At 36.4% G+C, this 509,940-nt stretch overlaps 2 protein-coding genes and 1 non-coding gene across 5 annotated transcripts; 2 read left to right on the top strand and 1 right to left on the bottom strand.

Moving 5' to 3' along the window:
* Positions 1-47,242: 47,242 nt before the first annotated feature.
* On the top strand, positions 47,243-356,084 carry SEMA3E (semaphorin 3E). Of its 3 annotated transcripts, XM_072965116.1 has the most exons (19): positions 47,243-47,302; positions 50,498-50,616; positions 110,748-110,841; positions 256,843-257,003; positions 266,742-266,801; positions 269,112-269,231; positions 304,457-304,550; positions 314,947-315,066; positions 316,295-316,437; positions 317,468-317,582; positions 318,016-318,085; positions 321,045-321,189; positions 323,320-323,542; positions 326,400-326,491; positions 328,669-328,710; positions 330,345-330,511; positions 334,810-334,877; positions 336,440-336,579; positions 351,829-356,084. In XM_072965116.1, exons 4-19 carry the CDS (start codon positions 256,908-256,910, stop codon positions 352,279-352,281), a joined length of 2,148 nt encoding a protein of 715 aa, XP_072821217.1. In that variant the 5' UTR covers positions 47,243-47,302; positions 50,498-50,616; positions 110,748-110,841; positions 256,843-256,907; the 3' UTR covers positions 352,282-356,084. The 3 variants fall into 3 exon arrangements, with proteins under 3 accessions (XP_072821217.1, XP_006211804.2, XP_072821218.1); XM_006211742.4 differs by lacking the exons at positions 47,243-47,302; positions 50,498-50,616; positions 110,748-110,841 and adding an exon at positions 129,364-130,037; XM_072965117.1 differs by lacking the exons at positions 47,243-47,302; positions 50,498-50,616; positions 110,748-110,841 and adding an exon at positions 215,626-215,806.
* LOC140697496 (histone H2A.N-like) lies at positions 152,247-168,032 on the bottom strand. Its single transcript, XM_072965338.1, has 2 exons — positions 167,880-168,032; positions 152,247-152,654 (listed from the first exon to the last, which is right to left on the bottom strand). The coding sequence occupies exons 1-2, from the start codon at positions 168,030-168,032 to the stop codon at positions 152,247-152,249; spliced, it is 561 nt and encodes a 186-aa protein (XP_072821439.1).
* Positions 315,713-315,819, top strand: LOC116281366 (U6 spliceosomal RNA). Its single transcript, XR_004190814.1, has one exon. It is a non-coding gene; the product is annotated as a U6 spliceosomal RNA (small nuclear RNA).
* Positions 356,085-509,940: the final 153,856 nt, after the last annotated feature.

Below are 509,940 nucleotides of genomic sequence, written 5' to 3' on the forward strand. Positions count from 1 at the left end.
CTGTTAATTAAAAGTTAAAGAGTAAAATGAGTAGATAGAGTTCATAAAAAATTGAAAATAAGATTTGCTAAATGAAGCTTGATTTCGAAACGTATCTAAATGATTATATATAAATATTTTTAAATGCTTTATAATTTAAACAATAAATATTCCATAAGAGTAGTTAAGATAACAAAGTAATTTCTCCTTTTACCATGAATTTTATTTCAAAGCCACTAGATGGCTAACAAGCATAGATATATAGGTTTGCATAGATGTGTGTTTGTTTTCTTGCATACACATATTCCTATAATGTATTTTCCAAACTATATGCTAGAGCAAATTTGTATTAAAAAATTGCAAACAGAAGGGACACATGAAAACATTCCTCTCCAAAATTTTAGATTGAGTGCCTTAATTTGAAAAATAAAGATAGAAAAGACAGGGTGCTATTTTCTTGTTGCCAGTGAGGTCCTTTTGCAAAATGGATCACTTCCAGGAGTGCTTGAGCTGAAAATGGAAGGTGTCTAATCATGGAGCTCAACACAAAGGAAGTAAATTACGTATTCTTGATCCCAACTGTGATCTTAATTTTTGCTTTAATTTTACTTAAATATATCTTTCTATAATTCAATTTCTTCAGTTTTGAAAAGGTCATATTAATTTTACCAATTGCCACTTATAAAGCTAATTTTCTCATTTCGAGTCAAAAGTGTTTTGGTATAAATCTTGAAAGTTCAACGTAAAACCTAATGAATAGTATTACTACCTATAGCCACTTCATATACTGAATAGAAGTTTTAGTCTAGAATTTAATTGTATTTAGTAACAATAATATTATACCCATATACTTCTTCCAGAACTTCAGGGCCAGATGTTTATTGGAATTCAAGACTTGAGGATTTAAAAAAATTAAATGCTACATATACCATATCTTGTGTCATATTTCCTCTAGAGTCTAGGGCTACAATTTATAGTTAAACTCATTAAAATACCTGCAGTGAAAAATAAATTATTCATTCTTTAAGCAGTCTTATATCGATTCAGATTAAACATTTCCCCCAAATTAATTGTAAGAAATCTATAACTTTCAAAACATTTTGGATTTCAAAATTGTGGACCTGTGATATATACCATTTTATATACTACTATTTGTCTAATCCACAATGAATCCTCAGAACAATCCTAGGATTACTCACCCCACTTTGTAGGTAAGAGACATTTTTGCACCTTTTCAAGCTGAAGGGAGGAAAATCCCCAGGTCTCTCCCCACATTTAGAAGCTGTTAGGGAGAACAGGTGCTAAATTTGTATAAAATACTGTAACTGTGATGAAAGTATAAGATGTTTCTTGACTTTAGTCAACTTTGGGTTCAATCACTGAAAAATCTGACAGATCTGTTTTTCCAGTTGGGCCTCCAGTCTCCTGTGCTGCAGGGTGTCTATTCTGTTCTTGGCAAATGCAAGATTTGATTTAATATTTCAATTTACTTAATAAAACTTCTGAAATTTCAGTAATAAGAGGCGTAACTAGGAAAGTTGTAGTAGAAATTGGGAGCTAATGTCAGATGAGTTTAAATCTCAATTTACTAGTCACATACCATGAGTAAGCACTAAACCTCAGGTATGTTAATTGAAAAGTGGAAATAGTAATAGCCACCCAAAAGGGGTCTTGTAAGGATAAAGAAGACAGTATATGATGAGAGCTTAGTAAATTGTCGGTACTCAGCAAATGGCAATCATGATAAGTTCCAATTTATAAATGAGGAAGGAGCACTAAATGAGGTAACTTTCTTGATGAAGTATATCCTGAATCATGGGATCTGTTATCCAACTCAGTTGAGCAAAAGGAAAGCAGACAAAGATAAAAAGTAGTTACTTAAGGATATTAATTATATATTTTCACATTATTTCTGAAAAAAAGCAAAGAACCATGGTAATACATACCTGAGAGTGTCTCAAGAGTTTGCAGTCAAGCTGCCCATCGTCTTGAGCTGCAGTCACTTCAAGGCTCATGTGGGGCTGAAGGATCAGTTTCCAGCTCATTCATGTAGTTGCGGGCAGACCTGGTCCCTCAGGGGCTCTTGGAGTAAAGAGCTCATTTCCTTGCCAATGGACCTCTCCACAGGGCAGTTCAAAACATAGAAACTGTCTTCCTCCAGAGTAAGTGGTCCAAGAGAGAGTAAGAAAATGAGAGCAAGAGAGAAAATATATAGAAACCACAGTCTTCTATAACCTACACTTGGAAGTGGCATATTATCACTGCCACCATAATCTGTTAGTCACTGGACAAACCCTGATGCAGTGTGAAAGGTGACTGCATACATACAAGGTATGAATTCCAGGAGACAGGGGTTATTGGGAACTATCTTGAAGGCTGGATAGCACTGGGTGCATCCTCAAAAAATATTGAAAACCTAGAAAAGATTAACTTTGTATTTGGGGATCCAAAGTGTATGCTCAGATAACATATTAAAATGTTTATTACAGAACCTATCATGTATTAGTACTCAGTAAACAATAATTTCCTTTATTTTGTGTAATAAATTATTAAATGAAAAATTCAGATATTTAGAAGACTTTACCTAGTTACATGAGCCCCTTTATTCTGCTATTATGAAAGGAAAATTATGACAAAAATACTGAAATGTTGGACTTACTTCCATAATAGCCCTTCTACAAACTCAAATATGTTCTTATTCTAATTCTTGCATTATTAGTATCATTTTCAAGCTACAGTTTATTTAAAGAATTTTTTAAGCCATGTCCATCTTGTGAGGGTATGTTGTATTATGCCAGACATCATAGCAACAGCCATCTAATGGCACACAAAAGCCACAATACATGGTAGGACTTTCATTTCACATAACTTACAAGGCAAGTGATCAGGTAAATGAAGGACTACATAAGAGCACCAGTATTAACTTGTGCTAGATATTATTAAAGCTCCATTTCTCTATTTTTTTTACCAAAGCTTAGTATGAAACGAATTTTGAAGTATTTTTTCATATCCTGGTATATCTTGTCCACTTCTCTCTACACATTACTGTGGAGACGGCTGATGTAATGATCCCCAAATTGATCTCCATATGCCCTTGGACTTGTCAATTAGTGAAATTGTTTTTTTCATTTTTGGCTCAGAAGCAGCAGTGGGCTTTTGATTGCCCCTTCTTTGAAATAATCCAGTTCTTCTGGTCTTTCATCATCTTTTCAAAATGAAATGAACCAACCAACCAAAAAACAAACAAGAGCAACAGCAACAACACAACAGTGGAATTCTGCTCTGGTCACTGTTGAAATAAACTCAGCTCTGAAGCCATGTGAGATCTCCAAGACAGGCAAGAGGGAAATGCAGCTTTGGGGAGTAGGACTTTATATGAATTTAGCAAGGTGTCAAGGTTTTCAGCAGGCTGGTTGATGGCCTGGACTTCAGTTTCAGAGGGAAACTAAAGTGCAACCCAGCAAGACTGAGCTCATTCATACTGTCTAGGCTGTCATGGTACCTGCTGACTGCATAGGAAAGCTGCAAGTCAGTCAACAAATAGTGGCCTGGGGCTTAATCCAGCCACATCCACCTGATTATTTAGGGCAATCGGACTGGTTTGAACCCCACTGACTGAAATTCCTAGTGGCTTGCCTGCCTCACACAGGGTCAGAATTGTACACAGTTAATCTTCTGATTGACGGAGCAATCAGAAAGCCTGCAGTTGGGTCTTTAGAAAGCGGTATTGTAGCTTCAGCAGTTGTTGTTGAAACTGCTTGACAACAACAATCAGAAGAGTATAAACCAATGAATTTTGTAGGTAACACAAGCCCGGTACTCAATAGTGCTGTTATCTCCAAAACTGCAAGGATATCAATGCTAATTAACAATGGTGGATCTGAGCTCTTCTATGTTATATGTGATAGAAATTGCAGAGAATAGATCATCCTATGTAATTCATGACAATAGGAACACCTTATCCAAGTTTTGGGGATGTGTGGTTTCCAAAAAGGGAGAACTGTAGACACAAACTACATCATGAGACGTGCCAGCTAAACCCTGGAGGTCTGAGCCTGGCTGTGAAATAATTAGCTTAAGCACTTACTTGAATTGGTTTTGAACAAGTGCATTGTTTCAAGTGACTGGAAATTTCCTTGTTCCAGGAAAAGAACCCAATTAAAATTGGGTGTACAGGAAAAAAGGTCTAATTCTGAGTATTGCTGAATGGTAAAATCTAGAATTATTTATACCCAGAGATTTGTTTTCCTTTTGCTTTTTTTTTTTTTTTTTTTTTTTTGGAGGAGGAGGGTGCTTTTTCTTACTAGTCAAATGATAGGGAGAAGAAACAAATTTGCTGGGTTAGTTTACTGTGTTGAGCTTTTGACATGATGCCTTATTTGAGAGGACATTATGATGAGCTATGTCTATGCCTACTTTGCGAGTAAGGAAGATTAGGCTCTAAGATGTTAAGAAACTTGCCCAAGGTTACACAGTAACTGAATAAAGCCAGGCTAGTCTGACTTCAAACCCCATGTTTTGAATCCACATACACTTCCAAATTCCTAGCTGTTTGCAATTTGTTGGTGATTATCACTTTGCATGAAGCAAACTCAATGTCTGATTATTTACCATTAAGAAAAGAAACTTAAAATATGTCATTAAATCACATTCTGTAAAACAATGCAAAAGAATGAAATATTTTTAGAGTAACAATAGTTACTCATAATTTTACTTCTGTAGAAAAATGTAGTATCTAACTAGTTCAATGATTTGTTTTAAGTACACAGATTTTCATAGCATGGAAATTCATAACTCATAAGCTTGGCAATTTTCCACATGAAAAATTTATATGCAAAAGTGGAATGACCTTATTCTTCAAGGAATAAAAATGATTAATCAACTAAATGATCTTTCTCCTAGTAAAACATCTGGGATAGTATAAATATAATTAACATTACAAGTAGCTTGGCTGCTGTGGGCTTTGATAAATCATTCTGAGATACAGGGAGGGGTCCTTCTCTATTCCAAATATGAAATTTAACAAAAGCTCCTCTTACCATATGGTTCTGGATTAGTATTACTACATAGACTGCTCATCGATATTGTTCCCAAATGAAAGATATTCTTCATCAAATTGTGGACTCTACTCTCCTGTGGTACACATAATTAACTTGTTGACTTTTAGAATCTGGAGAGGACATAGAGCCATTTCCTACGAAAGACCATAATGATAGCCAAGTAGTAAGAGTAAGACAACAAGTAAATTTATAGCTGAAAATTTTTCGTAAGGTCATAATTGGTTACTGGATAAAATAGTCCGAGACAATTCAGAGATCGGAGATTTAGATCAACATTTATTAACAATGTTTATTTGCATGAGTTAAATATCACCTATATAATATGTTAAAATGTATTTCCATTTCTTATAAATAATTAGAAATTGAAGAAAAGTTTGCTCACAAATTCAGTTCAGTTTATTTTAAATACTGAATGATTAAAAAACTGTATAACTTAGTGACACATTGCTTTTAACAACCGAGCTTTAAAAAACTTAATTCTCTTAAACATACACATTTTAATTCCCAAATTCTTAATTATAGAATAAAGTACATTTTACTTTATCAAACTCAGCATTTCTCATGTTACTTGTTTTTCTATGATCAAATTTATCAAAAGGTTTTAAACCGAGTGACAAAATTCAAAACATAAAGGCATTTTTACGTGCTAAATAAGCGTTCCGGATTTAATTACAGAGCTTTTGCCCCTATTTTTTTTTAACGTAACTTTTTTTCTTGACCAAAAATATTACTTGACGTTAAGTTTAATTTTGAGGTCACTAAATAAATAAAGCAGAAGGAAATATTGTCATTTTTTTCAAAATTATCCTTTAGAAGTCTTTTGTAACTAACTATATACATATTGTGCACCTAAATGAGCTTCACATGAGAAAAAGGCCCAAAGTCAGCTTTTACAAATTTAAATGCTGTCCTCCAACAACTATTTAAAAGTTCGTACTCAATAAATACAACAATACCTAGAAGTCTCAAGGCATATTTTCTGATTATTAAATCATCACAGTGAAATAAAACTACCTAGTATTTTGCTGGATGATTTTACTGGAAGTAGAATGTAGTTATTCACTACATATTTTCATCTTTTAAGGTCTGTTGTTACTAGTAAGGATTTTAGAGATGAGTTTAAGTTATTTTTAAATCAATTTCTAGGGAAAACAATTTCAGGATCTTGTATCTAAAGATGATACAAGAAAAGAACTAAAAGAAAATGAGTATTGGAAGAAGACATAGAAATGAATAATTATTTAAAGAATGAATAAATTACATTCTAGTTCATCAAGGAGTTAAGGTGTGTCCATGCTTAAAGAAATTATTCTGATAGAAGCAAATTTAAATTGGCTAAAATAAAATCTTTAAAATTTGAAATAATCTGTGGCTGCAAATCCATCTCTATATTCTCAGTTAAATAACATCTAGCATTTATTGAATGCTTACTGGTGTCAGGAGCCGTAAATAATCACCTTTTGTATTTTTTACAACAGCATGAAATAGGGGCTTTTATTCTCTATATTTTAGAGATGAGGAAACTGAGACTTAGAGAAATTATGAGTCTTGCCCAGTCTATTTAGATCAGACAACAAGGTGTCGGAGCCAGCGCTGAAATACTTTTCTTATTCCAGAGCCCATATCCGTTAATTCTGTGCTAGCCTGCTACTTAGAACACAATTGGTAAAATTAGGTTCTAATTTAGTTGAAAATTACATACTAAAAATGTCTTCTCCTTAGGATACAGAAATAGAATACTGCTGATAGAAGAAAAGAGGCTAAGATCAGAGTAATGGGAGAGAAACAGCACTGTTGTGTGAGGCTAGATTTAAGCCCAGAGTAGAGGCAGAGAAAGAATGACGACTAAAATAATCTAGTGGAAAGCTGACGGAAGTCTAAAACAGAGCTGTAATAACAGAGAGGGATGAGGGAAAATAGCCAAGAAATATTTAGTGGGTAAATTGGTGGAACTTTTTAGTTCATCAATTTGGGTATTGAAAGAGGCAAGAGTTGAGAGTAACTCCCAGATTGCTTGAAGTTATTGAATGGTTGATTTATTATTGATTGCATTTGAGTGTTTTGTTTTGGTGTAACTTTCCTTAACCAGATATACACATTAAAAGAGAATTTTCATGTATATCGCAAAGAAAAGTTAATAGACTTAAAAAAAGTCTAATGCTTTCTTAAATAAAGCTTCTCACAGTTTAGTCTATGTTATAGACTGAATGTTTGTGTCTCCCTAAAATGCATGTGTTGAAATCCTGCTCCCAATGTGATAGTATTGAGAGGTGAAGCCTTTGTGGAGTAATTGGAATTATATGAGGTAATGAGGGTGGAGCCCTCACATATGGGATCAGTGCCCTTATAAGAGTCACCAGAGAGCTGGCTTTCTCTCTCTGCTCTTTCTACCATATGAGGATACAAAGAGATGAAGCCAGGCTATAACATAGAGAGGGTTGTCAGCTAATCATGCTGTCTGGCACCTTGATCTTGGGCTTTCCAGCCTCAGAACTGTGAGAAATAAATGTTTGTCATCTTAGCCACTCAGTTCATGGTACTTTGTTATGGCAGCCCAAACTGACTACGACAGTCTGTTATTTTTTACATTGCTGGATTGCAAGCCAATGTTGAATGTAAAAAGTATTCTTTTAAATATTCTGTGTTCATTCATCATATGTCCAGTTCAGAGGCTGTATTCAAAGAGTAGTCTGTATTGCCTGTTGCACTACATACAATTTTTTCAAGAGTTTTACCTTATGGTAGAGTATTTACCATAAGAGGTAAGTAAGGTTTGTGCAAAAACTGGACATTAAGAAAGTACATAGTCTGCTACCTCTGCCACATTTTCTTAGAACTTTTATTTTCTATATTAGTCAGAGATCTCCAGAGAAACAGAATCAATAGGATACATATATAGAGAAAGATTTATGTGGGGGAATTGGCCTTGGTGATAGTGGGAGCTGGCAAATTCAAAGTTTCAGCAAGAGTTGATGTTGCATTCTTGAGTCAAAAGGCAGTCTGAAGGCAGAATGAATTCTCAGGGCTTCAGTCATTTCCCTTAAAGCCTTCAGTTGATTGGACGAGGCCCACTTACATTAGGGAATGTAACCTGCTTTACACAAGGTCTTCTGACTTAAATGTTAATCACATCTAAGAAGCACCCTCAGAACAACATCTAAACTGGCATATAACCTAGCCAAGTTGATACATAAAATCAACTGTCACTTCATCCTTCTCAGCCCCACCATTGGTTTACTGACATTGATTTGCCTTTCACTCTAAAGGCAATTGATTAGTTATTTTAAAGTATTGCTAAGCCTTCCTATGGCCTTTTAACACACTGGAACAAACGTAATAACTTAGTACACTGCATTCTTTCTGATCAGAGACCAGTGCATCAAGTCAAATCTATTAGAACAAATTCATACTTAGTACTATCTATTTACATAATTGTTATGCCATTATTTACTTTAGATTTAAGAGAATTCTATTTCTAAGACAGTTTTTTTTTTTACATGAGAAACAAGAATGACATAAAACACTTTGGTCAAGATATTAAAATTTTAGAAATGTATGCAACAGCAGTTTTCCAGGATAGAAAACCTAAAACAGTTTTAAAATAAGAAATGGAATTGTTTTTCTTTTGTAATAATTCATGGCAAAAAAATCCTAATTGATTTTTATTTCATTTGAGGACTCAAATCAATTTTTCTTAACAAATAGAGAATGATAAAACTTAATATAAAGTGTAACTAACACTGAAATTGTATTATCAGATTCTAGTCTTAGTATTTCATCAAATATTTGGTGACATGAATATGTTTTGATTTTTCATATATTTAAAACAAGGGAAGTGTAATTGTCCTAAAAAATCTTTAAGAAAACACTGAAAAATTAATATACAATTTTTTCAGGACTTTTTTAATTATGAAAATTTACAAACACTTATATAAGTGGGAAATAATGTTACAGTAAGTAGCCATAAACACTTCAGCATGCATATCATGAACTAAAATTTTCAGTAGTTGTTGACATTTCTTTTTTATGTAAAATTTACATACAACTAACCACACAGATGTTAATCATACCATGTAAGTTTTGACAAGTAAACATAGCTATTTGTAATTCAGTTGCCTATGAAACATTGCCACTCATCTAAAAAGTTCCCCTGTACTCCTTCCCACTTGCTCTTCACTCCTCCCCTTTAGTAAACAACCAGGGTTCTAATTTGTTCCCGTTCCCTAGACTAAGTTGTCTGTTCCAGAACTACATATAAGTAGAATCATAGCAGTTTGTGCTCTTTTGTGTAAAGCTTCTATCACTCAGCATAGCTTGGGAAATTTTTGAGTGTACATGTATCTGTGTATATGTGTTTTCTGTTAGTTTGGCATTTTGGCAAGTATGGTTTTATGATTTCCAACATACACACTATAAAAACACCACATATTAACTCGCTAATATTTTTGAGCACCGATAGTAACAAAGTATTTACTTTTTAAATGTATTCATTGGTTATATATTTGGGAGTTTACAGTTTAGTTGAAAGAAAAATCAGCCAACCAGAAATATCAATTCAGTCTGATAAAACTAAGCACAAACTACTGTCAGAGGCAAAATATATATAATTAACCTAAATTAAAGAATTATAGTTGGCTACCTCTTTGTCATAAAGTATAAACAGTGAGTTGTTTTTATTTCTTAACAAGATTAAGTATAACATAGTAAGAAAATATATGCACATAAATGCATTTGTTTCTTCATCAGTTTTAATAACTTCCTCAATAATCTTTTAAAATCACACCAAAGAAGAAATTTTATGAACATCATTACTTTTAAATAAATTTTTAAACGAGTAAAATAAAAGCAATTGTGAAACCTACATTATTTGCACTCTTTTATAAAATGAGTAAGTAGTTTTCCTTCCACAGGATAAATACCTGACTCAAGCACATTTTAATCAGAGCCAAGAAATATTTTTCAGAAAAGATTATATTTAAAATGACTAAGAAATTACTATGGTAGTAATCTTCAATCTGTTATGAAGTAACAACAGTTGCTGTGATAGAGCATGTCACAGCCTCATCAAGATGGGAGAGATCAGGACAATATTTATTCACAGCCGCATCAAAATAAGAGCTAAGCTTCTGTCTACAGATACAGTAGTTTTATGTTTTTAAAACTAACTTATATTTGAGGCAATTATTTTCAGTTTTATATCAAATGGGTAAAGGCAAAAATGGTTCAATGTGTGATTTTAAGAAATCAAAACATGTACAGGACTGCAAATCACAGAGCTGACAGAATTGTCAAGCTGGAAGCATACTGTAACAGATTGCATGTATCTTTCACTTTTCTCTAAGAATTACTAATAATTTCAGGCATAGAGAAAAAGTACGTGACAAAAACAAACATAAAATAGCTATCTGAAAGAAAATACAAATGTTGCTTAAAATGTAGATAACATTCACACATATCAAAACATTAACTACATGAGAAAAACACTCAAAACAATGTTGGCTTAAAAATTAGAGAATCCTAATATAATTTTAAAACTCTCTTACTCACTATACCTAGATTTGATCAATGCAATTTTTACGGCCTGTCTACAATCTATAAAATATCATTCATTCATTTATTCTTCTATTTTTAAGTATCTATATGAGGGAACACATTGGGCACTTGGAATGTATTGGCAAACATACAGAGCTTGCCTTTGTTGGGGTGTAATCAATGTCATAAAATAAAGCTAATCTGTGAGTAAACTCTATAGCATCCAAAAGGTGATCAGGAATGTCAGAAGGGGTGTTGAGGGGCCAGATGTCATTTTGAAAGGGTGGTCAGTGTCGTCCTCATTGAGAGGATGACAATGGAGCAGCAAGACCTCTAAGATAAGACCAATGAGATATCAAGAAGATACTCTGGACAATGGAGGAGCCACTGCAAAGTAAGAGAGAAGGAAACCAGGACAACTGGAGCAGCCTGAGTGAAGGAAAGAAAAGGAAGAAATACAGTAGAGATGAGAAGGAGGCCAGAAGATACACTGTATTGGAAATCATGTTAAGGAATTTGGCTTGGACTCTATGTGAAATTGGGAGACAGTTGGCACAAATGAATGATTGTAATAGTTGGAAAAGAGTTGGGTGGTGGTTGTGTAAAAGAAAGAAAGGAATCAGAGGTTACTCCAAGTAGGTCTTTTTGTTGGTTCGTTTGTTTCTTTTAACTGAGTATTGAAAGATGGGTTTCTAGGGTGACCCTACATTCCAGGTTCCTCCATCTCTAACCAACATAGTACACCTTTTACTCTGAAAGTACCTAGTTTGAATGACAAATTACACGGTTTTCCTGTGGTCACTGAAATACTGGTCACCGATGCTGGCAAGAAGCAGAATTTTGAGGCAAGATGAGTAGTTAAGTGTAGGAAATGTTCAGTTTGATTTGTCTACAAGAAATGTGGGTAGATATGAGTCTTTTCTTTTCCTTAGATTTATTGAGGTATAATTGACATACAGCACCGCGCAATTTTAAAGTATACAGCACAACACAAGGACTTACTTGACTTACATATATTGTGAAATGATGACCACAGTAAGTTTAGTTATATCCATCCTCTCATATAGCTACAAAAAAAAGGTTTTTTTTTCTTTGTGATGAGAACTTTTAGAATTCACTTTCTTAACAACTTTCAAATACACTGTGCAGTTGTGTTAACTATCCTCGTGTTGTTTATTATATCCCTGGTATTTATTTATCTTATATAGTAAGTTTGTACCTGTTGAAAAGTTGTTTATTTGTAATATTCTTGTGAAAATTGCTGTACATCTTTCCTCTCAATCTAACTCAGTAGTTCTTTGATAGTTTTGACTTTGTGGTAGTGTCTGTACACTTTAGAGTTTTTCTTACTGCTATAAAATAAGTCAGAAATGATGGGAAAATGAGATTAAATTTTGTAGCATGCTCTATGACACCACATCATGTTTAATATAATTTTAAGTGATTCGTTTTTTACTGCCCTATTTTCAGACAAGGTACACACACTCTAGAAACCTGAGCAGAGGTAAGGTCATTAGCATTTCCGGTGGAACGTAAAACATACTGTGTGTCACTCCTCTGTCAGAACCTCCTGGTATGTGCCCACTCAGAGTGAAAGGTAACTTCCTAACAGTGACCTGTGGAGCTCTCCAAGCTGTGATGCCAGTTACGTCTCTGGTCTAAATCCTGCTTCTCTGCTCCTCACTCACCCCTGTCCAGCTTCCACAACCTCCTCACTGCTCCTCAGACACACACACCCTTGAGTCTTTGCGCTTGCTTTGTCCTCAGCCTGAAGGCTATTCCTCTAGGTATCTGCTCTCAAGTCTTTAATGTCACCTCAGTGATTTCTACCCTATTCTATGTAAAATACCCTCTCACCAGCCCAGCACTCCCTGTTGCCATTCTTGATTTGTATTTGTTCACTTATCATCATTTATCAGAGAGACATCATGGTCTCATTGTTAAGAGCAGGCACTCTACAATCTGACCATTTGAGTTTGAATCCAGGCTCCAGCACCAGAAGTCTTATCTCATATCCTCTGCTTTGAACTCATTAGCACATGGATGGCATTTAAAGCTATCAGACTGTATTAGATTATCAAAAAGGTGAATTACAGACAGAAGGCGAACAGGGCCTAGGACTAAGCCTAAGTACAGTAATATTAAAGAATGAGTGAACCAGCCAAGGAACGACCAACAAAAAGACAGAGAATAGGCTGTCAGTGAGATGGGAGGAAAACCAAGAAAATATGGCAGTCTTGGAAGCAATGTGAACAAGTTATTCTAAAAGGAAGATAACAAGTTCTAGCTATCTGTTGTGAATCAAGCCACGTTGAGTTTTAGCTAGTTAATACAGCAACCGTTGAATTCCATATCACAATTTTGTGGCTCAGGAATTCAGCAGGGCTCATGCAGGTGGTTATTTTGCTATTCATAGCTTGACGAAGACCCTCAGTGGTACTCCATTGGTGGAAAACTGATCCGTAGAGTCTTTATACTGCTTCCTCGCATGTCTGGCTTCTTTAGCAGGGGTGTCTGGAAGGCTGAGTTCAACAGGGATGGTCTAGCAGAGCACTTAAAAATGGCATCTCCAACATGGCAGTCTTAGTGCAGTCAGACTTCCTACATGGCGGCTTAGGGCTCTCAGAAGGAGAGTGTTCTTTAAGACAAGAAGTGGAAGCTACCTGTGCCTTAGGGTCTGGATCCAGAAACTGGACCAGCGTGACCTCCGCTATGTAGGGAAGAGGACATAGACCTCATCTCTGAGTAAAGTATTAAGGAATTCATGGCTATTTTTAATGTACCATGGAGTGACTAAATGTCAGTTTTGGCTGCCAGCCAAATAATATGAGGATTGAGAATTGACAGTTGGATTTAATAGCATGAAGATTACTGGTTTCCTCTATAAGAGAAGTTTCAGTGTCACGATGATGATGAAGACTTGATTAGAGTAGGTTTAAAATAGAATAGGAAAGAAAGATACAATACATAGGTTCCCCCTTGACCCAGGGTGGTAAGATTGAGCAATTCTAATAATAATATTGCAACTTATATTACTCTGAATACTTTTCTAATGCGAGAAAATTAAGTCTTTTAGAGTAATAAATACTGATCTTGAAACCTAAAATAAAGTCCCTGTAAGTATTTATAGTATTTCATTCCCTTTTACCTATAGCATCTAAGTGGCATTGTTGGAACTTTCCTGTAATAATGAAATATCAAGAAATTTTTTTCATAAGTTAAGCATAGATTTTGTGTTATTTTTTCACACCGTCAACCTCATCAACCTCAAACCAGGCATTAGGGAGTAAAAATATAAAAACCATCTTAACCATCTTTTCCTAGTCTAGCAAGAACATGAATATTTGATATCTTGTTTTATTATTATTTATATTAATTTTATAATTTACAAATACAGATTTTGCTAATGAATTCACAGTTTTGGAATAAGTTCAATTTCTTAAAAAATACAGGGAAAAAATCTGAGAACTAGAGAAAGAATAGCAGTGAGTAATGAGTGAGCTGTTTTGTAAAAGGCACAAGATTTTATGATCTGAAGAGAAATGTTAAGTGTTAAGTAAACCTAAACCTTTTGGGAATAAAACCACACGACTTCAAAACCATGATGTTTTACATCTAAGATTCCCTTTGAGTATTTCAGTTTGTTTAAACATTGTTGTTCAATCAAATGCTTCAGTAAAACAACTATAGCTTGTTGTTCATCTAATATTGTTTCCAGTTTTGTGCAATAAATGTTTAATACTAAGTATGAATATTTAATTAGTGAAATTTCCAATGAAAACATTGCAAGCCTAACAGATTTAATGGAAAAGGCATTTTGTTTGGATTATTTCTTCTAAATATTTAAATCTATAAAGTAATTTTGATGTGTCATAAAATCCAAATGATACATGATAACTAAACTAGCTGTTTCTAGGGGCCAAAGAAGTATGATCCATAAATTTCAGACACTTCAATTAATTTAGATGATGAAGAATAGAAAGACCATCTTTAATTGCAGGCACCCATTTTCCCTGATGAGTTCTTTCTATAGCTCTTTGTCTTTGTTACTTTTACTTAAATAATAGATGTCTTCAAACCATTACCACATGAATTGGTTAAATAATGTTATCAGCTTGGTTTAAATGCAGTTGCACAATTCACTCAATACTAAGTAAGTAGTGAAATGTCACAGGGGAGTCTAAAGAAAGTCACATAATTGATTAAAAAGAATTTTATAAATACATGTGTTAAATCAAAAGATTTAATAGAAATATGTGTATTTAAAAAAAGTTCTGAGAGCTACACAAAGTTGGTAAACAAGCATAAATACTTCCAATAATCGCCTTTTCGTTCACCTATACGAGAGAATTAGACTATAAAGTAACATACAGGGTTCGTGTTTGAAGGATGTATGAATTAATATTAATATTTGCTGACAGCACTGATATTAGCAAAAATGTTGAAACATACCAACCTTATTCATGTCCTCTTTAACTGTTCCTCTTACCGTCTCTACTTCCAGTCTACCAACCCTTTTCCTACCACCAACTGTTATCGCTACAGCAAAACAATTCTGCCTCCTGCATTCCTTCCAGCTCATCTGTTCTTAATATTCTGCTGGATCTGTTACAGCTCCCTTCATGTAAAATGTCCAATAGTCTGTTTGATTTTAAGCATATCCTCCTTAGTTGATAATCAAATTAAAAAGGGATTGGTAATCTTATTTACATCAAAGTGAGAGTCGCTTGGTGATTATTTATTGCTTAATAGCTAGTATTGGTATTAACAACTGTATATTGTAGCATGAAGATAATCATGCCATGTTGCATGAGAAGCAAATATTTGTTTCTTACATTTTGTATTTGCACCTCATTATTAGTGTCCAGGGAACAGAGAGGTGTCCATGGAAAAGGCATTGTTTTCAGGGAAGGAAATGTGTTTATAGCCTAAGCATACTGCTTTAGTCAGGGTTCTCCAGAAAATCAGAACCAAAAAGAGAGATATATATATGTAGCTAGATAGAAGAAATTTATTATAGAAATTGGCTCATGTGATTATAAAGACCTAGAAGTCTAACAATCTGCTGTCTTCAAGCTGGAGAACCAGGAAAGCTGGTGGTGTAATTCAGTCCAAGCCCAGAGGACAGACACTCTAATGTCGAAGGACAGGAGATGATGTTGAAGACAAGAGATTAAAATTCATGCTTCTTCCATGCTTTTGCTCTGTTTTGTCCCTCAGTGGTTTGGATGATGCCTGCCCACATTGGTAAGGGCAGATCTCCTTCACTCAGTCTACTGATTCAAATGCTAATCTTTTTAGAAACACCCTCACAGATAACACCCACAAAAATATTTCACCAGCTATCTGAGCATCTCTTAGCCTAATCAAGTTGACACATAAAATTAACCTTCACACACAACACATGTTTTCAAAACTAACATAATTTGTAGTCTTCCTCCCTGAGTTCTCCCATATCAGCATGTCACATGTACTATTATTTGGTTTACTTTTAAATTTTAAGTCAACTCATTATTTGACTCTATTAAATTTATTTAGAAAAGAAAATGTGTATCACAACAGTAAATACAAACCACTGTCACTTGCCATAAATAACAGATAAAGGTTAAAATCCATTAAAAATATAGTGAATATTAAAATTGAAAATATCTATCCATATATTGCCTCAAATATCTCTCACACTGAAAAAACATGAAATATGAAATCATCTACCTTCTATCATTTAAGATACAAACAATCTTAAGCCAATCCAAAGGAGCAAATTGAAAGCTTCACTGATATAAGTGCTTTTTTAATTTGTCTAATTTCTCTCATCATAAATCTCAAGAAAATGATTGTAAATTAAAAATTTACCAGAAAAAGAATTGGAGAGGGGGATAATGACAGATAACAGATAACAACAAAAATGTGTAAAGTGGAAAACAAATCATGGAGTGAAAACCCTTGTAATCTACCAGAGAAGAAGCTCAAATATGCATAAAAGTCTCCAAAGAACCAGCTGATTTGCTGTGATTCGTACTTTAGATATCTCAGAAGTTGACAGCCCATATTACCACGAATGAACTTTTCTTGCTCCTGTCTGAAGTTAATCCTTCCATGTGTTTACTGGGTCTCATCACCTCTTATCTGCTCAAGAGCAGCAATCCAAAATCATCAATGCTTTCGAATCTACAGGACCTTTTCCGTCAGCGTTCAAATATGCTATGATCACTACCATCTAAAAACACGGTAAGAGAAAACAAAATTTAAAACCTTGTCTTGTCCCACTTCTTCCACCACCTACCACTCAATTTCTTTGGTTTTAGAAAGAGTTGTCCAGTTCCGTCCTCCCATCTCTTAAACCCACTTCAGTGAGAGGGCCTTGCTCTCCTTGGTTTACAGAAACCAGTCAAAATCACTAACAACCTCCGTTGTGCAAAGTCCAACAGCCATCATCTAGTGTGATGATTAGTACTCATCACACTAGACCTATGAGACGTGTTTGACAGAGCTGCTCAACATCTCCTCTTGAACCCTTTCTTCATTTGGCTTGCAGAATACCTTTCTTTTGGTTTTCTTTTCTATCTCCTTGAACAACCTTGTCAGTTCCCCCTCTCCTCAATCGTGATCTCTTAATGTTGGGGTGTCCCGTCTTAGACTTGCTTCTTCTTTCTTTTCTGTGTATAGTCATTCCTTTAGTAATAGTACTACATCTCCTGGTTTAAATACCATATTTATACCAGGAATTTTCTCATTTTTATTCCTACCCATACCTGTTTTTCTCTTTCTCTCAAACTCCAAATTCGTATATTCAAATACCTGTTTGACATCTCCATTTGGATGTCTAATTGCAACATCTCAAACATCATGTCCAAAACTAAACATAGTATCTTTCCCCGAAACTTCATACTTCTATTTACTAAAAATGATAGCGTTTTCTTGATTTGCTTCCCCACCCCTCCATTCTACAGGTAATTAAATCAGGAGAGCTTTTGAAATATATCTAATACCAAAACAAACTCAGTTCCAGGTTACCCTTTTCTCTCTTGTGGATTACTGCAAGCCCCTCTTTGGTAGTTTCCTTGCTGATCAACCTGTACTAATTCAATGCAATACTTCTCTTTAAAAAGGGTAAAATTTATTGTCACAAAAGTGCAGCTTTGCCTTCAATTCTCATGCCTGATTTAATTGGCTCTCCAGTGGACTCAGAGTTTCAAGAACAACATAGTATAGCCTATTTTAATTTAGGTACAATGATGCCACAATATTCTGGCTGTTTATTTATTTATTTATTTATTTGTCCTTTGGGAAATATTGAAAGTGCATTTCTAAATAATATAGTTAAACAATAATTTTCTCAATAAGACACACTTGCTTGTCTGTAAGGAAATATTTATCCTGTATGGTAGCATGTCTTCCTGTGTATCTAAGAAGCTTAAGTGATAGGTTATGTTGCAGCAAGATTCAAGTTTAATATTTCAGAATATAAGCTGGTCTGTGAAAGACCTATGTAGCATTAAGTGACCTGTGGGACCAATGGGAGGTCCCATTGTCCTGGCACTCTTAATGATGTACAGATGTAAACTAAATAAGCTGTTGAATTGTGTACAGCTTTCTCCAGACTTGTTTTTTGTCTCTTCCAGTCTGGGAAAATTGAAGCAAATGTTTAAACCTGTTTCTTGGTATCTGAGCATAGCTGGCTAAATCAAATAAAATCTTCAAAAAACAGCTTGATTTAAAAGTACTTTAAGGATGTTTGGGGGATATAATTTTTAAATTTTATTTCTCTCCCAGAGGGTTTTAAATCAAATTTAGTTCTATTTTCAAAGAATCTCAATTCAGTTCCTTCCTTCCTTCCTTCCTTTCTTCTTATGAGCAGAGTCCTCTTAAGTTCAGTCCTTTCACAGCCTTCAAAAATGAAAACAAAAAATTTACATTGTGAATATAAGCAAACAAACAAAAATCTTACTTTATGATCACCTGTGCAACCTTTGGACCAACTTAAATATTGTGCCATTTTCCTGATAGCAGTTGTCGAGGAGAAAGCCTAGCAGAATGGTTAAGAGCTTAGGCTCCGACCCAGAGCATGTTCTCGTTCAGAACTATCATATATTGCTCCGTGTTTCACCTCCGAGGTCAGTCCATTTTAGCCTCTCCACAAATAAGATTAACTTTACTTTGTAGCAGCTTAATTATGCTGTTAACATTTAACTTGAGGTAGACAGGCAGTTTTAGTCAATAGGACAAAAATTTGCTTTTTTAGAAACCTCACTGTGAAAACATCTGCAGTCCAGGAGAAATGCAAAGTCCTTGTTTTTTGGTTTTGCCTTTCAATAATTTTACAGTCCATGCAGAGATTTTTCTTTTGCGTAGTTCCTGCCCTCCTCTTCCTCCTCCTCTTAACGTTTGTTTCTATCAGTTTTTCTTTCAGTCCTCCCAGCAAGATGCAGATTCTCAATCCTTTGGCTCCACCCAGTTTTCTGCAAATGCAGAGAAGGGGACTGCAAATCACTGTAGACTGAAGACAAAATCTTTGATATCCTCCTTTCTGACTAGATCAGAGCTAGGAGTTCATTTGGCTAATTAAAACATTTTGTTTAAATGTGGAATTTTAAAACAACTTTATATAAATTGTATACATCTTGTTTTAATGTAAAACATAAGCATATGTGCTCATTTGCCAATTTTGTGATGTAGACCCAGGTCTCTTTTTCGAATGCATGTCCATTAAATGAAGTTTTAAGTATTTTATAAGAAGCATACCCATAATCATCTATGATTTTCACTTCAAAATTTGTTAAAGAGACTAAGAACTTACAGATATGCACAAAGCTGTCTGAGTGAATAGTAATTCTAGATTTTGAAGTCTTTCTCCCAATTTTTAACAGTTGTTTCGACAGTACTAAATTTGACAGCAGTTTTTTGATTTTCTCGTCCTTATCAAGATTTTCCAAAGCATTCCATTAGTGGAAACCACATCTTTTTTTTTTTCATTCTGTTTGTGTTCATATTTCATTGGTTTGCATAACATTAAGTGGATTCTCTGATTACATGAACAAGAAAAATGAGCATAAACAGGCTTGAGAAGTTAACCTTCGTCTTTTAGTAAGAACCCAGCTCTACAGGTGAGAAGAAGAGGTTAGATATTTTTATGAACAGTAGTTTAGTATATTGTAAATCTCAGTGAATAAATAGACTCTGTGGACTATGTCAGTCAATCTTATGAGTTGGTTAGAGTGAGGTAAATTACAGGAGCGTCTATTGGAATTTAACAGATCGTGATGCCAATGGTCTCTTTCTCCTTTTTCATCTTATCTGAGGACTGTTTCTTCCAGTAAAGAGTTGCAGCAGAAAGAAGGGACAGGGTGACAGACCCCCTTTCTGCAACACTTATTTGTATGCCTTAAGTCTTAGGCTGGAGTAATACATCTGTAACATATTTAATATGCTAATTTTTAGCAAAATTTACCATTGCCAGCAAATAAGTAGGGAATCTGAAGATAGATACATAGATAATGGATGAACTAAAGAACCGTGTATTACACTAGCAGAATAAGAAATGGGACATAGTTGTGGAATCAATGTAACTTTGTTAGCCCAGGAACAAAGAATTCTGACAACAGCATGGGTCCTTGTTTAATAATGTAGTTCGTTAATTTTATGTCCTTGCAAATCTATTGATAAATATCCATTTGAGTTGTTTAAGTCATGCTGGTTTTCTTATCTCATATTGGCCCTGTAAAGTCATACTTCCTCTCTTCTAGGCTTACTGACTTATTCTGTACCATGTATTTCTATTGGTTAGAACTGCAGTATAGAAAAGGAGTAACCGATGCTTACTATTAGCTATTATTAGGGCTGCTGTAACACAGTACCACAAACTGAGCGGCTTAAAAACAGGGCTGTGTTGTCGCACAGTTCTGGAGGCCAGGAGTCTGAGACGGAGATGTTAACAGGCTTGATGAACATCTTTGGTGGTTCTTGGCTTGTGGAAACAGCCAAATCTCTGCCTTCAGCTTTACACACATTCTCAGTCATCCTCCCTCTATGTGTATCTGTCTCCTCACATGGTATTCTTTTATAAGGATACCAGTCATACTATATTAGGGGCTCACCCTACTCCAATGTGATCTCATCCTAGTTTAAATAATTATATCTACAAAACCTATTCCCAAATAAGGTCACATTTTGAGGACTTCACCATTTGAATTTTTGCAGTACATAATTCAACCCATTATCGTTGACTTTGAATACAAAAATATGTAGAGAAACTAAATGTATAAATTTAACTGGAAGAAATTGTCATACATTTGTCTAACACTTTCATTGTAAATCCCATAAATGAAGTAAGGGCTTATATTCCTGGGACACAAGAATTTAAATGAAAACAACACCATGACTTAACAGATTTATACTTGGCTAAAAGAACTAGATTTTTTTCTTTAAATCTTAATTCTTCATTCACAGGAGTAACAAAGTCTTCCATCTGATTTGGGTTTCCTTTAAAATGTGCCAGTTAGAATTTATATTCAAGAGTTATAAACTTGAATGAAAATATACTCTCATCAATACCTTTACATTACACATTCTTAATATGAATTACCCATTTCTCATAGTTTATATTCTCTTCCTATGTAGATCTATGTAATTAAATTATAAAATTATTTTTTAAAGTTCAATAAATATGTATATATAGAATTTCCTTTGCATTCGTCAACAATGTTCCTATAAATCTGACATTATTCTTTGAAAGCACAGAGCACCATTTTAATTGTTTCTATTTACCATCTTTGAATTTTATGCATTTTTTTTCCATGTCTCAGCTTACTTTTTTGTATTTGCTTCCCTTCTCTTCTATTTGCATTTGAACCTCTGCTTTATAAGAGCTTCATTTGTCAGTTACTCAAGTTTTCCTGGTACTCATTGGTGTTTTTTATCTCATGATTAGATTTTCCCAAATTATGTATAAAAGTTTTAGCTCTCAAAGTTATGATCTTTACAATACACTGTAGTTTTTAGACTTCTTGTGTAGATTTTAAAATTTCATAAGCAATAATGAAAAATAATATAGGAACAAATGTCTTACCAAATAATATAATTTGGACTCCTTTGGAAATCAGTTACATATTTTCCAAAATTACATAAACATAAATCACATGACAGCTTTATTATTTTTAAATGTCTCCTTTTGATATTAACAGATTTACAGCTAATAAAATAGAGCCCCAAAGAGCATTGATTTGCATCTGTAACCCCCTTCAAAGATCAGCTCTTGCCATTGTAAGTCAATCAAAAATCAAGTTAAGCCTCTTGACATAATTGGAAGTTTCAAAGTGATCTGAAGAGCACAATTTTCTGTTACATATGTCAAAGCTAGATGGGAAAAATACCATGGGAACAAAAAGGTCAAGGGCTAATCCACTCCAAAGTCATTAAAGATCATATTTAAATTGCTTTGGAAACTTCAAGGTTTTTAAAGCCATCATCAAATTCCCCACCAGGACAAGGTGCCTCTGACATGACAGATGCTCTGTACAGGAAAAGAAGCAAGTTCCTTTCTCTGTCAAGCTGAAACGGATCTTTGGTTTTCAAAGTTTATTTTATTATGCAAATTTATATATTGCACAAATTTAGTTTAATTTTAAAGCAGAATTGTAATCTCTGTCACAATAAAAGGATTCTTTTAGCAAAATGAGCCTATTTAAAGATGCATTTTATAGGACTGTATTTTTAAAACTAGTTGTGGTAGTTTGTACAATGCCATCATGTTAAATATTGAAGGGAAGGAGGGCCCCATTTATCCTGAGTATACCACCACCACTGAAGACCTGGAACAGAAGTAATTACCGAGAGAATTAAGGCTACAACGTGAACATATAGTTCATAAATCATCCAGATAAGATAACTACTTTGTTTCCACTTTGTTTTGGCAACAGAAACCCATTTTATTGTAGGCATTAAATCATAATCATTTAAACTTGCTATGTGGCTGCTATAATCAGAACAGTGTTGGGCAGACATATACATATCCACAACACCACTAATAAATTGGTGGAAAAGAATAAAGTACGTAAACATAAACATATCCAAATATGTATATATTTATGCATTTACTACATAATTAAAGCTGCGTTTAAACTCAATGTGAAAACACGTTTATAACAAATGATTTTGGCAGAAGATAAAAGTAAAAATGGACAAGAAGTCTAGGAACCAGTATGCATTTGGGGGAAATGAAAATACCAGTGTGACTAAATCCTACATTTTACACATTAAACATACAAATTTTAAAACAATTGATAGTTGCAGCATTATTCACAACAGCCAAGACATAGAAGCAACTAAGTGTGTATCAATGGGCAAATGGATACAGAAGTGTAGTGTACGTATACAATGGAATGTTATTCATCTGTGAGAAAGAGAGTGGTTCTGCCATTTACGACAACATGGATGGACCTTGAGGGCATCATGCTCAGTGAAGTAAGCCTGACAGAGAAAGACATACTGCATGGTATTCCTGATATGCAGAATCTAAAAAAGCCAAACTCATAGAAATACAGTAGAATGATGGTTGTTAGAGGCAGGGGGTGGGAGAAATGTGGAAAGGTTGGTCAAAAGGTATAAACTTCCAGTTATAAGATAATAAATAAGTTGTGGAAATCTAATGTACAGCATGGTGATTATAATTAAGAATACTGTATTATGTACTGGAAAGTTGCTGCGAAGGTAGATAAACATTCTCTCTACAAAAAAGAAAGGGTAATTATGTGACCTCTGACATAAATGGAGGTGTTAGCTCACACTGATGCTAATAATTTTGCAATATTTAAGTGTATCAAATCAATATGTATACATCTTAAACTTACATAATGATATATGTCAACTATATCTCAAAAAAGCTGGGAAAAAAACATTTAAATGGGTAGAGCAAAGCAGATTGTCCTCTCTAATATGGGTGGGCATTATCCAATCAGTTGAGGGCCTGAGTAGAACAAAAAGGCTGACCAGTCCTCAAGCAAGAAGGAATTCTTCCTGTCTGATGACCTTTGAACTGAGACAGAGGCTTTTTTCTGCCTTTGGACTCAGACTGAACCATTAGTATTTCCTGAGTCTCAAGCCCACTGGTGCCTGTGGACTGAATGATACCACCAAATCTCCTGGGTCTCCAGTTTGCTGACTCACCCCTCAGATCTTGTAACTTGACAGTGTCCATAGTTGTCTGAGCCAATTCCTTATAAGAAATATTTTTTTATATGTACATACATCCTGTTGTTTCTCTTTCTCTGAAAAACCCTGACTAATACGATCATTTACAAAAATGAAGCAAGAATGATTAACCAGAAATTAAAGGTAGTGGTCACATCTGTCAGGGACAAAGAGGATACATTCAGAATGGGACACACGGGACTGCATAGTTCATGATAATGTTCTGTTGCTTTATCTGGGTGCTGAAATTCATGGATTTTTACCTTCATAATGCACTTTTATCAACAAAGCAATCAACAACAGCAAAAAAATAAAATAAAACTAGACAAATATAGAGAGCAGATCGGTGATTATCAGAGGGGAGAGAGGTGTGGCGGGGTGGGGTTGGTACAAAATGGTGAAGGGGATTAAAAGTACAAACTTCCAGTTAGAAAATAAATAAGCCGTGGGGATAAAATGTACAGCACAGGGAGTATGATCAATAATGTCATATTAACTTTGTAAGGTGACAGATGGTAAGTAGACTTATTTTGGTGACCACTTCACAATGTGTACAAAAGTCCAATCACTATATTATATATCTAAGATCAATATAATATATATCAGCTATACCTCAATTTAAGTAAATAAATTTTAAAATGTACTTTTATCGTATATTATTTTTATCTGTATGATATGTCTCAATAGATTTTTTTAATTTAAAAAAGTTACAACACTGAAAAATAAAATACATCAAATAATTTCAAATGTTGATGAGATGGAAGAAACTGATAATCTTAAAAACTACTGCTGTAAGTATGCATACATTATGCTGCCGTACTTTTTGCAAGATATTTGGCAGCTAAAGTAAAATTTGAAATGCATACTTGTAGGGCTTTGCCCTTCTGCCATTAATGCAACAGTAAATAAGAATATATTAATAGTATTTACTGCAGCGTTTTTAGAGTGACAAAAACTGGAAACAGTAATGACCATTATTAGAAAAACTGAATAAATTATTTAATATCCATATTATGGAGTTACTACATTTTTAAAAATATGAGTTAGATCTGTCGGTACTGACCTGAAAAGCAAGTAAATACAAGGTGGTGTTTAGAGGAGAAAAGGGCAAATTGTGTTTTTATGTGTGTAGTGACACGCCATTTAGAAAGAACACGGCGGGCAGAGGTGGGGTGTGCAATATATAATGGTGCGTATAGCTACAATTTAAGGCCAGATTTATGCTACCTAAGGTTTATTTTAAGTCAAATCAAATGTAAAAAGATCGAAACATCTGGATTGGTTTAACACTCTATATTGCTGTCATGCAGACGTTTTGTTTTAAGTATTTAATGTTTTGGACAGGAGAAACACGAGAGTAAATTATTTGTTCCGGGTGTACTGATTTTAAAAAGGAAAGTTCAAGTGCTAAAATAAGGAAATAGGTGACTGCAAGTGCTTTCTAGAATGCAACTGCCCTGCCCAATATCCTGAAAAAGTGTATACTTGTCCTCACCAGTATCTCTGACCGGAAAGTAAGCAATGGGGTAAGGGAATAGCTCAGCTGTTCAATTTGTATTAACAACTTTTGCCCTCCTCTTAAATGCCTATGATCCCTGTTCACCCTGGGAGAAATGATTCTTCATCCTAGAAGGTTAGAATAACATGTATGACAGCTAGTAGGTTCATATCACTGCATCTTTCCAATGTCCTATTAATATGACATAATCTAGTGTCTAGTTTGATGCACATTCCAGTTACAGATTGATATTCCTGTATGTAAAGTTATGTACCATTTTTAGAGTCACTAAATAGGATTTATTTGTAGCCAAACTCATAGTAACTAAATGTGCTACTGTTTCAAATAAATAAATAAAATGGACTGAACTGTGGTCCCTCAAAATCCGTATGTTGAAGCCCCAGCCCCTAATGTGACTATAACTGGAGATAGGGCCTTTAGGGATGTGATTAAGGTTAACTGAGGCCTAGTCCAGTATGATCAATATCTTTGTAAGAAGAGAAAGAGACACCAGGGATGTACATGCACAGAGCAAAGGCCACGCGAGAGTTGAAGGGAGAAGGTGGCCGACTGCAAACCGAGGAGAGAGGCATCCGGAGAGACCAGCCTGCCAACACCTTGATCTGGAGTTTCCCAGCCTCCAGAACTGTGAGAAAATTCGTTTCCATTTTTTAAGCCACCCAGTCTGTGGTATTTTGTTATGGCAGTCCTAACAGACAGATATGCGTATATAACATGCTGTATAATAAAACATGCTGGGTATATTGTCATACAATATACAATTGTTACATATGTATAATATAATATATAGTGTATTATATATGCATGTGGGTATATGTATATGTACACACACACACACATATATATCTGCTAGGACTGCTGTAACAAAATACCAGGGCAGCTTAAACAAAGGAAATTTATTTTCTCACTTTTCTGGAGGCTGGAAAGTCCAAGATAAAGGTAACATATTTTATATTATGTGTTATGTGTGTGTATGTGTGTGTGTGTATATGTATATACACACACAAAACCTCAGAAATGTATAAGGTTACATAAAACAATCTCACTGTATTTGTAAAATAAAAGGTAACACTGTGATATCTAGGCAGACATTTGTACCCTTACCCATGACACCAAAGGAATGGTAAGATATGTTGTACGTAGAATTTGGAAATTGAAGTTGTGAAACAGGCCAACGTTATATGGTTATTTTCCTTATCTTCACTTCCTTCATCCTCATCCTGTTCCTCCACCCACATCTGGTGTGAATGGAGAGAATGTTTGCTACAAATGATCACAGATTTATGGTCCAAGAAAAATTGAAATGAGTACCAGGAGGCCAAGTCATTTAACCAGCTGTTCCTGGATCATGTTTTATTACTCAGGATTAGGCCATGATGATACAAAGCCATTTAACATGTCCCTGGACCTCCAAGAAAAGTGGAAACTTGCTTAAGTGTTCATGAATCAACCACTCTAATAAGGAATTAAATTGCTTTGGAAAATCTATTGGGAAATCTTCACTGGAGATAGTTATAAAGAAAAAAATCACATGGCAGGATGGGATTTGTGACAGGGGCACATGACATCATTTTCCCTAAAGAAGTATTTTTAGAAAGCAGTAAGTTTACCAAAACCAAGAGAACATGATTATAATGAAAAGAACACTAGACAGAGAAATTCAGCACCTGAAAAAATTTTATCTCTAGATCCTGCAAGGTCAATAGGGCTGATACCACCCCCTGGTGGGGTGGGGCACTGTTTCTTAGGCAGAGTAAAAACAATTTAGAAAATGTAGTGGTTGGTGGCCCTCCAAAGGACTGCAGTGCATAAACAGACTTAAAGTACATCGGCCATGTTTCAGTTCCATGGGGTCGGGGTGTGGGGCAATTAGCGAACAATTGTCTACAGAGTCTCCTTAGGGAACTGATTATGGGAGGAAAAAGGTTAAGAAACACTGCTGTAGGTAAACTATACCATGTATGTATGGAGATACAGACCGAGAAAGAGCTGGACTACCTGCTCCCAGCCCCTTGGTAAGGAAACTTGACTATCCTGCACTCATAATGCACCACATTCCCAACCTGGCGTCTCAGTGTGCTCCTCAGACTTTCTCTGAATTGTTAGGAGGCTTACGTTCTCTTGGCTTTCTGTACCTCCTGAGCTGTTGCTTCTCTCTGTTAGTCCCTGCTCATTCCTGTATCAACCAAAATGTGGACAGAGCTGCTTCACACAATTCTACAAAGTAGTAGTAACTTTTTTTTTTAATGTGCACAAGCATTTTGAGTCTGGTAGATTTTACTGCAAAGCTGGACAAGGCCACAGAGTTTAGTGGACAACAAGCCACATTCAGGTACAAATCAGACAATTATGTTCTTCAAACACCCTGTTGGCCAACCCACAGCTGGGAGTTCCTCTCTTGGCCATTTCATTGCACAGCATTAGACCTGTATCCTCTTCATGCATGCCGAATCCCCAACCCTCAACCTGTCCCCAAACACACAACTTCTATTCCTTTCATACAAAAGCATTCAGACCTTTTCTCTGGAATATTAGAAGTAAATGATCTCTTGGTTACATCAAATCTTTTTTAACTCCTGGCTTACTGTCTGTGAAGGTTAATTTTCTGTGAGCTCAGGGATCCCCAGGTAGCTGATAAAACATTACTTTTGGGTGTGTCTTTGAAGGTGTTTCTGAAAGAGATTAGCATTTGAATCAGTAAACAAAGCAAGGGAGATCTGTCCTCACTGATGTGGGCAGACATCATCCAATCCATTGAAGACTGGAATGAAAAAAAATGTGGACGAAGGGTGTGTTATCCCTCTTCTTGAGCCAGGACATCCATCTCCTGCTTTTGGACATCAGAGCTCCTGGTTCTTGTACTTTTGGACTCCAGGCTGTATACCGACTGTCCCTACTTTGTTATGAGGACTTTGAATTTCAACTAAATTTAACACCAGCTGTCTTGGTTCTGCTTGCAGATGGTAGACTGTGGCACTTCTTGGCCTCCACAACTGTGAGTCAATTCCTACAGTAAATCTCTCTCTCCCTCCCTCTCTCTCTGTCGCCCCTATCTTTCTCTATCCCTCTCTCCTTCTCTAGATAGATAGATAGATCTATAGAAAGATTTATTATATATAATATATATCCTATTTGTATTTTATATACATGTACATATTCTGTATATCCTATTGGTCCTGTTTCTCATGAGAACTCTAATGTATATAACTAGGTAAAAAAAAAATTAACCCCAAGCTTAGTGCATAGGTGTAAAATAAACATTTTTATACCTACTGACACTATGGATGAGGAATTCAGACAGCATACAGTGAGGATGACTTGCCTATACTCAGCAGTGTTTGAAGACTCAAATGGAAGTCCCGAAGGCTAGATGCTAGAATTGGCTGCAAATTCATTGATGCTGGCTACCCATGGGGAGACTCAGGTCCTCTCTGTGCGGCTCTTTCCTTTTGGTTTCTACAGAAAAGCTGGTTTGAGCTCTCTCATTGTGGTGGCTGCCTTTCCCAGAGTAGGCATGCCAAAAGAGCAAACCAGATAGAAACCATAATCTCTTTATAACCTAGCCTCAGAAGACATACAGTGTTACTTCCACTAACTCTATTGGTTGAGCAGTCATAACATTCCTACCTGGTTTAAAAGGAGGGAACATAGACACACCTCTTCATGGAAGGAGTGTCAAAGTTACATTGTGAGAAGAGCAGGTGAGATGAGAAACATTGTTGCATCATTTAGAAAAATAGAACCATCCACTTTTGCCTGGGTAGATATTGTCCAAAATGTCCTTGTTCTCTACCTTTTTATAATGAATTCCAGCCTGGGATTCTTATTTTCTGTAGTTCAAGGTGAGAGCCAGTCACACTGTAACGTTAGGTACGTGTTGTGTTTAGACGTATTCTGACAACTACAACACATACAGGTATATAACAACCTGGGTGTGTAATGTGTGTGTGTACGTGTGGCATAATAAGAAGTATATATTTGGTCTTTATCTTTAGTTTCTGACACAGAGCTACTGAATCCCTTGGAAATTCCTGAGTGAGAAGATCATCTTTTGTTTTAATGAGGTGATTCTTAACAGGTTCCTAGGCAGACAGCTTCAGGATAGGGGCTGGTAACCAGGAAGACTAAACCTTGATTAAAACCTAGAGCTTTCAGCCCCATCTTCCCAACTCCCAGAGATGGGAGAAGGCAGAAGACTATGTTAATAATCAATCATGCCTGGGTAATAAAACCTCTGTAAAAACCCCGAAAGGATGAGGTTTGGGGAGCTTCTGGGTTGGGGAGCACATAGAGGTGCTGAGAGGGTGGAGTGCTGGGAACAGTCATGGAAGCTCCACAACCCTTCCTCTGTGCCTTGCTCTGTGAACCTCTTCCATCGGCTCTTCCTGAGTTGTAGCCTTTACAATAAACCAGTAATAATATGTAAGGTGACTTCCTGAATTGTGTGAGCCATTCTAGCAAATTTTGCAACTGAGGAGGGAATCGTGGAAACATCAATGTGTAGCCAGCTGATGAGAATTGTAAGGGTCCCAGGGCTTCTGATTGGTGTCTGAAGTGGGGCAGCCTTGTGGGACTGAGCCCCCGGCCTGTGGGGTCTGTACAAAGACTGGGTAGTGTCAGAATTGAACTAAATTGTTGGATACCTAGTTAGAAAATTTTACAGTTGGTTATTGGTGTTGGAAAACACTGCTGAGTGTGTGTGTGTAAAATCTTACTTGCCAAACATTTCAGGACTCATTTTCCAACGTTCTCATTCTGAGATATCAACACTAGAGAGACACCCTGTCCTGCTTACAGAGCTTTATTTAGAGACCCCCAGTTATTACAAGGTATGTCTCAGCATGAGCATGTGATGGCCAGAGATAGGTATTCCAGTCTGGCTTCTGAAAGTGGATGCTAGCCAGATGACAGCTATCACATCTTCTTTACACAGTTTAACAAGATTACCATTCCCTGTTCTCAGATCTATAGCTCCTTTATTATGGTTACCCTCCTCCACTGTCTCCTCTGGACCTATCCAGCTGGACCCAGATTTAACCCAAAATTTATCACAATGGTCCAGGCACAGTCTGACCAGAGCCTGCCATGTGACTGAACCTCGGTGAGTGGGTTGAATAAGTGTTACCTGATTTAATCCTTATGGCACTTTTTTGAAATATGTTTTATTTTGAAAGGTACTTAAGTAGAACGAGATACTAAATAAGTAAAAATACTTATTATGCTTGTTATACCTAAGTTAGTAAGTGAGAGCAGAATGAGACCCCAGGGCTCTCATAATGTAGCGTAAAACCAAGATGCCTCTGTCTGGGCTAATCCTGCCCTGTCCTGCTCCTCATGACTGAGGGACTGTTCATCCTGACCTGAGCAGCATCAGGGTTCTGGTGCCCTCCTGAGCTTGCAGTGTTTTCCTTGCTCTGTCCAGTGACACACAGCCATAGTTACCTCAGAGCCCAAAAGCACGGGTTATCATTGGTCAAATCCGTTTCACCCGGGGCAACTTCTGGTAAACAAATCCTGAAACTTCGTAATTGGGCAGTCGCTGGAGCCCCATGTCTTCAAGGAAGCAGACCCAAGATTTGTTCTCTCATCTCCTTGCTTGGCTGCCCTTTGAAAAAAATCGTCTCTTTGTTTGCTTGTTTGTTTTTTAGTGAAGTATACTTAATATAAAATGTTGTTAGTTTCAGATGTACAGCAAAGTGATTCAGTTACACACATATGTATATTCTTTTTCACATTCTTTTCCATTGTGGGTTATTACAAGATATTGAATATAGCTCCCTGTGCTATGCAGTAGGTCCTTGTTGTTTATCTATTTTATATATAGTAGTGTGTATATGTTTGCTTAAAACCTTAGTATCTCAGCATTTTGGCTTGCTGTGTGTGGGATAAAATGAACCTGGTTGGGTAACAGACTGTTGAGACAAACATGAGAACCACCTAAAACATGATCAATATGATATGAGATCACTACTATGTTTAGGAACAGAGTATCATAGTTGGTGCATAAGCCTTGGGGTGGACTTGGAACGAGGTGTCTTCCAATATATTAGGTTCAAAATTAGAGAATCCAGAAATTATAGGGCAAGAGAAAAGAAAAGAAACTATCCCGTTAGAACCAAAAGAAGGAGGAGGAGGAGGAGGAGGAGAAGCAGCAGCAGCATTACCAGAACTGAAATTCCCCAAGTTAGGCTCATCATCAAAGCAAGAGTCAACTGAAAGCCACAAACGTGTAGTCATGCTGTGGGATGGGCATTAAGAAAGAAAGGTGCCGTGTTCTATGATCACCACTTAATGGGTGAAGAAAATAAGTAAAAACCTGACCACAATACATGGCAAAGTAAGTGCTGTCTCAGCGGCCCAGGTAGTGCTGTGGGGAGGTGAAAGGTCACTGCCAAACAAATCACAGCACAGAAATTAGAATGACAAAAAAATGTAGCAAATTTTGTTAACCAAAGAGCAGGCATTTCTTCCTGACTTGGAGGGTAACTGCTCACCAGTATGCAGCCTTCAAGAGCAGCATAACGCTAAACAGAAGCAAGGCCAATGTTCAGGGAGTGTGATGGCTGGAACAGGTTTCTGCTCCTGGGCCTGTAATTTAAAGTCATTATTGGACCTTTGAGGCTAATCCCACTAGAGCAAGTTTAGGAGCTCTGGGCGAAAGACGAGTGGAGAAGGGGGTAAAGTAGCAGCAGCAACTTCTGGTAAACAAATCCTGAAACTTCGTACTTGGACAGTCACTGGAGAGCCGAATTCCAACCATCAGGCATATTTTATGACTGTAATATATTAAATTCACTTACACGAGCAGCAGCACAGGTGTGTCTTGAACTACAAAAACTGAAAACAACCTCCTAATAGACGAGGGTGGAAGAATGCTGTTTTTTTCTGTTGAATAATGGAACTATGCTGAGGGCCTGAAAACCCTTGAATGTTGAGTAGAAATTAGGTAGCCATGTTGACAGACTGGACTGCATTATTTTATTTACAAGTAGAGCTTAAGTTTTGTGGCCATACATTGTTTTCTTCTATATGAGAGATTTGACTTGAGCAACTAATCTGACTCTTTAGGAATATTTCATTTTATAGGTCTTAGTTACTTATATATTATTTTGAATGAAGAGACTGATATGTAACAGATTCTTGGGAGACAGAGGATCTTTTACCTAGAAAGTTTTGATAAAGGCAGCTTCCATTTATTTTCCAAGTTAGGAAGTAAAGTAGCCCTTTCAAACTATTAATCATGAAGGTTGATCCTCATTTTGTTTATCTAAGGAAAGATGAAAGCCAGGCCTCTCTCAGGCATGCGACATTGTCGACAGACTTTTCAGCACTCCTGCTAATTTATGGCTGTTCAGTGGGAGCTGAAAAATACTCCGGTGGCCAGTGGTAGACATCCCAGTGATTTACTCACAGCATCTGCCATCTGATCCCACAGGCTCCATTCAGCGGTCGGTTCTCCTCAGACGGTGTCCCCCTGAGTTCCTTCTCTCATGCAAGTCGTATGAACTGACAGTGCCCCTCAGATTGGTAATGAAAGAGGCTGTCTCTCCAGAGACTTACTGTGAATAAATTCACTTTTCTGCATCATATCATATTTAACCAGCTAGTTAATAGAAAACAAGAGGGGAAATGATAAAAGGAAACCAAACCTGTTGCAGGAAACTTAACCTTTAGGGCTTCATATCCGCTTGTAAAATCCTGTAGTATATACCTTTATTTATTTTAAGAGAACAGTCTTCCAGAAAAGTATCTATGAGCCTAACCTTGAAGTCCTGATGTTTATTTGTGAGAGAGATGATTTCAGGGAACTGAATACAGTTACTTCCTTTGTATTACCTCCGAGGCAAGTAAGAAGGCAAATGTGACCACTTGTTTGTGGACCCAACTCAATGAGCTAATTACAGTTTTGTAAAAGAAAAAGAAAAATCTCAGATTTCCACCTATTGGAAGGATTAAAATTAAGAAAGCCGCAGGTTATAATTAAAAATTGTAGCAGTTAATCTGCACTAAATATAATTAGCTTCCAATACATTTATGACCAACTATAACCTTATTTAATAATACAGTGGGACACAATAAGAAGAATCAGTTTCCAACCTTACATTAAAGTCGGCTGTCTCTAAAAAGAATATCCACTCGGGTACATGTGTGTTTCAGACACCCTGTGAGTTTTTCAAAGACATACCATAATGAAACCAAAAGCGAGCTTAGAGCTGCTTAGAAGAAACAATGCTTTGATTGTTTTTAAGATTACTGCAAACCATTTGGCACAGAATTAAACTTTTTAAACAAGAGGAACAGAAGGAGCTCATCTATAAATTTTTCCTTTGTGTATTTAAGTACTTAACACCAAGATATACTCGGGCTGGGACAACAGCCTTTAATTCCATCAGTCGTCAACCTTATAGCAGCACATGACAGTTTTCCTCTTTTCCCAAAAGAGAAAATGCAGGACAGCATCAAGGTCAGGACCACCAATTCCAGAACCTGGGTTGGGATCCTAGCTCCGCAGTTTATTTGCTGAGTGACATTGGGCAAAGTATTTAAACTCTTCTTCCTCAGTTTCCTCACCTATAAAATAGAAATGACTTACTCATTTCAGAGGTTTATTGTGACTCATGACTAAAATGACTACATATGAAGCCTTCGGACAGGGCTTGGCACATAACTAGTGCTACCTGAGCGCTAGCTCTTCTTACTACCACTGCATCAGGCAAGACTGCATCACGTAATCGTTGCATCATTCAATCACTGCATCACACACACGCATCTCCTCAGACATCCCCTCTTCCATCTCTTTGGGGCTCTTCTCTTGCAGCCTTCCCCTGAGTGCCCCCACCACTTTTTTTCTTCTGTCCTCTCCAGGCTCACTGGCTTTAGCCCTGTGTCCAGAATTGCATCCCACACCAGTCACCTTGACCCATCACTCCCCTTCTTACACAGAACTTAGCTTTGTCTCAGCTTCTCCAAACTTGGATCCTGTCACCTTTACTTCGTCTTGTCTTCACATACCTGAAAGTATACTTAACTGTGGACACTGAGTTTGTTTCCTCTCAGGGAACAAAAGACCTTTGATAGAGCAGTCTCCGGTATTCTAGAAAAGTCGGCAGTTGTAAGATTTTTTTTTCCTGGTAATACAGGCAACATTTACTACCATTAATGGGATGTTTGATTTATTTTCATAATATCCTTCACCATCCAGTAGCAAGTGTTTGTTCAGTGTAGTAACCTAGTGTAGAACACTGAAAATGTTCTTACTTACCTCTTCAGGCTCCTTAGTGCATAAAAATCATGACTACAATCTTCAGTTAAGTTCCATGTTCAGGTATCAGTAAGTAAAAATATATGAAAACCTTTCCTTAATCAGGACTTCACAAAAGCTAAACCAATATTATGTGCATACATACACTTGAACAAATTTATTCAGAGAATTAATTTGGTTGTGTTTTAATGAAGACAGAGATACAGATAATGCAAACTAGAAAAAAAATATAAAGTCATCTTCACATAAATTTTCAATCTTTCCCAATTCAGGAAGTAGTGAAAATTCAGAATACTTAGCTAGAGGAATATAAAGAAAATAATTCTTTTCTTATTATTCCTTTCACTCTTTTTTTTTTTCCTGGTATGAATGGAATGGTCAGTTATTTTCTACGAGAGCCTTTAAAACCAGCTATAGAAAATCCTCAGGCATTGCCCCCCTCCCCACACACAGCTCCTCACGACCACACCCTCTCACCCCGCTACAAACAGTCATTCTCAGTTCAGACTTAATTTGTAAGTTTCCGTCACCTCGATTTTCATTGTTCTAGTCATCTTTGCATTTATTTACACAGGTCTGAGGTTTTCTGCTTCCAGCACAATCTGAAAAACGCCAGCGCTGGTTACCAGTTTCTAGCAATCTGTCTCTGTGTGGAGCTGTCTGAGACTGTCTTATAGTTTTTCTGAAGGCTTGTCCTATTACTTGTCTATTTGCTGAAATATAATGAGCTAGAGGTGGAAAGGGAATGTCATCTTGAAAGGAGAGAGCAGTAGGCAAATTGAGTGGAAAGTGAGAGAGACGCTCATTAGTTCTATGGTAATTTACATCCTGCTTCTTCAGCTACAGGGGTTTAGCTATTTAACATGTAGCAGGAGTCCAGCTTGGAAGAGCAAACTAATGACCACAGGTGTCAGAGACCACAGCATTCCTCAAAAGGATTATCTTGAGGTTCACTAGGATTCCATCTGTATGAAGGCACATGGAACTTCTATGAGCTACAGGAAGGAAGACTCTGCCCCTAGCAAAGAGCCATGGGCATGGGCTGGTGTGGGTGAGAGAACTGTATCTGCTGCTCAAAGTTTCTTCTGGTCCCGTCTTTATGGTATGTTCTTGATGGATGGCTAAACATGGTTAAGATAAAAGAAGGGAGAAAAACACCTGAAGGAGTTTTTGCACTTTACTGTCTGGGTGAATCCTGACACAAGGTGGTGGGATAAGTCTGGTGTTTTTAGGAGTGATGGAACGTGGCACTGACAGCTCTAAGTTGTGTCCCTGCAGTCTGAGCGCAGTTAGTGGGGACAAGTGTAGCCTCTGATGGCAGCTGGACAGGTGGAATGGAAGTTGTCATATGCTACATTGCTCGTGTGCATAAAGAAAGAGAGTGAGAGAGGGAGGGAGGAAACAGAGGAAGAAGGAAAAAAAGAGATAAATTCTATTACCTTTTAAAGGATTTTACTAGTAAGTTCCTATTACTACTTTCCCTTCTTGGCAAGACTTTGCTCTAAAAGTTAAGTCTGAGGGTCACCAAATAAGGAAAAAGAATGTAAATTAGAAAACTTTGGATGGCAATTCAAAATATTTCAGCCTAAAATGCCTTTTTCTCTTCTTAAATTAGCTTATTCTCTTAAAGTCCCCCATTATTTCATAAGTATGTCTTTAAAAGGGAAAAAAAAAGCAATGAAAAAGGGAAAAACAGTGTTTTTTCTTTCATTTTCTCTTTCCAGAAGTGAATTACTATTTTCAGAAGCATTTTCCTATGAGAGTCTGGCCTACTTTAAAGGGAGTTCTTATGATATTCTTTATGCTGTAGCAATGATATAAATATTTGTTGTCACAGCTAAATATGCAGCTAATGTAGTATCCTAAAATCGTTCAATTTCATCCATCCATGCCTTGATATACGTCACGGCCTGATTTGAATTTAATTTAAAAATACCATATTTGGTGAAAATTGAAGTTAAGAAAAGGAGTAGCAAGAATAATGATATGTTTTAAAATGCACTAGATTTAAAATTAAAAGACCAAAAGTATCAGTTTTCTGTAAGTGACATCAATGTGAGTTTTAAGATTTGTTTAAGAAATCCAAGTTTTATAACATGCTAAAAAATATTTCTATAACAAGTTTAAATTATTTATGAAGTTGATAAGTTTAGCATTTAGCAAATAATAAAAGCTATTTAAATGTAAATTGTGGTTTTTACTAACCTCTGTTTTTTTCTACTAATATGACAATAAATCACATTTTAAGGTAACTTTAAGTCTAACCTGTCAATTTAAATTATCAAATGACATAGTTCATAATGTATTTTAATACTAATCACCCAAAGAGAACAGGGTTATGTCCACCATGTGTACTATGTAGCACTGTGCTCCTTTATTAAATATAAGGTAAAATCCCCCTTTTCAAAAGATTTGGTTCCCATTTTTAAGTTAACCCAAGTCACCACTCTGCCCAGCAGGTGTTCTCCTTTGACAACAGACATTGATTATTCCCTTGATCCAAGGAGCAAATGGGAGAGTCTCATTCTGTTTCTCTCAATATGAGAAACAGAAAATTGGAAATATCCCACAACTTCAGACTTGGCATGGCCATAAACCAAGTTCGGTACAAACATTTATTGAGACGCGTCTGTGTGCTGAGGACAGTGTTATATAATACAAAGGCATAAATCTGAATATAATAAATACCTGGCTTGCAAAGAATCAGATACTAAAAATAACTATAATATAAAGAATAGCCACCCAAGGGCTGTAAGAGAACCACTAAAGCCAGATTGGGAGTTCTGAGCATGGATACATTTGCATTAGTTTTAAATCTGACTCTTTCAATAGATTGTGTTCCTTTTTCCTCTATTCTTCCATTCCATTCTCATTCCTTTTTTTTTTCAAAGAAATTAAAAATATGATATCCACTTTTCATTTCAACTGATAAAATGTTGGGCAAAGTCTTTAAAGGGATATAAAGAGGAACTGAAAACTTGAGTCTATCACTGGGGTGTGTATAATACATTGTGCTCTTTATTTTTCTTAATAATATGATACTGACAAATTAAAAAGACAATGCTGACTGTTTCACATGTTCAAATTCTAGATGGAAATGGCTCTACATATAGTCATAATCTTAAAAGCCAAGTTTCTTTTTCCCCCAAGTGCTTTAAAACACACACCCTGTACTAACAGTGATTACTCAGGATGGAATGCACTTACATACTCCATGAATTTTTAAAATTCCCCTTTCTTTCAGAATGCACTTATGCACGTGCAGCACAGTTTTGTAGAGACTTATAGACCTCAAGGGATACACACTACGTGCACAAAAGAGAGTCTTGGATGGTTACGGCATAGGATTCCCTCATTTGTTTTTAGTTATTCAAAGAAAAAAGATAACTTTGCCAATTATTGATGAGAAAACAGATGATTTTAGTTGAATTTATAATGTGTGCAAAAACATAAGTATCACCCCAGATTTCCATTAAGCACAAAATTCTTTAGTAAGATGTGGCTATATATTATTTCAATTTGGGAATTTGTTACAAGATAGAGAATTACTATGTACTTCATAGGAAAGAGAGCCTGGATGTGATATGTTTAGGTATGTGTGAGTGTTTATTGTGCTTAAAGGCTCTTTCCCCTGTAAATTAGAAAGTACAAATGTTCCTTTTACATCCATATGCGAGCTGGAAAGTTGTATAGCCTGGATTGTGAAAACGTTGCTATAGCTCTTAGGTTCTTGTCCTGTTTACCGCACCCAGTTTGTATGAAGATCTTTTTTTTAATGTGAAAATTTCAAAAAAAAGAAAAAACTGTACACTTATAAATTGTAAAGCTCAAAATTTTGCTGATAACAATTTAAAATGTCTTTATTATTAAGTGTCATTATATAGCAACACTACTCTAGAATTTAAAAATTTTAAAAACTTATGTTTTAAAGTTAGCAAATGGGGGTTGAACTTTTTTTAAATCTCTGCTTTTCAATGTGAATACATATTTTATACAATCATATTTAAAGTGAATATAGAATAATCATGTACTCATAATAACGTAGAATTGCCATCCCTACCTCAAAAGAAAATTTTTTCCCAATAGATGCCATCAAGTAAATATGTAAACTGAGGATAGAGAGCAACTTAACTAAATGTCCTTATAAAGCTAGAGGTAGGGGGAGAAGATGGGAAAGGGAGACCTTACAGGGAAAAAAATCAGAGAAACACACTAATAGGGACATTTTGCACATTAACAGGGCTTTTTCTCCTGCAGAATTTGTTACATTCCTAAGGACAATACCAGGAAGAATGAAGAAACTGAGATGGCAGAATAAGTTTGAGTTAAAAATATTTGGATTTACTAGAAAGGTAGGGAAGTACCTACCATTCCAGTGTGGTTCTGGCTTTGACTCCTATGACACTAACTTCCTAGTGATTCTTTGCTTTTGTCATTGGGTGTTTCATTATGGTCTTTTCCCGTAACTCCTAAATCTGCAACATTGGTCATTTCATTTCCCTTCTATTTAGAGCGTGTCATATTCTTTCAGTTATAATTCACTAAGTATTAAATACTGAAAACTTACTATGGGCAAAGCATCGGGGATATAAGATAGACATGGTCCCTGTCTTGTGATTTGTGATTTTGTAATTTGAGATGAGAGGGGGGAGAACACAGCCCTAAAATAAACAATATCAAAGATAATAGATAGCCTCACAAAAGTAGCATAGAAGCTTTGGTGGTGCTTAGCAGAGTAGCCTGACTCAGTCCGGTCCATCAAAGACTTTTCCAAGCATTGATAGTTAATCTGAGACCTGACTGAGAAGTACCTGTTAATCAAGTTACTCATGATGGGAAGAAAGAGGGGAGGTGGTATCCAAAGGGTTGGAAGTGGGGAGAACAGTGTGCTCCACAGATTAAGCAAAACTTATAATGGCTGGAGCAAGGAGAAGCAGCAACTTGACATCATGAAATAAGTAAAGAGAGAGATGGAGGCAGCTGATGGAGGACGTCGTAAGTTTTGCTAAAAATCCAGCTGAAATGTGTCAGCATACAGTGTCCCAGTGTTTTAAGCTGGGGATAATATGATCAGATATGCATATTTAACAAAAAATTGCAGAGACAATGTAAGACCCAAATGGAGGTCGGTGTACGAAATCCTTTTAGGTGGCTAATAGGATGTTAGAGCCTTGGGCAAGGCTTGTGGTAGTGTGGATGCAAACAAGAGAAGAGATATCAGATATATTTAGATGAGATCAGAAGAGGGAAGCCCAGGACTGTTGAGACAGGAATACTGAATTTGATGTGCCCATGAGATGCCTAACTGAACATGCTCAGTGGACAGTGGTTAATGGGCTCAGGAGAGAGATCTGGGCCAGGGAGATATTCATTTGAAAGAAACGTTACAGTGATGGTAATTGAAGCCAGTGGAATGAATAAGATTGTCTAGGGAAAGCACTTTGAGGAAGAGAAAAGAACGTAAGATGGAGCCATGACGAGCTCTTATATATAAGGATTACCTATAAGAGGAAAAGCCAGGAAAGGAGAGTGAAAAAGAGTAGGATAAATACTACACTTGAAGTGCCATGGAAGTCTAAGAGGCATTTTAGAAAAAAAAAAACAAAACAGAAAGAAAACAATGATAGTATTGACAAACAATAACTAACATTTTTAAATGTTTCACACTTTAATCAGTGCTACCCCAAATTTTCATGTCACAATCCACATTGCAACTGATAGTATCAATGTGGCACACTTTGGTCAGGAAGCCAGACTAGGGGCAAGAAGGTTTGAGAGAGAGGGGCAGAACTGTGTTCCTTGCATGCTACCCAGGAATTCAGCCTAAAGAAGCAAGAAGTTTCTCCATAATTTACCACACTCTGCTACCAAGTTCACTTTGATGTGCTTTTGTTACCACAAAAACTGGGTGGATGTCGAGCCAAAAGACACAACCAAGCCAAAGAGTGAGAGAAGAAAGAATTTATTACTTCAAATAAAAAGAATAAAAAGCAAGTAGGGAGGACCCTGGGGGTCTTTCCTAAAACAGGGTCTCCCCGGACAGCAAAATTGGAGAAGTTGTAAACTCATTAATGGTACATGCATATTCATGAAGGGATTTGAGCAGAGGAGAATTCAGCATAGAATTGGGGCGAAGGTCTGAAAGTCCAAGCTTTAGTTGATTGAAATCACTAGAGTCAACATCATCATTGTTAGGTACCAGTTGATCCAGTGGTTGAGCGCTTCAGGCTCATCTTTACCATAAAAACAAAACCTAGTCTTTACAACTGATATGTTATCTTTGCTATTGTTACTTCTCTTGACTGATAACAGTTCTTTGTTTCTGCATTCTTTTGTTCCCCTAAGATCATTAGTTACTGAGAGCTGTTCAAGGACAAGCATCTTGGCCAGGTTTAGATTGCAAAACGGCTTAGGCCAAAAATGGCTTCTCTTATGTCAAAAAAGTGAAGACTTGTTCTCTTTCCCCAGGGACGCCGTCTGCTTACATTTTTGTTTGTTCTTGGTGCAGGCATGATTTTCCAAAGCCCTAAGTGGAAAAGGGCAGAAACATGTATTCCTGTGGAATCCCCAGATGTGTTTAAAATACTTCCTTATTTTAATTGCCTCCTCTTTATCCTGTTGGTGAGGAAGGGATTCTCTTCTTAGGGTTATGTGGATGGCTGAACACATGACACACAGCACTGCACAGATGAGATGGACAACAGCTAATTGGACCCATGTCCTCGCAGCCTGGGGGAAGAGAATGTCACACACCGCACAGGGCCACATGGAGTTTGCAGCAGGGGTGGTGGGAGACAGGCTTGTAATATCAAGAGTGTTGGTACCCCTGTTCCCCACAGAAGAATGATTGGTTTGTTTGAATAATTCTAGGAGCTTAGAGGGAGTTGAAGCCCACTCCTCAGAGATGAGTAGGAGTTGCACCTGGTCACTATGATGTGGAGGTTCTTTGGCTAGTAGGCCTTATCCCCAGGAGCAGAGTGGGGAGGGAACTCGTGGTTGGGCCATTCAGGTCCCTCTCAGTTTTCCCCAGATGTCAAGGCATGCATAATACTGGGTCTAAATCTTAGGCCTTATATCTCATTCCCGTGAAAGCCCAGAGAATACAAGTTGGCTCCACGGATTTGAACAGTGAATCTCTCTGAGCTCCTGAGTTCTGAACACAGAGTATGTCTCTCTCTTGCTGCCATTTCCTGCCTCACCCCCATGGCCATTTTCCAACATAGAACAGAAAGCCTTAAACGCAATTGTTTCTTTTCTATTATATGGGAGAAGGCTTTGAGCTGAGCCCTGCAGGCTTGGTTCTTGAAATGCTAAAAGAGAAGAGGAAGGATTTAGAAAATCCTCCCTGAAGAGAGAAGCCTTGCTTAAAGGCTTTTTGTCTGGCCCCAAAGGTCAAGTGCCCATCTGTCCCTGCCCTGGAAAGGCAAACAGAGTTTTTATTGTGGTGAGGACTTGCAAGTGGGAATTAAATTGTGGTGGGAATTAAAACGTATTTGTTTAATATTTGTCAGTTTGAGAATCTCTGCTTAGAATTATTATCTTAGAGGATTATATTACAGCTTAGAATCTCTGCTCTACCCATGAATTTTGAACACCTCGCATATAAATATAATACGTCCGTATTATCCACCTCAAATATCACTTTAAAACTTTTTTCTGTAGCCTTGGGCTTTTCCCCCTCTGAATTAGTTCCAGCACTTAGACTTAAGTGACTGTGCAGATAGCAGTGCCATGCTCAGAGCCGGGACTGTAGGAGAGGCAGGCAGCTGAGTGCTGGGAAGTGGTGGCATTGCTGGAACGCAGAGGCAGGCGTGAGGAGTTCAGTGTGGGGCACACTGATTCTGCAGTGCGGTGAGACACCAAAGAAGCAGCCTAGCTTGAAGTTCAGGAAACAGTCTTGGAGGAAATGTTTACAAGTCATCAGTTTACAGACAGTGTGAGTGATAGTTCCGCGGGAGCACATTCAAGAAGAGGATACCCAAGCCCCGGGAACGTGGGAGGCAGGCTCCCTGGTCTGCAGGACTGAGAGGGAACACACTGATAACTCACTTTGCAGACTATCCAGAGCAGTCCTAAGTCAACACCGCATCTCGGGAATCAAGTCATCGATACACACGTCCCCGTGCTGTTTTGATGTCCCATCTTGGTCACTATCTGTCTGGAGTTTATCAAAGGAAACTATTTTGTTGTCTGTGCCTCTGATCAAGTGTTAGAAAATGGCCGCAAACTCTCACTGGATTCTGCTCTGTCATCACAACCCAAAACTCTCCAGCCACTCACCCAACTCGAATCTCTACGTTGATATTGGGTAATCAGTGACAGTTATGACATATTTCCAGAATATTCATTAAAAATTATTACACTCAGTGTGTGATAACCTGAAATGCCCAGAATGTGTCTTTCTCTCAGATATACATGAAGAATATCTGTGATGCTTTTGTTCTTAAGTTGAGTATTTCATGCTTTTTGGACTAAAAGAGGAAGCATAGCTTTTAATTATAAATTTAAAATCATGGGGGAAATATGTTCCCTCTCAGACTCTTGAAAATTTTGCTCTGCCAATTGGAATATTAAAATAACATTTTCCACATTTTTTTTCTTCCACTTCACATTTGTGAGGTTTGCACAGAACTTCTAACATACTGTGTTTCTAGAATCCAGTTTATAATGGCACTGCAGGAGTTCATTGATAGTCCCATATGACTCATAAGAAAAAGGAAACAAGAAATAGTGTCACCATGTGCTTTATTTTGAACATGTTAACTAAACATTACAAGAGCAGATTAGAAAAGCAATCCCTTTATTTAGTTGAGTAATTGCCCACTTGAATCCCTAAAGATCAGTTATTGTAACATGAACTATAAGATTTCCACCAAGAGTCTTAAATGAGTCAATAAAAGGTCATGTTTATATATGTTAAAAACACTTGGAAGAATAATATTAACATTGACTCTCAGGCCATGCCTACACTTGCCCAGAGAAAGGTATTTCTCTAGGAAACAAGCCGCTTTCAGCATCAGTCTTCTTCTAAATGTGCAGCAGATGTGATCACTGAAAATCATTTCCAGTATCTTTTGATTTAACAGTAATAAAGAGAACCAGTGTTAAGTTCCTTGGTATGGAAGGAAGTCTTGTTTAATGCCAGGTTGTTGATATTGGCCATTCAATTCATAGATGCAGAAAGCCTCAGAAGTGTGTAACTGAAGTGCTATTTCAGCACAGTTGTTGTTTTTGATCTGGCAAAGTAGATATTAACAGGACAGGGGGGGGTTCTCACTATTCTTTTTGGTCCAGTTTCAGCAGACAGTTTGATGCATGTATTTGAATTTGAAAAATCACTATGCATTTTGCTAATATAAAAGAATACAGATTCTTATTTCCTATGGAAGATTCTAGATCACTAAAGATATTGTGATCTCTTATAAAACATGGTTTAAAAGTTTTCATAGTCTTAGAATACACTTCTCAGTTTCTTATACTATAAAATGATGTAATATGTCACATGAGTTAAGTTATAAAAGTCAGAAGTGAAAACATAAAAGAAAACTAAAACCCTCTACTTCAAAATTTAAAAATAAAAACTCTATGAGTTTTCATTTTTCATGAACACCTAATCATATATTCAAAAATTCAGTGTGTCCTCTTAGACCCAGGTTAGTATGGTCTTTTCTTTATTTATTTTAAGTAAAGATCTTACTATTTCAAATTATTGATTTGTTAGAGTGTTTGTCATATTGAAAAACTTAATCTTGGAATTCTTTGGTTTATAACTATTACATTTTGGGAGTTACCCTTTAGGATTTAGGACCAAAGATTAAGATCATAATTTTAGATCTAAACTGAGAGCACATTTTTACTACAATTTTCCAGTCTTTGTAGGGGGGAATATTTGTACCATTAACACAATAATAAATCACCATGACTCTTGGAATAATACTAGAAAGCCAAAGGGACCTTGCAGTTTCTAGAATTTGCAAGTTGCTAAATTGGTGAAAATGTAATGTTTGGGAACAGATTATACCAAAGCACTTCAAAATTATGAGTCCATTGTACTGAAGATATCTAAAAACTCCCTTGTAAAACCAAACTCTGAATTAGTTTTTACACATCTCCAGAAATTCAATTTCTTACAAAATCAGAGTCCCTTGGGGCCAAAGGGAAGGCTTCATTGCAACCATATTTGGGCTAATTCAAACTCTGCCCTGTGTCACCAGTGGAGATCAGATCCTTGGGCATCTGCCTGGGGTCTTACAAGTAAGCAGGATGGGGAGCTGCTGGTGCAGTGTGATTGCTAATAGAAAATTGAGAAATTTAGGGGAATTTTATTCCAGGAGCCGAAACTTGGGTCTTTGAAGGGTGGTTAGGATATGCAACAGAACACAAAAACATTAAGTAGTTTTTGAGCTAGAATGATGCTCCTTCCCATTTCTGGGAACATCTCTAAGGTAATTGCACTAAAGGTAATTTCTAGATTTGTAGTTATGAGAAATCACACGCTATATGGGTGACTCTTGTGTGGGGAATGAGAAGAATTCAGATTTCAAATTCATAATTAGGATTGATTTGGCAACTCAACCCCTGACATTTCCCAGATACTGGAGTCTAGTGGGACTGAGAGAACCCCCCAAACCAATTCTTCAAAACCTTGGAGACCAAATGCGGTCCAGCTCTTGCTTTGACTTTAGCAAATCAGTACAGGGATTACTGCTCCCAAAATATCGTTTGTTCCTCGTAACGAAGCAAAGGACGAGGGGGTTTTTAGCAAGGATCAGCTCTTAGGCGGGGTGTTTTCTCTGGAGGAAGTTTCCCACTTATAAACTGTGAAATTCCGCAGGAGGGAGAAGAGTACAATCTCCTTTCCCCAAATGAAAGGGAATAAATTAAATAAGGCCAAGTAACTATTCCTCATGGTATGCTGAGAGAGAAGTGGAAAGAACTAAAAATTGATGTTACTGGGAAAAACAGGGAAGTTTTATTTCTAGGAAACTGGAAGAGAATGACATTTTAATGACAATGTAAAGAGGGTTGGTCTTTTAAATTAATTAAATAACTTTTAATAAGTATTTTCTGGACTACATATTGAGATTATTTTTATTATGTTTGGGGGGAAAAAAACAGTAGCAGTTAGTTTGCATATACTGGCTAGATCCTCATCAAATTCTCCTTCCTGAAAACACAGAATGACTTCATATACCTACAGCTGGATTGAGTCCAGGTCTCTTGCTTCTGGCCAGTGAAAGTGGATGAAAATAATATATGTACTTCCTGACTTATCTGCAGGACCACATTTTGATGCTCTTTGGGAACCATGAGTTTAAAGTATCGACATCAGAAGATGAAAAGAGACTGAGTCCCTGGGTACTTGCTTGAAAGGAAACTGCCAAAGAGAGTAGAGTCAGTCCCAGTACACATCAGACTGTGACAGAGCAGGAAATAAACCTTTGTTGCTACCACGCTACTAAGATATCATGCTTTACTTTTAACCATAGCATAACTTAATCTATCCTAATTAATAAATTGACATTATATGGGATTCCTGCTATAATGAAGACCTAAAATATTTGTTAAAGACTTAGAGATCAGGTGCTAGACAGTAAGGAAAATGACATGGAAATTTAGAAAGATGATGGTCCCTGTTGTGCAGAGGCAAACATTTGGTAAAACTGCTGCATATAGTGCACTTGAAAGGCAGACTAGACTATGCACCTATTCAGTCAGAGCCTCTAGGGGATGTGGTTGGGATGGGGAAATCACAGAATTCCTATATTTTGAGTATTATTGACTATTGTCAATAAGGCGTTGAGAGAGAAACTCAGGAGTAAATTGGCCATTTTGCAAACAGAAATAAAAGAGAATACAGAGTCCTGAAATTCTGCACCTTGAAAAAGTTGAAAAAGGTAGCTGCTTGTAGATTCCAAGCAGTTGGTGATGGTATTTTTAAAGGATTGAACAACAAAGATGCAGAAAAATGTCAGATGAATAAAATAAATCAAGGCTAAGTGTATGTACATCCTTCCCACCCTAGGTTAGTGGTTACGATTAAGTTAAGAGAGAAACAAGTTAGCAAAAAGCAATAAAATAAAGATATTTGAGAACTACATCTGGAAACGAACTTTGGGTATGTGATTATGGGTACATGTAAAATTAGAATAAAACAAATCAGCAGTCTACTGATGGAGAGAATTTTATTGCCAAAAATCACAAATTTGAACTAAAGAAGGCTTTAACTGTTTCAGATTTCAGCAAATGAATAATAATAATAAAACCGTGAACCCCCCAATTTTCCACCAGCATGAGGCAAACTTTGAAGGCCATATAGCCCCAAAGGTATTCTCTCAACACTCACCCCAAATGCATGGCTATGGAGGGTAATGGACAAGGAGGAGTCTCCAGTGCGTGGACCAAGGGGCCATGGAGAACATGGATGGAATAATTCCTTCTAGAGAAATGAATTAGAACTTAATCCTGGTTTTCCCCCACCCCTACTCCATGCTCAAGGTAGGGGACCTTCACGAAGTCTTCCCAGTGTGATTTCAGAATTGCCATGACTGCCTTCTAGGCTTCCCCTTTCTAAGAACTTCATTCTTCTTTGTTCCATCATTGGGCAGTGTGTGTGTGTATGTGAGAGAGAGAGAAAAAAAGAAGAGAGGGGAGAGAGAGAAAAGAGAGAGAATGTATCTAAAGAACTTGTTTATTTCATTCACAGGTTCCAGTTGAAAAGAAGCCACATGTGGACTATTGGAGAGGACTGCGCCTCACCAAAAGGTACACATTTTAGCCTTAATGCAGTCACTGAAAAGAACTTGATTTTTCCCCTATGGGGAGGAAATTTGTATGAAAAGAGGCAAGTAAATTCGATACTTAATGATCAAAAGACTGGAATTGTTAGAAAATGGTTAGATAGTCATTAGACCTGTTTCCTCTTCCTTGGCTCAAGGGAAGATTATACTGCAAGCTTCCTTTGCAGTTAACTTTCACATGAAGTTCTGTTTAATGGAAAATGGGAGAAAATGATGAACACCTGGTGGTTAATAGCCCTTCTGAGAGTGTCGTGTAGTTCTCTCCCGCCTTTTGGCTATGATCTGACGTCATGGGTTCAAGACAGAGGTGGCCCAAGATGGAAGCACTTCCAAAACCCCACTTACAGGGAAACCACAAGAGGAAGCCATGAGAAATAAAACATCACTGAATATATGTGTGACAATACCTAGCATTCTGTGACATGTATCATTGATCGTTTCCTCCATTGCTACTGTTTCCATTCAATGTACATGATCTCTTCATTCTAAAGCATTCTGCACAAAAACAGAGTGATATTACAGTCACCTCTGGGTGGGGGCGCAGGGGGTTGTTTTTTCCTCCATCCCCTCCATTCCTCGATGCATGTTATACAATACTCTTACAAATATTTGCTTAAGTCTGTCCTTAATTGTGGATATCTCCAGAAAAATTCTATTTACCTTCATACGGCCCTTTCCCAACATAATTCATAGCACATATTGATCACATACATAAATAATACATGTAATAAATGAAAAAAGACCCATAGAAATGTTATTCATGTAGGCCAGCTTATACAGCAATCACTGACAGAAGTAGATTGTAGTTGAAGAACATACTTAGGGAATTTCTTCTACCATATATTTTCCTGCCTTTCGTTTTTATAACCTCTTCATTCATTATTGTTGCACTTCTCACCTTAAGACCTATTTAGCACAAAGCTTCTGTGTTGTATTTTATTATGTTCTTATACTTTCTTCATGGTAGGTTTATTAGCCATGTTTATCACAGTCTGAGAAGCTATGACTTTGAAAGGGAAAAACAGCAGTTATCTCATCCTTCTCCCCCAGACACAACTAGAATGAGTCTTCAATGTAGACTGATTGTTAGCACAAAACTAAATTGGTAGTCTAAACTGCATTCAAAGTCAAACCACATCATTAATTTTATAGAAGATATTTGGCTTAGAATTGTGAACTCATGTCTATTTTTGTCTTATTCTTCCTGAAAATGGAAAATTGACTTCTGATTAAATTTTTAAATGCTTTGAATTAAACTATAAAAATTAACTTCTAACTCCTTGTCATTAATGCAGTGAGATGAGATCAAGTCATTTATAAATTCCTGCTTTGCCAGCAAGCGATGTCTCTTAAACCTTACCAAGAAACAACTTTAAAACAGCTCATTTTCTAACTTAGAACAAAATTTTGTAATGAGATGTCAGTCTTCAGGAACGAGAAATAATTTTATGCTAACACTATATTTATTTCTTTGGCAATGTCAGAGACTTGCCTTGAACATTTTTATATATGACTCAGTATTCATAGCAGTGACAGTTGAAATCAGTTCTCCTTCGTATTTTCTCTTATTTATTTAGATTCTAAGATATTTTGCCACCAAACATGTTTAAAGTTTTCTATGATAAGTCAGCAAATGAAAGCTGTGAAACTATAATAGAAGGCACTATGCTAAAGGCTCCAGAAAACAAAGCTCTACAATGCAGCACAATTTACAAACCTACCACCCTGGAATTTTTCAGTTTAGCTGGAGCAGGAGCAGCAAAACAAGCCAGTGCATTCGAGGTGCCCAATGAGTGATAGTAACAACAACAACAAAACTATGTCTCTATAATACTTTGCAGTATTTCTGTTTTTATATGTATTGTATCTATTGATCTTCATTAAAATTGTGCAAGGTAGAAAGAGTTATTGCAACCCTCCTCCCTTTTTACAGATCCATTACTATTTGAAGCCAATATAGGAGACTCTCCATTGTCTCGGTTTAGGGAGAAATATTGAACCAATTTCTTTAGTAATACTTGAGTGAGGGAGTTGGCGATAGGCTTTCCTTTCCATCCACTTGGGGGTCCAGGATCCACTTTCCAATTCTCTGGGGCTTATGACTATCCTGAAATGATATAAGGATTGTCTACATGAGGGCAAATCTAGTGAGGACTGAGCACAATCTTGGGAAATGTAACAAGAATCACCTATGAACTTTGTTAAGACAGTTTCCTGGGAGCACTGATTTCATGCTATTACCTAAGTTCAGAGATTGTTTTGTGTGTGTTGTGCTTATTAAAAGAAGCAATTTTTAGAAAGTAGTGAACAAAATATTGGCGAATGATAAATATTCAAGAACTGTTACAATTGTTGGATGATTTGTGCCTCTTTCGAGGGAGAAAATTGGTGAAAAAGCAGATAGGCTCTACTTTATTTCTCCAGCAATCCTGGCAATTCTGAGATGGTCTTCCCACAAAGACAGAAGTATCTGTTCCATTTGGTAGGAACATTAAAGTAACAACAGTGGTGGAGAACGACTGTTCTAGATGTAAAACCTCTTGAAGTCAAGTCCACTGCTTTATTTTGCATCTTCATAAGTGAGACTAATTTTTTGTATAAAGCAGATGTCTCAAAATTTTTTGTGTGCCTAAACTGAAATTTATTTATTTACTTATCTATTTACTTTTTATTGAAGTACAGTCAGTTACAGTGTATCAATTTCTGGTGTACAGCACAGTGTCCCCGTCATGCATATACATACATACATTCATTTACATATTCTTTTTCATTAAAGGAATATAGTTCCCTGTGCTATACAGAAGAAACTTATTGTTTTCATCTGTCTCTATATATAGTGGCTAACATTTGCAAATCTCAAACTCCCAGATTTATCCCTTCCCATCCCCTTTCCCCGGTAACCATAAAATTGTTAACTATGTCTGAGAGTCTGTTTCTGTTTTGTAAATGAATTCATAGTGTCTTTTTTTACAATTCCACATATAAGTGATATCATAGGGGATTTTTCTTTCTCTTTCTGGCTTACTTCACTTAGAATGACGATCTCTAAGTCCATCCACGTTGCTGCAAATGACAGTATTTTATTATTTTTTTTATGGCTGAGTAGTATACTGTCATATAAATATACCACGACTTCTTAATCCAGTCATCTGTCATTTAGGTTGGTTCCATGTCTTGACTATTGTGTATAATGCTGCTATGAACACTGGGGTGCATGCATCTTTCAAATTTGAGTTCCCTCTGGATATATACCCAAGAATGGGATTGCTGGATCATATGGTAAGTCTACTTTTAGTTTTTTGAGCAATCTCCATACTGTTTTCTTCCATAATGGCTGCACCAAACTACATTCCCACCAACAGTGTGGGAGGGTTCCCTTTTCTCCACACCCTCTCCAGCATTTATCATTCATGTACTTTTGAATGATGGCCTTTCTGACTGGTGTGAGGTGATACCTCATTGTAGTTTTGATTTACATTTCTCTGATAATTAGTGATATTGAGCATTTTTAATGTGCCTGTTGACCTTTTGTATGTCTTCATTGGAGAATTGCTTATTTAGATCTTCTGCCCATTTTTTGATTGGGTTGTTTGGGTTTTATTTTACCAAGTTATATGAGCTGTTTATATATTCTGGAAATTAAGCCTTTGTCAGATGCATCATTTGCAAATAGTTTCTCCCATTCCATAGGTTGTCATTTTGTTTTGCTTATGGTTTCCTTTGCTATGCAAAAGCTTGTAAGTAATTAGGTCCATTTGTTTACTTTTGCTCTTATTTCTATTCCGTAGGTAGACTGCCCTAGGAGAATATGGCTAAGATTTATGTCAGAGAATGTTTTGCCTGTTTTCTTCTAGGAGGTTTATCATGTTTTGTCTTATATTAAATCTTTAAGCCATTTTGAGTTTGTTTTTGCTTATGGTATAAGGGAGTGTCCTAACTGCATTGATTTACTTGCTGCTGTCTAGTTTTCCCATCACCACTTGCTGAAGAGACTGTCTTTTCTCCATTGTATATTCTTGGCTCCTTTGTTGAAGTTTAATTGACCATAGGTCTGTGCATTTATTTCTGGGCTTCTATTCTTGAGCTGAAATTTAAAGTTAGATGTTATTCCAGTTTTTCATTCAAAAGTAGATTTTATGTTAATTCCAATGGCTTCCAAAATAATATTTTTTGGAGGGGGATAGAAGTCATTTGTCCAATAAGGAAAGGATTTCAGTTAACACTCTGAAATAACAACATAACTGAGTAAGGATATAATGAACAATGAATGGAATGTGGGCTTTTGATCATGGAGAGCAGTATTTGGAGCAGCAAATTTGCTCGGTATGGGTGGCAGTATTTGGAAACATTCATGGTAATGGCTGGATCATTAACCATTCAACCAGATTGCCACTTAGAAGCAATGTCTAGGAAAATAACTCAACCTATCACCTCCTGGCTGTTCAAAACTTAACTACATGCCCTGCAATAACACCTAAATCTGAAGACTGTCATTTCAGTAATTGTGCAGAGGAAAAAGAAAATTGTTAAGACTACTTTTGTACCAGGTTAATGATAACTTGATCTCCAAAACAAGGATTGGAGAAATTAATTTTCTTAGTGATTTAAGTAATTTCACTTTAGACAAAAATTGATAAGAAGATGCCTCAGCCTCCTAAAAACAAAGGAAATTATGTTTTTTTTTTCCCATTTCAGGAAAAAGTTATGTTACAGGACTCTTAGACTCATTCTTTTTAATGAAAAAATGAATGAAAGGAAACTTCACTTGGTAGAAAATAATGTAGATTTCACTTTAGTTTTAAAGAAAATTGTTCACCTCGAATTTATAAATTTTCCATTTTAAGTGTCTGCTAAAAAAGTGCTTTATGACTATGTTAATTTTTCAGTCTCTTGTCTCAGTTAATTGATCACCCTGTGATTAAACTGTCATCTGCATTTGTCAATTTTTTTATGCAAAATGAACTATTCAGGTAGTACCTACATAATTGTATGAGTTTATGAGTTAGTATTTCCATTATAGCCATTAATATAATTTATATTTGCCTTTTAATATATTGGAAAAATTTGTTGATTGGGCTTGCTATGCAGGGACCAAACAATATATATGGACTACATTACTTAATATATGTGTTTCATTAAAATATATGTGATTTCAGTATTTTGTGGGCCAGAACATGAATTATATTTTCAATATCACCTCATAAATTTATAAACAAGAACATATTATATGACCCAGACACACTCTTTTTCAGAATGTAGAAATCTACTAACAATACACTTCTTTTAGTGTATATCTTTTAAATTTTGACAACGTAGCCTTTCTCAGAGTATAGAGGTTAATTGAGTAATGATGTAAATATTTTTAGACTAAAACATTTAAGGTCCTCTTAGAAGATATTTATAGAAAAATCTAAATTTAATTAGGGATGAAAACTCATTCTCCAGAATGAACTCCAAACATCCATAATCAAATTTAAAATACTCATATTTAAAATTAAGAAAACAGTAGCATCTCTGCCATGGAAATCAAGTATAAATTTTATCCATATTTAATTTTCCTATCAGTTACCTGATTATTGATATAATACATGTATTCTATATTTAAAACATATGTATATATTTCTATAACTTTTTCTGAGAGTAAAGAATGATATTTTGGTGAAATAAACATTAATATTTTAAGTAAAAATTGAACCTTTTAAAGTTTGATTAAATTCATGCTATACTGGCTTGTAGAAATTACCAACTTAAAATATATTGAACAATATATCAAAGTGCCCGTTTCTTTATGCCCTTTTCCAATGAGAATAGCATAAATGGTAAAACCATTGCTAATCTGCTGGGTAAGGAATACTGCAATGTTTCATTAGTTTTCAATTATTTCATTGCTAGTACATCCAGTCCACCTTTAGAACAGACTAAGGAGACAGGACCTAGAACACAGAGTAGTCAACCTAGGGCAGCAAGAATGACTGTGGTGGGTAGACCCAAGGGTAATGACATGTCTCCTGTACCAGGATAATAATATGATTTTGGCAGTGGACCTGAAACTCACAGTCACTCTGACTGGCAGGTTATTAGACATACAGCATTATATACAAAATTTCAGGCATGCCTCTGCAAGCACTTTGGGAGGCATTAGGGAGCTTCTTTCATCCTTTGAGATTTTTTATCCTAGTTCTGTTATAAATCGAAGTGAAGAAAATGTCAACTCAATTGGCATGCTTGTCCATGTTCATACTTTGATTAGGTCTTTGTAGTCTGACCTAGCCCTCACTTTATAGGGACAGAACTCTTATTTTCTATGAGAAATCCTCTCCCTGCCTTATTCTACTTGGCCTGCATGAGCTGACACCACATAAAAAGATTCACATGACCAAGGCTGACCAATCAGAGAACTCATCTCTGACTTCCTGATTGGTTCAGAATGAGTATATGTTCCAACAGAGCAAATTTCAGCTTAGATTTTGCTGGAAGGAGGTCTTTTTTCTTCGGAGTAGCTGAGAAAGTAGGATGTACCCTGAAACTGTGCGTGGTCCCCTTGCCACTTGTATGAAAATGAAGCCAACATATCAGAAAACAAAACTGAGAGATGGAGAAAGACAGAGTTCAGAAGTCATAGTTTAAACAGTTGAATGTAGCTTTACATAGATTTTCCAGGTAAGTGAGCAAATACATCTTTCTTTCCATGCAAGTCAATTGTGTTGGGTTTTTGATATTGATGCTGAAAGATTATTGATTGGTAGAGTAATTCATGTTCTTTATCCCTTGTTCTTTTGCAATATAATTTTTTTTCACTTATTTATAAGAATTCCCTTTACTTTTTAATGATGTTTATGGGTTTTTTTTGTCACAAAGTTTTGATGATTTTACATTTTTATACAATTGAGTCTAACATTTATTTTCTTCCTGTCATAACTACATGTTTATAAAATCATAATAGACCTACTCATTTCACCTAATTTTTTTTTTTAAAAAGTCACCACCTGCAACATACAGTAAATTCCCATTTTTGCAGGTCTCTTTTTTTTGTTTCATTACTTTCTCTGCCTTTTAAAATAGTAACATGCTCATTTTAATTATGTTATCTTTTGACACTTTTTAATGTCATTATATTTTTATCCCTGAATAATTTTCCTTAATGTTCTTACATTTTATTGCTTTTATTACTTTCCCATTTAAGAGCATAACATATCTCATCTGTTATTTAAATTTCCTCAGTGATGTTTTATAGTATTTCCCACAGGCCCTGCACATTTTCTTTTAATTTTTCTCCAAGGAACTCTATAGTGTTTACTTTTGTAAATTAATTTTTTCCATTATAGCACATTACTGTGTATTGCAGATATATTAGAAAACTATGAATTCTGGCATATCTTTTTTATAAGATATATTACTCAACTCATTAGTTTCAATAATTATTTAAATCTCCTGGGATTAATTGGTAGAGAGTTGCATTTCTGTAAACCTTAATAATTTGCCTTGTCCTTTCCAGTATTCATAACTCTTTCCCTTTGTCAATTGGCTAATATTTCCAATAAGATGTTACGTATTACTGGTAATGGGTATACTTGTTTGATTTCTGACATTAGTGGAAATACTTTAGAGTTTCCAGTAATACTGTGTTGACTAAGTGTATGTGTATATATATGAGTGTATATATTGTTAAAAGATAAACTGAAACATACTACAATTTTTAAAAGCTTATATGAGCAAACATCAATTCTGGTCAGACAGCACCAAACAGGAAGTGGTTAGGAATTAGGAGCATGACATTTATAGGGAAGACATGGAAGCAGAGCAAAGAAATGATTTGATTGGGTACAGCTTGAGCAGTTGTATTATTTGGGAAACGTATTTGGCCGTTTGTAATTGGTTGTTCTTAACCTTGAAGCACTTGCAAGAATTGACTTTGGCTTAAGGTTCAGTTTGCTTACGTAGGCTACCAAGAAGTCTAATGGCCTGCTTGTTTGATTACTTTAGCAATATATACACATAGCTTAAATTGACATCATATGCAATGTGGTTGGATTGACAGGAAGAGTGTTGGGGCAGAGCAGCAGACATGATCTTCTGCAGGTAATGGACATGTAACCAAAATCTATATGTGCACCTTGGTAAATTGGATCATGCACTGTTTATCTAAAGAGGCAAGTGCTGTTCAGCCCTGAAATTGTCAAATATTCTTACTAAATTTTTAAAAAAATCACAGTTTTTATATATAAATGTTGGCAAATCTTTAAGAATAGGCATGATTGTACTGTAGTAATGAACAATTTGAAAATTCTAAATGAAAATGAAATGCTTTCTTTATTTTCCCCAAGGCCAGTATGTTTCTTTGATTATTCTCATTTTCATGTTTGACTTAAGATGGTTGGATGATTTCATTTTCATTTATAAGCAGCGGAGTTCATTTCCTGTCCTCCTACGTGGCATCACAGGTTCACTGCAGCCCTGTCTGCTCACCTCATACTCACTCCAGACTGACTGAGTTGCAGCAGGAGGCAAGGGGAATGTGGCAAATCATCTGGTGGTCGTTCTTAGAGCCAAAATTAGTCAATAACACTTTACATACGGAAGTAGTCACATGGCCAGACTAATGTCTGTGAGTTCAGAAAGTGTCATTCTTCCCTAGAATGGGCCAGAGGATGGAAGCTAATCCAATCTATAGCAACTGCTTCATAATGCATACAAATCCAGAGTGATACAAAGCTTATCAGCGAACCGGGTTTGGCTTGTGGGTCACCATCCTATAAACTTTATTTCATGCTCTTTAGTTCTAAATTCTAGTTTGAAAACTATGTGATTGATGGTCTCCAATTCACTGAACCAAAAAATACAGTTGATGCAGTGGATTGCAGCTCTAAGCCTTCCAATATCCCCTGAAAAATTGGAGAAGCAAAACTCCACAATAGCCTTTGGCAGCCTTGTGGAAGAATCATTGAACCATAAATCTTGAGTAATCATGTAACAAAAACTAGAATTAAAATTCTTTCCTGAAAGTGATAACAAGCACACAGTCTCATGTTTTACCTACAAATTCTTAACTTGCTTAAAAATCTAAACAACTAGTCTTCTCTGGTGTATTTATTTCTAGCTGTTATATAAACTAGGTATATATATTTAAAAATCTATTTCCCTAATCAAATAATGGACTTTAAAAATAAACACATTTCAAAAACATTCCATTAATTTTATCACTTGTCAGCATTTCTTATTAAATGTTCAGTAGACTTTGTCAAGATACTTCTCATTGTCTGAAAATGTTTCTTGAATTAATATAGTTTTTCCAAAAGATTATTTAACCATTAGAATGGACAAAGAGATACTCCACTTGTATCCCTTTTCAAAGAAAGACGTCTTATCGGAACCTCAGAGAGTGCTGTCAGTGGACCACATTCAGCTGCCAGGCCTTTCTGGATTGCCTGGACCACTTGGCCCAAGGTTATGCTGTTTTCACAGTTTCGTGTATCCAAAGACTGATTGACATGGGGTATGTCAGTTAGCCTGGACGTAGAAGGTAGAAGAAACTCACAGTCTTGGCCCAACTCAGAACAGTGCTAGTATATTAGCTCCAAAGCTCCCTGTGGAATCAGCCAAGGCACATCAGTGGATGCACAACCTGTCCTTTTGCCAGATTCCACTGGTGTCCCCTCCTTTCTTCCCTTCCAAAGTTATCTATCTACTGGAAGGAATTCCCTAAAAAGCCTTCTACAGGCTAAACTCCATTTCAGAGTCTGCCATCAAGACAACTCAACCTAAAAGAATCTTTATCTTTTTATTACCTTGTGTCATGGTACATAAAGTAGGAAGAAAACGCCAGAAATTATAAATATCTAGAATTTAATATTCACAGAATAAAAACTCTAATGAAATTTGAGAATTATAATATAAAGTTTAAGAGAATGAGAGAGAAAGAAACAATCTTAAAGGACTGTGGTAGAGTTAGTAAATATTTTAAAATCTCATCTATTGACATGGTTGATTTTATTTTTATTGCATTTTATTAGTAAATATTATTTAGCATGTAGTGGCTATTTTGTGATGAAGTCTGGCCTGAATGGATGATTCCTGTCTTGTTCCCTGAGCAAATACTGCACTGTAGTATCAGTCAGATCTCCCACATGTGCCATTGGCCACTGGAATGTATTGCCATCTGACTGCATGTGGGGAGAGGAATGAGCTGGGTGAGCGGGAAGGCAGACATGGAAAGACCATTGCGTTCTGCTGGTGGTGTTACAAATCTTTCAATGCTACTGACTTTTAAAAACTGTTGCATTAAATATTTGGGAAAAAAATAGAAAAAAAGTATTTTAAAAAGTAGAGAGACAATGGAAAATAAAGGGGGGAAAGTTGCTGTGTACTGACTATTTTTTAATGTTCTAGGTATTTGGCTATGTATTTTTCTCATCTAGTCCTCCTGAGAAACCAAAATTTAAATTATTTGTTTAAGGTTTCCTATTTAGCAAAAGAAGTCTCAGGTTTGAACCCAAGCAGTCTGTCCCCAGAGAGTATACTGTGGAATTACAGCACAGTGCACTTAACCCTGTCTTTAAACCAAATGTTTGGTACAGAAAACAATTGCTATGAAACTTCATGCGTATGATGAATTGGAAAACATAGCAGGATGAATTGGGCATTTGACCTGTGTCTTAAAGTACTGATATGAACTTGAAATGAGAAGGTATGAAGTATGTTGGGGGAATATTCAAAATTCTGTGTGTGTGTGTGTGTTTCTGAACTGTATGTCTGCAGACAGCAGAAGAGTGAACAAAGCCATGGAGATGAGATAGTGCAAGGCAAACATTCTCCCTTAAATTATTGATTTCTTTTAACTTGCATAATTAGAAGCATGTAATTATCCCTGGAGAATACATGAACAAAAACTGTATCAGTATTAATATATCACAAATTTGACATATAACCAAAGTGGTAGGAAAAACAAAATGTACTTCTTTACAGAATTTAAAGCTTTAAAGGCAAATTCATGGTTCCTTGCCTCCCCACCATTGAAGTTGAGAGTGTCATACACTGACTCATCCTTCCTCTCATTTTTCTTTTTAGATTATTGTAAATATATTTGATTGAAGCTTGGTATACGGACACACATCTATATTTAGATATTAATTGGAAGGGTACCTGTTCTCTTATGTAATCATTGCTAACCATGCTCACTAAAGGGTTAAAAAAAAAGTCAATGGTCTGTACTCGCTTGTTGGCGCATGTCCTGATCCAGCCTTTCCCAAAGGGGGAAGAACAAAAGCCCTCACTGCAAAACAACCCTGTGGGGAGGGTGTCTGGTCAAATTCCAAGTGATCTTTGGCATACTCATGGATGAATTGATCTAACTCTCCTTTGTTTATGCTATGTTAGTCAACAAAAATTTTTGGATACCACTGTCACTGTTTTCAACCTGTGTGATCATGTGCCTCATGTGATCATGAGGCAAAGACTCTCTCTCTCTTTTTTTTCCCCCCTAAATATTGAATCTCCATTGCCTAGCAAAACAAACAAACAAGCAAAAAACAAAAAACAAACAGAAAGCTATCTCAGGTAAATGCTTAGTAAATATTTACTGAATTAATGCATGGTCATTTGATGTAACATTGAGAAATTTTTTCTCTGTGTGTATGTCCCAGTACACATTTGCTGATAGACCCTGTTGGAGAATGTTGCTATGTAGTTTAGAAATCATTTCAGAGATGGTAAATGCCAGTTTAAATGGCATATGACAAGAAAAATTGTAATTATGTCAAAGTCTTCTTCTTGAACAAACCATAGTGTATATAGAAATTTCTCCTGAAGAGTTTAAGTTGTTTTGTTGTTTCTGTAAATGATCATAATATTGAATGCACCATTATTAGCATTTAATTGGAATCTCAAACTGAATATATGACAAAGTATATTTTTTTGTTGGGGAGAATATGACAAACTTTTACAAATGTTTCATTTAAGGTAGAAGCTATAAATATACTGTATTACTTTGTTTTCTTTCAACTTCTATAAGGTTATTTTCATTTATTTCTTTTTACAAGTGATTGATATGACTCTTTAAGAATTTTCAACGAAATTAATGGCTTTTTTCCCCAAAATTAATTGCATGATTTCTACTAATACACCATATTCCACAAAATGTATAAAATAGTTTTAAAGCCAAGAGTGCAAAGACAGAATAATAATGCTGTATGGTAAAAGTGCTAGTTGAATATAAACTATGTGGTATTGGTAAGAAAATAGGGCTTTTTGTTTAAAAAAAAATGAAGTACAAGAGATTGAAAGCAAATATTGCTGAATATTTTTTATTTGCCAGTGTCCCCTGATAAAAATCTCATTATAAAAGGCCTGTCAGATTTTCACTTCACGATTTCCATTTTGTTTCTAAAATAGTCAGTCTGGAAATATCTGTGAACACTTACTTCCAATTTTAAGTTTAGGGGAATGAAACTAGAAATTGGCCCCAAAGTATATTCATTTTTGTACTGCTGTAAAATTAAATCATTAAAGTTTTATAATTTAGGCATGTGTATCTTTATGCCTTGGAAATATTTTATTTACGTGGTATATACAGTAATGTTTTCAAATGTGATATGTATATTTATTGTTTCCATACCCATTTAATTCTATTAATTTTATGTTTACCCATTATCTATAAAATATTCATTGTGCTTCCCACTTATGCGTACCGGCATTATATCCATAGTATTTTCAGTAAAATATTTACTGACCAAACACATTTGAAGAACATGATTAAACATTTATAAGTTGAAGAGAAGTGAAATCTATCCCTTTAATAATTCCACAACATATTGCTCTTAAGAATTTAGAAGTTAATTTATTTGGAAATATACGTACTAATTCTGAGAAGGTGTTGAAATCCATTGTCCCTGGAACATGGAAGGCAACACACAGGGGAAACAGAGTGAGCTTTAAAGCAGCCACAGCAATGGAACTGTGGACAATTTCCTATTTCTTAACTTGCCTTTCTTTTATCAGGAAAATGGCATATAATGACAAAATGTACCAGAGTGGGCTGTTATAAAGGTTAAACTTCCTAACACGTACACTTGGGCATATTAGTGCTTTAGAATTGTTGACTTCTTTGTGTTTCATTTCTTCAGCCTTCTCTTTCCTCCTTGGTAATATGTTGGTGCCTAACAGTGTGACCTCAGTGTTAGAATATTTGGAGGTAAATGTAGCTCTGTCATTTAACAGCTGTCAGAACTGGGGAAAAATATTCAACCCTTCTTTCCTTCAGTTTCCTCATCTGTAACTTGGGGATGGTAATATCAGTACTTATCTCACAGGGGTTTCCCTGAGTATTAAAGAAGCTCAAACATGAATGAGTAATGCCTGGCTCATAATAAAAGTACTAAAATTTTAGGTAGTCTCAATACCTAGAAACAGAGGTTGTGATTTCTCAATAATACTTACCTATGACAGTAGTTTTCCATACCTGTAGTGGGTTAAAGAATGTCACTCCAAAATTCATGTCCACTCAGAACCTCAGAATGTGGTCTTGTTTGGAAATAGGGTCTTTACTGATGTAATTAAGATAAGAATCAAGATGAGATCGTGCTGGTTTAGTGTGTACCTGAAATCCAATGAGTGTGTCCTTAGAAGAGATGAAAAGGACACACAAACAGAGAGAAAAGGGCACTATGAACATAGAGGCAGGGATTTCAGTGTTGTGGCTACAAGTCAGGGATCACTGGCAACTTCCAGAAGCTAAGAGAGAGGTGTGGAACTATTTCCCCACATCAGTAATGTGGAATAGGATGTATAGAGTGTGAGAAGATCAAGCCTTTGGCACCTCTCTGTCCTTAGACTAAGCCTTGTAAGATTTGGAGACTAGCATTAGAGTCAACTTCAAAGCAGTAATCATCTCCCTTGGAATATTCAGGCTCTCCTTTCTGGAGCGTTGTAAATACTGCCGCTGAAGGCATTGGGTCAAAATGACTACATACAGGAGATTAACTCTCCTATGTCTGGGAATACATCGATCTGGAGGGGTTTGTATGACTCTAATCTAAAACTCACTTAATTTTTTTTTCACATTTTTGTAAATAAGTGGAGCATTTACTAAGATATTTTCTCAAAGCACATATGATAAGCCTCAAGTAAGAAATGAATCCATACACTGATTATGCACAGTATTATTTTGTGTTTGAGACTGATGCATCAAAGGTATTTTTATGATCCTTAGAGGTAGAAAGATCTTCATTTAAATCAACATCCAGGAACAGTCTGAGCATCTCATTTCTCACAATGAAGATATACAAATTAAACTCTAAAAGTGGTTATGGATCACAAAACTAAATACGCAGTCTATTAGTCTAAATATTTTGCTCCTTGAAGGTTGAGGAGTTGACAAGTATTTTTACAACTATATTTTTTACACCCAAATATTCTAAATACTGTGTAAGACTGCAAAATAAGTCTGAAATCCCATCATAAAGTAGATGAAGACTGGCGTTGGACTCAACTTCAAAGCAGTTGCCTAAATTTCTGAATGGTTATTACATTTAATGGACATTAGTGTTGTTGGATTGCAGCATATAAAAATTACATCAGTTAATTTTCATCTCCATTATAGGCTAGGAAAAGACATTCAGAAATCATTTGATGACAGCTGTATTTTAATAATAGGGATTTGGATTTATTTTAGAGGTCATTTGATGTCTTTGCTTCTGTTACAGCTGCTCAAAGATTGCATTTTGTTGCTTGTTTGAAAAATCAACAAATTGCTTGCATGACTGCAGTATTCTTCAAAATAATATGGAAAAAATACACCAAATTATAGCACTAATAACTGTCATCAATAACTGGCCTAAAACTGTTCATCATCACCACTCTCTTTCAGAACATTTGTTTACACTCAAATCAATTCTAAATATAGGCAATTAGTAGTGAAATGAACTATGTGGGAAATAGTCTTCCGATAATTAAACAAAACAAATTATGTCATAAGTAAACCTTAAAATATAAAATGTACCCTATCAAAACTTCTAAAGGAAATGAAAATTTAAAAATGGTTTAAATAGATTGTAATCTCTTTATCATCCCATCTAGATTGAACTGTTTACATGCATAAGGCCATCACAATGTAGAAAGTGCTAATTAAATAGATAGGCTAGAAATTATGGGTTATTTACCAAAGGAGTACAACCCAGTAAGAGGTCCTGTTAAATACCTACGGGGATAAGATTTAAGTTGTCTTGGTCGATTCTAGTGATATACACACAAGAACAGACTTTGTGAAAGAGCTATTATATTCTCCCTGCAGTAGTGAAAGCTAACAACTCCAAAACACTATTCTGAATGATACCGTAACATCAATAAACTGTGAATCCAGACTAAGGAATTCTGCAGGGGCTGGAGTTTATGGCTGATCTGTTTGACATTAATTTTTATCATAGGGACTCTGAATAAGAACATTCTTTGGTAAGTTATGAGTCCATATGTTGAATTTAACTACAGTAGCTAGTTGAAGTAGAAGTGGAATTTTGCCTGTGACAGCTGCAAATAATTAACATATCTGCAGTTCAAAATGAATAAATTATGAAAAAGAAAATATATTAATACCTGGTTCTGAGACAGTCACATGTAATAACTTCAGTTTAAACATACACATATATTTTCCACAGTGTAATACCTAATCTATTTTAGTGTGCTGTAGGAAAAAAAAATGCATATACATTTTAACAGAGGTACATTTCTTTGCATTAAATATAACGACCTAATAATTAATGTTTCCCAGAGAAGTTAGTTGCTTTATCATTTTAAACTCTGGCATATTTTAATCTACTGTTCTAAAAATTAGATGAAATCGTTAAAATAACCAAATATTTATGTGAAGGCAAGATGTTGAACCACGCGCACGGTGGCTGGACACTTAGCTAGCAGGAAAACCACAGACCAGCCAGTGCTCCCGCTCACGTGGTAGAACACCTGGCTTGGAGACTTGTCAGCAAACCTGGTCTAGCACAGCTCCTGGGCCCCAGCCTCTGCCACCACCTATGGGACCACTCAGGGAGGATGCTCAGTATTGCTTCCTTCAGATTCTCTGGAGAGGGTGTCCTTTCTTCTTTGCTTCACCTCAACCCACTTATCCTGATTTCTTTCTCTCTGCTTATTTAGGCTATAAAGACTTAAAAATGCATTCTGATTGTGTTCTATAATGATGAGATTTGATGGTCCATTGGAAAAGCTACACACCCTCTCCTTAACAACATCAAAAAAGAATGGTTTGCACTTTCTTGAAGATCAAGAATACTAGTCGTTGATAAGAAAATGGTCAGCCTCTCCCAGAGAAGGGAGACTCTTTTCCTTTCTAGTGACTTATTTGCTTCATCACCTTTACCATACAGTTCTTCCCCATCACAGTCATAGACAGAGGGGCTGCTTACACTAGCAGGGGAAACCCCACAGGTGTGCATACATGCATGTGTCTACATCATACTTTGATTTCTCATGGGACCTCTCCATGGTCTGAGTCCCTACTTTCCTACATGAAGCTACTTTCCTCCATGAAAATGAACTCAGAACACTTTATTTAGTCACGTGCCAACTCTTAACATCATTTCTTCTTTATCCCTCAGCCTCAGTCATCTGGAAAAATTCCAGTTCTTGACTTATTCATTTCTGGGCTTTTTTGAACTACTGAGCATTTTGGGAAAATGTGACATACGTGGAGTGATTTTGCTAGAAGTCTGTGGATTCCAACACAAGCTGGATCCTTGCCCCTGTCCAGAAAAGCATCTGTAAATATTTAGTCAGCTTCTTCTTCCATTGCCCACAGTAACTATTTCAACCCTTTATAGTTTTCCTAAAGCCACGCCCCCTCAGTGCTTTCCTTAGTCCCTCTTATTAGTTGATTTCAACTACCATATTACAAAGTAAAAAAAAACTCTCTCTACTGCTCACTCCACACCCCCGAAATAGTGCCTACTCAGTAAAACTAAACTTTGACTAATCTCTTTAAAGTTGCAAGCTTCCCATTCTCAATTCTCAGTCTCCTCCCTCAATTCTATATTTCTCCATAGCACTCAATACCTTATAACATGCTATATAATTTACTTAAATATGATATGTATTAATTCTCTTCTGTCTTTACTGTGTGAATGTAAGTTTCAAAAAGGTTGGGATTTTTTTTTTTTTTTGCTTTGTGCATCAAGTACTCCAATCCTAAAACATAATGAACGCTCAAGAAAAGTGTTAAATAAAAGAATAGGTTTTTTTTAATCTCATATAAAAATACTTCTAAACACTTTAAGTTTTAATTAAAAAGAAAGCTATGAACAGAAAGCTATAAATTTCAAAATATTTATTAAAAATGACCAAGAAAGGGCTAGCTATATCCTGATTATGGAACATAACTAGATGCCCAGAATGAAATTTTTAATTTAAAAAATTATATCAGGAACAGAAACTTCAAAACAAACAAATGAACAAAACAAACAAAACCACTCCGGCATTCACATCAAGAAACTGGGAAGGAAATGACAGGATAGAGTGATAGAAACAGGAAAGCAAAAGATGGTATAAAAATGAGCAGAAATATCAATGAAATAAGGAGCAAGCTCACACAGTTTACAAAAGGCATTGAAAAACAGATATATAAACAAATGGCAATAATAAAATTACAAAGAAATGTGACTCATAGATACAAACTATAACAAAGGGATCACTCTGGATAATAGAAATTAAAATGATCCAAGAATGTAAAAATAAATATAAACTAATAAATTCAATAATTCAGATGATGAAGACAAAATCCTAGAAAACATAAAATGACAGTATTTTGGGAATAAATGGAAAACTTGAGTAAACTAATATCCTTTAAAGAAATTGAAAGTGAAATTAAAGACCTACCTAAAAAGCCCCTCAAAACCTCTGAACAGTTTTAGAGATGGGTTTTACCCGTATTTGAAGAAAAGACGATCTCTAACATCTTCATGATATTATTAATGACAGAAATAAAAAAGAAAATCGAATCAACATATTTTTATGACTCTATAATTCTGATTCCAACATTATAAAAAATTTTTTTAAATGATGGGTCCATTTTGTTTGTTCCCTTTTGTTTGAAAATATAAAGAAGTCCTAAAAAATGATTTACTAACTGAATCCAACATATATTAAAGCAATGCATTATCTCCAAGTAGAATATATCCCATAAGAAAAAATATTTTCAACATAACTTTTAAAATTTTTAATGTAATCTATTACATGAATAGATTAAATGAGGGGGAAAGAGCAGTTGATAAACTTAAAAGCTCTTTGTGCTTAAAAACATACTAGGCAAGTACCCCCAGCCACACAGACAGCTCTACAGGCACCTGGCTCCACCCGTCAGCTATGCAGCCAACCATGCGGATACCCCACCACCCATCAGGCCCACAGCCACCACACCCGGCATGCAGGGGCCAGACTTGCAAACCAGCAGTCAGCCCACCACAACAGAAGGGTGCATGGAGCCTACATAGGGGGTATCCCTAGAGCTTATATTTCTGGAGATCAGAGGGAAATGTTTTGTAGAGCCCCATAGGATGTCTCCTACATGAGGCCACTTCTTCAAGATTGGGAAACATTACCAACCAAACTAACACATAGAAATAGAGATTTGTGCAAAATGAGGAGATAGAGAAATATGTCCAAACAAAGGAGCAATACAAAACTTCAGAAAAAGAACTAAAGCAAGCTAGCTGATAAAGCATTCAAGATAATGATCACATAGATGATCCCTGAACTTGAGAGAAGAATGGATGAGCACAGTGAAAATTTCAACAGAGTTATAAAGAAGAACCAGACAGAGCTGAAGAATACAATGACTGAAATAGAAAACACACTAGAAGGAATCAACAGTAGACTAGAGGATACAGAGGAATGGAATGGATTGGTGAACTGGAAGACTAGTAGCAATCACCCAAACCAAAAAGAAAAACATTTTGAAAAGGAGAATAGTTCAAGAGGTCTCTGGCATGACATCAGGCATACTAACATTCATATTATAGGAGTCCCCAGAAAAAGGAGAGAGAAAAGAGGCAGAGAATTTATTTGAAAAGTAATAGCTGAAAACTTTCCTAATCTGGAAAAGAAAACAGATGTCCCGGTCCAGGAAGTCCCAAACAAGGTGAACCCAAAGAGACCCACAACAAGACATATTTTATTTAAAATGTCAAAAGTTAAAGATAAAGATAGAATTTTAAAAGCAGCAAGGGAATGTACAGGCAGACTCTCCTGAGACTCTTAGCTGACTTTTAGCAGAAACTTTAGCAGGACATAAGGGTGTTGCACAATGTATTCACAGTGACAAAAGGAAAAAGCCTGCAACCAAGAATACTGTCCCCAGCAAGGGTATCATTCGGAATGTCGCCTGAAATGAACATAATAACTTGTCAGCTATATTTTAATAAGATTTTTATTTTAAAAACATACTGAGAAAAAACAAGAATGTAGGGAACTGCCATCAATTATAGCAGACATTACATTTTATGAAAAAATTTGGGGGTCATTCTCATTAAATTCAGGAACTGAACACCTATGCTAGTGTTTAGTATGATACTATAGTTTTTTGTTAATATTACAAGACAAGAAAATGGTAGATTTCTGGGACTGGAAGACAGAAGTAATACTGTAATTATTACTGCATAGTTACCTACACAGAAACACCCCTCCATAAATAATTAATGAGTATCCAGAAGTGGTGATCGATACCAGACCAACTTACACAAAGCAATAACTTTCCTCTAGACTAGCAGCAACTTATGTGAGACTGTAATAATAGCAAAATCCACAATGACAACGAAAAACTTTTATGTATTTAAGAATTAATCTAATAGAAAATGCAGAGAATCATTCCACCCTATACATTAAAGAATGTCAAAAAGTAGAGAAAGGATAATATCAAGCGTTAGCAAGGGTTTATGGGGTGCAATTGGCAGTATTTAGCAAAATTGTGAGGGTGGATACCCAATGATTCAGTGCTCTTACATAGGTACATATATGCTTGTATCAGTTACAGGTTAGGTTATGCTCTGATCACACATACTTTCAAAATCTGAAACCAAACAGATTTATTCTTACACTGTGTCCATTATGGGTTTGTGGAGGGTTTTCTAGGTATTGGCCTCATGTCTGAATGCAGAATGACCGGGAAAAGCAATCTGTAATATTACTGGTCAATGTGGCAGGTGAAAAGAGGGTTTGAGGAGGCAGTATCACATCAAAAATTCAGTGGTTGGGCCAGAACTCACCGATGTCACCTCCATCTCATTGTTCCACTCTGTCATTTGCCCCAAAGGCAGAGAGCCTGAAATAGTTCATGAGCAGTATTAATGGTACGTCTGCTCAGTTGGCTCACTCTCCTTCCTACAGGCAAACTGCACTCAGTCCAAACGTTGCGTCTGGCCATAGGCATCAAGCTCAAAGTCCAGGATCTCTGGGTGATATCTGGTAGTCTCTATCTCAAGCCCAGATGTGTCTGTTCTCAATTCAGAGACAAAAACAATTATCTGCCTCCCACACTGCCAGTATACCCTGGTGAGACAAGAAGAGTCATCCTAAAGTGCTCTTCTTCGCAAAGTTGGGGGTGTGATACATCCATAGCAGATGCCGGTCCATTGCAGTTCTGGAATACAGTGAGCCCGTTCAAACTAATGCACTCTTATCAGAAATGACAGCAAAATTCTCACATGGTTTCATGTGGGCACTTGTAGTAAGTTTATCATGGCATTGTTTGTGGTTGCGGGAGTTGGAGTTACCTAGGGACAATCGCTGGGGAAATAGGAAAGTAAAATATGATAGATGCATACATGAGTACATGTGTGTGTATAAAAAACGTGATGGATGCATACTATGGGATACAGTGCTGTAACAAAAGTGAGAAGCTAAATACTGGACAGCAACATAAATGAATCTCAAAAAGTGTTGAGTGAATAAAGTAGAAAAACAGTTATGTAAATTTTAAAGAAACAAATTAAAAAAAATATTTTCCAATAATTTACTAATTTTAGGGGCATGTAAGAAACATGTCAAAGAAAATGCCTAAGTAGGAAGTGGAATAAGAGTGCTTGTCAGGGAGAAAGGGACAAATTAAATGAGATAAAATGAAACCAGAGCAGCCTTACACTGATTGCTAATGACTGCTCGCTTGATGTACTCAAATGCTGGCTCCCCTCTACTCTTAGCAACTAAAGGTGATGGTAAGTAAAAATTCACAGAGAATCCATGACCAGCACTGAGTATATAATAGGAGACTGAAGTTTACACACAGAGTGAAACATATTTTAAATAGAGGTAATAAATTGCATATACCAATTATTTACATAACATACTGAGATGAAATGTTATGTAGAACATTTTCCTTGTATATTGTGAAAATTTGATGTACGAGTCCAGACTTTTTGTCCAATAGTCTTCACTGTACTTTCATATTCAATATTGAATGATGGTGTTCGGGATTTCCTCCCCTGAAAATGAGTCCTGTGATTCAAAACACTAATTGCTTTAGGACTGCAGCCTATGTTAGGTTGTTTTATATTGGTCAGGTTTTGGTTTTGTTTCATTTTTTCCTCAAGAAAGCAAGGAGCTCTCCATGACTCGGCCAGACTGCTGGATGGTTTTGGAAAATAGACTTGCTTCTGGAGTGGAAGTCTAACTTCATTGACCAGGTCAAGTCCTGCAACACAAGAGGCATTTATTTAAAGAAGATAGAACTTAATTACAGACATGAGAACTTAGTTTCAGTGCTGTGGTTAGAACTGTCTGCTGGAAAATCTGACACTGTAGTAGAAGAGTGGAAAGCATACAAAGATGGGGAAATGGATACTTGATTATTTATATTTATGACCTTTCTGTCTCCCTCTCTCTCCCTGCCTCCTCTCCTCCCCGTTCTCTTTTTCACTTGCATCTATGTGATAATGGCCTGTGGAAGTCAGTATCTGTCCAAGTATTGCTCTAAATTGCCTTTAGATAAAACTGAGTTTCTTAAAGGGTTTGAATCAATGTCAGTGAACAAATTTTGGAATGGCATTTTGTAGCCAATAAATGCCACTAGAGATTTCAGCACAGACTAATAAATAGTAGGGAATTCTTCTGGAAACAAAATTTTCTGGTATTTTAAGAGATAGCAATAGTCTAACGTTAATAAAATACCCTGTATAATGTATACTATTTTCATAAGAATATAAAGTAGGTGTATATAAAATTCATGCATCGTGTATAAATTAGAACAACATGCCAGCCAGTCTGATACATACAAAGCCATGCCATTAGATACAGGAAGTCACGTGAGCTGAATAAATTAAATTATAAAGATAGAAAAAAATGGCTAAAAATTAGCAGTTACCTTGCCAAAGTGAAATATTTAATTCAGCAAACCACATTCTTACCTGTATTAATCTTTCCAAGTAAAATAAATTCCTTGCACAGCTATTGAAATTAAAATGCTGAACCAGACATTGCTGAAGTCTAAGATAAAAACTTTCTATCACTGTACATATCCTAACTGATCCTTATGAAGAATATTTACTTTGCATGTGAGGTTTTTAAATTCAGGCCCCCAAACTGGGCTTGATTATATTCCTCGCGGGGAGAGAAGGGAAATTCCCAGAATCCTTTACAGTTTAGGGATTTGGGAAACAAGACCTGATTGCTCTCTAGATTCCTAAACCGCAAGAGATCCAAGTTATAGCTTTATATTTGAAGTTCTCTGCATTCTGGGAGGGTCTCAGTGTCAATACACATTTAATTGAAAGCCAAGGACAATCTTCCATACACAAATTATCAACCCTCTTTTACACTCAGAATATAGAAAAATAACAGCTATTTCCCAGCTGCCTCAACATGCTTGTTTTTCAAATACCTATTTCTATTAACATCTAATATTTAATTTTAGTAAGTTAGTATCTACAGCAAACTTTTATCCAAATTCACAAATGGGGGACAGGGGACTTTTCACTGTTCATCTTTTTACAGTTTATTGTTTTTGAACCCTGTGAATGTATTACCCAGCAGAATTGTCTTTCGTTTGTTGTAAGTTGTTCAAAAACCCCACATTTTCAAAGGTAAACTTTTTACCAGATAATGCAATTATGAAAAGGTCATTCTTAAAGAGAATTGCAGTTATATAGGAAAACTTGTCATAAACCTTATATTTGGATCTGTTTTCTTCTCCTTCAAATTCCCTAGAAAGAAACTCATTTTATTCACTTCATGATTAATACGCCTCCTTGTAAGTTTACTCTAAGATGGGTTTCCCATGTGACATTAATCTATAAACTTTTAAGATGACTAGGAAAACCCAACACAGATCTGAATGACAAACTCCTGTAGTTTTTTAAGCAGAAAAGACAAGGTGTGCCACTTTCTAAAAACAGAAAGGCAGGGTTTACATTAAACATGATGACTCATTCTTCCCTGTTGTTTTTGTCCTTTTGAGTAATTTGGATTGCTCATAAAATGAGATCAAAGTTGGATTTTGTAGCTTACCACACAATATTGTCAATTTACTATACTGGGAATATGGATGTCAAAAAGTTAAGTTGGGAACTCCCTCCCTGCCACACACACACACACACACACAGACACACAGACACACACACACACACACACTGCACAGCATACAATGATGCTATCCAAGCTTACCTCGTTTGGTCAGATTTTGCTTTATTGCACTTTGCAGATACTAAGGTTTTTTTTTCACTAATTGAAGGTCTGGGGCAACCCTATGTGGAACAAGTCTGTTGGTGCTGTTTTTCCAACAATATTTGCTCACTTTGTGTTTCTGGGTCGCATTTTGGTAATTCTCATCATATTTCAAAGTTTTTCATTATTCTATTTGTTTCAGTGATCTGTGACCAGTGATCTCTGATGTTACATTGCAAACAGATGATTACTTGTTGAAGGATCAGATGATGGCTAACATTTTTTAGCAATAAAAGATTTTTAAATTAAGATATGTACCTTTTTTTAGACACAATGTTATTGCGCACTTAACAGACTACAGTGCAGGGGAAACGAGTGCACTGGGAAATGTGAAAATTCATGTGTGATGCTCTCTGTTAGGGTGCTCTGGAACCAAACCTGCAATATCTCCCAGGTATGTCTGTTCATATTTACTTTGAATTGCATGGGAAGGAACCATTTTTTCTTGGAATTAAATAAAATATATCTAGTTATTGCTATAATAGAACACAAAAATCTGTATCAAACTACTTTTAATATGGAAATCCCACTACAGTGACCTTAGGTTACGTGACTGTGATGAAATTGAATTGTCATTTTTAAAACATATAATTAAACAAAACAAAACAAAACAAAACAAAAACAGAGTTTAAACACTTTCAAATGCAGTCATAAAACTCAGAAAATGAAATCAAACAGTATTTTTCTTTAATTTTAGTTATAGATACGATTACGAAACATATTGAAAATTTGAGGATTAACCTGTTTCTATGTTCCAAGTACAAAATTTAAAAAGTTATATAATTTAAACTTCTCATCAAATTTGAAGATTAATGTGGCTAACTACTTCAAATCTAAAAAACAAAGAATAGTTAATAGTAATTTAGATATTTACTCGTAACTCTTCAAAGTTGAGAATCACTCTATCATAAAATTAGGATTTTTATTTCTTGAACAAATTTCTCACATGTGACACCTTTTATGTTATCTGGACATGAACTGTAAGGCAGAAAGAAAATATTGCTAAGGATTGTGGCTTTGCTACAATAAAGAAGAATTTTCTATCTACTTTCTAGCATGTATTCTAGCAAGTACAGAAAATTGTTGAAATCAATGAGATTACATGTTTAAAATGTTACTTCTAAATAGAATTTGTAATAAAGTAACTAATATATCTATATATCATACACTTACTAAAAGAAGTAAAGTTCATTTTTTCACTAAAACACTAAATTTAATTATTAACAATAAACCAAGTAAAGGGTTTACTAAAACTTTGCTCTTTAATTACAAAGGCAAAGATTGAACTTTGCTTAAGTATATGCAAAAATAGAATAATCCTTAGACAAGTTACCGTTAACTGATGTTGTGTTAACACTTTATTTGTTTTTAAGTGACATCAGCAGGAAGCAGAAACTATTAATTCTACCAAAGCTAACATTTATTTCACTCCAGAACACACAGAACTGAATTTCTAAGCCCCATCCATGTACAGAATATCAAACACCTGCTAGTCATCCTTACTTGGGAAAAAATCAGATTCTTTTTTTTTCCTGAAAAAACACAAAAAAAGAAAAGCATTCCTAAAGAAAAAAAAGTTCCTTAACAGTGTTTGAAAATAATAATTATAAACTTTCTTTACTAACGGCTGTGAATCCCCAATCCTTTTCTTCTTTCTTTACCTATTCAAACTACTGTACCTAAAAACTAAGATGCTTTTAATTGCTTTTTGCTGCAATCTAACAGAACCCCAGTCTTGTTTATGGCAGCAGTGGGCCCAGGTAAAGACAATTAATTCCCCAGACCCTCTTGGATCTAGCAGTCAATGTAGTTCTGGCCAATGAAAGACGTACATTTTATTTCATGTAATATTGTGTTATTCAAATGTGGCTAAATCTGATACTAACACAGTATTCCCCATACTTTTCCACGATGGCTATACCTTTATCTCAGCACATTTTTCAGTGGTATAATTACCAATTCACTTCACTAGACCAGAGCTTTAATTTCTCCTCTAGACCAGATTTTTGATTTTATGGTACGGTATTTTTTTTTCTTTAAGAAATCAGGCAATAAAAATATCCTAACATCACATCTACTCCTTAGCATCATTTCATAAATGAAACAAAAGTTATTTTAATACCAAAAAGATAGAAATGACTGTATATGTGTGTGTATGTGTGTATATATATATATATTTTTTAATATGTATATATTTTAAAGAATTTACCTCTGTGAAACACTCACAACATTGTCTTCCCAGACTGCCGAAAGCTTTTTCATAAAGACACATGCTCCCCCCCACATACCATCTTTTGGGAATCATTACACTGAGCTATACTTTTCCTAGGGAAGGCTCACTATGTTATTCTCTTTAGCACAGCATCTGTGCTTAAGACATATTTGCTGAATGATTGAATCACCCAAACAAAAATCCACACCCAAAGAGAAAAAACAGAAACTGAAAGAAAGAAAATGTTCTCTTTTATTGGAGCCATCTGAAAATAATTTAAAATTTTCTGTGCTGATTAGCGCAGACATGAAAATGACCATTTGTGTCCCTCGGATTGTTTGTAAAATCTTGTCACTCTGAGAAGGAAAGCCCATGTCTGCAGTAATCCACCCCAGATAAGCCACCTTCCCTAACAGGAGGCAGAGTCCTTGAAGGCCACAGGGTTTAGCTGCTGCTACAGTATAACTTTACCCACTGAGCCTCCCTCCGTGGGCTTCAGTTTCCTCCTCTCTGAAAGAGAGAGGATGCACCAGATGATTTTACAGCCCTTTTCACTCGGGCCTGCTATGATTAGATATCCGACATAATCCTCTGGCGCTGTGGCTTAAAGCTCCTCTTTCCTTTTCTAACCTCAGGGGAGATGGACATCACAGTGTGCTTAAAAATCATCGCTAAATTTGTCTCTCCATGTTCCTGAGCAACCTGAATTACCTCATTTCCTCTATTTTTTTTCTCATTCTCCCTTAACTGTAGAGCCTAAGGTAAATACAGTGACTTTAGAGTTCATGAATAATATCATGGAAGGCAGGTAGGGGTGATCCCTCTATTTTACATTTCCCTCGATCTGCTCGTGGGTGATACGAATAGTAGAGAGAACCAGTAGTCACTCTTAAAATGGGTCCTGTACATAGGAAAACATGCTGGAAGTATGGTTATTAAAAGGCATCTTTATTTACTTTTATGCCCTCCGCTACACTTTAAAATACTGCATTCAAGTATGGTTGTGTATATTTCTGTCATTTATCTCGAAAGTAGAATGAAAAATGCCGCCTGAGGATGACTGCAATGTTGTTCTGTAATTCTGCTTTAGGAAACAGTATATTCTGAAAACATTAGGGAATAATGCCCATGGAAGTTTGGAGCAGCATATAAAGATGGGGCAGGGGGAGGGTGGAGAGAGAGGGAACAGTTCAAGATCAAACACTACCTTACTATTCCCTTGGGATAGTTCGCATTTCTAGTGCACAACTGAGGAGAGTTTATCTATTTTTAAGCTTTTTGGACAAAGGCCCTCGGAATTCCGCAATAAGATCTCAAAGTACAGGATAATTAATCCGACTAAAACTCATTTAGAAATATCAGCGACATCAGAGAACAATAGCAAACTAATTGGAGTGAAGAGATGCTTTGCAGATGAAGGGCTCTGGGCTTTGTCTTATCTCAAATCTGTGGAGGCAGAACAGACCTTCATAGTAATGAAAATACAATAGATCAAATATTCCTCAGAATACGTATTTCCCTGGGGCTGTTTTCCTTGGTTGATGGTGTGTCTTTCTTCTGCTTGTCGACACAAACACCGATGCTGAAGTTGCTGAGCTCCGCCCTGGTGCCCCTTTTCCCCCTCAGGCTCCCTCCCTAGATCAAAGGACCACACTGTGGTTAGAAGGAAACTAAATTATTTTCAAGGCAGAGAAGAGGGTGGTGCCGGTCTACACCCGTAAAACTGTTGCTCACCAGTCCAAATCACTCCTTCACTCCTAACACATTAAATTTCCTCCAAGCACACATTCTGACTTCATATCCCAGCATGTAGCTCCGTGTCAGGACCAATATGGTTCTATTATTTATTTGCATGGTGATCTCCAGCATTTATATTTAGGTAAAATCAGGGCAGGTCAAAAGTAGAAGGGATTCTAAAAACATTAATATAAAGTTCCCTTTTCACACCTGTAGAATGGGAATAATATTAATCCCTATTTTTAGATCCCTCATATATTTGAGTGAGAAAAATGAGCCTACATGCAGCAGCATAGTACCTATCCCATAGGACTATTTTAAGGACTTAAATGACATCTTATTTATAAAGTTCCCATAGTGTGTGTTGTGTAACCTTTTGCTAAATGAAGTGTTAGTCAGCAGTCAAAAAATATTACCTAATAATTTTTTGATGATGCTACCACTGATGTTATTCCTAACGTTGATGACAGCCTGCACTTTTAAGGAGTCTTTGTCCAGCGCAGACTGCAAACACACACCCAGGTCATTTCAAAATAATGACATAGTACAAGGGATTGAAACGTGCATGGGGCATTAGGGAAGCCCCGCAAAGGTGCACGCATACTTTCAGCTTGCTTTGGGCTTAGTTTTAAAAAGAGAAGTCAGTAAAGAGTCGATTTGTTGGGTGGTGTAATCATTGTCTTCTCACATTGTCTGCATTGTTTGTCCTGAGAAGTTAAAGCTGGTAAAGCAGCTAGAGTTTGTGAGGGGAACACAGCTGCTGTCTGGAAAGCTACACTAGCTGTGTTGCTACTCAACCTGAAGAGGCAGCGGTAATAATGAAACTGTCAAGAGATTATAAACATGAGGAACCCACGGCTTTGGGAACAGATACTCATGCAGGTGTATTGCCTTTGGCAATGGAAGGAGACATATTTGACCTTTTTTCTAAAAGAGAAACATAGCTGGGACACAGAGAAGCAAGATTATGTTTTATGAAAGCGGGTGGTGTTATCCTTGATGTCACAAACTTTCAAGTTTGACTTGCTTCTTAGAAATTTTTCTTGTTCTGAAATGGCCAGGACTTTGTTGGGGCCCAGAATCAGCCAAAGTGAAAATTATACATGGTCTCAGCAATTGGAAAATAATAGTGTGAGCACTTGGTGCAGGTCAGGGCCTCCTTGAAACATCTGTCATATTTCCAAAGGCTCCTTGTATTCCCTAAGGTTTCTCTATTGGCAGATCAATTTCAAGTGTAGCCACTTTTATTTGAATAAAAAATCACACTTCTGGTTCCTTCCTTAGACATAGGAATTAGAATTGATAAGAATTAGAGATGCGATATGGAAATCTATATTTTTAACATTTAGATTTTCCCCCAGGTAATTTTGATGCTTAGCCAAATGTAGCTATGGTTCCAAATTCACACTAGGTATTACTGCCTCTCTGATACATTAAAAAGACATAAACTTAAAGGATAGCCAGGAAGTGACAATAACTTGTTAACCTAAATTTTTAAAACTGTTTGTTAAATAAAAAATTGCTTTAAAAAATTACTTTGAAAACCCAATTAAAAATCTTCCAATTAAAAATGAATCAATAGATATGTAAATTCTATTTAACTTCATTATGAAGAGATTTAGATATGAAAATAATATCACAAAAAGAAAAATCCACATGAGTGACTTCTTTATAACAAATTAATCTTTAGTTGTAAGGTATCCATTTAAAACTGTAAGCACATTAAGCAATGTCAGATGTAAGATAATCTCTTTGGGCTTCATTTCCCTTAATGGATTTTGATGGAAAGCCATAGAGTAATTCTAATTCGTATTTAATTCCCAAAGGATACAGATAGTCCAGAGAGTTATCAAGTTAAATGCAAGTAATCCTAAAATACTTTTAGTATTTGAAACTGATGTGGTATTGAAATTTGGATCTCAATCCTAAAAGGACTTGTTTAAATTACTTATTAAATATCCATTTGCTGTTAATTTCCTGAATGTTAAATATCACTTTAATTCTGAAGGCCAATATATTTTTCTAAATATATATGTGTATGTGTATGTATAAATGTATGTACATATATGTATATACATATATGCTACCCCCAGTGGTCAATGTCACATCTTCATCTTACTTGATTTTCAGCAAGAAATCATAATTGACTTTAAATAAACTTTAAATAAACTTTAAAAACTTTGTTTAATTACTACTTAAAGGGACAAAGATTGGTAATCAAGAGAAAGCCCTGTGCAGAAACACAATGAGGGTGGAAGATTGCTAGACATGTGATGGTTTAGGTTTTTTGGGGGGTTTTTTTGCATTTTTAATTTTTATTTTTTATAATTACAATTTTGTTTATTTTTTTAAAGTTGAGGTATAGCTGATTTACAACCTTGTATAGGTTTCTGGTGTACAACATAGTGATTGACTTATATATACATACATGTATTCCTTTCCATTATAGATTATTGCAAGATATTGAATATAGTTCCCTGTGCTATACAGTAGGACCCTGTTGTTTATCTCTTTTCTATGTAGTAGTTAGTGCGATGGTTTAGTTTTAGTTTTCTGTTTTCATCCAGTAGCTCCTGTCTGGAAAGCTACATCAACAATATTCTCTTAGGAAGCTCAAGGTAGAGTCCAGTCAAGTTCTCAGGACTTTACTGTTTGTAGGACTTGACTCACTGATACGGCCGGACTGCCTCTTCCTGAGCCCTAAAATACTCCCTTTGTACAGTGTACTTTTCTCAGCTGAATTCTTTAAGTTTACAGAATTTTTTTCTCTCATTAAGAATACCTGACTCACATATTGATAATTAACTGCTTACATAGATCCAGACTGGATGAGGAAACTATGAAAAAAAAAAAACTCATACCTTTTTTTTACCTCTCACTCTGGTTATTAATACGTAAGTAGACTTTATATTAAGGAAAGCTAGAATAGCTGTTTGACAATTAACTAAAAAAATGCTCACTTTTAAAATATTTACTCAAAGTTTTCAAAAACTTAGTTACAGTAGCAACCACGTGAATGCAACAAAACAGAATGTTTCCCCAATGTTAGTCTCCTATGATCTGAACTGCCTACCTGTAGCCAGTCATCCCCCAGGTTTGTGAACAAAACAAATGGTGGTAATTCTTTTAAGCCGCTGTTTAGGACAGCTAACACAGCAATAGAAAGAACAGTGTGTGATAAAAGTAGCATACACATTGTAGGTGAACATAAAATAATAAGACTTCTTCACACTGCTCAGTAGAATTACCATATAACCTTGTATAAATTAGACGTCAACCTAGAAATAAAAACATATTGGAAGTACATGCTGACATAACTTATTTTCCAACAGTGGAAATATTATAGTTTGTTTTACTTATGTTATTAGTATCAATAATTGCTATAATTTCAAGGTAACCATTTCTCTATTTTTATGACATATTTTTAAATAGCACTACTACTTGAGATCCAAATGTAACCATATGGTTTATTCTGTATTTTTCTTGCTGACAAGTAGCTCCTTATTAATCTGTCAGAGTTCTTCCCTGAGAAAATGGTATTTGTTCCCTTATTGTAATTCCCATTAACTTATTCTATGTAATGTTCTTTCTCAATTGAATTATTGCTTTAAAATAACTCCATCTTTTAACAATGGCTGGTTTTTGTGATCATAGTTCTGTTTTCCTAAATTAGGTTCCATGTAAAATAGGTCTTGGCTTTGTTATATTTCTATACAGAGTCACTGTCATTCTCTGTTAGTTTTATATATAGTCAACCCTTATTCCTAACTCCAGTAAAATGCAAACTAAAACTCCAGATGCTGTATCATTATTCTTTTGTTATTATACTTTTTCTCTCAATTTGTTTCTTACTTGTACAAGTTAAGATATTGGAAGGATTTTACTTGCTTCCAGGCTTTTGAGCTGATCAGATTTTAACTTTTGGGGTCTGAAACCAACCAGGTAAGCTTAAATCTTGCAGCAGTTAGCTTTTACTGAGTAACAAACCATTTCACAAATCAGTGGCTTAAAACAACCACCATTTATTTAGCTCCTGATTGTGCAGTTGGATAATTTGGGTTGCCTGAGCTAGGCAGTTCTTTTGGTCTGAACTAGTTTCTCAGACATGCATGCCAGTAGAATTTCATGTTTTATATAAAATTGATACTTTACCAAACACCTAATTCCTTTAAATTTTAACAGCTTTTAATTTCCACTTAGTTGCAAGGAAAAGGCAAAGAAGTTCTTGCAGTTAATGTGAATTTGATGACTTTGTACAATTATCTGGTTAAAAAGGATAATCCTTCAAAAATACCATGGTTGCTAATGAAGGAGATATACTCGTTGATAAACCATCCATAGTCTGAAACCTCTCTTTTTGCTGCTGATAAAAAACAATACTAAGAAGCAAGAAAAAATAAATTCTTGCCTTAAGAATCATTAAATAAATGAATTTTGGAGAGAGGGTTGCATCTTTTAGGGTGCATTCTTCCATCCTCTAAAAGTTTTCCACCAAATGCTTTTTTTGTATGGTGTTCACTGCCAGTTTATGCTTTATAGAAAAATTCTACTGTGATTTGGCCATAGAGAGAGAATTCTTTATTGGTCTGGATTTATTCTGCACTCAAGAATTTGCTTTCATACTCCGTTGTGAGTTTCTGAGGCAGCAAAACTCATTGGAAAGAGATCTGCAAAAAAAGTTCAGTAAACCTAAAATAAAATTCCGCTACAGAAAATTAAAAATTCTTCTGCTGCAACCATTAACTGTTTTGAAGAGAAGGGTAACGTACTTCTATCTTGCATGTGAATTACAATTAAAAGCAGAGAACCATCCTGCCAAATTTCACTTATTTAAGTACCATCTTAAATGAGGATCAACTGTACTAACAGTATTTTTCTATAAATTGACTCATGTCTTAAAATCAATCTTACATTAATCTCATAAATGATAATGTTTGTTATCACAAATAAACTGTGTTAGTCATTGTTTTCTAATATACATAACCATTAACACATGATTATTAACAGAAAATTATTCATAAATCATGTAAGATCACATTACATAACATCCATAGTAGGTATATTGTATCTTGAAAAACACTAATTGAAATGTTCACTACTGAGAATTAAGAGCAAGATTTTCCTTTCCTGGGTGCTCCATTCATTAAGAAAAGTTGTGATAATAATAGTGAATCTGGATGACAAATTCATAGTACGGAAGTTGATGAGGAGTAATTAGTCCTCAGAAGCATATTTTTAAAGCATCATGGATAAACTAGAGCATGTTTCTAATCAAAATTTAAAAGTTTAGACCAGATTAGGAGTCACCGATTTTCCTACAACTCAAAGTATTCAAGCAGAGGTGGGTTGGGAAATTGCCAAGGAGGTGTACATGGGCTACAGGCATTAATATGTAAGTTCTGGAATTGCTTGTAAGATTCATATTCTGTCATTTTCTCATGGCTTTGAGCTGCTAAAAAATACCTTTGATTTTTAATATAGGTGTTGTTAAAATGCATTGTTTGATATACTTCATAGGAAAGAAATTTTCAGGAATGTATTGTGGCTCTTTAAAAGTTTAATAATAATATGATAATTTGATAAAGTACAGTTCTTCATTGTACAAATATTTGTTTCTTTTTCATATTCTAAATGTAAATTTTGAGTTAGGTACATTACATTAACGTTATTTACACTATATACTTTTTTTAGTTAATCCATTTTGCTGACAAAACTTAGATGATAGACAACAAGAAGGCTTATAGAACCATTCTGACATTCCTGCAGTAGAAATTTTCTGAATCATTAGATGAGTAATTTGATTTTTATGGAAATAATATAGCTGTATTAGCTATAATAATAATATTATCTGTATTAGCTCAGTCAACAAAATGTGATTTGAATGAGGAGGGATACATTATACAAGAATGATACACTAAGAGGCTATTCAAACTCAAAAATGTGTTTTCAAATTCATGTTATTTTTGAATTATACCAATTTTAGCTAAAGGTCAGTTCAGTTTCTGTCTTCCTCCATACTTGTATTCTACACTTCACTTCTCAAAGAAAAAGGGGGGCGGTGGGATTTACATCAATGCGTGGATTTGGTATAACCTACATATAATTTCCCAAATTTGTACTGGACTATAGAAATGAAATATATCTACACTGAGCTTGTACCACTTACTTTTTACATCAGACCAAGAGGATACTGGTGAACCAAAGTAAATTGATTGAAGAGTGTGTGTGTGTGTGTGTGTGTGTGTGTGTGTGTGTAGCCTGTGCTCCAAACCAGTAACAGTTAAAGTTAAACTTATATAACAAACACAGAAACATCTAAATTAAGCCATAGCAACCTACAAAAGAAAATTCTTTTGAATTTTGCATATAAATATGTTGTGATAAAATATTTTAATTAATAAATAACACTGATCATTAAGTAAGGTATGTTCTTAGTTCTGAAGTGAATTTTATATTATTTGCATATCTCATAATAAGTGATTCATCTCTCATCTAAACACAAAACTTAGAACTATAAAAATTTATGATACTTTAATTATTGTTGCCTCACTTTATGCCATTTTTATCAGATATGACATTGGTACTAAAGTTGGAACTGTTTCTTTTAAGTCAATCTATCTAGTCACTATTAATCCAGAGGAGAAAAAATTTCAAGTTACGTATCATTTATAGTTGTTTTTGAAACATGCCAAGTAATTTATGAAAGAGGTTTTAGGCACTTAGCCTAAACTGTAATTCAAGTATTTCTTCTAAATTGCAAATTATTTAAATTTCAAATATTTATAATAGGTATTGTAATATCTTTCAATAAATAGATCTTTTAGCAATCTAAAATTAGAATGAGATGATAGTTGTACAACTCTGTACATATACTAAAAACCAATCTGTTTTACACTTTAAATGGATAAATTATAAGGTGTGTGAATTATATCTCATATCAATAAAGTTGTTTACCCATTTATTTTCTTACATCTGATACATAATACCTGTAATCTGTGTGATTCATCATACTGTTTGCTGTGTCCCGTTGCTTGTTTTCACGGCTATGTCTTTGTTCTCTTTCACTCAGTATCTTTGTATGTATCTTTATTATGAATGACCATATAGACTTTTTATAAGTATCTATTTGATACCTATTTTCTTTGCTAAAGTGTATGTGAGCATTTGACAGTAGAGTTTGTGGTTTATTTCTATATTCTTAAAGGTAAACAATACATAATAAATGTTGAGCAAATTAATTAACTCATATATTAAGAAGGTGAGACTAGAAAATATTATTTTTCATTAATAGTTCTAAAAATGGGAATACAGAGTTATTACATATACCATGAAAAAGAAGCCAAATTGGTTTCAAGTTACATGAATATAAACATGCACATTCCACACTAACATGACTCAGAATTTCAACATACTCTTTGCACCAAGTTTATTCCCAAATGTGCCAGATCAATTTTCGAGAAAGCCTACTCTTGCTGCAGTGAAAATCTGGGGGAAAACAAACAAACAAACACTATAGCAATCAAAATTGCATTTGGAGTCCTGCCAACTTACTTTTGGTTTCTCCCATGAGAAACCCTTTGTGAATATATTTGATAATTTCTGTATATCACCACCCAAAATTTGGCAGAATTCCTAGACAGGCAGTAACATATACCTGAAAGTCCACATCAGAGGGAAAAAAATCAGTGAAGCTATAAAACAAGTAAATGGGCTAATATTCTGTTAATAGGGTAACAGTTGAATAAAAATTCCTCTTTTTCTTTATAGTGTGACATCAAATATTTAACATACAGTATAGAATATGGGATATTTGATAGGCTGTTAAGAAATTATGTTCGTGATAATGTTTCACTGAAACACACCAATGTAATCAACAAATTTAACAAGTTCTTTTGAAAGAAGATACATTTAATTTTAAATTTAGGTTTTTTTAAATTGATTATTTTGAATTACTATAATTTCAGAAATTTACAAAATTTGTTGATTCCATCTGTAGATTTATGTATCTATCTCTTTCGTAAAAAAATCATCTAAATGTCACTCTCTTTCATTTGAAATCCAGCCATCACTTAAACAAGAAATGGAAACCTAGTGCAAAATGGCTATAAAACAGTGGAACTCAAGTTATATAGTAAATCATTTTTAACGGATCTTATTATTCCATAATTTAAAATATTATAAAAGCATGGTTATGTATGTTAAAATCTACTCTTACATAATTATGATTTACTGTTGCCTAATATGACTCTCCTATAGCTATAGAAGTATATATATTACCTACTGTATTGTGATCATGATGAAGAACTCAGGCCTCCTTAGGAAAAAGTTTCAACCAAATGAAAGAAAAATTTATTTTGTTAGACAGCAAGTGTAAAATTTTTTGAAAACTCAGATAAAATCTCATTGCAAACAGTCACTTGGAATACTAATTGGTTGACATTTGAGGTGATAGTTAGGTTCACTGTAACAAACTACTATAACCTTTGTCCTGATAAGAACATAGAAATCAGTGCATTCATAAATATCTTTGTGAAAATAATCATGTGTTCCCAAAACATCTGCTAACAGTTTATCAATATTTTTAAAAATTAATGGAAAAACTTAGAGAAACTCATTTCTTTTCAACCAACATATATTCCATATTAAATGCTGTTACTTAAAATGCCTCATTGGAGCATTTTCAATAAAAACACAATACAAAATTCATGTAATGTTTGCCATTTTATCAACAAGAAAGAAATTCTCAGCACACACTGCTTGGTGGGAGGTATTCTGACTCTGAGTCATTGGCAGGTGCAATTCAGCAAAAGAGAAGGCAGTTTGCAGTAAACACCTTTCTCCACAGGGAAAGTGTTGGGCTGCAAAAACCAAGTTCTTTGAACTTTACTGACTGTTCAACAAATAGTCTTTTCATGGTAACAAATGCTTGGCTTTACATTAGCATTGAACAAACTTACTTGTAACTCTGAGTTATGTGGTAAATTTCATTGGCTTAGTTTCACAATTAGCTTTACTACTCGTACAAAAAAATAATCTCAACAGTTCAATCCTGTTAAAGTTTTTGTTGAGACAATAATTCCTCTCACTGAAGTGCAAAAGGATCCAAGTTACAGATACAGTGTTATATTTATTACATAGTGAAAAAGCGCACCCTGCGTAGAATTACAAGGATCTAATTTCATTGAAAGTTTCTGTAATGTCATAAACCAAGAGGCTGAAAAATAGAATCTTTAAAATCCTGATAGAAAATGTTAAAAACTGAATATGCTGTGTAACCTAATCTGTGTAATATTTGTTTCTTAAATGACCCATTTCCGACTTCCATATCAAAATTTGTAAGTTATAAAATATTCAGAAAAAGTTTAGTATTTCATTTAACAATCAGTAATAACCAATTTAAAAACTCATTCCAGTAGGAAATTAACTATTTTCTTGCCCTAGGAATAGGCAAAATCATATTAAAATTTATGACATTAGTGAAAACATCTATTAAAATGCACATATACTTTAGAACTATTTAATCAGAATCTACCTTTTGCAAAATATTAGGCAATCATGATGGCAGTAAATTGCAAAGTTACCCCAAGGTAATAAGAATGTCTGTGTTCAAAGCTATAAACCCTTCTGTGTAGCTTGGGTATTTTATAGGCAACAGCTTCTTATAAAGAAATGTTGCTACCATTTCCTGTTAGCTGGGGCCAGGCTTGACCTTCACTATGCATGTTGGCTTAGTGAATTTAATTTTCATCAGAGACAGAGAACCTTTGGGTTGGGAAGACTTAATTGATGGATTGTAGAATCCTAGGAAGCAATAGAAATTCTGAATATATCACACGATTATTTACAATAGTTTGCATCCTATTCCAAGCCTCCCAGAGATAATGCATATCATGTTTTAAGGTCAGAGGAGCTATAAATAAAAAGGTCCAAGAATTAACTTTAAAAAAAGAAATCGATGTGAGTTATTTGGAAGCTCTACAAAAGGCACTGAGAGTTGGAGCCTCCTGTGATGAATAATGCAGTGGCATGTGGCTGTCACAGCCCAGCATTATTAGAGCACACACTCCAGAATATTTCCCCAGCCTGTGGTGGGTAGCCTCGGTCTCTTCATTAGCACCCAGCCTGAAGCAGTAGCACAGGGGTGGCACTTGGGCAACTGCATCCAAAGCAACGGGAGGCTGCACTGCGGTGATTACCTCGAGCATGGACATCAGCCCCTTATCCACAGTGGGTGGATGCTAGTGGCACAGTTGATGGAGGCCAACTTGACATGTGTATGCATGAAACACCCCACAAGGATACTTAGGGGAATGGGGGGAAGAGATCTTAAGGGACCACAGGTTTCCTAGAAATAAGGAGAGGAGAGTAGTAGAGAAAATGTGTTTGTTACTTACAGTATGTGACCCCATATGTAAACTATGGACTTGGGTGATTGTGATGTGTTGATGTGGATTCATCAGTTGTAACATGTGTACCGCTCTGTTGGGGGAGGCTGATCATGGGGGAGGCTGTGCCTGTGTCAGGGCAGGGAGTATGTGGGCAATATCTATACCTTCCTCTTAATTTTGCTGTGAACCTAAAAGTGTTCTAAAAAAGTAAAGTCTTAATAAAAAAAATTTAAACTAAGAAGATACAATCACCCTTTCAGAAGCATAGATTCTTTACATGTTTTCTTTAAAGTATATTGACATTACTTGGAGGAAAACTGATGGGAAGAAAATGAAAATATACTTCCACCTATGAAATGAATTCTTGTCATCTTCTCTAAACAGTTGGGAGACATCTGCTGTTTGCTCTTTAAAGTGATCTTTAAGTTGATTGACTGAAATAGCCTGGGTTAAACTTGCTTCAGCTCTTCACTGAATAGCACAAACAGAACTCATTACCACAAGAGAAACAGTAAATACCATGACTGTGTAAGTCTTGGAAAAGTTTTATTCGTGATACGATGCATCAATAAGATTTTCCCAGCTGCAATCATAAGATTACTTTTAATATAGTGGTTTTTAATTAGTTGAAATCAGGTATGTTAAAGAAGCGTATAAGATAGTCTTGACTTGGGTAATACAGACTATTAGGTTCATATGGAACTTGGTAAGTCTTTTCTGAAGTATTCATGCAGATATACATGTACTGTAGTTTTACATCAAGGGGATCACACGTGCTTACTCTTTTATAGTAGTCTTATTTGTCTTTTACTCGACTCTGTCTTTTCCCTCCCCCATCCCTCTCAGGCAACCTGCCTCCCTCATTCTGTGGTAACCCCTCACACCAGCATCTTATGCCTGTATTTTTAAATGCCAATGCTCAGATGTCTAGACGTTAGATAATGCATAGGATGTCTGGGTTAAAAGTTTAAAAAAATAGATGATTAGCTAGATAAATGATTGATACATTACATTTTGAATATATTCATTTGATAGATATTGCCATATCATTTTTTAAAGAATATAATTTGCTCGTTTTTCCACATCTTCCTCTGTACAAGTATTCTAACTCATTTAAATACTTGCCGGGGTCCAGAGCATTTCCAATACTGTCAGTGAGCTTGAGATTGATTTTCATGTTTATCGGCGCTTCAGGTTTACATTTGTTTGTGTTTCCTTTTCATAGCCTTTGCCCATTCTCTTTTTGAGTTTCTTTTGCCTTTGTACAATACAGATAGTATTCATATGGAATTGTAGCAATATCCATGACATACTGTTAATTAAAACTAAGCAGATGCAGAGTAAGGTATAAAGTATAATTATATCTTAATTTGAAAAATCAGGTGGGAGGGTATAATTCAGTGGTAGAGTGCGTGCTTGGTGTGCATGAGGTCCTGGGTTCAATTCCCAGTACTTCTTTAGAATAAATAAAAATAAAAAACCTAATTACCCCCCCAAAATACTAAAAAATAAAAATAAAAAATCATATAAACAGACACCTTTCTATATGTGCATATATGCCCATGTACATCAAGTGAGCAAGGAGCAAGGTGTTGAAGGGACCACAGCAGGCTTTCATGTTGGTTGCATCTGGGGTGTGTGAAGGCAGAAGGGGACGGGGTGAGATGATCATCTTGCACATACACATTTTTATATTGCACTGATTCACTTATTCACAAAGCACATTTCAATGCTTGCAATTTAAAATTCTAAGAAATTTTTTTAAATAATAAAAAGGTCTATGATTTCGGTGATAAGTATGGTTGCTTGGAAGATAAAAAGTGGGTACTCAATCTCATAGAAATAATCATTGTAATCATTCTAAACACAAATTTAGAAAAGACGTAACGAGAGAGTGAGAGGGAGATTAATCTCCCAGAATACTCTTAGAAAATTTAATTAACATCTTTATAACATTCTGAAATTGTCTTTTTAGTACCAAAATACTTATTGGCATGTATTTGTATTTTGGCCAGTGAATATAAGGGCTATGGTATTAATGGGAAAATATGATATTGTGGAAAAAGTCAACCTATCTGTCCAAAAGTCAAAACAAAATCTGTAAAGCAGCATTATCTGTAGACGGCCTACAATAGGAGCTTGGAAAATAGCTCCAAAGAGATAAAATATTTGCATCAATTTATAGGAATGTTTGACCATGGCCTATTAAATGAATATATTGTATGAAATTCAAAGTCTAATTTCATGCTTCTTATTTGAAATTAAGTCTGTTTTAGAGTAAATATAATTTTAAAGAAGAAATATCTTAAAATAATGTGTATACAGTGATAAAAATTTACCAGAACATGCAAGTGATTTTAGAGACTCTAAAAAATTGATCAGATTAAGAGAAGACTGAAGAATTCCATGGTCATGGCATAGAATTATACTTGATAATGTTATCCTAATGATGATTTATTTCATAAATTTCTTAAAGTATGAAATTTGCCAAGCAAAATCAGTCATTTAACATGAGATGCATGAAATCTAGGGTAGATAAAATCTGATTATCTTTTTGCACTAACTAATGAAAAAATAACATAAACTTCTAGTCTGCATTTGCTTATCCAAAGAGGCTAATTATATTTATATGCTTTCTAGGTATAAACTAAATAAATTTCTCATATGCCTAAGTTCTCATAAAGAAGAGATTTTTCAACTATAGATCACTGCACTGAGATACTAAACATGAAAATCAGGCTGCAAACCATAAATATCAAATTGTAACAACTTGATGTTAGCAGAGACCTTAATTCAACATGAACTTATTGAGAAATATCTTCAATGCAAAGATAACAAAAGATTGTATGAAATTTGAACAGAATACGGTAAAGTAACTTATTATTTATTTGGTCCAATTTAAGAGAGCTCAAGATATGCCCTCCTGCCATCTGCCGGGATCTACTAACAGGCGTGAATTCTGACATTAATGCTCCTTTGAGAGCATAGAGCTGTTACTATAAGTATTACCTGTTATATTATTAATCCAATAGTTCAAATTTCTTGAAAACATTAATTGTCCAGTCACCCAGCAGTACTCTGAGAAAATGAAACTCAGGATGGGTTAATTTCACATTACTAGGGGACTGGAAAGAATGTGAAGGGACATGTGCTGACCTGACGGATTAGGCACGGAGAGGCGATGTGACATGTATCTGAGGTGACAAGACTGATTTCCAGTGACCTGGCGACTGGGGCAGGATGGAGTTGTTTGCAACTCTCCTCTGGGTTTCCTGGGCTTTTCAGTTTCTTCCACCTCTCCCCGTAAACACAGTCATTCAATGTCATTGTTCCCTAGGATTCCATCGCCATCTTCTCCTGTTCTCCCTCTTAAGTAATCTCTTTGAGTAATGTCCATTCTGCTCTGTTTTTGATGAATGACCAGTAGTTCTTGTGTGTTGAATTTATGGAAGAATATAAAAACAAGGAAAACGTAGGTAGGCATATCTTAAAGTTTTAAAACTCTAAACTGTGTGTGTGAACTTGTTATTTTTAGAATTTTTTTCAGATGAATATATAGATCTCCATGTATATAATTGATTGGCTATATTCTATATTTTTGCAAAATCAGAGAAAAATGTTTTCTTCCTTCTATTGTAAGGGATGTGTCATTGTGTTCTCATTGAGAAAATAAGTAGAAAATAAGGCAATAAATAGTTTAATAAAGAAAAATACAAGATAAAACTACAAAGGGAATACATATCAATAGATCTGAATGGAAGATGAATATATAAAAACCATTGAAAAATATTTGTAGACCATCTGGGCCTACTAATTTAGTTATTGAAATTCCAGTGAACTATTTTATGACACACCCTTAAATGAGACTATCTTACAGCCTTTATAAAGAATGAAGTAGAAATAATAAAGAATAAGCCTCAAGGTAAGTTATTAATGAAAGAAAGCAAAACATATTTACCACAAATGTTTTGCTGATTTCCGAAAATCTGCATCTTTCCCCATCATGTAAAAATTTTTATTGTAGTCAGATCTGCTGTCTTATTTACAATTACTTCTTTTTAGTGTAGCAAATCCTGTGTTCTCCATATTTGAAAATAAATGTTTGTGTGTGTATATATAAAAATGAAAAAGCATGATTTAGTATAGACTGAATAGTATGCTACCATTGGTGTAAACTTTTAAAAAGAGATTAATATATACTTAGAGCCTCGTGAGACTGAAAATTTTTGGACAGCAAGAAATTCAAACAGAATTTTTCTAAGGAGAGGGATTGAGGGACTGGTGGTCAGGAATGTAAAGAGATTTATTTGGACTCTAGACTGTATGTTATTCTCTTTTTTTTAAACTAAATATAGGTATTGTTTCTTCAAAAACAATTTTAGTTTTTTAAAGTATAATGTGATAGTGTTTATATTTCTTTACCATTTTGCCTATCTATACCATTAATGGGTATTATTCCTTTAAAAATTATGTCAAAAGTTTTAAAATCATGCTACAATGAGATTTAAGTAGCACAATGGCTTATAGCATTGGAAAGCTGACCATTGAATCAGTTGATTGAGTGGCCACAGAATGTGGATACAATGCTAGAATGTTTATAAAAAACAGAGGCTTCCAGTTTCTCCATTTTCTTGCAAACATTTATCATTATCTGTCTTTTTAATTATAACCATCCTAGTTAATGTGAAATGATATTTTATTGTGGTTTTAATTTGCATTTCTCTGGTGAATAATGATGTTGAGTATTTTTCATGTGCTTATTGGCAGTTTGTACTTCTTCTTTGGACAAACATCCCTTCAAACCCTTTCATAAAATGAGGTGGCTCTTTGGCAAGCAGTCTGGCCTTCATCAAAAAATTAAACACAGAGTTACCATGTAATCTAGCAATTTCACCTCTAGGTTCCCAGAAAAAATGAAAGCATATGAATATTCATAGCAATATCATTCATAATACCCGTAGGTAGAGACAACCCAAATGCCCATCAACTGATGAATGAATAAATAAAATATGGTATATCCATACAATAGAAGAGTATTTGGCCATAAAAATGAATAAATTACTGATACATGCTACAAACATGGGTAAACCTTGGAAACCTTATGCCACGTGTAATAAGCCAGTCACAAAAGATCACGTATTATGTGATTCCACTTATAAGAAAGTTCCAAAATAGCAAATTCATAGAGGCTGAAAGGAGATCGACCGTTGTCTAGGGCTGAGAGAATGAAGGGAAATGAGGAGAGACTGCTAATGAGAACAGGGCTGTTTTGGGAGATGATTAAAATGTTATAAAATTGTGGTGATGGTGGCACAACTCTGAATTTACTAAAAAAAAAAAATTGAACTGTATACTTTACAAGGGCGAATTGTATCGTACATGAATTGTATGTCAGTAAAGGTGTTTTTTAAATTAGAGAAGATAGAATCTAATGTCTTTAAAAATCATAGACTGTATGTGTTTCCGAATCATTTATGTTTCTTTGATAATGAAAGACTACTGTAGGTGCTGGGAAAACAAGCAAATACCCGTATGAGTCTTTGTTGCTGCATACACAGATGTATTTATTCAACAAATTCCAAGGTGCTTACCCTGGAACAATTAATACAAAGCAGGGCTAGAGTTACGAAGTTGAAAAACAAGGTGTCTATGAGGTGGTTGTGAAAGACAAGAAGAGAGCTGGATTAGTGGCACTAAATTCAGTGCCTGTGTCCCCAGATGTGGGAAGAGTGGTGGGAGTACAGGATTTAACCAGAGCAGATGACACAAAAATTAGACCTTGGTGGTTGCATAGGAAGTTAGACAAGGAAAAGTTACCGTATGTTCTGAGACTTGCCCAGCCTTGCCCCACGCCCTCCACCAGGGGTTTGCCCTTGACAGGCATATTGTTACTGTGAGATCCTCTCTGCGGGCCACAATTGACTAGACCATAAAGACACCCCTGACCCAAACTGCTCCAGATGTTCTCTGCTAGGAGCTAGGAATTTGGACGTAATCAGTCTAGATAGGTGTAACTTGAACTGACGGATGCAAATTCAGGAATTATGGGTCTGCCGTCCTCTGTTATCTATCTGTAGAGGCTGAGAAAACCAGGCTGGGAAAATGGATTACAAAAAAATGATACCAGAGAGAAGCAGAGATAAGAAATGAAAAGCAAGTACTGCTGGGTTACTGCTGGCTTTCTCCTTCCTGCCGCCAGGCCTCGAAGCCCTGCACTTTGTAAGACACTCCAGTATCTTAGTAAAATTTCCCTTTTGGCATCAGTGCAAAAAAAGGGGGGGGGATAGAGGGATCCAGTCAGAAGCTGTATTCTCATTGGATAAAATCTGAAAAAAATCACTCGATTCATAGTAACAATGCAGCAACCTCCGAACATCTATGGGTATGATGAGAAATCAATGGGAAGAAATGACCAGTCCCACTGGTAATTCTTATTCCTTTCCCTTCTCTAAAAATTCAAACTATTTCATAGAATAGTGGATACTTCCCAGTTTTTTTCTCTGCAATCATTTTGACACAGGAGATATATTTGTAATTAGCAGTAAAAGATAATCCATAGCAGAACTTAATCCTCTGGATGGGAAATATAAAACAAAAGCACATCTAAATTTGAGATTCAAGATATTTTTTCTGTAGTGCAGAGCAAAGAACAAACTTAATACTTAACTCATATACATATATTAAAAATTTTAATTTAAAAGAATTCAAAGTCAAAACTGATAAAACAGTCCAATTAAAATACTGAAGTAAAACAAAAGTTAAAATGTATTTTACATGGAAATGTAGAAAAGTTATAAAGATTTGCACATCTTGAATTACATTATGTAAATGAAAAGAAATAGAAAATCACTGACAACTTTCTCGCAATTTGTTTACCCTTCTCTGTAGGCTTGTAGCTAAGAACGAAAATCTTCCAGTTTATTTTGTTCATCTGACACTCAGTCTCTAACATCTCTTTTGCCTGGACTGATCCATATGCATTTCAATATTCAGCAATTTCTTCCTGTTATCATACAGAAGAATTTAGTAAAAGACATGACCGTTTTCAGTATCACATCCAGATGTGGTTCCCTCACATCCTTATTATAAGGCGGCCTCACTTCAGCACGTACAATGCCATTACAGCTAGTGTAGTTCCCACAGTTAGCATATTGCAGTTAAAAAAAAAAATGAGGATGGCATTCTCAATTCTTAAGCCAAGTCATGTATGCTTTACATATATAATTCACATATAATTTTGAGTAATGTGTTAGAAGAAGGATTAAATGTGTCAACTAAGTTCTGTTTCCAAATAGGAACATTTCATTACCTTGGGCTAGGCTGCTGAAGGTTTAGTACTTCATTTTTTTGCTTCAGTAGCTGCTTTATATCATTTTAGTTCTAATTGAAATAGCCCTAATGTCAGTTCACTCTTTTGTAAGTAACTATTGAAAATAATGTACATATTCTATCAGTGGGAGTCTCTACATCAGACAGTTAATACATGTTCTTGGGAATATGATTGTGGAGTTCTTTACCAACAAAATACTGTATCACACTGAATATCATTTAGGAAAGCATTATACATTTCAAGTGGTAATGGGAAATTTTGAATAAATAATAAAGTCATGTAGAGTAAACCAGTGTTCTCCAATTCTCTTCCTACTACGTACCCCACATCCTCTCTTTCCTCGCTCTACTTGAACTCTAGTTAGCTTCTGTATCCTATTCATCATGTGGTCTCCAGAGTCTGGCACAGGGTCTGTACATGACAGACACTCATGGGTGTTTATTCAGTTCCTCCAATTAGTACATAATACAGAAGTATGGACTCCCAGTCATTGCCTGGCCTTGCTCTAGGTAATGGGTTATACAAAAATTTAAAAAATCCCTACCCTCACGGGGCTTGCATTCTAGAATGGTAAGACTTGTAATAAAAAGTAAAAATAGATGATACAGAACCCTAGATATTAGTGAATACAATGGAAAGAAATAGATCTGTGAAAGAGATGGGTAAACGATGGGATAGAGACATGCTTGCCCTCTGCCCAGCCACTGGTTTCCCTGGTAACTGATGAGCCAACATGAGACATCAGTTCCCCTATAAATGGTAGCTTCCTTCTCCCATGGGTAGTGAGGATTGCTGCCATGTCCTGCCTTCTGACCATGGTGGGGTGTCGCTCCAGGACCTTTTGGTTCAGACTTGTAAGATCACCTATCCTATAAACCATTGCTATCTCTGTGCTGTATCCGAGCTCTTTCTAAGGTCTCCGGGCCTGGCAGCGACAAGGTTTGCAGGCCTGTGGGTACAGCCCAGTAAGGACTAAGCAAGAGAATGACTTTCTTGCCGCTGCTGCACAAACAGGGCTGAATCCTGGGGCTAAGACCTGCCTCTCACATAGTGGGTAGTGATAACACATGCTTCAATCATAGTCCAACAAGCAAGGTCCTAGTGACTGGGATTAGGTATATCTTCAATTACTGTTCAAGGGAACTCTCCTCCTCCCTCTCCCTGCCCCTCCCCAAGAAAGGCAAGAGCTAAAGTGGGAGGCTGTTCCCACTCATTTAGTTCCAATGTGATGAAAGGGTAACAGGTGGGCTCCTCTCGGCAATTGTGCTCTCATTTGCTGGCACTTGACAAACAAACAGTAGTGAGTGTGGGCCAAATCCGATGTTTATTCCTAGATAGCTGAAACTTTTGCGTGGGCTTAGCAGTTCCTGACTTGTGACCTCAAGGAATATCTTATGGTCAATTGGATCTTAAGAGGGAAAGAACTCAGAATATACACTGTTTTTCTCATTATGCTAAGAAAATAGACACTGGGAAAAAAAATGAGATTTAAACTCTAACATTAAGACATTTATTTTTCAGGAAGCCCATGTATAGAAGAAAAAATAACTTTCACTCTACTCTTCTAGGTTGTTGGTGGAGACCCTTCTGTAACAAAAGAGAGATTAATAGGAGAAAAACAAGTTTAATAACATGTAAAGCTCCTGTATACATGGGAGAGACCTAGGAAAACTGAGTAACTCCCTGAATGGCCCAGGCCACCACATTAAATATCATCTCCAGCAAAAGAAAAGAGAAAGATGTTGGAGGTGGGGAAAGGCTAGTTGTGTGAGGTTACCAGGAAAAGCACAGTACACAGGGGTATGGTTGTTACGTGATTTAAGTTGGTACCTTCTACACTGATAAGTCCTTTTTAGAGATTTGGTCTCCTTCCTGGTACAAAGAGGGAGACACTCACAAAGGAAGATTTCTCTTATAAATGTAAATGTATCATACAAAAGAAAAACTTTCACCATTTTAACTTAATTTTCGGAGCTTCTCCGGTGTCTGCAGTTTCTTAAAAATAACCTTTAAAAAATAGTCTAAAATGATCCTTATGCCAAACAGACATAATCTGGGGTGGCAAATTCTGCTCCCCTTTCTCCTGTACTCTGCAATTAGATTTGTAAGAAACAAATTTTTTTTAGATCAAGTAAGAACCACCAGGCATCGAGTTAAATATGGCAAAATGGGATTAGATTAGACCCTAAATAGAGTCTCTAGATGGCGTAATTAAAATTGGAGCCCTCTTATGGAGGTTCATATGGTAGGAGATTGCAACTGAGACAAGATTTATTTAACATGTACACAATCCCTGGATTTCATTCACTTTCACACTAACAAGACTGTAATTTTCATTTACAATGATTCTGCAATGACCCTTCTCCCTTCTGTGGCTTTGCTAGCTAATTCCAGGATTCTTTGCAATTGTGAATGTGAAGAATAGTGGAGGTCGACTAGAGGTCAGAAGGAATAGAGAAGGACTTAGCATGAAAGATTAAGGGGAAGAAAGCTGGGAGTGTGTAGGGGGTGAGAGTGGGGGAGGTTCAGAGGAGCACTGCTGTATGTAATGATCTGAATCTCAATCTTTCTTTAGAAGATGAAATTAGACAGAATAATGCCCCCTTAGCCAGGGAGAATACATTGCAAGATCCCCAGTGGATGCCCCAAACCAAGACTAGTACCAAACCCTGTATATACCAACAGGTAGGCAGCATAAACAGCATGGATTCAACGAACAAGGAAAATTAATGTCTTGGGTGGGATGGAGCAGGACAGTGAGAGATTTCATTCACATTACTCAGAATGATGCATAATTTAAAATCTGTTTACTTCTGGAATTTTCCATTTAACATTTTGGACAGCAGTTGACCATGGGTAACTAAAACTAGGGAAGGTGAAACCTTGGATAGGGAAGGACAGTGCATTGGGAAAAAATTTAAATTACAACTTCTGGATTTGTTTACATGCTAATCCGTAGATTGAGCTATACACGTATGCCCTGCTTTTAAATTAGGACTTTACAGTCTTTACATGCAGTTCACAGTGTAAGAAAACTATTTTGCTATTTCCTGCATACACTATAACCTAACAGACTATTACCATGGTTTCCAAACTTTGAACCAAGGTACCATAGGGCACTGCAATCAGCTCTCAGAGGCACTGTCAGTTCTTTTACATTATCAAAGGAAGTACGCTGATACGCATTGCATACCATATGAACTACTTCAATTACTTAATAAATGGATCTGTCACTTTTTTTATGTGACCCACGGTTGATGTGAAAAAATTTACTGAGACACTTAAGCGCCATAACCAGAAAGTTCTATAAACTTTCCAGATTTTATTCCTTCTCCCACTGCTTTCATTTCACCTACAATAATTTATTCCCCCATCCTTATTTGAAATGTTATTTCCTACCAATTTTCACATTCAACCTCAAATGCTCCCTCCTCCAGGAGGGCTTCCCTTGTAACTAATGACCTCTTACTTCTATTACCTTAACTTTTTGGTCTACTATAAAGGGGAACAGAATTGCCACCGCAAAGTGTGCCTTTCTGGCATAAGCATTAGTTTAGGCTGATTGTTTTTAAAAAAACAACAGACACAGGACAAATTCTGAAAACTGAGTAGGTTACACATTTATAAGGGACATTTACATTTGTAAGAGAAATCTCTATTAATGAGAAGCACAAATGTACCTCTCTGTACCAGGAAGAGGAGGATGATGAAATCTCTAGAAACTTATCAATGAAGAAGGCCTAGACTTAAATCCACTTATTGATTATACCCTTGTTTACTGGGCTTTGCCTGATGACCACCTATAACTGGCCCCCATACCCTCAATTTCTTGTCTTTAGCTGGAGATGATACTTAAGATGGTGGCTTGGGTCATTCAGGGGGTTAGTATTCCTGGGTCTCTCCCATGTACACAGGAGGTATTATGGATGTTATTAAACTTCTGTTTATTTTTCTCCTATTAAGCTCTCTTTTATTACAGTAAGGGGGTGGAGGTCTCAGCCAAGAACCTAGGAGGATAAAAGGAAAATATTCTTTCTCTCCTATGTTCCCAACTCTTACAACATTCTCTATATTGTACTATTCTCTCCTACAGTACTATAAACTCTGTAAGAGTAGAAATTTTATCTCATTTATAAAGACTGAGGTTTTTAGAGGTGGCAGGGACTTCAGAGATGATTTAATCCAAAATATCTTTTACACAAATGAGGGCAGTGAAGTAGAGAGAGTAGTTAATTGATAAAGGTAGCACAAAACTTCGTGGCAGAACTGAGTCTGAATTCCCCATCTTGACTCTTGGTAACATTCACTGCTACAGGAAATTTCAAATAATAAATGTCTAAAAATATTTGATGAATTTATTATTAAATAAATGATGGAATTAAATTGACTTTTATATAATCAGAATAATATAAATTTTCAAGATACAATCTCCTATGAAAACATTAGATCTAATGTACCATGTATATTACTGTGAGATTGACATGAAGATAATTGAGTAATTTCTATTCACATTTATTTGCTGAGTGAAAAATCTGGGCTTTAAGAATTTCCCATACATTTCTACCTTAATAGGGTCAGAGGTATGACAATAAATATCCAATTCATTATATTCACTTGAAAAAAATATGTATGTGGAACATGCCATGGTGTGAAAATTTGCAGCTTTGTGGGAACTGGTAATTTTATGCTGTAGTTAGAAATCATGCTGTTATTACCAGCGATGTTATTTATTGCTGTATGAAATTTTAGCTTATAGCCAATGAGTTTAGGGAGTTTTATAAAGTAATAGTCATTCTTTTTATACTATCTATTATTAATTTTTCGTAGTAATCACATATTTGTCTTTATTTCCCTTGGTAAAGAATATGTGGGAAGTTGTTGCTTTGGTAAATAATAATAAAGTAAATTAAAATTTACTTTTACTTGACATTTATAAAGCTTAACACTGATTTTCAACTTATATCTGTTATGGTCCAAATTACATATTTATAATTCTATTTAAAAATATCAATACCATATCCTCTTTGTGTAATATGGACTTTTTTAAAGGCAGCTTTTTTGGGGTTTTTTAGATTAAATGGACCCTAAAGTTACCATATCCAATCATAAACTCTGGAAGAGTTCATATGTAAACTGAGTGTACAGCTGTATTCTCTCTAGACACACATACATATGCAAGTGTAAATTACATAAATTTGTATATTTCTAAAATTATGGAACTACCAGGTTTCTTGAGACAGTCAATTTTATATAAATGACTTTTAAAACATTCTTTTTTAGGTTTCCAGAATTCCACAGTGATCACTACATGAAAAAGAATGTCTAGAAAGTTTGAGTTTTAGGACAGGTTGCTCTAAAATGAATTAATGCTTAAGACTATTGTATCTTATATATATACTATATATATTATACTAAAAATTTACATATAGATATATTACATATATATATACACATATGTTTATGTATATATATATTTAAAATATTTAGAGTAATTTTATTCTTGATCCCAAGTATCTTAATGTATGACATTTTTCTATTTCTTTTTTTGTCCTTACCCAAAGGCTTTTCAGATACTAAGATGTCACATTAAGGGATCAAGTTTTAATGGAAGAATCAGTTACATGTGTTAGTTATTCATAGTGAAATTGATTTCTCTTCTACACTAAATGTCACAAAAATTTTAGTAAGAATTTCTCAATATTATATCAACATTAATTATTTCAGCTTATGACCTGATTTTATTTTAAGCTTTGCATTTGGTTGCGTTTCACAATTTACCTGCCACTTAGCATTCTAGCACCAAAAAGTATAGAAATTCAAATAACAAATGCCACACACAGCTCAGTCCTTGGATTTCTGTTTGGATGATGTGGGTATTTTAGACTTTCAGACAACCAAATTATTTGCTTTAATGAAGAGGTATTGAGACTATTTTTACAACAGTAGCAAAGATTTCAACCTTTGAGCCACAGTTTTGCTTAACACAAAACACATCACTCATCATCTCTCTGACTCCGTAACAGTTCTTCAAAATGTTTATTTTAGGGAGAGAAAGCTTCTTAAATATTTCTGAAACTAACCATGTAAACAAAGAGTATACACAATACACTTTGGAATGAATATTGCAGACACAGGATCGTCATTACAACAAGCAGAAGAGGACAAGGTAAAGACTGACCAACTTTTTTTTAACCCTACGCTAAAGCTAAGAAGTAAACCAACAGGAGATAAAGAGCCATCAAGATAAAAAGATCAAAATGGCTTACTCAAGTAGATTTCTAAAAGCCTTCATCTATTACACTCTCTCTGTTGTACTTGCTCCATAACCTTGAGCAGGACTAAACAAATTTAATCCCTTTTGTGAATCTTACTTATCTGAAGTATTTTATGATTGAAAACTCAACATGCTTTTAGAATATCTGCCTTTGGTTGAAAATAAAATAACTTTATCGACTGTTTAGCATATATTAGGTAGTTTTGGTGTATTCTGCTGGTTCTTTTAAAGCTTCTGCGGCTGTGTTTTTTAAACGTACTCCTTGATTTGCTGATTTGAATGAGGCTTTTCAATTCTGCAGCTGGTTTTCTAAGTAACCTCGGGGCAGACATGTAATATACCTCTGTGATTCCATTTCTGTCAGCTGTTTAAAGAGAGGGATAATAACCCTGTGTCTCAGAGAGGGTATACAGACTCTATAAAATATTATTAAGATTTACATTATGGAAGGCATTTAATATATGTGCATCATTTATAAAATGAAAGTAAAATCGTATTTAGTAGTTCTTCAAATCCCCCATCAACTTTAAGAAAAAAATGCCTTACGAATCATTAATAATATTGAGATATGTTCTGGGTTCTTAGAGGAAAGGGCTCATCTTTCAGTAAGTTAAATTAAATAAGTAGTGACCCCCCCAAAAAAAAAGAACCACTTAAATGAATAAATAAAAGTAAGATAAATAGTGTCACTTTTTTGGAGAAAACAGGGAACTAGAGAAGGAGAAAGCCAGTTAGAACAAGTCCTCCATCCCAGGTTTGGTAGAATTGACTTCAAACCTTTTGATGTTAGGTTGGGCAAGTATAAGATGGAAGCAAACATTATGAGAAGTGCAAGAATGTAACTATCTTCACTCCTGTGTTTTAAGTGCTCAGCTCCAGTGATTCTTGTACTGAGATGAATTGATGAAACTCAATAAATTTATCATAAATAAAACATGTTGATATAAGAAAAACAATGGGATCATCAATAGAAGTGCTTCCAACCTAGGTTCAGTCCTCTGTTTACTAGCTTTTTGACCTTGGGCACATTATTTAACAACTCTATGCTCCAATTTCCTCACGTTTACCCAAGCATGATAGAACCTAAATTACAGCACTCATTTTTTCTGGTTTTTTTGTTTGTTTGTTTTGTTAATTATACTTGATGTATAATATTCTATAAATTACTGGTGTGCAATATAGCAATTCACAAATTTTAAAGGTTATAATCTATATTTAATATGTGCTTATATTCCCCGTGTTGTACAGCATACGTTTTTCCTTTCTTCTCATGGATTAATGAAAATGCACTTAAGGTACAGAGCATGGTGTCTGATGAAAGGTTGTTTCTAAATAGTAGTTTTTACTAATTTGTAGCTAAGTAGGCATTTCTAGGTTGGTACCAATAAAAATTATAAACTAATTAGGTTGATTCTATAGCTTTAGCCTATTCAAATTGTCTGGGATCACTCACTGACACCATGTGACAAAGAAGAAGCAGATTCATGTGGCTCATAGGGACAGCAACCCACGACACTCGCCGGCCACCCCAGCCAGTTTCCAGAATGAGGGTCCTGCTCAGAGCATGTCTCTCTGCTCATTGCCCTGGGAGAGGCCCAGAGCCCAAGCATTTATAGCTTAGGTTTTAGCACTGATTCCATTCTCCAAACCTGTCTGCATAGTGGGAACCATACTGTTACTTTCAGAAAATATTCTTGCAAAGGATTTAATTCCAGCAATATTAAAAGACAATATTCATAGAAAAATCACTTAGTGAAAGTTCAAAATGTTAACCTAAATTATGACTAATTGAGATTTTTATACATTGTACAACATTTTTCCAATGTGTTTTTTAATTAAAAAATAAAAACTATCAAATTAAAACATATTTCCAATCCCTTGGATAGAACAATTCTACTTAGAATTTATCTCAAGAAAATATTCAGAGAAGTGTATAAATATGCCTGCTCAAACATTATAAACAATAGCAGAAAGAAGCAATTGAATTGTTCATCAATAGATTATGTTGTTGAATATTATCAGTATATAATGCTGATCAGAATTAAGGTGATTTCTTCAATAAATGATGATACATATATATAAAATGTACATGCAATAAAATATGCAGCCATTAAAAATAAAAACTAATATAGTCATTGAAAATACACACAATATATTTTAAGACAAACATGGATGGTCAAACAGCATGAGCAGTATAAAACCCAATATATTATAATTATATATATGTATATGTTTTAAGGTGTTTGTACTTAAAAACACAAAGAAGTTTATTGTAGATTTCTCAGGGTGATGGATTTATAGGTTTTAATTTTTTAATAGTTCTCTTTTTTGGGGATTGAGCATAAATGATTATCTACTTGGAAGAGTAAAAACTAAAGTAAAATAACAATTTATGAATCATGCAAAGCTTATAATATTTAAAACAGACCAATCTTATCATTTAAAAATCAAGAACTTGAGATAATAGAATTTTAAATATGTAGCCAACATCTTTACTTTTCAAATAAAAAAACTGAAGGCCAGAGAGGTAAAATTATCTTCCAAGTTTTGCAGCTCATTATTAAGCATCCAATGCATGCCAGTCCTATGATTCTATAGTGCTTTTAAGTTTGCTTTCTTCATTCCAAATAATTAGGTAGACGTTACACATGCTTATATTATTTACGACCTTAAAGATTACACCACGGTTTTTGTGCAACACCATGATCTGATTCAAAGATCTGGCCCGTGCCCAGGCTATAGGTGGGCTTTTACAAGAAGCACTCTTTTACTTCCTCCCTATTCCTCAATTTGTTGTTTGTTTCCTTTCATTTTTAAAACGTGTTGAAATAATGCCAGCATAATGTGATCACTGAGGTTGCCAAAGTGCAGTCTTCACTGTGATTTATGGGGAAACTCTGGACCTTCTCCCCATGAGTCCTGAATGCCTTCCACTGGCCAGGACTTTCTCAGTGGGAAAGCGCTCCTTGCGGTTTCACAGCCCAAGGTGAAGTGGAGAATCCACATTCCATCCATTCCTCCCAAGGAGAGCGCTTGTCAGACCTCAGTATGGGGCACAGCTGCTGAAACCACAGAGGGAATTCCCACAGCCCCAGACCTTATCAGTCCAGAAGCTGTCCCCTAGGATCCCACCCAGCATCTCACCTCCGCACCTGCTCCCTTCCCGCCACCCTCCTTCCTGTGAATCAGGTAAAAACCCGGGGCGCTTTGTGACCACGTCTCTCCCACTGCTCAAGCAAACAAGCACTCCCCACCCCATTTCTTATTCCAGCTGTGTCGAATGTCAAGAAATTAGAAATAAAGCAAACAGCCATAGGGTCAAAATTGTGACAAAAAGTGTGATTTCCTGTATCTCTTGAAGAAGTCTTTGAGATTTTTATAAAGATAGGCACTAACTCACACTTTGGTGGACACTAGATAGAATTTTAAATAATCCAAAAGCTAAAACCTTGAGATGTAATTGTCCTAGAGAAATATACAAACAGGCAATGATTCCCACCAAATCTATTTAAAACTCATAGGTGAGCACTTCATGACATTCTGGTAACTGTGAAAAAATAGAAAACTTTTTGAAGAAATGTAATTCTTTAGGCTCATGACATATTGTTGCACTATTGAGTAATGTTGTAGTGTAAGTAGCTACTCCATTGTTCTTAATGATGACCTTCAAAATGTTCATTAAAGTATAAAGCAGTGGGATAATTATGGTTTCTAAATCTTTTGTCCAATATGAAGAAATTCTGGCTACAATAACCACCTTGGTTTTATATTGTTCGTCTTCCCTTGAAGATGTAGGTACTTGCATTGAGTATGCTGGTTATTAAAAATGATGACGAGTAACTACATGTTCTTGAGGGCCTTTCTTTACAAAAGGAAATTGATGTTCTGCACCATAACTGAGGAGTCGAGCACAGGGCTAGCTTTTGGAGTGTCAAGGTGAATGTGGAAGCAGAGATCATGAACAGCTCAGGGCAGTGAATGAAGCGGTGAGAACAGGGCTGCGTGTGGGAGACTTTGGCCAGAATTGCCTCAGTCCCTCCCCTTTGGGCTGCACGTCTTGCTCAGGCTGGGGTTGAGGGTGAGGGATCTCAGCCCTGCTCTCCCCCTCCCCACCACTGGCCTAGCTTCCCAGGCTGTTCTCAGAAGAGAGCAGGCTTCCTGCCTCCTTCCTCTAGGACAGCAAATCTGGGACAACCTGGAGGCAGTCGAGTCACTCTCACTTCCAGTCCCTGGCAGAGACTGAGACTAAAGCATCACCAAAGAGAGAAAAAAAAGGAAGGAAGGAAGGAGAGAGAGAAAGAGAAAGGAAGAAAGAGAAAGAAAGAAAAGAAAAGAAGAAAAAAAGGAAGGAAGAAAGGAAAGAAAGGAAGGAAAGAAGGAAGGGAGAAAGAAGGAAAGAAAGAAAGGAAGGAAGGAAGGAGCAAAAGGGCTCTTCCTTAGTAACAAGTTCTAAGATTTCCAGACACCTGGGCTTTCTCTCAGTCCCCACTGCTAGTTTAAGGACCCAAGAAGGTAGAGTTTTGAGCTAGAAGGTTTCTTAATAAGAATTGTAAAAACCATCCTTGCAAGATTTTGATTTCTGCCTTTAGCTGTTCATCATGCTTACCTGAGTGTGCAATAATCATGTCCTCAGATTATAAAGTTGGACAGTTACTGAGTGAAGTAACGGCAACTGCACAGATTTGGTTATTTCTAAGACAATAAAAGTTGTAGTACCTGACATAATCACCTCCTTTAAATAATTTTAAAGGAGCAAGGTCAAAATTATAAGCCTACCTTTAAAAAATAGTGGAAATGATTTTGTAATATTTATATACATTGTGTATTAATAAGCAACCCAAGAATTAAGTATATAGTCTAACTTTTTTCTCTCCCACTCGTAGAAGTTACAGAGTGTGAGTCTATGCATGATTTTCTATTGAATGATAACTGTTTCTGAGAAAATTGTAATTAACTACCAATTGATAAAAAATACCGTACTGTATTTACAACATAAGAGTTATTTTGCATATTAAATTCAAAAGCTTTGGTTGTGAAATTGCTAAGAATGGTGATGGGAATCATAAACCTCCCTTCCAGCACAGAAACCAGAGGTAGCCGTGTACAGAGTAGGGTCAAGGTAAGAATCATTTGGGGAAATGTGGGATTGCACACCCTCTTCAACATCCATCGAGAGTGTCTCAACGAAGGAAGGAAGCAAACCAGTGACCAACCCCAGCATCCTCATTGCCAAGGCCAAAGGCTCTTGCTTTACTTAGAGCCTGTGTTTCAGGCGAGTTTCTACTTCTTGAAAGTCTCTCCTCCCTGGTGTCATCTCTGCTTTACCTTTGATGGATAGTTTCTTCTTTCCTCCTGGGCTCTTCTGCCTCTGTCTGAAAGTTAAAGGTTACTGTTCTCCCGAGCTACTTCCTCGCCCTACTTCTGTTCTTGAATTTTCTCTTGCTGAGTGTTCATATCCCTTCCCGTGGCTCCAGTCTCAGATTCTGCCTGGAAGCCGCAGACTGGTTACCACCAAACAACTCCCAGCAGTTCATACCTCCTGGCTCTTCCAACCCAGCCTGCTTACAGCTTCACGTCTCCACTGTGTGTCCTGCAGGGGCCTCAGGTTCCACTTGCCTGGAATTCAGTGCATCATTTCCCACTCCCTCTTGGGTTTTCTGTCTTATTTTTGATGCCAACAAGCACCAGCAACTCAGGCAAGAAAACCAGATGACTTCTCCTCCTTCACTCTTCCCTAAGTAACGACCAGGACTGCTGTGTTCACATTTTGCATGTTTATACTTATGTCCCCTTTCCCAATCACTATTGCCACTTCTTCTAAAATCATCTATGCTTTTTCCTAGATCATTGTAGCAACCTTCTAATTCCAAGTCTCTCCTTCTCAAATACACTCCCCTCTAAGCTGCCAAAATGATTTCTAGAAAACCCAAAAGCAAACATATTGTGCCTCTGCTTCAAATCAAGAAAAGCCTCCTATTATATAGAGGATAAAGGTAAAGCTTCTTGGCAGACCATCCAAGGCCTCCCTAATCTCACCCCTTCCTGGCTCTCCGCCCTCAGCCTTCCCTACTTCCCCTTCCGCTCTAAACCCCTGTCTGCTCCTCCCACTCCCTCAGCCCAGATTGGTCCTGGCCTCCAGCCTTTCATCTTTTAGAAAAGCTCCCACTTGTCTTTCAAGTTCAAAAAAAGGTTTTATTTCCTCTTGGCAACCTCTGATCCATCCCCCACTTCCTTTCCCAGAAGGGACTGATACCGTTAGCAATCAGCAAATGTTATTATTATCTTCCACTTTATTAAAATTCATGTCTTCACTTTCTAACCTCCAGTGCATCCATAACCCACCAAAATCTGGCTTTTACTACTTCATCCCACTGGAGCTAATAGGAAAGGCCAAACGACAATTTTTAGACTTGTTAAAAATGGACTATCTGAGGCATCTGACCGTGTTGGCACCTCCACAGTCTATTTGGATCACATGTGAGCGCCAGCTGAGTTGTTAGCTTGTTCTGCAGTCTTTAGCAAGTTATTTGACGTTTCTCCGTCTTGCATTCCTCATCTACAAAATGAGTATAATAATAAAGTCCATCTGAAAGTGAGGATAATGTGTTAATAAATGGAAACTGCTTTGAACAGTTTCTGGCTCATATTTATCATCTTTAAGAGGCGATACGCATAGTAAATGTGTCTGTGTAGGTTTTACAAGTTTACCTGAAAAGAATAAATATGTGTTCTCTTGAAGAATTGACCATAATGGAGATCTGATAGTCTTGTTTGAAAACTAGTTGCACATTTGTCATGTATTAAATCAGGATGCCTTCTAAAGAATGACAAAGTAAGAATAATTTTGTAATACAACACAATAATGCTGACAGATGTATGTGTGTCCCTAGTTTCTTATATAGACACGAGGAAATTCTCCCATTTAAAACATGTCTTTTCTTCCCCATCTTAAATCATTTTGTTTTGGTAGATAATATCATAATAACTCTGAAATAACATTTTTATGTGTAAGATCAGGTTTTCTTGGCCTTTACCCTGCATTCCTGATTCATAAAATTAAACCTGCCTGTTGTTCTCCTCCTTAGAAAAGTATTTTTTCCTTTATAAAAAAAACACCGACATTGTCCCAGAAATATAAATCTCTGAACCTCTACTTATATTTCCTCAAAAATAAAAAACAGAAACAAAGTCTTAATCGTATAATGAAAAGGTATCTGCTGTATTTTAATCACAAGCATGACTACCAGTGTCAGTGTGTGCTTGTTTGTCCAAGTGACAAGTTGTCTTCCTTTCCTTCTTCTAAATGAGTCTTTTGACTGATGGATGCAAAAGCCAGCACACTGTCCCTTTGTCACCTCACCTGGACCTGTCTCCCTTAAGCCCACCCCCTTCTTCAAGAGGGTTTCCTTTCCATATTGTCCAGCAAAGCATCCCTGATCAATGCTTATTCTCTGCATGACTTTCTGCTTTATGATTGGTTAATGACAATGTAAAAGAACTTCTGAATCAGTATCTTAAACCTCAAGTAAAGGATATACTTTATGATAGGAGTCTTCAAATGCAAAACAGTAAGGGACATAATAGTAAGTATTTCAATGGATTGGGAAGGTCATATTTTGGAAAACTAAGCTATGTGGCATCTCAAATTTGAATGTGAATAGAGGTGAACAATTCAACTTCACAGTCCCCCCAATACGGCATTAATTCTGTTAATACGAAATGTTATGTTATCTTTTATAATAACAGGTGGGAAAAGATTGAAATTCTTCTACATGTGATTGAAAAATTATAGACACTACATATGAGTAGCCTCTACTTTTGTGGAGAAATATTTCTAGAAATTGTGCAGTGGGATAGGTGGCCACAATGCAGAGGGTATGTCCTGTTCAACTATGTTTCATCATCCATCATCAGTAGGGTGGTAGGATGGTAAGAAATGAAGTCATTTTGAAAGTAAGAGAATAATAAAGAAGCCAACTGTTATCCAATAATAAATAGGAGTGATTATCTTAATTATGCTTACTGGCCATACAAATTCTACCTTATGGTTAACTAGCATTGTAAAAATGTTTTGGGGGGGAATTCACTATTTTATGTGAAAATCTACCCATACTTACTCAAAAGGTTGGCATTGGAGCAGGCAGATGTTTATAGAAAATAAATTCACCTCCCTGAAGAATGGCACTACCAGGTATTTTCCAAACTCCACAGATGGCAAATCTCAAAACATGGTCACCTGCTGTGTAGAATTTATATGTAAACTGACAATGCCACGTTTACTCATGAAACACCCAGGAATAAAATAACTCTCTCTATGACTGAAATTGCAGCTAGTAACATTCTTCTACTTCTAAAAAATCCTTTAAGAAAATACAATTTTGTCATAATCTACCTTTTAAGATTTAAAATTTTGAAAATCGGTTCAATCCATTTAAAAAAGTAATGAATGGAATTAATAATGAAACTTTAAATCTCTAAACCAATACATTTTAATTTTTAACCCTTTTATAATGTAGGGAGTTATGGCCCAGAAGATGTGTGTTGACTGCCAACATGGGACAATATTTCAGCCTAGTAATTTTCAAATATATCCCAAATAGCCAAATCTTATAAGTACACAGATCTTAACTGTTGGAGACTACTTTGTAGATAATCAGAAAACTATTCACTTCCTAATCATCTTAAGGAATGTAGATTTTCTAAAGCTAATATGGAATGGAATGGAAGAGTCCCAGGAACTGGCCTCCAGTAGGGACTCTGGCTACGTCATACTCTACTAAATGTTTGATTTCAGGGACCCATGGTTTGGGTTCAGTATTGAGTCCAGCAATCCTACAGCCTCACTAGGGTCTACAGTCTTTGATCCCACCATCTCTGCAACGTCCCTCCCAGCCCACCTTCATTCTGTCACTCTTCCTTATCTGAATTACATCCTGTGGCCAGTCACCACGATCATTCTGCCTACTCTCAACTCCCTTGTCTCTTTCTTTATTATATTTGCTTAACAAAACACCTAAACCTGCAACATCCACCACTTTCTACATTTTGGCCTATCTTTGTTCTTCCAGATGCTCGGCCCGACTCCGCTATTTACCTTGTATGCCATATCTAGCTGATTTAGCAAATCCTGTCAGTCCCACGTACAAAATTTGCCCAGAATCCAAATCATTTCCCCTCACCTTCAATACTGTCACTCTGGTCCAAGGAAACGTCGTCTTGGTCCTGAGGTGTAGTTGGCGATCTCCTGACGGGTCTCTCAGGTTGATCACTCCTCTATCCCCACTCCCCCAGTGTATTCACAATACAAAAGCCAGAGTAATCCCTTTACAAACATAATGCAGATTCTGTCCCCCCTCTGCTAAGACACAATAGCATCTATTCTTACTGGAGTGGATGCCTCCCCTTCCCTGCCCCATCGTGTATCTCCCAGTCTTGGCTCTTGCTCACCCCTCTGCATCCCACTGGTCTCCTGGCCTCCGAGCTGCTCCTAGACCATCCTAGCAATGCTCCCAGGTGCCTCAGGGCCTTTGAACTCATCCCTCTGGCCTAGAATCTATTTCCCCTGGAGGTTAGGTTGGGCTGAGGATGCAAAAGAGCTTGTTTCCTCATCTCCTTCAGGTCTTTAATTATCTTTAATTATTACCTTCTCTGGAGTTCATAACTGATTTAAATTTTAACATGTCCATAATCCACTCTCCCTTCCTGATTTTTTTTCTCTGTTGCATTTATTATCCACCACAATACAATCTATTTAATCATTTATTTAGATCATTCATCTGCTTCATTCACGGTTGATTTTTTTAGTAACTAAAACAGTGCTTAAGTATAGGTTTTGCTTCACATATTCTTGTTACACAGATTATGACTCTTCCCTAGTGATTATGCTTCTTCTTTCTTAAAATTTAAATTCTTTATCTGGGAAAAAAAAGTACAGTTGGTTTTTAACCGTCATAATTGTAAGAACTTAGGCTCTAGGATTAAAGATCTTGTGTTGACATCTTGGCTGCACCAGTTGCCAGCTGCATGACCATGGGGTTAATAACAATGTCCACTTCACAGGGCAGCTGTAATATGTTCATGGAGATGGAGCATGTCGAGTGTTTTGTAGTTTCCGGCTGGAGTAAACACTGGTCATTGTTAGCCATTGTTTTAATTAGAATGGGTTGGGTGGGCGGGGGGGAGTACTGTACATCCTCCTTGTCATATCTCGTTAAATCTGCCTGTCCGCATGTTAGACTCGAAGAGCTGTTACCTCTGGGGACTCCAGGAGTACCTGGAGAAATCTCCAGATTCCCAGGCTAACTGAAAGTATGGGCACGTTGATGTCTGGGGCTGTGTCATGTCAAGTGAGTACTAAGCATATCTTAATTTATCCTGCAATTACTCATACTCACCAGAACTTATTGGAAATGTAAGTAAATAATCCTATAAATTATGATGAAAAGGATAGGGAACCATAAGAAAAATTAAAGGAGCTAGAAATACTCTCTGGAACCCAGGCCAGTCCAGATACAATGATAGGTCTCAGAGGGGAGCCCAGGCTCTAGGGATCCTCTAAAACCCTCAGGGTTTGCCTTTTTCATCTGGGTGTGGGCCTGTGACTCAGGCTGAATCATCGCCACTTAACCAGTCCAGCTGTTTCCATTTCCAGAGCTATGAGAACCTCTTAGGCTTCCAGGTTGTCAAAGGTAGTCATTTACAGTGCTTTTGAAATTGTTCAAGTGACTTCTGCCTTAGAAAAGCAAAAAATAAATTCTGCCCTGGTTTTAGACTTATGAATCAACCTGGAAGTCCAATCCCAAATTGCAAAAAGGAAAAAAAGTTACTTCAGCTCTCCAGTTTGAAACCACTCTTGCACTGGGACTCTTGATTCAATAGCACATTCTAACACTGGAGGAAAAAGAAAAGAGGAAGAACGTTAAACCCAATAAGAATGGTAATTTCTCAAAAAAAGCCTTTGGTCACAATTTAGGACCTGAAAAGGAATTAGAATTCTTGTAACTCTAACAGATGGTTCTATAGGGTTCTTGGTAAATATATTTAAATGGAGACCCATGTATTTTGGAAGAATATATTTTACTACTGTTAGCGGAAGATTTTGCAAGGCATCATGTAGTAAATTATTCAAAGCTGGAAGTACTGGAGATGACTTAGATCAGACTCTGGCTTATTTCCCAGAAAATAGAATATTCTGTAAATGAAAGCATTATAATCGGTTTCTTATGCTAGTTGTTCAGGTGTCTTGTGTTTGGTAGAAATTTAAACCAGATCTTCAAAGAGCAATCTACTGAAAATGTAAAGGAATAAGATCAGATACCAACTGTAGGTGAAGGGTCTTCCTGTGTATAAGAATTTTAGATGCATGAAATTCACCCTTTTCAAAGAATTAGTGGAAACAAACTGTAAAATAATATTGGTAGAGTTATAAAATTAGAACATACTCACTAAGGAGAAAAAGGGCTCAGTTTCACTCTCACAGATAACATAATCAGATAATCGTGCTCTGCTTTAAAGGCTACACCAGACGAAGAAAATGCTAATGGCTGTGCTAGGCCCAGACACATGCTTGGTAGATGCTGAATAAATGAAGAACCTGATAACCAAGCTCAGAATGAGACAGGCAAAGAAGATTGAGACGTTAACCAACATGCTTGAAATAAATTGAATAGGTGACTAGGCTGATAGTATGTTCAAATGATATATCATTTTTTATTTTTAATATTTTTAAACATTCAGGCCCAATTTCATTTTCTCTCTTTGCAGTCCATCGGGAGAAAGCAGCAAAACGTAATAAGGCTTCCAGTCGGTCCGAAGGACACGATGGCCCTGGGACGTGCTGGTCGAGGATGCTGACACTGTAAGTCTGACGTCCGATCTGACTTTGGAGCTGTTCTGTCAGCTCTGGATTCTGCTGCCCGCAGCTGGCCCGGGGCTGCATTGGTTACTGAGATACTCGCTGGCAGTGGGATTGAGCTCATTGGCTTTTCTGTAGAAGTGCCGGGCAGCTTCCAAGTTTTCTCCTTTCATCTGAGTTTTGCCCCTGCTCAGTCCTCCAAAGGCTGGGCTCACTCTGGGCTTCTCAGGTCCTGCAGCATCTCTTTGCCTGTGGCGGCCGCTGCATGTCCTTCCAGAAGAGTCGAGGGAGTGTGAGGTCTCTGTCTTCCAAAGTCGCCCACAAGTGGTCTCCAAGCCCTGGGTTGGAGTTCACTGAATGTGCCAGGATGTATACCCTTGTGCTTTTGGAAAGGATACATAATTTAGGTAGCTGAGATAAACTCATTGCTGGAAGAACTAAGGTAATGTATCCTGAAAAACTGTTACTTAATTATTATTATCATCATTATCATTGTTATTTAGTCTGATTCCTTGCTCTGTAGCAGCAAACCTTAATGGGTTTTGTATGACCAGGGGACATTTGGGACTTGTGGGGGCATTTTCGTTTTCTCGTTGATCGGGGGACACTACTAGCATTTGTGGGTTGACAGCCAGAAATGATAGCCCTACTGCAATATAAGAATAATTTGGCACAAGAAAAACTCTCTCATATAACTTTGAAATGTCTTGTTTAACGTTCATATGATTGAAATACTTACAATTACCTGAACCTAGAATTTCATTCTGTTTTACACATAAACAAAGAAGCATTTGGGGCATGTTTTAAAATATATTAGATCTTCTAGGAATGTGACTATGGTGTAAGTGGAAGTGTACATTTATGTGTTTATTTATGTTTTTATTACCAGAGTTTTAATGCCAAACTACTCTGGGAATGCCACTGTTTCTCTAGTTTAACATCTAGACTAGAATTAGGCTTGGTGGCCTTTTTCCTGATCTTGTTCCTCGGGGCATCCCTCCCTGTTAACAAGGGGCAAGGAATCTTGACTGAAGTAAAAGAATACTCGCTGAGGTTTAGAGAAGAGCTGCTGTAAACTGGCCACCCCAGGTGTCCTCTCCCTGGTTTTGCTACATCTTCTAAGAACAAAGGGACCTCCCAAGAAGAGGTAATCAGAAGCTCTACCCTGCCACGCCAGCCTAAGGGGAAAGGAAGCAATTTAGAAAGACAGGAGAATCCAAACAGAGAGCACTCCATGCAGCAGAGCTTGCAACCCCTTAGCTCCTGCCTGGGAAGCGCTTCCAGCACAGTGGCCCGCTTTGTCCCCCTGTCAGTGCTGAGAATGAGGCTCAGGGCCGCTCCGGTGGTGCACAGACAACACTGACAGTAATTTACCAGAGCTATTTCCTGGGTGATTTTTAACCTAGTTTGAGATCATCTTCTCAAAAAGGGGAAAGAATGAGGCAATTATAAGCTAATAACTTGCATAGATTTCATATGCACATTTATGACTAGTATATTAGAATTGAACATTTTAATGTCTTCATCGGAAGGTAGCATCTTTAATTCTTCTATTATTGCATGAATTGCTAGATTAGAAAAGCCAATCTGCTGGTGTACGTCAGTGTATTGAATATATATGCTAGAACATTTAGAAATTTTTCACTAAAAATGTACATCGATGCTCTGTGACTTTTCTTACACTTTTTCTCTATCCTTACAATCTGTCCACACCCATTTTTATTGATTGTCAGTAAAAGGGTGATCGGAGGTCTCACACACATGCACAGACACAATGGGAAATGCCCTGGAAATGATGTTCGTTTCTGTTTTTGTTTTTTTAATTTTTATTTTACTATAACTAGTACATTTTGCATATTATACTGGAGTGGTAATTCAGAGCTTTACAACTTAGAGCGTGTGGTTTGTGGACAGGCAGCATTAACATCACCTGGAATATGTTTATAAAATGCAGATTTTCAGTCCCCAGATTCAAAATCTATACTTTCGGAAGACCCTCTGTGTGATTTTGTATGCGCATACAAGCCGAGAAGCCGAAATCCTAATCAGGGCTCAGCAGACAGACTGTGTGTAAATGGGCCAACAGTGTATCTCTTAGGCTCTGTGGGCCCTTTAGTTTCTGTTGCAGCTGCTCAGCCATCTTGTCTTAGTGCAAAAGCCATCATAGATGACATGCAAACACATGCTTATGGCTGTGTTCCCATAATACTATATTTATGAACACTAAAACTTCAATTTAATTTAGTTTTCATATGTTACCAAATATTATTCTTCTTTTGATTTTTTTACCTCACCATTTAAAAGTGTAATACTGTTCTTAGCTCACTGTGGGTTGCCCTAGCCCATGGGCTATAATTTGGTGACCACGGTTCTACAGCACAATAATCTTCCATAAGGTGACACTTTTGCAGAAGTAATAGGATATTTGAGAAGCAAAATGCAGAATTGCAAATAAAATAGATCTAGTATCAAACACCTGCAAGTGATATTAAAGACAAAAGGTAATAAACTATAAATATAAAATATATAGTAATATAATAAAATATAAATATAAAATATAAAATAGAATATAAATATAAAAGATAATAAAATAAGGCAGTCATGAAAAGATAACATCCTTTGATATGTATGTAGTATATGCTTACAGAATATATTGAACATTATCATGGGGAAGTTGGAAATTATGGAAACCTTTCCTTCAAGCACAGACCCTCGTAAACTCTTGGTTTAGCAAGATAATTTGCATTCATACAATTTTATATTCCTATTTCCCCACCTAAAACTACTTCATAAGCCTTTGACATGTTATTAAATGGGGCTTCCAAAAATCATGATTTTAAATGGCAGCCTGAAAGTCTAACATCCAGCTGTCACATTTTTATAAGGCCTTGATATCTTAAGAGACCAGTGGAAAACCCAGCAAGGATAACTCAAAGTTTGGAGAATGAGTAATGATTACTCAGTTTAACATGAAACCTAAAATAAGAATGGCTGCAGGCATACCTAATTATAGATCTCAAAAGATGAATAAGGGCCTCAATTGAATCACCTCAAGGGAGGGTGGGCACTTGGAAACATGCAGGGAAGACAACTGGGATATGTTTTCATTGTAAAATTAATGCATGTTTAGAAAAGCATTTTTTAAAGTAGGGCTAAGATATCTGAAAACTCTTAATTCTTCTGGATATGTTTCTGAAACACAAAATAGAAGCACTACACACCTAGACAAAGGAAAGCAAGTTGAAACCTACTGTAATCGTTATTGAAGACAAAAAGAAGCTATTGATTGAGATCACACCGAAGCGCTGCTGAGGTGTTCCTTGTAGATTGCCTGCCTGAAGAGAAACAAATTAAGTGTGAATACAATGGTTCCTCCTGCTTGAAAATAACAAAAATATTTATAGCAATGTGATGACAAAGATAATACATTGAATACAAGAACATGGAAATGAATTTTGTAGTTGTGTAGGCTTTTTGCCAAAGAGTGTACCATTTGCAGTTCTGACTTCCTTCACTTACTGTTATGAGTGAAAAATATCACACTCATACTGCTTCTTGATAATTTTTTCTTATTATGAAAGTAATTTATTTTCTTCCAACTTAGAGCTGGAAAGAACCAAAGAGTAGAATATTAAATTTTTAACATTTTTAAATTGCCTAAATTCCAAAAATGTAATTATTTTGTAGAATTAGCAAATTATAAGCATTTATTTTAATCTAACAAGTTGTACATAGCCCTTCGAATTCCCTGAATTTGTTGAGAGATAGAGTGTGTGTTTGTGTGCATGCAAGCCTGTGCCTAATTTGTTCCTTGAAACTATTCTTGGAATTTATTCTGTGAGGATTGCTTTCTGTGAGATAAAACATTTTAATAAAAGATCCTTCAATAAGGGTAGTGGGTAAATTAAAATTCTACAGTGGTGTGCAAGGTGCAATTATGAATCTCTTTATAAGAATATCATTTTATTTATAAAAAACAGTAAGTTATTAGGTCAGATGTAACTTTAGTTACAGCTTGGTTAGAGTCTACCATTGAAAGACAACAGCAGACGGCTTGGGCTACTGTCCTGGTTTTGAATAGAGAGAATCTCAACAAAATTATACAAATAGCCAAAGTGAATATGACCAAACTAGTTTGGTTTTTTTTTTTTAACATACTGAGATCGTAAAATTATCTTTTTTTACTGTGTTACCCTTTTTACAATAGATTAGTGATAACTGAGAACGCTTTAAAATGGAAAGTGCCTCTCACATGATACATTATTGCAAACTAGCTGTTTAAAGAATAGGAAGAATGTCGAATGGGGGACTTATTAACGTGAAATGGACATTTAAAGTTTCCCTTTAAGTATAACGTGCCTCTCTTGACTAAGGGGCAGTTCCATCTGATAGGTGATACCACTATAGAAGATGGCACTAGAATATGGCAAAGATGCTGGGATGTACGTGTTCGTGTGTGCTGATGGGGCACTATGTTTTATGCGATTGCACTGCCCACCTTGTTGGAGCCTCTTTCTCTCTTGCTCACTTTGAGGAAGGTGGAGACTATGTTGGGATAGCCCACATGACAAAGTCCTAAGGGGAGCCTCTAGGACTGAGGGCAGCTTTTAGGCACAGCCTGTAAGAAACTGAAGCCTGTGGTCCTACAGTCATAAAACTGAATTCTGCCAACAACCTGAGTGAATTTGGAAGTGGATCCTTCCCTAAGGGATCTGAGATGAGGCTATAGCTTGGCAGAAACTATGATTGCAGCCTTGTGAGACCCTAAGCAAAGGACCCAGTGAAGCCATGCCAGAATCCTCCCAGAGAAACCGTGAGACAATCAATGTGTTGTTTTAAACCCTTGAGTTTGTGGTAATATCATTTGTCAGCAATAGATGATATACTTACCTAGAAAACAGTGGTGATGGGTCAGTATTTCTAAGGATGGTGTGAAAAGAATATTGATAATGATTTTTGTTAATTTGGGGGGCAGGTAATTAGGTTTATATATTTATTATTGATTCCTCAGAGCATTCTTCTGTTGAGAATTAGATGTTCCTAAAATAGGTGATTGAGAAAGGAGGTCTTTAAGTGGACAGAAGGAAATGATTAGAGGCCACGGTAAATCTTCATGTAAGAGTTATATGACCTTGGTTTCTCAGTTTTATTTGTTGTTGTTGTTTAATTTGCTTAATATTTAAAATGAGAATTGAAAAATGAGCAGTGATTTAGTGACATGGAGAACATCGCTCACCTCTAGTTACGTGTTGGGAGGGGTGGCCTGACTATAGGTAGCAATCTGAAAAGAAAGATGAAGAACAGAAAAAGAGAATAAAGGGGACTTAAAATAATTGCTGTAACAAGAAAGAGGATGATGAAGAGATAGAGGGAATGAGGTTTTTGAAGGGAGATTGATGTGTTTTTATTTTAAGATGGAGAGACTTGAGCACATTTAAAATTTGCTTTGAGAACAGTTGAAAGAGAGAGAGAAGGAATGACCGATAATGTAAGGTTCATAAGAGACTGAGAGAGTCAGAGAGTCCAGTGTACACTTGGATATACGAAAGGCAGGTGAAGGAAGGACATCACATCTGATTTGGCCAGACAGGAGCTGTAAGGTGTAAGTTTCTAGCTTTCTCTGTGAAATAGGCATCCACATTCCTGGAAGATTTGAAGAGGGGATTGGTTACACATTTGAGAATAAAATCTGCAAGAAAGTACTGAGAAGAGGGGACCATCAGTTTAAGAGTAAAACCTCCTAAGATTGCTGGGAGTAAAGAGAGCCCAACTGAGTTAGTGTTTATATCTTTGGTGGAACATCTTTCCTCTCTTCCATGACTTTCTGCAGCAGCGCCTTAGCCACACTGGGTTTCGTCATGGAGAAAACAGGTAATCAAGTTAATCCAAGGCTGGAGTTTTGCCAGATGGTTGAAGAATAAAAGACAGGGACTAAGGAGTTTCATTTATTGGCAATAGCAGTATTCAAATAGAGCAATCTTAGAAGCAGAGCAGGATAAAAAGGGAAGTAAAGACATTAGAGGGCTGATGAATTGGAAGAAAGTCAAAAGGTGAGTAATCTAAAGGTCCTGATGAGATGGAGCAGGGGTTGTAAACTACAGCCCGCAGGCCAAATCTGGCCCTGTTTTTGTGCTGCCTGAAGCTTAAAAAAAGCTTTTTACATCGTTACAGGGTTAAAAAATATGTCAAAGGTGGATATTTTGAGACATGTAAGAATAGTAAGAAATTCAAGCTTCAATGTCTATAAAAAAAGTGTTATGTATCTAACATAGCCATGCCCATGTGTTTACATATTGTCTCCAGCTGTTTTTGCACTACCAAGGCAGGGTTGAGGAGTTGCCACAGAGACCCTATGGGTGCAAAACCCAAAATTCTTGACCTCTGAGAGGCCAGAAGGATTAGGAATCGAAGATTGAGAAATTAATCTTGGAGTAGAGGAATTTTTGCTTAGAGGATGTTTACAGAATTAATGCTCTTGAAAATAGAGCAATCTGGTAGTAAAAATACCCAAGCTGTAACCATGAGATTGCTGCTTAGGGAGAAGCAAATCATTGGTGATTAAGGGTCAAGGAATTGAAAGTGTTGCTGGGTAAGTCATTCATTTGAATACTGAAGTTATTTGAAAGCCATGAGCTCGTGCCATGGTCTTCCATGGAAGATTGGAGGTAACAAAGAGGTTGTAGCAGCATCAATGAGGAGAGAGTGGTTAATTCAAAAGTGGTTTTTCAAAAGAGAATGAGAGTTGCCTTGGGGCAGGGTGGGGATTGAAGATGATGTGGTCTGTGGCTGCTGTCTCAGCTTCAAGACCAGAGTGGCAGAAACCGGAGTAATCCTGTCGGGGGAGGAAGAGATGAACTTTGAAGCTTTATTCTCATTAAGGTCTTGTCACTGCCAAAAGGAAGCAAAGAATACTTTCTAGACCAGATCTTCATGATGTAAGGAATTTATGTTAGTGTCAAAGAGCATTTTAAATGATCATCTTACTTATATTCAGAACAGGGCATGATGATTTAAGATGTTTTTCTTCTCAAAATTTCTCTATATTAGGCTTACCTTGACTGATTGTATTCTAAAAAAATTTTTATAACTTCACATAGTTATACCTAGTATTTTAATTGTTAATTTTTAAACTGCTTTACTGAGGTATAAATGACATATAAGAAAATATTTAAGTTATATGATTTGATAAGTTTTGAAACATATGTACATTTATGAAACTATCACTGTAATCGAGATAGTGAATATACCCATCACTCCTAAAAGTTCTTTTATTTTTAATTATTAGTATATTATTATAATGTCTTATAAAACTTAACCTGATTTTAGCTTGAAGTGTTTGATATATTTTCTTTCATTCATTCGCTCTATCATTCTTCAGTCAGTGAGTACACTGAGATGAACACGTTAAAGTGAGTATATGCCCAGGCTGTTAGGGGCAGTGTCATCCTAGCAAGGAGTATAAATTTGGTCAGAATAAATATCATTATCCCAACTTGTAAGTAATGGATATTTCTTTTTGTAAATCTCTGAATGAGCTTATTTTCACAAAGAAACACATCCCTATAATAAATGAAGTTAATATAAAGCTTTTATAAAATATTTCGCTCTGCAGATTTAATTGTTCAGCATAATTTTCAAAAGCATTTTATACTCATAAATTCTGACCTTGTGTTATAGACTATTCCTTTCTTGATTGTGGGATATTAGCTGTCTTATTCTGAGAGGCTAGACTGTCTTTCTGCAAAGGCCATCCATTTCATTAGTGGGAATACAGAAGTATTGGGTTGCCTGGTACCCACATCTCTTCAACAGTATGCAGGAAACACTCCATATCTACAGCACTGCCTCTGAATATATGGAACACTAGGAAAGACACAAAAGTTAAGTTATTTAAATCCTGAAAAATCAATTATTTGTAATGTTGTTTCTAAAAGTACCTGATGAGATAGTTCTTAAGAAAAAAAAATTTTAACCCATTGTTCAAATGGAAAAAAAAAAACCTAACATATTTATAGACCTTCATGCAGATCTTTTCATAACCCAAAAAACTGAAATAGAGGAACTTATTTAAATATCTTAATAGGTAATGTTGATATAAAAACAATATAGAAAAATATGGAAATCTTTGTATTACTAAAGCTTTGAATATAATCATATCAGTTTTAAAATACTGTTTTACTTAAGTTTACTTATTATAACTATTGCCATTACAGATGCTAGAAAATGATGCTCAGAAAAAGTTAATATTTTGGTTAAGGGTACCCAGCTACATAGTGTTAAAGCCGGGTTTAAAGTATGCCTCTTTCCTCTGACTATAGGTCTGAAAAAAATTCTTCCATTTAAAAACATAACAATAGATAATTGTAGATGGTTGAAACATAAGAAATTAGTGTTTAGCATTACACATTATAATTTAATTATGTTCAGCCTTTATTTTCTTAGTAATTATGTCTTCTTAACTTTTGGACTTGTAATAAAAATTCAGAGTTATTACAATGAAAGAAATAGGTTTTTGAGGAGAAAGCTGTCCAGGCAGAGGAAATAGCAAGTGCAAAGTCCTTGAACTGAGAGCGTGCTTATGCAGGTTGGAAAGGACCCAGACGTCAGGGAGGTTCCGGCAGATGAGGGAGGAGGAGGGCAGATCAGGTGAATGACACAGCAGGGCCAAGGCAGGAAGGACCTCACGAACCACTACAAGGATTTGACTTTTATTCTAACTGATATGAAGCAGAAAAGTATTAGGGGGGAGAACCTAGACAGTTCCATTTACTGGGATGGGAGAAGCAGGTTGGCAGGTTCAGGAGGTGAAGGGTGAGCAGACACCAGTCGTTCTGCTTTGAACATATTAAGGTTAAAAAAAAAGTGTATTAAACACACAAGTGGAAATATCTAGAAGACAATTGGATATACAGATCTGTTTGAATTTAGCGGAGGGGAGGAGGGGTTGAGTTTACTGATGTAAATTTGGACCCTCAGCACATAGATATGAAAAGGCATGGTCTTGGGTGAGATTATTAGAGGATGTTCCAGTAGGAGAAGTGGAACCTCTAGAGGAGATATATATATATGGATTTGTTCTAGGAATTTAACCTCATGCATTTGCGGAAGCTGTTCATAAGTCTCTTTAAAGTGATTGCCCTTGTGTCTGATGCTGGGCTTTGAAGTACGCAGGGCAGGCAGTGAGAAGAGAAGAGGATGCAGACTGGGAGAGGAATTACAGGCTGGAACCCAGAAGAATGAACTGGACCCCAGTAAGGAAAGACTGAAACCCCAGCCAGCAGTTGTTGCCTCTGACCTTGATGTCATGGGCATCCAGCTTAGTCACGGAGTTAAATGCAGACACCAGGAGATAGGCGAGCTGAAGGAGTTTCCTGGGAAAGTGGAAGAGTTGCAGATACAAATATAGGAAAATATGTATGTTACACAATGACTGCTCTTCCCTTCCACCCTCCAGGTCTCCCAAGAGTTTCCCATTTGGCTCAGCCTAAATGGAAATAGGCGAGGGAGGGAATTCTGGGAAAGGCAGCTCAGCTTGGCCAAGCTGACATACTGATCCACCAGTGGGGGTGGGTATAGGTAGAGAAGAGATGACGCTGTAGGTTTGAATACTGTGACACTCAAAACGTTAGAGTTCAGGAATCTGAAGGTTTCTAGGAAGTATCCTTAAATGCAGAGGGCATGTCCCTCTTCACTATTCTGAATTATTTTTGGCTACAAAGAGGATGTGATGCCTGGAATTTGGATTGTGAGATAGAGGCCACCTGTTAAGGATAAATAAGCGTCAAGATAGAAAATGCTCCTGAAAAATTGTGCTGAACACTGGAATTTGACACAACATTGTAAAATGATTATAAATCAATAAAAAATGTTAAAAAAAAAGATAGAAAATGCTCATGTTAGTTATTCATTATTTGGTTTCTTGTTCTGCCATACCAGCCCTGGACCTACCCCTGGACTGTGTTTACAAGAGGGAGAAGTAAAATTTGTCACATTTAAACCACTGTTGTTTTGTGTTTTCCACCACCTGCAACCAAACCTAATTCAAACTGATACAGTGCATTCAAGAGAAAATGAGAGGCCAACACATGAAGACAGACTATAGACAAGATTTTGGAGAAATTTAACCGTAAATTGAATCTTAAAAATGGGTCTCTAGTTGGAGGATTAGTGAGGATGGGGGAGATTTTTTTCTTCCACCAGGGAAAGATTTTTTTTTAAATATGGGAAGAGTTACTCTATTTTCTGTACAATTTGGGATTATCTAATAAAGAGATATTATTTATCCTATAGAAAAGGATTAAATTGGTGCAAGGAACTGTGAACTGAAAAATAGGAATAACAGAAAATTCTAGGGGAAACATTTAAGTTATCTGCTCATTCAGAGTTGGTGAAATTATATTTGAATTATTCTCTTACCATATAGAGGTTAATATTGTTATAGTTAAAAACTATAGGAAATAGCATTCTGGGAGTTCAAGCAAATTAGCATAATTTTTAATCAGGCAATCAAGAAAAAATGGGTAATGTGCCATGGTTTAGCACTGTAAAGCTTACTTGATTGAAAATAATTGGTAAAATGGTCTTTTTATTTTAAAACGTACATCAGTCAGGAAATCTTTCATTTGATTTTCACCTTTATTTGCAATACACATTGTTGTTTCTTGTATTTTAGTCCTGGAAAAAGCTTATCAACCTTATTGTAAGAATATGATGTACCAATTAGCTTTTCATGCTTAGCTATTAAATTTCAATAAAAGTGTACAATTTTTATTGAAATTCAACTTCTATACCTTTCTTACAATAATAAGTGATCCATCTTCAGATCATTAAGCAATTTATTTAAAGTCTTCTGCAATTAATTTCAGAACTCTATGCACACACACCAATTTATCCTTGAAAACATGCTAATTTCTTAGTCTTGTCTAATACAAAGTGAAATTCTAGCTTGAAATATTCTTTTTGTTTAGATCTCTGGGGAAAAGACATGGTTTTATTTGGTTATATTGCTTTGGCAAGCAAATAGAGTGAGACTGGGATTTAGCTGCTGTCCATATTTTTGTATTATTTATTACCTATTATAAACATAGGATTATATAAAGATATATTTCCATGCAATGATATCATTGTCCCATTGTGATAGTAATATTAGAGATGCTTTAGATATTAGAAACAATAGTCATAAAATCAGGGATAATTACATTAAGAGTTTTCCGAACTATTACATTTTCAACTGAGTTTGCTGAATTTTAATCAGCATGTTTTCACAAGAGATATTTTCCTGTTTATTGCCTTTGTTTCTGTCACAAATGTGGTCATCTTTTCAAAATTCTAAGCCTCTAGTTAAGAAATAGTTTCTAAATAGAAGTCTTAGTGTTTTTAAATTAAATGTTTTATCAAGGACATTTAAATTATTTTTCGTTACCTGTCAAGACCCATTGTATCAGTCATTAAAAATGGCTATGTTCAGAATATAAAGTGTCACATGATCATTGGATAAAGCACGTTCTTTATTTTGTGTTAGGAAACAAAGTGTGAGCATGAATAGGCTTGAAATGTGGCTTCGTTTACAATTCAAAGCATGTAGTACCAGTCTTGGCCTCCAAATGGTGCTAGTGTTATGTACAGGGACAGAACAAGCCAGAACTACCTGGTAATGCAAAATAACCACTCGTACTGCCCATCAAAAACCAACCCAATAATGAAACAACAGATTCAAATAAAAAGGCACTGTACCTGAAACCCTGCCTTATTTAAAAGCTGGCTCATTCAAAGTAATAATTTTGCCAAATCATTTGTGGAAATTATAGTAAAGCTAAAGAAAAGATGACCTGAAATAATGAGTTTAGATTTCTTGTTTCATCTTTGGGATCTCACCAGTGGGTTCAGCATCACGTTCTTTATTCTGTGTATTGTTTTCTCTCTTCTATAGATGGTTATGTGGAATGCTGTTAAGGAAAGGAAGTCCTTCGGGGAAAAGAGGCTTCATAGGACTTCTGCCAGGTTTTTCTTTAGTCATTGTGTTTCCTTTGAAGTCTAAAATTCACTGTCATAGCCAAAATGTGATTTATTTTAAATATTCTGATTTTTTCTGTCAGATCCTTCACAACTTTAAAGTTGGTGTTTGTTTCCATTTATTGTAATGTAAAACAGGTACATTCATTGAGTTGATGGCAGCTTTATGTGATATATAAAGTTTTATATCCATCTGCCAACTGTATGACAACGGACGATACTATAAAATATTACAGAGCACTTGGCCTTTTTGCTTAGTTTCTTGCCAACTGACTAATGGAGAGTTGCACTGGCTTTATCTAAATCCTTCTTTTTTATTCTTTCATAATGGGATACAATTGTTTTCTTCATCTTATGCTTAGATATTGGTCATTCATCCTCTGTAGAGTCAAAGTGAACAACTGAAAAAAGGATCCAAATAATTAACAGAAAGAAACTACTTTTCTCTTTCTACGTTGCTGAAGCCATATGGGTACCTTCCACATATCACACACTCAGATACTTACTGAGTAACTTACTCCATGTCACCTGGTTTGGGTCTGGCTTGAGCAGCGGTAGTTAAACAACAAGGGAGATCATAGAGAAGATCAAAGAGGACTCAAGACTTGACATCAAGAAAAGTTGAAAAAATATTACATTGAAGTATCACTTTCCTTCCTTCCTTCCTTCCTTCCTTCAGTCCTTCCTTCCTTCCTTTTTCTTTAAAGTCAGTAATCCAGAAACTGATCTTGAAAAAATTAGGTCACTTCTTGCCAGGAAGACAAAAAATATAGGTAGTCTTAAATTCTAGAATGAGGTTCAAGAAGCCAGTGGATGAATAACTTCTTTACTGCCATTTATGGCACTTATTATTGGTCTCATCCTGAGCCCATTTCTTAAGTGGACTGAGTATAAAATGTTTTCTTTTGTTTAGGTGCATTAGTGGTAACATTTGAAAATATTTGAATCTTTTGGACAAAATAATATAAACATCAGTAACTATTTGTAAGTGATTTATTACCCTTCAGTCGTTTCTTGGCAACTTCTAGTTCTCCAGCAGCCGTAACTAGAAGTATGTGTGTTTGTGCGTGTGTGTGTGCGTGCATTTGTATGCATGTATATATATTTCCGCAAATAACTATTATTACCTGACAGTTTTTCTTAAAATATCTATTTCTTATATAAGTACTGCACTTTGTAATATAGAATAAAGATTATTCATAGAAAAAACTGTTTGCCTCAGTTCCCTTAGACTTTGGCTCCTAAGTAATTTTGCCTACTGTGTTTAGCTCCAGCGTTGTGCCTAATTACCAACCTAAGAAGACCCTAACCACACCTAACAGCTCACAAAGGCCAGTATCTGGTCAACTAAACGAATACTAGAATCCGTGCAGCTGGACAGTCTAACCTGAGACGGAACAAACAGGGCGTGCACTGCCACCTGACCCAGCCTCGGACGGAGGGTTTTATCTGGTGAGTTCGATCTCCACCGTAGGGGCTGGTTGTCAACTGAAGCACCAACTGCCTTGAAAGATTTCTTATTTTAAAACTATATATGCTTCCTTATTAATGTTTATTAAAGATAGGTTCCTGTTACTGTGATAATTTGGAAGAGTCATTATGAAACCATAGCTAAATAATATTCTCCAAGGTGACAGGTGTGATGGCTGGAACACGATGTCTGTGTCTTGGTGTAAGATGGCAGTCCCTATTTCACCTCAGGGGAGTTTCTGAACATCTGTGTCCCAGACTCTTCTTACGTGTAAACAGCAATAACTAGGGTTTCTATTGCATGGGGCTGTTGTCTGGGTTGAACTGGATTGTATGTGAATGTGCCTTGCACAGTGCCTAGTATATAGAAAACAACAAATTAACATTTTTATTATTATTATAGTAATCACTATTTTGACTCTGTTAAATTGGAATTGATTTGAAGTACAGTGCTAGGTGTTAAGGATTCTAATCTCGTAACATGATTGTTACCATCAGTTCTACCAATAAGTCATAAATACATGTTAAAACAGGCATATAAATCAATAAATTACAATGCATTAGGGAAGTTTCTGTTACATTTTTCTGAGACAACTAATTGGATCTCTACCTGTTAAAGGAATTCTCTGTAACCCATAAGAAGGGTATTTAGGGAAACCTCTCAGGACCTACAAATTAAAGGATTTCTAGAGTTAATGACACACATGATAATTTCATTTTGCCATTAAAAGGGCATGAGAAATAACACTGCTCTTGGATGAAAATCAATTAAAGCTGATACCTGCTTCAAAATGCTTCTGCTTTTCTTTATTATCAAGGACCCAAATGAAAATTAGGAAAAACCTAGTGTAAGACACTAATAACTCAAAATTCTATAAAATGTACATTTTGCTCAAATTCTGTCTTTTTTTTAATAATAGCTGGTCAAAATGGAAAAATAAAAGGCCAGTTTATTGAATTATTAGCTATCTAAATTATGACATCAGAATGGCATCAGCCGAACTGCTTTCAGGCCGGTGACTGGACTGGATCCTGGCCGGTACCAATTGCTGGGATGCCATTCCCTGAACTACTCTCAAACACATACAGATGAGGAATAATGTAGTTGTTTCTTTTCCCTCATCCTCTTGAATCACTGACTATGGGAAATGGTGAATCCAGACTTGATTCCTCACAGATCTGTGTGTCATCTGAATGGCCTGATGACGGTAAACACATCCACAGTCTTGGTCGTAAAACCCATCAGAAGTGGTGGCAGCAGCGGCAGCAATAGCTGGTCCTGTTGGGGGGGGCATTTGAGATGCTGCAGATGGCAGGGCTGGCAGGAGCAGAAGGAGGGTTGGTGAGCCTGAGATGCATGCTTGCTGTAGACAAAATCTATCTTTAGTTCTAGAAGAGGATCATCATCATCATTGCTGTTGTGATACGCTGGTTACTGTGGTTTTAATCCTAGTGTTCTTGAGATGCCGTGCTATTTGCTCACCTATAAACACTGTTTATGACATCGGTTTTGTGTGCAGTGTTCAATTGGGAAAGTTGAGGGCATATCCCATCTCATTCTAAAAGTGACATAGGGAATCTCACTACCTTTTACTTATCCCTCAACTACGCACTTCTCTCTGTGGCTGTATTAGTAACTTCCGCGGAAATAAGCTTCAGAGGCAGGTAGGAAGGAATACAATGTCAGTGACTTACTGATGCTGTATATTTGCCCAAGAGCCCATTTCCCAAAGCAAGTGAAGTGTGTGCATTTAGTTAGGAGAGACCATGTCTGCTGTGGTAACAAACGAACCAAATGGCTTAACATAACATGTTTAGTTCCTGCTTACATAAAGATCACTGTGGGTCTAGGTAACCTTCCAGGGCCACTGTCCCCAGTGAGGCCATTCAGTAACCCAAGACGCTTCGATCTCATACACTTCGCCATTTCAGTTTTGTTGCAGAAAGGACTTGAGAGAGAGAAGAATTGCTGAGGACTCACATCACTTCTGCTCACACCTGTTTGGTCAGAAATTGTCGAATGGCCTAACATAACTGCCAAGGGGCTGGGAAGTACAGGCCCCCGTTTTTATCTCCCGTCTTCCTGCATAGGAAGGAAAGAAAGGATGGAAATTCCCAAGGGCATTAGTAAGCACTGTGCGCCGTAGTATGTGAGATGATTTTAAGTGGTATGAAGAGAAACTTTTACAATTTTTGCTTGTCTTCAGCCTGTATTTGAAAAACACAAGTAGCACATTGTCCCTAAGAGGTTTTGGCTTCATTTTATATAAATCTAAACTTTAATTGTAGATACTACACTATTATGATAAAAATGGTGAAAGTGACAAAGATGTCTAATGTTTTAATAACACTGACCGAAAAGAACTCCTATAAAACTCAAACTTTGGTACTTAGAACTGTAGGCACACTGGGAGTACAGGGTGGGGGCACTAGAATTTGCTCTTTTAGCAGAGACCCTGGATAATTGAGGATCAGATCGCCGTGGACCATGTGCTGGGAAGGATTATTTCAGAGGCCAGTTGCTCTTCTGCTGTTAAAACTGGGGAGCCAGGGGCAGAACCCACCATGGGGAAGCCCGGAACGCCTGATGAGTACTCAGTTCCCCATGTTTTTCTCACTGCCATGTTGTGACCCTAACTACAAAGGGTGAGTATTTTGGAATAAGACATTTAAGCTGCCAGGCAGTACCTCTAGAAAGAACTGCCATCTACCTTCTCACTGGCCTTCCATGTTGTTCAAACTGGTAGTCTCACTCCTCTCAGCTAAAATATAATAATAGCAACAGTTACTATTGCTAGACTCAAAGCTCTTCCATTTACTAAAGCTCTTCATTCACTGTTGGTGGTAAAGTCAGTCTTGTTATTTAAAAAAATTTTCCATTTCCATGTTTTCCAAGGGTGCCTAGAAATTTCTACCAAAGAGGATGACTTTGCAGTCTTGATTTGTCTATATTTATAATATTTTTGCTTTGTATGTTGATTATTAATAGAAGACTCTTTTACTTTTAAAAATGTCTTGTTTGGATGATAAATTATGTGGGGATTCTGCTCCTGAGAATTCTTCTTAATTCTACTTTATGATGTGAATGACTGATTCGGTCCCAAAGACTTTTCGTTCCGTTGCTAGTGGCTAGGGCCACGAGGGTAGCTGAAACTACGATTCGTTCTGGATGTTTAGTATTTTTAATAGACATTTTGGGGGGCCATCATCTCTATGTTCTGTACACAGTAGAGAGACAGGTAGAAGACGTATGGAGGCGTCAGAGGGAATAAGAGTGACGTTGATGGCTGAGGGATAAACCAAAGCACATTCTTGAGGAACCCAAAGGAGCTCATTATTCTAGCATGTTCTTCAAAATGCCCTAACCGAATCTGAAGGATGGCATGTGAAACTGAAGATGAAATTTGATATGTAGCTGTATGTGTATAACTAGCATTCATAACATCTGTTACCCCATCAACGTTTAACGGTGTGAATTCTGTATCATAATGAAATGGTTGTAATGTCTTACGTTGCCTCAGTTCCATAATAGGGTTAGGACAGACACTGTACAGTCTTCAGTGGAATTTCAGTTGCATGAGTGTCGCCTTGTATTTGCAGTAAAAGTTATATGCATCACATTGACTTGTCCTGGAATCCTACCCTTAGATAACACATTCAAAAGCTGCTATTTGCTTTCTAGTTATTTCAATTCTGGGAGAAAGTAAAAGAGGATTCCAAAGGTACATTATAGCACACCGAGAACAACTTTTTTGTCTGTAGCTCATCAGAATGGCTTTTAAAATATGCAAGCACCTTCAGAGACCACCCCAGTTTAAAAGTATCTAAACATTTCGTGTTGCTTTACTGATAAATAATGTTTGGAGTTTGTTATCTTTTGTAGAGACCATGAAAATCTTATTATTTATAATATCCAGTGGCATTTACATTTTGCTAAATATACTCTGCTTGCAATAGAATATATCATGCTTAGGAAAACAGGGAGAGAATGCCTGGCTCTATATTTGCTTATGTATAACGCAAAATATCAGGGTAAACTGTGTTATCTTTTTGTTATAACTACATGATTTTAAAAACATAATTCTCAAGAAGTGTCCTTAATCATTACCATGTAAAATGCAGAATGAGAAAAAGTTATAGTTGAAATCCTTTGTTTACTGTTTAACTTTGAACTAGCAAATCAAATACCCATTCAAGTTTATTGGTATCTTTAAATAATACCATTCATTTACACGCCAACAGCTACAGAGTGTTTGGTTTCGTTTTTTTGAGATTGATTGAAAGTAGATTGTAAAGTTGACCTATTGTGTTAAGCTTATTTACACAAACACGGTGTCTCGGAAAATAAACTCGGAAAGTGCAGTGCAGTTGAATCCCAAGGTATTTTACATCCTGAGCTTTCTAATAGCTGCTTTACTGGGAGCTGTCCCGGAGAGAATCTCAACTTTACCGTAGTTAACCTTATGGAGGAGAAAATCACCTCAAAAGTTAATTATTCCCAAATTTGAGATGGAATTTATGACTTACTTATAAAAAAAAGAATTTGCTTGTAACTGATTTGAAGAATTTGCCTTCGCAAAACAATTTGTTAGTTTTACATTTTTCAAGCTCCAGAAACACTTTCCTTACAGAAGTTGAAAATGGCATTTCCACGATGTAATCAATAGAAAAAGCCATAAATGTGAGAAAAAATACAACTTCAGTGGAAACCCTGAAAAAAATCAATTTGGGTACCTGATGGTGACACACAGATTGTTTAAAGTGAACCTGTATTTATTCAAGGGTTAATCTTGACGAGTGAGCATTTAAAAGCCCTTCCTGACACTCCATCCTCTTCTGCTATATATTCTTAAGTAATCAACCTATTGTATATCATGCTCCCTCCTGCTTCCCCCCTTTCCCATCAAAACTCGGACTTTTCTCCTGTCGCTGAGTGACACGGGGCCAGGAATACTGGGAGGGCGGGCGGGTGGGACCAGGGCACGTGGACCAGCAACACTTCCTAGAAACAGCAAGTACGCTCAACCCTGCCTGAACTTTTGCTGTAAACAGAGCTCGCTGACAGAGCGGCATCCCTGCTGGGTGGATCCTGCAACTCCTGGAGGGGATGGCACTTCTTGTTTTTAATTAGCAAGGTGAAAGGTGAATTAAAACTAGCTATTTGGCAAGTCAGTACAAGAGGCTGACTTCTGAGGGGCTTCAGCGAGCCCGGAGAGAAGAGCTGTACGGGTGGAAGGCAGTGCGTGTGCTCGGGTTTTGGATGTTTTTTTTTTTCTTCCCCTGAATGAACCGCTTGCAGAAGTGACTACAAAAATACAGGTTCTTCCTGAATCTACCGGCATAGTTACTGAAGAGAGCTCTAGACAGGACATGGCTCAGAAGACTCACTCCTTGGAATGTCCCCTTGCTCCCGGCTTATAAACAACTGTCCTGGGGAAAAGCAGGTTTTACAGACCCAGATACAGCCTGACAAATGGCACTTTGGAACTGTGCTTTCTGATGACAGCGCCTTCGATTTCTGACAAAGCCTCTTGCACGCTGCCCCTGGAGGGAAGTCCGAAGTAAAACTCACCCCGCCTGGAAGTGAGGATCGCAGTGCAGCATGGCATCGGCGGGGCACCTTGTCACCTGGCTCCTGTGGGGCTGCGTACTGGAGCTCTGGACAGGGGGTCACACAGCCGAGACCCCGCACCCCCGGTTACGCCTGTCACATAAAGGTAGGTCACCTTTTCAGATCCTTTTGTTAAAAAAAAAATGAGAAAAGAATGAAAGTCCTTTAACCTAGATCTTTAGTCTTAACAGACCCTTAAAACGTACCTGAAAAAAATTATTGCAACACTAACCTGAGGTTCTAAGTACCTCTAGTGGATAGGTCATACTTAGCACAGCTGAAAATAGTGTAAAATCACAGGCCAACCAAGAGATGTTATTTTTGTCTTGTAAATATTAGGTTTTGTTAATGAGAAGTTCACTCACTAGCAGACACCACAGAAGGGGGTAGGAAGCAGGTTGTAAAGAGGCTTAAAGGGCTGAATCCGCCAACTTAGCAGCGGTTATTTAAATTCCAATTTATGCACTACAAGAAGCAAGGATGTTGGGGAAGGGCTGGAGAAATAGAGGTGCAACTGGTTTTTTGTTTTGTGTTGTTCACAATGGAGAGTGGAGGGGGAGAAAAAAAAATTCCTGAGAAGCAAAATGATTGCTTACCCATGATAACAAAGTCATCACCGTGTAATTAAAATGACTAACACCTGATATAAATTAGCTTTCTACTTAAATTGATAATTACAGATGTGTGATATGTGTGGCAAAAACATATTCAGAGTTGATTAGCACTCCTTGTGAACAGATTTAGATTGATTAAAGTATTAGACATTATTCACCAGCATCTATTCTTTTTAATGTAAATGCATATTGCTTAACTGAAGACCATGTCTATCAGAGATTGCTGAAATACTTTATTCTGCAACTGTGTCTTGTAAAGCAGCATTGAGTCATAAATAAATGATCAAAAGATGGCTTTTGCATCAGGACCAGTGAAAGCCGGTCAGAAATAGGTTTGATGACTCTTACTGTAAACAGACAAACAACAAACAAAGTCCACACTCTGAGAAAGTGGCTTTGCTGACTTAAAAGTAATTTGGAATAAATTTTCAGGAAAGAAGTATTTACTATCACTGACCATTGAGGCAGATGACAGATGCAATAATGAGAATTACGTAAGAACTGTTTTTCAATTGTGTAAGTGTGTCAGTCATCCCCCGCTAATAGAAGTCTGTATTTTTACAATATGGGTATAATATTGACCAGAATGAGAAACTAAAAAGGAGACCTCAATTTTATATGACACTATTTTTTTGTCTTTTTATTGGACAGTCATCAGCTGATTTGACTATAGAAATGTCTCATTTTTAGAACAGCTAACATTTATGGATATTTTCATAGTTTAAATAGATTTCATATAATAATCCCCAGTCAACAACATATATTTAAAAAACACATTCATATAAAAAACACATTGACACTTAATTGGTAAAGTATTTAAAATATAGTACCTAGCATTAGCCCAAGTCATTTGACTTGGGAAGATGTACCATGGTATGCTTCAGAATGCATATTTCTAAGAAATTAAGATCAAATACATCAAAATGTAAACATTTGATGTGATGGAATATGGGCATATAAGGATGTCAGGAAAAAAAACATAATGATGGACTGTTTTCCTTACGCAGATGAGTGGATAAGCTGACACGTTGATAAGCTACCATTCTGCCTGGTATCAACGTTCTATACCTGATTATTAGGGTAATTGCTTTTTGATAGCTCAATATCAGTATGTTTCCAAAGATGCCTTATTTTAATATGTCATTAGAGGGCTTATAATTTGGTCAGAGCAGACCAGAACTCTCATGCATAATATTGTCATCAGCCTAATCTTCACCACATTGCTCTTAATCAAAGGAATAACTATAACTGATTTTATGAGTTGTGTTAGATGGTGTGGGAGGACCCCTGCTAGTATCTATATGTATACTAGGCTGAAAATTTCCACAAGATTTCCCTTTGGCTTTTCTTAACCTTTTGATTTAATAGTACTTGCTGGAAATGTACAATAGTATGCTTTGATACAAAGGCAGTATAACAAATGAACTTATTTACAAAACAGAAAGAGACTCAGACATAGAAAACAAACTTATGGTTACCAGGGCTGGGGGAAGGGGGTGAGAAGAGATAAATCGGGAACCTGAGATGCGTAGATACTAACTACTATATATAAAATATATAAACAACGAGGTCCTACTGTATAGCACAGGAAACTATATTCAGTATCTTGTAGTAATTTATAATGAAAAAGAATATGAAAAGGAATATATGTATGTATATGGATAACTGTAACATTATGCTCTACATCAGAAATTGACACATTGTTAACTGACTATACTTCAGTTAAAAAAAAAAATCAAAGACGTTGTAGAGTTACCTGAAAATAGAATGTCCCCACTTGTGCAGTTTAGTTAGCAGAGTCAGCTAAGAGATGCAACCTGAAGCAGCAAAGGCTTCCTGCACCGCAGGTGGCTCAGTGAGAGGGGAGCACAGGACTGTCAGAGCAGGAGTATTCAAGCCCCATCAACACAATATGAACAGCACATTTACCTCTCCACACTGGGGAATCCGTGGACATTTCAGTGGTGTCCAAAAACTGGGGGTAGGATATTTGAGAGTATAATCTGTTGCTATCTTAAATGATATCTCAAATGGTGCAATTTTAGTAATGGGTGGATTAGGTGATTAATATTATAAATCAGTACATGGTCCTTAAAAATAAGAGACATGAGATATAAATAAGCTAGCACCTCTGCACTGCTGCCTGATCCCCCGGCATAGAAATCCTGTAGGATCCCTGGAGGTGGCCTACTGGATTAATCCAGGGATTCATTTCATAGCAGTGGTCTATGCCATATGGGAGGATAAGCATTTTTCTTATATTTTCCATTATCAAGATGGCGCTGGAGACCACAAGCCTTGGGTCTCTTCCTGAAGAGGAGGAGAAAGTTTCAGTGTCATATATAAAAATTGAGTTGAATTATATAAAAATACGTCCAGAAAAAAAAAATCCCCAAGTGTTGCCCTTTTTCTCTCTCCTCCATCCTTCTCTGTCTCTGGAAGCAGTGTGTTCTTAAACAGAGCTTGAGAGGAGGAGACCATTGGGACCAGGAGGGAGAAAAGGTGAAGAGGGAGAGAGACGAGGTGAAAAGCTGGTTTCAGATGAGGAGCGTCTTCTCGCCTATCCCTCCATGGGATAGCACTGAATTCTTCCTTCTTACCGAATATCCACTCCACTCCAGTATTGGGCAGATATGCTAACTTAAGGCAAGCCTAGTAGATACAAAGATTAAATATTTACTCTTGTTGAGGCAATGCATTAATCTTTTAATGTATTTTATAGGTACAAGATAAACTAGGTTAACAAATCAAAATATACACAGAGAAAACTGGCAAGATTCTGTCCTGCACCATAAGAATTTCAGTCAAGACTTGAGTAGAGATTAACTGTATCAGGCAAGAATTTAAAAGTTTATGAATCATTAAGAATATATAGCCAACTTTATAGCCAATACCGTAAAGAAGGCAATTTTGGTATAATTAACACAAATTTATAATATTCTACCCCAAAGATTTCTTTGAAAAATAGCTAGGATCCTCATGACAGAAATGAAGGAAAGAGAGAACGGGGGGAGAGAGGCTGTGGTGGATTCGGCCACCTCCCTCTGTTGATATCTGTTACCTCCTCATCTTTCACCATCCTGCATTCATGAGGTTACAGGGAAGGCAAAAATTAACCTTCCTGATAATGGGCCTCAAAAAAACAAATGAGTAGAGCCCGTGTCAAAGAAGAAATCCCAATGCACGTGGAAAGCCCCAGAAATTCAACAAAGGGAGCTTGGCAGGTAGGGTAGGTGTTCAAAGACCCAGTGAGGAGCTTCCGAATTGCAGAAGCCAAGGAGAAGGGCTGCTTCTAAGCAGAAGATGTTCTCCCAGGATGTTTGGTGAAGAGAGAGAGCTAAATAAATGCATGAATATGGCGGAATATAGATTTGAGCACTGAATACTTATCCATACATACAGAACATGGGCTAGAGAGTGTTAATTAGTCTGTCTGTATTTGAATATTATAAGCAGTTAAATGCAGATTCGTCATAGTTCAGAGAGCTCAGAATTTGAAGTCAGAGGTCTCTGCTCCAGCTCTGGTCCTTCCGCATATCCATATGGTAATTATCTGTGCCTCAGTTTCCTTAATTTGAAAATAAGGATAATGATGGTGCTCTCCCTGTGTATCTCACTGGGTTTTTGAGAGAATCAAATGAGACAATAATACTGTGAAAGCACTTTATAACCTAGCAATATTACTAGTAATGTTTCCTGAAGACTGATAGAAAATAAGGAGGTTGGAAGGAAACATGTCCTAAAGAGAAGAAACTCTTGGAAACTGCTTGAGTTTGGGTATCAGTAAGTGCTAGGATAATGCTAGTATAGACGACGGAAAAACTTGGTCTTGATTAGCATAAAATACATTGTGTATCCTGACTGCATTCACTCCAAATCCCGTCTTTCATACCTTTGACCTCTGGGTATAATAATTTAGAATATGATTACATCACCTATGCGTTTTCCAAAATTCATGGCCAGTATTTTTCGCTAAAAACATGTGCATGTATCCGTGTACTACATATATGCACTTTACACTGCATAGTTCAGAACAGAGTTCTGGAAGAGCGCAGTGATAAGTAAGAGTTTTGAGTAATTAGCTCAGAGGCTGTGGTATTTATTTTACATCCAGAGCAAATTTTGAAAAGGCGGTGACTGAGCCAGCTTTTCCTGACGCAGCTCCTGGCTGTGGTTCCTCAGCAAGTAACGAGGTATTATCAACAGTGACGTTAGTCACACGTCCCTATTTGGTTAATAAATAAAAACTGGTCATAAGGCATGATTCATAAAACAAGTAGTTCAGTAGGACCTGGGAGTAACCTATGATGCCCACATCTCCATGAGGGGGAGTCAGTGAGAATGAAGTGGTGGATTTATTAAGAAACCATTGGTATTTAAAAAAAAAAGAAAGAAAGCAAGCCACTGGGTAAGATAAAAGGAATTATAATATGTTTTGTTGAGTTTGGTTTACACAGAATATACTTCCTGTAGAGGAAGTCTGTGTAAGGATTTTCAATAGCACTGTTTGTATTTTTATATCTGTTACATACAAATACTGCCTGTTCAACACAGAAATGTGTCTGGATGCACTAAACCCCTGAATCGTTCTGTGAATTATTCAGTTCTTACCTGGATGTTGGGTATGAGTGAGAGAACAGTTATCTTTAGTATAGAAATAGGGTGAGGCAAGGTCAGAGTGAGGAAAGGCAGTAAACGAACTGGACCAATTTTGGACCAAAATATAATTTAGTCATGTAAAATCATTTTTTAAAAGTGGTGTGAGGACTGCATTCTATCCATAGCATAGAACCCATCCCTATTCTTGACTGAAGAAATATGTGCAGCAGTCATGTTGTCACAGTGGAATATTCTTTCAAAAATGTGTGTTGCTGTATTGTCAGTTTGCTGTCCATGTCAGATCTGTCATTTAGCTTGAGACTGTTTCACCGAGGGGTCCTCTCTTCATGTCTGGGGTGAGATCGCTTGGTGACCTCAGTTCTATAACCACATAGTAAAAAGCACAAAACATCAAATTGTTCGTTGCTGGTGACTGTTGTTAATAACCTGCTGAGACCGTGTTCTCCCATCCAGGATATCTACTGGCATCACCCTTGGGAGTTTTAGTGGGAGAGCGTGCCAAGATTGGCTCCCTTATCTTTGTGTGTGAGACTCTTCTGTGGTTTAGTAGAGGAATTTAGTCTGCAGGAATCCAGGATTGGTACTTTGCATGCATGCATGCACCTTCATCCACAGCCACTGCAGTGTTAAAGTGGTCTTGTAAGTTCGGCCTCGGAGAATTTAAAATGAAACAAAACTGAAATTACACCACTGACAACATTTCCCAAAAGTTGCAGAGTGAAGATTTTAATTATTTTCTTGGTTTGAGTAGACAGGGCCAAATGTTGCTAGTAGTCTTCAGCACAACATCTGATATTTTGGAATATTATACAAATTGTACAAAGGATGCTGATTATTTTAATAAAGAATCTTTCACAGTATGGTTTTAAATAACATTTGAAGTGCAAGAGAAACTTGATGCCAGCAGTTATTTTGTGGACTTAAGCAAGCATTATTCTTTGTAGTCATGACAAGGATGATAATGATAAGACTGGATACTTTATAGGCTGGATTTTCTGGACTATGAATGAAAAGGATATGTTAATACCACGTTTGAACCATGGGTTATAGTCTCTGGTATTGAGAAAACATTTTCTGTCAAAGAATGTGGAGGTTTCCAAGAATAGAAACGTTTCTGTAATTGATAACTTGACTTCACATGGCCCTGGTGGTGGCCAAGGCCATTGATGACTCAAGAACTTTCCAACCTGCCTTAGGTCTTAGTTCAGGACAGTCCCAGCATAAGGCCTGATGGCCCTGGTAATCTTGACCCTACAACGAGTGTGGAAAAGGAAACAAGAAATTCATGACTTGTTTGATTTCTGGGGCTTAGAAACGTATTTCTGCTTCTATCCCTGGTAACTAAACCCTCTGCTCAAGGACTTAGCTCATAGTCCTGGCACAGGACACACAGAAGAGAAGTTTGGGCCCAGCTATTACAAAACATTCTCACGTTCTAATGGCATTGGCCTGAAAACTCTAGATTTGAGGTGAGGCATATCTAATTTGAATCTTGCTCCTGGCTGTATGATATGAACAAATTACTTGTCTTTTCTGTATGAATTTTCTCATCTTTAGAATGGAGGTAATAGGTAACTTGCAGCACCCTGAAAGAATTACATGAGGTAATGTGAATGAGTGTGGCAAATGCTTTGCCTACCTTTAGGAAGCTTTTCAATAATTACTCAATGAGTCAGAAGAGTTTGAGGGAGAATCAGCCTACTGTGGTTCCCTTTTCTATTCTAAAAGCAATCATGAGTTAATGATTCACAATATAAGACAAGGGAAGATCTTTAATCATCAGTTTTTGTTTTTTTAATTAGAAAGCAAATATTTTTTAAGATGAAATCCAGCTCTTACTGGAGTAGATGACCTGAAGGAACAAGGGATATTGGTGTCTCTCGTGTTTGTGAGTTACCATGGGGTTATTTTGTTGCTGATTTCAGAAGAGTTGGAACTTTATCTCATGGTACCTTGGAGACAACAGACCAAAGCCACAAAATAAGCAAAAGTGACTAATAAAGGAAAGTGTACACCCAGCTTTGTAAGGCACAATAGAACACATATAACTAACACCAGATCACACTGTCAAAAGTTAAACCAAACAGCGTCCTATAAGCAGCTGTCAGCCCCACGTGCATTGTTGGCTTTGAAAGTGAAAGAAAGCTTATCATTCTATCTTCCCCTGGGCAAACAGGTAAGAGGTCTGCTGCAGGGCACGGTTCTTCACACATGGTAGGTGTTCGGTAAATGCTCACTGAGTGGCTGTATGAGGAAAACAAGATGATTTAGCGCACTTTGAAAGAAGTGTCTGATGCAGGGATGGGGTAAGGAGTACCAAGGAAACTGAGGAATCCTGAACAACTGTTTATGGCTCCTTTGGTAAAACATATAGGAGGAGAAAGGGTGAGGGCTTTCTCTACCTGTTCCCCTTCCTCGTCTCAGCACCTCATTCTAGCCAGGCAGCTGGGCCTCCACGCACCCTCCCAGTGCATCAGCCATATTCTCTCATCTATCAACAGGGTTCTTTTTTTTTTTTTTAGATCGATTCTGAAAGTTTATTTCTAGATCCCATAGAAAATTAATGGCGTTTGCAGAGTTTTGTTTGGTTTTGTTTTTGAGACATAACAGAAAATCCATTCCTGGAGGACTTTTGGTTTTTTAACTGCTTTTTGATGCTCTGGTCATTCCTGGATGATCATCACAATCCCTTCCTTTTCTTCCCGCATCACTTCAGGCTTTGACTTCTCCTCTGTGTTGTTGTCATCAACCCCCATGCCTCCCTCTCCCCCCCATTTCTTTTCCAGATAGTTATTTTGATTTTTCCCTACCTTCAGCCAGAAGTGGAATGAAAACATTTTTAGTGAGTGATATCTATTTATTGATCCTCAGTGGACCTGAATATTTATTTTGTCGACTAATTCCATGAATAGAAAACATGACTTTTGAATTGAAAAAGAAAAGTGTAATTAGCTCATCAGGCACTCAAAATGTGTTGAAATTTATGACTTAGGAAAGAATGAAGTATTAAGTAAGGAGCTTACTAGTCACCTGGACAACGTGTACTCTTTGTCTAGCCTGTTTTTCCAGTGAGAAGCTGGTGTTCATGGCGCCATGGGACCATGGCACTTGGAAGGAAGAGTTAGGGTCCTGAATGGGGCAGGACAGTGCCTGCCAACTTGTCCATCCGGTGGCCAAAGTTGAGTTAAGTGCAAGAATATTATTCATGGAAACCTGTCTATTTCTGTGTAGCTTTGGTTCATTTTCTCTGAGTTTTGGGTTTTAACTCCCTGAAACCAGAATTAAAAGGGGGTTTTATTTACAGGAGAGAACAGAGGAGTGGTAAGGGTAAGCCTCAGTGGTAACCTTAGGTTCCTGGACTAATTCCAGAACCAGAAAAGAACAGCAGCAACGAAAATGAGAATTAAAAAGGGAGAAATAGAGGTCAGCTGGGGACACTGCGCCTTCTCTCCTGACCAGTTCCCTCCCAAGCAGTGAGGGGCTCTGAGGAGGGCCTGAAATTCAGAGCTCAGGACACACTGTGGAGCCATAGCTGAAGAGGAGGTGTGCTAACAGCTCTGCACATAGCTGTTCACTCCTGATTGCTTTTTTCCTAACCCCGAGTTAAAAAGTTTATTGTGGACCCTGCGATTTCTGAGATCCTTTCCAATTCTGGAAATGTAGGACTCTTTTCTTCTCCTTACCAGACCTCCCAGTGCGTCTAGCTCCTCCAAAACACTTTGAACACCTTATGAGGAGGCAGCATGTTCTAGCGGAAAGGTATGTATGGATTCACAGTTTTAAATGCCTGGAGTTGAATCTACAGCTTATCCTGTTTGAAGCTGTATTATTCTTGCCAAAGCATTGAACTTCTGAGGCTTACTTTCCTCATAAGTAAACAGGGACTCATTTCCATCTCATGTGATTGCTGTAGAAAATTGAAATGTACCATGGATACACATGTGGGGTTTTTTCTTTTTTTCTTTTTTTTTTTTTGGTGAGACCCTTGTAGACAGAATAAAATGACTTAATCAGATCATTCCTAAAGCCTGTAATTAAAGGCTAGGTGTCTAGTATCTTCTGAATAAAAACAGAACAAAACTTTTTGTTCTCAGCTTCCGTATTATGGTCCAAATGACAAAAGGATAAAGGCTTATTTCTTTAAGAAGTAGAGCTGCCACTAAATAATTAACCTGCAGGAGGCTTAGTTGAATTTCATTGCAGAAGAGATGATGCTTCTTACGATTTTTTTTTCTTCCAAAGTAGGGGCAGAAAAGAGAGAGAAGTTGGGATTAAACCAGTGGCGTACTAAGTGTCTGGGACTGACAACACCAGCATCCCCTGCGGGCTGCTGAATCAGGCTTACTGAGTCCGTATTTCTGGGGCTCAGGAATCTGTCTTAACAAGCCCTCCAGGTGATTCTTAATGTGCACTTGAGCATGAAGAACACTGGGCCAAGTGTGCGGGATGATGCTACAAAGAAGCCTCACTTTCATATGATCTTTTTCATTTTTCCCCCTTCAGGTTCATCACTCAGGTTAAGGGTGTCATTTATTCAAATTTCCAAATGACAGCCTTGGGCTTGATTCATATACTTAAATTCATAAATATCTAACAAGTATACCATTCTCCTCCTATTGTTTTTTCTATTAGGAAAGATATGTATGTATAATATATATAGTTATTGATAATAATTTAACATACACAGTAAATCTGTTTTTATGATTGTTCATGGCATAAGTTGTGACACATGGTGCTGTCTTTGAGTTCAGGTAAGAACGCAGCAAACATTGGTCGACTGTGGAAAAGTATTTTGTAAGATTCCAGCCAACCTTTATCTCTCAATGGAAAGTTTTCTCGGGCTTATGAAGTTAGGTGCACTCATTCCTCAATTACACACCCTGATTTTCCCTTTAGGGATTCAGAAGCTTCTGTGTCATTTTAAGTAATATTTATTCATCTAGTCATTCACTTGCTCCATGACTATCTGTTGAGCTTCTTCAGTGTGTTAGATACAGAGCGTCATGCTAGGGATTTTAGAATAAAAAACACTTCCCTAAATAGAATAGGTGGTATCCTGGGTGGCTTCCTGAAACAGAGAAGAATATTAGGTAAAACTAAGGAAATCTGAATAAAGCATGAGTTTTAGTTAACAATAATGTATCAATATTGGTTCATTAACTTGGACAAATGTACCATACTAAGGTAAACTGTTAATAATCAGGGAAACTGGGAACTCTCTATGCTAGCTTCACAACTTTTCCATAAATCTAAAACTATTCCAAAATAAGAAGTTTATTAAAATACACACACACACACACACACACACGCGCGCGCGCGCGTACACACTGCCTCTACCCAAACTCTTTCTCCAAGAAGCTTAAGGTCTTGTAAAAACAGACAGGTCATGATAAAGCAGGATATTTTTTATACACTGAAGGTTAAAACAAAGTGCTAAGGAAGCATGGAGTTGGGGATGAAAAGCCGAGCTCAGCCTTGGAGGTGAATAGGAGGGGAGCCTCGGTGAGAAGTGATGAGGAAATTGTCTTTGTGCCTTAGGCTGTCTTGCCACCATTCCGGCCATCCTCCCACCACCATCCCCACTGCATGTCACGCACTGCATCCTCCCAGCAGCAGTTCCCCTTGGATATCTAATTAACTGACTTCCTCTGTGTTCATAGCTTTACTGCCGGTAATATCACAAATGCTCTTTACTCGTGTTAAGTTAAATTGCCCTCATTTCCATAGGACTTTAAGAAATTCTTATTTTCTTTATATAACTTATAGTGAGTACACATTCAGAGGTAGATTTTGAAAGTTTTGAAGGCAAGTATATTGCATTTTGTTATTTGAATCCTTAGAATCTAATAAACTTAAGGTATTTAATAAATTTATTATACCTACTGCATCTGATGGGTAGAATTTAGTTATGTCTATTTACATCAGTAAAACCAGTCTTACTTTGTCTGATGCCACATATAAGTGGATTCCTAAAAAAGATAGCAGATTGTGAAATGTTGGAGTTTGGGGAGGTGTTTGCAAGTCAGGAAAAAGTTGAAAATACTTCTCTTCTGTCCTTGCTCCAAAATGTTAGGCCCTAGTTTGGCTTCAGGTCTTCTGTTACAAAAGCTCTGGAGAGATCCAGAACAGCTTCAGAATTATTCAGAAAATATCTATATTTTATTGAAAGATAGTGTGAGGCTTTGGCAGAGGGTGGTTTGAGTTCATTTGGACCATTACATGATCGGTGTCACATTTCCATCACATTTTCTTCTTTTTGCGCCAGTCATGATCTTCCTGTGTCCAGCGTAGCATCTCATGTATCTCTAGAGTGGTGAATGATGAAAAAGGAGATGACGAACACGTAAATTTGGAGACAAAGCAGAAAGCAAAGGCAGGACTCTGAATGCATAATAACTTATTCTGCACCTTTGTTTTTAAGGAATGCCCTAAATGACCAAAAAGCAAGAATTTTTTTTTTAATCAGTTTAACCCTGTGCCAGGGTTGTTTTATGAATAATTTGAGTATGGTGCCTTTGTTTTGTGGATTTATCATTTTAAAATCATAGCTGTAGGTAATAATATAGTGAGAAGAGTAATCAGTGGTTACCACTTTTATAATTACAGCTAGTTTACACAAGATATTTTCAATTTATTTTCCAACCCACGTTAATTGAGAAGGAACCAGTGAAAAATGTGTATCTTGCTGAGATTGTATTATATATAATCCTTATACAAACTGACAGTATATTTTGAAATGTAACCTTAAGTTATTTTTCTTTTTAGCACCATACCAGTTAGTCAAATTTAATACACCTAATATGAAAGAGGAAATTAAAGAGTAAAGTTAATTCAAGAGAAGGCACATATTTGTCACTGCCCCTTTCTACTCTAAGGAGTAAATAAAAATGTAAATTGGAAGTGCTTGATTATTTTACTTTTAGAAACTAAAGTCAAGGTGTCTTAAAAAATGTATAAAAAATAGGATCATTTCAGCCATTCTGAGAAAGGCAAAAATAATGTATTTTTTAAAGAAAATATTGGGGAAGATAATGGAAAATGAAAATTGAAATAGCTCAATCATTACTGATGAAACGGATATAGCTTATTTTTCTTTATCAGACTCAAAAAAAGAAAAGGAAAGGAAACAAGAAGGAAATTTCAGGTTTGACATTATCACAATGCAAACAATGTTACACATATTTCTGGTCCGATGAATGATATCCAACAGATAATTTATGATTGCTTAGAACGGATACTAGAATACTGAGCTTGCTGGCAGTTTAAGGGTCTGCATAAACTGGAGTTAACCATATGGTGCATTCTTAGAATAGTACTACCACCCGTGTTTAAAATTTAACTAAAAAAGAAAAAATATTTTTTCACAGTCAAATGTTACCATTTTAGTTGTTAGTGTACTCAGTTATCCATATAATTACACCTTGTCATTAATAAAGGAGCACAAAGTATTTCCTTTTTATTTGTCCAGAATGGAAAAAAGGAAAAGAGGTTATAAGACTGTGAAATACTGGAATGAATATTATAGGCCACCCAAAAATATCAGTTTTATTACTCAGTTGTCACAGTTATGAGAAGTTAATACGTTTAAACTTCAGCACATTAATACGTTTTGGCTTCCTAGTAATTCCCTAAAGCAAAATTCTCTTGTAATAATATTTAGATAACTATAGGCAGAAGAAAAATACTAGAGTTAAGTCAATTATACTTATAATTAAAAGACTACATTTGTATCTTTGTCATTATAATTCTCAGAAATAAGACAAAAGTTATGTACTGGGCACTGCTTTTGACAGATTTTTTTGCCAAATGTTTTTTACTTTCTCCAAAATGTGTATGCCCAAACTGAAGCCTGATGTATTTTAGGACTGTAAAAGAATTTTTCGTATTTGGAGAAAAAAAGGAAAGTCTCTAAGACATAAGATGAATAAAATTGGACGAGAATAAAAATGAAACATAAAATTAGGAAATTGATACCAATGAGAAAGTCTACACACAAGTCAAGCAGCAATCACTCAGAAACACATTAGCTGCCTTTTATAATATGGATCTCGGGGACGTAAATAAACAGAATACTAGGATTTCATTCTATGCAGTGATGTTTTGGAATTTATGATTATGTTTACTAGGCATTTACATTTCTTGATGAATGAATTATATGACAGCAAGTTTTTTCAGACTGGAAATGCCATTGGCCGTTTTTAGTCTGCTAATTTAGACCCACTACGTTGTTAGAACAAACCCCTTGATATTGCACGCCCAGAATACTGGTAATACGAGAAAATGCATACAAAATTTGTCATTCGGTAATTTTGCTTTTGGTGGAATAAAAGTCTGGCCAGCAAAGACACTCCTGTAGGGAGTGCTGTCCCGGTGAGTGGTTGGCGGAGAATGCAGTTTGGCTGCTGCCAGAACTGCTGCGTTTCACTTTGGAGGTTCCCCCAGCGGCTCCTGGGGTCCCTTCAGACCCCTAGCCACTGAAGTTTCCCTTTGTCTTCACTGACTATTTTTTTCCTCTGAACAAATAGGCCCAGCTGCTCCTGCAGCCGGTTGCCCACACTCCCCCATCCGCTCTCACTGAGGATGGCAGCCAGAGTAAAGAATAACAGCTGGGACTGGCTTACTTTGGCATCTAAATAATTTGGGGTGGGGCCGTTCCTCACTTGATTATTTCATTTCGTTTCCTAATCTTTCCTTCTGCTGAACTTTTCAAAAAAATCGGTAAATGATGTTTTTCCAAAATGTTTTCCTCATCTGACTCTGACTCCTTCCTACCTGGCTGCTCAAAATAGTTCATTTTGCACATGTCCCATACCCCACCTCCCCCAGCTTTTCAGCACTGTTTGGAAAACAAATGCAGCATAAACACACTAATGAATGTGATGTTGGACAGGTTACTTAGCCTTTCTCTGACTCAAAGAGGCGGATGATAAATAGCCCCTATGTTGTTGATTGTCATGGATAAGGGTTAAATGAATGAATATTTGAATACATTTGGAATAGTGCTTGGGACATAGTAAATGATGAGTGATAGAAAGTCAAAGTGGGGGTGGGGGGAGAGCAGAGGAGAACATGTGAAAGCAAGAGGAAGGGGAGAGAGAAAATGAAGGAAGGAGAGAAGAAAAGGAGGAGGGAGGGAAGGAAGGGTGGGAGGAATCACTGCTGGAATGTGGCAAAACCAATAACTGCACTTACGCAATTAAGACCAGTGTTACGCACTTAGCGTTTTATATATCTTATTCCACCACCCCCACTCCCACAAAATCAGTACTTAGAGAAAGACTGGAATTTGGGAAAGCTTCTGGAATTTTACCCAAAGCACAGAATTTTATTGAAGGTGAGAACTGTAGTGACTTAATCATGTCCATGGTATCTACCCAGGTGGTCAGACACATTTTTCATTTTGATTTTGTACAGTTCTCATGGAAAGAGAAATCACTACCTCCCAAGGAGGTCCATTCCATTTTTTAATGTTCCGATTAGGAGAAAGGGTTTTGTGAACGTAATCTTGAATCTGACTTACTCTGTCTTTCTCTCTTTAGTCTTCATTCTTTCCCCTAATACCATAAGGTCATAAGTCACAACAGACTTCCAAATGTTTAAAGATACTTATCATGCTTTTTTGTGATGGGTGAATAGTCCTCATGCCACGGTTATCCTGACTGAGATCAGTTTCTGATTAGGCTCCTCTTTGCTAAGCTCCTCCCTTAAAATGGAGCGCCACCATCAGTACTCAGGAGATGCCTGCCTTGTTGCACAGAGTAGTGGCACTGCTAACTGGTCACTTTTATTTATTAAAGCCACCTGAGTTGACAGCAGTTTATTTGGCAAATATGCCAACCTATTGGTTTATGTTGAGATTGCTGTCAGTTTTTCTAAAGATTTTCCATGTTGACTCTAAGCCAGCACTCTCCTTTATTTCACATGAGTGGTTTATTTGCTGAAGTTAAAGAAAACCCTCTCCTACTCTCTCTAGTGTAGAATGTGGATCCTAAGCAAAGTAAGAGCATGTGGGGCCCTGAAAAAGGACGTGAGATATTCCTAAATTCAAAGACTATTTCTGCTCTTTGTGTTCTTGCTTAATTTTCTAATGCCAGTTTCCACATTTATTGTCTTTCAGAAACTAGCTAGTTAGGAATGATAAAACTTACATTCGTTGTAGAAATTCTTTTAAAGTATTTTGAAATTTTAAAATTTACATTTGATGGGCTCTTTCTAAAATGTCAGTGTTTGGAACCACTGTGACACACATTTAAGACAATTTTTCAATTAGAATATTTAAAATACATGTTTTTGGCTTTCGGGGAAGATGTAGACCGATAAATGTCATTGCTGATTTTTTTTATAAATGGCATAAAATAATTTATGTAATTATAGTAAATGCAAGGTTCATTTGACTTTCTTTAATATGAAAAAATAAAACACAGTCTTTCTTCATAGCTAAAATAAATAGAGCTTTAAATGTCTTCACAATTTTTATTTAAAAAGAATCTGGAATGGTCACCACAACAGAACGGCAGAATTAAAATACCATCATAGCTGTGATTGCTTAATTTTGTAACTTTAATTTGCTGTCATTTTGTAGATTTGCCAGTCTCTCTGGGTATTTGTAGAAAGTCCTGGGATTTAAAAAACAAGACATACGATTTTTCAGAATAATTTTTTTATTAACTCCTTCTAAGTCAAATAGTAAGTGCTAGAAAAATAATTCTGCAGAAGACTTTGTGTTAAAAAATATGTATCATTAAAATTAAATTTTGAAAAACCTATTTTTTCGGCCAAACTACTGTAGCTCTGTTCTGTTCTTGCTATTGGATTAACTTTATCAAATGCTCTTTTCCTTCATTATTTTACTAGTGTATTATCTACTTACACTTTTTGGAACTTTGAATGAGAGGAAGAGTGACTAAGAATTGTGTTGAGTCAGGTGGTCATCAAGCCCAAAGAACACTGCATATTCATTGTTTATTAAATCAGTTTATGTCTGTCTGATCCCCCTAGTGTCTTTATGGTCCGTCTGCTTTATTGCACTAGCCTCCTGACTGGTATCTTTCTGTCAATCCAATCCACTCTTCATACTACAAGCAGAGTGATCATTAAAAATGCAAACGTTACTCATTTCAATTCCCCCAAATAAATTTTTCATGGAAGAATAGGCATGGCTTTTTAGAGAAAATGCACACCTCTTGGCATGCACTAGGCTTTTCATGGTATGAACCCTGTTTACTTTTCCCCCATTTGTTATGCATCTTTTTTGAGTTCTATTCTCCCGTGATACTGAGCTCCATGACATTCTGGACACCTGTCAAGCTTTTTCTTGTCTCTGAACCTTTGCTCACTGCTTCTTCTTCCTAAATTGCCTTTTCCCTTTGTCTCCACCCTCCCTTCCTATGCTGCTTACTGTTGATGCCTCTCATTATTATGCTCAATTTAGACATGATATCCCTTTGCCAGTCTTCCCTTAACCTCCACAGCACTCCATGTATATTGCAATTGCCTATTTATCTATTAAATTCACTCGGGTAAATTCATTAAGAGTAGAGACAGTATTTTAATCATGACTATATCACAAACACATACTACAATATCTAGCAAAGAGTAAGAACTTAGTACATAGATGAATGTATTGTGTTATGGGCAACTTGTCTTTTTTGGGTGCCCATTCTATACACAGAACATGGGAAAGCTATACTTCAATGGCACAAAAGAATCGTTTTCTATCCTAGGAGAGCCATAAATAGCCTGTTCACAGATAACTCCAAATTTATTCACAAACATGGTATCCATAAACGTAACCATCTTTAGGTTGATGTATTTTTTTGTCGTTGTGGAAGAGTCCTTTGTAAGCGCTTCTCTACTATGTATAAATTCTGGGTCAGCATCTTTCTTTGGTAAAATCTAGTGCGTGAAGCAACCTTTTAAAAAGCCCATCAAACAGTGATTTACAGTTTCCTCTTTCATAGAGTCTCTTAGTTACCAATCTATCCAAATTATGAATTCTAGTAAAGGAAATGGAAGCTCTGTAGACTCTGTGACATGGTTCTGGAAAAACAGTCTCCTCCCTTTAATCTCCACAGGGCATTTATTAGCTCTCACATGGGAAATGAAAACTGGTCATTCCCAAAGGAGGATTAGATGTAAATACCACTGCAAAATGAGGATTATATAGGAACATAAAAATATAAAATTTCAATGATTAAAAAGGAATTTGTTGGCTACAAAATATTTTAAAATATGCTGAAATAAATTATGCTCTGTATTTTCTATTTAAAATGATTGTTCTTGACATATACTTTAGAATTTTAACCGAATTAATTTTTAAAATGAAGACTGTAAAGAGTATGAATTGGAATTTTTGAAGAACGTTTCTTGACAGAGGTGAGATCACAGATCTCATCTGGGCTTTGAAGGACAGGTAGGACTTCAGTAAAGAAAGAACAAGGGGAAGGGCCTTTCAGGCTAGTGTAAAGGCAGAATGATGTGGAAGTTGCAGTGGATTTTTAGGAGAAAGCTGAACTTTTGAAAAGGAGCAGGGAATACCATTGAATGAGGAGACAGGGCCAGTTTACTAGATACGTTCTTTCTGTTAGAAAATATTGAAGTGTGACAAATTGTGATTTTTATAAAATAAAAATTCAAACATAGTTTCTTTTCCTATTCTGGCAAAATGTAGCATTTCAGAACTAGTTATATGCAACACGAGATGTGTGGTATTTCCATTTGATCTAGAATATACTTCTACAAAAAATTAGGTAATGCAAAAAACAGATTTTTTCTTATGTAAGAGAGGTCATAACATGAATGACAATTGCCCTAGCAACTTACATCCAGTTGTGTAATAATTCAGATATTTCTATAATGTTCATCACTATTACTGCCATAGTTTGAAATGTTTTTGCAGTATGTATACTCCAACTTGCCAAAAGTTTAAGAAAATAGGCTCACACATAATTAACCGGAGTTTTTTTTCCCCAACTGAACATAATAACTGAAACCACAGAAAACATAGATTTGGAAAGGACCCCACCAGGCTATTTAGTTCATGGTTCAATTTTTTCAAGGGCATACATTTAACCTACTGCAACACAAGTGCTTACTGAGGACTTTTTTTCCCCCTTTTCTTAATCAGTTAATCCATTTTACTAACTTCAGGCAGGATTGTTTAAAACCTTTCCTGATGAAAAAAATTCCATTTAATAAATAAAGCCCTCTGGAGAGAAAGAGATTCTACAGCAAGTTCTTAGTACTGAGAAAGGCTCAGCATTAGAAAGCTCACTGAAAACACATTCTTTATTCTATCTAAGGTTAGCTCCTCCGTGCTTCTGCCATTTACGACCATTTTCTCTAGTGTTGTGTAGTTCACTTACAATAGAATTGTTTTATATTTTCTCTATTCTGCCTTTCTTTAGGTGGGAAGGTGTGGGGATATGTATACAAACCTCTCTCCCCAAGTGATAAAAACAATGATGGAGATAGATATAGTGTGGTGTTTTCAAGTTCTTCTTTTTTACGACCTTAGAAGTTTCATGTCATTTTCACCTGTAAATCACCTTTCCTTAAAAGCAGAAATACCCCTGCCAGCTTCTAGGGGCCCCACGTTCCCTCATGCCTGACCACATCATTGTAAAGCCCGGCTGAGCCTTTTTTTTTCTCTGAGCCATAGTCCAGTCTCTTTCATTTACCCTACAATTTTCTTGTCGTCACTGTTTTATTCTGTCTCCAGATCCCTCAGTGCCATACTATCCGCTAAGTAGGGGCGGGGGGTCTAAAAACAACTTTATGGGAATTAACATGCTTTCCATAATGTAAACTTTATGAACAGTATAGCCACGTTTTAGAACTGTTTGGACGCATCATATCTTAAGGGGAGCGACAGTAGTAATTTCAGCTTGGTTGTGGAGATTTATATAAGGTCTTTGGGTGTCGCAGAATCCCTTAGAACCGTGCCGGGCACAGAGGAAGTGCTCACTTGATATTAGCTACTGTTATTAGCAATTATGAAGATGGTGATGGTGATGATATTGTCTAAATGGGTCAGAGCAGGAGTTGTATTTTATTCATTTTTCACCTTCTGCAGGAAATAGAGTGCTTTATTCTACTTACAGATATGTTCAATACATATATTTATACATATATACGCTAATTATACATTGATTAAGCCAAATAAAATCCTCTACTTAAGAATAATAGGAAGTTACTTAAACATTTAAGTTGTCGTGAAGAATCATTTGAACTGTAGTAATCTTTTAGCTCTTTATTTTGCATACGATTGGCTTGCACATCCCTACCTTCCCTTGGAAGTTAGCGTGGGTTTCTGACTTGCTTTGGCCAATTAAATGAAGTCAGAACTGCCAAATGCCACTTCTGTGGAAAAACTGTCAGAAACCAAGACCAAGAGTGTGATTTGTCACATGTCCCTTTCTGGCCTCAGCAGCCTCAGATGCACTTGCCAAAATGGAGTCCCTGCTCCCCTGGATCCCAGAGTTATTTGCTAAGTGGGGTCCCACTTGAAGACTTGCCTCGGATACGTAACCTGAGCTAGAAATAAACGTCTGTTGTTTGAAGCCACTGAGATTTCTGGGGTTGTTTTTTCATTGCAGCATAACCTGTCCTCTCTTGACTGACAATTGGCAACACGTTTATTTGGGAAGAAAACAATTTTGCTCCTAGACATGACTAAGCAAACTATTTTCTCCACACACAAATAAATTATGTTCAGGTGTCACTCCGCGTAACTGACTGTGCTATGCCAGCTTTCTCTACACTACATGTAGTAGAAATTCTTCCCTTACAAGGAAGAAACGCAGCATCTGTTGTATCTGAACAGGAAAACAGCTCCTGGCTGGCTGTCCACAGTGCTGAATCGGGAATAAAATCTGGCTGGCTGTTTACCTCCTGGATTTGAGCACTTTGGAGGAATGTGAGGAGCTAGACTAACCTATATTATTGTATCTTATAGTCCTTTTTCTGTCATCGAATGCATTAGAGAGTATAGAGTGAAGTGACAACTTGTGACAGATATAATTGTTAAATAATCACTTGGGACTTCCCAGGGCAAACACAGCAACTCCTCTGTCTTACTAACAGCAAGAAAGACTGATGGGTGGGGAAATAACCCTCACTTCCGTCCTTCTACCCTGTAGACTTAGTAATTTTCTGAGAAATTCAACCATATTTCTGGAATTCCTTTTTCCCAGCTTTTGCATGAGTATTGTTTTATAATTGAAGTGCTTTAAAAGATACTACATCCTTAGAAGTGTTTTTTGTTGCATTTTTTTCAGTAAATGATTACAAAGAAATAATTCATGTCCTTTAATGGAAATGAGTAGGAAACTAAGATGAAATATGTAGTTTTAGACAACTGAGAGAGATATATGAAATAATATTATTTTTCATTTGTTTACACCGTCCTCAAGAGTATTGGTTTTGAGTTTACTCTTAATTTTTTACACTAGTTTTACTAGCTTGGTGTTAAGAATGAAAAAAGTTGACATATGAATTGTAGAATACAGAAGACTATTAAATGTAGAAAAATAAAATAATCTTCATTCAAAAGGTTTGTTAATCATATTAATTTGGATTATTTTTAGGCCTGAATTCTTGTTCTCATATTAGAGTAAGTCTGTTTCTCTATGTAGATGGTAAACAGAGCTCCTTGTTAGTTCAATTTTAGATGCAATGAGTAAAGAAAGAGTACTTTCTGAAAACAGTAGTCATTTCATATTGTTTTGTGGCTTACAGTTCTCCATTAAAAATAGCATGATATTGTTAGGTCTATTTTAAGCAGTCATACAGTCTGATTCACAAAGGAGAACTGACAGTTCCTTCCCATGTTTTATTTCTGTACATGTTGGACTGTATTCTGCATGTTGTTTTTATTGATGGGAGGATGGTGTGAAGCGCAGGATGGGTTAACTGGATTCTCTGGGAGACACTATAGCCCACAAGTTTCTATTGGTTTCAGGTTTTAGAATAGCCAGGAAGTTAGGATGCTGCTTCCAATAGAAATACAAATAACTATTTTTAAGTATCTACTGTGTCTTCAATAAGTTAGATGCATCATCTCAAATCCTCCAAATACCTTTATATCATTATTCATATTTTATGAATATGCTAAAGGGCGCTCAATTATTTAAATATTTTGCCCAAGTGAAGCCATGTAGTTAGCAAGTTACAGAACTCGATTCAAATCCAGGGTCTGTCTGTACTTTTTGAATAAAACAAGCTGAATTATGAGCATGGGTTTTGGAAGATTATTTCCACTTAGTTGTATCAGTCTTTTCCAATGGTATGTAGATTAGTTGTCAGTATATTTTTCTACATGAAATACTAGCTTTTATAATTCTTAAGTTTTAAGGATGGAGAGAACTTGTTTGGGATTTACTAAAGAATTTGTTCCCCAGAGTAAGAGTATACCTGTCCCAGAAATAGACGTTTGTGTGTTTTACCTCATCCCTAATGACACTGGACACTCTGTTCTTTAAAAACCCAGGGTTAAAATTAGGCAAGGAAGGCTTAAACTGGACAAACATACAATTATCAAAATATACTCTTAGAATTAGGAAAGCAGTGGAGGTTGGGCAGGTATTTTGTTTTCTTAGTTTTCTCATCAAATTTAAAAAAAGTCAGATGGTGGCCGTGTGACCTTGGGTGTTTTTGCTACCTAAATCTCAGTCCTTCATCTGTAAAATGTACTCACCTCCTCCATAGGATTGCTCTTTGGGTTAATTTGAATATTATATTTAAAGCTTAAATCACAATGCCTGTCATAGTAAGACCTTAAAATTGTATTTACTGAGAACATGAGAACATACAGTTAAAAGGAACTGTATTATTGTGCTTTAGCTCTGAAAAAAATATATATATATATAATTTTTGAAAATATTTTTCATTTATTTTTTTCACAAATTAAGTCGGAGGCTAAAGACAGGACCCAGAGACCAGGTGTGTGGCACCAAGACACCTGTTGAAGAAGGTACTTCTCAGATACCTTGTCTTCCAACCCAGCCCTCTGACATATCCGATTTTTTCTTATCAAGTGCAATCATTTCAACAACAGGGCCACTCAGAACCACTTCATTTATTCAAAAACTCTTCCTCGAGGATCTGTGCTTGACTGCTTCAAGGGTCTCCCTGTGGGTCATGGCTGTTCTGAGGTTACAGAAGGACAGTCTAACTGCCTCCAGGCTAACCCGTTCCAGCTGCCAATTCTTCAAAAAGCCCAGTGCCTCTAAGACCCAGGAGCGCTCATGAAGTCTGGGTGGGTTTGCTCTAGGACTTTTTCCCATGAAACTAAAATAGAGCTCCTTCTTCTTCCTCCTCTTTTTCCCAAGGGCTGAACTGGCCCATTCATACTTCTCTTTGTCTAGGATATAAATTGTATTTTCCTTCTTAGGAAACTGTAGTCCACGAAGCAAATGAAATACACGTGGAAGGCTTAATCCATGTACTTCCAGCTCAGAGTACTGGCCTGAGCTAGACGTATAATAATCCTTCCGCGTAAAAAGTTAAATGATGTTCTGCATAAAAACCAGTAAAGCAGGTTAAGGAGGATAGAGTGTGTCAGGGGTTCTGTTTCTATAGAAAACAGTGATCAAGGGTGTCTCTGATGAGGTGATATTTCAGCAGAGAACTAAAACATCTATGGGAACCTGGGAGGAAGACATTGTGGACAGAGACTGCCAAGGCATTGGAGTGTCCTTTGTCCATTCTGACAGTGAACTGAATGGGGAGAAGGAGTGAGAGATGAAATCAGTGAGGTGGATGGGGAGCTGATCTGTGGGTCTTGTCTGCCATGCTGACGGGTTGGATGTGGGCTGTGTGGATAGGAAACCATTGGAGAGTTTTGAGTTACAGATGACTTGCTCTGACTTTCAGATTGAAGAGATCACTGACTGCTAGATAAGCAGATGATAGACAGTACAGGCAAGGTGTGAAACAGGGAAACCAATCTGGGGGCTGTTGTAATAGTTCAGGTAGGAGGATTTGGTAGCTTGGAGGTGAGTGGTATTGATGGAGGCAGAGAGAAAGATATTATGGATATTAACAGTAGATCTAACAGATTTTGCCGATGGATTCTTACAAAAGTAAGAGGAAGAGAGGAGCGAATAATGATTCCTGGGGTTTTGTTCTGAGCAACTGGAATCGTGGAGTTGCTACGACCTCATGGAGAAGGTTGCTGGAGGAGCAAGTGTGGGCATGCAGAGGAGTTGTGTGGTAGCTGGATGGGGACCTGAGGTCATGGACAGTGATGGTTAAAGGTGGGTGATACACAGTACGCTTGCTGGGTGATGGAATGATCTGGTGAGAGGGAACAACTGATGATGCAAAAGAAGGAATGAAGTGCTTGAACAGGTGAGAGATGGGATGTATTAAGGGAGAGCGGAGGCCGGACTGTGATAGGAACGCAGAGGGACAGCGTGAATGAACAGGAGTCCTGATGCAGGTGCTTAGTAGGGTTGATGGTGGTGGGAGAACTTGGGATTTCTCTTCTTACGACTTCTAGTTTCTCAATATATATACAACAAAGTCCTCCACTGTGAGAGAGGAAGGAGGAAAGAGGTCTGTGTTACTTTGCTGGGGCTGCCATAACAAAATATCGCAGACTAGGTGGCTAAAACAAATGAAATTCTTTTTCTCACATTCCTGGAGACTAGAATTCTAGGATCACGGTGTCAGCAGGTCAGGTTTCTTCTAAAGCTTCACTCCTTGGCTTGTAGATAATCATCTTTGCCCTGTGTCTTTACATGGTCTTCTTTCTGTGTCAGTCTGTGTCCTAACCTCCTCTTCTTTTAAGGACACCAGTCATATTAATTTAGGGCCCATCCTAATTACTTCATTTTAACTTTATTACCTCTTTAAAGACTCTGTCTCCAAATTCACTCATATCCTAAGTTTCTGGAGATTAGAATTGTAACATACAAATTTGGAGGACACAATTTAGCCTATAAAAAAGATGTTTGAAGTTTGAGGTAGGTATATAATTCTCGAGAACGGGCTAGGGACATTTAGGATTGTATGGGCGCATTATCAGTTAATACTGTAAACCTGTTCAGTTAAAATCACATCGTTTGTAATATCCATAAGATTAAAACAATCAAGGAATAATTTAAGTTGAAAGTTTTAATAACTCGATTCATGCCAATGAATTTAATAAATATTTTCTGTACATATACTCTGTGTTTAGCCATATAGAAGGTAAAATAGCAAATAATAGTAACTCTAGATTTCTTCACTATACATACTCATGTTTTGGTATTTTTGTCAAGTGATTTACATTTATTATTTCATGAAATATGCCCACAATGGGTTAAGATTATAAACCTAGAAAAGAGGGAGAGATCGATAGAGTGAGCTCTCTACATTTTCCATCCTGTTACCTTCAGAATAAAATCCATCCTCTGATGGTGTCTAACACAGTCTTATATTTGCTATGAGGAGTCTGTGTGTGTTACTTGTTTTAGGTATTTAATAACTTAATGTATATATTTTTCAAAATTTATAGTTTGTTTTTCAATCAAAATTTAATATTTTCCATAATATCTTGATTTTAAAATTATTTATACCAATAGAGGGAAGTCTCCTTGTCTTTTTAAATAACCTATTGTCCATAATCACTCAATATGTGATATTTAATTTTCTCATGGTAATGTTTAAAATGCAATAGAAAATAAAGAAAACATATAGCACATTACTTAAGTAGGAGACTAACATACATGGTTTCAGCATACTTTCTTATATTACTGGTGGAGCATTTTCTGAACTTCATGGTTATGCTATGTGATCAAATATACAGGAGTGGTTAAAATATTATTCAAACTGCTTTTCTTTAAGAGAGGTAAAATGTATGCATAGGAATAAAAGATATACAGCACAATGTTTAAATTATCTCTCTCAGTACATAGTCATTTGTCAGACATTTCTCTATACTTTCTCAATACTTAGAAATGTGTCAGGTGGCTTTACTTTCACTTCTTGGCAGTTGCCCCTTGAATCCTTAAAGTGAATAAAATTTTAGGCTGCAAGTTGTACCACAGTGTACTTTTCTTTCACTTTGCTCTCTCAAACAATGAGACTTGGGATTTTACCAACTCCAAATGCTTATATATGCTCATAACCATTTGGACTGCATGCCATTTGAAAACCAGATGAATACTATGAATTCTGTAGTAAAATTAAAAACTGTACACGTACATTCAAAACATTGCATCCACATTCAAGCAGTTCATGGATTCCCGTAAGACAGCCTATGAATATCCATGCACTTCAGATTATGGTGCTACTAGACCAACAGTAATAGCCTGCTTACACCAATTAGGGCTTCTCTTGATGGAATATAACATATAACAGGAGCAGGGTGAGTATTTAGGATAAACTAAAACATGACAAAAGCAAAACACAAAGTTATACATGTACTGTGATTACAATAATATAAAATAGAACTGCTCTGGACAAAAATTTTAAAACTTCATATGAAACAAAGGTCAGTTTTGTAAAGGTCGTAGGATTTGAAGTAGTTTTTTTCATCTTTTTAAAAATTCCTTTGAAAGCTAAATTGTTTTATATTAAACATAATATTGTAACATAAGAAACCCAGGAAAGAGAAAACTTACCATCTAGACAAATGCTAAATCCCTTACATGCTCATTGTACATCATTCTTGCTCTCGTCCTATTTCTTCTCTTGATTGAAGCTGTCATATTCTGTAAAACAAAATTCAGTCTGGTTATACTACCTCTCCAATTAAAACTCCTCAGTGGCTTCTGACTGTGGTCGCCAAGTCTCCTTTTCACAAGATGACCTGTGCCCATTTCCCCACCGTATTTCTGCCGTGACTTCAGGAGACTTTCCCAGAAAAGCCTACTCCCCCTTGCCTCTCACCTCTACACGTGACTTTGCACATTCATCCTCCGGTCCTCCTGCTCTTCTCTCCTCTCCTAAATCTTACTCATCCTTTAGATTTCAGCTCTAACTTTACGGCTTCAGGAAAGGTCCCAGTGATCCTCCAGCTTGAGAACAGTAAGTACTGCGTTATTCACACACTCAACGTTCTGATTTTTATTTCACAGATTTTTTTGTGTGAAATGAATGGCTAATAAACCCAGAAGCCAGTTCATATTTTTATAAAATATTAAAAATATTAGAGTTTTTTTAAAATGTAGATAATACTGAGAGTGAAGCGCTGCCATTGTCTGACTAATTTAATCAGCACAGGCAGCCCGCTTCTTTCAGCTTAACATGTGAAAGGCAAGGCTTCTCCAAGACAGTAAGGTAATGAAATTCCGAAGGGAGAAAATGAGCTCAAAGGAGTGGAGAGGATATTTTATAACACTTATGTAGCTTATTTCTCTTGAGATCTAGGCTAATAACGTGACCCCCCAAACAGCCAGCAGTTTTCGTACAGAGAAAAAGAAAGTCAATTAGGTTAAGAAACATTTGAGTTAAACACATCATTTGTTGTCATGTGGACCCAACAACTAACTGATTGAATCTGTACATTTTTCAAGTTCTGTAAGTGCTGCCTTAAGTCATTTCACACTGGGAGGTTCGAGAGGAAAGACCACTTAGCTCAGTGAGAGCTAATCTCACCATCATCTCTCTGGTTGGAATAGCACGTCTGAGTGCTCATTTAGAGGTTCCAGCTTCCCGAACTATTTCCAATTGGACCAACCAGAAGCTGTTGGTACAGTGTGACATAGCATCATTCCTCTGGACTTAACATTTAAGAAATGGGGGCGAGGAGCAGGTTATAGCTCAGTGGGAGAGCGCGTGCTTGCATGCATGAGGTCCTGGGTTCAATCCCCAGTATCTCTATTAAAATAAATTAATTAATAAACCTAATTACCTACCCACCTGACCCCGCCAAAAAAAAAAAAGTAATGTATATCACATCCTGCATTACACTTCAAATAGCCTGAATACAATACAGAAATTGTGAAATTCTACTATTAGCTTTAGCTTCAAATATTTCTTGGAAGTTTTACTTTAGTAGATCTTATTCTGTTATCTAATATCGGTCACAATCAAATATGCAAATGGGAAGATGTATATATTTATTTAAAACAATAATATCTAATCTGACATTGATAATCTCTTGTGATTACCCAGAAAATGGTTGAGCTGCTAAAATACTAACGCTAACAAATCATCAATTCAGTCAGTGGCTTTTTGTAGATCACCCTGACAGGAGGAACCATTAAACATTCTGTTCTCTTCATTTTGTAAATCAAGACTTTCAAAGGTGTTGCAGGTTGAGATGAGTCCAAGGCAGTGATCTGAAGTTTCCATTTTCTTACCAGGTAGAGTTACCTGAAGCTGCTGGTTCTTAACTGGATATATCTAATGATTGCTGTTCACCAAAGGGCAATTAGGATCTGGGTCTCAAAGTGTTTCAGAGCATATTTGAAATGTCAACACTTTTATTATTTGTTTCAGTTGTCCTTAATTTTAAAATGTTTTCTTTTTACATATTTAAGAGTTTGTATAATGAAAGACTTCTATGCGTATCTAAATAGTAAGAAAAAAAATCACTTAGGTTTAAAACTCCAAAATTGCCTTACTTCTACTTGGATTCCATCTAAAAGTCCTAACAGCCAGGTACTTTTTCACAAATTGTAGGCAGCCTGATCCAGATTCTACTCATAGGACTTAACTGGAGCAAAATATCTGAAGAGAGATTTGCCTTCCTTCCTATACATTTATTGCTTATTAAGCAAATTTTGCTTCACCTTCAAGGGCAAGGGATGAAATTCTTCTGTTCTCCTTTAACCTATTTGTTTTGCAAATGCACAAGTACACTCTGTTCTAACAGTTAAAGAAGCAGCGCTGTATCAGAAGTTAGAATAGATTCGCTTTCCAGAAATGTGATTATATTCAGGTTCCTTAGGTGAACCATGCAGTTAGGGATACAAATCTTCCCTCTTCGATACCTGAAGAAATTTCTAACAATGGATGATTTGGTGAGATAATACCTATTAACTTCCTATTTAGTTTCTTAGCCCCTAAATTTTCTTACAGCTTTTAAAAAACACATATGCAAGAGGAGGAGCCAAATCCAAAGGAAAAAAAAATGCAAGTGTTTATATAAATACTTGCTATAAGCAGTGTTGTGTTGTAGTAGACAGCTCCAAAGATTAAATGGCTAGGTTTTTAGACAATATTTTAGATGAATGCAAAGTTCTACAGCAAACAAAAAAAATAATGTGGCTTAAAGGGTTAAAATACATTTACTTTTGTGAGAAAATCATTGAACTTTTGGTCTTTTTCTTTACACTTTAAAATAAAACTGTACCCATCTCAGTGCTGGTGTTAGAATTAATTTGTTAAACAACTAAACTTAAACTAACACAAGGGGCAGAGTGTCCTCTGATGTTCTCAATAAAACGTCTAGAGCAGCATCTAGTTTTATTCTGGAAAGATGTGCCATTTTTTCTGAGTAGTTATAAATTGTTTAAAAATTATTAGATTTTATGTCATAAGAATATGAAACTTTCTCTTCTTACTTCCTCTACCTGGTAGTAACTTGAAAATGTTCCTGTTCACAGTATAAAGCAAAAAAGGATCTGTCACAAAGTTTTTCTGCTTTTTCACTCTTTTTTTCTCTTATGTTTCACTTGCCTTGTACAGCCAGCAAGAACTGAAAATAACCCCAAACTCAGAATAACATATAAACTTCAGGGACTTTGAGGGAAATGAGAGCTAATGATGTACACATTCATGCTATGCTTCTAAATGCTTTATTATCCCCAGAAGTAGGGAACTTTGTCCATTGGGTTAGTGTATTTCATGGAGAACTATAGCGTTGGGTTGGAAGCTTATTCAAGAGATATTATACAACTGAACTATTTTTTTTGAACAAGTACCTATGAAGAAAACTATGAAATGACGCACTTTTGGTGGGCTAAATGTCAATGTCATTTAACAAATATTTATTGAGGACCTGCTGTATGCAACTTATGTTACTCAAATGAGTCAAGTGTACTTTTATCCATTAAGAGAACTATAATATAAAGGGAATAATAAGATGTGGACAAAACGTACCACAGGGACATTAGAAACCAAAGGTGGGGAGAGTCGTAAAAGGAAAAAATGAAACTAATATTTCAGAGTGCTCACATAGAGTCTTCTTTGATTCTAGTGTTTTAGTTGGCTCCTGGATTTACGCATCTCCCAAAAAAGATATTATTAGTGGTGGCATATTTCAAATTATGTTATGAGATTAGACTCTATTAAACTTAAGCTCTCATCTAGGGGAAAATAGTGTTCTAAGTGTCAGACGCTTTAGGCCCCTAAAGGTGAGACAAGGGTATTTTGGGGATGAGTGGAGCCGTGGAGAAGGGCACACTCATTTAAAATTTTTTGAACACCTACTACATGAAAATAACTTTTAGATACAGCGTCAAGTAAGGTTTTAGGAAGGCAGTGGTTGTTCATAGGTGGGTGGTGACTTTGTGATATGTGACCACCTCAAAGCTACACAGAATATGAGCTTGTTTTTTCATATTTTTTACTTTATCCCATTGGTATTAACGACTTTATTGTGTCTCCCCATGATTAGGCAGGGATAGAAACAAAAAGTACATTCATTCCTCCTACCTTGAAACAGAATTAGAGACAAAATTCCCATCCACTCCATTCCCAGCATCACCCAGAGCATATGGGAGTCCTCTCCACTATTCAGAGTTAATAAAAATATTTTCTTCCCTCCTCCTCCTTTCCTCAGCCCTACTCCTCTTCCTCCTCACAGTAGTGCTAGTAATACTACTAATACACAAGTAAGCATAGCTGTCGTTTATTGAACTCTCACCATATGTCAAGAATTTTTCTAAAACAGTAATTACACTATCATTTATCCTCACACCTCTGCTTCAAGGTGTGTTTTATGTCAGGTTTTTTTTTTTTCCAAGTCAAAGAAAATAACTTGTACTAAACAAACAGAGCAGATTTATTAGAAGAGATGGTTCATGAACCAAAGCACCACAATGTAACCAAAATTCAAGAAAGGAAAAGAAATCAGGACCTGACAATGTTAGCAAGTCAGGAGGGAGGCTCTCTCTTTGGCTTGGTTTTCTCCTCTTCTAAGTGCACGTGACAAGAGAAAGGCGGTCACTCCGCAGCTTCCGCAGACTGGCCACCATTAGAGGCTGTCTCTCAAGCCCAAGTGCAAACTGTCAGGAAAGGAAATCCGACTAACGAGAGGCTGGGTCAGGTATCCAAGGCTGATCCAGAGAACTTTAGCTGGAGAGCCAAGCACACTGAGAATATACACAGGGGAAGAGTGCTCAGAAAGGGGTCTTGTGTGCATTTTGCAGTGTAAGGATGGGTCAAAGAGGGTGAAGTATTGAACCCACATTCATGCAGTAAATAAATGGCAAAATGGGACTTCAAAACACAAATTTTGTTTGAGTTCAAGCCCAAGTGGCATTTATTGAATTGCATTGACTTTTGTATTAGTTTCTTATTGTTACTGTGACAAATGATTATAAACTTAGTGTCTTTAAACAACACAAATTTATTATCTTACAGTTCTGGAGGCCAGGGGTCTTCATTGAGTCAGAAGGGCTACATTCCTTCTCCAGGCCCTAGGAAGAGTCCATTTTCTTGCCTTTTATAGCTTCTAGAGGCCACCTACATTCCTTGCCCTGTGGCCTCTTGAATCATTCCAACCTCTGCTTTCATCACCACATCTCTTTTTCTCACTCTGATCCTCCTGCTTCCTTGTCTAAGGACCCTTGCAATTGCATTGGATCCACCTGGATAATCCAGGATTATCTCCCATCTCAAAAGCTTTAACTTCCTATAACCCTGAAGTCCCTTTTGCCGCATAAGGTAACATTGTCACGAATTACAGGGATTAGGGTGTGAGCATCTTTGGAAGGCAGTCATTCAGCCTACTACAGCTCTCTAAGCCTACTACAGCTCTCTAGAGTCTGGTTCATTCCTATTTAGAACTGCCGTTGGAACTATTTCTGGTTATCCCTATTTCTCTAAGAGTATGACTCCGCTTAATTAAAATAGAAAAGAAAAGAAAAGAATACTATTTTTCTTTGTTTCACCTTCATATTGCTTGAGATTCTGCCACAGTTCTGATAATGAATATTTCTCGGTCTTGTTAATTCCTAGACTAATGTAATTTCTGATGTAATCTCTATTTCCTGAGAAGCACTTTGAAGAAAAGTTTTAATTTTGACAGACGTGGGAGCAAAGGGAACTTCTGATGGAAGCATGAGAGAGGGAAAGTGAATTGGGAGCCATATTCTGAAAGCCTTCAAATTAATCAGTAGTGTACTTATGCAATATGATGCAAAAAAAGGATTATTATCTCAAAGTAAAGTTTCTACAAATACATTACTTTTAATATGTGTTTATTGTGTGGGAAAATATCCATTTTTTAAAAGCTTACTATTCTATACATACCCTGACCTTTAAAATTCCAAGAAGGTCTTTCAGAAACAATTGTACTATTTATTATTTAGAAACATACACACGTGCGTGCGCGCACACACACAGCCACCAACACGTTAGCAGGAACTCGTGCAATGCTGGCTGTAAAACAGGATTGGAACCCTGTCGACATACACCTTTGAACAAGGGTTTGTTTATTCTGCTTGTCTCATTATGTAGTTCTAATCATTTTTTAATAAATGAAAGGCTTTCTGAGCATCTGAACATGGAAATTGTTCTGTACATGAACTGTTAGGTAGTAAGTACCCAACGGGCCATATATACACTCACTTCTATTGTACATCTTGGGTGGAACTATTCATATTTATGTAACAAAAATCAACTTACTTTTACAGTCATTAAAGAACAACTGTGAAAGTATTTAAAAGCTATAAATCAACGTTGGAGCAAAAGTGGTTGCTTTAAATTTAAGCTCACAGTATAAATGAACTATTTTGGCACTCATTAGATTAAAATGATTAAATTGCTTCTCTCTTGCGTCTCATAGTCACATAGGAAGTTTTGTACTTTTCCTTAACCACAAAATACTTTACCCTCTAGAAGGAAAAAAATCATAATCCCATAGCTTTTTAATGAAAGGGACATTGTATTATGAGTAACTCAATGTTTCCTCTAGATTTACTATTTTAGAAAGGGCTAGAAGTGGAAAATATTAGACGCTAGCGACTTACAATGACATCATTCTATATTTAATTAAAATGTGTCTTAATACTTCACTCAGGCTTTTAGAACCATAGAGCTTTATCTAATTTTATTTTTTGCTCTTAAAAACTGGAGTTCTTAGAATTTCCATATTTGACATTATTCTCTGAAGTATGATAAAAAATGAATCCAAATATTTAAGCAAATTTATCTCAGAACTGTTTTGCCTACAAAAATGTTCCTGGTGACTGTGTTATAAAGAAAAACTTTCATAATATTTACTGCTCATTCATTTATCTAACTCATGTTTATTAAGTGCCACATAGAGATACAGTCTTATAGAAACATGAAGCCTTAAAGAGAGAAAACTGCACAACATACAGATTTTGTTCTAAGTGTTAAGTGTGTGGCATTTCATGGGATAAATGCTAGTAAGTGTAGGGATGCTATTGAAGGAAGGAGGGCTGTCACGACAGGTTTCCTGGAGGTAAATTTTGTTGTCCGTAAGCCTTAGGAGCCTTGTTGATTCTGAGGATTTGGTTTCTTTAAGAGCAGGTTGGAATTCTCCCAGCTTAAGCTCTGCAAATGCCCAGAGCAGCAAACTGCAGGCATTATTAATGCAGCATATTTCCAAAGGGAGGACTCCAGTCTGTGTAATAGCATCAACGCACCATTGATTTTTATATGTAGACACTGACTTAGTTATCTATATGGCAAGCCAAGCGGAGGTGAATAAAACCCAAGATCACTTTATAAAATCCACTAGTATTCAATACTTTGGTTATTTCAGTGCTTTCCCTCACTAACTCATTTACTGAAGTTGACCAACAGAATAAAATGGCATAATTTATCATGATGTCATTCTTAGAGTCTTTTAAAGGATCTCCAGAACAATTACATTTTGATATTTTGAAAACTTGAAGTATACAGAAAGGTATTGGAGAAATGCTAGATCCAGGATCTCACTGCATTTAAGTTTGTTTTGGCACAGTCCTTGTGCCATCTGGACGGTCCACCCTACACCTGCCAGTACAGGTGGATTTAGCTCACCTCTGCTCTAGCATTCTCGGTTTCATGGGAGCCAACTACTGTAATTCTCCATATTTGAGAGAGAATATAGCACATCCTTTTGGAAACCATAATTGATATATTTATATGACGCTTTATAATAACCAGTGCAGAGATAGTTGCAATATCTTTCAAATATTTCTTTCTCTCAATTTCCAGAAATAACACCACCGGAAGAAGCTGGCCATTCTGTTAATTTGAATTATTTCTAATTCCTTATCTCTTATATCTATCCTTTTGTACCTGTATGTATATTTTTCCCATTAGGATAATTAAGTTTTTCTTTATATCAAAGTGTTAAATATTAGTTTTATAAGAACAGCAAGGGATAGTGGTGAGGTATTTGAATTGAGTTTGATGTTAGATGTCAATAGCTTGACACTATACTCTCTGCAGAGTGAATTTTCCATAAATTCATATTACGTTGCCACAACAATAACCAAGAAAAGTATAGTTGTGCTGTGTTGTCTTATGTATGTTTAACCTACGTTTGGACAAAGTTGAATATAGTCCATGAAAATGCAGCATCAGTTACTGATTGGAAATGGGCAAGAGACTTAGAAAGCTTGCTAAACTAAAACAATGTGTATGAATGTCTTCATAGGACGCTTTCTAATAGGTAGAACAGTCCACGGAACCCACAACTGAGTGAAAACTGGTAATAAAAGAACTTGTGTTGAGCAAAACACAGTTAAGATAATAAACTGAGTGCATATAAAAAACTGAGTGCTAAGACAATGTAGAATATTCTTACCAGAGAGTCCATAGAGACGGAGGATTACAGAGTGAATATCACTGAAGGTTCTTCTTGGCACTAACACATTTCTCTTAACAAAAATAACTACCATAAAGTAGTGTCAAGTTTTTTGACGTGAGGCCTGAGTCCTCCAATGACCAGAGACTTTCATGATCAAGGCTTTGGCTGGGCTTAGAGCATGATTTCAGGTGTTTTATTTTGGTTCTTGCCTAGTCTGGCACACTGGCATAAGGCTTTGTAAATCACAGTGTTGTGTCAGAAGAGATACTTACGCAGATGTGTCCCTTGCCAGGACTGTAAAGTATATGGGTGCCATCCATAAAGAAGATGGTTGTGCTGATGGTTCTACCAGCTGAGTAGTAGTGTTTTCCTCGAAGTGTCAGGCAATCGTCTGTCCAGTTGGTGTAGATTAATCAACTCATAGATTTATTGAGAATAGTGTGGCTGTGGTGTTGAGGGCTAAATGGGCAAGCTGGGATTGGGGTTAACCACCGACAGAACTGTCAGGGAAGGACGTCTCTAAAGTCCTGCCTTAGGAAGTTATTGTTTTCAATTAGATCATTTGTCCCCACTGATACAGTTTCTCTGTGCCTAGGAAAATTTTAGGGAGCAGTCAAAAGATTCACATAAGTTCATATAAATATAGGAAGGCCCAAGATCCAAGATGCCATTGTGAGATCAGAGGGCATAGGGAGGGCATAGGAAAAAGACTGGAACACCATAAGAAGAGGTCCCATGTTGGGTCGGATCATGAATGAGAATGGGAGTCTGGGCACCTAGAGGCTGGTGAACAACATCTCCTGCTCAGGGACTGGAAAAGCAAGTGAAGGAAGCAGGCTGGAAAGTAAAGATTAACTCTATTTTCATGAATTTTTTAGATAGGTAAATAGATATAGAAGTAAATTATTCTATGTTTAGTTATGTACTTATTTTATAATCTACAACAGTGTGTATGAATGTGTTAATATACATACGTATATCTCCCATCTTCATCCACTGAAAGAACCTAGAAACAATGACACTCAGCAGCAACGATCATTTCCAGTATAGAGCATTCTCCATTAAAAGGAGCCAGAGTTCTTTGGAGAAGTGGTTGGACTGGAGCACAGAAAATCCAAGATTAGCCTGGAGCATGAATGCACTATAAAAAATGAAAAAAAAGAAAGAAAGAAAGAGAAGAGAAGAGAAGAGAAGAGAAGAGAAGAGAAGAGAAGAGAAGAGAAGAGGAAACGAGGGAGGGGGAGGGATGGCGAGAGAGACAGATGGAGAGAGAGAGAGAGGAAGGAAGGAAGGAAAGAAAGAAGGAAGGAAGGGTGAGAGAGAAAGGGGAAAAAAAGGAAGGAAAGGTGTCAAAAGGGTACAGGAACCAACCTGGAGGAGCTCACTATGGCCAAGGCTGGGACAATTTGAGCAACAGATTAATTATAACAGTACTGGATTATAACCAAGAGAGTAAAATACTTACCTGTGAGTTCACACTAACATAAATCGATAACTAAATAAAAATTGAATGGGAGAAGGGGCAACTCTTTCTTATAGAAGAATTCCAATTAAAAGTGTGTAGAAGAATTCCAATTAAAAGTATAGAAGAAATGAGGGAAGCAGAAAATCACCATTAGAACACCATAGTAATCATGGCTGCAGGTAGGGCCAATAATGGATGCTAAAATTAGTGGACAAAAGCTTAAGGAGAAACAAGATATTTGCATACTCACAAACTATCCCTTCCACAAATCTAACAATTACAAAAAATATATATATAGTAACTTTACAGTGGAGAAACCTGACAGATGTCACCTAAACCAAATGATCAGGGTTAACATCACCAGACTTACCAGATCATGACCTTCTGTTGTGCTGCACTGAGATGTGATGCTTCTGTGTGGGGTTCTTCCTAACAATGCATAACCTTAATCTGATTTTGAGAAAATACCAGACAAAACCAAATTGAGTGATGTTGTACAAAATAACTGACTAGTACACATTAAGTGTGTCAAGGTCATGAAAGACAAGGGAAAAATGAACCTATGCAGCAGAATAGAAGAGACCTAAGAAGACAGAACAAGTAAATGCAATCTGAGATCCTGGATTGGATGCTGAGGCAGAATATTGACATTAGTGGAAAAGATTGATAAAATCTGAATAAATTCTGTAGTTAATAGCATTGTCCCAATGGTAATTTCTTAGTTTTGATCATTGTATCACAGTCAGATACTGCACTAGGGAAAATCAGGTTTTTGCAACTGTTTTTGCAACTCTTCTGTAAATCCAAAATTAACTCAAAATCAAGTAAAAAGAGATATAAGACTCTTCAGGAAAATAGGAATCATTTTATATGTCATGGAAATGAGAAAAACTGCTGTTGAAGCACATTGCTATTAGGATACTTTTGGTTGCAAGCAAGAGAAACCAACCTAATTGTCTTAAATCATTGCTTATTTAACTGAAGAAATCTTTCAAGTAGGGGGCACACAATCAAAATTGTGTTCCATCAAGACTGTGACATCTTTTACCTTGGATGCCCTTTAGTTTTGCTTTGCTTCCCACGCCACTCTCTCCTCACCCCGTCCGTGAGATAGTCTCAGGAGTTGTAGGATTATGAGAGGTCTGCCAGTTGAAGTGACTGTCTTTAAAAGAGCAGGGGACTGTCTTTCCAAGATGATCCCAGGAAACTTCATCCCCCAAAGATCTAACTGTAATAAATTGGGTTGGATGCTCATTTGTAAGCCAATTGAAAGTGCAAAGGGAATCATTTAGACTGTTGGTCATAGGCCTGGTTTCTAAAAGCAATCGCTGGCCAGGGGTTTCAACTACGATGCCCACCCTGGAGCTGAGGATGGGACGCTGAGCTGTGTGGAGCTGTCTTAAGTAGATGGACTAAAATCAGGTTCTTAGGAAAAGGAAGTGATTGGGAAGGACTGAAACAGTCCAATGTAACATTTTTTCAAACTAAAAATTGTATGCATGATCTGATACTAATAAATAAATATTCTAATATGGAGACAAAAGAAAGAACATCTGAAATTCACACCCTTGTAGAAAAATTGGGAAGGTTTGCACTCATCCTCTCTACAGCAGTGTTATAATTATTTCAGCAATCTGTTGAGACCCAGTAGGTTAACTTATTAGTCCTTTAAATTCCATCACTGATTAGTCTGATCCGTTTCCACTTGTTTCAATCAGCATCCTTGGAAATGGTTCCTTTGTTTACATACATTTGGCACATTTCCCATCCCTAATTTGATCACCTGTACCTGGAAAAACTGATCATTTCATTTGAAGATTCAGGTGCCCTCATTAAGGGACAAAGCATCGTATAAGCTTCCTGCTGGCTGAACAAATTTAAATGGTTCTCACGTAAGCGCCTCACCTCATATACACAATGTTACATGGAAAGCAAAACAAAAGAGTGCCTTTTGACAGACAGGGTAAAAATATTCCATGCTCTCTAGGGAGAAACAATTTTTAATTGGAATAAGCTGGCAGACTTCTCTGTATTGGCACCAATCACTTTATGGAAAAATCTCAGCCGCTAATGGCAGTAGTGAATGTATTGTATAGACAGGACACAACTCGCTTGTGTACCTCCAAACACAGACATAACAAATGTGAAATAAAATATCTTTCACTTACATTTTTGCATTCAAATGTAGTTTTAAAAATCATTATCTACAAGTAATTGAAGTATAGTTTTGCATATGCCATCAATGGAAACTAACTTCCTGTTTTGCACTACATGTTTTGTTATATATTGCTATAGTGCATTTAAAAAGATTTGAAAATATACGGATAAATCGCTCTTGTGCTGAGGATCAATTAGATCCACATCTGTAGACCTGAAATCTTCGTCAATAGACCCAAGTGTCTTACTGCTTTCGGGCTTTCTCAACGTGGATACACCTCGATGGCTCAAACTCAGTATGTTCAAAACGGAATTCATTGTAATACAGCCCGAGCCTGTTCTTGTCCCCGCAGCTCTGCTTTCACTATCCTGGTAGTGACCTCAGTCTGTGACTCCCACTGTCATCTCTAACTCCTCCTAGCTGCTTTTCAGCCTCCCCATTGCAGCTACTAAGTGCTCTTGATTTTATATCTAAGTGTTCTTTTCATCTGTGCTTTCCTTTCCATTCCCACAATGACCATCTTGTTACAAAAGACTACATATTTTCTATCTGGTCCAAAATTCTCTCCCTGTCCTGGCAGCCCCCTCCCCCAACACACACACACACACACACACACACACACACACACACACACACACACACTCACACACACTCACAACTTTCAGAGATAACTGCTACTTCACAGATTTGATTTTATGATCTTGTCAGTTCCTGCTTCAAAATATTTGATGGCTAGCTAGTAACAAAAATTTAATACAAAGCTCTCCATAATCTGGCCAATAACTACCTTAGCAGTCTACTTATGTGAATACATTTTAGGTATCAGCTTAATTGACTATATCCATGTCCTCCTCTTTAAAAACCCTTGCTTCTCTCATCCTCCAAGACCCTGTTCTTTACTCTTTCTCTTCTCTCCCTGTCTTAGTTAAGGCTGCTCTATTCAAAGTGCCATAGACAAGGTGGCTTATAAACAGCAGCACAACTATTTTCAACAGTTCTGGAGGCTGGAAGTCCAAGATCAGGGTGCTAGCATGGTGGGGTTCTGGTGAGTTCCTCTTCATTGTTACAGACTGCCAAATTCTCTTGTATCCTCACGTAGCTTCAAAAGGGCAAGAGAGTTCTCTGGGGTCTGTATTGTAAAGGCGCTAATACCATTCAAGAGGGCTCCACCCTCATGACCTAACTACCTCCCAAAGGCCCACCTCCTAATACCACTACATTGGGCGTTAGGGTTTTGACATTCGAATTTAGAAGGGACACACACATTCAGTCCATTGCACTCCCGAATCAGGCATTTTTTTTTTTTGGCTGTTTCATACACTTCCTTTATTTTAGCTAGCACCTCTATGGCAATTATTTCCCAGTTTAGTACCTTCAGCTGAGATACTTCCCTGAATCCCAAACTTACATATCAACTGTCTACTACTTAATATAGGGTCCTGGACACCAAACTGAATCTAGCACTTCCCTGTCCCCATTCCCCATGTCTGTCTGTGTTCAATCATCAATTATTGATCATTCCACTTAAGTATCACAGTGATAGAACAGTTACAAGCCTTTTCACTTAATATGGATAATGGCCATCAGTCAGGGTGAGACAGGAAAAAATAATGTAAATTTGGATCTGTTATTTTTAAATGATATGAACCAGAGAAAATGCTAAAAATATAGAATAGACTCAATAGTACTTTAAAACCTACAAATAATTAATGCTTTGTAAATAGCAAGCAAATTATTACCCCCCCAAAATACCCATTAGCCTAACCCTAACTATATATTCATTCATTTTAATCTAGCTTCTATCCACATTTAGCACAAAGCATAAATTTGATATTGTATAGTAATCCTCATTTAGAGCAGCTCCATAATTTAAAGTCCTAATTTCATCCCTTTACATATAAATGATATTGTAACAATAAAAGTGTTACCGTATATAGTATTACTGAAGTTTATGGCGAAGTCAGTTTTCATCACTGTCTCTATAAAGTCTTGTTAAAAATATGCATTAACATATTAACACCAGGCTCTGTGAATATACAGATACCTATAAATATTTTTATTCTCACAATTAGAACAAAACAGTCATTATAGTAATAGGCAGAGTTGTGGTCATATTTTTTGTTTGTTTTAGCAAATGGATTTAGTGTTACAACTGGATCAAAAATATATGACTTAGAATTACACAGAATAAATTGGTGGGCATCAACAAAAAATAAAATTGTTACCTGATCCCTGTCCCATGCTATGTGACAGTTGTCTTATCAAGTAGGACTCTACTTCCGATTTCTTAGGTAAATGATATAAACATTCTGAACTCACAGGATCACTGTGAAAAGAAAAAAAATTTTTTTGAAATTCAAAACAATAACAAATTTTGTAATTTCTGAAAAAGTTTTAAATGTTTATTTTAGTTCAAATCATATGAAATTGCCAACATCTCACCATTTTGCCTACAAAAATGGTGGTTTTGTAAAAAGGTTGATTTATGTGGTTTGTTCCCATCCCATTAAATCTATTCAGACTACTTAACTTCTATGTTTAAAAACTGTACATTAAATAGAAATGTTGAAAGGATATTTGACTTCAACTTTACCAAATAGGAGCTTAAATTATTTTTGTTAAAGTTGTATTGTATATGATGAATCTAATACATATTTTTATATTTTACTTTTTCTTCAAACTCAGTGTTCAGAACACCAGGCACACTCCTAAGCAATGTGCAGACTATAATAATTTAATAGGAAGAAAATCACCACATTATAAAAATAAGCAATTATAACTTGCTACTGACAGCAGGTCCCATGATATCCTATAATCCAATAAAGATTTGCACACGTACAAAAACATTTTATAATCAACAGTTCTGGTGGTGTGTTTACATTTTGCTTATCTAAATTATGTCAATATTATTTCTACTGGCAGTAAAACTAAACATTTGTTTATCTTGTCTTTTGGGAATTACTTTTTTTTTTTGCAAATAACTCTAAGATGAAGTTATAACGTGTAGATGACATATGGAAATAAATTGACAGAAAATTAATTACTGCCTCATCAAGAACTGGTGGCTTAAATTCTCATTTCACTAACCAAAATGATTCCTATTTCATTTTGACTAATGTCTGTAAAACATATTTTTCTTGATGTTTGCACTAATTAAAGATGCTTTAAATTTCAAGTAACAGAGAAACACAACGAACTTTGGGTTACCAATAAGAAGGCTATTATTTCACATGCTAGGAAGATAGCCATTCTGTGATGATACCAAAAATCCTGTCCATCATTTCGTGTGCTGATTTTGCTGTGTTAACTTATGTCCTTAGGCCATGTCCTTTCAGAGCCCCAGCATGTCATGGAAGCATCATGGTAGACAGCAGAATCCAGAAGAAAAAGAAAACTGTCCCTTTCTATGCAGCATTTTTATGAGCAAGAAAAACCCTTCCTTGTCCCTAGTTTTCAGTGGACAAAACTACATCATACGCCTCTGACAAAATCAGTCATTGGCTAGGAAAAGAGAATTACCTAATCAGTTTAGACTAATTAATATCCCATTTTTAGCTCTTCTCTGCACACATGGCAGTGGTGACTGTGAACACTCAGACAAAATAAGAGCTCTGCCAGCAAGAAAGAGTACAGTACTGGAGGGAGGGTGTAGCTCAGTGGTAGAGTGTGTGCTTAGCATGCACCAAGTCCTGGGTTTAATCCCCAGTACCTCCATTAAAAATAAATAAACTAATTACTCCTCACAAAAACAAAATTTTTTTAAGAGTACAGTACCTTTGGTTAGTCAATCTAATGTTTCTAGTAGTCATCAAACATGTTTATGCAGTAAACCTTGCTATGAATCTACTCATCCTTATTTAGGAGAAGAAAACCTATGTAAAATGTTGTAAACAAACCTGGGTATTTAGTCCCTCTGTCTAAACATCTCTTTGATACAGGAAAATATCTAGAATGAGTTTGGATATTCAATACCTCTTTCTAAACATCTATTTGATGTAGAAAATTGTCCAGAATAATACACAACAAACCTTGAGTAACTCTAGGGACCTGAATAAATAATCATCTTAGGTGGGAAATAAACTCATTCTAAAGAAACAAGAGAAGGGTGTAAATCAAATATGAAATTTGTTAAAAGTCTGAGGAAAGGAATAGTGTTAACAGTAACAGAAAAGCCTGTCAATTAGATTAACTCCTGAACTAGCTATAACACTAATGGAGTAAAATTACAATTAACTTCAGAGAATGATAACTGGTGGAGTCAGTGATGTTCCCTAAGAGCTGAGGATGCACTTGATTCTGACCTGAGGATGGAACTGAACATGGGAGCGAAGAGGATGTCTACCCTTTTTCCCAACTCCTGCACTTCAGTTGGGTGAGCTGCATAATATGAGAAGTGAGGGAGGTATCATGTTTGCAAGGTCCCAAGGATGTCACCACAGAGACGGGAGCTTGTCAGCCTCTGCGGGAGCATCTGAGGAGGAGGATTCTATAGTCGTAAGATCCCCCAGGAGCTTCAGGAAGTAGCCGTGGGGATCTGGGGATGGGATTTCCAGAGATTACACTAGTGGGGTTGTGGCTAAGATTTCATGTTTCTTTGCTTTTTATCATCATGACCTCTGTTCTCTTTTCATGCTAATATGATCGAAGGCAAATGTGGACTATAATTTAGAACATTCAGAAACGAGATTAAGTCATTTAAGACCATTAAGACAGACGAAAAGGGATCTCATACCTTTAAACACTAAGCTATTAGCAAATTCATCTGTAATATTGTGTGACTTTTGTCATTTCCTTCACTAGCTTGGAATACTAAGAGGTAACATTGAATTAATATTCATATTAATTACTAGAGACTCTTCACATTAGGTGAGCATCCCCATTGCTCTCAGCATTGCCGCCCGGAGACAGAAATGCCTGCCTGCTTTTAAACAGAAATTTTTTAATGTCCCATCTGCCCAGGCATTTCACTACAAAAGAGGTTTTCACAATTCTTATTTTTTTAATATACAGCTCTTCAGCTTCTTTAAGTATACGAGAATGAATTATTATATCCATCATAAAAACTGAGAGACTTTTAATATTAAAATTAAGCTAGGAAAGGGCAACTAGTATAAATATTGTCAGTTTTACACTTATCAAATATAATCAACTTATATATATGTATGAAAATCAAATTAATCTAGTAACAACTGAAGTATAAAAGGTTATGAAAATATAGAAGTTACTGCTTAGAGCAACACTTAAATATTTTAATTACATAAATAATTCTCAAATACATATTTGGGTTAAAAAAATACAGCACAGAAGCATACTTTGCAACCCATTTTATCTCCACTCCTTTTATATTATCAGTATCTTCAAAAGTTTGGGGGTGTATTCTCAAACATTTTTCTACATAATCTCATGTATTTACAATATGCTATTTATGATCATGTATATATGCATATATATTTACGAGACATACATGCATTAGTGTATATATATATATATATATATATATATATATGATTTTTAGCTGTTTCCTATATAAATGGGCTCATATCATACACTAATGGAATACTTGGAAACTTGATTTTTAATTGACAATATATCTGAGATTCTTCCCATATCAGCACATCTAGAGCTACCTTATTTTAAAAGGCTGCTGTGCATTTTGAATGGGATTGCTTCCTACCATTTAAAAAAAAAACACTTTATTGGTAAACGTGTTATGATTTTTCGAATATGAAATTTAAGTGATTGAAGAATAATTTGAAAAAATAGATATAATTTGACAAAAAGTGTTTAACATGCTGTATAAGAATGAATAAAATTGAATGAAACAACTTGAATAAACAAAAAAGAAAGAATAGAGATAGAAAGTCTTGGAGAGAGAAATGCAAATATATTATATGATGGTTCAAGAAGCCTTAAAATAAGTAGCAGGATGAGTTGTGTCAGTTGGAAGTAATGATTTCTTAAAATATTTCAACATGAAAGAAAGAAGGCACGTGATGAAAACTGAATTGTAGGGAAGTGAATCTCTGAGAGGGTGTAGGATAGATGTAACTGGAGAGAAATGGAAACTTGATGAAAATATACTAATGTGGAACAGGTATGGTTAATTAACGAAGGGTTAATTGTTTCCCAAAGACTATTAAATACCAGCACTTTAACCCAATAGATAACAAGCACATAGCTAAATTTCTGACCTAACCCAGATTTATTCCTGTGAGAAATATTAAATGGAAGATGGAATTCAAAATATTATTTGTAAAATTCAACTAATAGTATATCTGATGTATTTTTAGATCAGGTTCCCCAAATATCTGATTACAATATATTACAAAGACATCACAAGATACTACAAACATCTGATTGCAAATATTTAAATACAAGAATGAGTAATCAATGTGATTCATAATATATTATGTCTATATTTCCTGTAAACCTCAATGCCATGATATTGGTATATAAAATAACCTTTGAAACTTAGACTCAGCAAGGTATGCATTGATAAAAAATGTTTTCACAATACTGTAAATAAGATTAGAGCTAACACTGGACACTTACTATATTTCATGAATTTAGTAAATTCAAAATAAGATGCAGTATTAACTCATTTAATCCTCAAACAACTCTGACTTAGTTACTGTTACCTGCGTTTTAGAGAAAACTGAGATGTGAAAGTTAAGTAACTTACTGAAGACACCCAACTTCTTAGTGGTGGAGACAACATTTGAATCCAGGAAATCTGGTGCTAGGGCTTATAAACGTAACCTCTGCTTACCGTTGCCTCACACAGCAGTTAATCCAAGCTCTTTTTAACAACCACAGCAAAGTTCACTTTTAATGGAAAGCAATCACTCTTCAAAGGCACAACTTTAAAATCTGATTTGATGACTTTCAAGTGGAATACTTTCATCCATGTAACTATTTCTGTGCTTTTCAAATACTAAGCAGGCAATTATGGTCCATATGCCATATAAAAGGAGCCGCTGTGCCAGATCCACCACACCCTGTTCTAACCTAATAATTTGTTTGTATCCCCTGTACTATTCATATATATACATAGTGGATAAACTGAAAATAAAGCTTGCTTTAATTTTCAAGAAGCACTGCCTGATACTCCATAATGTATTTCTTACGAGCCCCACTTAAATTCTGTTAACTTTACAGAGATGGGAAACATACATAATTTCTTTACAAGAAATTGCTTGACATACAATTTACTATATGTTTGTACAGTTGACATTTGCTTCATGTGATGGTATTCTGTAGAAAGTTCATCAGTTTCTGTTGGGTAAACTTTAGAAAAGATTTAAAGAGAAACAGTGAATTTTAAGAACCTCATAACATCCAGTCTTTCTCAGATGCATATTTATTCTCAGCTTTCTTTGATAGCCTTCAATGTACAAAGAAACATGGCTGTTCTGATAAGGATGACCTGGAAGTCTCCTTTGCTGAAAGAAATGAGGAAACTGTATTTTCATTTGCTTTCTTTTCTCTGTCTTCATGCTTACTCTGACCCTTTAACTTGAATATAGCAATTTCAGAGCTCAAGGAAACCTGGAGTCTGTATTTATACTGTTGACTGTAGAGATTATTTCCTTTGCTGGAGGATGGTGGGTAATGACAGACTGCACAGAAGAAAACGGAAACCTGTAGATTTTTATTATAATGTTTGGAGGAAGATAAGTTTACTTAAAACAACTTCTATTATAGTCTCTTTGGCTTGCTCTTGGTCTTCAAAGATAGGATCTTACTGATTAAAATAGCATGCCAAATCTCCTTGGCTGCTTTAAAGTCATATAAACCTGAAACATTATATCAATATAGCAGCTAGAAAGGACCTTCAAGATTCTCCAAATCTGAGATTATTTCTCTTTTGGTGGTCCCAAACCCATTTGCGATCTGATTAAACCTATGCCTGTTCTCCTTAGAAAAAGTTCCACTGGATTGTAACTGTAACATCTGCTTGATCGGCAGGGATCCAGGACTCTGTAGGTGCCCTACAAGGCCCCAGATTCACAATTTTTAATCTGGTCCAATGCCGTTGTTTGCTACTTAGATAATAAAAATGATTTGACAAGATTAAAATGATGACACGGGGTATGTGTTCAACTGAGTGCGCTTTTCTGTTTGCATATGTATGTACAATAGTGTATTTGCTTTTTGTAACGTATGTTGAGTTGAGTTTAAGTAATCCAATCTCTCCTTTCATTTTCACATGACCTTCTCTTCTCTTCATGAGTCGTTTGTAAGAGGACACTTGTCATTGGTCTTAAGGCCCGTCAGAATGATCTTACATGTTTTGGGGAGCACCACTCAACCCACTGTCATTATCATCATTGATCATGCATTAGGTAAGCGGTGTTGTATGTGCTATTTCTTTTGATCTTACCAAAATTCTGTGAAGTAGGTAGAAGGGTACTTATTACAAATGAGACCCACAGAAGTTAAGTAACATTCCAGATTTCATATGGCTTAGTCTGTTAGCAGGAGAGTCCTTGCTTGGACTGTATTCTCACTGCTTAAGGCTTCCTAAGGAGGGCTCACTTAGTTGCCTAGAGAAGATTAAAACAAACAAGAGTTCTTAAAGTCCTCCTGGACGTTTTGATTTAATGAAATAGAAAATATACAAACACAAATACCTGACACACAAAACAGAGGTACATAGAGTGAAGAGAAATACATCTAAATTGTTACGGGTATTTGGAGAGAGCTGATTACCCAACCACTTATCAATTTGTGGTGTCTTAATACCCTAATATGATAAGGATGATTATAAATGTCTCATATGGCATTCTGTCTCATTACTTTAGTACTCATATACCCAAATCTGCACTGTCTCACCTAATGGGCATCCTGTCATTCACCTATTCAACACTTACGGAGTGCCAGAAAGTTGTTATACACTTAAGATGTAATGGTTAAAAAAATAAATAAATGTTGTCCCAGTCCCAATGAACATGTAAGTGGCAAAGAGAGAGCAATAGAAAGGCACATGTATAAACTGAGTGCCCATTCTAGTGAGTGCAATGAAAGCACTGGGAACCTCTGTTAGAGAACACTGGAGGGGATCCTGGTTCAGGTGGGATGGTCAAGGAAGACCTCTCTGTGAATGAGGCACTATTGTGGAGGTATAAGTATAGAGGAGGACTCACCTATGAGAAAAGCAAAGTAAGAGCATTGCAGACTGAGTGAACAGCATATTCAAATCACCTAAGACCAGAGAATGTTTCACACCTTCAAAGAACTGAAAACAGTGATTAGTCTGGGACTGTGATGTACTTTGAAATAGGCAGGGGTCAGGAGTGCAGACTTGCACTTTACCTTGTGCGAGGTAAAAAGTGAGGATTTTTCCCAGGTATGTTGGGAAAACATTGCAGGGCTTAAGCAGGGAAATGATGTAACTGAGCTCCTTTCTGGAAGATTGCTTTTGCTGTTCTATGGAGCGTGAATTAGAAAGTGGCCAAGAGTGGAGGAGGAAAGACCAGTGAAGAGGCTTTGAGAACTTAAAAATTATCTCTCAGTATTTAAAATTCTTTTAAAAGATGGCCTGTCTCTGATATTATGAAGAGCATATTGTACTTTTCTGAAAAGTTTATATGCATAGTCAACAGTGTGTATATATATACACATATACACATGTAATTTTCTGGTACCAATTATCCTGTACTCTGAATATTTTGTGTGTGTATAAATTATATATGGTAGCCATATGTGTTTCATTATTATATAAAAGAGAAAATTTATCTAAAATTTTTCTTGAAGGACAGACTAGACTGCAATTCTGTCTCTCCAGCATCTGGTTATCCAAACAGAAATTAATTTATCATTGATAAATAGTGGTCCTTATTTACCTGGCCTGTACTGCTGAGTACCGTGGCTCTCACCAGCCATTAGTACCGGAGATTTTATTTCTTCAACATGAACACGTGATAGAGGTTGACATTCTACAGAGCAGCATGCTTGCTGGTTGTCAGAACTTCATTCAACAATGAAAAAGGGAAGTATATGATCCTGTTGTCCAGATCTTCGTGTCTTTGGTTGTGAACAGTCTGAAAGTAGAGTTGCCACTTGTGTCTCAGGAGAACTCTAATGCAGTTAGTTTCCAACTCCATTTTCCTTTCGAATACAGAGCTCTGTGATTTTATTTTGTTGACTTGGGATAATAAGATTCTTTCTTTCTTATATATATGAGAGAAAATACTCACACCTGTGATTGCAACAGAAAGCACTGTTCTCTCCATGACTCGGAAGTGAAGGATTCGTGTAGAGTCATGACGCCTCATTAGACCTGCCTTAAACACATTGATATTCTTAAGATGTAGAACTCTGTTTCTTCTCACAGCACATGAAGAGGAATAATGTTGATATTTTACAGTAAATTCAATTACTTCCCACTAGTGAAAATAGTCTCAAGATTTCCTATTGCCGAGAAATTCCCCGAACCATTACCCTTGGCTGGCCTTGTAGACAAAACTTCTTGTGAATGAAATAAAAACACTCCCAATTCATTTCTACCCATACACTCTGACAGACTGCTTTAATGGCGTTGTAGTTTAATTTCTAATCCTCTGACTTCAGTAGCAGTTTAATGAGGAACTGGTCAGCTAATAGCTTTCATCAAATTCCAAATTTTAATTATCACTTACAGTGATTTAAGTTAGGTCATTTAATGTCATATTTATTTTTAGATTTAATCTATGGATGTTTGCAAAATTTCTTTTCCATGGTGCGAAACTCAATTTATTAAATTGAAAACATTAAAAAATAGTAGTTTGAAGATTTTAGTTTTAAAAACATTCTAAAGGTTAAACAAATAAACATACCGTAAAAACCAAAATAAAACAGTATTTGTAGTTTAAAACCCAGTGGTACGATTATTCATTAAAAAAGCTCCTTCAAACAGAAAACTGATAGAATTCATTTCTCTCTTTTTGCAACATGGAAGTTTAAGTTACAAGAAAAATAATTCAAGGTGTTACTATGAGCAGCACAGCAATCTGCTGCGATAGACTGTGTGCAGAACCTTTTAAAAAAACATTTGGAATCTTTAATGGTGGAATTATACACAATGGTAGGGACTTAGAAAATATGTATTGATTTTTATTTTTAAAGGCATTTGAGGAGTCAAGGACCTCAGCCATGATGTGGGTCTTTGAAAGATGCTGAATCTTGTGAAGTTCTAAGTTTTAATTTCAATTACTACATAAAAGGACTTTAGCATTCTGGTATTACTTTTGAAAGTCTAGGCTGGTAAATCAGTTTCAGGGTAGACATATAGAAGGCTTAATTTTTGAACCTTTAAACTACTTTAAATTAATTTAACTTTGTTCTTAAAATCCAAATTCATCATCTAGGGAATCTAATAAACTATACAATAATAAAGGTCCAATATTTTTATTTTTGACTTGAAATTCAACACATTCACAGGTTTAAGGATCAAGAATTAAAAAACAACTCTTGGCAACTGTATTCATTGAACAAACATTCATAGCATTTAGTGCCTCATATTTACTTGGAACAGGGATTAAAAACTAAAATATTATATCGGCTTTGCCTTCAAGGGAAAAAGGAGAGAGTTAAATAAATTGACAGTTATAGTTCAATGGCATAAATACTAGAATACAGAGGATGAAGGAAGTATAAAAAAGAAACTTACCAAATTGAAATGTTAAAGAAGGCCTCCCTCAGATAATTCATGAACTGGCTTTGATGAAAGAGTTAGAGGTAGTTATCTGAATGAGAGTTGGTAAAGTGCATTACAGACAAGTGGAAAATCAGTCAGTAAGATACAACCACAGACTGATCAAAGTCTAAATGGAGGAAGGACGAGTGAAGGTAAAGAGGAAGGAATGGACATGATAGATGGTAAATGAATAGAACAGGATCTGATGAGAAAATGAAAATGAGGGGACTATTGAAAGGAAGGCATCTGGAATGGTTCAACTTGAGTATGATGTTAGCTAAAACGAAAGTGGTGGTAAGTGTGAATTCACCTTTGACCACATTACTTATTTTGCAGTAGAAGTGATCAGTATAAAGAGGATAAATTTGAGAACAATCAAGAAATTGTGGAATTTCTTGAACAGTCAAGAAATTTGCTATTTTACAAATAGGAAATGTATTAGACTATTCTGCTTATTTGTAATTATTCTTGTTGCATTTTAGGAAAGATTTTGGATAAAGGACTTAAGATGTCATCATAGTCATCCTTTTACCTAAGTCAAGATTTTTGTTGTGCTTTATTTATTTATTTATTTTTATGGAATTGACTCAGAACTAAATTGGTTGTTTAGGTACAGAATAGAGTGTGCGTTGGTTAAGTAAAATGGACAAAAGCAAGAATCTTTGTTATATTCCTAAGCATGACTCACTCTTTCAGTGAGTTTATTCATTGTTGTTCTTCCAAAGACAAACGTAACAAGCCGGATTTATCGACTAGTGTTAGGTACTTTTCTAGTTAGACAGTCTTAAATTGGCTGTGGTAAATGTGAATTAAGAAAATTTTTAAAAAATAGTTTTCGAGTTGAAACTTGTTCCAAGAGGTTTTACTCAAATCTACTTTCTATCTACTATAAAATTCAAAAAGTATAGAAAATATTTTGCATTGACTCACAATTTTTATTAACCATGTTTTCTTTTTCCGTATTTCTTAACATATACCAATGTTATACAAGTGATTTGTAGAAATATATGCCAGTGTAGTGGGCCAGTTAGTCATAACTTGATTTACAGTAATCTATGTCAAAATAAATTCCAAAGTTGTGCAACTCTAAATTCTATTTATTTGTCTATATTACAAATGATAGACTGATGCCTTTAAAGGAAATTTTTCTAAGAATGTTTTTAATTTCAAATTTAAATTTGAATTTAAAAATTAGTTGTAATTTTTAAAAAGAATATTCAAGATTGTTCTGCTAATCCAAACTGTAATTATCATACTAAAGCAGTTGAAACATACGAGTAGACTATATTTACATAATTTATTATATAATACATAATTTGTACATAGCAAATAACCAATAGCTTTTAGGTTTTTCAAAAAAAAAACTCTGTCTCATTAGATTTACATATGATTAAATAACATGTCATTCAACAATGAAAAGTAAAATCTAACAGTGCTTCTATACAATTCAATATATCTGCAAACAGTTACATTATGTAATAGGATAAGTTGTATTAGCTCTTTTAGATTCTGTTTGTCTTAATACAACATAGCCAAAGCTAGCTTTTCATATATCAAATACTACAATATGAGTAGCTATTAATTGAATTTCTGAACATTTCTTATTAATTCAAATAATGGTACTGATTCCATAACTTCTGTGACTTATGATTCAAGGACTTAACAAAGCTCCCAAGTCTTAAGAGCTGATATTTGAATAAGCTGTCTTTTGTTATGTCTACATTTAATCAAATTTAGGCATAATATATTTTCCTTCTGACATCATCTGCTTTTTATTATAGTGAGTCCTTCATTTCTAGATTTTTCTCTTCTTAGTTGTAACTGATTCTACTATGAGAGGAAGTGTGTTTTGGAATAGTTATGGAAGAAAATAAATAGTCTGTAACTTCATTTTAATAATTAGTCTTTCATTTGTTTTATAAATTGTAGTGAATATATAAAGCATCGTTCTGTATTGAATTGTGCCTTTTAAGGGTCCAAACTATGGATTATATCTTTCAATAACTACAACAGTAAAAATGATAATTGGCATAGCAGTGTTAAACAATATAGCCATTAAACCATACTTAATAATAACTTAAGAAAACTTTTTGGGGGATATGTGAAACATATTTATTATTTTATTGCAATATTTTCTTATGAGAAAGCTGTCCTAGTCATAAAGGATGCAAACACTGTTCTTTCACAAAAACTTAGAAAGGTAGAAATTATAAGGTAACATCCTTTGTCTTACATGTGCCAACGTTATGAGTTAGTACGTAGATATTTTTCAAATTCTGGCAGCTATATAGATTACACATATTCCTCAGAAACAATGTATTTTAGGTTTCTTAATTTAAAAATAAAAAAGTCTTATCAAAATTGTGGTAACATTTTATATGGAGACATTTTTGCTATTTCCTTATGGCTTGTTAAAATAGAAATGCTGTAAGAGTATTCATACTTATGATACATATGAGAGAATAACAAAATATTACATTATTTTCAAACCCCTGAATTGAGATAGTCTTCTTCTAACTTTTTTATAATTAAAAAAACACTTTATACATTCTCTCGCCTAGAGAAAATTTTCCTCTATTCTTGTTTTAGACTATCATCGATCACATGCTTCACCTAGAATTAAAATGAATGGATCATCTGCCAACACTTTATTCTTTGTTTCAATTTCATCTGGTTTGTGTACGTTACAGTATTATTAGGATTTAACTCACTAGGCAAAGCACTGCATAGCTATATCGCATATTCCGGTGACTTGCCCTACCTGTGAAACAAATGCACTGCTTATCAAGGGGCTCCTTGCAAGACAAGTGACTTCCATTACTACTAGGATATGTTTCGAACACTGCATTATACCCTAGTATTTTTTCAGCAACATTTTAAGTCTTGGCAAGTTACTGACATCCTATTGTTCAAATTCCAACTTAAAAGTAGTAGTGAGTATGGAGAATACAAACTAAAAAACAAAGGGTTATTATGCAACATAAAGTTTTTGAAACTTTCCTCAAGTTTTGGTCCCACTGGACAAAAGGAATGGTATATTCTTCAAATGTTATTTTATTTTTTAATCTTCTTTTTTTGAATTTTATATAAAATTTATTTCAACTCTCTTGTTAGAGACTAAAGGCAGAGTAATGCCATCCTATCTATCTTTCTGTCTGTCTATCTGTCCATCTATCTAATCTGTTGTCCCTGTATGTCTATCATGTTTTGATATACATGTTCATCTATAAATTGTAATATAATCATTTTAAAATTTAGATCTCTTTGATGGTTTGAATAGTGATTAGGTGTCTAATACATGTAAGTGAGGTGAATATAAAACATTGCATAAGTGAGAAAATGTTAAATCCAATTTGTAGATTTTAAAATGATCTAAAATGAACAGAGCTATCATGAAAATTATTTGGAGTTTTAGCTAAGGATGATGACTATTAAATATAGATAAGTCATGTTCTTTCAGCATCGTGCATTTGACATATTCACCTGGGATATTAAAAAACACACGTTTATGTGTGTTTACTTACAGAAATTTACTTACAAATTTACTTACAGAAAAAGGCCACTGATTAGAGACTCCTTGATAAGCTTTACCATTTCACAGTTATCTATCCTGTAACATTTTCCTCTTCTTTTTTTTTTTAGTAACAGAACCATAATTTTTAGCCGGGCTTAATGCTGCCTATTTTAAAGCCTGTATGTACCACTTTCCTTATAATTTATATACTATTTACTCAACTTTTGCATCTGTCTGAAATTTTCCAAAAGAAGTTTGAAAATATTAACCACTAAAACTTGGTAGATAGGCTTCTAAACAGTATGCAAGTGAATTAAAGAAAAAATGACCGAGGCACCTAGCGTATGCAAATAAAAATTTTTAGTTATATATTAGGATGCTGGCTATGAGAAACAAACTTTTGTTGTTTCTCATTTGTATAATTCACAATGAAATTTATTTTTTTACATACCCTCCACTAGATATTCCAGTTCATATTTTTTGATAATAATGTGATACCATTCACTTGAAGTTACTTTTTCTTTGTAAACTAATATAACAGCACATTATGTGAAGGCTTGAAGCTCTGCAATTGAATATCCTTACGACTCATGCACTTCACTACACAAATAAAGCTTTCTTCATAGTGCTGTACTTAAGTTGAGTTTATCTAGTTGTTTGTGGGTTTGATGAAGTTATACTCTGCAGTTCATAGCATGTGTCCTTGTCCTTCCATTAAGGATTTGTAAGTTGGTATCTTCCCCTACAAATAGCAGGGAAAATGTTAAACTATCTCTCCTTTTTCAGTTATTCAGGAGGTAGAAAAAGGAGGTGGTATATATCTTCAGTGTTCAGAAAGAAAGTGACCCACAGCTTATAATAACATTTAATTATCACTCAGAGCAGACTGTGGCAGCTGTTCCAGATAATTATGAGCCCAAGGGCTGACATAAAAATAAAGCAAATCAAATAGTTTTATATGACAGTTTTTTTATTTTAAAACTCGAAAAGAGTAGAACGTAGGAAGATGAATAAAATATCAAGCACACTGAAAATGACTTTTGTTAAATACTTGTTAAATTTATAGTGAAACCTAGTGAAACTTGTATCCAATAGTATATGTAAGTTAAATTAGTCAATAATACTTATATTAGTAAATATTAATTAAAATGTTCTATTTTTATTTTGTTTCTAAATGATACATTATGCTTTAGATATAACCGTCTATGAAATACAATGCTAGATCTGATCTTTGGTTTTATTCTCTCTTGTAAGCGAGTAATAATACTTCTAGCAACAGCAAAAAAAAGTTAAGGTACTCCATCCCTCTTGCCACTCTCCTCCAACTGGGGATGGAAAAGTAGCAGTGTACTGTGATTTCTAGTTTTTTCAGGAGGGCTATCTTTACAGGTAAAAACAAACCTGTGATGAATCAGACTTACTAAACAAATGCACATTTCAAAAAGAAGTGAAATAGGAAGCTGTTCTGAAGTCAACAACTGAAATGAACTACCAAGTGAAAAAATAAATAAGTTTGTCTTGTGTCTTATTTCTCAGCGAAAGCTACTGTCCCCTGTTTCTGTTCATTTTTCCCCAGAACAGATAGCTTTTGCTGTGGAACAAACCACTCCAAAACTTAGTGACTTAAAACTAAGTTTCAAGTCCTGTGGTTGGAATGGGCAGTACTTCTGGTTTGTGATAGCTTGGCTGATGGCCGCTGGGCTCCCTCCAGGTTGGCTGGACGCTGGATGATCTAGAACAGCCTCACACACATCTGGCTGTTGGCAGCTGGTCGGCCAGCAGGGCTGCCAGCTGAGGATCCTTGTTCTCCAGCAGGTTAGCGCAGACTTGTTCACCTGGTAGTTTAAGGTTTATAAGCACAGCAACAGAGAGGAAGTCTCAGTAGGCAAACGCTGTTGAAGTCTCTGCTTGTAGAGTGTTTGCTCTTGTCCCGTTGGCCGTGGAGAATCACATGGCTCAGCAGAGGTTTCTGAGAGTGAGGACTACCTAGTAGTGCAGACTGGGAAGGGAGTTACTGGGGCCATTTTACTGGCATTCTCCCTCACTCTCTCTCTCTCTCTTTTGAACCTCTATTTTTTTTTTTTTGAATTTTCAGAGTATGGCCTCTCTTTCTCATTGTATGTGTTATGGTCTTAGGGGACTCTTTCATTTCTCCCCCATGGGCCTATCTTTTCCATTTTCTTTATTCTTTTTCTATTTTCCTAAGGGGGTGGGGATTAAATTAAGTCATATTTTATTTTCCCACTTCTGTTAAGTAAAGGTTTTTTGACTAGAAAAACAGAACTATTTCCCCTTCTATAGCTTTGTTCTTAGACTGTAAACGGTAATGGGAACGAACTTGAGATGTCCTTCAGGCAGAACAAGGTCTGAGTGATGACAATTCTGCACTAAGTGATGCAAGTCCCTGAGGAGTTGGTTTGCGTTTCTATTTAGTAAAAACCTGGGAGGAGACATCAAGGTTAATATTTGAAGATCAAGCTGCAGTCTTAGTATTTACATATTAAAACAGTTAGTGTTGATCGAAGGAAAGAGAACTTGTAGCTCTAAAATTTGCAATCATCCCATTTTTAAAGCCTTACTTAAAACTTTAAAATAGCCTTTTTTTTTTTTTACTGGCTTTCAGGAGACAGTAATGAAGGTGATTAAAGCTATTTCTTGAATTAATTTATTACATAAAATGCTAAAGGAAACAGTATTACAAAAGATTAAAATATTTCCTGATAAAAATAAGAACTCAGGGAGAGTAGAGTATCTGATATGTAATGAAGCAGTTATTTTTATCACCTCCAAAGTTTGAAAGGATAACATTAGTGTATACATTACTTTATTTAAGATGAACTAGTTACTTCAGAAAGGTAAGGGAAGGAAGCCAAAACAATAGATGCTAAATAAGTGGAACTCCCTAATCTTGAAGATTATATTTAATTGCAAAAGTCAAAGAAAACCACAAACATATGCTCATTATTTATGCTTAAGTCAGAATGTCTTCATCTTCTTGTTATTTTTATAACTGATCAGACAATTTCAAAATAGTGATAGCAGCAAGCTAGATTTCCTCCCTTCATTCCCAGAATGTCAGTTTTTGCCAGAAAAATCGATTTCTCCTATGACAAAATTTATTTTGAGACAAATTAAACATTTGTGTATATGTCCATACACTGATACATGTGGTGTGAATGTTAGTTATATTAAACAGGGTAGCCTATAAAAGTATGCATTTGACTAATAAGAGGATAGTTAAAAAAAGGTGCTTGGATACTGAATAAAAATTGGCAGTGACATTCTTCCTCAATGTGTGTTACAGAAATCAATTCTGAACAGTCCCTACAATTTTTAAAATAATTCTAAAAATAAAATAGCTAACATTTATTGAATGCCTGTTTCATACTCAGGACGTATTCTCCCTAGTTTTCACGATATTGCCGGTATTCCTCCACAAAGGAGGGTGGTGAGAGTGAGAAGTCAACTTACCTAGTGTCCAATAACTATAAAGTGCTGGAACCAAAATTAGAATCCAAAGTTACTATGCCAAAATTTTTCTCTATCTGATAGTTTATTTCCTGATGGAGAATTAAGATTGTCATAAACAAATTTTCAGGCAAGTATTTTATTTATGAAGTTGTGCTGGAAAACTAAAATAATATATACATTTTTAGAAATGAAAAAATGAAAGAAAAAAATTAAAGAAATGAAAAAAATGAAAAAAGAAAAATGAATGAATGAAAGAAAAAAAAGATTCTTCAAAACATGCTGGAATTTTGAAAAGCTAAATACATTGGGACAAATGATCGATACTAACAACCTAGACTGGGGGATGATCATTAAGCTCTGAGGCCAGGAGATTGTCTAGGACCTGCTGGCTAAAAACAAACTCTCTACTTTCAAAGGGAGAAAAAGCCAATACCACAGTAGATTATATTAGAACTTGTGTAAGGTGATGGGTCCAAGAGTTAATATGTGTGAAGTACACTGAAACAGAAATTTTTATAATAAAGGAGTCCCAAATATTTATTTTTTTAAATGTTAACATTTGGAGGAAAAAAACACTGCAATCATCATCAGCTTATTTCCTGAAAATTCAGGTGAGGTAACCTCTGCAAGGCACAGCTCCACATTTGCACACAATTCTGACTCTGTTTTTGGCTGGGCTGTGGTCAACAGAATCTGAAGATGTATCTCCATATGAAATAGAATGTTTAAAACATGAGAAAGGCCAAAGAAGAACCAGTCATTGATTATAAGGTTGTAAATACAGCATATGAGAAAAGGTTAAAAGAAAAGAGTAAAAACATTGGGTAAGTAAGTGTGTGTATAAATCGTGTACAACTTTAAGATGTGCTTGAAAAACTAGATGATGGTAAGATTTAAAGTGCTCAGAAAAAGACGTTTTAAAAGAAATAATGTAGAGAAGCTATAGTGCAGGGGGCAAGGTGGCAAAAGGAGTGAGTTCTTTACTGTCACTATGATAAAATGCAAGAAGAATTCCAAAGAAGTCGTAAAATTTCCACCCCTGGAAACTGAGAAAAACAGTGACAGCTGTTTGTTCTGTTTCCATATCCTGTAGCCTTTAGGCAAGGAAGCTGGAGCAGACATCCTCAGAGTCTCCTCCACAAAACCAATATTAAAGTTTGGCTCTCAAATAATGTATTTTGGACGTGATACACAAATTGGTAAGGAATCACACAGCACATAGAATCTTCATGCCCTTGCTATGTATTCTCAGGAAATATTTTGAGTTCATAATAATCTCTAAACCTATCATTCTTTTCTTTTTTTTTTTTAATTGAAGTACCGTCCATTGCAATGTATCAATTTCTGGTGTACAGCACAGTGTCCCAGTCATGCATATACATGCATGTATTCGTTTCCATATTTTTTCACTAAAGGTTATTACATTATTTTCTTTTTTGAACATCATTTTTATTCTTTTTCACCAGGCACGTAATTTTCATCTTTCTACTGCAGCATTCCTGCAGACATATATTGAATGCCATATATGAGCCAGGGACTGAGTCAGGTGCTAAAGATACAGTAGTTAAAAAGACAATGTCCCAATTTCATGGAGCTGATGGTTAGTTGGAAGAAGGAAGATTGCATAAATGATTAATTTAACAATTGTTAAACAGCAGTAATGACTAAGGAACAAAAACATTTACTAAAAATATTTTAGTAAAAATGGGAGTGATAAATCGATGGAAGCAATATATGCTAACATAAGTACAATGTAGAGAACACTGGCCCAGAAAGACTTGGATGTGACATTCCAGAAATGCAATTTTATCAATATATTTTTTTCTGTAATACCTGAGGCTTTTTGTTTTAAACTCCTGACAATATAATTTTCCTCCAGAATACAGGTTCATCTTTAAAAATAGCTTTATTTGCAAAATATATTTTGAGAGGCTATAGAGAGCAGTGGCTTTTTAGAGAAAGTGAGAATTTCATTGCCCACTGAAAGATTTTAATTTTGTATATTTAATTTTTCCAAAATTGTCCTTTGTATAGAATCCTAGGAAGTGTGACAGCTCTCACTGGCACTGTTTTCATCCATGATAGATTGGACTGGTAGAAAACTGAAGGGAGAAATGATCAATCTAGTTGAATTGTTGTCATCTTAAGTTTAAAATTGATTGATTGTACTTCTTTTTTGGTGAGTTGAATTTTAGGCATAATTCCAGACAGATACCAAATAGGAATTGATTAACAACCTTGACCCCTGTGGGCAAGAAGAATAATGTGAAAAGTTTTATGTAGCTTAGAGACAGGAAGGCTAAGTGGGGGTGAGAGTATCATTTTAAACAGTTCTGTATTTATATTTTTATATGACTCAAGTACTGGGGAACAATTGAACAAAGAATCCATTGAAGTTCTTAGGAAGCAGGTAGAATAACAGTTATTTTGAACTGAAAGCATACAGCAGCGGTCCTTAGCTTTAGTTTCTGACTAAGTAGGTCTGGGTTAAGACTCTAACCTTGGCATTTCTAATAAATTCCCAGGTACTTCCACTGCCTGTGGTCTGGTCACCACACTGTGAGACCCATAGGCACAGTCTGGTTAAGAGTAAGTAGCCTTTAGGTAAAAAGTCATCAATAACAAAAACAAAAGTAGTAACAGTAGTGGCAGAGGCAAAACAGTGACAAAAGAAAAAGCTGGGGACAGAGCTAGGGATTTGTGTTTCATTGTCTGCTTTGTCTGCAGCTCCTTTACAGAAAAGTTATCCTTCCCACAGTCCTGCTGCCTTTAAATAATCATGTCCTATTAGAAGTGATCATCATGACACTGTAAGCTCCATGAGGCAAAGGACTTTGCCTGTCTTGTTCATCACTGTGTGGTTTACACTGTCCCTGACTGCACAGTTTACTCAACCCACAGGCTGCCTAAGGACCAGATTCTGACTCTCTGGAATTGAACTGAGACACAGAGGATGCCCATCCACAGTGGACACTGGAGCTAAGAGGGGAACTGATTCCACCCAAATCACAAAAAAGTGGAAACCATGATTAAACAGGGAAGCCAGTAGGTAGAAAGGAGAAGAGAGCTGAGAAGATACAGCCCCATCCTTGACAGCAGCTGGTCTGCTTCAGATGACTTTCCTGTGCCACTGAAATTCGTTCTATTTTGTTTCCTCTTGTTAGATTCTTAGAAAAAGTTCTTATATCTATAGACTAACTCTCCCCTCTGTCCCCTTTTTTGGAAAAAGATTGGATATGTTTTTGCTTCATGCTACCAAAAAGCTCATTCTAGGACCTAAGGTGTATTTCCCTGGCATCAGCTGCAAATAATAGCCACTTCTAAAGGTTGCAGAAGGCAGTTTTATCAGCTGAAACCAAATTCCCTTTGCTACAGACAAATGGCATTATCTAAGGAAGATCCTGCTTTAACTGTCACTATCTGACAATCTCAAGGGACAGTTGGGGCAGAATATGCCTTTCTAAGATAGTGTTCATGCTACAGTGGTCATTTTAAATATTCAGCTGAAAAAGAAGATTCTAGAAAGCCCACTACCTGTAGTCTTGGATGTGTATTGGGTTTCTGAACAGGTTTCTGGCAGGAGTCAGAGCCAGGTAGGAAAATATGCTGACACTCCCCTGCTCTCAACTGCATTGAGGAAATGGAGTTTATAGGCAGTGTTCGGAAATATCAGTTCCTTTTCAGTTGAAAACTGTCAGCCAAAACATAAAAATCACAAAAACTGAAACCAAATCTAATCAGAAGTCATCCTCTAAGATTTTAACTTTAACTTTTTTAATCATCCTCTAAGTTTTTAACTTTCAATTAAGGTTAAAAAAATTTTGTGGTTTTAGGGTTTTTTTTTAAACGTGCATTTCAAATAATTTCTTTTGAAAGAGTTTCACTTCAAGCATGCACATTCAGTAACTGTCTAACATGCTGAATGTCAGACTGATGAATTATGAATACTATGCTCGGTATCCTTTGGCCTTGCATTTTTCAGACTGTGTACATAGCTGTCTGATATAAGCTGTGGACGACCTGCCTCCCTCCCCACCCAGGCTCCAAGTCAATAGGCAGCTTAGTGGGGATTTTGTGTGTGCTTTTCTTTCAAGAAGAGTTCTATGACTCAAGTCTGTTTGAAAACTCAAGGCTTAGATACTAATTAGTATGCTTCCCCACTTATATAAGCTAAAATGTCCAATATTTTTAATTTATTAACCATAGAATCAGTGATGCTAATATACACCAGCAATAGGGTATCTGAAAATATCACTTTTGTTAGCATGGTGATGAAATACTTACCCCAAAGGAATAGATGAACTTCGAAAATCAGCTTGTTATTATTCAGCTATGGGTAAGATTGGCACTCAATTTCTAGAGTGAATTGAAAATGCTATCAGCTAGATTACTGTGAGAGCTCATATGGTTAAAAAAAAAGCATCTTAATTCAGAGCATCAAGTGATTCTTTGAGGGATAGAGTGTTAAGAACAAAGCTGCCTGCCAGAGGAAAGAATATCACCAGGGAATAAGAGGCAGGGAAAATTGAAAAACAAGAAAGAGAAAAATTGAAGTGTTTGCAGAAACCTGAAAACTCTACCATGAAATTATTTTAGAAACTCAACAGGGAGGTAGGCAGTCAAAATTTTAAAGGAATCGGAGGAGAATCTCGTAGGAAATACTTTATTATAAATGAAGGATAAAGGAATTTGTTTTTCCTTTGGCTAAATTCCTAGTTTATTTTGTGGAAGATTAAAACTCACTTAAAATGAATTGTTATTTTGGAGATCAAGGTGAGCTCTTACATCTGTCATGTTGAAAAAGTATGGCTAACTCTCAGTTTATCCTGTATTTTCACACTGGCAACCTTGTACATTGTTTGGTAAATATAAATTCCTTGTTAGTTCTGTTAGTGCTTTGAGAACAGCTATATTTTCTTAGCACAATTAATGGATGCAATAAAAGGACACTAAAATTACCTTACTGTATAATATAATTTCTTTAGGATTTCTAGATTAGGAAATTATAGTAAATTAAGTCATTGCTTATTGTGTGTCTTTATTCTACTTTTTTTTTTCTAAGTCGTGCTTTGGAAAGCAGCACTATGTAATTGACAAGATTAGTTTTCCCCAATCTGTATGTTTAAACCTCCGTTACACATGTCAAAAAAATTATTTAGTGTGAAAGTTAAAAAGGTGTATTAAGAACAAAAATAATATGCTCAAAGTAATCTTCTGAAAAGTTTTTTTCTAATGTACAAATTCCAATGGTATATAGATAATACAATTTATTTAAAATACAGGGTAGTATTAAAGAATAATTTTTTAAATGTTAAAATCTCGACTCAAAAATATTAAATGAACATGTGTCAAAGATTAATTTAACTCATTATTAAAGATGGAACTAGTAAGATGTTATAATCAGTTCAAAGGACAGCCTCAGGATCTCACATGTATAGAGAGTAAGGAATTTTGAAATGAATTTATAAATAAATGCAGACCACTTCTATCCACAAGACAGTAATCAAATGCATACCATCACACACAGACCTTTGCATTTCTATGGACAAGAATCATTCAGATTATTATCAGTTTTCTACATGAAAGGCAATTAGGTGAGCTAGACAGGACACCACAATTTTCTCCCTGTTTTTAAAGTATTATTCTCTGATGGTAAAAATAGTTAGAATATCAAAACAAATATAGATGTAACTAAACCATTGAGACTTAGTTTCTATTAATGATTGCTTTTTATGTTGGCACAATGCTCTGTCTATCTATTTATCTGTATATATTCTTTTCTTATATATATGTATATATATGTGTATGTATAAATATATATACACATATTTTTATGTGTATATATATATATGTGTATACATACACACACACACACACATATTCTTCCAATTCTGTCAAATACTTTTAGGGAAAGGTATAATTTTACAAAGAAGGGAACTAATGCTCAAGAAGATACCCTCTTGGAAGTACCACAGCTAACAATCGTCACTATGATAATTTGGACTTTTTCTCTTGCTCTGAGTCCGAAACTGTTTTTGCTCTATCAAAATTGATACAATCAAAGGTAAGCAATAACGATTGGTGCTAACTTAGGATGACTCAACACCAAAATGGGCTTTATTTATCAACTAAGCATATATCAGATTAAATTTATACTTTATTCAAAACCTGGGAGGTGAAATATTCTTAAGAATAAATATCACTTTTAACTGGTGACCTAACTGGAGTTAACAGTTCAAGAGAAGCAAAAAAGAGAGCTGAATTTGTAAGCATATATTTAATTTCTGTTGTGTTTTTCATTAAAGAATTACTGTGTATTTGTTGAAATTTTGGTTTTTGTAATGACATGACACATTATTAGTCATTCCAAATACACTGTAGATAAGAATTTTAATCTTCCATCTTTAGGGTGCTAAAATAGAAGAGTTATTATCTTATTCTATTGTGGTTTGTGATTGTATCATTGAGTCTCAACCATATTTTTATTAAAATGTATTATAATATTTAGTTTAGTGCTGAAATATAACCATAATTTAAGAAACTCATCTGGAATGCATCTCTGTTAATATTAGTGGCTCTATTATTTTTTCCTACTTCATAATTTGACAACTGCACTTTTTGAAAAGTGGATAAATGTATATTTTTATAACTTTCCCTCCTCAAATGCCACATTTTACATTTTAAAGGGAAATTACCAAAGAAATGCTCTTTAAACAATCCTATATTTGTCTTGTGAAACCAAATACCAGTAGCATAGAAGACCACAAAAATTATTCAGTAAAATCTTGGTACCAGTCCCTATAAATTAAAATAATATGAAAAATGTGTTATTTGGAAACATCAAGGCTGGTATGTTTTCAGATACATTACAGTTGATCCTTGAACAACACAGTTTTGAATTGCACAGGTCCACTTATACCCGAATTTTTTTTTATCTTTTTCCTGCCCAGTGAAAAATTAGGTAAGGTTCATTTTAATTTAAATGCATCTAATTGAAGAAAACATTTAAGTATAATTATAAGTTTAGTAATGAAAGCAAATTCACTTTCAAATAAAATATATTAACATAAGCTATTGATCTTTAATATATTTTAATCCTTACATTTATTCAGCAATTTTTAAGCTTAGTAAACTAATTCATAAATCAAAGGTATTTTGATATGCACAGATGGTGTTCTGTGTCATTACTGTGTGCCTGCCATTGTACCTACCTAGAAATGCCTCCATTGTACGTACTCTATTAAACAAAATAGAACTGTTAAAATTGAAAATTTTTTCCATATACCCTAAATTTCTAGGTCTTTTTTTAAACATGGCTTTCTTACAAAAAGTAAGATCTATGGGAGCAGGAATCTCTGCTTATTTTGTTCATTGATGTATCATGACTCTATCATGGCATTTAATAAGGAGCTCAGTAAATAACACTTAAGATAGCCACTTGACCTTGATAAGATAGGTGGAATGAGAGTATCCATGACAAATCCTTGGCAATCGGAAAAGCTCATTTCTCTCTAGATATACACCACATTATTATCAATAGTTACTTGAGAAAGAGAAGAGAATATGCAGAAAGGACAAGGGGAGGGGGAAACTTTTTTTTCTCTTCTTAGTTTCTGTATGTGTAGGGTTTTTGTTTTTGTTTTTGTTTTTGTTTTTACAAGTTCATCTTACCTATATAGCTATTTCCTATCACGCCAGAAAGAGAAGAGACCAAAGTACATTTGGAGTTGCCTTTCTCATCTATTAGAAGTTAGATTGAGGACCATCACAGGTTGCAGAACAGAGGTAATGGAGTCTGTAGTTTAGAAAAGGGGATGTCAGAAAATGTTGGATGCATGGCCTCGTCCCTCTCGGGTGGGAGTTCCTTGGCAGGGTCTCCACATTGCGGTTTTAATGTGTCCATGGATGACCAGTTTAGCATGAGTGATCCATGCTACCAAACATGGCGTGAAACAAGGAAAAGCCAATTGAATTTTCTAAAGCACGGTAGGAGAAATGAGGAGATACAGGGGAAAAATGAGAAGCATCATGAGGGTACAGAAAAGAGATACAGTTTTCTCATGTGTAACATGAGCATGAGTGTGTCAGAGTATCTCTAGTATCTTTTTTAAAAAGTCTAATTTTTTACTGAAGTGTAGTCAGTTTACAATGTTAGTTTCAGGTGTACAGCAAAGCGATTCAGTTATGCATATACATATTTTTTTTTCAGATTCTTTTCCATCACAGCTCACTACAGGAAATTGAATATAGAGCCCTGTGCTATACACTAGGTCCTTGGTTATCTATTTTATACATAGTAATGTATATCAATTAATCCCAAACTCCTAATCTAATATCTTTTTACATCTGTAAAAATTACATGAGTTGATTCATTCACTGATTTGCACTGAGACATGAGCAAATCATGATGACACTGCACCTCACTTCCTTAGGTCTCATTTTACATGTGGGAAACACATTTGCCTCTAGCAGGAGAAAGGAGTAGGTGAATAGCAAAGGTAACAGAAGTAGTCCAGAATATAGATAATTTTAGCTAATAAAACACATATTTTTATCTCTATGGTTGGGGAAAAAAAGCTGTAATTTCCACCATGTACTTTGATCTTTCAAACCCATTTAAGTGGGGGACTTGAAAAAGGAAAAAGTGACAGACTCATCCACTAACTTTTTGATGCAAAAAGTGAACTAGTATTAGATCAACTTATTCCTGTACTTTATGTCAGGACAAAGTTTGTTTGTTTGTTTTTGGTGAAAAGAATTTTGTGTCTACCATAAATAACAATAGGAAAAGTAGTGTTTGTGTAACGGAATTCAAGGTTGCATCTAGTCTGTAGAAAGAATGATTATTCCACTTATCTTTAAATGTTGTCTCTTGCATTGGATTGTTTCTATGAGAAATCGAAGTCTCTGAAGTGTTCTTATGCTCTTTATAAAGTGAGTGTTCCAAAATTATGCATTAAGAATAATGCATGAAATATTTTCCTTTCTTTTACTGTAAGTGGCAGGTAAGTGCTCTTACTTTACTAGATTAGGATGTCCTAAGTTTTGTAAACTGGATTTGTTTTAAAGTACCAATAATTTTTTTTCCTCTTTGGTTTTCTCAAATGTATCTGCATTTCCAGAATGGTCAGCAAAGTTGGCTCAGCCCTGCACATATTTTAGAAGCATAAGTGAATGCACATATCTCTAGTCGAGGTCTGGAGAGGTGAGGGTGTTGCCTCGTGTCAAGCAATTTGATTTCAGCTTTTCTCTGTGGATTTATCTTTCCATGTCTTGTTGATTTGACAACCTTGATTTAAGATTACCATTGAAATCTTGAAAGATATTACAACCTTTAATACCTGTGTTTACACAGAGATAAATAATCATTATTTTTTTCATAAAACATGAAAAGATCACACTATGCGTTAACATACAAGTCTGAGTTAAAGTTGTGCTATGACAAAGATTTAGTTAATATCATTTCTTAATTTTTGTTAAAAATGTGATTATGAGAATGAAGTCTTGACACATTCAAGTATTTTAGAGTTGCATACTTAAGTGTGCAGGAGTGAAATATTTCTGATGTATGGAATTTTGATTCAGCAAAGAAATAATAAAAAATCAAAGAGGATAGAGAAAGCAATCGGGCCAAATCTGGATAATCATTAGATTTAAGTGATGTGTGTGGGGGTTCATAATATTATTCTCTCAGCTCATGTATGTTTGAAAATTTGCGCAATACAAATATAAAAATCTTGACCTAAAAGATACATTCCATAGTTCTTCAAAGATGAGTCAGCAAGAGATTTCATATTTAATTTATGGATTAGGATTGTGTAGGGGAGGAAAAAATATCTCTTTTCCTTCTACCCTTCTAGGTTCTCAGCTGGGGCTTTGTAACAAAGCACACATTCACAAGAGAAAAGCATAAAAATGTATTTAATATAATTAGTTTCATGTGACACGGGAGCCTTCACAAGGAAATGAAGACCCAAGGGTGTAGTTAAACCCGAGCATTTTAATGCCAGGCTTGAGAAAGAGTAGAAAGTCATGGGAAAACATGATGGGGAAAAGGGTCCTTACTGAGCATAGGAAACTTAGCAAGGCCTATTTGAATTCCTCTCAGCATCTCTCCATCTTCAGAGACAAGGATGCTCCAATCTTATTTCATGTGAATCTCACATAAATTATCCCTGTAAGACAGTAGGTCTCAAGTGGGGATGATTTTGCTCCCAGAGTGTATTTGGCAACCTCTAAAGGCATTTTTGATTGTTACAACTGGGAGCTTGCTGCTAGCATCTAGTGAGTAGAGACCATGGATGCTGCCAAACATTCTATGATACAAGGACAGCCCCACACCACAAAACAATGATCTGGTCCAAAATGTCAATAATGCCAAGCTTGGAAACCCTTCTCTGGGATTACTGTTGGTCATGTTTTATAAAAAATACAAAGGAAAAGAGTGCTGAGTTCTCTGGTATTCATTCATGCATGTAAATAATTTAAAATGAGTAAATTATATTATAAATGATAAACACGTGACCCTATTACTGAGTTTAAGATCTAGAACCTCCCCTGGTCTATGTCATCTGTCTGTGTACGATTTCCCTAACTCATCCTTTTGATTTCTTCTAAGATGTAATTATTATCCTGAACTTTATATTTCATTCTTATTCTTTTTAAAAAGTTTATCCTTAAATAATAGTTTAATTTCACTTGGTTTCATACTTTATAAAAGCAGCATTGTGACCCATGTGATGTTCTGTTATGTTTTTTCAAATTTCACTCAGTATTATATATTTAAGAATTTTTACTATTATTGAAAGTAGCCAAGTTCCATTCATGCTTACTGCTGCATCTTAGCATATGGTGAGTATATGCTAAATTTATATAGCCAGTCTTCTTTCGATGGGTATTTGGGCTATTTTTAGTGTTTTTTGGTGTTATGAATGGAATGTTATAAACATTATTGTATGTTTCCTGTTGGATATATACAGCAATTTTTTAAGGGTATATACTTTGAAGTAGAATTGGTAGCTTATAGGGCATGTGACTGTTTAGATAATAGCACACTTTCCCAAAGGTTATACTAATTTACAGTCCTGCCAGCATGAGTGTCTGTGTGTTCTTTTTGGTTCACATATTCATCAACACTTAGTGTTATCTCATTTCTTAATTTTTTTCAATCTGATGGGTCTAAAATAATATTGAGGTCTTAATTCTTAATAAAATAAGATGTTTTTATTACTAATGATTACATATGTGTATTGACTTTTGTATTTCCTCTTTGGTTAAGGCTAATCATACTTCATGCCAATTTTTCTATGGGGATGTTTGCATTTTTCTTGTTGATTTGTAAGTTTTGTATATATTTTCCAATTCTCTTGTACAATGTCAAGGATTAATGATCCCAGGAAATGACTGGAGTTATACTAGTCAATTCATGGGAACTGCAAGATTAAAAAAATGAACTCCCTCATGGGTAGATGATAAAAGAATGTTAAGAAAAGAAGTCTCAGTTTGAGATATTTTATTTCTCCCATTTAAAATAGTTTATCTTTAATCTGTCACACTGTAGTAATAGAGAGTGAGACACTGAAACTGATGACTATGCTATAATATAAAAAATGAAAAAAATTCCTTAAAAGGCCATATGTTTCTTGATAAATGAATGGAATGTCAGGCAGTAACTTCTTGCTCATACTTAGAATGTATTTTTATGTTTGCTTTTTGAAGAAGATATGGCACAATTTTTAAAGAATCAACAAAAAGGAAGAGGCAAGAGCAACAATTCCATTTTCCCCTATTTGGAAAGGATAAATATAAAATGCTGAAATGAAGTATTACCTGATCATGCCTATGTATGTTTATATGCACAAGCATTCCACTGATATCATTGGGTACCACACATATGCACCCGAATTCAGAAGTTAGCCTATGGGAATTGAGTTGAATAACCATTTTAAGATAATAAAGATTTGATCAGTCTTTCAAAGCAGGAATTTCAGATAACACAAAGTGTCATCTGTCTCATGCAATTGTGAATGTAGGTGTTACCACTTCTCCAAATGATTGGTGACCTCCATGTTCAATACCATATGTGTTTAATATTGAAGGGGGATTAGATAAATGAAGACAGTTGATTTTCTTGGCTCTGGATATTTCTTTAACATATTTTCTGTGATTGGCTTGTGTAACCTCAAGCAGTGTAAATAAAACTGTGGCCCTTACTTTGCAAAAACAATGGACTAGAGTGAATTTTCTGCAGAATAAGGGGAGGGAGTTCTGATATTCCAGTGTTAACAGTGTGGATGATCTAGCTTGTTTGGAGTAAACTAGAAAAACAGCTTGATTTTGAATATGAAAACTCCTAAATATGATTATATATCATTCATTGCTGAGGAGAAATCAGTAATGCAAGGAATGCAGAGAACAAAATGGGGTAAGAGAATTGAATTTGACCTCACAGAGCTCATATTCTGGGGAAATTAGAAAATATTCATATTGCTGACACTGAAAGGAAAACTTAGAACTTGCAATCCTTTGTCTGGGATCTAGCAGAAGATGGAAAAAAGTGTATAAACTCCTTTTAAAATGTCATTTCGTCTTTAATGGTGATATTGGTGAAAATGTCCTATGGATACAGAATTAAAGAAAGGTGAGTTAGACAGCTGTACATACAGAGACAATAATGATTCAAAAGGAATTGATAAAATAAAGAAGAGCAGAACTTCTATTAATTTAATAATGGAGATGGGATAAAAGTGAAACAGACACAAATGTAAAATGTATCATTAAAGAACCTGTGTTAGACTGTGTGTCAAGGAAAATAGTGACAAGTGTTAAAAAGAAAATAGGAAAAGAACCATTGGATTTGATTATCAGTTAATAAGTGGTAGAAATCAGAATTCTACCCAGGTTCATCTGATAAGCTATTCCATTCACACTTAGCTGTATCCTTTAGAGTATGTAACCTAGTGCTTGAATATATAGAGATAAAAAGAGTAATACTGTTGAGGGATTAAATAAGATAACATGTCGTAATCCCTTGTAAATTAAAGAGACGTACAAGTATAAACTAATACAGGATATTGATAAGAATGTTTCCATGTAACTCAAAGACTGAGTCTTCAGTAAGTGATAGAATGTAAATTTTAATTAAAAATTTCCATCTGGTGGGGAACAAAATATATTTTAAAATGAGATATTAGTTTCTGGTTTGTTCTATTTTCACTCTTCCAAATTCTCAGAAGATAGGGAGTTCTTTTGTCCCGGGGGGCAAAGTGATGTTAGGCTGAAAGAAGAGTTTACCAGACAAAGGTTAAGCCCTCTTCCTGGCTTTTGTTTTCCCAAACCTCAAATGTTTGAGGGTTTATCCTCAGAGATAGGAGTTGAACCTGGTGGTGAGAAGAATCCTTAGCTTAGAAGGGGCCAGAGAGTTGGGGCCTCCTGGGAGCAGTGAGGACTCCTACTCTGTTCATCTTCCCGCTCCAGGGAGGTGGTCCTGCATGAGAGGAAAATGTTGTGTGGTTTATTTCGGGAGAATGCCCTTAGAGCTCTTGGCACTAGGATTCTCAGCCTCAGTAAGAATCTGGACGCCCAACTTTGGGGAACACCAGAGGGATGACAACGTATCAAAGGACTCTGCAGCCTGGGACCACAGGCTATTTAAAGGTGATGAGTATGAATCCAAACTAGAGGATTTGCCCACTAAGTATTCTGTCTGGGTATGAGAGAGCCTACGGATCTTCTCAGGATTCTTAGGGAGGAAGGATGTCTCAGTAATGCATTAAATTGAAACTCCTCCTTCCTGTATAGTGGAGTTTCAGAGTAGTGCATAATTGTATTTAGATAAATAATGAGAGTTCTTTGGGTACCTAGCTAGAGTACTGTAATATTCATAACTTCTATAAAAAGATAAAGTCTGGGGAAGGAGCAAATCATAGACCTTTATAAACTCATTTCTCACAAGCAATAAAGACATGAAGTAGAGCTCTAAGGTGGAGCAAATTTAAAGTCATTAAATGTTTTTAATTACCTGCAACGTAATTACAGCATCAGTGTGGGTGTGAGAAGTGATCAAGCACATCCCAGTTCTCTGTTTCTCTAAAAGCTCTTAAACATAGGTGTGCAATGGAAAAGGGAGGGCCTAGGGATAGACTCAGGGCATTGAAAGAAAAGTAGAGAAAGATTAACCCTGGAACAAAGGCAGGAAACGAAGGAAACTGAAGCTCTGGTTTGTGAGCCTACCTTAGACTCACTAGAGCCAGATATGGAAGGAGCTGTTCCACCCAAGGCAGCAAAGTTCATCCATCCGGGTCTGGCAGCCTCTTCCAGACGGGGAAGCGCTATCAGTTCCTCATTCTTGGGATTTTATTTTCTGTTGAAAGATTGACGATTACTCCAGCATCAGAGATAGTGAACTTTTTCACGTATCTGCCTCTAGTAAGCCTACTGGAGTCTGGCGGCTTGCCTTACCTGGCAGCAAAAAGGCAGTATCTACCCTCTGAAACTCTGTGGGTGGAAGAGAATTTGCCTTGGCCTGTGTTTGCGTTAGACAAACTACTAACCACCATCTCTAGCAGCAGCCGAGAGGTTTGGGCAAGCAGCCAGTTTTCTAAGGTTGAACATAAATCTTTAAAGGTGATTTGATAAGAACAGAATAATACCATGCATTCTTCATTTGGACGGTATTTATAGCAGAGTGTGTCTGACCACAGCAGACCAGGCAAACCGAACATCCAGGGGTTGCTTTCCTTAGTGAGGCTGTGAAAATGGCAGAATGAGGGATTCCATTCTGAAGAGAAAGTACACCATTCAGAGAATTGTAGTTGATGGTGTTTTTGCAGAAAGTCTATGCTTTCTGCTAAAATTTTACGGACAATTTTATAAACTGGAGGGAAAATAAAGGAAGGTTATTGACCAGTGATTCTTCTTGGCACATGGGTGAACTGGTCTCGAAATGCTACACCTTGTAGGATTCTTATGGGAGAAGACTGTTTACCTCCATAGACTATGATTTCTGACTCTGCCTAAATGCTCATTAGTAACCTGAAATGTAACTTATTAAAGTTTGTTTAAAAGTAAATTTTATAAATCATTCATAAATAGTATTCACAAATAAAATCTGTAAGTATCAGTTTATTCGTAATAATATTATATTATAATTGTTATAAAAATAATTTATCCATAAATACAGTCGTAACATTTATTAGAGTATACTTAGGACTCTAGTTCGGTATTCTAAGAAGAAAATTTGGCTCCAGTTAACATTTGGTAGTTGTTCAAAACTCTTAATGTATACTCACATAGGCAGGTGACTGAAATTTTAGGAAGGACATTTTATTATTTTATCCTCAGCCGTGTTTCGAGTTGCTTATAGTTTTCCATTGTTGCTATTCTTCTTTCATATTAAGCATTATGCTTGCTTAATTTTATTTTCAGTTTATTTTGTTATGTACTTTTTATTTAAACAACTTTGAGTAAGATAAACGACCTCCATCAACAGGATTTTGACCTAGGATTTGGTCACATTTACTTCAACTAGTTTGCTTCGCATTTTCAACACGTATCTTTCAATTTTTTTTTTTTGCTAAGAAACATATACACGCATAATTCCAGTGTGTGCGGTATCATCACTGATGTATTCTTCATTGGCGTGTTAGACTTCATAGGATAATGAACATGAGATCTTTTCCGAGCCTCGGCGAGCAGCACTGAAAAGTTTGAGAGACACTGATGAAAAGCAATTTCTCAGTACATAATAGGATATTGATAGAAATATATTCTTGACCCTAAAGTGAAATCCAAATGAGGTCATGGAGGAAAAAGAAATGCAGCTAAGACTTTTTGTGAGTCTTTTTGTGAGTAAATTGTAACATAGGGAATGTTGGTCTTTTTGGTCTTGGTCTCTGTAGTCCTTGCCAGTTATCACCTGCTCCTGGAAATTGGAGCCTATCCCTTTGGAAGACACCTTCTACCATTGCCCACCACCACTAGCCCTCCACCTGTCCTGTGTGCACTACATCCCCCTTCCCTCACCCAAGACACACACACACACACACACACACACACAACAATGCAGCTTTCACATAGTCCATCAAGTGCCCAGTAGATGCTTATAAATCTTGGTGCTTTAATGAAGCACTGTAAGTTACTGATACAGTTAATTCTATAGTTAAACATGAAGCTTTTTTCGAAAATGAAAAAATAAATTTATAAAATAGAAGTGTGCAGTTATGCCTCACTCAGTATCCAATGTTGATACCTTATAACACTGCTGATCTTAGAAATATATTCTTAGAAATATGTATGTGTATGTATGTATGTGTGTATATATATATATATATATATATATATATATATATATATATATATATATATATATCTCCATTCTACTACTGAAAAGTGGTGTTAACATACAGTTTTCTCCTAGCATATTTGCAGTAAAGGGAAGATCACACGTCCTTAACAGCTGGGAGTTCACACTGTCTGGAACTTGCCTCAGTTTGACTCTTGCTGGCCAATCTGTTTATTTTTCCATGTGGTCTCACTTTCTGCTATTTTTTTTATTTCTCTTGAACTCTTTTGACCCAGAATAATTGGAAACAAATTTTGCCAAAGCAGAATATCACTGGATATAAAACTATAAGTTTAAGAGAGTCTTGAAAAGCTTTCAAGAAAAATCAGTAGGCATTTGAAGATTAAGAGAAAACTATTGTCCTAGTGAAGGGTGTGATAACATCAGTGCAGCCTGGGAGAACTAACACAACATGGGGAGGACTAGGAGCTGGGTAAAGTCATGGCCCCAGGACTTTATCATGGCTTCAGAGGTTTTGAAGAAAAAGGAAGAAATTTGGCATCTTAGCAAACAGATATAGTTCCAAATGGATCCTGCGCCTTACAGAGCTTATTCAGGTATGTCTCTCGTTTCTGAACATTTCTAGCACTAAATGGGGTATGCAACGTACAATTGAATCACATCTCCAAACATTCATTTCAGGAGCAACATACAACAACTAAGTTCTTTGATTAAGCGAGGTCAGCAGATCCTGAGTTTCCTTTTAATGTATTTATGATGGTAGTTCATTCATTTTTTTCAACTGAAAGCATTTATTAGCTGGTACCAAAGGTTTAAGTTTGAGATTGCTTTTATCCAGTAGCCTTATTTTTCATGTGAATTAGAAAAAAATGAAATTTTATGGGTAAACATCTTTTGTCCAGATCAGGAAACCATTCAATTGTGGTTTTTAAAACACATAACTAATCCAAGGAGCTATAAAGAAATGAGATGAAGGGTCCCACATAGATGAGATATAAATGTTATGAAATTACAGCATGAGACCCCTAATGGCTTAGTGATTAAATGAGCCATCTTCAAGGCTTAGATTCAGAGGTACTTGACTTGGAATGCCAGCTCTACCTGTGTATAGGCAGTATGTCCTTGGGGAAACTTAGTAAACCCTAAGTCTCAGTTTTCCCATGAATAAAATGAAAAAAAAATTAGTATCTACCATGTTGAATTTTTGTGATGGTTAAATAAGGTAATAATGCATGTAAAGCTCTTAGGACAAAGCACACAGGTAGGCACTTAGCATCTGGCACTCGTTATGTTAACTGGGACTTCTGAACACAGTGCAGCAGAAGGCGTTTTCTCACCAGCGAGCCTTGTGTGGAGTTCTGCAGTCTCCTACAGATCATACCAGTGAAGAGTCATCACCTCGGGGATTAAAAATAATTATTATTTATTTTATTTTTTTAGTTCATTTTATTGTTCAGTAATTCAAATGCATACAGATCCGAAGAAAGAGGCATAGGAAAAGAACTAGAGTCCTGGGTTCAAATCTCAGCTGACCACTTAACCACCCTCGTCATCTAGAGTGAGATTACACCTTTAAACATAAATTTCCTCATCTGTGAAAAAAAAGGATATTACTCTCCATTATTTTATTTTTGGGATTGTTTTTAGATTTCTTTTTTTTAGTTTTTAATTTTTTATTGAGGTATAATCAGTTTACAATGTTGTGTCAATTTCTGGTGTACAGCATAATACTTCAGTCACACATGTACATACATATATTTCTTCCCATATTCTTTTTTATTATAGCTTACTACAAGGTATTGAATATAGTTCCCTATACTGTACAGAAGAAACTTGTTGTTTATTTTATATGTAGTTAGTATCTGCAAATCTCAAACTCCCAATGTATTCCTTCCAACCCCCTTTTCCCCCTGGTAACCATAAGTTTGTTTTCCATGTCTGTGAGGCTCTGTTTTGTAAATAATCGGTTCATTTATGTCAAGAAATAATTATTATTTATATGTGTTGCTGCTCAAATGAAGAACTAACACCACTTTCTAAACAGCATTATTATTAGAGTACTATACCCTGGATTTATTCAAGCACTATAGTTCTCAAGTATCTGTAATTAGAGTTTTAAGTAAGAGTTGAGTAAAGAAGGAAACGATATAAAGGGTTTATGGAGTCCACTTAAACATATTTTAACCAGCCTGCTAGTAAAGGTCCTTGCAGGGTTTGTATCTTCTACCAGGCAATTGTGCAAATGCCTCTTTCCAAGATGTCTATGAGGTCTTAGGAAATAATTTAATCAGTACTTTATAGAATTTTTTGTTTGTTTGTTAATGTCTATATTCAAAAAGGAACCTGCTCTCCAAAAGAGGAAAGAGAAAGCAACAATTTAAAGATGATTTTTAGGAGGAAAGTTGACATGGAAAACATAATGATTAGAAAATTGACTAAAATGTAAAGATTAAAGTAAACTGATCCAGAAGTTTGAAACTAGAGTGGTATAAACATCACCCTGATGCTGAGGATTTTACCTTGTGTTTCCTCTTTTCTCTGAAGCTTAGCAAAATGGGAGTGTCTGCAGTTCTGAAGTCAAGGTTGTTTAGTGCATCATTTTATAGGTATGCAGGGCAAGTCCAGGGAAATAAGTGATTCATCTGCTTAGAAAAAGAGCCATGTTTAGCCAATTTCCCCATTTCTATCCATTGATGTCATCTTCTTGCGCCAGGAGGAATTCATTTGACTATTTTAGTTTAGATACAATAGAGCTGTCTTAGCTTGTTAATTCCCCACAAGCATTTTTACATGCATGTATCACCTTCAGTTTCTACAGCCATTAAATCACAGACTTCCCATTACAAAGGAGCTTGTTAAGAGGATGATATGAGTTGAAACTGTACCATACTGAGTAACCAAATACACAAACTTGAGTTTGTATGAGTCTAGACACATGCAGGCCCTCTCGAATCACAGAAGTATTTTAGCACTTATAACCCCTGACGGATTTGCCTTTTTATCTTGCCTCAGAAACAAAAAGAAATCTATTTAGTTTTATATTATCATTGCTAACACACTCAGTATTTCAGAGAATCCATGGAAGTTAATGGCAGTATCTAAGACTGAGGATTGTGAGGGTTTTTTTGGTGGGGGGAGGCTGACTTGTCCAAATCACTTTAAATTGATTTGTCTCACTTTCTCCAAACTCAAAATCAGTCCATCCAAGTGCTTTATCAGTGCAAGACTATCAATTATATTAACTGCCACTTATTGAACACAGACTATGTGGAAGAAATTTATATGGTGTCTCTTATACCAGTCCTACAAGTAGGTATAATTGGGAAAAACTGAGGCCTATGTTAACATAGGAAGCAAGTTCCTGAAGGTCTTAGAGCTAGTTAACTTTTTTTTAATCATCTGTACATATATAAAGCATCTCTCATATTTGGACTTACAAGCCACAAAATGGCTACTCTTTAAAATTCTCTGTTATTTATCCAATTATAATATGAATTTATACTTTAATAACTTGGTAAAAAGTTTCTGCACATTTATTGTATACCAGTTATAGTGGCATAGAAACAGATAACTTACCACCTAAACCATGCCCTGCAGGATTGACAGTCTAGTGAGAGGGACAGGCATTTAAGTTGTTTATAAGACCAAGTAACTATAATGAAAAGGTAAGGACAAAATCTGTATCAGGAACAAAAATCCTGTGTCTTTGTCTGCTTTCTAGGGTGAATTATTACATGTTATTTCAAGTTATGCTTTCAAAAAGGTCAAATTTTTCTCTAAGGATTTTGTTTTGTTCATTCAACTGTTCAAACATTGCAAAGTTCTATCAACTATTCTATTACATTCTATAATATATATGACTAGTTCTATTATGTACAAAACAAAATGCATTATAGACATTTAATATATGTATACATATATTGGATTATATGTGTATATATTATACCAAATACATGTATATTTAAATGCATTATATACATATGTATATATATAATCTATTATATATATAACAAAATCATATAACTATAATATATACATATATGTAATTAGTTTTTTATATAAAAAACAGAATGAAATTGTTTGGTGTTAAAATATTTTCAATTTAAGTTTTAAGACTTTTTAAGTATAAAACAAGAGTTAACCACAAAATATTTGATTACTCTGAATACTAAGTCAAAAATCATCAGAGTTCTCTCTTGGACTGTTTAATTCTGGGCAGTAAGAATTTGGCCTCACACATGCCTGTCACTGAGTCACTATGCAGCAGTAATTGTCTAAAGCTAAGTCCTGCTAGGATAACACTGTTTCCTTTAATATAGTCCTTTTGTGGCCTCTTTCAGAGTATATTTTCCCATGCATTCTCCTTCTAAGAGCAGTCCTTGGAAGCATAAGGGGTTATGTATTCCTTCTGACTTACAGAAAGCCACCCATCATCCTGTGCAGCTTTGACCCCGTCGCTGGACAGCTCACTGTGAGGACTTATCCCGAGTCAGGTTCTTTCGATCTCTCTGAAGTATAGGCTTCATAACTGCTCTGAGTTTTCCTAAATTGCCTGGCAATACTGCATTGGCCGTCCAGAGTTCCCCTATCTGCTTGAAGAGGTCAAAGTTCACCCAAAATCACTCCCTTCAATTATCTCCCACTGTTTATCCTGTTGCTGTTTTGTTGGCGTCTGAGAGTGGTTCTCAGATGAGCTAACAGGGACCTCTGTTTTTGCGTCTCTTGAGCAGAGGAAAGGGATTGATGGAAAGAATTAGGTTCACAGTGCTGACTTGGTTGAATCCAGTAGCATTTACCCTATGGAACAATGTTCTCAGCATCGTAGCCTCTCACAGTCAAGCGTCAGTATCTGTTCCTTAATTGAATCCATGTTTTCTGATCCCTACTGTGTGTGGTGGGCACCGTGCTGGATGCTGAAGGCAAAACAAGGAATGTGATAGAAATGATCCTTGCCTTCATGGTGGACAGAAACTTTAATTACAACCTTTACATAACTTCAGAGAATTTTTGAAGAGGTGACAGGTTAAGTCCTGCCCCGTCCTCTTGTCAAGGAAGACAGTGTGATGTGCAAATCCACATTCTTAGGCTCTCATATTCTTCCTCCCAAAACTAATGAAATGAAGCAAATGCCAGCAACCTCCATTCCCCAAGTAGATTGATGGGTGTCATCACCGAAGCCCTTTCCTAAGTATCTGAGCATCTGAAAACACTCAGTCATCCCTTGACTGAGATCCGGACAGCTCATCTCCTTCCTTGAACTGTTTTCTCAAGATATAACATGAAAATGACTTCTGAGGTGTTTGGATACACATTTGTCAAATCTTTTCTTACAGAAAACAGTTAAACACCCCCCATCCCCTCCCCATGTTTTACACCATTTGGGATGTAAAAAACAAACTGATTAAGGCCTGGAGATAAATTTAGTTTTACAACCTCCTTAAACACATTCTTTTTGTTTCAGTATAATTCTAAAGTTTTATTGTGCTTCAGATTTACCTAGAAAGGTAAAGGAAAATGAACACTGTACCCTCAGGGATCCACACACAGTAGTTCTTGGCTGAGGCTAAGGAATTAACATCTTTTAAAAAATCTGTTTACATTTTACTGTAAATAGTCTGTGGATTATCTTTGAGAAATATCACTTTATGCAATACATACCATCATTGCAGAGGTAGAGTATCTGGTAAGACACCAGTGTTTATATCTATGTGTTAAAGTATTACATATTTAGAATGACATACTTAGAATGGATATATGCATTCTAGAGACATAAGGCAAAGTCTAAGGAAGAAATATTAAATATGTATTAAATATTAAATATATATTAAATATTATTAAATATATTTTGGCCACATACGTGCTTAGCAAAGTGTCTTTATAACATATATTGGGTTATTTCTGATTCAAAGACCAGCAGTACTGTTTGACATCTCCATTGATATAACACTCAAAATTAATATGGTCCACTAGATTAATGTTTAGATAAAAACTAGACTTAGTGGGCAATTTCAGATCTAAAATGATACCCATGTCCCTTTATGCAAAAAGGTGTAAGAATAATTGAACTTGTTCTGCAACATCTTTTAAGACTAAAATTAACTTTAAAAATGGAAAGAAGGTTTTTCTTGTTAAATGTGACAGACTGAACATGCACATTAGCTTTCACATTTTCTCTAACAACTCATTAAATGTGGATAAAGCCAATGGAAAATTTGGTAGCTATGACAATAAGGAAAGAGAGTGGGGTGGGGAACATGGCAGCAATGACTTTAAGAAAATAGAATGAGAGAGGGGTTAGCTGCAATAACATTTGGAAGGCTGAAAACCACAGAGGTAAATGGTAACTGATTTAGCACACCAAGAAAGCTGGATGTTAAAGTGGAGTAAAGAAGATTGAGAGTAAATTTAATCTGCCAGGAGCACCCCACAAGTTTGAGAATTGGCAGCACCAAAGTCTCCGAAATTCACCTAAGTGGGGCTGGCTAACATAGGAAGATTACTTGGAAGTGTGTTTAAGAATTTAAAAAAAAAAGAAATAATTTGATAGATAAATAACAAGGTCCTACTGTAACTATATTCATACCTTGTAATAATCTATAATGGAAAAGAGTCTGAAAAAGAATACATCTGTATGTATATGTGTGTGTGTGTATATATATTTTTTATACATTAATATATATATAAATGAATCACTTTGCTGTACACCAGAAACTAACACAACACTGTAAATCATCTATACTTCAATTAAAAAAAGGAGCAATTAGAACATCAGACTCTCCTTCCCTTCTCTACAACCAGATGCCTGCCACTTTGTATATCATCAAAAGAGTTAAGGTTTATTACCTGTAGAGGATAAAGCAGAGACTTTGTGACTAGGGGATACCAGGCACAGTTGAGAGGGAGGATAAATCTTCTAAAAAATCTGGTGATAAAGAGAACTTTAACTAGAGCATGTTGAAATTCTAGCTCTCTTTTCCCCGGGGCTCTCAGAACCTGGCACTAAGCTATACCTAACATAAAATGATTGAAAGAATCTTTTGTGATGAATGAGCCCAGCCTGCAGGTAAGATCCTCCACTTCCTTAGAAAGTTGCCAAACAAAACCCCCTGTGGGCCTATGGTTGAAAAAATGCCACCTACCTAGTTGGGGCTTCTAAACAACTTCTTAGAGACCCATACTTATAATAATGTGAGCAGACAGCCATGAGTCACATCAGGTAGTTGAGGAAAGGCTTTAATAAAGAAACCACGTTAAAGAATCCAAATTACTGTAAAAAAAAAAAAAAGGAAGTTAGAGAAAACAGAGGTTATGCAGAAGCAATAAAACTAAACAAACAAAAAAAAGAAACTGATGTCCCCAGAGATGAGAGGACTTTGTGGCGGTTACCAAACAACAAAAGTATACTATTTTTTTAATTAGAGGAAAAAAAGAGCTTTTCATGCTAACCATATGATAGTTTTAAAAAGAAAATCAGTAGATGAGGTAGACATAGGATTAAGGAAATCTCAGTGAAGGGAAAACATAAAGGTCGATGGAGATAAGTAGAAAACAGAGAAGAGGCGATAATGAATAAACCAATAAATATTTTCTGAAGTTGATATAGTGTAAAAGATGAAGAGACTCAAACTAAAGCACATTATCATTAAATTTCAAAGTGCTGGGACCAAAAGAAGATCCCCAAAACTTGGCAGAGAAAAAGACAGTCCCATACAAAGAACAGGCGGCAGAATGGCATTGGACTTCTCATTAGTGGTACTAAACTAGAAGACAGGAAGCCAATTTTTTTCCAAGTTCCGAGGCAAAATTATTTCCAATCCTGAGTTCTGTGCCTAGCCAAATGATCACTTCAATAAAAGGGTGGAATGAAGTAATGCCTCACAAATTTTGCTTCCCTTGGACAGTCTCTCAGGAAGCTACTGAGGATGTGTTCTACCAAGTCAAGAGAGTAAACCAAGAAGGTGAAAGTCTTGGGATCCAGGAAACCAGTAATCAGCATAAGAGAGAGGGAAGGGAATTCCTAGGTAGTTGTGAAGAGAGAGCCCCAAATGATGTTTGTGTAGCTGACCTAGAGCAAATCAAATCCAGGTCAGATGGACAGATTTATTCAAGAGAATAAAATTGATTTCAGTGTATTGAGAGGAGACTGATAACAATTGAGACAGAGACGGCAGTGAGAAGTATGTAAAAGAAAACAAGAAGAAGATACTTAGTGCAGAAAATTATAAAATCATAATATACTATACGGTTCAGCTGTCAAAAATATTTATATAGTTATAATAATATAATGTAATAAGCAAATACTGATTTAACAAAAGTACAGTTTCAATATATTGGAAGAAAGAGAATACAGTGTATGCATGTGTGTGACGTGGGTTGCTATGGGAGGATAAGAGATAGATGCTAATAGACATTTCTCCAAGGAAGATATGCAGATGTCCAATGAGCACATGAAAAGATGCTCGACATTATCAGTCATCAGGGAAATGCAAATTAGAAGTACAATGAGATAATACCTCAAACCCACTGAGATGGCTAGAATCAAAAAGTCAGAAAACAAGTGTGGGCAAGGATGTAGGGAAATCAGAACTCTCATACACTGCTGGTGGGAATGTGAAATGGTGCAGCTGCTTTGGAAAACAGCTGCCAGTACCTCAAAGGATTAAACATAGAGTTACCATATGACCTAGCAGTTGTACTAGGTATATGCTTGAGAGAAACTTGTACACAAATGTTTATAGTAGCATTATTCATAAGAACCAAATGGTGGAAATATCCCAGATGTCCACCAACAGTTTATGGTATGGTATATCCATATAGTGGAACAACGTACTGATACATGCTACTACTTGGATGAACCTTGAAAACATGCTTAGTGAAAAAAGCCAGTCACAAAAATCACAATATTGTGTGATTCCATTCATAAGTAAGTTCAGAATAGGGAGATTCCCAGACAGAAAATAGATTAGTGGTTGTTTAGGGCTGGTGGGGTGGAGTCAGGGGGGCAACAAAGGATGGAGCAGGGGTAGAGGGGTGATAGCTAAAGGGTATGGGGTTTATCTTTGAGGTGATGAAAGTGTTCTGAACTTGACTGGTGATGGTTGTATTTATCTGTAGGTATACTAAAACCCATTTGATTATACACTTTAAATGGGTGAATTTATGGCATGTGAATTATACCTCAATAAAACTTTTTAAAAGAAAAATTAATGAGCAGGAAATTGACCCTATTATTTAGAGATTTGAAGATAAACATTAAAAAGTTACAGCATAAAAGTGATTGCCTCTATAGCAGAGTTCCTTAACCTGGGCATGACTGACATTTGGGGCCAGATTATTCTTTGTTGTGCAGAGCTGTCCTGTGCACCATGGAATGTTTAAAAGCATCACTGGCCTCGACCTGCGTGATGTCAATAGCAACCCTGTCTCCCTTCCCTCATTTGTAATAACCAACAATGTCTCTAGAAGTTGCCAAATGCCAAATGGGATGTGAGTGGGGGCTTGGTTTTCCCTAGTTACGACCCCATGCTCTGAGGGAATGGAGTAAGGGAGAGCTGTAATGTGGAGGCATAGCTATTGTTCATAACCAATTTTGAGCAACTATTTGATTTTTTAACCTGTGAACATTTATGTCTTAGTCAGTTGGCACTGCTATAAAAAGATACCACAGGCAGGAGAGATTATGCGATAGAAATGTATTCCTTTTTCACAGTTCGGGAGGCTGAGAAGTCCAAGATCAAGATTTGGTTTCTGGTGAGCACTTCCTTTCTGGCTTTTAGTTGGTTGCCTTCTCTGTGTGTCCTCTCACATGGTGAGAGGAAGGGGAGAGGTTTTCTCTCTTTCTCTTCTGTTACAAGGCTACCAATTCTACTGGGGTAAGGCCCACTCTTACTACCTCCCCAAAGCTCTATTTTCAAATACAGTCACATCGGGAGTTAGGGTTTCAGCATATAAACTTTGGGATGGACAAAATTCAATCTAAAGCAGTGTATAAATCTGAATAAAATAGAAATTAAATACTGGATATGTTCACAGAAAACCTATGGTAAAATTAGCCATAAAATTTATTCCTTTACTAGGTTGCCAAGGAGGTTGCTGTCACTGTTATTAACAATACTCAGTACTGTTTTTTTTGTTGTTGTTTTCTTTTTGGACATTTATATTCATTTGGTAATAATCTTCCCAAATTGTATTTGTGGTAGTTTTTTAAACTATCTCAGTACATCTGGTTATTAAATAACACAGCTGGGCTGTTTTATAGGCAAGATGTTTTTAATTACTTGATTTACTTGTTTTGCTTTCCTTTAAGTAGTCTTGGACACAAACCTTTACCATATTTTTCAAGTGATTCAGAAAAGAGGATACCATATAAATTAAACATTAACATAATCGTTCCTAAAGCACTTTCGTATCAGACCTGAAATATATAGATAATTACATTATTTTTATCGTTATTCAAAGCCCTAAATAGGATATTGGTAACAGATATTAGTTTAAATTTATCTAAGATGTTATCCTAGCAAACTAAAATCATTCGATATTGTGATCACTTCTCTGTATGTTCAATCTTTTGAACCGAGATTCAGTTTAAAGATTTTATTTATTCAATTCATTAAAAAAAATCAGATCATCTTAGTCAAAGTGATCAAAGCTTTATTTAGATTTTTAACAAATAAAATTAATCTTAGTTTTACTATGTTCATTCATCAACATATAAAAAAAAGACTAGGTACTTTTGAAAGAATTACCCCATTTATCAAGATGACATTTTGGCTGCTTCACAAAAAAAGCAGACACATCACCAATGTATATAGAGGCAAATTCAAATCAAATCATTTCTTCCACTTGGGGATGTTTGATTAATGAGATCCTGCTTGGTTTTATTACTCTTTCTGCATTCTTCACACCTCAATTTTGACACATAACCATTCTTTTTGGAAACCACTTTTATTTTCTTTATAATGCAGATTTAATCATAATTTAGGTTTGGAATTTTTTTCTTTTATGAGTCTTTTCATAAACCTTCAAGGGCCTTTATTTCTAAGCTAAATATGTTTACTCACTATACTACATGTTGTGAAGATCTCTTTATTTTTCTAACCTATGTTAATAAAACCCACCTGGCAAATAAAATAAAACATTAAAGTAACTAATTGAGACCTTTTGGCTCAAGCATATTTTTCTTACCATACCTTTTAGAATATGAAAAGATATTTTTTAAAAAGCAGCTTTAAATTATAACATCAGAACAGTACAGCTTTAGTAATCATTTTCAAGGTCAACGACAGGTTTTTCAGGGCTGTCTTTGAAGCAAGCGTGAAAAGAATCTAAGCTGCCATTAAGAACTCTGTGGTTGCTATGATTACTTAAAGTAAAACATATTTGATAGATAGATGAATAGTGTAAATGTTTACTGTGTCAGTTTGATGAATGAATTAAGCATTACCTGCTTGGGGAAAAAAAGTAGCTTTCTTTACTGGTCTCTTGACCACCTTTAATTTAATGGGCTTGCTGCTTATTTTACGTACTGTTAGAACCACAGCAGCTTCAGGCAGGAAGTATGGTTGATCCCCAATGCCACCTCTCCTTAGAGAACAGAGGAAAGGCACCTTTAGGTGGAGCCAGAATGCTCCCTGAATACAGTCCAGAGTTACGAAATTCCCCGATGAAACTCAGGCAGGAGTCTTTAATCTAAAAATAAGAAGGTTATAAATTCCAGCAGTTTCATAGTCATAGAGAAGCAAAGGCTAAGTGCACATTTAGTGGATTCACAGGGAACGTCAACGACTGGAGCCTAGAAATACACCAGGAACATGACATAATTTCATCCCTGCCTAACGTCCTCTATTTTCAGAGTTTCAGAACCCAGCTGGAGACTTGATCAGAGAAGAGCATCACTCCTACACGGAAATAGTTCATTGTTGGCCCTGGGATAAAATCCAGTCCCTAGCTTAACAAGACTATTCAAGACTTGGGTCCTGATTCTTTTCTAACCTCTTTGCTTCTTACCCCAGTTCTACCCTTCCTAAGGTAAAATACTTATTTTTAGCAAGGGAGATAGGCAAACTTTCTGTAAATAGATAAGAAATAGCCAAGACTTTGTTAGTCACATTATCACAATGACTCAACTCTGCACTGTTGCAGGAAAGCAGCCATAGATAGTACATTAAAAAGTGGCTGCTGTATCATATGGATAGTACATGTATTGTATGGGGAACTCTATTCTGAGTATCTTATAATAACCTATAATGAAAAAGAATATGAAAAGGAATATATGTATGTATATGTATGACTGAAACATTATGCTGTACACCAGAAATTGGCACAATATTGTAAACTGACTATACTTCAACTAATAGATAGATAGACAGACAGATAGATAGATAGGATGGATACATACATGCATACATACATACATACATACATTAATAAGGAAGTGCAGTTGCTGGCCAATACAACTTTATTTACCGAAACAGGTGGCAGACCAGATTTGGTACATGGGCCGTGGTTTGCCGACATTTGCTCTACATCAGTTGGTTTACAGATTGTGAGTTTTACAGAGTATGAAATTAATTTTATAGGTCACAGCCAGTTCTTTAGTTTTTAAACCTTAACTCCCACAACCCTTTTTTTTTTTTTAATGGTTAACCCTGATCTTGATGAAGGGCTTATGGGTAGGATTTCTGAGAGCTAGCACCGACACCTGTACCCCTGAACTTTACGGGTCAGCAGCGACAGGGATCAGCCATCAGCAGGGTCTGGTCTCACTGGACAAGGAAGCCTCATCCGTGAACCACCTCGGAGCCGGCGGGGCGGGCTGCTAGGTCTGCGCGGCGAGACCCCGCCTCCGCACGTGGGCACGCACGAGCGCGCCGCGAAGCACGCCGGGAGGCGCGCCTTGCGCAGAAGCCGAACGGTGCCCGGAGCTCGCGTCGCCGCGACTTCGCCGCTCTGTCTGCGGCCGCTTGTTCCCCTGCGTGAGGTCTTTGCCGGATTTGCAGCGTGCCGCCGCTGCTGTGGCCGGTGTTTTTGTGTGTCCAAAGACCTGCACACACTGCAGAAGGACAGCTTGGCTGCAAGTGTAGACAGGAAATCCTCACCGCCCGGCGCCACAACCGGAAAAGGCCAGGTTTGTTGTCGTGTAATAGATGCTTGTTTTTATTACTATTTAGCATTGTTTGAAAAATTCTGGGTAGTACAATAAAGCAAGAAACAAAAGAAATATAATGATTGTAAATGAAAAGGTAGAACTGTCGTTTACAATTAAGAGCATGTTCCTCAGAAATCCTAGAGGATCACCTGAAAACCCTTTAGAACAGTGTTTCCCCAAATTGCCTGCACATGGGAGTCACCTGGGAGATGCCAAAAACAAAAAAAACAACAACCAGCTTGTAGGCTGAGCCTTACCTCGAAGAGATTTTGATTTTTTTGGTCCAGTCAGCGTTGTGGGTTTTTTTAAATATAGGCTAAAATAAATCAGAATATATCAGTGTATATTTCATATAGTAAGTATTGTTTTTTGAAACCTTGTTTTCAAATATATATTTGACTTGAATGTGTCTAATGGCTAAGAAGGGAAGTCAGTATTTTTACCTGTTGGCGTGGTTTAGAAAGTTTGAAAGTTGCTATAAATTACTTAGAATTTGTTGAGATGTAAAATGGGAGCTGCGTTGTCTTCCTATGGTATATGTTACAGAGAACAGTAGTTGAGTTGTTAATAGCACTTGGAATAAAGAGGAGAACTCCAGGGGCAAGAAGCCCTTCCAGAAATGTCCTCATGCGTATCTTTCAAGATGCTAGGAGAGTGAGCTCCTCTTTACAACAGTGGTATCAGGCAAGGACCGTATCCTGCCTGCTGCAGTGCGTCTACAGTTCGTTTAATTCACCACGTTTCCTCTTCCTCTTCCTGTTTAATTATTCAAATCTCAGTTAAGCGGAGTAACAAAAGGGAAGGAAGTTTCAGATGGAGGTAACGTCCCCATAGGGTGAATTAAGCCCACCTGAGGCACAGCAGAGACCTGAAATCTCTCATTTGGAGAACTTGTCTCTGGTGAAGGATCCATATAACATTTAATTGTTCCTCGTCTTTTGCCTCACGACCTTTCTTGTTTTCTTTCCACTTGTGACTGAAACATAAAGTGAGAAAGGGAAGGTTCCCTTTTAGGTTGTAAATCCTGGGACCCTGCATGATGCCCTAAGGAAATTCAGGTAGTGGCAGTAGGTGGAGGGCAGGAAGCAGAGGAAAAGATACGGAAGGAAGTGGCTGTAGACTAGCTTGTTAATATAGTGAAGATATCTCTGTTTGAAGGATCAAGAAATCCTGGAAATTTGTAGCGGGGTGAGTGAAAAAAACATGTAAAACTAATCAATTTGTGTACAGGATTTAGTGTTTATCTTTGTTGTTGTTGAAGTATAGTTGATTTACAATGTGTTAATTTCTGGTATACAGTGTAGTGATTCAGTTATAAATATGTATATTCCTTTTCATATTCTTTTCCATTATAGGTGATTACAAGGTATTGAATATAATTCCTTGTGCTATACAGTAGGACCTTCCTATTTTATCTGTTTTATGTATAGTAGTTAGTATCTGCAAAAATCTTAAACTCCCAATTTGTCCCTCCACCCCCCCACTCATTAAAGTTATGAAACAGAAGTTGTGCTGAGAGTTCCTTATATACAGATCACATGATACTTCATTAACAGATAAATGTAAATAGACAAAGCAGGACTGAGCCTTATATTTGTTTTATTTTATTTTTCAGATAGTGATTTCACCCAAATTTTATCTAAAAACTGAAAAGGACTTCAAAGTTATATATAATCATCTGTCTCCCTATAATTTATTTTCTTATTAAATGGAAGTATGAGAGTTAAGTCAGAATAAGTGCAGAGAAGATACTGTTCCCAGGTTTCAAGATTCCTGGTTAGATTTTTCCATCAAAGGAAGCTTCTTTTTCCTCATAAAGAAAAGGTTACACCTTACTATATGTTATTACGCAGTTCATTCATACATTTATTCATCATTCCAGAAACTAATTACTGAATTTGTATTGCATGCCAGTCACACTACTAAGTGCTTCTCTCTACAAGTAGAATGAGACAGGCTTGGTGTCTGCCCTCATAAAGTTCATGCTCTAGTTGGGGAGAGAATCATTAAATCACTTCGAGAATATTCAGTTCTGGAGAGGAAAGGCGATTAAATACAGGTTTCCTAGATTCTTACATCTGTTGATGTTCATTAAATTCTAACCACCAGAATCTCAGAATAGCTTCCTAGCTCCAACTTATGCCCACAAAATAAAAAAAAAAGTCAAAGAACATAATAAGAAAAATAAAGATGTGATGAAATGCAGAAACCTCAGGTTCTAAAAAGATCCCTGATTTATTTTCTTAAATGTCGTCTTAAATTTTCACATTAAAATACGTCCTTCAAATTTCCTTAATTTGTACATGCTTTTACCCACAAGAAATAACAATCAGGAACACACAGGCTAATTTTAAAAAGTCACGTCTATCGTGTGTTGGTTTGAGAGCCAAAAGCCAAATGTCTCATCTCCTGAGGATGCCCATCTGGAAGAGTGGAATGCAAATATTTATATTAAGTTATTTTCATAGGTGCCAACCTTATGTCTTACGGTGGTTCAGATTAATCAAAGAGAAAATAAATAATTCTTTCCCCAATAATTTTTTTATGATAAAAAAGAAGAAAAGTATTTGTGAAGTAAAATATTTTGTTACTTTAAAATGTATGCATTTTCATGCTGAGTAAATGTTCTACAATTGGAAAGTACATTTTAAATAAGTAAATGTCATATGAACATGAAACAATACAGATTTTGAAGACATCTATATTAAGAATATTCTGATCAAGAAGCATATACATACAAAGTGACTTGTTACTTAAGGTTTAATAATTTTCTCAAGTTGTTTGCTGCTTGTTCCATTTTCCTACAAAGTAGAAATATACTGGAATAAACAAAATGATAACCTTTTACTCTTAATAGTAAGAGTTTGTGTTGTCAGGGTTTATTGTAATACTGCCTCTTAACCAGTAAATAACGTATTTTATTTTAAATCAATAATATCTTCTACCATGTTAATTTCTCCCACTATGATATCATGGTCATTTTTATTTAGTGCTGTTTTGAAAATTAGAAAAATAAAAGCAATAAGAAGCATTTTAATCTCTTTGAAAGACAGAAATACCCTTTGAATAATGCCCTTTCTGTGGAAGCTGTAACCCATACAGCTGTCATTAAATTATTATATTTCTAAATATAGGATTTAGTAAATATTAAAAAATCCAAAATAAAATTTTGAAGTATTTCATAAGTCAGCATGAGCATTTTCACTTACAGTGATGCAAATTGATATGTATAATTGGTGTGCTTGCATCTCTTAGATCGTCTCTTGAGAATAATTAAAAGAAAACAAAATTTAGGGAGGACAACTCCTGTGCCAAACACTATACTGTAGAGTAGAGGGACCACAATGATTTAGATGTGAAAGTCAGGACCATAAAAATTAAAGTAACTAGAATAATTAGGATTAATTTTACCAGAAAAAGTGTACGATTGTAGTACTGCAGTGAAATACAGGAGAGCACTTTGTAAAATAAAAGCATGAGCACAAAGTGACCCTTTGCTTCTGTTTATCTTTGCATAGAGTTGCATCCTGTTTATGCTTCATAAATAAATACAGGCCAATAAGTAAAGCTTATTTATATTGTGTTTCTCCATGACACTGATCCATATATTTTATTGTCATCTATAGGGTTTCTGTCCAAATGGAAATTTAACACATGGGAACTAATACTGGGGAGTATTGCAGGTTGGGTTCCCCAAGAGAGGTTAGGGAGTTTATTAGAAAGTGCTCTTTGGAGGAACCCACTTGGAAGGGAAGGGGTGAAGCCAAGAGTGGGCAGTGAGAGGTTAAATGGAGATGCAGTCTCAGTCATAGCCTCAGCCTAATACAGGGAGAGCCCTGAAACTGGGGCGATCCTGCAGAGTTGACCTGCAAAGGTGACCACATACATCAGGCATAGGATACAGGCCACCCTGGGAAGCGGCTGGCCCTTGGGCAAGGTGACTCTCTTCCTCTCTTCAGCTGAGACATTCCCTGGAAGGGTTGATGGCTGAACTCTGTTGGTGGTACTCTCAACACTCAACAGCTGTGGAAATAAATTCCTTTCTTCCTAAAGAAGTGTGTCCCCACTGCACATCACAGTGCCCATCATCACAGCTGAAGCAGAAGGGAGGAGTGAGGTCATTTATCAGGGCATGGAGCTGAGATGCGTAAAGGAGACATCAGGCAGGAGAGGTGAGACAGTAGAGACTGAAATTCTGCAGGGTGACAGATACTTGTGAAGGAATAAGTCCTGTCATTTTTTTATGAGCAGGTCATTGACTAGTGTCAGGAGCCTTGTAGTAAACAATTCACAATATTAACTCTGTATCTATGTCTATTGAAATGTAAGTTCTTTGAATAGAGACTTTCCTTTGATAATTGCATTATTCCAGGGTCTAGAAAAGTTGGCAGCACGTAGTTATTATAGATGAATAAAACCTGAATTCAGATCTGATGATGTGTTTATACATATTGAAAAATACCTGTATTTAAGAATTTTAAGTAATCATCTTTAGGATGTAAATAAGTATATTGATCTTATTTTGAAAAATACATTACATGAGTTTCAAGGTAACATCTTTGTCTTTTACAATCTGCTTAAAGTTTTAAAATAATGAAGCAGGATACTAAAAATACCAAAAATGGTAGTTCTTTCCAATTATGCTATCTAATTTGAATTAATTTCTTTCTATATTTTTGTTTAAATATGTAATCTGAAGAGATTGAAGATGATGCTTAACATTGTCTCTATAACATCTGAATAATGTTTTTCTTGATGAAATCTGGTTCCCTGTTTTGGTTTTCATTCATTTTTTAAGATGGTGAACTGATAACCAATTTAAAATGACCTCTCTTTCTTTACCTCTTGGAGGCTTCTACCTAGAATAGAACATCTGATGACTTATTGTATTTGGCAGGTATCATGTGGGCACCCCTCCTTACTACGATACTATGGGAGACACATGTGAATGCTTATTCTGTCTGTTCAAGGAACCCATGACTAACTTAGCAGGTGACAGACACTTAAGCAGTCCAATGAATGAAGGGTCAAGGGCAGCATGTGGTCAGAGAGAAGTACTAGGTATGGTCTAGTCATAGATTAGCCAACAGGACCTGACAAGTGGGGCTAAGGTGTAGGGCATCTTTTTTTTTTAACATGTTAAAAAACGTTCAGTTTTATTAACATATGTTAAGTTCACATATAGTCTAAATAAAGCCTTTCACAATGCACTGTATGATCCTAGACCAAAATGCAGATTATGAGAATCCAGAAGCATTCTTGCTCTTCTGATACAGTGATCTCAGAATTGTGATTTCTATGGTTTACAAATCAGAGGCTAATTATTTAGTATACATGGATGTAGAGCATCTTTGAAAGTCCCATCCTGGCAGAAGCACATTTGATATTAAAAGTTTCTACTCTAATCCGCAGTGGTGGGAAAGCAGCCCATCTTTCTTAAGACTTTCTAAGCAATCCTTACTTGAGTGGCTCTCAGAATAGCACCTTCAAATCACCAACCAGAAGGCGTGTCAGTTCCTAGTATTTTAAAGAAAGGGTTGGACATCAAGATAATCTCAAATTAACAATCTTTCTCTTTTGCCCATCCAGCAGGCTGCAGTGTGGTGGTAGTGGTCCCTTTTCAGCTCAGGGTAACTCTTTTTTCTTTACAGAGCTACTCCTGAATCCATATAGTTATAGAGAGGCTGACAGTCAAGATATCTAACAGTCACTCCACTGTTCTTGATATATTGGTCCATCCCTGTGCATGATACCCATAAATACAAATTAGATTCAGAGGGTCGGCGTGAGATGCATGTCAGGATAATCAGAGTTACAACCTTTAATTTTTTGAGATGGTGATGGAAGGGTAGTTTTCCTTGGGTTGCAAAGGATCTATGCAGATACAGTCCATGGAACTGTTCTCTGTCATACTGAGTGGGCCTGACTACAGGTGGAGAGAGGACAAGTGTGTGAGGGGAGAAGGGGAAAAGGAGATAGAGAATACTAATATAGAGTTCCTGATTTCAATCCGGTACCCCAGTATCAGTCACATGAATCCTTTTTTAAAATGTGTGCTGTAATTGTGTCTCCATCACTGAGAGACTACTAATACTTCTGCTTCTGTATCTCTGCCTAGCATATCTATTCCATGGATCCCAGACACCTTGGTGGCTCTTTGTCACGTTTTGTAGCTTTTTCCTGACCCCTTTCCACTTAACAGTAAATCCTAGACCCACTAGCTAGAGTTCAGTAGTGAATGGTCTGATCATACAGAACACCTAAGCACAGTCTATTCTAGGACTAAAAACCCTTTGTGTACGTAGATTACCTGCCTTCACAAAATGCAAATTTTTTTGAAAGCAGGATCTGGTTTCTTCATGAGAAATTGAATCTCTTTACCATATATGTATATATTATTTTATAAAACATATTTGCTAGTTTTTGACAGAGGTGGCTCAGTTTCCCACCAATTATCTACAGCATAGAAAGAAGATACTAACTCTTATATACCTTGGTTAATCGTTTTCTGAACCAGTCACCTTCAGCAGGAAAGTAGAGTCATGGGCACACAGAAACAAACATATTGATGAAATCACTAGTGTACAGTTCTTTATGGATAGCCGTGGCACCATCTGGAAAGAACATGCCAGGTTCTGCTGCTCTTTGTTAGAGGAGAAATGGCCTTTCTTCCCTTTAATCACAAATATGATTTTCTAGTTATTTGAAGAACTGCCTCTACTGGCAGTTATAAAATTCTTTAGTTACTATTTGAGACAGTTACGTTAACATTCCAATGACCACTATGTGAATGATTTGAAATACTCAACCAAAAAGATGACCCTTAATGAGAGTAGACTAGGCACCTTGAATAGTCTTCTAATCTCAGACCTTGTCTGGAAGATTTTTGTAAGGATATAACACTAAAGTATTTACTTCCACACTTGAGTATATTTTTTACATATTTAAATCCTTTATGGTTCACTAGAAAAAAATCTAAAAGACTCTGAACATAGAAAAGACTCACAAATCACTGCAATTTCATTTGAATTGTATTGTATCTTTTTATTATAATACTCTGCAAATGTGTTTGTTTTAAAGATTTTTTAAAAGAACTCAGTCATGTTAAATAATATTTACTTTATACTTTGCAAATGGAGTTAGTAAGTGAAAGTGTTAAAACAATTAAAGTTTTGGATAGGAGTAGCTTTTAAAATGAGATCTTGAATTTTACTTATGCAGTCTTTTTTTGCCTTAATAAATTATTGATTATTTAATATGAAAATGAATAGTGAATTGAAGTGATTATGAAGGAAGTTTGGCAATAATATTTACCTGCTTCAAACTTTCTGCCTTGATGATAATACCTTATAGTTTGTAGTTAGTGGTTTATTACTTCACCCATTTTCAAGGCTTACCCTGTGGTACGTTCCAGCTAGTCTTAAACCATGTCATCAGTTCCAATAAAGCACCTATTCGATCCCTGATAATCTTGTAGTGCAATTCTGACTTCAGTGAAAGAGACTTATATTTAGTGTTTTCACCCTTCAAGATTCACTTTAATTTTTCAGTTCCCTGAGTTAGAAATACTAGGAGCTCCTTTGCTAAAGATAGTTTTTGCAATGATTATTGTGTAAAGACTACTTATACTTTATTTATACTCCATAACTTCATTATGCTAACATAGATGAGAATTTTGTCTTATCAAAAAGAATTTTATGGTACATTGATGTCAAAAACTATATTTAATCATATAATTACATAAGTTCAGTAATTAAATATAGAGGCTCATTTTCATCATATGCATAGGCAGGGGTTAGAAATTGTTTTTGCTTTAAAGGTCCCTGCCTCATCACAGCTTACTCTTTTTCTTCCTTCCTTTTTTTAACCACTCACATCTATATTTATTCAATTCCTTTAGCAGAAAACTTAGGTTCTAGACATAATTACTGTGTAAATGTTTTTATAACAGTTGCCACAAATGATACTGTTTGTACTCTGCCATCACTAATGACCAAAAGTGAAAAAATAAACTCAATGAAAAGGCTGTGTAAATATTCATAAGATATCTGGTTCTGAGAAGAAAATTGTAATAAAAATGCTGTCTTAGCTCAAGAAATCATTGAAATTGTTGGTCTTTGCTGCCAACTAAGATTGAAGTTCTTAAATTTCAAAGGTGAAATATTTAAACCAAAGTGCTACTATTATGTTTCTGCCACCTGTAGCTTTTCAGGTTTTAAGCACAAGTAGATTTGAACATATATTTCTGAGGCCCTTGCGCTAGGATTTAGTTACAACATTGATTCTTGGACACCTGAGGTAACTGGGCAGATGTAGGCAGAAGAAAGGACCTAAACATCGTACCCTCATGGGACCAGGGCTTAATGATGGGAGGGTTATATGAGTGCTGATTGTCTAGCTTCCTCTTCCCTAAGCCCACCTCAATCCAAGGAAAGAGCAAAGCCCGAGCCTTGGAAGCAGATCGTTGAAGGTTGTGTTAATTTTCTAGAGTGGCCTTAACAAAGTGAGTGGCTTTAAACAACAGAAATTACTCTCTCAGTTCTTAAGGCTAGAAATCCAAAGTCAGGGTGTTGGCAGAGCCATGCTCCCTCTGAAGGATCCAAGGAAGCATCCTTCCTTGCCCCTTCCTAGCATCTGGTGTTTGCTGGCAGTCCTTGGCCTTCCTCTGCTTGCAGCCACATCACTCCGTTCTTTGTCTCCACTGTCACATGACCTTCTTCCTTGTGTCTGTATGTCCAAATTTCTCTCCTCTTACAAGGATACTGGTCATTGCATAAGAGCCGATCCTAATCCATTTTGACCTAATCTTGATTACATCTGCAAACGCCATTTCCACATAAGGTCATATTGGAGGCTACTAGAGGTGAGGGCTTGAACATAACTTTTCGGATGTCGTAATTAATTCACAGCGGAGGTAGCCAGAGCTGATCCCCAGATAGCCATAACATGAGGCAACACAGGACTCTGCCATACTTTAACTTTGAATAGTTAATTTAAAAAATAGTTGGATAAAGATAGATAACAATATATGTGCCTATATTTTCATCTGCTCCCCAATTCTCCTAAAACCACCGTAAAAGGATTTTAAAGGCACAAGCACTGCACAAAAAAAGGGGACAGAAAACAACAACTTCATTTTGGAAAATGAATAGCACATGGGTGAGTGTAATTGACTTGGCATACCAAAGAGAACCAGACCCTAAACCCACAGAAACACCAATGGAGAAATAACCTGATTTATTGTATAGAATCCCCCAAAGATTTGGAAATTGGAAGCATCAAATGCCTATGAAAGTGATGGTAAGAGTGAGTTCAGAACTTTGGAAATCTCTTTAATAGACATCACACCCCAAGATATCCTATCTCATTTAGCATAACCTTGCCACTTTCTCTCCCATATCTTTGTAGAGATTGACATTTTTTTCTTTGGAGTGGCTGAAACAGAGCATCTCTGCTCTGAAGCACTGGACTGAAAACAATGGAACCAGGTAAAAGACTAAATATTAAATATTAAGACCAGCAGTGTGCTGGTATATGTTCAACAACCAGCTCTGATTTGTAGCATATACTGATTTCCCTGGTGTAAATAACACCACCATGCCCTATTTCAGGCTATCAACTTGATGTCCCTGTGTGTAAAGTTGGGAACATATGCACATAGTCAGTCCTTATGATTGAGTTCTTACCAGCACCAGTACACTACTGATTGAAAACTGCCTATCCTTCTTCTCCTAAGGCTTTAGACTGCTGGCAGCCCTCCAAGGACACAGTTAGAATGTTCGTAGAGGAATAAGACCAGTCTAAGAAACATACGCATGTTTGGCTTCCCCAGAGAAACAATCTGCCAACCCCCTCTCTGTCAAAGGTCTCAATTGGCAAGGTCTACTATGTTTTAGAGCCTCCATTCTTAAGCCCCCTCTTAAATATAAATATACAACTCAAGACCACTGGACAGCTGAGAAGAGCTTGTAAAATAAAAAATAGAGATTAGAAAAAAAGGAATTTGGAGGGAACAGAACCTATGTCAAGAGAAAGAAAAGATCTCTCTGATGATCAGAGAAGATACTGCGTCCATGGAACTTGATCAAGTGCTATTTTTAAAAGGGGAAGAAAATAAAACAGCTCCCTGAATTTAAAATCTGGGAAGAAGAATAAGAATCAAAAAATAAATTTTGAAAGTTGAGGAAATATCCTAGAAGTAGAGAGAAAAAAAGAGAATATGGTGGGAAAACTAAGTGAGATACCATACAATTTGGGGCCAGCACAGAAGCTCAAAAAATAAGCATTGAGGAAAGGGAAAGAAGGAACGTGCAAGAAAAGTTATCAATAAAGTAACTGAGGAAAATTTCTTAGTACGTAAAGAAATTATTTTTGGATTGAGAGGATGCAGTACAGTGGATGGAAACAAATTTGTACCAAAGCAGGTTGTCACAACATTTTAGAACACTGGGAGAAAGCAGAAGGCTCTTTGAGGTTCTGGAGAAAATAGATTAGATGCTTTTTCCAAGATTAGAATTGCTTTGTTCATCATAGCTTCAACCCTAAAATCCAGGAGGCAGCAGAAAACTGCATTCACATTTCAGAGGAAAATGGTTTCCAATGTAGAATTCTGTACCTACCCAAATTTCAATTGACTTAGAAGATTGAATACATTTTAGACATGCAAGTTCTCAAAGAGTTAACCTTGATGCACCATTTCTGAAGAAACTGAAGGTGTGCTCACCGAAACAGGAGAGTGAACCAACAAGGGTTAGATCTAGGGAGGAGATTGAAGTCAGGAAGGAGTGAAAGAAATCCCCAGCATAAGAGAGATGGGCCATGTCACAATGAGAGTGTGCCCCAAGGGAGGACAGCCCATCCCTGAGGCTTCTGGACAGAGGGTCCAAGAGAGTTCTTCAGGGCAGTGAATGTGATGAACAACCAGATGCATCTAAAAGCATTGAAAGAGGACTTAGACAAATGGTGGAGAGTTGGGCTTTGGAGTAGTGATATGCATATAGAAAATTAAGCAGATAAAGAAATCAAAGACAGTATTAAAACCAATGATTAAAAGAAAATCAGGAAGAAAGAAATACATTCCTATTACGAATAACTTTGTTCAAAGACAAGCTGTAAAAAGTCACAGTTCTGTGCTATGTACAATGACTGGATGAATTCATAAAACACACCACCTGCTTCTAGGAATGTGGCATGGCCACTGCACAGATTGTGTTCCCTGCATTCCTAGACGTGCTAACTTGGTGAGTAATGAAACAACTTAGATTTTTTTTTTCCTTTGACTGAAGTGTTCAGAGATATCAGAAAATTTTCCACTTATGAAACTTCAGGTCCAGATTTCCTAGAGATAGTTTTGGCACTTATATTTCATTCTGCTCTGAAAGATTTGAGAATATCCTCTCCTCTAATTCACCTCAGGTGGATTCACAGAAGATTAATACATTAGAGATTTTGAAAATTTCTCTACTGATAAGACTTCTCTGTTAAGGGGGAAGGAAAGCTATTCTTTCAAGTTATATAAGTCAGACCTGGCTAAGTATGAATCAGAAATGTAATTTTTGCCCAAAGCTGTGCTCTTGTACAAAGGCAATTTGGTTGGTTTATATAGTTTATGAAATATTAGATAACACTATTAGTTAACACCAAACATAAAATGTTTTCATAGTTCACTCATGGTTAAGTAAATTTAATGTTCCTTATTTATGGGATTTTTAAATGATAGTTTAAATAATTTTCCCAAAAAAAGAGTGTATGAATTATTTTTGACTGTTTGACTATGTTATTTATTCATTCAAAAATCAGTGACTAGTTACCTTCTAGGTCTCAGGCATGGAAATGCAAAGGCAAGCAATGGGTTTGCCCTAATAATGAAATTTTTAGTCTTCAAAGAGAAATATACATCAGTATTATTCCTTGTAATTTGATAAAATGCTTTTGAAATAATAGATTTCATGTAGGGTCAGCAAAGGGAAATAATTAAGATGAGATGATACCATTGTTTGTGGTAACACTGAAGAAGAAAAATCCAAGGAGACAGAGGGATTAATCAGAGAGGGTAAAGAACATCCAAGGAAGCACCAGGGAAACCAAGGTAGACAGAGTTTAAAATGGCAGAATGGCTCACTGGGACCAATCTCACGGAGGGGTAAAAAGGATAATGAAGGAAATGCTGGCAGTAAATTTGGCAAGACAGAGTTGTTTGAGTACCTTCTGGAATGGAATTTCCATAATTTGGTCAGGTTGCAACACATTGTGATGAACTTGTCTATTTGTAGGGGGTTTGTTCCATTTTATTTATTTATTTTTTAATTGAAGTATAGTTGATTTACAATGTTGTGTTTGGTGTATAGCCTAGTAATTAAGTTATACATTTTTTCATACTCTTTTCCATTACAGTTTATTACAAGATATTGAATATAGTTCCCTGTGCTAAGTAGTAGGACCTTGTTGTTTATTTTATATATAATAGTGTGTCTCTGCTAATCCCAAACTTGTAATTCATCCCTCCCCACTTTTCCCACCTTGGTAACCATAAGTTTGTTTTCTATGTCTTGTGAGTCTGTTTCTGTTTTGTAAATAAGTTCATTTGTGTCATTTTTTCAAGATTTCACATATGAGTCATATCATGTGAAACCTGTCTTTGTCTGACTTACTTCACTTAGTATGATAATTTCCAGGTCCATCCATGTTGCTATAAATGGCATTATTTTATTCCTTTTTGTGGCTGAGTAGTACACCATTGTGTATGTATGTATACCACAACTTCTGTATTCAGTCATCTGTTGATAGGCATTTAGCTTATTTCCATGTTAAGCAATGTAAATAGTTTTGCTATGAATATTGGGGTACAGTATCTTTTCAAATTCAAGTTTTCTCTGGATATATGCCCAAGAGTGGGATTAGTGGACCATACAGTAAGTCTGTTTTTAGTTTTTTAAGGAATCTCCATACTGTTTGGATTTTGTTACATTTTTAAAAGTACCACCCTTCTGATTCTCCCTCACTCCCATTCACTGACCTCTTTCCTTCATCCTCTCTCCTTAACTAAAAGACAGTTCTCGCTCAGGATCATTCTTCTCTGTGAAAAGCACAAGCAGGAACTGTTCATTCACCAACTCACCAAAAGTGGAGGTAGGGAGATGGCGGTTAGGGTGCTTAGTCCTTAATACCCCTTAATAAAGGAGAGGCAGAGCCACCCTGAGCACACAGTGTGCGCACTGAACAGGAACCATGGATGCTCGTTTCCTCCACACACTCCCTCTAGCTCTTTTTGTTGCTGTCATCAGCCAGCCTCCTCTCTGTTTCCTTGGATTCATTACTTCTTTATGCTGGGGTTGCAGTTACCCTATGCCGTTCAAGTAGTCATTTACTAGTCTGTCAAACCCTGTAGCCTGAGACTTCCTCGCCTTCCCAGCTGAATTTCCGTCAATCCTAAGAACTGTGCTTTGGAGTTCACAAAGAGTAACAGGAGTGTTAAAAAAAAAATGTGGGAAATGAGGTGAGACTAAGTGTCTCAGACAGGCTGAACAAAGTGTAAGGGAGGAAAAAATGTCCTGGGTGAGACAGTGAACCAAAGAATGAGAGATTAAGTTTAAATTGATAAAAATCACCTAGAGGGATGTCAGTATAAAAGATGGTAACATTGAACATATCCTGTTTATCCCCATTGTATCTTCTTGACAGTGTCAGATGTTATCTCAACTGCTATCTCAGGTAGCATTCCCCTGATGACTCTAAGATGAGTATTGGTGTGCAAATGATGTACTAAGGAAGTACTCCCAAGGGAGACTGGTAAGGTTGGGAGAATCTGGAGAAGAAAGTAGGGGAGACTATGAAGAGTAGTTTCAGCCTGGTCCCACAGGGAAAATTTAGATTATAAATTAACCCACAGAGGTCCCTGAATGAAGCAGGGGACCTAGGCATTTATATCCTTGCATCTGTCACATATTGATCAATGGCTGACTGAAGAAATCAATTCCCAGTCACTTCTGGTTCTCTGTGTTTTGGTGAAATAGCTCTAGTAGCTGAGGGTGGTGGTCTGAAGACAGTCACAGATGCAGGATGCTGGAAATAAAAGCCCATTGAGTTAGAACACACAGAAACAAAAAATGGAAAAAAATGGTTAGAGGGGATCTAGGCAGAGCACTGACAAGTAATTTTGGCCAAAATCATTACTTAAGGTAGGATTGAAATTTAGGAGAAACCTGATGTATCATTTCTAAAGAATCAACCATGATGCACCTTTCTGATGCATTTGTATCATGCTTCTGAGTAGTGCATCTTTATAATGCTTCTCTAGAAACATATTTATAATACTGTGACAGAATACTTCTAATTTTTGTCTCCTTTGTGAGTGTCCTCACAGCATTACTGACTAGATAATGTGTGTTAATTTTTTTTTGTAAATGTACCTCCTGTAGACTGAATTGTGTCCCCTTGTTCTGCCCCTACATCCAGAATCATACATTGAAGCCCTAACCCCGCAATGTGACTGTATTTGGAGTAAGGAAGGAATTAAAGTTAAATGAGATCATAAGAGTGGGGCTGTCACTGTGGAAAACAGTATGGAGATTCCTCAAAAGACTAGGAATAGACTTACCATATGACCCAGGAATCCCGCTCCTGGGCATATATCCAGAAGGACCCCTACTTCAGGATGACACCTGCACCCCAGTGTTCATAGCAGCATTATTTACAATAGCCAAGACATGGAAACAGCCTAAATGTCCATTAACAGATGACTGGATAAAGAAGATCTGGTATATTTATACAATGGCATACTACTCAGCCATAAAAACTGACAACATAATGCCATTTGCAGCAACATGGATGCTCCTGGAGAATGTCATTCTAAGTGAAGCAAGCCAGAAAGAGAAAGAAAAATACCATATGAGATTGCTCATATGTGGAATCTAAAAAAAAAAAAAGCATAAATACAAAACAGAAATAGACTCACAGACATAGAATATAAACCTGTGGTTGCCAAGGGGGCAGGGGGTGGAAAGAGATAGACTGGGATTTCAAAATTGTAGAATAGATAGACAAGATTATACTGTATAGCACAGGGAAATATATACAAGATCTTATGGTAGCTCACAGAGAAAAAATGTGACAATGAATATATACGTGTTCATGTATAACTGAAAAATTGTGCTCTACACTGGAATTTGACACAACATTGTAAAATGATTATAAATCAATAAAAAATGTTAAAAAAAAAAAAAAGAGTGGGGCTGTGATTTGATTAGCGTCCTCATACAGAGAGACACTAGAGAGCTCACTTGCTCACTCTCTGCTATGGGTGGACCTGTTGAGAAGGTGGCTGTCTGAAAGCCAGGAAGAGGGCCCTCACCAGGAAAGACAGCCAGCACCTTAATCTTGTACTTCTCAGCCTCTGAAACTGTGAGAAATAGACATTTGTTGTTTAAGCCACCAAATCTTTGGTATTTTGTTATAGCAGCTAGAGCAGACTAATGCAATACCAAATGCCTGTGCTCATCTTTAAACATGTGTTATTTTCTTCAGGGAAAAATAAAACAAAATTCAAAAAATGTTTCTCATTTTAACACCATCTTCTCCCTAGCTCATGAACAATAATGTAATTTCTTAGTCATGTGTAAGTAATTTTTATATATTCATTGTTATAAGCTGTGCATGATTAGATAGAATTGTGTCTAAATTTGTTCTCGACCTTTTCAGGTTGGACCTAAATATTGCCTGTATGTCTTGGTAAAAGTGTTCTTGCTGTGTTTAGAAAGTCAGAACCTGCACCTGGCAGAGACTGGTTTCCAAGACACTACAGGAAGGACTGTGATTTTTTAAAAAAAGTTCCTTGGCAAGAACCACTCTGTAGGCCTCTATAAAGCTTCCACTGCCATTTTGTGCTTCTATCTACAGAACCTCAAAAACCTTAAAAGATCCAGGTGCTTCCCAGAATAGGAGCAAAGTATCTATTAACTGCAGTGAAAACATTCTGTTTATAGGCATGTTGCAGAGGAGGGAGTGAGCCACAGCTGACATCACATTCACCCCACCACAAATGCCCCGTCTTCCTAGAGCACCCCAGAGCAGGGCAAGGCAGGTTGCTGTTGGGGACCAGCCAGCAAAACCTGGCAACACTCCAGCTTATTCTCTGGAGAGGATGTCTGTAACTGGCCAGTTGCAAGGAATTTGAACTAGCCAATTTGCTGTGATCTTCAAGGCTAAGTTTGGTGTCAAGTTGTCTTTGAGTGGCTATGTCTTTAAATGGACTCTGCAATAACTACTGTCCTGTCTGTCCCCTAAACCATATTTGAATTGGAAATGAGCAATTTGTGTCTTTTTCTTAAATGAAATAGAGGTTAGCAATCTAATACTGGGGAGAGAGGTGATTTTCTTCCCATAGGAGCTTTCTACCCCTTCCTACCAAGGGGCCTTGAACTTGTTCTCATATCCCTTAGACTTTGCTCAGCGTCCCTGTGAGCTGGCACCTCTCACTTCATGTCACTTAACCACTGGTGGAGTGGCAGCAATGGGAGATGTCGGAGACATTGGGTGAACTTTTGTGCTGGTGGATAAAGAGAAGGAAGTATGCGGGGGGAAATCTAGCATTGATTCTGTGGCCAGACATTTATCTGGAAGGTCCTTTCACTGATGAAGGGGCTTGGTCCCTGAGATGGGAGCAGCTGTCTGTCTGGGCCTGTTCCTGGGATTCCCCCATCTCCTGATGAATGTAATTTTCTGCTGTACTCTCTCAGGCATAACAGGAAAGAAGAGTTGTTAAGTGGCACTTGATAAATATTCAAATGAATGCAAGCTTTCTGGTGCAGAATGGTTTTGGAGCTTTTTCTGCACAGAGAGATCAGGAAATTGCCTGAACGAAGATCACAGCCTAGCAGTGCTAATGCCAGTTGAATCTCAGGGCCGATTTTCTGTAAGCCTTCCTCAACTCTAGCTTGCGTGTTTATTTATCTTTTACAGATTTATGGAACACCTACTATTCAGCAGCTTTGGAGTTGATTGGCTAGTGTAGTTTTTAGGAGGGTTGGTTGCTCCGCTCGGCTCATGGCCCAGTTCTAAACCCTGAAAGTTTGGGCAGATAACATCACCTCTCTGTGCTTTGGTTTCCTCTTCTATAAAATGACAATGATAAGAAAGATACATATCCTGTCGGGTGGCTGTGTGGATTAATTGTGTCTGGAACATGGGAGTAGGCCTTTGGTGTAATAGCTGTTAGCATGTGTATGCCGGGTTCTATCCATATAGAAATCGGTAAGATGATGCTTCCAAGATTCTTGGATTCCAAGATGCCAAGTTTGGTGGAGTCTAAAGAAAACTTGATGATTAAAACTCAATGTAATAAGTGTTATAACAGAAGACGTCTTCCAGAGCTCCGGCACTCCTGGAGGGGTTACTCAGTCTGAGGAAGAAGGGATGATGTTAGGGTTTGGAATGAGTCTTGAAGGACCATCAAGGAGGCAAGAGGAGTGAGGACTGCAGCACCGACACAGAGGCATGAGAAAACGTGGTGCCTTCTAGGAACGTCACATAATTTAGCATATCTACTACTAGAGAAGACGTGGGAAGCATGTTAGAGAATGAAGTTGAAGTAATAGAAAGGGTCAGGCCATGCTACAGAATGTCCATTTTTGTTGCAGGATATTAGTCAAGTCGGAATCTAGAAAGTTTGCTCCAGGTCTAGTGAGAAAGATACATTTGAGTTGACAGTCCTGAAGGCCATGGCAAGGTAGAAATTTATGAGAAAAAGGAACTACAGTGAGGGTTTCATTATGCTGTAAAGCAGGGAAATAGGCCCCAGTGGAAACAGTGGTTAAATCCAAGGGCTGTGAAGTAATAGAAAGAAGTAGGGAGCGTGCCTGAGAAGGAGGCCTGTGCTAGTGTCTGGACTGATAGGATATCCAGGCATCACCGAGGAAAGGAAGAAATGGAGGAGGACAGGGAAGCATTACCACTGCCATTGACTGAGATCTCCTGTTGTACCTTCATCTTCTCTTTTTATTAATGATCATAGTATTCTGCTCTTTTGCTGTTTTACATAGTCATTTAATTTTATCCTTATGATAACTCACAAGATCAGGGAGGTGCTATTATCTTCATTGTATAAGGCAACTGGCACACAATGAAGGGGAGTGATCTGCCTAAGATCAAGCAACTAGGATGAACTTAGACTTGAAATCAGGTCAGACTGAAACCAAAGGCAATTTCTAAGTGGCCTTTCCAGTCTGTGAGCCTCCTTTCTGTTTATATCCTCTGACTTTTTCCCAGTCTCCAGTTTCAGCTGCTGGTAATACTTTCACTGTGGATTTCCTTGTACTTTTTCTTTTCCTCACCTATGATTTATACATGCTCACTTATCTGCTATCTCTTTCTGGGCTAGTGAACATGTTTGACAAAACTGTAATAGTTTATTCATGTTCTTCAACTTGAGCTGAGTCCTTATAGACAGTTATCTATATGCATCATGTCCATTCTGGGACCTGTTTCCCATCAAAAGCCTCTCAAATTGAGGTTATAGTCCTCATGTACTAATTGCAAATCCATCCTCAACTCTGAAATGACGTACTTTTCTTCTTTCATGAAGAAAATCAAGGCCATCTTGTACACCTGTTCAAACTTTTATTCCTTTTGTAAATTATCTCTGTGTCCTCTTCATAATCCCCTACGCTTTTATGTGCCCCTAATTAAAACCAGAGCTTTGAAATTTCTAAGTTCCTAGTGTGATTAACTCTGGTCATTACTATTTTCACCCAGAATCCCCAAACCCTTTTCTTCCGCTGTGGTCTTCATTTACTACTACTGTATAAACACATTCTCGTTTACCTCAGATCCCCCTAAAAATTTACCTGTGTCCTTTCTCTTCCAAATTGCTTTTGCCTCAGCTCTCACTAGTGGTTAAAAGATGGAAAAATCTCATTTTCCATTGCATAAGGGTACATGGGGCATGTTGCTGCCCCTGAAGTTGGATTTCCAAAGGTATTTCTGTTTATATGTTGATTCTCTTTTCCTCATCCTCTACTTCCCTCTTTCCTCCCTTCCGTTTATGATAATTTTGCTACTCTAAGCTTCTCCTATCCTTCTCCCCAACCCCTACTCCATTCCTCATGGAATAAGGCAAAGGACTATAGCTAGTCAGGAAAAATACTCTACCTTCTTAGAAGGAGGTGGAGTGATAATGATGAAGTTGGTGTATTTCACCAATAATGGTTTAGCCTTGTTTCAGGTTGGAGAGGGTGTAACACAAATAGTGTTTCCTGGAGTATAATTAACAATTAAAGCCCAAAATATGAACAGTTTTTCTTCTTCTAAGCTTTGGGGTAAATAAAGCTTGCACATTTGTCGATGTTTTAAAACAGGCTCTGGAAGTGACAGTGCTTCCTCCCTTGCTCTTCCTCTGCCTCTACAAAGCCACCTTGTTTTTTGGAGAAAGCAGAGTGTGCAAAGGCCATGGAGCAAAGTCTTTCATGCTCTGTGTAGCATAAGGCAGCTGCAAAAACACATGATTTGGAGCATCAAGGCCATGGCTGAAGTCTTTCCTTGTCAATGCAGATGTTCAACTTAAATGCACATGCTTTTGTAGACCCTGAAAGGAGTAGGCTCGATCTGCTGGAGGAACACTGAAGACATGTGTTTTTTTCATTTCAGTAGTCAGAAGAGCACATTGAGTTTAAAGTCATATTCCAGGCAATGAAACATTCTGTGGATGGGATGCAGTATTCTGACAGTAACAAATTCCCTTTATGTATACCCAATGCTATATATGTGTGTGTGTGTGTGTGTGTATGTATACACATAAATATATATACTCAAGACATGCACATATGATATCTGTGATTGTGTATCCTTGCTTTTATTGCTAAAATTTATTATTTTAGTTTCACTGGGAAGTACTGTTAAGAATCAAACTCTCTCAAGCATGTCTGACTTGTGTGATCCAGGTAAAAACTATGTGACATTTAATTCCTTCCTATTGCTTAAACACACCAGTTTGTGTCTACTGATGTGCAATATTAAAATTAGGTACTGAAAATATCAGAGTACTTTGGTTTTAATAGCTATAATAAATGTGTTTTGTCTGTTCCAAGGATTATATAATTCATAATTATTGAGTCTATGTAATACTGACTTACCGTCTTTAATTAATTAAGTAAATATCTCAGCCATGTCAGAATCAAATGATAGGAAATCATCTTCATATTAAGATTTGCTAAGTATTGTTTGAATTCTAAAAGATTTCAAATTTGCATTATCTTTGTTTGTAATGTTAAGTATTTTTTTCACTAAGTAATTTAGTCTTCCTATGATTTTTTTCCCCAAGTAAAATCAATGTTGAAAAAGTAGACCAAAATATCTTTAACATTTTTTGTATTTCTGTCAAACAACAGTTAAAAGTTACTATAATGGTCTAAATGCCTGTTTAGGAGGAAAATATTTTCCCTTTGAAGGAGAAAAATAACGTTTTGTTCAGCAAAAAGCAGCTCTGTGAAGCTGGGGCCCATGACACTTTTATATATTAGTATACCCAGAAATTAGTACTATATACAAAAATACTTACGAAATTAATGAGTGAAACTAAGTTTACATGGAAGAGAATTAATTTATGGTTGATTGCGATATGTTATAAAATGTCAGTTTAATGACCTGAGAGAGTCACTAATAACTAGTGGTTTTATATAAAGACTCAGTATTTGGAAAAAGTATATCAAATCTAATTAAAAAAAAATGTCTGGGGGCCTTGCCATTGCTGAGGGTAGCAGTCTTCTCAAGATAAGAACTATTTCTGGTAATAAGTATTTCTGTAGTGAACTCTAAGGGCTGAGCAGATGCATTAACAACCATGGTACAGGCAAATCGACTTCCAGAAGTATTTTGTGATGGGAGGTTGATAGCCATTAGGAATACCTCAAACTCTCCCCTCTTCCAAGCAGTAGAGGAAGGCTGGCTGAGGAGGTTAAGAAGATCAGTATCATTTTCTGCTAGTTTCCTTGATCATTTGTACTAATATTTCAGATCATCTTTAATACAGAAGAACATTTCGTGCCTGAGGCCCCAAGTACTTTGTAACAACATTTGCTTGGAATTCAGGACATTTCTTCTTTTCAGAAGCCCTTTATTGAGTTTACAAAGTACTACACAAAGTAAAACACCTGCAGGGCAGGAGGTTGCCTGAGAGGCCTCTGCCCCGCTGCCCAGGGCAGTGAGAAGGAAAAGACGATGGGGGAGGAGGTCCTGGGTGGGGGTTGGCTAGTACAGATGCATTGTTCCTTACTCTCCCGTTTGACGGAAGCTGTTGCTTAGTTTAATTTAATCTCTTATTTGTCCTGGCCAGGACAAAGCACATATCAATTAGTCAGGCTTCTGCTGGCAACAGTTGTTGCTGTTTCAAGGGGGAGGGGAGAATAGTATGTGGGAAAAATAATTTTTCATTTTTACTTACCACGTGTATGCATCCATAAGAAAAAAATTACATGCCTGTAGGCAGGTGAAGTATCTAAATAAATATGACATTAAATCATTACCCAAAATCAGATTCAGTTTTTCCCTTTTCCTTTTACTGACTTTCCAGATTATCTGAAACAGCCTTGACAATTGCTGGTGAAGGCTGTGTATTTCCATTTAATTATTCACAATTTGTTACAGAATGTCTAGTTAATAAGGACCATGTAAATCTAACTTTATTTACTTCATTAATCTTTTTTCATCTTAAGAATTAGGATAGGAATGTTTTTCCCCTGTTGCAGCTGGGTAGTTTCCAGTTAAAGAGGGAAATAGAACTGAGATTGTGCATTGATCATAATATTAGATCAGCCAGTAACAGGTATGCTTTAAGTATTTAAAGTCAAGTTTGGTGTGCAGTTACATTGCACAATAGATAAAAGTTTTTGTTATTTTTCTTCATCTTTAAGAAAACAAATTATAAAGGTAAATAGCAGAAACTTGTTAAAGCCTGAATTTGAATTGAACTCTTGATACATTTATACCAAAAATCTTAGAGATTTTGACAGCTTGATCAAATAGTAGGACGTTCATTTGAAGCATACGTAATTGGTTAATGATACTTGAAAACCAATTTTATAAGTTCTAAAAACACAATGTAATTATTGGTTTCCTGATAATTGGCCTGCATTTTTTTAAAGAAGACCTGGTGATAGCTTTGCTGTTAATGTGAAAAGATAACTTAAGCATGGTATCATATAGACTTTTAATTCTGTGGCAAGTTCACCTTCACTATAAATGAGGGAATTAAATTTTTAAGATTTTAAAATGTGTTTGTGCCATCAACATTGGACAGTCATCGTATTAATTAATTGGTTCTGAGAAATACTTTTTTTCTTTTTTTTGCTTCGTACGTAAAACATTTATGGCATCTCTGTGCTTCTTCTCCTGGGAACTCTGTGCAGGGCATTTGGAAATGTTGTGGGAAGGAGTAATTATGCTGTTCAGGGAATTCGTCAAGGAACGAAGTTGTGGGAGATTAAAGGAGATGTGATGGTTGCAGGGGTCACAGCCTTGATTTTGAGCCAAGACTCACTATCACTTTTTTAATTGAGGCTGAAAACTAGAAAGCTGTGATGTGGTAGCCACCTATTACTGGAGAGGACACATCTAACTAATTGGAAATGAGTGAGCAGGGGGCTTAACTCCAAACACAAAGAACCAGAACAACCAAATATGAATAGCAGTTCATTAAAACAAATAGTCTGATAAATAGAGACTTGCGTATTATAATTGGCGTGTACCCTCCCTTTGATATTTTTTAAAAAATATGAGCTCTTCACTATCCCTGTTTCAGAGCCTGTAAATAGTTTAGCCTCTATTCTCACTTGAGTCTTTAAAAATACTGAGTAAAACGTTTTCCATTAGTGGTGAAGCTTTCAATTCAGACCATTTTTGTTTTTATGTATTAAATGAAGTTTAAAAAATATATTGATAGTATTAGTGCATCGTATTTATTTCTACATTACACCAAAATTAAAAAGCAGACTCAATTTGCATCATATTACCATATTCCAAGTACAGCAATAGCTTGTGTTAGGATATTTAAAACACCTTATTTACAGTTGCCTTTGTTATGGCTCCAATTCCTTTTCAGCACATTCCCTTGTATATTCAAACCTTAGATGACAAATTACTGATTTCAAATACTATTTAAAATAAGACTAAGTTTTATCATTGCAAAGTAATTTGCAGTTATAAAGACATTTGACATATATTTTATTCCTTTTTAAGCTCAAATTTAATATTAAATACAAATACCTCTAAAATACAATTATCTGATTTTTTTTTCTGGTTTCCTTTCTTTAGAACGTAGAGTATCAGAACAAACTGTAATGCCCTTTTGAATATAATGCCCATCCCTTTGCCTCATCTTACACAGTCCTCTGTGCACACAGTAAAATGAATGCAGCTAATCCATAGCCTCTATTTCAAGAGGTCTCTAGTTTGTGAGTCCTTATAAATGGAGACGCAGATCAAAAGCTTCAGCTGTAAGTAATTTAAAAGTGTACATACAGCTTCTTTGGGGTTACCAGCTGAGAGATCTGCTAATTATATATCCCTGTCCAAAGACTTTTTCTGTTTCTGTCCAGGAAATATTTGCTTCCTCCAACTACGCAATTTCAAGGGGACAGTGTAAGTGTGGATTTGGGAGGGCAAAAGAAATCAGCCACTTGAATGATCACTTCAGTTAAATTAACCCTAGGAATCAAAAAGGTGAAAATGTTAGTCCTAGATTTTTGGACGTATTTACCATTATGTGCCCTAAGCAGTTTCTGTCATTCACCTTCCAATTATATATATCATATACATACAGTTTTTGGGGGGCGGGGTAAACAAATTAGCAAGTTGTAACCCTTATCTCCTATGCTAGTAACACTGACAGAGTATGCTTCTCGCTCAGAAAATACTTATCACATATTGCAACAACTAGAATCTGCAGTGTTTTTTGTTTTAATAATGCTGTTAGAGAAGAGAGAGGGACCTTCCCCTTGACCCTAACCTCAGTAAATGAATGGAAGTCTCATTGGTCTAGACCCTTACCCCTTAGAAGCATTCAGTTGCTGGTGGACAGAGACTAGGTCCTCCTAGATCTTTTTGTTTGTTTGTTTGTTTTCAGTTATATTAGGTAGAATTGTTACAACTTGACTGCACATATATAATATAGTGCATATAAATACATAGATACAATATACTGCATTTTTTTTAGTTTACGTGTTTGTACTTATTGTTTCTAAGAATAGTTTAGAGCTTTAGTGCTTTTTTTTTTAATAGACTTTATTTTTTAGAGCAGTTTCAGGTTTACAGCAGAATTGAACAGAAAATACAGAGTTCCCACATAGCCCTCCCACCCACACATATATACTCCCCTACCCTCAACATCCCTCATCACTGTGGCATATTTAGTACAATCAATGAACCAATATGGGCACATTATTATTAACCAGATTCCATAATTTATGTTAGGGTTTATTCTTGATGTTGTACATTCTGTGGATTTTGACAAATGCATAATGACATGTAGCCACCACTATAGTATCATACAGAATAATTTCATTGCCCTAAAAATCCTTTGTGCTCCATCTATTCATTCCTCCCTCCCTCCCTCTCCCCAAACCCCTGGAAACCATGATCTTTTTATTGTTTCTGTAGCTGTGCCTTTTCTAGAATGTCATTTGGTTGGACTCATACAGTTTGTAGCCTTTTCATACTGGCTTCTTTCATTTAGTAATAAGTCTTTTAAGTTTCTTCTGTGTCTTTCATGGCTTGATAGATCTTTTTTTACTGCACATATATTTTAAAATTTACATATATGTACTGTTCATTGTTTCTAAGAACGTTTAGAGCTTTAGCTTTTTCAACTTACATAGTTATCAAAGGAATAAAGCCAACCACAAAATAAGAATCAACAGAATGCGGTAATCCAGTCATAAAGGACAGTCAAATGTGCTTAAACATATTTAAGGAATCAGTCATCTTAGCTGTAAATAATAAATAGTTCATTTGTGTCCTTTTTTTTTTTTTTAAGATTCCACATAAAAGTGATACCATATGGCATTTTTTTTGTTTCTCTTTCCGGCCCACTTCACTTAGAATGACAGTCTCCAGGCCCATCCATATTGCTGCAAATGGCATTCTTTTCTTCTTTTTTATGGCTGAGCAGTATTCCATTGTGTGTGTGTGTGTGTGTGTGTGTGTGTATCCTAGATCTTTTAAAAATGCTCATCTGCTGAGGAGAGAACTGCAGTCATCGGGAGTAACCATGTATGTTGTTTCGTACTCTTTCCAATAGAGAACATGACATTTAAGCCTGACCCAAAGAAAGAGTTCACCTGTAATATTGACAGCACTTCATAAAACATCCCACCACATTTTTGTAGTATATCAGTTACTCAGGCTCTGAAGTCTTTGATACTAGCTAGATTTCTTACCTCAGTGCCTTACAAACTTTACAGATGACAGGAGACACAAATAGTTTATTAAGAAGTCTAGGAGTTGGAAGCTGCTCAAAATCAAACTTGTAGAACTCAACACAGATGTTTATTTTTGAGTTCATTTCCCTTTAAGTTGTCATAAATCTGAGTGGTGAAGCACCCTCTTTTAATGCTTTCTTACAGCTCAAATGTTCGGGGATAGACATTATTCACAGTATATGTTATCTTATATAAAACTGTTAGAACATTGTACAAAATAGATTCATCACTTGAGAGGTGTCTTGTGGGGCAGATGGAAGGCATACTACTAAATTTCAATTAATTACACCATGGAATATGGACAGACACACTGGGAACAGCCACATTTGCTTCTGGTATTAATACATTGATGTATTATTCAAGTAAGATATTTTTCTCATCCCTTCTTGGTCTCATCTGTGTCAAGCAATGATTAGTTTTATTTTCCTCCGATTATTGACTCAGGATTGGATAATAACTGGAACAGTTTGGCAAATTTGGTATCCTGGCAGTTCTTTGTAACTGACCACAAGATTGTGAAACCTGTGATTATGTGCTTAAAATATTTGCATCTTGTCTGATAGCTGAGCTTCTGCAGAATCATTGTACTGCAGAGAGTCTCAGTTTTTGAGTTATGTTAAAATTACCTGGGGAGGTTTTTTAAACATGCTAGTGCCAGACCGAATCCCCAACACTCCCTTCGTGAGGGACCATTGGCCTTTTGTTAGGACTTCCAAGGAATTCCAGTGGGCAAGTGAGGTAGAGAATCGCTGTCCTTGAAGAAACAGAAAAAGACTCGAAATCAGCATAAAGAAAATCCCCCACACTGAGCCCTGAATTTACCATAAAAATAATGCTTTTCCATCAGATTGATGGCCACCAAAGTAAACTTTTGACCAAATTACTTAGACTTCTGTGACACTGTTCAGACACACCCCCCATGTGTCATGGAGTGTGTCTAATTGCCTCCAGAAAACTAGGCCAAAAGTGAACAATTTAGTTAGCTCTGGTCTCCTTATGTTCGCAACCCAGCAGAGCTGCATGCCAGGACCGAGAGATCTGGCCAGTTGGGGCAATGCTGTTAACCTTGTATGGGTGTCAGCCTCCACACACCCACTGCCCCCATGCACCCTAATCTAATAGCATCCTTTTTTTCCCACATGGAAACACCCCTACTCTAGGTTCCTCTCGTGGCGTATTTATGCTAGACCCAGTTCAAGTGTTCAAAGTTGTTAGTTGATTAAGGTTTGAGGTCTTACCCCTCCCAGAGGTTCCAAAATTTTAATAAGGTCTCCTGAAAGCCAGAAATACCGAAGTTGTAAAACTTTAATGACAGTAGTAACTGGGAGAGGATTAAATAATTGGACTCAAAGGGCCCTCTTTAATATTCCTTTTCAAATTATACCACATAGGCAGTTCTGCTTATTAGATCAACCCCTCCCGAAAACATTAAGCTTCTGTTCATAGTAGGTTCTGGGAACTCAGTGTTACCTGTTCAAAAAGAATTTTCTTTTGTCCTTTTGTTTCCAAATATGATGTCTCCTTGGTCCTCTTAAGTAGGGTACTCAATTACATTATAAATTAATTATTATTTTACCCAAGGTAATTTGCCACTGAAGCACTAAAAAACTTTATTGACTAAGGAAACTGTGCTAATTGATTGCCTTCAAAAATAAAATTTAATCTAGATAATTTATTACCATAAAATAACTTATAAGATATTTTATGTACTATGCCGTATCAGTGAATATTAAAGACATGAATGAGGTAACTACAGAATTTTCACTATTGCAATTAACATTATAGGAGTGATAGCCCCTGTTAATCTTGCCCTTGCCAAAGAAAAGTTATGTTACGTGTTAATCCCTTAGTTAATCTTGTTCTGTTTTTTAGTGTTTTCTCTATAACCATTTTAGCCATTTGAAAGCATTTAATAATTTAGGCATAGTATATATGTTTTTATTTCTTATGTGGAAAATCAGACTCTGAGGGCTAAGAAGTTCTACGAAAACAGGCTGAGACTTGATAGCTTTAAACACTTCTGTATCATGTCTATTAATTTGTTATTTTTAGCAATGTGAACTGCAGCCACAAGTGAGCCTCTCTTGATGTTGTTTCCATCTGTTTTCATTACCATTTTTCTTGTTCTCTTTCCCCTTTTGCAAAGTGAGAGGAAATGTTGAAGTGAAAGATTTTACACCTCCCCTGCTTGCCTCTGCTTGCTACTCCCCCTGCAGTCCAATTCTTTAATTGTCCTCTCTCTCTGTCTCTCGCTCTGTCTCTGTCTCTCTCTGTCTCCATCTCTCTCTCCCCCCACTACTCAGAGCTCTGTTTCAGGGTGATAAATCCTAGCAGTCACTAGCCGCAAGCATTCTACAAAATGGCATTATCACTTTGAAGGGTATCTGCCAATAATGGAGGTTAATGCATTTGCTTCCATCCAGTGATAGAGGCTATCTATGGCTGGTCATGGCAGGAAAAGAAAATTGACCTCCTGTTCCCAATTTTATGTGGAATTTTTTTCCCCAGATCAGAGCGATGACCTTGCCAGAAGGATCCAAGTACATGTAAAATCGTATTTGACTTGATGATCGATGGCCAGTTACCTAGGTACGAGCATCTGTTCTGATAAAGCTGGAGGCGGGGTATAAGGCAGCTATATGTTCATGCATTTCACTCTGGCCTCCAGCTGGCACGAGTGATGTTTTCAGAAAAACACTTGATTCTCTGAGGAGATGATTGTCAGTCCTATCATAAAATACAGAAAAAGGACTTCAACTTGAGTGTTATGGCAGAACTTAGGTTTCATTCTTTCTAACTTGCTCTACTTAATGTATTGCTTGTCTAGAGCTAATTTTATACTTTGAAGTTTCTCCAGTGAGTTCTACAAAAGACGTTTAATTTATCCCATAAAAATGTCATCCGAGTTTTCCGTGCTTTTTCTTGTTTATCATCCATTCTCTGTTCTCAGCATGTGGAAAGGTGTTCACGTTTGCCAGGTTACTTGTTTCCTGAGTAATAGGTTTTGGCTTAGGTGATTGCATTATGATTTATAAAAGTCTTGTCAAATCTTGTAGTTTTTCTAATTTTAGCATGACCTAAATTCACATTTTCTCATCTTAATAAGTATGTTATACCAGTATGAAGCTAGAATATATTTGATTTATTACTTCCCCTTTATATTTGAAGCCTATCAAAAATTACAGGAAACAGATCAATAGCAATACATTTGTTTTGTTTTTTTTATACCCATAATTACATGCTTTTTTGACACAAGAAATCAGCAGATGTAAAATTGTATCTTCAGGATTAACTCTTCTTTCCATAGAGCTAGAGTTAATCCTGCAGTTCAAATGATTTGCAAAAACTAACAAATTAAAAAATTCTACAGAGTGTCCTTTGGACACTTCTAGTGATGATCCCATCCACTCCTGTCATCCTACACACAGGTCACTTAATCTCCTGTAAATAGTATATTCAGTGCTAAAGTTGGGAACAAAACACAGATACCTCGACATACTTTTTAAAATACTTTTTATTTTTGAAAACATTATCTCCTCTAACTGATTTGAAGTTGAGGTGTAAGTTTTTGTTTTATTTCATTTGTTTCTGACCTCCTTGTTCTCTGAGCTTCTCTCTGGGGCCCACTTTTTCTGTTTCAGTGTAAACATGGCTGCCTTGAAAGAGCCTTTAGGGTGTGTGAGGCAAATTATGAGAAAAGGCTAAGGTTCAGATTGAAAAACTGCCAACCTCCAAAGTTGTCTGTGGCCGTTTATTATGGGTAAATGTTATTTGAGAAATGCATGAAATATGGGAAGCACCTGTAACATACTCCTCAGGGATTTACCTCTCAGACAACCTATGGGTAATCATGAAGAAGCTATGAAAGTATACAAACTCTCCTGTTATGGTCAAATATACCAAGTAAGCCAAATAATGTACTGGATCCAGGGATACTGACATTCAAATGATGTGTGACCTTAGGATGTTTTCTGTTTCCTAATCTGTGAGATAGGGAGCATTAGGTGTCCACTGTTGGAGGGATGTGGAGGGCAGACACAGTTGTGTCAAGTGGGTATTTCACCCAGGTCCTCCCACACAAGAGCCTTTCTGTGTATTTGAGTTTCCCTTCCTTCCTAGTTTGCAGGGAGAACATGGGTGGTCTTTTGAAGCCCTGTTTGCCTTGTGGCAGGTTGTAAACAGCAGGGTTTTCTGGGAAGTGAATCTGTGCTTCTTGAGGATGGCCAGAAAAGGAAAACAGAAGAAAAATTTGTTAGCAGCTTAGTCACTAAGGCAACTTTTTGTGGAAGAAAGTCATCAGTGAATTGTACACATAGCCCGGGCTTGTCTTCTCTCTTCACTTTCCTCTTAGTTAGCCACATCTGAAGAGAACCCACCTACCCGGGGGGCCTGTTACCTATTAAGAGACTTCCCGTTCACGTGGCAGCAGCTCTGGTAATTGAGGCATGTCATTTAAGAGCAAATAGGCTCTTAGTGGTTGTCTAGCATTTGCAGACCTATCAAATGATGGCAAATAGCACACAGCCTCATTTCTATATCAGATACACATCTACCCGGCTGTATTATTTTCTTTGTCATTATAATGTGGATGAGTCGATTCAGTAGCCATTTAATTAGCAGGATAATCAAAAGATGATAAAGTTGCCCTTCATTCAACCTGGATTTGAAATTCAGTTATTTGATCAGTATTGAAGCTGCGAGGCAGATGTGATATTAATAGAGAAAGTATCCAAATTACACAGTAGTCATTACTTTATGGTAATATGTCAGTCTGGAAACTACATATTTTTAAAGGTGCAAATGTTCCGTGTGTCAGAGTGTCAGATTGCACACTCCTAGCACATCTGGAAGTCATTTTTTTCTTAGAAGGAATGTTTTATAGGATTAAATTATGTGGGTTGCGAGAAGGCTTTATTTTTATAAAGATGAGGCTAAAGATCTTTATGAGAGGTCAAAAGAGAAGGTAGGGGTGTTTAACTCTGATGTTTTAATACCACGTCAAACCACACGCTTGTTTAGAAATTGACAACTATGTTCTTATAAAATGACTACTAAATCAAATAATGAAAAACTCATATAAATCCAAGGTTTAATAGTAGTAGGGAAAAGGTTGAAACAATTTTTTTTCCTGCTATTCTGCTAGTTAGAGTTTAAATTTCAGGGGTGGAGAGGAGGTAGTTTTGCATAATATATTTTAGATTGAGCTTAGAAATTAATGGTTGGTAAAGAAACAAAGCATATTTTTCCAAGGAAATAAAGACGAATATTGTCTTGCATGAAGAGATGGATGCGGCTTGAAAAAAGGACTACAAAATTATTCCAGACTACTGTTGGTAGGAAAGCAAGGTTTTAACTTAAAATACAGACTGATTGTTTACACTGATGATAGTAATCATGTACTTGCAAAATTTCCTATTTCACTTTAAGCTTATATAAGAGCAGCTATGTCCACTTGACAGAATGTAATTAAGAAAGGCTTATTTCTCCAGGAGCAGTTTTCATTCAGTGCTCCTCACCAGTAATTTATCACCTTCAAAGGAAGGAGAAAGAAACCCATATTGGCTGTCCGTTAGGTACTGAGTCATTTGGTTCTTAATAGCAATGCTTCTTATTTGTTATTATCCCCATTTCACACTTGAGGAAGTTGAGACTGACAGAAGTTCATTCATTTCACACACTTTATTGAGTGCCTACCACACAGGCAGTGAGCACTGGCTTGGGCTCTGGGGCTTTCGCAGTGACCAAGCTGGAAACAGTCACTCTTCTCGTGGAGCTTGTTTCCTGTCAGAGGAAGAGGAAAAATCATAAGTTAAGAAAAAAAAAACAGACAAACCACAACCAAGTAGCATTCATGTAATATTAAAATATTAAGAAGAATGATGCAACTGGGGAGTGTCTAGGTGTGAACTTCAGATTCCTTTGTCTGGGAAGACTTAACAGAGACAAGATCAAAATGGCAGGAGGGGCCGGCAGTGTGAAGGCCAGAAAGAGGCACAGAGCAGGCAGAAGGAAGAGTTTCTATTATAATTCTTTTTCTGTACCCAAAGTTGGAAAGGTATTAAAGATCTACTAACCTTATTTGTTGTATCTGCACAAGGAACTCTGGAAGAATACCGAAGAAAGTAGATGGGATTCTACCACTGAGGACGAAGGACTGAGAACTGTCGGGGAAGAGCAAGTCCAAATCTGGGGGATTGAGGGGAGCCTATCTTTGTAAACCTTTATATTCTTTCTGGTTTTGAACCATAAAGTTTTTTCTTTAAAAGAAAAAAGTGAACGGGCCTGATTTTAGCCAGTATAGAAGTCTGAAAAACCTTACCTTTAAAATTAATTTACAGAAGTGAAATGAAGAATGCCAAAATCGGATTTGTGTTGCTTTTACATACTTACATTGAGTTTTACTATCTCTGAAACGCCAGATAGAGCACCCAGTGCAGAGCGAGAGCATGTCAATATATAGTGAATGTTTCACCAAATTGAATTATATCTATTATCCTAATCCTAAACAACTTGAGTTAAAAAAAATTTAACCTTATTGTGTAAAATTTGATGCCTTGCTTTCTTTCGTTTAATCTTTCAGGTCTCTAGCTCCACAGTGCACCTTGCTTTGCTACTATCTTCTCTTCACCTGCTTATTTAAAAAAAAAAAAATGTCTCCAAACCTGCTTTTATTCAACTTTTGCCCCCTGATGGCTATTACACACATCAAAACCAATTGGTATTTTAAAAATAAATCTAGTCATGTGATTGCTCTTAAAACCTTGGAAGGCCTTTCCATTACATTTAGAATAACATGTCCTAGTTTACAAGGCCCCAAAGGAATGGTGAATGACGGACACCCTGTGGTCCCAGTGCAGGGTCCCTCTGGCTTGCAGGCTCTGCTTAGGAGGCTGTTCACATAGGACTTGCTCCTTTGGCCTCCAATGAAATAAAATGTAATTAAATATTTATGAGGCAATCAAAAATAAATCATTAAATCACTGAATTTTAGGGAATAGCACTCTATAGTCTATGATTTTTAAGTTCAGTAACTTAGAAATGTGCACTTAAACACAAACATGTATACCACACAGATAGACAATGGTATGGTATATCCCTGTCCCATGGTAACCTTGGGTTTGGAGGAGTTCAGAGACCTGTAGGCCAGAATATCATGTGTAACACTGAATAATAATTTTTATAAAATATGAACACAAGGGATCCTTAAAATTCTGACACCGTTTTGTTTTTCTTAACCAAGGAAATAAAAGACTGTTTAGTGCCTAGGTTATTCACATGTACATTTGAACTTTTTTCTGCTTTTGTTGGAAGTGGTTTCTGTTTAAAACTGGGAACATCATGGTGCCTGTTGTGAACCGTTGACTTATAAGAAAGATAGAAATCTTAAAGTTCAGAGAGTGCGTGACAGGCCAGCCACAGTCCATTGCTGGAAAGACCAATTAGTCAACCCTGTAAATACTTTAAAAAGTTAATTGCTTATTTCTTTACCATTCTGCTCCAACATTATTACAAGCCATTAGCGAGCATTGATCAGATCTGTCAAAACCATCAAAGCATGTTGTAAGAAACCTTTTCCTTTTGAACTGTTAAGAAGTGGAAGAGAATTTATAACTGTTACCTCTGTATTTTCATTAACAATACTTACTATATGTGTTTCAGTATTTTATTGTTGAATTAACTTTAAGACATCGAATACAAGAATTGATTTGGAAAATAATGAAGGGTTTAAAGTCCTGGATCTCAAGAAGTCACTCGTTTGCAGGTGACAGTGGAACAAGTGTGCATTCAAAAAGAAACCACCCCTCCCTTGGAAATCTACTTTTGTTTAAGAACTGAAAAATAGGTCTCTCTCCTCCCCCATCTTACACACGGACGTGTGGGATTTAAATATATTTTGACAAAGTGAAGAGAACTGTCTCTGACATATATTGATGTCAGTGAGTTTTAAAACTATTTTCCTTGCAGTTTAAAAAGAAAGGCTGCAAGAGGAAATGACTAAACCCTCTGCATATATCTTCATTGACAGCCGATAATTAGCATGCAGCTTAGCAATAATAATTAGTTCCCTCTCGAGAAAATTTCCGGATGAACTCTGAGTTGGCGCATCTCAGTTTAGTCTTGTTTCTTTGTCCACTCCCTCCCCCAAGTAATTCGTGTTATTTTTAGAATAGGAAGAACTCAAGATGAGCTCCTTCCTTTTAACCGAGTCAGCACTGTCCATTATTTGCACTGTGTTTTCTGGAGATTACCTGAGATTAGAGTGTCTTTTGTCCTCCTCTTCCTGTATATTTTCTGATTCTTTCATCTAAGCAGCTTGAAGCACTGCAAAGGGATAAAGAAGTAGCCATTGCCTGGTAAATATGTCAAGTCCACAAACTATAATTTGGAGCTAAGACCACTATTATGACTTAAAATACTGGCTCTAAAACTAAAAAGAGGGAATATTCTTAAGGAAGGAGGATTGCTTTCCACTTGAGGTTTTTTGTTTTGTTTTCTTTTTTTCTTTAGTATATACCAAAGAACTTTCAATTTGTTTTGAAACTCCCTGGCAAATTAAGTACAAGCATTTTAATTTTCTCAAAGAAAGATGTATGAATCTGAAAATGTCACCAGTTGATGAAGCAAAGCAACATGAAAAAGTCTAGTTATTTGAAACAGTTTTTAAAATACAAGTTAAAGGTAATTAAAATTAAACTTGATATTAATCTGAATTTTATTTTTTTAAATCTGAATTTATTGTTTATTGGTGTTGAATTATTTTGAATTGTATCAGTCCCAACCATTGAATATTGGGAAAGCTTTCCATTTTATTTTACGATTAATATCAGACTCTGCAAAAATCTATTCAAGTTCAGACACATTATCATCCCTTCATAGACTAGACTTTTCTTAGTTGCTTCTGTAAGAATTTTTTTATATAATAGGTTTTGGAGTCATTGTTTATAAGGAACAAGCTTTTAACAAGTCAGACAGTCTTTTTGCTCTTTGTCTCTGGGGACCATAACTGGACGTGACCAAGCTGTGTGAATTCACAGTGGTGATAGACACTCCATCTCACATGCACTGTTAATAGCATAGCTCTCTGGTCAACTTATCTTCAAATTTTGGCACCAACAACGACCGAATAACCTTAGCTGTGTGCTGCATCTCTTAAAACCTCTTTTTACATCTAGAAAACAGAAATAGTTATAGGTCCTACCTCATGGAAGTGCCACGTGATTAAATGAGATGATAAATGTCAAGGCCTTAGATAGTATGTGACACATAATGACTCAGTAGGTATTAATTGTTACCACTTTGAGAGTCAGGACTGGGAGGAACAATATAAGGACATGAAGAAATTTGGTTGCATAAAACAAGGAAGCTTTCCCTACCCCTCCCTTTTTTATTTATAAGACATAATTTTGTTTTCAGTAAAATAATACATGTTCACTGGTAAAAATTTTAATAATGTAGAAATGTCTCATTGGCCTTTAGGAAATTCCTGATAGCAATATCGTGAACCTCATTTGTACTGGTTATGGTTATTTTTTTTAAATAGCATTTTAAATGGTATCTCCAAATTCATTTCTTTGTATATTTAATGAAGTTGAATTCTTTTTATGTGAATTAGTTTTTGTCTTCTATGACATGTTCATTTATTGAACAAAGGTAATAATTTTCCTTCCTTCTTTAATATTTTTCCAGCATATTGAAAGAGCAATAATGTTTCCAAAGCTATGCTGTAAATATATACTTTTTTCATTTTTTCTTTGATATTTATTTCTGCATGTTTAAACTTTGCAATTCCATGATTTATCAAACTTTTTTTATCTTGTTAATCACTTTTATGTTTACTATGCTCTTTTTACAAATAATGCGTACATCATTTCCTAGAAATTGCACATGGCTGAGATAGATGAATGCATCTCCACCCCAAAAGAGAACAGAAATGGAAGTATTCATCTCTGTGCAGACAGTAAGGTTTATTCTCCAGTTGTATGAGTGATATTAACAATTCAGTGATCAGAAAGGTTGAGTTAAGTTCAACTAATGAAAAACTCAGATTTTCGTTTTTGGCAAATACTCTTCAACACATAATAAGATAATACTGAACATCTGTAAAACAGGTCAACTGATTTAGTCTATTGGAAATAAAGGTTATAATGAATTTATGTTACAGTAAATTTGTTCATGAGTAGAGACAGACAGGGATTGATACATATGCTTCATGGTGGCAGCTCTGACCCCCCTATAATTAAAGGGTCCACACTGTTTACCACATGGCTTCCACATTTAACCATAGATGGATAATTGATCCCAAAGCAGCCAATCTAGAGGAAGCCACCAATCTATGAATTCTGAACTGTGACTAAGCCAATTAGATTCTGTCCCTTGAGAATTTGAAGGATGCAAGAACTTATTGTCATACAGTGGGAGCTGGGAGGTCTTACAGTTGGGTACTAATGCAGACATATTTGTCCATAAGGAAATTCATAAATAAACCCTGTAGAATTAGTACAGTGAAGCAGTGGTATTATGAGAAGCAAGAAGCAAACATGTCATCTCTTAAGAGATAAATTAACTTTGTGCTTCTATTGATTTTCCAATTACCAAGAGGCCTGGTTTTCTGTACTCAGATTTGCATTACCATGACTTAATTAATCTCTCTTCATTGTAATCAGTGATGTCTTGACAACCATAGCCACCCATAACCATAAAGTCACTTTTGGTAGATTGTGCTTTGATATGACTTCAGTCTGTATTGAGGGACATAATTATAAACAGAGATATGGCACTTGATACCTTAGTTTTTAGTGATGTTTGATGTCCATCGTAGTATTTTTCATCATTCCTATTAAGAGGACCTCAGAAGAAATTCCTTTTAGTCCATAATGTACCTGGCATTACGGGGTGTAATGCCTGTGTTAGGGTTTTCCAGAGAAGCAGAACCAACAGAACAAATAGAGGGTATAAAAGGGGGAATTGGCTCATGCAGTTATGGACAAGTCCCACAGTCTGCCCTCTGCAAGGTAGAGAGTGAGGAAAGCTGGTGATTTAGTTCAGTCTGAGTCCAAACACCTGAGAACCAGGGGAACTGATGATGTAAGCCTCAATCTGAAGGCAGGAGAAGGCTGATGTTCCAGCTCAGTCAGGCAGGAAAAAGGGATGAATTCTTCCTCCCTCCACTGTATGTTCTACTCAGACCCCCAATACTTTGAGTGATGCCCACCCACATTGGGGAGGACAGTCTGCATTAGTGATTTTACCAATTCAAATGTGAGTCTCATTCAGAAATAATGTTTAGCTAAATATCTAGGCAACCCTGATACAGTCAAGTTGACACATAAAATTAATGATCACATCAGGCAATGCTCTTAAGCAACTAATACAGTTTTTCTCTTGTGTTATAGTGATTCTTACTTTGAATTTTGAGAAGCCTGGGATCAATTTGATATTCACTTTAACAATTGAGAGAATGACTTCTCTTAATAAAATTTATTCTAGGCTTCTCATCATATTTTCTTTGTTTCTTTGTTTTCCTTCATTTTAACACCCCAACAACATACTTGTTTGAGTGTATTTGTGTAAGTCATTACAGATCCTTTTTAGAAAAGGATCCTTTTAAAATAATCAAATAAGTGAAAGTAGAAAATTAGAGTTAAATATTAAAGCATAAATATGCACCACCTTTAAAAAAGCTTTTTCTGTTACAGAATGCCTCTTTGTCCATTATTTCAGATATATGTCTGAAGCATAAATATTTACCCATAGTGGATACTTTTAACCTTTCCTGACTTAAAGTCGAATATGATGAGGAATCACAGACAGTTAGGAAGAGCGATTTGGGTCTTAGAGAAAATTAAGGATGACAGTCAGGGTTTATCTTTGTGGAAATGTACAAGAAAAATATAAACCATTGCATTGATATGCTTTGGTTAGTACCTTTGACTCTGAAATTTCTACTGACAAGCCTGAACTTCTTAGGAGTCACTCATTGGCACTGCTCTGCTGGGTGGTGATGGTCAAAGTGGAGAGGTACAGAAGCAGTCAGTGCATGTCTTTCATATTGGGAACATGTTTAAAGAAAACTGCAGTCTATTTATTGGGTCTTTTTTAAACGAAATTCTTTAAAAAAAAAATTGGGGGGGGGGAGGTAATTAGGTTTGTTTGTTTATTTTAATGGAGGTACTGGGGATTGAATCCAGGACCTCATGCATGCTAAGCTTGCACTCTATTACTGAGCTATACCCTCCCCGCCTTGGGTCTTATATTTAAAAAAAAAAAAAAAACAACTTAGGGATTATTCTAGAAAGTGTCTTCATAAGTGAAATGAAATTTCTTAACTTATTGCCTAAGGCATGTACGTGATATTCAGTTTTATGTATCCAAATGTATTTTGGCAGCAATTTCCTCTGAGGCAATATGAATGAGTCAAAATAGATTAGTTCCAAAATGCCTGAAAACCTAAAAGTATTCTCTGATCCGATACTCATTTAAATATATGACAAGTCATAAATGAATATTTAACTACTTCTCTTTAGGCAAGCTTAAATATGAACCATGGAATATTTAGACTTGTTCATTGATCACTCCCTCCATTTATTAAGCTTCCAAAAATACGGATATAGCATCATACTTTGATAGACTCTGTAAAATATGTGTGGTTGAGTTTGTTAATTTTTTGACAGTGTTTTATCACCTCCATTTTAGAAATGCAGTTTAGTCAAAGAATTAAGGATTTGGAAGGTAGAAGGTGATTAATATGAGAGGAAACTAATCTAAGAGGTTAAGCTGTTATTCAGGGTTACACAGGTAGTTAAATGGCAAAGCCAAGACAAGAACCTGGTTCCCCAGAGTCTCAGTCTACAGGATTTTCATAATGACATATATATCTGTGTACTTTGATTATCTTTTTTTTTTTGGTAATTTGAGTGATTTTTCATTGTAATAGTGTACATCTGTAGGATAGTCTTCTATTTTCTGGACACCTGACTTTCTTCATAAGTAAAATAAAGGACAGTGCTAATTCATAATTCACTGTGATGGGAAAAAATTGATAAATGTGAAGGTGATAAGAAATGAACATTTTAAAATCTTGCCATTTGTTGAATGTTTTCCCTTTGCATTTTCCATGCTACATCTCCATAGGAATATGAGTTCATCTTTATGATCTCATGGCATAGACTTGGCCATAGAGATAGGAAGATGGGTCAAAATAAAAGGTGATATATTGGAATAAAATAAGTTTTATGAGTTATTGCTGACAAAACAAATAGGAACTACCACCTTTAGACTACAAAAATTATAGTAAGCATAGTAAGTATTGCAGAAGTTGGCAAGTCATGAAAACAGTAGAAGTTGATATCTAGCGCTCTAGGGTATACAGAAGTAATGAGGTCCTAATGACCTCACTGGGAGAAAGCAAGGTCATCTCTAGGTGGAATTCATTCATGGAATGCCTCCTTTACTAGTTGAGCTGCCCCTGATTCCAATTCATACCTTTTAAGATGGGCACAAAATACTCCACTGTGGCAACACTTCAGGGTAGGGCCTTCATATTTGATTCCTTTTATGACCTCCTCTTATTTTCCAACCATCGTAGTTTCCTAAGCTCTGTACCTTATTGTGTCTGGTAAATCTGTAGTTGAGAGACCTGTTAATTCTAGCTAATATATAACCATTCTTTGATCTATTGAATCTTTTCAGATAATGATTTCATTGTATGTAACATTTGGGGAATTTTAGCAACCTATTGGAATAACTGGGCACTCTTTTCTGGAAAATAGTGTACTAGCAGCCCTGATGTAAAACTGTAAGTGATTACATATAAAGACAAGGTGTAATGGCAGTAGACAACTTTGATCTATATTTTTGTTACGGTATTGAATGCCTAAAATATGTATCTCTTGCTGTTTGTGAATGCCTAGTAAGAAAAGAACACAATATGATTCTATCTTGACAGAATTGCTAAGCAGAAAAAATTTGTCTTCCAGTATTCAAGAACCCCAAATCTCTCAAAGTCCTATTTTCATCCTCCCTAAATAAAGAACATTATTATTATTCCCAGCTCTGCCTCAAAACTTTTCAAAAATACCTTTATTTAGGTGAATAGTCAAATGATTCAATATCACAAGTTTTACCTTTATAAATTAGACTTTGATTTTAGCAGGATTGATCATTTTAAACTAAAAGTTTAACCCTTCTTCACAGAACTTTGGGAATGAACAGTTTCAGAGTAGAAAAATAGAATTTAATACATTCACAATAGAGGAGAGAAGAAACTTCATTTCTCTTTTCTGAGAAACAGACATTGTAAGAGTGGGCAAAATGCTATAGATTTGTCATATTTCATGTTGCTGTCTGGATTTGAGTGTTCTGGGTACCAGTATTCCACATTCTCTGTTAGATGCATTAGGAATTGACCTTTGGAAGATGATGCTATCTTATGACTTGTCCGTATTTCCCAGGGAGCCTCTTCAGAAACTCTTCAGTGTGCAGGGTTTCATAATGGGGCGAATATTCTCTCTCATCATCAAAGGCTCTCACGTGTCATTTACCAGCCATTAATACTGAACTTCCATATGCAATTAAATACCTTCAGCGAACAAACATACACATAGGAGAGGTTTGCCAGATTCTGACTTTCTAAAATTAAATGTATATTAGCTAAAACAAATAATTTGTAATTCCTGAAGTAGGGATGAATACACAACACCAGCCAAGATCACAGTGATAGAAAGTAGATCCCCAGCAGTTTTATCAGTCATTCCCACTGTCCTGAATGCTATCACGTGTTACCCCATTGTATTAACACTCCTGATAGTTTCCAGACTTGGGCAATTTGATTTTGGATGTGACTTTCAAGACCAGTTCCAAGTGGAAACATTCTTTCTGAGGTGGTGTTTAATCTGGAGTTAAATGGACTTGCTTTGAGAATATTTATTGTAGACTTGGGATTTGTTTATACATGAGGAGTAAACATAAAAGTCATAATAAAATGAAATTTTCGTTTAACACTTTACAGTTTGTGAAAAATAATTCTTTCTGTATTTAAAAACATTAGGAATATTTACCTTGCATATTAAGTTGAATTGACATTTTTAGATTCGTAAACTTATAAAAGATTTTAATTTGTGCACATTAAAACTTATTTCTAGTTACACTCTATTTTTTACATAGCGAATAAATATTTAAATAAATTTTTCCAGTTTTATTGAGTTATAATTGATATATAACATTGTATTAGTTTAAGGCTGCAGCTTATTGATTTGATATGTGTACATATCAAGAAATGACTACCACAGTTTAATATCTGTCACCTCACATAGAATATTTTTATTTTGATGAGAACTTTAAGATCTCTTAGCAGCTTTCAAATACACATCTAAGTATTGCTGTTGTACTGTGTATTTATAATCTTTTTAAGTAATTTTAAAGGCTTTATATTTATGATAAAATGAATTTTAATTACACAGTATGAATAGATACGAAAATAGAGCCATGAGAAACGTGCTATAAAGGTATTTGTATTTTCTTTTGGTTGAGTGTACATTTTGTTTTGAATTTCAGAACTCTTGGATCTAAACAGAACATCAGTATTTCATAGCCCTTTTGGATTTCTTGATCTCCATTCCATGTTGCTGGATGAATATCAAGAGAGACTCTTCGTGGGAGGCAAGGATCTTGTGTATTCCCTCAGCTTGGAAAACATCAGCAGTGGCTATAGAGAGGTATGGAAACAGGACACTAGATTCCAGGAGAGAAAGAAAAGGAGTAAAGGGACCATCTTCTTGCATGTGTGTTATTTGGGTTAGTCTTTTCATTGTCTTGGTCACTTTAACATTCTAAGTGATAATTTTATTGAAAGAAATAAAATATTCCTTAAAAATAGAATCATTTTGAGGAAAGCTTGTAAACCATTGAGAATGAACTCTTCTGGTGCACCGCTGATCTCTGTGTCCCCAGAGGACTTCTGACTGGTGCATTGGGCGTTCCTCTTGTGTGGGGATAGCCCTGTCACCACACCCGCTGTCCCGAGGCCTGAGCTTGGCACATGCTGATTTACCAGTAGTCCTTTTAGGCTTTGTTACTCCAGAAATCCCAACCTGCAGAAATATGGATATGTCATCTCAGTACAGGGAACTCATGTATTCCTATTGGTAAGATCACTGATTCCGGAGGATGTGCCTTAAACCTGAAGGATTAAAGTATATTAAAATAAGCAAACACCCAACATTTTTGAGGAAAGGTTAACTATGATAAGAAAAGTCATTCTTAAAATCTGTGCTTATACAAAATTGAGTTAAGCTGATGTATTTTCAGGCCTCCATCAGCCCTACATGAAACATGCAGAAATATTTAGACCATAGTATATTTGCCATAAATATATATATTACCTACTTCGTTTTTCTTTATAATTCATTTTTATGTTTGTCAAAGTGAGCAATGTCTGTATTTTTTAAAGTCATTTTAAAAAAACTTAACGATGAGAAGCAGCGCCACCTCTTCCCTGCCAGTTCCTAATTCCTAGAGGAAATCATTTAAAACTCTTATTTCTTCGGATTCCTACCTCCAAATGTCAAACAATTCTTAAAAAGAAGATTTAAAGAAACTTTTCCTGTGACTTTAAAATACTTTAGTAATATGTGATAACCTTTCAAAATGGTGAATAATGATAATATTAATTAGTAAACCAAAACTAGTCATAAAAACAAAAATCCCTCTGGATTGTTGTGCAAAGTAGTTTTTTCTTTTAGCACCTAAGAATTACTGAAAAAATATTTGTACAATTTACCATATTCCACTAGAAAAATGTATTTCTTTGTTCATATTTATTAGACTTATTTGTATTACCATAAAGAAGCAGTAGCCATGGTACCTTTTATTTGTGTTTCTTTATTGGTTGAAAACTTGTCCTCATTCTTTTCTGATCAGTATTTCATTTCTGGAATGAAGTACAGCTGATCAACAGTTACTTTTTTTTTTTTTGGAAACTTGACAAAACAAGACAATGTATAATTTTATATTTTGTCTTATTTCGACTTAAGTCACAGATATGAGACCTTTTGAAAAGTAGCAGAATGTAATAGCAAAGAACACATCTTATAGCCAGATTGCCTGTATCTAGATCACCACTTTGTGAGATGAGTGATCTTGGTCAGCTTATCCCATATTCTCTGTTTCTCAGTTTTCTCATCTGTAAAAGAGATAATCATAGTGCTTATCTCACAGCTTTTATAAGATGATTAACTGAATTATTAATTGCCTAGAACAGTGCCTGAAATGTAAATATCATCCAAAAGTTTGCTCTCATGGTTGTTACCTTAACTAGACATAGACTCAGCATGCGATTCCTAGGTACTGCCATTTCTTGCTAAGGTACAGGAGTACCGTATATTTTTAGAGACGGTTCAGCTAAGTTCTAGAAACATTCATGGAAATATGAAGCAAGCAGAAATTAATAAAATAGTCTCAACCCTAAAATAGTTCTAACGTAAAGGGGAAGATAGAGACATGCACATCTGTCATTGTTAGCACAGTTTGAATAGAACCATAATAAAAGCCCTAATACAATGCTTAGACAGTGTACACAAGCTGGGAGTTGGGGTTTCTGGAGGAGATATAATTCAGAATTGGACTTTAAATAATAGTTGGAATTTTGGTTCACATACATGTTGGTAGTGGAACACAGTGAATATGGGGAAGAAGGTCAGAAATTTTTAGAGCAGTTGGAAACTGACTTGGCTGAAGTAGTTAGGTGAGATGGGGCAGGTGGGTGGGAAGAGGGTAGAGTGAGAGTTAAGGGTGGAAATGTGGCTTAGACCAGATCCTGAAGAATACTGACTACTATGCTGTTTAAACTTAATCTTCTAGGCAGCGCAGGAGCCAGTGGGAAATTCTGAATACGTGCATAACATGATTAAAATTGTAGTTCAGTGTGGTTGCTTGAGGAGCAGCATGTTGGGTAAATGGAAGGAAGAGGAGAACAGGGCCATGAGGCCAGTCAGTAGCAGTTAAAATATGAAACCAGGCCCATCTGTCTTAGAAGCCTGTGGTCTTTCCACAGTCTAACGGCGTTGAGAACCAGGCTACTGCTTTGGTGTGAACTTCAGGTCTCCCAAATCGGTCTTCAGTGTACCTACTGTTAGTTTTGCCTTTTGTTATGAGGTATTTCTTTCCTCTTAGTTTTTTCCTTCTTTTATTTTTTTAATTCAAGTTTAGTTGATTTATAGTGTCTTGTTAATTTCTGGTATACAGCATAGTAATTCAGTTATATGTATGTATATATATTATTTTTCATTTTTTTTCCATTATAAGTTATTACAAGCTATTGAATATAGGTCCCTGTGCTATACAGTGGGATCTTGTTGTTTGTCTGTGTCGTATATAGTAGTGTGTGTCTGCTAATCCCAAGCTCCTAATTTATCCCTCCCCTACTTCCCCTTTGGTAACCACAGGTTTGTTTCCTCTTGGTTCTTACTCCCTTTGCATAACTACAGTTTACCTGAGTAATGGTTAACAAACTAGTGCAACAGTTAGTTGTTGGTGACAGTAGTGGGGAAAAACCAGTGACTAGTACAAGAAGGAACTGCCTCTCCCTTGTTTACTATGCAGAAGTTAAGAGCCCCAGGAGACCCCAGTATTCAGCCACAGACGAGAGATGAGTAAGCCACTGCCTTGCCCCTCTGTTAACTCGTAGTCTCATAATAGTGATCTGGTGTTAAGTATGCAGAATACTTGTCTATATTCTGTCTGGATAGCCCCCTTGCAATGTGTGTACATTTGAGATTTAATAAGACTTCCTGAAAAACAGAACAGAATTATTCTCTGGAAGATACCAATAGGAGTTTGGATATAAAATCTTCTTTTCTTTTCTCATTTCATGAAGAAGTCAAAAATAGAAATGTTTATTTATTTAAGCTATATTTTATAGGACTTCATAGACTATTCCATATTTAGTAATACATTTTCAGTTTAACAAACTTTCATAGTTTTTCTCCAAATTTCTAAATTTTAGCTTTTTTTCTAAAATTATTCTCACCACTGTTATTTTAAGCTAAAATTACACTACTTAATTTGGGTATCTATAAATAAATCTCATTCACTTCTGCTTGTAACAAAATTTATACTTTTCTCATTTACTCTACTTTATAGAATCCAAGGTAAAAATATTCTTGTATTTTAGAATTTAATTTTTTATTAAGTGGGAGAAAGGCTTAAAAATGTAATTTGCATATAAATAGCAAGTGGTTTTTTTACATTAATGATAGCAATTTAGTAAATTTCATCCATTAAAAAGGGCATGCACCAGGCCAAAAATGTGCCGTTAAAAATATCGTTACAATTCAAATGCTTTGGAGTATAAACATTTCAAGTACAAATCTTTTCTATAGTCCAGAAGATTATAATTTTGGTATACAAAGTGCTTGAATAATGACAGCCATTATAATTAAGTATAAAAGCTTAAACAGTAAGGAGGATAATGTGTGTCAGGTTAAAACTACTGTTTATAAACCATTAGGGCTCTTAATGTGTTAATTCAAAATATATTTTCTTGATTCTAATGACATTTATAGGACACGTTGTTAAAGTATATGTTGATGGACACTGGTACTGTACATAGATGTAATAGAAAAGAAAAACTAAAACAAACATTTTTATTAGAAAACTAGAATTAGGAAGAGAATAATGGCTGAAGTTATAGAAGTGTCTTAGTCACATTCCATGAAGAGAGACTTATATTAACTGGATTATTTTATTTAATAATTTCTAATAAAAAAGGAAGTAATGTTTTTTAGACAGCTACATTATTCCTTCTTTATTCATTTGTTTCTGTTCTCCACAATCTCCGAGTATCCTAACATCTTGTAACAATAGAATTGTTAAGTCTTTAATCCTGGTATAATTATGAGACTCGGTAGGGAGTCCAGAAAAAAATTACTTTGTAATGTAGTTTTTATTTTATTTTACTTTTCTCCTTTGAGATATGCAGGAGTAGTAAATGCATTGGGACAATTAAATTACATTGTAGGAGTATTGTGATGAAATGATGTGTATTTAACCTCTTGCTTTTTGTACCTATTTTGGTGCAGAGAATTTGGAAATATCGTTACACCCTGTTGTTTAACTGCCTTTAAAAATGTTTTATGCAGCTAAACAAATAGCTAAATTTTATGGGTTTTTGTTGATGCCCTACTCTGGAGCAGAACTAAAAGGCATCGTGACTGCCAAAACAAATGAAGAAAATCATTTCCCTTACTGTCTTGGCAGAACATTTGTACTTGATGGCTTTAAAATAACTTGATTTCCAGTGAGATCGTTCTCTTATCTTTTCTCTCCTGAGTGGACATTTGAATGCAGTCCTGAGCCTGGTGAATTTTGTTAAAAAACAAAACAAAACAAAACAAACTCAAGTAAAAACAACAACAAAAACAAAACTTGAGTGAATCTATGATGATATTGTTCCTTTGGAGAGCTCCCATGTGTTGGACCTCACAGTGGTGAGTACTCATAATGGAATATCCTACCTCTCTCCCTTCCATCCATCCAGAGTACTCTGGTTAAGACCCTTTACTTTACTCTGCTCTCAGAAATCCTGCCAGTCTTTCAAACTTGCTGAAATCCTACAGGATTTCCTCCCTAATTCAACTGGAAATTACTTGTCTCAATTACTTGACACTGATGGCAGTACGTTCATGTCAGCAAATCTCCCCCAGTGAATTGACTGTGCCAAGAATGTGATAAAGATACAGTGATTGATCCAAGTCTGTCAATAGGCAAGGAGTCAACAGTGACTGCACTGAAGGCCTTGTGCCAGGTAGGCATTTTAGGGATGTAGAAATAAGTCACTGCCTTGCCCTCTGTTGACTCGTAGTCTGATAATCAGAGAGCTGGAGTTAAGTACGCAAATCTTTATAGTCATAGGTAGAAAAAGTAACAAAGGCAATTTCAAGAATCAAAGGAAGGAGAGATACTATCTATTAAAAAAGTTATCGGGGAATATCTTGTAAGAGGTGCCTGAAATAATGACTTCATTAGTCTTACAGCAATTGCCACTGAGAGGTTTGCTTCTAGAAACAGCACACGTTCTGACAGTCCTAGAAAAGCCATATATTGTCTCCACCAGCACATAAGGCATTTTCTTTTGTTTGTGTTGAGAACTGTAAAGAGTCTGAAATTGTACCTGGCTTTTAAGACAAGTTAGCCTGTCATAGTTTCCTGGATGCTGGCAGAAGACAGATTTCTGAGCCAGAGACAGAGGACTCACTCACAGCACAGCAGGCGGCATGAGCCTCCTGTTTGCATCACTTGCCTTTTTCCCCTCAAGTCCCACAGCGGGTGGGCACAGCAGCCTAAAGAGACATACACACAGTGAATGTGTGTTGTACCCACTTAACCTGAAGCTCAGAAAACTCCCAGTCTTGTAAGAGGTCTGCTCTCAAACCTGTCCAACCTTTGCCCAGAGGGAGAATTTGTCTTTATTATCCAGGTCAGGAAACACATCTTCCATTTGCTCTGAGGAAGATTCAATCTTTGTCTTCCAAGGCAGTTTGCAAAGAATGTGGAACACAGACTGTCAATAAAGTGTAGAAATGGTCAAGAGAATTGCCCCCCAATAATGTGTTCAAATAGTCCTGGAAATAATGGTTATGAAGCAGTGATGGAGGGGAATGTGAGATAAGATGTTGAGGCTGGTTTATTGGCTGGATGCTGTTTCATCATTAAAAAGCTGGACTTTGGTATATTTTTCCAAAGAATTGATTAAGTTATCTAATACTTTGAAATTGTAGAAACACAGCTTAAAGGTCATTATTCTACATAATGAGGAAAAATGTGTAAGAAGGGATGCTAATATTCTAAGAAGAAAACCCCTACATCTCGTAAATTAAGAGTGTTAAGAATATAAAGCATTATTCTGAATTACAGATGAGGTATTCTCTAATTTAGTCATATCAATACGCAAATAAGCCATGAAAATCTTAACAATGATAGATGACCCTAAAATAAATTTGTGTTTTGTGTTACACACACACACACTTTAGCATATCCTTTTGCATAATTCATGCACCCAGAGTAAAATTGTAATTCTGAAACCAAATTAAATCTCAAATTAAAGTGGATTTTTGGAATCATCTGAGAAATCCTGTCACTCAGTGCCTGAATTTTTTCCAAAATAAAGGAGAAGTAAAGTTTATAAGTTCTGCGGTTTCCCTCCTAGGATCCTTATTCTATAGTGATGTCAGTGACTTCTTAGGACGATGCAAGGCTGCAGTGGAACTTGACCTTATTTTTATGCGATATCTTTCCTATTAAAGGTTATGAAACCTACATGATCCACTGTTAGATTTACTGCTATAATGAAGAACATTGATTGTAGGATTTTTTGTGTGTGCTTTTGGCTTTTTAGTTTTCTTTATAAACGTGTTCTTTCTTTGTCTTCTTTTCTGCATCACAACATAAAAAATGTATTTTATATGTGTTTTTATTTAAAACGTATATACTCTAGAAAGCAAAAGAACACTAGGTGCAGAATATTGTTAGTAAGAAACTTTTGGGGACTCATTATGCTAATAAGAACATCAAAGTAATATCATATGCCTGTAGTTGAAACCATAGAGTGCTTACTCCTATAATAATAAATACAATTCTAAAAGGATCATCATAATAGAATGCTTTTGTCACCACTTTTATAAATCCCCAGTATTTTTCATGTATTGGGGCTTAGATCTGGCTACATAATGTATAAGTTAAAGGCTTAAATTTTGACCATATTTGGGATTCAAACATGTATATCAGATTTCAAAGAGTAAAATGCCTACAGGGGCCAGTCAGGTAAAAGAAAGTCAGAAGCACAGCAGAGGGAGCCTGTCCCACTGCAAGAAGATGTCAGAAATTTTTGAATGTTGAGTAGTAATTCAAAGATAAATAAACTGTGTCCTCACTAAGTAAAAAATACCTTCAGTCAGCAACATCTATAACCAGTTCAATAACCAGAATGTTCTTCTATGCTGGCAGAAGACAGGATAGGATGATGGTAGGCAGAGGGGTGGGAGATACCAGGGAGAGATGATAGGAACTTTCGGGAGCAAACACATTGCCATCGATAGGAAGAGAGTCTGGCTTACTGGCCAGATATACATAGAGTTTCACAACATAAATATTGACACTGGATAGGAGGAAGCTGTACCTCAATCTAGATCCTAAGGCTCTTACGCATCTTGAGGAGCAAGACTATTTTTAGAAGTACTATTAATATCTTAAGAGGCCCAGTCTATTCTCCTGGGAAATTTCTGCTCCTTTGCCGAAAATGTTAACTTGAGAATGGAAGATGATTGCCTACAAAAAAATCCAAAGAAGTGTTGTTGTTGCATGGCTTAGAGCAGCCATAGAGGTAGGAGAGGAATAGAGAGCTTCTTAGGAGTCCTGTACACCAGTACATGTGGATCCAAGGTGCAGGTCTTTGGAAACAATGAAGAAAAAGCAATGGGTGTTCTGGTGAGAGCCAGCATCGCTCAACTTAGAATCCATCACCCCTGACCAGCAGAACCTGTGAAGATGCTGCGTCACCATGAGAAGGTGATCCTGTGGAATTCTGAGAGACACACAAGAAGAGGGGTTGACTCAGCCTTTTCAGTTGGGCAGGGAGAATGATTGATCCAGCAATTGTGGGGATAAACTGTTAACTAGGAGGCTCAAGGTCTTGAGGCACAGGAAACATTGGCGAACTTACCAGTTGCTACAGTTACTTAAGCGGACCGTATTCCTTGATTATTAGCCATAGATCTGCATTGTGGGGTTGGACAGAGAAGTGGGCATTTTTTTAAAAAAAGCTCCCACACAATACTATTGCTTTGGTAAAATTCTGGTAAGAATGAAATGCAATGTTGAATCCGAAGTGCTTAGTATAAAAATTAGAAAGCTGAGAATGCCAAGTGTCAGTGAGGACTGCTGGTGGAGTATAAACATGTCACCACTCTGGAGAGCAATCTGGTGCTACATTAACAGAGTAAATATATGCTTTCGCTTAGACCCAGTAATTGTGCTCCTGGTTATACATACCAGTGATGTTCTGATACAGATCCCAGATGGACATGTACAAAGATGTACCATTGTTGGATGTGGTGGAGATTTGTAGATAACTGGCGTGTCCATCACTGGCAAAGGAGATAAGGGCACATGGGGGAGCCACAGAAATACTACAATATTACAAAGCAGTTAGAAACAACAGACTGTATGTGTATATAGGGCTATATATGGGGATCTTAAAAAACCTAGTTCTTAGTGAAAAAGATGAGAAAAACTTTACATAAATTAAAAAATACCATTTACATAAATGAAAGAGACACAAAAAGCAATATATACTTCATAAGAAAATATGCAAATCACACACAAAAAATTGTTACTGTTCCCAGTGACAGTTGACAGTGATTACCCCCTGGAGGGATGCAAGTAGAAGAAGGAAGGGAGGAAGCCTAGGAAGTAAATAGGTAATTAAAATATGAGAGGGACCTTTTAAAACCAAAAATAATAGTGAGTCATGAGTTGAATAGTGTAACAAACTCAAACCTCCACAAGTGAGTTTATAAAGTAAAAGAAAGAAAAATTAGAACAATTTCATGCCGCGCCATCTGAAACCTATGCCAGTCGTATGATTAATCCTATAGTTTAAGCAAAAAGGGGAACAGAAGCAGTTGGAGAAAAGAAAAGGATAGAGGAAACAATTTCTTTCACTGGGGGGAAAAAAAACACTTCACAGTCAAAAATTGTTGGAATTGGGTAAAAAGTGCCTACTGATTTCTGCCTGTGGCTCCAGCAAAGTGCTAGGCACTACTGGAGGTGAAAACACGGTATTTGATATATTCTCTCACTTCAAGGAAGAAACCAGAAAATTTGAAATATAGCAAAGATTTTCTGAAATCCGGTGGGAGACTGGTAGAGTTAAACAGTGTTTTTAAAAAATAATCAAAGATGTTGGTGGTATATTATGAAGTGAGCCATTATAAAGAGTCATCCGTTTATTCTTTTATGCAGCAAACGCTACAGAGAGTCCATAACACCAGGTTCTCTGCTGAATGGTAAAAATGGAAAGGGAACTCAAGGAGGTGCCTGATGTGGAGGGGCAGACAAGTGCAGGAGGAAGGCTGGACAGCGGAGGTTATGGCAGGTTAAGTGCAGAGCAGTGCTGGTTGATGTGTGGGTGGCCTCTAAAGGCCTGAGACTTGAGATGAGCCTTCAAAGAGATTAGAAAATAATAGCTTAAAATAAAAGCTCAAAGATACGTGTTTTAATTTTGCAAATGATACTGGAAAGAAGATAAAGTCTTGCTTGATACTCTCGAAGAAGAAAATAGAACCAACAAAAACAGACCAAAGTAAAATGTATTGAATTACAGAAAACAATGAATTGGTTTTTTAGTGTGATTTATTTTTATATGCAGTTTCATAATAGTCCATTATCTTTTCTTTCAGATACACTGGCCTAGTACAGCACTGAAAACAGAAGAATGCATAATGAAAGGAAAAGATGCTGTAAGTATTATTCATTGTAAATTAAACAAATCAGTTATATTCCTGGTCAGTCACAAAGGACTGAATCTCTAAACTTTTATTTGCTTCTAAAAAGCACATAGGCAATTTGTTTCAGGAAGAAGAGAAAATATGCCTGTACATAAATGATATATGCATATGTATTTTCTATATATATAATTACTTAAAAATTAATTTCATTGTAGAGTTTAATGAAACTGAGATACCATCTAGATCTTGGTTTTTATTTTGTCTTAATATATTGTAATCAACTCAGATTTATAAATTCCTTATAGTAATGCTTATTTCGTATGTATTTGGGAGAAAAATAATTTCAGGCAGTTTCTTAATTTAAGGAAAAGCTAAGCACATTCTTTGTGAGATTTCATTGCACTGTGTTTAATAAATTAGAAACAAACTAAAGGAGAGAAAAGAAAAACTTTGAAAGACGATGGCAAAGGCAGTAAACAGACTTTACCTATTGCAAATGTTGGAGGATGTCTCCTTCTGAAAGAGTCATAATCTGTTTCTCCATAACATCCCTGCAGCGTGGGAGAGGGAAGAGGTGGTACAGCAGCAGCAGCCCTGCCAAGGGTGCTGGCACATGAGTGCAGGGACTTGACAGATGCTGGGAGTAGCTGGCTGACGACACAAGTCACGACTGTGGAGGAAGACATCCACATCTCTTTTGGAAAATTAACTCATTTTTCTTTTCAGTAAGAAAAAGAAAAAAAAAATTACCGTGTAAGAAAGTAACACACATCATACCAACTCCTGATTCTCTCTAGCAACTGGGTAACAGCCAAGGAATGAGTTAAGACATTCTTGCTGCCTTAGTCTACAGCATGATGCTGACTAATTGAACACATTCAGAGGCTGTGTCAGTCTAAGCGCAGCTGAACCCAGATGTGGTTTAATTGGCTCAGTCAAGATGTGATGGTTTCAGGAGATGAAAAGCATGTGCTTATAGCAGTATGCAAATAGAATATTTTTCTCATCTGATTGATCAGATTTTCCCAATTGTATGCGTCATCAACAGAATAAGATGCTGCCTGATTGGGAAATTGAAGAAATCTGTGTGCACCAGATAATTAGTTCAGCAGTGCCTTCCTTGTTCTTACATATCTTACATAATCTGAATCACTTATAATGAGATGGTTTTGCTGGCTTTTTCATCCTAATACTGTTATATGAGAGACTTTGAAAATTAGAATCTGTCCTTATAAAACATTACATTTACTATTGTATGTATTGGCACCAAAGTAACATTTAGCAGTAAAAGGGCTTAGTATTTTTCTCATTTTTTGTAAATGAATTAGCAATACCTAATTTGCCAACAAGGAGTTTGCTAGAATTAATTTAGTCAAGTTGGTTTGAAGCATTTTTAAATTTGTTGTCATTCAACAGACTCATCTAGTGACTTATGTATTAAAACTTTGTTAAGCATGGAGTATGTCTTAGGTACTGTGTTTGATTAACTGCAGAATACAGAGATGTGTAAAATCAAGACTCTGTTCTTGATAAGCTAATAGTTGAATCCCAGCATAGGCAGACTAGAGCTCTGGGACCATGTGTGGCCTGCCATGAATGAAGTTTGATTGGAACACAACCACATACATTCCTTTTTGTATCGCCATTGGCTGCTTGCATACTGTTGCTGCAGAAGTAAGTAGTTACAACAGAGAGTGGATGGCCCATCAAACTAAATATACTTACTCTCTGGTCCTTTATAGAAAAAGTTTGCAGATCCCTGGACTGTAATCTTAAGAGTAATATATATAAAAGGTTATTTTTATCAGTTTTTTGTTTACTTGAAAATTCTCCCTGAATGTGCTTTATGTGACTGTATGAGTTTGAAAATACGACTTATTTTCCCAAACATCAAAGCTCTGTATATGCCCTAAAGTCTGCATATGCTTCCTTAAGGGTAATGAAGCTTTTTCTGATTATTCATTGTCTGATGTTATGCTGATTCATTGTTTATATGTAATTTTAAAAAAATACCAGCATCGGGAATAATTTAATCACTTGGTAGAACATATTGCCATGAAAATCTTTACACCTGAATACATTTCTGAACGGTGCTTTTTTTATCCCTCAGTTGTGTACTAGAGTACATGAAAATGGTATGCCCCCATTATTAACTGTAATTCATACATCACTGCTGACTAAAATGTGCGTCAGTCCTCCAGTCTCTTCTGCTGGTCCTTGTCCTCTTTTCCTTGAGCCCTGTTGTCTCCTCTCGCCAAAAGAGGAGACACTAGCCAATTTATTACACTAGCCAATTTCTCCCTTTTTTTTCCCCTGCTTTAGAGTGAATGTGCAAACTATGTTCGGGTTTTGCATCACTATAACAGGACACACCTTCTGACCTGTGGTACCGGAGCTTTTGACCCGCTTTGTGCCTTCATCAGAGTGGGATACCATTTGGAGGTACGATGATTTCATTCGTTGCAATCAGTGAATTATCAAAAGTAATGCTGAAGAGAACTTTGTTTTAAAAAGAAAGGTTGTGACATTTCTTTGGATGAAAGAGGAAGAGCATTTGTGATCTGATTCACCTTGCTTGAGTCAAAGAAATGATCTCTCTGGGCCTTAAAATCTTTGTCAGCTATAAAATCTGTGAGCCAATTAACTCTTTATGTATTCTTCACTGAACGATTTCCTTTGCTTAATTTGTCCACTTGAAGTATTTCTTAATATCAAAATGTTCTCTCTTGTGTTTTTATATAAATTTTTATTCCTGAAAGCACCAAATTAGAATGAGTATACATATGAATATATATACACATATGTATTTATGAATACGTTTATACAAATAAAATTACTACATATAGTATTTTTAAAAAGACACGCAAAGACCTGTTGATCCTGTAATAACTCCTTTTCTCAGCCTGGGGAGTTGGGGTGGGATGGGGAGAGATTGTAAACTGACTTAAGCTAAACATTAGTGGGTGAGAACTATACGTGTCTTCCTGGACCCCACCATTAGGTGATATGGTATCATGAAGGCAAATCCCAGCTGAATTCTGCCGCACACACATGCACACACACAGACACAGACACACACACACACACAAAATACTTACTAACAAACAACCTTGAAGAGCAATCATATAAACTGTTTCAACCTTGGTGAGTTCTCCACTCTTGTTTATTTAGGTACATTTTCAAGCACCTTATGTCATAGTTTCACTGTGAGGCATACTAAACAATATACTGGTGTCAGGGCCTGCTACCTTTTATTGAGTTTAGAAGGCAGAATCCTCAGTTAAGACAGGACACAGACAAAACAGAGCTACAGCAGTTAGTTTCTCCTGATTCTTACACCCCGTTTATGAAAAGGGTAGCAGTGACTATAAAATATTTTCAGCCACTGCACGTGAAGAACAACATTCATTTCATTAGTGAAAAATTATTTCTGATATTCTTGATTCTAGTTAATATTCAGGTGCACACGAAATTAGTAGTATCTGAAGTGTTTACTCTTACTGCCTCTGCAGAGTGCCCTGATTGAGGTATTTCAGCCGTGAAGTGTCTTTATAGGCAGGATTTTTGATTTGCATATTTTAAATGCTAACTAACCATCCCTAGTTGTAGATTAATGTTAAGTAGCATACACAAACACATCATAGTGTATTTACTAAATTATTTTACGGAAACAGTGCCGGCCATATAGTGGGAAAGACTTCAGACAAAGACGTCGAAAGCAAATAAATCCAGTGCAAAGTCAGAATGTTTACATATATACAGATATACAAAGTATACATATGTGTACACATATGTACACATGTTTATACAAACACAGATATTCATGCAAACTTAGAATATATACAACTTTTGGTGCAGATCTATTGGCAACAATCCTCTTAGTTTTCATTTATCTGAAAATACCTGTATTTCATCTTTTTTTTGGAAGGATATTTTCCCTGGAGATAGAATTCCGGTTAACAATTTTTTTTTCTTTAAACATCTCAGAAATGCTTTATTATCTTATAACCGCTTTCTGTTGTAAATTCAGGTTTCATTCATAATGATATTACTCTGTTTGTAATTGCTTTATCTTTCAAAATTTTCTGTCTTTGTTTTTCAGTAGCTTTTCTATAGTGTGCCTATGTGTGTGGTTGGAATGGTAGTTGGGAGATTGGTATTTATATTTCTTGGGACACTAAGATTTTTAGGTACTGAGTTTACATTTTGTGCCAAACTTATGGCCTTTTTTTTTTAAATTAAATCTCTGCCTCATTCCTTCAATCCTCTCATTCAGAGAGAGAGAAAGAGAGATAAATAGACAGACAGACAAACAGACAGGCAGACAAATTGACTTTTGGGCATTGTCCCACAGATCACTGAGAGTCTGTTCATTTTTATTCACTCTCTTGTCTGTTTTTCCAATTGAATAAATATTATTCATTTCTTTTCAAGCTTATTAACCCTTTCTTCTGACATCTTTAATATGCTGTTAAGCCCACTCCACTAATGGTATGTATAAATACTGTACTTTTTAGTTCTAGAACTTTCATTTTGTATATTTTCCATTTCTATACTGAGCTTTCCCCCATATTTTTACCCATTGTGACTATATTTTCCTTTAAGCCTTTGAACATACGTTAACAGCTATTTTAAAATCCCTGTGTGCTAACTTAAACACCTGGGTCAGCATAAGGTAATTTTGCATTGACTACTTTTTCTCTTGCTGTGGATCATATTTTCTTGTCTCTTTACATGTCTAGTAATTTTTATTTTGTACTGGACATTATAGATTATATGTTTTTATTTTGTGTTCTGAATTCTGTTATCTTTTGAATAGGGTCAATTTTTATTCTAGTAGGGCGTTTACCTGTCAAGACTCCCACTCCAAGCTCCCTTGCAGCAGGCAGCAGCCACAAATCTCTGTCAACTTTGTAGCCACTGCTTTTCATGGTCTGCTTGCACCTGTAGTTCAGCTGTCAGCTAAAGATTTGGGAGAGAGTATATGCATATATCTCAGGGTGCCTCCTTCAGTTTCTGGGTACGTTGTCTCACTTTTCATCTGATCTGGTACCTTAGATATCTGTTCTGTGGCTTTCCAGGCTAGTCTCTAGCTTTCTGCTTGAGTTGTAGCCATTCCTCACCACATGAATTAGGAGGTTTCCTTGAGTGAAGAACTCTCCAGTCTCTGTCTGCTCTTACCTCATCTCCAGTGCCTTCAAATAATTGTTTTTTATATTTTTTACTTAGTTAATCATCATTATCTGTGGGAGTTAGTTCAATACAAGCTGCATTGTCACTATTAGAAGTGAAACGCCATGTAATTCACCTTCACATTCATGACGTTGAATATTTTTCTCATGTAAGTGTCTAAGTATTAGGTATGATTAAAACATATTTTGAAAACAAAATTCTCTGTGTCATAAAAGGAATTTGTGGTCATATGATAATAAGGGCAGTGAAAGATTTATTCCCAGAACTCTACTTAGAGGCTTGATAATTTCATATGAGGGAATGAAAAATTGTAAATTATTATAGGTAAAGAAAATGCTTTGAAAAATACAGAGAGAGACACATATGGAGTAGGTTCACAGACATTAGTCTAGTTGGTTGGGAAATAGCAGGAGTTAAACTGGGGCAAATTGGTGGAGGATTTTAATGCCAGACAGTGGCATTCTATAGTTATAGCTAAAAAATAGCATAGAGACCATGAAGGACTTGGAGCAGAGTGTTTGATTGACATGCCATGGGTAATATTTAGGATTGATCCAAGCAGAGAAGGATGAAAGGCAGAGGAAGTTAGAGGAGGCTGTTGTAAGAGTCTTTGTGAGAGATGATGAGGATATTTAAGAGTGTTGTCACAAGCAGAGGAAAGGAGATGTGGGGCTGATGTGAGAAGCCACTCAGCAGGAATTTATATAATTTAATGTTTTATTGGATGTTGCCGTGATATGGCATTTAAAAACAATTTGATTTTATTTCTTGATGCTTGGGAAGAAAAAGAGTAACAGCAAGAGGAAACTGTGGAGGCAGAGTATGTATGTTTTTGTGAGAATATAAAAAGTGCTCCATGTTTCTCAATTATAGCTTTTTCCCCCATACACAGCTATTTGAAAAAATTGATCCTGGAGCTAGGATAGGATATTATCAGAATAGTTTGATTTATTGAACCCTAGGGAGTTAATAGTCCCTGAAGGAGTCTCTCCTTTTCTCTTTTTCTCTCTCTCCCTCAATCTCTCTCTTATTTTTTCCTCACTTTCCTTCTCCACCTTTCACTTTACCAAAGTAGCTTGGAAAATGCCATTATTTAGGTGACAGTAGAATGTCTAGGGAATACCAGTGTAAACAGACTGAGCAAACAGAGTAGTATAAGGCAAAGTAGAATCACACTTGGAAAAAGAAAAAAATTAATGATTATTAGACAATATCATCAATGCTACAGGGAGGGCCGTTTTGGTAAAGAGATGAGTGATTAAGATGTAGGAAGTTAGGAAGTGACTAAATAGTGATAAAATAAAGGCAGTAATAATTGTCTGTTTAATCCAGAAATAGAATTGTTAAGGAAAACATATATAAGGAAGGATATAAAAGTGTAGGAGTGTTGAAAGAAGTTTTTCCTCAGGATAGTCAATCAAGAAACTTAAATTACTTATTTAATAAGAGGATGTAATCACCTGCCTTCTTGGAGTTAAGGAGACTGGGTAGGGAGCAAGTTTGCCAGAGAGGAGGGCTGTCAGATAGTCAGTGGAGAGATCTCATTAGCAGTTGGATATAAAGGGCTGTTTTTCAGGAGATAAATCTGAACTAGAAATATTGATTTGAGAATTAACAGCATATATATGTGTGTGAAAGCTGAGATCTTTAGGTATGATATCATTGCTTGGGAAGAGAATGTGAGTAAAAATAGCTGCGTATGGAGCCCAGAAACACCAATATTTGAAAAGTTAGTGGAGGAAGAAAAAGCCCATAAAGGAGACTAATAAGGAGTTACTAGAAAAGTTAGGAGGAAAATAAGACAGTGAGATAGAACAGAAATGAGGGAGTGATCACCAGTGTTAGAAGTCTCCAAGAGTCAGTGTCGTTGCACCTAGAAAGTCTTTGGAGGCATTTATGAGAGGAGTTTCAATAAAATGTGGATGCAAACCATGGTCTTCTGGCATTAAAGGATTGAAAGCCAGCTTTGTCTTGAATCACTTTTACCTCTTTATTATTTTTAACTTTTTACTGAAGTATAATATAAATACAGGAAGTACACAGCATGTGAATGAGTTGCTAGACCATTTCTACAAATTGAATTCCCTGTGTAACAGATATCTGGATCAGATCATTTCTTTTCTTTTAATTTTTTTGCTTTTGTTTTCATCATTTATTTTTCCTCAGAGGATGTAAACTCAGGTTTATTTTGTTTGTTTTTTTCTCTTACTCCCCTTCTAGTTTAGTCTTCATTTTCAAAGTGATTTTTTCTTTTGATTTCAGAATCCTTCCTGAATTCTATCACTTCATTTTTGAGTTTTTCTAATTTTGATGTATGCTTTTCTTGTACTTCTCCTATCATTTTCTTAATTTATTTTAGCTTCTGTTGAAATACTAAGTTGTGTTTGATTCTCATCTATTTTGTGAAATGTCTCTTTGACAGACTTTCATGGTCTATGGTAATGTTAATTCTGTTTCTTATTCTTTTATCCAAAAATAACATTGTACTGGATTCAGATGGTATCTTTTTCTGTTGCTCATTTTTATATAAAATTAGTTTTCCAGAGCTTTTAGAAAGAAAGTGTAGATCAGAATAATTGTATATCTAGCTTCGTATTTTAGAACTCACCATTCTGTTTTGTGAAGTGTTCAAAAACACGGAGATATAAATGGATAAATATAAATGTAGATAAAGATTTGGATAAAGACATAGATATAGATATTCTTTAGGCTATGATCTCCTCTTTTGTCTGGATATTGCTTTCCTTTGACCTTCTTTTTTCCTTTCTTAGACAAATTATATTCAACTCACAGGAGTCTCTTCTTGGAAGGGAAGTTGGCTGGTTAATTTTGAGGGCTCATAGGGCTCTATCCTTCCCACAGGCCACTTCCCATCACAGTCCTATCAGATTGAATCAGCATGAATTTCTCCAAAGTTCAGCCGTCATTCTGAAGTGATGCTGTACATTCAGTGAGCACTTACTGGAAGTTTGAGAGTTCTTTTCTCCCCACAGTTGACAAAACCTGGTTGCTTTTCTCTGCTTCCTTCTGCAAGATATTAATACTCTATGTGGCTTATAGCTTGCAATGGTTCCTCCACACCTGCTGGTACTTGGGGACCCACAGAGATGTCTTAACAGCCAGTTTGCTGTAGGTGTTGTCTGTGAACTTTTGATTTGGCATTTCTAGTTGATCGATCTGTTTTTCTGGGAGAACTTACAGAGAACAGAATATATGCCTCTGCTGCTGTCCTCTCAGAAATCTAATATTATGGAGTCCAGGCTCATATTGCTTGCCATACAATTGAAGCCAGCAATTGAGAGATGAGTTGTGGGGCAAAGAATAGCAACTTTATTTGCAAAGCCAGCAAACCAAGAAGATAGTGGACTAGTGTCCCCAAAGTACCATCTTACCTGAGTTAGAATTCAGATATCTTTTATACTAAAAGGAGTGGAGGTGTGTCTAGTTGTTGCAGACTTCTTGGTGCCAGAATCCTTTGTTCTTGGAGCTGGTCATGTAAGTCTGGTCACAATGTTCCTATAAACCTCTAACAAAAATGTTAGTCTGTGTCCTCTAACTTTTTATCTCCGAATGGAAGTGTTATACCTTTAAGGATCAGAGTCTTGAGAATGGGTTGTCGTGTATCTTTCAGACTATAGGCAATGTTCTTTTAAAGTGCAGAGCCAGCATGACTGCGCACAGGCAACAGAACACAAAGCTTAGAACTAGAGGAATAGATCCAATATGGAGTCAAGTTTGTTCTTCTTCGTTACTTTGTTTGTTCTTAGGTACTTTGTCAGAGTACCTTTTAAATAATAAAATGCTATACAAATATGAAGTACCATGTAAAATACTACAAGTTTATGTCTCCCTGTAATTTTACTCACCTTACAAAAAAATGGGAATTTTCTGTTACTATAGAGATTCGGACAAAAAAAATCCCAGAAGTTCACACATAAAATAAATTTCTAGAGAATTGGCCAAGGGCTTGAATGGCTGCAAAATGAAAATTGATTTTTGTTATACTTAGCAACCTAAATTTCTCTTAGAATACAATGATTTTAACACAATGATATTAGTGTGCTACTATTTGTGTTCATTTTCTGTGTTGCGAAACAAATTACCAAAACTTTGGCAGCTTCAAACAACATACATTAATTATCTCATAGGTTCTGTGGGACAGGAGGAAGCCAAGCACTGCTTGGCTAACTCTGCTTTTCCAGGCCTCTCAAGACTGAAATCAAGATATTATCTGCGCAACCATCTTTTTAGACCTCAGGGTCGTGTTCCAAGTTCTTGTGGTTGTTGGCAGAATTCAGTTCCTCGCAGCTATCGGACTCAAGTGCCCATTTTCTTGATGGCTGTCACCCAGGGGCTGCTCCGAGCACCTAAGGGTCACCAGACATTCCTTGCCATGTGGTCCTATCACAGCAATGACAGCTTGTTTGAAGCCAGCAGCAAAATCTACCTGTCCAGTTTGCTAAGAGGGAGTCATATAATATAACCTAATTAAGAGAATTACTGTACCATCACCATGTAAAATTCTATCATCTAGAGAGGAGTTTCCCACCGTGCTTCTAGGTCTTGCCCAACCCAAGGGGTGGAGATTATACTGGACATCCGTAAGAGGGGGTGGGAATATTGGGGGCCGTTAATATTCTGCCCACCATAATTTCCTTTACTTATTTTCATGTGAAAGGAAGACTGTATTAGTACAAGTGTTTTAAATGGGTGTTTCTGTGGGAAGCAAGGCCAAGGCACAGTGAGGGATGAGAAGTAAAGTCATTTTTTAAACTTTGTTCACGGCTCTCCTCTTAAAAGTAACTTGCATTCCTCCTTGTAAGGATGGAATTAAAGGATGAATATGTGGGCCCCCTCCCAAATTTTGCCTGACCTAACGTGGGAAGTTTGATTGTCCTTGAGGGCATATGCATTTTTATATAGATTGCTGTAGTATTTCACTAGTGTAGGGTAAATTTTCTCAGTGTATTTTTATTTAAAGCCTGTTTATATCCATTGTTAAGTATGCAGACTAACTTAGTCATGCAAATGTGATCGGCTCCAGAGATAACCAGTAATGCCCCTTTTGATTTTCATTATATGATTTTGAAATGATTTTCATCCAGTGCAGAATGTAGCTACTCAGCTATTGAAGTTGGGATAGTGCCACCTTTAAAATCAAAAGGGTTGTACATATACCTGAATTCATTATAAGTCTCTTTGAAAATATGCTAGAAACTGTCCCCAAATAATGTTTTTACCAAGTTAGTCCACATTTGTACTTTATAGACTGGAAATTTTGCATTTTTCTGGTTGTTTGTATTCTCCAGTTAAATAGGTTGTGATTGGCCGATGAGAGATTACTCTCCAGATATAACAGGTTCTTGCTTTTTAGAGTCATGTTTGACCTCATGGGTCCTTTAGAGCTTTAGACCAAGCACAGCATCCAGTTTGTGGCCTGGTGCGCCACTGGCTTCAAAGTTGGTGTTAATTTCCAGCCTCCCATGGTGTACCTGTGGAGACCCGGCCAAAGTAGTGAATCTTTTATTTTCAGTGAATATTGAAAATACCTTTTCAGGTGACCATACTTAAGTATCCAAAATAAATTGAAACATACATGTCATGAGCACATGGATTTTTTCAGACATCTTTTTTAAAAGGTACTTAATATTTATTTCTTAGCAGATGAAATTTTAGTTTTTGCGTGTAGTATAGAGTCAGATTTCTATTGGGAGAGCCAACAAAACTAGTAAGTTTCTAGAGGTTTAAAAAGTTACCCATTACAGTTATATAACTGACACTAGTAATTTGTTTTACACAACTGATAACAGTATAGCCATGCATTTAATATTCTTTGTGTTTTTCACAAAGAAATATGCACATTTTCATTTCACAAATTATTTTGTCTAGTATTAACTCTTGCCACACCCAGCTTTTAAACACACAAAATTTCAAAGATTGTCAGATTTGTTCTCTTAAAGGGTTTCTGTTAGGTCCCTATTTGTTTCTATTTGGTTACCTGCAATTAACAGTAGGTAAAAAAATGTTAAAGGTAATAATTCTAAAATAATTTTGTAAAAATCTTAAAGGATATTAGTCATATGAATAGCATAAACATATGAAAATTTCATTGAGTATTTAGCAATATTTATATTTTTAGATAATTTTTAAATATTGTTGGCCTTTGGTTAAAAGAAATGTCCAGATTAAAATTTGCATTGGAAGAGTTTTATAAATCTTATTAGTCACATGTTTTGAAGGGCAATGCTGGTCTGTAACTTCCTGATCCATTTATGTGAAAATAATATCTAGAAATATTTTATTGATTTAAAAATTATGGCAGTTTATCATATACTCATTTCAAATAAGTGATTAAAAGGTCATATGTATTACCCTATGAAGTCAGGTTTATATTTTGTTTTCTATCTCTGAAGTTTTCTTTCTGGAGACCATGTGGTATATATGTATTTTTGACTAGAAGTATAATAGAAATTATAAGCAATGAACCTAGAGATTACCTAACAAAAATACTTTTTTTGAAGTAGGGAGAATGGAAATATTTTGTCATTGGAATGGATATTAAAAATTAATGTTAAAAAGGAAATTATTTACACTGTCATTACAGCTATCAAATAAAAACGCAGCAATAATTTTTTTGAAAGAAGACATCCTAAGAGTTCTCATCACAAGGAAAAATTATTTTCCTTCTTTTATTTTGGATCTTAAAAAAAAGACAGAAATTTTCTGAGTAGGTAAAGAAGATCATTTCAAATTTCTTATCACATTAGATTGTGATTTGTTATTTAGAAATTAGCATGAGAAGACTTAAATAGTAGCTGATTTTTGATAGAAATTTTATATCTTGTCCATCAGGTGCTCAGTCATTTTCTGCATTATTTCTCTGCTTTCTTTACTGCAAATCAAAAGATATTTTTCAGTGCAGATGATAGAAAAGGCAGTGTTACAATTTCTGGGGCATAAAAAGGTGAGCATGACATTTTCTCCAGAAGCTTGCAGTCTACTATTTTTGTGATTTTTAACATCCCTAAGGTTATTTAAAAATGTCTCAGGATAGAGGAGTTGTTCCTTCAAGGCCTGTCTTCCTGTCAATCTTAATTGTGAAAGCTGGTTGTAGGATCTTCTGGTAGGAAGGGGAACAGGATTCCTTGGGGTAGTTTTTTTGTCAGAATGATTATATGAAAGCTTTTGGAAAGTCAGACTGCTTGACAAACTTCCCTTCCAGCTCACTCTTTTGCATGCTCTGTGTGTGAAGCAGTTGGTAAGAAACTCCATTCTCCAGCACCAAGTGCCTGGGAACAAAGAGAAGGTACAGAGCAAAGCCGGTGATGCTGTGGTGCTGAGCCGCTTTCCTATTGGCCCCTGGGGACGAGGGACCAGGAGAGGCTTAGGCTGTGCCAGAACTCTAATTAACGAAGAGGCAGGCCAGATCCTCAGGGAGCAGTGAGCTCTGCTATGAGGGCTTTTTTCCCTCCACTTAATACGTAGAATACATGGGAAAAGTCAGTAAAATAAAAAGTGAAAGTACCCCAGGGCCAACTTTTGTCCATTTCTTCTGTGCCACCCCTGTTAATACCTTGTTTGATTTTCCAAATGTGTGTGTATTGCATGTATGATAACAAAAGATGTTAACATTCTACTTGGACTTACGATTTTGTTGATTTTTTACTCAAAACTATTTCAAAGACATTACTCTTTGTATATTTGGACATAATCTCATTCATTTAAATGGCTACGTAGTATTTCATAGTTAGAGTGGACCATAATGTAATGAAGTGATTTATTTTTAAACTATTGATCCTAAGGCTACAGCGAAGCAGAGAATGAGCGTGGTACTCGAGTGGTTGGGCACCCAAAGGGCAAATGAGCTGCTCGTGGCTGTGTCCCAGGAAGCATTCATGTCTCTTCTGTTGGATCAGACATTATAAACTGGTGGCCATATGTCCAGTTCAGCTCACAGATGTGCTTTGTTTGTCACAGTGTTTCTTGTTGGTTTTCTTTTTAAGAGCCTACATTTGAAAACCGGTTGGTTGCACAGAGTAAATTGTGATTTCCATTGGAATGACATGAAAAGAATCAGCGGGTGCCTAGTAGTTGCTGCCCTGTTCCTCGCATAGGGCATGTGCTCAATTCCACAGTCCCCGTCACACACACAGTCCATGCTTCCACCCAGCTACTGCGGGTCCACCTGGTCATGATGGGCATTTGCATTTGTTATTCAGGCACTAGAAGGATTATGAACTTCCTCAAAACCATTTCGTGGTTAGAATCTAGTGGTCGATAACCATGGGAAGAAGGAATGAGCAAGCCAATGAATTAATGAACGACTGGGTTTTGTTATATTCATACTTTGATGTAAAACTCTAACAGAATTCTAACAGTCCAAATTAATCTGGACTTTATTTTGATATATGAAAGTTTCAGTTAAACTTGGTGAATTTTTGCTTTTTTTCTGACTTTATAACTTCATAATGTTTTGCTTTTTAAAATAATTTTATTTGGTTCAATTGGTGTAAGTATTTATAAGGTAGACTTTATCTTATCCATTCTATGATATGTTCCCTCTGTACTCACACTTTTTACTTTCAATTATGTGAATTCTGCTAACTCTTGAAAAGGTTTGGTGATAATAGATATTTATTTGTTTTCACTCTTCTGGTCTTTAGAACATAAAGAAGCATAACACAGAGAGCAGAGACATTCTTTTTTTTTTAAGACATTCTTGAAGTACAGTTTTTTGTCAACTTTAAAGAAAAGTGTACAGATGAAAAAAAATTGTACCTATGATTAGTTTTTACAAGTTGAACACATCTGTGTAACCAGCGGCCAGATCAAGAAATAAAACATCGAAGTGGGGAGAATATAGCTCAGTGGTAGAGCACATACTTAGTATGCACAAGGTCCTGAGTTCAATCCCCAGTACTTCCATTAAAAAGAAATAAAACATTCCAGTACCCCAGAATCCCTGCTGTGGTTCTTTCACTAAGTATCCATCCCCCACCCCAGCCAAATTAACCACTATTCTGATTTCTATCACCATAGATTAGTTTTGCCTCTTTTAGAATTAGTAGAGTCCTGGAGCACATTTTTTGTGTGTCTAGCTTCTTTGCTTGAGAATATGGTGGGATCAGTGTGTGTTGTATACAGTTGTAGTTCATGTGTTCTCATTGCTCTGCAGTGTTTCTTTGTATGGGTGCAGCTCAGTATATTTACCCCATTGTCCTTTTGCTGAGCCTTTGGGTTGTTTACAGTCGCTGTGCTGTTATCATGCTGCCAGGAACATTCTTGTGCATGTCTTTTGGCAAACGCGCACGTGTATTTGCTTTGTATATTCTAGGAGTGGAACTACTGGGTCATGGAAGATGTGTATGTCCAGCTGTAGTAAATACTGCCAAACTGTTTTCTAGTCCATGTACCAGTTCCATGATGCCCTCTAGCAATACATGCACGTGCCAGTTACTCCCCAGTCTCTAGACAGTACTTAGTATTGTCTGTCTTTTTTCTAACTGTTTTGATGAAAATGTGGTGGTGTCACATTGTGGTTTTAATTTTCATTTTCTTGATGACTAACAAAGTTGAGCACTTTTCACATATTTATCAAGGCTTAGGATTTTTTGAGTCATTCTTGAATTCTCTTTGCTATGTAAGAGCTACTTGATGTTGGCCAAATAAGTTTGTTGGGAGATTTTATGAGGGACCAAGTGGAAAATACCAGTTCAGTGTTGGACAGAAAGAAAATAGTCAGTTAAAGATAATTGTTACCATGACCCTTTTCTTTCGTCCTTTGAAGGTGATAAAAAAAATTTAAAACAAGGATCAAAAAATATAACTGGGGGAAAAATGGTGGAAGAGAACAGTTGAATTAAATATAGAAAAGTGGTGGAAAAGAGGACCAGATAAGGAGAAACCAGTATTTCTTGATTGTTATACTGACTTTCTTGTCAGTCAGTAAATCCAGGAAAAAAGATGTGTTATATAGTTCACTTTAGAAGGAAGAGTGGAGAAATTAATATCAGAAGCTTTGGATTCAGGAACACCAAGAACTTTGATGTATATAATTGAATATAAAATACTTTAAATAAAAAATATGGTAAAAAATGTTCAGTATCACTAATTATCAGAGAAATGCAAATCAAAACTACAATGAGGTATCACCTCACACCAGTCAGAATGGCCGTCATTCAAAAATCCACAAATGACAAATGCTGGAGAGGCTGTGGAGAAAGGGGAACCCTCCTACACTTCTGGTGGGAATGCAGTTTGGTGCAGCCACTATGGAAAACAGTGTGGAGATTCCTCAAAAGACTAGGAATAGACTTACCATATGACCCAGGAATCCCACTCTTGGGCTTGTACCCAGAAGGAAATCTACTTCAGGATGACACCTGTACCCCAATGTTCATAGCAGCACTATTTACAATAGCCGGAACATGGAAACAGCCTAAATGTCCATCAACAGGTGACTGGATAAAGAAGATGTGGTATATTTATACAATGGAATACTACTCAGCCATAAAAACCGACAACATAATGCCATTTGCAGCAACATGGATGCTCCTAGAGAATGTCATTCTAAGTGAAGTAAGCCAGAAGGAGAAAGAAAAATACCATATGAGATCGCTCATATGTGGAATCTAAAAAACAAAAACAAACGAAAACAAAGCATAAATACAGGACAGAAATAGACTCATGGACAGAGAATACAGACTTGTGGTTACTGGGGTGGGGGGTAGAGGGTGGGAAGGGATAGACTGGGATTTCAAAATTGTAGAATAGATAAACAAGATTACACTATATAGCACAGGGAAATATACACAAAATGTTATGATAAATCACAGAGAAAAAAATGTGACAATGAGTGTGTATATGTCCATGAATGACTGAAAAATTGTGCTGAACACTGGAATTTGACACAACACTGTAAAATGATTATGAATCAATAAAAAATGTAAAAAAAAAATCATATATATATATAAAAGTTTAGTCCAATAGTGAGCTGGTATCACAATAAAAATTAGATATTTTTATTAACTTTTCCAACTTTGAGCTTTGAGATATAATTATAAATCTTTTTATAAGATATATTTTTTAAAAAAGGAAAAAAGAAGACACTAATGAACTAATCTACAAAACAGAAACAGACTTGCAGACATATTAAGCAATCTTACGGCTACCAGAGAAAAGGGAATGGGAAGGGATAAACTTGGGAGTTTGAGATTTGCAAATGTTAACCACTATATATAAGAAATAAATAAAAACAGATTTCTTCTGTATAACACGGGGAACTATATTTAGTATCTTGTAATAACCTTTAATAAAAAAGCAGACTTCAGACAATACCGTGGAGCTACAGTAATCAAGACAGCATGGTATTGGTGCAAAAACAGACATATAGACCAATGGAACAGAATAGAGAGCCCAGAAATGAACCCACAAACTTTTGGTCAACTCATCTTCGACAAAGGAGGCAAGAATATACAATGGAATAAAGACAGTCTCTTCAGCAAATGGTGTTGGGAAAACTGGACAGCAGCATGTAAAACAATGAAGCTAGAACACTCCCTGACACCATATACAAAAATCAGCTCAAAATGGATCAAAGACTTAAACATAAAACAAGATACAGTAAACCTCCTAGAGGAAAACATAGGCAAAACATTATCTGACATACATCTCAAAAATTTTCTCCTAGTAGGAATAAAAGCAAGAATAAACAAATGGGACCTAATGAAACTTACAAGCTTCTGCAAAGCAAAGGAAACCATAAGTAGAACAAAAAGACAACCTACGGAATGGGAAAAAAATTTTGCAAATGAAACCGACAAAGACAGCTCATATGACTCAATAAGAAAAAAATAAACAGCCCAATCCAAAAATGGGCAGAAGACCTAAACAAGCAATTCTCCAAGGAAGACATATAAATGATCAAAAGGCACATGGAAAAAATGCTCCATATCAATAATTATCAGAGAAATGCAAATCAAAACTACAATGAGGTATCACCTCACACCAGTCAGAATGGCCGTCATTCAAAAATCCACAAATGACAAATGCTGGAGAGGCTGTGGAGAAAGGGGAACCCTCCTACACTGCTGGTGGGAATGCAGTTTGGTGCAGCCACTATGGAAAACAGTGTGGAGATTCCTCAAAAGACTAGGAATAGACTTACCATATGACCCAGGAATCCCACTCCTGGGCTTGTACCCAGAAGGAAATCTACTTCAGGATGACACCTGCACCCCAATGTTCATAGCAGCACTATTTACAATAGCCGGAACATGGAAACAGCCTAAATGTCCATCAACAGGTGACTGGATAAAGAAGAGGTGGTATATTTATACAATGGAATACTACTCAGCCATAAAACCCGACAACATAATGCCATTTGCAACAACATGGATGCTCCTAGAGAATGTCATTCTAAGTGAAGTAAGCCAGAAGGAGAAAGAAAAATACCATATGAGATCGCTCATATGTGGAATCTAAAAAACAAAAACAAACAAAAACAAAGCATAAATACAGGACAGAAATAGACTCATGGACAGAGAATACAGACTTGTGTGGTTACTGGGGTGGGGGGTAGAGGGTGGGAAGGGATAGACTGGGATTTCAAAATTGTAGAATAGATAAACAAGATTACACTGTATAGCACAGGGAAATATACACAAAATGTTATGATAAATCACAGAGAAAAAAATGTGACAATGAGTGTGTATATGTCCATGAATGACTGAAAAATTGTGCTGAACACTGGAATTTGACACAACATTGTAAAATGATTATAAATCAATAAAAATGTTAAAAAAAAAAAAACAAAAATCCACAAATGATAAATGCTGGAGAGGCTGTGGAGAAAGGAGAACCCTCCTACACTGCTGGTGGGAATGCAGTTTGGTGCAGCCACTGTGGAAAACAGTGTGGAGATTCCTAGGAATAGACTTACCGTATGACCCAGGAATCCCACTCCTGGGCTTATATCCAGAAGGAACCCTACTTCAGGATGGCATCTGCACCCCAATGTTCATAGCAGCACTATTTACAATAGCCAAGACATGGAAACAGCCTAAATGTCCATCAACAGGTGACTGGATAAAGAAGATGTGGTATATTTATACAGTGGTATACTACTCAGCCATAAAACCCGACAGCATAACACCATTTGCAGCAACATGGATGCTCCTGGAGAATGTCATTCTAAGTGAAGTAAGCCAGAAGGAGAAAGAAAAATACCATATGAGATCGCTCATATGTGGAATCTAAAAAACAAAAACAAACAAACAAACAAAAAACCAAAGCATAAATACAAGACAGAAATAGACTCACAGACATAGAATACAGACTTGTGGTTGCCAGAGGGGCAGAGGGTGGGAAGGGATAGACTGGGATTTCAAAATTGTAGAATAGATAAACAAGATTACACTGTATAGCACAGGGAATCACAGAGGAAAAAATGTGAATGAGTGTGTATTTGTCCATGTATGACTGAAAAACTGTGCTGAACACTAGAATTTGACACAACATTGTAAAATGATTATAAATCAATAAAAAATGTTTAAAAAATAAATAAAAAAGCATATGGAAACATATGTATGTATATGCATGACTGGGCATTGTGCTGTACACCAGAAATCAACACATTGTAACTGATTATACTTCAATTAAAAAAAAAGGTACGAACGGTATAGTGGACAGTATCCATAATATAATCCATTGCATAGAAAAAGCACAGACTTTCTACTTATGGTCTTTTGTACCTCATGCCAAAAACTTAAAGTTGTCATAGTGTATAGCTTTTTACATTTATAATTCTGTGGCAACCAGATGATTTCTTTTCCTTATTCAGTGGCTATTGGATATTGGTGGATGTTTTGTAGTAGCTGCATTAGCCTGCTTTAGGTTGGAAATGATGTCTAATAGATTTACTTTTTAATATGCTCTCTTGAAAATATATGGAGAAATTTTGAAAAAATACACCTGAAGATGTTCAGGTCTCCAACTCTAAAGATACATCCGACATTCATTGAAACAATGACCCTAAAGATAAAACATGCTAACTTGAGATGTTCTTGTTTTCAGGGATATTTTCCTTAAGACATTTGAGCAGCATTAGATGATGAAGTAATACATCAGCCTCTTACAGCTAACTTGAATTTTATTAGTGTGGTCAAGTTAAACTAGTTATAAATTCAGTCACACTCTATACTGCTAATTCATGGACATGATACGGAGCAGATATACACAGAGTTAAATTTGATAGCCTAATCAAAATATCAGCTTAATTAAAATGACTTGCTTATTTCAGTCTGACAAATTGAACTTTGTCAGGTTTTACTTTCTAAAGGGACATTGCAACATACTTTAAAGTAAGTAAACTCTAATTTTCCTCATTTATTGTGTTAACTTTTAAGGTCTGCATTGTTGTGGGTATATTTCTAAAAACTCTATTTCCAGCCTTTGTGTAGGTGAGACAGCTAGGCAGAGAAAGGTCAGAAAGAGAAATGAAGAGGTTTGACAGGAATTCAGGATTCTCAATGTGCTGCTCCTCACCATTAGTTTCCTGCAAGAAAATGAAGAAAAAAGTACATTAAGAGACTCAACCAGAATGGAGTCCTTTTATTGTCCTGATGTTGGATAAAATATCCTTTGGCCACTGTGCCTTCTTTTCACTGATTTTTCTGTCTTCAGCAATTCCTATGCTAACTACAGTTTGTGTGCCCCTGGAGAGCAGAGATGCCCCAGTTTTTCTCTCTTCCCCAGTAACTTCTCTTTTCAGCATTTGGAGTAAATAAGCTTCTGTGTACACGTTTCCCCTTTTCTCCAATAACAGTCTTCCTTCTCCTCAGATTAGAATGTTATATCTGATTTTATGTGTCTGTCCATATTCTCATCACTGACTTTGGTAGTCGATCTTGGTTGAGTAACCAATATACAGATTCAGTTTTATTTCTGGGACAAAATTCTGAGCAATATAAACAAGCTGTAGTCTCATCCTATTTCAGTCTCCTCAGGCAAGTTTGTTTTTCTCTCTAATTCCCCCATTTTTTCATTTGTAAAATGAGAAAAGAGGGCATCTTTTGAATCTGAAGTTATGTGTCAGTGAAGTAATCTTGTCTACCTCACAGTCTCATTGTATGAATCAAATTATCTCCAAAAGAATCTTAGAAAATATAAGTCCCACATATTAAGTTCATACCACGTGCCAGATGTTTTTGTTCATTTGCTTTGATGCTCATAACTTTCCACCAGGGAGGAATTAATTGCTTTCATGTAACAGTGTGGAAAGTGAAAAGAAAGTTAGGTTGCTTCTTAACGCTGCACACTAAGTGCCACATTTGGGCTGCATGGTCCAAGGCCAGATTTTGTCATTACGATATGCTGCTCTCCTCAATGACCAGCTGTATTAGGGCATTTTGTAAACCAGGAAGTGCCATATCCGAGTTTAATGATGATGGTAATAATTGTGTCTGCGTAGGCATCTTCTGCATGAATCTCTGCCTGCCACTGCTTTTCCACACTGGTTCTCAACTTGATCTTCATCATCAGCTGTCAGTGTACATCTTCCTATTTTCTCAGTCCTTTAATCCATCCAGATTTTACTCCCTTCTGGACACAGTGGGGTCATCACTGCAGTGATAGTCACAAAACACAGCAGACTGCTTTGTTCTTTGTGTATCCACCTCTGTGATTTGTGAACCCTGCTCCCAAACGGCTGAATAGCACTAGAGACAATTAGAGAACATTGGTTGTCACCAGCATAATTCAGATGAACCCACAGTCACGTGGTCCATCATTGTTAGTCCTCAGTTAACAATCCTAACATTGTCCAAGTCATTACTGTTCTGGAAGTGAGATGAGGCAAATAATGCAGTTTATTCAACTTGTTTTAAGAATTTTGACACATGTCTGTATTTTGGTAACTGCCACCACTAACAAGATTTGCAGTCAAGCTTTCTGATCCCCTCCCCAGACCTTAGCAACCACTGACCTGTTAATCTGTCTCAATAATTTTGTAGTTTTGAGAATGCCACTTAAATGGAATCAGTAGGCAAACTTTGAGATTGGCTTCTGTGACTTAGCATAAAGCATTTGAAATGCACTGAGTAGTGCATATATCAATGATTTGTTCCCTTTCATTGCTGAGAGTATTCCATAGCATGGCTATATCACAGTTTGCTTATCCCTTGACATATTGAGGGGCATTGGATTGTTTACATAAGTAATGCAGGTGGTACTGGGCAGATCCATGCCCTATTAATCCCCTTACCTTGAGAGGGTAGGACCTGTACCTTGCCTGTCCCCAAGGGAGTATGACAAAAGAGATGTGCTACCACTCCTCTGATTCGGTTATGTTTTGTGACAAAGGGGCATTGCATTCGAGGATGTATTAATTAGTCCCTAATCAGCTGCCTTTAAGTTGGCAGTTGCTAAACTTTGTCAGTAGATGACACACATTTTGGAAGGAAGAGACATCTTTGGTCCTTTGGCTCAGGTATGGCTCATTCACCAGGCTTCCGGAGAGTGCAGTTTTTTTCCACTGCCTAGCCACTGTAGTTATCTTCAGTGTGAGATGCCCGCCAGACACGGCTTTCTCTAGCAGCTGGCTGCGACTCTCAGTTCAGACAGAGGCAGCATGAGAGAGCGCATGTGGGGCCGCACCCCAGCCAGTGCACACACCCTTTCCTGCCCCACAGTGCAGGCTGTGGGCCCATGGGGCTGGCCATCCAGTGAGCCACCCCGACCCACGCCCTGCCAGCATGCTAGGTTCTGCGGGGTTGGGGGGAGGTCTCTCCAACTCCAAGATCCCCCTGATGCCCTGGGCACGGGTGATTTTCTCTGTGTGCCTGAGGGTTGCTCTGCTTGCCTGGGGGCTGTGAACCAGCTCTGACCTGGCCACATGGTGCGCTGGCATGCATCCACACATTCTTCATTATGGTCTAAACCCTCCTTCCCAGTTTGCCCTTCCTCATCCCTCGATTCATCTTTGCACCTAATCTCCTATCATCATTTAATATTTGTTGATACTAAATGTCCCCTGTTTAAACTTTGGGTTTTTTTGGCTCTTGATTGAATCCAGACTGATGCAGGTAATAATCTACTCCCTCTACTTCTGAAGAACCACTTCTGATTTACTTGCTGGTTTTCTATTGAAATTACTGTAAGGATTTCATCAAAGGGGAAAGCATGCATCAGTCTGTGCTACTGAGGAAAAGAGAGCTACCATATGCTAGAAAGTCCACAGACATTTTATTAGCTGTGACATAAAACCAGATTGGAGGAAGTCACTTAGGGTCAAATAGTACTACTTGACAGAGCAGTGTCTTCTCAGGGGAAGCAGAGAAGTTTCTGGCAAACTCTCAGGACTTTGCAGCATCTAGAAAGGAGCTCGGTGACAACACATTACTTACATGCTGTAGAGATTGGCCTGACATTAAAAGTGCATGCAAAAAGGCTATAAAACAGAACAAAAATTTGCAAACTGCGAAAACATGTGAAAAATCTGACTCCCAGGTAACAGCTTTAGCAAACACAGGAAGGAAGAAAACAGGGAGTGCAACCCTGTGCAGGTGGTGTTTTCCTCTTAGGACTTTCTGTAGGGCTGGCATCCCCTTCCCCTGAGGTGGCTGCGTCACTACTGAGATGATATAAAATTTATAGCAGCTGAGTGTTTGAGAGGGCAAAAGTGACAGGAGCCCAGGGGACCCTGAGGTTGGTAAACGGACTTGCTTCCCTTGTTTCAGGACAAAACCAGACCGGTATACATCTCTTCACTCCAGTGATACCCAAATAAAAATCAGTGAACATCGGGGCTAAAGAAAAGTTTATGCAATGGAGACTGAAAAGTATTTATTAACAAAATAGAGGTGGAATGCCATATCATTTGTTTGACATTCCAGTAAAAGTCAGTATACCACGAGCTCTCAGAAGTAAGATACCAAAGGTGCTGTAAAGACTGGAAGGGAATATACCATCTTCAACAGTGGTTCACTTTAAATAGTAAGATTATGAAAAATCATTATTTTCAGCCTTTTTATATTTATATCCTACATTTTCCTCCAGAATGATATATTGACTTAATATGTAAGTAATGATATTGTTTCAGTCCTTTATAGTCATACAAGTCTCTGCCTTCCCTATGATGGGAAATTCAGAGAACAGAGACAAATTCAAAGTATTCCTTCAACGTTTCCCCATTCTCAGTCTCTCCACCGGATTAAATCACCACCACCACTTTGGGCTGTGTCTTTCAGACCTCTCTTACTCGCTGGAAGGACACCAGCCAAACCAACAATAGTGGTTCCAGTGGTAGTGTTAATTACATGCGTTGAATAATCCCATACCTCTGGGTTTAGTCCCAGTCTTCTACTGACTGTGTAGTCATTTAGGGCAAGTCACTCATCTTCTCCAGGCCTCCGTGCCCTTTCCATAAAATGGAGCTTATAATAATACCTCATGTTTAGGGTTGTTATGAGGATTGGATTAATATAAGTAAAGCACCTAAACTGTGCTTGACGGATAATAAATATTATGTAATTGTCACTAGCAGCAGCAGCAGCTTTGTCAATCTCATTCCTTTAATTTCTCGTATATCAACTAGTCACAAATCTGAGTCCCTAGTCCTGACCCGTCTTTTTATATCCTGTGTCAAGTTTTGATTATTTCCTGTCATCATTTAAAAAGTGTCCACATCAATAAATCACATTCCTACTATGAAACTTTCCGTGTTCCCTAAAAACCTATTGTTTCGTTTCTTTTTCCTGGGCTCCTTATCACAGTTAAAAGATACTACTCTTTTTTTTTTTTTCACGCATGCTTTAAACTTCAACCTTGTATTGTCAGCGCAGCTTTCCTGCAAGTTAAATCAACAGCTGAATCCTTTCAGCTGCATCTTGTAACTGTGTTTCCAATCCATTGCTCTTTCTGTTCCTTCTGCCAGCACCCTTGTTACCCCTGACTGCCTCCAGTCGCTTTCCTCCAGTTTTCACTTGCTCTTCATCCGGCTGTATCTCAATCTGTTGTCAAATAAACTTTGCTTAATGCCTTTTCAAAATACCCATGATTTTCCCTATGGCAAGTCGAAGGAAGGAAGTCCAAACGCCTTATTTCAGTGTCTTTCACATACATGTTCTGGTGAACTTTCTCAGCCCTTTCTCCTTCCTGCTTATTAAACTTCTCCAGTGTAAGTTTGACTGCAGTCAGTCAGGGTGACTTGCTTCCTTCCTACCTACTCCTTCATCATGAGTTTTTTTTCCCCTCCTAGAATGCCTGCTTTTAGGACGATGCTTAAGAGGCTTTGGAGTTAGATCATCCTATTAACTAACTGTGTGAATTTGGATACTTTCTGAAAAAACACACATTTTTTGCCTTTTTTTTTTTTGAGAGGGCAGATAATTAGGTTTATTTATTTATTTTTATTTATTTACTTAATAGAGGTACTGGGAATTGAACCCAGGACCTCGTGCATGCTAAGCATATACTCTATCGCTGAGCTACACTCTCCCTACCCAGATATGTTTTTTAATAGCTTTGATCCTCAGAAATTTTATTTGCCAAATGAAGGTAAAATTACCTGTCTCTTAAGGTTGTTATAACAATGAAATAAATAAGCAGTGTTCTTAGCACAATATCTGAGACATGGAGAGTGTTCCTAGTATAAATCTTAATCAACTGGGGTTTTTTGTTCCCTTAAGAAAAACATCCCCAAATGTTACCACTCTGTCCCTCAACCTGGACCACTCTGCCCACAGGACTAGAATTCGGTTTCAATTTCCTGTTTCATAGCACCTCATTATAGGACTTCTCACATTGAGACACTTGTTATACTAATTATATTTCCCTGTCTAGATCCCAGAAGACACAGTTCCTCCCTGTTGTGTTCTTTGGAGAAGCACTGTATTTAACAGAGATTAAATATCTATCTTAAAGATTTGTGATAAGCAATAAAGGAGAACACACAGATACAAGTGTTTTGTATCTTCTTAAGTGCTCCGAATAAATGATTTGTTGTCCCTTTCGCAGCACCTAGTACAGTGCCCTGCACAGGGTAGTGACGTGCTTGTTGAATTCAAGTGCACAGTGATGGCCTCTGAAGTGCGTGTTAAGGCACTTTGTTTATTCTGCATTGTGTTATCACTGATCATGTGGCCCTAGTGAAACATGCCGTTGTCTCTTTTAATCGTATTGTGTTTCTGTTCTATTATGTATCTACAGGTATGAGCCTACAGAAGAATCATACTAAAAAAACCTGTTAAAGATATGCTCACATGCCTTTCACTTCTGTGTCATAAGCTAATTTTTGTAGTTTGATAAAGGGAAGAATGAGATACAAGAAAAGAGAAGGAAAATGTGCTTTCACACTCAAAACTGGGTCATGGAACAGGTTTTCCATTTCAAGCATTCAGCAAATTAGACTGTGTCCTGGGAATCATAAAATCAGAAAGGGTTTAATTATTATAGGCTTTGAAAATAATTTTGGAATACTGTAACTATGTAAGACTACTACAGTGCAGATACATTCCCTCATATTTCCTCTTTCCCTGAGAAAAAGCCAGGAATCCCTTAACCTAGACTCCTCTGATAACCAAGAAAGACACTCCATTAACTGTATTTTCCAAAATTTCCTTTGTTGACACTTAACTCCAAGAGCTGTATGCCTCCAGCCTGAGCTGAATGAACATCAGCTGTTACAGAAAGTGTCCCTTCTCTTGCAGCTGTCCAGTTCTTACTGTGCAGATGGTTGGTTTCTTTTTCCTTTTACCAGCAATTCTTTTCTTTCTTCGCCACACTGGACTGTGATCCTTTGTGATCCTGTATGAGTGAGTCAGTCAGCAGTAGGAACACTCATAGGATTGAGGACTTTTCAGATGTGTCCAAGTGAAAGGGAGCAGGGATTCAGAAATGAGGAATGGCTCTGAAGGCTGGCTGCATACTAAAAAGGGGCCAAGACTTCCTCCCTGTGAAAAGTAGATATTCATAGTTTTATAAAAAGCATCTTTGTCCTCAAAAAAGAATTTTGATTCTTGCTTCATTGTGTGTGGTCAGAATAACAGAGTAGTCAGACCCAGAGAAGGTGGGTAGAAATAGCAGTTCAGAAGAGAAATCCAGATCTTTAAGCTAACTTGAGTCAAGATGGTTTGTCTCTTGCCGTGCGTAAGTGTCTCGATAGTTACCTCCATCCTTCAGCTAAAATCTTTCAAGTATACATAAATGTTTATTCCTGATTATTTCTAATATTCTTACATTTGTTATTTTAGTATTAGTAATAAGTTAATAGAAAAGAATATTTAATGTTAACATTCCCTATTTAATATTTTACATATTAAAATAGACAGTGCTTATGTATGTTGTATATGTAGATTATGCTATATACATAATTATATAGATACCATATGTTTTAACTAAGAAGCACACACAGGTTAATCCAGTTGCTTAATGGATATGCTATGCCAATTATTTTATCAGACAATGTATAGAGAATATCGAAAGTTAAACACCTGTTTACGCTGAACAAATATTTACTACCACTGTTTTTTCCTACAAAATTCACCCTAAAATACCTATGCAAGGTAGCATGTCCATAACTGTTTGAAAACTAGTCATGATGACATTCACTAAAGTTCTTGGCATTTTATTAAGCAGCAGCTAGATTTCGTAGTCTAGACCCTAATGTCGATTACTGCAAAACTTAATTTTCATCAGCCTTTTTACATATAGACTTGCCTGCTTTAAATATTGTGTAATTTGTTTAAATAAAGAGATTCCAAGTAAGCTATTTGAGTAATTTGTTATGGAAGATTGTTTCAGTGTCAGCATGAGTTCAGAGTTAATTCAATATGTGAATTCAATATGAGCTCAGTATGTAAATTTGAAGTCAGATTAAATGGATAGTCGAGGCAGAGCTTTGAGTGGGCACATGGGATGTGATGGATTTTTCTATCACATTAAATTTGACTTTTTTCAAAATCAAACACAAATGATCATAAGGTAAATAAAATCAGAGCCCAGAATATAATTATAAGAAGACTGGTTGTGCTCATTTTTCAAATAATTATAATACCAAATTTCTTTTCTTGATCTTAGAACTGTGTGTTTAATTATAATATGACACTTACTAATGTGGCCTTACAGGATATTTCCAGCCAATATTGGCAGCATTCAGCATTTTATGTTCTTAGGCTGTTTAGGCTTATTTCATTCCATTTTAATTATTATTCTTAATGATGAACAAATTGTCCCATTTTTGTCCAGTGAGTACTCCTCTAAGTTGACACGTAGGTCTTTGTGATTTAACCCTAAGAGTCTTCATAGCTTTCCTTGTCTTCTAGAATGAAAGGTATTCTAAGCCCCCCTTGTACCTCTGCGGCCCCAGACCATTTAAAAAATTGATTTTGTGATATTTTATTGACCTGTGTAAGTTTATTTTATATTAAAGGGGGAAAAAAGCCTTTGGTTTTTACTTGAGTGAATATAATTTTATTCTTTTCCATGTGGGAATTTTAAAAAAATAATTTTAGGTTGTATTATTTATCAGTCTTTCTTTTAAGTCTTCTTTTAAAAGGTATTTTCCCACATCCAAAGTTACATACAAAATTTTTATGTCTTTTTCTATTCCCTGTATAATTGTATTTCTTACGTTTAAATTGTTGATCAATCTGGAATTTGGCTACAGGGTTATAGGACATGAGGTAGTAATCACACTTTATTTTTTTCCAGATGGCAGTCCAGTTGTCCAAACACCGTTTATTAAATAATCCATCACTTATCCACAGTGCTTTGAAATACTACCCATATCAATGTGCATTCTTATACCACATTGGCTTCTTAGAATATAGAACAGGATTTTAAAGTTTACTGTACAGCAGCAGAAACAAAATGCTGAATGACATCAGCACAATGCACCATTGGGTTTGATACGAAATATTTAGTTACAAACTGTTAGATTTGTAAAAGATGAGTTTTCTTTTCATATATGATTATGTCACATATTCCAAGGCTCTAGTTCTTGTAGTTTCTCAGTGGCCTTTTATATTCCTTCCTTCCTCTGATTGTCACAGCAGTCATAGGAGATAGCTGCATAGAAATGTTATTACTTTTTTTTTTTCCAAGCAATGAAATTGAGGTTGAAAGAGTTTATGGAGCTTGAGCAGGATCAAATCAGAACCCTTCTTATCTCCACTTTGGATTAACTCTCTTTGTAAAAACATCTTGACTCTCACTCTAATTCCTATTCCTATTCCTAGTCTCCTTCTCGTTCTTCCTTTTTCTTTTCACTAGTTTATGTGAAGAAAATATCAGATATCTTATTTTATTTCTGCCATTGAAACGAGGTATTTGTCTCATATGATTCAACAGTTAAAATGCACCTAATAGTTACTGGAGTATAAGTATAGTTATTATATTAATAAAAAGATTTTAGCCAATTTTGTATGACTTGCAGTCACCTATTCATTTTGATTTGCTATTTATTAAATTGACAGTTGTTATTTTAAATTTCTAAATTTAGCTTTTTTAAACAAACAAACAAAAAACCCAAGTTCTGTTTCTGGCAAGCAGCAGTTCTCTGTATCCATGAGCTTTTTTTTCTTTTTTTAATTTTTTTTTTGATTCCACATACAGGATCATCTGGTATTTGTCTTTCTTTGTCTGACTTGTTTCACTGAGCATTAGGTCCATCTATGTTGTTGCAAATGGCAAGATTACATTCTTTTCATGACTGAATAGTATTTTATTGTATATACCACAATTTCTTTATCCATTCTTCCATGGATGGACAGTTAGGTTGTTGCCATATCTTGGCTGTTGTTAATAATGTTACAGTGAACATGGGGTGCATATATCTTTTTGATTTAGTGTTTTCATTTTCTTTGGAGAAATACCCAGAAGTGGAATTGCTGTACATATGGTAGTTACAGTTTTAATTTTTTGAGGAACCTCCATACTGTTTTCTGTTGTGGATACATTAGTTGACATTGCCACCAACAATGCATTAAGGGTCCCCTTTGTTCCACATCCTTGCCAAAACTTGTTATTTTAGTGTTTTTGATAATAGCGATTCTAACAGGTATGAGATGATATCTCATTGTGTTTTTCATTTTCATTTCCCTAATAATTAATGATGTAAAGCGTATTTTCATGTACGTGTTAGCCATCATATATCTTCTTTAGAAGAATGTATATTCAGATTTTCTACCCATTTTTAAATTGTTTGGGTTTTTTGCTATTGAGTTGTATGGATTCTTTATGTATTTGGTTATATTTTGTTAAATACTTTCTCATAATCTATTTAGATGATCCTGTGATTTTTGTTTCTCATTTTGTTAATGTGGTACATTACATTGACTGATCTGTGAATGTAGGGCCATGCTCGCATCCCTGGAATAAATGCTACTTGGTCGTGATGTATGATCCTTTTAACATACTGTTGAATTCGGTTTGCTCATGTTTTGTTGAGGATCTTTGCATCTAAGTTTACCAGGCATACTGGTCTGTAATTTTCTTTTCTTGTGGCATATTTGTCTGGTTTTGGTGTCAGGGTCCTTCTGGCCTCTAAAAATGAGTTTCGAAGAGTTTCCACCTCTTCTGTGTTTTGGAATAGTTTGATAAGGGTTAGTATTAATTCTTGTACTTCTTTGTTATTTCCTTCCTTTTACTAACTTTGGGTTTCATTTGTCCTTCTTTTTCTAGTAGATTTGGTTGTTTATTTGAGACTTTTCTTATTTCCTGAGGTAGGCATTTGTCAGTAGGAACTTCAGTCTTCCCTGACAGGCCACTTTGCTTTCTTTTGTGGGGTTTTAAAGGAGTAGCATGCATCCTGCTTCCTAAATTCAGTTTTGACTGAATGCTTGGAACATAGTAGGCTTCTTAAATGTTTGTTGAAAGACCTAGATGTACCTAATCACAGTGCCACGGAATAATGCTGCAGGAGATAACATCGTATAGTCTATGGGAGCAGCTTTTCTCGGAGGGATCTTGGAAGATGGCAGTGAGGTTGTTTTCCAACATCATTTTCTCATTAGTAGGAGTTAGTATTGTAGAGAAAAGGAAAATGGAATTCTCTTTTCTCAAAGGGAATGTGCAGTCAAAGCTATGAATGTTATGATGCAAAGAACCTTGAAAGAAAGTAGGCCAGCTTATGCTGCTGAGTAGATAGTGGAAATCATGAGGGTCAAGCTGGGAAGGGCCTGAACTCCCATTCTGGAGGTTAGACTTTATTCAATAATAAAGAGGAAGCACCAAAGGTTTTTTTCAGAGGGAGAGTGACATGACCATTTTTGAGAAGGTGATGAGGAAGGGGTAGGAAGCAAGGATGCTGCCATTTTCTAGTAAAAGCAGGCTTCAGGACAGCATTGTATATTAGACTCTGAAGAGTGTTTGCTGCCAGTTCTCTAGTACATCTGGCATACGTATCCAGTAGGCAGAGCTGTCTGCGTGGAATTTAGGAGGGTGCTGGCGTGCGATGAGGGCACTTAGGGTGAGGAGGAGAATGGAATCCTGAAATAGTAATTAAAAGATACACAACAGAAGGGGACAGATTATTTTGCCTTCAAGTGAAGGTTAGAGTAAATATTTATTTAAAAATTCAGCCCAAGACAGTTGAGTTACAATTTTAATTAGATGTATTATAGGCTTGTAAAAATTTTCAATAGCATCTGCAAGCTATCCCAATAATAGTTAAGGAAGTAAAACCTGGAACATATAACTTAATAAATAACAAAATAATGAACTTTTCTTTTTTTTAAAAAAAACTTAATATACAGTTTTGACCCTTGATTATACATTAAATACCTTAAAAGACACTTAACCATGCCTAGCAACACAAATATATATACACCTACTTGCACAGTGGTAGGTTAGGTAATAATGTAAAATACTATGAAGATAGAAGACACTCTTTGAGACTCCCAAAGCCTCACCGTGTCTGTGGTTCCTCACCTATAAAAAGAAAGTAATATTTGTGAACAATATTATTGGCCCTGTTTTGTTCACAGACTTATTTTGAGGATGCAGCAAGATAATATATGTAAGGACAAGTATCCTTACATATATATGCTGAATTTTAAAGCATTATACAAATAAAATGTATCCTTACATATATATGCTAAATTTTAAAGCATTATACAAATAAAATGTATCCTTTTTAAGGAAAAAATGTAAAACTAAGAAAAAAGCATGAAAATGCAAACCTATTAGCTTTACAATCAAAACGTTTACTTACCACTTTACTCTTTTTGTCTTTTTTTTCTGCTTGGTTTATTCAGTCTTTGGGAAATGTTTCAAATATTCCTTAATAAATGATTTTATTGCTTGGCAGAAGAAAGGGAAAAATAAATGATACAGTCAATCACATTCAAAATAAATTTGTGATACAGATAATTGAATAGCTATTTTTGTGAAGAATTAAAGTGCACATTATGGTTATTTATTCTAGGCATTTTTGTACCCAAGCTGCACCTTTCTTCATTTTTCATTTTTGATAGATACTTGTGTATGAGCCTGTGTATTTTACTTTTTTTTTCAAACTATTACGAATAGATAATAAAATAGGTGACTGTCTTATCTTGTATATGTTCTACTTTTGCCATCTTTCAGGCTGTGTTAATGGCACCGAGGGCAAGACTAGTATTAGTTCACAAGGCTGATTTATTCATGGGAAACTCTCATTTTATTTATTGGCATCATATGTAACACCTGATATGCAATAACTCACATCTATCGACGTGGCTTACAGGAGGCTTGCTGGCTTTTTAGGGCTCTCCTCAAGACCTAAATGAGAAAATTTTCTTGGGAAGATGCAGCATTTATTCTTCACAGACATTTTTCTGAAGAGCACATGCATCTGCCCACACTTGTAAGCTGGATGTCCTGCTTTTTCTCAGGCACACAAGGATCTATTGAAAAACTCCGTGTCACACTGAAACAAAAAGTGCAGCCCACACTGTTAATACTAGCGATGTCTTATAAATTTAAGCCACATTACTCAGGCAGAAATTCCAGCTGTTAAAACATAGATAATGGAAAGCCAGTGTAAGTAGTGACCAGCATTCTCAATAGGGTTAAACACCAGCATTACACATTACTTGAACCGTAAACTCGATTGCTTTGGGGTCATTGACAATGTCATCATGACTCAAGTTCTCTGGTTGGTTTGGTTGCAGAATTCCACTTCATGGAAGAAAACTATTACTTGCTTTTAGTATTTTATTGGATTGGGCACTAAATTAAACACTGCATTTAAGACCACAGTGAACTCTCAGAATCATGTGAGAAACTGTATTCTTGAATTGTAGATAATTTTGAAGTCAGCTTGACCTATACAGAACAAAGCAATTAAAGTTTGGACTTGGCCTACCTTGTATCATAATGTCAGTACTATTCACTCTATGGTGAATTTTCTTCCTTTTCAAAATTTCTACATCTCAGCCATAGAAAGTTGCAAAAATAGTAGAATAGATAAACAAGATTACACTGTAAAGCACAGGGAAATATACACAAAATGTTATGATAAATCACAGAGAAAAAAATGTGACAATGAGTGTGTATATGTCCATGAATGACTGAAAAATTGTGCTGAACGCTGGAATTTGACACAGCATTGTAAAATGATTATAAATCAATAAAAATGTTAAAAAAAAAAGAGAAAGTTGCAAAAATAATGTGTTGAGTCCTGAAGAATTAAGATGAATTGGATCAGTGCTTTTTTTTTTTTCCTCATATAAAGCTTAACAAGATAAAGAAAGCCTTTGCTCTAAAATCATGGAGCCGGAGATAATTTTTTAAAATTACTGTCAAGTTATTGTTTGATAAAAATTAAGAACTCAGTCTTTATTGCCAATTCAGTATTGAAGTTTCATGACCATACACCACAGTATCAAGAGAATTACTTTTTCTTCATTACAAAAAAAAAAAAAGTCATATGGGAAAGAGAAGCCTTAACTAACAAATTATTGTACCTCCAGGTCACACCTTCATATTACTTCAAATTACATACTGTCATTAATAAGATCTTTGGGGATAAAATAATTCTTTGTAATTCTTCAGTATTTCATTTTATTTTTAATAACTGCCATGTAATATCAAATTATGTTGTTTTTATCCTAATATATTAACTTTGACAGGAGTCCATTATAAATTGTCAAAGTATATATGAAAATATAATATCTTCATTAAATAGCCAAGGAAATTAAAAACACATTTATTTTGCCTTTAGTTGTTTGAACAATGTCCTCAGTTTTACTAACGCTAATGGCAATCAAAATACAGAAAAAACAGATCCCTGGTGTTGCTGTATTGACAGCCGCAGGAAAACGTGGACAGCATAGCATAGCATCATAATTTGTACATATTGTCTAGTTTTAAATCAACAGAACTATCCACAGCTATGCTTTATGAGTTTAGATCTATAATAGTCCAGGACCACACAAGAAAGGAAATGAAACTATTTAAACAACATAAACAGTTTTTTTTTTCCCCAACATGAATTTTATTCTAGGGTAACATCCGTTGACTTCTTTTTTATTCTACTAAAATAGTGCCAGAATACACAAGATTTTAAAACCCTAACAAAATTTAATCTATTTTTACCAGCTCCTATGTCCAGATTCACTCAGCTTTTAAAACTCAGTCCAGGCATCTTTTCACCTGTCCTTGCCGCACAGCCACTTGTTCTCCCCCAGCCCCACCACACAGGGCTAACAAGTAATATTTAAGTATTTAATAAGTGTTCCCAAATTTAAGAACTGGTGAATACTAGAACCAGAATCCATTCAGGCAAAACATGTATTTTGTTCTTGCTAACGACAGACAGTCTTTTCCCACAAAAACTATCTAAAACTCTTTTAGAGAAATGAATAATTAAATAAAGAATTGCAGTGAAATGTGATAAGTACTATGATGAGAAAAGTATCAGGTACTTCAAATTATATAAAAAGGGGCCCTAGCCTGATCTAGAGAAATGAGACTAAGGGACAAAGACAAGTAAATCAGAAAAAGGAATGAGAGTGTTCAGACTGATCAGTTGTGGTGAAGCTATTATTTGGATCAGTAAATGAGGCTGAGATGAAAATCATAGTAAAGTTCTGTGTGATTGTAGCCATATTTAGGCTCCCAAGCCACTCATGTGAAAAATGTCAATCTTTTGCTAGCTTTTATTATCAAATGTTATTTTAGTTGTAACATCGTAATAGCCTTTGGTTTTTAAAAAAAACTGAGTAACATATTTTTGTTACAGCTTCATTTAACTTAGTAATTCAAAAATAAAATGAAAAGGATACAATATTACTGTTTTAAGGCATATAATTATTTTAAATAAGGAATATCGGCAGTGCCTATAGTATACTTCTGCAGAAGGGTATGTTCTGATTAATAAAAATCTGTATGGGATTTCTGCACTATGTAATGACATGTAATTTATTAATTAAAATGTTTAACAACCAGCCATGTTTGGGAACAGAGTCAAAGAAGACTGCAAAGTGATAAGGTAGGAGTTATAGAACTTTCAAGTGTTCAAAGCACCTCTTCATTATTTTGTTACAAATACTGTAGTCTTGAAACACTCGCTTAACAGTAGTCTTTGATTTTAAGTGTATGTATCACAATCTACAATTCAGTGTAACCTTGTCATCCATTTTTGTATTATCTGACTCCTGGAATATTATTAACTAAGGGTTATGTATGGATGAAATGACTGTATCTTCTACAGATTTGGACCTCTCTTCTTTTTTGTAAAGGTGATGGTGCTTATCTAAAGCAGGAATCATCCAATAGTTTTATCTTTTTCTTCTAACTTTAGTGGGCTGAAAACCTAGAATTGCAGGATACATGCGTTTTTTTAGCTTTATTGCAATATAATTGGCAAATAAAATTGTGAGGTATTTAAAGTATACATCATGATGATTTGATACACATGTACACTGAAAACATAAAGCACTGTACAAATCAAAATGGTAGCTATATCTGTCCTTTCAGCTCTTCAAAAATATGGATTTTAAGTAGTGATATAGAAAACAGGCAAAAGATTTAATTTAATTTATTTGTTATTTCAAATGACTATTGCTGAGGTAGTTCTAGTCATTAATCAAGTTAATGAGAGATATTTGGGGTCTTCTGGGGAAAGATGGGAAGGATTTAGTCAAAGTACATCTGAGTTTGGACCTAAGGCATAGATCTCTGAACATATGTGAATATTTATTATTCAATATTCAATACTCATGTATTCTCATTGTCAAATTTGAAGTTTTATAAAAAAGTACATCCTTTTGCAGACTCCAATAGATTTATATCCTGCACGGAATTGTGCTTCATACATTCTGGGTTCCACTTAATTGTTTTCAGAATGTTAGGGTTATAGGCTTGTGTGAATATATTTTCTAGTTGATTCAGTTTATTTCTCTTGAAAGTTGAAGACACTGCTATGTTAGATACTTGGTATCTCAGAAACATGCTAAAATTCGCAGATCAAAAATAGCCTCAGGAACCTAGACGATGATTGATATTTATGAAAGCCTGTGACTTTTCTAAGAAATTGTGACTTCATTTCCTTCATTTAACTTTGTAATTCTTCAAAAATCCAAGATTCTCTTTATCTTAGTGTTCTTACAGTTTGCATTTGCTGCTTCCCCTACTTGACAGTTTAACTTTAAATGAATGTATTACACTTTCTTGAATAAATAATGCATTTGTTTTCCTCTTGCAGTTTCAATTTTAGACTTTAAGGTTTCTGATTATACCCATTAGATAAAACAACTTTGCCAGTCATTAAAGGCAAAACAACTGAGGATCACGGAATGTTGAAGCTATAGAAAGTCTTGATTTAAGAAAAGCAGTTCAGTATATTTCTTCAGCTGCTTTCTGTGACCAAACATTTGGACATCTGACTATATTTGAACAAGTATAGTGTGTATGCCCTACCTTTTTTTTTTTCACTAAATGTTCTATAAAATGGGCATGACTAAAGGGGTTGAACAAGGATTGCATTCATATACTTGATTACTTACTCCCCCATATGATATTATGGATCTGTTTTGCAAATTTAGATGAAACCTTCTCAACTTAAGTGTTAGCTGAGCAGACCAATAATTCTAGATCATTTCAACAAACATTTTCTTTTTATGTCACCACACATCTGTCATCTGTGGGAAATGAACACAAAAAATGTCTCAAATTACTGGCATACTTGCTCTCTACTGATTTGTGTTTGTGTGAAGTATCTAAATAGGTAAGCTTTTCTTTTCTGTTTTTTTCCTTAAAATATCAGTTTAGCCACACCTCTGGAACCTCTGGGTTCAGAAGCCACATTTGTTCCATAGGCTATGGTTCAATTTCAAGGACAAGACTGGAGTTTTATAGGGGTCAAGTGAACTCTGCACTTAACAGAAAGATCTTGAAATGGCAGGATCAAAATAGTGATTTTAGGATATCAGAGAGAGAAAGCAGAAAATTAGGTATGAGTGACAAGAAAAGGACACGATAGATAATATGGAGTAAATGGAATGGCTAGGAAAGTCACAATCAAATTCCAGAAGAGTGCATGCAACTTCCAGATGCTCCTCAGGACTTTGGACTGTATATAGGTTCTTGCTTCGCAGGTGTGCAAGATGTAGGTGACACAGTGGGCGGTACGAGCAATATTATGTTGCAAAGCAATTTTTTTCCTTACAAAATTTTCTATATTGACTTTGTCACTTTTCCAAACTGCTTTTTTTAACCCAAACCATTTGTAGCACACTTAATGGAGATTAATTATAAAAATATCCATTAATGAGAATTTTGAAATCTGAGAACATTAGAAGAGTCGTGTGGTTATGTGATTGCAGTAGGAACCAGTAAAGTAGTAATTTTTCATGGAAATATTTATTTCCAGTATCTCATTTGTGTGAAACCAGACTGAAATATTGCTCATAATATGGCATCAGCTTATACATATATGTCCCAGTAACTAATGATGCAGTAATCATTCTCTAAATTATTAAATGTTAGATATCTGTAAGAGGAATATATGATGATGATGAATAAGTGATTGGGAAGAATCATTCCAAATTATTGATAATTTTGTCATTTTCTTTTACAGGCTATTCAAAAAATCAGTAATGGTCTTCATTAAAAAAAAAAAAGCTCATTTCTGTGTTTATCATTGAGTCTCTTTTTTACTAACTTTTTTTTTTAGGATGTTTCCATTCATTTGGAATATTTAACTGACACAACTCAGAATAGCTAATAATGTCTGATCAAGTAATTAAAAACTGTGAATTTCTTTCATTTCAGCACCTGCATACTTTTTGAGAGGAGTGAGAAAAACCAGATTGGCCTGAAAACCCTTGTATTTATTTATAAAATCCCGTTTCTTCCTAAGTACCTTATGTTTCTTACAGGTGCCCTATTTAAGATACCTGCCTTATAAATAATCAAGGTTTAATTTTTCTGAAAAATTAAATTCTTATTAAAGTTGGCAAAATATATAATGGCTTTTCTGGTTTTCTTTCCAGGATCCCCTTTTTCACCTGGAATCACACAGATCTGAGAGAGGAAGGGGCAGATGCCCTTTTGACCCCAGCTCCTCCTTCATCTCCACCTTAATTGGTAATTATCACGGCCGCAGACATCAGATGGTGGTCACAGTGATTTTGAAACTTCCATTAGGTTCTTTGGTATTTCTTCATATCCATATATTGCTCTGTCATACCTGTTTACTAATGCTGGGAGCAAGGATATTAATTAAATTTCAAGCCATGCTAACTTGGGCCAGTCTTACTCTAAAATAAGTTCAGCTGCTATGAAGAATGGGCATCTCATCCAGAAAACACAGACTGTCAATTAATACAATACCTGATATAAGATATTTTGTACTGTGCCATTTATTGTTCACAAAATGCAATTATATAAATACTCTATAAAAATGTAGCTAGAGACACTAAACTATTTGAACATATGTTAATTCGTTATGTTTTAATTACTCTGTGAATTTAGGGGAACTTCTCATATTCTCTTCTTGGTGCTTTTCTCTGTCTCAGTAGAATTCAGCAGAAAAGTGTCTCAATTTAAAATTTCAAAGTCATTCACCTGAATTCTTGTTTAATTTAAAATGTGAACTGTAGAGGTTGACTGGCTCAAACTACCACTGTATGTCCACATTGGAATAATGGAAGAAGCTGGCCATGTCTGATCTAGATTTCCATTGGATTACAATCTAATTAGGTGAGATAACTGAAAATCTCACTTAAGACCCAGCAAATACTTTTTCTTTCTCTTTTAGACAATTTGGGATTGCAAGTGGCACACCCTTGTCAAAGTACTCCAGGACTGTACAGATAGATGGAGGTGTTCCCAAGTATAAACTTGAAGAGAGCGATACCTGACACCTAATATAGGTGCTGTTAGGAGCCATGCTGTTCTCTCAGCCTTGAGAGGTTTTGGTATACGGATGTTTAAGCTTCTCTCATTATGTTTGCAACACTTAGAGTTCTGTGCTAATATTAGGTCATCCTGTTTGCAGAAAATGAGAACGTGTAAAATATCATGGAGACACTTCCTCTCCTAAATAAGTGGTTAAAACTTAAAACTTCCCACTGATGATTAACCACAATACCTTATGCTTGATTTAGAGCTGACACAAATGTTCCTGTGTATCCTAGAGGCTACATGTTCCCTGAGCTGCTTCCAGACAGTTGACTTTGATGGGCTTTGTAGCCCACTCGTCACCACCACCATCCTAGTCATGGTACTCAGGTCCAAATAAGTAGAGCTTTTATATGTATGTGTGTGTGTGTGTGTGTGTATATATATATATATATATATATATATATATATATATATATATATATATATACACAACAAAATCTTATGTTAGCTCTAATAAGTAGGGGAAGTTCGATTTACTTCGGCTTCATAATTTGGAAGAGCCGTAAAATGAGAATTCCATATTGTGACTAAGTTCTACAGGAGCTTGAATAAAGAGATTATTTTTCAAGAATATAACATTTTAAAGAAAATATTAAGAATCTTGAGTTCCTCTACTAAGCCGTGTGTTTTCACTTGTATAAAGACAATATGAAGAGGGGAGATTTTAAACTTGGACACAGAATTCCTTAAGTCAGTTCGGACTCAGTAAGAATTAGATCCTTAGGAATACCACTTTTGGTGAATGCCAAATCTGTAAATGTTAGAAATTCCTACTAGATTGGCAGCATATGAATTAAAAAGCATGCTTTTGATACTCAGTTTTTTTTTCCTAATGTTCTTAGTGATTTTTGTAACTTTGTAGATTTCCGATTTTAATATGTCTGGAAAAAAGAGACTGTCGTGTCTTTTTGTTTACCATACAGTATCTTGCACAGAAAAGGTCTCCTATAAATATCGACAGAATGGAATACTCACTGGGGTTCCTGAACAAACAAACCAAAAATAAATTTGGGAATAGTATTCACAAGAATTCTATCAGAGGTACTGAAAGTCAAAAATTACACAGTAAACACTACTTCTATAGTAAAATCCTAAAACGATTAGAAGAAAACACCATATATTTTTAACATTTCTTTTTAAGTGGTTAAAAGTAATTTTTTTTTTTTGTAGTCACCCTGCCACTCAGCCTCATTGGAGCTTTTTTATTCATGAAACCAGGAATTTAAAACTGAATTTTTTAAGAGGGGAATTATTACTGGAGGGACATTTCCAAGTGAGTTTCATTGAACTTCCAAATCGAATTACACTATGCTAAAATGTGAATGCTTGCCATTTGGGTGGCTGTTTCGCTTATTCGGAAGAGAAATCAAATCATAAGAGCCCTCCAAGCTAAACACTAAAGTTATAGAATAATCCCTCCAAAGAGAAGAAATAAAAATATAATTCTTCTCATTTATCCACTAGCTTTCATCCCAAAGTACCTTTGAGAGCTCATTCGCTGAATGTGGATATGTGGCAGCCGCTGGGATGGAAATCTGATAACCTATGTGAGCCAGCAACTCTTTAAAAGACAGGAAGTAGGAATAATTCACCCAATTGTGAAAAAGCAGCAGGAATTTGGGCTGGAAAAAAAAATGGAGCTACCTGAGTTGGAATTTGGCAAGCTCGGTGCAGCTTACTCCAACAGGGAAAGAATGCATTTATGTGGTGCTTTATGACCATGCGTGTTCTCTACTGATGGGTTAGGACAGGACTCCACCTAAAAGAGGACCATCGTTAGACCATTTCTACTCTTTTTGCTTTTTGTTCCTGATAGGTCACACTTAATTTTTAAAGCCTGTTCACATTAAGATGCACTTTCATAATAAAACTCAAGTTTGTCACAATACTCATAAAACTAACAAGGCCCCCAAAGATAAAAACATGCCTGCAAATCAGAATTTCTTGTAATTTCTTGACTTTAGATACAATTTTTATTTCATTTAACTTCAGTTCAGTTGACTTAAGATCACATGGAGTAAAAGCTTACTGAAAAACTGAATAAAGAGTAAAGATTGTTTATTTGCTAGATGAAAGACAAGTAAACGAACACATTTTTATTAAATTTATAATCTAATTTAAAAATGAAATGTTAGTAACTGGCAACGATTCTGTGTGAAACAAGATTTAAGGAGTAAAACAAGGTCCTTATTGAACTGTGTTCTGTGTGTTCAGAAGCCAGTCAAAATGAAATCATGCGTTAATTAGGGCTGCTCTTTAAATGCCACTTTGTATTAACATAATTTACCTTGGTGGCATATAAGTTCATATCACAATGCAATATTTCTATATGTTTCGCCACATTTTCCCCCTACTGTGATTACTAGTATCACATTTGAAGTGGTCTTAAATAACTGTGTGAAGAAGGCAAGGCATTACAATCTGGTTTTAAAAACAATGTGCAGAAACAGTGAAGTACTGAATAAAATGAATTGCTTCACTACTTACTTGCCTGTACCTTTCAAGTCACCAGAGAGATGTAGGACTTACCTTGCCACTAAATTATCAGGTTTGGCGGCCAGCCAAATGAAAATCCAGGAAAGTGTTGTGTCCTGTGTCCTTTTGGCCAGGAAGGACAAATAATGACTGACTCTTTTGCGTCTACGTTTGCTGTAATATTGCAGTATTTTCCTTATTAAGTTGGCAACACCTTCAGTAACTTTGGGATTTTTTTTCTGATGCTTCATCCTCGCAGTTCTATTGCCATTTTTCTAAATGTTTCATTTTCTGCGATTTGTATTACCAGCTCCAGAGATAATTTAACACATACCATACCTGAAGTGTGGAAGGCATGCTAATGAACATGTTACTAGTGTATGGGGGAAAACCACTCTGATTTGTCATGTACCTTTTCACACTTTGCTTTGAAAGTGTTAGCTTTGTTGTTAAAATTTTTTAGGATAGTTTCAAGTTAAAGACTTACTGAATTTTATATCAACAAATAGCCATGAATGAGATATTTCACAGTCGCTGAAATTCTCTTTCTGTGCTATATTTGTCCTGTGGTACTTTTTCAGCAAATAAAACTACAAAAGTTTACAACTACTCAGATTTTCTTCCTACACTTTTATTCATAACGAGACCTTTGTGAATATGCCTCCTCATTACAAATTCTGTGGACTAAAGGTCAATGTTGATTGAATGAAAGGCCAGGAAAAATATAAGTGATTATTTCAAGGTCTTGATAACATTAAAACTTTTTAAATAAGTACTTTTTTTTTTTATTAACTGGTATATTCAGGGCAGAGTTACGAATGACTAGGTCTAGCATAAAATAGGACTTCATAATATTAGAAAAATAAATAAAATCTAAACGAAGGCAAAATATATGCCTTTGTAATTACAGTCTCTATAAACAGAAGAAGTGAATGTTCTGGCTTGTTTCTGGAATTCATCCCAACTATGTGGAAATTTAAAGTTATTCCCTTACCATGTTTCTATCCCAAAAGAATATCTATAATTTCTTATCCAAGACTTTTGGGCACTCTCATTTGGCAGAATGCCCATTATCCACATGCTGACTGTTGCTTCTGGCCATAACTGCTAGTTTCTAAGGAATACTTGCTTATGGTTTTCTCAAAACAAAACAAAATATCAAAAAAAGAAGAAGAAAAAATCCTCTTCAGTTTCCCATTGACACTGTCCCCTTGGGAATCTGGTTTGCCCATGCCGATATTAATGTCACCAGTTGGCCACCAAGGAAACATACGGTACTGTCATGGGTGCCAGCAAATGCACATGAACAGATTCAAGATGTATTTTGGTTTTTTTTTTCCTTCATCCGTCAGAAACCATCTTCTTGATGTTGCTAGCTAATGCTAGCTTTGTTCCAAAGCAGAAACAAAAAGTCCAAACAACAACTACAGGTAAACTAATAAAAGGACCTGCTCTTCCTGGCTGCTTTCAGCATCCTAAGCAGACTGAGTGTGACCTGGGATGTTGGAACCTGTGTATCATTCTTATCCATCCTTATCCTCCCAAGTGGATTTTGTTTCTCTTTGCACTTACCTGTGTCACAGTTACTCTGTAAAATAGTGCATCTAAACTAGAATGATCTTCTAACAAAATGACACCGTTCCGTTATAAAATGCAACAGTTTAATCAGTTTTGAGCTATGTCTTTTTTTTGAGGCAAACATATTTCACATTATTCAGATTTGTAGACATTTACAAAATAAATAGGAGAAATGCTTGAGTGAAACTTAAGATGAGAGGACATGGAAAATGATTGTGAATTTTTCTGACCAATTAAAATCTGTATTTACAACATGATGAATAAGAACTCCAATTGATTAACATACCATCCATGAACTAAGTGCTTGATAATTTCTATAAAATATTAAGGCAGTGCACTATGTTTAACTAAATCTGCAATTAGAGTTTGTGTTGTAAAAAAAAGGAGTTGTGTAGAAACGTATTTTAATTATGCATTTTAACTTAGAATTATTTGCAATGGGTTTAGGTTTGTTTTTGTATCTCCAAGATCAGGTGATTGTCTTATTTTCTTTCCTGCAAGCAGGTTAGTGTAGACATAGTCTTTGGGGGCTCAAACTCCTGGGGACAAATACTAGAAGGAAATAAGAGTCCCTGTGTTCACGACTTAAAAATTATTAGTTAAAATTTTTTTTGGTTTTTTGGGGGGGATAGAGGAAGGGGAGGTAATTAGGTTTACTTATTTTTATTTATTTATGTATTTATTTTAATGGGGATTGAACCCAGGACCTCGTGCATGCTAAGCATGCACTGTACCACTAAGTATACCCTCCCTCATGAATCCATATTGCTACATAATATAGGCTTCTTGAGGAACAAAAACAAAAACAAAAAAATCAAAGAATTCTGTTATTCATATAAACACTGAATGTTTTTTCTTTTGATATTTTCTCCCTGAAGCATTTTTGAAAAATCAGAATCTTGCCGTTTTTCTTACTGCATTTCATAGCCTTTTTTTTATTTAAATACTGAAAGTTTTTTATATATTCACTTGTTAAATTCATTATGCTGTTCTTTGATTCAACAAATGTTTATTGAATTTTCTTGTATTCCAGATGCTGTGCAAGATATTGATTACAAAAAATATAAGACATATAAGAAATCTACATTCTAGTGAGGAATAATGACAAACACATAAGGAGACAATTAAAATGTAGTAGGATGAGAAACATGCTAGAAAAGGGGCTATGGTTGTGCTAGGAACTGTTAAATAACAGTTTGGTCCTGACTGTATAAAATCCATGATCTGCATGATTTGAAAGTCAATTTCAGAGTTTATAGTAGCGTTGAGTCATTTTTACACTTAAAAATTTTATAGTAAAAATTAATAGAATATATACTGTGTCCAGTTTTAAATAAATGTGAACTCATGTAAATTTTAAAAATCTGATTCCTTTCCTGAAATGAACCACTAATAAAATGATATACATCTGTACAAAAAAAAAAAAAAAAGGGAAGCCCTCATGGAGAAAAAAGCAGGCCATGGCCAAGTAAGTGGGAAGTGAAATGGGAAGCAGGGAGGTGCAGAATTCCAGGCAGGAAAACTGAAGGGGAGAGGGCAGCAGAGAGAACACAAAAGCTTGGCAGCCTCAAGAAATCACTTGCTCATCTCTCTGATGCTCCAGATAACTGAGACAGTGAGATTCAACAGTTTTGCTACAAACAGCAGACTTGGGGCAGGGGCTTAGCTTGCCAGGTTTCCAATGCAAAACTGTTTCCACTGTTCTTGTATCTGCACAGAGAACCTGTTGTTGAGCCTGACAATGATAAGTTACATTCACCTGTCAAAATACCCTGCAGATGTGCTTTAGTTTTTAATTATAACCACACTTGACCAACTAAAATGAACCTAACATCAGTTACCATCAGAATCAGTGCTATCACAAAGGAAAATAATATATGGCCTAAAAATCAAGTTGGTTATATTCAAAATAGACTAGGTACCAGTTAAATTTATGGCCAAACTGGTACATTTATTGAATATCCTGTCTCCATAGACAAAGAAAACTAAAAAATTGAGTAGTTTTGTTCTTGTCACTGAAACTCTAAAACCTATTTTACTATTTATATGAAACTTTTTTTAATGCATGAAAATATAATTTATCCAGGTATTATTTTAGAGAAAATTCACAAATTTTCTCTATACCAAATGGTTGTAATTTTAAAGTAAAATTTTTAATTAGAAACTATTTGCTATAGTGTCATTTGTTATAATGATGCTAAATATTTTTGCTCATTTAATTACTAGTAGTTAACATTTATGCTGAAGCTTTATTCTCGTTTATTATTTTTCATTAAAGTGTTTATTTTCTTAGCAAAATGTTTTACCAAACATTATTATTATCTATTACTATGAATTTGTTTTGTTCTTCACACTAATAATAAAATACAAAAGGAGAATCTCTTCCCTTCTGAGGAAAATCTAATGCTTCTAACAGAAACACATTTGGTTCAGTTTATATAGCATATAGCTTTTAGCACCTGTCTGGCTTCTTTGAAGTTTAAGTCATACAGTTCATATTGTATTATTTGAATTTTTCACAAACTATTTTCTCTTATCTGGATACAAAAGGGAAATTGGGTAAAATTGATACTATATCGTCTTTTCCTTTGTGCAGATAACCTGGCCTGGGTAGTGTTATTTGGTATCATAGGGCTCCATCTAGTGGCTCCAAGAGGGAATTTATTTGTTAAATTTCTAGAATTGATTAAAAAGTAGAACTTTGAAACTGTTCAAATTGGGTAAGTACAGTAAAATTGATGTGAACTAACATAAAGATTACTTTCCCATAATAATATTTCCAGATATTAAAGTTCTGTAAGTATTTTAGGGAATTAAATTACATCAAATATTAAAAACTTAGGAATTAGGAAACTGTCATGATTTTTAAGAAATCTAGTTTTTGTACCCATTATGCATTAAATATTCACCCTCGTCCATTATTAGACAAGTAAGTTCTGTTTAGGGCAGTTTTACAAAATGACCTTTATATTTTAAATGGAAACTATAACCAAGTACAGTAATTAAAAATGAAAATGTTCCAGAAAAAACCTTGCTCTCGTGTTTCAGCAGTCAGTTAACTCTTATAGGTCAACTTACTCATTTATGACCTAGAGTTGACGATCCCCAAGGCCTTTTAATGAATTCATCATGACTGTCTTTTATCCATGTTCAAGTCGTACAGACTGAACCCCACCTGTGGTTCATATCCCTAACCGCTGAATGGACTTTATCTGAAAATACTCTTTTTCACATATATTTATGAAACTTCTGATAAAGACAGCACTGATTAAATTTGATTCAAATTATGTTGCTCTTTTCCCCTTCTATTACTAAAGAACATTTTAAAATAAAAGTTCTAATTAACTTTTCTACCAAATTATATTTTAAGTCTGGTTATGAAGCATCTTTTTTACTTTGTGTTTTCCTTATCTAATCTCTCATTTAGCATACATTGAATGTATGGGATGAACTCAACAAATGCAGCTCATTTTTAACTTGTTGTCTTAAAATTTTTCAAATCCAAAGGAAAACTGAAGGAGGAGTCAAAATTTACACCTGTATACCATTTACCTTGGCTCACCAACTGTTAATTAATATTGTACCACATTTCTTCTGTCTCTCCTGTCTGTCTTTCTAGTTTTTGTTAAAAATGGATTCCTTTGTGGGAAACCCTGGATTTTATTTATTTGTATCCAGTATAGTTTTTAAGTATCTGTAGTGGTTTTGTGAAAAACAACAACAGAAAAATTTAGTTACTTGTCTTTTTGTAAATGAAAACTACTTTAGTATAATAACTTTTTAAAAACTTTTATTTTTAAATTCAGTTTGTATCTCATTTTCTTTCTAAATCAAGTTTAACAAAAGCAGTCATCTTTGCTTTTTAAAAATCGTTGGTTAACTCAAGGTAAAATTAAACTTCCTTACAAAGTGTCCTCTTTACAACTCAGTTGATTACTTTCTCAGATTTTAAAACATACAAATATATTTAATCTATCCAAGTTTTTAGAAATTTTAAAGGCCTTATTTAGAGAAAACCCTTCATAGATATTGAAACAATCTTTATATCAAAATAGTAAGATTTATAAATAGGACACCCACGTACTATTACATTCTGTTTAGATACTTGGTCAAATTTGATACCTGTAACTTTAATTCTAATTTAAAATTTGAGTATGCAATTAAATTTATTAAATTGGAAATACAATTAATTTGAATTATCTGAAACTTAAAAGCATTTTAAATACCATGTGGACACATATGTACATGTTCCAAATCTAACAGAAAAGCATTGATACTCTGCTTTTAGTATACTTAACATCTCTATATTTTAAAACCTGACCAGCGTTACATGGCACTCCCTGAGAAAATAATTTTACCGCCCTGAATTGAGGTTGCTATTTCCAGTGATCTATTGCTATCATCTGCTTCTTGGCCAGAGATTTTTACCTAGGACTGGATCCGAGCTGCATATGCCCAGGACAACCCTTGTAGCCTCACTGATGGGCACACCAGTTACCTTTGTTGTCACCTTTTGATGAAAGAGGACTCCAAGTCCCTGTGCTTGAGAGGTTTTGGTCTCTCTGGAGAGCCAGTTATATCTTTATGTTACTTCTCTATTTAAATGTTTTTTTTTTCCCCTCTTCTCATGAGCTATTTTAATGTCTTTCTTTGTGGCTGGCTCCAAAGACATGGCATTTCCTGAGACCCTGCCTACAATTGTGTACTCCTTGTTCTCACTTTAAGTCTGTGACCTTCACCACAGGTTGCAGCTAACTTCATTCATTCTGTTGACTACCTGATTAAATTATGGACTTTCTATTATTTCTAAATAAACCATAGATTAACAACTTAAATGTCAACTAATTGGATTATATACAGCTTTGTCAGATTTTGTGGTTCCTACACTAAAATCATGTTAATGGAATCAATTTCTTACTACAAGAAGGATTTGGGTTAGCTAACTCACATGTAATACTGATACTAATTCTGATTCTGATACTAATACTAACATCCTGATGATATGAAAGGTAAAAGAAGTTTATTAAAATACCATAAAGCCAGGTTACTTATCAAATACTCAATAGGTCTTATATGCCAACTACTCTTCTTAATGTTTTACTCTTAACAACACTTTGGGGTGCTCTTCTTATTTGTAAGTGAGGAAATGGGCGCAGAGAGGTTAAGCAACTTGCCCAAGTTCATACATCTAGTATGTGGCAAAGGCAGACATCAAACCCTCGCTGTTTGTACCATCCATGCTGTTAACAATAAGTATCAATTCCATAAGGTCTTATATACAGAAAACCCATATATGTTTATTGCTCTGGTTTGATACATTGTTTTCAGATCCAGAAGGAAATACTGACTTTTTTTTATTGAAGTTTAGTTTGTTTACAGTGTTATGTCCATTTCTGGTGTACAGTATAGTGATTCAGTCTTATGTGTATATACATAAATTCCTTTTCATAGTCTTTTTCATTATAGGTTACGACAAGATGTTGAATAAAATACTGACTTATTTTTGACTGATGTGTTCATGCAGGTAGTGAGTTGTTTGCTGGACTCTACAGTGACTACTGGGGCAGAGACGCCGCCATCTTCAGGACCATGGGGCGGCTGGCGCACATCCGCACTGAGCATGACGACGAGCGCCTGTTGAAAGGTGGGACTGAGGAGAAAAGGGAGTTTTCTGCAGTTTGTAGCTTTTACATATTTCAGGGTTTTTTCCTTCATATTCCTGAATTAAAATACATGATATGTGCATATCATTTTATCTCAAAAGGGGTCAGCTTTTATTGTAAAACCAAAATGCCCTCACAGCAATACTTAGAAATCAGGATTCAAGTGAACAAAATAAAACAAAAAGGTGAAAAGTGAAAAACCGTTTCATCCAGTGAGTTGTTTTGTTTTCTCTTGTCAGTTGGTGTAATTGGGGCTGAATTGGTTGTTGTGCTTTGCTTGTTGTAGTAGGATCACATTGCACTTTAGAAACAGGTGAACTCTAGGAAAATCACTATACATTCATTTGCATAGAATCCTTTGTGAGGAATCTTGGTTATATTGGGCACATTGGTATACCTAAGGACTAAAACATCATTTTATGGTGAGTGTTTTCATTATTTTCAGCCTTTTTTTTAAGCTTTAGAGTACACAGTCGTTATTGACAGCATGTTATCATTAAAGTATTTGACATTCTTTATCAATCAAAGGTCATTCAGTCAGATCATTTAGGTTACAAATACAAAAACTTACAATTAAGATGGTCTCCCATGAGTTGGACGGGTAGGTAATTTATGAATTAAAAAATAGTACTCACTTCAACAGCACATACACTAAAATTGGAACAACACAGAGAAGATCAGCATGTTCCCTGCACAAGGATGACATGCAAATTCGTGAAGCGTTCCACATTTTTTATACCTAATAACCTATAATGAAAGAGAGTATAAAGAGGACTATATGTGTGCACACATACGACTGCAATGTTATGCTGTACGTCAGACATTGACACAACGTTGTAAACTGACTGTATTTCAATTTAAAAAAAGACTTCTTTACTAAAATATTTTACATGTTTATATTGACTTTATATGATGTACATATGTATGTGTGTGGGAGGACGTTTATGGGGGTTATCATGATGGTGTTCCTGATCTATTCTTTGAATTTATTTAAAGCTATAATGTATGATTTTTGAAATTGTCTTTTTTCCCTCCCTGATTCAGTTACATTTTAGATCCTCTATTGTTTTTTTAAAATTGTTGATTTGCAAAGAACATGAAGATACCTACATGATTTTAATGTTTAGTACAAAATTCCAAGGAAAATATAATAATTTATCATTTTGTTGTAATAGCTGTTTCATTTTCTTCTGTTTTTCACTCCTCTAGAGCCAAAATTTGTGGGTTGTTATATGATCCCTGACAATGAAGACCGAGATGACAACAAAGTGTATTTCTTTTTTACCGAGAAGGCCCTGGAGGCAGAAAACAATGCCCATACGATTTACAGCAGAGTGGGGAGACTCTGCGTGGTGAGGACTGTCTTTCTCTCTCCCTGAGCTTGATTGTCTCGCAGTTTGTAGTCAGGCCTTTGTTCATTTCATAGTAGGTTCCTACTTTAAAATAATCTTCTTGTATTCTGTAGACTGCCTAAAATTAGTATTTACTTTCTAGTCCTTAGATTTCATATCGAGTGGAAGTTTTATCTGAAAAGAGCTTTCCATTTTGTATGATCTTACCCATTTTCAAAGCCCTATGAAGAAGAAATGGTCTATCATCAGGCTGTACTTCCCACACAGAAGTTTGAGCTCCATTTTTAAAAAATTAATTTCACCAAAATCCTTTTAGTTTCTTTAATCCACATTCTAAGTACTTTACATAAGTATGTTTCAACAATTCAGATGATTGTTTCTATAGGAGAAAGCACCTGTAGTTTGTTGGGTATTCAGATAGGTTGTTTGGTAAAAATACGAAACAACTGAAGTAGCAATATACATTGAGAGAATGCTAGTAGTATTATAAATGTATAGTTAGTTTGATATTTAGGATACTTAAGAATAAGCTCAAGAAGAGGTTTATGCATATGTTTATGTGTGTATATATACACACACGTTTGTACTGTGTATGTGTGCAAATACATGTACCTGTTATGTGTAGTGTGCATACATGTGTGTATTTCAAGTCCTTTTTCTCTAAAAGAAGAAGAAATGGATGCTTCCATATTTCTGAGATAAGCAGATTATTTATCAATAAAATAGTAATAAAGTTTACTATACCCTAAAAGTTACTACTTTATTTAGGAGAGACTACTCTACTAACATTGTTTAATACCTAGAAACTGTATTTAATGGGCCAGAGTGAAAGTATACTGACTAGGTAGAATGTGCAAACCTGAAATAAATTTGGGGGGGAATTGCATATATATTATTTGAGGGTTATGCTAAAATTTCCCCACTAAATTAAAGAACTGTAACTGTTAGCATTTGCATGTTTAATGATACAAAATCTGTTGCTGGTAGAAGTACTCTAGATACCCACTTACCTGCTTTTTGTTTTTTGTAGAATGACGTTGGAGGACAGAGAATCCTGGTGAATAAGTGGAGCACCTTCCTAAAAGCTAGACTGGTTTGCTCAGTACCAGGAATGAATGGAATTGATACCTATTTTGATGAATTAGGTAAATATTATTGGGAGAGTTGAATTTCACTCTTTGATATGCATGCTTTTTTGTATAATCCCCACTGTTTCTAGCACATACAGAAAGCTTGCTTTCTGCACTATTTGACTTCTGTCTAACCTAGAGCGAATTTCTGTTCTTTTCATCTTGGCCTGGTCCTGGAGTCGGGGCAGAGGAGTTGCAGGAACAAAAAGACCCCTCTCATTAGCTTAAAATCAGGGCCTCTTGTTCCTTCCATGAGGCCCAGCTCAGAGCCACCTTGGACAGCCAGATGTTTCACTCTGTTGTGATTTGGTCATGGTTGCTTGACTGTATATGGAAATTTAGAACCTAAAATCTATTATAGGTTCTGAACTATTTTGTGTCAATTTATTTCCTTCACATGCAGCGAGGGCTAAACATATTAAGTAATGAATGGTCTTTAATTTTTCAGAGGATGTTTTTCTGCTGCATACCAGAGATCATAAGAACCCAGTGATATTCGGCCTCTTTAACACTACCAGGTGAGAAATGTGTACGGATAGTAAAATTGGTATGAAAGGAAAGATGCCTCACGCCTTCACTGTGTATGTAATTGAGCATTCTTTTGCCCAATTTATTGTTCTCATTTTTCTATACTTTATCACCAGTGTCTTCGTTCTCCCAAGCTTGCAATTGTACCTTGATTTTTAAAGCCATGATCTCAGTCTATCTAGATCCTGCTTTGTTTTCATCTGAAGCTCCAGCATCCTCCTGTGCTCAGGATCCTAAGCCCTTCCCTCTCTGATTTATCACAGAATTTTTTTTTCTCAAGGAGTTTTTAAGATATTAGTTCCATGCTATAGAGTCTCAGATAATTCTTTGAATCGTTATATAGAACTTTCCAAGTCAGGCTTTCAAGGCTCTCTCTCAGCTATTACACACTTAGCTTTAGAAGTTTGTCCTCTAAGCCCCGTTGTGCTTGCTTGCTTTTGACAATACCTCGACGGATGCCCGATATCTCCTTTCCCCATCACTATGATTTTATTTATCCACTTCTCTTGCTTGAAATTACTTTTTCTTCCAACACTGATTTGTATCACTTTTTCCAATACTTGTCAGTTGCTGTCTTCATGAAACACACCTTGATTTCTTAATCACAGAGCACTTGGCTCCCTCCTCAACTCTGGCCATCCTGCTCCTTTGTTGATTCTCAGAGAACATACCTTCCGTGTTTTATTTAAAGCAGTTTCTCAAGTCTAGTATTTCTCTGTTTTATGTTTTTGTACTTTGTATCCATTGAAGAGTGCTGGAAAAATGAATCAAGTATCATTGCATGTGTGTTGACACATGAATGAAAAAATAGTATTAGAATCTGTTTTGGTTGAAAGTTTATATATATAATTTCCTTTTTAAAAAAGTGTTTTAAGGTTCCTACTTTTTTTTTTTTAATGGAAGCGCTGGGAGTTGAACCCAGGACTTCATGCTTGCTAAGCATGTGCTCTACCACTGAGCTATACCTCCCCCCGCCCTGTAATTTCCTGAGTGTCTCTGTCCAGATAAGGCAGAGCGGAGATGAGATGACTAGAATGAGAAATAAAGAATATTCTTCAGTTCCCTTGACAAGGATTGAATGACATCACTTACTTTTCATTTGCATTGAATTGGCCTTAACTGTACAGAATCCTGTACAGCTTGTTTGCTTAGGATCTCTCCACAAATCTTTTGCTTAGTTTTGTAACACGTAATTTCTTATGCTCACTTTGAAAAAAAATTCAGAAAGCTCTTTGGACAAGCATTCTGCTATTGTAAGGAGACACTTTCTTCAACACAGAAACAGTTTTGCTATCAATTACTCCTTTGTGCAGGGAGAAGGGGTTAATGTAGATTGACAGCTATCACAGTCCATGGAAAATCCTCACTGTTTTTACACTTCATCTTCTCCCTTATGCCGGTGAAGAATTTATACATTGCTGATAATTCCACGGTTTTACATGATTAATACAAGCTATGGGATAATCAGTGTGGTTTTTCTGTGGGTTCATGCAGTCAGTTTATAAGCTGCTTTTGTGAATGATAGCATAACAGATCTGTCTGAGATTTCAAAGACAGGACATTATTTTCTTCCGTGATTTCAATTTTGACTGTTCAATTTATATATAATCCTGAAAAAAGGCTCCCCAGCTGTTACCTGACGTAACAGTTGATATCCTATCACGGTGATCAAAGGTTTACTGCCACTTTAGTTGGAAGACTATCTCTGGTTTTCTCACTATTGCAGACATTTCCAATTGCTTCAAGGTGTGTTATAAAATGTGTGAATTGATGTCCTAAGCCAGTAACATAACTGCTGTTGTACAGGTGTGCCAGAATGTAGGAAATTTTATATTTATAAAGAACTTTGCATTTTACAAAGCACTTTCACGACTAATTTTTTTCTGCCTTTCTTGGGCAAGCCAGAAGGGTTCTTTTAAATTATTGAAGTATAGTTGATTTACAGTATTGTGTTAGTTTCAGGTGTACTGCAAAGTGATTCAGTTATATGTATGTCTATATTCTTTTTTTCTGTTCTTTTCCATTACATACAAACTAATTATTTTAATTCTCACAACGAGGAGGCTAGGGAAGTGTTTGAATTTATCCAGATTATCCCAAATTAAGAAATGTGGCCAGATCTTTAAAACAAATCACTCTAAAATGTCCTTTGCACAATCTTACTGTAAATGCCCCCAATACAACTTGCTGTTGTTAGTCAACTACTGTCTTTATCCTTGACAGGTAGAAATTTTTATCAAGGAAGTAATTTCAATTGCTACTAATTCTGGAGGTAACGAATCCAAGTTTTTTTTATAATTTAAATCTTTTTCTCAAAATTAATCAGATGCAGCCCAGTCATCTTTCCACTGTAACAGTTTTCAGAGACATAGAGGAAGGAATACACAGCAAGCCTGTTAATGTGTGTATGACCCCAAGCTAATGAATGGAACAAAGCCCGAAGTTTTCTCTGGACTTTTAAGTTATTCTTCAAATCATATACACTAAAAATCTAATAAAATTTGAATAGAATTTATAGCAGTGTTAGCAATAGGGCGATTAGGAAAACACTGTCTATTCTGAAGAGAGGACAATATATAAGGAGATGAAAACCTCAAAATGAATAATTCACCTTGCGAATGGATCTTTTTAAATATTAAGGCCAAATCTTCTTTAATAAAAAAATATTAAAATGCCGTGTAAGGTATAACATTAAAAAGCACAGTGACACAGCTGCTTTTGTGATTCTAACAATGTCATTTTCAATTTATTACAATAAATAGGCAAGAAAGTGGTAAGTTTTGGAGTTTCAGTACTTGAAATATTACAACAGTTAATATTTCTAGAGATTGAAGCTCTTATACCCAGATGATTTCATCCTTACCTACATAGTCTGGAGGGTTTGACTTAGCTGACCCCCTAGTCTGTTCCAGAATAGTAATTATCTTTTTTTTTCTTTGTGTGTTTCAGTAACATATTTAGAGGGCATGCTATATGTGTTTATCACATGTCTAGCATCCGGGCAGCCTTTAATGGACCATATGCACATAAAGAAGGACCTGAATACCACTGGTCACTATATGAAGGAAAAGTCCCTTATCCAAGGCCTGGTTCTGTAAGTTTAGGCATTTAACAAAGTATACTTATTTTTTTTAAAGGCTCTTTCAGTCATGTTTTGTTCATTGTTCCAGATGCTTTACAAAATTTGCCTGAAACACTTAAGAAGTTCTGCACCTAAAAATATGCTTGGGTACTTGCATGGTAAAGAAATATTGCTTCTTACATCGCTATGTATGCTTGTTACTTAATGAAGAGAATATAATCTAAGATGGGTAAATCTTCACATTATAGTTCTTGTTGATATTTTGGCTGGCTGTGTAGTTCTAACTAAAGTTTTATCTTGAAGGGGACTGGTGAATACAGAAACATCCAGTAAAATGAGCATCGTATTCCTGCTGCCCTCTTCAGAAGAGTCAGTACCACATGTGGTTTCCAAGCAAGGAAGTGTTACTGAATTTTTATATTCTAGTTTTTGAGTCAGCCTTTGCATTCCCTAGGCCAGACTTTCTCCCTGCTTCTACCTTGAGCATATCGAGAGGAAGCTTTTTCTCTGCCTCTTCAGATTACTGAGCGCCTCATTTAACATCCTCGCTGCCTTCCAAAAGAAAAGTGACAATACTAGAGGTTCCACAACTTGCCTCTGAACCGGAGCTACTAAGGTTCTCTCTAACTAGCCACTCAAACTTTTGTGCTTTTAATTGCACATGGAAAGATGATGATGATGGTGATGATTTTGTACCATGTGTCCTGTACGCAGCGAGGTTGGGAAAACGTAGCGTCATTGTGTCTGCCATGTGCGCCATGGCCAGCAAACGTTGAACTTGTCATGCAAGTCACAGTCTCCACTATTATGAGCAGCTGGTGAAAACCCATCACCATGCTGATTGCACAAGTACTTGCAAGTCAAGTAGAAACCATTTTTACGGAGCCAGAATCCAAAGTGGAAACAAACCTTACCTCCGTTAACAAGTGTAAGACTTTACCATTTCAATCACTCTCGCTCACTAGCTTAAAATTATTACTTCCAGTAAGACATAAAGTATATTTTATTTCACTCTATTGATTGAAATTACAATTTAAATGGAGAAAACCCACTCCTGTGGCTTTGCTGGAAATGCTTCTTGAAACCACATGGTATTAAAGGAGATTTGGAGGAAGTGACTTGTTACTGAACTGCTTCCAGGCTGGTCCAAAATGTTTCCAATTATGTATCATGACAGTACACTCAAGTGAAAAATTCATGCCAAATTACAAAATATGGCCCGAATTTTTTTAAAGAAACCATTAAAAATGCCCTCTTTGTAGAATCTGATTACTAAACTACTGTATTTATACTCTAAATTGAAAGGATTTTGATCAAGATAATCATTGCATTTGCTGCTGGTTCTGGAGGAAAATAGGTGAAATGAGGGAGCACTTAATAACAAGCATGAATCAACAGTTAACGGTATTCTAAGAAGTAAATTAGGTGCTGTTGAATGTTTATTTTTAGAGTCAATATTTAAGAATTGAATCATGTTATAGCAAATATTTCTGGTGTTCTCAATTTTATGTCTCTAATTCCTACAGAAATAATATAAATTCACACAGCTTATAGTAGAACAGAGAGGGATTTTTTTCCCCTTAATTAATAATGATGGAATTCGACTAGATTTCTGTGTTACAGCACTAAAATTCTTCACTTCTTCACTTGGAACCATCACCAATCATATTATCACAGGGTCAATAATGGGAAAGCTGTGTTGTGCAGTTGTGATCCTTAATTTGGAGAGAAGATTTAGCCCAATTAAGAGGCTCTTTGTTTTGCTATGAACAATACATTGTTTACTTTTAAAGTTTAATTTCCAATGTGAAAAACAGGGAAAAGAAAAACTATATTTATAATGTTACTCATGTGTATTACCTTCAAACTATACCAGTATTAAATACCCTTCACTTTTTCAGGATTTTACTGCTTATCTGTATATTTCTGATGCTGCATGTTCGGAATAATTCAGTCTCTCCATGCAATTTTTAATGCAGATTTTGTTTCTATAATGAAGAATATATGGTTACTAAATACTGCTCAAAGCACAGTTGATCAATTGAACAGACCCCATTTTTCTAATTCTTTTCATGATTGAATATAAATGTTCTTTAGGTTTAAGGCAAAAAAAAAAAATTCTCTCATCCACTTGTATTTCAGTGTGCCAGCAAAGTGAATGGAGGGAGGTACGGAACCACCAAAGACTATCCCGATGATGCCATCCGGTTTGCAAGAGGCCATCCACTTATGTACCAGCCCATAAAACCTGCCCATAAAAAACCCATACTGGTAAAAACAGATGGAAAATATAACCTGAAACAAATAGCAGTGGATCGAGTGGAAGCTGAGGATGGTCAATATGATGTCTTGTTTATTGGGACAGGTAAAGAGATTGGACAGTACTCAGAGACATTTATATTGAACCTTACAATCAGTAGCATTATTACCTTAAAAAAAACACTGCCTACCAACAGAACTCCTGTTGGTCCATTGGCTCATTTATGTACTACATGTCCACTGCAGTGGAAGAGAGCATTGGGGGCAGTTACAGCACGTAATTCCTGATACGTCGTCAATACTTAATACGTTTAACAAATGAGTATGTGAAGGAGCGAATAACTGATGTTAATAAGAAATGAATAAACAGTGTTGGTTCCAAACAGAACGTACAGAGGAAGGATGGAGTCATAGCAAGGACTGTTCTCGGTTATTCCCCTCCCCAGGTCCATTGCCACCTTTGGCTGCTCAGTAAGGTCTCAAGATTTTTCAGTCTTCATGTGAAGTTTACATATTTTTACCTAAATCTCTAATCACAACGGTACTTAGCTGGCCCCATCAGAAATCACCCATCTGTACCAAACAGGCCAGGTGTTACCCGAAATGGAGATAAACTTTTAGATCAAAGCTGTGATATCCTGCATTAATAAAACAAAGTGTAATAAATATGCTAAAAGTAAAATTTTTGGTAAATCTGTAATTTCAGTTAGTGCCATACATTAGATCTAGCTTGTGGAAGAGAACTTGGAATTTTTTAAGCATCCAGGGTAATGTGTATCACATTCTGTCAAGTACTTTAAAATTATATAGTCATTTAAAAAGTCTTTGAAATGGTCATTTTTTTAATATGCGTCGTAGTAATTGCTATAGCAGTTACTGTTTAGAAGAGTAAGCATTCCACCATACATAACTTTAATCATAGACCTATAATTCTACAGACATTGCATTTGCCCAAATCAGGAGTTAGGGTATAGTATTAATATTGGTGCTTGAGCTTTTCCAGTCATACTTTTGGAAAAAGCACAGATTTAAGTAAGGAAATATTCATCTGATTTCTAGAAATTGATCTCTGGTGCAGGCTATATTTTATTCAGTTATTTTAGGAGGTTAGTAATATGCACTGCACTTTGGGTTCAAGATTAACAAAGTGTCACATTTCTTTAGCAGAGCTAAAATTACCTGGCCATGAATTCACTTACAGTGACATCCAACAGAGTTTTTTTTTTAAAAAAAAAAAAAAGGATTCCATAAGCAAGAGTAATATTTTATAAAATTACTCATAGAAAAAATTATGTTAGTTTTAAATGCCCTGGAAGGTACAAGTCATATATAAACATCCAAGAATGTTTTCAGAAATACTTTTTTTGTTAGATTGACCATAACTACTTGAGAGAATTCCAGAAATATCAGGTATATACTTAGGCTCTTGTGTAACCTATGTTTAACTTAAAGATATCATCATACTGAACCACAACTTTTCAGCGTAAAAGAACATATTTGATGAATGTGTGATGAGTACAGCTTCAGAAAACCCCACAAATGATTGTTATTTTTCCCCAGATTTACCAGACACATACTTTAGTACCATATGTAATAGCCCTTATTGCAAAATCACTAGTTGGAAATTGATAATTTGAGTTTCAGCTTTACTTTTTACTTGATATAATAATTGTGGGATATTTATAATGTGTGCTTGGTATAATAATTTTTATTCCTTTTAGTGTATGATACAGGTAATTGTTGTTATTAATCACATTTTAATAACGCAACCACAAGGTTTCATAACTTTTTAACAAATTGTTTAAATACCATAGAAACTCTTGGGTGAGAACCTGGTGCTTTTTTTCCCTTAAGTTGTTTCTAGCACTGTACCAAATTATCCTTACAGGCAAATTAAGTGTCTTACTAAATTTTCATTGGAAAGAACAAGCTCAGAATATCAGGAATAATAAAAATGATGTGGAATTTTAAAACGTGAATGTGAATTTATAAAATTATTGATAATTATGGAAGCTTAATGATTAGTACAGGAGGTCTTACATTACAGGTCCCTCAATAGTGTATACTAGAAATTTTGATTAAAAGTGTATATATATCCAGATTTGTGTATTACAAGTGTGTTTAACCAGATTTGTGGTTACTGGAGGTGAGGGATGGGAGAATTGGATGAAGGTTGTTAAAGGCACACACATCCGGGTATGAGATAAATAGGGACTAAGGATGTAATGTACACCACAATGTAATTAGCAGTGCTGTATGTTACATATTAAACTTTTTAAGGGAGTGAATCCTAAGGGTTCTCATCACAAGGGGACAAAATTTTCTTTTTATTTTGTGTGTATGAGATGACGAATGTTCAATAAACTTACTGTGGTAATTATTTCGTGATGTAAATCAACTCATTATGCTACACACTTTAAACTTACTGAGTGCTGTATGTAAAATATTTCATTAAAACTGGAAGGAAAAAATAATATAGATATATTCTTTTTTTCTATCTTTCTGTCTATCTGCCTATCTGTATTTATGTATATAAAGATTTAAATAGAGTTTGTTTGAAAGATTCCCTAAGATTAAAGGTATAGTTTCTTTCAAGGAAGGTAGCTTTAGTAAAAAATTTTCTTTCATCGTGCATCACAGAAGAAGCTAGAATAATTTGGTATCTGTATTATGTTTATTAATTCCTAAAGGCATTTTGATATCTGAACCTTTAACTGGAATTTTTAACAAATTATTGAAAAATAATTTATACTGTTTTGTCTTATTTTTTGCCAGGCATATAATTTTTTTGCTACTTGAAAATATGAATGTATAAGGAGTCATACTATTTTAACTAGTAATGATTAAATGTTTTGTATATCTAGATTTCAAATCTTATTTGAATTCATAGTCTATGACTTTTAATTGTTTGAAAACCAGATTGTGAGAAAGTTTCTGATATATCTTTCTTTGTTTTGTTATAGATAATGGAATTGTGCTGAAAGTAATCACTATTTACAACCAAGAAACAGAATCAATGGAAGAAGTAATTCTGGAAGAACTTCAGATATTCAAGGTAGTTTTAGTCAAAAAAAAAAAGGGCCAACATTTATGTGTTACAGACAATTGCAAGTGAGTAATAAATAGGAAAAACATGTCAGTTTTTTTTCTAACAGATATGTTGTGAATTCAGAGTGAATTGAATAAAGATTTAAAATTCCATTCTGTGCATCTAGTTGATTGTTGTAGACTATTCAAATAAAGAGGCCAGTATTTACTTAGCATGACAAGAATTTCAAACTATGAACTGTGCCTTAAAGAAATAACACTTATACCACATAGAGATTCCAGAATCGTTACTGCAACGTCTCATCTTGAACAAATGAACTATCTATTTAGACAGTTAGAAAGTAGCAGTAGTTTCATATTGTGGACATTGTGGTGTGATAGGTATACTGCTCTTTTTGTTTATAGCATTCAGTTTTTTCAGAGAATTTACCAAAAAGAGAAAAATGCAGAAGGATAATGGAAAGATTAAACATGACAGAAACAATTGTATGTATACACACGCGCACATCAAGTCTGAGTATCTATGGTAGTTACGGTCTTTAACGTCACTGTGAACACTGAATTAGTAATGATTACTCCTAGAGGAATTACAGGGTTAGATTCCTGCGAGTCTCTAGTTGCAACATTTTTGTCAACTGATCAATACATAACCTTGTTTTATGTGTGTTTCTGTTTAAAGACATCTTATTTAGTATATATAGTTGATTAACATTAAACTATAACTCGTGCCTGAACGAAGCTTATTCATCACTTGTGTTTTCTTCATAAGGCACAGTGCAGCCTTTTGGAGCTTAGGGACACCAGCTGGCACGTCAGCACTAGGCTCGAGGACCATTTTAAACAGCAAAATCCCTAAGAATACAAAAATGTGGCACTGAATAGACCATGAAAAAGGATGCTTATTTATAACATGAGAGCAGAAGCAAGAAGGCAGAGTATCACCTTGACCGACCTTAGCTGGGAGCATGCACATTAGGCATCTCAGATTTTCTGCCATCCTGAGTATGCACATGTCTATGAATGACTGCAGAACACACAGCAAGTATTGGTATCGGGGTTGCAAAAAAGTGTAGCAAGTAACCAAATTTGCAAAAACACAATCTGCAGAAATGAAGATTTATCATATATGTAGGTAATAAATATAAAAGAACGTATTTTTATTGACTCTTCTGGAGATTAGATTCTTCATAGCTGCACCCAAAGTTAATCATGTTCCTGTCTCAACCGGAGCAGCTGTACTTTTGTTTATTTTGCATATTGGAGCTCTGTAAGATTTCATTTCACTTTAGGGATCATAGCTCTCATATTAACAGCATTCATCAGTGTCTTGTTCACATGAACCCTTAAGAAACAGTGTTGCCTGAGCAAATAAATGAAGGAATGCATGCAATAAAGGGTTCTGTAGTTTAAAATATTTTTTAAAAAATTAACACAGAGGAGCAAATTTTCTCTTTCAAAAAATAATTCTTTGAAGGGTAATTATCCAGAGTAGACTCACCAGCCCATTGCTTCTCCACTTACAGAACTGACTGAGCGTGTGGTGCTCCTAAGAGACACTCCCAGTGTTAATCACCCTCCCTGGAATTGCACATAGGCTCTCAAAACTGTGCTGTAGAGAGACCTGCCTCTGGTGCAGTTCCATGACAGTGAGGTTATGCATCTCATTCAAAGCATTCTGGGTTCATCATGATTGACCATGCTAACGCCAACAGAAAAGTATTTTGTTTGGGCCTGAGTTAAAACAATTAAAGATCACATGGCTTATTAGCAATAACACCTATTCAAAGACATAACTGTTTTACTTCTAATGGTTCAGCTTTCTTATAAGAAAGAACACTCTGACTGTATTATTTTATTTAAAGATATTTGAATTTCCAAAGCGTAAGTAATACTCAAATGCAAATACAGAAACCACATTTCAGAGACAAACTGTATGCTGCTTAGATTATCCATTATATTTCTCATCTACATTTTGTCCTATTCTGTTAGAAAATATTTTTTAAAAGAAAGCTATATTTAAATTTAACTATATTGTCCTATTGATTTACTAAAATGAAAGCTATAGGCTGCATGGTAGAGAACCACTCACATACCTAATGTGACTTCAGGTGATTTACAACCATACTAAGATATGTTTCTATATTTGAATTCTTAAAAAGGAAACTTATCTTTTTTATTTTTCAGGATCCAGTTCCTATTATTTCTATGGAGATTTCATCAAAGAGAGTAAGTTGTGTGTGTGTGTGTGTGTGTGTGTGTGTGTGTTTTCTATATATCAGTTAAGGTCAAAGGATAAAAAGCTTGTGTGCTTACATGTTAACAAGTCACTGTTTTATTCTGACAAATATATATAGCAATCTACATGTAGCAGATTTTTTCATTTTTTTATTTTTAAAAATGTAGACAGGAGTAGATTTACTTCTATGACTATGATAAAACATTGTTCTATGATTTTTTTGCTAATATTCTTGTAAAAATAATGGTAATACAAAAGAGTGTGCAGTGAAACGGATCTCCCTTCTGCTTTACTGGAGCCAGTTTCTGGTGTACGTTTCTCCAGAAGTGGCTATTACACATGTTGCCTAACATTTATTTATATATAACATTTTACATTTGGGCAAATGGAAACATGCAGTGTTCATTGTTCTGCTATTTCTACTTTTTACTTAACATATCTTACAGTTTATTTGACATCATTCTGTGTATATATGTACATCACTTTTCTAAATGTTAAATGTTAGTGTGCACTGTTGGTGGGAATGTAAATTGATGCAGCCATTATAGTAAACAGAATGGAGATTCCTCAAAAAGTTAAAAACGGAACTGCCATATGATCCAGCATTTGCACTTCTGAGTATTTATCCGACGGAAACAAAAACGCTAATTCAAAAATATATCTGCACCCCGTGTTCATTGAAGGATTATTTACAATAGCCAAAACAGGAAACAAACTAAGCATTCATCTGTGGATGACTGGATAAATATATTGTTTTATATATATCTATCTATATATATGTACATATGTATACACGTGCATAAACACACACAGTGGAATGTTTCTCAGCTGCAAAAGAGAAGGAAATCCTGCCATTTGCAACAACATGGGTGGATCTTGAGGGCATTAAGCTAAATGAAATAAGTCAGAGAAAGACAAATACCATATGATTGTACTTATGTGTAAGTAATAAAAACAGCAAAAACAAGCTCATAGATACAAAGAACAGATTGGTGGTTGCCAGAGACAGAAGGTGGGCAAAGTGGGTGAAGGTTCTCAAAAAGTACAAACTTTCAGTTATAAAATAGATAAGTCATGGCAATGTAATGTACAGTATGGTGGTTATAGTTTACATCACAAGAAAAAATTTTATAATGTGATGAGGGCTGTTAACTAGATTTACTGTGATCATGTCACAGTATACACAAATACTAAATAATTTTGATGTATGGCCAGAACTAATGTAATGTTATATATCAATTATATCTCAATTAAAATGCAAAAAATACCATTTACTTATCCTGTCTTCTATTGGACATCCCCATAGATCTTTTTAAAACTGTTAGATGACAAAAGAGTCTTTCTACTTAGATAACAAATAAAAAATTGTCAAATTCTTGAGGTTTTTGCCAGCTGCACTCTTACCAGTTCTGTTACTCATGTATCTGCGTCTATAAAAGTATTTCACATCTTGGAGAAATGAAAGTATTAATGTTCCGTTGTCTGTCCTGAGTAATCTTATTCATTTAAGTGAGTATTCACACAGGTGATTGTGTATGAATGTGCATATGAATCTAGGTGTAAGAGCCTGGTGAGAATTCTGTCCATTTCTGCCAGCGGCCTCTCTCTGCTTTGATGTCCACAGCAACAGCTGTATATTGGATCTGCCTCTGCCGTGGCCCAAGTCAGGTTCCATCAGTGTGACATGTACGGAAGTGCTTGTGCTGACTGCTGCCTGGCTCGAGACCCTTACTGTGCCTGGGATGGCATATCCTGTTCCCGGTATTACCCCACAGGCACCCATGCAAAAAGGTGAGACAGAGTCTTCAGTGGAATCTTTACCTTATTTAGAAAATCCTAACACTTTTTTTTTTTGGTCTCTTTCTTTCTGTACCCAGTCTATGAAAATAGCCATTTTATTTTTATTTAAATAAATCATCCTACTGCTATTTTGTTCATAATAGGAGCTTTGAAAACTCAACTTTTTCCCGAAAATAACCCCTATCAATTATTTTGTAGAGATCAGAGCTGCCCACGCTGCTGGAGATTTATTTTTCCTCCTGAGTTTGCATCAACTTTTCCCCGTTCTGAAACTTTTGCTGTAAGAAGTGAAACCAGTTTAGAGAAACATAAAATGTGGAAATGGCAAGCCACCCCACACATGAGGAATTCAAAGACTTTAAAGGGAAAATAAATAAATAAGTTCTAAAGTACATCCTGCAGTTGCCCCATGTCCTCCTGACCAGCTGGTCTTCATTTATTTCATTTTGAAAGTGAATATTTTAACTCCTAGGCAAATGCATGACCTGTATAATTAATGAAATGTGTGATTTAATTCAACACAAATGAAAGGTACTTAAAGATCTCTAAACTCTAATATCTACAATTCAGCAAGGTCGTTGCCACTTATTAGAGATGGTAAATCCCAGGATTCTTTGAACAGGAGATCTTAAGGTACAGAAAGTATTTTGAAGAATAAGGGTCTTTCCTCACTAAAGTCGTAAGAAATTGTGCACTCTTTGGGTAAAAGATAAGGGGAAAATATTTTTTTATTGCAGAGTAAGCATTACTATTTTCTCTTGTGAAAATGACCAAAAATAACATAAAGCAAAAACATAGAACCATATATAGTTTCCCTACTGAAAAGCAATTTTTATTAATTTTATTTACTCTGGCTTTTTTGACTTTGGGTTTCTTTCCACATTTTCAAAATCTAATTTAACCCAGTTTGAAAGAGTTGTTATTTTTCTAAGTTCACATGCATAGTACAGTCTCATTTAAAAAATACTTAATCACTAATTCAGAACTTTTGTTAATTTGACTTTAGCTGAATTAATATCCCAATGAGTGTTTAAAGAAAGGATATAATAAGCAGATAGTAAAAAGAGGCTTTGAGAGGACATTTATGAACTAATTTACCAACTGTATTCAAGAATTGAGTGAGTTAATTGACTTTGTACAAATGCTTATTGATATTTGAAAGCAGTTCTTGGAGAACGTAGCCATGTTATTAGTTGAAACTATAGTTTAATGATTTATTCACTCATTAAACCAATTACTGTACTATGTTCAGGGGGTTTGAAGAGGCAGTCACAGTCCCCTGTCTGTAGGAAATCAACCTTAAGTGGAGAATGGAATTGTAAATAAGGATGGTGATAGCTTACCACTGTGTATGACGTACTGGACTAACTGCAATACACATAATTCATTATTTAGTGCTCAGAGTAACCTTTGAGCTCAGTCTTGAAGGTAGAGATACAAGGAGTTTCTAGTTAAATAGAATTAATTGTACAAAGGCATAGGTCTTCCGGGAAAACCATGTAGTTCCATAGGTTAGGAGTGAAGTAGCAAGATCTAAGGGCGGAAAGGTAATTTTATCAACAGATAATAAAATTAAAATTAATTATCCTCTTGTCACTAGCAGCAATAAAGATGTTTACAAACCTTGCATTAAATATTTAGAAATAATAAAATTTTGTATGAGACTTGTAATAACGATGATGAATTTTAACTAAGCAACTGTTTCCATAGCTAAATATTTCTTGGTCTATGGTACATCTTGTAAGACTGTACATCCACAAGTTTGTAATACAGTATTTAAAAGAGTGGACAGAATATTACCTAGAAAAAGTTAAATGAATGGGCAAAATTATAGACAGGAAGAAGTGAGATGCTGGAGTCAGGAGCCATACTCCTAAATGAATTAGTCCAGTTCACTGACATGTAATGGAGATCTTTCAGTGGTGTCAGATTCTTTTGAACTATCACCCACCCCTGGAGGAGAACTTTTTGGATAAGTTTCAGCACATAAAGGGAACATAGTTTGCTTTTATAGCAGATCGTTTTTGCTTCCGACCTGACTAGCAGCAGAAATTAAAAACTGGTCATTAAAATAAATACTTCTCTGTTCACAGAGTGAAAATGAGACAACAGAAGAAAAACATTCATTCACAAACCAAACCACTTGTTTAAAATACTCTTCCAAAATACACTATAATTTATAGAGCTAGATCCTTTTCTTTCCCTTTCTCTTGTATTTTGCCTGTTTCCAGCATTCTCTTAAGTTTCCAAGAGGCAAGAGATACAAGAAAAATATGTGACTTTGAGAATAAAAGACAACTTTGCTTAACCTTTCTAAAACTCTTGATGTTAATACACTTTTTTAAATTATGAAAGAAAGGAGAACTATATTAGGATAGTATAAAATGAACTGAAGCCTTGTTGGAAAATGTGATATCTTTCTTGTTAAATGCATGTTTCCAGTGATTTTCAACAAAGTGTTTGCACGCTTATCCATAATGCTTATCTACCGTTATCTGATTGCAGTTCCTTTATTCTCACATCACCTGTGGAATAAACAAGATACATCACTTCTGCACAGTGGGAACTATTTCCAGTTACATTACTCCTGCTCCGTTATTCATGGTTGCTCAGTGGACGTGGGGTTCCCAATACCAAAGCAGTACTCAGTGAAGTGAAGAATTAACAACAGCAGTTTAATTCCCATCTAGAGCTGCTATCGATTATATAATAGATGTACATGCTAGTATAAAATAATAAATAACCATAAAATTTTACTTTTGCTCCTTACTTTGTCAATTTCTATTTTCTATTTAGCTCAGTAGAATGATCTGTGTGGCAGTTTTAGTCTTAACTTTGTAAAATCTCAGGTCTCTAGGTAAGGTTTTCTAATCAAATATTTATTTTTAAAAAAACATGCTTTTGCATACAGGTGATAATCCTAAAAATTGACTGGAAATGTTCATCACCTCTTGCTTTCAATATAAGGAAATACTTTTAACAGTTGTTTAAGTATTGCGTTCCTAACTCAGATCTGAACCCATATGAGAGAAAGCCCTCCACCTCTTGAGATAACATTCCAGTACCATTATTTGGAGGCAGTGAGGAAAACCTAGAATTAAAAAAAAAAAATGAGACTGGACTAGGCTTTAGAGATCAATTAGCTCAACTTTGCTTCATGAAGGAGGACACAAAAGACCAGGAGAGAGAAGAGCTACGTATCAGGCCATGAAGCACGTGAGGGGTGCCACTGGGGTTTCAGTGTGGTTTCCTTTTCCAGATTTGATCATTGCATGTCGTTAAAGCATCTCTTTGTCGCTTGGGAAGCCTCACCACCCACCTCTGGGGTAAAACTTCTGCTTTGCCTTCTGTTTTTCCCTCAGTCTTGAGGCAATGCCATGATTTAGAGAAGCAAGTGATATTTTCTGCCTTTATGTAATACTTCTATTTTTATCTCTAATCTTAATTAATATGCTGAAGGTCTTCATTTTAGCATTTCAATACTAATAGTGACAATTTCCATTGTTTAATTCCTGAAAAAGATGCTTACAAATTTAAAACATATTTTACATTCTGGAATTCTTTTTCCGTGGATAAAGAATATTGTCATTTTTCAGTTATATGCTTAAGTACACTATAAAACATGCAAATATACTACAAGTGATCCTAATAGGTAAATTAAGGGAAAGTGCAGGATTTCTTGGCTTTCACTATAGGCAGGACATCCTGTTAAATATGTATAATACACTGTCACATTCAGTCAATAGAGGAATATGATTTCTAAATGTTACAAACGAGTAAAAGTAAATTCAGCATATATTTTATTAGCAATCATATTGAGCACAATGGTTATAAATCAAAATATTTGAATCCAAATATCTTTACTTATATACACTTTAATACATATAGGAATTTCGCATTTTTTACTCAAATAGTCTGCCTCAAACCCCACTGTTTTTCTTTGCACACATCCCTTACCACCCAAAGCACTCATTTCAAGCTAGAAGACTTCTTGTTGAATTAAAATCTGAACAAAATATAAAGAAAACTTTCTTCAATTGTTGTTTCAGGATCCATTAGTCAAACTCCTGTGCCTATTTAAAGAACAGTTTTATATAGATCTTATCCATTGAATAGCATTCATTGGAAATACAGAAAACTATGAAACTTGAATTTTATCCTTGTTTTGTAGGACTGATCCATTTTTTCAGTAGCAGAATACTACTTGAAACTTTCATGCAGTTAGCTATGTTTTAAAGTCTGGAAAATTGAAGTCTAAACAACTCCTAAATGCATTTACTTTCTTCCAGGCGGTTCCGCAGACAAGATGTTCGGCACGGAAATGCAGCTCAGCAGTGCTTTGGACAGCAGTTTGTCGGTAATCCATAGAAAATCGATTGCCATGGGTTACTTCGAGTGTGCATTGAAGATAAACTGCAAACTTCTTAAAAGGGCCCTTGTTTTCTTTGTGATTGATATATGTGAGAACAACGTTGCTGAAAGTATTCTCTCTTTTTCCATATAGTTAACACTTTGTGGATTTGGCATGTAATTTTTCTTCATTAGGAAAGTGTTTTATGTACCCACCAAGCTTTATTGTTAGACCTCAAAAAGGGAAATCCTAGAACAAGAATGCTGCCTACTTTAGCTGGCAATGCCACTGTGATTTGCAGGATTTTTCTCTTCGGCTGAACCCTGGGTATAACTTCACCACATTTTATAACTTACAGTGATTTTATCAAGAGTGATCTAACTTATATCAAGTCAAGCTTTGGATAGAATAATGTGAAAAAGTTGGGGGTTTTTTTGATACTTTTACTGGAATAGAGTCAGCCTAGAGCTGGGCTTAGTGGTACCAACGTGGGTTTCTGAGGAAAGGTGGTAGGTGGTCTCATGGGTAAAGGATGAGAGAAAATTTCAGCTTTAGGCAAATGTACAGAAGACAAGACAAAAAACACTGTCCTGACTCTTTGCACCATGACAGTGGATGGCGCACAGGCTGTTGGTTTTACCAAGAAGTGACAGGATAAAGGGGTACCATGACTGGGAGAACAGAGATGCTTAGACTCAAATCCAGACATTGTGGTCCAGCATCAGTTTGCTAGACCTCAGGCTGGTCCAGGATGTTGTGCAGGATGTAAGCCTCTGAGAACGTTGACTAGAGAAAGGCAGGACATAATCTTAGGGAAACTTGGAGGTCCATTTTGAAGGCAAGGAGGGCGCAGGGATAGGAAAACAATCCTGGGATCTAATTACTGAATTTTATCTTTGTTAAAACAACAAAAAATAAATCCTTCTGCTTTTATTCCCTGCTGCAGTTAGGTGTACTTGCCTGTATGCAAATTTGAGTTCAAGTCCAGTGAGAAACTTTCTGGGCCAAGATACAGATTATAATCAAGAAGCTCTGGTTCGTGAAGTCCTCACTTCAGTCTCTAGCCTTTGCTTACTGCAGGAGCCCAATATCTGGCTAAGTGCCGTCCACTGTTGAGATCTCTCTCATGCTCGCGTTAATGTGGTGCCACGTCACCTTGGTTTCTGCTCTCTGCTTTTGTTTGCGGCCATGGATTTAGTCCAATGCCTGGCTTGCTTGTTTGGTGCCCAACTCCTCTGGCTCCTTTATCAATGGATATTGCCACTGATTTCCCATGAACTTAACACCGATACACATTCTTAACCGTTCTGACTGTCCCATCCTTTGGAACTATAGTCCCAGTTACGTCTTCCTGTCTTACCCCATAGCCTGCTGTGCTTTTTTAATGCCTAGATTTTAGTATATGACTTTCTCTCAAGAACTCAAGTAAATGACCTTTTATAGAAATTAGCCATAAGTCATCAAATTTGTTCACTTTGCTGTAGGGGTCTGAATGAAGACTCTCTTTAAAAATAGGATTTGCTGGTAAAATCAGAGTCTCAAGGCTGCTGTTAACATTTATGTTATAGGGGATGCTTTGGATAAGACTGAAGAGCGATTGGCCTATGGCATAGAGAACAACAGTACTTTGCTGGAATGTACCCCGCGGTCTTTACAAGCAAAAGTTATTTGGTTTGTGCAGAAAGGACGTGACACAAGGAAAGAAGAGGTAATTCCCTAGCTGCACATTTACACCACGGTTTCTTGCATATAGCATGTGATTAGTCAATAGATGGTGATTTATTTGGGTACTTAAAAATTAAACAGTCTGTTCTGCACATATCATTTTAAAAGTGGGTTTATTTATGTGTGATTTATATACATAACAAAGATTTTCAGATAGATTTTTTAAATAGATCATTATATATATCTGTAGTTATTTACATATGTAAATAAATTGCAAATATGTATATATAATTTGGATCCTAGAAATTAGATTTTTGCTTAAGAGATATTCATTGTGCCATGTTAGTGTCATGTTGTCAAAATGATAGTCTTATATTGCCCAAGACATGTTTTAGAAAAATAGACTTAACCAGCATTAACACATACCTTAGAAAGATAGATAGTAGTATTAAAACACCACAGCAACAACATTAAGCCAGTTGTTCATAAGGCTTTTGTATTAACACATGTATGAGGCATCAGAGGTTCCGCTGTTGTCCACTGGGAACAGAAGAAAGGCATCAGCTCTTTCATCCTTCTAAGCGGGTTTGGTGGTGGAGATTGTATTTCTGTAGTTATCTAAATAATGAGAGAGGATCGAGTCGGGCTGCTTTTACCAATGGAAGGATAGGCAGCATTTAAAGCACACGTGTGGAATAGTCTGGAGGCCATGACCAGATGGGTGAATGCAGGTCTAGGGAACTGGTTGTATGCAGGGAGAGGTCAAGGGTGTGAAGCAGGCAGGGGGGGCAGGAAAGCATTGTCAATGTTGATGTGTGCTTTGAACTCAATTTTTACAAAAATAGAAAGTAGAAGAAAATTTGGTTGTATTAAAGGGAGATAGATCTTGGAGAATATTGGGGAAATGGTCCTTAGTAAAGAGAAGAGTATAAGTAAAGAGAATAAGGATAAGAAATTTTAGAGACATGTTTTAGGACACAGAGGAGAGCTCGTAGGTACACATCAGATTGTAAGTCATGGAAGTCTCCACCCCTTGGCACTGGAGACCAAACGTGTGTCATTGGAAGTCTGAATGATTGGTTCCAAATGTAAAGCACATGACATTTTCTGCCTTTTTTTCCTTGGCCTAATGTGAAACTAAAAATCCAACCTGTTTTTGGTCCAAATCATACAGTACGTTCTGGGAGGTGACTCTATTTGTAAATCCCAGGTACCTAGGATAGCCATTAGAGAGGAAGGGACCTAAACTTAAAAAAGGCTGTTAGAGTTAGTATTAGAGGTAATATAGAAAGGCAATCAGGAAAGAAAAATTCTCCTAAGTTTTCATGACATCATCAGAATAAACACGTGTCCAAAACTGTTACAGCATATTGCACTAAAATAAATTTTGATTTAGGACTAAAGTATTTTCCATTCCATAAATCCAAGGTAAAACTGGTTTTTAAATTCCATCATAATTCACTTGGCAGGAGATGACCTGGGAATATTCTGTTATTCCTCCAGTTGAGTGGCTTCAGAAGACAGAGAAGTAATTCTTTCAACAGTAGTTTCCTTCACTCAGTCTATTCTGTTTCTAATCTGGAACTCAATGTAATCTGTATCATTTGGAAATCTTTACCAAATCACTTTAGCATGCTGCATCCATCAATGTTCAGCTTTAAGTTTCTTCTTCATATTGTTAATATGATCTACTTCTTCTTCCCCACATTTTAGGCCCATTTTCATCTACATTCAGATTTCCCTGACTGATGTTTTTACTGATATTTGAAATCTGAATATACTCTCTGCACTGAAAGTTATGTCATAATTAAGTAGTGCTTGGTTTCTATAGATACAACTTTGTATATGTACATACGTATTTTATATATATGGGTTTAAGTATACATGTACATATATAAATATTCATGTAGATTTATTAAAATCTAAACCAAAAGGCAAAATTGCTGACTTCATCAAAAGCTAAACATGCATGCTGAGTGCATGAAGCAGAATGACTTTACCTGTATGTTCTTTCAGAGTTTTATAGAGTCTGTTTTGAGTCTTTTTTTGACTCATTTTTACATTTATTGTAGTCACTGTAAGACATATAAGATAATTTTATTATTAAATCTTGACCACTGTAAAGGATGTTTTAGTACCTGGTCCAATTCTTACCTTGTGTGGGAATGTTTTTTAGAATATCCTTGACTGTGTCCATCAAGACTCGTCATGGACACTACAAGCCACAGTCAGACCAGAGTCTTTGGAAAAAAATTTAATCATCATATCCTTTTATTAAGCTGAAATTTTTGAGTCTGGAGCTGCTTAGAAATTCACAGTCAACTTTATCAAGTTATCCAGAAACCACATGTTCAGGTGGATAACATTTTTGCTCAAATAAACCTTAAGAAATGCTCCCTGACTAAATTTCTAGAAAGCAGCTAGCAATTCAGTTATCTGGTTTCTAAACTGGATCACTGCGGTTCTCTCAAATGTGTACTTTATAGTCTGCTTCCTTACATAACACGTATGAAATGTCATCTCTATACATTTTATTAATTCCATGAATGTTATGGAAAGCCTAATTAATGAGCACTTCTTACGGAAGCGTTTTACCTTGGCTTGAAGACCTGGTTCCTTATGATGTGGGTCAGTTATTATGATGTCCTGAGGGAAGAGACTTAATAGAAAAGAGTTGGTAGATAAGGCTGTCCTTTAACGTGCATCTCCTGCACACAAGACCTGTGGTAGGCGCCTTCCCTTCTTCTTGGATCTCACAACTGTATCTTAGGCATAATAATCTTCATCATACAAATGCACAGACTCAAACTCAGAGGGGTATACCTCTTAAACAAAGTCAGCGACAGACCCAAGGTTTGAGCTCAGGTCTCCTGACTCCAGAACTGAGTTGCTTCATGTTTATTCATCATCCAAGTAACTAGGAATTTGCTCTATGCAGTTTATAAAATGTACTGTTTTATTCTAAAAAGTATTCATGGATGAAATAATTGAAGCACAGAATGTTTAATTGCTTTCTTGGTTACTCACAGCTAGTTAAATAGATTCAAATCCACGTCTCTTAGCTCTTTCTACTACATCACACAATCTGAAATCAGAATCCTGGGTACAGTTTCATGTGCTCTGAGACAGAGCATGAAGCAAATGCAAAGCAGTTCACTACAGAAGTTCTGGAATTTGATTTCTGGAGAATGCTCCTAATACCGTGTGTGTGTGTGTGTGTGCGTGTGTTTCCATCAGAGTTTAGTGATATCGTGTGTGTGTGTGTGTTTCCATGAGAGTTTAGCAGAGCTTGCCACTGCAGCTTTCATGGCAGAGGCACTGCTTCTCATGTTTAGATGTCTGAGAAACTGCCAATAATTTGTTGAACACTTCCCACTGATACCAGGAATCATTATTACACAGTACATATATCAGTGCATTTCCATTGTCAGATTGCCCTTTCAGCCTTCTACTCTGTCAGTTGGTAGCAGAAGGGTTCTGCATGGAAATAAGTGTGCTTTCTTAGTTGAGCCTATGTAGATATCAACCTCAGAGTACTCTACCTCGTTTTTTAACTAAAATAATGCTTTGTTCATTTATTTGCTACTTAATGAGCATCTACTATGTCCTGCTTGCATAGAACTTGTACTCTGGAGAACAGAGAAAGACATAATAATAATATGACTACATAAGAACATTAATATATTAAAGATGATAAGGAGAATACAAGAGAGATTACTTGCAGAGAAAGATGGCAATTTTACATAGATGGTCTCACTAAGAAGTTCGCCAACAACTGACATTTGGAAATGACTTGAAAGGTCACTCAGAGCCTACTTTAATAGGTGATGAACAAATCACAGCCTTAGCCCTTTTGAAGCCTACAGTCTTTTTATTTTAAGTATTTCTTTTCTTTTTTTGTATATTTATTTATTTATTGAAGTATAGTCAGTTTACATTGTTGTGTCAATTTCTGGTGTACAGCATAAAGTTTCAGTCATACATGAACATAGATACATTTTTTCATACTCTTTTTCATCATAAAGTACTATAAGATACTGAATATAGTTTCTTGTGCTATACAGTATGAACTTGTTTATCTATTTTACGTATATTAGTATTTGCAAATGTTGAACTCCCAATTTATCCTTTCCTACCCACTTCCGCACCTGGTAACCATAAGTTTGTTTTCTGTGTCTGAATCTGTTTCTTTTTCATAAATGAGTTCATTTTGTCTTTTTTTTTAAGATTCCACATATAAGTGATATGATACGGTATTTTTCTTTCTCTTTCTGGCTAACTTCACTTAGAATGACATTCTCCAGGTCCCTCCATGTTGCTGCAAATGGCATTATTTTATTATTTTTTATGGCTGAGTAGTATTCCATTGTATAAATATACCACAGCTTCTTTATCCAGTCATAAGTTGATGGACATTTAGGTTGTTTCCATGTCTTGGTTATTGTAAATAGTGCTGCTGTGAACATTAGGGTGCATGTATCTTTTTGAATTAAGGCTCCTTCTGGGTATGTGCCTAGGAATGGGATTGCTGGATCATATGCTAAGTCTATTTTTAGTCTTTTGAGGAATCTCCATACTGTTTTCCATAATGGCTGCACCAAACTACATTCCCACCAGCAGCGTAAGAGGGTTTCCTTTCTCCACAGCCTCTCCAGCACTTACTGTTTGTGAACTTTTGAATGATGGTCATTCTGACTGGTGTGAGGTGATACCTCATTGTAGTTTTGATTTGCATTTCTCTGATAATTAGCAATACTGAGCATTTTTTCATGTGCCTATTGGCCATTTGTATGTCTTCACTGGAGAATTGCTTGTTTAGGTCTTCTGCCCATTTTTGGATTGGGTTGTTTGTTTTTTTCTTATTAAGTTGTATGAGCTGCTTATATATTCTGGAGATCAAGCCTTTGTCGGTTTCATTTGCAAAATTTTTTTCCCATTCCGTAAGTTGTCTTTTTGTTTTACTTATGGTTTCCTTTGCTGTGCAGAAGCTTGTAATTTTCATGAGGTACCATTTGTTTATTCTTGCTTTTATTTTTATTCCTTGAGTAGACTATTTTAGGAGAACATTTTTGAGATGTGTGTCAGATAATGTTTTGCCTATATTTTCTTCTAGGAAGTTTGTTGTATCTTGTCTTATGTTTAAGTCTTTGATCCAAAAAATAGAATAGTTTTTGAACCTTGAGAATGATACAAAGTAAGTTGGCAGACTACAACCTGAAGGTCAAATCTGGCCCTCAGCCTCTTTTGTAAATAAAACTTTATTTGAAAATTGTGACACCCATTTGTTAACCTAGTGTGTATGGCTGTTTTCAGGCTACAACTGCAGAGTGTAACAGAGACCACATGACATTCAAAGTCCATAATCTTTACAGCTCTCTATAGGAAGTTTTTATAAGGACCCCAATGAACACACATATATAAGTGAAGCCTTATTAAATATCTGTATTTTGGATGACATATCTTTTCATGAGTAGCTAAACCCTCACACGGGGCTGAGCACTGTAATTTCATTGGAATGAGTTTTCAACATAACCGAACGGAATATTTTCTTGGAATACGTTCTTTTGGACTTTATTCTTTACTCCTTGACTGACCAGACCAATGCGTATCCCAGAGACACTAATCAAGGTTGTGTTCTAGAAGGAGTTCATAAATGCCCAGTGAGGAAATTTGGGAGCAATCCCCAGATACCTAAAATACTCTTCACAGCATGCCCAAGTGGTTTAAGGCAGGCCAGTAAGCTCCTGGTCAGTAAGACGGCCATCATAATTTACCCCTCGGTAGGCATGGAAGTTTTAATTTCTCCTGCGTTCTCGCTGATCTTCCCATTGGGGAGTCTCTCTTTATGGGAAACTATTTTTGTGTGTTTGTGTGTCTTAATATTAAAATATCAACTGTTTGCCTTGTATAGACTGCTTGCACAATGCATAAATGTGCGTATTTATTATAGAAAACCCAAGAGAGGATGTAAGTTGACATCAAAACTCCAAAATTTCCATTTGACTTTAATCTCTTACTTCTTTATTTTTTATTTTTACTTTATGCCCCAAATAATCACTTTTCAACTTTGTCTTGAGACTGCCTACTGAGTAGAATAAATTCTTCAAAGTCACTTAAATACTGTTGAGAGATATAAGAGGCCTGGTTAACTTACCAGTCAGCAGTTCCTTCCAGATAACTTAGAGTTCATTGCATCCATGCTAAATTTGTACAGTCTCAATGAAAGCATAATTTTATTGATAATTCAGTGCATTGTGGAGACAGCATCTCTTGTAAAAACAGAAGAAGGAAAAACGAAGTGCCCAAATTACATTCTTTAATGTTGAAGTTACATTGTGTCATCAAAATTAGGAGACTTCTGAAGTGAAATCTTATCTTTATTCTACCATCTTATTTTCTAGAAGAGTCCTGTTTTCTTGCCCTTCATCGGTGCTAGCTAATCCAAGACAAAGATCAGTGACAGCCCTGTTTACATTTTTGTCTTTATTCCATGTTCTCAAAGCATCAGACTTGTTCCACTCGAATTTCATTTCTTTGGTTTTCTTGTTGTCATAATATTAAAGTGCGTGAACTCTTTGCCTCATTTGAAACATCTGTTTAGTAGTTTTGATGTTTCTACCTCAGTCTGTTAAAAATTGTGCTTATCCTTCCTAAATGAACAACTCTTTACAGGTAAATACTCAGAATTTGCATTTTTCGGTCTTGACAAGCATATAATTATAATGTCATATGCCCCATATTTTATATTTGGAGTAATTAGCAGTACTGCTTATGAATTTCATTTTTTTTCCTTGCAGTGGCAAAGACATAGTTTCTATTGTTTAAATGGCAAATATAAAGCAACTTTATGGTTGTAAAAATAGAAATGGATTGAGAGTTTAGGTAGAACTCTCTTAATTTTCTGAGAGAACGCTGAACATCTTTGAAAATTAACCGTATCTTTCTAGATCTGTGGACTCAGATACGGATCTCTGTTTTACCCCCACTGAGACCAGTCTGACTCTGGACGTCTGACTGAATGAAGTAACGAAGTAACAGGGTCATGCAGCAAGCCCCTTGTCAGACACAGAGTAGATCAAATCGAATCAAAACCACTGGTTCCCTCACTTCCCAGTTCCTCTGGCTCTAGTGTAAATTACAGGTTTTATGATCTTCTGGAGAATAGAAATTGTACCTCTGCATGAAGATACACCGGCTTGGAACTGGATACCTGGACCCCCTTGCTTTAGCCTCAGAGAAAGCTTATATTGAGCTGTACTTGGACATCTTGTCCTCAACAGGCACTGAGACGTTACTTTAAGGAAAGGTATTTATTGTTGTGCTGCTGAGTGGACGCCTGCCTCTCTTTCTATGAAAACACAGATGAGATTTTTCTCAGGCTTCAGTGCCAGGATAAGATGTACTTGTCAGAGGGAGTAATTTTTAAAATACACTTGAGAGACATGTGGATCCCTGAACTTACCATATTTTCCTCTTTCTTCTGGTCACTAGGGAATTTAGTGTTAAAATTATACTATTGTTAGAGTAGCTGTTCAGTGCCTTGTGGTGTGCAGTTTTGTGTTCAAACATTATCTGTACTCTCGTCCTCTGTCCTCTTCCTCCATTCATCCTCATCACCCTGATACTCCTTTTTTACCCAGGAGTCTGTATTTCCCTCCTGTTTACCCTCTTCCCAAAAGCAGACTCAAGTGTGTCACAGCCGGGTCTAGGCAGGCCTGATACTCTTATCTTTGGAAATTTTCAATAAAATATTGTCCTTAAACTGCTGTTTGCTTAATTTTTGAGCAGTACTTCTAAAATTATATGATTACAGTATACTAGAGCGTGAACCGATCTCACAAACAGCTTAGTTTATTGTTTGCCAAACCGGGAGAATCACTGCAGACAACTGGAGTTTTTGTTTGTTTTGCTTGTTGGTTCTTGTTTTTGGCTTCAGACATATAGTTTAGTTCATCATATGGCACATTGTCATGATCAGTCAGTCCACACAAATTTCCCCTCTTGTTTGATTTTATTTTTCCTGGACCACTTTCTCCACTTTGATCCCTACTTCCATATATGCATCCATTGTAATGAGTGGAGTAAGTCCAATGCTCCATTTGTATGTTGAACAAGTATTCCTAGTATACAGGAGCTGTGAAAATAAATATATTGTGTTATGGGTATTATTCTGCTCTGCTTTTTAAAACTCAGCACTGTGTTTGTATGGTTTATCACTATTGCTTTGTGTGTCTGTGTTTCATTGTTTCTGTAACTTATTCCGTAGCCTACAGTCTTTGCTCTTGATTGATCACTTCCCCTAAGAGGGAACCAAGAGTGTCGTTAATCCCCACTACCACATCTATAATCATCATCTCTGTAAGTTACCCCCTGTAGCTCTGAATGCAAATTTCTACATTATTATCTGTCAGCATTCTTCATTTCTAGAACTACTCTCAGCTTGCTTTCCAGAATTTCTTCACCACCTTCACTCTCAGAGCAGTTCTTGTGGGTCTCCCTTTCCACATATCTTCACCTGTATTTGGTAATTTCCTAATTTTTGCCTTTCTTCTGGGTACAAGGCGGTGTCTTGGTCAAATTTGCATTTCTAAAATAACTAGTAAAGTTGAACATGAACTTGCACACTTATTAAGCATTTGAGTTTCTCCTCCTCTGAATTGCCTTTTTATATGATTTCTCCATTTCTCTGTTTTATATTTTTGTTGACTTTCAAGAGGTCTTTGCATCTTCTCTGTACAGTAATCCATTCTTGAGAATAAATGTTCCAAACTTCTTCTTTGATAAAGTTGATACATTGAATACAACGTTTTTTCATGGAATACTTTTGAGTTCTTATTTATGGTAACTTTCTTCTTGGCATCTTCTTGTATTAGATAGAACTTTTCCATGTTTAGATCTTAAATTAATCTGAAGTATAAGTACAACTTTATTTGTTCTCCAGATACTATGATAGGTTTCCCCAAATGAGCAATTAAGTAATTCATTGTGCCTCTATTGAGTAATCCTCTCATATAGCAGGTTTACACTGGAAAGTGTCTTTAATAAAAGAAAAATTTTATTTTTATACTGTCATATATGACATTTTTTGTAAGTCAGATTTTTTTTTGTATTGAAGGTAGGCCAGATAAACAAATAAATATATACATTGTTGGTCTTTATTTCTCGACTAAAACTGATTTCATTGTTGAATGTATTTTGAGCTAAACCAATTCAAGGCCCATGTCTGTCCGTGTCTTATAAAATGTGTGGAACATATGGTTGATACACATGGAAATCACTGCTTCTTCCTGACCAGCTACCAGATGTGCAGGGTTCTTTGCTTAATTATGTTTTTTTATTTAACATTATGAAACATACTGAATCAATCTATTGCTAAGAATATTAAAACCATTTTCAGTAAGAAATTTTGTATTTTTGTAGATTGCCTATAAGAATATTTGATAAAATGATATATTATGTCCCATCTCCTTGACTGAGGAAATCTGGTCTGCAGACAGCACAGCTGGATGAAAGCAATTCTGTAATCAAGATTTGATGTCAAGGTACCCATGTTAACTAAAGTTTGGAAAGATTAAATCATGGAAGGACTTCAAATACAAATTTCTAAGTCATTTTTTATTTTTAGACTTCATAGACCATGGAAGATGTATTTAAGTTTCAAAGTAGTTTAACCTACATAATGTACAGCTGTCTAGACTTGAGAGTTGAAACATCTTTTATGCCTGAACTTCTGATTCACTGTAACCGGGAGAGGAGACCAAGATTCTGAGACAGGCACTGTCGATAACATGCAAATAAACGATGTAGGATAATTCCATTATAATCATCGTGCTTCCATATTTTTTAACCTGTCTGGACTTTATACGCAGTGCATTGTTTCTCAGACTTGGACTTCTGATTATGAAAGAAATACCTGCTTTTTATACCAGACTTGAAAATTCTTTAAAAAAACAAAAAAGTACTTTTCATCCAGTGTTCAAGGATTTGTACTTATTTCTATTTCTGCTCTTTGTTTTATTTAAAACACTCTCATAAACTGCTTGCTATATGCCTGAAAGGTAGGCTGGATGACTTCCGTCCTGTTTCATGTGTTATTCACTCTCACGGGAGATGCAGTAGGGAGAGAACAAAGGATTGTATTCTTGGTGATGTTTGTATGCAGATTCTTTTCAGGGAAAGGCATGTCCTGGAGCTGCTTTTCCTGTGTATCTGTGAGGCCCAGCCTTCTCTTCTCGGTCACTAACGGCTCCTGAAATCGTACCTGCTTCCTCTCTATCCAAATCATTATTGAACTTACATAGAAAAAGTGAATAACTGGGATATATCTTTGCTGGTATGCCTCACTGCTTTGCGTGTTTGTATGCTATGAACTAATAGGTTCTCATGTTTTCACTGTGTTCTGAGCCTTTGACTCATTGTGGAATATTGAGCATGATTAGGAGAGAGACTTTTGCCGTTGTGAAACTTCAGATACAGTTAAAGAGATAAAACTTGCATGGAAAAATAATTTGAAGAGGAATAGAAATACTAGCTTGTGTGCTACAGATGTGAATGCTACTGAGTTACAAAAAGAATCAAAAGATCTTCATGGACTGTAAAGAAAGTACTCATTTAAGTAGTGAAATTTTACAGCTTGTAGGAAATTTTTAAAAAATGATTGGATAGAAAGTAAAGAGGAGTTCATTAAAGGTAAAGAAAGACAGACTAAGGCCATGGAAGCAGGGAATAAGGTGGCCGTACAGGGGCCAAGAGCAGTAGGAGCTGGGAAGACAGATTTGATTCTAGTGTCGTCTAGGTTGCGTTCACCACGTGCCCTTAAAAGTAAGACATTTTCTTGGGCTGCTGTCATGACTTACAATGTTTATTAAACATTCACAGGAATGAAACAGGCCATGCATTCTTTATGCTTGTTGCTTTTATTCAAATATAGAGTGAAAATAAATTTACAAATAAAATATAAAATACAGACACCATTTAAATGTTTATTTAACATGATGGTTTTTGTTCGCTGAAATAAGATCTCTCCATGAACGTTCTGTGTGATGCAGACTACCACATAGGTGTGCATTTGTGTGTGTGTGAAATCTCTCTCCACAGCACCGTGTGTCATATGATGATTCAACACCCCCACACTTTATTCAAGTGACTTTAAAATCTTTATGTCCATTACTACGTAGGAATGTTGTTTGGTTTTCATTTGGCTGGAATGTATCATTAACATGTTAAATCCATCTTTGTTCTTAGCTAAAAATGATTAAAACTTTCAAAGTGGTTCAGAATCCATGATAAATACGGACACTAACAATGAGGTTGGTTTTCCACAGAATCCCACGTAGAGCTGATTAATTTATTATCGATAATCATGAAAGTAAACACACTGATTTAAGAAATCCTTCTAGAAAACTCATTTATCTCCAGAAATGCACCAGTTCCACCAACCCTAGTAAGAAGCACCACATTCAGCTTGTTCTGGGACAGAGATCAAAAGGCAGGATCTGGTTAATTGAGCAATTTTCACCTGCTCAGACAAGCAATAGCATCAATAAGTACTCAGGCAGGAACATAGCAAAAGAAAGTGAACTTTCAAGAGTGAAATAATACCCATATGTTGAAATGAAGGGGAAAGGTGCCAGTCAAAAGAAAATTTATTAAAGGATTATTACATATTTGCAGGTAATGTTGCAGGCTCAGGTGTATAAAGGTGAACAGGTGACATGGTGTTAATGGAAGGAGGACACTTTTACAGGCGGGTGAAGGTGGCCTGTTTGAAGAGATGATACTTAGTTCAGCCTTTCAGGATGAGAAGCAGCCAGCCAGGGAGACCCTGCAGGCGCCGACAAGAGCGTAGTTCCTGAGACAGAGTCGACCTGGGCATGAAAGCAGGAGCAGAAGAGAGCAGTATAAATAGGAAGCACGCATACTCCTGAGGGTCTGAACAGTTTTCCTTACCTGATGTGGAATGGAAAATTCAGGATTTACCAGCCTTCCTTCCGTCACCTGTACTTTACACTGACCTGCACTTGGGACTGAAAGGGGAAAAAAAAAGATTCACTATTGCTAATGAAAAACTTAAAATAAGAATTAGAAACTGGACAAGCTGAAGGTAAAAATATACAATAGCTACAATAATGATAAATATTTAATAATCAAAAAAGAAAGATATGCAGGAGACTGCAGTGAGATAAGGCCAGAAAAATCAGTTATGAAGCATGAGAGTCTAACATGCAGCAAAAATAGTGAAATGGGGTGGATGTTTCTGTCCATCACCACTGAAGAAATGTTGGTGGGAGTTTGATACATTGGATCTGTGGACAGAACAATGATAAATGTAAATGACCAGCAGTTGAGGATGGGGGACTAGGGATAATGTAATTGTCAGATACAAGGAAGTCAATGACTGGGAGGGGAGTGCAGTTTGAATGGAAAGACACTGAATTGTAGTTAATGAAGAATCATGTGGAGAAGTCTTGGGCAGTGTTTTATAATTAATAAGAAACACAAAACAGTGGATTGTCTATGTGTGAGATGCACCATCCTCAGGAAGCGGACTGAAACAAGAAAATGGAAGAGTTATCAGTAGATGCAAATAAAACATGAAATCAAGGAAGGGCAGAGGATTGTGCCTTAGAAGGAATGAAAAATCTACATAAAAGATCAAGAAAGAACCAAGAAGCGAATCAGGATGGTATAATGGCATGGACGACACGGAAAAAAAATGACGTGGAAGGAGGCGGGTTCATCTACATCCAGTGCATCCACAAGTTTAAAAATACGTGGAGGATGTGCTTCAGTCAGTGTCGTCTGGGGCCTGGTAAGGTCACAGCTGGGTTGCAGTAGGTGGTGAATTTGTGGAAGAAGCTAGTAGGAAAGAGAAGGCTGCCAAGAGGCCTGGGGGAAATGAGCAAAAGCGGCACCGAGTCCTTTAAGAGTTATTTGCTGTGGCAGGTGTCAAGGACGCATTCTCAGCAAAACTGACCACAAGGTCAGTTTTACATAGATTGTTTCTATGTAATGAAGATGGTTTGGTTTGAGGGCTCCTCCTGGTTCATCAGTGCTTAACTTCCTTCGGGTTCTGTCCACCAGGACATCATTCTGCCAAGTCAGGTAAGCCTCTGTGAAGGACTTGTGTAGCCCTTTTGATCAGCCAACTGTGTCACTCTGACGCTGCTGAATAAATTCCCTTACACGGCTGGAACGGACCCCTGCTGGGAGCCTCGTAATTTATCATTAACGTCTCTGTTTGGCATTCAGTCTCTGCTACACCTCAAATGCCATTTCACAGATTATATAAATGACCACGCGTGAGCAGTCACACATAAGTAATCACATTGCAGCATCGGACATGCCCAAGCCAGTTGTGGCTTGGAGTAGCTGAGCCCAGCAGGCCTTGCGGAGACCTGCCACTGGGACAGAAACACCGTTGTGGTAATGGCCTTTCCTGCCAGAGTGGTTGTGGTTGTTGCCTCATCACGTGCTCCTTTCGTATTGACAGAGGTGAATAGTGCTCTTGTTGTGTGTTCTCAGGGGGAGGTCAACCAGTGTGTGCATCACGTTTACCCCATCATGATATGGTCCTGGGCCATCTGAACACATGCCAGCTTGTTGTTAGCTAAAGGAATGGAGAGGCATACTTCATTCTATTGCTGTTTGCTGTATTACTATTCGCAGATGCCGTGTGGTTTACAGTTTGAAGATTTGTGGCAATCCTCCGTTAAGCAAGTCTCTTGGCGCCATGTTCCCAACAGCGTTTGCTCACTTCGTGTCTCTAGGTCACATTTTGATATTCTCAAAATATTTCAAACTTTTTTATTTGTTATGCTAATCTGTGATCAGTGATCTTTGATGTTACTATTGCAAAAAGATTACAACTTGTTAAAGGCTCAAATAATGGCTAGCATTTTTGAGCAATAAGGATTTTTAATTAAGGTATATGCATGATTTTTTAGACACAATGCTGTTGTGCACTTAATAAATCACAGTATAGTGTAATCATAATTCCTGGATGCACTGGGAAACCAAAAATCTGACTCCTTTTATCACAGTATTCACTTTATGGCAGTGGTCTGGAACCAAACCCACAAAATCTCTGAGTTATGACTATATGTAGGAAAGGTAGGGGTAAACATTAATAGCACTGCACAAAGTAGTCTCTCCTGTGTTGCGTAAACTTGACAGCAGTCCTTCGATTTACATTAGGGTTATTACCTCCATTTTCACAAAGAAAGCTAAGGTCGAAAATCCACATAAATGCTCCAGATCACCCAACTCAGTAGACAGTGGTGCCAGTATTTGAATCTAGTTTTGTCTAATATCGAATCTACACTTGCCAGTACAACTACTGGTGACAAAACACGAGCTGTTTTTGAAGGCCTTGTTGTTCCCTTCTTACCCTGAACTGTAATTATTTATAAAAGTAATGGGCATAATTTATTACGTCCTAAAAAGGAAATATTTGCGCACTAAAGTATATGCGGACTTAATTTTTACTAGACTGTGAGGTCATCCAGAGCAGAATGTGGATTTTACTTGTTTATTTTTTAATCTCTGCTTAAATGGACAGCCCTGTAGAAATGTAAGAAATGCTCAGTGAATTAATTAATGAATGGATTTTTTCTTCCCCCCCGGTAAGAAGAGTGTTGGTACCCCAGCTCCCTAAACAGGTCCTTGCAGATACATTGATCAGTATGATCTGGGAAAATAAGAACCTGTGAACTAATAATGTGAGAAGTGACATTTGTTTTGGCCATTAAAAAGGAAATTAAATTTGACAAATCTTTGTTTCACTGTGAGTGCTATACTGACCTGGATCTATTTCTAATGATTAATTCAAATTATTAGGGAGAAAGTTCTCTCACTTTGCTCTTCAGAATACTGATAGAAATTGATCTCAAAGTCGCTGATGCGAAGTGATCTCAATATAAGTAAGTGCAGGACTCATACGTACACCTGATTTAATTACTTAGCCTCTTTTTCTCATATATTTATGTTATATCATAATATATTGATATAATGTATAAATGTTGCATTATAAAATATAGTATAAAAAGAACTACATAATACTAAAATATAAATGTATAAATAGTAGCATTTAATATATACATATGATATAGTTAATCTATTCATTGTATAATATGTATATAATATAGAGAGATATAGAGATCTATGACTTTCAGGATTTCATCATATGATAACAAAAATGAAAAAACTCAAGATAGACAGTGGGAAGGGTTATAGCTGGTGTTCTTTTCTCCTGGAGAATACTTTAGTGCCACTGATTTTCTTGTTCTTGCAGGTGAAGACCGATGACAGAGTGGTTAAGATGGACCTTGGCTTACTCTTCCTAAAGGTACGCAAAATGGATGCTGGGACGTACTTTTGCCAGACAGTAGAGCATAGTTATGTCCACACCATCCGTAAAATCACGCTGGAGGTAGTGGAAGAGGAGAGAGTGGAGGAAATGTTTAACAAAGACTATGAAGAGGACGGGCCTCGCAAGATGCCTTGTCCTGCTCAGAGCAGCGTCCTGCATGGAGCCAAACCCTGGTACAAGGAGTTCTTGCAGCTGATTGGTTACAGCAACTTCCAGAGAGTGGAAGAATACTGCGAAAAGGTATGGTGCACGGATAAGAGGCGAAAAAAGCTTAAAATGTCCCCTTCCAAGTGGAAGTATGCCAACCCGCAGGAAAAGAAGCTCCGTCCCAAAGCCGAGCACTACCGCCTGCCCAGGCACGCGCCGGGCTCCTGATGGGGCCACACCGTCTCCCAGCGTCCGAAGAGTTTATGTTTAGGAACTAAAACAGAAGAGGAGAGAGGAACATGCAGCCATTCTCTGCAGTACTTCAAAGAGATTTCTGTAATACAGAAAGGACTAGGAAGGTGTTATGATAAGTTATTCTACATACTTACTGGACGGGTTAAACCTCACGTTAACTAAATTTTTTTTTCAAGAAACAAGTGTATTGCTTGATGATTTCACATTATATTTGTCCAAAAGTGACCACAGCTGTACTTTTAAGTACTTGGCTGCTTTTCCATGACAATTATTATTTTACCTTTGAGAGACTTAAGATTATTGCAATATTGATGAAAAATTAGAGATTTTCATCATCATGGAAGAAATGTTTTAATTTTTCTGAATTTTGCCTTTCCACCATGATGTAAAATATGTAGAATATCAGATACTCTAACATTCTCATGTGAACCATCTTTTTAAGAATTATATTGGTGTTGTTTAAGCCATGAATTCTATCAGGCAGGTGTGTTGTAATTATTGTAAACCATGGAAGAAAAACTATGGTCATCTTGAGGCATGTGCCCTTAATGAAACATTTATCAAACCACATTGGCAATAGTTATGTTTCATGATTAAAACACATTCTTTCAATTTCACTCCAGTGCAGGAAGAATGAAGTTAAGGTAACTTTTCAGAAAAATAGCGAAGAATGTCAAAACAGATGGAGTGTCAGAACTCTAACTGAAAATATTTTTGCTGCCCTCTTGTGGTAGAAAAGGTATAGTCTTATATCCTTTTAAATTCTACAGATTGTTTAGTTAAGGTTTGAAAGCAGTTTTTCAGTACATACGTCTAGTCCATTTTCAGCAAAAACTAACAACTAAAAATGTGTTAATGCCTATGTCATGTTTTAAGATGGAGATATGTTTATAAATAATTTATTACCTCACAAACCAAAAATGAAGATACTACAGCACTCTGATAGAACTTAAATTGTATGCGTTCTAAATAATCTTCCTTGAAATCTGTAAGATTCCACAAATATAGTTTATTATTTTAAAAAATTAAAGCATTTTTCTCTCAGATATCAAAATTTCCTTTCTATTTTACATTAACAAATAGGAAGATTGTCTTACGAGGTTCACTGAACTACCAAGATGTTCAGAGTAGCATTACTTTTATAAATATTATAAGAAGTTTCTGTTTTTGAGAATGCTTGTTTCCTGAAGTCTTTCCTTTTCCTATTTTATTTAGCCATTAACTTTCCAAAGTATGAAATTCTGAGAGTTTTCATTAAATAAAAACTAAAAACAAGTGAATTACACGTGAAAGCAATTATATTTATTTAAATGTTTATTTTGAATAATACTCATTTCAGTTTTCAAAATTAGCTCATAGGCTATATAATTAAGAAAGTTGACTTGTGATGGTTTGAAAATTTCATTCAAAAATTAACAAATTTAAGGAAGTTTGAAAAGTTCATTCGGGAAGCCACCAAGCTCCAAAAGTTCTAAAGGATACAAATATATGGGAAATTAACACTCTGGAAAATGCAGTTGTTGTTTTTCCCCTAAAAATCCACCAGAGGTCGTTGCTGCCCACCAATATTAACTGAAGATAACGTGTATTTCAGTAAAAACCTGCCCAATGTGGAGCAGTAGAAGCATAACCACAGATCAGAGGGTCCTTAGCAAAGTTTATGTCTGAAATACCTAAAGTGAACAGATAAGGCAATGCACAACTGATTGAATATATTCTTCTGTTAATACGAGAAGGGAAAGCAGGGTTTTCTCCTGTATTCAGTTGTTTTTTTTTTTAATAAGGCAGATGTGGTATAAGTAGTTATTTTAATCTCAGTAGCACACAAGCAGTTTATAATAATGATAGCAACGATGTCAATTGTGGAATAAAATATTTGTTAACTGAAGAGTTAAGACTGAGGAAAAAAGCTTTCTATGACATGTCTTAGGAATTAAACAATCCTACAAACTGTTCAATTCAATGAGATGACAATTTTAACCAGAAAAAAAAAAAGCTTTTAAAAATGCTGACTTGAAAGAAGCCAGATAAGAAAATTTTGAGGACTCAAGTCCACAATTTAGGGGGAGCACTAAATTTCATATACACTATTTTTCCATTTTCTCAGTGTTCGGCTCTGCCTGTGTCTCGGTCTCTGTCTCTCTCCCCTGTCCTTCCTTCCTCATACCCTTTCTTTTGTCCCCCATACATGAGTGCAGGTACACATCCCCCCCATGACATACTTCAAGATAAATCACCATTGCCCTCTCAAAAGACAAACCAGTAACCTGTGTTGCCCTGTCCTTGAGAATCTGCAGCATATCACAAAAACATATTTTCTGTCTATTGTTCTGTCTGGCATTAGAATTCAAATTTAGAATCTCCTTTGAGAAATGCCCATGCTTGGAAAATCACAAATGAATTGATCCCCTTTATCCCCTTTTCCTTGACCTCAGGAAGGGCACATGCCTAGTCACCTGCAAGGCTTGGGGGAATCTAGAGTCTGCCTTGACCCCAGCACATTTTCCCAAGGCACTGTGCCCTCTGGGAACACGCAGATGGGAAAGAATCGTGACCGCTCATTCTAGTTTCCAAGGAGCAGCTCCAGTCAGGGTCAGCCCTGCTTCTTCAGACCTCCTCCTTGATACTTGCTGTTGAGGGGCAGGGTCTCTGAAGAGATTGAGCTGTAACATAAAAAAAAAAAAAAACAAAGTACCCCTCTTCTTTCAGTACCGTGTCACCCATTGAGCTAGACAGATGCCCATTAGCGAGGAGGATTTCAACTTAAGTGGATCTTAGTTTATGATTTGTGAGGTCTCTTCCACATCTAACATTCTACATAGCTAACTTTTTCTTTTGTATTTATTACTGAATATTTCAGTGCAAAGCTATCAACTTGGAGAAACAGGGATTAAAAATATAAACACTAATCAGAGCTCTAGAGAAAAGGGAACAGAAAGTCTTTGCCTGCTTGGTAAGTGGCAATGCCAAATATCTTACAGAATTTTTTTCTTTCCTAAAATTAGTTAAGTACTTAGGATCTTTTTATCAAGTGTTTAATGTTTGCTCTAGGGTGTCAGGTTTTGTAAATCTTCATAGTGATTATGAACATTTGTAAAATTGTAAAATACAGTAAATTGTTTTGAGTGTTGGTGTTAAGCATGAAACAAACACAGGAACTGTTGTCCTTAAAAGGAACTGTCTTTGGCCTGGCAGATATATTAAAAATATTAATTAGCATTGTGTAGCTCTTTAAGATCCCAGGAGAAAGCACCACAGTCATGGTGACAATGAGCTGATGTCCTTTTTCCTCCATCAGAGTACCACACTGAGTGACTTCTTCAGCAACTGTTGCATTTGAATCAGATATGAATGATAGATTTTTCCATGTACATTTTTGATGGTAGTGTGTTATTTAAGCTGGTCTATTTTATTTTTCTTGGGAAGATAGCATTATAATTTGGCTTGCATTATAAATTGAATGTGTTCTGTTTGTGTTTAAATGGCTTAGTTACAAGCTAGAGGACTACATGGGGGTATTTTTGTCTTTATGGCTTTCTTTTACTTGCTTGCCTGCGTTCATGACAGCATGTGCTATATTATTTCTTCTCACTGACTGTAAGCCATGAGACTTATTACCATCTGGTGGCAAGCTGCAAAGACCACTGACAACACATCTCTTTGACTATCACGTGGATTTGCCACTATGTGCTGCATCATGTGTCTGTATGGTTACGTATAATTTCTGTTTCGTTCAGCTTAGACGATAAAGAAATAAATATTGGCTAAACCTTTAAGTGCTGTCCGAGGAGTGTTTTCTAAGTTTTTGCCAGTTGAACTTGTTTCATACTGTCAAGCTTAAACATAAACACACAGTGCTAGACTTAGCTCTGTTTTTTAAGAAGTTAGAAAAGAATTCATTTCCCTTTTCTTTGAAATGTGTATGTCAACTTTCTCAGGGAGGAAGGAGTTTGTTCATCTCATTATTTTGCAGCATTTGGGTTTATTTATGCCACATCGTGTTTCTAGGACCAGCAGCCAGAAATCCCTTTCAAAGCTGCATCATCCAGTTAAGAGATAAAGAGAATGAATGCTTTTAAAATGGTAACTAGTAGGATGTTGATGATTTTCCGCAAGCCTCAACTTCTCCCCTAATGTATCTAAATTGCTGTGTTCTCTGCTATTTTTGTAAGAACTTGGGGAGGTAATTTAAGTGAGATTGAGTGTTAAATGGCTCCCTCTTTGGGGAGTTTTGTTTTCAAGGCGAATTTTATTGTATGGTAAGTAATTAGTTGTGATGTTTTAAAGGAAGCATTGGGCAGCAGCCCGACATAGTGTTTCTGGCAGCTTTATGATATGACAGTGCCATTAATGGTAACCATTTATACATGTTTCAAACTTGCGTTTAATTATCCTGCAGGGCCTAATTGAGTGCAGTATTTGATGAACCTGTTGAAACTGCTTTTTAGATATGTATTCAGTCATTAGTCAATGGAAAGTAGAGAAACAGTTATGGTGACTAGAAATTTCTTACCTGTTATTCAAAGGGAACAAAAGTATGTACTCATCTTTTTATTTATTTAAAAAAAATTTTTATTGAAGTACAGTCAGTTACAGTGTGTCAATTTCTGGTGAATAGCACAATGTCCCAGTCATGCATATGCATACATATATTCATTTTCATTAAAGGTTATAATAAGATATTGAATATCTTATCCGTGTTATACAGAAGAAACTTGTTTGTGTTTTTTAAATCTATTTTTGTATATGGTGACTAACATTTGTACCCATCTTTTTATTCAAAAACTGTATACCAGCCACTGGATAATTGCCTAATAATGCCATTAAGCTACATAGATACATAAAAATTGAATTACATTTGTTATGAGAATATGTTTACAATTTTCATTGGAAAAGTTCCAAATCATCATTTTATTTCATGCAATATAACACACAATAAGAATGTAGCTTTTAAATTTTTTTTCAAGTGTTTGAAATGTGAAAACTATTTCTTATTATGAATCTTGAGACTTCTGGTCGCAATGGTATTGGAAAGCCTAGCTTTGATTCAGAGAAGCTGTGGTGATGTAGCAATGATAGATGGTACAGAAAAAGAAAAAAATTATTAAAAAAGAAAGACACAAACAAGACACAGCAGGAAGGCAGCCTTGTGCAAGACAGGAAAAGGGCTCTCATCAGGAGCAAATCAGCCAGTCTCTTGATCTTGGACTTCCCAGCCCCCAGCACAGTGAGAAATAATTGTCTGCCATGTAAGCCACTCCATCTGTGGTATTTTCTTATAGCAGACTGAGCAGACTAAGCACATGAAGGAAAGCATGGACAGAGGCAGCAAGATTAAGGAATGAACAGAAACACACATAACGGGCCTATAAACAGATACTCCACAACGTCTGAAAGTATCTGAAGGTAAGTGAGTATCTGGAAAAAGTGATGAGAAGTGGCCTCTCAGCCCTGACGGCTGGCTTATACCAATTAATTTAGGATAATCAGAGTTTCCAAATTTTAGAAGATTTCTTCTTTGTGGATCAGAATAAATTTGGAGGGAAGAGGGAAACAAAATTATAAACTCAATTTTTAAGCAAAAAGAAAAAAAAAATAGAGCTAGTGACAAGCAGGATGATCCCTTGGAGATCATTCCATAAATTTAACCTGTTTTGAAAGAAAGTTTGAAGAGGTTCTCAACTTTACATGTTTTTTTCTTTTCAAAGCAGCTTAAAACAGTTCAAATTTATTATCTCATGATTTCCACAAATCAGAAGTCCAGGCACAATGCGTCTCAGCTGGCTTGCCTGCTTAGGATCTCAGAAGACCAGAATCAGTGTATCAGCTGCCAGGGCTCTGGGAAAGAATGCATGTTCAAGTTCACTCAGGTAATCCGGAGAATTCTGTTCCTTGTGGTTCCAGGACTAAGATCCCTGCCCTGCTTCATACTCAACACCAGCAATGGACTGTTGAGTCCTTCTCAGGCTTAGAATTTCTCTGACTTCCTCTTAGGCTGCATTTCTCTACCTCCAGCTGGAGAAATGTCTCTGCTTTTAAGGATTTGTGTAATTAGACTGAGCCCGCCCAGATAATCCAGGCTAATCTTACTTTAATGTTTGTAACCTTAGTTACATTTCCAAAGTTCCTTTTGCCATGTAACAGCTTATTTTCAGATTCTGAGGATTAGAGTGTGGGCATATTTCAAGGATCCTGTAAATACTCTGGCCCCTAAAGATTCACATTCCTCCCAAATGCAATATACATTTACCCCATCTCTAGGTCCCCAAATGCCTTATCTCACTACAGCTTGAGGTCAGAAGTCTCAAATCTTATCATCTGTTTCTAGTTCAGGTATGAATAAGGCTCTTGGTATATCATCAAATACCTTTCTAGGGCACAGTTCTTTCCATCTGCGGCCCTGTAACACTAAAGGAACAAGTTATCTGCTTCCAACAAACAGTGATGGGTCAGGCATAGGGTAAAAGTTTATAGATATTCTGGCTCAAAGAAGGAGAAAATGATAGATAAAATGGAGTCACCAACCCAAAGCAAGTTCAGAATTCAGCTGGGTCACCTCCATTAGGCTTCAAGAGCTGGGAATATTCTTCTGTGGCTCTGCCCTCTGAATTTCCATCTTACCCTGTGGACTCTCTGTCTCATTCTCTGGACTTCTTTTCAAAATGCCAAAATCAAAGACATGACTTTACCTGGAAAAAAATAATATGAAGTACACAGATAATTATCTCAACTTCCAATTTTATAAAATCATGTTTTTCCTGTTAACGGCAGGATGATGTGTAATTGACAGATAATGTTGAATGAATTGTGCTGACCATAGCATTCTACCAGTTTAGTAAATAAAAATGCTAAGTTCACAGTTGTATTTCCTAAAAGTGTGGAAAACTGAAGTCAAGGCAGAATTTGGGAGGAAATAATCATATCAAGTATTTTTTATTCATAAGTACCTATTACATTAAGTAGTAAATATTTTCTAAGTATTCTGTCATTTAACACTAAAACAAAAACAATCTCTTTGAGGTAGGTATCTTTATTTGCAGTTGAGAAAACAGGAATAATTTGTAGATTTTTACGTACAAGGAAAGAAATTAAATTCTATTTACATAAAAGCCAAAGGGGTGAACCTTTGGTCCCCAAAGGGGACCACCTGATGATGTGGGAGGACTTCTTTGCGTGGTGATTATGTAAACATGTCTTCACCTTTCTAATTGCTTTTAATCCAGGCCTCCATTTTTCCTCTCCTGAATTTTTTATCACAGTCCTCCTCACTGTTCTCGCTGCCTTCACTGTTGCCTCCTCCTCATCCATTCTTCACCCAGCAGTCAGAATCATCTTTCTCAAGCACAGATTGGATCCTGTCCTACTTCTGCTTCTTAAAAGCATTCAGTGGCTCTGTATGGTTGATATAAAGCTCCAATCCCTGAAGTTGGCTTTGCAACTTCTTGAGTTAACTCTGTCCAATATCCATGCCCCACTACCCTCTTTATCCTCCAGAAGACTTCCACACCAGGCTTGGGTCAACACCCACGCCAGGGAATCTGGAAAGGTAACTTCTAACCCCATAGTCAGAGACAAGTACACCTTTAAGGAAGAAAGAGAGTGCCAGAGATAGCTTTTGAGCAGGTGAATAGCAGAACCTGCTACAGACATCATGCGTTAAGGCAACAAAAAGTTAACTTGAGAAATCAAGTCTAAGTTAATAATACTGCAGTAGAACAGACTAGAAGCTCATCCATTCTCCTGAACTAGTAATCTAGAGCATTAACTCCCTATGTAAGAATCCAAAATTTGGCAAAACATTATACTCAGGCGGTGTAAAAAAGAAATCAATTATTTTACTAGTAAATGCCCCACGTTTGAAATTTTGCTACGATCGATTATGAGAAAGTAATATTTGGGCAAGCTTTTTGAAAATAGGTTAGTAATGAATAAAGATTTATTACACATAATTGAAGCAAAATGGGAAAACACTGACACCAAAAAGAGTATTCGGAATTTACATGTCATAAGACATAAAGGGCAGCACATTTTTTTCTTGCCAGGCAATTCTTGAAGAACAGATGGTGGAAGTGGAGACATTTTTGGAGCACTCTTAGAGTGTTTGCTCCTAGTCAGTTCTGCCACCGTTTGTCTCAGGAAATCTCATCTTACAGACTGTAAAGCAACAGCTCCAAAAGTATGGGAGAGGCAGCCTGGCCTACGCCAGCACATCAGGGTGCTGGCGCTCATTCTGGTAAGTAACTTAGAAACACCACTTAGTTTCTCTGCTTCCGAATGTGTGAGATGTGTTTCAGCTTCTAAATATGGAAGATAAGGTGGTTGAACCAGATGATTTTGGAATAGTTAGCATTTATAGCATTGGTCCTATAAAAGGGAATTTCAGTGAAAAGACCACGATCAAATATCTTCTGGAGAAGAACTGACTCTTTAGTATGGAAGCCAAATGACTATCCTCTTTAAACTGTTTTTTTCTAAGCTTTATTGACATATAGTTCTGTAAAATAAATGGTACATATTTAAAGTGTGCAATTCGGTGAATTTCCGCACATGTATATACATCTGTGAAACCACCACCACCCAAAAGTTTCCTGATGCTCCTTTTCCTATCTCCCTCCCCTGCCCAGGCAGCCTCTCATGTTTTCTAACACTACAGAAGACTTTGCATTTTCTAGAACTGTACCTAAGTGGAAACATGTAGTATGTGCTCTGTCTGTCTAGCTTCTTTCACTCAGCATAATTATATTCAGACTCTTCCAAGTTGGTGAGTGTATCAATAATCTGTTCTTTATTGCTGAGTAGTATTCCACTGTAATAGTTATTTAAAACATTGGACATTTTAGTTGTTTCAGGTTTTTGTCTATTCCAAGCAAAGCTTGTCTAAGTTTTTGTGTGGACATAAGCATTTATTTCTTGTGGGAAACTATCTGGGAGTGGAATTTCTAGATTGTGTAGTTGGTGTATGTTTACCTTTTAAAGAAACTGCCAGATTGTTTTCCCAAGTGATTGTACAATTTTACATTCCTGCAAGGAGTGTATGAGAGTTCCATTTCCTTCATATCCTCACCAGCACTTGAAATGTTCAGTCTTCTTAATTAAAGTCATTCTGTTAGATATGTAGTGGTATCTCATTGTGGCTTTTAATTTGTGCTTCATCAGTGGCTAATGGTGTTGAACATCTTTTTATATGCTTGTTTGATATCCCTGTATCTTCTTTGGGGACATGACTGTTCAAATAATTTGCCCATTTTTTTTGAGTTGTTTGTCTTATTAAGTTGTAAGAGTACATATTTTAAATATATAGTCTTTGTCAGATATAAATTTTGTATAAATTTCTCTCAGTCTTTGGGCATTTTCGTTCATTTTGGTAAAAAGGTCTTATAAGCAGCAAATGGTTTTTATTGTCTAATTTATTGACATTTCAAAATTTTTTGCATTAAATTTAAGAAATTTTTGCTAAACACAAGGTTATTAAGATTTTTTCCAAAATTTCCTTCCAAAAATCTTAATGGCTTTAGCTCTAACATTTAGATCTATAATCCATATGACATTAATTTGTGTGTGCTGTGAAGTATGTGTCAAGATTTATTTCTTTGCATATGGTTGTTCAGCTATTCCAGTACCATTTGTTGAAAAAGTGTTTCTCCCATTAAATGTCTTTGCACCTTTTCTATTCAAATGTGTTTGATTTACAGTGTTCTGTTAGTTTCAGGTGTAACATGTAGTGATTCAGTATTTTTGCAGATTATATTCTATTGTAGATTACTGTGAGATAGTGACATAATGTATATAATTCTCTGTGCTATACAGTAAATCCTTGTTGCTTATCTATTTTGTATATAGTAGTTTGTATCTGTTAATCCCATATCCCTAATTTGTCCCTCCCCTTCTCTCTTCCCTTTGGTAACCATAAGTTTGATTTCTATGTCTGCAAGTCTGTTTCTGTTTTGTATATACATTCATTTGTATTATTTTTAGATTCCACACGAAAGTGATATCATATGATACTTTTCTCTGTCTGACTTATTTCACTAAGCTTGATATTATCTAGATCCATCCATGTTGTTGCAAATGGTAGTATTTTGTTCCTTTTATGGCTGAGTAATATTCCATTGTGTATATACCACATCTTCTTAATCCAGTCATCTGTTGATGAGCACTTGGGTTGCTTCCATGTCTTGGCTATTGCAAATAGTGCTGCTATGAACAATGGGGTGCATGTATCTTTTCCAAATAGTTTTTTCATTTTTTCCAGATATATACCCAGGAGTGGAATTGCTGGGTCATATGATGAGTCTATTTTTAGTTTTTTAAGGAACCTCCATACTGTTCTTCATAGTGGCTGTACCAATTTACATTCCCACCAACAGTGTACAAGGGTTCCCATTTCTCCACATCCTTCCCAACATTTGTTATTTGTAGACTTTATGTTGATAGCCATTCTGACAAGTGTGAGGTGATGCCTCAATGTGGTTTTGATTTTCATTTCCCTGATAATTAGCAATGTTGAGCATCTTTTCATGATCTTTGCATCTTTTGATGAAGGTAATCAGCTATAAAAATTTTTGGCTGGCTGAACCAGGCTAACCTACCAGTCTTAATGGTATAGCCCTGTCCTAAAATGTGGGACATTCCATATATATGAAAGTCCTTTTACTCTAAGTCTTAAAAATTCTGCCAAATAAAGATGTGTTTGATTTACTAAGCAACCATCTTTTAGAATGCCAGTAACTCTTGTAGAACTGAGTAGACTAGAATTCACATAAGCAGTATCAATTAGATCAACCAGCTAACAGCCATCTAGAGTCACCTGAACTGTTAAAATGACTTCTGTGATGGAGTGGGGTTGGGGTAGGATGTAAAGGGAGGAAAACAAGGAGCTATTTGGCTTTTTAGAGTGGGATATGGTAAGGAACGGTTCAGGCCTTGGTTGAGAGACTTAGAGTAATAAAAGGTGAATGTGCCCTGAGGGGTAAGAAAAATGAAAATGGGAGATAAAATGATGTTTTATACAATTTTCCCTAAATTTGTTTTGTTCTTTAACCAGGAAAAGGTGTAAACTTTAAAAATGCTGTCTGCAACCGCCTTTCCGCTTGTTGTCCTCCCTCTTTGCGCCTTCTGTGACCTCAACTCTCAGAAAGCAGAACTTAGGCTAGTTAGTAATTCAGATGAAGTCTTTCAGGGAGGAAAGTTATATATATATATATATATATATATATATATATATCAGTTAGAAAGATTCTTGTGGCTTTCAAAGTAATTCAATAGCTGTTTACAATATTATTTCTTTAGGGATGGCATATTGTTGAGTTACCAGACCAGTCTGCAAAAAGATGCAGCCTGTACCTTTGGGCAGGGTTTTCTATGTTACATATCACCTCAGTCCTCAAAGATATAATCATATGCAGAATAACTTAAAATTAGTATACTTTATTGCAGCAGCATCTCCTAAAATCTTAAATGCATGTTTGATTATCATGTTCTTTATTAACCAGACTATTATAATATGTAGAATAATATGCCAAATATAAACTAGTTCCTAAAATGTATGCATAAATGGACATTTACTGTATCACTTTTCCTCTGTCTGGAGTGATATTGCAGATATATTCTTGGTAGCAATCTGAAAATTAGCTTGGAGATTATTTTTAAATGTGAGAATGTCTCATTTCTGCAAGTAATTAATTCCATTTAGTGAGGACACACATTGAAACACTGTGAAGTTATGTCTCTGTGTAGCCTGGCAGTCAAAGCACTTCTAAATAGAAGCTTTTAAAATTGTGTTCATTTTTACCACGTTTTATGATACAGTTCAACATAGCAGAAAAATACTACGCAGTGTTTTCAAAGAATTCATAAAGGACTGGGGCACTTTACTGGGGAGATCACTGTTTTACATGCTACATTTATCTGTTCATCATCGACTCTGTTTGAGGTCTGTGGTAGATATTGTATTTGGTACAGTGCAAATCTCCCTGTGTATTATGTTAAAAATTATCTCCGCACCGAGTGACTGCCCCAGTTCAGGCATTTAATTCCAATCTCCTGACTCATTCTCCTTTCAATCTTTGAGAGAGAGAGAGAGGTTTATAAATGTATAGATAACATTTTATAATTGAACCTTTCCAAAGAGTATCCAAAGAGTAATTCTTTTATTCCTATCCTAAAAACCCCCTCCAAGGATTCTATTCTTTGTATAGAATGAAGCCAGAACTCCTTAGCATGACATTGGAGGCAACTGCATTATCTCTTGCGTGTCCTATGCTGCATACCAACTGATAAAACTTACCAAATACATGTAGCCTTTTGAAAAATTTTTACCTTGCCCCCCTCATCTCCTGGTGTGTTATAAAATTGAGCTGCACTCCACTTATGTTACATCTTGGATATGCAGAAAAATTGTGGTTTCTTTGCTGTCTTTATTCAGCCCAGGTCTTTTTCACAAGCTCTGAGAATCTAGCAATCAGGAAAAAAAAAAAAAAACACTTGAGCACTTTGTATTACAATTTAGTCTGACAAAATACCTTTGACAGTCCTTTTAGGCAGGTCACAGTCCTTTTTGTTTTTGTTTTTTATTGAAGTATAGTCAGTTACATGTCAATTTCTGGTGCACAGCATAATGTTTCAGTTATACATATACATACATATTTTCCTCTGCATATTCTTTTTCATTATAGATTCCTAGAAGATACGAATATAGTTCCCTGTGCTATATAGAAGAAATTTTTTAATCTATTTTGTAATATAGTAGTTAATATTTGCGAATCTCCAACTCCCTATTTATCCTTTCCAACAGCCTTGGACACTGATCCTCTCAGCTGGCCAAGTGCTGTCTCCCACCCCATGGCTCTCGGGAGGAAGATGTAGGGAGGCATGTAGGAAGGCAGGCTCCTGTGATCTCGTGTCACTGTAAATGTCTCTCTTCATCCAAGCCATGCCTTCAAGTGCCGTTGGGCTCCTAGAATCTTCAAAAGGATTACGATTCTATTAAAACATTTCATTTTCTCTCGAAGCCTTGATGATTCACTTCACCTTCAAAATCCCTGGTGCGAAGCTACACTGGGATCTGGCTCTGCCCCTCATGAAATGCTGAGCCCAGCTTGTCCACCTCTAGAACCACTTCGCCTCTTCTGGTAAGTTAACCGGCAGACACTCTTGACTGGCTTTCACTTCTTCCCACAGGAGCACAAGAACTTCTGTTAATTTAATTCAACTCAGTTTGTTCAGTAGAGACCCCTGGGAACTTTGTGAGCTCACATCCAGGCCCCTGTTTTCCAAGTCTCTCGCTATCACGTCATTTATAAGGTGGCCGCCTCTGACTCTTCCTGGTGGCATGTGGGGTATTTTACCCACAGAGACCTCTTCTTGTTATCATCCATTTCTCCTGGATAAATGCTTTGGGGCTTTAAAGCAACTGAGAGGGAGAAGGTCTCAAGGCCTGAGATTTTACCTGACTTACAAGTTAACAAAGTACCTCTTACTTTTTCATAAATGCTGGCAGCAGATAGAAGATCCCTAGATCTGAGACAAAGAATTCTCTTAGTCATAACACAGCATGCATATGATGTTGGCCCTGGTTCCTCCTGCACCCGAGTTCCATGGAAATGACAAAAATGGCCCTCAGGTGAAAACATACATCCTGGGTTTGATTCACAGCCGAAGGTCATCGTTCTGGGGCACTCTGCTGCTTTTTACATTAAGCCGTGTCTTTATTCTGGAGGGATATGTTGCATCATCACTTAAGGTTGCTTGCTGCCAGTACAGCCCTGAGAAATGACTCAGGTAAGTGAAGTCAAGGCTTTGAGTTCTTGCCACGCTCAGCAAGAACGCGCAGGGGCTCTTAGGTCCCACGGCAAAGTGCCTCTCCCAACAGAACTTTCATACGCATCCCTTACATGTGGCCTCTCCTACGTCTCACTCCTGCCCACACTCTCCAGGCCAGGAGGGATGAGCTTTTCTTATTCTTACCTTACACAACATCCTGTGTCTCTCTCATCAGTGCCTAATGCGCAGGCATCGTAGTGGATGGAGGTAGCTCTCCTCCACTGTGGAGAGGGTTCTCAGATGCCCCTTTGTATCTAGCACTTGAAACATCAATAGGAGCTAAGTCCATTCAGGTCCTCTCGGAAACAGACACCAGGATGGAATTAGAAGTGCAAGAGACTCTTGAGAGGTAATGCTGGTGAGAAATAAAGGTGCAAGAGAGAAGGAATAGCCAGATAAATACCTTAAGAGTATGACGCAGGGCTGACACTTATGAGAGGTGAGGGGGAAAGGAAGGAATATCTGGGATGAAGAATCTGAATGTGATGCACCTCTGAGAAAGGTCAGGCAGCCTCATGGGGAGTGCAGCACTGGGAAGGAGTGACCAGATCCGAGTGTCCCTGCCACACTCAATTACCAAGTTGCCTGGGAGAGGGTTTCGGCCAGAGGCCATCAGCTGACTGCACTATTTGCAGCTGGTTCTCTCTTACAGGGAGTTCTGAGCAGTGTAATTTCTCGGCTGCCACAGGAACCAAAGGAATTACACATCTTATCTTCTCATAATAGCTTGTTTTAAAGCCTGTCATCAAACTGAAGAGCTCAACTACCCTCCTTGTCTGCATTGGAGTCATAATTGACTGTACAGGGAGGAGGAAGATTGCAGTGGGGGAAATTAGAACATATCCGTTAATTTGTGAAAAAGATTCCCACCCATTACAGCTACTCTTTTATGTCTCAAGATGTTGAAACTTATCTTTTTCAAAGTTCTTTTTGAGGTATATATACTCCATAAAGCTCTCCCAGAGTTAATCTCTAACTAGTAAATCTACATTAACATTAGGGTATGAATAATCGACATGAATGTTTAATAGTGTGCCTAGAACCCACTCATTTCTGTTCCATTTTCAAGTCTTCCCTAGCCTCCTGAAGGAAGCTCTAGTGAAGTCAGCCACCTGCAGGTCCAGACCTGCCTCCGTCTATGAACAGATCCTAACAGAAGTAGGAGTTTTGTTAGCACCTTCTGCCCCACTTTCTTAAAATTGGGTCACTCCCCCCCAAAATGGGGTCTGTGGCCCAGATGTAGCCTGTGCACCATGTTTTTTTGTTGTTGTTCTTTATATATATGCATATTATATGTGTATATATATGCATATATATGTATGTATATATACATAAAGTACATATATATATAAGTTCCTATGTATAACTCATATGTATAATCTACCAAAATTATACAATTCATATTTCATAGCTCCTACATACATATGTATTTTGTTCTTAGCAGAACAGTGGGAATACTGCCCAAAAAACTCATCTGTTTTTTCAAATGAATCAAAACAGTGTATATATATATATATATATATATATATATATATATATATATATATATAAATAAATACACACACACACAAACACACACATATATATAAACATATATGCATGTAATATATAAAGTCAAAACTTTAATGTGATTCAAAATTTCGGTTTTAAATCAAATGCATATTTTTACCTTTTGTACTTCTTCACTGATTTCTTCCACTTCCCACACCCTGCCTCTGGCAAACACCAATCGATTCTCTGTATCTATGAGCTTGAGTTTTTTATTTTGTTTTGTTTTTAGATTCCACATTGAAGAGATCATACAGTATTTTTCTCTGACTTATTTCTCTTAGCATAATGCCCTCAGGGTCCATCCAGGTAGTCATAATGGTAATACTTTATTCTTTTTTATGGCCAAATAATATTCCATTGCATATATATATATATGTGTGTGTGTGTGTGTGTGTGTGTGTGTGTGTACCACAATTTTGTTGTCTGTTCATCCCTTGAAGGACACTTACACTATTTCCATATCTTGGCAATTATAAAAAATGCTGCAGTGAACATGAGGGTGCATATATCTTTTCAAGTTAACATTATAGCTTCTTTTGGGTAAATGCCCGAAAGTGGAATTGCTGGATCATATGGCAGTTCTATTTTTAACTTGTTGAGGAACATCCATACTGTTTTCTGTAGTTGCTGCACCAGTTTACATTCCCACAAACAATGTACAAGTGTTCCCTTTTCTCCACTTCCTTGCCAACACTTGTTATGTCTTATCTTTTTGATAATAGCTATTCAGACAGATGTCAGGTCTGTATCTCTTGTGGTTTTGATTTGCATTTCCCTGATGATTAGTGATGTTAAGCATATTTTCATGAACTTGATAGCCATTTTTTTCTTCTTTGGAAAAATATCTGATCTGTGTCTTGATTGTAGACTATAGCTCACTTACATTTAAAGTATTGATAAATAAGTACTTACTGCCATTTTGGTAATTGTTTTCTGGTTATCTTTGTAGTTTCTCTCTATTCCTTTCTCTTTTTTTTGTTCTCTTCCTTTGTGGTGTGATGACTTGCTTTTGTGGTATGCTTAATACTTCTTTCTCTTCATCTTTTGGGTATTTACTGTAGGTTTTTGGTTTGTGGTTATCATGAGGCTTATATGTAATATACTTGTATATTACTTGTATATATAACAGTCTATTTTAAGTTAATAACATTTGATCCCATTCTATATCTTAACATCTTTATTCCACTCTGCCACATTTTATGTTCTGATGTCACATTTTTACTTGTGTCCCTTAACTAATTATTATAATCATAGTTATTTTACTACTTCTATCTTTTAACCTTCATACTAGATTTATGCATGCTTAATCCACTAAGTTTACTATATATTTACCTTTCCAGTAAGATTTATTCTTTCATGTGTTTTCTAGTTACCGATCAGTGCCCTTTCTTTTCAACTTAAAGAAGTCCTTTTAACATTTCTTATAAGGCAAGTTTAGTGGTGATGAACTCCTTTAGTTTTTGCTTTTCTGGAGAACCTTTACCCCTCCTTCAATTCTGAATGATGAATTTGCTGGGCAGAGTATTCTTGGTTGGAATTTTTTTTTTTATCACTTTAATGTATCATACTGCTCCCTTCTGGCCTGTAAAATTCCTGCTGAAAAATCTGCTGACAGTCTTATGGGGGTTCCCTTGTATATAACAAGTTTCTCTCTCTCTCACTGTTTGCTCCTCTGAATCTCTTCTACTTCTAGTCACACCAGAAATCCTCTGAGTTAGGGTTAAGGGCCAGTTATCTATATAATCAGTGTGGGACTATCATTCAGAACCCTACGGCATAAGTTTTATTTGAAAATGCTGAGTATAAAAAGGCTCAGAGGAATGTTCTGTCTTAGGGGGAAAAAAAAAGTGTCAATTTGCAGTCTTTAGCAGAAGGGGTCAGCCTAAATCAGCTCCTTTCGAGAATAGTTGGGCAAAAATGTTTCTCAAAAATGGTTCTCCTCTAAAAAGGGGGAAGTGATTGCTTTTGTGAAATAATAGCCACTGAAATGGAGATGAAGGTCTAGGTGATAAGATCGTGGGTAAAAGAAGGTAAGAGGATCAGCTCTGGAGTCCAAGACCGTGTAAGAGGGACTCAGAAAATTCTCAGTCCTTCTGGTCCCTTACATCCTGAAGTTTGTCTTTTCTCTCCAGTTCCCCATGTATACACACATCCTAGATCCCTGCGCTTCTGATTCACTTCCTGTATCCTAATTTCTGCTTGCTTATGCCTCATGCTTCAGCCAGTTACTGGAATTGCCTTATCTGTTGTAGGTACCTGATACTCTTTTTATACAGTGCTAGACTTTTACTCTTTGCCCCTAATAGTCCATCAGAGCTCAACATTTAAGGACAGATCTTATGATGCAACCAAACACACTGCGTTATTTTTCAGTTGGACAACAGCCACAGCGTTGCACTCTCCTATAGCTGTGTCCTGCTAGTACAGATGCTCCTAGGCCTTACGTAACCAGCAGGAAGCCCTCATGGTGGCAAAGGCTTTGCTCTAGTAAGCAAGTCTTCATTTGGTTTGCGTCTCTTCCCTACTGTTTCCATTATGCCAAGGTCATGGATTGTTTCCCAGCTACGTAATCATTCCCAAGTCTTAAAAGAACAATAGATGGGATTTTGAGAGATAGATAAGATAGAGGAAAAGGAAATACCAACAGCAAAATTGCAGAGGGCAAAAAAGATATCAAGAAATTGCCAATAGCTCATGGTAACCATTGCATCTAGAATGGTTTATGGAGGGTTTATTTAGCAAAGCAGGATGCAGTAGATACTAAAGAATTGCCTTTGACCAGGAGCTGGTGCTGGAGATTGCTGATCATCCTTAATTATCATCCTCTCTTCCTTATTGTAACAGAATCCTTTCAGTTACAACTAGACACCTAGCCACCAACCTAACGCCCTTGCGGCTAGATGGAGACATGTGACTACTCTTACACCAAATGAGTTATGTCTGCGTTGTGGGGAACATCCCTTACAAAGGAAGTTTTTTGTCCTTTCTCTTTTCATTTTATGCTGGCAGAAAATAGTGAACATGGAATCTGCTGCCTATGAATTCATGTCTCAGAGAGCGAGGGCACCCCATCATTCCTGGATGTTTGAGCTTTTATATAAGAAAGCAATAACCTTTTACCATATCTAGGCCTCTGTTTTGAGGCTTTATTTTTATACCTAGATATGTCCTTACAAATAAAGAGCTTTTGAAGACTTTGGAGTAGATCGTGAGTAAAAACACTCATGGTTGCTCTGCCAATAATAATAACACCAATCAAGTGAAGGTTATCATGAAACACGGTCAAGCCCCAGCTTACACTGACACCAAGATGAGTCACATCCTTTCTTTGGTCCAGTGCTTTTTCTGGCCGATACCATATTAGCATAAATACCTCCAGCAGAGACATCTCTTCCTCTTTCTCACTGAGCCTGATTGATGGTATCTTTTAGAAAACTGGCGTTGGAATGGTAACATTGCCTTTCAATGTCAGTGTTCAGCAACAGGGCAAGCAGACAGCCATATTTTTGAAATGATAATCGGCCTGATGCAAAACACCACTCCTATATTCCCACCAGCGTACTTGAGCTCTCCTTCTAAGCATTTTGATTAAAGTACTGCTGATATTCATATGATCCCTAGAAGAGAGAGAAGACAAGAGCCTTCTAATATTTTAACTCTTTGTCCAGGTAAATTGTTTCTTCAGGAGTCGTCACTTACAACATGTCAGAAAAGGAGGCAATGTAATTCAGTTTTCCTGGGAGCTTTAGTAGATGGGAGCCTTCTTCCCAGCAAAGGAGGTCGTGTAAAGAGGGCTGTCAGAAGCTCTTTGCTGGTGATGAGCACTTAACAATGGGCAAAATCCTGCACAAGCATCATCTCCTCTAGTGTTTCTGGCAATCCCAAGAGAAAGGACTCTTCACTACCCATTTTACGGATGAGGACACTGGTTTATCCAGGTTCAGGGACTTGCCCAAGGTTGTAGGAAATGGCAGAACTGCTGTGCAAACCCAGGGAGACTGACTTCAGAGCCCTGGATTTAACCTGCGCACTACCACTGTACTGCTTCAGTATTTCACGGCTCACGCGAGGAGCTATGTACAACTAATCCTCACCTCTCAGCGTGGCATGGAATCAGCCTTCAAGCCACTGGGTATTAATCCACCATCTGTGAGCAGTTGACCTGATATGACACAGAAGTAATGCAGCTTCAGTGGGAATGCTACTATTCCTGACCCCGGGAAGGCAATGATGAAAAGAAAATACATGCATAGCGTAATCTAAGCTTGATAGATGTTTCTTAAACGAAAGCTATGTGCAGTTTGTAAAATAACTGACTCTAACCTTTTATTTCATTAGTTATAAACCAGGTTGATGTCTCTTAATACAAATCATTGCAAATCCAGTTTTAGGATCATTTTCCTTTCCTTTGAAAATTTGCTCTTTTCAAGCTTTCAATTAGAAATTTCGTACACCTCTTCTAAATATATTATACCACTGTTCCCCCCCTCCATTTAGAGATCATTTCAATTTGAAATATAAAGAAAACCCAGAGTGACCCAAGCACAGGAACAAGAGCAGCCCTCATTTCGCTGTGATTTAATCAGTGGGTCTGGCTGTGAATTTTTCGAGTGAGTAGGCTCTGTAATGAGCTGCTTATTTTCCCAGTTATCATAATAGAAAGGGCATGAACCAGAAACCGGTTCCAGAGGAGTGCCTCGTGACTGCCAGATAAGAGGAGTTGCTTTGCAGAATGTGCCTGTGACTCAGCTCTGTGAAATTCACCAGCCTCCTTCTCCCAGATAAAGTGGCAGAATGAGAAATCTGTTAGTCTCAGTGGAGAAGGAAGGTGCTGAGTGCAGAACTTCCTCCTTCTACTGATCAGATGCTGATTGCTGATCTAGATAAGCATGGCTTGAAGTCCTCTGGTTTTTTATGAAATGGAGATTAGGACAATTTCTGGTCCTGTAGATTTCTTTGAGATAAAAATCTACGGCTTCCCATGTGGCTCCTATCACGTGATTTCTCTCGCCTCCAACCTGTAAGAATTTGTGCTTTCTTCATGAGACTAGCCATACTGAGCCATAATAAGCCTCCTGATATAGTTATTTTGTGTCAATAATTTTCACGCCCTCTATGAATTTCTCAAAGCTTTCTGTATCATATTTACATTTGTAGCTCCTTGAGATTAATGTTTTGCACATAGATGGAAATATACTTATTAAATAACAAGGGAGAATGATTCCCCTCTTAGGTGTGTTGAAGAATTTTCCCTTTAGCTGTTGAGTTCTGTTCTGTTGCTCCCTGGTCACAGACAGTTTAATGAAATTAATGGAATGTTTGCATTTGATTATGTGTGACCTATAAAAAAGCAACAATATCTGTAGTTCAACCTAAATTTTCCAGAAATCAGAACACTCATAAACTATTAAATGAAAGTTACATTAATAAACTTAACATTATGTGAACTGGATATTACATTTAAAACCCCATATTTGAATTTCTGTGATTTGAGCTTCAGAACATAGGTCCCTGGATATATGTCTCAGTATTTTCGAGTCTAAACACATAAACTCACTTTTTCCATTGGAAACCATTTTTAAGTCTAGATTTGTGTTCCACTGTCTAAGAAGATACTAGTTGCCACCTAGACTTACTTATATGTTTTCTGGGAAGTTTATAAACACAGATCTAGTTTGAATGCAAATTACATTGGTAAGAATTATTTTACTTCTGGTCAGTAGATCGCACAAATATTAAAAGCATAACCCTATTGCATTATAAAATATGAAATATTTACTCTTTAACTTAACAAGCATTTCCTAAATGCCCAGCATCAGATGGGAGAGGGGAGAGCAGAAAGCACTGAGCGTGAGGCTACAGACTTGAATGAGATGCTCTGTGTCCTCTCAGGGAATTTATAAAAAGATGAACGTTGTTCCTGTATTTCTGTCCCTTACATTATTATGTAATGAATCATCCTTTAATGATTTAAACTCTAGTTTGTTGGGTAAAAGAATGTCTTTCATCTGTTACAATAACTTACCTTTTAACTAATTGTGACATAAATTGTGTGCATTACTCTCAGAATTAGGTTGCATCATTAGGTTCAAAGCTTTCATTTCTAAGCCTAAATGAGGGATTTCCGTTTAGGAATCAAATACTACTTTTACTTGAGGGCACCTTTAAGAGATCAAACATATAAGGCAAAGTTCACAGAGAAATACTAATTAGTGCTAACTACTGCCTCCCGTTCAAAGCTGTTTAAAAGAGCTATCAAATAAATCTGGGAACATCCCCAGCTGTAAGTAATAGGGGTGGAGGGCTCTCTGCAACAGGCCTGATATATTTGCATGGCTGGCAAGTGAGCCTTTTCCTAAGCAGGAGGGACTTCGGTATCCTTCTAGGGTAGTGTGGTAGGCTGCTTCTAAAATGGCTCCCAATGCAGTGGTCCCTGCTTCCTGGAATTGACAAGCACAGTCCTCTCTTTTCATGACTTGCTTTTAAAGAAGAGAATACAGCAAACGCGATCTAATTTCTCAGGTTAGGTTGTGGAAAATGGTGGTACTGCTCTCTTGATCACTCATCCGCAAACTCTGATGAATCCAGCTGCTGGAGACCTGGAAATGCCCAGGTAGGAAGGGACTGAGGGCAGCCTCGAGACTACAGTCTGTGCACCATCTTATGAGGAACCGAATCCTGCCAGCAACCGTGTGTGTGTGTGAGCTTGAAGATGGATCCCGTCCCAGTTGAACCTTGAGATGACTGTGACCTCGGACAACACCATGACAGCAGCCTGAGAGAGACCCTGAGTCAGATGAATCAGCTAAGCTGCACTGGACCCCTCACCCAGCCAAACGTGAGTTAATAAGTGTAAATTATTTTAAACTACTGCATTTCAGGGTGATATCTTACACAACAAGAGGTAACTCATATTCCTGTTTCCTAGGGTTATAAAAGCAAAAGTTTTGGCAATGAAGTAAGACAGTGGAGAGAAGTAGGAAAGACAAAAAAAAATTAGGGTGGCTAAGTCAAAGGAGGGCAGATTAGACTCGTAACCCTAGGCGTCTTTTTTTTCTTAACCAAGATTTTAAGAGTCAAGCAAAAGGAAATAGGGCTTTACAACAGTTGAATCAGAACAACTCCAGAGACACAGTTAATCACAGCAGAAAATCCTTACTATTGTGCATGAACATAACACGTGTGAACATGATCAATTCCAATGGCAATTATAATTAACTTTTAAGATATTCAGACTGATCAAATTATAAACATACAGATACATAAACATGTGTTATCTTGGTGACTCACTAGGTAGGTGAACTTCGGAAAATTATTTTAGTACCCTAACCTCTGTTTCTGTATGTTTAATAGGTGGTGTACTATATTACTCCCCATTTAGGATTGCAGAAATCAGAAAATAGACACAAATCACCCAGTGTGGTACCTGGCACAAGGGAGCTGTCTCCTCCCCGTATGGTCTAATTTTCCTCTTTCATCATAGAGATGGAGTGAAAGAGTCCCATTCAGTGATTATAGCCACTCAGTATTTAACTTGAATAATGCATGCCCAAGTTCTCACAGGAGTTTTGAGGGAGGCTGGTCAGTCTGAGCACTGAGACTTTTACCCTAATGCATTCTGTGGAGAGATGAGATGTGATTTTCCAATCACAGTCAGAAGATTTCTAATTTGCCTCCAAGTGTGGAATTTGGAGTTCATACTCCTGAAAGGAAATCCATCTTAACACCCACTCTTCAGCACATACATAGATCTGAGTCTGTGACATGTGGTCTTAGTTGAAGTCTGCTGAATTTCCTCTGGGGCTGCCTGGAACAGGATTATTATTTCCAAATAACCGTGGAGGCTCTTTCTCTCCCTCTTCTCTCTTTTTAGGATTAGTGTCTGAAATCTCATTTAATAAATATTCTGCATTTTTTTCCACATTGATCTTTCATCTGGCATCATAGTTTGACCTAGATTATTAATCTTTCAAAATGGTCATGTGGTGTTTTGAAGTATCCGATGCCAGGAATCCAAGTAAGGGAGGACAAAGTTATTAGTAAGTGAAAAACACTTCTTCCTGAAAAATGGCAGTCCTAGGATTACTAATTATTCTCTCTGTATGATGTGGAACATTTGGAAAGCAACAAAACCTAACTCTGTATAATTTAAGTAGAAAGGGAACGTATTAGAAGGATATGAAGACACTCATGACCGAAGGGAGAGGTGGAAACCTGGGCTTGAAAGTAAAGGAACTTTGCACCTTCTCCAGAGCAAGAAGATAGCCTGGATAGCCTTACCTGAGTAAATAGATGGACAGAGGAGGGGTTTTTGTTTTTGTTTTCTCTCCCATTTGTGACATTTTACTTAAATTTCCAAGTCCTTAGAATTTGATTGAAGGAGCATAGGTCAGCTGGTCACGCCTGTGTGTGTTCCAGTGAAGCAAAACGAATGATCATGAAATAGACTCCAGATACCCCTTAAGCTTCTGAAGGGGAGGGCGGAACGTCCCCGCTCTAACTCACTTTCCTTCCAAGGCTGCACGTGCTATGAAAGACATAACTTCTCAAGAGACTCTCAGGTTGCTAGTGGGAAGTAGAAATACTGGATGGCTTAAAAATGACCAATATTGACCACATATTTTTTTAAATGTTCATTTAACAGAAAGCAACTCACTTGAACTATCTGTAAGATCCAGGCTTGAAATGCTGTGCTATCATCCTCAGGTCAGGGGAAAAGCAGGATTTCCTGGTGGCTTAGAACACAGGATCCATGGGCTAGACTGAAGGGATTCAAAGCCCAGCTCTACTGTAGCTTCCTTAACTATCAAACTTTGGCAGATTGTCTGTCCTTTCGGTACCTTGGTTTCCTTACCTGTGAAAGGAAATAGTAACAGTACCTCCGAAATAGGGCTGCCATAATGGTTCCCTGTGTTGTTACTCGCTCAGCCGTTAGTAAACTTTCGAGTAGTGTTCCTATTAAAATGGAAGCACGTAGGGTTAAAACATTTGGAGACTTGAGCTCCAGGATTAAGCTCAGTTAGGCTTGGTGGGTGGTCATCAACTAGGTTGTTATTCAGTGGGCTGAACTCACACATAATCAAACTGCAGGAGATCAAGGCAGTAATGAAATTCAGGTAACAGGGCCAGGGTCCTCTGTGAGAGTGACACCCGGTGAGCAGGCACATGAAAATCAGGGCACAAAGTGAAGGGCAAGGCAAAACATGGGACCAGGAGGCACTGTCAGTAGGAACCAAGAGGTTCACAGGAGCACTGGGGAGGCAAAGTAGACAAAATAGATGTGTGGATTCAGCCTCAAGGAAAACTCTTCTGAGTAGTTCTCCTATGTCTTTCAAAAGCTTCTCGTAATTTCACTATAGATGCTGATAAAACTTAGGTTTTAGGGAAGAGGTAGTGGGCTGAGCCATCTGCAGAAAGGGGGACGTAATTAAACCTAGAACTAGGGATTGTGAAGATTAGACTAGAGCCCTTGAGTGACATGTTAGCATCATGGTATCTGTGTCCATCAATTAAAAATAATAATGATGGCAATACCACTAATAATAATAGTAATAATGATGTATAACTTTTGCTTAGCATTTGCTAGGTGCCTGGTACTGTGCTGTGTGCTTTATATCCACTATATCACCTAACTCTCATAACCAGTCTTTGATACTAGAAAATAAAGTCCCAAAGGGCACAGAATTGGTCCAGCTCCTTTACTAGTGTCTCCACAACACAGACTAGAACCTGGAAATAATTGTAGCTCTCTTCATAATCTACCAGACACAGTTTGAGTTTACGGTACTTAATGTTGAAGTTAGTGGCCAGGTCTCATTTTAATAAGTCTTTGAGAAGATAATTTTCGCATTTGGAATAGCATTTGTAGAGTCTTTTCTGTAATTTTTTAACTTGGAAGAGAGTAGCCACAAGGACAGAAGAAAACTTACGTTAGTGCAGGATCAATCAGAAAAAAAAGCAAGAATCTAGATGTTCCAAAGAAATGGCTGTCAGACAGTTGTCTCTTTAATTTGTTAAAATGTTGAAAACTACCTTAGCCAATTGATTTGTCACACTTTATTAGTCAACTAGACTTACCGGGTTATTTAAATTTCTAAGACATCTCTTACTTAATTGCTCAGCCAACAAGACAGCCTTTTTTGTTCCTTCCAACTCTTTGAAAGGTATAATTGATATACAAAAATTGCATATAATTAACATACATAATTGAATGAATTTGGACATACATATACATTCATATTACTATCATATCACCACAACCCAGGTAATTAACATCTATCACCTCCGAAAGTTTCCTTGAATCCCTTTGTTTTTTGTTTTTGTTTTTGTAGTATAAGAACCCTTTGTGAGATCTAATCTTTTAACGAACTTTGAAGTACGCAATACCTTATTGTTAACTACGGGCACTGTGATGTACAGCAGATCTTTGGAACTTACTCCTCTGGTGTACCTATAACTTTACACCACTGCACAACATCTCCCCATGTCCCCTCCCCCTCATCACTTGGTGACCATCATTCTATTGTCAGCTTCTATACTTTTGCCTATTTTATATTCTTTAAAGTTTAAGTATCTGTAAGCCCAGAGTTAGGTACTTTAAATTTGAGGAAAATAAGATATTTAATAAAATTGGTTGATCTTGGATTTAGTCAAATTTCTTTTTTTTCCTTTCTTTTCGTTTCAAAAGTCATAAGAGAATTAATTGCTTTTTCGTATCTCTATCTGAAAAATGGGTAAATATAGATTTTCATGTTTGAATGTCTATTTTTGTTTGAGATGTAGACAGTAGAGGCCTTGCTATATGTATCACAGAATCCGTGCTGCTGTTTGTGTGGTTGATGCTCAAAGCTTTTCATTTCTTTGCTTTTTCATTGCCATTGAACAGAACTAATCCATTCGTATTCTTGAAGGGTATAATTAGAAATATCTAGCAAAAGTTACATCCATTAAATTGCTTGATTTCTTCATGGTAGAGCTATTTCTAGTTTGTGTAGTCTGCAATTATCATTTTTTCTCAAATATGGAAGAAATAATAACACAAACATGGAGTATTAAAAAAACTAGTATATTTTTCTCTTTTATCCAAGTAGCATCTTAGTATTTAATGAAAAGAAGATCAACTTACAAATTTTTAAAAATAGGATTAAATTTAAATATCTAATCTAAGGGACAAGAAAAAGTAGGTTATGACCTTTAAGTAGATATTAAAGCCTGAAAGCCCAGATGTCTATGACAGTAGCTACCACTTGTCCCTCGTTCATGTGCTCTTTTTCACTGGTTTTCTGATATTCTCACCAGAACTGGATGCACATATGATCAGGCTATGTATTTGTCTTGTTGGTTATAATTTTAGTATAAATGGAATCTTCTGAAAAAAATTGGTTGGTCTTGGATTTAGTCAAATTTCTTTTTTTTTCTGCTTTCTTTTTTTAATTGAAGTAGTTGTGATGTATCAATTTCAGGTGTACAGCACAATGTCCTAGTCATGCTTACACATGCATATATTCATTTTCATATTCTTTTTCATTAAATTCCTTTTACAGATGATAAATTGGGACCAATCAAGAAAGTTGTTGGTAGTCACAAAGGAGATAAAAAGATGAATGGAGTGTCATTAATAAGTTAGATTTTCTTTGCCTCTTTGGGTCCTTGGAATGCTTGCTAGTAGGCAAGTCCCTGGATTTTTAAATTTTGTGCCAAAAAAAGAATAGGATTTCTCAATATGAAAATACAATCTGCCAATTGGTGTATCAGAATCTCTCCTCTTCTAAACTTTATTTCCATCTCAAATCTGTCTGGTTGCTTCCTACTTTCTTAAAGTCTTTCATAAAGGTTTTAGTGCAATCTTTGTCATCATTATCATTTACAAATGTTGAAGACCCTCAACTGGGAAAGCTAATTAGAAAAATGAGTGTAGAGAGACAGAGGCCTGTCTCTAAAAGAGTGATGATTCACAAAACAACTGCTCTTCTGTGGCAGACGTTACAAGAACTAAAAATAAGGTGATCACTCATGTCTGATTTCTGATTGAAATTCACCAGAGTGGGTCTTAAATTTAGATTAAGTTCCTTAATTGTCACTGGATTGTATCAGCTAACATTAACAGACTGTTAAACTGCATGCGTTGACACTTAAATGGCAATACAGATTAGCTATGATTCAGGTACTTGCTAAAGAAAATGGTCTTAAAAATGTAAGTTTATCAGAAAAGACGATCTTCGTGAATAAGCGCCTGGAGAACCTGAAGCCTCTCCTCTCTGGATGGCTAAAGTCTGCTCCCACGTTAACGTAAAGCAGGAAGAGCCATACGTTTGACGTTCATCCATTCACCACTGTGTAGAGCTGCAGTGACTGAGTTATGTTTGCCGCCGGGGCTTCGACTTGTGCTGAGTTCCTGTAGGACGATTTATACTAGGAAGCACCTTTAGGAACCTTGTCTCTAAATTTAGTGTAAGGATATTAGTGAGAACACATTTTGTTAAACAGGATCCTCCTTCTGAGGATTGTCAGAAGAAAGTACTTTTTTATTTTTAGTATCAGAAATTGCTGAACTTTTCCTGAATCATGGATTTATCTTATGCTTTCTGTAAACTGTGCAGCTCAGTAAATTCCAAACTAAGATAATAATCACCAAGGAAAACTTTCAAAGTGGAGAATCTCAGTCTTTTTCCCAGATATGCTGAATCACAATATGAAGGCTACAGATTCTGAGAATATGTGATTTTCATGAAGCTTTCCAGGTGGTTGTCTATAATCCGATATTGAAAATCACTGATGTAAATAATCAAGTTTCCCATTGCTCAGTGCCAGTCAGAAAACTTGAGGCAAAATTGTAGTCTATCCATCATGAGCCCATGTGATTTCATGTTAAATGTGTATTTTTCACTTACCTATTTGAAGAGGTATCCTACCTCAGTTTCTCTTTGCCTTAACTTTAGCATTATTTTCACTGCTTTTTCTATCCCATGTTTCACAAATTGTTTCTTACCACTTTCTAATCCTTTTTTTTAAATGAGGAAAAATTAAACCCCACAATATATACAGACTTTAAGTATCCTGTTTAAAAAAATATTGATAAATTACACATAGTGTAACAACCATTTAAATTAATTTCTCCTTCATCTACCCTCTAATATATTAATGAATGATCCAAGTCACTATAGTTAATCTGACTTGGTCTAGAACTTCGAATGAATGGAATTATATAGTATGTACTCTTTTTTATCTGAAAAAATTGTTAAGATCCATCCATGTCGCTATTCAGTTGACCCTGGGACAACTTGGGGTGGAAGCGCCAACCCAGACACAGTGGAAGAGCCAAGTATAACTTTACTGTTGGTCCTCCTATCCCTGGCTCTGCTTTCTCAGATTCAACCAACCTGGCTGGGATGGTGATAAATATAGTTGACACTTGAACAACATGGCGTTGAAATGTGTGGTCCACTGGCACACGAATTTTTCTTCAGTGCAAACAGTACTACAGAATCTGCAGTTTGTTGGACTGGCAGATGGGGAGCTGGAGATCCAGAGGGTCCTCTCTGGAACTTGAGTATCCCGGGATTTTGGTATTGATGACAGGTCTTAGAGCCCATCCCCTGAGGATACTGAGGGACAACACTAGTTCATTCCTGTTTATAGCCTAATAATAATAATCCATTTTCAAGAATATACCAGAACTTAATTATTCATTTTTCTGCTGCTGATGGACGTTTGAGTTCTTTCCAGTTTGGACTACCATGAGGCAACATTCTGGTACAAGTCTTTTTTCAAGTGTTGTGATTTCTCTTGGGGAAAATCCTAGGAGTGGAATTGTTGGGTCACAGAGTAGCTCTATGTTTAATGTTTTAGAAACTACTCTTCCAAAGTGGTAGTATCGTTTTACACTCTGACGAGCAACGTATGAAATTCAGCCTGCTTAACAGCCTTACCAACAATTGAATATTGTCGGTCTTTTATAAATTAGAATATATAATAACATCTCATGATTTGAATTTGCATTGCCTTCATTTTAAAGGATACTGAGAACATTTTCATGCACTTGGCCATTTGTATATACTCCTCAGTAAAATATTTGCAAATTTTTGTCTATGTTTATTAGTTTTTATTTTATTGAGTCATAGGAGGCTTTTTTTTTAATTTAACATATTCTGGATATAAGTCTTTTACTGATATGTGTCTTGTAAATTATTTCTTCCAGTCTGTACTTGACTTTTGATTTTTTAGTGATGTCATTTGAAGAGAATTTATTAATTTTGATGAAGCCAAATTTAGTATTTTTTTCTTAGTGTTTTTGTGTCCTGTCAAAGAAATTTTTATGTACTCCATATCTGAAAATACATTCCCCTATATTGCGTTCTAGAAAATTTCTGGTTGTAATTTTTACACTTAGGTCTGTAATCTACCTGTAGTTAATTTTTGCATAGGTATGAGATAGCAGTAAAATTTCACTTTGATCTCTACAAATAACCAGTTGTTTTCAACACCATTTCTGAAAAGATGATCTCTTTCTCATTGTTACCTTGGCACTTTTGTTGAACACAATTCAGTATATATATATTTGGATCTAGTTATGGTCCCTCTGTCTTCTGTTCCATTGTCTTATATCTCTATATTCTTACGGCAATTACACACCAACTTGATAACTGTAGCAGTAGAGTGAGGATTAAAATCAAAGAGAATAAGTAAAGTCAGCCAATGTCAGCTTAGTAATCTTTTCAAGATGATTTTTCTAAATCTTTGGCATTTCCACATAAATTTAGGATTAGCCCATCAAATCCTCTACATAAATGGAATTCATAGGCCAAATTGGGGAGAACTGACATCTTAATAATACTGACTCTTTAAATCCATGAACGTGGCATATTTCTCCATTTATTTGGGTCCAGTGTTCTTCATCTATTGAGTTGGTCATATGGATTTTTCTCTTTAATTTGTTAGTATGGTAAATTATCATAACTGATTTTAAAACGTTGGACCAAATTTGCTTTTTTCCCCTTTTTATTGAGGTTTAATTGACACATAACATTAGTTTCAGGCGTACAACATAATGATGTGATATTTGCATATATTGCAAGATGATCACCATGATCAACCTGCATTCTTGAGGTAAATCCCACTTTCCCATGATGTATTATCATTTGGTATGTTCTGGACTTAGCTTTGTTAACATTTTGTTGCAGATATTTCACCATGTTCATGAGTGGTATTTGAGATTGTCCAGTCTTTTTGATGTTCTTATCAGGTTTTGCTATGAGCTTTATACTCTATTTTACATTACTATACAGCTACCTCTTCTGTACTCAGAGGAGATAAAAAACGGTGATCATCTCCTGTTCTGTCTTGGCAGAATGTATAAATTCCTAGGCTGATATAAAAAAAAAGTACCACAGGTTTGAATTTGGTAGCTTAAAAGAACAGATACTTATTCTGTCACAGGTCTCCAGGCCAGAAGTCTAAGTCAAAATATCAACAGGCTACACTCCGTCCAGAGGTTCCAGGGGAGAATCCTTCTTTGCCTCTTCCAGCTCGTGGTAGATCCAGGTGTCCCTTGACTTCTGGCTACAGGACCCCAGTCTCTGCCTGTCTTCACATGGCCTTTGCTTCTGTGTCTGTGCCCTGTCTTCTATCTCTTATAAGGAATTACATTTAAGGCCCAACCAAATAATCAAGTGTGATCTCATTTTGAGATCCTTAATGTAACTACATCTGAAAAAAACTTCTTCTAAAATAAGGCCACACACAGTCACAGGTTCTGGGATTTAGGGTGTGAACATATCTTTTTTGGGAAACCACCATGGATTCCCCCCATATGGGGCTTGAATCATGGTTGTGTTTTTAAAAAACTCTTTATGAGTTTTCAGTTTTAAGCCCAAAGATTAGAGAATGTATTTTTTTTGTACTGGAAGAAATGTAGTTAATCCAAACGATCTCAGTTGGGCAGAGATAAAGTGCATTATTTCAGGTCCTTTGAGAAGAAGAAATCAAGGGAAAATTAGATGTAGAGATTTATTGCAAAAACACCTCCAAAGGTAAAGGGGAGAGAGAAGAGGTGAGGAAATGCTGACCCCTGTGAAGAAGGGAGCTGAGGAAGGAGGTTTAGGTAGACAGGGTCTCAGACGGCAAGTAGTTCTAAGAAAGTTTCATAGAGGTTGATGGCGGGGACTTTGAGCCAAAATTTCGCATCAAAATAATCCTACATCTTAGAGGAATGGGTCTTTCTTAGCCCGTGGCTGAGAGCAGCCCACTGCTTCTCTGCAGCAGATTTGAGTGGAGCGTGTTTATGGCTGCCAGGCTTAGTACGTGTGAAGTTAAACTTTACTTGTCTTTGGCTCCTAATGAAGGAGATTATTTCTAAATAACGATTGTCCTTCCACTCCTAAACGCTCTCCCCATGCTGTGATAGTCTTAAGGGATTTGTATTCTGTACATAGAATGAATTTTTTTTTTCCCAGAAAAGAGGATGACTCCTTACAAGACTAATTAATTTAGACCATTAATTTATAATCTGATTTAATCTAATTATAATGTATAATTTTTCTGTAAACTCTGTCAAGCAGGTTTTCTTTTTAAATATGTGACTTGATCTAGCATTAATCAGATTTTTTCATTAAAATTAAAATTTTTTGATATTTTCTATGCAGATTTAGGCATTTAAACATTGAGGGTTAGACTATTATAACATGGCGTTTTGGGGGGTCCTCTTTACAGCCTTTTGCAAACCAGAATCAAGAGGTTTGTTGTGTTAGGAAACCTCGTGAGCCCATATGACTTTCTGTGGCTGTGAATGTTGCTGCTCTTTCCACCCACACACTTGAACTACATCACCACACTCTGAACTGCTGCCTTAACCCTGGCTGGGAGGCCATGTCCTCCAGAAGTCTGGGGAGGGCAGTGAAATGAGTCAGGATGACCTTTAACTTCAGGTGGGGTGGATATTTACTTTATTCTTTAGCCACAATGACCATTTTGTAGCAGACAAACCAAATTCCGTAGACCTCACTCCAAGTTTACAGGGTCCGGTCAAAATATTCCCTTTCCACCAGGCTATGAAATTTTACAACGAGGTCCTTCTTACACCTCTTTACGGTAGAATGTGTGTGGTGGGGAAGGTGGGTTGAGCTTCAAAAGATTGTCACAAAAGTGTATTGCTTTTCTTTCTCCTCCTAGTTACCATGAAAATCCATCTCTTACTGCCCCTCTTTCTATAGCTTGTCAGTGCAGGATTGGATGGAAATTTTTAAGAATGAAGCATATCAGCATCTGAAGGTTTCTGAAGCTAAACATAGTAGCTACGGTTTTGGGGCTTCAGACACCTGCTCCTCAAGTGCGAGTTAGCTTTCCCTTCTAAGACTTTCTAATCCAGCATTAGTAATCTGGATAATGCGTATTAATAACCATTTATTAATGGACTAAAAATACAGATGTGTATATTTAGCTAAACAATCTAGCAGAATTGGAGAAAGATCTATTTATAAACATATTTGTAGTGAGCATGTGACAAGCACCAGGCACTTTGGAAAGTATTTTGTAAAATAAATATGGTAAGAGTCGTTGCTCCTGGATGCAAGTCTAGCCTGGAGATAGACAGTAACCATAGTGGCAGCGTGCACAGTCTGTGCACAGATGTACGTATGCATCATGTACACACATAGTGCATACATTACGTGCCATTGCTGTGGACTCTTTCTGGAAAAACTGTGGTGGTGATGTCTGAATAGTAACTTGATGAGTTATTTTGTTTTGTTTGTTCATTTTTTTTAAGACTCCACCTACGAGTGAAATCATTTGGTATTTATCTTTCTCCTGACTTATTTCACTTAATGTAATACCTACTAGGTCCATCCATGTTGCAAATGGCAAGGTTTTTTTTTTAATGTTTTGTTTATGGAAAGATTTTTTTAATCAAACAAATATATAACAAATTCTTTATCCCTTCATCCACTGATGGACAGTTACGTGGTTTCCATGTCTTGGCGACTGTAAATAATGGTATAGTGATCACAGGGATGCATGTAACTTTTTAAATCAGTGTTTACTAAAGGAAAAGGGCTGAGGGGTCGGTGAATGGAGTGCAGGGAATCTATCGTATGGTGATTAATATTAACTAGATTTCTGGTGATCTCTTTGTAAGGTATACAGATGTTGACTTATAATGTTGTACATCTGAAATGTATATAATGTTACTAAATAAAGTGTTACCTAAATGTTATATAAATTTTACCTACATAAAGATAGGAATACCCTACCAAAACAAACAAACAAACAAAAAGCACTTGATAATCAGTGTAAGTTACCAGGAAATCTGAGGGCAAGTTATGCAGAAGTAAAGAATAAAAGACAGAAATTTATATTTTATTCAAATTTCTTTAATAATTTGGTGTGTTTGGAATAAAACATGCATATATGTAAAAACTAGAGTTGAGCTAGAAAAAATCATCTGGGGCCAGGTGGCAAAAGACACTATTCTATAGAGTGTGGGTGCTGCTAGAGGTTTTAAAACATAGGCAGATCCTTAGGATAGGGGAGAATCTGCAAAATTAAAATTCTAAGAATTTTGATGATGTTACCTGAGGCAACTATTAAGAAAGGAACAAGATCATATAACCAGCAACTGGGGCTCGATAACAACCTCACAATTAGGGAAAAGCCCATCCAAGACGGTTCCGGTGAGATAGGTGAGATCATCCCCAGCAGGTGTCTAGGTGGAGTGAGATGTTAGTGGATAGCCAGATGGGACTACAGGGAAGGAGGTACCCTGCAGAAAATTCCACTGCATAATGGGGAGAGAGAGGGGAGATGGGATATTCATAACGAGTTGTAATTTTTCAAAAGTCTGCTTGCATTTCATTTAAAGATTCAAATGGCTCAATAGTCTTTCATCTGTAGTAAATTTAGACCCCTTACGATGTACACATTAGTTAGAAGTCACTCCTTAGGTTCTTTTTTAAGGCCCCCTTAACTGTCAACAGTGGCTTCCCAGCATTTTCTTAACATCTCCTCGGCCCCGCCCACCTGCTTAGGAACGTTCACTTGTCTTGCAAGCTGTCTGATGGTTATTGTTAGTGCCATTGTGCACGTGGAAAGCAAATGTGCCCACTCTCTCTCCAAGGACCCAACACACTTGGTCCTGATAAATTGTGATCACGTTATATTTAGAGCAGATCCCTTTTTCTGACGGGTATTTAAAAATAAATTTGCACTTCAGTTAAAACTCAGAGTCATACTGACAAATTTGTTCATCTGAGAAAGTAAAACATCTCTCTCCCTCTACTGACTTACTGATTTAATCTGTGCTCATTACATAGAGAAAGCAAAATGGTGAGGTAGGTGACTCTTGGGAGAGCTGACAGCAACTTTGATGTTGAAAATCTAGTATCATAATAGCTAGGACAGCTTTTTGCTCCCTGGATAACCAGCCCTCCCCATGGATTTTATGATATTTAAATCCCTTTTGTGAATTTATACCTCTGCCTCCTTTTTGCACTCAGAAAGATCATAATTACGGACTGAAGCAGAGAGAAAGGAATTAGAGGCATTGTGCTCTATCAGTAGCAGTCATAGTGAGTGAAATGTGGAAAATCATTCTAGCTTTTTGAACAAGAAAATTTACATTACTTAGAAATCTATTACTTGGTAGACTTAAACATGTTGAAACACTTATAGACCTAAAAATATATTTAGCATTTTCATTCTAAAAGCTTTTATCAATCTCATCAACAAATAGATCATATTAAACCATTTGTTGTCTTCTACCTTCAGCAAGGCAGTCACAGTTTGTAGTACAATCAATCACGGGATACGTTATCTCTGTTATGTGTGCTATAAGACATTAACTTCTAATTTAAAAATAGTTTTGAGTTCTCAAGGGTTTTTTTTCCTGTTGTAATTATCAGGCTATTTGTATAGTTTACCATATATAAAAATATTGCTGGAAAATGAAAATAATGGTTGAAGGACCCTGCTTATTCTGTGTCTGCAGTTTTGAAGACACTTTTAATGTTCACTGTGGATGTTTAATTTTAGAAGATACTATTTTGCCATGTAATATTTTGAACCTTTACACTTTACATTTCTCATTTAAAGACCAAGAGAAGATTTAAGCTGTGCTTACTTTTCTTGTTCTCTACGGCCAGAAACGGAGGCTCCTCTCTCCTGTCTGGCTTCCGATTGGGCTCAGACAATGGCAGGCAGCAAGGAAAGGTCACAGGACAGGAGCTGTGAGACTGAGAGCACTTCCTGTGCTTCCTTGTGCCCACCTTGCTGTGAAGCTGGAAGTTCCCCAGCAGACACAGCTCCTGTCACATGGTCCCTCTTCCCCAGCACCGGCTCTCTCCAAGCTCTGATAATTCTACTTGCTCTCTTGATGCTTCAGGAAGTGATAATAGATTCTTGCTTACTGATGGTTTCCTTAACCCTTCATGCGCTTCTCAAAATAGTCCATTAATTGAATTCTCTCCAGCTAAACAGTTTTACATGTACCTGTTATCTTCTAACTAGGATGCTGCTTAATACAATATCAGGAGCGACCCCAGGAAACAAGCCCTACACTTGAAAATTTGTTATTGGTTGGATCGTATATTAAATTAACCCATGGAGGGGACACAGGTAATCTCTGCTATGGAGTGAGCATCATGACGACTTAATTAATCAAGGAGCAGGGTTTTCCTTTCAGGCAGTGGTGCTGCAAGAGCATGAGTTTGTGGCACTTAGGTGCCATTTCAAAAGTGACGACTGCCAAGATAATGTAGTTGGGTAACTGCTTCTTACTGCACTGGGAATATTACAAAAAGAACAATATATGATTAGGACCTTGGCTTCCCAATTCAAAGCAGAGGTTAAAAAAAAAATTAGAAGAACTCTATTGTAACCAAGAGTCCTGTTACTTACATGACTCCGGGACAGACAAGTTTGAAAATCCTACCCCCAAACCTGATTGTATGGGTTGCAGAGTGGTAATGTCAGCTAAATACACAATTCTACCTTGTAGCTTTAAATGTTCACCACGTACTTGAAGCCTGAACATAGTGGCCACAGTCCATGAAATTGAGATGACGGAGCATGCCATCATGTGATGAAGGAGTATAACACTTCAGGTGACAGAACTGATGAAGTGGATCCATTACCTACCACTTGCTCAGCCATATCCTAACTATGTCCACTGGGGGGGTTCAGAGAACCCTCCCTTCACCAAGGCATCTAGAATTTCATATAATGAAAAGAAAGCAAGCATCCAGAGAAGCTCTGTGTCATGTGACCTCTGCAAACTGGAGATGAAGGAGAAAATGTCAGCACACAGCTGGTCTCCCTGGCATCAATGAGAATCATGGCCGTCGAGGTAGGGCTGAAGACTGTGCTTGAGCTGGACAGCCAAGGACGTGCACCCTCACCAATGGTCATCTGGCTGCCACTACTGCTGATTGCCAACCTTCATTTGAGTAAAGGCTAATGCTAGGTCCCTGATAAGGCATCATTCCCCAGGTGCCCCACAGCTACCCAGAAGACCACTTCCATCAAAGTGGTCCATCATGCATGTGTATATATGCAATCCTGCATCCTTCATGCAAATTTCCTTTTCCAGACAGATATTTCTGCCAGCAGTATTATTTAAGGACTTCTCGAATGCCTCAGTCATCACCATGGCATCCTTCACAACATATCAAGGATCTTGCTTTACATGTAAAGACATGCAGGAATGACATCAGGCTTATGGCATCTCTGGCTTCACTATGTGCTCCATTACCTTAAGACATCTGAGTCAGCAGAACCATGGGATTGCCTACAGAATCTCTGTAATGGCCTCAGCCATGGGATACTATCCTGTGGATTGCTGACTTACAGGATGCAGTTAAACTAGCAGCAAATTATTATGGTTCCCCATAAAAAGAATACTTAGATCCAGGAACTAACTACTATTACCCTTGATGATTGACTTGCTGAACTTTTCTTTCTTTCGGAGAGACAAGGAAGACACCAGCAAAACAACAGTTAGGAAAGAATGATTCGGGAACGTCACTTCTCCCCTTCCTCTCGCTGCCTCATTGAGGTTTTGGGCACTGACTGTGTTCCTGTATGAGGACAAATCAAATCAAACGGTCCCTGTTCCATAGTTCCAGTTCTCACAGGGCTCCGGCAATGCCATGATTTTGCTTTCCCTTTTCAAAAGTCAGAATGGTGACAGCTCCCCAGTTCCTGCCTCTGAGTCGTCCTTGGTACTCTACCATCCCCTGTTGGTTTATCATTCCAGAACTCTGCCTTCACCTCTGTTGATAATTCCTGAAATTAATCTTTACATAAAACCTTGAGTGTTCCATCTGTTTGCTCCCCTAGCGCTAATTAATAGAATAAGGAACAATTTTAGGCACTGTACGTTTATTATTTGGAATCACATCCATAACCCATCTTGAATAAACTTAAATACAGCAGAAGAAATAAAGAATGGCTTACACATAAAGCTATAATAAAATACTTTAAAGTCATTCTTTAACAGATATTATGAGGATTTAGACAAGGCAGAAAGTATTGTATCTTTTAGAACATCAGAAAACTTCAAACATTTGAATAGAATATAGAAATATTGTTCCAATCTACACTTGTGGTGAGTAGGTGTAGGGGTGAGGAGACACCCAGATGGAGAACATGTGCGAGCAAATGCTTGGGGAAGAACTAATGTGATTCTTACTTGAGTTGAGTTATCCAGACCATATCTGGGAGGTTAAAGATGAGTGTGGAACGTACTGGAATATAAATAGCATGGACTTAACATTCATTAGTATGTTAAAAAAAATTGGATGGACTATCCCAAAATAATGGAAAGATGGCATTTGGTTTTCTTTCATTTTTATCTACATTTCAGAAGAGGAAACTGAGAATGTCTGTCATCATTCAGAGTTCGTTTTGTGAAGCACTTTTAGGAAAAATGTGTACAACTTTCACCCAATTTACAAATTTGCAAAGCACGTTAGAACTGATCTTGTCAAATACCATCACTTCGTGTCATCTGTTTTTACTGGCAGAAGTGCTGAGGACAATGAAAATAAGGTTGGTTTATCCATTTGTATAAAGTGAGGAAATATTGTTAATGGATTTTTTTGTAATTTTTTTATGATATACTGTGGAAGAGATTTAAATTCTCTTGCTCTGTAACTCAAGGCATCATAATATGAAATAGACAATTATTATATAATACATAAGGATAATTTTTCTCCTAAATAGGAAAGAAAAACCTGAAATAGAGAATGATTTTGCCCATAACAACCAAATGCTAAAGTATTGTTGCTGGGTAAATCACTGAGAATTTAATGAAGAAAAATGATGAAGAATTTGCCTTGAGCTCTGCTTTTCACTAATTTTATAAATTCCTCAGGCAGTAATGATTACGTGTTTTCCCCGACTCTCTACTCCCAAGAGAGAGCCAAGTCTGTGTTCTTAAGGCTTGAGTATTCTTGAGCTCAGGGAATGGTTTTCGATGCTTCTAGAGCCTGTGTCCGTGTTGGCCACTCACATCCACATCATTCAGCTAGTCAGCAAGCACTGTGATTGTGTTAAAGGCTTGGGGAGCAAACGAGAGCGACCTAAGAATTACACAGGCCTGTGGGACCTGGGGGAGAGGTGTGCAAGGGTCGATACCTCTCCTTCAGTCTCATCCAGTGCTCGGGAAGTGAGAGGACCACAGAGGCAAGGGCAGGGCTGTAAAAACAAAGACTTCGTGAGCCAAGACCACTGGCCTGAAGGCTGATGGTGGAATAAGGGTGTTGACTTATCTATGTGTCAGTCTCATACAAATTTCACAGTTTCAGATGGTGAATTTTTTATTCCCTTGGCCACAGTGTTTTTATCAGGCCATCCAGAAAAATTTTCAACATAAAATGCGCAGAAACACGGGAAACCGAAAAGAAAGATACTCCCATGTCTGCATCAGGGGTTATGCACCTCTACTATTTTTTTGAATATTAAAAGATCCGCATCCTAAATCAGGATTATGCTGGTTTAAATTTATTCCGAGGTATAAATGATGCATCAAAAAAATTTTTTTTAACTTCAGAAATTAACAAATAATTCAACAGCCTTGTAATAGCTTATAAAATAAAGACAGTACCATAATACAGATCTAATTCTATGCATGAAGGCAAGAAGCAAAAAGGCAGTGAACTTTCACAGACTGCATGCATATTACAGTTTCTGAAAGAAGTAAACAAGTCCTGGGGACTATGTGCAACTCAGCAGATGAAGCCACAAACAAAAGATACCTCCCGTACTTGAAAGAAAATGAGCCAAACAACTTCAATATCAAGGTTAAGTGGCAAAAGTTAGAAGTCCATTTTGCAAAATATGGCAAATAAAATCTCTAGAGCAGTGCTTCTCAAACTTCAGTGTAAATGTGAATCATCGGGATTTTTAACATGAGATTCTGACTCCGTGTTTCTGAGATGGGGTCTGAGATTCTGCAGTCCTAACACCTCCCAGGTGCTGCCAACGTGATGATCTATGGAGTAACAAAAGTCTAGATTCAATGCTCTGATTGTATGTGACCATCACAGGAGCAAGCTGCAGCCATAACAGCAGATTTCAACCATACTGACGTTAGCTGGAAATGTTCTGCTACTGAAAACAAGTCATCTGATAAATTCGTAGTCTGCCGGAAAATTTTTACCCGCAGAAAATGCAGAAGGAATAATAATAACAGTTAACTTTTATTAAGCCTTTGTTATACGCCATACATTGATTAGAATGCTTTGCATTTATTAGTTCATTTAATCTTCGTAACAACCCTGAGATAGTTTGGTAACAAGATCCAAAAACTGATTTCCACAGACGAGTAATAAACAAGAGACTGTGGAAGAGGGTTAAAGGAATACTTTCCCATTTACGTAGAAATGCATTTCTGCACGAGTTGAAGCAATCTTACTGCCAGAAATTCAGATAAAAAAAGGACACGATCCCAGTAGGAGATCAAATATTTAACATGAGCTAATAACTAAAGTTCATTGTGAAACCAAAGAAGAAGCTATGTGGTATGTGTTATGAGGTGTTAGATACAGAATACAGCAGGAACAGGAAAAATGCAGTGTTTGGGTCAAAGGCATAACATTTCCATCGTGCTCTGTTCTGGTTAAAAGGTATTTATTATGATTTATTGTTAAATCTGGCAGCCAGAAATTCGAGGCATGAACAAAATGGTACACATTCAGGAGAGAATACAAGATTTTAAAGTGACTGAAAGACAAACCCTGAATGTCACCCATTCACTCAGCCTTGTGGACCATCATTTGATAACAGATTAAACTGGCTTAAGCATCCATTCCAGGGAGTGAAGTCAATCCCCCAAACTTCCTGAGATTTTGAGTTTTCCGGAGGGCTTGTTGTTGTTGTTATTCCCCTGATTAGCCCTTCCTTCAACTTCTTGCCTTTTTTTCCTGAATTGATAAATTCTCATTTCTGGTTTTGTTTTGTGAGGCTCTTACACTATCTCTGTAACACTTTGCCCCATGCCTCGCCAGCCCCCTCTCCCTCAATTCCCCACAGTACCACTAACACAAAACTGCTGTATGGGACAGCCTCTTTTTCTGAGAGATTAAGGAGAATTCGGTGTTCAAAACACAAAACAAATGTATGCTGCTCTCCCCCTCCAGGCATTTTAAAATAGGAGAAAAAAAATAAAATGAATAAATGAAGTCCAACATAGCACCAATTCACTTATATGATCATTTATTTTGATTTTGACTTAAGACCATTTTGATGTTAAATAGATAATACAAGCACGGGTATATATTTTAAAGATAAACAGGGATATAACATGAAGAACAGTTCTTCCCACTCCATCTCCCAGACAACTACAGTCCTATTGCCCAGAGGCCCACTCCCATTCTCTTTTTCTTACGTATTTTTTTCCACAGGTAATCTTACTCGAAAATTTTGAAAAATAACAAGTAGTAAGTTTTTTAAAATGATGTTCTTTGAAGATTTCTCTAAGTGTATTCTTAGCCTTTCCATTGCGTAGTAAGACACTGCCTTGAGAACAACTTAGAACTCATATTTGACCTAACTGTTCAAAAGTCGTTTTGCCATTCCCCAAAGAAGAAATGTGTCACCAGCGTCTCTGTCATTCTCCCTGACTCTTCTTTTGGGGGTTCAGTCCTTTCCTTGGGGGTTCTACTCCTGCCAACTCCGTATGAGAATCCCCTTATTGAGAAAAAAAATATCATGTGATATCACTCACGTGGAATCTAAAAAAAAAAGACACTAATAAACTTATCTGCAAAATAGAAACAGACTCACAGACATAGTAAACAAACGTGGTTACAGGGAGGCAGGGATTTCAAGATTTGCAAATATTAACTAGTAATAGATAAACAACAAGTTTCTACTGTCTAGCACAGGGAACTATATTCAGTATCTTGTAGTAACTTGTAATGAAAAAGTATATGAAAGCGAATATATGTATGTATGTGTATGACTGAAACATGCTGTACACCAGAAACTGACACATTGTAAACTGACTACACTTCAATTAAAAAAAAGAAAATCAGTGTTTAACAGAAAAAAAAAAAAGAATCCCCTCTTTTCTATAGAGCCTCCCTTCACTGTGCTGGTTCCCATCAAACCCTTTGTCTCTCAGTCTCCAGTATAGAAATTCCAATTATGTTCTTGAACAGAGCAATTTAACTACTCTCGTCTAATATGTTTCTTCCTGTTGTCTCTCCCCAAGGAGGACTGGCCTTCATAAACAACAGAGTTCTCTTCCTAAGAGGATTTTTTTTATTGCCTCTTACATAACCTCTCACACTGCAGTCTCCTATAAAAAAGAACACTCCATCCCTCACCTCCTAGCCACTTGATTGTTTTCTTTCGTGAGCAGAAGTTGTTAAGTCATTAGGTCATCTCCAGGGTACACATTCTTTCCCAGAGCGCCAAGGGGGAAGGAGGGAGAAAACATATTAATCAGAGCATAAGGGCGCTAACCTTGGACCTAAGGGGTGGGATCTTCCTCATGCAAAAGATGCGCAGTGTTTGTGGGTGTGGCCTGTGCTCAGCGCTGTGAGACTAGAAAAGCAGAGGCTGATGTGGGAACAAATTCCTTCCCCACCGAGGAAAGTCACACCTGAGTTCTCCCACTCAAATCTTTCAGGACAATAATTTAGAAAAAGGAATTCTGAGTCAGAGAAAATATCTGGCAGGGCTCTTGCAGCAGGAATTGGGCAACATTCCTCTCCTCAAAGACAACAGCACGGGTTAGATGTGCCCAGAAAGGGTGAACGGATTCCCCACGTTCCTCAGTGCGGTTTCTCTGCCTTTCATCCACCTGCTGCCTAAGTGAGACGAGAGCAACCTAAATTAGGCTGTCTGCATTCTATGTAAGATACCACTAAGTCAAATCCAATGGGCTATAAAAATTAGAATAAGAAAATGGCAAATTGACTTTATCCCAGAATAATTTAAAGATAATATCTCAATGAATAAGCATTAAAAATAGGAACTCTAATTAATGTAGTTTGCTGCATTAATAGATCAAATGAGAGAAAAAATATATATCATCTTAAAGATGGGTGAATGAGTCAAATTTAGTACTCATTTCTTTTTTAAAAAATATTTGTTTTAAAATAGCAGTAATAAACTCATTAAAGGTTAACAAATTAATGTTTTTATGGAAATGATTGTATTTTCCAAAACAAATACTAAAAGAGTGGCATACCTTTATATTGCTGCAAATCTTTTTAATGCCTGGCTTATAGGAGACAATTAAATTCTCATAACTGCTTCAGCATTCATTCAGTTGCAAGCTGTTGCTTTAAATAAAGTATATGGAAAAATTCTGGCCTCATATAGATAAACAGTCAGACAAGAGATCATTGTGACACCCGCGAAAGGGCCTGAGAGACCCTCACATTTCCCCAAACCATCCTTTGAGAATCAATGCCCTAGAGAATCTGTATTCAAATCTCACTAAAGTTGGTTTAGCAATGCTCATTCTGTATTAAATGAATCAAAACTACAGATCAGGAACTGACAAATTATTTTGTAAGAGTTCTGGTAAGTAGTGAACTGTTTTCAACATAAACTCATGACCAAAATGATAAATGAGTACTATAAAACTTTGAGATGACTTTAAATGATTATGTAAATAGATATTAAAATAATTTGTGTTAATGAGTGGCAGCTATCCTAGGTCTTTGGAGAACCAACCACTAACTAAAACCTTCTTTATTGTAGTGTGTGTGTGTGTGTGTGTGTGTGTGTGTGTTTTAGATACCTTTGAGGCTCTCTTAGTGGGGAAATTTCCTCTTAAATGTTAGAAATGTCACTAAGTGGTTTTAATTCAAATGATCTCATAGCTTTTCTATTCAGAACAGTGCACAAAGAAGGTTTAATGAACAGGATAAAGACTTTCAAACAATATATATTATATATACTATATGTATGTAAGTACACACATATATACAGTTCAATATAAAGTTGAAAAAGTAGACTGTGATTACTTTCATCTAAACACTTAGGAATTTACTATATGTCTTAATTATATGTATTTTTTTCACATATAAATATGTTACCAGAGGTCACTTTTATAATAATTTTGCATAATTTTGTATTAATTCACTTAATAAATTTTTTCCTTTGAGCCTGTCTGTGTACCAGACACTATCATGGGTTCTGGAGATAAAACAATAAGGAAGACAAAGTGCCAGGCTTTATAAAGATTACATTCTATAATAAGTTGTCCAATAATAATATGTCATCAAAATTAAATACCATTTACACTCATTTGGCAAATAGTAAGAAGTCTTACGATATTACTAGAGATGATATGGGCTGGAAGTATATCTTAAATATAGCTGATAGGAATGTAAATTGGAAAATCATTTGTTTTTGATCTCTAAGGTTGAACATAACCTAAGACCCAGTAATTCTCTTCCTAGGTACATACTCAAGAGAAACTCCTGCACATTTGTGCCAGGAGATATATACAGAAATGAGGACAGTAATACTGTTAATGGTAGCAGAAAACTGGAAACTACCATAGAGAGGAAAAGAGAAGTGAAATGATGTATTTACAGTATGAAATATTACACAATGTAGGAAACAAATAACCATGCAAAAACATGGTTAGATTGTACTTGAGCACAAGAAGTAGACCACAGAAGATTATAATTTAAAACAACTTTAATAAAACAAAACATTGTTCAGGATTGTGTGTGGAGGGTGGGGATGTTTAGGCAAAAAAATGTTAAACGTAGAATTTAGGAGAATGGTTCAGTGCATCTGAAGAAGGCAGGAAAATGGACAGAGGAAGGGCCCGTAGTGGAATTTAGTGTTGTAGGTCTAGGGGTTGGATGTTGGGTTCAGGAGTGACTAATTTGAATTGGCCAAAGTTAGCATTCATTTCTTATACAAGCCTAGTAGCAAGTTAGTGATAACGAATAATGTCCTAAAGCTAGTAAAGAAAGAATCTGTAAAAAGCAACAGCAACGTAACACCAATTAGGATAATTCGTTTAGAGGTCATGAGCAAGCCTTAAAGCTGCTATACTGACTACAATTTGACAATATTATAAAGATTAAAGTCAATTCCATCAGTCATGAGGGGAAAATAAGGTATGTGTTTTTGAAAAAAATTATCATTATTTGAATATAATAGGATTGCTTATCTAGAAATATTTATGTCCTATGAAAAATTATTCAAACTACTAAAAATAGTAAGATACCTGATTCAAAAACTCATCTAGAAAGAAAGATGTAAAGCAAAAGTGAGTGAATCTTGCAAATCTATGTAATAGAACATACATTGGAAATACAGAAATAAAAAGATTAATGGGGTGGAATGGATAACTTACAGGTAACATTTTTCACAGTAGGAGCAGGGAATAATTACCAGGGAATAGAAATGAAGAACAAGAATGAAGCTTACTCTATCATAAGTGATCAGATTTTTATCATTTCAACAGAAATATATTTAATGTTATTTTCTGATCCTCTCTATAATTCTACAATTTCATAGTTGAAGCTAATGTAAGTCTGATTTGAGGCATTAATCATATGACCCATTAAATTAATTTCTGCCAACCATATTTACTTGTGTTATCCTATTTTAGGCTTTTTTGTGTCAAACCATTCTGAAAACTGCTACCAAGTCAGCAGAGCCTGATTATAACTTGTTAGAAATCAAAATTTCAGCTTTTCATATATGAGGTGAATATTATGGCTAATTCTGATTCATTTCAGATGCTTCTGCATTTTAATTTCATTTAAATTGAAATAATTTAAATCAAATCAGTTGTTAGATTTTAAATTAAATTTAATTTAAATTCCCAGCATATCAGATGCTCTTCAGCTTCAGTTTAGAATCTTAATTTATCACAAATATAAACTAATTTAAATTAATTTTAAAATTCAGATTTCTTTCAGATTCAGTTCAAATAAATGGCATTTATTTTGATCAGTGGTTTCAGCCCATCAGAATAGACTAATTAAAAATTTTTTCATTATATCTTCTTTCTCTCCCTCGAGAGAGGCCAGAGGCCAAAAGAGCTGTCTGCTTAGGTACAAATAAGGAGGGTGTGTGTTGTCATCTAGAATCAATGATAAAACCAACTAAAAGTCAGTCTGACTTTTATTGTCACAATGCACAGAGAAAAAAATCGATGAATTCTAAAAAAGTGTTAAATGATCCTTCTCTGATAAAAGCTTTTCTTAGCCTAAGTTCTAAACAATGGTGGTGTTACTGTTTTAATACTATAAATATAAAGACTAAATTAACACAGTTTTACTCCTTATCTTTTCAAAAACATTATGGTCGATATGGCAGCTTATTTGGAGAAGTGCCAGTTACACATACGTGGACTTGGCTACACATGCTCATTTGGAGAGTAAGCCTATAATGCCTTAAGCTCTGGTTATAATTTCTGTCTCCACCCCCAGTTTATATTGTATATTTCTACATTTGACCACTAGATCCAAAACAGACAGTGAGAGCAGAGTTATTGTAAAAGCAAAGAGAACACTTGAGTCACTTCATTTCTGCCGTTCTGTGTGACCAGTTGGTTTTTATGTGTAATTAAAACAATGAAGAAATAGAGCACAAAATGCAAGATGTAATATTTGTATTTGGTAAATGTGAATTTCAGTTCCATAGTAAAATACTTCATTAAATTTAATATCTTTAAAATTGAAATCTAATTTTAAAAAATTGTTACTCTTATTCATTATTAAACCATACTGTTATTCATTACTGTAATAGGCCAATATATAGGTGTAAGTCATTTCCATTTTATAAAAAATGTGTTTTTATTTTCCATTTTTAGACTGTGATATGACTTATTTGTCTTATTATGGCATGATTTAAAAAAACACATATATATTTCAATAAGTATTTTCACTTCCTATCTTTTTTCTAGCCATTATTTTTTAATTACATGTCATACTTGTTACTGAAAACAATTTTATCCCAAAATGAGGGTTCTAAAAAATGATCTGACCTTCCCCCAGTGTCAAATACACTAGAAATACTGTTCTGTTCCATTTTCTCTTCCTTCTTCCTCCTTTCCCAAATTCAGTATGTGAGCATGTGGGCTTTGTGTGTACTTCGGGGACTCTCCTGAATCTAGAACAAGTTTTACAACACACGTTGGATGCCTTATGAATAGACCGTATTATACCAATTATCTTACTTTTTTAGAGTATGCTGGGTTATTTGATGAAGATGAAAGAACAATTAAATTCCTGTTACACTTGTTATGGGTTGCAGTGTTATTGGGGAATCTAATGTTCTTAAAGAAAATGTAATTATGAGAAAAATCTATAAAATTCTATTCAAAGAAGAAATGAGAATTGGCTGAGGAGAAAAGATTGTGGAGAGTGTTAGGAAAAAACAAACATATTTAATATTTTACTCTATTTATATACTGTACTTCCAAGTGCTTGAAGAGCTACAACAAATTTCCCAACTCTGTGACTATTAATGTGTAAAAGAAACTGTTAGTTGATTCATAGACTCAAGTAAGTTTTGTTGTTGCTGAGTCTGAGGAAATAGCTGGATATTTCTTTATACTCTAAAAACTAAGGCCAGCTTTATGCCTTAACACCATATGCATCACTAGAAATGAATCACATAGATGGGAGGTACAGACATCAGACACAAAGACACAAGTACCTTTAACGCTATTTGTCAGATGAACTCCGTTTATCTTTTGAAAGCAAGGACTCTGGAGACAGCAGCATTGGTCTGAATAGCATATCTGTCATTTAGCTGAGTGATCTAGCAAGTTACTTAACCTTTCACTGGCCAAAAAAACAATTATCTGTGAGTATTAAGTGGATTAATATATATATAAAGTGCTTAGAACATATTAACATATGTAAATACTTAGAACAGCCTATAAATGCTTATTATTGTTATTATTTCAATAAGTAACATCAATAATGTATTGATCCTTTATTTATTTGATTCTTTAACTTTATTTTAACCCTGTGAAACATGACTAAGTGGATTACTCATGCTAATTTTCTAAAATGGAATTTTAGAAAAGTAGTTGATTTTCTTCTGGTTAGTGAAATGGAGTTACAACAAAATACTTTCACTCTTTCTCATAATTTAGTCCAATCAGTGCTTCTAGAGGGTTTACTTTAATGTTAAGAAACATTTTTCTTAGCTTCTCTTTTGCAAAACTATTTACATAACCTGTAATTGTTAATATTTTTCTTGTTACAAACTGGTGACTCTTGGAGGATATCGACAAGTCCCACAATAAAATGAAGTGAGTGAGTTGTTTTGTAACGTGGTAATTGCCAAGGTGATCCTATTCCTAAGAGAACATCAACAATAATTCCAAAAAGACAGACAAGGCAAGGACAACAGAACATAATGTTTTTAAAAGAATGTACACAAGGCCATAACCCAGGCACAAAATGACTAGCCATCTTTTCTTCTGAGTAATTGCTGCCTTTTTATCAGTGATGTCTCCAGTCCCTCTTTACACTCCCACCTCATAAAAATAAATAAGATCCTGAATTACCAAATTTCCCCCAATTCTTAATAGCATCCAATCCCCAATTAGCCCTTGTCCCTCCCTAGAATCATCTAGCACAAGTCCAAACCCCATCGGGGACACACCAAAGTCCATTTCCCATGATAGATACCTCATGCTGGCAGTAAGTCAATAAGCCGTTTTTTAAAGCTACAGGTGTTCCTGTGGTCTTTAGTCAGTGGGCTTTAAGTTGTGTTTTCGCTTAAAGAATATAAAAAGTTATAAAAGAGAATTGCACACACGTACACACACACACAGAATATAAAAAGTTATAAAAGAGAATTGCACGCACGTACACACACACACACACACACACACAGTTTTTATCTCTCAGGGTCTTTGTGCTGCTATACTGGATTCTCTAATTCTCCAGAACCAGTGATTAATTGGCTGTGAAGCAGGAAAGTTAGAAAAGACAGTATTTTACCTGGACTAATGAGACTTTAATACATCAATAGTTTGTTTTTAAAAGTTGAATACCTTAGAGAGAGAAATAGATATGCTGCTCAGTAGCCTGTAAGTCATCTAGGAGATTAAAATAAATTAAAAATTCCTTCCTTTTTTCCCCAAGATTTATTTTTGTTTTAAAAATTAAAATAGCATAGGACTGAAACATGCTGTACACCGGAAATTGATACAACATTGTAAACTGATTACACTTCAATTTAAAAAAAAATTAAAACAGCAACCCCTGGAAAAATGATGATACTAAACTGAGGTTGTAAAATCTCTATATACTCAATTATTTTCAAGCAGGCTATAAGAATGCATAGTATTATTTAGGAATGCACAGCTTCATATTTTATGGAAATAGTTCATTTTAGAATTTGTAGTCTGTCACACCAGGAAGGGTGCTGCCAGCACTCAGACCCCCCCCCTTCTCTTTGTGAGTCTTCATGACACACATATGCGCTACTGGCAAGCAAAACTTTAGTACGATGTACACAAACAGTCGTTGCTGTCTGGTTTAAATAACATACCTGGTTAAGTGTGCCATTTAATGGTTCTCTTACTCTGTCTTTTTCTGGTTTTCTATTTTGTTTTTGCTTTTATGTTTCATTAGGAATTTTCTCCAAAGTGTTTATGCTTTTAAAGTAATCCATAGGGCTGGCTTTTCCACGTGTTTACTACCTACTGAAAATCATACACGTCTATAAAAATTCAAGAATAACTAAATAATTTCAGGCACAACAGAGTGAAGAATTCAGAACTGAGACAAATACCGTTAACCCACCACTTTTTCTAAGCACTCTCCCTCTCCCCCATCTAACACTTTTATTAGCATTTCATGCTGTATCTGATGATGGAGGAGTGGTGGCACTTGGTTGGCAGGTGCCCTACAATATGAACTGAAACTCCAGAACATGCCCATCCCTCCAGTAGGTAAGCCCTCCAGGTAATAAGGCTTGTAATTCTATTATGAATGCTGGTCAGGTTATTACTCTAGATAGATGCACAACTTACTCAAGTTTTGTTGAATTTTAGTCTGCTTCCGCACTTCCAGCTGTTAAAAGGAGCTGCACAAGAGGCCTGTATTTTTCACTGAGAATTGCTGTAAAACAGAAAGATACCCACTAGCAACAGGAAGAATAAGGACCCATTATTTTTAAGTGTTGGCGTTAAAGCTGAGCCTGAAAAATCCTCATCACTTATTTAAGTCACAAGCTGAGTGAGCAACATTTTTGAATCTCAGTGATTTAGCATCAGTCTAGATTTCTAGAACTAGGACCAGATGACTCAGAAGAGGCCACAAAGGATGCCTGGAGGCAGGGGGCTGGGAGAGGAACCCAGCCAACCTGGCATATAACTTCTCATAGTGTACACAGTGTAAAAGTAATTTTACTAATATTGTTGGACTATATTTTAACTTTTAAATAATGGCCCTTGGAAGCATTACAATTTTTTATTTTTGTAATCAGGCAGACTGAAATTCATTAAAAGTGGTACAGTATTAGAAAGTATTATGTATTTCTTTACAGGGAATATTTGAAGTGCAAGACCGAAAGGTAGAGGAATGGAATTCTGCTGAAAGACTAATAACACGGCAGAGGGGCAAAGAGTTTACATAGAAACTGAAATGAAACAACTCTGTGTGAATATGATTTTAAATATTTTAAATTTTAGATTTCAGTTTTGAGGGTGAAATAGAAGTCCTATTATAAATTCTTTTTGTTTGTTTCTTCGTTTACTCAGTAGCTTTCCCTGTCTGCAGAGGACTTGGTTGTGATGTGCTATAAATGAAATCAACACCTAGGAATTTTTTGCAGCACACATCTAGTCCCTTCTTTGTGTCAGGAGTTCTCTCCGTTGAAAGGGATAGAACGACATCCTGTAGGAAGATGTGTCAAATATATACGTGCTTCTGCTTATGGCAGAGTCACATTCTGCAAAGTCAGAATTCTTTTTAATGTTCTAGAGAGCTTCCTAATTAAAGTGTAGCCAACTACTTCGAATCTCAGCTTAAGTATCTCCCCAGAGAGACCCTCCCGGCCTGATCAACCTTCATAAAGTAAGACTCCACTGTTACTCATTATTTCAGTCCTCTGTTCCCTTCATAGATGGTACCATTATTTTCTAGTATTCATTTAATTTCAGTTTTTCCTTTCATCTTCTGTCTACCCACTATAGTGGAAGCTTCCTGAGATCAAGGACCAAATTCTGTGCTATTTAGTACTGTAACCCCTGCATTTAGCACTATGTCTGCCTCAGAGCAAGTTTATTTTATCTTCACCTAGGGTTTTAACAAAATGTTAGTCTTGACCATAATATGATATTGCAGTTTGATACCATGATGCTTAATTTAAAACCACCATGATGGAATGTTAAATTAACTTTTGGTACACTTGTGTTGAGTCATAACACAGAGTAGGAAGTAAGGAAGAAAGATAACATCTGTAAAATGTTTGTACATGCTACTTCCCTTCTTAAATAACAAAATACATAAAACTTGATGTGTTGTAAAAGAAATATTTACTATGAAAAATTTGAAACTACATAAAAAATTTTCAAACTTTTAATTTTGAAATAATTATAGATTCATAGGTAATTGCAAAGATAGCACAGAAAGGTCTCATGAATCCTTCACCCATCTTTTACATTTTATGTAACTATAGAACTAACTCAGGAAGTGGGCACATACAATAGGTGCAAATAGTTGTATATTATGTTATCGTATGTGTAGATTCATGTGACTAACACTGCAACCAAGATGCAGAAGCTTTCCATTACCAGCGAGCTCTCCCTCGTGCTTCCCCTTATAGTGTAGTCCTCCCCCTCCTCCCCATTGCCATCCCTACCCACTAATGTGTTCTTCATGCCTCTGTGATTTTGTTTTCTTGAGAATGTTATACAAATGGAAACATATAGTATATAAAAATTTTGAGATTGGCTTTTTCACTCATTATAATGGCCTTGAGATACATCCAGATTGTTGATACATTATTAGTTTGTTTCTTTTTATTGCAGTGTAGTAGCCACTGCATGGGTATCACATGGTTTGTTTAATTATTTACCCACTGAAGGACAGCTGGACTGTTTCCAGCTTTTAACTCTTACAATAAATTTGTTATAAACAAATACATACAGTTTTATGTATAGACATAGTTTTCATTTCCATTTCTGTATGAACCAAAGTTTTCATTTTTATCTTATTTTTACTTCTATTAATGAAATAAATAAAAGTTGTATGAAAAGGTACTCACTGTAGAAAATACAAAACAGCAAAACATTTTTAAAGGAGGGAAAAGTAATCATCTACATTCCCACAAAATGATAGACACTATTGCTATTTTGGTATTTTTCTTTCTAGTTTTCTTCAAGGCACAAGATTTTTATTGCTGTGTGTAAATAGCTATGATTATAATGAATAATTGAAATTTTATATCCTGATTTTTTCTTTACTATTATGAAATAATTGTGACAAACAAAACTGTAGGAAAGATATACACATATACATTTAAACATACGTTTATTTAAATAAAAGTTAAGAGTAAAAGAAATAATCCCTCAAACCCAGCATCCAGTGTAGAGGAAGTATATACTGTTACTACTAACGTTCCCTTAGGGTCTCTTTGTGTTTTATTTATTTTTTTAAAGGTGTTTTTCAGGACATCTTTTCAACCATACTGCTGAAAACAGATGTCAAAATTTTTAAGTAAAACTTTACATGGGGAGAGGTGGGGGGCCAGGTGATTTTCTTCTTAATCTGCTGTTTCTGGGAATATCTTTCCTTTATCTCATTCCAGTAGTTTCTCAAAGAATCTTACTGGAGGCAACAAAACTTTATTCCTTTGAGAATCCTATGATTTAAATTTCTTCTAAGTAAAGGGCCAATTCATCCTAGACTGCAGTAGACCTTTATAAAACCAGGGGAATTTAAAACCTTTCCTGTGAGCATTTCTCATAATTTGTTTGTTGTGTAGGTAGAGCAACTGGTCAGTCTTTTTTCTATATCATTATTGAGGTGGATGCATTATTTCTATATCCCTGCTCTTGAATTGTGAATATGGATTTTTCTCACTATGAATTAGTTTTATTCTGTGTACTGCACCAGAAAGCTAATTTTTTCATCATAGTTATGCATTCTGAATATACAATGTTTGCTTAGTTCCATGTACTTAATTTCTAATAACTATCATAAAAGTTACATATTTCAAACTGTAATTATTCCAACTTCGAGGGGAATATGAAATTTAGATTTATACATATCTATCCTTTCTTCTAGCTTTGCTCTCACTCCTAGGCTTTTCTTTATTGCCTCCCCAAACTGCCATTTGTTATGCTGTTTATTTAGAGCATGTTAAAATATTAATAGAGACTCAAATCACTCTTGAAATAATCGGAAATGCCACAAAACCATACTTAGGAAGCTATTGATAGATTCTAATGGAATTATATCTGCTGTTATCTGCTGGATATTCAGAAAGTTTGACATGGGAGAATGCTTCTACTGAGATCTATGTCAGGCACAGCGGAAAGACTGGGATCTGTAGGTGGAAGGGCGAGCTTCCCAGCAGCCTTCCAGTGAGGCACAGGCGTACGTAACAAATTCTGCAGCGTAAGTGATTCTGCTTTCAACTGGTCTTTAGGCTGGTGATAACCTTAAAATACAGCCCTTCCTAGAAGAACAATACTGAAACAGTGACATATTGATCAAAGAAACTGATGGCACAACACACACAGTAAAAAAATGGGAAAGAAAATGCAAGATGCTCCAAGGTGAAAATCAGTCTTCAGGTGTGAGCATCCTGATGTGCCCAAGATGCTCTAGACTTCTCATTCTGAGACTTTTTCATCAATTACAGAGACATCACAGTTACATATGCATTCATATTTAATTTTAATGAATAAATTATGGCAACTTTAACTTTTACTGATCTAATTGCTCGAAATTAGTTCCACTCAAGTGCCAGCCTTTTGTTTCTAAGAATTGCTTAAAGGGCTTTTCATATATATTCAAATCAGTCTGTCAATTGTGGTCACTCTGCACTGTCCACCCTCTTTTTTCTTTCCCATTCTGGCTCCCACTTGTTTGCTTCTCTGACTACAGAGCCATCCGGTAATGCCCGGTTACTGCTGCCTTTCTGTGACTGATTTCAGATGCTCTCCAGACTTCAAGGTGCCAAGGTTTTTTTTTTTCCCCTAGTTATAACTGCACTTTTGTCTCCAGGAATTTGAAGCAGTCTTTTTAGTTCTAGATTAGTTCACATTCTTTCTACTAAATTCTGACCACTTCTTACATGTGTGATTCCTGAGACTTTTAAAAATCAAGGAAACAAGCAAACAAAAACCAAACAAAAACTAACTCTGGTTCTGTTCACTTCTGGACTTCTCTCCACTAGCCACAGATGCTCAAGTTCAGTTCATGGGGCCAAACAGAATAGAAATCATAGCTATCAGTTTCTTCATTTGATTGTGAGTGACTCTCCTTACTACTGCCCCAGATATCATGTATGCATTTGATGTCATGTTAGCTTATACACACAGTTATTGAGGGAGGAAGACCGGCTTTATCTACACTCACAGCATCTGGGGCCCAGACAGCAATCTGCTTACTCATCATGTACTTATCAGGGGTGACTATTATGTCCTAGACACCATGTGAGTGATGGCACGCACCCTCATGGAGTTTACATTCTAGAAGGAAAGACATAAATATAAACAAGTAAGAAAACATATATTTGAGATTTGGAGGTTATGCCAATAGCAGGCAGAATGTGTGTTGGAAGATAACTGGAATAGGAGATGCTCCTTTTTTACATGAGGTTCTCAAATCTCTGAGAAAAGGTCCTAAAGATAAGACTTTGGAAACAGCTGAAGATGAACATCATAAGGAGAGGGCTGGGTGTAATAGGAGAGAAGGTGTTGGTGAACTCAAGAACAGAAAGAAAGCAGGCGTGCTGGAGAAATTTGGCACCGGAAGGAGGTGGGGAGTGATGGAACCAGATTCAGAGAAGAAGGTCAAGTACCAAGGCAAAAAGGAAAAATGAGTAGTTGTTGCATTGTGATGTGGAGTCAGTGGCATTTTGGGGAGCAGAGTACTGTCCACTGTTGAAAAATGAGAGTATCTGAATGACTAATCCAGTGGAGAGGGCAAGTCTGATAATACAGGGCAGAGGACATGGCAGGGGAGCTGGAAGGGATCCAAAGGCATCTGGGTAGGAGTAAGGCACCCCATCTGACAGGAGTAAGAATACTTTTCTGGTTGTAATAGAAGAGACATACAGGCTCAAGTAGGTTATAGGGTTATTGATGGGATGGGAGAGATTCCTGCCAAATGAGCAAAGCTCCCTTTTTTAGACAAGAAAAAATAATCAGGTACAAGTAGCTATGATCATGAGTTAAATGATATTTAAGTAGGAAAACCAGGGGTTTTTTTTCTTTTTCATAATGCAAAGTCTCATATCTTTTTTAGATTAATATTCTCTTGTCACAATTTAAACATCCAGCTGATTTTTAAGGTTTATACATATATATATAATGGATGTATTTATTTATTGCATGAAAGATTCTTTAAATTCTCTAGTGCTTTATAATTTTCTAAAGTTTCACACACATGATTTCGTATAACCCCATAAAAACCTTTTTCCCCCACCCCTGTATTGCCCCTCCTGCCTCTCTCTGGCCACTGATAACCACTATTTTGTTCTCTGTATCTGTGAATTGAGTTCTCTTTAAAATTCAGCTGATTCTTTAAAAACAAGATGAATATAAATTTATTGTCCACCGTATATATGTATAATATATATGAAAATATTGAAGTAATAAGAACATATAAAGGTATCTCTGGAAATATCTTAAAAATATATACATTGTTTCCTCCAGGAAGGGGAATTGAGTAACCGGAAGTTAGAGGAACATTTTCTCCCTTCCATTTTATACCACTTTTACTGATCCATTTGAAAGTAATACTAGAATATAAAATATTAGAAAGGAAGAAAAAGAGAAAGAGGGAGGGAGGAAGGGAGGAAGGAAATGGGAAAAACACATATTGGTAAATAAGTACTTGCTGTTTATGTAGCTGTGTTTAAAAACTATGGGGTTTTTTCCCCCAGTTTTAAAAGTCTTCTAAGAAGTGTGATGAAGAAGTATAATGAGCAGTATAAGCCAGCCAGCAAAACTGTTTATTTTAAAGGCTGATTATCTCTTAATTAAAATGTTTACTTTAGAATTGAAAGATACCACCATGCTTGTGAAATCAGGAGTGTCAAAAGTGATCTCCTGCCTCTGCGAAAATCACACCTATATCTCATAAACATTCTCTTTAATGGATAAGCTGAACATTGGTGGCACATTTTAATAGAGTAGGAAGCCTTCACTATATACCATCTGTAATTTAATTGTGCTTATCTTTCTGAAGAGAGAAGTTCTGAGACTAACGAGCACCGAAGATAAGGAATTAGATAAACTGCTAGATGGCTACAGCTTATTAAGTTAAATTTATCTATTGGTTTGAGAGAGAATGGTGGTAATAAAAAGTATCCAAAATAATGAATGAGTTGTTTGAGCTGCAAAGAGATACCACACTCCTAAAAGTACCATTTTTAATTATTATTTTATTTATTATCATTTTATTGGTCAAATTAAGAACATATATGTTTCAGTCTATCTAGTTTATTTCACATAATAGTTTTTGAAAACTATCACTATAACAGGATTTATTTCACAGGTGGACTCACATAGTGAACCACAGCCGTCAGTCACCCATAAGCGTGGCACATCTCAGCGTAACCCATGCTTGTTCATACACCTCGCAATCACCCTATCTGACTGCCTGGGAGAAAGCTGTCATTTCTATAACCAAGTCCCAGACTATCAGGTTCTTTCAAGCTTGGGCACTCTTCCCACCTCTCTCTAGCCATTACTTCCCACCCTCACCACACACACACACACACACACACACTTTGTTACCAATTGGTATGTGCATTAAGCAGTTTAAGAAATTTAAAACCTGTCATTCTCATTTCAAGTAGCTCTTTCAAAACCTTAGTAAGCAGAGAGTCACTTGTTATTTAATGCAGACTTTCACGACTACTCAGAGGTTTTAACTTAATAGTTGTAGGTGAGGAATCTGCATTTTCTGAAAGTTCTCCTAAAAAGTGATTCTGTTGCAGGTAGTCTCAGAATCATACTTGGGGAAGCTCTGGTGTAAAGGAACCTCAGTTACAAATTGTGTGCACACAGAAGCGGTTAAGGTAACGATCCACAGTTCTAAATGTTTCAAGTGACAATAGCTCTCCTCTGCTTTTTGTCCTCAGTGGTTATCTACAGGACTAAGAGAGATTTACTTCTTTGAGACCTCTACTTTGGAAAAATAATATCCTAGTCTCTTACACACCATATGGCTCCAGGTTGAAGCTGTTTTCCTCAATGTCACAAAACCCCCTTGTCATTGGAATTCAATGCATAGACATTTCCTTTCTTAGTCTCTCCCCTCCTGTAACAACACCGTGTGCGTCCTGGTGGCCTCCACATTTCTCCCTCCTTGGGGCTTCCTGAGGTGCCTAGATCAGAAGATCCCATCTTTCCTAATGCAGACCAGTTCCCACCTCGCTCATCATCCTGACACCCCGGGATTATTAACAGCAGGAGTCCAGCCAGCCGTACAGTACTCACAGCTGAGAAGAATCCACTTATGCCCCAGCCTTGGGACCATTGTGTCTTCTAAGACTACATTTTAGTAGCAGAGAACATTTTCCAGTTTTTTTTAACAGAACGGCTGACAATGATTTTTTTGAAATAAATAGAAGAAAATATGGTTCTTGGTCACATAATCTGATATATTGCTTATTAGAATATTATGCCTGCACATCCACATACTTACAGCCACAGGAGAATTTCAAAATACACCTTCACGTGTCTTAAGCAAACTCCCGAAGTTTTTTAAAGTGCTTAGTTTTTGCCTAACCAAAATGTATTTCACATATTTGACAGTTTAACCTTTTTTTTCCCCACCGTTGAACATTCTGTGAGTGATCTATGAAACACGCTGACAGATACTTGAAAAACTCTGACAGAGAATAATAGCATTCTCATAACTGAGCAATACTTCCAATTCTTGGTCATCAGCCAAGTGGGAATATTAAATTTAAATATGAATATGATATTTAGAAAATCCTATGATGGTAAGTGCAAGCCTCTTCAAAAGTAAACGTTCACTTGAATTTGGCAGCTTGGGAGTTATTACTGAATTAGCCTTAGGAACTTGGTTTGTGGATAGTAGATCAAATCTCATAATTCAGCAATAAGGCAATCAGACAAAATTGAACTATTTTGTCTTCTTAATATTAGATTATTTCTGTTGAATGGCATCTGCTTCTTTGTATGACTCAGAGTAGAGCTAAGAAGAGGTAAGGCAGTAATATTTATAATATGATGTCCTCTGATATCTAAAATCTTTGCATTGTGGAAGAAAAGGTGGGAGGGAACAGCTTGCTGAGTGCTTCTCTGGGTGGCCGGCAGTGTGCTGTATGTGGAGGTGCCAAGGGGAAGGATGGCAGCTACTGTTCTCACCAGTCATAGGAGATGAGATCTAGAAAGAGCTTAGGGACCTAAGTGCCCATATAGCTGTTGGCATCAGGCACTGTGGACACAGATCATTAGAATGCATGAAAACTCTTCTTGGTGGCTTTGTGTCATGAAATTACATCAGGTTTTCTCTCTGAGCATTTTTCTCTTTGGTGGGAGTGTGGGGCAATATTCATTTTTATTTACATTTACAACTAGCTGAGTAATGGGTGAATAGCATATGCAGCCTGTGACCAGGATTTGGGGTGAGAGACATAAAGGCAAAAGCAGCTGACACTGAACAAAAAAGTAACAAGGAGTGTGAGGGTATAGCTCAGTGGTAGAGCACATGCTTAGCATGCACAAAGTCCTGAGTTCAGTCCCCAGTACCTCCACTAAAAAACAATAAATATTTTTAAAATAATAATAATAATAATAATAATAATAATAATAATAATAATAATGGAGATAGTTCTTAGGCTAAGACATGTGATCCTGGAAAGGAATTGAACTTATTTATGACATCTTTACCAAATTGCTTAGTAAGTCAATGACACAATTTTATTTGGCTGTCATGAGAAAATTGTATTTTTTAATTAAAAAAAAATCATTCACTATGTTTCATGGGTTATGCTATTAAATACAAAAGACTTGGACTTTTAAGACATCCTACATCAGGCAGATTGGAGAGAAAAAAAAACCATGGCATTTGAAATAAAAACAGGAAATAATTTAGCAATATGGTGAATTAACTCTCCCAAGGAAGAGGGTAATTTGGTAAGTTGTGCTGTCACAGGGGCATGCTGAGCATACGACTTCCTGATGATTGGGGAGTTTTTAATTAATTAAAACTAGTGAGAGATTGAAGCAGCGGGCATTTTCTGTTCATAACGGGAGGGCATCAGATCAGAAGCATTCAGGGGCCTGTGGCCAGCTTCACAGATTCCGCTGAATAAGGATGACTAAGTCTCTGTGATGAGGCAGGTTAACTAATTAGGTGCAAAGTCGAATAGCAAATGGAATCCTCTTCAGGGGCTGTCTAATAGATGCTGCTGGGCTGGAATACACATTGTTCTGAAGGTTTTCAGCCACTTGTGACACTGGTGAAAGGGAAAAAACCAAGATTAATTATTTTTGGATTATTAATAGTTGTTGGTGTAGAATGTTTCTCAAAGTATAGGCTCAGGGCAGACAGCCACCTGGTTCTTGTCCTTGACCCTCAGCTCCGTACTGAACGCCACCCTAGCGTTTTTCAGGCTGGAGCAATTAACAAGCGTCCCAGGTATTTTTACGTAAGTCATGAAGTTTGAGAAACACTGATGTGTGTAGACACAGAGGCTCATCACACTGCATGTTTTGTTAAGTTTAAATTTTGCTCTTTCTTCTGTTTTTACATCATGCTGAAAAGCATTTACTCAATACATTCAGTTTGACTACTACAGGTCTGTATTTTGGACAAAGAATTACTGCTCCAGATTGTACCAGTTGCTTACTGAATATTATTTCTAACCACCTTAATGCCTTGCTGGCAAAGGTTACCCCTCCCCCTGATAAAAGCTGAAAATGCCAGAGATTCATTTTCTCTACTTTCAGCCTAATCTGGCTAAGGGAAACTGAGAAGAGTTATTTTGCAGTTTCTTCTATGGCATAAAGACATGCGTAAGGAGCATCCCTTTTTCTCCCTCCTCTGAATGTTCTGTGTAGGTTGTGGTGCTTAGTGCTTGGTACACCCCTTAAGGACATCAGATGAATAAGCCAGGCCAGGGGCCTGACATTACTGAATCACATCTAGAACCATCTACTCTGGGTTTCTTGTTACGTCGTGTATTAAATTTCTAATGGCCACTTTTAATCAGAGATGTGGTATTGGCAACTAAAAGCATTCTAAATGATCCAACTGGTATTCAGTTTATTTCTCTCAGACCACGATGGAGAGATGTAAATTGCCTCGTCAGGCTTCTGAATTAGTTTTCTCTTCTCTAGCACCCTGCTTCAAATCACCAACAATACGCACAACAAAAGATGTGTTATTCGAACACATTATTCCCATTTTACAGTGCTAATCAGTTACCATGACCGTAGATGTATAATGCAATTGAAAATGGAATCATTTAAAAAAAAAACCTTCATAGTAGCAGAGAATGTAAAAACTGAACTGTTTTGTTATAAAAGATACAAGTATTCCAGAGGCTGTTCTGACCAGGCAGAAATTCAAACTTCTTTCTGACACAAAGCAATTAATGTCTCTGTCTCTCTCTTATTTTTATCATTCTCCCTTTTCATTTTAACATACACTGGCATACAAAAAACGCCTTTCTTTAAGAGTAACTATGAGGGGAATGTTAGCACACACAAATTATAGAAGAGTTTCTTCTTTTCAAGATGAACTTATGATTCACCTAGCAAAAGAATTTGATGTATTAAACTTTCTTACAAATCAACAGTCTTGTAGTTCACATTCCTAACTGCATATTAAACCTCCTGAGGAGCTTTGGGAAAATGCAGATTACTGCCTGCAGGGATTCAGATTTAATTAGTCTGAGGCAGGACTGGAGGATAGTTTCCCAAAGTTCCTCCAGTTGGCTTAATGAGTAATCAGGGTTGGGTATCCTTGCACCGAACCTCCTTCGCGGAAGCTACGGGTTGGCTGGTCGGAATGGGTGGGGCATGTTGCAGAGGAAATGTCCCACTCCTCAGACTGAAGTTTGCAGCCAGGCCTGGGGATTTGGTTAATAGATTGGACACAGCTTTAGAAAACTGGCTCAATCACAGAGGAAAGCAGTGAGGTTGAAAGAGTTCCAGGTTATCTTGGTTTTTACCGGAGAAATCTAGGGTAGGGAAGGGGAACAGGCAGTATGAGGGTCATTTTGTCTAAGAAAACTCCTTAGTCATCAAAATGCCCATGTTTAGTAAAAGGGAAAAATAAGTGAGTAAAATCAAATCAGCATCATCCAGAAATCTAAAGTTGAAGTAATTAACAATATGGCACAGCTTGGATGCATGCAGGAAATGCCATGTGTTTTCTTCTTCATAATCCAGAGGGATGTGCCACAACCCCATAGCAGCAATCCCCATGGTGATAGCAACAACACATACGCCCAGCTGAAAATGAAACAGACACTAGGCAGGTTCTATCTTTTACAATCATTTTATTATAATATAGTAAAATATAGATCCAGAAAACACTACCAAGTAAACAAGTAAATGTAAAGGTTAATGAATTACTATAAAGCAAACATCCTTGTAATTACCAGCCAGGTCAAGAAATAAAATTTTGCCAGCTAGCCTGTCCCTGTGGCCCAACACAATCACCAATAATTCCTCCCCACAAAGGAAACCGCTAGCCTGGATTTTATAGCAACCATTTCCTTGCCTTTCACAGTTTTAGCACTCTAATGTGCTTCCCTAGACATTACAGTTTAGTGTTGCCTGTGTTGAAAATTTGATATGCCTTTTTATTCTTTCTCAATTTCAGTTTCCCTCTCCATTCCTTTCATTTCCTTACAATATATCTATTGGAGAAACTGGATCAGTTAATCTTAAAATTTCCCACAGGCTGGATTTTACTGATTGAAAACTCATCATACAGTTCAGCATGTTGATGTGCCCTCTGTATTTCCTGGTAATCGGCAGCTTGATCAGGAGACAATGCGATTCTATCCCCTTGACAGTAGTACAAGTGGTGTTATATTCTTTAATCAGGAACACTGTGTCAAATTGTCTCTCTTTTCATGATAGAGGATGCTGGTGCTCAATGCAAAGATCCATTAAGAGGTAACAAAATGATAACATTTTTATGTTATCATTTTCTTATAATTTACTAGCTGGGAAACCTCTATAAAGGGACTACTTTCCTCATCTATTCTTACAATCCAAATACAGAGATGATACATATGGTAGGTTTCTCTTTTATTTACCAGTTTTCAAGATAAAAATTACCCCTCTCTCCCTCCTATATGTGACCAGTTATTTTATGTTTTGATGACTCCACAGGTTAAACATATTTGCTGGATTTATCCACTTCAATTATTATTATTTTTAAAGCTCACACTGTCTCATCTTTGGCCAGTGAGGTTTCTGGAAATGGGTTCTTGAGTCTTTTTGATGTGGTCCAGTGGCTTCCTTGCTATCTGCTATAACAGAATGTTCTGAAACGATTAGTTTTCTATTGCTGAGTGACAAATTACCACAAATTTCAAGTCTTAAAACAATGTCCATGTTTATTATCTCACGCTCCTGTAATTCTGAAGCCCAACACTACACGATTCTCTACTTAGGAGTCTCACGAGGCTGAAATCAAAATGTTGGATATGCTGCATTCTTATCTGGAGACTCAAGGGAAGAATCTGCATTCAAGCTTATTCAGCTTTTTGACAGATGCATTTTTTTCAGGCTGCAGGACTGAAGTCCAATTTTCTTGATGGCTCTTGACTGGTGGTTGCTCTCCACTCCTAGATAGGCCTCCTTCAGGTCCTTTGCACGTGATCCCTCTCCATCTTCAAGCCGGGAACTGCATAACAAATCTACCTTGCTTTCTGTGGGGGTTTTGTTTGTTTGCTTGCTTGCTTCCAGCTTTACTGAGGTACCACTGACAAATGAAATTGTAAGATATTTGGAGTGTACATGGGATGACTTGGTATACATATCCGTTGTGTTTTGAATCTGTGACTCTTACACAAGCAGCGGGATAAAGCTGCTTTTAAGGTACTCCTGTGATTAGGTCAGCTAGATAGATGCTCTCTATAACTTTTGGATTTAAATTGTATCTTCCAATCCCTTCACAGGAATGTCTAGATTAGTATTTGATTGAATGGCTAAGACAGGAATGTGAGGTATGTTACACACACATATGTGATATATAATATTAAGAATAACAAACCTCTTGAGTTTATACTAACATTTCTAATTCAAATTCAGGACTCTAAGATTTTGACTTAACTTCCATCTTACATCTGTGTCTGCATTCTTCCAGCCAGGAATTCTGGTTTTCAAAGACACATGTGATGAAAGGAATTTGAGTTTCCTATAGTCACTCATTGCTTTATGGTATATTACACATGCAACTGTTTCAGGATGTTTGCGGCAGTCCACATACAACTATGTGTACATACCACAGCCATGGCCGTACTAATATGCAACCGCTGATAAGCTTACTGAAAATGTTAAAATCTTTAAGTTTAATGCAATATCTTGCGTATTCTCTTGACCGTTAAAAATAGTTGTACTATGTATATTTTTTTAAATCACATAGCCAGTTCTAGACTCCTTTTTTTAATATTCATTTCATCTTGATTCTACAAGGGACTGTATGTTTAACACGTACCACCAGTTCTTATGTAGATAACTCTATAGTTGTTTTAACTGTCTGAAGATTTTTTTCTAGTAAATTTCTCAAGAGGATGCTGGAAAAAAAAAATTTCTTGAGTATAAAGGCTAAAAGTTTTAATCTGTGCCCTTTAGGATCAAAAGTCAGTTTTGCTAGCTATAAAGTCCTTTGTCCCATATTTTCTTTCTGTTGGTATCTTAAATATCTTATTCCTCTTTGTTCTGGCATAAAGAGTTGCTGTTGAAAAGTTTGATGACAAGCTAATTTTACTTCCTTTATGAGTCACTTGCTCTTTTTTGTAAGAGCAAAAAGCTCTTTTGATATCTAAAATAATTTTTTATTTTTTTCATATCCAGTAATTTTATTGACTACATCTTGGTGTTACTCACTTTAAATTAATATTCTTAAGTATGCAGTGTGTTCTTTCATTGAGTAGTTTCAAAATTTTGTTAAATTCAGAAATGCTTCCTTGAATTACAGTTTTTAATTTTAGCTTGATTTTCTTTGCTTTTGTTTCTGTCTTCAGGGATTTCTATTATTCCTAACTTAGATATTCTTTGTCATATATATATCCTCCACACACAGAGAAAAACACACATACATATTACTTTTTTATTCTTTTTAATCTGTTTTTTTCTTTCTTTTTTAAAATAAAAATTTTCCATCATTATCTTTTATTTCTCTCTGAAGTCATTATTTGTTGTGTTTGTTCATTATTATTCTTATCATTTTAGTTTATTATTTGAATTTTTAAAATTTCTGTGTTCCCTGTGTTTTATCAACACATTTGAATTTTTAAAATTATTACTAATGCTTTTTCCTCATGTTTTAAAATCTTTTTCCTAATGCCTTTTAGCTCATTTTGTTTTATTTACAAATATGTCTTCTGATGTGTTTTCATTATTTGTAAAAATGTTACCCTGTTTTTATTCTATTTTTTTCTATTATAACTATGCTTGGGATTAGGTATTTATGCTTTGTTATTCTGAGTTTTCTGAAGCTTTTAGAAGATTTGATTCTAGATAGCTTTTCTGACCTCATAGTACACCCTCTTCTCAAGTGCTCAAGTAGTGTTAAAAATACAACAGTGTGCTTTCTGGACTTCCCTAGTTCTGTTCCCCTTTCTTAGTTTTACCTAGACTTTTTCAAACTCAGGTCAAGTGAATACACAATAGCAAAATGGCCCATGCACTTATTCTAAGAACAGGGGACTCTGTTTCGTTCAGTCTTGTACACCCCACAGTTAGCACAGTGCGTGGCACACACGAGCTTAGTAAATACCTGTGAAGCCGAGTCAGTGAAAGTTCACCATCACATAAGTGTTCCAATCACATCAGCCTTCGTCTGGTGTAACAGCTGAATCCAATTGGATAACGGAGCCAATCATCACATACATAAGCTTTTGGTTTTTCATCAGTGATATAGCACCTTCAACCTACTTTTACTTTCGGCATCTTTCAGATGAGGATCTTAAATTAGATGAGGTTGGGCTACTTGAAGATTTACTCACTCCATACTGTGGCAAATGCTGCTATTGAAGGGTAGAAAAGCAGCGCCTTTAAGGCTTTTATTGTAATGAGAAACACCTGTGAGACCATACTTAGTGATTTACATAAAAGGAATGCCCACACCATTGGCTGATTGAGGGACTGACTGACTTCAGGTGGGCAAGGAGGTCATTTGGAGTAACTTATGTATGCTGATACCTAACACACTATAGAACTTGATCAGCTGAAGGAAAGGTGGGACTCTGGGAGGCGTTGCGGAGGAAAGGTCTTGGAGAAAGCCTTGGAGGTAAGAGAAAGCGTGTTAAATTTGGGGGAAACTAAGGGTTTATCTCGGTTTTTAAGTCCCAGAACATCTATTCTGAATTCATTTAGAGTGCTTACGACACTCAGTGTGATTGAAGTCAGGGTTTTGTTGTTGTGTTGTTTTTAGTGCAAACAGTTGGGTATTGTCTTGGTTTGTTCAGACTGCTATAACCAATTACCACAGGATGAGTGGCTTATGAACAGCATAAATTTATTTCTCACACTGCTGGAGGCTTGAAGTCTGAGTTCAGGGTGCTGGCGCGGTCGGGTTCTGGTGGTACCTTCTTCCAGGTTATGCTGACTTCTTGTGTCCTCACCTGGTGGAGAGCAGAGAGGGGAAGCAAGCTCTCTCCTGACAGTTGCTTTTCAGCACAGAGTTTTTGGGGGTCCATGCTTTGCCATTCTTCAAAAATTACATTATATAGCAACATTCATATGAAAGGCTTTTTCTGTTCCAAGCTTTTGTGGTTTTTTCCCATTGGTTTGATACTTCTGTTCTTTGAAGCAATGGCTTAGGCAGTGGCTTTCAGAAGCCTGGTTAAAATTGCAGACACCACCTTACTGTTTGTTCTTCATAGGAACCAGGGCAGTGCCTGCAGCAATCCTGGAAATCAAGCCTGAGTCTCATTCTTGTGTCTGCATTAGCTGATTCATTAAAATATTAAATTGTTTAAAGATGAAATTGAGTATCCCTGCTTAACATCTTGAATTTTTGTAGAAAGTTTGAATGCAAGTCGTTAAACTAAGTACAGATTAAACACAGCTGTCCAGATATCAGAGTTATCAAAAGACTTCATAAGTAAGCAGTTCTTTGCAAAAATGAACTCTTTTGTTCAGTTCCTGTAGCAGAGCCCACTTTTATTTGTATAGGAAAATTCCATTCCACAGATAGAGTAAGAGTAGAAAAATTAAGGAACTTTTTAATACATGTATCACTTTCTTCTAAGTCTAGAAAAAGTAATCCAAATGATTTATGGGAATGATTGCTGTAGATATATATTCATTTATATCTTTTTTATGTTAAAATTGCTCAATATTAAATTCTCTTTTAAAAACCCATATTATTCCTGAATTTTCCTCTGCTGTCTGCTTTAGATTATTCATGCTTTCTCTGGTAAAAATTTGTCTATAAGGTTATAATATATAATTGTTTATTGAAGTGCCAGCAGTCTAATTTACTTATTCAAAGATTTATTCTACTTCATTAGAAAATGAAAAAGAAAAAAAAAAGGAAAAACGCTTCTGCGGTCAACACTTAGAGTATGCTGAAGTCTCTCTTCTTCCTCGGGTCTCCTTACTGAGCTGAGAGTGCTGACCTATTTAGTTCTCTGCAGGAGGGCAGAGCAAGCTGAATTCTTCTGTGAGCATCTGAGAACTTCGAAACTAAGAGAGCAAACCTAAAACACAATGTTTCACATAATGCATACATTTAATAATAGTCAGCAAAAACCGGTTTTCCACCCTTTTTAAAAGAAAATATTTCTCATCTATCGAATTCAGAAATTCTCTATACTTTGAAGTTGTGTTTTCCAGACAAAAGTGCGAAGTGGGACACGGCACGTGATAACAATTAAATCAGAACTTAGTGTTCAAAATCATATATGTGGGAATTGCCTCTCTACCGTTAAGTGACATGTATGTTTAGTTGAGAATAATTATGTGCTAACTATGAATTACGTGCTGAAAATCGAGAGTGTAATTTCTTTGCATACTGATGGAGGAGGGCTTTTGGAAAAGTGTCGTTAGGCTCACTCTCTCCAACATAAGATAATTTTGATTCAGTAGCTAGAAACTTTTGCCCTGGAGAGATGCTAAATGTGTAGGCCCATCATGTAACCTCTGGCTTACCTTTGCATTGACATAACACACTTTTGAGTACAAACAAGATACACCATTTCAAAGAAGATTCTTAAAATTGAGTAATCCAAGAGTTTATTGTTTTCAGTTTCTAGCATCACATTTTCATAGAAAAAAAGGAAAACAGGAAACAGCAGAAAAAACACCAAGAATGCCTGCTGACTTTATCAAGCTTCTACATGTTGGTGTGAATTTGCAAAACATTAGATTGCAGTGTGCAGGTGCTCTATTCACTAAAAACAATTACTCTCTTTGTCACCAGATGGCGCTGTGTGCAGTTCTAAATGGGCTGTTCTTCCTCAGGAAAGATTTTACAGCATAGCCCTTGAACATTCATACTTTGCTCAGGGTATTGGAAAGTGGTTATAGGATGGCTAAACAGATGGAAAAAATAATTTTCCAAAATGAAGATTTTTGTCAAAAGAAAATAATTAAAATCCATTTTTCAGAATAATTTTAATGTGGAATAAACAGAAGAAATAGATAGAACCATAATAGATTCTGCCCAAATAAGTCTTTTATTTTTTCCCTTTTTGGATAGAACAACAACAATCAGGACAAAAATGAAAAGAGTAGGATGGAAAAAATAAGACTATGAAAGTGGTGATTTTGAGCACTCTACCTACTTTCTAAAAATGGGGGCGGGGGGCATTAAAACTACCAAAAGGAGAATCCTTCCTCCCTTTTCCTTCTTCACCAGACCTAAGTACAGAGTCAGACTTGGCAGTAGAATCAGATATCATTATGTTTTAGACAAAGGTTAGCAAAAGGCAGAAACACTCCTCCCTGCTTTTCATCACATTCTCCGTGAATTTTTGCAGAATGAATATCACTTTTCTGCTTAAAGATCCTCCGCAGCTTTCCATTGCACTCAGAATTAAGTTCAGGGTCCTGGAGTTACTCATAGTACCAGATTATGAACTGTTATTTCTGGATTTGCCATAATATATTGTACTTAAGACAGTTGGGGGGGAAATCATGTCATTAAACACACTGTTTATTTAGCTGATCTTTTCCTTTCTTATCAAGACTTTCTCAATGAAGGAAGGAGTCCATTGATTAACTATAAGGACAGTAGAACCATCTTAGAGTGCCTCTTACCTACCCCTGCCACTTGGCTTTTTCTGACCCTCCCTTTCTTCACATGTTCAATCCACTGTGGCTCTTCAGCACGTGAAATGAGTGAGCCAGGTGACTTTTTCACCATTTGGGCATCTGTGCACACTGCTACTACTGCTGAAATGCTGGTCACCTTCCTCTACATGATTTCTTTTCATTCTTCATATCACAATTCTGATCTCACGGAGGTATTCCTAGCCTACTTAATCTATAGTAGGTTATCCTATTCCATAGCCCCCCTGTTCTTTTTCGTTTATGTCTATTATCATAAGTTGTAACTACATAAACGATGCACAGGCTTCATGTTTCCAATAGATTTGAGAAAGGCATTTAATGGACCACTCTAGTGAGTCACATTGCACGGTAGCCTAAAGTAGATTATAAGAAGTCCTATTCTAAGAAACTTACAAAAGTTTATTTAATCCAGAACTTCAACAAATTACTTTTTGGCATTAACAGTTCAGGAAGCAATACGGAAGACCCTTTAGAAAACACTGCTCAAATCCATCCAAGCTGTGCATTTTACAGAAGAGGAAATGTGCTCAGGTTAGTGATTGTCAGCAGCAGTTCACGGCTCTCTTTGATGAACACAATCATGTTGGCAGTGGATTTATTTCCACAGAGTGATTGATCCACTCTTATTTTTTATTACCCCTGTCTTACTATACTAGAGCTAATTTTACCAATCTTTATTCCAGTAGCTCTCGCAGACAAATTCTAGCAGAATGTACAAAATACTAGTTGCATAGTTGCCACTTCCTACTTTTCTCTCCACTCCTGCCCACAAAAAAAAAAACAAACAAACTGTTATTCATTGTTCCAGTGCATTTTCGCTGGTCTCTATTATAGCAGGGATCAAACAGAAAAACAGAAGATTTATTTCCATATCTCCCTCCCCTTTCTAATTTGGACTCTTAAAGGGAAAGAGGAGGGAGCTTATGTTATTTATTCTTGTATCTGCCGAGTTTATTTAAGGCCCCACAAGAAATAAACACTAGGAGTCATGAATACGAAGACGACTTCTCTGGAGGTCTTTGAGGTCTCACGGGGGATTGACGTAAACAGAAGCAACGATAATGTGGGTATGGGGGTGATGTGTTCTGTGACAGAGAAAGGTTTGTTGTGCCAGGGGCTCCTGGGATTGCTTTCCAAAGTGGCATATGTCAGCTAGAGGGGACTGGTGAAGAGTGTCAGCACGTGGGGAGGAAGAAGAAAAGCAGAGATGAGACCATAGCACAGTCAGGCTGTTTCTCCCGTCTAGAATGCTTTACCCTGGCTAAAAGGCTGCCAGCCTTTAGGACCAACTGTCAATTCCACAGGGAGGGCTTTCTGGGACCCTCCCAAACCAAACCAGTCCCCCACATGAGATCTCCCATCTCCTCTTTTACTTTTGTTTCATAAAATCCCAACTTACTATTATGCATGAGATTATATAGTCATTATTTTATATTTCCTACTAAAATATAATCATCACCTGAGGAAGACACTGTGTTTTCATTGATGTACCTGTAGCACCTAGCAAAGGATCTTATATATAGTAGGTGCTCAGTAATTATCTGTAAGACAGGTGGAAAAGCAGGGAAGTAGGTGAATTGTTTAATGTCAGTTTTAGGAAGTGACAGAAGATGAGGAAACGTAGGGAAAGGAGGTGGATTTTGAAATTTATGCTGAAGCGCTGGGATTTTAGTCTGTTGCTTATAGGAAGTCATTGAAGGTGTTTGAGAAAAAGAGTAAATTGACCAAGAAAACTATCATAGTCAAGACTTCATACTAAGTATTCTGACTCCCTAATCAATCATTGACAATAAAATCCCTGAACCTGACAGGATATGCTATATATAGGTAGATAGATTGTATGTTTATATATGTGTATTATTCTCATAGTGTGAGTCAAGTATAAAGAAATACTTTATTAACAATATAGCCATTAAGAGTTACTTTCTTAATCTGAGATATTTTAAAGATAATCGTTGTTTTTAAGATGGCCTACCCTAGAGAAAGCTAGAAATCTAGGTCTCATTAATTCTTATCTCCTCTAGACTAACCTGCAATACTGTTAGTAGTTGATTATTTGCAATGTTTAAAAACAGTCTTAGAGGGTAATAAATAATAAAACTATTTAACGCCCTAGAGCTGTGTGGTCTGATATTGTAACCACTAGCAAGATGTGTCCATTTAAATTAAAATTAGTGGGGGAGGGTACAGGTCGGTGGTAGACTGCATGCCAAGCATGCATAAGGTCCCGGGTTCAATCCCCAGTACCTCTGTTAAATAAATGAATAAATAAATAAACCTGATTACCTCCCCCCTAAGATGGAAAAGAATAAAAAAATTAAGAAATTTTAAAAATTAAAATGAATTCAAATTAAATAATTCCTCACTCACACGCAGCACATTGTATGTGCTCCTTTGATCACTGCAGAAAGTTCTATTGAATAGAAAATGATCACACAGAGGGCAATAACTCAAACAAAAATATGAACACTTTATCATACAATCTTCTATTTTTTGGCATTACATGTTTTTCAAAATCCTTTTTCCTATGAAATCCTACTTGACTCTGAGAACGAACTGTAGAAGTAGGGTGTACACAAATTATCATCGTGGTGAGGATGCAGGCGGGGGAGAGAGCAACTGAGAAGACACACTGAGCAGCACCATGGCTTCATTTGAATTTTGACCCAACTACCAGACAACTTTCCTGGGTGAGAGATTTAAAAAAAAAAAACTGAAAAAAAAGAAAAAACCCTCTTGGTCGCAGATTCTGAGAAAGTCCCATTCTAAGAGAAAGCTAAAAGAAGTGAGGAAAATGTGAGGTGAATTTTCACCCTTACTGAAATCTTCCCTCCTGTGATTCTGTGTGACAGTTTCTCGGCAACGTTCCGTTCCGTAGGAGCACATGACAAGAAAGGATGGTGAGAGAAATACCTGTGTTTTAGTCAATTCAAGGAAATGTAGCTAGGAAAACGATCGTCAGCAGTAAGGTGGAGTAAAGAGCTCAAAATCCCCGAGTCATCCCCCGCGGGGCTGTTTGTCTGGGGCTGCAAGGAGTGGCTCTTGTACGGTGAGAGCAGGCGCAGCTTCCTAGCAACGGGCTCACGGCCCAGCATTGCCCTCCTGCTCGGGCAGCCAAGCCGCTCTGCCATTCCTTAGTTCTCCACCCTACTTTTGTTTCTATATGAGCAAATGAGGGGGAATAAAACGGGAAGGGTGCAGTAGCAGCTCTCCTTATGAGAACGTTCTTCGTAACGTAGATTAACAGGAGAAGCATGTTTAACAAATAAAACAGACTGTAAAACCTTCAGCTTAAAATCCAAAGCTGTAAAGCACATAAAATCCATGGCCTGGAGTACAATGTGCTACTCATAAAATTTCAATTTGTGTAAGTGGCTCTTGTTCCTGGCTACATATAAATACCGAAAGCTGCCGTACGATTTCTACAGGAGGTTAGTTTCACAACAGCCATCTTCACTTTATGTGTGGCCTGTGAGAGTTTTGGTTGAGGGTCTTCAGCTTGTGTACTTGAGGATGCTAACACAGCACCTGAGTCATGGTGCTAAGAGGAAAATCCATTTGCTGCTCATTACATTCAGTGAAGCAGAACAAAGCTTAATAAAGTGGGGTAAGAGTCCTAGGCACTTTACAGGTGAGTTTGTTGTAAATGAATAAACCTGTTTGTTGAATGAATAAACCTGTCTGGAGGATGTCTTCTCAGTTTTGAGCATGTTCATTATGTTATTATTCATCATAATAGAAAGATAACTTAATAGCATTATAAAATCCACTGGGTTATAAGCGCATGTTACTCAATTTTCTCTCCCTCCCTCCTCCCTTCCTTTCCAGAGCCCTGATTCCTGAAATTGCTCTGCTTGTACTATTGACATGATCAAGAACTAGTTGACTGTCTTAACTCAGAAAATTTGTACTTTAACATATGTTGGGAAAGAATACTTTGGTGGAGGAAGCTTTGGAGGATGAAGTTTTTCACTTATCAGTAAACTCCCTAGTTTTATCATCTATTTGCAGATGTTTTGATAACAAGGGACAGTTATTTTTGCTAAATACATTAACAGACTGTTCATTTTCCGCTCGTTAGACTTTCTTCTGCTTATACGTGATTACTAACCTCTGTAAGTAAGGTGACCATGTAACTTATCTTCCAAACTAGAGAATGTTTAAAAGCGAAAGGGCAATATTAATCATTGATAACATGAATAAAAGAAGTATAGACAGGAACAGTACCAGGCAAGCTGGGATATAAGTTTGCCCTACTCTTCGTCATGTACAGTCATTGTAATCAAAAGCATAGCACCTTCTATATATATTTGCTGACACATGTCGAATATAATTACTTGGTAATAAATATTGTAGAATATAAGTGATACTTTTTGCCTACATTTTTCAAAGTTTCTCTGTTTACCACTTGGTGAAATGCACAGTGGTGCTATTCATTGATAAAAATTTGAGGGTAGAGCTAGTTAGACAGCAACTTTCCTTTTATAATGCTGAAGTGGTTGAGACAGTGGTTTCCAGTTTCAGATTTTGGGGCTCTTCTCAGTGGCTCAGGCCGATCCCAAATTCATCTCTCTTTTCTGTTCAACATCGCAAGCGTAGAAAGCTTTGAGAATGGTCCTGGGCACTTGGTTCAACCATTCAGTATTCTCTCTGCTCAGCAGTGTTTGAGCCGTGTTATTACGTGGCTACCTTTGTGACTCATGTCTTAGATTCTCACTGACTAGCAGAAGGTAGAGATACAGCTTAAAATGTTACTATTTAGTGATTTTTTTTCTTCTGATTTCATCCATAGTATCCCTGAACTAGTTAGTAATTACAGAATGAGTTTAATAACTGGATACTTTCAATTTATGCTTTGATACTAGCAAGTGATCAAACTTAATAGGAAGGTAATATAATCTGACAGAGCATAAATTAAGAAAGAGTATAGAGGTATTTTCATTGTGATACAGACATATAACTGAAATAATATAAAAGAATTGAAAATGAATATATGTATATGCATGACTGGGACATTGTGCTGTACACCAGAAACTGACACATTGTAACTGAGTATAATTCAATTTAAAAAATAAAAATAAAAATAAAATAAGATAAAGAACTGAAAGCACAGCATTGAGAGAAAACTAGGGAAGGAGACTGGAGATATGTATAGATATAAATGTAGATACAGATTCAGAAATCTATATATAAAAAACCAGCTTTGTTTACCTGTCCTTTTCCAGGACAGTTACACAGAGAAAATCAAGAGAATTTCTAAATAAATATAAATCATAGACCAAGTTTACATTCCTTCTCCTCTGCCTACCACTCACTTCTCCCTCTCCCTTTACTTATATCAGTGAAAATATTTCCAACTGAAAGCAACAGAAAACACAAGCCAAACTTACTGAAATATTATGGGGGATTTTTTGGTTCATTTACCTAAAAGTTCCAGAGGATGGGTGATGTGCAGGCAAAGTTGGACCAGTGCTACATTGGCAACTCCTTGTGATTCTCTTGCAGTGCTCACCTTTGTGCGCTGTCTGCAACAGCAGAAGGCATTTTTCACAGTGGTAACATGGCTATCGTTTAGAGGGAGGTAAATGTTCGTGGAATGATATTCCTAGCCAGTCTCAAGTTCTGTGCTGATTACTTGGGTTTGGGTAACAAGAACAAGTTTTTTCAGTAAGAGAAATACTCTCTTCCCAGAGTCAAGGGTGAGTTCAGTCTTACCTCCAAAGGCATGGCTACGACGCCATTAGGTACATGTGGTGTAAATGACAAATGAGGATAAATGACACTTTGCCAAATAAGGAGGGACAAAGGGAGGGTTGATAGGCATGCAGTCAGTACAGATTTATTTCTACCAGATGCTCCTCTTCTTTCATAGCTTGCCATCCTTATTTTACTCATGGACTTGTATGTTCTTGCGTTCTCTTGGCATTAAGAGAACTTGTTATCATAAAAACTTTACTTCAACAATGTATAAATCTATATTTTTCAAGACACAATTTATATAGTAGAACAGCCCCACACCACCACATGTGTTTTCTTTATATCATAGAGATTATAGATCTTTCTCTACCTAGCCCCCAGCTTTCAATCTGGCTTTTTTTTTCAGTGTCATTTTCTCTCCTGCCAATTAATTTTTTTTTCAGTTAATCCCCACATAAATTGAATCCCACTCTTCTCCATACTGTTTAAAAGAGAAGTGCAATATAGTTATTTTTGTAAAAAAATAAGATTAGGTGCAAGCAACAAATCCAAACTAATTTTCCTAAATAACATTAATATGTTTAAACCTATTAGTCACACTTTGTTCCTGCCAGAATAAAAAATGATGGAGCTAAAAGTAAAAGAGAATATTTTAAGTAATTACAATAAAAATACCACTAGAAATGCTCCAATATCTTTACTTAGAGCGATGTCAGTAGTTAAATATCAAATATTAGGGAAAGATAAAATACAGGCAAAAATATGGTGCATCTGTAAGAAGAAATCTTGGACAGTTATTAAAATTGAAGTAACTCTATACACTGACATGGAAAGATGTCCACAATGTTTCGTTAAGTAAACTTAAAAATTCACCTTAAGGGATTTTTTCATACAAATGAGGAAGATAATGTATTTACTTGAGTGTGTGTGTGTATGTATGTATTTTTAATATATATGCTATATACTTATGTATATATATAAAACAGCCTTGGGGACGGTACATAAGAAACCAGGAACAGTGGAGTGTCAGGGGATCTAGGCAATTAAGGGACATTTTATGGAATCCAAGTTTTAATTTATATGTCAATTTACAGCATACAAAGGATTATATAGGCCTATATGTATTACCAATGTAAAGATGTACTAAATTTGGAAAAGAAGTCAGACTCAAAATAGTTGCCTGATTTTGCCAACTATAGCATATTTGATATAATGTAGTCTTATTTTTTTAGATGCTTCAAAATCTTGAATTACCTTGTAGTTTTGTTCCGAAGGTCAATTCTTATTTTACAATATCCTCTAGAAGAAAATGTTGGAGGAAATTGTCATTCTTTTGCACAATCACCCCGCTGAATACTTCTTTCTGTTCAGATTTCTGTTATTTTTCTCTTTGCCTTATTCAATGGAAATTCCATGAAGTAGGGATGTTTCTCCATTTTGTTCACTGTCACAACCGAGCACATAGAGCAGTGCTTGGTACATAGTAACCAAACCATAAATATTCCTAAAATGAGTAAGAATATTTTTTATTGTAACCCTGACTCTATGAGGCAATCAGTTGCTCATAATTTCAAAAAGTTTTCTTTTGTGCCATTTTAAAAAGTTTTCTTAGTAACTTTTTTGTATTTAATAACTATCTTGCTCGATTAAATACAGTTATGAATAATCATTGTGGATTTTATTAAAGAAACAGTTAAGAAATCAAATCAAGAAAGACTCGGGCTAGCAGTTGCGCAATCTTCATAGACTTTCACAGGAGGACTTACTGAGTAATCTACAGATTGCCCTCCTAAAAGAAGCCTCAGTAACTGAATTGTTGTGGTGAATTCTAGAACATTGTATAAAATTGTCCCTGATGCAAAGGGGACTATAAAAAATAACTTCTTTGAAACATCAGCTTACCCAATATTTTGATCACTTCATTTTTTCCTTTAAATATAGCTGATTGGCAACGTTGTGTTAGTTTTAGGTGTACAGCAAAGTGATTCAGTTATTTATATGTGCAAGTATATATATATCCTTTTCAGATTCTTTTCCATTATAAGTTATTACAAGATATTGAATATAGTTCCCTGTGCTATACAGTAGGTTCTTATTGTTTATCTATTTTATATATAATAGTTTATATCTGTTAATCCAAAACTCCTAATTTAAACCTCCCTCCCACCACTTTCCCCCCTGGTAACCACAGATTGTTTTCTATGTCTGTGAGTCTATTTTTTTTTTGTAAATAAGTTCATTTGCATCAACTCTTACATCCACATACAAATGATACCATATGCTATTTGTCTTTCTCTGTCTTACTTCACTTAATATGATAATCTCTAGATCTACCCATGTTGCTGCAAATGGCATTATTTCATTCTTTTTTATGACTAATATTCCATTGTATATGTATATACCACAGCTTCTTTATCCAGTCATCTGTTGTTGGACACTTAGGATGTTTCCATGTCTTGACTATAGTATATAGTGCTGCTTGAACATTGGGGTCATGTATCTTTTTGAATTAAGGTTCCCTCTGGATATATACACTTAAATGGATATCAAATATTTCTGAAAGAATACATTAAAGTATTAACAGAGTGGTTTTCTCTAGAGAAATGCACTGAAGCCCAGTGATAGAACGGAGAATATCTTTTCATTGTAGTTTTTTCATGCTTTTAAAAGTTTTTAAGCCAGGTGTGCATATTGTCTTGTTTTCTTCATATAGAATTTATATTGTTTAAAAGTACAAAGTCAGTCTTTTGTGAAGTGTTTTATGTATTTCATAGCTCACATCAGCCCTGTGTTCCTTTTTGAGTCATCTCTCTGTCTCAGGGAAAATGAGTTGACATTAAAAAGTGAAAAGATGTTACCTTGTTTACAGGATGTTCTTTGAGTGATCCAGTCGGGGGCCGGGTGTTGCTGTTACGGTGGGTGAAGAACACGTGGAAGGATGGGCAGATGCAATGAAGGATGCCTAGACCGGGGCATCAGAACCCAGGTTGGAGAGGAAGTGCACCAGGGTTTTTTAAAGTGTATTTTCTTGATGTTAATATGTTCTCTTAGGCAAAAGTAAATTAGAAAGATCGCGTGGCCACATGTATTTGAGAAATGATGGGTTAGATAAAGTTAAGCAGGTTTCTTTACAAAAGGGGTAAGAGACACCCTTGAAACTCTCATGTGCATTCTGAAAGGCTGGCATGGTCCTTACTATTGGAGCAGTTTGGGCATGGGAAACAGTACATCTGTGGGCACACTGCTAATAATCTGGTAGAGTTATCTGATAAGTAAAACTTCAAAAACCACTTTTTGAATATTTAGTAATGATAAAAATAATTAAATGTTTTAAAATATTTAAGCTGATGGCAAATTGAGATTTTAAAATATTTTAAATAACATAAAATATTTACAAATGTAACTATTGGAAACATATTTCTATACTGGCACTGACACCCTTTTTAAAATATAACATAAGTATTTTAATTTTTACTTTTAAAATATTTTTCTTTGTTATACTACCTCTTACCCATTTTTAGATTTAAAACTACACCTATTTTTGCTTTCAAAGTTGAAATAACTTTACAAAGATAAATAATATCTGGAATTCAAGATGTGGGTTATCAACCAACTGGCTCTAGCATTTGGTTATTTTTTCTGAATCTTAGTATTTAGGTTAAATCGCTATTTTGAATTGTTTAACTTGTTATGTCTTTTTAGATTTACAACTCTATAATATGGTATTTTTTTCCCTGAAATGTCCTATATTTTGTGGGTTTTATCCCTGATCATAACTAAACCATTGCCAAGTCATTATATCTTGGCCTGATCTGTAGTTAGTTATCACTGGAATCATGTCTGTCCTCTTGTCAGTATTTCAGTATAACTGAGAAACATCTAGTTTTTTCCCATAGGAGACATATGTCAATTTCTATGTATCATAACTGGGGAGGGTACTACTGGTATCTACTAGGTAGAGGCCATGAATGCTTCTAAATACCCTACAGTGTACGGGACAGCTCTGCAAAACAGTTATAGGACCCAAAATGCCAATAGTGCCAGGCTTGAGAGAAGAAAGTCTTATGTGGAGATTAGTAGAAACTGCGTTTTTAAGTGCTTCTCAAAGTTTTATATGCGAATGAGTCATTTGAGGTCCCGTTTATAGAAACAGATACCGATAAAATATGAATATGAGGAAGACCCATTGTAATCAATTTACCTTTCTGAGCTTCTCTAGTTTCACAGCCAGGCAGAAGGCAGGATGCCTTGTGTAAACACACAGAGACAGGCTCTCTCCTGAACCAGCTGGGGCAGGGTGCACAGTACTAATTTAAGGAAAGAATTAGCTAACATATTGCACTGTATACACCTTCTGATTGGATTCAGTGTTATAAACGAAAGTGATCATTTGAGCTCCAGCAGGTTGACCTTTATGCTTTTTTTTTTTTTACTTAAAAGGAAAAAATGGTACTATTTGCCCTTCCACAAAAATTCCAACTTTTAAAAAACTTTATATATCCACTGTTTTGCTGGTGGTCAGTTTTAAATTGAACTCCTTGTCCTCCATCACTGGCCCAGATAACCTCAAAGGTGTTTTTGCTCTTTGGCAACAAACACTGCTGAGCTAAACTGCTATTTTTCTAATTTTGAAAATCAACTGCACTTGAGGAGTCCTGTTTCCTTTTCTGTATTTTGTCATACTTAGTATTATATTACATTATGTGTAATTACATACAGACATTGTACAAAAATAGGTATTACATTACACTGTATTTAGAAGTCTGGATCAAAATCTTTAGGTTGGGGCTATACTTTGGAATCAGTCTTGGGAAAAATGCCACTGATGCTGTTGCTACCGGGCCACTTCTGGGGAGGCAAAGCTGTTCTTATCTCCATTCTGATCTTTATTGTTTCTTTCTTTCTGCCGTCTTTGACTTCGGTTTGAGCTTTTTTTCCCTACTTCCTTAAGGCGGAAGTTTAGGTTATTGATTTGAGGTCTTTTTTCTTTTTTACTGCTATAAATTTCCCTCTGAGCACTGCTTTTGCTGCATCTCGTACGTTTTGGCATGTTGTGTTTTTATTTTTATTCATATCAAAGTATTTTCTAAGTTCTTGTGATTTCTTCTTTGATCTACTGGTTGACTGATTAGTTTCCACATCTGAATTTTCCAGATTTTCTTTTATTATTGATGTTTAATTTCATTCCATGTAGTCAGAGAAGATGCTTTGTGTGATTTAAATTTTTTAAGAGCTAAATTGAAAGTTTTTTTGTGACCTAATATTTGGTCTATCCTAGAGAATATTCCATGTACACTTAAGTATTCTGCTATGAATGTGTATATCTTTTGATCTAATTGGTTTACAGTATTGTTCACATCTTCTGTTTCCATGATCGTCTTCTGTCCAGTTGTTCTATCCATTATTAAAAGTGGAGTATTGAAGTCCCAACTATTATTGCTAAATTCATTTAACTCTGTCAATTTTTGTTTCATGTATTTTGATGTCCTTGGTAGGTGACTATGTGTCGGTATTGACTTCATCAAGAAGATTTAACGATTATTTTATTATTGTAATTCTCACTTTTGTCTCTTTTTTTCCAACTTTATTGAGATATATAATTGACATATAACTACACTTTAAGACAAAACGTCTATTTTGTTGCTAGCATAGTCACTTGAACGCTCTTAGTTACTGTTTGTGTGGTATATTTTTTCCATTCTTTCACTTTCAACTTATTTGTGTCTTTCTGTCTGAAGTGAGTCTCTTACATAGCATATAAATAGATCTTTTTTAAAATTGATTCTGCCAGTTGTTAATGTTAACTGGAGAGTTCAGTCTATTTATATTTAATGTAACTATTGATCAGAAAGGACTTCTACCGCTTGCTCATTTGATTTCTATGTTTTGTCTCTTTTCCTCTGTCTTTCCATTACTGCCTCCTTTTGTGTTAAATAGGCATTTTCTAGTATATCATTTTAATTCCCTGGTTGTTTCTTTTGCTGTATATTTTTGAGTTATTTTCTTAGTGGTTATCTGAGGGATTACAATTAACATCTGAATTTATAAAAATTTAGTTTGAATTAATGCTAACTTAGTTTCAATAATATATAAAAACTTTTTTCTTACGTATCTCTGACCCCCCTTTGTATTGTTATTGTTACAAATTACAACTTTATATATTGTATGCCCATTCACATGGATTTATATTTACCGTCTTAAGCAGTTTTCTTTTAAATCATATGAAGTCTACTTTTTAAAAAAGAAGTTATAATAATAAATAAAGTTATGCTAACTTTTATATTTACTTATGTAGTTGGCTTTATCTGTGATTTTCATTTCTTTGTGTGGATTCAAATTATTTCACTCCAAAGGACAACACCTAGCGTTGTCTTGCATCACAGGTCTACTTGTGATCAGCTCTGTTTTTGTTTACCTGAAAATATCTTAATTGCTCCTTCATTTTTGAAGTATGGTTTTGCCAGATATAGAATTCTTGAATTCTTGGTTGACAGTTTTGTTTTTTGTTTTTTTTTTCCAGTGCATGAACCATGTCATCCTTCTGCCTGCTGGTCTCCATGGTTTCTCATGAGAAAGCAGCTGTTAACGTTTAGATGAGAGATTTGTACATGTTTATCTCTTGCTTCTTTCAAGATTGCTTGTCTTTGGTCTTTAAAAATGCAATTATTATAGTCCTCAGTGTGGATCCCTTTGATTTTTATCCTGCATGCAGTTTGTTTATCCTACATGCAGTTTGTTAAGCTTCTTGTTAAGCCATTGTTTCTTCAAATAGTCTTTCTGTCCCTTTCCTCTCATCTCCTTCTGATAATAACTTGATGCATATGTTGGTAGACTTGATGGTCTCCCAAGGAGTTTAGGCTCTGTCCATATTTTTTCCTTTTTCCTTTCTACTCTTCTGACTGGATGATTTCAATGGTCCTATCTTCAGATCATTGATTCTTTCTTCTGCCTGCTCAAATCTGCTGTTAAGTCTTTTAAGTAAATTTTTCATTTCAATTATTGTACTTCTCAATTCTAGAATTTTTATTTGGGTTCTTTTTAATAATCTCTGTCTCTTGATTGATATTATTTTGGTGAGACATTGTGCTCAAGTTTTCCTTTTGGTTTTTGCTTGTGACTTCCTTTATCTTTTTTTTTTTTTTTTTTGGCTGTAATTTCTTTAAAATGAGATTAAAAGATCTGTATCTGTTAATGCCAAAATCTGGACCCGTTTTGAATCTTGCTTAGTATTTGTTTGTTTTTTTTATCTACTTGATTATTGGTCACACTTTTTGTTTCTTGTTTTCTCATAATGATTAATTATTTTCTGGACATTGTGTTTAAAGGACCCATAGAAATGGAAGTAAATATAATTTTCTCCCAGAGGTAGCATGCCCTTCCCTCTTCCAGGCAGGCAGTATGACTGGCTAAACATTTTCATTCAACCCAATCAGTAGTTAAGCTGAATCAGAGCTGTGTTACTGCTATAGTTAGTTTCATTGTACCTCTTGTTTCAAAAGCCATTTTAAAAGTCCATGTGTCTTATGTATAGTAGAGCCCTTCTCTCCCATAGTAGATTGGAGAAATGGAAAACCTGACATCTGTCTCTTCATTTTAACCAAGACCCCAAACTCTGTTGTACCCACATTGCCACAAACTCAGTAAGGGTCCCCTACAGGAGAGTGGGAAGCAGTGTGAAGAGATCTAGCCCTTCAGCTAGGACTCTTACTCAGGCTGATCACTTACAGTGGTCACGGGGCTGTTAAAGGTTCCTCTGGATTCTCTGTAATCCAACAGAGTTCCTCTGCCTATGGCAGGTCCAGTCCTCCACTCACTGCATCCAGTGACAAACAGTGGCCACATATCTATGCTAGCCCAAAGAGGACTGATCTACCATTAAGATTTAGTTCCTTTGGACTACTTTGTGTTTATTGCTCTTTGGTGCTTTTAATAAATACATGATTTTTTGTTTACATGTATATTTTTGGTTGTTCTGGCTGAAGGATGTTCTGATTAGACTGTGTCATCTCATTGGGAAGCAGAACTTTCCAAAGATTGCCTATAGAGTACTGAATTTATTACTACACTAATTCGTTGTTGGAAATAAATTGAAAAATACTGAAATCTCAGATGTCTTCTTCATTTTATCAAAATCTGTTGAAATCCAAAGACGTTAAAAATACGTAGTATCATTCTCTAGGGGCATTTTGATTCTTCATTTTTCTTTTTGAAAGGGAAAATTACTAGAACATTTCAAAGATAAAACATTATGAACATAACATTAATATATGTTAGCCCTTAAATCACTGAAGTTAAATCACTAACCTTATGTTTTACAGCACTTTTATTTTCTTTTAAAAAGTCACTGAATTCGAGAATTACCTAACTCTAACATTCTGAAATCTACACATTTCCTTTATTTTAAAGGCCGTTATCTTTTCATGCTTTTACTTTCAAAATTTACTACTCATCCAGCTTAGCAAAGACATTTCTATTTTCTCCCTTTTGTTCTCTTTAAATTGCTTCTTCGTGAATCATTCAAATTCATTCTCTACATAAAAACAACAGAAAATCCTTTTGGAACAGAATGGCTCCACCTTACCAACAAAATAATGTGCATTTAGTCCTTACTGAATTTCAAGATCATTTTACCAACCTCAGTGCAAACTATTTCCTGCTCAGTCAGCTTTCTTCTTGAATAATTATCTTAGTTCTGGTAAGTATTCAGTAGATCCTTTTCGGCTAATATTATTCACACTTGAAATAGAAGAGAAAAAAACTGTCTGACAATTTAATGGCTCTTGAATTTTCCCTCTCACTAGATTAAAGACTCTTCCATCTGTGTCACCTGGTAGACTGGCCTTTACTTGCTCTAAGTTCACATTTGGAGATACTGGTCCCCTTCCTCTATCAGGGAACCTCAGTCAAACCCATCACAAAATATTCAAAAGGCCCTAATAATTGGGGAGCTGCAAGGGGAATATTTAGAGATCTTAAACAGGTTCCTTTCAAGCGCTTTCTTAATCCACTAATAAAAGTAGCTAAAATTTATTAGCTATGGATATTTTCTTTTAATCTTCACAATAATCCTATCGGTACTATTATATCCCTATATTATAAAGAAAAATGAGGATTGAAGAATTAAGAAAATTGCCCAAGTACATAGTACATAGAGCAAGTACGTGGTGGCACCAAAATTCATCGGCGGCAGCCTGACCTCACAGCTTGTTCTCTCCGTCACTGTGCCCACGTGCCAGCTAACCACTAAGCACATCAAAGAATGTTGAGAACGGATGCTTTGTCAATGCACATACCAAAAGTTTTCCCCTTGGTATTGCATGTATATAGTAAAGACCACTGAAGTCTTACTTCATTGCAGAAACAGAAAATCTCTCTTCAAGGTCTTTGCTCTTTCCATGCAGGAGAAAACAAAAAAGCTGTCAAATTTTATTTTATTTTATTATTTGGTGGGGGGCATAATTAGGTTTACTTATTTAATATCATTATTGTTATTTTTTTATTTAATGGATGTACTGGGGATTGAACCCATGACCTTATGCATGCTAAGCATGCACCTTTGTCAAATTTTAAATGGCATTCTTTTTTTTGTTGTTGTTAAAAAAAAATTACTTTTCTAGGCACCTTGTTATGTGTCTCTGATTCCGGATTCTACCATCTGCATATTCACGTCAGAAAAGGATTGTTGAATAGATAAAACCAGTTAAATAGAAAAAGCCAGAAGCAATAACTTTACATAGGTGGCTAATTGTTGACAGTAAATATCAAATGACTAACAATTGGTAAGTGTTCCCTGTGTTTTTATTTACTGGATCATGGTATTTTCTTCATTATTTTAATTTTGGTCCAGCTCCATGTCATCCTCTCTAGGAGTGTGGGAGATCCTTAGTCACAGTAGTTTGGGAGTTTGCTTGGTATGTTGATTCTAGTAGGGATGGTATTTTGTCTCCCTCGTGATGTAATGTTCGGAGGAGATTTCTGGCTGTCATGAGCACAGAGAAATTTATTGGAAAGGGGGCTAGGGCAGCCGTCTCAAGGTGGACAGGAATTCAGGGAGTCCTGGAAGAACAGAGGCAGGATGCATAGCAGCCCAAGACATGTCTTATCACGGCTGCTGCCACCAGGGCCACAGTGATGAATAGTCTCCAAACGTTCTTCCCATCCCAGAGTCACTGGTTCAAGGTTTACAGTCCCAGGAGAGAGCATGCGGTTGTCAGACCTTAGTCTCATACCCACCTCCTGTTTAAATCAAGGTGCACGGAGACGGGAAATCGGACTTCTGTAATGAGAAAAGGAACGTGGACTCTCGCCCATGCAGAGATGGGACAGAGCAGAGTTGTTTTCCCGAAGATGCATGTGGCGACTGGACGTGACTGAACAAGCTGCCTGGGAAGAGGGAAAACTTCGTGCACTTTAGTACGTCACAGTTGTCACTGATGTTCTGGTAGCTCATGCTCCTCTGTTTCCATGAAGGCAGGCAGTTCAGCTACATCGTTCCCATGCTGCGATGCCTAAAACTTGGCAGAAGCAAGAGTACTTAGGGCTTAGGATTCAGCCTTCTGAGATCCTGCCACCCTCCACAGACCTTGTGAGGAAATTGGGTCACGCTAATTTCTGCTACTTCCCAATTGTGGAAAATTTACTTACTCTCTCTCACCATGACCTTTCTCAATCTGAAAAAGGCACTCCAGTTTTACCCCTTCTCTTTTAGATTACCTAATGCTGCAGTTGTCGCACGTTGTCCCCTTTGCTCTGCTAAATGTTATTGAGGATAACACAGAGCCTTGTTCATGTGGGTTCTATGCTATTGATATTTACCCTAAAACTAAACTAAAACTGAGAAAATTTTAGAGCCTAAGAATATGCAAGCACACATTCTATTAACTGTTAACATTAAGCTGTTAACATAATATCACCTGTCATTTACTGAGTAATAAGAACTTGTTATAACCTTGCAGACGCCTTCAGGAGTCTCAGAGACCCCCCACTAGAGACCCCTAGACACATACTGAGCCCCAGTGAGCTAGTCTAAATTTCTAGTGACTCTGAGCTTTCTTGAGAGATGGGAGTTTTTTATGCAGATAATGAGTTTAAGCTCTTACAGAAAGGTAGTCTTTACAAGCTCTGTGTTCAACTCCACAAAAAAGTCTGACTACCTTCTTGGAATAGAGAAAGGAAAAATAAAATGAAACAAAAGCAATCAATATTTCTTCAAAATGTTTATAGCCATGATCATAGAATACAATTTAATTTCACAATTGTGTCCATTAAACTTCCTCTCCTGATAAAGTCTCTGGCAGTGAAAGAAAAAAAAATGTATCTGTCTTGAACTCATAGACATAGCAGATGAGTAGCATTTTGCCTTTTCAGGTATAGTTAGAAAGTGCCTAAAAGATAAACAACCATAATGACATAGTCAATTGTTGCCAAATTGATATATTCCTTCATTATAGGTTTTGAAATCATTCCATTTAATTACTAATCAATTGTGAACCAAAATGTAATAAAGAATGTGTTTTAGGTTTAACAATGTTTAAAATGCATCAACTCTTGTTGCCAGTAAATGTTTAGGACCGTAAGAATGTTTCTTTGATTCTTTCTTTAAGAACTGACACACACAGATCAGTTGTTCTGTGTGATACTATTTCTTACTTTGATGTTTAACTTGGGAAGTACGTAGTCACAACGATGCTGGTGATGGTTAAAGAGAAACTTGTGTCAAGGGATACAAGATGGCTCACATACATCGGGGAAAAAAATACTTACATATAGATAAAAATCACTTGTACCTTTTTGAATTAAGCAGAATTCACCTAATACGTTGCCAAAAAATTTGGATTCAGGTATCAGAGTAAGAAGGGGTGGATAATAGAGAAGATACCCTTCTAAGACTTTTGTCAAAGGGTCAGTTTCAATCAGAGATAATAGAAAATAATTACTCCTTTGAGGATTTTTTTTCTGGTCATTTTCTTTCTCTCATAAGAAGACTGCAGATAAAATTGTCCATGGCAGATGCTCCCTAAACACACCAGGAAATTACAACTTCTTGAGGCATTCACAGTCTGCTTTCCTGTAGGATTTCATTGTTGAAAAGCTGTAGTGTAGTTTCATGTATATAATCTCACTGTTTTCATTTATTAAAGGTTTTCTAAATTCTTTTGAGAAACCATTTGTAAGCTTTCAAAAAAGGCAGTGGGGCTAGACTTTTATGTCTGAAGATGATCAATGGCTGATTCATTAATCAAGTAGAAGCCAGGATGACTACTAGATTCTCCTGGGGGCAATACACACACATATATATGTATATGTGTATGTATGTGTATATATGTGAATGTGGGTGTGTGTGTGTGTATCTATAAAATATTAGCAAAACAATTACACATTTTGACAGTGTTCTTTAGCCTCTTTTTTATCTTATGACATTAATAGACATAATATTTAGTGAAAAACCCTAAAATCAAGCAGAATTAAAAATATATATGTATTTATAGAAAGGTTGAAAAGTAATGGATTGCTAACATATATCACTACTCAAAAATTTTGTTTCAGTCTGATGCTGCATACAGTCAGTGGTGGCTTGGTGGTCTCTGCATGCTCTAAAAGATTGTACGATGCTTTTCAATAGAAAAAACAGAAAGATGAGGGTTAACCAAATGTGTCTCAACACTTTAAATATTTTCACTCGTCCATTTACCCATTAACCATGCCTGTCTCACTGTCAGGATGGAGAGGTACAGATAGATACAGCTATACAGACAGCCCCCCCAATTCTATTTTTCTTATTGACATAACTTTTTGAGGTTTAGTTCTTTGACTCCAGCTACCAGGTTTAGATTCTCTAGATAGCTTCTGTAGAAACTTTCCTGGTAGGGTGTTGATTTCTTTTTAATTAACAAATAATTCTTAGCGGTTTGTTCTATGCCAAGCACTATTCCCAGTGGGAAAAGATGAGGAAAGAAATATGGCTATGAAAGTAAGTCTTTCTATCTTTCCCCAGAAGAATCTTTATTCCTTCTTAGAAGATAAACACAAAGTGTACAAATAACACAAAGATATGAACTGAAATGAAATTGTTTTCTTCAAGGGTTTGGTGGGCACAGGATTTTGGTAGTTTGCTCATTGGAACCCACCAGCACAGAGAAAAAGTGTCATTTTTCCGCCTTGATACTCATGGTGGATGGCGCTCACGTGCATAGAGTACTTCTCTGAGCAAACCCAGGTTAGCATTTTTTCATAGATAAAATAGACTGCAAGATGTGTGTGATTCATGGAGAAATAGATTGGCAGTTCTCAAACTTTTTGGTCTTGGACACCTTTATGATCTAAAAATTTACTAAGGATTTGGAGGAGTTTTTGCTTATGTGCGTTATGTATTTTGATATTTTCTGTATGAGAAATCAAAACCTGGAATTTTAAAACATAGTTATTAGTTTGCTTTAAAATCACAATAATAAACTCATTATGTGTTAACTGAAATGACATATTTTGGTGGCAGTGTTTTCCCCTCAAATATGAGAAGAATGCTATCTTTTGTATGTGTGCAAATCTCTTTAAAGCCAACTTAACAGAAGACAACTGAATACGGATACCTGCTTCTGCATTCAGTGTTGTCTCTTTGCAGTATAGTAAATAGAAGCTCCGCCTCACACAGGTACAGGTTTAGAAGGAGAATCTTGAGACCCTGCGAGGGCTGGGGGACCTCGAGGGTTTTTACGTCATGCTTTGAGAACCATTACTCCAACTCTGCCTCTTTCTTCCACTCAGAGAAGCATGTGGAAATATAAGGAAACAAGGGCAGCAGCCTTCAAATCAGAGTTTTCATTTTTTGAAGTGCACGTGAGACTCCATGACGCCTAACCTCTGATCTGATCACGCTCCCTGGGTTTGTCACAATACGTGCACTGACCTCAGCCTTGTTTAAATCCTTTCGGTGGGTGGAGTCCACAGGCCTCATTTGTCTTCTGCTTATTTGCTTTATTTCTCTAGAGCCAGTCACCCCCTACCCTGCCAGGAAAGGCAGGAGGGAATTGTAGAATTAAGCCTCAATGCTGATCATGTTTAAATATTGTCCTTTCTTACTTTCAGCTCCTCTTATTACTTAAATTATTCCCTCCTCGTATTCAGAAGCTGCTGGGAGAAAGTGGAATTACACATTGAGATGAAGCCTTGTATATAAACTACAATGGAGATGATTCCCCACAAAATTATGTGTTTTCCACCTTCCGTCCCTCCCGTGAACTGTGTGCCTTTTTCTTCTTTGGTCGGCTAGTGTCCAGGGCCCTTTAAGCTGCTCAAGCCCGTAACTGCGGCAAAGTACATGGGCCTGACTTTTCCTTTTCTTAAAGCCAGGATTCCAGCTTCTGAGTAACTGGTTTGCCATCGCCCCTAAAATTGACTATATAGAGATCCATTTTTACTACCAAGGAGTGATGTGCTAATATTTTCTGTAAAACAAATTGCTAATTTTATAAATTACTTTATATAAATTACTTTACAGAATGTCATTCAGGAATGTTACTTGACTGTTCCTCTCAGCATCATGAACTTTTTCACATTATCAACAAAAGAGTGTCTGCATTATGGCTCAACAATCCTTTCAATGATCTGCTATTCATTGTCTTTAACATTGTCTTGAGTGTTTCTTCAAAACTCCCTTCAGATTGCTAGCCTTGCCCTCACCCTCTGAGGTGAAAGTAAATCTACTAAAATTGAAGCTGTTAAACAGGACCAACAGCCCAGCTTTCATCCCTCTTGAAATCATTCTGCACCTTCATCCTCTATCATCATGTTCTTTATCTCCAGAAACTCCTTTGACACTGCTGTCCATCTGTGCTGCCATTGCACATCTCTCCATTTGTTCACTGACCATGCGTGAGTGGGAACTGAACAGTACCTCTAAATCCATGCATACATAAACACCTAATTACGCCCCCCTCCAAAAAAATAAAGTTTTAAAAATTAGGGTTAAAAAAAGAATATGGGGTGATTATTCCCATTGGATATGGAAGGAAAGGAATAAAGAAGACATTGTGGGACAGGTTAGCCTTTCATCAGCTCCTGCTGGATGAATAGACCTTGGACACACTGAAATAGGGGAAAGTGAGTTTATGATCTTCTACAGCAGTCATGAAACAGCACAGACTTGGGGCCTTAAACAATGAATTTATTTTCTGACAGTTCTGGAGACTAAGAGTACGAGATCCAGGTGGGGGCAGGCGCGGTTTCTCCCGAGGCCTCTGTCCTTGGCCTGCAGGTGGCCGCCGTCTTGCTGTGTCTTCACGTGGCCTTTCCTCCGTGAGCACCTTCCTGGTGTCTCTTCCTCTTCCTTCTAAGGACACCAGTCATGTTTGACTAGGGCTGCACCTTCCTGGCTTCATTTTGACTAAGTTACCTCTTTAAAGATCTTATCTCCTAATATAGTTAAACCCTGAGATGAGGACTTCAACGTTCGCATTTGGGAGGGACAACATTCAGCCCACAGCAAGGCGGTGAGGGCATTCCAGGCAGAAGAGCAAACGAGTAAAAGCGCAAGGGAAGAAAATGGAGAAAATCAGTGAGGATTGGATATTTCCCCCACTTATATAGGAAAAAAGATTTTTGTATCATCTTATGATGTTGTACATTCTAGTAAATATTTTCTGATACTGATAATAAGTATGAATACGAATGAACTGAAAGGGTTGTCCATATCAGTGAAATTTTTAATTATTGTACTTAATACATTTTTAAATGGTCTCAAATTCATATTGGCAAAATGAACATAGGCTAAAAGTTTAAAATGCATAAATATGTTTGTTGAGCTTTTTATATTAGCTATTTTTATTCTACCTTTTTTGAGTTTCTGTCTCTTCAGTCTCCTTCAGAGGATGTTTATGATGAATGCATGAATGATAAGCAACTATGAGGCAAAGATGTAATGCATTATGGTACTTAGTTGTAATTCAGTTTCCCATCAAGAGTAGAGACTATATATTGATCATAGTGCTACCCATGTCATCTTTTATTAAAGTGTAGTATTAATTATTTTTATGAATTTTTATGAGAGTAGAGTATTATGATTTTTTAAATGATGCAAGAAATATTAAACTTATTAATTGTAGCTAAAAATTTTGAAATTATACAATTATGTCATGTGTTTATATGTTCATATATGTGAGTATACATACACCTTAAAATCATGCATAAACTACATATTTGATTGACCGTTTTAAATGAATACAAACTTTAATGTTTTAAATTATTAAATGAATAATAGGTTTGTTTTATATTTATTTTAAAACTTCACAACAAAAAACGTGTTCTCCTTAAGAGGCCAAAGAATTTGAAGTAGCACAAACTACAATCTCTTCCCCATTTTCCTTCAACTTGATTTAAGAAATCTTTAATAAGAAATGAAAAACAACCCATTGAATTAGTAATATTTTATAGATAATTTTTGCTAATTGTGGTACAAATTTACTTAAGAACCTACTTAAGCCTTTCAGAAGTCTATTGAACTGCTGTTAGTTTCAAGCATCTTTTAGTTTCATGACTAGCCAGGGACTATTTGGAAATATTAATTTGGAAGCAAATTAGAATTATCATCTTCTATTTGTAAAGTGGGTATTGTAAAAATCTTAGTAGAACTATCATATTAGTAGAGCTAATATAAAATATATACAGTGAACCCTTGAACAACCCAGGATTTAGAAGTGTGGACCTTCAGTATAGTTTAAATCCACATATAATTTTACAGTGGGCCCTTTATATCTGTGGTTTCACATCCGCAAATTCAACGAGTCACATATCATGTAGTACTATATATATATATTGAAGAAAATCTGTGTATAAGTGGACCCGCACAGTTTAAACTTGTGTTGTTCAGGGGTCTTTGTATACACTATCAATGGATTGTAAGCCCTGCTTTAAAACTTATGTTTTTTTTTCTTTTTCTTTTCTCTGTTGTAAGTTTTAACAACTGTATTCAAGTATTCATCTTCTTCAACAATAAGACTCATTAGAGACCATATCATAATAGATTTAACGTGTTTAAATTCATGTCAGATCCTTCAGTGAGTCACAAGAAAAGATGGTAAAAGAAAAGGAAAATGTATTTTGGATAATGAAATGAGACATTCCATCTTCTTCCTGGCATCACCCCCACATCCCCAGCCCCACCCCAGGACTCTTTCCATTAAGCTTCCATGCTGCTGCTATTACCTCGTAAGGAATTAATGATGGCTGAGCAGTGGTGATACCTATGATTCAGGGCATGACTCCCACTGGCGTCATTCTTTCAGTTTAACAAAAAAAGTTAAATTTTTATTTTAGGATTTTTGATTTCTTGAGCAATAAGCTTAAAAGACATTATTCCTTTGGAAATGAACTCAGAAGAAGATTGAATCAAACCTAGAAAATTGCTGTTTCAGGCTAGTACTTAGAGGATTAAAAATAAAAAAACCCAAAACTTACTTTATCTGAGCAGCTTCCTGCTGTGAACATGTCTCATTTCCTCCTCCTACATCCTTTCTACTACAGTTTCACTATATATAGGAAGCCATGGTAACTATGGTTTTCACTGCCCAGCAGTTTTATTTTCCTATTTTTTTGATAAGATATACCCTGGCAAACAGTGGATAACCACTTTCTGTAGTTTGAGCCTGGCAGGAGAGGGGCGGTCACATACCTCAAGCCTGGCCAGTTAGATTGCCTGGCTCTGGTTGCCACAGTTACTAGTTCAGGAATTGGTAGATAACACAGGTCAGAACAGGAACAAATGCATGCAAGAGTAAACTGACTAGTAAAATATTAAAAATGAGACTATGTGATGAAGACTGTTTTGTTCAGTTTTCAAAATGTTTAAAATGTTTTTTAATGTAGCTTTGTAACCTGGTAACTAACAGGCATACCTACAGGTGAAATGGTTTTCATGGACTGGACACTGGTTAAAGGGTAGAAATAGATATATTCCTTGTTGGGGGTGAAAAAAAAAAGCATTAGAAATGGAGACATCCAGGGAGTAGATATCTTAGAAAATTTCAGAAGTGTCTTATATGCACTTCTTAAGTGTTTTATATGCATTATTAGGGTTTTATAGGAAATTTTCAGGCAAAGTGGTTGAAGATAGATCGTAAATGCCAAGTGACCATAGAGGAGGATAGAAGGGAGACCTCCCAGCCAATAGCAGAGCAACTAACAGGTTCGAAGCAGAAAAGGTTGTGCTCTGTGGATAACACTGTGCTAGTGGAAAGGCCGTATCTTCATGATGAGTGAGATGACAGACTTCCACACAGTAAGTCGTGGGTGTCACAGGGTGATGAGAGCATTTTTAAAATTTTATAGATACCAGTACCCAAATTATTAATGTTCAATATAGATTTTTGTCAGTTGAGCTCCTTACTGTATCCTGTATCCCAAGCATGTTTGCAGGATAATGTAATAGATGCGAGTTAATGACCATTAAGTTGAGACAGTGGAGTAAGTATCAGTGACAGTTGGGCTGTGACGGTTAATTCTAGCAGGACTGAAATTAGCCTGAGATGTTTCACTGAAATACAAATGTACCAGGCTCTGGTGCCTGCTCAAAGCATGAGTCGTACTGATTAATAGTTTTCTTTATAATCATGGGTCTGAGAAGCTGAGGGGCAGTTTATATCAGCTTGTCAGTATTATTTACTGTTAACAGTGAGATTGGCGATTTGCAGCTGGTCTCAGTGAGACACCTTGAGGCCTCCGCCGTTGAAGCTGGTTTACATAACAGGAATATGCCCATAGGACCAGCAGGATGTAAGAAGTCCTGGCTGAGGCCCCATTAGGGCTTCCTGGTTCTGAGGTGTTGTGTACGCAGACCAGTGTTTCCTGATCTAAGAGAGAGTGTATCCAGAGCGGTTTTTACAAAGGAGGGCTGTTGGACTGGAGCTTGGCCACTCTGGATTCATTGCTGTGAGACAGCCACTAGTTGTAATGCATATCCTTATTTTAATGATGTTGCTGTATGACATCCTTTTCCTGTAATGAACCGTAGACTTGTAAACACTGTCATGTCAAATCTTCTTTAGCAGTTGAATAGTCTTCTTGTTACAGCTGGTTTCAAAAGTGGGATTCATAAGACCCTTGACTCATTATTAACTAAAAATACAGAGCAAACTGTAATTATTTAGAGATAAAAATGATGATTCTGTTAAAGGGACTGAAATGAACCATTGATGCTGCATGGTTGCCTAAGTAGGATTTTGGAATCAGTAACTCATAATAGAACTTTCTGGTAGAATTGGGAAATGGGAGAACCTGAACATCAGGAGCTATCAAAATGGAAAACTTCAAACTGAGAACAAATTGGCTAAAATTTCAGGTCTATGGTATGTCCTTCAGCACAATTTCAAAGCAAAAGGAAGTTCAGTTGAGCTTTGTCCTTTCAGGCAGGTCAATCTTCAACCAAAGAATGTTGAGAAACTACGTTTAATAAGTCACATATGCCTATGAGACTAATTACAATTAAATGGTCATTGAAGTGGGGAAAGTTGGTAACAGAAGGGGGAAAAGGCATGAGTATAAGGAGTTATGCAGTGAAGCAATCACATCACTTGGAAGACCATTACAAACAACTCTCTGATGAACCCGTATTAAATTGGCTCTGGAGAATTTTAGAAGAAAAGGCTTTGTCTCTAGCTTTAAACACTTTTGAGTAAAGGAGAGTGTTTGGGTTTACCTGGATCCTCAATTAGCTGCTCCCTTTCAGAAAATGGTTGTAATGTTGTGATTTATTAATAAGTATTTGGTCTTTGATTTCTGGCACAGAGCTCCTAAAACCCTTGGAATTTCCTGAGTGATGAGAGCAATCAGTGTATCTTTTGTTATGTTAATGAGCTGACTTTTAGAATGTCATCTAAAGATGGGAGGTGGTTGCCATAAGAACCAACCATATAATTAAAGAGTTAGGACTTTCAGTTACACCCACCCTTACCCCAAACTCCAGGGAGGGTAAAAGGGCTGGAAATTGAGTTCAGTCACCAATGGTATAATTAATACTGCCTATGTAATGAAGCTTTCATAAAAATCCAAAAGGATATGGTTTGGGGAGCTTCTGGATCGGTGAACACATGGAGATTCAGAAAGACTAACACACTCTGAGAAGGCATAGAAATTTTGCGCCCTTTCTCCGAACCTTGCCCTGTGCATGTCTTCCATATGGCTGTTCCTGAGTTAATATCCCTTCATCAAAAACCAGTAATCTAGTAAATAAAATGTTTCTCCGAGTTCTGTCATCTCCTCTAGCAAATTAATCATACCCAAACCCAAGCTTGGGGTCATGGAACCTCTGATTTATAGCGGATAGGTCAGAAGCACAGATGACAACCTAGATTTAAGACTGACATCTAAAAGTGGGGTTGGGAAGGGAAAGTCTTACAGTACTGAACCCTTAACCTGTGGGATGTGATGTTATCTCCACATAGATAATCTAATGTCAGAGTTGAATTGTAGGATACCCAGCTGGTGTCAGAATTGCTTGGTGGTATGTAGAAAATCTCCAACATCATGGAACTGGTTATTGGAATTGTAAGGTTCACAGAGATGCTCCTGCTTGACTAGAATGGATTAAGGGAAGGGTCCATCTTATAAGCCCAAAGAAGAGCAATTGTCTTGTCTTTCCCTGTCATATAGATGAGCGCTACTACTGTATAAGGAGCAAAGAGTGAATTCTGGATAAAAGTTGAAATGTATGACAAAAAAATTACCAGTGATGGCCTCTTCTTTACATGAATGTATAATTGGATATGATAATGAAATGGCACAGATACAGTGGTGTGGCTCTAATGTGGGAGTGAAAAAGTGAGTACCTTGGCATCATTGTCTATTAAACTTTGTAATCTGAGAAAAAGGATTTGGCTATGTCCTCAGGATGTTTGTTTGGGGATCCTAAAATAACAGACATGGTATATTTGTTAGCTAGGGCAGCTGTAACAAAGTAACCACAGACTGGATGGCTTCAACAATTAAATTCATTTTCTCCCGGTTCTGTAAGACCTAATTCCAAGATCAAGGTGTCAGCAGTTCTGGTTTCCCCTGAGGCCGTTTTCCTGGGCTTGGCAGTGGGCCGTCCTGCTGTGCGCTCACGTGGCCTTTCATCTGCGCATGTGTGTCCCTGGGGTCTCCTCATGTGTTCAAACTTCCTCTTAAAATGGCATCATTCAGACTGGATTAGGGTGCACCCAAATGGTCTCGTTGTAATTGATCACCTCCTGAGAATCCCTCACTCCCAATACAGTGTATTCTGAGCTGGCAGGGATTAGGGCTTCAACATATTAATTTGGGGAGAAACAATTCGGTCCTTAGCACATGGCCTCCTGTGTCTTATCAGAAATAATATATTGTGTATTGGAAAAGGTAAATTTTATTGGAAGGAACAAAATAATGTACTAACATTTGATTTTTATTATAACCGTATATTCAGAATATGACATGATACTCTTATGTAGTATAATACAAAGATCATATGTCAAGTTAACACTGTGGAAGTTAATAAAACTTGCGGTAACACTAATATTAAAGATCAATTGTATTGGAAGATTGAATTAAAATTCACTCAGGATGGTATCCTTATGAAGGAGAGTCGGCCTGAGGAAGATTTAGATGTGATTAATCATAGACTGATTACAGTTCTCTACCCTAAAGTACAAGGATATATAAATCAAGAAGGCAGAAAATTATTAAGTTAACACAAAAAAATGAGAAAACGTGTGCTGCTATTATTGAATGACTCCATTCTCTATGTAAATCCATAACCAGGTCTTCACTGGTTATTACAAATATTTGGAATACCTGTGATTTTAATTGTCTACCAGCTCAATCTAATTACCCACTGCAGCCTGGTAAGTGATTGCTGTCAAACTTGAATGATTGTTTTGTCATAACAAGGCCATGCCCATAAATCAGGGAGGTTGAGTGCTGTGCAGTTAATTCCAGCAAGTCAATAAGTAGCCTGATCTGTTTTATTGAAATAAGAAACATAAACATAAGATCAGTCATGTTGATCGTAACCATGATCCAAGGAGTCTGAGGGTAGTTATGTACCAATTTGTTAACATTGTCCATTGATAACAGAGATTGATGATTTATATATAGTCTGTGAGACCTTCACAGGGTTATGCCTTTGGGGCTGGTTACGTAGCAAGAATATTCTTACATAACCAACAGTGTATAGGATACTCTAGCCAAGACTCCATCTGCCCCCTCCCCCAGTTCTGAGATGTTCTGCATGCACAGTAGCAGTCCCTGATGCTAGAAAGAAAGTGTCTCCACTGTGCCATATGGAAAGAAAACAGTTGAAGCTTGTGCCTGAACCCTTGGTGTGATGCATATCCTTACTTCAATTATATTGCTATATTATATTCTTTACCTACAGCAAATTTTAGCTACATAGGGTCCTATGAGTCTTCTTTCATGGTCAAATCCTGTTTAACTGCCACCTTAAGTACAAGAGTATGAGCCATTATTGTTAGAGAATAAGATATTTGTGTAAGAAATGGGATGATCAAAAAAGGCTATAACTACTTGTAAATTATAGGGATTCATAGAATGATATATTTGAGCTTTCTGGAAAAATGTACTTTAGCAAAATAATTTGTTATTCAGAAAAATATACAAAAAAAGGAGTGAAAGAGATAAGACTCAAGATAGTCTTTCTGGTTTTATACAAGAATATATTGTTGATCTGAAATAAATAGATTGTCAGATATTTCTCCAGGAAAGATGGACATATTTGGGATCAGCAGAGAATTGCAGTTTCAGTGGCTGTAATTATGGCAAGCCACTTGCAAGTCCTTATACAGAAAGGGAAGGAGAAAGCTTTTATACAGAGGGAAAAAGTGTTGGGAGGGCTAAGCAAACAAAGAGTCCACGGCTTTTCATTGTCTGAGTCCTTGCTGGGAAAGAAGAGGACTCTTCCTTCTTTCTCTCGGGCTCTGCTGTCATCACAGGGCATAAGAACTGTCCTTTTTGGTCTCCCAACTCTATTTAATTAGGGTTTCTGTTTATTACTTTTTTAACATTTCTCCCTTTTGATCAAGATCTTTCTCTGTTTCAGCAGCTTTTGTCCCTCAATGCCAGGAAAAACCTGGCTGGGTGTAGTGTCTCACATCAAAGGGAAAGTACACAGATTAGGAACCTGGCAATGTCACATTCAGATAACAGAGGGGTGAGATGGAGACTTCTCGGGCACTTTTTATCTCAAGTCCATGTATTACTAAGATCATAGACATTGGAGATGCTCTGAAGTGTTAAGTCATCATCCAAGCTTTGGCGACAAACTTCCAACAGGTCCTGTCTGGATGTCTTAAAAAGGATGCTTCATCCAACGTCCTCTGCTTAGATTCCAGGAAATCTTTACTTTCAGATCACTAGGTGATGAGCAGAACCAGTCAGGGCTTAGCAATTTCTTGAGGTGTATCACATGAATCCAAGAGTCTATTCCTTGGAGTCTGGCATCACAAGGATTGGTTAGCGGTACTTGATAGGGGTCTTTTCAGCAAGTTTGAAGACAGTTGTTCCAGAGGTGTCTTTCCATGTAGATGAAATCTCCAGGTGACAAGGTGTGATGCTTAAGGTATTCATTTCCCGAGGGCATGCTGGGAAAAAATTGCTCTACGAAAACCTGGTTATTCTTTGTGTGTTTAACTATTTTTTATTGAAGTATAGTAAGTTACGATGTGTCAGTTATAGTATGTCAATTTCTGGTAGACAGCATGGTTATTCTTAACAGAAGCAATTAGGCTTTTGCAATAACATTGGAGTATCTCTCCTTTTATCACTTGTGGGTCAGAAGAAACAGGAGCCAAGTACCTTCAGTGTCCCATTATCTCAAAGGGTGAGAGTTTATGAGTTCCAAAAGGAGTAAACCTGAGATTTAAAAGGACCAATAGTAATACTTTCGGTGGAGAAATACCTCCGCCTCTACGACTTTTGTCCATTAGGTCTTAATAGTGCCGTGAGTATGTTCAGTTAACCAGAGGAATGAGGATGGTGGGCACAGTGGAAGCATTGTAACAGCCAGCCAAACAGCACAGACTTGTCAAAGCACCTGGCCACAACATGGGCTCCTCCATCACTATGAAGTTGGAGAAAAAGTTCCCCAGGTAGAGATCATCTTCTCTAAAGGGACTGTAGCCGCAGAAGAGGTAGTAACCTGTCTGTAAGGGAAGGCCAGTGTGGAAACATATAGACCATGGCTAAAGCATATTTATAACCATTAGAAAAAGGAGGTTTAATGAAATCCATTTGTCAGGCCTGGAATGGTCCATTATTTACAATGTCTGGGAGTGCTATGAACAGGCTTCCCTGGGTTGTACTTTGAACAAGTGGGACAAGTGAGGTGGGTGCTCTCTCTGGCCTTGCTAATGTTTCCCCACCAGTGCTGATTCGTGAAGGCTATGATTTTATCAGTAGACCAATGGTTTCATGCATGTACGTGGTGAGGAGTGGCAATTTTAGAGTCTCATGTGGGATTGGCTGTTACTTGGTCTGAACTAGAGCTTCCTCTTTTTATCAAACAATTCTTGAATTTCCAAGCTTGTTTTTCCTTTATGAAGGCCAATTGTTGGGCCTCTCTAGCCAATTTTTTCCCTAAATTGTCATTTGAGAAAATATCCCTTTGCACCATGACAGAGACTGGGCTGCTGTCAGCTCTGTTAAGGCAGCACTCTTTGCAAAAATATCGGCAAGATGATTTTCCTTAGCTTCCAGAGAGTTAGGATCAAAATTCCCCAGAAATTTAATAATAGTTAAAGTGGCAGATACAAGTATTGCACTAAATAATTCCTGAATATAGAGGCAATTTTAAATTTTATTTCCACTGGAAACAGGGACGCCATGTTGCTTCCACAACATTCCAAAATCAGAAGCTACTCTGAAAGCACCTCTGCTATCAGAATAAATCCTGGTAGTTTTGTCCTTGGCTGAAGTACAAGCCTGTGCAAGATCGTAGATATCAGCCTACTTCAGTCTAACGTGGGTAAAGATGTGCCTCATCAACATGAAAAGGGGTTGTAACAGCGCACCCAGCACAGTGTTTGCCACTGTCACCTCTTAAGTAGGAGCCATCAGTGAACCATGAGAAGTCAGCTTTACCCGGTAGAATTACCTGTAGGTCATTACCGGTGGTTGGGTTGATCGGCCAGCACTAAGCAGTCATGAGACGCTTCCGCAGGGATGGGGGCGGAGGGGAGAAGAACAGCTGGGTTAAGATTATTAAAACTTGAAAGAGTTCTGTGAGGAGCAAAAGGAGTTCATAGGAGGTGAGGCAGCTGGCTGAGAAATGTTAAGTGTGACAAGAATTTAGGAAAGCCTCTACTGACTGCATGAAGGACAAAAAGGATTAAAGGAGATCCTAGGATTTTCTCAGTGGCCTGGACCAAAAGGGCAGTGGCTATAATGGCTGTAAGGCAAGAGGTGTATCCTTGTGCCACAGGGCCCAGTTGCTAACTGTAAAACCCTGTGGGTTGATGTAGGTCCCTGTTTCTGGATGAGTGCCCAAGGACACCCCCTTCCTTTTCATGTACAATAAGAAAAAGGGAAATCTGATCATTGGAACGCCCAAGGGCAGGTGGGTTCATTCAACTTTCCGTTAAGGCCTTAAAGGCTATGTTGTCTATTTCTTCCCATAAAATTGGTCAGGGTTGTTACTGTTTAGTAAAACATATAGAGCTTTAGCCGTAAGAGAAATCTGGGGATTTAATTTCAGAAATAACCAACTAGCCTGAGAAAAGCCTCACGGTTGGTGCTTAGTTTCGGGTTTGGGAAACCGAAGACACCATGAGGCCTAACTGGATCTAGGTGTAACCCTTGTTCTGATATCAGATGCCCTAAACATCAAACCTGGATTTGTGTTGATTAAAAATTTTTTTTGGTGGCCTCATGTCCCTTTAAGGCTGAAAGCTTTAGTGAGTGGATGCTGTCTTCCTGTGAGGAGGCTTGAGAAGGAGAGCAGAGAAGTAAATCATCCATATAGTGCAACAAAATAGAACCTCCAGGGAACTGTATGTCACCCAGATTCACCTTCAGGATTTTCAAGAAATACGAAGGACTCTCAGCGAAACCCTGAGGCACTACTGTTCAGATGAATTGTTTTTCTTCCCAATGAAGGCAAAAAGGTGCTAGCTAGTTTCATCAACTACAGTACTAAAGAATGCACTGCATAAGTCAATTTCAACAAAGAATTTGTCCTCTATGGAAGTGGATGTTAGTGATACATGAGGGTTACGAACAACGGAGTGTCTAGAGGTAACGGTGTTGTTTATTACTGGTGGTCCTAGACAGACCTCGACCCTTGGTTTTCTCACCAGTAAAATGCGAGTGTTACAGAGCCCAGTGTAAGGGATAATGAAGCCTTGAGCCTTGTAATCGTCTATTATGGGCTTTATGTCTTGAAGGATTTCTTTGCTCATAGGGTATTGGTTAATTCTAGGAAGAGGTTCTGAGAGTCTAGTTGGATTTTAACGGGAGGTTTTCTATGAATTTTGCCAACATCATTTGGAGATTTTGCCCATAAGGAACAATGGTAACTGATTCAATAGGGACAAATAATCAGTGTTGTCAGAATGTCCTCTAGTACCATCAGAGACAAAGCAAATAAAAGATGCCAGAGGGCCATTTAATTCACCTGGTGTGTTGCTCTGATGAGTACTATCAATTTTTAGAATTATTTCCCCCTTCTGGGAGAAAGAAATTCTGTCATGATGCTTTTCTAAGAAGTCTCAGCCTAGTAAATGGATAGGGGCAGAAGAACTAAGGAGAAAAGGGTGGGTAGCTCTCAAAAGGCCTAATCAAAAGGGAATAGGTACAGGACAGGAGTCTTTTGAGGTTCATCAAAGATCCCCACCTATTTGAACTGTTTTAGTACTGCAAGTCAGGGGCTGTTTTATCATAGTGGGGTTGAGAACTGAGAATGCAGCACCAGTGTCAAGTAGGGTCGGAAATGATTTATCCTCAATCTGGAAAAATGTTCCTCTGAGCTGATTAACAGGGAGGATTGGAAAGAGCCCCTGTAGCTGCTCTTAATGTAGTCATTAAGAACTGGGAGGCTATTGGAAAAACTACTTAGAAGGCTGAAGGCTCCTAAAGCACTTACATTTGTAGCAATTTCTTTTCCAATGTCCTGGCTCTTGGGAATAATAGAAACTAGGAGGGTTTTGGTTCTGTTTAGGAGCCTTCATTTGCTGGAACTGAACACTAAGAATTTTGGCTATCTACCTTGGAGATACCACATCTAGAGTGTGAGAGAGCTGGTTTGCCAGATTAACTAAATCTGGAGAGGACAGTTTCACATTCTAGCTTCATCCTTTTTACTAGTAGGGAAAGATCCTGGTTCAGCCTATTTTAAAACATGGAGTTAAAAACTATCCAGGAAGAATCAACATCTGAAGGAAGACCAGAATTTTCTTTAAAAACAATCTGAAGTCAATATTTATGAACAGATTTGTCAGATTTTTGTGTGCAAGCTTGAACTTTGTTCCCATCAACAGACTGGAAAAGCCCTAAGAATTGTTCGATGAAGTCACCTAGCGATTGCCTGCACTTGATCATATAAGATAATAGGCGGGTCTCCTGGATGTAATTCTAGAGATCTTTCGGGACATTCCCAATTAATGGTTTTTATGCAATGCTAGGCCTGGCCTTCAGCAAGCAGCATATGAACTGGCTAATATAAGTCAGAGAAACCAAGTTCTTAAGTTTGAATAACTATTAAATCCCTCAGTGTATCTGTGAGAATCTTCAGTTACTTGAGAAGCATCTTTAAGCATGGTTCACAGTTCAGTTTTAGTCCAGGGAATATAAGAAATTAAGAGTTTTAGCCTCTAGATCCTCAGAAAACTTAAGTGAATTTTTTTCTTTTCTTTTTAAAAAGAAACTTTGAAGCATAATTGGTTTGCAATGTTGTGCGAGTTTTCTAGTGTACAACAAAGTGATTGAATTTATGTGTATGGCGTATATGGATTCTTCTTTAGATTCTTTTCCATTATAGGTTATTACAAGATATTGAATCTTGTTCCCTATGCTATACAGTAGGTCCTTGTTCATCTGTTGTATATACAGTAGTCTGTATCTTTTCATCCCAAGCTCCTAATTTATCCCTACTCCACCCTTTCCCCTTTAGTAACCATATTTGTTTTCTATGTCTATGAGTCTGTTTCTGTTTTGTAAAATAAGCTCATTTGTATCATATTTAGATTCTACATATAAGTGATATCATGTGATGTTTGTCTTCCTCTGCCTCACTTACATCACTTATGTGATAATCTCGAGGTCCGTCCGTGTTGCTGCAAATGGCACTATTTCATTCTTTGGGGGCTGAGTAATATTCTATTGTATAAATACACACCGCATCTCAGAAGGCTTTGTTTTAAAGGGACAGATTCTGACAAGTTGAGAGGAAACAGGAGTGAGGAGAATTTCAGAGAAAAAGAAAAGTTTTGTGAGAGAATTAGAAGGGGGAAATTGAGGGTATAGAGGAAGCGCAGACAGTGTAGCAGGGAAGGAGGAGGATGGCGCAGGAGGTGGAGTCTGTCCACAAGAAGCCAAAGAAGAGAGACGAGATGGTGCTGGAGACAGAGCCTGCCACAAAGAAGCTGAAGGGGAAGAACCTGAGGCTTCAGGGGCCCTTCAATCTTTCTATCACTGTTTGTTTACCTTAGTTAATCTTAAAGTCTTATTATGCAGGGAGGCCATTTTAGACCCCTGATAATGTTGAGAAGCCTCAAAACACCAATTGAAATAAACATTCCTCTCAGTTCTGGAAATTTTTGAGATATTGTAATCATTTGGTTTTAGGGAAACTGAGTTTGAGGATTTCAAAAATTTCCCATAATGGTCAATGGATATTCTAAGTTGCCTTCGGTCCTGTGGTTCCGTTGAGTTAGAAACGCGCCTGGGAAGGACTGCAGTTTTTAAACACAAAATCAGCCAGAGTCCCTGTGGGGGTCACCCTCAAAATACTTAGATAACTGAGATCCCATTTCCTAGAGATTTTTCCTCTAGAGTAAAGAGCAGTTTTCAACCAGTTTAAAAAGCTTACAGCACAAATGGCTCATTTCAAACAGCTTGCAAGCCTGAATACCAGCGAGTTCAAAGGAAACAGCTTGATCCCAGCTCCCCAGAGGAGCCAGGCCAAAGGCTTTTGCAACCAGTTTCTAGAGAACAGCCCCTTTCAAAGGAATAGGCTGACGGCTGAATCAGCACAGTTTCATTTGAAGCAGCCCTTCCCCAAAGGAATTGGGCCGAAAGCATTTTCAGCCAGCTTCCATTGAAACAATCTGATCTCAAGATCAGACCAAAGTACCAAACAAGTTCTCATATACAGAGAAGGCCTTAACTAGAAAGATGAAATCTTTAAATAGATCCTGAATAAAACCTGGAGAGCTTCAAATGCAAAAGGGATGTCAGCTCAGACCCAGGAGAAAGATGTGCCTTCAGACTGCAGGGTTGGCAAGAACAGCAGTGACTGACAACAGGCTAAATTTGTGAGTACTGCATCTCTTTGCTCACCCGCCTTGGAGCCACAGGGAGTCTCCTCTGGTCCCAGTATTGGCCACCAAAATGTTCGCCTGAAATAAATAGACTGCCAGATATTTCTCCAGCAAAGATGGGCATATTTGGGATCAGCAGGGAATGGCAACTGAGGGTCTATCACTGGGGCCAGCCACATGCAAGTCCCTGCATGGCAAGGGAAGAACGCTTTTATAGAGGGGGAAGGATCCTGGGAGTAGGAAGTCTGTGTCTTTTCATTGGCTGAGCCCTTGCCAGGAAAGGAGAGGAGTTCTTTCTGTTGGGCTCCGCTATCATCACAGGGCGTAAGAACTCATCCTTAAATAAGTCTCCCAACCCTATTTAATTGGGGTTTCTACTTATTAGTGTATTTACCATATATTGCAAATGTTTTCAGAGAAATTGGCCAATGTGCTTCCCAGGTTCTTGGTTCCATCTCTTTTTTTGGTCTTTTACCACAATGCCCAGTCCTTTTGTATGCCATTCCTCACCTAGAGAGATAGTTTCTCTGCTCTCCTCCTGTTGGTCTCACTTTATGTCATTTCTATCTGCTACTTCACTTACCCCAAGGATGTTCAACTCCAGTTTCACTTAGGCTTCCAATTCTGTCTCTTCTGAATTCACATTATGCTGTGAAAACTCTGTATGGGCATAAAGTTCTTACCTACCCACTGGTAGGAATCACCATTTTCAGAAAACGAAAATATTATAAGACTTCCTTCTCTGGAAGTAGAACAGATGTTTGGAGATAAACTTCTGGTATAGAACATCTAAATATGCTGGCTAAAATATTTAAAGAATTGTCTTAAAAGCATGACCAGGAGAGAGGGAAAAATAAAGAATATAATGAGAAGCAAGCAATGACAAGGCAGTGCTAAGCCAGAGAAGTAAGAAGGTGAAGAATTCACAGTGTGCTCTTTGAGAGAACGCGCTCGTTCTTGAAGGCCTAGATTCTGAAATTTAATGGAGCTGTTTCCGAAGCACAGGAACCAAGGCCCGTGCCTATGTCAGACCCACCACAATAAAGCCTTAAAAATGCCTGAACAAAATTTGCAAGAGAGACAGTTTGAAATTTGAGTCCCACCAAGTTAGAGGGTCTTGGGCTTTGCATACATTCAGTTTCAGAAAGTCATAAACCCAGGGAGGGATGGAGGAGGGTACAGCTCAGTGGCAGAGTGCATACTTAGCATGCAGGGGGTCCTGGTTTCAATCCCTGGTACCTCTGTTAAATCAATCAGTCAATCAATCAATAAACAAACCTAATTACCCCCCCCAAATAAAATAAATCTAAAAAAGTTATAAAACCAAGCCTTCTCAAGTTCAAGGTGATCCAGTATAAGTGAAACTCCTACTAAAGCTGAATCAGAGTCTTCATGGTTTATTAATCACAGTGTCCAAAATTTTCAGTCTATCATCAGTAGACTTATAAGGGAACTAAGAGGTCAGTAGAAACCCAATCCAAGATGGCACAGATGTTTGACCTACCAAATACTTGAGAGTAGTTATTATACATATATAAAAGAATGAAAGAAAATATGTTCAAATGATTAGTGAAAACCATGGTCTTAATTAGTAAACTGTAGGAAATTTCACCTGAGAAATGGAAACTATAAGATAAATCAAATGGGAATTTTAGAAATAAGAAGTAAATTGTTGTTCTTAGCAACAGCAGGTCCCCTGGCCATTGGCAGGATGATCATGATTGACTTAGTGAGTGAACGGCCCTCAAATGGACGCCCATGCTCACACCAGTCAGGAGAGTACACTTGTCCCCTCTCAGCTTGTCACTGTGAAAAAATCTTAACCAAGCAATCATCTGAACATACACACAAGGATCACACACCCATTCTTAAGTGCACAACTATGTTCTTTTCTTATATATATATATGTATATATATGTATATATATATATATATATATATTTGTTGTGGTAACAATGCTTAACATGAAATTTGCCCTCTTAGAAAAATGTACCTCATTTTATCTGAAAAGAGCAAATTCATCTACATGAGCAGAAACAGTAAGGGGACTGAGCATATTCCAGCAGTGTTAATGCTGTAATAAAAACCAGAAAAATAATCTAACGCAGCTTTAGGAAGATACCACGAGGTAGGGAAAACAACACGAGGAAAGAATTAGAGGACCTGGATTTTGGACACAATTTAGCTCCTTAGTAGCTGAGTAACTAAAAATCTGAGAGATGAATGTTCCTTGTCTGTGAAAGTACCTGTAGCAATGCACTCAATCTCTAAGGTCCCATCCAGTTCTAACACTCAGTGATCTGTACTTAATGCCTGTATATCCACTGTTCTTTCATTGTCAGAAAAATGCCTCTGCTGTCCTCTCTGCACTTGGTCAGCTTGCTTAAAAGATGGCAGACTGGGAAGGGCTGAGACCTGGAGCTACACTAACCCCTTATGCATTCAACACGCCGTTTAGGATCAGGACCAGTTGCATGAGAGGAGAAAAGGTTCCAGGCAGCTAGACTTTACAGCAAAACCAGATCCTTGTCCAAGAAAATATTTGCAAGAGGAATCCAAGCTGAGGTTGCAGGATATCCCAAAAGCTAAGGAAGGCACAGGATTGGAGAACTCAGAGTGGTGGTACATTCGGGAAACCCAGAGATGGGCTGTCATCTGTCACTTGGTGACAGAGAGACCTCTGGCAGGTAGTAACAGAGCATCAGCCACCAGGTAGTAACACAGCATCAGCTGTGATTCAGAGGCAGGACCAAGGGAAGATGCTTTATAAGCACAAGGCAGGGTATCTCTCCTAGAGGAACTAGACATAAAGGCGAGGGCTCAGGGGTGCCAGCAGGGGAGGTAAGAAGGTGCCAGAGGCATGTGGTGACACTGGCTGCTCCTCCACTTCATAAATACTAGCCAGAGAGCTGTCTGTGATGCTCAGGGAAAAGTCTTCCAATTCCAGGTTCTCACTGGTCCTCCTGGAGGGAGAAGTATAAAATTATCAGGTAGGATCACTGAGGCTGGAAGATGCCTGAGGTTACCGATTTGATCCTTGCTTTTTCTGTCAGTGGCTCAGGAATTTCTGAGTGCTGAGTTCTCACTTGATCTCTGAAGACCCCATCTGGCCCAGCTGTCTGGGATGGATGAACTCTGTGTTTAATTGCCTGCCTATACTGACTCATGGTTGCCCAAACTCTAAGCCTGCTTCCTCGGTCCTGTCATCCTACCAAAAAAAAAAAAAAAAAAGGGACAATAACTGAAATGAAAATTTCACTGACTGAGCTTAACAACTGATTGAAAATGAAAAAAAAAAAAATCGGTGAGCCTAAGGTCAAAGCAGTGGAAACTACCCAAACTGAAAATATTGAAGAAAAATTATTGAAGAAAAATGGAGCTTCAGAGACCTATGGGACAGCATCAGAAAGTTATACTTACACATGTAATTGGAGTCACAGAAAGGAAAATATTGAGGTAGAAACAGAAAAAACTATTTAAAGAATAAGGTTGAACACTGCCCAAATTTGACTTAAAAAAAAACTGACAAACTTCAGAGAAGCTAAGCAAACTACAGTCAGAATAAATAAAAAGAACTGTAAGTACTTAATCATTAAGGTATCAAAAAGCAAAGAAAAAGAAAAAGCAAGAAAAAAAAAGACATTGAACAAAGGAAAAATTTTGCAAAGGATGCTTGATTTTTCCTCAAAAAATGGAGATTAAACCTTATTTTATATTTTTAAGAGGCATTGTCATTTGTTTTTCCTGTTCATTCATTCATTCCTCTGATTTTTCTCCTATAAGTGTATGCATTTGCTTTTCTTACTTTCACAAGCTCTTTATACATTAGGAATGTTAAAATTTTGTCTATAATTTAAGTGTCACAGTTTTATGCGGTTTTCATTTTCCTTTTTACTTTGCTGATGGTGTCTTTTCCATGCTTTTTTGTTTGTTTGTTTTTTAATTTTATACTTCTAGATTTTGTCTCATAGTTGGGCAAGTTTTGCCACTTCCAAGGTTGCATAGAAAGTCATTCATATTTTTCTTGTATGTATGGGAGGATGCGACTACCCTGGAAGTAAGTAAAGAGTCTTTGAGGGACAGGAAAAGAGGCATCTCTGGGTTTGGCCTTCACAATGTAAGCAGACAGCTTTGGGAGATACGTCTTTAAATCTTTCCAGAGTAATTCTCTATCTTTAACTTCCAAGACTTGTTTACTATCCAATCATCCTCTGACCCAGGCTGTCAGCACTCTGTTCCGAAAGCCGAGACTGTACAGAAATGTAGAAATGCTCATGGAGAATTGTTTCCCTGACAAAGACTGGGTGCAAGTGAGAATAACAGTAAGAATTTAGCTAGGAAGATGGGTAACATTTAGATTCTAGAATATTGTGCAGATTCACATCAGTCCAGTGAGAATGAAGAGGATAAAAGAGATAGGAGAAGCATATTTTATATAAAATTTTCAGGATTTTGTGACTGAATAAATCTTAAGGAGAGTGAGAATAATGAGTTTAAATTAGTGCATACTTTCAAGGATGGATGACAGAAATGGTAGGAAAATTAATAGGAAACTTTTCTCAATAGAGAGAAATAGGAACGGATTTGAATATACAATAGTGTTTGAAATGTTGGGAATGGAATTGGAGCAGCAGATCAGAATTTATTCTCTCAAGCACTGTTAGAAGTAAAGAACTTCTGAGGCAGACATGTTTGGTGTATGTAGGTGGAGAACAGGATCTAGAAAGGAGCAAAGACTTGTCAACAAAATAGAAGAAATAATAAAATGTGATTTGTCAAGACAGTGCAGGATCATGTGTTCCAAAGAAGACACCATCCGGAGAAATAGATTGCACATAACACAGACAGTGCTGAGACAGATTGTAAACAAAAGCTATTTAATTTAGCAGTAGGGAGGCCATCAGTGACTAGGTGACAGCAATTGCATTAGAGTGGCTGAGGCAGAAGGCTGTTATATGCTTAGAATGGGAGGTGAGTAGAAAAGAAATGAAAATAAGTACGTATTACTCCATTACACAGAGGGACCACTATCCACTTAGTGCAAATAAAACAGTTCCTCATCGTTCTGACATCTTTGACTTTGCCTTTCTAACCATCCCTTACTCTCAACGACTTGACGCTCTTTCCCTCTGAGACCCCAAAATACAAATGCATTTAACAAGCAAATGTCTGTATTGACAAAAACACCAGTATTTTCTTTAAGTAGATTTACTGTGTTTTTGGATGAGTACTTCTGTGATTGTTATCTGTTAATCAGGATTTTTTTTAATCAATTGAATTTATTAAATAAAAACAGTTGTAAGGGTCACACTCCAGGACATGGCAATATTCCAACAAACATAAATTTATATTTAAAGTATATTGGTACAAAATATAATTTTACCTGTAAAAATAAAAATGTGTAGACTTACACTTATTAATTTTTTTTCTGTGATTGTTGTATTATTCTCTTTAAAATTCCTTGACTTTGACAAAATTAATTTCTAGAGAATCTTTTGATAATCTTTAGACATAAGGAAATCTGAAAATTTTATATGGGTATAATTATAAGAGAGAATACCTTACGTTGAGGCAAGGAATTAATATCCAGCCCCAAACTGAAAACCTGAAGAGTTGATCAGTGGTCACAGTGCCACGTGAAAGTATTACACAGCCATCTGGCCGTTTCCTGGGGAGAGAGGAACGTTAAAGTCTGTCCTGGCTGCATGCTTGGTTCTGTTCTTCAGATTAATAAGTACTCTGCTGTGATTCCTGAGAAATCTAATGATAAAGATTTTATGTCTAAAGCATTCAACTCCACTTAAAGCTGGAAATTGTATTAAAGTAAAAAGCAAAACATTTGTAATTCACTTTGATGCCCAAACAAGCATAATATTTGGCTTTTCTCTGCCAACTAATCCATTCTGTCCGGCAAAGTTTCAGAAAGAAGTTCAAAAGTTTCCAAGTTTTCTAGATAGAAGCAGGTTTCGATAGGGCTGTGTGATGCAGCTAAATTATTTCCATACAATCTTGCTCAATCCTTTTGTCAAGACTAAACTGAGCAGGAAAGGAAATGGCATCCATTATCATTAAAAAAAGGGGGGGGGGTTTCTTCCAAACAATGGCAAGTAATTTGGCTTCTAAATAGTGTCAGAATGTTAAGGATATGTTACACTTTAAGAAAAAAAAAAACAAAACTGAACAAGTTCTATTTTAGATGTCACATTAGAAATGATTTACACTTAGTATGTCACTAATATTATTTCCAGAAAGAATTTTGAGAGTAAGTCATAATCTGAATTTGAACAGAACACATTTAGCAAGCTGCTATGTCGTATCACCATATAATCTCCCAATTACAGAAATATCCTAATTATACATCTGTACCACCTGGTGTCAATCAGGTAATCTCAGTCTTTAGTAGTGGATTATGACAGCCATCTAATGCCCCGCGTCTACTCGTGGTTTCTCTTCGGGCACAAGAGCTCTGTCATTCCCTGATTGCTCCCTGGTTGTGGAGTGCTAATAGTAAGAGACTGTACTGACAAAAATTTTATCAGCCAGACTATATTCTGTGTGTTTTATATGTATCAGTTCATTTACTCTTAAGCATCCTTACATGGCAGTTGCTATAATTATTCCCATTATTGCCAAAGAGAAACTGAAGTGACTTGCCAAAAGGATGATTTGGGGAAAACCTAAATAGAACACGAATGTTGACAGAATAGTTGGCTCTGTGGTTCCTGGATCATGCACATCAGGATTTTCTGGGTGCTTTAAAAAATGGAGATTATTAGCTCCGTTTCCTTAAATCAGAGAGTTCATCAGTATCCCCCTGAGGTTTTCTTCCCTTTCCAATGGTCAGGAAACTCCCTCGAGGCAGCTAGCTAGGGCGTTCCTGGTGATTTGTTTGCTTCCCTCTTCCAAGGGCTCTCTGTCCTTCATTGGCTAATATCCAGTGTCTTGAAACCTAGTGATTTATATATTTTGTTTGCCTTTTGGTTATTTAAGGCGATGGAGTGAATCTGCTCTCCATCCGTTCATCTTGGTCAGAAGCAGATGTCTTCTTAAATTAAAAATTTTTTTCTCATAATCTCTATACATAAAGAGAAGGTATACCTGTCATAAGTATGCATTAAAATAAACGTTCATAACCTGCAATCAAAGGATGACACGCCCACCACTCAATACCTGAAGTAAAAAGTTTGTTGACTTGTTTATTTTTACGAAGGAGAGTTGTACTTGTCCGATGTGGTGTCTCTGAGCAAAGCCAATGTTATCATCAAACTTATATATCAAGTTTTGGGGGAAATGTGGAATGCTGGTATCAACGCTTTGTAGAGGCTGAGTTAACGTTAGCAGTAGTATTCACCCAGGTGAGATTTTTGATGGATTAGTTGTCGATCAGAGGTGTGCTTATTGCAGAGAATCCATTCCTGATGAACTGACTCTCAGAAGGGAGGGGCTGTCACTGATAATAAAAGCACATGCACTGGTTCGACAAATCTCAAACCAGGTCTGGAGACTGTATGTAACCACTACTATCAGACACTCAGGCTTTGCCTGGGAGTGTGAGGACTTCTCTGTGTCCTTGAAGACACTTACATAAATAGCAGTGAAAAACGAAACAAAAATTTTACATTACTGGTTCCTCAAAAGCTCCACCCAGTGCTCTCACCAAGTTCCTATTCCCTTCTTGAAAGGAGCCATTATTCTGAGCCACACGGGTTAGCTTTGCCTGTTTTGTACTTTACACCAATGAGATTAGTATATATTTTTTCTTGTCCTAGTTTCTTTTCTGAATATTAGGTTTGTAAGATTCGTGCATATTTGATCTTAACTGAGATACATATGAACATACATAGGCATTTGTGTGGAGATGTCCTAAGGAGCGGGACTGCTGAATTATAGACTATGTGTACACCCTGCTTTAATAGATATTGCTACACCATTCTCTAACGTGCTTGCACAAATTCATACTCCCATCAGCACTCTGAAGGTTTCAGTTGCTTCTCATCTTCACCAACACATGCTGTTATCTGATACAGATGGTCCTATCACATTGTAATTTAAATTTTCTTTTCCCTGATGTTGAATGAGGTTGAACAGCTTTCCCTGGTGATTAGTCTCCCAACTCTGTCCAATTCTTGGATCCTGGAGCCTTGGAGATTAGATTTGTACCCTCTAAGCAAGAGACGTGAGAATTATTCTCCAGGAAATGTAACAGAAAACACTTAAAGATATGGATATTAGTGGTACCCCTCAAAGTAATTCAGTCATATTCTACAGGTAAGCCATATTTGACAAAACCGTCCATGCACACAAAACTTCTCAGCATTCTAAAGCACAACTCTTAATTATGAGTAGACAGCCAGAAGTCCGTAAACATTTTAGAAAACTACCTAACGTGAAATATAGGCCCAAACAAACCAACCAAAAAAACCCAAAATAGTTTAAAATAAACAGTAACTTAATCAAAGAAAAGCATTTCTTATCATAATAATATAAACAGGCTACATACTGGTATAGTAAAAATTACAGTACAATTCCATTGGGAGGATGCATATACTGTTTGCATGTTTGCAGTGGGTGTATGTTTTGAGTGCCTGTAGTGCATGCAAGTGTGTACTGGTTGTGGGGGACGTTATGAAAATGTTCTAAATTGTCATGTTCCATTGTAAGGAGTAAATACATGATGCTTAAAATTTAAAAATAAAAAAGAATCTTGGTATCTGACTGAATGATAAGGATGATAAGAGAAAGAAACAGCAAGGAGTTGAAAGTGGCTGCCTCTGGGAGGAGGAAACAGTGCAGAGCAGGAAGAGTTGCTTTTGGGTAAAAGTCTCTGTAAAACTGTGTAACCCCTAACACCATGCATGGATAAATATAAGGAAAATAAACCAAACTGCAAACCTCCTTCTTTTGCAATGCTGAATAATATTCCACTAGTGTAAGGGGGAAAGAGGAGATTTTTAAAAGAAGTAGAATGGTAGTTCCCACGAGCTGAGGAGAGGGGGTCATGGGGAGTTGTTTTTTGATGGGTACAGAATTTCAGTTTTGCAAGATGAAAGGAGCTCTGGAGATGGATGGTGGTGGTGGTTACATAACAATATGAATGTATTTAATACTACTAAACTGTGGACTTAAAAAATGGTTAAGATACCAAGTTTTATGTTAAGTATATTTTACCACAGTAAAAAAAAAAAAAAAAAAGGAAAATAAATTCCCTGACCATCATTTTGATGAGTGCCTTAGGAGGGAGAGAAGCTAAGCACGTAGAGATATTTGGCTGTATTTAACCAGCAGTGTTCCGGTAGATAACGCTTACTCCAGGGGAGGGAAAAGTGGGAGGTAGAAGAGGGAAATTGCATTGTTTTTAAATAAAACATAATTCCGCACCTTTCTCTAATAGACATGACCTCTAAAATGAAGGATACATCAATTGTATAAAAAGGTAATAGTAAAATAACACCACCTCCTAAACTGGATTACTCATTCTCTCAACAGACACTTATTGGGTATCTGCTCTGTGCTAGATGATATAACAATGATTAAGACATATTTCTTTACCTTAAATTGTTTGATCCAGGGGAGAAAATAGAAAGCATTTAAACAATTGCTCTACAGTGCAGGGAGTAGCACCCGGGAGGGCTCAGAACGCGTGAGCCCACACACGCAGGGACACAAACCACAGGTAGATGTGAACACTTCTCAGAAGAGCAGGCATTTGAGCAAGTCCTGAAGACTGGGTAGGGTTACATTATGTCAAATAATATTAACCTTCCCAAAAGGTAACTATTTGTTGTTTGTTTCTGTGACTGTGAGAAAGGGAAAGCCAAGAGCATGGAGAACTTCAGTGAGTCGCTGAAGGTGTGAACTCAGTAATAGGACTGGGTGAATTCTCATGACAGTCCCTAAAAGCTGTCTGTACATCGTACAAATCCAGTGAGCTTCAAAAGATACTGATATCTCGAACCCACAACCACACTGTGGTCTAACTGGTCTCATGTGTAGCATGGGCAAACCATATGATCCAGTGATCCTACTTCTGTGCAGGATTTCAAAGAAAATGAAAACAGGATATCGAAGGGCTGTCTGCTTTCCTGCATTCCGGGTGATATTATTTCCAATAGCCAAGATATGGAAACAATCAAAGTGTCCCTCAATGGGTTAATAGATAAAGAAGACGTGGTGTATATATACAGTGAAATGTTATTCAGCCAGGAGAAAGAAGGACATTCTGACATTTGTGACAACTTGAATGAAACTTCAGGACTTTGTGCTATGGGGAGTAAGCCAGAGAAATACAAATACTGCCGGGTGTCACTTGTGTGTGGAATCTGAAAGCACCAAACTCTTAGCGACAGACAGTGGGAATGGTGGTTATCAGGGGCTGGGGTGGGAGAATCCAGATGTTGGTCTGGTACAAACCAACAAAAAGATACAAACTTAGAGTTAGAAGATGAATAAGTTCTGGAGATTTAATGCGCAGCATGTGATTGTAGTTAGCAGTTCTGTATTATATACTTGAAAGTTGCTAAGAGACTAGATCTTCAATATTCTGACTACAAAAAAAGAAATGATAATCTTGTGACTTGATTGAGGTGTTGAATAACACTGGGGTGATCATATTGCAATATATGATATTTCAAATCAACACCTTAAAGCTTAAACCTTACCTTAAACTTACACAGTGTTCTAAATCAATTGTATCTCAATGTTTTAAAAACATTTCTGCTGTAAATAAATACTCTCAGGGCATTCAAATGTGCAGCCAATATTAAGAACCAAAAAGGCAGCTGTTTTCAAAGATCATTTCCAGAGTGGGAGACTATCTTCAAGGAAGAATGACTGCTTGCCCAATTAAATGGGTTATAGCAGAAACCCAGGATCATCACGTGTACGTAGAATACAGGTAATATTTTCAATGGAAATTGTGTCCCTTATCGTGGTAATGCAGAGTACCATGGATTAGAAATTTAATTTTCTCTTAAAATGCCATTTGATTTCTAAACTTTAAAACTGTAAAATCTCCAAATGATAATACCAGATGTTGGCTGAATGTGAACATTTCTGGAATAGCTTCAGGAATCTGGCCATTTTCAGTCATCCTGCTCAGATGACGAATGTCAGTGTAGTACTGGGGGCTCGTCTCTTTGTGGATTCTCACTGTCGTGTCCAGCACATACAGTTCCTGTCTAACTAGTGTGTTATTCTCACTGGAGCATTGGCCCTTAAAAACGTCTGTTTATCTTGGGCACTTACTGAGTGAGTGGCTCTTCATCATAATTAACAATCTTTTTGACTATAATTTCCTTTAACAGTTTCAATAAAATCTTATTCCTCAGTTACCTACAAAACAAATTTCAAATATTTCTTAAAATAGACAGGCCATTGTACTATTTTCCTGTCAATAATTATTTATTAGTTTTACAATTAACATTGTGAAGAATTCAAATACATAAAACAATGTAAACAATACAAGAACCTCTGAGATTAAGCAGATACTCATTTTTTAGTATTTTCTTTCTCATTTTCTTCTCTCATTCCTTTTATGGAAATAGGATATTAGAGATGCAGCTAAAGTCTCTTTTTCCATCAATTTCCCTCTCTCCATTCCGCAAAGTTTTTTTTTCCAATATGTATTTTTGTACTCTCGTACATGATGAGAATCATAAAATGGACAAGTGATTTCAAGTGGTACATAAAATTTTGCAACTGGTTCTCTAAGACCACCAAGTGTTCTGTGTACGTGCTGACACATGTGGAGCTAGTTCAGTCACTTTAATTGCCTTATAATAATCTACTGGATGAACAAAGTACATTTTTTCCTATTTTCCTGAAGAACAGTTCATTTTTAAAAACTATTTCTTACAATTATAAATAGTGCTTCTATGAACATTCGTATAAATACTTCTGTCCTGTTTCAGCCGTTCTATTCAGTGCCTGGTGGTATCACACTGTGGCTTTAATTGATGTTCCTGATGAGGACTCTGCCTGCTTACTGACCACTCAGTGTCGGCTGTGATGTGGCAGCTCATGTCTTTTAACTATTTATTGTTGTTGTTGTTGTTGTTAGCGGAATGCTTCTTATTTTCTTGTTCATTTGTAGGAGCTCTTTAAATCTGGGTATGATCCCCTGTCAGAAGTATTTGGAATATTTTCACTCTCTTGGTAATGTTTCTGGTAAACAGAATTTCTTAATATTTATGAGGTTCAGCTTATCAGTCTTCTTGAAGCTTGTGCTTTCTGTCTGCTGTTTGAGACATTTTTCTTTACACTAAAGCCATGCACGTATTCTCTATTTTTCCTTTAAATGATTAGTAGCTTTTCCACATATAAGCTATATGATTCATTATATATTTTTTGGTATGGTATAAGGTAGAAGTCAAGATTGATTATTTTTTCCATTCAGATATCCAATTGCTTCAGTTCCTTTTACTGAAAAGACCATCTTTCCACCAAGTGTTCGCAGTGGTAACACACTTACAAATCAGGAGATGACATATGTGTACGTCTCTGTATGAACTCTGTTCTCTTGCATTGATCTGCTTCTCCTTAGAGAAACTATTCTGTACATGCCTGTATCTCAGGTAGTAAAATTCCTTAACTTTGCTCTTCGTGATGATCTTGGCTGTCTATTCTAGATTCTATGCATTGTTGTATAAGTGTGTGTGCGTACATGTGTTTATGTGTTTCATCTGCTGAAAAATTTGTCATATATATAATATTTTATAATATTATAAATAAAATAGTAAATTATGTAACAGAGAGAGTAACTATTATATATATTTTTAATAGTAACTTGGAATGGATGATATTGAAGTTGCTCCCTGTTTGTTTGTTTGAATTGTGTTATATTTTTCTGTACAACAATATTTGGGGATTCTATGGGTGAGTAGTTGGGAGAAGCTATGTGACTTACTTAGTTCCTGGGTTCATTTTCTTCTTTCTTCCACTGTTATAGGGCACTTTCTTTAAAATAGATGGTTCCTTTTATTATGTTTTTTTCTCTTCTGATTTTTCGTATTATTTATTTGGGAACTTTCTTTATCTTTAGCCTCTTTTTGTCCCTTCGCCCATAAATTTCCAAAAATACAATGTCTTCCAAAATGTCACCTTCTCTCCAGGAAGTGATGCCTCCCTGGGACTGCCATATCAGGCCCTGTGCACCTTCCAAGACACTTCCCGCCGGTCCTCCGTATCCAAGGTATCATCTACCAGGTCTTATAAATGATTTCAGTAGTTTTTCTAATAGTTACTCTCTTCCTTCTGGGAGCAAAGCCTCATTGTTGTTGGCTGTGTTCCACTGCTGCTCTAACCTGGCACACTTCCCTTTGTTTTGCCAAATCCTTTCCCCATTCTCCAGTCTGAATGGACCCTGGAGGCGTTGCTGTTGCTCTTCTGGTGTTCTCTTGGGTTGACTTTCTCAGTTACAGGTAGATTGATGTATACAGACTCCTGTGTCTCCTGTTTGTGCTGGGGGTGTGAACTAGGATAATTTTATTTGCTATCCTAATCTACATTGTCTATATGCAGCTTTTGGGAGTATATGGAAGGTATGTGGCCAACATTATCTTACAGGATGCTAGAATATATCTTCTACTTTTAAAGAACTCATTCCAAAATAAACTGATAAATAGCGTGTCTATACAGATGTCTCATTTTACAATGACCCATTTGACATTCCTCTCCATAGGGATCAGTATAGGCTTATCTGTTATTAAGAACTCCTAAATAAGTTAGGTCACTGTGTCACTCTTTGGATCGATGGAATTCATACCTCAGAATGCATAAGGGTAACTCCAGGAGCTTTTAAAATTACGTATCTGCCTCTAGTTTCTGATCTGAGATGGGGCCCAGTAATCCACCTTTTAAAGAAGCCACTATTGTGAAACAGGTGGAAGAAAAGCAATGTTTTTTGACTCAAGGAGATATACGTTCTGTGCTGAGAATGTCAGCCAGTATCTTCTCGGTGGCAATCAGAATACCTTACATTCTATGGAATATCTTTAGTCATATGAACTTGGCCACTGATTAAGGAGAAGGAAATGTAAAAATAATTCTTTAGGCTCAAAATTATCTGTGAAAAAAATTCAGAATTTCTGCCAGCTAAGTCCTCTCTGATCTCATTCCCAGAAATACTCCTTGCTGAGAATCTATTTTCTAAGAACTGGTTTAAAAGAGATAACATATGATTCAGCAGGTTGTTCTCCATGCTCTGAATTAATCTGATTTTTAAAAATTAACAGTGGTGTGGAGCTATATGATACCTCATTTGTAATTAGTACCTGAAAGAAAATCGCACATATCTTAAATTGCACATAACTTTTGTAGAAGTCCGCCAGAAAGTTATGACTTAAAGGAATCAAACAGGACTTGTATCTGGGGATTTGAATGTCTTAATTTAAAGATACCAGTTCTGTTATGATTATAAAGTTTATTGTTCTTCCATTACTTTAAAAAATACTATTGTTTTTAACAAATCCCCTTAAACAAATCAGTTTTATGATAGAATTTAATTTTTGCACTCAAGACTGGTGTAATTTGCCTAAATTATACAACCTTTTAAAGGTAATTTATCATTTTTACCTAACAGTTTTTTTCACAGAGAAATACGGCTCTGTATTGCAGTGCTATCTTACATCAAAAGAAAGTGTAGCTGAAATTTAAAGTGAGGAAGGCTTTAAAAATGGCTTACCTAATAATTTTGTTCACCTAATTTAAATACTATATATGTTCATTTATTAGATAACACCAAATTTAAGTTAACACACATTCTTCTAATTACACTATCCCCAAAATGTTATGATACAAATTCTTGTGGATGTAGATAAAATTGTTTCTTCACTTTTACAAATATATTTAAAATCCCATATGTAACATATTTCAAAGAACATTACTTTTTATACCCACAGTTTATGAAATGATTTTATTCAGTCTTCATACAGAACTTTGACATTGATACCTCAGTAAAGCCTACAGTCACTTTTGAACTCATCTAACAGTTTTGAAGAACCTCTTGCCTTTACTTCTGACTGCCTACATTGTTTAAATTCAGCACTTTTTGAATCAACATAGGATGCTGATCATTGGAATTTTTTTTTATACCAACCCAATTACTCAGTCATCTAACTCTACAACAGTTTGGGGGTTTCTTTAACCTGTTTTCGGTGGGTATTTATTGACACCTGCAGAACATACTACTTAATGTATGGTTTTAGAAAGGATCTTTAAAAGGAGTTTTAAAATAGTGACATCCATCACTTGCAGTGTGAAGTCATACCTCTAAAAATTGCTAGATCTATGATAAACCTCTCTATCTCAGCCTTTTTAATTGAACCTACCAGATTTTCTCAATTAACACCAAGATATATCAATTAAGATCACTGTGGGCTAATGTATCATTTGCAAACAGTACTTTAAAGTAAAGAAATGGGAAGAATTGTACTACAGTGAGAGGCTGTGCAAGGACAAATGTAAAGTAATTTCTTTCTCAGAGATGATTTTGGAAACGAAGCTTCCCAGTCATGTAATCTACATTTATTATTTTCTTATACCACAATTCATTTCTTTTTCAGAAATATTTGTAATACTGTATCATAGTTCAGTATTTTAAGCTTCCTTAAATTAAAAAATGAGAACTTTTAGAGTTTTTCCTTAATTTAGAAGTTATTATTATACCTTTTGAAAAGAAGTAAGAAGAATTTTTTTTCTATCATCAGTTTTTAGATGTAATTTATGAGTGTTCCTTCAGCAATTTCCACCGCTGCCCCTCCAGCTGTCGGCATGCAGTGCAGAAGGGGGCCTCTTGGTGTCAACACACAACTCGTGAGGGTTCACAACTCCCCCTACTTTGCTTCTACTTTGATCCATGCTGTCATCCCCCCAAAATAGCTTGTATTTCAGATTTTTGGTAATGCGAATATCCAATCTGAACAGTCAAATATTTAAATGTCTTTTTCTGTTCTTACCTGTAATCTTTGAAAATTAAGTGAAGAATTTTAACTTTTTGTTTAAGTATTTCAATGACTATTCTTACCCAAAGCAGGATAATGACAATCTTGTTTTTAATCAGAATATCAAATAGAATCAACAAAGTTTCATTAAGAACAACAAAGTTTTTATAGTGCTCAACTTAGGTAAGGAAAATGACTGCTTTTCCATGCATGTAGAGTGATGTAAAAGTTGGTTGGCATGGAAACCATACATATTAGTATGGAGCCCTTTAAAAGCACAGTAAAAGAATATTAGAATACTAGTACATCATCTGAAATTCCATAGAGGGGTAAGTGACTTGATGATAGTATCAACCCCAAAGCATCTCTGGTTCATAAAGAAAAGCTTTTCTTTCCATATCAAATTTTTGACCGTGCCAGTGAGTCATAACCTAGCAAGCCTCTCTATATAGAAGAAACCACAAATATCAGTATAATTCTAACCTAATTTCTTGGTCATGGTTAAGTGTCAAAACTCATAATTATTCTTTGAATGACTGATAGTATTTTATGATCACATGTGTAACATGGCAGAGGAAAGCGGGTAGATGAGCTAGATGAGCCTGGGGCTGTGGCCATGGTTCCTCAAAGCTCCTATGGCATACTGGGGAGAATGGAGTTAAATTCTGGCCTGGGATCCCTTTCTCACCCTTAGGAGTGGAGGCAAGGATGCTCCTGGGAAAGAAAGCAAGCAGGCACCTGGTCTAATCTTCTACATACTGATAACACACCTGCTAGACAATAAACTGGTATTTATCAGGAGCAGAATTTTACCTACTGGTTTTCCCTGGCTTAGGGTTGCTCATGGTAAACAAATCTAGACCTGATGGACCTATGAAATAGGACTCCAAACAGTGCCCTGTAAGCTACGCAAATTCCTACGCAAATAACCTGTGGTGCTCCCTTTTGTGAGAGGTAGCCCCATGCGTCTTATTAAAGACCTCATGGATTATTCTGGGTCACAGAGCATGACTGATGTGTGAAGAGGGGACCTGGGACCTGATGTATCCAGACCTTTCCCTTTGTCATCTTGTCCTGATTACTTGTGTTCTTGACATGATTAGTAAACTTGACACTGGGTAAGGTATCTGGCTTTTCTGTCAGTTGGATTTGACAACCTGAGCTTTGTGCTGGCTCACATACACAGGGCCCTAAGTTGCCCTAGTGATCTACAAGGATTATACAAAGATGCTAAGAATTTACACTGAAAAAAATACTACAGTGCTGAGGGAAAACGTGTTTGATCTAATGTTGCTGAATTTAGTATGATCCAGTAATTTCAGTAGAATAAAATCTCTGTGAGAATGGGGACTTTTTTTTTCTCTTTTGCTCAATCTAATATATTAACTGAGCACATTGTAGGTTCTCAATAAATGTATTAAAATATGTGCATAAATACTTTATGATTTAAATAACCTTTCCAGGTAATTCACCGTCTGCCTGGACGTTTCAGGTGTGCGCTCAGTGTTTTAGCTCTCTTGTGCTCCTCTCTACATGATAATCAATGCATATATAGCAGGAGCTGAGGTACTGTTGTGACAAAGGGAGGATGCGTGCAGTCACTGAATTAATGGTGGAGTCTTCTGAATCTCCTAGGTCTCTGCTGTGGTTAGAGTAAGAGCAGTTCCAAATATCAGTGTGCTGGCATCAGACGTAGAGAGCTATAGTCTTGCCTATCTGCCTCCTTCCGTAATGTTCTTGAATAAATTGTCTTTGTTCAGAATCCAGGCAGGCCTGTGCTTATCCACTGCCCTTCATAGAATTTCCCTCTCCCCACACCTGGACATGTTGGAACTTCTAGTTTCCTTGTACACATCACAAACACCAAGAGCACTGCCTCATAGTTACTTTTGCCTTTTTAAAGCTTCCTTTCTGCCATTTCTCCTATGCCATATCTCACAAGTCACTGTTACTAAAGCTAGAAATTGGGGGGGGGGGCGTTGGAAGAAGGGCTGTCTGCAGACCCCTGGCTCTCCTTCCAAAGAAACACACCATCATTTAGATGTATCTAGGTTTTCTTTGAGAAATTTGATCTCAACTTGGAAATCTCAGTCTATCATTCCTTGTTTTACTTTACCCTTCTTCCTCTGAGAGCCTCTCAAGAGGGAAGGCGTTGGATTTTGGCTTTTTGTTTCTTTTGTGTTGTATCCTGTTAGTATTCTAGAAAACAGGCCTCCTGGTTAGTCACCATGTGAGTAATGGTAATCTTTCAGCAGTACTGAATAAAATCCCTAACGTGAATTCTCCAGGCTTGAGTATCATATTTTTAATATTAAAGTAACTTAGAGACACTTCTCTATAAGTATTTTTGGCATTGACAACCTTGCCAAACTAAAGATGTGAAGAAATTCAGCCTCAGGATTCAAAAGCTGACCAGTGACCTTTTTGTTCTAGGCTATCCCTGTCTGGTCCTTTTAAATTTAATGATTAGCACTTGCAGTTGGAAGGCTGCAAGAGAACATGTTTTCAGGGCAAAACAAAATCCAAATATTTGCAAATGATTGTCTCTGTTACCTAGGGCCAAAGAGACCTCCCACCTACTCTCATTTCCTTTCCTCTCTCCTCCACAAATCCACTGCCTCCCTTACACAGCAACAGAAAATGGTGATTGACTCCCAGTGTAGATTGGAATCAAAGTTATTGAAGATACAAAAGGAGCTGATGGAAAGAGAAGTTAAGCAAAGAGAAATGGATGAAGACATGGAGAATAGGCTGCTTGAGGGATATGAGGTTGATCAGGTGTTTTCCTCTCTAGTCAAAGAAATAGCCATTCAGGCAGGATGACCCATGTTCAAGGAAACGGGTTCTCTATTTAGACCAGAGGACTGTTTAACTCCACTTAGTAGGATAGGTCTCCTTCCCTGTCTTAGAGTGCTGGCAGATCCTTGAACCATCCTCACAGCGCACAACAACAGAAAGACATAGATAGCAAATAACAAAGATTACTGGGTGATTAGAATTGATTTAAAGTGCTTGAGTGAAATCTGATATTTGAAAGGAGTGGAAGTCAGGTTAGTTAATAGAAACAGAATGTAGGAAAGCAGTGAGTTCAGAAGAGTGGAAACAGTGGGTCAGCAAGGCATTGGAGAGAAACAGACAAAATAAGGAGAGGAAAACTGTAAATGCTTATATTCTGACGAGTATAAAATGAGGAAACAGAAGAACACAGTGGGAGTTTAATCACATAGTTAAGAGCTTCCTGTATATAGCGTTAGAAAGAGGAAATATGGGCAAATGAATTAATCACCGTACTTACAGGTTGGTTCTTACTGGTTAGGTCCATCCTGGGAAATGCCCAAGGAAAATCTGGGCGGGTTTGTGCTCCAGAGGAAGAGCAAGGTCTGGAAGTGACATACTTGATTTATTCAGCCCTCCCACTGAGAAAGATGCTTTTGTGAGAGAGACAGCAGGCCTGCAGAAGAAACGTTTATTGGCTACTGATGATATGTATATGAAACCAAGGATCAGTACAATTTAGGGAAATTCACAGCATGAAATAGAAGAACAAATATAGACGATCAGAACAAATGACATGGGTGAGAACAGATAATTTAGGGAACAAAGGAAAGAAATTTTGATTAGTGTCCTAGGAGGGATTACAGAGGATGCTGATTCTGAAAACAAGACCGGGCTTCCAAATAAAGAAACAGCCAGAGAAGAACAAAAAGTTTAGGGAATATTAAAAATAGATTCAAAAGTTTAAAAGAAAAATCAGCGGAAGGGCTAGATACCAGAATTTAAATGACTGTAGACCAAATAAATAATCTGAAAAGTAGAGTCAAAAAGTGCCTCATACCTTCTGAAAGAGAGTAAAAGCCTGTCCACACCTTCCTAAAGAGAGTTACAGCTGGAAATAGATTAAAAGGTAGTAATAGGAAAAATCAAAGAAATAAAGAACTTTTCTTCACTTGAAGAAAAGCATACTTTATCATACTGAAAGGAGCTCCGTGGATTGAGCAATATAATTGAGAACATACTAGCAGTTCTACAGACCCTGGGAAAGTGTTGTTACCCCAGGAATATAGAAAATTGCCTGTGAGTTTTCTTTTTTAAAGGAAAAAAAAATAGGTTAACTTTGGACAGCTCATTTTTGATAATGGATACCAGGAGAAAATGAGATTTATTTTCAAAGTCCTAAAAAAGAGGGTGGGGGAGAAGAACCTAGAGCTTATTATCCAGGAAAATTATCATTCTTATATGAAAGAAAATAAGTATATTTTTAGATGTCTAAGGGTGCTGACATTATACCTACCATGTTCAGGCCTTATCTCAAAGATTTGCTCAGGTAGGTACCACTGCAAGTCAAAAAGTAAGTCCAAGAATGGCCGCAACATCACAGTCAAGAAGCCATGGTGAGAAATCAGCTGGTAGTTCTTAAAGGAACTCACAGCTATGCCTAAAGAGTTGTAAATTTAGGAAGACGAATTTCCAAAAACAAAAAGAGTTAGTGTTAGTTATGGCAGGTGATCTCTTTCATCTGTGATGATCAGAATGTTTGGTTTCTCTGGACATGAAAGGTAGGTGGATTTCAATAGGTATTCCAGGCCTCTGATGTTCTAGGTAGAGGATGGGGCATAAACAAGGCATAGAGACAGGAAAGAAAAAGGGGGTTTGGGAAATCAATGGAGCAGTCACACTGGAGTCACTGCGGTTTAACAGTTGGAGATTAGAGTGGAAATACTGATAAGAATTGTAGGATTCTTGACATTGACATCAAAGTGAACAAATAGAATGTTGATTATTCACATTTTAACAGCTTTTTGTAGCAAAACAAAGCAGAAACAAAATAAAAACCATCTCAAAGTTTTACTAATACTACACCAAGTCAGTGCTCTCCTTCTGTGTTCCATATTTTTGTTCTTATGTATAATTATTTTATGTTCATGGTCATCTGGCTATAGTCCATAAGTGGGAGACAGGTAGAGAGTTGAACTTTCTTTACCTCCATATCATGATTCAGCTAATGCTATAGCTTATTGTGAACATCCTAATAATTAATGTTATATGTGGTCTCCAAATATTAATTGAAATATAAATGGGCAGATGTGCAAATACAAGACTGAGTGTTAGTAACACACTTCAGCTGACATGTGACAGGAAAAATTTGCTCTTACCTATATGAATATGTGTACGGAGCACTGATAAATACTGTTACCTTAAGGAGCTTTGTGTTACCAGTTGCTATCATGCCAATAGAGAGTCATCAGTGGAATCTTCCTAAAGATGTCTGTAAAATGTGTACATGTTAGTCATTAACCAATAGTAATAAATTCCATTAAATTACAATGGTGGTAGTAATCTTTGGTTGCTGTGTCCACTTATAGTCTACCAAAGTTATCACCATGAGGGACAGTACAAAGAATTGTTTGCAAGTTTTTAAATCTACAATAAAGAGAACAAAATTTTTGAATGACATTTCTTGCCGAATTACAGTTTCTGTTTAGGAAATGGAGGGAAGGGAAGGATGGCAGGAGGGCTGAAAGGAAGAAACCCTAAAAAAAAATGTTCTTTATTCTGTCATTCAACACACTTTTCAAATTATAGATTTTCTTCATTTTCCTTAAATGACAAGGAGTCAAAATTGCTAAGATAGATAAATATTTTTCTTAAAGAAAAAAGAGAGTCTTTTCCTTTCATTGAGCTTAGTCTCTGTGTCAGTTGGGACCTCTGAGAAGCTGATACCAAGGTGGGACTAGATATGTAAGTGGTTTATGAGGGAAATGCATGTGAAGGATGAAGAGGGGAGGGAGACCCCTCAGATAGCTGGGTCCCTACTGCCTGACACTGGGCGCCTATGAGGGGAGAAGGGAGGGAAAGGAGGATTGCAGAGGAGGGGCTTCCAACAGCACTGTAGCCTGAGAGTCTTGGTCAGGCCTGTGGAGAGTCTTTGAGCACAGGTTGCCTGGTAGAGGAGTCCTGGGTACAGGCAGAAATGAGCCAGCTCCAACTGGTGCTGTGCCCAGTCAGTTGCCAGGAACTGCCCAGTGGACCTGCAGCCTCGGCAGCAGCTTGCGCTGATGAAGGTGAGGATGCGGCCGCTGGAGGCTGTCAAGTCAGCCAGCTTGCGCTGACTAACTCAAGCTCCATGGCCACGCATCTTCTTTGCTCACTTCCGCCATTTTCCCTTCTTGTTTCCTCTCTCTTAATTTGTGGAAGCATCAGCCAGTTTGAAATGTTATTTTCTGTTTGTATTTATTAGGCTGAATATTTATAACGTTCTCCCTCTTTTGGTCCATTGCTGGTTTATTTCATAACATAGTCATTCCCCAGCCAAATGGGGAGATTTAATGGAAGTGAGGTTTCAGACCTCTGGTTCACTTAACTCTGGCAATTTGGTGGCTTCTTTAAAGCCATCAGAAAAATGTGATTGATTAACAATCTTCAAACCTTTGCTTCCCATGCCTAGGCAGAAACACTTGATCCTCACATAGGAATTTATTACCGCACGCCTGTGGGAAGCAAATGGGGACTGACTATAGTTGAGTTCCCCTAGCTCATATAATTGACAGAAAAGCTGTTTAACACACCCTCAGCCATAAGGTTGAAATAATTATTTTACCTCTATTAAGTCCAAATTCTCGAACTTAGTAACCACAGGAAACAATCTGATAGAAGATTGTAATGGGTTATATAACTGACAGTGTAAACTTTATGAAGGACTATAAAAGAATGTCTATTTGGTGGCATAGCTGCAGGTTGTTATAGAGGCTTCAATTTTATGTAAAAGAAATAATGCAATATAAAAAGATTTATTACATGAGGGTTCTCAACCAAGGACAATGAAAAACCTTGATAGACCTTAACAGAAAAGACTATGAAGGTTAAAATGCCCATTCAAATGACTCAAGGCAATTTGATTTTTAACCAGGGAGAAAGAATTAAGAATTTTTTCTTGGCCTGCTAAGAGGTTAGCTCTAAGATTTGAGAAAAACTGCATAAAAATACTGAAACACACAAAAAATGTATAGGTCTCTGGTGTATTTTGTTAAACATAATAATAGATGAGAATAGAAATATGATAATTTCTGGACAGATGATTTCAGAACTTGTGCAATTCATATTTTAAAAGGATACAATCCCAGAGGATATCTCTTTATTGGCAAATGGTATGAATTTTTTGAGGAAATCATGTTAACACATCTAGAACTTATGTCTTAAGTCTTCATAAATATAATGTCCAACAAGGCATAGCCTATAGTTCTTAAAATTTTACAATTATTCTCCACCATGACAAGCCTTCAAGAATAGTCAGTTCATTCGCCAGTATCCCAAATTATGAAGAAACATGTGCATATTACATTCAGTAGCCAACATTTCCTTAATATCTGCCACCCTGTTATTTTAAAAGCTTGAAAATATTTAAGGCTTACATTTAATTTTTAATATTTAGACCTTGGTAACTGGCCTTCAAAATCCCTCTTTGAAGGAAGCATTTGTCACAATAAACACATAATTGAAGTAATGTGCTGGCTGGGTGGCTATGCTGAAGGCTTGTCATGCTAGAGGATAATTGCATTGAATTAGCTTTGTATTCAGTACAATACCCTTGAATTAATTATAATTATTTAGTTTTTATTCTATCTTGTTTTAAGAATCTACTTTTGCTCCTGAGTGCAGCTTGCATCAAAATATGTTCAAAACATTGTATTTTCCAACTGCACTATTAAAGCTTGTTTTAATTTGCTAAAACTACATTTACGAAGTACTACGGGCTTGCTTTAAATAGCAGAAATTTATTTTCTCAAAATTCTGAAGCTGGAAGTCTGAGATCAAGGTGTTGCCAAGACTGGTTTCGTCTAAGGGCCTCTTTTCTTGACTGTAGATTGCTGTCTTCCAGTGTCTTCACTTGGTCTTCCCTCTGTGCGTGTCTGGATCCTAATCTTACAAGGACACCAGTCATATGGGTTTAGGGACCAGCCATATGACCTCATTTTACCTTAATTACTACTTTAAAAGTCCTATGTCCAAATGCGCTCACATTCTGAGCTACTAAGGATTAGAACTTCAACATACAACTTTGTCTTTTTTGGAGGCCATGGCATGATTCAGTTCATAACAAGTCTTATCAAGAAAGAAAGATTTGAGAATATGTCCGTAGGTTTGGAAAAAAGAATCAAGTTTAATTGTATAAATACTTTTATACTTATCTCATTTTATACTTTATTGTGATATGTAATTTGTGTGCATGCACATATGTGCACAGGCAAAATCCTTGTGGGATTACCAAGTTACTCAAATATATAAAGTTTGATGTAAGAAGTGAAAATGAACACTTTTGAATTCATTTTAACTTTCCATTTTCATAAAAATCTGAGAAACATTGGCAGGATTCACCCTTCGTTATTAGCTGTGTTATCAACATCCTTTTCTCATCATGTGAGTTTCCCTAGTTTTCCAGCATGAGCATCATAACTTCCATTTTCCATGCAAATTGTTTAGAAAAGATTTGGACGATGTCAGCATTACTTGCAACAGTTTCTATTAATAATTCTTCAATTTCACGAAATTATTTTAAAGGATAGTCACCAAAAAAAGGAAATTACCTAGGGCAGCTAGTAAATCATAATTTTTTGAAACAACACATTATCAGATTATTTTTGAGCACATTTAACTGGAGCCTGAATCTAAAGGGGTTACTCTCCACTCATGACAAGTCTTGTATACTTGATTTTGGAAAATGATGATAAATGGTAATTTTCAATTGCAATATGGGTATTTTGGAAAACATTGCAAAGAGAGTCTGCAAATGATAATGAGACTAAATGTTTCAGCAGTTGCCTGTTTCATGGACAAATTGACCAACATGTTAACAGCATAACAAAATGTGCATGCTGATATGGGGAACCCCTTTACCACTAATGGTAATTTCTTAGGTAAATATAATATAGAGATGATTTAGAATGGCAGGATTCTGGGATCTTATTTGTTAGATCATCATTATATTTAGACTCACCATTTTGAGATTAACAAAATAATTTCTCCACATATATCCTCAACACATAATTCTTCCTTTGTCTTGCTTCCTAGTCAGTCAGTCACTTACATGATTCTCTTAGAAGACAGTCTCATTTAGGGCCAGGAATATATTAAAAAAAAAAAAAAGGAGTTGGCTCTGCCATCTAACTTACAACAGTTTCCAATAGGTTATTCACCTGTTTTACAATGTGAATTAAAATAGAATGTCTTTCTTGCTGCCCATCTGGTTCAAAAACTGCGAGTCTTCTGAGGACAAGGACAAAATGTTTATATTTAATCACTGCATGGGGTTACTTAAGTGATTTCTTCATTGTGAAATTTATTTGAACATTAAAGAGACTGTGTATTTAATAATCTCAAACACTTGAACTAATTTTCATAAATACAAAATAATTGGGTAACTAAAGTGGTCTAGAGGAAAACATCAGTACAGATGATTGCAACAGCTCACTAACTCTACTAGATCACAATTTAGAATATTTATTTGGAGGAGGGGAGAGCATAGCTCAAGTGGTAGAGTGCATGCTTAGCATGCACAAGGTCCTGGGTTCAATCCCCAGTACCTCCTCAATAAGTAAACTTCATTACCTCCTCCCCAAAAATAAAAACTAAAATGCTTGTTTAGAAAATGACCAAATATTTTCCAAAACATGGATAGATTTCCTCAACAAGGGAAGTCATATTAATATAGACATTTACTTTGTTAGGAATATCTTTCTTAAATTTTCTCTAAAAAAGAAAGCCTTTGTGTAAAACTGCTTAAATAAATCAAAAATTTGTCCTGTAGAAATAGAAATTCCCCTACGGCCAAGCCCTATTTTATTGATATGTATATATCTCCCCTGCTGTAACCATCTCTGTTAACAGTTTGAAACTTATCTTCCAAAGTCTATTCACATTTAAATGCATTTTTAAAAATATAACAACAGAAAGGAGAAGTTGCCTGACATATTGTCTAGCAAATTGTTTAAAAAAACAAAAAAACAAAAACCCTGACACATTGTATCTTTTCTGACATTATTCACAGCTCCAGCTCATTCCTCTCAATATTGCATTATATTGTATTTAATGAGTTTTCATAATTTATTTTAATCAAATTCCTATTTAACGATACACATATTGGTTAAATCTCATTTGGTTGAATTTAACTGAAATCTGCATGGACTTGGTTAGGCTACAGGAGAATTAATTAGATGGTTCCTGGGTATCACATGTAATTCCTGGAAGAGCTGAAACAATCAAATCTAGGGAAAATGAGAGGAGAGAACAATCAGCTTTGCTGGGAGTCGCAAAGCAGCAATGTGGTTGATAGCATCCAATCTTGAGTGGGCCGTTCTCCCAGTAAAGGAGTTGACAAACCACCTAGTAGGTGGTTTTTCACAATGTTTCAATTGATGACAGTTCTTTTACTAATACAGTCAGTGGTATAATCACAGATGCTATTGCAAACTGCGCAGTAGCGGCTACCTAATTTGCACGGCCCAGTGCAAGATGAACATGGGAGGCCCCTTGTTCAAATGTTAAAAGTATTTAAGAAGATGACAACAAAGGATTAAGCCAAAAACAGTGTCCTTCTAAATACAGAGCCCCCTGTGACGGTATAGGTTGCGTGCTCATGAAACGAGCCCTGATTCTGAGCTCTCTGCTGAAACTGCATAGGTTATTTTTATAAATCTCACTAAAAGTTGAAAGTTAAAAAATAATAAGTCTAAAATGTATATGAGTTTGTGTGCACCTTTATCTGTCCGTTCCCCCCAAATTATTTTGCTACCAAAAGCTTGAAACACACTTATATTTTACTGGCTGAATAAAGGTACACAATGGAAAGCACATACAGTAAAAATAAAAATATCTTCCATTTCAGTTTGAACACAAAGTTTTATTTTGCCTGCACAGGTCAAAGTATATTTATTCCTAGGGGTACTCATCTCCCCAGTTGAACTCATGTCACTGTAAATCAGTGTTGGCATTTGATAGCAAAGAAGGGAACAATTTTATGGTTGGTTTAGCAGATGAAAGATTTAATAGTAAATTATTCAAGGCATGTGGATGTTCTGTTATTAATAGATAAACACACTTGGGAAAACTAGTTTAGTAATCTGGTAATGTTAGATACTGTGTCTTTAAAATTCAGCCTGTTTGCTGACAATCAAAGCTGTTTACTTTACTTGAAAAGTTGTATATATCCATCAATTAAATCAAATGTTTACGTTAATGTAGGATATGCTTCTTTTTATTAAAGATTTTCGTGGTGCCACAGCTCACCTAACACTTGCCCCTCAACTCACATTCAAAAGAGCAGTAGCACAAACATGAGGAACTGTTGAAAGGACAACACTCTGGAAACTGCCTAGAAGGAGATGATTGTTAGCAGGTGAACAATTTTCATAATTATCCGTATTGCAAGTATATATGTGACATTTTTAAAAAGCATGGAAACTGTTTTTGCGTATATAGATTTCTTGTTAATTGCCAAACTTTTTAATTTGGATTTTCTTTTGAAAATCTTTGCCTCTTTGTTTTCCTTCCCATGAATCACCTCTAAAATTCTTACTAAAAAGTGACAAAGTAGTAGAAAGCAGTAGATGAAATGCTATTTGCGTAAGAGGTAATCATTTTAATCAAGTTTGAGGAAATTATATGTAGTATATCTGAATCTTAGACACAATTTAAGTTACGACAGTCTCACATCATTTTTCATAGCAGCTCCTGAAAGGCAGGCAAATTAATATAACTTTGAAAAGCTATATTTTCTCTCTGGCTAATACAATGTCTTTTTAAAAATATGTCTAAATATGACTGTTCTGTTCTCTATGGAGACGATATCGAGGCAAAGAAACGTAAAAATGAGTAGCAGCAGTCTTACATACAAAGAAGGAATGTTTGTGAACACAATGAGAAAATACAGAGAATTCACTAAGCTGCACAACACTGAAACACTGAGGCAGATATTTTAATCAAAGTTCTAGAGGTCATTCAGTTCAGGTATCATACAGTTCTGGACCTTGGATGGCCAACTATTTTCTATTGACTTAAAAATATAACATGTCACATGCAATCACTGTTTTTAGACCAAGAACCAGTCCGTTGACATCTGGTTCATTGTTTCTCTTTCCTTCTCCAGCCTCCCTCACAATATACATTGCCCAAAATAGTGTAAGCAGCTCAGTGCATGAGATTGTAAATTTTCTACACACATTAAGGACACAAATCCCGGCTGCCTTGCACAGTTCCTGAGATACCAAAGTGCTAACAACACTTCTTTTTTTTTTAAAGAAAACACTTAATAGCTGTTAATGCAGAGGCTCAGCAAGGGTTAGTGACTCACCCAAAAGAATGAAAACTGTGTCTAAAGGATGTCTGTACCCCATCCCAGGCCACTGCCCTCTACATTGTCCCCTAGTGTGGAAGCCTGTGATATCTGACATTTAAATAACAACCAGTATTACGTATGAGTTGAGAAGCTATCGGTTCAACACCACTGGGGAACCACCAGGTTACCAACCAAGTAAATTCTGCTTTAGAACATTATTGCCAGTGTCAGTCAGCACCTAAAACTGCTTCCTGAATTTGCTAATTTGGATAAATGATTACAATCTTTATTGCATGCTAAATAATCCTTAAATCTTTTTCAAAAGTCAAAATTCTATGTGCTGTCAAATGGAGTTGATGTTTCAAAATTAGTGTACTTAATTTAACGTAGTCGATGGTCCTGGGAAGTATCCTTCCTTTCAAGATTAGGTCTGATTTATCTGATTTGGAACTCTAAATTTAATATAAACAAGATAATCTCCAAAACTTCATTTTATGATTCCAGACACTGTAGCTACTCTGTCGCCAGCTTAGCAGTTGTCAACCCTTATCTACAACTTATTGTGTGAAAGGTTTTTGACATCCGTTTAGCCATACTTGAATGTATTAGATTATGACAGTAGGAAGAGTATATAGTTATACTCAGCCATGTCATTTTGTACGGGTGTAAACTGACGTTTAAAGGAGTATAGATTTGTGGTTAAGAGCGTGAGGTCTAGAGATGGGCTACCTGAGGTAAATCTCAACTCCACTGTAAAAGGGGACATGGAGAAGCAAAGTAACCTCAATTTCCAGATCCATAAAGTAAATCTCCAGTGAAGCTAAAATGACGTAGTGGTTAGAACAGCGGGTGTCCCGCTCTAAGTGCCCTAGGGAGGCTAGTGCTTACCGCTGCAAATTGCACAGGTGACAGAGCAGAGCTGGGTTTCACTCCTCTGTGCTGCAAGGTTATGCTGCCTCTCTGCTGCTGCTAATTCCCACTGCCCACCCCTCCCTTGTGCCATGATTCCAAGCAGGAAAGGGTATCCCCAAACATTTAAGGAGTGAATTTCGGAGTGCAGAATGGATCCCAGCTTCTTCATCAGACGGCCACGAGGTCTTAGGGCCACGTAAAGCTGTTTTCCCTTCTCTTTTGAGTTTTATTTCTTCTTTTAATTATTGTTTTTTCTGCTTGTAAATAAAGGTATGACATAACCATCATGATATCTCACCCACAGTTGTGGCATCTTGTAACTCGTGGGTGTTTGGGGAGTGATTACAGCAGTGGCTGTTCTCTCCTTGCCTCTAGTTTCTTGCCTCATCCAATTCATTCCACATATCGTACTCACTTTCCTAAAATACCGCTTTCAAGCGTTGGCATCTGTGGGGTAACGGAGGGCGGACTGGCCGTAAAATCAGAAGATGTGGGTTTGAGTCCCAGTGTTGCTACTTGGTTCTGTTTTCTTTAATATATTTACATAGGACCATATTGGAAACATGGTTTTATTTTTTATTATCAAAAAATGTAAGTTAAAGAAAACCCTCAATGCTCCCTTTGATGGCTATTAAAAATGATGAAAATTCCCCTGCGACGTAGGCAAAGGAAAAAAGACCAATTACACAGGAGTTACCAAAATCCACAAGATAAAATGTGGTCACTTAACCTAGAGCTGCATTCAAACCGGTTTGAAATGACTGTGGAACATCAGAAAACCAGACTTCTAATGCTGATATTACTTGCAAAATATAGTTTTGAAAAGTATTTCTAATATCTACCTGCAATCCACAAATAAAGAGGCATATTATTCGATAATATCCTTGTTCATTTTCACTCTAACTTAACTATATTTCTATTATATACTTAAGTAAAAGAATAATGAATATTTCTGACATGGCCATATTTAATTATGGGCTTTTAGAAAAGATACATTTAAAAAGCTAATTGCACTATATTTGGTATTCACTGAATGTGATGTATGTGAACTTTATAATGAATTATATAGGGTTATCTATTGAGCAGATTTCCTTACCAATATTAACTGGAAGAGTAATCGTATATGCTAAATTCATTTTATAAATTATTATATTCTATAGAAATTTTATTTGGATAAAACACACATATATTTGACATTAAAGGATTGCTTATTTCACAATCCATATATAATATTAAGGAAGAGATAATGTACTCCTTTGTTCCAAGAATACAGGGAGGTTGGCTAGACCAGTGTTTCAGTCTTACCTGCTTGTACTGAATGTACACCATGAGAAGAATAATTATTCATCCAATCCTCTTTAAAACACAGTATCAGTAAGGAAAATAAAGCAATTTTGAATGTGTGGAACCACAGGAATTGATCGTGTGACATTCTTTTCACTTGTTAAAATATCCCATCTAAATAGAAAAGCTTTAAAAAGGAAAGATTAGTAATCCCACACATCTAGTGTTAAGAGACTTAGTAACTAAATCGTAGGTCTAGAAAAATGCTGTTGATGTCACAAAAGACTGTTTTGGTTGTATTAATGATTTTTTTTTTGCTCTAAATATAGTAAGAATTAGTAGGAAGTACAGTTACTCGTACAGACTCCTTCAAAAATTCTAGCAAAGCCTCTTTATATTAACACATATTTTTTTACAAACCAAGGATGATGTATTCCTAATGTGAAATTTCCATTAATATATATTCAAATAATTAGAAAGCTTTCTTAATTGCTTGTTCAGCCAGTAATGAAAAAGTTACATTGAAAATCACAATAACTACAAAATTTTAGTTAAAACACTACATTATTTATTAATCAGTCTCAGAAGTTTTCATGATAGAAGTTAAAAGTTATATAATTTTTTTTAGATTTTATGTATTAATATTTGACTTCAGAAATAAAATTATACTTTATCCTTTACTTTCAGCACAGCCCCTGATATCTTCCTTATTTTAAGCAATAACTTCTAACCTGTGTACCACTGAGCCATTGGCATACATTTTTAAATAAAAAGGGGAGTTCAGCCTCCAAAAACTGTCATCTCTTTTGCTAAGGTCTTTTCTAGGATACTTTATGAATGCTGCATGCATAGTAGCTGGGCAAAAGGAAGGTTAAAAACACTATCGATGCCATGTGACAAGAATGAGTGGATAACTTAATTGAGTTCCAATTTCCTAAAACTATTTCTGAGACCATGATAATTCAGATGCTCTAAAGCATGTGGCAGGGGAATACCCTGGAATGTTACCACAATCACTGTGATGGTGGTTTTGCCAACTTTCTTCTCCATGATTCTAGTGTATTCTACAGCTCCCTTGGGCATTCACTTCTTTTTTTTTTTTTTTTTTTTAATATCTCTTGTTCTAGGGAGAGAGTGTAGCTCAGTGGTAGAGCATGTGCTCAGCATGCATGAGGTCCTATTTTGGAATCCCATGGGGTTGGAGGTGCGAGTCTTGACTGGGCTCTCCCATCAGGTAATGACAGTCTGGAAAACCATCTGGGATTTCAACAGTTTTCACATCAAGCATTGCTCTGTCTTAAACTAGGAGACAGAAATGAGAACGAGAATACAATTCCTAGGACAATTTATTTCTCTGTTGGTTGAATTTTTATGGTACTACTACTTTTTCATCACTTCATATGCTCCAGATGCTAATTGTTTTTGTCTGTGTTCTGCCTACTTTTCAGAATAACCAGATTAATCACTAAATTGTATCTATTTAACAGATAAAACCACTTTGCCAAAATGGATGCGTTGTATTATTCGAGCCAAAGGAGGGTGAGAAACTTGCCAATAATGGCACAGTTATTAAGTGGAAAATGTAGAACCAAATCGAGAGATGTGATTCCAGAGTATGTGGGCATGCCCACTGCTCTACTCTGCTGCCCTGCGCGAAGATTTGCCATGTGCTTAATGAGGGTTTGCATACTGGGTGCCAAGGACCATTGTGGGTGTGGGGGACGCTGGGAGCAAAGTCACACAGAATTTGCTGAGCCCAGAGCTGTTTGGATTTGCCTCCTGGTCTGGAATGACAGAGTACGGAGCAGACCTTCAAGGTAGTGGTCATGGTCGGCTCCTTCAGCCAAACCCTTCAGCTGTGAAACACTTACACAGGGTATTGGAGGAGATGGGAATAAGTTTGTTCGAGGGATAGGAAAGGCATATTTTCCTGTGAAAGTCAGGGTCTAGGTTAGGTGTTTAGCATATACAGGAAATTTTGATGGAAGATGTGAAAAGAAAACAGTGAAGATGGTTTCTCTGGATAGGAGTCCTAGGGGAAGAGATACGATGGCTTAAGGAAGGGATCTCAGCAGAAGACATAGATTCTAGGATAGAGGGAGTCATAGGAGAGGTTCTAGAAATGGCCTGAAAGTCAGAGCTTTTCTCTGGGATGGGAGAAGATGGTTGTAAAAGAAGACTGTGGAACACTGACTAAACACCGGAAACCGTGTGGAGACAGCATGGGCACCACATCTTACCCCTTCTGCTCCCAGACTGGCCCATGCCTTCACAGTATTTTGCCTGGAGTTTTGGAGTAGCTTCTCACTCATCACCTTGCTTCCATTTTTGCTCAGTGGAGTCTCTCCACAGCAGGCAAAGTGATTGTATGCACATTTACGTCAAATAGCGTCACTCCTTTGCTCACAGCCCTCCTCTGGGTTCCATCTCACCAGAGGGGAGTCTTCGTTATACTCCACCAGCTCCTGCACGTCTGCAGCCCCCAGTGTCTTTCTTTGCCGCTGCGTGTGTCACTGCCTCCACCACTCGCTCTGTCTGCTCAGACTACACCGGCCTCCTTGTTGTCCTGGAACAAGCAAGGCAGTCTGCGGACACAGGATCTTGTATTCTGCTTCTCCTCACCCGGATTCTCTTTCTCCAGTTGTGTGCGTGGTTTGCTCCCTCACCTCCTTCAGATCTTCACCTAAGTACCATCTTCTCAGTGAGGTCTTCCCTTGCCATCCCAGTTGGAATTCTTGCCTCCTTATGAGGGTGGGAGCTCTTCTTTCATTCATTCATTTCTTTAGAAAACTGATTGCTTACTATACCAAAGAAACTAAGGATAAAGTGGACAGAAATCCCTGTCTTCATAGGGCTCATGTTCTAAGGCATAGAGGTGAAGAGATACGAAATTAATTAAAGTTCGTGTGCGCCTGTGTGTATTGGAGATAAGTGTTAAGAGGAAAAAAGAAAAGTGGAGGGGAGAGTGGTGGTGCTCTGTGTGGAGGCAGAAAGTGTAATTTCACATAGTTAAGTGTCTTTGTGCCAAGATCTCTTATACCAATATGCATTACTAATATAATGAGAAAAATAATAAAGTACAAAAATAACCTTTTTTTTAACCATTGGGTAGACCCGGAGGTAAGTTTTTAAATCTTCCTGAGTTATTATTATGTATCAATGTTTATCTGTTTTACTGAGAGGCAGTGTAAAATAGTTTAAGGGTACAGACTTTATAGTCCAAATGCTTGGATTAAAATATCATCTCTTACACTTGCTCGCTATATGAACTTACACTTTGCTTCATTTCCTCATCTGTAAATGGTGGTATCTACTGGATTTTTTCAGTCCCTTTTATTTTGAAGTAATTTTAGACTTAGAGATAAGTCAAAAGGTAATAGAGAGTTCTTAAACAAGTTCTCAGCTTCTAATGTTTACACATACAGAACCACTGTATGTATTGAAGCTAAGAAATTAACTTTGGTCTAGTACTATTAACTGAACTACAGTTTTATACAGATTGCACCAGCTTTTTCACTATTGTCCATTTTCTGGTCCAACATCCATCTAGGGTCCCACACTGTATTTAGTTCTCATGGTTCCTGAATTTCCTCGAGGCTGTAACAACTTTGCAGTCTTTTCTTGTCTTTAACGACCTCGATACTTTTGAAGAGCATTGGTCAGATATTTTGCAAATGACAGTCAACAAGGATATATATTGGTCTCATGTTTTCTCACAGCTAGAGTGAGGTTATTCCTTTTGGATAGGGTGCCGCAAATGATGGTTCTTCTCACCGCATCATACTAGGCAGCACGTGATGTTGTCATGTTACGTGGTGGTAACCTTGATCATGTAGTTACAGCGCTGTCTGCTGGGTTTCCCCATTGCAAAGTTATTGCTCTTCCTCTTTGTAATTAATAAATATCCCGGGGGAGATACATTGAGACTATGCAAATACCGTCTTTACTCAAACTTTTATCCACTAATTTTAGCATCTGTATCCTTACAGCAGTAATAATGCTGACTTACCATTTAATGGCGTTGTTCGGCCATTTAAATAGGTTAAATAATAAAAGCACATTAAATACATAACACATGTTAACTATTTGTATTTTATTATTGAATATTAATAGTAGCAACTGTTTATCGAAAGTTTATTATGTGTACTGTCCTATGTATTCTATCAATATAACCTTGTTTAACTGTCACAACAGCTGTATGAGGAAAGCATAATTGGTATCCTAATTTTACAGAGAAAAAAATAAATGAGACAGACTGGTTAAGCAAGACCACTAAAATGAGAAGATACTTGTTCTCTACAGTCTGGATCTCAGAACAAAAGGGCATCGAGAAAGGTACATCATTACTGTGGTGCTCTTGCCAAAAATACGCAGCCCAAATCTACTCATGAAAAAATGTCAAACCAAAATTGAGGATAGTCTGCAAAATAACTGACCAGCACTCTTCTAAAGATACAAATAGCCCTTTGTACCACCCTACCCCATCCAGGGTCCTATATTTGTTCCAGATCATGCAAAATCAGTGTCATCAGGAAACCTAAAAATGGAAGACATGCCTGCCTTTCAGAGTTTCAAATAAAAAATCTTAAGGCCAATAATAGACATGCAATTCTATTTATAAATTGAAATTAGTAAAACCAGTCTTGAGAAAGAGGCTATAGAAGTTGATAAGTAGGTTATTTAATACAAAAAGGATTTAGACAACACGTTCCTTGCTTAAGGATAACTAATGATCTTTAGAGAAAAATGAGTATGTTAACCATAGGAATCTTTGTTTTTATTTTTTTACTGAACTATAGATGCTGTACAGTATTATATAAGTTACAGGTAAACAATATAGTGATTCACAGTTTTTAAAGGTTATACTCTATTGATAGTTTTTATAAAATATTGGCTATATTCCCCATGTTGCACAATGTATACCTGTAGCGTATTTTATACCTAATAGTTTGTACCTCTTAGTCCCCACCCCTATATTGCTCCTCCCTGCTTCCCTCTTCCCAGTGATAACAACTTGTTTGTTCTCTGTATCTGTGAGTCTGCTTCTTTTTTGTTATATTGACTAGTTTGTTGTATTTTTTTAGATTCTACATATAAGTTATATCATGTAATATTTGTCTTTGTCTGACATATTTCACTTAACATAATGCCCTCCAAGTAATCCATGTTGCTGCAAATGGCAATTTTTCATTATTTTTATGGCTGCATAGTATTCCATTGTGTGTGTGTGTGCGCACGCACACACAGTCGCTTTATGCATTCAACTGTTGATGGACACTTAGGTTGCTTTCATATCTTGACTATTGTAAATAATGCTGCTGTGAATATTAGAGCACATGTATCTTTTGAATTAGTGTTTGGCTTTTTTTTTTTTTTTTGATATACCTAGGAGTGGAATTGCTGGGTCCTATGGTAGTTTTATTTTTAGTTTTTTGAGAAATCTCCATACTGTTTTCATAGTGATTTCACTGATTTACATTCCCACCAATAGTGTATAAGGATTCCCTTTTCTTTACATCCTCACCAGCATTTATTATTTGTGTTGTTTTTGATGATAGCCCTCGACAGGTATGAGGTGATATCTCACTGTGATTTTCATGTGCATTTCCCTGATGATTAGTGATGCTGAGCATCTTTTCATGTGCCTGTTGGCCATTTGCATTTCCCCATTGGAAAAATGTCTATTCAGTTTTCTGCCCATATTTTAATCAGGTTGTTTGGTTTTTTGAAGTTAAGTTGTATGAGCTGTTTACTTATGTTGGATATTAACCCCTTATTGGTTATATCACTTGCAAATACTTTCTCCCATTCAGTAGGTTGTCTTTTCATTTTGTTGATGGTTTCCTTGGCTGTGCAAAGCTTTTAAGTTTAATTAGATCCCATTTGTTTATTTTTGCCTTTATTTCCATTGCTTTAGGAGACAGACCTAAAAAATATTGCTGCAGTTTATGTCAAAGAGTGTTCTGCCAATGTTTTCCTCTAGAAGTTTTCTGGTATCTTGTTTTATATTTAGGTCTTTAATCCATTTTGAGTTTATTTTTGTATATGATTTTAGAGATGGTTCTGATTTCTTTCTTTTACATATAGCTGTCCCGTTCTCCAAGCACCACTTATTGAAGAGACTGTTTTTGCTCCATTGTATATTCTTGGCTCCTTTGTCATAGATTAATTGACAATAAGTGCAAGGGTTTATTTCTGGGCTTTCTATCCTGTTCTATTGGTCTGTGTGTCTGTTTTTGTGCCACAACCATACTGTTTTGATTACTGTAGCTTTGTAGTATAGTCTGAAGCCGGGAGCATGATTCCTCCAGATCTGTTCTTCTTTCTCAAGATTGTTTTGGCTCTTTGGGGTCTTTTGTGTTTCCATACAAATTAAAATTTTTTTTCCAGTTTGATGAAAACTGCCATTGGTAATTTGATAGGGGTTGCATTGAATCTGTATATTGCCTTGAATATTACGGCCATTTTAACAATATTGATTCTTCTAATCCAGGAACGTGGTATATATTTCCATCTGACTGTGTCATTTTCAATTTCTTTCATCAGCACCTGATAGTTTTCTGAGTAAAGGTCTTTTCCCTCCTTAGGTAGGTTTATTCCTAGGTATTTTATTCTTTTTGATGTGAACCATAGAAATCTTAGTTAAAGACAGTTTGGGTAGCTGTTAGTACCTAACCCTCACCCTGTCTATTCTTCACAATCTCCACTTTCCACTTTATCCACAGGAGTGGGAAGCAGTAAAGGGGAAGGGTAGAGGATATCTTCTTCTCATAATTCTGGGTAATACAAGTAGTTATAATTTTCTAAACTAGGCTGCATTAAAAATGCCCCTTAGTCAAAATGGCTGCATTTAATATGCCTGAGTCAGGACTACATTGGCTTAAGCTCATCCTTCCCTCCCCTTATCAGTGGCCTCTGCAGTGCCACCAGCTCCTAGTCTTCTTCATTGCTCCTACTTCATTGCTTTTCTAAGATTTTAGGTTCTTGGGAAGATTGTGACCCTAAATAAGTTGATGCTGTTTTGTGCAGAAGTTTCTTTTGTGTAGAAGTCTGTTTTGTGTCAGAAAAATTCTACTTATTGAATGTTACTTGATGAAGGAGGAATATGAGAAGAAAAGAGAGACTGTACTCTCCCAAGGTTAAAAGATGCGATGAAAATTTGCAGTCCTGGAGCTTCGGAGCCCTTTTTTTTTTTTTTAATTCTTTGGTGTTCAGAAAAGTCCTTATTTGAAATGTTAGTCATATTGGTGGCTTTGTTTCTTACAGACAGAGAGACAGTTGATGAAATAATATAAATCTCAATCTACAAATGCTGAAATACCATAGGTATTTTTTTCTTGATATGAATTTAAAGCTTATAGAGCCTCCATTCTGCTGGGCTGGTGGGACATTCAGGGCTACCATTCAAGATCTTCAAGATCTTCTGTGGCAACAAGAGAGGTCACGGGTCATTGGTCCTCTTGGTGTCATTAAGAGTGCCATTATTCTAGTCTGCATACAGCCTTCCTTTGAGTCTGGGAACTTTTCATCTCCTAGGTATTAATGGAAGAGTTTGGCTCTTTGACATGTCTAAATACCAGTATGCTTAGGATGGAACCTTCCTGTGAGTACCACGCACCACACGTAACTACTTGTTCTAATGTCTTAATCTCTGTCTCTCTTTCTCTCCTCTATCTGTCTTTCACTCTCTCAACCTCTCTCTCTCTCTCTTTCGCTCATACTCTTTCATTCCTTCTGCCCCTAGGAAGTACTCAGCTTCTACTTGAATGCTGAAATAAATTTCTGTGCCCATAAAATACTACAGGTCTACTCTCCTTGTTATAAAAGAGCAAGAAAAAAAAAAACCTAACTAAAAAAATCCACACATTTCTCTCTCAAAAATTATCTTGCTGTAGGTTCTTAGAAAGAGAAGGAAAAGGCTGGGGTACCCTGCAATTCTTATTATTGGAGTGCTGAGATGTGCTTATACCAGAGGAAGGAGGAGTCTAGGAAAACTGCTACATATCTGGCTTGGGCAAGAAGTGTTGCCATTTACTGAGGTACTTAGCATAACAGAGTGAGTAAGTTTGAGTGGATATGATGAAATTTGGGGGATGCTGAGTCTCTAGTACCCGAGGAATGTGATTACTCATTGTCCAACAGAGAGGCTAGTGTAAAGCTCAAGGCAACAGTAGAGGGTAGAGAAAAATTATAAGAACCTAACAGCGTGTATGTGGTACCTAAGTCCAAAAATGTGATTCTTATCATCCAAAGATAGCATGGGAATTTCTCTGTGAATTTACCAGAAGAAATGTATTATAATTGTGCTTCACCTCTAATCTAGTTTTACAATTTGTAATTTTAATCTGACTGTCATTCATTCAACCATTCTTACATTCAGAATATATCTATTGAATAACTATCATGTGCCAGCCACCGTTCAGGGCATTAGGGATACACTAGCAAATGGCATAGATAAAGAAAACTCCTGCCCTAATGGAGTCTGCATTCATGTTGGGAAGACAAATAAGGAAAATATATAATATATCAGATATGGATAAACAATGCAAAAAGAAACTAATGGAGGATAGTAAGTAGTGCTAATGTGAGTACAGATTGCCATTTAAAAAAGACTATCATATAAGGTCTCACTGAAAAAGTGACACTGGAGCAAATAACTGAAGAGCAAACACCTAAAGGCAGGAAGTTTTGTGGACACAGGAAGGAAAAATGTACCAAGCAAGGGAATGGTTAAGTGCAAAAGTCCTGAGGTATGAGCATGGTTGGTATGTGTGAAAAACAAGTTGGCCCACCTAGCTGGAAGGATATGAGTAAAAGGGACAGTACCAAGGGATCCGAGGGTTGGGTTAAGATCACATAGGACTTTGTAGGCTCTTGCAAATTCTTTGGCTTTTCCTGATTGAAACGGAAAGTCACTGGACGAGTTTGAGTTAGAGAAGTGACATGATCTGATAGCAGCATTCTGACTACTTGTTTAGAGAGTAGACTTAAGCTGGGCAAGGGGAGAAAGCTGGCAGAGCAGACAGAAGGCTATTGTAATAATCCAAGCAGGAAATGACTGAGTAATCATCGTGGCAGTGTGGGAGGTGACAAGTGTTTGGATCCCAGATAAATTTTGAGATTGGAGACAGTAGGATTTGCCACTGGATTGGATATTGGATGCAAGAGAAAAAGAAGAGAGCCAAAGATGATCCTAAGACATCTGATCTTAACACTAGAAAGATGGAATTACTCTTAACACGAGTTGCGGAAAATGGCAGGAGTAGTGTTTTGGGTCATGGGTGGAGATCAGTATTTATTTAGGACATGATAATTTTGATGTAACTATTAGGCATCACATGGGCTGGACACTTAAATCCATGAATACTGGATACGACCATCAGTTTAGCTACAAAGGGGAAGAGAAATGGGCTATAGCTAGAGGGAGAAATGAGTTCAAGAGAGGATTTAAAAAAAAAAAACTACTAGTAATAGAAGTATGTTTGTCTGCTGGTTAGAAAAATTCTCTGTGGAGAGAAAACTTGATGGAATAGGTTCTTTGAATTATGCTATTAGATCTCAGAGCCAAGCTTAAAATGGGTTTTTAGAGCATCTCACGGAAAGCAGAGTGGATTTAAAAAATGGGATATAGTCCACTTCTTCCGGAAACTTACTACTAAAGGGATTAAAACATATTTACTTAATAAGATGAATAATATTTCAATCTGGTACATGATATACACCAAATGATTGATTCAGAAAGTAATACAGTAAGCAGGGAGGGATTCATGGAGGATAAGCATTTGAGAAGGTCCATGAAGTTTGGATGGGATGTGGAGAGACTGTGATGGGGCTGAGACTACAAGACCGGCACCAGCAAAGAAAAGAAGTAATATGAGATACATCTTAGAAGGGGAAAAGTTCATATAAGGGACAAGGGAAAAATAAGTCAGGAAGGGCATATTTGTGCTAGAGATTTTGGAGTATATAATTTAACAACTTATAGGAAAGGAAGATGTCTCAAGTGACTCACATATTTCTAGCTGGGACCAGATTTTTTCCTGAAACAAGTTAAAAATGTATTGCGGGCTTTAAAGGTTAAATAGAATTTTATCTTAAATATCAAATTTATGGCCAAATGTATGGCATGTTAATCTTTCAAATGATCTATAAGGGATTTTTTAAAATACTGCTAACTTCTTCCAAAAGTTAGTAAGTCCTGGAGAATTTATGAACTCCAGAGACAAGGGTTCATAAAAGAAGACAGCCAATGTTAATTTTTGACCTCAAACAGATTTTTAGAACGATGAAGAGTTACGTGGAAAGTGAGTTCACTTATGACATTTATTATTTGGGGAGGGAAATGTTCTTCGCGGCTAAAGGAAGAGATTCATTATAAAAACCCTCCAGACGCTAAGTTAGGAGGATGACTTTTCTCTTTTATATTGCCATCACTATTATTCTACCTACATGATCATTAATTGCAATTCTGACACATGCAGGCACAGAGGAAGTTCAGCCTGTCACTGCTTATAATTCAGGCACACAAACCCATGTGTTCAAAGGAAAATCAATAGAAGCAATCAGTGGAGATGCAAAGGAGAAAATGTGGCTGAAGTCTATAATGTAATGCACCTCTCATCCCTCATCTTTTAAAACTGTAGTTCAGTTGGCAGGTCTAAAATCAATTAGAAATTTCATAAGCCCTAGCTAGTTTTTCCTAATTTGTGGAAAGATTGTGTCCTCTCTTGGTAAGAAGTGGAAACTGTAGAGTAGTCATATACTAAATGTCTCCAGGAGGCAGGCAGGAAGCATCAACCAAGAAGTCAGGTGGGAGAGGACCCGAAGGAGAAACTGCTACCCAACTAGAATTGATTGTCGCCAGGAAGGAATGGGCTCAGTGCTGTCAGGTTCATTTTCTCATGGAAGCAAGAAATCTGGATTTTTAAATAGAAAATCTCCCAATTAAAAAAAATAGCACATAAAAAGATGCACTGTGTGTGGGGGACAAAACATCTGTGGGGCACACTCAGTCCTCCAGTATCTGGCTTGTCATCACAGTCACTACCAGAAGGGAAATGGGCCCGTGAACACCATTTTATCCTGACTTGGACTTGGATAGAGATTCCTAAAGCTTCACGAAAGTTCTTGCCAAAACCCAGTTCTCAAGATGATTTTAAGGATTTGTTCAGTTTTTTTGTCGGTTTTTCATTTTATTTGTTTTAATTTCAGCTCTACATGTGATAAGTAATGATTTATGAACAAATTACAATAGAGGTTGCCAAAGAAAGAATAGCTGGTTTAAAAAAATTGTGAAATATTTTAATAGCCCACCTTCATGCTTAAAGTAACATTAACCTTTATCAGGGTAGCATAAATATTTCTAATTTTTAAAACATACTTCAGTTATTTTTTTTGTTTGTTTTGCTCATTGTTTTATGACCACAACCAACTGTTGCAGAGAATTCCCTGCACAAAGCAACACAATAAACATCCAAAGATCAAGGTCTTCCCTCAGCAGGGCTGAAGATGTCGGTCTCTGGTATTTGCAGCTGAAGCTGTAGTCCTTGTTTCTGGATGGATCGTGGTGTGCATGGAACAGCCCATGTGTTAAACCAGATTTGAACAGGCTAATTGCCCCCTGGTCTGACTAGAAATAAAGTGGTTTTGTGTGTCCTGTGGCTACCAAATTTCCTCCTTATGATGCAAAGCCAGGTGAGATTGTACTTTTCGTCAAACTCTCTCAGAGTGGCAAAGTCCTGTGTTATGTGTTTCTCCAGTAGCACACGGCATCAAGTCCTGTTGCCTCTCCTCTGACATGTCCATCTTTTTGAACGTGGCTTTTCAGTCCCACACAGTTACCGTGGTGGGGGAGAGGGGCTGACCAACTGCAAAACTCACTTGGCAAGCTGAATTCTTTTTCATATTTAGCCTTGCTCATCTCACCTGGAAAAGCCTCTATCTAATATTATGTTCAGCAGAACAATTACTGGTTCCATACTCAAGATTCTGAATTCCAACTATACCTCTACCATAATCTCTATCTAAATGCCCACATCCTCTAAGCCAAAGCATCAGGTGGAAGAAAACGGAAGTTGTGTAGTACCACTTCCTTCCCTGATTAACCTGCTGTATTCATGGGACTTGAAAGCATGTTGCAGCACCATCTTTCCAAGTGCTTAAGTTAGAAACTATATGACCTCTAAAACCAAAATATACAGCCTCTGTGTTTCCATCAGTCCTCCTTTCCTTGATACAGTTCATGCTTTATTATTCTCATTCATTATTTCAAATTTTAATATGCATGAGAATCACCTGGGGATTTTGTTAAAATGCAGATTCTGATTCAGTAGATCTGGGGTCAGGCTTGAGAGTCTGTTTTTTCCACAAGCTCTTAGATGATGCTGATGTGGGAAGTCCAAGGACCACACTTCACTCAGAAAGATCAGAGACAAACTGTTATAATCTCTGGCTCAAGAATTAGTTGAGCATCTCTTACTACTCAGTGTTTTGTTTTGTTTCATTTCACTATTTTTAGTTTGCTTTCCCGTTCGTCTTAGAAGCTACTTGAATACTGAGCTACATTTCACCAGCTCCTTTAAAACAGCCTTGAATCTCAGCATATGACTTCCTCTCTTCCAGAAAGAGCAGAAATTTTTAGAGGTCTAGAGTGAAGGTACCTTCCTCCAGATAAGATTTCCATTCGCTTTTGCCTTCCACGTAGAGGTACTTATAGGCCACTTGAATACTGGAAACATACAATTTGAGACTTCAGTTTTCCTACATAACTTAGGCAATTTAAAGAAAGAAGGGATTCCCTTTCCAGTTCAACCTTGCCCCATAGCCTTGGTGGTCCAGCTTATCACTGGGTAAATCTCATATCAGACCATTTACCATTTGCAGACCCTGAAATTTTATTTCGTTCCTCCTCACTCTACAAGGCTGTCCCTTCAGTTTCGGCCTGGTAATACTTTACTGTATTGTCAGCTCTTTCATGCACCTTCATATTCTTTTAAATGTATTTTGACCAAGTTAGTTTTTATTCAACAAGGTGACTTATCCAAATAAGCTAGCTTGCCATTTTTGAAAATAACCAATGCAATTACTTTTTAAAATACATGTCTCCCCCATCATATTATACACTCTTTAAGAACAGGAGCCAGGTTTCCTTTGTATCACACTCTATCTCTAGTATCAGCACATAGTAGGTACTCCTGAATGAAGGAAGCCCGCCCCACTGAGCAAAGCCAGGAGTTCATCAGCAGCTAGTAAGGCAGGCAAGCAGGAGAGAGACAATTCCAAGATGGGCATCTTGGCCGCCTGAAGCAAACTGGTGGGCTACAAGGTCTGACCTTGTTTATGGTACCACATGGTTCATCTTTTTTCAGGATGCATTTAAGAATGGAAAGACACCTACAGGATGACTAGAAAGATACTATATTTTTCTCTTCAGTGCAGACTTTCCTCTGTGGAAAAATCTCTCTAGGAGCTTCTGTTTGACTCTTTTACTGTCTGTGATTAAAAATAGCCACCACTTCCTGTCGAGAATTGCAAAGAAATCAATAAAAGACCATGATTATCTATCTTAGACTGTCATTTATTAGATTGATACAATTACTTTTTTCTTTGAAGAGCTGAAATTTTGAATTTGCAATAGGTAGATACATCTTTGGTCTTATGAGATGGATGAGAATAAAATGTGTGAAAAATTAAACTCTAGTGGCAAGTGTAAATGACTCACAAGTTATGCTGGAGACTGGCTCATTGATTCATTTCTGCAATTTAACCATTTTAAAAACTGTCCTGAGATGGTATTGCAGTATTGAATGGCTGTCGGGTTTCAAAAGTTTGAGATCCCTGCTGTGGAAGCCATTAGAAAACATAAAGTTATTATTATTATAGGCAGGTTATGGACCATCTGCCAAAAGCAGACACTGATTTTTATTTTTTTATATTAGTACTAAGTCAAATAGGGGAAGACATGGGAAGCCTCAGGCAGAATTATATAAAACCCTTTCCACCCTCGGCTTGCTCATCAATAATTAACCTGGCAAATCTAGAGCTTGGTTGGAATAAAATTAAACGTTCCCCAAATGGTTCCTGAAATAGTGAACAATAAAATTCTTGCCTTATGATTTGAGGCAAAGACATCTAGTCCTAAATGCAAATAAAACATGATAAATTGATAATGATAAAGACAATTTTTTAATTAAATTATCCTAGAAAATCATAATGAGAAATGTTTTATTACTTTCTTTCAATATATTTTCCCCTCTCTTTGGCTACATGGAATATTTCTTAAGCAAAGTACTTCCTGTCATTTTCCAATTATTATACTTTTTGGTTAGCTTGTTGAAGTATATATACTTCTAATATACTTAGTGTATTATCTAGGTTCCAAAAGTGGCCACAAGACAAATACTTCATACACACTCTTTAGCAGTGACTGTCACTTCCAATTAGAAATGGGAAGTATTTTAACATAGGTGAAGAAGGCAGTAGTTATAAGATTCAAGTTGAATTAGGTTTGAACTCTCTTTTGTTACTTATTGGTTAAGTGATCATAAGAAATTTAAATAACTTTCTTGAATCTCTAGTTTTTTATTTGTAAACTGGACAAAACAGTTATGTGACGAGAATGTCAGAAGGATTAACTGAGATAAAAGTAGATACAATACTTGAGTGTGGCTTAGTAATATACTAAATATAATATTTATGGGTTAAAAATGATATCACTACAGAAGAGGATTCCTTAATCTCAGTGAAAGCATTTCTTTAATTCCCCCTTGTAGATGTCCTCTGCAAAATAACCTGATGAATTTTTTTGCATTATTCATGTTTTTAACCTGAAAACTCCTCACTAAGTCATTCAGTGTCTCTTGGGTTGAGCATTCACTGTGTGCACTAGGTACTGATAGGACTGCAAGAGAAATTAAAACATTGTTGCATCATTCTAAGAACTGTTTCATTCATGAAACAGTTAATTCAATGAAGAAAGAACATATGTAAATAAATGTCAAATGAATAAGATTTTCAAATAATAATTGAGAACAGTAGTGGTATCAGAATAGGAAAAGGTCTTATCATGGTACATAAGCCTTGAACTTGGCCTTGAGAAATGCACAGGTGGATAGAGGTGAGGGGACAGTCTTGCCAGATTAAGAAAGAAAACTGGAGAAGAGGTGAGCATGGCATTTTCGGGGGTCAGTGAAGCAACCAGGCTTACCCGTCCTGCTATTTCAGAAGAAAAATGGAGCCAGGATCACTAATGTGGAATGGATAAGGAAGCAATGTATGTCATTAATGCTAGTTTCTCCTGTACAGAAGTACCTCTTGCTGTCTTGGATTAGTTAATACTGAGCACTTTAACAAAAAGACCAAAAAATAAAAATACACTATGGAATATATATATATATCTCCCTCATTTAAAAAACTGTCCAAGGAAGGTGGTCTCAGTAGGGGAAGGCAAAATTCCACACATAGTCATCCAGGAAACCCTCCTGATGGAACACACCCAAAGGCTCTGTCATACTCACCCCATGGACCCACTGGAGTAGACCTGTTTTCTCCATCCTTCTCAACCACGGAAGTGTAAACACCAGAATTCCTTTGGGCTAGGCCTGGAGGGAGCACATTTTCATGAGGTGGGGTTGGGTCACAAGGCCATACATAACTGCGAGAGAAGTTGGCAACTGTGGTTTAGCTACTTGCCCAAAAGAGGAGAAAAGTGGTGTTGGTAAAGAGCTAGCATCCTTCATCCTAATTTGGAATGTAAACAAATCCATAAATGTACTGTGCTGTTATTTATTTTTTTTCTTAAGCATGTCTTTTCCATGTATCCAAAAAGCCCCTTAGTTTTAGTTTACCAGATTTTGGTGAATATTTCAAATTCATATTCTTTGACAAGAGGCTCCAATCTTTCTGGATTCCCCACTTCAGACTTCTAGATTGAAATGATTGACATCACTTTTTCTTTTATTTGCTGTACCCTTCTAACTATATTACACATTTTGCAAAATGCAGTGACCAGAATTGTACACCATATTCCAAATGCAGAAACACTACCATTTTGAACAAAGTAATCTGTCTCTCTTACCTTTTACTTCAGACATCATTTCTGATGATGGCAACCATGTTGCTGATGTCTTTGGCTGCAGCTTCAAAGAAAAGCCTCCACTGATTCCCAAGTGCCTCTTCCTTGCCTTCAGTCTTGTGATGTTGACATTAAGATCCACTATCCTTTCAAAGCAGTAGTTCTCAAGCTGTATAATCATCTGGGGAGCTTTAAAAAATACAAATGCCACCCCCTTCCTCAAGATTCTGATGTAATTTGTCTGAGATGACCCAGCTATTGATCTTTCTCAAAATGTCTGTGTAAGATCCTCTCAGGGCTGTGAACCATTATTGTAAGAGTAACTTGTAATTTTTTTCCTGCACTTTACATACCCCTGTTGAAATTCATCTATTTTTTTCTGCTTGCAGACAGACAAGAGCAAAAGTTCCCAAAGTTTCCTCCCATTAGTTGAGAATGAGCACATGGAAAATCATGGGGCTCTCTGAAAAGCATAATGAACCTTGCAGTTCAGCATAGATAATAATGACTGAAACACAGATGTCACATGTCCTTTGTCCTTTAGCTCTTGTGTATGCACGTGATATTTTATTGCATATATATGCAATAAGATATATATATATAATACATATTTTTATATTTAGAGATTGTAATGTTTTATTTAGAAGTTTTATACAGTTCAGCAGTATCCCGAGGTCATGTTTCACAAGGCCTCACCAGGGGTACATTACTGAGGTTCTGCAAATGTATCCAAATCAGAAACGAAAAATTCCCTTAATTTAATTATGTAATAATAAAAAAAATCAACTTCTTTATTTTTTGTCCTATTTAATCTAGGAGTCATAAGTGGAAAAATAATGAACCTTAGCATGTTTATTAAACTCACTCCCCTATTGATACATCATACTCCACTAAATTGCAAGGCATTTCTAGATACAAATAAGTCTTAAAGGAAATTATGAATTCCTACTATCCATGAATTTAGGGAAAATTATGCAATAGCTATTGGATATTGCCTATATTTTTAATATATATCAGCTTAGATATAAAGCTCTGCATCTCATTCTGTGACGCCCCTCACCTCTCAACGAATCCATGCACAAATGCCTAAGTAATGTGGACTTCCCTGGAAGCTGCCTGAGAGAGGCAAAGCTGGGCTTAAATTGCTCAGTCCCGAGAAACTGCCTTGACGTCTCATTGACAAGTAGGTCCTGTACTACCACTAGAGGGTGACAGTGATTTCCACAAAGTAAGTGGCATCAGGCCCCCTCCCTCTCTTATAAGTTTCTCTACTTTTGTCTTTCAAGCCATGCTACTCAACCAATTAAAATTGTCCTCTCTTTATTCTGCAGAACAATTTAGATAAGCCCCAACTTCTCTTCCAAAATGTCTGAACTACAGTCCATCAGCAGACTGGGGACAATTGACTGTCCTCTAGTTGATGTGATCCTGACTCCTTTAGAAGTTAATATGAATATTAACAGGTCTTCCTGGATATATATTAAAGGCACAGTTATATAATACATAGTATATGTATCATATTAACTTTATAAAATCCTAAAATATTTTTGAACTGCTGATCCCAAGTGTTTCATCTAGGAATCTCCAAATCTGTCATCTAGCCACCATCTTGAGTGGGATCACTATCCCCTCCCAGCAGTTTCTCAAATAAATACATTGGTCTCCCTCAGAAAAATTCTCCTGAATAAGTTTTCCACCTGTTTATATAACTTTATATTCAGATAGCATTACAAAAATCAAAAATCATCTTCCCATATATTTTCTTATTTGAGCCATTCACAGCATTAGCCTGTAAGTATTCAGTATAACTGGGCTGTTTCTCATGGATAGTTTTGAAGGGTGGTTCTTGGAAATTTTTAACAAATATGTCAAGTCAAACTGGACATAAATGAGGGAAGAGTCACTGCAATTAAAAGAGTGAAAAGGGAACTTCAAAAAATTATCCATAATCATAATTAAAAACTGGATGATCAGTTAAATAGTGTAACTAAAACCCTCCAAAGTTAGTGACTTAAGATAATAATTATAATAGCTATTATTATTGTGTTATGAGGCTTTGGGTTGTTTGGGCAGTTCTGCGAGTTTCAGCTGGTGTGACTGCAGCGCGCAGGCACCTCAGCTGAGGCTGCTCTAGGAAGCTCGTTAAAACCTCAGCTGAGACCACGGGGGGCGGGGGCCACTGGGCTCCTCTCTTCACGGTGTCTCACCCTCAGGGCTTATTCCAAGCATGGAAATCTGCTGGTGAGAAGAGGGCCAGATTGGAAGGCTAGTCTAGGAAGTTACATGCCCCTCCCTCCATATTCTTTTGGAAAAAGTAAGGCAGGAGGGGTTCAGTTCCAGCCAAGAAGTAAGGAGACAGACCCTCCCTCTTGACGGAAAGTGTGGCAGGCCCACTGTAAAGGGTAGTGACTGGGTTGGGGGTGGGGGGGTGATTCATTGCAGACCAGTATTGTAACAATCCCCCACAGCTGTGCTAACATGCGTCCTAGTTTACAAGTGCATTCACATCTTTTTCTCTTGACAAGAACCCTGAAAGGCAGTATATTATATTCTCTATTTTCACAGTTGAGGAACCTCAAGCTCTGAAAAAGTCAATGACTTACTAACTCTAATTAGGTGTGTTACCCCAGAAGGTAAAGACCCCGGTTCTTGTCATACCCGAAAGACAAGTTTGCAGTCAGTAGCAAAAGATTTTAAAAGATTTACTTACAAGGAAAGGAAAAGTACACTGCCAAGAACTGGAGGCAGGTTGATCCAAGGGAGGAAAAAGTGGAGGGTTTTGTCTCCCTTTTCTCTTATACCCTTAGCTTAGAGGTGGTCTTCTGATTGATTGACAGCACTTGTCCCTGGAATACTTAGTCATGTTTGGCCCCTTCTGCACATGTCCTTACCCATGGTGTACACAGAAAAACCCACAGGACATGGGGTGCTAAACCGCAATGTTAATTATATACAATGAACATTGGTTGTGTCCAGTTAAGTCCTTTCTGCTCCCGTGCAGTGGTGGCTGTCGGGTTTTAATCATTTTGTTTGTTTGTTCTTTGTTTTTTGTTTTTTTTCTGCTGGCACTCAGAAGAAGTAAACTCCCTTTATGGTGCAGGTGGCATAACACCATCTTCTGGACCGTCCTTCCTCCCCTCCACCTATCTGCCCAGTGCCCCCACTTATCTAACTACCTAACACGTGTTAAGATGGCCAACCGAGGATTTAAAGTCAGACAATGCCAACCAAAAAAGTCATGCAGCATAAGACATGCACATGCATCCAAGTTTTCCAAAGGGTAGGTTCTGAATTCTAGAACCTATTTATAAAATGGGTGAATAAATAATGCTGAATCATGTAACTTATAACCTCATGACTGATTAATAATTTTCAGTTTACAAAGTAACACTGTTAAGTGACATAGAAACTAATTTTTTGTAGTATTTTATAATTCTACGTCTATAGGACCATATTTTAAACAACAAGCAACTTTCTCTTTTATTTTAAATTACAGATTTACTTTGGGAAAAATATAAAGGGAAGGAAACAGCTTGATATTCCAGATGTGAAAATTCAAAAATGAATTTAACAAACCTTTCTCCAAAAGACTGCTGATGTTTTTCTGTCAAAATTGAGAAGCCAGTTCATAATTAACTGTAATCTCACTTATTTCCTCCACTCTTGCTGCAAATCTCATTTTAAAGCAGAGCTAACAAAAATGGCTGAGAGCAGCGATTGAGAAACAGCTCAACCACAGCAAAAAATGAGGTTGGATCTTCAGCCACTGTAGGTTCCTGCTCCACTAAATCAACACAATCCTCTCGTACCTTCTGTTAGAGTGGGAGCATAAAAAATGGTACGTGCCTATATAAAATCTGTCCTATTCTCTATATTTATACAAACATGAATATATACATACACACACACACGGAACGCATGGACTTTTACATATAGGAAGTATAGCAATTGTTTGAATTTTATCACTCATCACGTCAAATGAAATCACTGTTACGGTACACACGTCATTTTCTTCAGCTTCTTCAGAGGCTTTTGTTACAAAAAGATGTTTGCATTTTAGCTTAAGGGGTTATGTTAATTTTGTTGTTTTTTCAAAAAAAGATCAGTAATAATTATTGGTGCTCTTACACCATAAAAAAATTCCACAAATTCACTTTGGAAAATTTAGAAAACACATAAAATTCTAAAGAAAAAGTAAGATTACCTATGGTTTTGCCATTAAATGCGCATGGATTTTGTTCATTGGCTTGTTTCCTATTTCATTTTTTCTATGCATTTTAGTGGTTTCATTTTTTTTGTACATTTATGAGTATGTAACTTTATGAAAATTTACCCCATGTATACTTTGAGAAATTTTTCCCCTTATAATGAACTCTTCAAAAGCTTTATTTTAAATAAATAGCTTCATAAAACAGTATCATCTGGTTTTACCAGCTTGTACTTCTCCATTCTTCTATATTGATGCAGTTTTGACTATTTTAATTTATTGCTGTTGTAAGTAATGCTGCAGTAAACCTTTTTTTGAAAAATCATTTTTGCAACTCAAATGATCTCTTTAGGACTGGTTTCCAAAAGTGTATCACAGATTATGAATCTTTTTAAGGCTCTTGGTAAGTATTTTCCAAAAAGTTTGAATCGCTTTACACTCCCAAATTTAGCTTACGAAAGAGCCTACTTTACAAAACGCTCGCTAGTATTATTATAAATGCCTTAATAGGGACATAATGGACACTTAATAACTAATCTGATATTCAGATTGTTGCTTGCTAAATAGAGTTTAATAGATACATGCTATTTTTAATTAAATAGGCTAACTTAAATATATGGAGATTAATTGTAGGTTTTAAAAAACTAGTGTGACTACACATTTTTCTATATTTGATGAAGACTATTCTAACTTCAATTTTTGCAAAGTCCTTAATTTATTCAAGTAATGCACATGTGATCACATACAAGGTGGTCTGTTTGATTTTATCCCCGTTGAGTGGTATCTGTAAGGACTTGGGTAGACTCGGCCACCCCATTCCAAAGAATCATTAGTTTGTTATGTTTAGCTGTTAATGATCACATTTAGATTGGTTCTAATTTATTAAAATAAAGACTACCTGGGAAAGTAAAATAAGAATTAAGAGAAAAAAGATCTGGTTTTCTGACACTGAAAAGTCATTTTAGAAAGACATAGTGGTATTTAACAGTGGAGGTTTTCAGAAATTAATTCATTTCATGACCTACCTATCAGGCTGAGTGAATGGGAGCTGAACTATCAGCTTGTTGAGCGAAACTGGAATTCAAATAAATGATCATTAGAGTAACTATATAATGAACAGGAAGCAATGAACATTTTGAATATAGCACCATTAGTTAATTTGCAGAACGAAAGTAATTATGATAGTTTTCTGAGTAAAGAAAGAGACTCGATAAAGTTATCCATAACTTCTAACTTCTCTCCCTCATATCCTTAAAATTCTGAGAATTCACACAAAAGGAATTCACCTGGACTCTGCTCTAGCATTTCTCTTTAAATCAGAAACATCTCCCAAGTACAAGCAACTAAGCCCAAATAAAGGAGTGAAAAAAGAAATGTTATTCGAAACTTAAAGGGCTCCAAGGCAAAATCATTTAAAAAAGTCAACAACCAAAAAGTTTCCCAGTGTTACCATCGCCTCTTTTGTTTTCACAGTCCATTTACTCTCCCCACCATACAACTCATTTTCCTGTTTTCAGATGATATTTGCTCCTGGGAGAGAGGAGAGAAGGAGAAAGTAAAGTCACATGTTTGCACAATGGGCTGTAATTATTCCCATCTTAAAAATTATTGCTTTTTGTTGAGCCTATCAATATTTCTTTGCATATTGATGATCACATTTTACTTCTTACTACTTTACAAGCTCCTTTCCATCCACAATGGAAAAGAATATGGAGTTAATATATTTTCTCAGTTTAATCATTATTCTGAGGCTAGAGTTTGAAAGGGTATTTATCCTATCAGTTTTTTAAGGTTGTGGTTTGTGAATCTAAATACATCAATACATTTTATTCTCACAAAATGAGCAAATTATGAGAAACTAGCCAGCATGTGAATCATCTCCTTCCTCATCTCCCTCTAAGAGTGTTACTGATTCCTAGGGCAGCCTGGACCATGAAGCTGTTCCGTCAGAGAAGGCATTATGATTCAGAATTGGGTACCCAATTATCTCCTTTTTTGAAGCGAACTTGTTTCTAGGAGGTATGACGGGAATGTATTTGCCCCCACCTGTGACCACTAGAATGTCAGGTTGCCTCAGCTTGATTTGTTTTGATGAAGTGCAAGCATTCTCTTCATTATCTCAATGAGTGACTCTTGGCAGTCTGACCTTAGAAATCACATCTCAGTATGTTATGAGAGAAACAGTTTATCCAAAGTTTTTGTAGGAACTCAGCCAGTAATAATACTTCATCTGATGACTAACCATCTTTAAAAGGTGTAAGTTTAGTACAAATTGTTACAACTGTGCCGTGATTTTTGGATATGAATGGAATGTGCAATAACAATTATAATGATTATTACAAAAACCTGGAAACTTACTTGCTGAGCAACTCACTCATTTCTATTTATTTGTTCCCAGCTGTTAGCTTTTGACTTTAACCGCAAAAGGTGGGAGGTCAATTACGTCCACTTTGTAGTTAGGTAGCAAAACTGAGGCGGCGCAGATCCATTGCTGACCTAAAATATTCCCTTCTCCGAAATGCAGTGACTAAAAAATAATGTTTGTTGGGGGTGGGTGGGGAGTGGGTCGAGAGTGGATGGATATGAGTTATATGTCAGGCTGCTGGCCAGCTGTGTGACTATACAAATTAATTTACCTTTCTGGGCCCACAGTTGTACAAAAAAAGGAGTGAACTCATGTTTCAAAAGTTAACAGCACTGTGACATTTTAATATTCTACAATCTGTATCTTATATCCTATCCACAATTTCTCCAAATCCTTTACTTCTGCGTAGTTCCTTTAGGGAACAACACAGTGATAAGCATTCAAAAACCTAACCTGCTTACTGATACTGAACGTAGGATTCTGAAATAATTGTTCCGGGAAAGTTCTAAATGAAAGGGTCCAGTGTTAGCTCCTTTTGGGAAATTTGTCCCAAAGGTATCGGAGGTATCTCCAATTAATCTCCAGTTACCTGAACTAATTTCTAGGATCTTTAAAAATCTTCCCTTTAAAACAACAGCAAAAAAAAAAAAGAAAGAAAAGAAACGAAACTACATATCCCATGAGTCAAAGATGGAAACAGACACTGCCCCTCCAGCCTCTTTCCAGTCCCCTTGAATGTAGTCCGTTAAAATTCAGGTTGAGGCATCCTAAAATATGCCTGAAAGAAACTTCAGCTGATTTGTGCGGGTTTTCAGCAGC

Source organism: Vicugna pacos, chromosome 7 (genome assembly GCF_048564905.1).
Source record: "Vicugna pacos chromosome 7, VicPac4, whole genome shotgun sequence".
Taxonomy (NCBI): Eukaryota; Metazoa; Chordata; class Mammalia; order Artiodactyla; family Camelidae; genus Vicugna; species Vicugna pacos.

Bases quoted from the DNA above. Each gene is read 5' to 3' on its own strand.
- SEMA3E (XM_006211742.4), top strand. From the start codon at position 129,923: ATGGCATCGGCGGGGCACCTTGTCACCTGGCTCCTGTGGGGCTGCGTA. The intron at 321,190-323,319 runs GTAAGTTTAGGC...CTTGTATTTCAG, and splicing joins CTTATCCAAGGCCTGGTTCT to TGTGCCAGCAAAGTGAATGG. The intron at 326,492-328,668 runs GTAGTTTTAGTC...TTTATTTTTCAG, and splicing joins AAGAACTTCAGATATTCAAG to GATCCAGTTCCTATTATTTC.
- LOC140697496 (XM_072965338.1), bottom strand. From the start codon at position 168,032: ATGAATTCCGTTTTGAACATACTGAGTTTGAGCCATCGAGGTGTATCC. The intron at 152,655-167,879 runs GTATATTTTCAA...TTTACGCGGAAG, and splicing joins AGCACAAGAGCGATTTATCC to GATTATTATACGTCTAGCTC.